Below are 568434 nucleotides of genomic sequence, written 5' to 3'. Positions count from 1 at the left end.
CATGATGTGATCCCTAATGATTGAATTTTTTACTACAACAGACTCCGTGATACAGAAAGTAGTATATATAAGTTATATTACTCATTAATCAACAACTCCCTGAACTGAAAGCAACATATTATAAATGTGTTGATTATGGTGCAGGCTAAGCTATAGTAACAGATACTTCTGATAGTTCAAACATAATCAAAGTGTACTTCTCTCGCATGGAAACAGTTTGGAGGGAGGTAATTGTCCAGGTTGGATGGGCAAAAGATCATGTAGGGACCTGGGCTCCTTCTGTGTTGCTGCCGCTATGATGTTGTTCTATTCAAGTGGTTGAAGCTGGTTCAGCTCCTTGTCCACAGTTCAGCCTGCAGAAAGGGATAATGAGAGAACCCAGAGGGCAAGCAATTTTCCTTGAGTGTCTAATGCAGAACTTGCACAATCACCTCTGCTCACTTTCCACTGGCACAAACTTAGTCCAATAGCCAACTGGCTGTGAGGCAGGCTGGGAAATTCAGTCTTGAGCTGTGTGGCTAGTTAAAGGAAAGATGGACTGAGACTCAATTAGCTATCTCCTTCAACACTATGTGACTCTATGTGCATGTGTAAAATAACCTTGCTTAGTAGTTTTCAAGCACCTGTGTTTACAGGTGATATCAACATTAGTAACTTTCTCTTCTTGAAAGTACGTTCAAATGAAAGTCTTACACTAAGTACACAGAAGACACTCCTGAAAATGAACCTGAGTGATTTTGCTGAGCTTTGAAGAGTAATCCATATGTAATCTTGATGCTGCCTGTTTAGTTAGGAAGGACTGTGTATTATCCAAATACAAGACGTGTATGTGTGTGAGGGGGTTCAGATGAATCATTTTTAGCATAGTGTTCCATTTGAAGAAATACATACTCCAGAGGAATTAAAAGGAATTAAATTAAAAGGAATTTTAATATTTTATGTGCATTTCTCAAGATGTGTTAAGGAGATCTATATTATAACCCACAACAATACTTTTTAAAATATCATCTCTTCCACACTTCTTTCAGACTCCATATTTGTTCCAGAGTCTCCCGGAATTCCCTCAATTATCCCAAAATGCACATTTTTTTTTTTTGTGAGGAAGATCAGCCCTGAGCTAACATCCATGCCAGTCCTCCTCTTTTTGCTGAGGAAGATCGGCCCTGAGCTATCATCTATTGCCAGTCCTCCTCCTTTTTCTCCCCAAAGCCCCAGTAGATAGGTGTATATTATAGTTGCACATCCTTCTAGTTGCTGTATGTGGGACGCGGCCTCAGCCTGGCCGGAGAAGCGGTGCGTCAGTGAGCGCCCCGGATCCGAACCCCGGGCGGCCAGTAGCAGATCACGTGCACTTAACCACTAAGCCACGGGGCCGGCCCCCCAAAATGCACATTTTGGTGGCCTTTCTATCTTCTTCCTCCTGCCCCACCTCAAGCTCTTTCTTATTTAGATCAATTTAGAATTGAGCTTCTTTTTATAGTTTCATTTCTGCTTTGCTCATTACTTGGATTCTCTACAAGAAAGAACCCAGGGCTGACCCAGAAAGCAAAAATCTTTTCCCTTTTCTTCACGCATCTCTGGCCTGGTTCCTCTCCCTGTCTCTTAATTTTGCATTACAAAAATACCAAGAACTAGACTGGCAAAAAACGAATGCCTAAGATGGTGGGGGAGGGGCGGAATCTGCACAGACAGGAATGGGGAGGCTAGGAACAGTTACACGTTAACACGTCTTGTTTCCATCACACATCTATCATTAAGAGCTCAAGTGAGGATAATGTGGGCTGCTATAACTCCCAAACAGATGGAAAATCTCTCAGGTTAAAAATATTCACAAAGCTGGATTTATACAGATGTTCCACCTGAAGGCAGAGCTGAACAAATTAATGCTCACAGTGGACTATGAAACTCTAATCTATAAAGTGAAAAGAGAAGGGAAGGAAACTAAAAGTTATCGAGCACTTACTCAAGTATTGTGTTAAGCTCTTTAAACAATGTCATGTCATTTAAAACCCTCAATAACCCTTCAGATCAATGTTCTCAGCTTGGGGATCTACAGACCTTATTCTCAGTAGTACAAGAGTGGTGAGATTTTAAAATACTTGTGTTTTAACATCAAAAATAATATTAAAATGTTTAATCCAAAATAGTGTAAGTGCCTGACAATAAGCTTTTTTGATTATAAGTGCCTGCCATTAAGCTTTTGATTGTAGAGGCATCCATTTAAAAGACATCCATCTCGAATAAACATATTGCCAGCTGTGTGACATAGTTATTACCTAAACAACTAGATAAGGAACCAGGCTGCCCCTACCCATGAAGTTCTCCTTTAAGAAAGCCCTGGGTAACCGGGATAACTGACTGCTTGTGTGACCCTACTTTTCCCTTCTCTCACCCTTATTCTCACTCTTATGTTTTAAATTCACCAATACAGAGTGAATCTGCGAAACCCAAGGCACCCCACCATCAGATCCCAATAAAGCCAGAGCCCCAGATCCACACTCTCTCCTCTCTCCCTACCTGAGACCTCACTGTGTGGCCCTCAGGTGTGCCACGTACCCTCTAGGACCTTTGTTTATCAATGGTCTAGGACCTTTGTTTAACAACCCTGATGGTTGTTGCTGAGGTGCATCTTGCAATCACAATAAGAACCACAAGGGGGGCCGGGTTCAGTCACAACACTGGCTCTGGTCAGGGAAATGTCTCTGGGGGCTCGCACAAGTAGGACAGGCTCAGGTGAGAGCCTCAGACGTTCCCAGCCAATAGCATCACTATCAATAGGCGGAAACTGGCACAAAACACACAAGCATATTCTGGATCATCAGGAGGATTATCTTACAATCAAGTACTTATAACCAAAGAGTCACATAGTATTCCATTGTGCTACTTTAATTGAGGTAGGCTAAGAAAGAAACAAAGGCAGACTTAATATGTAAATGATACACGTGTGCCAAATAGAGGCCAAAGACCACATATTGTATGAAATGAATGATGGCTTTGCAAGAGTTCAAGTTCAGAACAGGGCTAAGAGACTTAAGTCATTACCTGGCATTTGGTATTACAGTAAAGTCATACTCTAAAGCACATACATCATAACGGTATCATATTAATATTTGAGCTGTGATCTGATATAAGCACGACAACATCATGTTAATGCTATTTGAGTTTTGTTGTTTTTATGAGTATTTTAACAAATTTACAAATTTGTGTTGATTTATATTAGTGTGGTAAAGTGGATGATTATTCCCAAATTTTCACTCCCTCTCTGTTATAGCATTATACAGCCAAGCTTGTGTCCTGTGACTTTTCAGTACCTCTCTCTCGAGAAGGCAGAATGTTATAGGAGGCTGGAAAAAAGGCAACTTATATTACGTAGCCATGAAACAAACATTGGCCAAACTGTCACTTTCAATAACATCATTTAAAAAAAAAAAGCACAGACCCAAAATGGCATCACTTGAGCCAAACCTAGATTTAATACCTGATCTAATTGTAGTTTCAACCTCTCCCAGAAATGTAATCTTTATCTACCAGTCTGGAATTTTTTGGTCAAGCACCAGTAAGGTAATCCATCACAAGGGCCCTCTCCATCCCACAGAAGAAGAGGCAGTCTGCACGATAACAGCTCCTGTGTTCCCTTCCCTCAAGAGGAGACGGCCTGGCCTAAAAATAATCCTTTCTTTCCTTCTGCTAATAGCTCCCTTGCCCCACCCTTCTTCCTATAAAACCCTTCCATTTTGTACAACCCCTCAGAACGCCCTTCTAGTTGCTAGATGGGATGCTGCCCGATTCATGAATCACCTCATAAAGCCAATTAGATCTTCAAATTTAGTTGGCTGAATTTTTTTTAACAACATGAAGGCAAAAAAAAAAAGTACCTAATGAACTTGTGGCATGTACAAGGAGGTTCTGAACCAGAATATTGATCAGGTGAACAGGCTGTAACTTGCTACATTTGAAAAGGTACAAGAAAGTGATGGGCTCAGAAAAGAATTGGCCAGTTTGTAGGCAAATTGAGAGGGAATATAAAGAGCCTAGAATTCCAGAAGCTGTAGGGTCAATAAATAAAATTGTTTCTAATCAGTAAAAGATAAAATTGAAAAATACCTCTTATTTGAAAGACCTACTAAAATAGCCTCAAGGAAATGACAAAATGTAGGGACAACCTAACCTCATTAAGATAAACCTAAAGGCCGTGTCCGGCAGTAGATACTTTTACCTGGACAAAATGACTGAGAAAAGTGGCTAAGTGTCCCACTGGTGCCTGATGCACCCAAAGTACTTGTAATTAAGTCTAGAGAGAGACAAGCCTCACAGAAATCACAGTGTGGCGTTTGGCACATGGAATTGGTATAATTAACTGCATTAAAAACCAACAGGTTTTTGAGAGCTGTGTTTGCAAAAGCACCGCCATGCTAGATTAAAAGAGACTGACTTTGAGGTGGCTAAAAGAGCTCTGGGCTCCCAACTTTCTACAGGTAGGAAGCAGGTGAGAGAGCTGCTCATATTCTCCAATACTCTCTTCAGATGTGGCCAGGAAGAATGATGGAAAAGGACAGTCATACCTGAGGCAGAGCAGGGCCATGGAGAACAACGGAACTGGGGCTTTACTCCCAGGGAGCAGAGCCAGGACCCAATAAAGGAACATTCCCTACCCTAGGGTGAAACTGGTCAATACTTTCATAATAGGATTTCAGAGTTCCTATGGACCAGTGGCCACCATATGCCTCCCAGTCTTCCCCTTCTCAAATAAGAGTGTTTACTGCTATTCCTTGTCCCTGTTTCACGATTGTATGTTGGCGTGTAGGGTGACAGACTCCTTGTCTTTTTAGTTTATAAATATCTGGATCAAGAAGAGCCACCTCTGGCCCCAATGTGGAGCACAGATCCTGAACTTGGGCCTGATGCTGTGACTGGATGAGGTTTTTGGCCTATCTTGAGGGGCAGAGGAGAGTACATCACATAAGGGAGCAAAGTGAATAATTGCTGTGAGGGAGACTGTGATGACTATTGTTCTCAATTCTTCACTTCCTCCCTGCTGCAGATTCCTACCGCCATGCTCGTGGCCGTGAGACTTTGCAGTACCTCCACCAGAATAAGCAGAGTATGTTTCGCTGCCCCATGGAGGCTGGACTTAGCTGGAATGCTAATGAACCCTATACAAGATGAGGCTGTAAGTATGTGTGCATGATTTGGTTTGGCCTTTGCAGTCCCATGATACATCATTTAAAAAAAACAAAAAACCTGGGGCCCGGTCAGTGGCGTAGTGGTTAAGTTCTCACACTCCGCTTCGGCAGCCCGGGGTTCACAGGTTCGGGTCCTGGGCGTGGACCTACGCACCACTCATCAAGCCATGCTGTGGTGGTGTCCCACAGATAAAATAGAGGAAGATGGGCACAGATGTTAGCTCAGGGCCAATCTTCCTCAGCAAAAAGAGGAAGATTGGCAACGGATGTTAGCTCATGGCCAATCTCCCTCACCAAAAAAAAAAACAAAAACAAAACAAAAAAACAAAAAAAACTATTCCCCTTGTAGCTTCCCATCCCAGAATGAAGACATAGAGAGCAGAACTGAATCTACTATAACCTGGTGCTAATCCTCATCGAGCCCAGCTGAGATCAGCCAAACCCCACTGTGAATACGAAAAACAAGTATTTAATTTGTAGGTTGTTGAGATTTGGGGAGTTATCAGCTATGTAGCAATATTTTCGTAGCAGTTGACTAATAGAATTGGTATAAGAAATATAAGCCTAAAGAATTCATACCTAATTTTATGTTTATACATAGCTCAGTAGCATTAAGTTAGAAAAGAGTTTGAGTCAACACTAGGATTCTATTTTTTTCTTTTAAGATCTCCATATATTAATCAAGGCTTAGAGAGTTCAGATTAACCCCATTTCATGGATAAGGAATCTGAGGCAACTCAGAAGAGTTGTTGGCTTCTTCAAGTCATAGGGTCTGACTCGGGCATGCCTGACTTCAACATGAAAATTTTTCTACTACTATATGCCTCGCTGCCTCTTTTTATTAGTTTTAAGTAGTTTCCCTTTCGTTTAGGTGACTATTAAATTAAAATTTGATAGAAGAGCATACAGAGATCAAAGGAAAGAAAAAAAAGTTTTCTAAAAAGAAAGATAGAAAGGAAAAAGAGAAGCTGCCAAATTCAGATGATGAAACTTGGCAGAATAACTATAAGCAAAACTAGGAGTGTCCAAATCCTGTCAGATATTTTTACCATCAAAGGATTGATATGCAAAGCTCATGTCTCTACTATTAGCAAGTGAGAACTGCTTTCAAAACACTTCACAACGATGACCATCCACCAGTAAGACTGAGAGTAGCATCAAAGTCTGCAGCCTGAAGAAAAGCAGCACTAGAGGGTCCTGCAGAGTCAGACCTGGAATGAAAGGACTTGTGGAAATAAAAGTGCAGATTACAAAACAAGTAGATTCTTTTAATGTTCAGGAGAGTTTTTCTTGTTGAAGTTTTCCTCATCGGAGTACAATTTGAGTAGTTTCAGATGTTAATCACATCACGGAGGGGAGAAAACTGCTCCAGAGTATTATTTTTTCATGTGGCTCAGTGTTAACAGGCCCTTTTAAACGTGGAAGAAACTCGTAAGCTCCTTGGGAGAGTTTTCACGAACTGTCCACAAGACGCTGCATTCCAAACCCTGTCATCAGTCAGGCCTCGATGAGAGCCTTCGCTTCCTTAAATCATTGCCTCTTTGCGGTGAGGAGAGACCCTAACCAGCACAGACACTCAGCAGCCCCATCTCCTCCCTGTCTGTCTACAGGGAGTGAGGGTGACTACGTGCCTTGCTGTCACAGGGGCAAGTTGATAACCAGAACGTGTCTTTTATGAGCAATACTTTCTGCAAGAATGTTGTGGGAGAACCAAAGAGGTAAAATGAAGAAGAGAGAAAACTAATAAGAAAAAGAAGATGTTAAATCTTCTCCCCCAGCCACATATACCCAATTGCCTTGATTTAAAAACCTCCTTCTTTATTTCTGAGATATCTCAAAAGATGCCCACTTCTTAACTTACTGACCATCTCTTGGGGAAAAGCACGCACCTCTTTCATATGACACGCTGAGACACAATTGCTCTGGATACAGTTTTAAATCAGAGGAGGACAGTTATGCCATGGATGGGGGTCTCTTTCGGGAAAAAAGCAAAGTGGTTCAGGCTTGGGGGGTGAAACTCCTTATAAAGGTCGCACTTGTAGATTCACTGTAACCACGGGCCCATTTAGAGCCGGTTCAAGCAGACCCCATCTCTTATCAACAAAGTGATTAAGGGTTGTCTTTCAGAAAATTCGCAGAGGCACGTAGCCAGAGCATACGCAAAAGAAGAAATCTTGACCTGAAATAACCACGGAACCAAAGATCCTCCTTCCTATGGAACCCAAGGACCGGGACATGACTGGAACTTGAAAGTCAGACTCTTACCAGAAGCAAGGGGTCCCTCATTCAGGAAGATCCGGTGTTAAAATTCCTTCCCCACCTCATCAAAAATGTTTAGAACCCTATCATAAAAGTTTAGAACCTCATCATACATGTTTAGAACCCTGTCATAAATGTGTAAAACCTTACTAGCAGTGCTTGAAGCCCACCCGTCAAAACCTGTCCCACTAGCATTTCCACAGGCCAGCCTGTTCTCCCTAACCTCTAACATTTCTCCCCAAATCTTGAATTGGGGAAACAGATCTGAGGGCACAAACCCCCTGTCTCCCTGCAGATCAATCTCACAAAATAAAGCTGATTTCTCCCCCAAAAGCTGATGCCATAATTAATTGGTTTTTTAATTTATGCACATTAGGCAAGAGAATCCCAATTTTTTGCAGTAACAAGAAGGTCACTCTGTAGTGTGTGGGTTCCCTCAGCAAGTGCCTGTGTCCAGGCTTCTTTGCCATTGATGGCCTCAGGACAGAGAGAGCAGCTGTTTAGCCAGGGCAAGCTTTGTTCTGGAACATTTTGAGGAAAATAACCCTTCAGACAAATCAAATTCGCATTGATAAAAATCACAGATTTTTGGTCAAAATTGAGGCTCCCACGGTTATTTTTATTACTGATTGATTGATTGTTCTTTCCATGACCATGGATGAGACCACCTCAGTTTCTTCTTTTCCTCTTCTCCCTTCTCCCAACTCCTTTTCTTGGAATGCTAATCCAATTCTTTGTACTGTGGGGGTTGACATGGAAAAGGAGGAAAGCTCCACGTTTTGGAAGGAGTGGGAGATATCAATCTCATCATTCTCAGTGTAGTTTTTGTGGTAGACTTTCTTTAAAAACCATGCACATTGAGCTGCTAAGACATCTGAAACAAACAGATATGAGCAAAATGGATAAAAACCCTTATTTTGCCAGTTTTTTAAAATATTAGAGTTTATTAATTAAATGAAATATTAAAATAGTCTCAAAAACTTTAAATTATGTCTAGTATTTTTTTATTGAATTAGACTTTTTGTTTTCTCTCATTTAAAGTTAGATGTGAATTGATTATAATAACTGTTAGATACCTCACAAAATGTAGCCTATTACTGACACAGAAATCTGAAATTAACACAGAAATTAGCTATAGTTATGTCTTCTGTAGACCACTGTAAATATCCTTATCTTTAGTAATTCATTTTGGGTAGATATATTAGATTCTTTCTATTTTAAAATTCTTTTAAAGTCAGGAAAATTAGTCTTTGCCAAATATTTTCACAAATTTATTTTTATTAAAAAAATAAAACTTTCTCATTGAAAAATTTCAAATTACTCAGAGGTACATACAAAATATCCAAATTTCCCTGATAACAGTTTAACACTGTGGTGTATATTCGTCCAGATGTTACACATGCACACATACACAAATGGATTTTTAACAAGCTTTTTCCCGCCTACTTTTCGTTGATATTTTTCCATGTCAGTATATAAAACCTACTTCATTCTTCTAAACAATTATGTATAGTATTGTATGCACTAGAATTTATTTAACCATTCCTCTATCAGTTGGGCATATAGGTCATGTCCAATCACATTTACATTACATGCAATGTTAAAATAAACAACTGTGTATATATTCATTTTCACTCACTTCAAAAATTCTCCATAGGAAAGATTCCTGGAAGTGGTATACTTGATTAGACTTTGCACATTTAAAACTTTAGTAGTTGCTATCTAATTGTCTTCTAAAAAACTTTACCAGTTTACAATTACATCACAAATAGATAAAAATTTTTCCAAAATTCCTTTGGATTTTTGTACAGGTGAGTACAGCATTTACCAAAAAAAGGACATTTTAAACACTTCCTTTCTGGTTCTTATACAATTTTTGTCTTTTCTCATTCCATTTACTAGGACTTCTGAATGAATATTGAATGGAATACATGTATATTTTCTTTTTTTGCAGGGAAAGATTCACCCTGAGCTAACATCTGTTGCCAATCTTCCTCTTTTTTTTGTTTCTCCCCAAAGGCGCCCAGTGAATGGTTGTAAGTATCCTAGTTGTAAGTCCTTCTAGTTCCTCTATGTGAGCCACCGCTGCAGTCTGGCAACTGACAGATGGATGGTCTGGTTACCAGACTGGGAAACGAACCAGGGCTGCTGAAGCGGTGAGAGTGCCAAACCTTAACCACTAGGCCATCAGGGCTGGCTGTGGATATCCTTTATCAGACTAAAAGAGCTGGAGTTGTTATGGACTGAATGTTTGTGCTCTCCTCCCCGCATTCATATGTTGAAGCCCTAACCCCCAGGGTGATGGTGTTTGGCTTTTGGGAGGTAATTAGGTTTAGATGAGGTCATAAGGGTGGGGTTCCCATGATGGGATTAGTGTCCTTATAAGAAAAGGAAGAGAGAACACACACTCTCTCTCTCTCTCTCTCTCTGTCTATCTCTCTCTCTCCCTCTGCCTGGTGGGGACACTGTGTGAGAAGGCAGCCATCTGCAAGCTGGGAGGAGGATTCTCACCAGAACCCAAATGCAGACTTTTATCCACAAGAATTGTGAGATACAGATTTCTGTTGTTTAAGTCACCCAGTCTATAGTATTTAGTTATGGCCGCCTGAGCTGACTAATACAAGAGTTTTCTTTTGCATCAATTAGGGTGCTCTCAGCTGCAAGTAACAGAAAGCCTAATTAAAAGGGGCTCAAACATTAAAGGCATTTGCTACCCACCTGAAGAACTTCAGAGTTTCAGGGAATTCCAGGGCTGGGTAACGTTACAAATCCATCAAGAGCCTGGCTTCCTTCATCTTTTTGCTCTCCACTTCTCAGCACATTGTGTTCCCATGTGGGTACCTGCCTTTCCTCATGATCTTGAAATTGCTGCCACAGTTCCAGGGGTCTCATTCTGACAACAACTTTTTGAGACAGAAATGGGGAATATTTGTGACTTTTTCAAAGTGAGGAACCCTTTCCAACCCTCCAAAGCATACTTACCCTAATGTCTCACTCTCCAAAATTGAGTCATAAACAATGAGATCACCGTGATCCACTTGCTTCAGTGAATACTTACCCTTGGAGCCGGGGAGAAATGTGGCCTTCCTGGAAGATTGGTTGTTTTAGTATCTATTGCTACACAAAAAATTACCCGTCCTCCCCAAATTTAGCATCTTAAAACAACAAACATTTATTATCTCACACAGTCTGTGAGAGTCGGAATCTTGGAATGGCTTAGCAGGGTGGGTGTGGTTGAGGGTCTTTAATGAGGTTGTGGTAAATTGTCAGATGGGATGGCAGTAATCTGAAGGCTTGACTGGCGCTGGACGATCTGCTTCCAAAATGGCTCACCAACATGGCTGTTGACTGGGGGCCTCAGTTCCTTGCCGGCTTTGTTTGGGGCCTCAATTCTTTGCTGGACATCGGCTGGGGGGCTTTAGTTCCATGCCATGTGAGACTCTCCATAGGCCTGCTTATGACATGGCAGCTAACTTCCCCTAGGGCAAGCTCTACAAGAGAGAGCAAGGAAGAAGCTGCATTGCCTTTCATGACCTAGTCTCTCAAGTCACATACTGTCACTTCTACTTATTCTATTCATCAGAAGTGAGTCACTAATTAGGCTCTACCTCTTAAAGAGAGGAGTATCAAAGAATTTGTGGACATGTTTCAAAACCATCACAATTGCCATCAGAGAAGAGTGAATAAAGGTGTCGGTTGTTTAAGGCGGGAAGAAGGGGGTGGCTGATGAGGAGACAGCTAATTGTTTTTTTCTACTTTCCAGTTCTAGTTTGCTAGGATTTGTTTTTTTAAAATTACGTACACTTGAATTGTATCAAACATTTTTTCAATTATAGAAGTAAGTATATCTTTTTTTCTACTTTAATCTTTTAATGTGTTGGATTACATTATTAGATTTTCTAATGTTGAAACACCTTGTTATCAATAGGATAAATCTTTAATGTCATTCTATGTTGTTATTTTTTGTACATTGTTTATTTGATTTTACACCTATGTTCAAAGGTGTGATTGGTTTCTATTTTATTCTTCTATTGTCCTTGTCCAAGGATGTACTAGCCTCATAAAATAATTTGGATAACCTTTCCTCTTTTTCTGTTCTCTGAAAAAACTGGCTCCATGGACTGACTGACTCTAACTGAGGCTGCTGAGAGGGTTCTTGATGGGAAGATGATAACTTGCTTCTCTGCAGTTCTCTCCTCTATGTGCTTGGAGTCGTGGGCACTCAGCTCTGGTTTCTTCATAAATCCAATCTCATTTGCTTTGTGTCCTACAGAAATTCTTCACAATATCTGGTTTGCTGATAATACTTGTCCTTGGTTTCTAGCATTGTTATGGATTCATTTGTTTTGCTGTTTCTCTCTTTTGAAATTTCAATGGGATTTTGGGAGGAAGGGTAATAAACTTTCCCGAAGTTTTATTGAGTCTGCCACTTAGACTGAAGGTCTGTTGCAGCCACACACTGTCCACGTGGAGCTTGACGGGCATACAAGCATGCCCACAACTGTGGCGCTTAGAAGCCATTATCTTTTAAAGATATATGTTATAAAAGTAATATATGCAAATGATAGAAAGCTTGGAAAATGCGAAAACATAAAAAGAAGGAAAAAAGATCCATTGCCCAATCACTTCAAAATGATTACTTTTATCAGGCTTAAGAATTTTCTTATAACCTTATTAAATAAATATTTATAATTATTATTATATATATTTGTATATCTTTTTTATTTAGCATCATAACAGAAGTCTCTTTTAGTGTTGTTACTTGTTTTGTAGTGGTACTGTCATTTTTAAAATCACAATTTCCAACGTTCTAAAATCTTTTTAATCTGATTATGTCCTTTCTAGCATGTCGTTTTTCTATTTTATATGGGAATTGCTCACAAATATTGCTCACATTCCATCTTTCTATGATTCTTTCCATTATTTTCTTTGCAGTAGTGTACTTTATATAGTTAATTGTTATTTCCTCACCATAGGCAGCTCTACCAAGGTGTTCTCTCTTATCCCAATATTAGTGAGTCATCTTGAATCCGTCTCACTTCTCTGAGACCTCAGAATGTCGAGGGCTGAGAGTTGCTGTTCCGGCTGCTTTTTGGAAGCCTGAGGTTCTAGATGAGGAGGGAAAGGTCAGTGCGTAGCCAGTCAGTCATATGTAGTGAGTGAGTTCTGATTTTTCTTCTATAATTTAATTTAAAGCCCTGTAATGGATTAATCCCCTTCAGACAGTGGCATTTCTTAGATACTCTCTTAGACAGTCGCCTAAGGCTTCAGATCCTTCCCCCAAGTCACAATCTGGCACTTCAGCTAAGAGTCACTCTCATCACTTCCACCAGCTCTCCCCAGCGGCTGTTCACACCCTTCTCTGGCTTCTTTTCCTTTCTCCTTGCTTTCTGATCTGGTAAGTCCTTGTTTGTTGCTGAGCTGTTTATCTGTGCCTCACTATTGCCTGCTCTACAGTGCCGTCCATGTCTTCTACGAAAAACAAGAATGATGAGCCGTGATCTTCCCTGTCACTGGTGAGATACCGACCTCAATGAATGGGCTCTTCCTTCTATAAGAGTCTGTTGCTTTTCTTGTTCCGTATTGCCCCGCCTCTGTCCCAAATAAGCCTCTCCCCAAACTGAGTAGGATTCACAAGAATGTTTAGGATTTCATCTGCTTACCTTTCTCCCTCTCACTTCCCCACTGCTCAGGAATGGACAGTTAGGAGTTCATCCCAGTGACGTAATTTATTGGTCTCTCTCTTGCTCTGACTGCCACTTTTCAAGTATTATTATAAGAAGTTGGCCTTCTCTCTGAGTGCGGTTTTTTCCTTCTATTTTTACCTTTTTTTGCTCATTTCATTAGTTTTAAGGGGAAGGACATTTTGCAATTTGGCTTCACTTTTTCCGGGAAAGTCTTCAGGGGATTCTCCAAAAACTGTTACAAATTATTTATTTAATTGATATATGATAGTCTGTTGAGTGAACGTAACATGATTTATTTAAGAATTCCCCTATTTTTGGACATTAAATTTGTTTCCATTTCTGGCTATTATAAATAATGTTTGGAGGAGAAATTTTTGCAAAAATCTTTTTGTTTTGAGATAATTTTCTTAGGTTAAGCTGCCAGATGTGTAATTACCTGACCAAAGAATAAGATTGTTTTTAAGGTCCTTGAAACGTTTAGGCCAAATTTTGCCCCCAAAAGATTGTTGTAATTTGCTTTCCCTGCAGGGCTAAGGGTGCCTCTCTGAATCCTGGTTTTTACTTAAAAAAAACGAATCAACAAAACATGACTAACTTCTTGTTGCTAGAATTTATAGCACTATTGGTTAGAAAGAGCATAGAAATAATCGCAATTGCCTTAAAAGGCATAAAGGTGTGACAATGCTATTATTATTTTATTGTTTTTTATATCTGTGTACTTTTTGATTACTAGGGTTTATTCCAATTAAAAAAGTAGAAAGATGCTTTGTTGGATCAGTGTGATCTAGCAAGTTTGGGTATAATTAAGTAGATTTTTCAGAATCTTGACTTCAGCTGGGCCTGAAGTTTGTTTTCAACAGTTTTATCAAGGTTGACATATGTATTGAAACGTATAGTATACTGTATATTTTAAAGTGTACAATTTGATAAATTTTGACATATGTACACACCCATGAAGCCAACACCAAATTAAGATAAGGAACATTTCCATCACCCCCAAGTTTCCTCTTGGCCCCTTGTATTCTTTCCAGATCCTTCCTGCCCTCCCACTACCCCATCTGCTTTTTGTCACTAAAGATTAGTTTGAATTTTGTAGAGTTTAAAATAAATGAAATCATAAATTATGTACTCTTTCTCTGGCTTCTTTCAATCAGCATAAGTATTTTGAGAGTCATCTATATTGTGTTTCTAGTATGGGGCTATTACAGAAAAGTTGCTGTGAACATTTGTGTGCAGGCCTTTGTATGGACATAAGCTTCCTCTTCTCTTAGATAAACACCTAGGAGTGGAAAAGCTAGGTCATATGGTGGGTGTATGCTTAACTTCTAAAGAAACTGCCAAACTCTTATCCAAAATGGCTATCCCACATCACATCCTCCCAGCAGGGTATGAGAGTTCCATTTCCTCCGCATCATCACCAACACTTGGTATGGTCAGTCTTTCTGAATTTAGACATTCTAATTCTAATGGGTGTGTAGTGGCACCTCACTGTGGTTTTAACTTGCATTTCCAACTGGGCTACTTTGATTAGGAGGCAGAGTGATAGAGTAGAACTGTTGTGTCCCTTTATAGTTTTGTAACACTGGATAAATTATTTAATACCTCTGTGCCTTGGTTTACTCATCTAAAAAATAAAGATGATGAAAACTGTACTACATACTTTAAGAAAGTTGTTATTAAAATTAATGGACACAGTGAATGTGAAATGCTTTGTAAACTACATAAGTATTAGATATTATCATGATGATGGTTAAATTGCTGCATGATTTTGGGCAAATCACTTCAACTTATTTGAGGATTATTTTCCAGTTCTATAAATTGAGGGGCTAAATAAGGTGACCTCTAAGTTTCCTTCAAGTACAAAAATGTTCTTGTCTAAAATATATACTGATGTTCCAATACCTCGTATATATAACACATTTATGGAAAAGTACACCTTAATGTGGAAAAAATGATACCTAAACATTAAAAATAATGCATATTTTTGTAATTTCTTATCTATGCCAGATTTTAAAATTCTACCACAGATTTTTATTTTTCTGTGTCTATGTGGAGGTGGTTAGTAATAAGTCCTTTCTTTGTTTCTGTAGTTAATCTGATCCAAAGAGAAAGCAATTTTAGCATTTACACAGAAACGCATCTTCTGTATTCCAAACCTTCAAAATAGTGTGATAATTTCACTAAATATCATGTAGTCAATTCAAAGTATTCTTGTAAAGTTTGAAAAACTATACCTGGTTATTCAGATCAAGAGCCAGGACAAATTTTGGAATGAGAAAAGGTCTAAGAACCACTTTTTGGATTTGTATATAAATGAAATGATTTAAAGGAACACCTCGGTGAAATTGAGAAGACCAAGGGAACTGGGTACAGAGCTGTTAGGAAGACACCAGGCTTCTTGTTTTGATAATGTTCTGCCAAACACCTGTCTTATTGCTTAAAATCAGGTAAACAAATAATATGAACTTTGATGGAATAGCATCTCGAAGTTGATTTTCAAATTATTAAGAGACTTAAGAATATAGCTTGTTGTACCTAATTAATGTATTTCTTGGTGGTTGACTCAAATACATACTTATTCCCTGATAATTTCAGTTACTTCATTGATACATTATGACACAGTTTAACTGCTTGGTTTGAAATGTACTCACGGTGACATGTTTTTTCTCTGAGTTTCCTTGACTACATTATAATTTGCCCATATTCCACAGAGTTTAAAAGTCATATATTAGATAGAAGAGAGATGGTAGAAAGTAGGAGCCCATTCCTTTCTTCATATTCTCCAGTATTTAGCAGATTGAAAGCTAACAAAGTTACACCATTGATCTACCATTTCTGCTTAAAAATTCTGTCTTTCCTACATTTCATTTCACCATTTCATCATCTTTATTTAGTTCCTGTACTCCATTTCAGGGCTTAATATTATTGGATTTGTTTTTTCAACAGCTGTAGAATTACAATGGTGGCTCCAATTCTTTCTCCCTCCCTGTATCCACACGTTTCACTGTCTCATTGCAAGTGGGTAGAGTGACTGCCCATCCCTTCACACTGGGCTCAGCCAGGTGACTTGCTTTGGCTAATGGGATGTTAGCTGACCTGACACAAGCAAAGTCTTGAAAAGAGCATCTCTGGCTTCATCTGTGACACTTCTGCCATCACCTTGAGAATATCTTTGGGTTAAGCTCCGGGAGGATGTGAGAAATGTGGACAGAGCCACATCACCCCAGTCATGCCCAGTCACCTGGGTCAGACAATGGCCAGCTGACCCCCAGTTGTGTGAACCAGTCCAGCCAAGATCAGCAGAACTGCTAAGCCACTCCTCAAGTCACCCCAGATGCATGAGCAGTGAACACAACATCCTCTGCCATTGAGAGTTTGTGGCTGTTTATTATGCAGTGTTATTGTCACAATAAAGAAGGACACATTCACTAAGTCCCTTTTCTAAGTAACTTCCCTCCATGTACATATTTTTTCTTTAACTAAACAGAATATGAAAGTATAATAATCTAGAACAAAAAGGTATAGACATCATTTGGTCAAATGTTACACCTATATCAGGAATCTCCTACACCATTGATAGTGAATGAGAAAAAGTTTCATACCCACGTTGTTTGACAAGATGGATTTATTAATATCATCAAACCTTTTCTTAGGAAGGATAAAAGCCAGAAACAGAGTTTGATGCTTTTCTGCCTTAAAAGAAATCCAGGTAGGTTTCTTATACAAAAGTGGAGCTTCATTGTTAGTTTGAAGTGCAGTTAGATTATATAGCTCTTAGGCAGTGGTTCTCAACCCTGGCTGCATATTAGAAGCACTGGGGGAGAGTTCCAAAAATACGCATGCCCAGGCCCCATCCCAGGCCAACTGAATTACCATTTCTGGGAATGAGGCCCAGGCTTCTATATTGCTTAACAGCTCTCCCAGGTTTTCTAATGCACAGCCTAGGCTGGCAGATTCTTCCCTCAGAGGAATGATTACATTATACAGGAGACAGCACTAAACATTTCAGTCTGACCTCAAAAAGTAGGCTTCTTACAAAAAATTTAGCACTGAGTCACTTCTATGGTTACAAGGTGCAGGACAGAATAGTTATAAGACATGAAATTATAAACATCTGACGATGGCTTTTTCTTCTAACGTAGGTAGGAGTTAAATCTCTTGTGAACATTCTCGAGTTTGTATTGATTTAACAATGTCTACCTGGCTTACAGAATGTGGCACATAGTTTGACAATCTCTTAACCTTCCAGAGCTTTTTATTAACAACTGTTCTTTAAGCATCCCAGTCTCTGCTTCCCGCAAGATTGCACTAACCAGAGCTGTAACAAAGAAAAGTACAGTAACTCTAGAAATCAAAAGCTGAAGCAAAGACTACAGGTTTGGGAAATGGCGATTATGATTTCTGCCTCCACAGCAGGCTGAGCCACTGTTTGAATACTTTTAATGGCAGTGTTGCTTGCTAGGATAAGAATCTAGCTCCAAATTCAGACAGGCCTGGGTTCAAAATCTGGCTTTATCACTTAATAATTTCAGTTTCATCATTTTTAAATGGGGATAATAATGTCACTTGCTCATGAGGTTGTTGGCTGTATTCAATAACATAATGTGGAAAAATGTCCCCCACAGTTCTTGGCACATAGTAGTACTCAATAAATGATACTAGTTGTTTTACTTACTATTATATTACAAGGCATTGATTCTATTCTATTCTGTTAGGCATCTCTTCATTATATTTTGGCCATTGTATTTTTTCTTAGAACTTCCAATCTCACTAATTTTCTTTTATGGAGTAACATAGAATAAATTTAATATTTCTTCCAAATGAAGAGCCTTCAACTATTTGAATGGATATATATCCATTTTTCTATCTCGGACCCTTTTTCCCCTTCTTCTTTACCCCTTCTTTTGGAAGACTACCTCTGCTTTATTGCTTGCAGTCTTAAGACAAAGATAAGCCAAATGAACTAGTTTACTAGGGCTACCATAACAAAGCACCACGGACTGGGTGGCTTAAACAATAAAAATTTATTTTCTAACAGTTCTGGAGGCTAGAAGTCCGAGACCAAAGTGTCAACAGGGTTGGTTTCTTCTTGGCTTCTAGATGGTCATCCTCATACTCACACGGCCTTGTCTCTATAGGTGTCTGTGTCTAAATGTCCTCTTCTTATCAGTCATATTGGATTAGGGCCCACTCTAATGACCTCATTTTAACTTAATTACCTCTTTAAAGACCCTTTCTCCAAATACAGTCACATTCTGAGGTACTGGGAATCATGACTGAAACATATGAATTTGAGGAGGCAGAGTTCAGTCCCTAAGACCAAGCTTCAGGGTCTTCTCCCAGGAGTTTGAATCCAGAGCACAGTGACCTAGGACAGAACATGGCAAGGGCTGAGTCACTATGGCAGGGGTGTCCTGAAGGGTCTTTCCATCAGATCCCCAGGGCTGCCCTGCTTGATTTCTGTGCTTCCTAAGACCTAGTCCTTTTGCTTTCTCTTCCTTTCTATGAGCAACCTGCATAGATTGTGATAAATTCCTTCCTTTTTCCCTTTAAGCTAGCCAGAGTCAATTTCTGTTGTTATCTACCCCAAGTCCGTTCCCCACATGTGGACTCTAGACAACTAGTGCTGGAAGCCACCATTACTCCTTGGAAGTCCCTGTTACCAGAACCAGCACATTCCCAATTTGAGTTGGACCCAGAGAAAACTCTCTAATTTAGTATGCGTGCCTATAGATATTTTGCTTCACAATTGGATTAAATTATTTATATGCTTAATATTAATCCATTCAAAGAATATATACTATGAAAGTATTAGGAGAAAGTGCTCAATGTTTTTTTTTTTTATTCTGTTTATCACTGAAAACTCTTATTAGAAACAATTCTTTTTGGCTTAGTTAAAGATTGTGATCCATGATGAAGACCAGAAAAAAAGTTGAGTTAGAAACAATTCTGATGGAGCTCAACCTCTGTGTGCAAGAGAAGGGTTGCTTGGGAAGAAAAGGTTACAACAGAAAGTTAAACCCGTCCTGCTGGATTCACAGGGAATAGTTGGTGACTCTGGCAAGGACCGCTAATTGTGCTCAATGTCCATTTTCCCCTTTTTTTTTTATGGTGTTAGACTATTGTGGCTGGGCACATGGCCACCCAGAACAAAGGCGACATTTTCCAGCCTCTCTTGCAGTCAGGTGTGGCCACTTGACTGTGCTCTGTTGGATGGGACACATGCACAAGTGCCCTGTCACCTTCTAAGCTTTGTACTTCGCTCTTCCCGTTTCCTCCTTGCCCCGGGCTAGTTATGGATCTGGTGGGCAGTCTTGGATTATGCAGACAGGGGCAACTCTCCAGAACAGCACTATGCCGAGAGAGAAGGAGCATGGACGTCTGATGATTTTGTGGGACAGAGCCCTGGTACCAGCTTGGATACCTGTGTGACGGAGAAAAATAAGCTTCTCTCTTGTTTTAGACTCCGTGTTTTGGTTTGACCTGCAGCAGTATCTATCTCCTAACTGATCTAGTGGCCATTAATATGCTTCCTATTCTTGATTAAATATCGGGGTAATAGTGGAAAATGGGAATATAATCAAATCTAGCCATTGGTCGTAAGTTGTATTCAGTGTGCTCAGGGAACAAATGAACAACATGTATGATATTCAACTTTATGACACATTTAAAGTGAGAGGAAAGGCCTCAATTTCAATAAGAAATGTCATATTATATATTTCAATTTCTCTTTAAAAATGCCGGTGAAGACCATTTCCGTGATATCAAGTGGTTTGCTAAAGTAGCATGTATTACAGTCTAGTAGATTTTGTTAATAGCCTGATTCTATCACTTCAGAGCCAAAAATAACTTAATTTTTTAATGTTGAAGAGAGAATATCTTAAGAAAACCAAACTGTAGCACAAACAGCTCTATCACTGTATGTAAGACTCTTTTCAAACACCGAATACTCAATTTTCTTCCATCCTTAGAGGAAAAAAAATAATGACATCATATTGGGCACATTATAAAACCACATACATATGCTGTAACAGAAGTGGGAATGCTTTCCAGAGTCAAATGCAACCAAAGAATGGAAACCCTTTGCCCCTAACTCCCAACTCGAAGCATACAACAGTCCAGCTTTTGAGTGTGGTGGTTCCTGGATTCAGTGTTTGACAGAATGCTGAAAGTAGTCCTCAGCTGGAAATTTCTCCATAATTTCAATCCAAAAATCCAGAGCCATATGTCAGAGCCATAAAACATTTTCTGCCAGTTCTGATGACCCATAATTGTGCATTAGAATTTCCTTATCTAGCAGAATACAGAAGAAAAAATAAAGCCATTTGAACATGGAACCTGATCTAACACTTTAGCTATCCATTTTTGAGATCGATGTTAATTTTTGGTAAAAAGATTGCAAATGTTGAAATCCCTCTAACAGTTACATATATTTTTTTCCTTAAAAATCCTCATAAATCTTTTCTTAAAAATTTGCCCAAAATGGATGGTTCTATGTACATCCAATGTTCAATAAGAAAATCTTGTATTCCAAAATTTAAAGAAAAACTACGCTAAATCTTCTTTCCTCCAGAGTTTACATTCTCAGATTCCTTAAGGTCTGGATTCTTAACTAGGGTCTGTGAGTGACTTTACGGGTCCATGAAGCCACGGAAAGGACAGTCAAAATTTTGAGGATACAGATCCACAGCTTTCATCAGATGCACATAAGCATCTATGACTCCAAAATAGATTAAGTGCCTATAAAGTATTGAATAATATATACTAAATAAGAGCTTAATATAACCTGGCTCTATAGCATTAGAAGATTAAAGCAGCTTAATCCTATTGGAATGACAAAAACTGAACAAATGTTGCAACAGTCCATGGTTTTCAAAACCTTGTTATTTTTCCTCAAGTGTACAAAGTCTTGCATGCTTTCTGTGATACTGAAGCCAGAGCCTTGCAGAGGCTGCTTAATGGAGAATATAACTCAAGATTGGAATACGAGTTTGATGTTTATTGCATCAGTTTCCAAGTCCAGCTGTAAATATACTATAGTGGAGAGATGGAGCAATATAATCTTTTCAAGCTTGAAAGAACAGTGATGCATAGCCAAATATGTTGAACTGTTTGCTTGTTTAAGAAGAAACCTATTTCAAGATTTGATTACCACTAACTCAGACAACTTTTTCATCACTAAGTCCTTTCAATTCCATATCATGTGTTTCAAATTTTGTCTGCATAACTTATTTTTGTTCTACTTTTCTGTCAAAAACAATGTGGAAATCCCAGGTTATATAATTGAGGTCTTGAAGAGGCAATATACATCTAGCCAACCAAAATAAAATGAAAGCTATTATCATGAAACACGCTTAAGGAAGTCTATCCTTTGTTCTGCTAAGAGTGCCAACATCTGTGATCTTAGAATGAAGTCAAAGGAAACTAAAATGGGTTTTCCTTAATGCGACCATGTGCAAAATCACTCTCTACCATAACTGATGCTCTGTAAAAATATTCGTGCATTTTTAAATACCCATGAGAAGAAATCAATTTTAAATAAAATAATAATGTATTATTTTTATAATATACCTGGAAGCTGAAATCATTGTATTCCTCTTCCTTATTTGGGTTTATTATCATCCCCATTTGACAAGTCAAGTGAAAGTCTCTCTGTAGACCCTCTCTGTACAGGGCAGACACTGAAATGTTAATTTCTTTCTTTCTCCTTCCTTGCATCAGGTTGATCACACAATTCATTTGAGTGACTGCTAGAGGGGAAAAGTTGCATGGCTTTGAACTAATGTCTCTCCTTTCCATAGATTTTTAAATTCACATATGAGGATGTTCTAGCAAGATGAGGTTACCAATGTACAGTGTTGTGAAGCTAATGACAGAGTCTGCAAGGAGATGGTTAGGTTGGCAAGACCTGGGGCAATTTAGATTTCTTCATGGAGTGGTCCAAGAGGGAAGTAAGAGACTCTTCTGATAGGCACCTGATAGAATCAGGAAAACATTCCTCTGTGCAGTGGCAGTGCAAAACGCTGACCATTACTGGACTGGCTATTTCTATAAAATTGCCACAAAAATGCTTACTAAGGAGAAAATGAAAAGCATATGGACTCTAGCTGAGACTTCATGAAAACAACCAGGGAAAGAAAGAACAGAGGGCAGTCTTCCCAATGTGCATGGAAGAAGTAAAACTTTTCCTAAATTTTTCTATCAATGTCAACATTTTGGATGGAAATTTGCTGTTAGAAAAAGATTAGCTCCAGTTTGCTCAGAAAGAATTTTCCCTGCAAATAATCCTGTGTGAGTTTTTATGTGGGTTTTACATTGTCAATCAGTTCTATTTGGTAATTTTCAATATGATTTCTTTTTAACTCATGAATTATTTGGAAGTGGGTTTTAAAATTTCTGAATGTATTGGTTTCTTGGCTATCTTTAGCTATTGATTGTATTTGTAATTTTACTGCATTGTTTTTTGTTGCATTGTGCTTTGTGGTCAAATATATGATCAATTTTTGAAGTTGTTCAATGTGTGCTTGAAAATAATATATATTTACTATTTTTGTTTTTAGGATTGCATACATATATGGTGTATATACACACATATATATCAATTACATCAAGCTTAACAATTCAGTTGTTCATATTTTCTCAATTCTTACTAAACTTTGGTCTGCTCAATCTGTCTTTGAGAAAGGTATGTTAAAAATCTTCCCCTATGATCTATAATTGTAGATTGTTAATTTCCCCCTTGTATTTGTTTATTTTTTGCTGCATGTATTTTGAGGCTATGTTTTAGGTGGATATGGAATCAGAATAATTATATCCTACTGGTGTATTTATCATTAAGTAAAGCAACTCTTGAACCTCAATAATGCTTCTTTGCTCTTAACTTTATTTGCTATATATCAGCTTTACTTTGGCCAACATTTATCTAGTGTTGTGATCATCACTGGTTGCCCAGCCAGAATCCATTTATTTATTCCTCTTCCTTCCAATAGAACCTCAGTTTTGTTCAGGTAGCCATTTTTCTCATACAGCTAAGTATCTCAGGTTGGTCTAAGAGTGAGTCCATTCTGTTTTCAGTTAATTGGTTATTGGGCATGCGAGCCAAAGCTGGACAAATGTAAGTAAGTGTGCTGGTAGGGGAGTCTTTGGGAAAGTTTCTTTCTTCTGAGCAAGAGCCATGGTGTTTTCTTAGGAATATTGCTGTTTCTGGCATGACACCTGGAATTGCTACAACCCTCTTGCTACAAGCTTAAAAACCAACACAGAGGATATCAGAGCAGAGAGAAGGAAAGAACCCAGGTCCTTCATGCAACCATTTGCTAGTTTCTTTTTGTGTATGCTTTTTTTTTTGTGAGGAAGATCAGCCCTGAGCTAACATCCATGCCAATCCTCCTCTTTTTGCTGAGGAAGACTGGCCCTGAGCTAACATCTGTGCCCATCTTCCTCCACTTTATGTGGAACGCCGCCACAGCATGGCCTGACAAGCGGTGCGTTGGTGCACACCCGGGATCGGAACCCGAGCCGCCAGCAGCGGAGCACGCACACTTAACCGCTACGCCATGGGGCCGGCCCCTGTGTATGCTTTTAATTTTTATGTGTCACTTTTCTTTGAATGCCTTATATAAACTGAATAAAATTGAGTTGCTTTGGACCCAAACACAGGGTGGTTTTTTTAGCCTCTTAAAAGGTACATTCACCAATTTACATTCATTTAATAATATATTTGCTCTTCTGTCATCTTATTTTGCTGTTTTCAATTTCTTTGCAATTTCTTTTGCTTTTTAATCTTTTGTTATATGTACTTGGTTTTATTTGCTTTTTTCCTTATAATTTTTGAAAATTATAATCTTTCTTCATTCTGCAAGCAGTCGCCTCTAAAAATAAGAAAAATTCTTGATGTTCAATGCCAGTTTTGTAACAGCAAAAATTGATGCAATCTAAATGTTAGCAAGAATTAAATAAATCATTATACATACAAATAATGAAACGTTTATGTGCAATTGAAGTGGTAATGTTGATATTCACCTAGAAAAAATTTCAAGACATACTGCTAGATGATAAAAGCAGTTTGTAAAACTCTATTTACAGTTGACCTTCCATGACTTTCTTTAGTCTGTTCCCATTCCCATTATATTCAGCAGAAATTCTGTTATGTTTCTGACATGTAAATACTACCTTCTCCTAGTTTCTACAGCTAGTTCAGGCTTTCTCCCATTTTTATATTCCTTTAGTCCTATCACTGGCCTGAGTGGTGGTATAAGAGTTACGGTTTCTATCTTTCCTGTAAGTCTCTTTTTTCCCCCCTTTGAATCAATGTTATGCTTCATTCATTCATTCCTTCAATAAATACTAATGACTACTTACTAAGTGTCAGATAGTTAAGTCTAATTATAAGGCTAGATACTTAACCTTAACGGTAAGATTATATAATCTGTAAACTAAATAGATAGAAGGTGTCTAGAAAATAAAAACCCAATAGGGTAGCTTTGACTGTGAATGAATAGCAGAGACAGTCTCTCATTCATGCATTCGCTGTGTTCCAACGAAGTAGGGTAGTAATCAGAAGAAAGTTCAAGGAAAGTCAAAGAGATTAGTAAGTCTGAAGTTATTTTTTAGGTGAGTCTTACTCAGTAACTTACCAAGAAAACAGTTCTGCCACTTCAATATCTTAGAAAACCAATAGCATTATTTATTATCTGTGCCTCAATTTCCTTCTCTGTAAAATGAAATAATAAATAATACCCTCCTTGTCCCAGGTCTAGCCTGAAGACTGAGTGAATACAAGTAAAATGGGGTAATAGTGATATTACTATTATATATTATAATATTATATATTACATATGTAATTGATATTAATATATTACATGATATAACGATACTGTATTAGATATGCCAGGCACTGTTGTACTTATTTTTCATACGTTAGCTCCTTTAATAATCATGACACCCTAAGAAATAGGTGTAATTATTCTTATTTTGCAGATAAGGCTTAGAGGCTCATTCTAAACATTTTCTCTAAGAAATAAAAATGTTTTTCTAGAAATTTCAAAGACCTCAAGACTAGTAATTATAGGGAAAAAATTGAAATTATCCTTTGCAGAGCAAAAATCACTTTGTCAATTTAATTGCATAAAATATATCATGCACATTTGTTCTCACCAATTAAATTTCATTGAAATTAAAATAGAATTTGTTCAGACAATAATTACACATGTGACAACTGAATTTGCATTGAAATGTTTTCAGCTTTATTATGAAATAAGCTGTAAGCACAGAATGTTTGACTCTTTCGAAAATCCAGTATGAGAGATGGGATTCTCATCCCCACAAATTTAGTGATTACAATAATTTAGAAGATAGATGGCTGCATAGAGCTATTCACACTTTCTAATACAAAGAACAGTTGCTTTTCTTTAAGGCAGAAGTGGGAGAGATCCAGGCTAAGGTTCACCCCCTGAGAATGTTCTCTAACTTGCCATGCTTTGCTACACGATAGCCTTGTTTCTGATTACTTGCCTATTTATTCACCCAAACCAGAGCAGACTAGTATAGGAGAGTCTATTCCTGCTACCCTTCCATAGCCAAACTATCCAAGGTAGGCATTTTCCTGGCTCCCTCCACTGCACATTCTCCCCACTGAGTACCAGCCATGTGGGTTGGGTGAGATGCAGCCCCCATGTTCCAGTCTCTACATGACCCAAGGAAATTAGCATAAATCTATCCCCTTACTTGGTTCTTCAGGGATGGACACATCTAGGCCTAAGCCAATCTACGTTGTCATTACCTGAGTCAGTTCAATCAGTGTGAAGCCCACAAATTTTGCTCTGTGGCTGGAGGAAGAGAAACTCCTCTAAATGGTGTAGTGTAAAGATATAAGATTTGGAACTGCTGCAGCCATTTTGCAACCATGAGGGAACCCAGCTGACAATAAAACCAACATACAGAAGAGGGCACAACCAAGATAATTTCAGAAAAATATAATTCAAACCCTAATGAAAGTTTCCCTGAAGATCACTCTACCTTTGGACTGTTCAGTTACATGAACCAACAAATTCTCTTTATTTTAAAAGCCATTTTGAGTTAAGGTTTCTGCTATTTGCAACTGAATGCATCTTCATCAACGCTGATTGTGGTACTAGGCAACAGGCTTTCAGAAAAATTTATGAAATCCAGGATGGCTTAGTTAGCCAAATGGTGACATAGTCAATAATAACTTGGGTTTTTTTTTTTTTATTAATGCAGCTGATTAATCGCTTCCTGATGTTTTTTATGTCTCCCCTACACAGTATTATATTTCTCACTTTTGATGTGGCCCCTACACATTTGTGCCCTTTCTTTTTGTTCATCCTTGGTGATCTGGCTGGACATCTTTTCTTGGTTCTCTAATTTGCCTGTCAGAAGTTTGCACAGTTCTGCTTCGCCAATTTGGCAGGCTGTTCCTTGTCCTGCACTTCCCATATAGCTTGTTCACCTGCCAAAATTGTTTGTTTTAAGAGCATCCAGCTCTTCTGGACTCCTTTCTCCCCATCAGGTTTATTTTGCCAGTGCCCTAAACTGGTTGAAATTTGCTTTCCCAGAACTGATTATTTTTTCCTCATCAGCTTCTTTCCTTTTCCTTCGGAAAGGAATGTTATGCTTCTTTTTTTTTTTTATTACTTTCACAGAAGTTTCAATTCTCTTTTAGTTCTTTATTAACTCTGCCATTATTGAAAATTGGGTTAGAAAGGATCTTTGCCTTTTGATACATTTTGTAACAAGTCATTATCTCCAGTGTACTTTAAATCTATTTCACAGTGTGTGGTTGACCCATTTTCTACAGCAAATATCAGGGTAGTTAGAGACCTGTCTAATCACCACATTGGGATATGAGGATGCATGTCCTCACGTAATTCTGTGTGGGATAAAATAAAATAAAGCAGATGTATTATGTGTTTATATTGTTTGCTTATCTTAAAGACACTATAATAACACATTTTGATAATTAAAAATTAAATTATCACCGTAATCCCAGGGGCCAAAACAATGACTTTTATTTTTTACAACTCCCCTGCCACACACACTCATGTACTAACATTATTTCCATGTGTTCTTGGGAAGAAAAAACCCAAAAGTTTAAGAGGTGGCTGCAAAATTCTTCTGAGGGGAGAGAAATGTCTTTTTAGTAAAAACAATTTAAGGATTATTTTGGTTATGGAAAGATAGCTCTTAGGATTTGTCCTGGATGGGTTCAGAGTGAGGCAAAGAGAGTTAAATGGCTATATATAAGAGAAGTGAGAACTGTAGTCGATTATTTGCTAAAATGGTTGTAATTATTCCCCACCCCACCTGAATCCTGTCATATGTACACTTCTTTGCAATGTGACTTTGTAGCTCACTCCATCAAGCAGAGACCCTTGACTTGCTTTGACTGATATGCAGCCAAAGAGATGGTATACCAGTTGTCCCTAGGCTTCAAGAAGCCTTGTGTGCTTCTGTTTGTTTTCTTGAAACCCAGCCCAACCTCCATGTGAATAAGCCCAGGCTAGCCTACTGGAGGGTGAGAGACTGCATGGAGCAGATTCAGGTTGGCCCATTTGTCCTAGCCGAGGCCCCAGACATGAGAACACAGCCATGAGACACAGAGTCAACATGCTACTTGACAGCAGGTGCATGAGGGTGCCAAGCTGGGTCCAGACCAAATTGTTGACCAGCAGAATCACAAGCTAAACAAATGGTTGTTTGGAGTGGTTTGTTAAGCAACAAAAGCTAATTGATACCAAAATATTTAAGTCTCTGAGGATAGCATCATGGGGGGAGGGGGGCAGGGTACTGGGAATGTGGAGAGGCTGTGGGAAAGGAAAATAGGTGGTGAGGGAGAAGGAGCCCAACAAGGCAGGTGACACTGGTGAGAAATTCTTGATTGTGGGAATGGCTGGGAGACAGAACCAAAGTTGATACTACAAAGTAAAGCTTTCTTCAGTCCTACCCTAACCCCAGAATCTTCTACAAATATCTCCTGCTCATATTCGCCTTGGATGAGTGGTATTTTTCAGAAATCAAAGAAAAGGGGCCATGTTACATGTCTGAGATCACAAGGGGATGAAGGGAGGAAGGAAAGAGGAATAGTCACAAGTGTTGAGACTTGAGAGAACTGAAAATTTAGAGGAAGCATGCAATAACCAGAATCATGAGGTAACTTGGAAAAACATGTCCCACTCAGGAATTCCTGGAAATACTGGAAGAGTGTTGAGTTTTTCACTCTATGTAGGTTCAAGCCAATTTTATCTAAATTGTACTAGATAAGGTCACTCCCAACAAACCAGAGAACTTGCAGACACAGGGAGCTGACATTAGGTTATATAGAGTTTCTATCTACCAAACATAATGCTGTGTATTTTCATCTGTTTCAAAAGTGTAAGGTGGCTGCCGAAGAAAGTGTGTGGCACACCAGTTCAGCTCTGGCATCAGGAAGAAGTCATTTTCACTGACTCATTGCTCACTTTTCGTTTAATACATCTGGAATCAAAGGAGAAATCCACTCATTGACCAATGTAAAAAGCCCGGCAACAGCAAAGCAAGTGTGAAGTTAAAACTGAATTCCTGCGGCTGGCCCGGTGGCGCAAGCGGTTAAGTGCGCGCGCTCCGCTGCGGCGGCCCAGGGTTCGCTGGTTCGGATCCCGGGCGCGCACCGACGCACTGCTTGGCAGGCCATGCTGTGGTGGCATCCCATATAAAGTGGAGGAAGATGGGCACAGATGTTAGCCCAGGGCCATCTTCCTCAGCAAAAAAAGAGGAGGATTGGCGGATGTTAGCACAGGGCTGATCTCCTCACACACACACAAAAAAAAACTGAATTCCTGGATGCATTTGAGGTGAAGGGAGAAACACAGGCACGATGTGGAAGCAGGATAGTCCAGCATATTTGGGAAAGAGAAACAGTTTAGTTTGGCTGATTACAGTGGGCGATATTTTGAAATACCATATGATGTATTTTTCCTCCTTAGCATTTTCAGAGTCGGTTTTTTTATTTGTTTGTTTGGTTAGTTGGTTGTTTTTAAAACCCTGCAGTCTTCCCTCCATTGAGCCAAGAAGCTGCAGATAATTTTTTACAGGGAAAGGGAGGTGGAATGCTACTCGGAAGAAAGAAGTCCTTGCTCAGCTTCGAGCTTCAAACTAGATTTTAAAAATAAAGTCTGTAGATAAATAATAGTCTCAAAAAATTAGACTTTTAAGCAGGAGTAGTAAGTTTTCTCAAATATCTTAGAGCAGAGTTTTTATATAAAGAACCAAAGCTGGGAGGGTTGGCCTCAGAGAAAGATGAAGGAGAATAGGATTTGAAAGAGCTCCTGTCACACAAAGGAGAGGAAAACCCCTCTGTTTTGGGAGGAGAGCCTGGGAGTGTAAGGAAGAGAAGGCAAAGAGGTTGTTGGTGAAGGCTTGGCCTACTTGGGAGTTTGAGGGAAATAAAAAAAATATTGGAGATAACCTGGAGAAGGTTAAGCCTTTCAGAGAAGTTCCAGTCAGCACAGCGCCATGTGTGGCCTGGCTGAGGGAGACGTCTAAGCCGGTGAGCTCAGGACAGCCTCATAAGCCCTCACGCCCGGCTCTGTGGTGCTGGGAAAGCAGCCAGCAGGTCCCAAGCCCCCTGGGAGGGCCCGGCCCCGCTGAGAAGACCTATACAGAAGCCAGATGAGGCTGGAGGTTCTCAAGTGAAGCTGCAGAGGTGCGGGCCTCTTAACTAGGAGGCATGGAAGACTCCAGGCATCAGCACAGCTGCTGACACAACACCCCAGATACCAGCCACAAGTCGGCGGCCACACCATAGGATGCCCAGTGACCAGGAGAGGCCAAACTCCCTGCAGGGCAACAGGGGGGAGGCAGGCTGGTGATGAGAGAGCAAGGAGGGCAACGTAACTTAGCTGCAGGTTCATTCCCCCTGCCCACAGGCGCCAACGGGGGAAGAGGGCAGGAAGGGGAGAACCCTTCAGAAGGGGGAAAAAATCTGAAAGATGTGGAGTTAACCCAAAGGAGCTGTTTTAAATCAAAAGAGGCTAGACGTTTTTAATTGGCAAAGTCAAGATTTTCGACCACCAGTGCAAAGACGTAAAAATTAAAGGAAATTACATAAATTTGTGCACATCTGAGTCAACACACGTGATTTTCTTTTTTGACAGAGTACATGTAGAATGTATTTGAAGGAGAATGGTGGGAGAGAAGGTAAGTTGAAATTAGAACACTAAAGTCTTCTTTGAGGGAAGAGAAATCAAAGACATTCATGTCCATTCCCCTGATCTCTGACTAGAAGGGCTGGGACTACATCTGATAATCTAAGAATAAATGGAAGATCCTCTCCTGGAGGACATTGTGCTAAGTGAAATAAGCCAGTCACAGAAAGACAAATACTGCATGATTCTACTTCTATGAAGTATCTGAAATAGTCAAACTCACAGAAGCAGAGAATACAATAGCAGTTGCCAGGGGCTGGGGGTGGGAAAGTGGGGAGGTGTTCAGTGGGTATAAAGTTTCAGTTATGCTACATGAATAAGTTCTAGAGATCTCCTGCACAACATATTGCCTATAGCTAACAATACTGTGCACTTCAGATTTGTTAAGAGGGTAGATCTCATGTTAAGTACCACACACACACACACACACACACACACACACATGCACGCGCACACACACACAAAAGGGACACAAGGAAACTTTGGGAAGTGTTGGGTATGTTTATTAATCTTGATTGTGTGCTAGTATCTCGGATGTTTGCGTTATGTCCAAACTCATCAAACTGTACTCATTAAATATGTGCGGTTCTTTGGACATCAATCAAACCTCAAGAAAGCTGTTTAAAAAAAAGAACAAACTGAGGGTTTTTTAATGCTCACAGGAATTCCTCATTCTTTCTTTGAAATATCAGTCCTCTGCCTGAAGGGCATAAATAAGAAATATGCTTTCTGAGGAAATTATTAACACTATTACCCCCCAAATAAAAATCTCACACAGCGAGAGTGCAGGGAAAGTCCACTTGAGCTCCTTTGGGCCCATGGGCACAATCTGCAGAATTCCGAGAAGATGGACCACAAGACTTGGCGAGCGCACATCTGTCTTGCACATTCACGACACTCAGAGGCAGAGAAGAAAAGACTCTCCTTTCTTTTACACCTTCAAGTTTGTTGTTTTAGCTCATAATTAGTTCCGTTTAAGAGAATAATCCAAATAAATTGACCTCCGAGATTACAATGTGTTAGCTTGTCTTCTGTTTTCAATCAGCGTCAGCAGCTGTTTATTGCTTCAAACAGGACAAAATAATTAAGATGATCCCTTAATGTTTTACACCTTGCAAGGGAAGATTAGGGATGATCATCAAAGCTTTAAAAAGCAACACATTTCCTTCAAAGCAAAACCCAGGTCTAACGGTAAAATCCTCCCCACGTGTCCACAACATTCAAGCAAGACAAGATTTGGTTGGGGCCACCATTTCTCTGCAATGGAGAGGCATGACGTGGGAGGGGAAGACAGTGCAGAAGCAGATAGCAGCTTTCGCAAGCAGTCAGGGAACCGGTCACCATCTTTATGGGTCTATTTGTATGTAAGTTTGGATTATATCCACAATGCAAATTGAGCAAATTCTCATGGCAGCTCCCACCAAAGAAATATTTCTCACAGCTCCAGCATAAACTTGTCAGAGGCCTTCACCCTCTTTTTCCCTCTAAAAGTGCTGACGTGCACAAGAGTTGCAGAAAACTCACATTTGCTCTTTAGCACACCCTAAACATCACACAGTGGAACGTATGAGTGTTATGTTCAGTTTTTAGGCCATTTTGGTACTATTAGTGGCACAGTTGTAAGACCTTAGTATTTTTCCAAAAGTATGACTATACCTTCTTAAATGCCTAATTTGCACTCACTGAATCACACACTGGGAGAACTTGGCTCATTCAGAATTAAAAATATACTGAACCGACTGAAGTAACTTGAGGGGATTCTTTGTCTATGAGTCAGTGACTGTGAAACTGTTGGAATGCTTAACAAACTGAGTCCCTTCTAGAGAGACTCTGTGTGAGTATACCTCAAGTCCACTGATCCTGCCGGCAAGGATGCCCCAAACCACCTTTTCTTATTATAGATTTGAGTAGTTGTTTGAAAAATAACTGTACCCAATCCAGCAATTCTACTCCTGGGTATATACCCAAAAGAATTGAAAGCAGGGATTTGAACAGATATTTTACACCCATGTTCACAGCAGCATTATTTACAACAGCCAAAAGATGGGAAACCACCCAAGTGCCAATCAATGGATGGTCGGATAAACAAAATGTGGTGTATATATACAATGGAATATTATTCAGTCATAAAATGGAAGGAAATTCTGACACATGCTACAACATGGATGAACCTTGAAGACATTATGCTGAGTGAAATAAACCAGACACAAAAGGACAAATGGTGTATGATTCCACTTATATGAGGTTCCTAGAGTGGTCAAATTCATAGAGACAGAAAGTAGAATGATGGTTACCAGGAACTGCAGGCAGTGGGGAGTGGGGAGGTACTATTTAATGGCTACAGAGTTTCAGTTTGAGAAGATGAAAACATTCTGGAGATGGATAGTGGTTGATGGTTACACAACAGTATGAGTGTACGTAATGCCACTGAACTGTACATTTAAAAATGGTTGAAATAATAAATTTTATGTTATATATATTTTGCCCCAATTTAAAAATTCTAAAAAAAACTGTACCCAAAATATAACGTTAACCATGGTCTTCTAGATGAATTGCATTGCATTCATAAAAATTTTAATTTTAAAAGTCATCACGCCAATAGAAGAGCATGACTGTGAGAGATCTGTCAGGAGGGAAAAAAGCACTGAGACAAAATGGCTGATGATCTGGCATAAACCAAAGAAATAATGAAAACCCACATAAATTGAAGCAATAGTGCTGATAAAAGAAATCCCTTGACCTAACCAAGTGGAAAGACTAAAACTTGTCCAAGATGGAACCCACTGGCCACATGTGACTAGTGAGCATTTGAACTGTGGCTAGTCCAAATTGAACTGTGACATAGTGTAAAATACACAATAACTTCAAAGATTTAGTGAAAAAGAAAATGTAATATATCTCATTAATAATTTTTTGTATTGATTAAGTGTTTGATAATATTTTGGATGCATTGGGTTAAACATATTAAAATTAATTTCACCTGTTTTAATTTTTTTATACAGCTACTAGAAAATTTGAAATTACACAGTGGCTCATCTTATATTTCTCCTGGACAGCACTACTCAACAGGTATACCAGGGTACTTCATGGTATAACAGCACAGAGGTGGAGTTCATTTCATGATCATGGACTCATTCTCTAAGGTATAAGAGACCAACATTTTTTGTTACTTTTCAGACTTTGTAAGTTCTGCAAGTTTTTTCTTAACATTTTTTTCTCATCCTTGCTCCTTTCTATTTAAATTCCCTAGTCTTGGCCCTCTACAACTTTATACTCAGCCCTGTATAACAAAATGTTTATTGATCTCTTTTCCTCTCCTATAATCTATTCAGTGTACTCCCACCAGATTAACTTTTAGGAAATCTTTGTGTAGATTTTTTTTCCATGCTCAAAACCCAGTGACTATAGTCAGGGAGTTTGCAGATTCTGGGTTTTCCAGAGATTCTGAATCAGTAGGTTGGGGTGGGCCCCAGACTTTCCATCTTAACAGATACTCCAGACGGGTCTTATGCAGGAGGTCCGAGGAACACTGGCCTGTTGGATTAAGCTCAGATTCCTCAAAGTAATTTTCAAGTCTCTTTTTACCTTCATAAGCTGGTTAGTCCAATCTGTCTGAGGGACAATGGGAAGCAAATACCTAGAGAAACTTTGGAAGAAAATAGGCTTCTGTCCTGAGGAGCTTTGATACTTATCTAATTGAGGGCAACGAGTTGGCCCTAAAGATGTCTCCAGCTCTGCTATCCTATGACCCTAAAGTTACCATTATAATTAGCTACATCCTCAGACTAATTTTTCCAAGCTTCTGCCTGAATTTGAGGACGTCAATCTGTTCAATGCTGCATTTTCTAGTGCTGACATTCTAATATGAATCTATATGGACCAAGATAGTTTTGACATGTGTCCTTTTTCACAAATTATTTTCTTTGATTTTCTATTGATTAGCTAGAGGCATCTTTAGGGATGCTAATGTCAGGACTTAATCAAATAAACTCTCATTCTAATAGATAAAGATTATGACTTTGCAGATTGGTGAATTGAAGGCCATATCTGGCTCCCAGAATTGCTTTGATTTTTCTACCTGGTTACTGTTATGGGTTGTGTCCCCGTGACCCCAAATTCATATGTTGAAGCCCTAACCTACAATGTGACTGTATTTGGAGATAGGCCTTTTAAGGAGGTAATTAAAGTTAAATGAGGTCAAAAGGGTGGGGCCCTAGTCCCCTAGGAACAGTGTCCTTATAAGAAGAGAAAGACATGCCGGAGATTAGTCTCTCTGTGTGCACACGGAGGAAAGGCCACGTGAGGACACAGCGAGGAGGTGTTTGTCTGCAAGCCAGGAAGAGAGAGCTCACCAGAAACCAATCTGCTGGCACTTTGATCTTGGACTTCCAGTCTCTAGAACTGTGAGAAAATAAATGTCTGTTATTTAAGCCACCCGGTCTGTGGTATTGTTATGGCAGCCCTAGCAGACTAATACAATTACCAATATTTAAAATTTGGGAGATTGCCTATAAAAATCTGAATTTCTCTTGAAAAGTTACAAGATCTGGCAACAATTGGCTAGAGATCAGTAGTAATTTGTCTGCAGTCTCCAGTTTTCCACAGTCTCCACCACTCCCTTTTGTCTCCCAGACATGGAGGCTAAAGATCAATTGGCAATTGTATCAGTATTATTAAAAAAAAAATCTAGTTCTTTTCACTCATTTACATTACTTGCCTGACACTTGTGAACCTAGTTGGTAATTGTTAATGTAACTAATCTACTGCAAAAGGTCAGTGTTCTTTCCAATAGTGAAAAAGGATTTGCTTTTAACTTGCCACATTCTTTTGTCTGCACTGATACATAGCCTTCCTTTATGGGCAAGCCAACCAGCTACAGATTCTTGAAGCCTATATGAACCATACTGATATACACTAATATACCTTTCAATCATGAAAACAAATTAGGACATAAATCTAAACTGTAATGACAAATCTTAACTCTGAACATCATGGGCCAATCATGTAATTTGCAAAGGATGTCTTTTATCAACTAATAAATCAGGGTGGCATGAACTGGCAAAAGAAAAGCGACCTCTGGTCTTGACAGATGCAAATAAGGAATAAATTACTTTTACTTGGAAATTTGAAAATAATGGATTAGGAGTATAAGGATTCCATCTGTTACATGATTTCCAGTCAGCCATGACAGTTGTGCATCACAAATATATTGAAATATTAACTTTACACCTTGCATTTATAGAAATTAAGGCATAAAACATTTTAAGAGCCAGAAAATGTAATAACCATTTGTCAGAGAAAATGGGAGCAGAAGCTGGAGACATAAAAATTAGAGCGAAGGGAAAAAAAAAAGGAAAACAATTTCTAGAATGAAGGGAATTAATGTAACAATTAGAGCATAAAGGAATAGCATAAAAGCACAAAGGAGAAAAGAATGATGCTTTAAAGGAGAACAGAAGTCTATGAAACTGTACTATATTTACTTATTGGTTGGCACATTTTGGTTGGAAGTGTATTTCTATTAGATTAATTCAGGCAAAATATATAAAGAGACTTAGTAAATCACAATATGGTTCATCTTAGGCATCTATCACAGAAGAAACTAATGTATGGATCAAAATCACTCTTTTCTTTTCAAAACAATGTTGTATGAAGCAATTGATCAATGATCTTCTGAATTATTTCATTTGTCTGCTTTCTATGCTCTTGGAATAGAATTTAGCTGCTTAACGGTCAAAAACCAAATGAGGAAATGTTTAGAATTTACATATGGACCACTTCAGTATGTTTCAATTACACTGCACTATTATTATTTGTAGTTTAAAGCTATTATAAATGTGTATTTTGTGGATTAAAAATATTTTATAGTGTTTTAGGTATTGAAGCTATGATTCTTTGTCAAAATAAACTCATTTATTTTATGTGTGAGTTGTGTATCCCATTTGTAAACTGAGGATCTCTCTTTTAAAGTTAGTATTAGGAAGAATGTCTGCCTTAGAAGTTTCCAGATAATAAAAAAGTAAAATTCATTGGGAGTATTTTTATTTTTTATAAAAGTAATTCATGTTCATTGTGAAATAGATTAGAAAAGACAGATGAGCAAAAGAGACAACAAAAATCATTCTTATTCCACCATTGAGAAATAATCACTTGTTTAAATAATCACAGTTTGGTGTGTATAAGTCGGGTCTTCTTTCAATGTGACTAGCTACGTGTATATAATTTTTTTTAGTGAGCTCACACTGTACATACTGCTTCAGACCCTGCTTTCCAATTTAACGATATCTTATGAAAAGCTTTCAATGTCATTAACTATTATTCTACAACATGTTTTCATTGTGTGGTTGAACTGTAATTGAATAAACCAAATTTTTTTCCTAACAGTTTTACCATTACAAACAATGATGCGGGTAGGGGAGGAAGTCAAGATGGCGGCGTAGGCAGACTCTGAACTCACCTCCTCCCGCCGACACAGCCAATTTACAACTACTCCTGGAAAAATTACCCCTGAGACAGAACTGAAAACTGGATGAGAGGAACTCCTGCAACAACGGACAAGCCTAACTGAGGTGGAAGAGGCAGAGACTCCCTTCCGGAGAGGAAAAACGCCGCCTTCACAAGCCACAGCGCCTCCCAGCCACCGGGGAGCCGCCCACAGGTACGCAGCCTCCCTGGAGGCGCGGGGCCCTGAGCCAGGAGCGCCCCTGCTGGGGGCATTTTGTGGACCCAGCACAATCGACACCAGCGGCATAATATCTGACTTTGCTGCTACTAAAGCATTGGGGAGTGCCCCCAGAAAAGCTGGTTCACAAAGAAATGAAAATCGGCTCTTAAAGGGCCCACACGCAAACTCACCCATTTCAGAAAGCAACCTAAAATGACCAGAAAGAAAGGTGCACAGTGTTTTGGTGAAAAGAGACTCACCTAATAGGCCCTGAGTTCATCTCAGTGAGAGGTGAGACCTCTCCAGGGACTGGGACATTGGTGGTGGCCATTGTTGTGGCCTGGTGTGGGCGTGCTGACACAGACACCATTGGAGTTCTCCCTGAGGCCTGCTAGCCCGGGTCTGCCCCACCTACTGGAGGACCGATTTAATCCAGCTCAGCCAGGGCAGGCAGCCCACCCTAGAGACTGGCCCCACCCAACAACAAGCCCTCAGGCAACTTGTGGGCCTGCATAGATTGGTGACTGGATTCTCTGCAGCCTGGCAACTGAGCCGACTTCAGTGTGGCAGGGTGGGCACAAGAAGCGGGTGGAGAGTGTGGGGTGGTGGTGGAGTGTGGGGGGCTCCCACTGTGGAGAGACTGGGTCCACTTCGGGAGGTCGGGGCACGCACACGGGGTAGGACTGTGTTGACTGTGGGTGTGGACCTGTGGGTGGCAGGGCTTGTCAGCTGCAGAAGACTTGTGCTTCTCAAAGACCCACATAGGGGGTTTGCCCCACCTTCCAAAGCTTGAAACAATTGGGTGCTCCCATGCCTGAGGCCAGCCCCACCCAGCTGCAATCCTCAGAGAGCTGACAAGAGACCTAAGGCTGGAGGCTTATAGCAAGTGTAAGCCCCTGAGCCTAACAACCTGCCACACTGGGGGCCTACTCACTTAAAACAAATACTGCAACAAAAATGTGGTATTAGAACTTGCAGCCAACTGTGCTGGGGCTCCCCACACCTGATAAAGAGACTGAAGGGCCCACAACAACGACAAGCAGCTGAGCATTACAACAGCTGGCCAGGAGCATAACTGGGCCTCCCTGGGCACCTACAGGGAGAGCAAACAGGCCACAACATGTGGGCCAAATGTAGCCCACATAAGTGTCACCCCTGGAACATTGAGAACTGAGGGAAGCACACTGCAGGACTCCTAAGCCATCACTTACATAAGGTCACCTATCCAAGAGCAGGAGACGTAGCTGACCTACCTAATACGTAGACACAAGCACAGGGAAAGAGGCAAAATGAGGAGGCAAAGGAATACATTCCAAGTAAGGGAACAGGACAAAACCCCAGAAAAGGAACTAAGTGAAACAGAAATGAGCAACCTACCTGACAGAGAGTTCAAACTAAGAGTGTTAAGGATGCTCACTGATCTCCGGAGAAGAATAGATGAACTCAGTGAGAATGTCAACGAAGAAATGGAAGATATAAAAAAGAACCAATCAGAAATGAAGAATACAATACTGGAAATGAAAAATTCACTAGAGGGACTCAAAAGCAGAGTAGAGGATACAGAAGAACGGATCTGTGAGCTGGAAGAAAGACTAGAAGAAATTACCCAAGCTGAACAGGTAAAAGAGAAAAGAATTAAAAAGAGTGAGGACAGTCTAAGGGACCTCTGGGACAACATCAAGCACACTAACATCCGTGTTATAGGTGTCCCGGAAGGAGAAGAGCAAGACAAAGGGGCAGATAATCTATTTCAAGAAATAATAGATGAAAACTTCCCTAACCTAAGGAAGGAAACAGACATCCAGGTACAGGAAGCACAGAGAGCCCCAAACAAGATAAACCCAAAGAGGCCCACACCAAGATACATCATAATCAAAATGTCCAGAATTAAAGAGAGAATCCTAAAAGCCACGAGAGAGTCAAGTCACATACAAAAGAAACCCCATAAGGCTATCAGCTGACTTCTCAGCAGAAACCTTACAGGCTAGAAGACAGTGGCATGATATATTTAAAGTGCTAAAAGGAAAAAACTTACAGCCAGGAATACTCTACCCAGCAAGGTTATCATTCAAAATGGAAGGAGAGATCAAAAATTTCCCAGACAAGCAAAAATTAAAGGAGTTTGTCACCAAGAAACCAGTGCTACAAGAAATGTTAAAGGGACTGATTTAAGGGGAAAAGAGAAGACCACAAATAGGAAAAATTATCTATTTCCATGATAAGAGGGTAATGGATACAAATGCACAAAAAAGAGGTTAGATATGATATCAAAAACATAAAAGGAGGGAGGAGGGGAGTTAAAGAGTAGAGCTTTCAGACAGAAGTCAAACTAAAGAGACCAGCAATTCTGTATAGAAGAAGAAAGGAACAGAGAAGGACTACTAAATCACTGAAAAAAAAAAAAGTTAAAAAATGGCAGTAAGTACATACTTATCAATAGCTACTTTAAACGTCAATGGACTAAATGCTCCATAGGGTGGCTGACTGGATAAAAAAACAAGACCCATATATATGCTGCATACAAGAGACACACTTCAGACCTAAAGACACTCACAAACTGAAAGTGAAGGGATGGAAAAAGATACTCCACGCAAATGGCAATGAAAAGAAAGCTGGGGTAGCAATACTCATATCAGACAAAATAGACTTTACAACAAAAACTGTAAAAAGAGACAAAGAAGGGCATTACATAATGATCAAGGGAACAATCCAACAAGAGGATATAACACTTGTAAATATCTACGCACCCAATGTAGGTGCACCTAAATATATAAAGCAATTATTAACAGACATAAAAACAGAAATACACAGTAACACAATAATAGTAGGGGACTTTAACACTTCACTTACACCAACGGATAGATCATCCAAACAGAAGATCAATAAGGAAACATTGGCCTTAAATGACACACTAGAACAGATGGACCTAGTAGATATATACAGAGCATTCCATCCAAAAACCAAAGAATACACATTCTTTTCAAATGCACATGGAACATTCTCCAGGATTGATCACATATTAGGTCACAAAACAAGTCTCCATAAATTTAAGAAGATTGAAATAATACCAAGCATCTTTTCTGACCACAACGGTATGAAACTAGAAATCAACTATAGGAAGAAAATCAGAAAAGCCACAAATCCGTGGAGATTAAACAAACTGCTACTGAACAACGATTGGGTCAACAAAGAAATCAAAGTAGAAATCAAAAAATACCTGGAGACAAATGAAAATGAAAATACGACATGCCAGAATTTATGGGATACAGCAAAAGCGATTCTAAGAGGGAAGTTTATAGCAATACAGGCCTACCTCAACAAACAAGAAAAATCTCAAATAAACAATCTAACAATGTACCTAAAGGAACTGGAAAAAGAAGAACAAAGCCCAAAATCAGTAGAAGAAGGGAAATAATAAAAATCAGAGCAGAAATAAATGAAATAGAGACCAAAAAAACAATAGAAAAAATTAATAAAACCAAGAGCTGGTTCTTTGAAAAGATCAACAAAATTGACAAACCTTTAGCTAGACTCACCAAGAAAAAAAGAGAGAAGGCACAAATAAGTAAAATCAGAAATGAAAGAGGAGGAATTACAACAGATACCTCAGAAATACAAAAGATTATAAGAGAATACTATGAAAAGCTATATGCCAATCAATTCGACAATCTGGAAGCAATGGATAAATTCTTGGAATCATACAACCTTCCAAACCTGGATCAAGAAGAAGTAGAGAATTTGAATAGACAAATCACCAGTAAGGAGATGGAAACAGTAATCAAAAACCTCCCCAAAAATAAAAGTCCAGGACCAGATGGCTTCCCTGGTGAATTCTACCAAACATTCAAAGAAGACTTAATACCTATCCTTCTCAATCTCTTCCAAAAAATTGAGGACGGGGGGAAGCTCCCTAACTCATTCTTTGAAGCCGACATTACCCTGATACCAAAACCAGACAAGGACAACACTAAAAAAGAAAATTACAGGCCAATATCACTGATGAACATCGATGCAAAAATCCTCAACAAAATACTAGCAAATCACATACAACAATACGTTAAAATGATTATACACCATGATCAAGTGGGATTTATTCCAGGTATGCAGGGATGGTTCAACATTCACAAATCAATCAATGTAACACACCACATTAATAAAATGAAGAATAAAAATCACATGATCATCTCAATAGATGCAGAGAAAGCATTTGACAAGATACAGCATCCATTTATGATAAAAATTCTGAATAAAATGGGTATAGAAGGAAAGTACCTCAACATAATAAAGGCCATATATGACAAACCCACAGCTAATATCATCCTCAATGGTGAAAAACTGAAAGCTATCCCTCTAAGAACAGGAACCAGACAAGGATGCCCACTGTCACCACTCCTATTTAACATAGTACTGGAAGTCCTAGCCAGAGAAATCAGGGAAGAGAAAGAAATGAAAGGGATCCAAATTGGAAAGGAAGAAGTGAAACTGTCACTATTTGCAGATGACATGATCTTATACATAGAAAACCCTAAAGAATCCACCAGAAAACTTTTAGAAGTAATAAACGAATATGGTAAAGTTGCAGGATACAAAATCAACATACAAAAATCAGTTGCATTTCTGTACACTAACAACGAAGTAGCAGAAAGAGAAATTAAGAATACCATCCCATTTACAATTGCAACAAAAAGAATAAAATACCTAGGAATGAACTTAACCAACGAAGTGCAAGAGCTCTACACTGAAAACTATAAAACATTGCTGAAAGAAATTGAAGAAGACACAAAGAAATGGAAAGATATTCCGTGCTCTTGGATTGGAAGAATTAACATAGTTAAGATGTCCATACATCCTAAAGCCATCTATAGATTCAATGCAATCCCTATCAAAGTTCCAACAACATTTTTCACAGAAATAGAACAAAGAATCCTAAAATTTATACGGAACAACAAAAGACCCTGAGTAGGTAAAGGAATCTTGAGAAAAAAGAACAAAGCTGGAGGTATCACACTGCCTGATTTCAAAATATACTACAAAGCTACAGTAACCAAAACAGCATGGTACTGGCACAAAAACAGACACACAGATCAATGGAATAGAATCGAAAGCCCAGAAATAAACCCACACATCTGTGGACAGCTAATCTTTGACAAAGGAGCCAAGAACATAAAATGGAGACAAGAAAGTCTCTTCAACAAATGGTGTTGGGAAAACTGGATAGCCACATGCAAAAAAATGAAAGTAGACCCTTACCTTACACCATACACAAAAATTAACTCAAAATGGAGTAAAGACTTGAATGTAAGACCTCAAACTATGAAACTTCTAAAAGAAAACATAGGCAGTACGCTCTTCAACATCGGTCTTAGTAACATATTTTCAAGCACCATGTCTGACTGGGCAAGAGAAACAATAGAAAAAATAAACAAATGGGACTACATCAAACTAAAAAGCTTCTGCACAGCAAAGGAAACCATCAACAAAACGAAAAGACAACCTAACGATTGGGAGAAGATATTTGCAAACCATACATCTGATAAGGGCTTAATCTCCAAAATATATAAAGAACTCATGCATCTCAACAACAAAAAAACTACCAACCCAATTAAAAAATGGGCAAAAGACCTGAACAGACATTTCTCCAAAGAAGATATACAGATGGCCAACAGGCACATGAAAAGATGTTCAAAATCACTAACTATCAGGGAAATGCGAATCAAAACTACAATGAGATATCAGCTCACACCCGTCAGAATGGCTATAATTAACAAGACAGGAAACAACATGTGTTGGAGAGGATGTGGAGAGAAGGGAACTCTCATACACTGCTGGTGGGAGTGCAAACTGGTGCAGCCACTATGGAAAACAGTATGGAGATTCCTCAAAAAATCAAGGATAGAACTACCATATGATCCAGCTATTCCACTGCTGGGTATTTACCCAAAGAACTTGAAAACACCAATTTGTAAAGGTACATGCAGCCCTGTGTTCATTGCAGCGTTATTCACAATAGCCAAGACTTGGAAGCAACCTAAGTGCCCATCAGGGGAGGGATGGATAAAGAAGATGTGGTATATATACACAATGGAATACTACTCAGCCATAAGAAACGATGAAATCCAGCCATTTGTGACAACATGGATGGACATTGAGGGTATAATGCAAAGTGAAATAAGTCAGAGGGAGAAGGTCAAATACCGTATGATTTCCTTCGTTAAGTAGTAGATAATAACAACAATAAACAAACACATAGGGACAGAGATTGGATTGGTGGTTACCAGAGGGGAAGGGGGGAGGGAGGAGGGTGAAAGGGATAATTCGGTGCATGTGTGTGGTGATGGGTTGTAATTAGTATTTGGGTGGTGAACATGATGTAATCTATGCAGAAATAGAAGTATAATGATGTACACCTGAAATTTTTACAATGTATAAACCAATGTTACTGCAATAAACAAAAAATTAAAAAAAAATCATTATCAGGGAAATGCAAATCAAAACTACAATGAGATATCACCTCACGCCCGTCAGAATGGCTATAATTAACAAGACAGGAAATAACATGTGTTGGAGAGGATGTGGAGAGAAGGGAACTCTCATACACTGCTGGTGGGAGTGCAAACTGGTGCAGCCATTATGGAAAACAGTATGGAGATTCCTCAAAAAATCAAGGATAGAACTACCATATGATCCAGCTATTCCACTGCTGGGTATTTATCCAAACAACTGGAAAACACCAATGCGTAAAGATACATGCAGCCCTGTGTTCATTGCAGCGTTATTCACAATAGCCAAGACTTGGAAGCAACCTAAGTGCCCATCAAGGGACGAATGGATAAAGAAGATGTGGTATATATACACAATGGAATACTACTCAGCCATAAGAAACGATGAAATCCAGCCATTTGTGACAACATGGATGGACATTGAGGGTATAATGCAAAGTGAAATAAGTCAGAGGGAGAAGGTCAAATACCGTATGATTTCCTTCGTTAAGTAGTAGATAATAACAACAATAAACAAACACATAGAGACAGTGATTGGATTGGTGGTTACCAGAGGCGAAGGGGGGAGGGAGGAGGGCGAAAGGGATAATTTGGCACATGTGTGTGGTGATGGGTTGTAATTAGTATTTGGGTGGTGAACATGATGTAGTCCATGCAGAAATAGAAGTACAATGATGTACACCTGAAATTTATACAATGTTATAAACCAATGTTACTGCAATAAACAAAAAATTTAAAAAAATTAAAAAAAAACAATGATGTGGTTATCACCCTTGTAGATAAACCCTTGGGCATAATCCAAAAGGAACACAAAATTATAAAGTTTTTTGCATTGCCAAACCGTCCTTGCAGAATGATTTGTGCCCATTTAGATAAAACCTAGTATGATATGAGATTATCTATTTTACCAATTCTCCTGTATTTTAAATGAGATCATGAGTAGGAAGTACCTAATACAGTGTCTACATTTAGTAGCTGTATATAAAATGTGGTTCCTTTTTACTCCATTCTCACTGAGGAAGAGAATTCCACTTTCTACACTTAAGTACATGAGGAACATTGGGGTTTATTTATTTATTTATTTTTGGCATTTAATGCATTTGAGGCATTGAGGTTCTTACATAAGTGTGTTTCCTTATTGTTTTCACTGAATTATAGGAATGGATGTAGCCTATTCCATTCTAAATCTTCCATGGAATGAGATTAAACATCTTCAATTATTTGGACTGCAAAATTTTCTTTTATCTTTTTAACTCAATCCCATTAGGTAAAAGAAAAAGAAAGGATTTACTCAGGGCTCTTGGTTGTCTGTTTATCAACAATGGAGATTCTCATTTTCCTAAGTGGAAATAAATTTTCTGAATATTTTGGATCATCGTCTCTCAATTCCATGCAAATGCCTTAGAGATGAATAATGGTAACACCAAAACTATCAAAATAACAAGATGCACAAAGCCATCCCCTAAGAAATCTAACCTTCCATTCACTTTCAGAACCTAGAAAAGTTTTTAAAAAGAGACAAGTTATTTTTAGCACAAGTCATCCTGAAGGTAGCAAAAGAACATTGACAACCTACAAACGGCAGAATGATCATGGCAAGGACTTCTAAAGGGAAACCTTGCAAACTAGAGTGGAAGGCCAAGGAATATATATTTAAACTCCTTCCACCTTAAACTCCCGTCAAACTGAAACAGCTGGCTATCACTGAGAGCATAGTGGATTCCCAGGGTGTCCTGGGGAAGAATAAAAACTAAAAAAGAACTTAGTTGCTGAGAACTTATAAAGAATTAATGTCACCAGCTTTAAATATCAGAAAATAAATATAATACAAAAAATCTTATACAAAAACGAATGAAAAAAAAAAGTGCACGTTCCTGCAGCATGGGGTAACAAAGAAACGGTGAGATCTTCTACCTGTTTATTCTCTGATAGCTCTGGGTGCTTTCACTGCCTTTGACATTTTTCTAGTAAGATCAGAGTTTTCTGTTGTGTCATTTCACCACAAAAAGCCAAAACTGACCTTTAAATTCAGCTTCTCATTTGTTTACTCCAAAGGTACTACATTTCTGGTGTTTAAGAATTAAAAAGAAAAATCTTAGAAATACACAAGATGATTTTCATGTTAATTTCCTTTATGTGTTTCCAAGTGCTTAGTTTCTTTTAAAATGGCACTGTTGCTTTTATTTTAGGCATTTATGTTTATTTTTATTTATATTTTTTCTAAGGAAGATTCACCCTGAGCTAACATCTGTGCCAATCTTCCTCCATTTTGTATGTGGGTTGCCACCACAGCATGGCTGCCAACAAATGGTGTAGGTCCACGCCCAGGAACCAAACCCGGGCTGCCAAAGCAGAGCGTGCCAAACTTAACCACTATGCCATGGGGCTGGCCCCTTACGTGTTTATTAATCATACAAACGGAAGCCCCAAGCTTCCTCTGTCAAGCATATTGTAAAGGAACAATCTTCCTTCTCTATTGTTCAGCCAGTTCTTTTGTGCTGCTGTGTTTTGCCTATTGCTTCCCTTCACTCCCAGGGCCCAATAATTCCAAGAATATTTTAAAATCTTAAGACAATGGTGAAAACGTCCGTTAATAAAAATATATCAATAATATATTTATTCATTTTTTATAGCTGTCATAATCCATAATTTCTAGAAGTATTTTTAATATTAGTGAAACAGCTAAACAGTGACTTAAACATTAGAAACATCTACTGTTGAAAGGATTTACACTATTAGTTAAATTCAGCTTTTAGTTAGCATTCATATCATTTCCTTGTTCCTTTTATCCTCTTTTATAACCTCCTTTGAAAAGCTGAAGGTGAAGTGGTGTTTTACAAAACCTTACAATTCTCAGAAATGCCTAATCTTTTTATTGGAGAACCTATCACTGGTATAATTTTCATCCTGTACAGGCTTTTCATTTCATACAAATTATTTACATTTAATTCAATTAAGTTTATGATCTTCTCCCAATTATAACAAACACACACAGTATGTTTAATTAATGTTAATATTTTTCAATAAAACCTCCTTGCCTGCTCTTTAAAGCATTAACTGAGACTGCCCGTTTACAGAGCTGATGCATACAAAGCTATTTTCCTGGCTAGTGTCAGATGGTTGGGACCGTTAGTTCCCAAACATTTCAGCACACTGAGGTTACATATATGATTCTTTTAAGTGGCTTCTAATGTTTCTATAACGTGATAAAATGCTATTAATCCTTTGTAGCCACTTTTTAAAAAGTACTTTGTGTGCTGAAAACAAGTTCAGAAATTCAAAGCAATTTTATGTGAAGTAATATTATCCTTACATCAGCATAAATTAATTCTTTCCATAAAAGTGTTGGTGGATCCTGTGAGGGAAATAAAACATAGCATTGTTTATGCTTTGTAAGTGCAAAAGCAAAAATCTCACCCATTGCTTATGTTTTTGTGATTTGCATTATCTGGTACAGTGACAGTTATACATTATCTTCTCAGATGTTTGATAGTATTTAGGAGAAATCTGGAATGACCTCAGGATGATCTCTCAAGTCCAGCTGCTTAACTCTAAATTCTATTTAATAACAGTTTGTGAAATCAGCACATCTTCTCATAACTCTCCCATGGGTTGCAAGTGATCAAACAGACAAACCCATAATGACAGGACAGTTAGATGGGTTTAACAGAAAGGGAATTCTAAAGACATTCATGAACGACTATCAAACTGCACACTGGGAAGGCCATATCTTTTATTAAAATCATCACAAATACAAAAGCATCAGTGAAATATATATATATATACATCGTATACATATATTCTCAAATTCCTGGAAAATTATCCAGAATTTATTGGCTTTACATTTCATTACATGGCATATCCCTAAAACATTAAATAGAATAAAAATATCCACGCGACTTTTGGATGAACAGCATTCTTTGCATTTTTAATTCGTGTGTTTTCATTCAGACATTTGCTTGTTTGTCAAGGATTGGCTAATAAATGTTTCCCAATTTAGGCTTCCTGGCCATGGGAGTGACACGTTCTGTGTCCTGTAAAATTTGGTAGCTTGTAATGTCTTTTCAAACTTCAAGTGTATCTTGCCTTTTCTGTAGCAAGAGCCAGCCTGCGGATGTTGGATATACAACCAGCTGCAGCTTCCTGGAGCTCCTGATCCGGGGACCCAACCATATCCAGTAGCAGCTGTCACACATAAAGGAGGAGGAGGAGAAGGGAAATCAGAATAAAACCATTAATCTAAAGATGTAAAGTTAAGCTATGAAAATAATTTTAAATATTAAATATTTTTAAAAGTCATCAAAAAAAGTATAAGAAATTCCATTTGGGCAAATACAGATATAAACGGTGTTTAATCAGATGCAGGAATTGTTCATGAAATTCTTACCTTTCTATTTTCTGGAGCTGAGCTAGACCTGCTTCTCTCTCCTGTCTCTGGTTATCTAACTGTTATGGATCCTGTGTGAAATTTCTCTTGCATCCTTTCTAGCTTTTCCACCTCCCAGGACAAGCATATCAGGCCTAGACTATTAGTACATCCTCTTAGATTTAATCTCTCTGCATTCCAATGCACCTGATCATGTCACAACCTAATTATATCAGGCCCTTAATAGAGACTTTCATTGACTCCCAATGCCATCTAACTAGAGCCCAGTCTATTAACCTGTCCTTAAAGGATTTTTGTGTTCTGGCCTCAGATTACAAGTCATTCATTTTTCTCCTGCTCCATCTCGTACTCCAAGGTCACACTTCCCTACTTCCCTTGCCTTGCTTGATGTCATCCCTCTACCTAAAATGTCCTCCCTTCCCCTTCTCTGACTCTCGAAACTTTATCCATCTTGCACGACCCAGCTACAGCTAACTTTTCCACCAAGCATCCACTGATTTCCATCAAAATGCCATTTCTTCCTCATTACAACTCGCACAACTGTTTACTCAAATGTGTGTTGCTACACTTATATTCTTCCCTTTTAACAGATATTTGGATTAATGTTGTCTGTACTTTTGATGGTAAACTCTGAAACTTATAATACCATATAGTGCCTAATAGATAATAGATGCCAAATAAATGTCAAATAAATGCATTAGAACTTTTAAAATCTATCAATTGTGATTCTAACTAGTAGTTCTGATAAAAGATTTAAAAATTTAATTCAAATCGTATGTTTTCTATACAACAGCAGTTAAGTAAAAATGTGCATAATGTCAGAAAATGAGAATAACTTGATGAGCAAAGAAATGGTGTCAAGAGAAATATTGTAAAACATCTTAATATGGCAGGCTCAGGAGTTTGGCTTTTATTCTGTAGGTAATAAAAAGCAGTTATTTAAGCACTTTAATCAGGAGAGTGACAGGGTCATATTTGTATTTTAGAAAGATAACTTATATGGCAACTTATAGAATATGGACTGTAGAGAGAAGAGACTGAAGGCTACCACAACACTTCAGGCTAGAAGTGACAAGGATTGAATAAAGCAGGATCCAGGAATATCACAGAAGGAATCAATTCAAGGGATATTTAGGGACTAAACTATTCAACAAATGGCCCAAGGACAGTTGGTTATCCAAGTAGAAGAAAACAAAAATGGTAATCTCACATCATACATAAACATCAATTCCAGGTGGATTAATGATTTAAATAAGAAAAGAAAAATATAAAACATTTAGAAGGTTGTATATGAGAAAATCTTGATCAGATTGGGGTATTGAAGGATGGCTAGCCTCAGTTCCCTGACCACCTCATTCTAATGATCTTCAACTTTAGCCCCCCACTTCTAGGGTCACAGCCTGGTCTTTATATTTCATCACTCTCAACAGTCCAGCCTCCAAACTCTCTGAGAACAATTTCTTCTCCTCTGACTTGGCTGTTGAACTTACTTGTTTGTTCTCATCACAACCTCTAGTCCATTGACCTATATACTTTTTCTTTAACCATCTCTTGTCTTCACTTCCTCCACAATCAGTTTAGATTCCACAGTACATCTTTTCAACCACTCTCTTACCAGTTTTTTTTTTTCTTTTTTGAAAGATTCGCCCTGAGCTAACATCTATTGCCAATCTTTCTCTCTTTTTTTTTTCTCCCAAAGCCCCAGTGCATGGTTGTATATCCTAGCTGTAAGTCCTTCTAGTTCTTCTATGTGAGCCACCGCCATAGCTTGGCAACTGACAGATGGGTGGTGTGGTTCTGTGACCGGGAAACGAACCGGGGCCGCTGAAGCGGTGAGAGCGCCGAACTTTAACCACTAGGCCATCAGGCTGGCTCTCTTACCAGTTTCTTAAACCTCCTTATGACACCCATCCACTAAAACCATAACCAACTCTGTCTTCCGCAGGCCCCCACCTGTAATGAAGCCCTGCTGGAGCCAATATGTATACAACAAGGCAAATGAATCCACTGTAAATCCAACCTCAACTGGATTCTCATTACTGCCCAGCAATCTACACATATCTCTCTCTCATTAGGTCATTTTCTCACTCTTTCTTATGCCTATTTCAAATCTTCTTCATTGTTCTCCAATCTCCAACTCTTCCTTACAGCCCCCATTCTCAGCAGATAACCTAGAAGGGCTCCTTCATAAACTTGATAGAAGTCATTAGATAGGAACTACTTCAACCAAATCTGTAAACCTACCCGCATCTTAACACACCTTTTTCTCCTTCTCTTCCAGTTATAATGGATGTATCTCTCCTTCTATCTCTCTCTTCAAGGTCCACCACTCCACTTGTATTCTCCATCCAGTCTCCTTCTCCTTAGGACATTTTACCACCACGTGCTCCCTCTCTTCTTACTTTATCTTGAACCTCTTCCTTCTACTGAATCCTTTCCATTATCACTTAAATGCACATCTCCATATCTTAAAAAACAACCACCACCTCCTCCCAAAAAGCCCACCATTTGACTCATTTTTTTCCCTTTATAAACAAATTTCTTTAAAGAGTTGTCTGGACCCACTCTCTCCAATCTTAAATTCCATTCAACTCACTCTAAGTTGGCTTCTGCCTTTAGCTCTCCACCGAAACAGCCCTCTCGAAGGTCATCAATAACTTCCACATTGCAAAGGGCAATAGACACATTTGAGTCCTCACCCTATGTGACCCCTTAATGGCATTTGATATAATTGACCACTTTCTCCTTTTTGAAATTGTCTCTGCTTTTGGCTTCTTATATCACACCCTCCTGGTTTTCTTCATATCCATTTGTCCTGATCTTCTCACTCTTCATTGATGGCTCTTTCTCCTCCTTCCAACCATAAATTGTTAGAGTTCCTTAGAACAAATTCCTTTTCTGTTTTCATTCTGTTCTCTCCCCTAGATGATTTCTTTCACTACCTAACTTCAAATGTCATTCACATGGAACCATCTTCTAAATTTATATCTCCACCTCAGAACCTTCTTTTTAATGGCACACTTCAAATCCAATGCTTCTTAGAAATCTCCACTTGGAAGTCTCACAGCTATCTCAAACTCAATATATTCCAAATGAAATTTTAAATTTTTCTCTCTAAACCTGAATCCCCCAATATTCTCCCATATCAACAATAGATATCACCACTTAGTTGCTCAAGCCAGAAATCTTCCTGCCTCACACTCCCTCACACTCTCATCTCTCCTGCATCCTATCCAACTAATTATCATATTCTTGTGATTCAACAGCCTACACTTATTTAAAAGACATTCGCTTCTCTCTATTGCTACTGTCACTCACCACCCCTGTAAAACCTACAACAGCTTCCCACTGTCTTTGTACCCTTTCTTGGCCCCCTGTAATTAATCATTCATACTGCCTCCAGAGTAATTTCCTAAATTGTGAAGTTCACCAACAAGGGGCAAAATTCTAGAGAAACAAAAGGGAATGAGACATAATCAGTCTTCTGAGATTCAAGAGAAAGAAATACTCTCTTCTGAATGAGGGGAACAGGGCCATTTGCAGAAGCTCATGCTTTGTGAATTTTGCATTTTTAATGTAATTAAATAAGAAGGCCATTCGATGAGCTGGCTCAAATGCCTTGGTAGGCTACCTAAGCAAACCAAAAACTACACCAGGGTCAATGCACTCGAATCTAACAAATGAAACCCAAGGACAACCAATCACCAACAGCCACTTAGGCTTTCCCAATCAAGGCAACCACTTAAGCTATAGCCTATCAAATAATTGCCATGCTTTGTCTCTGGGTCATCTCTATAAAAACCTTGCCCTACCTCCTGTTGGTGGAGCCCTCCTAACCACTTTCAGTTTGGCACTACCCTATTTGAATCAATGTTTGCACAAATAAACTCTTGTAAATTTTAACAGTGCCTCAGTTTATCTTTTAACAGCATTGTTCAGTTTTTCTCCAGCATCATTCAATAACCTAGGTGTAGGACAGAGGAAATAGATTACAGGATTGTAATTCATTTGAACAGCGATTTGGTCCCATCTGGGCTGGAAGGGAAGTAAGAACAGAAGGCTACTGACAATCTGGGAGAATTAGGATGAGAGAACTCAATGAAGTAGGAAAACAGTTTTAGTGGGATCAAAGTGTAGGAATAAGTGAGAAGTTGAAAAAGAGGATATTCTAGTCTGAGAATGGAATATGTGGAGTTTAAGATTTCATAGATAAAGTTGTTTTGAGTATTGACAAGGTCCAGGGTCTGGTCATGGGAATGTAGGTCAGTATAAGATTGTTAAGAAATTTTGTACACATACACACACATGTTACACACACAAACACATATACTTAATTTATCCTATATTCTTATTCTCTTTAGAGACAGAGAATTTCTGAGAGACAGAACTCTCTCTCTCTCTCTGCAGGAAGAGGAAATAATGGGAAGGAAGAACAGAGTCACCAGCTCTCCTTGGTTACTGTAGCACACGGCCTAGATGTCTTTGTGTAGCAACTCACACTTAAATCCCTTTCCTAGCTTGCAACTTTCAACTCTTGATATATAGTTCAGCATATTTATCTATCAATTTATTTGTTTATACATCACCTTACTATTATATGAAAACTTCTAAAGTAGATGTAATTGTCGGAAGTTTAGACTATTTCTTCTAAATATATATTTCTAGGAGAAGTTCATCCACCCTTTTTTTTCATTCTTGCACACATTTTACTTGCCTACCTCCATCATTGTAACCCTACCTCACAGGGCCAGCCTGCCTTGCTTCTGATCTGGTCCCTGGTCTCTCCTCCAATAGTTTTGTTGCTGATGTTTTCTAAATCTGGGAAGCAGTGAAATAGAGTCCTAGCTATGAACCCTGACTATCTGAGTAGGGAACTAGACACTTGCCTTATGCTGTGCTGCTCCTTTCTAGAAAAGGCAGTGTCGAACAGTAGTCAAGGGGGTGGGCTTTAAGGTCACAGCTCTTCGGATTTGTATCCTGACTCTTCCATTTACTGGGCAAGTTACTGAACCTCTTACCTCTACCTTCTCATAGGTGAAATGGGATCACCTACCTCTGAGGGTTATTGTGAAGATGAATGAGATAACATACAACTTTAAAAAATGTTTGAACACCTGTATTCACAGCCTCTTGCTGTCTTTACATCCTTTATCTCCCCTACTTCCCCTCTTCCCGTTCTGATTGTTTCCTGAGCCTTGTTTGGATCCAAGTATGCAGCATGTGAGAAGGAAAACTGGAGAAGCACAGACTGGGGGAATTTACACTGGAAAGGGCAGAGGATTCCTTGTGAGAGAGAAGAAAACAACAGATGGGGAAGGAAAGGAGGAAGGAGGAGAGAGGGAGGAGCTTCTATCCTGTTTTGAAGAAAGAGTTTGGAGAGCTTGGAGTAATGGGGTTATTTTAGGAGCAGCTTTATGGTAAGAGAGATTTACTGAGTGTAAGAAAGATAAGAGGATTTTAAAGAAGTTTAACAGTGTATGAGTGTGCTCTCTATTTTCAAGAGAGTGAAACTAGGATTAAAACTACTTTCAGGATCTACTTGGTTGCCTGGCTTCTGTGTCTCTGACTGCATTTCCATGTCAGGACCGGACCATGAGGTAGCTTGGCTTCACACAGGTCATGCATTTAAATTGCATACACCCAGTGCCCAGTACAAAGTCAGTGCTCCATAAACGGTATTCATTATCATGGTGATGACTTTGCCAGTTCTGAAGTCTGGTTCTGGCATTTATTCCCTGGAGCCCAGCCCCGGTTAGTTTGGGAGGAATGAGGAAGCAGGAATTTTGGCCCTAAGGTCAGTCTAGCCCCTGTCAGCACTTGCTCCAGGCCTCACCTCATCTCTGGTTGACCTCCATGGGCACCAATGACCCTGCCTTCACTTGGCATCAGCTGTTGCCACTGCCACCTCGCATGGCTCCCTTGGAAAGCAGCCCCTTGGCCTGATGCCTGCCCAAACTGAACCTGCATTTTGCCCGTACTCCCTCTGACCTGGTTGTTGTTCTGTGGTCCCCTCTCCAGCTTTCCAAGAGTCAGTCGTATTTATTCGCAAACCCTTGATGCCACTTACATAATTTCTTATTACATAAACTGATGAAGTGTGAGCGTGAAATGTACTAGTCCTAACGTGTGGCACGCTGTTGGCATCTTGGTGTTTCACACAGAGCCTGCAGCCTGGTGGCTATTCCAGGAGTCAGCTAGATAAGTGTTGCTGACGGGAGCATCTACTGTGCATTCACATTCTTTACGTTAGAACACAATGTTTAATCAACACAGGACCCTTTTTATGACTCTACTCTGTAAATGACTTTTTCTATTACCTGACTAACTTCTAGTCCTGAATGCATTAAGAGGATTACCACTCTTTGGGGAATTAATTTTGCCTAAGTTTCTGGCATTAACCATGAGGTTTCATTTTATATCCCATATGGAGGTTAGTGAATGTTTAGCCTAAAAACTTGACCAGTAGAGCCCAGCAGTCCAGTATTTTGAAGTCCTAAAGTATAAGGAAGAGCAAAACTTTAAAAAACAGGTAAAAGGAGAAAAGTGTGGCTTAGAATGGCACACATGGTGGGCGGTGAGCGTGCTTCCTTAAACGTACCTTGAATGACACTGTCAACAGGCCCACGGGTTACCTAACGTTTGCACAACGTGAAATGATTTTACTAGCTACCAAGCTCACTATGTGCCAGGCGCCGTGATTTATTCTTTACTAGTTAATTTATCCTGCTCTGCCCATTTTCCTTAGCAGAAACTTCTTAATCAAGGGGGTAGAGTTGAAGGTGTAGAATTTTCTGTGTGCTCAGGGTATGAATGGCTTGATATTTGAGAAGCACTCTGACGACTCTCTTTTGGTGATGTTGCCATCTGAATTGATTGTTTTCCCTGAATTTTATTTTGTTGTCAAGGACTGTTACTCATTGCTCTGTTATACACCCAGAGGCTAGGTGCTACTGATGCTTTAACAAATTTAATAGGAATGTGCTGCTTTCCCCAACTACTATCTGAACAATAGATACTATGTATGTGTCTTGCTTTTGAATGAAGCTCAGGAATATAGGCTTTTATTTTTCTTAAGAGCTTCACATGCAAACTAGGGCACTTAGAGGAATGCTTTAAAACGAATATAAACATCCACATCACAGAAACTCAGTGCAAAATCCTGCATTTGGCGGGCAGCTAACAGAAAGAAAGAACCACATGTGCTTTCAAATCACTAACCCACCAGTAAAGTGAAGGGGGTTTGTCATACTTTGCAATAATTACTTAAAAGGAGGACTTTTCCTAGGAAAGTGAGACGCAAATTGGGTACAAGTGATTATGGAATCAGTGTACAGTTTTTCGGTATACATGTTTTGATCTGTAGACTTTTTCCATCTATAAAAACATTTTTAATATTATAAGGGGGAAAACATCTCAGGTTTACCGTTTTGAAGTGTTTGTTCCTTTCAAAAACTTTCCTCTTTTTAATCCTCCCCCTCCTCCAAACACACCCAAGGACTTTAAATTTATTGGGAGGTTCACATATACACTGAAGGAAAACTAGCCCCCTTGTTTTAAAACTTAATTGCATAGAGCACTTTATAACAGCATTCAAACACATAACTTTTTACAACTTTGGCGTGAACCAGGACGTGGGGAGGGGCACAAAGTGTGGTTTGTGGATCGTGCTAACGCGAATCCTTCCTCTAAAGGTTTTTGATCTGAAGGCGCATGCCCTCAGTACACGGCTGTGACCTGTGATTCACATCCCCTGGAAGGTGAGACAGCGGTAGCTTGGGAATCGGTGTCTGCATTCAATTTTTACTCTTATATCTAGCAGTTCATTATTTTATATAATATTTCAGTTGTATGAAAAATATGTACTAACTTGAGTGATAACAGATTTTCTTGTGGTTTGACTTGACATTGTTTGGGTGAACACAGACTGGAAATATGAGTTTTAATTAGAGCCGGATGAGCTCGGAAATACCTGCATGCACACCGAGCTTAGTGGGTTTTCCAGAAACATCTTGAGTTCCTGGAGCTGATTTGAACTGTGAACCCTTTTACTGTTTTCCCCTTTACAAGGCATTGAGGTGTGGTTGTGGCCCTAACGAACAACTCAGGAATATGAAATGCATTTGGACTGCCTCTGCCCTGCCCCATGGCTTCCTGGCTATCCAGGTTGGCTGGCTCCACAGTGGTTTCTTTCACATCCCGACTTTGGGCCTTAGTAATTCATTTCATATGACAGCACACCAGAGCTGTGGGCCTCAAAACATATTTTACATTTGCTGGTGGGGGCAAACCTTCCATTCTGTTTGGTCAGTGAAGTGAATCAAGGGGCTCCTCTTTTAGTGGTGTCTGTCAGCCTTGTAGTGACAGAAGTGCCTGCCATGTTTACGTGATGCGGGGTCCATGTCAGCAAAGCTCAAAAGGGGGTTCTACTTGTTCCAGCTAATGCCCTTTCTGTGCAGATGTTTGCTCACATTTGAGTTGATTTGTCCTCTGGTTTTTCTTCCATGTTGTTTTTTCAGAAGACTTCCACTGGAGAGCTTTTGTGCCCTGACAGACACACAGAAACACACACACAGATTAGTGTTAAGTCTCCAGTATTGGGTGGTAGAAATGGAATGCATAATAAAGAGAGCCCTAACAGTCTTCTAAAGAATGCCAGAAATGCTAGAAATGGAGAATGACTTGATTACTGGCTGGACCAGGAGACTGTGGCGCTCTGCTCCCTACATTAGAGGAAAAGGAAGCAGCGAGTCTCTGCATGCCTGGGGCAGAAGCTCATGGGATCATCTGGAATGGCTTCAAGTTGCTCTTCAGTTTTTATTCCTATCAAATATAAAGAATACCTGTGCATACGGAAGTTTCCTGGATAAGAATGCTAAAGAAATGCTAGGAGGAGGATGGATAAAGAGATATGTGTGGACAGGGTCGTTTAGAATTGCATTCTGCTACTGGATAGATCAAAGTGCAAACATCATTCTCTGGTAGTGGAAAAAAAAGTGTGTTCTCAGAGATTATGAGGTGTAGTGGCTGTGAGTTCAGGCTTTGGGTTTGAATCCCAGCTCCTCCTAACTGGGTATGACCTGAGGTACGGCTCCCTGGGCCTCAGTTTTCTTATCAGTAAAATTAGGATTTTTAATAGCAACCTTTCAAGAAGACAGAAGTGGTGATTAAATGAGATACTAAACCTAAGTGCTTGTACTACATGATCATACATGACGATTGTTATTATTTACTACTGTTGGTGTTATCTCCAGTGGGAGGTTGGTTGTTGTTGACTAGAAAGATTAAAATAAATTTGCTGTCAGCTCACTTTTTCTGTTAGAGTTCCAATTGGATTGATCCAAACAAGCAATTTTAGTCTAGTTATACTGAGAATCGATATGTTAACAGGAGGCTTGTGGGGCCTGTCAAGAGAACAAAAATGTAAGGCAAGGCAGCAGCACTAACAAAACTCTATGTTTGTTATAATAGATCGATCAGTTCTTATTCAAATTAGAGTTTCCTCCTGAGTCAGGCTCTAGCCCAGAAGAACATCAGACCCCCGCAGGTAAACAAAGGCATGAGGTAGATATCAATGAAGCGAGGATGAATGCATTACATCTGGAATATATTTGCACGGGGAAATAGGAGAAGTCGGATGACTAGGGAAGTGGTCCGAATTTTAAATATTCACAGAAGGGTAAGGCTAAACTATGTTATTTATTAACATATATTAGAGGAAATCAGAGCTCATCCACACCTCTTGTGTTATTAGAGTAGTTAAAAAGACCTACTCTACCTTCCTCTTGCAAAAGATTATCCTATAAACTCAAGTTTGCAAGGCAGATCAGAACTCAAATGCTTTTTTAGTCAAGTATTCTACTTTTTCCTATGGGGTTGGAAGATGTTGAAGTTAGAAAACTCAATCTAAGCAAAGGAATGTGGAGAAGACCATAGAGAAGTGAAATAAACTGACAATTAATATTTTTAATCGTGAACGTTAATCTCTTCCCCTGCTTGACCTTTCCAAGACTTATATGAAAAAGATCTGTACCAGGCCTGCAACTGCTCTGAAGGAGGCAACAATGAGGTAGCAAAAGGTGCCATCAATAAGGGCCAAGGGGAATGTGCAAGGGGAAGCCACCTGTGAAAGTCACATGTTTATCATTATCTATAATACCTCCATAGAGGAGGCAAAGTTATATTTGTCAAGTTCTCAGAACAAGGCCTAACTCACGTAACTGCTGTCTAGTTGTCAGCCATTGTTACTCCAATAGAAAACACACTTCAGGTACTGCACACCCAACCTGATGCTAGTAACAAGTGACAGATGACAAAATGTGCCCAGTATTGGCTGGCATGATTGACCTCTCATGAAGGAGTCAGGTTGCTGCTACCCAGTGGAGGCAGAGTCATGTGGGTGGGCCCTCCATATAAGGAAAGGCAAGAGGCCCTCAGGGGAAGGTCAGCAGGACAGGGTCTCTGAGTCCCTGTCAAGTTCTGTTTCTGTGATAGGTTCCAAGAGTCCCTCCTGGAGAAATAAGTGAGCCCCGAGAGACAGGGCTCACAGGAGTCAGGGCCTCTGGTAGGCTGTAATATGGACTGGGGACTGCAAGTCTTATAGGGATATAGTGGGGGGAACAGACTGCTCTGTATTTTCTGCTTTGGGTTTCACTATGGCTTTCCTCTGGTTCTTAGTGGTAGGTCAAAGGACATTTCTGTGGGGTAAAATGATCCAGGAAACAGAGCAGTCAGGAACTTCATCAATATGTGGTCAAGACAAGACCAAGTATGACTTAGAATACAAGTGGGGGGCCAGCCCGGTGGCACAGGAGTTAAGTTCATGCCCTCCGCTTCAGTGGCCTGGGGTTCGTGGGTTTGGATCCTGGGCGCAGACCTACATACTGCTCATCAAGCCATGCTGTGGAGGTGTCCCACATACAAAATAGAGAAAGATGGGCACAGTTGTTAGCTCAGGGCCAATCTTCCTCATCAGAAAAAAAAGAGAATGTAAGTTGGGCTAATCAACATTCTATTTGTAGTTTTAAAAGATATTGGCATAATCATATCCTCCAGTAGCTTCTTGAAAAATGTGCAAAGGAGGTAAATGTCTTAAGACTTACATATCTTCTCTCATACTTGATTAACAGTTTGCCTGGGTATAGAATTCTAGGTTGGAAGTAATTTTTAAGAGTTGGGAGAGTTTTGAAGGCATTGCTCCACTGTATTCTTGCTTCCCGTGTCACTGTTGAGAAGTCCAAAGTGATTTTTGATGTTTGGGTGTGATCTCTCTCTTTTTCTCTCTCTCTCTCATTCTTTCTTTCTCTCCTTCTTTCTCTTTTGAAGATTATAAGATCTTTTTAAAAATTTTACTTAGGGCCCAGGCTGGTGGTGTAGTGGTTAAGTTCGTGTGCTCTGCTTCAGTGGCCTGGGATTGGCAGGTTTGGATCCTGGGCACAGAACTGTGTACCGTTCATCAAGCCACACTGTGGCAGGTGTCCCACATAAAATAGAGAAAGATGGGCACAGATGTTAGCTCAGGGCTAATCTTCCTCACCAAAAAGAAAAGAAAGAAAGAAAAGAAAAAAAAAATTTTACTTAATGTTCTAAAATTTTCCAATGCTGTTTCCTGTCATAGGTCTGTTTTTATCCATCGTATGCAGGAGTCTTGATGGGCCCTTTCAATATGGCAATTCATGCACTTCAATTCTGGGAAATTTTCTTGAATTATTTCATTTCATTTCCTCCTCTCCATTTTCTCAGTTATCTCTTTTTGGTACTAATATTCTGAAGTTAGATCTTTTGTACTGGTTCTCTAATTTTTTTTTAATCTTTCCTTTCCTATTTCATCTCTTTATCTTTTTGCTCTATTTTCTGAGAGATTTCTTTAAATTTATTTTCCAACTCTTCTATTGAATTTGTGCTCCCTGAATCTTGTTTTTTATAAAGTCCTGCTCTGGTTTCATGGATGCAATACCTTTTATATCACTCTGAGGATATTAATTTTTTTTCTTCTCTCTGCTACACTCTGTTTCTTCCAAGGACTGGTGTGTGTGTTTGTTTCTGTTTGTTTTGGTCTCTATCTTTCAGGTTCAAGATGTCCTTCAGATGTCAGTTACTTGTTGGATGACTGGAAATTTTGAGCACATAGATGGGGCTTGTTAACTTTGTGCTTTATTGGAGGGTGATATGGGTGGTCTCAGACTTCAGGAAAAATGCCTTCTTTAGATCAGCTCTGGTTACAGTGCCTGCATTTAACTCGCATTGTCTCCCAGTGAGGAGAGACTGAAAGTCTATGTGGTTGTCTATGTCCTATTGTTAGATTGGTTTTGTGAGAGAATATTTTAAAATAAACTTTTTGGAGGGAAGTTGTATACATATACATATACATACACATACAGGTATACAAGTGGAATGAGGTAGACTTAATTGTGACTCCTCCGAATTTTAAGTTTCCAGCTCTGACCTGAACTTAGATCATTCAACTGCCTGCTTGACATCTCAACTTGGATATAAAAATGCACCTCAAATTTCACAAAGATGAACTCCTGATCCTCTCATCAAAAATCTGCTTTCCCACAGCCTCCCCATCTCTCTTGATGTCAACTCATCTCTCCAGTTGCTTGGGCCAAAAACCTTGAAGTATCCTTGACTTCTCTCTTTCTCTCATAGCCCTTATGCAAGCCATGAATGAAACCCATTGGCTCTACCTTCAGAATGTACCCAGAATCTGACGTCTTCTCATACCTCCATTGCTGCGATCTGAACCACTATCATCCTTTGCCTGAATTTAATGATTAGGCCAAGTTTTTGATATGCAAAAAGATCTGGAGCTGACTTTGAAGGCACAGCCTAAAGAAAACAATCACTAGGACTGGGAATTTGGGAGAATCTTTTCTTCTTCTTTTTAAGGTGAAAAATCAGAGAAGAGAAGAGACAGCTAAGTGATCTACTGGGAGAATGGAAGCCCAGTTCAGAAATGGCCATGGGACTTTAAAAGAACTGCCATATGTAATACTCGACTTGGAAGTTGTTGCCATAATATTCCCTTCCATCACTCCAAACCTCTGATTTTTTTTTTTTTGCTTTGCACAAAATGACCTTATAAGAATGTTCTTGTTTTGTTTGTTTTGATTTGGTTGTTGTTTTCATGGGGTAGAAGTTAGCAGGGCAGACAAGAAAAAAGAGTTTAGTTCTAAGTCTAGGCCAGCTCCATGTAAGATAGAAACAACATGCTTACAAGAGTGAGACAATCCATAACCCGAATAAATTATCAGAAGCTGGACAATATACAGAATTCCCTCCAAACATACTTTGCCTAGGGCATGGAAAACAGAGGGGAGGATTTAAGACACTATTTCCTACACGATGATGGGAATGGCAGTCCTTCCTAACATCTGAGCTACTGAATATATATTTTTTGTAATGTGATAAAATTGTTACTTCAAATGACATCTCATCTCAAAATAAAACAAAACAGTTTGATCCAAACAATAATAACCTCTCCTCTAGCCTCAGTGACCTCCTCAATGCAGTTGATCTTCACCTGTGTTCCACATTAACCAACCATTCTCATGGTTACACCTGGACTTTATTAATACCAGCAATTGCTCCATCTCTGCCTCTAATTGCCCTCTATCAGAAGTTCCAAGTTCTGAAAGAGACAGAATGGGATCAAGAACACAGGAGGTACTTACCTATCTTTACAATCTCCCTGCTCTGGCCTACCTTCTATAGTCCACCATGTCAACTGCTTTCTGTCACTAGGTTTAGCTCTCTTTTCTCTATTCTCCTATCAAACCAATATAACAAATTGAAATCCTGGATCTCAACCAGGCTTCTGGATCATGCACACAAATTGGTGCAATGGCACAGACATTCGTGATCTCTCATCTCACTTGGCTCTTGATTCTGCCTGGGTGTCTGTCTGATCAACTTTCATTCTCCACAGCAGCTATTTGAAACCTTCTCTATTCTCCTCAAATCATCTAACCCACACTTCAGTTCCCTCACCCTCAGAATGTGCCTTTGCCTCCTACTTGATAGGGAAAACAGAAGTCACAAAAAGGGAAATCGCCCAGCTCCCCGCCACCACAGTCACAGATTTCCGCTGCAGGTACGCCCATCCTCTCCTCCTTGCCCACTATCATGTTCAAGAGGTGTCTCTCCTCCAGGCTAGACTCGTCTCCTTGTCCTCCAGCTCTGAGGGCCTCTCCACCTCCTCCAGAAGCTCCCTTCCCCATTATCCTCACTCTTTCTGGTATCCGCACTGCCTCCCCTCTCTTCCCGCTCTTGCCAATTAGCACTGAAACATGCTCAGGTTGGCTGGGCTGTCTCAGAACAGAAACAAAATGAAGCAAGAAAAGGAAAAACCACTCAGACCTCCTTACTCCCTTTCCAGCTATCATCCTTGCTTCCTCTCCTTCTCAGCCAAACTTTTCCAAGAGTGGCCCCCACTTGCTGCCTCCATTTCCTCTTTTTCAAGATTATCAGAAATCGCTTTGCTATGAATCCAGTGGACACTTTTAGTTCTTGTCTTACTTGGCTTTTCCATAACATCTGTCCTGTTGGTCATGCCCTTGTGCTTAAAATAATCTCTTCTCTTTAAAATAATATAATAAAATAAAATAATCTCTAAATTGGATTTTTTTCTCTTTAATATTCTAATTGCTTCTTTTGTGGAATCCTCTTTTTTGCCCATCAGGGTATGACTCAGGACATCATGGTATGTCCTTCAACCCTCTCATTTTTTTCTTTTCTCTATACACCCTCCAAGAGAAATGTCATCCATTCTCATTATTTCATGAACCATGGCCCTCAAATAGTCTTTAAGTTTTCATATACCTATTAAGTATATATATCACATCTCTATTCTATGTCTTCCAAGATGTTCAAAGCCAATATGTCCCAAATCAACTCTCGTTTTCCTCTACAAACAGGCTCCTTTTATCATCCTTAAATCCAGTCACCCAACCCAGACATTTAGGTGTCCTCTTTCACCTTCTTCCTCATTCTTTACATCCAAAAAGTCACCAAGTCCTATTGTTTTCACTTCCCAAATATCTCATGAATCCACCATTCCTCTCCATCCCTAGTGCTATGACCTCAGTTGAAGCCATCATTATCTCTCTCTCCGAACTGCTGCCTAACTCATCTTCCATCCTGTTCCCATCCATTCTCAAACCAAAGTAACTTCTGAAAGGCAAAAAGAAAAACGGATTCCCCTTCTCAAAATATTTCCATGATTCCCTAATGCTCTAGGCATAAAATTCTAGTTCCCCAAAAGGGTTCACTGGGGTCGTCCTTAGCAGGCGCCAGGTGATATTTTTCCCTTCTGTTCATCTTTAGCTTCTAATTTTTTTTCAGTGAACATATATTACTTATGTTATTTAAAAAGTTATAACAAGTGGATTGGCCAGAAAGAAGTGAGGCCTACAAAGATGAGTCATCAAAGAAGTAGGAGGAGGACCAGAAGACTGGAATCACAGAACCAAGGAAGGGTGACATTTTTTTTTTTATTGTGAAATTTTTTTGGTACATTATTGTTTGTCAGTCACCATATAAGTGTATCCCTCCACCGAAGGGTGACATTTTAAGGAAACGGTGAGGTCAATACAATAATATGCCTTGGAGAGATTAAGTAACTTGAGGACTGAAAAGAGTAGCTTGGATTCAGACACTTGGAAATCCTGGAGATTACTGATAGCACAATCTCTGAATTTTTGAAGGTAAAAGCCAATGGCAGTGTGCTGAAGAGTCAGAGGCAGCTGGGGCAAAGAGGATCTTCAGAGAATGCTACTCCTTTGATATAGTGGATTCCACAGTGGATGTGATCAGTTGATAGGACATTAGGAAATGAGAAAGTAGGCAAAGAGAGATTAAGATAGAATACGCAGAAGACAGGGGGAACAGCCAATGTCAGAATTTCCAGCTTCTGGAGGAGACAAAATAGGATCATGAGTACTGTGGGTGAGAAGAGCCAGGAGAAGAAATACTCAAATTCCAGAGAGTAGATGTTTATACTGAATGTAGCCACAGATAAGTTTGTATGTGTGGGACAGGAAGTTGAGGTATTTTCTGCCTAAACCTCAATTTTCTTTTTAATACTGAAGGCAAGTTCATGTAAGTAATATCCCTATATAATACAGACATAGGTTTACAATTGATAACTTAACATAGAAATATTTTAAAGCAATAAAAGACATACACTATTTATTAGAAAACAATTACTTTAACTATATAAAAAAGTTTTCCATGGAAGGATTTTGTTTGGGTTTACAACTTTGCTCTAGGAAATGCTAAGAATTTATAAAATCTGATGTAAAATTGTAAAATTAAATCTTACCAAACTAAGAAAAATATTTAAATTCTTTCATATAAGAATAAGGCCCAGCCAAGAATTACCTAAATATGGATATATTAAAGTGGATAATAATTTCCACAATATCCCTCAATATTAGAATCAGTCTAAATTCTTAATGTTATATTGTTCACATTTATATCCCCAAATTGGCACATTATTAGAAGGAATTCAAAACCAAAGATATGTTAATATTAGAAATACCTTATTAGATATAGACTTCATCCCCCATGGGGATAAAAATGGAAAGATATCCAGAAGACACAAAGCCAAAGATTTGAAAAGGAAAAAAAAACCCTTTAGTTAAACCACTTTCCCAATTTTGTTTTGATTTCTTTTCAGCTTTCAAAAGCAGATTAATATGGAAAAAATAAAGCGCAAGCCTGGAGAGAGGAGCCACAATTCTTCTTCAATGTCAAAGAAATAGCTTTCCCTGCTCCTACTAAATTGGAACTAAGCTCAGAAGGATGAAAATAAATGACTAATTTCTTGAGAAATAACCTTAAGTGAAAGATTCTTTTGGCCCAATAATTGCTTTTCTTAAACTCCAGTTGACTTCACCTCATTCTCAAGGCCTCCCCTGCCCTTCCTTCCATCGCACCCTATTGGTATCAAGCGTGCCTTAAAAGTCTGCCTCGTCATTTGTTACCCATCTGGGTAATGTTTTCCTTCTCTGAATCAATTTGTGGGAAAGAATAAGTCAAATGTGATTGTGCTTTCTTAATTTCTCTTTTAAAAACTTATTTCTAATGTCTAAGATCTTTAAAAATGGAACTTAAAAAATATTACCATAAAATTTCACAACATAATGTTTCTACCAACTCTGAAAAAAAAACCTGATAACCCCCTAAAAGTTTTTAATATATAAGTCGATATTAATTTTGGTCTTCTCTTTTTGCTAAAATATATAAAATGATACTTCTTAGTGTCATCTATAAAGAACTTCAAATTTCAGTGAAAGAAACGGAATGAATTTTAGAACAGAATGATCCTTCTTCCTCTTCTGGCAAAGACCGTCTTCATTTCAGAACCCATCTTGCATGATTTTTGCCAAGTTAGCTGCTCAGAACTGCAGGGCTGGCCCTAAGCATGGCATCTAGGCCAGTGAGTAAAAAAAAATTTTTTTCAGTAGTAGAACTCTTTTCCCTTTCTCCCCCCAAACAAAACGTTAACTCTTCTATGAAATTCACATATACATAAACATACATACGTAAGATAAAATGGAGCATCTGAAGACAAAGTAGGGCCTATTCCTTCTTGTTCCCCATATAGGTACCCTCAAGGTACCTTCTCTAAATTCATGATACACAAAAAACCACTCATCTTCGTAATAGGAGGAGGGCTAATCTTTGGTCTCATCACTTCTTTATTCCTGGTATTTCTTTCTCACTACAGAACACCTCCCCTGGCTGCTCACTCCTCAACTGGTGATGTCAGCTCACGGCTCCTTCATTCCACACAGATCTGCTCAATCCACACTTACCCTTCCAACAATCGCCCCAAACCACTTCCCGCACCTCAGTCCTAAAATTCTCATTCCCTCAATTCTGATAGTCTCAGCTACACTTTTGGATGACCACATTTCAACACATTCCTACTGAGTTTTAAATGAGCAATAGCCTTGCTTACTCTTATCAGATTTTAAAACTTATGTTTACAAATTTTAAAGAAGACAATTTTTAAGCCAAATCTTTAGTTTATGAAATTTCAAATTATATGCCAAAGTGATAAATTTTAGGCAGCACAAATGAAATAGTTCTATTTAGGTAGGTCTTTTGGGTCTCCCTAAAATGATACATGGAGAACAGTGTTATGTCATACTCACCTGTCTCAGCATCCTCCTGAGAGAACTGGAATAGATCATATCCCTAAGCCTGTACCAGGACCAACCCAGAGTTCCTGATCAAACATTTTAACAGTCATCCCTTCAATATTGATCTTCCTTTAAAATCAATTTGGATCTGAGGTGCTTAAGTAGCTTATTTGTGTCAATACTTATTTTGTGTTAATCTAGCTTTCTTCAACGCATATCTTAGACTTCTGGCAAGATCTTCCTTTTAAATCAATTTTTTCTCTATTACATCTTTTTGGATATGATAAGGAGGTGGGCAGGTCTTTGTTTCCTGTGTTCAGTCAGGTAAAGGTGTTGCTGACTACCTGCAATGGGACGTAAAAGGCACTGTGAGGAAGACACAGTCCAGCCCTCAAATTGTGGATAGGGTGAGGAGTGGGGCATATGGTGGCTGGGGGCCCAGAGGAACAGCCCTCTCTCTGCCTCATGGCGGAGGACCCAGAAGACAGAGACGGATGGCTGCCCTGCTCTCTGGCTGGTATGTGCCCAAGTGTCCTCAGACTCAGGGAATAGGTGGTGGGGGAGCTCTCTCTCTTTACACAGCAAAGCCAAGGCAGGACATAAGCCAAAGCTCAGGCAGGCTCTTCTCAGTACATCACCACCCAACCTCTACCAGAAATGACATTCCACCCATGCCACCACAACAGGTCCAGGAAAGGTAGGGAGGGTGGGTGTCTCTCGAAAAGGAGATAATAATAACAACAGCTAACATTTCAGCAGTTAGTGCTTACCATGTATCAGGTACCATTCAAAGTGCGTTAGGTATACTAATTCATTTAATGCTCTCAACAAACCCCCAGTTAAATATTATTAATATTCTAGTGTTACAGATGAAACTGCAGCCTAGAGAGACTAAGTCAATTGCACAAAGTTACAGAGCTTGGGAAACCCAGGATTTGAACACAAGCTCCAGATCCCATGCTCTTACCCATCATGCACTCTGCCTCCCTTGGCATAAGCACCCATGGAGAGGGAACTGGTCTGGCCTGGTCCCTGGATGCCTGGTACGGTATTCCCTGAGACACGGCTGGTCCTCTCTGCCCCTTGGGTCATCACGCCCAAACGCAAGGCTGAAATCTGTAATCACCGTCAACTGCCTCCATTTGCAATGGTTCCACTCAACAGGGCCTCTTTGTTTCTGCAAACCCTCCCAGGGGGTCCCGTGGAAACATATGGCTCCCCAGCATGCCATGTGTAGTCTGCGGGACCAGGACCTCCTTATGGCTGACCCTTCCGGATGCTGCTTCCACCAATGGTGCACCATTCCTCCTGCACCATATTGGACTTGCAGCCAAGCACACTCAGAACCCCTTACTTTCATCTCTGTATCCTCAAGGGCTAACACAGGGCTAACTCAATCAACACTATTTTGAAGTTAAGATGCTCTGCATATTTCAATTCTAGCAACAAACAAGGCTGAGAAGATTTCAAAATTACTCCTCTGATCCTTTCATTCATTTCAACTCACACTCCTTTTTAAAATGTACTTGAATTATTTTTCTCTGGTACCTAGTAAAACTTACCAGTCACTCTTTTGCCTGGGCACAATGACTCTGGATCTCTCTGGTTTAATATTCTTCAAAGCTTACTTGTATTCACAGACTGGGCTTCACTGTGTATGTTGTTTTTCAAATTGTTCAATAAGGTTATTCCTAGTACTGACCCTTAAAGGATGTTGCCGAGAAATAGCCCCCTTCTCCATCTACTCAGTCTCTTGTCCCTCTCCCCTTGTCAGGTTCCCTAATTGTAACAAAGCTTGCTTCTTTCCCCCTCATGTTGTTATGACTCATAAACATGCACACAGACACACTCACATACACATATTTCTTTTTAGTTGCTTTGATACAGAACTTTGTCAGAAATGTCCTGGAAATCTACATCAGAGCTGGCTTGCTCCTTTTGGGGCTATTGCAGTAAAGGAGCCCATAAGCTATCTGTTAGCACAATTCATGAATTACCAGAATACACGTAACCAGCAATGTTATTTTTCCCCTCAGGCTTTATTGCTTAACGCGTAGAGCAAAAGGACTTAACGTTCACAATGTAAATCTTATTCTCCACGATCCTGTGGTATGTTAACGCCCTCATATATCAAAACAAAATATCTTTTTCAGCCTATCAATTTACTCTGACATAAGCAGTTGCTGAGAAAATCATCTTAGTAAGCATTAAAGAAATAAGTAATGGAACTCATTTTTAAAATTATTTCAGTCAAGTCGAAGGGTAGAAGAAGAAAGTATCAGCGCAAAATGGCTTTTCCAACTTGGCGGAGGCAGGTGGAAACTGTGATGAAATTTTCACCTTGATGCAACTGACTAACTTTCTTCTTTGCCCAGCCGTGTTTTGTGAAGTTTTTCATGTACCACAAAATACATAATAAAGGCTAGTTAAAGTCACGCTGAACCCCAGCTACATGACCATGACATATTTGGAGGTGACTTTGAGGTACGTTCCCGAATATGGTGCAATGCTTTCTAAATTTACAGTCTGATTTCCTGCTGCCAGTTATGACTGCCAAATGCTTCTGACAGTGCGGCCAGTTTGTGGTGTCCCTAAAAATCATCAGCAATTTGAAAACATTAGCGCCTGGCACTCGTCATACTTTGCCATGATCGCCTGTATTTATCACCTTACTTTTCCAGGGCATAAACCGAAAAAAAAAAAATCAAAGAGAAAAATTAAACTTCCAGCAGCAGGGAAAATATAGAGTTGAAAAATCAAATGCATGATAGGAACTTAGCCTCTTTCTGTATTGTTCACAAATAAAACAATTTAAGCTCTGTGGCTTATGTGGCTATGTAGAGGAAAAATATTGTAAATATGTTTCCTTCCTCAAATACTTTTTATTTTGTCTTCACATTTGCAGAGTATTTTGATATTAGGATATTATGGTTATGTGGCAGGGCTAAAAATGTGGAGAGCAGTTCATTGCTTCATTCAACAAATATTTACTACGTTCTGCTCTATGGCAGGAACTGTTCCTGGGAATGCAGAAGTGGAAAAGACAGGCACGGCTTCTGCCCTCAGGAATCTTACAGACTACTGAGACAAACAATTACATCATTACAACAGAGAGGAAGAGATGTACAAGTCTTAGGAAAGCACAGACAGGGGCAGAGGGTAAATGTAGACTTCCTGGAGGAACAAGAGTGAATCTGAAACCAGCAAGATGGACGTGAGCAACACAAAGTGTGGTGTGGAGATTTGGAGGGCACTCCAGGCAGAGGAGGAGCAGTGGGGCACCCTATAGGGATTGTGGAGAGCACAGAGGTGCCAGCAAAGGAGTTGAGTGGCTTCCAGCCCCCGCTCTACCCGACTCATACGTCCTGGCACATAGCTGCCCCTACCAAGAGCATGTTTTTCTTCACACAAAAGTAGGAAATGCCTGCCAAGCCGTGTCCCATAAGTATATTGAGTCCATGATAAACTGTTTTCACATAAAGACCCCAAAATTTAGTGGTTTAAAAAACCTAGAAGTTTTTTTCCTTTACGTAACACTGCACGAGCAAGGGGTCCAGGGCTTACAGCATGGCACTGCCATCTTAAATGTGTTGGCCAATCTGAGTCCAAAGCTGCCCCAGTGGGCTCTATCCCTTAGCCTTGGGAACAGGGATGGGAGTCAGGGATACACATGTGTTCCTGGATGTAGGACAAGAAACACAAGTAGCATGCATCACTTCTTCTCACTTCCCATTCGTGAGAACTTAGTCATACGATCACACCAAGACTCAAGGGAAGCTGAGAAATGTACTCTGTGGCTGGCAGTCGTGTGCTGTGCTAAATTGTTCATGAAAGGGGAGGCTGGATATTGGTGGACATCTAGCAGTCCCTGCCACAAGGGAGGATAGAGACAGAGGGGCAAGATGATGACAGAGAGGCAGGCAAGAGATAGATCATGTGAGGCCATGTTCAAAGCAATGGAAAACTATGTTAGTGTTTTAAAAAGTGCAGTGGCAATTTATGAGTATTTGCCCATAGGAAAGGCTTAGAATGGCAGACACAAGCCAAGGTGTCCCAGTGATTCTGCCTTTCAATTATCATATGTCCTTGTTTATCAACAACCCGAATTCTGCATGCAGAGGACACATATCTGGGTCACATGGTCTCTGAAGAAATTACCTGAGAGCTTACATTTTAACAGAAAGTTTTTTTGTAGATGTAGACAGAAACCTGAAATGTCCTATATTATTCAGCTCTATACTGTCAGTGAGCCTAGGATGTGCCCTGAGCTTACACACGGTCACACAGGTCCCCACAAAACACACAGCCTAAGGTGCAAAGGTGGGTGCATCAGCACATTCATATCTGTAGACAGAGCATGGCCTCTGCATCAGGGCCAAGCCACAGGAGAACCAAACCACTCTCCGGGGTGCCACAGATCCTGCCACGGATACAGGGCCCATCCACGTGGCTTTCAGGCCCTAAGGAGAAATGCTGCTGAAAGCCAGCACCTCAAATTCTGTCTGCACTGAAAACATCGAGGCCGAGGACTCGGTAGCTGTTGTCTGAGTTAGTTCAGGGTACAGGAACAGGACTTGCATCCAGGGAGGAACACTATAGAAAGCCGCCTATCTCACATCCATCGCCTCGACTTGGCAGAATTCCACTCCCGACAAAAACAACCACCATAACAGCATTCTGATGCACCCACCACGAGGCAGGCTCTTTATATCTATATTTTTTCTTGTCATTTCATCCTCTCTGTAACTCTTTGGGGAAAACATTGTCATCCTTATAGAACTGATGAGGACACAGAGCCCAGGGAAGCTGGGTGACTTGGCAGCTGCATCCACAGCCAGGATTCGAACTCTGTTCTATCTGGCACCAACCACACACACACACTCATTTCCCTGCACCCTGTCTTATTTGTTTAATTAGTTGGTTTCTGAATCACATTTATTCATTCTTTAAACTGGATCAATGAGCACGTTTTGGGACATCTATCTAAATTACATGTATTATATACCTATACCATCTAAAATGATTTTCTCAAATCCTACCTAAATTTGCATACAAATAATTGGCTATATCCTATAAAAAGTACATCAGAAAATTCCAATGTTCTTATTCTTGAAAAACGGCTTGTGGCAGCTTTCGTACCTATAAGCTGTCAGGATCCTCGTCTTAATGGTTCACTATCAAATCATTCTTTTTATGATAGGACATCATTTCTCTTAGGATTTCAATGAATGTGAAAAATACAGTTAAGCCATATTAGTGGTTTTGATTTAATTATTAACGATAAGTGTTATTAAGTTCTGGTTAATAGTCAATTAATCAATTATTAATTTAATTGAGCAACTATCAGAGCTAAAACTTGAAATGGTGCTGAAACATGGAGGACTGATTTAATAAAAGTCAAACCTAAAGAAGATAGTTGAGTGAATCACAACTAAGCCTCAAGAATATACATGGGCTTCTTTGACTTAGCATAGTGTTTTTGAGATTTGCCCGTGTTGTTTCATGTGTCAGTGGCTTGTTCCTTTTTGTGGCTGGGTAGTGTTCCATTGCATGGATGCACCTTTGGTTGTTTACCCATTCACCTGTTGGGGGACATTCTGATTGTTTCTATGCTTGGTGATTATGAATAATGCTGCCATATCTATTCACATACCGGTCTTTGTGCGTACATATGTTTTCATTTCTCTCAGGTAGACATCTGGGAGTGGAGGTGCTGAGTCATATGGGAAGTGTATGTTTAACTTTGTAAGAAACTGGCAACCTTTTGTCCAAGGTGGTTGTATCATTTCGCATTCTTGGCAGCAGTAGAGGAGGGTTCCAGTTCCTCCATATTCTTGTCAGCACTTGGTATTGCCAGTCTTTTGAATTTTAGCCATTCTGATAGGTGTGTGGTGGCATCTCATGAGGTTTGGGTCCGCATTTCCCTGGTGACTAGTGGTGTTGAGCATGTTTTCACGTGCTTATTTACCATCCATATATCTTTGCTGAAGTGTCTGTTCAGATATTTTGCCAATTTTCCATTGAGTTGTTTATCTTACTGAGTTGTAAAAATTCTTTATGTAATTTGAACAATACAAGACCTTTGTCAGATATATAAAAAGTATGTGCGTGTGTGTGTGTGTGTAGCCTTGCCCTGGTTTTGCAGAAAAGAGCTGGACCAAATGTTGCTTAAGGTAGGCTCTTGATTACCCCTCTTCCAGATCCCAAACTGCCCCACTGCAAGGATTTCCAGAACTTGTACTAGCAAAACTAAGTGCACATTTTGGTGCAGGAAAGCTATATTCATCCAGAAGGATACTTTGTTGTCAACACAATTACATTGTAAAATAAAGCAGCCTCTTTGCTGCCCCTCCTAATCATAGCGAGGACACGTTTCCATCCGTGCTGCCCTCTGACCACGTGGCATCACGCGGTGGCACTCCCTGACCGTCTCTGGGTGATCCTGCAACACATCTTAGACAAGTGTTTCTACCCTTCTTTGGCAAAGATGACAGTTTTCAAAGAGGTTGGCATTTCCACTTCTCTGCATGCAGCATGGAATGAAAAATATCGGGCTGACATTCTGACAAGTAGTTTCATTGGCAAGTGACCATCTAAGAAAAAAATACCTTAGAAATTTATTTTCACAGAAATTTGATCAGATTTCTCCCAATCAGAAAATCATGGTCTGGTGAAAATATCAACATGTGCAGTAGTTAGTATGCATATTTTAAGTTTTTTCTTACAATAAGCAGAGGTATAAATACGAAGCCCCACGTTGTAAAGAGAACCCATCGAACTGCACATTGGTTTTCGTTGCTGTAAACGGAGCATTTGGGCTGTTTTTCTACTTTTTTCCTCCTCAGGGATTCAAAATTTAAACTTGGGTTATAAAGACTGAAAGCTTAAACTTTAGGCATATTTTTCTTACTTTTACTCCCAGGTAAACAAAGAGCTAGAGAATGAAGTGCTTTTTCCCAAAAGCATATTGCAAACTAGGATACTATAAACAAATCCTGACTTGTTAACCATAAGGATACGCCATTAGGTCTGATAACTCCTGAACCACAGATACTGTTATTCTGATTTAAATTTGCATAGGCTATAATTAATTTGATGTTAAAAATGTAACTTTTGTTTAGCACCTGTACTTTTAAACTTGTGTCCAAAGACATTTCAAAGAGAGACATATTACACGATGGCAACGGGTCAAGAAATAGAGAAAACACAGCTCCTAAAAACCTAAGAGTTTTGTATTTTTTTTTAATAACAAAAACTGATTGATCCTGAAGGAAGTAAAAGGAGTCTTAGAAGGGAATGTTAATGCATGCATATTTTTGGTACATTAAAGACTCCAACGTGTTAATTCAAGCACTGTTTGCTTTTTGTATATAACAGGATTGCTGTTTTCAAGGGAAAAACAGAAGATATTTTCTGGGTGCCAAAAACTACTTATTCATGAAGTCTGAAATACCATTATTATTATTATTAATTCTTACGTCTAACATCTGTGAATAGCTTCTTATACGAGAAAACCATTTTGGGTCAGCTAAAGGCCAAAAATAATGAGCTGGCCTCCTGCCTTTGTGTATAGAGGCAAGTAGCTGCCAATTAATCAAATTGATTTTTTTTTTGTTCCGGGGATAAATTTCAGAAAAGGAAAACAAACAGTTGTTGGTGCTTTTCATAAATTTCCAATGGAAAGAATATATTTCTCACAAGTCTGAAGACTGACTGCACTATAAGTAACCAAACAATTACGAGAAGCTGCCCGGTGTATTTCTGTGGTTTAGCAAAAGGGCCAAGTCGGAAGGAGAAGACATTCCCGGCATTTTCTGAAGCTAGATAAATACAGAGAAGAAATATAGATGAAAGATGGAACTGCTCTCTATAGCCCCTGCCAGATTCCTCGACTTTTTGGCACACTGATTGAATTTGGCAAATGTAACCAGTAGCAATCTTTTCCATCAAAAAGAGCAGCATATACTTTATTTTACCATACTGTTTGTGCATTTTTGACCCTTCAGAGCTGTCTCTCTCTTTTTAGAAAGTGTTTCTGCAGAGTTGGCTGCAATTTCATTTATTTGAAATGGGTTATTTATCACCAAAAGAGCTGCAGGGCAGAGCTACCGTTGACCAGCCTCACCAGACCCCCAGCTCGGCAGGAAAAGCATCTTTCTCTGAGACCAAAAGATGCTTTAACACATGCCAACAGCATCTTATGCCAACCTAACGCCTTGATATCCAAAACTCGTTAAATTTGAAGAATGCTGAACTGTACAGTTTAGACAAGATAAGCTACCCAGGCCTGTCATTTTCGTCTATTTGTAATAAGAACAACTGTAACGTAGCCTGACGTTCCTAATTTCGGTAGCATGATTATGTTAAGAAAAAGACTAACTCTCCAGTCCAAAATCTAATTTTCTTGGACTCCAACACTTCTTAACCCTAAAGTTTTTCTTATCTGGCATTGATTCTATACTAAACTTATTAGGATATATAAGTAACACTCTAAAAGTATGATGCTCAGGAGCCAATATCAAGGCCATGGTTTCCGGCGTCACCCAACTGAGGAAAGGGTGGCCCACACCTGATAGGTCTTTTACACAGCTCAGATAGAAATGACTTTTTGTTTTTACCTTTCATTGGTTTCCTCTAAACTAAACAAAAATAAAAGATTACAGCGTTCACCTTTTGCTATGAAGTTTTTGAATGCAACATAATGGACAGATTTTTGGTTTTAAACAGCCAAAAATTCAGGCAGCCTTTGAATAGTTGACAGTGATTTGGATATATTATTGTTCTAATGTTATTTGCCATCTAGTGCTCTCTATCATTAAGTAGTAGCTAATTTAAAGCAAGGGAAAAGCATTAGCTTGGTGTGAGTGCCAGATAAACCCTGTGGTTTCAATTTAAACTTTGGAGCCAACAGTGACAGATATAAAAATGAGAATCTGTAATTTGCCAAGTTGAAAATCCCAAAACCAACATGTGAATGCTTCACAGGTTTACATGTGCATAAAATGAAGACTGTTTTGCATAGATTTAAAATGGTGAAGGCATGTCTTTTCTTAAACTTGGGTTGACAGTATAATAATACAACTCACTTAATCACAAAGTATTTGACAAAAAAAGAGCCAAATGTTACTGTTTAAATTTCAGAATGCTAAATCCATACCAGCAGTTGGCAATAGCTAGGTCTGGAATATTTTCAATAAAAATTATAAATAATTACCTTTCACATTTTATAATTTACATCCATTTAACTCACAAAGCTTGCTTTATGAAAGAGTTCTTTAATAAAAATAAAATAAATAAAGCAAGCCAAAGCCATTAGCAAGAATTTATAATTTCAACAAACAAGGCACAACATTTTAGAAATATTGGGTAAAATGCCCTTTGTACGTCTTTCAAAGACTTGCAATAATAACCTCACTACAAAAGTATATATAACTCTAAAACATCCTCAATAACAGCCCGATAATAAAAGATAGTGAATGTCAACTGACCTAACAGTTTCTCATATCAGTCGTCCAGAAGTCTAAATCCTGGCTTGTCACGTTAGCCCACAGCTTTTATAGTGTCATCACAGTGCACCAGGAATGCTCTTACCTGTCCTTGACCTCACCCCCAGTGGCAAGCCTTGGAAGCCATTCTGTAAAATACCATGCGGTTTTCTCGTCCACACTCGACTGGACGAGGGGTAAGTACTTTTCCCAAACTGGGCCAATCAGGTTCCCTTCCCTGAGATTTTTGAACTGAAAGTGAAAATAATATGGGACCTTACTGGTTGACTGGAGAGCAAAGCTAGGAGAAACAGTGGAGAAAACTGTGGAGAAACGGAGAAAGCCAACTGGCAGAGAAAGAATAAAATGAAATGGATACAGAATGGAGGAGAGATGATAGATGAAAAATAAAGATGCTAAAAAATCTTTGAGGCCCTTGTCTCAGCATCTTCTTAGGGTTCTGCTGCTTTCTCGCCCACGAGATCTGTCAAACATCCATGTGTCCTCTTTGGCGCTCAAGCTTACTTGAGTTATTTATGTTGCTTGCAATTTATCCTAATGGCTCCTGCATTCTATCTATGGGACTTGGACACATTGTATCTATGGGACATTGAACTAAAGCTTCCCAATCTTTAAAATAGGGACAGTAATGCCTGCATCACAGGGTTATTGTGAAGACTAAAAGATATAAGGAATAAAGCACCTACCCCGGCAGCCAACACTCAGTGATTGGCTGCTATTTTAAAAAGAGATTATCCTATAATATACATTTTATAAAATATATACAGTTATTTATATTAACTATGTTTTTGGTCAAAGAAAAGCACTGCAATCTCTTTTATTAAGCCTACTATTCTAATATTTGCTAATTATTCATTTAATGGTTGAGTCCAAATTATTTGGTGAAATTTAAAATAAAAATGGGCTTGCTAAAAGCTCTTATCACTATGGTTATTTTCCTGTAATAGAAACCTTGTGAAAAAAAAAATACAGGTTTGTGATAGCATCCTTAATTCTTCCTGTTCCCTTAATCTCTCATCTAATCTGTAACAAAGTTCCGTTTCGGCTGCCATGTTCTCTCGCACTGACAGCTCACAGCCTCCTAGAGGGCTCTTGGCTTCCGCTCTCTGATGGCTCCCTACACACCTCTAAGAGAGATCTTTTAAAAGCACAAATGGGATCATGTCACTGTTCTAACTAAAAGTTTTCAATGGCTTCTCAGTACACTAGAATAAAATCCCGATGCCTTACTATGACCTAGCATTGCCCAGGTAATCCACCCCCTCCAGCTCTCCAAACACATCTTGTGTCTCCCAGTCCCTCATTCCCTCAGCTGCCCTGATCTTCTTGCAAGTCCTTGGAAACTCTAAGCCCATTCCCACCCAACGGCCCCTGCACACACTTTCTGTCTGCAAACTCTTCTGTCTTCAACCTTCATATCCCAGTTTAGATGCACTTGCTCCAAGATGCTTTCTCTGACTTCCTGGTCTAAGTAGGTTATCCCTCTGTTACTCTTCATTCAACCCCATTTGTTTCCTCCACAGCATTTGGCATACTTGGTAATCATTTTGTCCATTTATTTATTTTTGACCAGGCCCTTCTTATAGTGCCTGAGAAGGTTACAAGACCCTTAGCCCTACTCTCTCCTCCTGCACTCTGGGGGTGGTGAACAGCAGGGCAACTCCTGCCTATGTGGAGAATCCGTACACCACATCTTTATCAACTCCTTTGAAAGAGGGTACCCTGGCGAAGGACGAGTCATCTCCTGGACCAGCACTAAGCATATGTGGGCATACTACATTTTTCAAGAGCTCTTGCCCCCAATTAGCAATGCACATTTTCCTCTGATTTCAATAAATTAAGAATCAATATATGGGAATGGGGTAGGGTGGAATCACCTCTTTTCACAGTTATCAATCTTCAAGGAGGATTAATTTGCTAAAACGGAAATTCAAAAGCATATAAAACTGGGGCTGGCCCCGTGGCTTAGTGGTTAAGTTTGCATGCTCCGCTTCATTGGCCTGGGGTGCACAGGTTCAGATCCTGGGCACAGACCTACGCACGGCTTATCAAGCCATGCTGTGGCAGACATCCCACATACAAAATAGAGGAAGATGGGCATAGATGTTAGCTTAGGGATAATCTTCCTCACCAAAAAAAAAAAAAAAAGATCCTATCAAGCTGTAGAGCATTTCCAGATAGATTAAGTTAAAGTAGAAACCAAAAGATGATTCCCCACAGTAAAATCTTTAAATAAATTTAAGCAATAAACTGAAAGGGAAAGTCAAGTCAGTTAAGTGATTAAAATTCTGAACAAAAAATATTTATCCAAGTTTTATAATTTAACTCTCATCTGGCATGAAATCAGCAGAGTAAAAATAATTATTTAATAAAAATTACTAAAACCGATTATACATATACCCATGGAGCCAGTAATTCTGCTCCTGGGCATAGACCCAACATCAGTCAGTGCTTATGTTTACCAAAAATTAGGTCAAGAATGCTCACAGCAGCACTATCTGTGATAGACCCAACTTGTTCTCACTCTAATATGTAGAGGATTCCAAAAAAAAAGTGTCATGTTCGAATCATCCATTCATAAAATTCTCAGAATGTTGGATAAATATTGTATAATTTGTAAACATGTCTGCAATTATATGTGAGGTAACATATGATATATTCTCCAGAACGAATTAGAAACTAATGTCTAAAATAAATTAGTAAATAGTATCTGGAATAAATTAGAAACTGGTGTCATAGTTTAAAAAAAAAGGTTGAAGCTGCTTATTGTGGAGTATTAAGTCTTAAGAATAAAGCAGAAACAGCCTATCTGCACAGAAATTTGTGCATGAATATCCTGAGAGTAAGGAAAACATCGAGGGGAATCAATAATAACTTATAGATCGTTCCAGTAATCTATATAAATCTATAAAGTTTGAATACAATTGGAGTGGTTGCTGCGGTGTGCCAGCCAGCATAACTGACTGGAAAAAGCAGCTGGCTGATGAAGAATGTCTCTATATAGTCATGATTACCCTAGAGGCAACTATAAAATTCAGCATCTACACTTAGTAAATTAATTAAGAAAACTAATACGCTAAATGTGGACTAGTTCATCAGATTCCAAGATACTAGAACAAAAGGATGTCTGCTTGCAATAAGAAGTCAGCAACGTTAGTGCAAATAAAAGGCTGCTTTATACTGAATGTAGAAGACTTAAGGATTTTCTTGACTGACTGGTGGTTTGGGATAATAAAATGAAATACTTAAGGATGGCTTTTAGAAGTTATAGTGACCACACGTTCTGATCCCAGATCAGGAATTTTAACAATTTATATCAAAAGCTTTATAAGGATATAAAAATTAAATTACATTTATACATTTAACATACATTTAATATACATCTAAATAAACTTTGTAGAAAATATTAAAACTGTATCGAATTTGAATAGCTAACAAAGGCAATCATGGGAGGAATATTGCAGTATCATTTGATTCCTTTTTTTAAATTTATGTTAAAGTGTCCTCCTTATCCAGCACTTCTCAAACTTTACTGTGGATGTGAATCATCTGGGAATCTTGTTAAAATGCAGATTCTGGTCCATTAGGTCTGGTGTAGGGCCTGAGATTCTGCATTTCTAACGAGTACCTATGTGCTGCTGTTGCTCTCTGTCTGGGATCACTCTTTGAACAGCAAGTCTTTAGCCCTTGGGGCTGCCAGGAGAGGCGAAGAGCAAGGAAAGGCCCCAGACCAGTTGCCTCGAGGCCACAAGCATCTTTGTCCATTTATTCCAGTGTGTCATACAAATATTACATGTTTTTCTGCTGACTGGAAAAAGGTTAGGAAGCACTGTATCTTGTAACATATACTTTGATATCCTTTCAAAGGCAACAACATTAATTGGGTTGGCCAGAGGTCTGGCCTACTGTGTCAGATCTTATATTCCTGTTTTCAAAGCTTACAGCTTTGAAGTAGTACTTTTTTATGGTATTAGCAGAAAGTCCTCCTTCTTGTCTTTTCTTTGATGAGGAGTAAATAAAGTGTCCTAGACAGACAGTCTTCACACTTTGCAGGGGTTCTGTAAAGCACAGTTCCACAACTACATGCCCATCTTCACTCCACACAGGCCAGAGCCACACTTGTCCTGTTCAGCATGACGTCACACACTGGCGCACTCTAAGCGCACAATCGTTATTTGTTGGGTGGATTAAGCTTTCCGTGCAATGGATTAATCCTCATCAGGGGTTCTCTAACCTTTTCGTTTGAGGGTTGACTTTTGTTTTCCTTGTGTTCAGCATCAGGGTGACTAACGTAAATGATGGTCTGGATCTCTTGCCATTAAAACTCCTGTAGACCAGTGGTTCTCAAAGTTTCATGTACTTCCCAGTCAGCCACCTTAGGAGCTTGGTTACAATACAGTTTCCTGGTCTTATTCCTCTGTGTCAGTCAATTTAGGGTATGGCCCAGCAACCTAGATTTTTTTAACAAGCCCCCTATTGCTTCTGGACAGGTGGACTGTAGACCACACTTTGGGAAACAGTGCTGTAATGGACCACAGTAACATAGCCAAGATTAACGGCTGAGATTGCTCCATAATACTCAGAGTACTGTGTAAGGAGATATGAGAGTTCCGACTCATGAGTAGTAATAAGACTAAGAATGGATATTATTATTCATGATATGCTAAGAGGCACGAGCTCTTTGTTCCAGGTTTCTAGTTTCAACTTAGATTTTCAATGTAATTTCTTTGATTAGGGATTTTGCTTTCCATTATATAATAATTAATGTATTTATAGTACCTAGAAGTGAGCCTCTTGGTGGTGGGAGATGTTTTTAAAAGTAAAAATAAGATATATGAAAGGTGACTAGTTACAAAGATCTTGGACTTTTGGAATATAGCTCGTGTAAGTGAGAGGTTTAGAAATCTGATATAGATTAGTGAAAACGGCTTAAATTAAGCCCAAAGCTCATGTAGTCAGGTTTTTTAGTTTCAATTTTCTTAATTATAAAAATGTCAAATATATATATATTACACACATAAATGTATACATATACACACACAAACATACACAGCATAAAATGCCATTAATATTAACTAAATTAACTAATATATCATTACCTTTGGAAAATATAGCTACTCATTAAAGTCTATGTAATAGATAAAAATATAAATAATTTTTTTAAAAAATCACCTGTTTTTAACTTACATACTATAACTCTTACTAGTAATAATGTTTAATTGGCATAAATTAAGAATATGCAGAAGCTCCAAGGGCAGCAAGAGAGGCTGGAAAATCATGAAAACTAAGGAGAGAAACAGAGCATTTGGGACGTATTTTCAAGAGAGAAAGTGACGGCTGTGACAGGAAGGACAGGCACCACCCCACCATAAAACAAGTATGCTCTCCACCAAGCCCCATACCCGTGTGCCTTCCCAGACAGCTGCTCTGCCTCATGAAGCAGTTCCTCAACAGGCTTAGTCCTTCAAGCATGGCCGTAACCACCAGCGCCCACACCCACGCATGTGCCTCTAGTATATCAGCTTTACCTTTACCTTGCAATAGGAGTTAAGAGAACAGGCCCTGGAACCAGATTTTTGGGGTCCTTTCCTTACGACCTGGGTGATTTGGGGCAAGTCACTTAACTTCTATGAAACTCAGTTTCTTTATCTGTAAAATGGAGATGATAACAATTCCCATCGCCTTGGATAATGGAGGGGACTGAATAAAAGAATATGTGTAAATGTGTAGAATAGTGTCTGGTACCTAGGAAGCTGAATAATGAAAATGATATTACTTTCATTATTATCTAGCTCTTTTACTACACCTACATGCAGCTCTCCTCACCTTTCTCACCTTTAGCTTTCAAGAAGGGGGGGGAAATTTATTTTACTGGGAGTGGGGTGGTGGTGACTTAGCAGAAGCAAGGTGAATAGCAGTGCTGGCATGGATGAAGGAGACAAGTATTCTATCAGCTCAGACCCTCCAGGCACATTCAATGTTTCCCAAGGGCTCCCTGGACTTTTAGAAGACTGCTGAATCATCTCAAGGGCAAAGGCATTGCCTAGAGCTCTCCAAGGAAAACTTAAAAGAAGAAAAAGTGGCTTTAAAGAGTCCTTCTTGTATCAGATTTTTATATGCACTAAACTTGCATATAAGAAAGCCAAGAATTAAGATTTGAATTCTTAATCCCTACTGAAGAGATTCTTATTTTGCAAACCTTTTTATCAAAGAGAAGCAAAGTGCTGAATAAATATGAAAAGGGTGGCTCCTACTGGGTTTCATAAACAGAACTATTAAAGGACAGCATGGCCTAGTATAGTAATTTTCAATTCTTTTTAAGGTAGCAAAAAAGCTGTTTTGAAACAAGATCACAATTCTAATACACAAAATGGAAAATAATAGATGCTGTAGTTGAAATAGGTGTCCCCTCCACCAAGCATTGGCTTCCCCTTGAGCTGAGAACCAGGCCCTGATCTCTCCCAGAGGAACCCTAAGGGTCCATGAGACACAATCTGAAATTCACTAATCTAGTGGAAACAGCACTAAACTAGACATCACAATCATTTATGATGTTATGCTGTCTATTGATTGTGGTTTTAGGTACTTACCTATCTGGACCTTAGTTTCCTCATCTGCAAAACACGTGTTTAAAATGAATAACTCACCTCTACCAGCACTCATTTTCCATGAATTTAGTATATAAAAGAAAATAAGAATTCTGCTTTCTGCCAAAATAGGGTAACTTGATTTACCTTTCTGTCTAAAACAATTTAAAAATGGAAAGATACATCCAGCAGTGGCTTTCAAGACACCGGACATCAGACAACAAAGGACAGTGATTGCTGAGAGATGGGAAACAAAAAAGGTAAGCCCTAAGAGTGTCCTGGCCTGCTGCCTGGAGAGAGTCTCCAGGCTGCAACACGGGGAGAGAGAACCCAAACCAAGCTTGACAGTCTCCGTGAGTTGGGAGGCAGAGCTGGGAGTCTGGGGAGCCACATGACTAGAGTCCTCACGGCAGATTACGGAGAGGAGGGAGCTGAACACAGAACTCTGAGATCTGCAGTAGGTGCCCCTGAATCTCCAGTGCAGGACTAGTCAACACGTGTGTGTGAGGAAATTACTCGAGGACAGGATAAGGACCACCTGAAAGATTAGATGGAACAATCTCTGAAGGTCACACAGGGTGAAGAACACTGCCTGATCCCACCACTCAGAGTGGAAGACGACATAGTTTATGGAGCATCAGGCAGAGTAACCAGAAGGGTCTTGCCTGAGTAGTGGGGAAGAATTAGCCCTAGGATTAGCACTACTCTAGTCTTGCTAACAAAGCATAAACGCAAGAACTGAAAGGATTAAATTGTTTCAAAATAATATAACTGCATCCTAGAACAAAACTCAAGAATATTTATAGAAATACCAAAAAAAAACCACACCTGACAATCAACACATTAACATTCACTGTGTCTGACATGACCCACGATAAAGATAAAAATAAATCAATTGAAAGCAACCTGGAAACGATATTAGAACTGTCATTAGAACTGGATTCCATATGTGCAAGAAGCTAGAGAAAAGACATGTTAGGTAGAAACAGGGGAGATATAAAAAAAGACCCAAATCAAATTTTGAGAGATGAAATTACAGTATCTGAGATGTAAAACACATTGGATGGGAATAAAGGCAAATTAAACATTGCAAAAAATTAGATTACTGAACTTGAAGATACAGAAATAGACACATCCTAGATTAAAACACAGCAAAAAAGACTGAAAAAATGAACAGAGCCTTAGGGAGCTGTGGGAAAACTTCAAGTAGCCAAATATAGGTGAACGTGGAATTTCCAAAGGACAATGGAAAGAGAAAGGGACAGGGAAAGTATCTGAAGAACCAATGGCTCAAAGTTTTCCAGACTTGATGAAAACTATAAGCCCACAGATTCAAGAAACTCAACAAAGACCAACCCCAAGAAACATGAAGAAAATGACACCAAGGAAAATCATAATCAAATTGCTCAAAATAGTGAAAATGATAAAACCCTAAGAGCAGCCAAAGAAAAGAGAAATATGACATACAGGTGAACAAACATAAGGATGATAGCAGATTTCTTCTCAGAAACAATGCAAATGAGAATAAAATGGAGCAACATGTTTAAAGGTCTGAAAGGAAAACAAGTCAGTATAAAATTCTACATCCAGCAAAAATATTTTTCAAAGACAAAATAAAGTCTTTTTTAGACATACAAAAGCTGAAAGAATCCATCATCAACAGAACTGTACTACAAGAAATGTCAAAAGTCCTTTAGCCAGAAAGAAAATGATACCAGGTGAAAATCTGCGTCTACAAAAATGAATAAATAGCACTTTTTCCTGTTTATTTAAATCTCTGTAAAAAATAATTGACTATTTACCTCCAAAAACAAGAACAATATATTGTGGAGTTTATAATATATATGTAGGAGTCAGATGCATGACAACAAAACACAAAAGCCAGGAGGACAGAAATGGAAGCATACTGTTGCATGATTCTTAAACTATATGGTTATGTGTATACTATAACTTGAAGAGGCACTGTGCTGAAATAAATATGTATAAACTCGAAAGCAACCACTAAAACAACAAAACAGAATCATAACTAAAAGCCAACAAAGGAGAGAAAATGAAATAATAAAAAAATATATTTGATTAATCCAAGAGAGGTCAGAAAAAGAAGAGAAAAGAAAGAACAGATGGGAACACAGAAAACAAATAAGGTGACACATTTAAAGCCAACCATGTCAATAGCACATTAAATGTAAATAGTGAAAATACCCCCTCCCCTTCTCCCTAAAAGGCAGAGGTTGAGATTGAATAAAAAAACAAGCCCCAACTGTATGCTGCCTACAAATAGCCAGTTTAAATAAAAATACATAAATAGGGTAAAAGGATAGAAAAAGTTATAGAATTTGTCATGCTAATACTAACCAAAAGAAAGCAGGAGTATCTTTATTAGTAGCAGAAAATGTAGATTTCAAAACAAAGAATATGATCAGGGATAAAGATGATCATTTCAAAGTGATAAAGGGGTCATCAAGAGGACGTACTATGCCTAAATATTTATGCACCTAATACGAGAGCTTCAAAATACACAAAGAAAAAATTGATAGAACTGCAAGGAGAAATTGGCACATCCACAATAATTGGTAGAACAAGTAGTCATAAAATCAATAAAGATGCAGAACACCTGAACAACAACGTCAACCAACTTAACCTTATTAAACCTTATAGGACTCTTTACCCAACCACATCAGAATACTCATTCTTTTTAAGTGCACGTGTAACATTAACAAGATAAGCCATATTGTGAATCACAGAACAAGTCTTAAATTTTTAAGAAATATTCAAGTAATACAATGTATGTTCTCTGACTACAATGGAATTAAATTATAAATCAACAGAAAGGCCAATGGAAAATCCTCAAATATTTGGAAACTAAACATCACACTTCTAAATAATCCATGGGTCAAAGAGAAATCAAAGGGGAAATTAGAAAGTATTTTTAACTAAATGAAAATAAAAACACAGCTTATTAAAATTTCTGGGATGCAGCTAAAGCAATATTAGAGGGAAATTTATACAACTAAGCACCTTTATTAGAAAAGAATAAAGGTGTCAAATCAATTATCTTAATTTCCACTTTAAGAAACTAGACAAAGAAGAGCAAATGAAACCCCAAAGTAATCAGAAGAAAGGAAATAATAAAGATTACATTGGAAATCAATGAAACAAAAAACAGAAAAATAATAGAGAAAATCAATGAAACAAAAGCTGGTTCTTTAAGAAGATCAATAAAATTGATAGACTTCTAGCCAGACTGATCAGGAGAAAAGAGAGGACAAAAATTACCAACATCATGAATGAAAGAGGTGCTGTAAATGCAGATTCTATAGATATTAAAAGGATAAGGGAATATTATGAATAATTTTATGCTAATACATTTGATAACTTAGATGAAATGAACTAATTCCTTGAAAGACACAAGCTACCAATGCTCACTCAAGAAGAAAGAAATAACCTTGAAGAGTCCTGTAGTGATTAAAGAAATTGGATTTGTTGTTTAAAATCTTCCAAAAATGAAAACTTTAGGTTCAGATGGCTTGACTTGTGAATTCTACCAAACATTTAAGGAAGAAATAATATCAGTTCTCGAAAACTCTTCCAGAAAATTGAAGAGGAAGGAACACTTCCCAACTCATTCATTGAAGCCAGCGTTACCCTGATAGCAAAATAGAGAAAGCCATTACAAGAAAAGAATACTACACACCAATATCCCTCATGAACACAGATGCAAAATTCTAAGCAGCATTTTAGCAAATTAAGTTCAACAATGTATAAAAAGGACAATACATCATGACCAAGGGGGTTTATCCTAAGAACGCTGGGTTGGTTTAATATTTGAAACCAATAAATGTAATATTCCACAATAAAAAACTAAAAAATAAAAACCATAAGATAACCTCAATAGATACATAGAAAGCATTTGACAAAATCCAACATCTATTCCTGATAAAAAAATTCTTATCAAAGTAGTAATAGAAGAGAACTTCCACAACCTGATAAAGGTCATAGATGAAAAACCTACAGATAAGGTTAAACTTAATGGTGAGAGACTGAAAGCATTCCCCCAAGATAAGAAATAAGATTATGATATCTGCTCTTACCACTTCTTTCCAATATTGTTCAGGAGTGTCTGGCCAATGCAATCAAGCAAGAAAAATAAATAAAAGGCAGCCAGGTCAGAAAAGAAGAAAGAGGGTTTATTTGCAGATGTTATGATTGTTTATACTAGAGGCTGGCAAACTACAGTCTGTTTTTGTATGGCTCACAGAATAAAGAATGGTTTTTACATTTTTGTACAGTTGTAAATAATTAATAATAATATCAACAACAACAATAAAACAAAGAAAAATCTGCAACAGAGACTGTATGCATCCCATAAAACCTAAAATATTTACTATCTGGCCCTTTAGAGAAAAAGTTTGCCAATCCCTGGTCTATGTAGAAAATCTTGTGGAATCTCCAAAAACCTACCAGAACAAATAAGTGAGTTTAGCAAGGTCGTAGGATATAATAGTAATATATAAAATCAATTACATTTCCATATAACAGCAATGAACAATAAGAAATTGAAATTTTAAAATTATCATTTACAGTAGCATCAAAATATTAATTATATAGGGATAAATCTGACAAAAGATGTGAAAGACCTACATGATGAAAGCTACAAAATATTGCTGAGAGATACTAAATAAGGCCTAAATTAATGGAGAGATATTCCTTTTTTTATGGATCAAAAGACTCAATATTGCTAAGATGTCAATTTTTCCCCGAAAGATGTATAGATTCAACGCCACTCCAATCAAAATCTCAGGAAGCACTTTCTATAGAAACTGACAAACTGATTTTAAAATTCATATGGAAAAGTAAAAGAACTAGAAAAGCCAAAACAACCTTAAAAAAAGAATAAGGTAAGAAGACTTGGGGCTGGCCCCGTGGCTTAGCGGTTAAGTGCACGAACTCCGCTGCTGGCGGCCTGGGTTCGGATGCCGGGCGTGCACTGACGCACCGCTTCTCTGGCCATGCCGAGGCCGCGTCCCACATACAGCAACTAGAAGGCTGTGCAACTATGACATACAACTATCTACTGGTGCTTTGGGGGAAATAAAAATAAAATAAATAAATAAAAATTAAAAAAAAAAAAAGAAGACTTAACACTACCTAGCTTTAAGGCTTATTATAAAGCTACAGTAATTAAGACAGTGTAGTATTCACGTAAATATAGACAAATAGAACAATGGAACAAAACAGATATACATTCAATTGATTTTTTTCAAAACTGCAAAAGAAATTCAGTGAGGAAAGAGCAATATTTTCAACAAATGATGCTCATACGCTCCAAAATGAACTTCAATTTGTATGTAGCACCATAAACAAAAATTTACTCAAAATGGATCAGAGACTTAAATGTAAACCCAAAAGTTATAAAACTTCCAGAAGAAAACATGGATAATCCTTGTGACCATGTGTTAGGCAAATATTTCTTAGATAAAACACAAAAGCATGATCCATTTTAAAGAAAAGATAAATTGACTTCATCAAAGTTAAGAACTTCTGCTCTTCAAAAGATACAGTGAGAATACAGAAAGTGAATAGACTAGCTACAAACTGGGAGAAAATATTTGCAAACTATACATCTGGTAAAGAACTTGTATCCAAAACACATACAGAACTCTCAAAACTCAATAATAAGGAAACAACCCAATTGAAAATGGTCAAAAAATTTGAACAGTTCACCAGAGGAATTATACAGCTGGCATATAAGCACATAAAAAGATGTTCTACATCATTAGTCATTAGGAAAGCTGACATTGGAATCATGAGACAACATTACACACCTATTAGAATGTCTAGAATAAAAAAGACAACATAGCAACTGTTGGAGAGGATGCTCTCATACACTGCTGGTGGGAATGTAAAATGGCACAACCACTTTGGAAAACAGTTTGGCAATTTCTTAAAAAGCTAAACGTACACACACCACGTGATCCAGCCATTCACGCCTAGGTATTCACCCAAGAGGAGTGAAAGTATACGTCCCCACAAAAACTTGTACATGAATATTCAGAGCAGCTTTATTTGTAATAACCGCAAATTGGAAATAACTCAGATGTCCATCAACAAGTGAAAGGATAAACAAATTGTGATACAGCCAATGGAACATCACTCAGCAATAAGAGTGAACTGTGGATACATGTAAGAGCATGCATAAATAAGAAAATAATTAAGATGAGTGAAAGAAGCCAAACAAAAAAACAAGAACATACTGTATGATCCCATTTATGTTAAATTCTAGGAAGTGCAAACTAATCTATATTGACAGAAAGCAGATCAGTGCTTGCTCAGGGACAGACAGGGGCAAGAAAGAGCATTTACAAAGGGGTACCAGGAAATTTGGGGGGTCATTATCTTGATTTGGTAATGGTTTCATGGGTGTGTTTATATATATATGTCAAAACTTATCAAATTGTATACTTTAAATATGTGCATGTGTATATCAATTATACCTCAATAATGCTATTACTCTTTTTAAGTTAAAAAGGTAAAAATGAAATAAGGAAAACATTTGATATATGTATTAATATTAAATAGGATAAACTAAAATCTAACCTATTTGAACCCTTAAGTAAACATAAATTTCATTCTTGCTTTAAAGTAAAAATGCAAATAAGAAAAAAGTCAATCAGAAACAAGTGTGTATAGGACTCTATACGTGGTATCATAATATAGTCACTGATACCTAATAGTCCTATTAAGTAATTTAAAAGCACATTTCCAAGTGGACTATCCCTAGCACCCAGGGAATATCTGAAATGTGAGGAAAGTACTCAAAACCACCGAGTTACATTAAGAGTTTTAATTAACAGAAAATATTACAATTCGATCAAACATTAAGTATGTAGACTGCATATAGACACTGAGATCTGGGGTGACCTCAGTCTCTAAAGTCCATTTACTTGACTCAAAAGCTTTAGTGATATTTTTCTTTTCCTATGCCAGGCTTCAAAAACTATGAGGTGTGTTTGCTTCTGGGTTCATCTTCCTGGTTTCCTGGAATGCCACTACAGGTGCTGAGGCTGGGAGGCACCCAGGACAATCCTTTCAGCTGCACCTAAACTGAAATGCTCTCCCCTCACTCTGCCACTGCTGGACCCACTTCTAGTTGTATTTTCTGCAATCTCTTCAATTTACTGCCCTCTGGAAAGTTATAGGCCATAACTGCCCGGTATAGAAATTTGCAAAAACAAATCCAATGTCACCATGGGGAAGGGAGCTTAATGCCTTTTACACGTGCTCATCATCTTTCTATTTGATCACTTTTTCTGTCTTAGGAAAGGGCTTGTCTTGCTCAGTTTTTCCTGCAACTTCTTCTCCTCCTTATATTACTTCCTATGTTATAGTTTTGTTATAATTATCAAATAACTTTGGTATATCTCCTAGAATTCTCATATTTTCAATATCGTTGCCAACAGCTCTGCATCCACATTCACAAGGTTTTGCACTGGAGGTCTGTGTCAAATCATAAAGAGGATAGGAATTGAATTATTCCTATCACATTATATTTACCAGAGCAGGGGATTTATTAGTTCATACAGAAGAGATTCTTACCCGGAAAGGCTCTACCACAAGGATTATTTTTCAACGTAATTGAGTCAGGAAATCCTTGTTGACCACTTAGCAGTGTTTAAACACAAACCCTTTGGAAACTTGCTCTTCCTTTGGCTTCTAGAACTCCTGTTTAACCTGTTAACTTCTCAAGTTTACTTTGACAGCTCCTCCTCCTAGTTTATTTGCTCTGTGAGTGAAAATGTAGACATTTCCCAGGCTTCTCTGAACTCTCTGCCAAAAACATCTTATCCATCCTCATTCGTGGTTTAATATTTCTCCACTGATACTTCCAGAATCTTCCCCTCTCTCCTGTCTCTAGACTTCGCTGTCCAATAAGAAAACCACTAGCCACTAGTGAGAACTTGATATGTGGCCTGTCCAAATTGAGATGTATTGTAAGGATAAACCACACATGGATTTTGAAGACTTTAATACAAAAAAAAAATAATAATGTAAAATATCTTACTAGTATTTTTATATTGATTATATGTTAAAATAATACTTTAGATATCTTGGGTTAAATAAATATATTACTAAAATAATTTTACCTGTGTCTTTTTATCCTGTCTGAAATTGTGGCTACTAGAAAATTTAATATTATATATATTAGCTCACGTTACATTTCTACTGGACAGCACTGCTCTAGACCTAAAATTCAAACTGACCATTTAAACTGAACATACTAGGAACTGAACTCAGTCTATTCCAGACCCACAAGCCTGCTCCTTCACTGTTATTACAGAACAAACATCAGTTGGCACGAGACAGATACATTGCATGACGTCAGGCAATTTCCCAGCTGCTGTTGGGGAAACTGTACGGCAAAGGTTAACTCTAGAATAAATTACTTACGAACAGGGTGACAGGATGACTCTGGTAATTGTCAAAGTGCCTGTCAACACTGCTCACGGGCAGCTGCAGCAGGAATGTTGTAGGACTGGGAAATAACACTATAAGCATTTGACTAGAAAGGTGCAGTAGCAATTAGGAATGAAAACAGCCAGGGATTTGCCAAAATAGTGGAGAAAGTTTATATGCATTTGAAGTCAGAAATGTTGGCAGTTACACACTGTGACACATTCACTGCAGTTACTATACCCCACTCTCCCCTGCCATGTGCTAAATATTTTCTTCATTCTCTTGGATAATGGAATCCTTCTCCTCATCTAGCTTGGAACTTGGAGTCACTTTTGACTTGACTTTTTTCTTTATTCCCCATAACCAAGCAAACCCCATTTATTCTACCTACATCCGGTACACCACACTCTCATTTTTTCGCTCCTTAAAGAAAACCAGAGAAGGGAGACATAGATCCTTATGCTTCCCCCACGGTCCCAAGAAGGAAGAGCCCACAGTAAGGCCTGCCTCTCTATCATGACAGAGTAACTTATAAAAAGCAAGGTCCTCTTCTTTACAGTTGTGCTCCAGTAGAAATAGCAGATAGTCAGGAATGCAAATAGATGAGACAGAGAGGCCCTCAGGATACCTAACGATGACCTGGGATGGGTCTAGAACAAACAAACCCTACTTTCTTTCTTATTCCTCTAACACATATAAGCTGTGTGGGTTCGTGAACACAGTTTTAACACTTGACATAGCAGAATACAACTCATAAATGATTTTGGATGATTATTGACTTGCATTAGAAGAAATAATTGAGAGTTGCATATACACATGGCACATATGTCAATTGAACTGTAACGTGTAAACCTTATTAAATTTACAACTTTCTGAGTAGTCCAGAAATTCTCTTCTTAATGTAACTGGCAATTGTCTAAGCATATGTTATATGTCCGACACTTTACTGGGCCACTTAATTTTGATAGCTTTGTTTTTATTTTTAAACTGTATACTTATGGCAAGTTAGGTTGTGCAAGTCCTTGTTCCATAATAGAATGTATAATTTTAAATTAGAAAATCTTTTTTGAAGTGTGAACATAATCATGTAGAAATGATGGCATTTTTATCATTCTTTAGCAATTTGAAATTAACATTCCCAATATATTTTTTATAATTTGCTTTGAAAAATTAGCACTTAGTTTAAAAGGTGCTTTTTATGCCAGCTTTTTGCTTGAAGAAACTAATTTGGCCTAACCTATGTGCTATAAAAACAGATTTATAATGGAAAAGTTGACATATTTAAATGTAAATTGGGTTTAATTTAAGAAAAATTAACATCACATTCTTCAACTATAATAGGTTTGAAGGATAAATTAAAATAATTGCGTCAAAAAATTACCAATTGGTATTTTAAGAGTATTATTCCTCCTAAGATATTTCATATTCAGCATATATAAAGTTGACTAGATATGATTAACTAGAGATTTTACTTTAACTCTTGTCTGAAAGATCAAGCCCACTTTGGGTATACATTTCAAAACGTAAATGCACCTCGTTATCATGGGCTCCAAATTGAAGTAATAAGCAGTAAAATTATATTGTACCAGAAAACAAGCTACAGAAAAGAACTAACATTTTAAATCAATTTTTCCTAATACATGTAAGCTGTTCATGTACTCTTAAGTATTTTTATGTTTACTGTGATCAAAATATCCCATTCAGAAGCTCTAGGTGGTTTCCAAGTACAAGTACATTAAAAATCTATGTGCAGAAACTCTCCTACCTATATATTGATTAAAGGCAAAGAAAATCTGATGTAAATTGTTTTTTGAAAAAATGTCTTTGAATTGGTCCTTTGCTATCGTGGTTAAAACTGTCAAGCTATAGTCTAGTTGTGATTTCAGCCAATTCCTTTGTTGTTTAGTTGGTGCCCGTATTTTATTATTTAAGTGCTAAGTAATTAATACATTATATAGAATTATGAATACCACTGATTATTGATGTGCTGTACATTTCCTTTAATCAAATTCAAATTATGGAATGATTACTTATTTTACTGATTCCATTTTATATTTTTTGATTTAGAAAAATTTTACCTCCCCACAACTTTTTTGCAGCATAAGCCTTGATCACACACAGCTCAGCTGCAGCCAGGACCCAATGAGTAGGCAGTTTCGTGTGTTCAAATACCTTCTTTAGTAAAACCTTAACATGACTTAAGTTTCTTTCCAGCCACATTTACCTAACTCAGACTAAACCACAAAGTCAATCAACTGTACCTTGACCGCGCCATTCTCATGCATGGTGATGCAGTTATCGGCGTCTTCTGAGAGTTGGTACAAGGCTTGAGCTGTTGCTCGATGCACGTTGGTGTCATTCGATTTCAGGTAACGCACTAATGGAGCCACTGCTTTGTGCTCGCCAAAGGCCACTCTGTTTCTGCCCCACATACAGCAACGTGAAACAGCTTCTGCTAGATGACGCCTCAGTTTATCATTATTCTGCACAAAGGAAACAAATTGTTGTATGTGCACCGTAATGATCCTGTGAGATCATGTTTATGTGCTAGATGTTTATTGCCCACTAAGATGCCAATGAGCCAAGAGAGAAGGGCTAGCTGGCTATTCAGGCAGTGTCTTGAAGGGAACCAGTATTTTGGTGGGTCATCAATGGACCAAGGTTCAATCTTGAGTTTTCTTTTTATGACCCGAACATAGTCGGTGCACTCAAAGGTGACCAGGTGTCTGGCATTAGTTATTTTCTCAAGGCTAGATTTCCTTTTGAGTAAGTCTACTTACAACACAGAATTACAGATCAAGAAGTGGTTTAGTAAAAAAATAATTCTTAAGGGAGCATTTCACTTAAGTGGGATAAGTGGATTAACTCTACTTCCTCACCCTAGGAATACTTCTGCATCAGGAATACATGTTGGTTCCCAAAAGAGAGAAGACAGTGCAGCAAACAATGACATGTTTTGAGTCCACCATTTTCCTTTCTGCATTCTTGATGAAGACTATGTCCTTCTTTTTGTATGTTAATTACCTTATATAGGTATAATATAATTGAATAGGATATCACTTTCTGTTTGTTAATTGTACTGTTCTCTTGATTCAGGCAACAACTTGGTGTCCTTAACTGAATCTGGCAGATAGGAACTCAGCATTAGACTGGCCCTAAAAGTCCTCTAGACCAAGCATCCTCCCAACGATTGAATTTCTGCTCTATGACTTTTCTGCCAAGTGGTAGTCCAAGCTGTGCTCAAATACCTCTGCTCATGGTGAAGTCATTATCTTTCAAGGCTGCTTATTCTATCTGGCACAGCTCTGGATAAACAATACAGTGATTGCCAAAGTCTTCTAGCTCAAGAATGCCATCAATCCAAGCTTGCTGAGGTGCATTTAAATTCTAAAGTTGGCATGAACAGTTATCTTAAGGATAATAATAATGATGGTGACGAAGATGATAGTTAACACTTACACAATAACATTTATATTTTCCAACACTTTGCTTGTCGGTGACAATTAAAAAACAGCCTCTATTTTATAAGGATCTTGCATATTAACATTGTCCAGTGTAAAACATACTTTCACGTTGATTTGTCTCAGAGAAATTACATGAATTAACCAAACTCTCATACATCATAAGTGAGGATATTAAGCTTGAATCCAGGTCTCTGAACTTGAAGCTCATTGTTTTTGCCACTACACCATGATATCTTATGACAATATGCATTTAAAATAAAAAGATGGGTTACTTACTGTATTTGCTAGTTTAGACAATAAAGGGACAACTCCATGATCTGTAATAACAGCTAAATTTTCTTGATCTTTGGCTATATTGGTAATAGTAGCACATACACCCGCCAAAACTTCTTTATTATCTGATTTCAGTAAATTGACAACAAGCTCCAAACCACCAACAAAGGAACGAACCATTTCTCCAGCATCCTAGGTAATAATAAAAAAAAAGATGATATCAAAAATAAACCTATATTTAGGCACTTTTCCAAAGCAGAAAGTAATGACAAGGCTGTGAAGTGCATCTTTGGCATGAAAAACAAATTCGGTTTTAATTTATTTCTATGTTTTACATAATTTCTGTGTATGTATATAAAGTATGTGTGTGTGTATACATACAATTCAGTTTCAACAAATATTTATTGAACAACTATTATGTGAGAGTCACTGTACTAACTACTGGGGATATAGAAGTTAATAGTTGAGTCTTATTTGCAGTTATGTTCTATAAAGTAATCACAAAAACTGAATTAGTGAATACTTGACCACTGTTCCTAGAAGAAATACAGGGTTAGGTTCCTGCAAGCTTCTGGTCACATTTTCATCAACTGATCAGTAAATAACCTTATTTTATGTTTGTTTCTGTTTAAAGACATCTTATTTCACATATTGTTAATTCATTAACACTGAACTCATGGACAATACAACAATTCATGCCTGAATGAAGCTAATCTAACATGTATTTTCTCTGTAAGGCTCATCGCAGCCTTCTTGCGCTTAGGAACACTAGACAGCATTTCAGTACAGTGCTTGGGGGCCATTTTATACAGTGAAATCACTAACAAAAACCAGAAAAATCCAGAAAATGTGGCACTAAGTAGACCTTTATTTACAGTATGAGAGCTAAAACAAGGAGGCAGAGCATCATCGTGTTTAGCCTTAGCTGAGAACGTGTGTGATGGGTGACTCAAATTCTTTACCTTTCTGTGTGTGTCCGAGAATGACCGAGGAAGTGCTCTGAGTATTGATTTTGGGGGTACAAAAAATTTTAGCAAGTAGGCAAATTCCCAAACAGAATCTGTGAATAATATGGATTGACCGTGTACACTCTTTTGCCATCACATTGCTTACAGTCTAGTGGGGAAGGTGGGCATTAAGAAATTACAGGTATAACGAACAGCATTAAGGAGGAAGAGGTAAAGATACTACAGATACACACAACAAGGGAGTCTCCGCTGGTGTAAAGATTCAAGGACTGCTTTCCAAGAGGCTGTCTGTAAGCTGAGGCCTAAGGGGTGAGGAGTCATCCAGTGCAAAGGGGATTCTAGATGGAGGAATCATCATGTAACACAGATCTGAGAGTGAGAGAGAGGTGACTTTTGTCTCCTTCAGAATGGTTAGAGCACAAAATAGGACAGAGAATGGGAGAAAACAAGACTTAGGAGGTGGGATCTTGAAGGGTCTTATAAGCCTTGGTAGAGAGTCTGGTGTTCACTTTAAGGGCATGTGAAAGCCAGTGCAGAGGTTTAAGTGTGCATCTGGCAAGTGAGGTGGGGAGGAGATTTTATCAATTTAGCATCATGGAAGATCTCTCAGAATTGCAGAGCTGGGATTGGGGCAGAGAACGGTGTTGGGAACTCAGAGGCTATTTCACTGAGTTCAGATAAGAGGTGGTGATAGTTTGGATACAGGTGATGGTCTAGGCCTGGAGAGAAGGGTGTGGGTTTGTGAGTATTGATTGGAGAAGATAAGGACGAGTGATCCAGTGATGATTCCCATGCTTCTGGCTTGACCTAGTGGTACTAATGTTGGAAAGGGAGGGTTTTGTTTTGCTTTCTTGGTTGGGGGAAGGGTGGTATTTGGTATTAGAACATCCAATTTGAATGATGTACCCACAAGACATTTAAGTGGAGACATCCAGGAGTCAGTTGGATATATGGGTTTGGAGCTCAGGAAAGAAAACTAGGCTGCAGGAGTAATTTGGAGGTCATCAGCATAAAGACTATAACTGAAGTAATGAGTGTGAAAGAGTGGAGAGTGAGATAAAAAGGGGCTCTCCATCCCAGGGTCGCAAGCATGGGAAGAGGGAAAGAATTTGTCAGAGGAACCTGAAAAAGACAGTTGAACAGAAATCCCCACCTCCCCTGATATATGGCAGTGGCTGTGTAATGCCCACCAATTATTTGGCTTCATGGCTTTCTCAAATAATAGAAATTAACATTTTTGAGCACCAATTATATATCAGGCACTTTGCATAAATTATCTCAGTTAAACCTCACAATAACCATGCAAAGTAGTTATTATTTTTTCCATTTTAGATTTTAAAAACTGAGCTCCAAAGATGTTGAACCTCATAAACTAGATTGTATCCCTCTCGAAGGCAGGGGCCATGTTTTAGTAAACTTAGTGATCTTTATAAATCATAAATCAGATCGTCTGATCCCTATAACCCCCAAATTCTCCCACAGCTCGCCCCTGCCCTTGGGATAAAATCCAAACTCCACATGTGGTTTACAAGCCCTTCATGGTGTGCCTCCAGCTTCCCTGCCTCACTTTCTCTGCTTTGATCTCCCTTTACCAGCCCCCCAGCAGGCACTAAGCCAGTGGCTCTCCACGGGAGCTAATAATCAGGATCCTGAGACTTATTCTCTGAGAATGTGATTCCTTAAGTCTGGGGTGGGGCCTACAAAAAAAAAAAATCTGTATTTTTAAAAACTCTCCTGGTGAGTCTGAACTTCAGCTCGTACTGGGAACACTGTTTATGCATCAGTCCTTCAGGTTGCATGTCCTCAAATGTGCTGCTTGCACATGTCTCCACATCCTTGCACATGCCTTTTTTGTCTACTTTCTTATTAGCTTGGGAATGCCTACCCATCCTCAGCTACCAACTGAGGAATCCATTTTCTTCAGGAAGCTCTTCCTGAACCTCAAGTCTGGGTTAAGCACCCGCTCCTGTAATACCTGTTCTTCTATATTATAGCACTTATCACTCTATGCAGTAGTGGCTTATTTATTTGCCTTTGACTTCAAACTGTAATTTCCAGAAGGGCAGGGATTCTTTCTGTCTTGTTCATTGTTGTACGCCCAGTGCCTATGCCAGTTTCTAGCAGTGAGAACATGCTCAATTAATATTCATTGCATTTGATTATTTATAATTATATTCATTGCATTTGATTATTTGCAAACTCGCAGTGATAAATGGAAGCCCTCACCGAGGGCATAACAAATCAAACGAAGCTTCTAGTAAATGGTGAAGGAAGAACTCAGGTCAGGTTCCTCCTAAGTGTAAGGGCAAAGCATCTTTTTCCATATCATGGTGCCTCTCTGAATTGCTGTGGGAAGTAATGTCAGCAATACTGGTGGTCTCGCTCTCCATGTCAAATTTAAATACAATTTCTGATAGTTAGGACACATTTCCAAATTCTGATGTATTAATAAAATTATCTGGAAAATATTTAATTGGCATTTTTTTCTAAAATTCTACAATAATGTTTTTTAAATAATACAAAAGAAATTATTATACTTTCAACTGTTTTCTACATTGTCACCTTATTACACTTCTATGCATTAGGATGCAATTAAATCAAAAGATTATAAATATGAATTTATTAACCTTCAATCAAATATCCAACATAATTTAATCCAAATTACCCTTTGAGGTACTTAGTAGTGGTAATTGTTGTAGTAGTATTTCCACGTTACAGATAAGGAAAACCTCACAGGAATGAATTAATATATGAAAAGAAAAGTGGTAAGTGGCAGAAGTGGGATTTGGATCCACATCTGCTTGATCCCAAAGCCACTCTACCATATCGTGATTATGCAAATCCTAACCACATACTTGGTGCAAATGAGGTAAATTCATAATCCTAACCACATACTTGGTCCAGATGCACATGTAAATTCAAAAGCAAAAACAACGGCTCTTAGAATTTCAGGGAACTGCAAAAGCATAGCCCAAAAGCTCAACTTTTCTAAGTGATATCATATGTGTCAATAATCTAATACATTTGTCAATTATGAAATTACAGAACAATTTTTTTTCCTCAAGAAAAACTGGAGGAATTCTGGAAAAATGATGGTGGCCTAGTTTTGGAATCTCCCTATAAAAATGCAGCAACAGGGCCGGCCCCGTGGCTTAGTGGTTAGGTGCGCGCGCTCCGCTGCTGGCGGCCCAGGTTCGGATCCCGGGCCCAGGTTCGGATCCCGGGCGCGCACCGACGCACCGCTTGTCTGGCCATGCTGAGGCCGCGTCCCACATACAGCAACTAGAAGGATGTGCAGCTGTGACATACAACTATCTACTGGGGCTTTAGGGGAAAAAAATAAAATAAATAAAAATAAAATAAAAGTTTAAAAAAAAAAAACAAGCATTCTAAAAAAAAAAATGCAGCAACTAGTCTAGCAAAGCAAAAAACATAAGGGACAACACGCACAACAATACTAGTGACAAAGTATCTACCTTGATGCCACAATACAAGCAGATGGAGACAAAGTACCAACCGCTACAAAGCCCACATGCTCTAAGGAACTCCGAAATCTGCGGAGGGAAGGCAGAGGGACTTGTAGGGCCCTGAGAACCAGGGAACCCAAATTGCCGTTAGGTCTCACTGGGAAGCTCAGGAACAGCAGTAGAATGTGGGAATGGACTTTTATGGCTCTGATTAATAAATAAGACTAAGATGCCATGAGATCTGATGTTGCTGGCGCATTCTGGAGGTCTGAGTCCGGTGAATTCTCAAAACTACAAACTGAAGCCCCCTCCTAGGACAAAGCCCTGCACTGAGGAGAAACTACTGGGAGTTGCATCCAAATTGAGCAAGGCAGGGACAATGGGATGAAGGGATGAGAAAATCCAGATAAAAAGAGAGGAGGGGAGCAAAGGAATCCGAACCTACTCTCCATCACTGGGAAAATAAGACATGGGGTCTTGAGAACCATGATATCAGAAACACTATCCTGGCCCACATCTCTCTCCTGAAAGACCATGAAAACTCATTTCACTTAAAAATGAGCAATATAAAAAGACTATAGTCTATTTCCATATAGAGCTATTATAAGAAAAAAATGAGCTGAAAGAAAATTATAGAAGCAATAAAAGGAAAATATCAATTAGAATTATTACAGCTCATAAATTAGGTGATTAGTAAAAAAACAAACTTTAAAGAGAGGCAAAAGACATCCGTAAAGAATCAGAAATGAAAGAAAAATTCATTTTGGAAATGAAGAGTAAACTAGAAGGAACACAAGAATGAATAAACATAATGGGTAATATCTTTAAATAATAGATGTGAGCACTCCAAAATGATGGAAAAAGAGCTAAAAAAATTCAAGAGAACAAGTAGAGAAGATCAAACATAAATATTGTAAGAGTTGTCAAGAAGAAAACAAAGCAATACGAAAGAGGAAATTTTTAAAACTATAATTCAAGAAAACTCTCTCTTGAAATAAATAAAACTTGAGAGTATATTGAAAAGTCGCCCTACATACCAGGGAAAATTGGCCCAGAATAGGCTAACATAAATACCTATTCTCATACAACTGCTAGACTTTAATAAAAAAGAAAAAAATTCTTTGGTCATCCAGGCAAAAAGACCAAGTCACTTCTATGGGAAAGTATAAGATATTACCCTAGACTTTTCAACAGCAATGTTTTATGCAGAGGGGAAGGGAATAATATATATAAGTTACTAAGAGAAAATGTGAATCAAGGTTCTAATATCCAGCCAAAATGACCTTCAAGTATAAAGCTGTTATAAACATGGAAGACTTCAGGAAAGGATGTTAACACAGAGAATGACTGTCAGACCTCCACAAAGACCAGGAAAACACTGACAAAAGGACTGTAGAGTTCTTAAAATCCTCTACTGGCTTCTTTTCCTTCAGGATAAGGTTTAGATCATTAGCATGACATTCAAGTATTTTCCCAATCTGGCCCAACCTCACCTGCTTGTCTTATTTCTTAGTATACTCTTGTGCATAAACTATACTCCAGCCTCTAGAATTATGGTTGCTCCCTAAAGTGCCAGGTTCTTTTACATCTTTGACTATGTTGTTTTTTCTTTACCTAGATGCCCTTCTAATTGCCTGCAAACTCCTACTCAGCCCTGAAAATTCTGACTTGCCTTTTTTTTTTTTTTGCTGAGGAAGATTGGCCCTGAGCTAACACCTGTTGCCAATTTTCCTCTTTTTGCTTGAGGAAGAGTGGCCCTGAGCTAACATCTGTGCCCTTTTTCCTCTATTTTGTATGTGGGACGCCTCCACAGCATGGCTTGATGAGTGGTGTAGGTCTGTGCCTGGGATCTGAACCCGTGAACCTGGGCCACCAAAGCAGAGTGTGCTGAACTTAATCACTGCACCACAGGGCCGGCCCCGACTCATCTTTTTTTTTTGTGAGGAAGATTGGCCCTGAGCTAACATCCGTGCCCATCTTCCTCTACTTTCTATGGGATGCCGCCACAGCATGGCTTGACAAGAGGTTCATCGGTGCGCGCCCGGGATCTGAACCTGTGAACCCCAGGCCGCCAAAGCAGAGTGCGCGCACACAACTGCTTGCACCACCAGGCCGGCCCCCCCGACTCATCTTTTAATAGCAGTTCAAATGACATCTCTCCCATAAAATTATCCCCCACTCCCCTTCTCAGGATTGGTCACTCCCTCCCCTCTATATTCTTTGTAGATGGTTTTCTCCAAAATCCATGTCCTCATTCTTCCATGTTTACCAAGCCTTGATTTCGTTTGGGTGTCTAACTTCACGCACAAGCATCAGGAGGGATTGCCTCTACACCCCAGAGGTAATTCTTGACTGGCGTAAGCCTATCATGAAAGTCTCATTCTCCTTGCCAATTATTTGTTTGGGGGTGGGCTAGATATGGCCCATTTATGGCCAATGAATTCTGAGGTGACATCTCCTAGGAATCTTCTGGAACAGTTTTCCTATTTATAATAAGAAATAGTCACAGGTCACACTGAGAATGGCAGAACAGAAACAGGAAAATAGCCTGGGTCCTTGATGTCATTGTTGAGCTGCTGAATCAACTAATCCTAAAATCTGATCTGGCCATTTAAAACCAATTTATATCCCAGACTATATCTGGGATATAGTCTGAGTGTCTGTCACTCAGTGGACTTCCAAGAAATGTTTGTTGAATTAAGAAAAAATAAAAAAAATAAGAGAACTATAACTGTAAGATTTTAACCACAGTCACAAACAATAAAAGGAAAAGAGCATTAGCTTTACAAAAAAGAATATAAATTGATAAGATGTTTTCAACCTCACAGTCTAGTGACTTCCTGATTCTCTCACTACTTTATCAGTAAAGACAGTAAGCCACAGCACTAGACCATACCAGGAAAAATAACAAAAGTGACCACATTTGCCTCTGATCCAAGAACTTCCTAAGGTGCATGGTATGAGATACAGGGAGCCAAAGTCTCAATGAGATCATGGGTATGGCTCACCAAGGTCTTGTAATGTTTATAATCTGTGGGACAGTGAAATGTTACACTTAAGCCTACAGGCCCCTCCAAAGTTTGTTTATTTGTTTTGAAGGTGAGACTCTTTTTTTTTTTTCTTTTTAGGTTTAAAATTTTAAACATATGACGTCTTGCCTCATATAGTTTCTATGGAAAGGGAGACAGTATATTTGAGGATGGAAAAAGTAATTACTCTGCCAAAACTGTCTTTCACTAATGCTAAACGACTGGGCAAATTCACCACATTTTCCACCTTCTCACATATCTTAAAGACTAGTCTTTGCCAATTTCACCACTGGTACAATATTGGTTATGCACAATTGAAATTTTCATCTGCAATGGAAAAATCCTTAATAATAATAATAGTAATAATAGTACTAACAACAGCCTAATTTTTTGCAGTTTACAAAGGACTTCCACATACATTATCTCATCTGATCCTCACAGCTCTGCCTCAAGGAGGCATGGCATCCTCTTTTTATAGATGGGAAGGCTCAAGCTTCATAAATAGTTAGTGACAAAACTAAAATCCAACTTTAGACTTCCTGATGTCTCATTTAGTGTCTATTCACCATACACTGTGTGCTTTCAGTTTAAACTTAGTTTATATACAGTCAGAAGAATCTTCACAACTTAGAGGGTTAATAATTCCAAAAGAGATGAATTTTGTTAATTTTATAATGACATTTTCTAAGACAAACAAAAAAAGTAATTGAAAAAGAGAATATGAAACACCTTCAGACTGCTATTAAAGTAAAGCTTGAATGGTTGAATAAGTAGGAAAAGGGGTCAAGTTCAAATTAAACAAAATTAAGTCAAATACACAAATAAGAAGAAAAATGTGAAGTTGCAAAATACATTTGGTCAAAACTCAATTAACAGGAAAATATTAAGACATTATTTACAGATTAATGAATAAAACAGAAAACTGGATGTTTTGGCATAGGGCAATTAAACTAATGGGTATGAAATTCCTTCTCTTGCCTCCAGCAAAAAGAACTGGCAGTTTTCTGATGAGGTGAGATACACATAATGCAACTTTAAAGCACATACAAGGCAAGCGTAACATGACTTAAGACCAAAATTTTTAGCCAGGAGGGCTATAAAAACACTGCTTTGTGCCATATAGAGACCATACGATGCATAACATAGTATTTGAAAGAGATTTAAAAATAGCAGATTGCATATAAAAAATTTCGAAAATGCTACATTCACATTAGAATAGCATGTCAGAGAAACCAAAACTGAACAGGAAAATCTTGTCCCGAAAGTATATTCAATAAGTTAAATGCTTTTACAATTCTAAATACACCTATATATACTCAAGGAGAACAGACAGTTTGTTTGTGTGGCTCTATCACAATAAGATCCTTGTTCTGTTCCTAGTAGTTAACAAGTCCTACAGCTTAAAATATATATATATGTGTGTGTGTGTGTGTATGTATGCATTTTGCTGATTTAGAATTACCTTACCCTTTCAAATGTAGTTCTTCAAAAATCAAAATTAAATCAGCAATTATTATCCTTTTCCTTCTGAACTAAAGGAAAAATAAATTAATTTCAGGTAAAATAAATGATACAGTCCTCATAGTCTAGATTTACATAGCAGAAAATGCATTATACTCTGAGAGTAGCTTTATCCAATTAATCACAAGAAAAATAAAGAAAATAAATTTAATGGTTCTGATTTTTTTCCTACTTCCCTAGCCTAATTTAAGATAATTTTCTTAAATATCACAGACAACTGTGATTTTTCCATTTTACTATGTCCTGTGTTGATTCTGCTTTAGATGCAATATTCTGTTAATAAGGAGGTTTAAATTGTGAGGTGCCATTGTGTATCCAGAGGCTTACAGAGTTAATTAAATGACATTCTTAACCAATGATGTATTTGATAGAAGTTTATAAAAAGTACAAGGTACTAAACAAATGTTAAGTCATATTATCATAAAATAGCTATTATAATAGTGTAAATCTATGTGTGTGTATATATGCATATATATACATATATTTAATTTTTTAATATTATATATATTTAGAATTTTCTCACACTTGTACTCAATAATCCACAGATTAAGATGAGTAAAGCAATTTCTGGTTAAGATCCAATTAGATGCTTCTGAACAGTGAGTTGTGTGGATTACGCTAAGAACAACACCTGAAACCATAATCTTGACAGAAAAAAAAAATTCACTATATGAAATACTATATTCCAAAAAAAACAGGGAGTCTCTAATTTATGAAGAGGTTTTTTCCCAAAAGTTTACTTGTGTCTGTTACATCACATTTTTCTATAAATATGTGGTTAGGTTCCCAGTTCAGCAGATAAGAGTCTATTTAACTCATAATGAACCTAAAATATAACATTATACTAACTGCAACTCATCCTCGTTTTCATGAATGTTCTTCCACCCTTTGAAGCCAGCTATCTGGTCTCCTTCATCTGTGATGTGTACCTTTAACTAATTTTCATAGTAAATGGTTTTCATAGGCTTCCTTTCTCATTATCAAGGTTTCGCTCATAGCACACCCAGAGTTTAACACAATTACAGACATGGTCTGCTAGAGCAAAGTGTGCAGAATTCTTATCTTCTAGGATCTGGACACGGCATTTCTGCTGCTGTGGCCAACTGCAGGCAGAATTCCAGCAGCTACACTACCCTATTTGTTCACAGTCAGCTTTGAAGTCAGCCAAAATCCCTATATCTTTTACAAGTGAAATTACCATACAGTCAGGACTCGCACATTCTGTACTTACGGGATTTTTAGCGATCTCTTATTGCGTAAATTGGGTTGAACGATTTCATTTAAAAAGGGTAAGCCTTTTAGATGTAAATTTCACTAGGTGAAATTTATCTATTTCTATGTAATACTTTGAGAAACCAAGCGAGCTATCTGGACATTTTGAGGTAAATAATTTATCCGAGCATTCTTATCTTTTAAAAAATTCCTTAGGGGGACTGGCTTGGTGGCGTAGTGGTTAAGTTCCTGTTCTCCACTTTGGCATCCCGGGGTCCACAGGTTTGGACCTCAGGCGCAGACCTTCACACTGCTCATCATGTCACGCTGTGGCAGCATTCCACATACAAAATAGAGGAAGATTGGCACAGATGTTAGCTCAGGGCCAATCTTCCTCAAGCAGAAAGAGGACTGGCAATGGATGTTAGCTCAGGGTCAATCATCCTCACCAAAAAAAAATTCCTTAGAGAGACAGAAAATATAGTCTTTAAGGCAGTAGTTCTCAAACTTTGTTTCATATTAGAATTACCTGAGGGAATTTTTAACATTCCTTAAGCCCAAGCTGTACCCCATACCTATTAAATCAGAATATATGGTGGTGGCAGCCAGCATCCATAAAGATCTCTAAGTGATTCAATGTGCCTCAAAGTTTGGGAACCACAGGTTTAAGAGTTTAAATCATATAGTGAGAATACCTGGGGACATATCCCAGTTTCATCACTATTAGCTACATGGCTTTGAGCAAGCTACTTAACTTCTCTAAGCATCAATTTCCTCATCTGTAAAATGGAGCTAATGTATTTATCTCTTGAGAGTTGTTAAGAGGATACATATAAAGATGACTGGCATATGATAATAGCTGTTATTAGTGTTATTATTTTCTAATTATTTTGATAATGAATTTATCAATAGTTTACACAACTAAAATATCAACTTAATGAATAACCACTTGAAATTTACTTGATTCCACATATCATTCACCCTTGTGAATATGTTCAATACACATAACTCAGGTAGCAACAAATATTTTCTACATATTCAATCCTGTTTTAAAATCCAAAGAAGAATGAGTTGGCAAAAATATATCTTTGACTATCATTAGGTAATAAATCTATGTTTGTTTATATCATTAAAACTTTCATTTATACATTTATTCATTTATTTACTTGGCAAATTAGGAGCTGCAAAAATGTAAGGTACTATTTTATGTTGTGGGATTCAAAAAAAATAAGATGAGATCAGTGGTTCTCAGCCTTGGTTTCACATTATAATCACCTGAGGTGATTTTTTTAGAAATATGAATGCGTAGGCCTCAATCTCAATATACAAAACAGGGGTAGGGCTCTTGCGTAGAAATATGTTTTTAAAGCTCTGAAGGTAATATGTGTCCAGACTGGAGAACAACTGATTAGAATAATTATTGAATTGCATTGTTATTACTTCCAAAATCATAGCATCAGTGTAAAATGATTAACTCAAATGCTCACATTTAGTTTAAGAATAAACAGAGGAAAAGCACTTCTGCAATGGTGGAATAAAGACCAAAAATCTGGTCCTCCATAACAATAATGAGAAAACTGGCAAAATCAACTTTTTCAGAACTCTCACATTTAATGAAAGGTTTATAACAAGGAGTGTTTAGTCAAGAAAAATGGCTGAATCTCAGTAAGAACAGTGAGCTTTGTGGCATTTTAACTTTCCCATCTTCCTCTTCCCAGCTCTGCAGTAGCCTTGAAAACCAGCAGCCATGCAACCATTCTACCCAGGAAAACCTTCAGCCTAGCACCCACAGAAGGAGAAGAATGGATTGAGAGTTCCCCAAAAGCCCCATTCCAACAGAATGGTCACTATTTGACCTGAATGGCAACTTCTAGGAAAAGCTTCAAAGGCTTGTCTTTACTCTACCTCAGGGTTCACTCAGTGAGGAAAGTCTCATCCTTAGGGTATGTCATAAAAGAAAAATCAGTGACAATTATTTAACATAAAATCTGTTTGAAATGGCAATATCAGTTGGCACAAATAAGAGGCTGGCTAAAAAACAATTAAAAGGAAAATCTCGGAAATGAGATTTCTATAGAGGGCTTTGAAAAACTCCAACATATTCCTGGGTATCTAAAATCTAATGATGCAAGGTGTTTAAGGAAATCTCTGTCGATTCATTAACAGACCAATGAGCTAACTGAGCAGAGACCTCAGTGGCCACACTGACAAAGAATACAGACATTATAGAATTAATCCAAGAAAGTCACTAATAAACAAACAATAGCAAAAACAACAAAAATAGCAACAACTCCACCCCTAAGAATGGGTAAATCTGATGTCCAGAGTTTCTAAATTATATTATTTAAAATACTAAGTTTCCAACAAAAAGTTATGAGATGTACAAAGAAAGAGGCAAGTATGCCATAAATATGCCCCAGGGAAAGAAAGTAGTCAATAGAATCTGACCCTAAGGAAGCCTGTACCATGTTGGACTTATTAGATAAAGACTTTAAATCAGCTATTATAAAATATATTCAAGGAACTAAAGGAAACCATGCCTAAACAATTAAAGTTTGCGAACAATGTTTCAGGAAATAGACAACATTAATGAAGAGAGTTAAATTATTTTTTAAAAGAATCATTTAGAAATTCTGGAGTTTAAAAGTAAAACAACTGAAATGGAAAATTCACTACATGGGCCCAACATCAGATTTGAGCAGGCAGAAGAGAGACTCAGTGAACTTAAAGATACCTCAATTCGGATTAAAATGAACACATCCTCAGAGACCTATAGGACACTAGCAAGCATACCAACCTACCTATGTGGGAGTTCTAGAAGAAGAGGAGAGAGAGAAAAGGGCAGAAAAAATATTTGAAGAAATAATGGCAAAAACTTCCCAAATTTGATGAAAAACTCTAACCTATGTATTCAAGTATCTTAATGAATTCCAAGTAGGATAAACTCAGAGATATACACCTAGACACTTCATAGTCAAACAACTGAACGACAAGGAGAGAATCTTGAAAGCTGCAAGTTGTATTTGAAATGTACATGACTCATCATGTACAAGGGAAACTCATTAATAGCTGACGTCTCATCAGAAAGCATGAAGACATTACCAAGATGGTGGACTCAGAAGCTCCAGATACTTGTTTCCTCCTGGAAACATTAAAGAAACAACTACAGACTGACTAAAGTAACTTCATAGGAGCTCTGGAAACCGGTTCAGAGATCTATAGCAAATAAGCAAAGATCGAACCAAGAAAAAGGCACATTCAAAACTTTAGGAAATTTCCTGGCATTTTTACTCGCCCTTGTCCCACCCTCTTCCTGGCAACGGCACAGTGTGGTCAGGAGAAAGAAGACCAATTCCCAGTTCCTTCCAGTGACCCAGAAGAAGCAGAGTGGAAATTTTTGTAACATTCTGGCCTGTGTGTGGGCTACCCAAGAGACTAGTTACTGTCTCACCTGACTCAGAGCTCAGACTGGAAATTGTGGAAGAATCTGGATCTCAGGACAGTGGCAGGCATTGTGATGCATGAAAACTGCAGGCGGGGCCGGGCCAGTGGTATAGTGGCTAAGTTCATGCACTACACTTTGGTGGCCTGGCGTTCGCATGTTCAGATCCGAGGCATGGACCTATGCACTGCTCGTCAAGCCATGCTGTGGTGGCGTCCCACATACAAAATAGAGGAAGATTGGCAACAGATGTTAGCTCAGGGCTAATCTTCCTTACCAAACAAACAAACAAACAAACTGCAGGAGTACTGCAGACTCACAGACCTGGGGGCAAGAGATTACGAGGAGAGGAATACAATAGAACATTTAAGGCCCTAAGAAGAAGCTGGGGTGAGACTCTTTGAGAAATGAAGACAGTTAAAAGCAGCCATGAATATGGGGGAAATTTTTTTTAAAAAAGCATATACACAGGCCCAGATAGGACACATGCCCAAAAAAGATCTGAGAAGACATTACACCTTTACCCTGGGCTGATTCCAACAGGAATGACAGGGCCTATTAACTAGTGAAGGTCTTCCAAGCCAATCTGCAAAAACTAGGAGAGTTGGCTATTTTTTCAAATGCCCAATTTACAACAAAAGATCACAAGACATACCAAGAAATAAGGAAACATGGCTCATTCAAATGAACAAAATAAATCTCCAGAAACCATCCCTGAAGAAACAAATGTATCAGACTTACTAGATAAAGACTTTAAAACAACGGTCTTAAGCATGCTCAAAGAGCTAAAGGAAAACACAAAGAATTAAAGGAAATAAGGAAAATGATATAGGAACAAAATGAGAATATCAACAAAGAGATAGAAATTTTTTGAAAAAAACAAATAGAAATTCAGGAGCTGAAAAATACAATAACTGAATTGAAAAATTCACTAGAGGGATAAAATAACAGACTCAAATAGGCAGAAGAAAGAATCAGTGAACTTGAGACAGGTCATTTGAAATTATTGACTCTAAGGAGCAAAAAAAAAAAAAAAACAAAGAGAAAGAGAGAAAGCCTAACAGACTTAAAGGATACCATCAACAGATCAATATATGCATTATGGGAGTCTCAGAAGAAAAAGAGACAAAAGGGCAGAGAGATTATTTAAAGAAATAATGGCTGAAGACATCCCAAATTTGAGTAAATACATGGATATACAAAGAGGCTCAATATACTCTAGGATAAACAAAAAGAGACCCACACTGAGACACTTTATAATCAAACTGTTGAAAGACAAAGACAAAGAGAGAATCTAGAAAGCAGCAAGAGAAAAGCAACTCACCACACACAAAGGATCCCCAATATGAACACCAGTGGATTTCTCTACAAAAGCTTGCAGACCAGAAAGCAGTTCATGATATAGTTGAGGTGCTGAAAAACACAACTTTCAACTGAGAAGTCTATATTTGACAAAAACTGTCCTCTAAGAATGAGGGAGAATTTAAGACATTCCCAGACAGACAAAAGCTGAGGGAGTTACCAGTAGACCTGCCATATAAGAAATGCTCAAAGGAGTCCTTAAAGTTGAAATATAAAGATAATAGACAGTAACCTGAAGCCATACAATCTATAAAATTCTCCGGTAAAGGTGACTAGATGGAAAAACATAAATAACAGTGTTATAATAATTTGGTTTATAACTCCACTTTTCATTTTCTTTTCAGGATTTATTTATTTTATTTTCAGGATTTAAAAGACAAATGCATAAAAAATAATTAGAAATCTATATTACTGGGTACACAATATATAAACACGTAATTTGCGATATTGATAACATCAAGGGAGAGTGGGCAAGTAGAACTGTAAAGGAGTAGAGGTTTTACATGCAACTGAAGTTGTCAGTATCAATTTAAGATAGGCTGTCACAGCTTTAGGATATTATATGTAACCCCCATAGCAACCACAAAGAAAATATCTGTAGAATATATAGCAGTCCTCTCTTATATGTGGTTTCACTTTCCACGGTTTCAGTTACCTGTGGTCAACCATGGACCAAAAATATTAAATGTAAAATTCCAGAAATAAATAATTCACAAGTTTTAAATTGCACACCATACTGAGTAGCATGATGAATTCTCATGTTGTCCCACTCTGTCCTGCCTGGGATGTGAATCATCCCTTTGTCCAGCATATCCATGCTATATATCCTACCTGTCCATTAGTCACTTAGTAGCTGTCTCAGTTATCAGATTGATTATCGCAGTATTGCAGTGCTTGTGTTCACGTAACCCTTATTTTACTTAATGATGGCCCCAAAGCCAACTTTATTATTAGTTATTATTGTTAAAGTCTTACAGTGCCTAATTTATAAATTAAATTTTATCATAGGTATGTATGTATAGGAAAAAACAGTATATATAGGGTTTGGTACTACCTGCGGTTTCAGGCATCCACTAGGGGTCTCGGAATGTATCTCCCATGGATAAGAGGAGACTACTATACAAAAAGGAAATGAGAAGGGAATCAAAATATGTCACTAAAAAAATCAACTAAACACAAAGGAAGGCAGTAATGAATGAAATAAGAGACAAAAAGCCAGAAAACAAAAATCAAAATAACAAAAGTAAGTGCTTCCCTATCAATATTTACTTTAAATGTAAATGGATTAAATTCCTCAATCAAAAGACACAGATTGACAGAAAGGACTTTTTTTAAAAAAGGATCCAACAATATGCTGTCTACAAGACATTCACTTTAGATCTAAGGATACACATAGCTTGAAAGTGAAAGGACGGGAAAAGATATTCCATGAAAATAGTAACCAAAAGAGAGCAGAGGTGGCTATCGTAAAAACAGACATAATAGACTTTATGTCAAAAACTGTTAAAAGAGACAAAAAAAGATATTATATAATGATAAAAGGGTCAATTCAACAAGATATAATAATTATAAATGTATATGTGCACCAAACATCAGAGCTTCAAAATATATGAAGTAAACAGAATTGAAGAAAGAAATAGCTCCCTAAAATAATAGGATACTTCAATACTCCACTTTCACTCATGGATAGAACAACCAGACAGAAGATCAATACGGAAATAGAAGAATTAAACAACACTACAGACCAATTGCACCTAACAGACATATACAAAACACTCCACCCAACAATAACAGAATATACATTTGTCTCAAGTGCACATGGAACATTCTCCAGGATAGACTATATTTTAGGCCACCCAACTAGTCAAAATTTTTTTTTAAAGATTGAAATCATACAAAGTATATTTTCTGAACACAAGGATTGAATGAAAATAGAAATCAATAACAGAAGGAAACCTGGAAAATTCACAAATGCATGGAAATTAAACAATACACTTGTAAATGACCAGTGAGTTAAAGAAGAAACCATTTCCATTTCCTAAAGAGGAAAATAGAAAAACAATAGAGAAAATGAATGAAACCAAGAGTTGGCTATTCAAAAAGATCAACAAAATTGACAAAACTTTAGCTAGATTAGCCAAGAAAAAAAAAAAGAGAGAAGACTCAAATAACTTAAATCAGAAATGAAAGAAGGGACATAACCAATTTTACAAAAATAAAAAGGTTTGCGAGAGTACTATGAACAATTGTACACCAACAAACTGGATAACCTAGATGAAATGGATAAATTTCTAGAATCACATAACCTACCAAGACTGAATCATGAAGAAACAGAAAATCTGAACAGACCTATAATTAGAAAGGAAACTGAATCAGTAATCATAAACCTTCCAACAAAGAAAAGCCCAGGACTAGATGGCTTCACTGGTGAATTCTACCATACATTTAAAGAAGAATTAACAACAATCCTCCTTAAACTCTTCCAAAGGCTTGAAGAGGAGGTAACACTCCCAAACTCAGTCTATAAGGCCAGCATTACTCAGTTACCAAAGCCAGATAAAGATATTGCAGAAAAATAAAACTATAAACCAATATTGCTGGTGAATATTGTTGCAACAATCCTCAACAAAACACTAGCAAACCAAATTCAACAGGATTATACTCCATGACAAAGTGAGATTTATTCCTAGAACGTATGGATGGTTCAACATAAGAAAATCAATCAGTGTAATACACCACACTAACAGAATGAAGGTAAAAATCCATGAGCATGTCAATTGACGCAGAAAAAGCATCTTACAAAATTCGATACCCTCACGTGATTTAAAAAAAAAAAAAAAGAGCTCAACAAACTAGGAACAGAAGGAAATTATCTCAGCACAATAAAGGCCATACAGAAACAACCCACAGCTGACATCATACTCAACGGTGAAAGACTGACAGTATTCCCCCCAAGGTCAGGAACAAGACAAGTACGCCTGCTTTCACCGCTTCTATTCAACACAGTTCTGAAAGTCTGAGCCAACTGGACTTAGGAAGTCCTAAGTCCAAGTAGGTAAGAAAAAGAAATGAAAAACATCCAAATTGGAAAGGAAGAAGTAAAATTATCTCTGTTCACAAATGACATAATCTTATATGTAGAAAACCCGAAAGATTCCACAATAAACTGGTAGAACTAATAACTGAATTCAGTAAAGTTGTAGGTTACAAAATCAACAGGCAAAAATCAGTTGTTTCTATACACTAATAATGAATAATCCGAAATGGAAATTAAGAAAACGGTTCCATTTACAATAGCACCAAAAAGAATAAAATACTTAGGAATGAACTTAGCCAAAGAGGCAAAAGACTTGTACACTGAAAACTATAAAACGTTGCTGAAAGAAATTAAAGCAGACACAAATAAATGGAAAGACATCCTGTGTTCATAGACTGGAAGATTTAATATTGTTAACATGGCAATACTATCCACAGTGATCTACAATTCAATGCAATCCCTATCAAAATCCCAACAATTTTTTTTTTGGAGAAATACATAAATCCATCCTAAAATTCATACGGAATCTCAAGGGACCCTGAATAGTTAAAACAATCTTGAAAAAGAAGAACAAAGTTGGAGGTCTCACACTTCCTGATTTCAAAACTTACTACAAAGCTATGGTAATCACAACAGTGTAGTATTAACATAAAAACAGACATGTAGACCAATGGAATAGAATGTAGACCAATGGAATAGAATGCAGACCCAGAAATAAACCCTTGGGTATTTTGTCAAATGACTTTTGATAAGGCTGCCAAGAACATTCAATGGAGAAAGGAGTCTTTTCAACAAAGGGTGTTGTGAAAAACGGATACGCATATGCAAAAGAATGAAGTTGGACCCTTCCTTACCTTACACCATATAAAAAAGTTAACTCAAAATGGATTAAAGATCTAAACATAAGACCTGAACTATAAGACTTCCAGAAGAAAAAAATCCAAAGCACAATGTAGCTGAAGTTATGAGCATGCTGAGTTTAGGTCCAAAAGCAGGATAACAAAAGCATTCCAGGCAGGGGACCTAAATCAAGTTCACTTCTTGAAAACAGAGGTAACAACACAAGACAGAAAAGCATGACGACTAACTGTTGCCTGGGGCTATTTCTTGTCTGAAGCTGAGTGCCTAGAGAGATGGAAGGACACAACCCTGTGATCAGAAAGTGGGGTCCCAGTCAGATGTCTGAGTCAGTGAATTCTCAGATGGTGCAGTTTCTGATGGTGATGAAGCACGAGTGTGTGATCCTGGGAGTTCCTGGCTGAGGTGGATATAATGATATGATTAATTTAACGGATGAGACTATTAATTTAATAAAGTAACTGGCAACTGATAACAAACTGTACTTTCAGCATAAAATGGTTAAATGGTTTCATAAGCAGCTAATGGTTGGCCTAATTTTGTACATACCTGTTTAGAACAGGCTATACCTTTAGTTGTAACTTTCCCTTTTGTATATTACACCTCTGTCAATTCTGCCCCTTCCTAGCCCAGCAGCCTCCATTGTAGCCCCTTGTGGAGTAGGGCTGAGAAGCATGGGAGGGGAGAGCATAGCAGGGCAGGAGGGGGAATCCAGGTGGAAGCAACAGATCTGACCTGCAGATAGTGGTCCTTCCAGCAGTGGTCTGAAGATAGTCTTTTTAACACCCTCACTTTTGTTTTGGCCCTTCATGTCCCCACTTGAAAATCTGACACACAGAAAAAATATCTGTAATATAGTTCACTTTAAACTTTTAGGATTTTAGGAACTGGAGGCCAGATGAGGAGAACTTTGAACTATGTGGTGACTTAAAAATGATAGGAGACCCCAAATAGACCAGCAGAACAAAAACACAGATTATATTTTAAAAACCGTGTAGCCTCTTTGGCAGAATGTGGGACAGCTATACATTCTGTGGCTCAAACACGACCAAACTGAAGCTCATAAACCATGCTTATAGCAGGATTCTTAGTATGAAACTACACCCCTCCACACGCCTTCTCCAGGTTCTCTCTGGCTTCCTGATTGCGCATGGCTCATTGGGCAGCTGAAGCTAAACAGAGAGTGATGTCAAATTCCTGTCGTGTTTGATCAGCTGTGTTCTGTCACACCTGTAGCCAGGAAGCCGGCCTCATCCACACTCAGTGCTCGACATTCCTGGAGAAAATTGCCCAAGCTTGTATTCCATCCTCACAGAAATTAACTTTTTCTCTTCTCTTTTGGGAAATCATTCTCAAATGTCTCTGTTTGGAGCAGATCCTCAGGCCACTGGTTTTGAAATTAGAGAGATTTTTTTCCTCCAAGATAAAAATTCAAAACCAGACATTATTTTCTAAACAAGTAGCAAAAGTAAATTTAAGAAAGTTACAAGGCCAAATGATCTCATGGATATATTACTGATTTGGAAGACAGATTATTTGAGTTTTCTTCCTAATTCTACAGAGTATTTATTCTAAAATGAGAATACCTGTTTCCTATCTAATTCATAGGGAAGTGGTGACTATGAATTATGCGAATCACTTTTTATGAAAAGGCAAATAAATATATTTAAACTTTTACTTTTTTCTTAATAAAAACTTTTAAAGACATTAATGAAAAGAAACAGAATTAAGGAAATTAAATACTATCTTTCAACATCCACAAAAAAAAATAATATAAAAAATGCACCAATACTTTAAGAAATAAATATGATTCTTATAAATGTTGGCAAAAGGCATGAAAATGACTGAAAGTGGTATAACACAATTATACATTCTTTATATGATTTTGGTATTTTTCAATATCATTTTCAAGGAGCACAAATTTGAGTTGATTTTCTGCAAAGAGAGTTTTGCTTCTTAAGAACAAAGAATTTAATACACGCATTTTTGCCAGATTCAGTTGTTGCATTCTTTATATCACAAGTTCATAATACTAAACACCTGTTCAACCACTGTTTTTCTCCAAAAATGCGTTTGATCATTCAGCTTGAAAGGAACAGCTTTTCACTTCCATTTACAAATCTCTCACACTTTTCACAAAGCAGTTATTCATCAGCAACCAGACTTGCAGATCATGAAATTTACAAAATAATATCACTACAGAGGTCAAATCTTAGGATCTCTGTCCATTTTAGCAATCTTAACTGGAAGGAAAACAACCACCAAGTTTCCTTAAGCCTAACATAGAAAACACCTTAAATGGTACACGTTTAAATAAAACTACTTAGAAAAATATGCGGTGAGTTTTTTGTAATTAGTTAACTTTAGTTTAGCTTTCTGTTCTTCAGTTCTTGACAGACCGAAGAACACTGAGTAGTTTTTTAACTGAGAATGCTTATTTCCTGTCTTGATTCTTTCAAGTTTTATATAAGACCATAAAACAGACTCACATTTCACACTCTGATTTTCCAATATTTATAAAGAATGGACAGATAATTATTAAGCTGCCAAAACAAACCTTTTCCACTTAGTACATTTTCTTTATCACTGATAAGCTATCAAAAACTATAAAATACTGACTTTCTCCAAAATGAAGGAAAATTTTAAGCTGTCTAATTGAGACACTGGTCTACCAGTGAAAATGTCAACACTTCTTACTACAAAGATCCCACAATTCCATTTGTTTTATGCATCTAATAACAAAACAATTACAATGTAAATACATTGCAGATTTACGTCGTGAGTCTTTGTCTCAATTATCCCACAATTCATTACTGACATCTTTGATTCTGGTACTTCGTTGCCTGGCTCATTCTACTGATAGGTAGCCTTAAATATTTCCCAGCAAGAAAAGGTGCAATACATTCACTAGAAGTAATTTCCACATCTCATTTTCTTAACAGATAGATATGAAAATGTGTTCTAACGTGTATGCTGTTAAACAATGTAAAAACTGGATACCATCTGTTTCCAACAGTTGACATCTCCCCACATCTATTCCACACGGACACTATGTGCACTTAGGTTTCCCGATGCCTGAAAGACGTGGCAGGGACCCTGAAGGAGCAATGACTTGTCTGAGGATATGGCTTGTGCTTTCTTCCCATTTGCATTGCTCTTAGCTATAACTGACAAGAGCTGGTTTCTGCAGCATTACTGTCAGTGCCCCTAATCCACACAAAGAAGTTATTTATGTCAAAATGATGCCAAATCCTATGATTCGGAAGTTAATAAGTCCAAAATTACTTGCAAAAGCATCTTATGTGAAAAAATGTGGAAATGCTTTCTTACAAAATAAAAGGTAATCTTTCCTAGAAAGCTGAGTCATTAACTTACCTGAATGAGGGAGGGATGGGGAAGGGATGGGGAAGAATAGACCAAAACATCGGGCAAGATCTCTTCTGTTCCATTATTTTACTGCAGCTAGATGCCCAGCATATTCAAGAAATGTTTCCTGCCTCTACTCTCCCTCAGAATTTACATTCTTATTAGAAAAGAATTTTTATTCACCTCACAGTAGGAGAATATACAAAATGCTACTTGAAAATGCTAAACCGAAAATAATTAAGTGGGATAAGTTTGGAATGGTGATATAAAGTAAGACACAAGAGACCCTAAAAGAGTTCCATGCACACATAATCACCATGCATAGGGACATTTGCAAGTATCTGAACCCATATTATTTTAGCTAATCCACAAGGGAGTTGATTGTAAAATGCACTATTATTTTATGTACTACCAAGGAAAAGAAAACATTGCCCTTTAAAACTATGATACCAAGTCGAGTATAAAACACATCCCTGGGGAACTAGTCTCAAACTTCTACAATAGGTGAGAGGTACCTTTATTTTCTCTCCCTATATGAAAGAACATTCTAGAAAAGCTCAAATGAAACTTTTGTTTCACTTAACCTCATTCTGTTTTTTAACACTAGAAACTTAAATGCATAAATGTTATACATTTATGTTAAGATGCAAAAACAAATGGGCATACAAAATGTAATGTGCACCTGCAGTTAATGCTAAATAAATGTTATTGAATTAATGACATTATTTGATACGCCTAGAGATTAAATTAAATCATTACTAACTTTTTATTTTATCATCTTCATGTACTGCTACAAAGTTCTTCAAGGCAAAATGAAAATTTAAATGTAAATGCTCATGAAGTATAAACCCAGTCCAATCACTAATTATTAACACTGTAACATGTTCCTCTCCAGCATCATTTTAATTCTGGAGCTTTCTTTCATGCTTACCTAAAGGCAACCAAGGGAATTAACAGAAGATGTTGTATTTCCTTGGGAATAATACCTGGGTGAAACTGAGATAAAAGTTATTCAACTCTCAGATTACTACGTCATAGGTTAAAAACTGAATCAAAAAGAAAACGAAACTTTTCCTGTTCTTCATTTGTGATTAATTTTTGATATAAGTATTGAAAAAACAAATAGATCAACAATTCATAGATTTTAACTATTAACTTGGCTTTAGTGTGAAAAGGACTAATCAATAAAATATAAAACATTGTTTAAATCTTACTAAAATAAATATAGTATGGCCCAAAAGTCTTAGTGCACTTTTATGCTGAAATTACTTCAGAAGTAGAAATGCTTCAAAATTTATGTATTTTTCACTGTCACTTATTTAATTCTGTGAATTTGGAAAAATACATTTTAATTTTTAGTCTCTTTCATTGAAGATGGCAACACTAACTGAAACAAAACATTAAAGTTAAAATTTTATTTCAGTGTTTCCAAAAATTAACAAGCGTAAAAGAGAGTTAAATACTGAAAATTTCAAATGATTTTTTAAGCTTTTTTTTAATAGACTATATATTTTTTAGAGCAGTTTTAGATTAATAGCAAAATTGAGCAGAAGGTGCAGAGATTTCCCATGTACTCCCTGACTCCACACATGCATAGCCTCCCCCATTGTCAACATAGTGGTACCCCACCATATGGCACACCAAATGATATTTTTACAATATTCCCCCACAGTGGCACCCTAAATGATATTTTTCAAAGTTTTTAGCATTTACATTCTTGAAGTTCTCAAAGCTTAAAACAGCACTAAGACTTTAAGGACATCCCGTATTTTCAAGAGCAATAGGGGTTTTTTTCCTTCACAAAGGAATCACCCAGAAAATCTTCTTGGATATGAAAAGAACACTGTAGAAACTTGCTTACTGATGTGTGTGGCAGTTGTACTGTGGTGAAAATAGCATAGGATATGGAGTTAGAACTGGGTTCATATTGTGGCTCAGTCACCATACTAGTTATCTCATCGTGAGCAAGTAATTAAATATTTCTGAAGACTTAGTTTCAGAAGCAAAAAAGTGTGGTTGTGTAGTGAAATGATATAATGTACGTGAAAGGCCATGGGTTACATAGATATATAAATTATTATTGTTATGGTGAAAACAGTAGAATGACTGTCTGGTGTGAAGCGAGTTGGTTAAGTATGATGTAATCTGCTCTACCGTAAACCTGGACTAAGAGTGAAGAGCCCCAAAGGGACCATCTCTAGGAACGATCATGTTAGCTAAAGAAGAAAGTCTCTGGCCAGATTAATCTATGGGGCCATACTTCTTAATTATTTAATGGTAACCATGGAATAAGCCCTGGGAAACTATGCTCAAATTTCTACCAGTGGGTCAGAGGTAACTTTATTTTCTCTATGTGAAATGGACATTTTAGAAAAGCTCAAATGAAATTTTTATTTCACTAACCTCTTTCTTCTTTAAACACTGGAAATTTAATTGCATAAAACTCAAACTCTCTCTTGACCTATTCCTCACAGCCAGCCTCCAATCACTCACCAATTTCTGACTCTACTTCCCAATTATTTCTTATATTGACTCTTCCTCTTCACCCACACTGCAACTATGTTAGGTCAAATTCTACTTATTTTCATCTGAACCATTATAATAGCCTAATTAATCACCCACTCATACATTTTCTAACTAGTCAACCTGCTCATGTCACTTCCTTGTTCAAAATTCTTCAAACGTTCATGTTACCTAAACGATAATGCATACAGAAGGAGAGTGTAGTTCTTGGTAAGAGAAATGAACAAGCAGAGATCTCTTTGTCATGAGTCTGTCTTTCCCTCAGGAGTGGTAAGAAGGGTGTTGTGGTTTCTTTGTCTTGAGAAGAATTCAAAGATACTAAGTTGGTGGGAGTGGAAAGCACGCAGAGGGCAGGGATGTTCAAGAGAAACGGAACAAGTAGGAGCTCTTTATGGAGGCTTGGATCTAGCCTAGGCCTTGGGGCTGAGGGCTAAAATACAAGCAGGCTGTGTTGTGGTTCAAGTTTGAGTGTGGTGCAGTTTTGGTTGCTAGCCTGGGAGACCAGTCAGATATTCAGGACAGACGTCCTGGGCAGGAATAATGAATATGAAAATACTAGAATCTCTCTTAAAGACAGTCACAGAGAAGTAGGCAGATTTGGAGTTGAAGTCCATGAGAATAAAGGACACAATTTACACACAATAACAGAACTAAGTAGAAATGTTATCTATACAAAATGGCATATCAACAATGATAATATTAAATTTCATATTTAAATTTATACTTTCAATGACAATTAAGAATTAACCAGTATCTATAACAGTCTTCTCCAGGAAAGGTAGACCATTAGTATATTTTTACCTATTACCTTCTACTATTTGACACGTTTGTTGAATCATCTGGTAGTTTAGGTTCAGACTGTGACTGTGAGAGTACTATCTGCTTTTATTTTATGCCATTACTTTTTTAAAAATTATTTTTTAATAATTTGATAAAATTTGAAAGCCATAGTATCAACACAAATTCATATTTAACTATAAATTATCATGATTTATTTGCTCCTTGTTTCTATAACTCATGTTCTCTTTCTTAGAATCTTTCGTTTCGCTGGAAAATATTCTAAAGTATTTTTTTCAGAAAAGGTTCATGGGAGAAAAGCTTCCTGAGTTCTGACATTTCTAAAAGAAAAATGTCTCTATTTTGTCCTTACTTTATACTCACACTTGAGTGCTAGTTTTGCAGGATATAGAATTCCAGGATAACAAGTATTTTCCTCTAAAAACAGTAAAAGATTTGTTCCATTTTCTTTTAGAATTTATTTTAAATGATGTTAAGTCTAATACTGGTATGATTCTTGTTCTTATGTAACTTTTTCCATTCTTTTAATTTCTGGAAACACCAAATTTGAATTTATGTCTAGGTGTAGGTAGCTTTGTTTGTTTGTTTTCTTGGCACTAAGCGGATCTCTTCAATCTGAAGACGAGAATCTTTCTTCAACTCTTCAGTTTACAGAAACTTCTGAACCCTTTAAAAAATATATCCATCCATCTATCTATCTATAGATATATAAATATATATATGACTATTTCTTCCCTTCAATTACTCTTTATTTTTGTGTGTTTTGATGTCCTATTTTCTTTTTACTTTTACTTTAGATTCTTAGTTATTTACTTGATTTATCTTTGTTTTACCAAATATATTTTTAATTTCCAAAAACCTTTTCTTAATCTATGAATATTGCTTTTTTTTTTGGTGAGGAAGATTGGCTCTGAGCTAACATCCATTGCCAATCTTCCTCTTTTTGCTGAGGAAGATTAGCCCTGAGCTAACATCTGTGCCCATCTTCCTCTATTTTGTATATGGGATGCCACCACAGCATGGCTTGATGAGCAGTGTGTAGGTCTGCGCCCGGGATCCGAACCTGCAAAGCCCAGGCTGCCGAAGCAGAGTGTGTGAACTTAACTACTACGCCACTGGGCCAGCCCCAATATTTCTTTTCTTATCATAGCCTTTTCGGTCTTAGTATTCTGCCTTGGGTCATTCTGAGGATGTCAATTTAAAAAATTTCATGTTATATTCTATTCCTTACATTATCTCTGTTTCCTCTGAAGTTAGTTCTGCTTATTAATCTTGGCTTGTCTCTAATACCATTAGTCTTCCTTAAATATTTAGTGGTCCTTAGTTGTTCACGTTTATGAATGAAGGACTGGGCTGATCCATTCAAGTAACCGATGAAGATATCCTTCGTGGATGTGTAACAATCTTTCCCCAGTAGGCTTCTTTCTTGCTCCCTAAATAATATCATTTAAATTTTGCATTTTAATAATTTCTTTGAACATTATATAATAGGAAATATATATATCTACTTCTGAAATTTTTTATTTTGCTCAATACGTTTATGAGACGTATCGATATTAATGAACACATTCATTGTTCACTGCTCCTTTGGATGATACAGTATGACTCTACTATCGTCCTGTTGTCCATTTTCCTGTAGGTTGACATTCGAGGTGTTTTTATTTTTTTGCTGTTATAAAAAATTGGTTCTATTAGCCAGTTTGTAATAGGTCTCTCCTACTATTAGTATACATCACAATTCACTTTTTACAAAATATTATTTCTAGTCACAAATATTTACGATGATATTCAGTCATGTTAAAATTATCAATGGAATAAAATCCTTTAGACAAAAATATTCAACAGTGAAATATCACTGGCAACAAGAATCTTAAAGGGAAATCTCTAAATCCATAGAAAAAGATTTTAAGTAAAGATAACAGAAATAGGCTGAAAAGAGATCTTGAAAGAAAATAATAAATTTTACAAATGAAGAGCTAAAGGACTTCAGAAACTTCCAATTCAGTCTTTTTTCTCATGTAAAAATTTTATTCATAGGTTTTATATTCAGTCTTTATTGACAGATAAGAAAAGCGGGATTTGTGAAATTATATAGCTTTTTCAATGTAACAAAGAACTTAGTGATCTTTCACTGTCGTATTTCAGGCTATAAATAAGATAGACGCAGCCTTGCACTTCTGAAAGCAGCAGGTAAATGGACACAATTTTCTTATCACCCAAGACACAAGAACAGTCAACCGTTCTTCACCTAGATTTACCTGGGGTACTTGTTTCCATTGCACCAGCCAGGTAGAACTCCGTCAGCACGGCCATCTTAGCCTACTTTCACTTGGGATTTAAAAACTGACCAGGAAAAGGCATTGCTCAAGAATTATTTTGGCACAAATGTTCAGCACTTTTTTCCACCAGATAACTCTGACCAAAAGTAAGTCAAAAGCAGTTAGTGACCTGTGGTGACATGATTCGATATAGTACTAGACGAGATTCTAGAGTGGACTGATTTGCAGTCTGTTCTCACCTTAGCATTTTGGATGCAGGGACAGAGGGCCCAAGCTGCACTGGCCTTCACGTCTGGGTGAGGATTTTTCAGTAGGGACCACAACAAACGAACACCATCTAAGCGATCGATTATCCTGTCATGAAACCAAAAATAGTGGTATAAGTTATTCTTAGTACATGACAATGAAAATTTAAATGGCCTACCTTTTCACACAATTTTAATTAGTTTTTCTCCTTTCAACATTTTGCTTGGATGTCTTTTACAAAACTTGATCAAGAGCAGGGATATAGCATGCTGTTGAATTGTCAGCTCTCTGATGTCAGTTCTAAATTCATGACACAGAAAGCAAGCTCCATGATAATTACAATTTACATAAACTTAAAATCAAGCCATGTCATTTTTTAATTAGCTGTACACTGACTGTTGCCTTAATGTAAAAATACTGGTTTCTTTCATATAGTAACATCTAAATACTTCCCAAAACAAATATTTATGCCTCAAAACTGTGCAGTTACCTTTTTTATTTGGTCTATGTTTAATTGACTTTCCTTACTGTATGACATATTTTAAACTCCTCCAGTCATAATCTAGCATTCGGAATTAAAATAATTACACCACAGTGCATCCTTTGTTGGGCACAAATAACACGTAACTTGTTTTCCATGTGCTCTCTCCCCAGCAAGACTAACATCGCAGACTGTGTTATAATTACTTAAACACACTGTAATCAAAACATCTTCATGACTAGCTGAAAAATGAATTATCATCAGAATCATCTCTACACCATCTGTCTTCTGTTTATATATCAATCAGTCCAGGGAACATAACCTTGCATTAAGGTCCACTGAGTACTTGCAGTTGAGAAGAAGGCCAAACAAAACCTAATATCCTTTACAAACATGGCTTTCTTCAGAAAGATATGTTAAACTCAAAGCAGATGAAAAAAGATAAAGAACATCAAAATTCCTTTGATTTTTAATCTCAAGTAGAGTTAAACACATGTAGTATTTAGCCACAGATAGAATAAATACTGGCTCAGAATGCCATTCAAATTCTTTCTTGAAAATCGACACAAAAACATCTACGTTTCTTGATTATCTGAGATGAGTTTGCCAGAAAAAAAAAAAAGTATTATTCCAGAGGTTCCAAGTATGATATCAGTTTTGCATAAGCTTATAAAACAATTGGTAAGGCAAATAGCTTATAATGATATAAACTGTCTCTTTAAAAAACGACTTTTCATAAGGAAAAGTACATTGAAAAAGTGTTTTTAACCTAAAGCAACTATATAGCTTTCTAAACCTAAAGCTTTCTATCAATATCATGTTGAGAGAAAACCAAGTTTTATTTCTCAATTTATGGAAACTGTAAAGAAAGATACCAAGTGCTTCCCAATGAAGGATTTACTTTACAAACTTAAAAAAGCTTACTGCCTTACATATGCCCCTAAAAACATAATTAATGCTGATCCCTGGGTCTCTATGTATTTTTTCACATGCAATTTCTCAATGAATGGGAGTGAATGATGATCTGTCCTGCCTTCTGGCAAATGTAGCAGTAAAATTTGCCTTAGTAATATTTAACTATACAATGCTGGATATAACTTGTCATTAGAGTGGAAGTCATTTGGATGGCACACATTTTCAGTTTTTTTAAAAAAAGGTAATTCAATTCTGAACCCCCCGAGGCAAAATTTTACAACTATAAAAAATCACTATTAATTACAAAACTAGATCTATTGTCCTCGACCTTCACCCCAAACCCTAGATAATTCATCGGCTGTTTAGTTATAGCAGATAAAGACTGTGACCCCATTATCAATGTCTTAAAAGAAAAGACTTAGCACAGTACAGTGTAATAACCTTAGACGAAGAAAACATTCTTGAAGAACATTTGCAAACACAGGAACTAACAAGTCAGGGATAGCAACCTTCAGAGTTTAACTTTGTCCCTTCCTTCTCTCTTCCCTCATCCTCTGTATTAAATCATTTATTGCTGACTCTTACTTCACAATAACTCAGGTATCCACCCCCTCCATCCCCATTCTCCCTGCCAGCACCCTAATCCTGGTCTTTATTACCTCATACCAGGATTGCTGCAGTAATTGGTTTTGTGTCTTCAATTTCTCTCAATTCCAATCCATCCTATAAATCCCTGTGAAATTAATCTTACTAAAGGAACTGTTAGAGCCTCTGCAGCAGCTCCTTAAGAGCAGGGTCCCGGGGATACTCTTTCTCTCCATCACACCACCCAGCACATTCAGTCAACGCTAGTTGAACAGCTCACAACTGGAAGATCGCTACCAGGAGAACAAGTCTCCCATGGACCATAAAAGATGGATTATTACCATGCCTGCATGGTATTAAAGCCCCAGCTCCTGAACTCAGTATTGAACATTTCCAATGAGCTGCTTTATTCCTCCCAATTCCCTATATTCAGACGTTTGCTCATAAAACTCTCTGGCCATGTACTAAACACTAAGTGCTAAGCATACAAAAATAACACACACGGTCAATTTGTGTTCCTCGGGTAGTTGTTCTATAAAGTCACTGCAGACAGTGAGTTAGTAAGTACTGAACCATTGCTCCTAGGGAGAATATAAAGTTTTGTTCCTGAGACCCTCTGGTCAGAACATTTTCATCAACTGATCAATATATAACCTTGTTTTATGTTTGTTTCTGTTTAAAATATCTTGTTTCATATATGTTGTTGATTCATTAACACTGAACCCATGGCCAACACAACTTATTCAGAGTTCGTGTCTGAATAAGGCTTATCTAACACATGTATTTTCTCTCTAGGGCACATCACAGCCTTCTTGCACTCAGGAATAATATACCAGACACTATTTTGGCACTATGCTTAGGGGCCAGTTTAAACAGCGAAATCACCAGCCCAAAGCACAAAACTGTGAAAAATGTGGCACTAAATAGACTGCAAAAAGGACACTTGTTGTCAGTATGGCAGCCGAAAAGAGAAGGCAGAGTGTAGCCTTGTTTGACCTCAGCTGGAAACAGGTGCATCGGACAACTCCTACTTTTTGCTGTTCTGCACACGTCCACGAGTGACCGCGAAAGTGCTGTAAGTATTGATTTGGAGTTCCGAATAAATTTTAGCAAGGATAGGAATTCACAAATACAGAATCTGCAAATAAAGCGGATTTTAATTGTTCTTCAGGAAACTACAGTCTAGTGAGGGAGATAAAGAGACCATTATAATCTATTACAATAAATGCTACAATCGATGAGTGCATGGGTACCATGTGAACGCAGAGGGGAAACACTAGTTTACTCACAGGCCACAGAAATTCTCCTAGCTGTAAGCCTTTGCCCATGCCATCTCTACCTTTTGCTATAATAATCCATCTTTTAAGGTCTATAATAAAACCTCAACCACAAATACTCTCGCTTCTCCCTCTTTTAGGCTTCTTTTGAGATTTGCTGTCCCCTTTCATAACACATTGCTTCACCTTGTAGTCATGCATGTATGCTTATCTCCCCAATTACTGTGTAATCTCCTTGACAGCAGAATTACATATTGCCCACTATGCTTAGGGCATGCTACTGCAGTCAGTGAATATTGGTTAAATGGACCTGAAACAAAATAGTCTTTGCTTACTCCTTTTTCAATGAATCAAAAATCTCTCCCAATGCAAATACATACAATTTTAACTTCATACTTGCAAAGTGCATGTTCAAATTCTAAATCTAACCAGTAGAGTAAGTTTTCATTTGAAGTTGTCTCTAAGTTGAAAGTGCATTGTCATAGAACATCTTTACAACTTGATAGCTTTTTGCATATACAATGATGGGCTTAGAGGTGGTATTAATTTATACTACTCTCCATTTTCAATGGGTCCATCTCCTTTAGTATAGTTCTTTAATTTGATTAGCATCTTGCTCTGAATTCATTTCCAGCAGTATGTTAGCTCTTCCCTGTATTACCAATACAATTTTACATTAATTCTTTGACATTACAAAAACAAAACTGTATTAGACATTTTCAAAATCTGCAACCTTGTCCTAGAAATCAAACTGTGTAGCTGGCAGAAAAATAGTTTTAGAAAGATAAATACATATTCATATTCTAGCTAGTAAACAAACAAACAAACAAACAAACCAAAAAAGACACAGCTGTTTGTTATGTTTCTCAGTTTCTTTTGTTATATCAACATTTACCAGGATTGTTGAGAAGTCTGGCTGGCTTGCCTGCCCACTGAGGCCACATATATGAACAAATGCGAAGAGCTTGTACCCACATAATGGGCATGACTATGGTTGTCGAGTTTCTTTCTGGTAATGCCAATGCATCTATTTTGAAACCATAATTTTGCATAATTTCTAAAAATTTCACAATATTTGCTGAAAATTACACTGATAAATACTACTGTACGACAGTGGCTCAAACTAAATGTGGTTAGCCTAAAAGAACATGATGTTCTTAAACCACAATAAAGGATGCAACTGAAATCTATAGGTTTTGAAACCAAGTTGGCAATTCAGTAAAAATGGAAACATAAATGAATGTCAGAATTAAACGATCATCTCTGTGAAAAACTATGATTAGGAAAGAATTTTACTTTTTTATAAAAATTCTCTAAGTTTTTATGTTTCTATCTCTCTGTATTACTTTAAAGGGACTATGGGAGACCAAATTTGGAGAAAAGATGTAAATGTGACAGCCTCTGGAAAGGGATGTCCTAGAATTCCCTGGCCTTAGTAAAGCAAGATGATAGTCTATCCTTTTATAGTTGTGTAACCAATATGATTAGAAAAGCTTGAGAAACTTTTTCTCAGAAAAATTATTCATTCTTATAGTAAATATTCAGAGAGCGTCAGGGCTGGCCCAGTGGTATAGTGGTTAAGTTCGGCACACTCAGCTTTGGTGGCCTGGGGTTCGCTGCTTTGGATCCTGGGTGCAGACCTACACACCACTCATCAAGGCATGCTGTGGCAGCGACCCACATACAAAATACAGGAAGATTGGCACAGATATTAGCTTAGTGACAATCTTCCTCGAGCAAAAAGAGGAGGATTGGTAACAGATGTTAGCTCAGGGTCAATCTTCCTCACCAAAAAAAATATATAAATATATTAAGGGAGTGCCTATCACGTGCCAGGCAATTTTTGAGACACTGGGGAATTTTCCATCATGAAAGTAAACAGAAATCCCTGCTTTCAGAGAGCAAATATTCTTTCAGGAAAAGACATAAAAGAGAAATCTATATATTATATGAAACATTGAAAAGTGACTGGAGAAAAATAAAACAGAGAAGGGGAATAGAGGGTGGTGGGATGGAGGTGGAGGGTGCAAGGAGACAGTGTCAATGAAACAGTGACCTCTGAGCAATAACACTGCAGGGGTAGGGGAGCCAGCCATGGGGCTACTGGGAAGGGTGTTCCAGAACCTAGTGCAGTCCCTGGCACGGAGAACTAGTCATTATCAATAAACATTAAATGAAAGTTACTCAGTCATTGTTACATTCATCAAATATTAGTGTTGGAGACAAGACAACATCTCCTCCAACACTTTCATTATACAATGAGAAAACAGGTAAAGTGGCCTAACCAACTCTGTATAGTGTGTTGGCTGTATAAACAAAACATGATTTACCCTTTCTCTCCTCTATTAAAAAATGCACATGATTTATATGAGTGCATGAAAGGCAGTTGAGGGCAGGTTGCCTAAAACAGAGAGAAAACACACCAACACAAATGTTAATATTTATGGTTACCACACTGACAAGATACCTGTTCCACTACCCCTTCTGGATGTAGAAGAAAAATTTTGTAAAAATGGTCTGATGTAACTATAAACATCCCCAACTATCCGTAGTACTAAAATAAACTCTTTCCTTAAATAATTAGATATTTAAAATTATGCATTATTGGATAAATTTACATTTTTACCTCTATTTGAGGGTTTTTTGACTGTGATTAAGTGGGTACTCTTGAAAATAACAAAATAGACATGGGAATCAATCTAAGAGTACTCAGGACCTAGTGTGCAGCCTGGTATTACTGAATGAGCATAGACTAGATGATTATATATCCATGTATTCAAACCCCAGGACTACTACTAATAACCATGATATTCAGCAAATATTTAATCTCCTGAAGCTTGAGCTTCTTCGTCTATTAAAATCAGGATGTTAATACCCATCATCTAATGAGATATCCAACATAATAAGAAGCAGATACTCAATATTAGTTTCATTCCAGAGGTTGATAAATAGGCAAATAACCTTAGATTGATTACTATCTATACATAGTAATTAGGCTAAGTAAAGATTGATTTAGAGTATACTTCTAAATTTACTAATATATTCTAGAAATACAATATAAATTATTGAACCAAAAAATTCCAATTTTATCCAGGCATACAGCCTCACTTGAGTGTATGGGCACCCTGTTACCAGTACAGATAGAAAAGACAATCTAGTTGATTTAAATTTGCATTCAATAAAGTAAACTTGCATTGACACTCCATGTGGTCTATGAAACAATTTGTTCTAATTTAGGTAACAAAGATTTATCATACTTGATTGATTTGAATATTGCAAGCAAGTCACATTTTAATCTTCAATTTAAATTCCTATCTCAACTTCACCAGGAATATCTAAATTATATAGATAGAGACTATGGGAAGTGAATAGAAGTTTCCAGGCCAGGAAGGTGAGTGGACAGACAAAAGAGGCCATGAAATGGCCAGCAGGTTTGGGGTCCTGCAAGGAGCGCGGTAGAGTTTGATTACTGGGGGTGGTTGCTTGGGGATGAGGGATGAGTCTGCTGAGTTATACAGTACAGGCCTGGAAAGCTCCAACAAATGAATGGAACATAAAGGATTCCTATTCTGGAAGCCCAAGGTTCATTTAAAACTCAGCAGTATATACAATTGCAGGAGTCAGCTTATAAGAAAACCACAGAAGCAGCACGCATTGCTAACTTTCCCCAAAATGAACAGAATACTAACAAACGGGGAACCGCTTCAGTGGTTCATATAGTAAATATGATTTGGTTTCCTCTTGGTTTTTTTCACTTAGATACTATCATACGTGTTACTCATATCATTAAACAGTTTTCAAAAGCACCAGTTTTCCCCCATACGAGACTTTTTTAGGTTATAAGCTAATAAATTATCAGGTAGAAAATTGAAGCAATACAAAAAGTTATAAAGAAGGGAAATTTTTTAAACAATCACCCAAATTTCCCAACCCCATAGTCTCTGTGATCATCTACTGAAAGAATTTTCCAGTCTCTAAGCAAACATATGCACATACTCACAACATTTAGGGATTGGTCTATATCTGGTGTTTTATAATCTGCCTTTTTAATTCAATATATGTAATGGCACTTCCTCTGTGTCAATGAATACAGTGAATGTGGATTTATAGTAATAATTTCTAATGGCTAGATAGTATTGTTGTATTGATGTACTATAACATATTTTACTGATCCTTTATTGATAAAAATTAGGTTCTTTCTAGTTTTGCATAATAATAGAATAAAAATAACATCGCAAAGGCCATCCTTGCATCCTTTTGTAATGTATTATCTTCCAGGGACAAATACTGAGAAATGGAATTGCTTGGTAAGAATTTTATATATTTTAAATTTTAAAACATATCAACAGGCTGTTCTCCCTAAAAGTTATGTCAATTTGATTCCCATAAACAGATCACGAGAATACCAGTCAACAGTATCAGCTACTATCTTAATTTTCCTATTCTCTTGAGTGCAAAAAACTTTTATTTTTTATCTTAATTTTTTTCTGCCTTCTCATTATGGAAAATTGCAAACTTAGGAGGTTTTTTTTTTAATAGTATAATAAACACCAATGACACAGCCTTCAAAATTTAACACATTTGTATCATCTATCAATACAAGTGTGTGTTCATTTTTTTCTAAACCATTTGCAAGTAAGATATATCACGACAATTCACAACTGAGTTTTTTAAATTTTCATCTTTTAAAAATAAGTGCAATCTTTTACATTATCATTGTACCATTATTACATTCGAGAAAGTTAAAAGTAATTCCCTAATATAATCAAATATCCAGTTCAGATATTTCAAATATTCTCAATTGTTCTCAAAACCTCCTTTAGCGCTTTATAACAAACAAGCAAAACCTGTATTCAAACAAGGATCATGCACTGTATTTTTGATATGTCTTTTTAGTCTCTTTTATTCCAGACAATTTTTATGTTATTGACTAACTTTAAAGAAATCAGGCCTGTTGTCTTGCAGAAAGTCCCACAATTTGAGTTTGTCTAATTGCTTCCTCAAAGTGTCATTTAACTTTTCCTTCTATTCTCTGTATTTTCTATGAACAGGAAATTACAACTAAAATCTGAATTTGATTCAAATAACATATCTTGGCAAAATACATCAAAGGTGATGCTACGTACCTCACATTGCAAAACACCAAGAGGCTCATAATGTCCTGTTGTCCTTAGTGATGCTGAGTTTGGTCATTTAATTACACTGACGACCACCAGCTCTCTCCATTGTAAAGATGTATTTTCCCATTTTCATTTAATAACAATCGGTGGGGTCACACTTTGCCACTCTGAGAAGGTCCTGTCCCAACAACCTTTTCCCTACCTCAAAGTTTTGGCATCCATTAATTATCCTTGCCTAAAAGAATTATTTTATTGGGAGTTGTAGTAATTTTTCTAATTCTGTCTACTCTATTTATTAGCTGGCATTCTTCTATAAAGAAGAACTTCCTCTCGTCAACTGGGGCTTAGTTATCCTCCAGAAGGCAGGATAAATGTTTAATCCTTTCCCTTTAATTACCAATTTGTTCAGTAAGGAGTTACTGTAATGGTCATTTCTAGCAAAGGATATTTTTCTCTCCTCTCTCTCTCTTTCCATTCTTCCTCTACATTTAAACTTTTATGTAATTAAATCTATCAATTATTTCCTTAGTGTTTTTGATCTTTAGCTTATGCTTAGAATAGCCATCTACACCTTAAAATAATAAAACTGCAATATTTCTTCTGGTCTCTTATAACTTACTTTGTTTATACTTAAATCTTTTAATTTCCTGAATTTTCTGTAAGAAGGAAGTAGGGATTCAGCTTTGTTTTCTTCATGGACACTCTGGGATAATATCCTATATTTTGATATGTAGTTATATAGATAGAGATATTTAGTCCATACCTGTACCATTATTTGGGTTTTTTTACTTATTTGTTTTTAATAGTACATGTATGAGCTCTAATGACTGAACAATAACCCACCATATGGATACCCTTTAATTGTATAAAATAATCTGTTGTTTCTTGATTAAGAGGCACTTATATAATTTGATTATGATTATGCACTTTTTGAAAATGTCTATAATTGGATTTAGAAGAAAGAAAATTCTGCAACCAGAGACATGAAAACTATATAAAAAAAGGACCAAATGGGATGTTATATTTGAGAACTACAGTATGAGAAATGAAGAATCTATTAGATGGGCTTAACAGCAAACTGGACATAGCAAAGAATCTGTGTTCAAAGGTATTCAAACTGGAAAACAAGGAGAAAATAATGAGAAAATAACAGAGCCCAATGTCTGTAGAATATTATTAAATGAAACAATATATGTATAATTGGAGTTCCAGGAAGAGGGGAGGGAGACACAGAATGAGCCCAAAGAATATTTGTGAAGACAATGACTGAAGTCTTTCTAAAATTGATGGAAGAAATTCATCCATAGGTCCAAGAAGCCCAGCGAACCCTAAACAGGATACAAAGAAAACCACACCTTAAGCATATCAAATCAACCTGCCAAAATCCAAAGATAAAGAGCAGATCATAAAAGCAGCTAAAGAAAAAGACACATTAGGTATAAGGAATTATGATAAAAATGAAAGCTGACTTCTCACAAGAAATAATAAAGGCAGAAAGACAACGGAATGGCATTTATAAAGTACTAGAAAAAACAGCTATTAATCTAGACTTTTATGCCAAGTGAAAATATGTTTCACAAATGATGGTAAAGCCACTTTCCTGTGCCTCCTGAATAATTCAGCCCTAAGGTCATTATGTGGGGCAAACAATGTAGGCATTCATGGTAGAAGGTAAGATTGCTTTAGTGGCCCAGCATGGGGTGTTAGAGCCCAAGGAGGCTAAAGAGGGAATCTCTAAGTATAGAGGAAATGTGTATGGAGTATCCAATCCTAAATATAAAGTGATTAAAGCATCTTATGGGAGTACAACTCAATATGGGAAGATAGAACCCTAGCAGAATAAGAGGGATATCCCCACTGAGAATCAGCCTGTTGTGTCATGACAGAGCCTGAACAGGGTGAGGAATGTAGACCTACAATGGGGAGGTGGCCCAGCATGGGGTACCAGAGCCTGAATAGGACAGAGAGAGCATCCAGGTGCCTGGTCAGTCCTGCATGGTGAATCAGAGCCAATGGAGAACAGCTGCAAAGGGGACAGTATAGGGATGAAGATAGAAGATTGGTTATATGCAGGGAGATTCGTCCAATAAATAAGGATGGAAATCAGTTTCTCACCATCAATAACAGGAATTACAAATACAGAGAGAAAACTAGAAATAAACAAATCTGCAACCATGATGCAAGATTTTAACACCCCTTTCTCAGGAGTTAATAGAATAGAAAAAAATACGTAAAGATATGTAAGATTGAACAACACACTTAATCAACTTGACCTAATCAATATTTTAAAAACATTACACACAACAACTCAAGAATATACATATTTTTCCCCAATGCAAATGGAATATTTACAGAGACAGACCACATGGCTGTGCCACAAACCTAAATATGAAAAGAACTGAAATCACAGAGAATCTCTGAACACATAGTTTTAAACTAGAAATCAGTAACAATATGGTATCTGGAAAATATCCAAATTTTTGGAAATTAAGCAACTTGTAAATAATCCATGAGCCAAAGAGAAATCACAAAGAAATGTAGGAAATATTTGGAATTGAGTACAAATGAAAACATAACTAATATTTGTGAGATGGAGCTAAAACATTGTTTAGAGGGAAATGAATAGCTTTAAATGCTAATATTAGAAAACAATTGACCTATGATATCACCAATCACAGCTTTTACTTTAAGAAGCTAGAAAAAGCAGCAAAAATTAAACCTAAAATAAGTACAATAAATAAAACAATAAAAATAAGATAAATTATACTGTTAAACCAACAGAGCAAGGGTTGGCAAACTTTTTATGTAAAGTTAACAGTAATATTTTAGGTTTTGTAAGCAACATATGATCTCTGTTGCATATTCTTCTTTTTTGTTGTTTTCAAAAACCACTTTTAGCTCACAGGTTATTAAAAAATGAGCTGCCTCAGAGAGACTGATCAAAAAAGAGACAGAGAGAGAAGCTGAGAAGAGAGAGAGAGAACACATATTACTATCATTACAGAACCTACAGGCGATAAAATGATAAAAATAGTAATAGAAGAATATTATAATTTTATGCCAATTAATTAAACTTAAATAAAACAAACATATTCAATAAGAAACACAAATTACCCAAAATGACCCAAGAAGACATAGAAAACTTAAATAGTATCATGACTATTAAAGACATAGAATTTGTAATTAAAACAAATAAACCACCACCAACAAAAATCCTTCCCACAAAGAAAACTCCAAGCCCAGAGGTCAGCATAATCCAGATACTAAGATTTGACAAAAATATTACAAGAAAAGAAAACTATAAATCAATATACCTCATGAACATAAATACAAAATACAAAATACCAGCAAATAAAATCCCATAATACATGGAAAGGGTAATACAACATGATCAGAGGGATTTTACCCAGGTAATGGAAGGTCAACTCAACCTTCAAAAATCAATTAATGTAATTCACCTTGTTAATAGAACAAAGAAAAATTATCTCATCATCTCAATAGATGCAGAAAAAGTATTTTACAAAATTCAAAACACATTTACGATTAAAACAAAAAAAACTCAAAGCAATGGGCCAGCCTGGTGGCACAGCAGTTAAGTTCACGCATTACACTTTAGCAGCCCGGGGTTCGACGGTTCGGATCCTGGGTGCGGACCTACTCAGCGCTCATTAAGCCATGCTGAGGTGGTGCCCCATACAGAAGAGCCACAACTCTACAACTATGATACACAACTATATAGTGGGGCTTTGGGGAGAAAAAAGAGGAAGATTGGCAACAGATGTTAGCGCAGGGCCAATCTTCCTCAAAAATAAAACAAACCAAACCAAAACCAAAACTGAGGTAGCATGATTTTAAAAAAAAAAAAAAAAAAGGGCCCGCCCCGTGGCTTAGCAGTTAAGTGCGCGAGCTCCATTACTGGCGGCCCGGGTTCGGATCCCGGGCGCGCACCAACGCACCGCTTGTCCGGCCATGCTGAGGCTGCGTCCCACATACAGCAACTAGAGGGATGTGCAACTATGACATACAACTATCTACTGGGGCTTTGGGGGAAAAAAAAGGAGGAAGATTGGCAACAGATGTTAGCTCAGAGCCGGTCTTCCTCAGCAAAAAGAGGAGCATTAGCATGGATGTTAGCTCAGGGCTGATCTTCCTCACAAAAAAAATAAATAAATAAAAACTCAAAGCAAACTAGGAGTAAATGGAAGCTTTCTAAATCTAATAAAGGGCATTTACCAAAAACCTACAACTAACATCATACTTAATGGTAAAAAATTGAATGCTTTCTCCCCAAGATCAGGAACAGCACACAGGTGTTTGCACTCACTTCATTGTAACAGAGGTCCTGGTCTGTGCAATAAAGCAAGAAAAAGAAAAAAAAGACAGAAAGATTGGGGGAAAAGAGTAAACTGTGTCATTATTTGCAGATAACATAATTCTATACGTAAAATATGCTACAGAATCTAAAAAAATTTGTTAGAAAGAAAAACTAAAGTTATCAAGGTTATAAGACTACCCCAAAGTGTGTGTCTGTGTGTGTGTGTGTGCACGTGCGCATATATATATATGCACCATACATATATATACTATGCTGCTGGGCCAGCTCCAAGAATCCCCCAAAGTATATTTGAATACATGAAAGCATATTCAAAAATCATTTATGGATGCCGGCCTGGTGGTATAGCGCTTAAGTTTGCATGCTCTGCTTTGGCAGCCGGCGTTCAACGGTTTGATCCTCCACACCGCTCATCAAGCCGCACTGAGGCCGCATCCCACATAGAGCAACTAGAAGAATGTACAACTTTGACATACAACTATCTACTGGGGCTTTGGGGAGAAAAAAAGAAAAAAGGAGGAAGATTGGCAACAGATGTTAGCTCAGGGCCAACCTTCCTCAAAAAAAAAAAAAAAAGCAATTATGTACCTAATGCTTGCAACAAATAACTGGAAAGCAAATTAAAAATAATTACCGGGGCCGGCCCCGTGGCTTGGCGGTTAAATGCGCGTGCCCCGCTACTGGCGGCCCAGGCTCGGATCCCAGGCAGGCACCGATGCACCAATTCTCCAGCCATGCTGAGGCCGTGTCCCACATACAGCAACTAGAAAGGATGTGCAACTATGACATACAACTATCTACTGGAGCCTTGGGGAGAAAAAGGGAAAAAAAGGAGGAGGACAGGCAATAGATGTTAGCTCAGGGCTGGTCTTCTTCAGCAAAATAGAGGAGGATTGGCATGGATGTTAGCTCCAGGGCTGATCTTCCTCACAAAAAATAAATAAATAAAAATAAATAAAAAATAATTACCAATCACAATAGCATAAATAAACATATAGGAAAAATAAAATGAAAGATGTGCAAGACTTCTACATTGACAGCTACAAAATACTGCTGAGAGAAATTAAAGACCTAAATAAATGGAGATATATAAAATTTTAGTGGGTTGGCATCTCAATATTGTTAAGATTTTCATTCTCCCTAAATTGATCTATAGATTCCTAACATTTATTAAAACCCCATAAATCTTTACAAAGATTTAGACAAGATAATCCTAAAATTTACGTAGAAATGCAAAACATCTAAAATAGTTCAAAGTATCTCAAAAAGTTGGAGATCTTACACTATTTATTACAAAACTATACTAATCAAGATAGTGTGGTATTGGCATGAGGACAGAAAAAGAGATAAACGGAAAAAGAAGTTCAGAAATAGACCCACTTATATACAGTCAACTGAATTTCAACCAAGGGACCAAGCTAATCAAATGAGAAATAGTGTTTTCAATAGATGACACTGAAATCATTGAATATCATATGAAAAAATTTTCTTTGACCCCCTTTTCACTCCATACTTAAAAACTAGTTTGATATATATCATAGACAGGACACAAAACCCACTAACCACAAAAGAAAAATTGATAAATTGAACTTCATCAAGTTAAAAGTTTCTGCTCAAAAGACAGTCTTAACGCTAAGTGGGAAAAAACTATTCCACAGCACGTAAATCTAACAATGGATTTGTATCCAGAATATGTAAGAACTTCTTTAAATCACAAAAAAAGATAAACAATCCAATTAAAAATGGACAAAAGACTTGAACTACAAAATAATATATACATGTGGTCAAAAAGCACATGGAAAGTTACTCAACATCATTAGTTATCAGGGAAATGCAAATGAAATCTACAATGACATACCATTTTATCCTATTAAAAGGACTAAATTTAAAAAAAAGAACAACACAGAGCTGGCCCAATGGCGTGGTGGTTGAGTTCGCATGCTCCACTTCAGGATCCCGCGGTTCTCGGGTTCGGAACCTGGGCGTGAACCTACACACCACTCATCAAGCCACGCTGTGGCAGCATCTCATACAAAATAGAGGAAGATTGGCACAGATGTTAGCTCAGGGACCATCTTCCTCAAGCAAAAAGAGGAAGATTGGCAACAGATGTTAGCTCAGGGCCAATCTTCCTCACCACGAAAAAAAAAAAAAGAATAACACTAAATGTTGGCACTGATGGGAATGCAAAATTGTACAACCACTTTTGTGTACTATTTGGAAGTTTCTAATAAAGTTAAACTTCTACCCTATGACTCAGAAATTCCACTCCCAGAATAGGCAAACCTAATCTATAGTGATGGAAATCAGAAAGTGGTTGCTTAGGGTGGGAGTGGGGATTGACTGGAAAATAGCATGAGTAAACTTTCTCGGGTGAAGGAAATGTTTTATATCTTTTCTTGGCTGGTGGTTATATGAGTGTATATAATTGTTAACATGCATCAAACTGAACAATTAAGTGTTAAAATAACCTATAATTTTGAACAAAAAAATGTCAGACAAAAACACACAGTATAGGCTTCCATTTGTTTCCAAATAGAAACAAGACTGAACTATATTTTATAAAGAGGCATTCTCAAGTATAAAATTATGAAAACAAAGCAAGATATGAATTACCATAAAAGGCAAGAGAAGGACCATCTCCAGAGTGAAGAGAGGTGACACTGGGTGGGCTGTGATAAGGAGGGGCAGCCCGGGAGTTTGAGGGTAATGACAATATTCTACCTCTCGGCTTGGGTGACAGTTACATGAGTCTTCCCTTTTCAATAATTTACTAACGTGTACATTTACATGATGCACATTCCTTTATGTATACTGTATTTCTCCAATTAAAAGTTTTAAAAATGCATTTTAATTTCATTGTAAACATACACTCTCTCTTTCACAAGAAACAGCACTTAATAGCTCATTTATTCAGCTGTTTAACTAAGTACACATCACAACTGACTGGATGAGATATATAATTTAGATAAATAAAATCCACATAATCCTCGAATTAAAAGCCCCTAGAGCTTGTTTTAAAATGAGAAAACTAAGATTCAGAAGATTAAATGATTCACATCAGTACTTTTCATTTGGCAGTCTGGTATCTCAGTTAAATCCATATGCTTTAAAAAGTATGCAGATGAAAAATAACAAAAAATAAAATGTGAAAGGAAGGGAAAATATTCTTATTGATACAAACGTGTAAAACATATATTCTATTTTATGTCTTGCATAAACCCTAAAAGGTCACAAAGATTGGTTCTGTGGTAAAAGAAATATCTAGGCAGCCACAAAGAGATTAAATCTTCTCTGTATACAAACAAGCACTTCACTTTTTTTCCCTTTTTAAAAAGAACAAATGAACCCAATGTAAAAATAAAAAAACTATGTAAATATAACATAATTATGTTTAAACCACAGAAGACAGGAAATTTAGAGTTACAGATTCCATGGTAAGTTTTAATTCTATCCTTGTGCATATGTTTCATAAAAGAGTCTTTCATTACATGATCATATAACACTAGACAATATAACAATCAGTTCAGCAAATGTTTATTTTACAATGTGTGGAAGGAAAATATTTTACAGGGTAAATTGTAGGAAATTAGTACATTATTTAGGTAAGTTATGTAAAATTTCTTAGAATCCTGAGAATTTATTGAATATTTATTCAATGAATTGAACAAATTTATCAAATATTAATAAAAATACTTTTTTCTTAGTTATCTTCTAAAGAACATGAAATTTAACTCTTTTATAGGTAGGCACTTGTATTTGAAAGCTGACCTTTAGATTTTAAGATTATTTTGAAATAATGAAAAACTTAGGACATTAGGATTTTAGCATGTCTTGAATTATGGATACCAGGCATTTTATATAAAAGAACAGTAGAGACTGAAGTAAATCATGACAATTCACAAGTTCATAATAAATCCAAAACACAGACCTTATTATCACTGTTGGAGTGTGCTAGGATTCCTGACAACTTTTTCACATATCTGAAAATTGATATTGAAAATTGAAATTGAAAAACAAATTTTCATATATCTAAAAATTGACTTTTTTCAAAAGGAAGAAAAAAAACATTTATCCTGCCTTTCCTGTATTAACTATATTTCAGATTAACCAAATAATTAGCAATCAACTCTGAGACAAACGTAGTACAAGTACTAGATTACAGTCACGTGCCACATAACATTTCAGTCGACAGACTGCATATAGGACAGTGGTCCCAGAAGATTAGCACCATATAGCCTAGGTGTGTAGTATGCTATACCATCTAGGTTTCTGTAAGTATACTCTATGATGTTCATACAAGGACAAAATCGCCTAAAGATGCACTTCTCAGAACATATCCCCATTGTTAAGCAACACGTGACTGTATAAAGATAAAGAAAAAATTCTCAAGGCCTCCAGGCAAAAGGATCAAATAACTTACAAAGACAAAAGAATCAGACTAGCATCAGACTTTTCAAAAAAAGATATGGAGCAAGGCAATAATGGAGCAGCATGTATTTTAATTCAATGAAAGAAAGTGGGAACAAGGATTTTATATCTAGCAAGGTTGTCTTTGGAGTATTTATAGAAAAATAATTTCATTGGATATCCATATGTGCTTCTGCACAGCAAAGAAAACAATCAACAAAATGAAAAGACAATCTATAGAATGGGAGAAAATATTTGCAAGCCATATATCTGATGAGCAGTTAACATTCAAAATGTATAAGGAATTCATACAACTCAATAGCAAAAAACCAAATAACTTGATTAAAAAATGGGCAAAGGAACTAAACAGACATTTCTCCAAAAAAGACATACAAATGGCCAACAGGTATATGAAAAAGAGCTCAACAGCATTAATCATCAGGGAAACGCAAATCAAAACCACAGTGAGACATGGCCTAACTCCTTATTAGAATGGTTATTATCAAAAAGACAAGAGATAAAAAAAATGTTGGTGAGGATGTGGAGAAAAGGGAACCCTTGCACAATGTTAGTGGAAATATAGGTTGGTACAGTCATTGTGGAAAACAGTATGGAGGTTCCTCAAAAAATTAGAACTATCATATGATCCAGCAATTCAACATATGGGTATATATCCAAAGAAATGAATAGTAACTCAAAGAGATATCTGTACTCCCATGTTTATGTAGAATCATTCACAACAGCCAAGATATGGAAACAACCTAAGTGTCCATTAACAGATGAAAAGATAAAGAAATTGTGGTGTGTGTGTTTATATATATATATATATATATATATATATATGGTATGTGTATATATATATGGTATGTGTATATATATATATATATATATACACATACACACACATATACACACATACATACATACACACAGTGGAATATTATTCAGCCTGAAAACAGAACGAAATCCTGCCATTTGTGACAACGTGGATGAACTTGGAAGATATTACAGTAAGTGAAATAAGCCAGACACAGAAAGACAAATATTGCACGATATCACTTATACGTGGAATCTAAAAAAGTTGAACTTAGAGAAACAGAGAGTAGAGTGATGATTGCCAGGGGCTGGGAAGGAGGAAATGGGGAGATGTTGGTCAAAGGGTACAAAGTTTCAGCTATAAGATGAATGAGTTCTAGAGACCTAGTGTACAGCATGGTAACTATATTAATAGTAATGTACTGTAAACTTGAAATTTGCTAAGAGAGTAAATCTTAAGTGTTCTCACTGCACTAAAAAAAATAGTAACTGTGTGAAGCAATAGACACGTTAATTAGTTTGATTGTAGTAATCATTACACAAGGTATGCTTATATCAAAACACCACATTGTACACCTTAAATATGCACAATTTTTAAATTTGTCAATCATAGGTATAAAGCAAAAAAATAAAAATATTTTAAACATACAATAACTTAGGGAATTCTGCACCCATGAGCCCTTTTTGAAGATTCGACTAGAGGATGAGCTCCAAAAAATTAATATATGACTTTAAAACTTCAGCAAAAAACTGATATATAAAATTGTTGATCTAAGATTAAAATAAGGGCAAAATAATAATGTTCAAATTTTATATTTTATGACAAAGTAGAAATAATGCGCTTAAAAATGAGAGGAAAAGGACGAGGGAAAGAGAAAAATAGAATATGCCCATTGATTACTGTATAGAGAATACGTGGAAGTTAAAAGATACCAGTAAAAGCTGAGAAACTAAATAGCAAATAATCACGTAACAGAAAGGACAAAGAGGGTATTAGAAAAATTTATAGGTAGAAAGATAATGACTAAAACAAAACAAAAATGCAAACCTTTCTAAATGCAACAAAGAAAATTAAAGAGCAAAGACTACAAATCTTATAGAGAAGAAACAGCAAATATAACAAAATACGAATAATTATAAAATATCATGACATTGTTGAGACCAAATATATCAGTCATATAAATAAGTGTGAAGGAGTTTAACTCACTTATTAGAAGAAAAAGTATTTTTAATTTGGCTTACAAAGTAAGACCCATCTACACACTGTATAAAAGGGCAAACCTAAAAGAAAGAGATTCAAGAAAGACTAAAAATAAAGGGTAGACTAAGATATTCCAGGAAAATAGAAAAAATAAGAAAGCAGGAGTAAAGGTTCTGATATTAGACAAAGTAGAAATCAAGCCAAAACTCATTAAACATGACAAAGAATAGCTCTTGGAATATTAAAAGCCACAATACACAATGATTAGAAACATTTATGCACCAAATAATATAGACCTCCTTTTAGGAAGCAAAAACTGGGCCGGCCCCGTGGCTTAGCGGTTAAGTGCGCGTGCTCCACTACTGGCAGCCCAGGTTCGGATCCCAGGCGCGCACTGACGCACCGCTTCTCCGGCCATGCTGAGGCCACGTCCCACATACAGCAACTAGAAGGATGTGCAACTATGACATACAACTATCTACTGGGGCTTTGGGGGAAAAAAAGGAGGAGGATTGGCAATAGATGTTAGCTCAGAGCCGGACTTCCTCAGCGAAAAGAGGAGGATTAGCATGGATGTTAGCTCAAGGCTGATCTTCCTCACAAAAAAAAAAAAAAAGAAGCAAAAACTACATGAGATTTAAGAAGACAGATAGAAGCACACTAATACTAAGAGATTTTAATACATCATTTTCAGTATAAGACAGATCAAGTGCACAAAAAATAAAAGTAGAGATAGAAGAACTAAGTAAAGTAATAAAGTAGATCTTAAGAATATACATCAAACTCTACATTCTGATTACAGGGAATACGTCTTCATTCCAAGCACCTATAGATGCTTTGCAAAAATTCATCTCGTATTAGGTCATAAAGAAAACATCAGTAAGTTCCATTAAAAGTAGAAATAAAACAATCAACACACTCTGACCAAAATAGAGTATGAAGAGAAATATCTAACAAAAAAAATAAAAATAAAAATATTCTTCCTTTGGAATTACAAAAAAAAAAAAAAAAATTCTATTAAACAACTCCTGGCCTTAAGGGAAAATACAAACTGAAATTAAAGAACTTCTAAAAAATAATGATAATGAAATCACTACATATCAGAATCTACAAGGGACATTTAAAGCAGTGTCAAAGGAAAACTCATAGCACAAACCACTCTTACTCTTTAAAAAAAAGAATAAACAAAATGAAATAACTTCCCAGCTCAAAAAATTAGACAAATAGTTACAAAATCAACCAAAAGAAAGCAGTAAGGAACTAATAAAGATAAAAAAAAATTATGAGGTAGAGAATAAAAGAACAGTACATCTAATTGAAAAAGTTTTCTTTCAGAAAAAAATCAAAAAAGAGAAACTATACTAGATAACTTGATCAGGAGAAAAAAGGAGAAAGCTCAATATACAAAAATAAGAAATGACAAGTGGAAAATAACCATTGAAAAAGACAAAATTTAAAAACCATAAGACATGACTTTGCATCAAAACAGCATGGTACTGGCACAAAAACAGACACACAGATCAATGGAATAGAATCGAGAGCCCAGAAATAAACCCACACTTCTATGGACAGCTAATTTTCAACAAGGGAGCCAAGAACATACAATGGAGAAAGGACAGTCTCTTCAGTAAACGGTGTTGCGGAAACTAGACAATCACATGCAAAAGAAGCAAAGTAGACCATACACCACACATAAAAATTAACTCAAAATGGATTAAAGATTTGAATGTAAGACCTGAAACCATGAAAATTCTAGAAGAAAACACAGGCAGTATGCTCTTCGATATCGGTCTTAGAAGCATATTTTCAAGTACCATGTCTGACCAGGCAAGGGAAACAATAGAAAAAATAAACAAATGGGACTACATCAAACTAAAAAGCTTCTGCACAGCAAAGGAAACCATCAACAAAACGAAAAGACAACCTAACAATTGGGAGAAGATATTTGCAAACCATACATCTGATAAAGGGTTAATATCCAAAATATATAAAGAACTCATACATCTCAACAACAAAAGAACTAACAACCCAATTAAAAAATGAGCAAAAGATGTGAACAGACATTTTTCCAAAGAAGATATACAGATGGCCAACAGGCACATGAAAAGATGTTCAACATCACTAATTATCAGGGAAATTCAAATCAAAACTATAATGAGATATCACCTCTCATCCGTCAGAAAGGCTATAGTTAACAAGAAATAAGAAGTGTTGGAGAGGATGTGCAGAAAAGGGAACTCTCATACACTGCTGGTGAGAGTGCAAACTGGTGCAGCCACTATGGAAAACAGTACGGAGATTCCTCAAAATATTAATAGAACTACCATATGATCCAACTATTCCACTGCTGGGTATTTATCCAAAGAACATGAAAACATGAATGTAAAGATACATGCACCCCTGTGTTCATTGCAGCATTATTCACAACAGCCAAGACTTAGAGGCAACCTAGGTGCCCATCAAGGGACAAATGGATAAAGAAGATGTGGTACGTATACACAATGGAATATTTACTCAGCCATAGAAAAAAGATGAAATCTTACCATTTGCGACAACACAGATGGACCTTGAGGGTATTATGCTAAGAGAAATAAGTCAGAGGGAGAAAGTCAAATACTGTATGATCTCACTCACAAATAGAAGATAAAAACGACAACGAACAAAGGCATAGAGACAGAGATTGGATTGGTGATTACCAGAGGGGGAGAGGGAGGAGGGCAAAAAGGGGTGACTAAGCACATGTGTATGGTGATGGATGGTAATTAGTCTTTGAGTGGTGAACATGATGTAATCTACACAGAAATAAAAATATGATGATATACACCTGAAATTTACATGTTATAAACTAATGTTACCTCAATAAAAAAATAATTAAAAAGAAAAAAACTAAATTAAAACATGCTAGAGAACTATAAAATGTCTCATCCATCTGAAATAAGAAATAATAAATATTTTACAAATTAAAAAAAAAATTTTTAAAAAGACATTGTTTTGCAGACCATTATTCAAATAAATTGATAACCTAAATGAAATTGATCATTTTACAAGGAAATGCATATTGCCAAAATTAGAGTCCCTATTAGAGTAGAAAGCATAAATAGATCCGTTTCCATAGAAGAACTAGAGAAAGCTAATAACTAATAAACGTACACAAACACAGTAGGCCCATATGATTGCACTGCAGACTTCTATTAAACCTTTAAAGCCTAGGTAGTCCCACTGCTTAATAAATTATTGCAGAGTATTGAAATAAAAGAAAACTTCGATACCTAGACTTGGTAAAGATAGTTAAAAAAAAAAAACCAAAAATAAACTACAGATTAATATCACTTATGAATATTATTACAAAAATACTAAATAAGATATTAACAAACAGAATCCTACACCACATAAGAAAATAGCACATCATGACCAAGTGAAACTTATTCCCAGCATGCAAGGTTGGTTCAATGTTTGGAAACCCATTAATATTCACCATATGAATAGATACAAGGGAAAAATCATAATGTAACACCTGGAGCATAATCTCCCTAAATGCTAAAAAAGCCTTTGACAAAATGCAATACCTGTATCTGATTAAAAAAACACTTTAAAAATAGAAACTGAGAGTTTTTTTTAATATGATATAATATATATACTTTAGTCCTCAAGACATAATTTTACTTAATAGAGAAACACTAGAGGCATTTCCACTAAAATCAGGAACAAGGCAAAGAGGCCCACTATCTCCACTACTATTCAACACTGTACTAGGGAATCAGCAAATGAAACTAGACAAATCAATTTAAAGAATAAGAATTCAAAAAAAAGAAGTAAAACCATTGGAATACCCTAGAGCAGAGTTCAGCAAATTTTTCTGTAAAGAGCTAGATAGTAAGTATTTACTCTTGGTTGGGCATTTGGTCTCTGTCGCAACTACTCAACTCTGCCATTGTAGCATAAAAGCAGCCAGAGACAAGATATGAATGAATGAGTGTGACTATGTTCCAGTAAAACTTTATTTACAAAAAGAGGTTTTGGCTCATGAGCCATAGTGTGTCAACCATTGTGCTAGAGAATTAATGATAAAATGAACTCAAGAGAATTCCGTAAGGCAGCAGCATATAGAATTAGCATACAAAATTCAATAGTGTTCATAGAAACAATCAATTGAAAGACATAATGGCAGAAAAAAAAAATTGTACCATTCAACAAGGAAGATTAAATATTTAAGAATGAACTGAACAAAAATGTACAAAATTCACATGAATAAAACTTTAAAACACTGAAAGTATAAAAACTAGACTTGAACAAATGAAAAGTTTCTATCGTTTCACTATGGTTATGTAGGATATCAGGATTAAGGGAAGCTGGGTGAAGAGTATATGGGAACTCTCTGTATTCTGCACTGTTTCTATTTTTGCAACTTTTCCATAAATCTAACATTATTTCAAAATAAAAGTTAAAAAGAAATTTTAAAAAAGAGAAATTAAAGATCCTGAGGTATGGAAAATAAATCATAGATATTTCTGAAGTTTTTAGCTTCAGTATTTTTTAGTTGTTTAAAATTTTATGGTATTTTATGAGAAAAGTACATTCCCCAAAACACAAGTGTTAACTGTTTTTTGCAATGTTGGTGTGATTTTATATACTTGAAGCCCAAATTACCTCCAGATGAATTCTGTACATATCACATAGACATTAAAAGTCAACAAGAAAAGAAAATTCAGCATGAATAAATCTACTTTTTCATGAACTTAATATGTCAGGATGCCTGTTGTTCCACTTTAGATAGTAGGGAAGGGCATAATTAATATGAAATAATTTATACTGAGTTTTTAAAAGCAATAGTCTGAAAAAAGTCAAGAGTTTTATGAAGTCAATGGTTTCTTAAAAATCACTTTTAATTTAGTAGCCAAACTGTTATTATTAAGATGTTTCTTATTTTTGCTGAAAAATAGATACAGGAAGAGAATCACTTATGCATTCTACTGCACAAAGTTAAGAAAACTGCGCTATGAGTATATATGTCTATCCTTATATGCAGCCACAGGAAAATCATTTAAACATAAAACTGCTAATCATTAAAACAAGTTCCTAACCTATGAATTATATACGACTTACACAGGGAAGGGGCATTTGTTTGTCATTTCCTTACCATTTAACTTAAAGCTGAAAGATGCAATAAATCCTCCAAATCTAGCAATAATAGCCATGTCTGAAATATGATGCCAAGGGTAATGCTGTTTGGATTCTTACCGAATTCAAAACACTGTTTTCTGAAACTGCCTTAGTGCGTTTATAAAAACATTTGTGGGAAAACCATATTTACAAGTACAAAAGGATTCATCAACCCCTTGTCGCACAATAAAGAACAGTTTAGTCTTTATCTTATAGGCCTTGTCATAGAATTTGACACTTTTGACCATTTTCTCTTCTTAAACTCCCTCTTCCCTTTGTTTTTTCAGTAACTCACTCTTCTAGCTTCCCTCACAACTCTCTGGCTGATCCTTCTCAGTTTCTTTATAGATACCTCTTCCTTGGTTCACTTATTCTCCCTCAAAGATTGGGTTCAATAGGATTCTGTTTTTGTCCTTCTCTTTTCATTTTCCTTTCTCTTCCTCACAAGCTCTCATACATATCCATGACTTATAGTTAACAAATATTCATAATACTATATACCCAACCCATGTTCTATCCTAAGCTTTAGACATGAATATCCAATTGACTAGTTGCCATCACCATATAGATGTCCCATAAGAACCTCAATGTCTACCGAAGCATAACTGAATTCATCATTCATTCATTAAACAATAAACGTTTGTTGAGTGCCTACCCTGAGCCTGGGACTGGGTCAGCCAGTGAATACATGATGATGAACAAAATGACTTTGTTTCTCCCCTCGTGAAGTTCATTCTTCCTTCACCAGTCCTCCAGCTATATTCCCTCTATCAGTAAGTGGTACCACTATCCATCTACTTACCCAAGTCAGAAACCTAAGCATCATCCACGACTCCTCCTTCTTTTTTACAGCTCATGTTCAATCATTCACCTGATTTTATCCACTATCCCTTTATATCTCTTTAATCTATCAATTTCTTTATTACATTATATTTCACAGGCTTAGTTTAAATCACCTTCACCTCTGGCCTGCAGTGATTCCCTAACAAGTTTCTCTGTCTGAAGTTATGCTTAAAACCCTTCAATAACCTTCAATCAACTTACAACAAAATCCAAATTTATTAACATGATGCACAAAGGCCTAGATTATAATTGCCTATTTACACATGTCTATGCCATACCCTCAAAGCTCCTTGATTGCAGGTGAGAGTTTAAAGTGAGTTATTCACCATTTAGGGTCCTCTTGTTCTCAATTTATAGCAAGTTAAATAACATGATTAATTTGATATAACAGAAACACAGAATTAAGGGACGCATCTATAGATGAGTACAGGTACTATACGGTCTGACTTTAATTTTCTATTTATGTATTATCGTTTTAAATTGCTATTAATTGAAGCTACGGCTCCATCAACAATACTAGCCAACATTTACCTAGCGCTTATTATGTGTCAAGCACTTTACATATATTAATTCACTCAATCCAATGAGATAGGTACCATTACTATCTCCATTCTATATATCTGGTAACCAAGGCACCAAGGAGTTTAATAATTTGCTGAAGGAAACATAGTTGGTAAGGGGTGAGACTGGCATTCCAGGCAATGGTTCCAGAATCTACACTCTTAACCATTATACCACTATTCAGAATAAAATGAGATTGTGCAAGGTATTAAACAAGGACTTTGATTTTGTAAAGATGACGCATATTCATCATACAGACTGTAGAGAAAAATACAAAGATGAAAGTAAAAAATGATCCCAAATCCTACCATCAGAAATAATAATCATTAACAGCTAATGTAAATTATTTTGGATATCTCTTTATGCCTATAACTAGATAAAAGGATGTATGGATAGGTAGAAATAGATAAATAGATGGATAGATGACAGACAATGTTCTGAATAGTATCTATCAATTTACTTATGCGCAAGATGACAAAAATCTGCACACCTTCTCATCAACCCTGAACTGACTTTGTTTTTATTTTTGTCAGTTGTATTATTACATTATCTATAAAATGTAGATGATTCCCCTAATGATAATTTCTCCACTGTTTTGTCTTAGTTTAATATTTAAATGAATTCAATGGTCTGCACTGGTACCTTTTAGCCGTAGTTTTCCTGTTTTGAAATACTTTGAGTAACTTCTTGATTGACTAGATTTTGGTAATCAGGCAGTTTTTTCAAGAAGAGCTAGTGAGTACGATATTCACTACTTTCTTGTATGATTGAGAATGTGCTACTGCCTTCATATTTGAAGGACAACTTGTCTGGATGTGAAATTCTTGGGCAATATTATCTCTCCCTGAGAACGCTAGTCTGAGGGATTTAATCCCTCAATCAATGTCTTTTGATATTAAAAGAAGCCTTGGAGCAGTTGGAAGACAATCTGTCCTGATGGTTTGCTTCTCTTACCTACTTATTTTTTCCTTTATTTTTGAAATGCAAGCAATTTTATCAGGATGTATCACTGCTGGCCATTCTGAATATTACTAGGGTCTTTCTGGGTCTTTTGACCTACATATACACAAAAAAGTTTTCTTCTGTTTTATCTTTAATTAAGATCATATTCCATTAGTTCCAACCTCTTCTTAAGGAACACCAATTACGTTTATGTTGGATCTCCTTGGGTTCAATATTTATCACTTTCTCTATTATAATTTTAATATATTTTTCTTTTTCATTTCATTTGGTATTTCCTATATACCACACTCCTGACTATGTTTTCAGTTGTGTTTATTATATTTCTCTTGCCTCCATCCAGCCTTTTAGTTCAATAATTTTTCTATTTCTCTTCTGAGCTCTGACCACTTGCTTTTTACAACTATTTAGGTTACCTTATAAAGTCTTTTTGTAAAACTTTATGGGATTTCTTTTGGCTACTTTATTAAGAGGCAGTATATTGCCTTTACAGCCTTGTGATTGTGCGGAAATTATTTGTCTGAACTTATCTGTTTCCTTTTGTAATGGAATTACCTCAAACACAATCCCACAAAAATCTGCAATTCTCTTTGCCCTGGGAACATATCTCCATTCGGTTTTGAGCATTCAAACAGTCAATCTGGCTCACTCCAAATCTCTAAAAATTTATAGTTTCATTGTGTTGCAATCTGGCAATCATTGTCTCTAGTATCCTTTTCAGTCCAAAGCGTCTCCAGCAGTCTCCTTGGCTAGAAGACTGTTGTAGACAATATAAGATGACCTGTGCATATGACTTTTCCTTAGGCTCCACTTCTGATGTTTTATAATGCAAAACTAGGTCTCTGATGGGAAATTCCTCACTTCTTCCAAGGCCCATTCACTCCCCTAGTCTCTGCTGTCTATGAAAAAAAAACGTTGGCTATGCATCTCATGACCATGACACTTATTTGGGGGGAAATCTTGAGATCTGAAAAGGCATGTGCTAGCTGTCAGCATATAACATACAGGTCAATAATGCATAGCATTTTGCAGGTGTGTTTCACATTTAAGATTTGGAGTTGTGGCCATTTCCTTGTTTGGGGGAATATGATTTTTTCCTACTCTTGCTCTGTTTTGTCATTAACCAGAAATCAAGCCTCTCATAAAATTATACAAACTAGTTCTGTGTATTTACTAATCAATGTTTATTTATTGCCAACTGATCATCTACTCTACTATTTTAAAATTACTTCTCTGTCTCCCCAGCTCAATCAAAAAGTCCTTGAGGCCTGATGATTTATCACTGAGTCTTTCTTTTTCTTTCACTACATTTTGTTGCTTCAAAACCTACGTTCTTTAAGATTCACAATAAGAAAAGTGTGTAGCTGTTTCTCTGGCCTTTTCTTGAATGGGTTTAACTGGAAGGTCAATAAATCTAAAAATTTATTTAATATAGTTATATTAAAAAGAGTTTGGGGGCTGGCCCGGTGGTGTAGTGGTTAAGCTCATGTGCTCTGCTTCGGTGGCCCACGGATTGTAGGTTCAGATCCAGGGCACAGACCCATTCACCGCTTATCAAGCCATACTGTGGCAGGTGTCCCACATATAAAGTAGAGAAGACTGGCACAGATGTTAGCCCAGGGCCAATCTTCCTCAGCAAAAAGAGGAGGATTGGCAACAGATGTTAGCTCAGGGCTAATCTTCCTCACAAAAAAAGTGGGGGGGGGCGGTTGAAGGCCCATTGTGGAAAGTAATGTAATGATGATATTTAGAAGGAATTTTTAGGTATCAACTAGATAACTTGGTAATGACATGTGGAAATCATTAAAGCTGAGATGTAGAATAGAGAGGGTTGGGCTTTGCAAGAGTAAGTTCTAATCTATATAAAAGAAATTCAATATATTTATTAAGAAATTAGTAGTCACCAAGAGATAAAAGGTGATTTGTGACACAGCCACACGGTGATATAGAAAAACATACACTACTAACAAGGCAGACAATGATAAAATCTACATGAAAAGTATTAAAAAAAAACTCAAGGTAGCTTCTCAAGTGAAGCTCAATCCCATCTCAGAGCTTTTGTGTTTGCTACTCCTTGTCTGAGGTGTTCTTCCCTCAGGCTGGCTCCTCAGCGTTCAGGTCTTGGTTCAAATATTGTCCTCCCAGAGACCACTTTCCTCTCTTGCACTTTCTCTTTCTTCTTTCCACTCAAGCTAAAGTAACCACCTCCCACCAGTTGCTGTCTTTCAATCATACTGTTTTCTTCACAGCATTTAACTCATAACATTTATTTAAGAGTTTATAGTCTGTGACCCCCACACATAATAGAAGGTAAGTTCCACAGAGAAGGAACTTTGTTTTGGTTACACTATATCTCCTCAGTGTCTGAAACATCTGAGACTAAGGCTCCAATAACTGAATTCAAAAGGAGTCATGGGGGCTGGCCCCGTGGGGAAGTGGTTAAGTTTGGCGCCCTCCACTTCTGTGGCCCGGGTTTGTGGGTTCGGATCCCAGGTGTGGACCCACACCACTCATCAAGCCATGCTGTAGTAGCAACCTATACACAAAATAGAGGAAGATGGGCATAGATGTTAGCTCCTCAAGCAAAACGAGGAAGACTGGCAACAGGTGTTAGCTCAGCGCCAATCTTCCTCACCAAAAAAAAAAAGGTATCATGGAGGCTTGAGTATTTGTGTAACAGACATGTGGTTAGACGAAGCTGTGAGAACTCAAAAAGAATCACATTAACAAAGTTCTAGGATGATCTTAGAGTTTTGGGCTTCCTGTGAAGGAAGAGGGCATAAATGATTGAATACAAATGATTCTTGTTTTCAGATGCCAGGAAGGTGGGCTAAAGGAAGAAGGTCCTACCAGAGACTACCAGCGTAGGGCATAAGCTTTCTGTAGTGATCCAGTGGTGAAACATACAGTAAAATGCACCTCCGCAGGGTTCTGTGTATGGCCACACGACGTATGGTGCTGTGCACACAGTAGTCTACGTGAACGGTGCTCCCTAGAGCTGTGCAAGGTGTATCCATACACAGCAGCCCTGAGTGTCTGCTCACATATATTAAATGACTTGAATGAATGAATGAGTGAATCAGAATGAAAGTATACAAGATAGATATATACAGTCATGTGTTTCTTAACGATAGGGATCCGTTCTGAGAAATGAAAATTAGGCAATTTCATCACTGTGCAAACATCAGAGTGTACTGAGGAGGAACAAATTTGCCACCCCAAAATGTGTCTCCTTAACATGAGGATTATTTTTAAGAAAAAAAAGACTCAGAAAGTTTTTCTTGTTACCTCCTCCTTAAGTGCCTAAAAGAATTCAGATAAAAAAATCTGTCTCAAGAAACAAGCTATCACCTTAGCATCACGTGAACTAGGTGGTAGTCAGGGAGGAACCTAGAAAAGCCTGTTTGTTGGGCTCCCCTCTGTGATCTTCTGTTTCTGTGTGGCCAAATGAACATTTGTTTTCCAAACGTCTGCTCCTTTTCACCTACCTGTGAATTGCCTTCCTTCCCTTTGAAGTCCCTGACTCTCCCCGCCCCCAACATCTTCTTTTGTCTTTAGCTGAAGATGGTATTTAAGGTGAGGGCTTTGGCCATTTTGGTGAGTTACTCAGTTTTCCTGGGTTTCTCCCATATACACATTATTAAACTTTTGTTTTTTCTCCTGTTAATCTATCTTATGTCAATTTAATTCTTAGACCAGCCAGAAGAACTTAGAAAGGTAGAGGAAAATTTATTCCTCCCCCACAGAAACCTATATGGTACTTACACAAACCTAGATGGTATAGCCTACTACACACCTAGGCTATATGATACTAATCTTATGGGACCACGATCGTATATGCGGTCCATTGTTGACTGAAACATTGTTATGTGGCACATGACTATATATTTAAAAGATAACAATAAGTAACTCAAAATAAAAATATGTAACCTATTAATAATACGTAAGCTCCATATTATCCTGTCCCTAAACTCCGAACTATTTACTAAATGCAAATTATAAGTTTAAATTACTTCCTTAATAGCCTGAAAAATTCTCCTAGTCAGCATTGTCTGAATCACTCAGTCCTTTATCTCTTTTCCTCGATGGAATCAGAAGAGTTACAGGACTCAAGATGGGGCAGGGCCAGAGTATCGAGACTGAAAGGGAACTTCTCTTCTGTGTTTTGTCTCCATCCAGTATTAGTACAGTAAGTATGGAAATTCATCTTTTCCTCCATAACCCCTACTAGGCTAAACGTCCACAGAGCTTCAGGAGGGAGCTGAGATTACTGAGATTTCAGGAAGGTAAAATTAGCCATCCAGGTCCTTCCTTTGCCTGGCCTCATCTTATTTGTTGACTCTACCTCCTACTTCCCTCTTCCTCAGATTGGTCTTTCCATTCTTGATGCTCTCTCGCTGCTCAGGTCTCTATTCATTTTTCCCTCAATATGCTTCCCTACCCTTCCACCCATTCAATTAGGTTCTATATTCATTAACCATACACTTAACCCACTTCCTATGAAGAACTCATTATGACAACTGTTATGAAATGAACTGTGTCCCCTCAAATGTTCATTTGTTAAAGTCCTAACATCCGGTACCTCAGAATGTAACTGTATTTGGAGATAGGACCTTTAAAGAAGTGACTGAGTTCAAATGGGGTCATTAGGGTGGGCCCTAATCCAATCTGACTGCTGTCCTTATAAGAGGAGATTAGGACACATAGGGAGACACTAGGAGCATACTACGTGATGGGGCAACAAGAGGGTGGCCATATGCGAGCCAAGGAAAGAGGCCTTAGGAGAAACCAGCCCTGCCAGCACCTTGATCTTGGACTTCCAGCCTCTAGAACTCCAAGAAAACAAATTCCTGTTGCTTAAGCCACCCAGTCTGTGGTATTCTGTTATGGCAGCCCTAGCAAACTAGTAATAGATTTTGGTACTGGGAATTGGGGTGCTACTGTAACAAATATCTAAAAATGTGGAAGTGGCTTTGGAACTGTGTAATGAGTAGAGGCTGGAAGAGTTGGAGGTGCATGTTAGAAAAAGCTTTGATTTTCTTGAAGAGACTACTGGTAGAAATACGGACATTAAAGGTACATCCGACGAAGTCGCAGATGGACATGAGAAACATGTTATTGGAACTGGAAGAAAGATGATCCTTGTCATAAAGTGGCAAAGAACTTGGCTGAATTGTGTTCTAGGGTTCTGTGGAAGATAAACTTGTGAGTGACAAACTTGGATATTTAGCAGAAGAGATTTTTAAACAAAGTGTTGAAGGTGTGGCCTAATCTCTCCTTACTGCAGAGTAAAATGCAAGAGGAAAGAGATAAATTGAAGAAGGAACTGCTAAGCAAAAAAGAACCAGAACTTGAAGATTTGGAAATTTTTCAGCTTATCCATATTGCAAAAAATGAGAAAGTGTGTTCTGGAAAGAATACCAAGGGTGTGGCTGGCAATCATATGATAAAGAGATTATGGGTGTGACTCATGGATCCAATCAACCATCTCAAGCAGAAACGCTGCCATCTTGGACTGAAGGGGACAGATATGCGACGAAACAAAGGAAGGTTGTTGGACTTCTGGGATTCCACAGAATGGGTCAATAGAGCAAACAATGTGATGCTATTTCTCCCATAGCCAGGATTCACGGGTCCAGGAATCAAGATGTGGAAATGGGAGTGGTACCTACCACTTACTATTAGCCCTAGTGACCCACTAGCAAAATTTCTGCTTCCTGTCCCTGTGACCTTATGCTCTGCTGGCCTAGAGGTCTTAGTTCAAAATGCTTCTACCAGGAGACACAACAATGATTCTACTGAACTGGAAGTTAAAACTGCCACTGGCCCCTTTGCCTCCCCATGCCTCTAAATCAACAAGAAAAGAAGAGAGTCACTGTGCTGGCTGGGGTGACTGATCCTGATTACCAAAGGGAAATTGGACTGCTACTCCACAACAGGGGTCAGGAAGAATATGTCTGGAATACAAGAGATCCCTTAGGGAGTCTCTTAAGTATGACCATGTCCTGTGATTAAAGTCAATGGAGAAGTACAACAACCCAATCCAGGCAGGATTACTAATGGCCCAGACCCTACAAGAATGGCGGTTTGGGTCACCCCACCAGGTAAAGAACTACAACTAGCTGAATGCTTGCTGAGGGCAAAGGGAACACAGAACGGGTAATGAAAGAAGGTAGTTATAAATACCAGCCATGAGCACGTATCAGTTACAGAAATGAGGATTGTAATCGTCATGAGTACTCTTCCTCATTTTGTTGAATTATGAACGTGTGTGTTATTTATACATATCTTTGTTTTCTTCCCTTTCTTATCTTCTTATCATGTAACATGATATATTGACTTTATATCATAGTATTTAATTATCGTTAACTTTACATCATAGTATTTAAGTTACAGGATATCAAGGAGAAGAGTAAACATCACCCAAGGACTTTGCTTTCTCTTCTGGGGAAAGGGTTATCATGTTTTCAGTTATATGTAGGATAGTTGTATAGTGTCAGAAAGAAGTATGACCTCATTATTATCTTTGTATAGAGATTAAGTATAGCTGAAGGAGATGTGTATATGGGTGCCAAGTTGACAAGAGGTGGACTTGTGATGGTTAATTTTATGTGTCAACCTCACAGGTCTAAGCGATGCCCAGATATTTGGTTAAATGTTATTCTGCATGTTTCTGTGAAGTTGTTTTTTGGATGAAATTAACATTTAAATTGGTGGACTCTGAGTAAAGCAGATCACCCTCCAAATGAGGGTAGGCCTCATCCAATCAGTTGAAAGCCTTAATGAAACAAAGACTGACCTCCCCAAGCAAGAAGGAATTCTGCTAGCAGACTACCTTTGAACTCAAACTGCAACTCTTTCCTGAGTCTCCAGCCTGCCTGCCTACTCCATCAGCATTTGGACTCACCAAGCTTCCACAATCACATGAACCAATTCCTTAAAATAAATCTATCTTTTTGCCTCTCTCTGTTTTTATACACATCCTGTTGGTTCTAATTCTCTGGAGAACCCTAATAGAACAACTTTGACCTGTATGGGTTCCTCCCTCTCTGGACTTTACATATACACACACACATATATATACACATACATACACATGTATAAGTGTGTGTGTGTATATGTGTGTGTGTGTGGGTATACAAAATCTCCACATAATCTTGCTATTGTTCTCAAATTGTACCACATTTAAGTCTTTTCTTTCTAATTAGACAAGGATTTGCTTAAGGACCAAGATCATAGCTCAAAATCCTTTGTCTCAACCCCTCATCAGTTCACAGTTCTTTTTACGTGCTCAAAATGTTTGCTGAATTGAATCGAGAAATAGGAAAGATACTATGAAAATGCTACCTAGAACTACCTAGGATCTCAGTTAGATAGAGAGCTAGATAGACACTTATTCCCTAGGAGGCAGACAAAAATTTTTTTGATTGTATTAAGGTTTCTGCACAGGAAATTGATTATTGGGTATTTTAAATCCTCCCAGTATGCCCAGCTTCAGCCCTCCAGCTCAACCAAGGGAACAATCTGGCTCTGTTAAGTCATGATTTGGTAACCTTGTAGTTATTTACATGTAGACACACTTTACCTTTTCATCATTCCTGCACACCAATTCTAAATGATGACACTATTCCATGACTACCCAAGTGGTTCCCCAAACATTCTCAGATAAAATCTTTCTGTCTCCCTGAACACTCTCAGATAAAATCCAGTCTCTAGGGCCACTTACATCATACTTTCAGGTTCTACTGCACAAGCACCAACTGCTTTTGTGACATTGACAAGAAGAGCTTGGTTTATTCCAACGAGGAGGTTCACAAGTGGCTGAATACCACCACATTTCCGGACAATGACGCGGTTTTCATATTCTTGGCAGCATTCTCCCAACGCACCAACCACATTCACAAGTACTTCTTCGGGTTGATCAGTTAGAAGTCCCACCAAGGTTTCAATGGCTTTGTATTCCCGAAACCTAAGTTCATCAGAAAAAGAGGGAGGAAGGGAGGGAAAGAAGAGAACAGTATTATTTTTGGTATAAAGATAGCTGATAACATAAATAGCTAAAAATTACTAAATGTCAACTTTATGCTCATTCAATCCTTACAACAACCCTATGATGTAGATACTACTATAATCTGCATTTTCAGAAGGCTAATCTGAAGTTGGGTAAATAGTGAAGCCAACATCTACACCCTGCCATCTGCTCCAGACCTGTGCCCTTAACCACTAGGCTGCACAGCCTCTAAGACAACTACTTCCTTCAGATCTGAGCATCAGTGATTCCACTATGCTGAGGGTTTTTTCCCCCATGTTACAGAGACTATTTTACATGAACAAAGCAAAATAAATCTATTTTGTGCTAAATAGGACATATGAATTTCTTGTTAAAGAAAATCATCAGCCTGAAACAAGGAAGAGTTGCCTCAGAACATCCATCATAGAGTGTGTGAACTCTAAAAATATATAAAGAGATAAATTTGAAGATTAAATCAAATGATCATAAAGTTTACAAATACTATAAAATTCAGTGAAGTCATATTTGAAAATGACCATTGCCGGGTGGTGGGATAGGAAGCAGGGGTCTTTCATTTCTAAGAATCCCTTAATCCTGCCAACTTAATCCAGAACGTACATCCATGAAAACTACAAGAGTAGCATTAGAATTGACTCTTTATTAAAACAGCATTAAATTTCAAGAATGTGTTTTGGTGGCCATATTTTTATTACAGAATATTGCAATGCCTTCTCTTACTTGGTCACATTCTCTTTGCTGATGGAACATTTCCATATTGCCCCTGTCACAGCAGCCAACCGTTCTTTATTGTCAGTGTTATTGAGCAGGCTAGCCAAGGGTTTAAGTCCTCCATGCAGCCTAACCAGGTCACGGGTTTCTTCATCTTCAGCACACTACACAGAAAGTCAAGTCAGAGGCTGTCAGTGATCAAGGCATATCAAGCTTTCAGTGATTACAAAGGAGGCTGCCATTCTGGAAGCTATGACACCTCTTTTCAGAGAGTACCATTTTCTGAAGGAGCCTCCAAGTAAGATATAATTCTTCTCTACAATGGCTATCCTGACAGTATCTCTCTTCCCATAAAGGGTTTTGGCAATGTCTAATAGTTTCTACATACTTGGCAATTCTCCCAAGCCAGTTCTGAGGTAGCCTGGGCTTCCACTGAAACAGAGACAGAGGTCGGTAAGTTATCTAGAATGTCACATGCGTGGACGGAGGATTTCTGCAGTGATGCAACCCAGAATCCTGGGAAAATGTAGCAGAGAAGTTGGAGGAGTGATAGGAATTCAGTCAGATCTTCAACGACCTCAAAAATCTAAGAGATGAGGAACTTCCCCAGCAGAGTTTCTATGCCCAGAGCAGTGGGTTGTATCAATAGCAAGTGACATTTTATTTAAACATGTTTATCCATGTTTGTGTCATCCTTTGAAATAAATATGTACTGTATAGATGTTTCCAACTGATCATCCTCCCCAGGTTATACAGCCAAAAGATGGTAATCAGTATAGGTTTGCTATCATCCTCAGCATACAGTTGGTCTCTGAGGCCATATGATACAGATGGACGTCATGTGTCATCCATGAGGGCCACTAGAAGAAATTGTCATTGTAATACACTGTGAGGCACCTGCCATTTTTATATTCTATGTGTGGATTTCGGTTCTGTTGCAAGTTTTTAAATTGCAAGTTTTAAAAATTAATCACTACTTGTAATTGACCTTTAATGGTCACTCATATGAGGCAGATATACAAATCAAGGCTGTATAGCCTTGTTACAAGCTGTGTCCCCTCAAAATTCATATGTTGAAGTTCTAACCCCTGTACCTCAGAATGTGACTGTATTTGAAGACAAGGCCTTTAAAGAGGTAATTAAGGTTAAACAAGATCATTGAGGTGGGTTCTGGTGTCCTTATAGGAAGAGGATATTAGGACACAGAGGAAGGACTATGTGAAGACAGAGGGAGAATGACACATGAATATGAAGACAGCCATCTACAAGCTAAGGAGAGAATGATCAGAAGGAACCAACCCTGTTGACACCTTGATCTTGGACTTCTAGCCTCTTCCAAACTGTGACAAAATAAATTTCTGTTGTTTAAGCTATCCAGTGAGTGGCAATTTGTTATGGTAGCCCTAGCAAACTAATATAACCCTCTACCGACATGAGCTCTTTCTCTGACTTTATCTTCTTGGTGCACTCTTTCACTTGGCACATTTTAAAATGCATTCCTCTAGGAAATCTACTCTGATTAGGTAGAAGCTAGCATGGCCAGTAACCAGCCATATACTAATTTGTCAAGGCCATCTTTTCTTCCCCTTTGCCATTCCAATCTGTTTTCTGGTATATCATGAAATTTACAACCCACAAAAAGTTAATGAAGATTAAAATAAGTAAATTAACAAAAAGATAAAACAGGAACACATGCACTCATGCATCCATCTTGTCTTGGTGGGAAATAAATTTCCCAAGACCACAGTGTTCGAATAGGATATATGAAAATCAATATATAAATATCAGGTGTCCATCATTATATATTTTTTTAATTTTTTGTTTATTGCAGTAACATTGGTTTATAACATTGTATAAATTTCAGGTGTACATCATTATACTTCTATTTCTGCATAGATTACATCATGTTCACCACCCAAATACTAATTACAACCCATCGCCAAACACATGTGCCAAATTATCCCTTTCGCCCTCCTCCCTCCCCTCATCCCCTCTGGTAACCACCAATCCAGTCTCTGTCTCTATGTGTTTCTTTATTGTTGTTATTATCTACTACTTAATGAAGGAAATCATATGGTATTTGACCTTCTCCCTCTGACTTATTTCACTTTGTATAATACCCTCAATGTCCATCCATGTTGTCACAAATGCCTGGATTTCATCCTTTCTTATGGCTGAGTAGTATTCCATTGTGTATATATACCACATCTTCTTTATCCATTCGTCCCTTGATGGGCACTTAGGTTGCTTCCAAGTCTTGGCTATTGTGAATAACGCTGCAATGAACACAGGGGTGCATGTATCTTTATGCATTGGTGTTTTCAAGTTCTTTGGATAAATACCCAGCAGTGGAATAGCTGGATCATATGGTAGTTCTATCGTTGATTTTTTGAGGAATCTCCATACTGTTTTCCATAGTGGCTGCACCAGTTTGCACCCCCACCAGCAGTGTATGAGAGTTCCCTTCTCTCCACATCCTCTCCAACACATGTTGTTTCCTGTCTTGTTAATTATAGCCATTCTGACGGGCGTGAGGTGATATCTCATTGTAGTTTTGATTTTCATTTCCCTGATAGTTAGTGATTTTGAACATCTTTTCATGTGCCTGTTGGCCATCTGTATATCTTCTTTGGAGAAACGTCTGTTCAGGTCTTTTGCCCATTTTTTAATTGGGTTGGTAGTTTTTTTGTTGTTGAGATGCATGAGTTCTTTACATATTTTGGAGATTAAGCCCTTATCAGATGTATGGTTTGCAAATATCCTCTCCCAATTGTTAGGTTGTCTTTTCGTTTTGTTGATGGTTTCCTTTGCTGTGCAGAAGCTTTTTAGTTTGATGTAGTCCCATTTGTTTATTTTTTCTATTGTTTCTCTTGCCCAGTCAGACATGGTGCTTGAAAATATGTTGCTAAGACCGATGTCGAAGAGCATACTGCCTAAGTTTTCTTCTAGAAGTTTCATAGTTTCAGGTATAAATTCAAGTCTTTAATCCATTTTGAGTTAATTTTTGTGTATGGTGTAAGGTAAGGGTCTACTTTCATTTTTTTGCATGTGGCTATCCAGTTTTCCCAACACCATTTGTTGAAGAGACTTTCTTGTCTCCATTGTATGTTCTTGGCTCCTTTGTCAAAGATTAGCTGTCCACAGATGTGTGGGTTTATTTCTGGGCTTTCGATTCTATTCCATTGATCTGTGTGTCTGTTTTTGTGCCAGTACCATGCTGTTTTGGTTACTGTAGCTTTGTAGTATATTTTGAAATCAGGGAGTGTGATACCTCCAGCTTTGTTCTTTTTTCTCAGGATTCCTTTAGCTATTCGGGGTCTTTTGTTGTTCCATATAAATTTTAGGATTCTTTGGTCTATTTCTGTGAAAAATGTTGTTGGAACTTTGATAGGGATTGCATTGAATCTATAGATGGCTTTAGGAAGTATGGACATCTTAACTATGTTAATTCTTCCAATCCAAGAGCACAGAATATCTTTCCATTTCTTTGTGTCTTCTTCAACTTCTTTCAGCAATGTTTTATAGTTTTCCGTGTACAGCTCTTTCACCTCTTTGGTTAAGTTCATTCCTAGGTATTTTATTCTTTTTGTTGGAATTGTAAATGGGATGGTATTCTTAATTTCTCTTTCTGCTACTACGTTGTTATTGTTTAGAAATGCAACTGATTTTTGTATGTTGATTTTGTATCCTGCAACTTTACCATATTCGTTTATTACTTCTAAAAGTTTTCTGGTGGATTCTTTAGGGTTTTCTATGTATAAAATCATGTCATCTGCAAATAGTGACAGTTTCACTTCTTTCTTTCCAATTTCCATCCCATTTTTTTCTTTCTCTTGCCTGATTGCTCTGGCTAGGACTTCTAATACTATGTTCAATAGGAGTGGTGACAGTGGGCATCCTTGTCTGGTTCCTGTTCTTAGAGGGATAGCTTTTAGTTTTTCACCATTGAGGATGATATTAGCTGTGGGTTTGTCATATATGGCCTTTATTATGTTGAGGTACTTTCCTTCTATCCCCATTTTATTCAGAGTTTTTATCATAAACGGATGCTGTATCTTGTCAAATGCTTTCTTTGCATCTATTGAGATGATCATGTGATTTTCATTCTTCAATTTATTAATGTGGTGTATTACAATGATTGATTTGTGAATGTTGAACCATCCCTGCATACCTGGAATAAATCCCACTTGATCACGGTGTATAATCTTTTTAACGTATTGTTGTATGCGATTTGCTAATATTTTGTTGAGGATTTTTGCATCAATGTTCATCAGTGATATTGGCATGTAATTTTCTTTTTTTGTGTTGTCCTTGTCTGGTTTTGGTATCACGGTAATGTCAGCTTCGTAGAATGAGTTATGGGGCTTTCCGCCTGCTCAATTTTTTGGAAGAGTTTGAGAAGAACAGATATTAAGTCTTCTTTGAATGTTTGGTAGAATTCACCAGGGAAGCCGTCTGGTCCTGGACTTTTATTTTTGGGGAGGTTTGTGATTACTGTTTTGGTCTCCTTACTGGTGACTGGTCTATTCAAATTCTCTACTTCTTCTTGATCCAGTTTTGGAAGGTTGTATGATTCTAAGAATTTATCCATTTCTTCCAGATTGTCGAACTGATTGGCATATAGCTTTTCATAGTATTCTCTTATAATCTTTTGTATTTCTGAGGTATCTGTTGTAATTCCTCCTCTTTCATTTCTGATTTTACTTATTTGTGCCTTCTCTCTTTTTTTCTTGGTGAGTCTAGCTAAAGGTTTGTCAATTTTGTTGATCTTTTCAAAGAACCAGCTCTTGGTTTTATTAATTTTATCTATTGTTTTTTTGGTCTCTATTTCATTTATTTCTGCTCTGATTTTTATGATTTCCCTTCTTCTACTGATTTTGGGCTTTGTTTGTTCTTCGTTTTCCAGTTCCTTTCCATTGTTAGATTATTTATTTGAGATTTTTATTGTTTGCTGAGATCGGCCTGTATTGCTATAAACTTCCCCCTTAGAACCACTTTTGCTGTATCCCATAAATGCTGGCATGTTGTATTTTCATTTTCATTTGTCTCCAGGTATTTTTTGATTTCTTCTTTGATTTCTTGGTTGATCATTAGCATTTTGTTTAATCTCCACGTATTTGTGGCTTTTCTGATTGTCTTCCTATAGTTGATTTCTAGTTTCATACTGTTGTGGTCAGAAAAGATGCTTGGTATTATTTCAATCTTCTTAAATTTATGGAGACTTGTTTTGTGGCCTAATATGTGATCAATCCTGGAGAATGTTCCATGTGCATTTGAAAAGAACGTGTATTCTTTGGTTTTTGGATGGAATGCTCTGTATATATCTACTAGGTCCATCTTTTCTAGTGTGTCATTTAAGGCCAATGTTTCCTTATTGATCTTCTGTTTGGATGATCTATCCGTTGGTGTAATTGGAGTGTTAAAGTCCCCCACTATTATTGTGTTACTGTCTATTTCTCTTTTTATGTCTCTTAATAATTGCTTATATATATAGGTGTACATACATTGGGTGCGTAGATATTTACAAGTGTTATATCCTCTTGTTGGATTGTTCCCTTGATCACTATGTAATGCCCTTCTTTGTCTCTTTTTACAGTTTTTGTTTTAAAGTCTATTTTGTCTGATATGAGTACTGCAACCCCAGCTTTCTTTTCATTGCCATTTGCGTGGAGTATCTTTTCCATCCCTTCACTTTCAGTTTGTGAGTGTCTTTAGGTCTGAAGTGTGTCTCTTGTATGCAGCATATATATGGGTCTTGTTTTTTTATCCAATCAGCCACCCTATGCCTTTTAATTGGAGCATTTAGTCCATTGACGTTTAAAGTAGCTATTGATAAGTATGTACTTACTGCCATTTTTTAACTTTTTTTTCCTCAGTGTTTTAGTAGTCCTTCTTTGTTCCTTTCTTCTTCCATACAGAATTGATGGTCTCTTTAGTCTGACCTCTGTCTGAAAGCTCTACTCTTTAACTCCCCTCCTCCCTCCTTTTATGTTTTTGATATCATATCTAACCTCTTTTTTGTGCATTTGTATCCATTACCCTCTTATCATGGAAATAGATAATTTTTCCTATTTGTGGTCTTCTCTTTTCCCCTTAAATCAGTCCCTTTAACATTTCTTGTAGCACTGGTTTCTTGGTGACAAACTCCTTTAATTTTTGCTTGTCTGGGAAATTTTTGATCTCTCCTTCCATTTTGAATGATAACCTTGCTGGGTAGAGTATTCTTGGCTGTAAGTTTTTTCCTTTAAGCACTTTAAATATATCATGCCACTCTCTTCTAGCCTGTAAGGTTTCTGCTGAGAAGTCAGCTGATAGCCTTATGGGGTTTCCTTTGTATGTAACTTGACATTCTCTTGCGGCTTTTAGGATTCTCTCTTTATCTTTAATTCTGGGCATTTTGATTATGATGTGTCTTGGTGTGGGCCTCTTTGGGTTTATCTTGTTTGGGGCTCTCTGTGCTTCCTGTACCTGGATGTCTGTTTCCTTCCTTAGGTTAGGGAAGTTTTCATCTATTATTTCTTGAAATAGATTCTCTGCCCCTTTGTCTCACTTTTCTCCTTCCGGGACACCTATAACACAGATGTTAGTGTGCTTGATGTTGTCCCAGAGGTCCCTTAGACTGTCCTCACTCTTTTTAATTCTTTTCTCTTTTACCTGTTCAGCTTGGGTAATTTCTTCTAGTCTTTCGCCCAGCTCGCCGATCCGTTCTTCTGTATCCTCTACTCTGCTTTTGAGTCCCTCTAGTGAATTTTTCATTTCCAGTATTGTAGTCTTCGTTTCTGATTGGTTCTTTTTTATATCTTCCATTTCTTTGTTGACATTCTCACTGAGTTCATCTGTTCTTCTCCCCAGATCAGTGAGCATCCTTAACACTCTTTGTTTGAACTCTCTGTCAGGTAGGTTGCTCATTTCTGTTTCACTTAGTTCCTTTTCTGGGGTTTTGTCCTGTTCCCTTACTTGGAATGTATTCCTTTGCCTCCTCATTTTGCCTCTTTCCCTGTGCTTGTGTCTACGTATTAGGTAGGTCAGCTACGTCTCCTGCTCTTGGATAGGTGACCTTATGTAAGTGACGCCTTAGCAGGCCTGTTGTGTGCTTCCCTCAGTTCTCAATGTCAGGGGTGACCCCTATGTGGGCTACGTGTGTCCTTCTGTTGTGGCCTGTTTGCTCTCCCTGTAGGTGCCCAGGGAGGCCGAGTTATGCTCCTGGCCAGCTGTTCTAATGCTCAGCTGCTTGTAGTTGTTGTGGGCCCTTCAGTCTCTTTATCAGGTGTGGGAAGCCCCAGCACAGTTGGCTGCAAGTTCTAATACCACATTTGTGTTGCAGTATTTCTTTTAAGTGAGTAGGCCCCCAGCGTGCCAGGTTGTTAGGCTCAGGGCCTTACAATTGCTATAAGCCTCCAGCTTTTAGGTCTCTTGTCAGGTCTCTTGTCAGCTCTCTGAGGATTGCAGCTGGGTGGGGCTGGCCTCAGGCACGGGAGCACCCAATTGTTTCAGGCTTTGGAAGGTGGGGCAAACCCCCATGTGGGTCTTTGAGAAGCACAAGTATTCTGCAGCTGACAAGCCCTGCCACCGACAGGTCCATACACACAGTCAACACAGTCCTGCCCTGTGTGCGTGCCCCGACCTCCTGAAGCGGACCCAGTCTCTCCATGGCGGGAGCCCCACAGGCTCCACCACCGCCCCACACTCTCCACCTGCTCCTTGTGCACGCCCTGCCACACTGAAGTCGGCTCAGTCACTAGGCTGCAGAGAATCCAGTCACCAATCTATGCAGGCCCACAAGTTGCCTGAAGGCTTGTTGTTGGGTGGGGCCCGTCTCTAGGATGGGCTACCTGCCCTGCCTGAGCTGGATTAAATCCGTGCTCTAGTGGATGGGGCAGACCCTGGGCTAGCACGCCCCAGGGAGTACTCCAATGGCATCTGTGTCAGCACGCCCACAGCAGGCCACAACAATGGCCACCGCCAATGTCCCAGTCCCTGGAGAGGTCTCACCTCTCACCGAGATACACTCAGGGCCTATTAGGTGAGTCTCTTTTCACCACAGCACTGTGCATCTTTCTTTCTGGTCATTTTAGGTTGCTTTCTGAAATGGGTGAGTTTGCGGGTGGGCCCCTTAAGAGCTGGTTTTGATTTCTTTGTGAACCAGCTTTTCTGGGGGTACTCCCCAATGTTTTAGTAGCAGGCAAAGTCAGATATTCTGCCACTCGTCTCGATTGTGCTGGGTCCACAAAATGCCCCCAGCGGGGGCGCTCCCTGGCTCAGGGGCCCGCTCCTCCAGGGAGGCTGCGTACCTGTGGGCTGCTCCCAGGTGGCCGTGAAGCTGGCGGCTTGTGAAGGCGGCGTTTCTCCTCTCCAGAAGGGAGTTTCTGCCTCTTCTACCTCAATTAGGATTGTCCGTTGTTGCAGGAGGTCCTCTTATCCAGTTTTCAGTTCTCTCTCAGGGGTAATTTTTCCACGAGTTGTTGTAAATTGGCTGTGTCCGCGGGAGGAGGTGAGTTCCGAGTCTGCCTACGCCGCCATCTTGACTTCATCCCCACATCATTATATTTTGATTTCTGTGTAGACTACATCATGTTCACCACCCAAAGTCTAATTATCATCTTGAAATTTATACAATGTTATAAAGTTACCTCAATCAAAAAAAAGCAATATGGAGGCACCATGTACATATTTAGCTATTTTACACTAGGTAAATCATTTTAGCAAAGATATAAGAGTCTTATAGAATTGTAAATAACCAGACATGCTGAAGCAGGTTTCTCCCTTGACATATACAGGCATCTGTCATTAGCACAGGACAGTGGTTCTCACACCTATGTGTGCATGAAAATCCCTGGGGGTTCTTGTTAAAAATGCAGATCCCTAAGTCCCATGCTCAGAGACCGAGACCTCATGTTTAGAAATACGGCCTTAAACTAGATGAAAAAGAACACTACAAATGTCCAGAGTCCATCGTACCTGGTAGATGGCCATGGCACAGTGTTCCTGCAGCTGCTCATTCTCACTATTGAGGTTCTTTACTAGATTTTCAATGATCCTTTCTGCTTTGATTGCAGCTCGGTAACTTTCCTAGGAAAATAAACTTAAATATTTATGGGTGTATAATGCATGAATGTAAGTATCTATTCACATTTATTAATAATTACCATGAACAAATTTTCTTAGTAAATAAACACCATAGTCCAAGCATAACATATCGATGTAAGAATATGAGAATTTAGTCAACATTTCCAAAAATATATCACACAGGTACCAGCGTAATTAACGTTCTATTAGTTTGATCTACTCGTCCTAAAAGAATGCTGACTTCATGAAAATAAACCCCTTGGCAGTCATGATCACCTTAAAAATTATTTTCAACTAAAGAAATTAAAGTAAATGAAAGCAAGGGAAGCAGAGCTGGCCTGGGTACCTCTGAGGCACATTCTTGCAAAGTCCCCACCACCGGAATTAGCATGTTTTCATGAGAAGTCTTCAGTAACCGAGCCAACAAAGGAATGCCCCCGGCTTTCCGAATGGCTTCTTTATTTGCATAACTCTTACTGCAGCTCCACAGCGCCAGCGCCCCGCAGCGAGCCACTTCCACATCTCTGGTCTCATACAGACTCGACTGAGCAGGTTCTGTTGAATTCTGCCCACAGTCAAGTAGAGCGACCTACAAGAACAGATAAATACAATGTACATGGGAATCTTCAACATAAAACTTAATGCATCCCTCAATAGCTACAGGGCTGCTACCAAGCTCAGCTCCATCAAAAATAAGAACACTTTTAAAAATTAACTTTCATAGTACACAGCAGTCAGTAAAGCAAAGAAACAAACAAAATTCTTCAAAATACCTTCACTCAGGTTTGGGAGCTTTTATATTTCCTTCCCACAAGAAATTTAATCCCACTAAGATAGTATTTTCTTAATACAGCTCTAAGATTTACATTAGTAAGATTTGTAAACCACATCCTCGGCCCTGGTATCTCAGAAAATTAGGCTCCCTAAAGCCATTAGAACTTTCTAATGAGAACTGACTCAATGGGCTTCACACTCTTAAAACCATGAGACCTCTTTGGAGGACACAGCCCTCCGCCCGTACTACCGAAATCAACCAAACCAAACAGCACAGCTGCCAGGATCCTCTCTTTTCTTTGCAATAAACAAAGTCACTGAAGATCTTAAGGGAAAGGCAATTTATCTGGATACAGCTGTCTGTCAGTGTAGCCCATGGAGGAAGTGAAGCCAGGCCTCCCAGAGGTGTCTATCCTACACGTGTCTACTCCACTCTCCTCTCTCTGCAGGCCGAATTTCATGGATACTGTCCACATAATCATGACCACCAATCCTGAGTTTAGAAGAGAGTAGCCCAGACTAAATAGAGTCTCTGATTCCTAATTCCAAATTCCTAGGAGACAGATCCTGTGAGAGCAGCGTTGAGTCAAGTGTACACTCATGGTCTAATTAGTTATGGCCCAAGAAAGGACAGGGGCTGAGGAGTATTTACACAGCCTTCAGGTGTCTACTGGGAATGGGATAGCAATGAAGGAAAGAAATTCTACGACAATGGGATTGAACACACGGCAGAAAGCCTAAAGGTATCTGTCTTCCACAGTTACTCCTTCATTCTCTCTATAAGGTTCAAACTCCATAGTTCATTGGATGAGGCCCTGTGTGATCACCATGGTCCTCCATCTTCGTCTCTCACTGCTCAGCCCATCTCATCCTAGGTCCGGCCACATTAAACTACATGCAGTTGCCAAACACTCAAGGTTGATTCCCAGCTCTGGGCCTTTACCAACATGGCTTCATGTTCGTGAAATGCCTTTCCCGGGTATGTCCTCATGACAAATACCTACTCATCTTTCAAGACTCAGCAAAGGCAACAACTCCTCTCTCCAGTCTTTCTTGACCCTCTTCCTCCAAGTAGAGTTGGTTGATCACCCCCCTCCTCTGTTCCTCCACTATTCCCAGTGCTGACTCCCATAAAATAGCCAAAACTCGCCATTACACTTATACTTTTACCTGTAGTCCCCCTCCCCCCACATCCCTCCCCACCACGAGACTGTGACATCACTGTGGTCAGGGACATACATTTATTTATATTTACTTATATTCATGTTCCCACCACCTAGTTATGTACCTGACACACATTTCAAGAAATGTTTGAAATGGTTTTCAGTGAAAGGCTCAAGTATGCTACCTACAGAGAAACACGGAAACTTGTCACAGGACTAACGGCACTGGATCTTGCAATATTTCCCTGCCTGGATGCCTTCTCCCTGCTTGCTCAGACTTCATGTCTTCTGCCCAGTCTTCTACTGGGTGTGCCTCTGCAGAGACTGACCTCCATCCAGGTGCCCAAATCCACTGTGGCCAGCGCCATCCTGCCTGCTCTGATACTGACCTTGGTTCCCTTGCTCTGGTGCCATAACCAGCCCACTGCTTCATCTCTGTATTGGGCGATCTCCCTCATTTCCAGCTTTAGTTGGGGGCTCTTAGCTGTATGTCACCTCCCCCCACCCTATACCTAGCAAACCAAAAATGGATCCCCAATCCTGCTCCTTCCCAGATGTGTTCTCAACCTAGCAATTACAAGTTTATTATTAGTTTATCCATTATTGGTCTTGCCTGTTCCTAATTTAGCTATTATTTAAAATTAAATTAAAATGTGCATCATTATCTTGACTAGGTTAGTGCGACTGTCCATATTCTAAGTCCCCAAAACATGATGCATAAGACTCCCATAAAAACATATTTTTGTTTTATACTACATTCCTCATTCTTATAATTTAATGGCAGCAGTTTCAGTGGACAGCCACATCAGCCTACCATATGATTTCATTATTTAAGCAGAAGAATGATACTCATAGTAATAATTACCTTTCCCCCAACATTTTATTATGAAAATTTTCAAACACACACAAAGGCTGAAAGAATATAGTAATTGCACAGCAACATCCATATATCCATCACCTAAATTCTGTAATTAACATTCTGCCATATTTGTTTTACCCCATAGCTAACCATCTAGTCACCCATCTCTCCAGCCATAAGTCATCTTATTTTTGAAGCAAATAATTACAATTTATAGGGCTCTACAGATACAAGTGAATACACAGAATCTCTCAGTAAATTTCTAAACACATTTCACTGTGTACATATTCCCATTAAATCCATATTAATTCAATAGGTATTTATTAACTCTTTTTATGTGTAAAGTTCTGGGCTAAGTGCTCTGGATGAGACTAAGATGAATAAGACATGTCTCTGATCTTAAGGAACTGAAAGTGCAGAAGTAGAGAAAATCCAGCCTGATAAAAGCTGTGGGAGAGACACAAGATCTGCTGATCCTTACTAAGCAGGATGAAAATGGATTTCCATATTGCATTTTATTAAGGTCTTTCCTGCCGTGGCAAAGGTGCTGAGCAGAATGCTAACTTTTTCCTTTCAGTGATAGTTATTGAAACCATTATTTTTCTGATTATAAAAGTAATACTTACACAACAAACTGGCAAATGTAGAAAAATAGGAAGAAAATCTGGTAATCATTTCAGAGAAAATCCCTGTGAACAATTTTGTGTATTTACTCCAAGTGTTTTTTCTACACTTGTTAGGTAGCTCTTTCAAAATTGAGATTGCCGGTATCATCAGTTTTAATCCTGTTATGATTTTTTATATAATATTAAATATACATTTATTCCTTGTTACTAAATAAACTTCCAAAACATAATATTAATAGCTGACAATAGACATTTCTTATGGATATAATGCAAATTATTTTACTAATCTCATATTATAAAACACACTAAAGTTTTCAGTTGTCACTCTTGTAGGTAACAATAGGATAAATAAGTACCTGCAGCTCTGACTCTCTTCTTGGGGGACAGTCCTCATAGTGAGGTCACCACATCAGAGGGCACAGGCTACCAGACTGCTTTCCACTGTGCAGGGTCTCACCATCCCCACACCAACACTGCACACACATGTGAATGTGTCCCCACCACTGTGAGACATGAAAACTACATCTATTTCTTAAAATTCATATTTCCTTGAAAAATGAGGTTGAACATGTTTTTTGGCCTCTTGCGAATGTAAATACACAAAAATAATTTTCAAGGACATGTTATACAAAAAGAAGATTCCCAGAACACGCCCTATGGTTACTTAACCTCTGGGCATGGCCAGGAAGGACAGGGAGTTGACGTCTGGGTTGCAGCTGGTGTGCTGATGACAAGGTCAGTGGTACTCACCAGTTTGGTGATGCCCCCGTGGCATCTCACCGCCCGCCAGGCTCTTCTAAACTTGGCAACATTAGCAATTGTCTCAGCTGCCAAACATTTCAGACTCTTATATGGAGAATCAAGTATATTAACCATAATTGGTAAGCCCCCAAGGTCAACAATATTACGTCTGATTTGAGGATTATGACTGATTTCCTTCAGGATTTTTAATGAACCAATCTAAATGAGAAAAAAAGTTATAGATGTAATGAGTGCTTAATATATAACCAGGGCTATATTTTTAAAAATTCCAAGTCTACCGAAAATCCTTCCCCAATTAAGTTTTATAAAGAAATAGTTTCTGTTTCCAGGTGTTAACACACATATCCTCTGTATATTCCTTCAGTTATGTAAACAAACATCCATCATCTAAGAAGCAGGCACTACAGTCATGTGCCGCATAATGACGTTTCGGTCAACGATGGACCACATATATGACGGCGATCCCATGAGATTGATACCGTTTAGCCTAGGTGTGCAGTGGGCTGTACCATCTGAGTCTGTGTAAGTACACCCTACGATGTTCGCACGATGACGAAATTGCCTAAAGACGCATTTCTCATAACATAGCCCCGCTGTTAAGCGACACATGACTGTAATGGAAAAGAACCAGAAGAGAAGGCAGAAAAGCAGACGAGAAGAGCAGCTAACAGCAGACGTGGCAGGTTATCAGGAATAACAGCAGAGGAAGACAAGAAACAGGCAGCAGGAGGCAGACACTCAGCACTAAGAAGAGAACCACAAGAAGCTATGAAGAAGGCTCCTCGCCCACTGTGACAAAGCCACGCACCTTACATTTGACTTCATCTGTATCGAGTAAATTTATTAAAACTTCAAGGCCTCCAACATCCCTGATTGCCAACTGGCACGTCTCTTGCGCTAAGTTGAAATCCTTCATCGAACACAACGCAATCACTGTAGCTGTCTGATTTCCTCCCTAAGAAGACACAATGCCATAGAAAGGTTAAATAGGATCACACTCCCGTAGAAATTTACAAAATGCTTACGAATCCACGAACTGGGAAATGTGTCTCCCTATACACACAGCACATAAAATTTTTTTAAGTTCTCTGAGTGGGTTATAATTTGCTAAATGAATCGTGTAGAGCTGATGCAGGAAAAAGCTGGACAGAGTGTCATAAAACATTATTACAATTAAGAGTCAACATTTAGAGGTGGTCTGTCAGCTTTAAACAGCTACAACATTAGGCAGTATTAGTATATTAAATAGAGTCAAGGGGCAAGCCTTGAGAGATCGACTGAGGAATGAGTTTTATTTGGAGGTAATAGGCAGTCCCTGTGGTTTTTGAACAGTGTACAGTGCAATGCAAACCATGTCAGAAAATTACTCTTACAGATGTACATAGAACAGTCTGGAACAGAGAAACCTGGAGAAAGGGAAACTATGTGGGAGGCAGTACAATAATCCATACTGGGACCAATGGTAAGCAGAGTAAGTGCTAGGGGGTCAGGAAAGAGGATGCAATTCCATCAAGAACTGGAGATGACCTGGTGGGTGGATGAAGGAGGAAAAAAGAAGCCATCATGGATGTGCGTGAAATACTGGCCCAATGTAAACAATCATGCAAATCAATGTCTCCTTAGCTAACCACCACAAGTGAAGAGTAGTGGGAAACGGCTCCTTGAAGATAAAACAATCTGAGAGATGAAAAAAAATTTAATGATTGATCAGTGAAACAGATCTGGCAGGAAATCAAAATCAAAATTCGTGGCAGGAATTCTTAGGCAATGTCCACTGATCGTTAATGCTTTGAATATCTTCAGAAGAACATACCATAGTACATATTACTTCTACGGCTATGAAGACTGGTGGGTAAATAAGAGTTCCAGTACAAGCAGTGACATTATTCATAAGACACAAAAGCAATATTTCTAATGGAGCTAAGAATACACTATTTTTGTAAAAGGTGCTCATAAAAGATAGTTGTGGATTTCTACCTCAAAACGTAGTAGAAATGGCCTCAAATAAATCTCTCTCTCGAGGCAAGATACCTACAAGCTACGTTTATTTTCATTTGCTAATCATTACTTTATATTGCCATATCTATTTTATATGTATATATATATACACACACACACACATATAATATATAGACATAGCACAAAAAATGGAAATTATATTCAAGTTGCCTAACCCCCTCCTTCTAATCACACACACACACACACACACACACACGCGCGCGCGCAAATCCTTTTGTGAATTCAAGACCATATGTTACTTTTAAAATAAGAAACTGAACTGGGATTACTAAGAGCAAGTATCAAAAAGTGAAGAGGGAAAGGTTGAGACTTCAGCCTTTCCAGAAAATTCCCTCCACATCTCTAAAAATGTTATGAACCACTATCCTGTGGTGACATCACTGACAATTTCTGTTTTTCATACTAATTTTCCTTCCGGGTAATCTAGGCTGTCCTCTACATTCAAGATTAAGTTTAGAACGACAAGAGCCTTGATTTTATTATTCACATTTAAAATAATAAGTTTTGTTCTTACAGCTCTTAGTGTCTTTTTCTCGATATCAGGAGAAATTTTAACACCACCAATTTTCCTACAGTTGGTTTTGAAACATAAAATAATAAATCCTCCACTTATTACTGTCAGTTTCATAAACTCCCTTGGTTGGGGGCACAGGACCCCCACACGCTAGCACTTCTGGTGCCTCTTTTAGAAAAACAAAAGGCAGATAGTTTGTAAACCCATAAAGAAGAATCTAAATGCTAACCGTAATTAATTAAAGAAAATAATACAGAAAAGAGAAAAGCAAAGAAAATAAGAAAAACAATTCATTAAACAAGGCTCTTCTTCTGAATTTAAATGGTCAGAAGGAGCCAGACAGTTCCCCTGCGGTATCTGAAGGGACAGAGCTGGGTTCCTACACAAAAGTTTGAAAATGCAAACCAAGAGCTTCCGGCAGGGAGAGTTCTTTAGGCAGTGGCTTCAGACTCAAGCATGACTAGGAAGCGAGAAGATGTCCAACAGCGTGTCATGTCTCAGTCAAGCCAAGAGAATCCTCTCACCCCAGGCCCAACTCCCTAAAGAAGAACCTACTGTCCCGACATTCTCAGTCGTGCCTGATCGAGGACCTTCTTGACTGCTATTCTTACATTATATTTTCTTTGGTAGCAATTTTCTACTTACACGCTCAGCACAATTATTGTTTCCTATTTCATTTCAAGGTCTCTTAATTTTTCTCTTCTAGACTATTTCCATCTTGTGTGCTTTATTTCATTGTTTACACTATAACCAATGAAATAAATTTTTTTAAAGTCATGTAATTGCAGCAGGTGCCCAAAAGGTAAGATTTTATATTTTCCTGAATTATCTCTAGGCCAATTTTGAAGCCAAAGGATGGAAAATTGACATTCATCATCGAGAAGTTAGATCCTTATAGAAAAAAAATTGCTGTAAATCATCAGCTTTTTCTGAAAATCTGGAAACATATTCATAGGCTTGAGGGATTTTTTTTAGAACAGTTTTATATTAGGGAAAGTTAGTTTTTCCACATTTCAGGATTTAGTTCTACTCTTGTCACTGACCACACTCCCCAAAGGATTATAAATCTTTCAGAATGAATACCAGAGCATGGGAGCCAAAATATTCAACATACAGAGCCACAAATGTTGGCCAATTGCTATTCTTTAAATACCAGCTATGTCAAAGGATTTTCAAATGTTCGTTCCACTTTGACCAGACGCCATAAAGATCTAACTGTGGAGAAGCAGCGCAAATATACTCCTTTTTCAATTAAATCTCTCCGGAGAATGTCATTAGTTGCCAATACTTATTTTCACATTTTATCATGCATTTGCATTTGTGAAGTTTTAAGAGCTGGAGAAAACATAGTAAAATATGGTTTTACTAGCTTCTGAAGGGTTTGAAGAATGCTTCCAGTAAGGTTTTCCACTTCTTCAATTAATGCAGTTCTTTTGCTAGTTGTCTTCCTGCCCCTGCTTCCTCTCAGACATCTCCAGGCTCTGTCGGCCTCTGGGATATCTTGCAGTTCACATTCCTTTCTATGACAAGGAGGTATTCATTTTCACAATCAGGTTTCAAACACGCACAGGTTCTCTCACTTTTCTCAAAATTTCTTTTTGAAAGACAAGCTGAAGAGAGGATATTTTTCTAAATGATGTTTTTCATTGTTTTAAATAAAATCCTTGAAATGAAAAAGTATTCCTCTATCTGATATACAGAATGATACCCACCCCCGCCTCCCTCCTGCTGATAAGGAAGAAATAAAAATTTACTAAAGTTGAGATGAAGAATGTATTCAAGAGTAAATCAAAGAGCAAGCTCCCTCAAATCGTTCTTGTATTCTTTCATTCAATAAATTTGCACACTTACTCTTCACCGAATCTGATGCTAGGCGCTAGAGACATCCCGTTAAATAAAAACAGACGTGGTCTTTGCCTTCACAAAGCTCACAGTTTAGTGGAGAAGAAAGATTTTAATTTTTTAAGCCCATCCAAATAAATGAAAACTTTAAGTCTGAGTAGTGCTAGAAGGGAGAGGGGCATGGAGCTATGGAAGCCCACAAGAGGCGACTTGAACCAGGCCTGGGGCATCAGGGAACGTTCCCCTGAGGAAAGTATGTCTGGATTGAGGTCTGGACAAAGGTAGGAGCTTTCCCTGGTGGAGAAGGAGAGAAGTTATGAAAGACAGACCCGTAAGAGAGAAGAGAATGTGCAAACGCCCTACAGTGGAGTGGAGCACGGCTTGTTTCAGAACTAAAGAAGGCCAGTGTGGCTGAGACCTAAAGAGTGGGCAGCAGAGTGGTCCAAGATGAGCTGAAAAACTAGGTGGGCAACAGAACCTACTGGGCTTATAGGCCGGGTTAAGAATTTTACTCTTTATGCAAGATTGATAGGAAATATTCAAGGACTGTTTTTTTGGGGGGAGGGAGAGAACTAGCATGAGCTGAGTACATTCTTAAAAGCTCGTTCTGGCTGAAGAAGCCCCTGGGTGGAGGGGGCAAGTGCGGATATGCAGAGACCACTGGGGTTACTGCAGCCATCCAGAGAAGAGGGTAACTTGGATTTGGAGGTCCAAGTGATTCACTGTGTGTTGTAAAGGTGTCGAGTAACTTCGTTCAGAAAAGGATGATATGAAGCTAGACGATGAAACTCTGATGGGCACACATACTCACAGGGCCATCACTCTGAGCTACCATCAGAGCCCCGCACGACAAGAGGGAGACAAGAAGGCAGGCAGAGGCCTGGTTGAGAATAGAGGCCTCACTTTTCCTGTTCCCACTGTCTGCAGTCAAGAGGCAGCTGGTGAGACCTCGTAAGGTGACACAACCATCACACAGCCATCCAACTGGCTTTCAGTGTTCTTAGTACTTTTTCCTCCAAACATGCCACTCAGAGCAAGAGAAGTGAACCCCTGCCAGTGACTGTTTATTAATGATGACAGAGGGCCTGGCGCCCGGCACAGAGGTTGGCTTACAGATACTCTTCCTCTCCCAGGATCAGAGATGGTGAAAAGTCAATGCCCGAAGTGAGTGGCATATAACCACGTAAGTGAAGGCAGTAAAATATACTGCTTTGCCTTCTGTTTATTTGCAAATGGATTTTATACTGATGATTCAGCACTCATAAACCCAAGACTCAAGAGATGAGACTCAAGAGAACTCCAGGAAGGAAAATGAGAAAATACTGTTCCAGAAGAAAAAAGAAATTAGACTCAGACTGTCGTAGTACAGGCTTGCTAAGAATTTTTTATCAGGAATGGATAAGGAACAACGCAAGGATTCCCTACACAGTCTTTTTAAATAGCCATGGAACAGTTAAAGAAATTGACAACTTACTGGAGTGTCCTAGTCATTGCAATGAGGAAAAATTTGTAGCAAATGTAACTGTCTTCCTAAAAAGATTCAGAAGAATGAACTGAATAATTATGATAATTAAAAACAGCTCAGTAAAGTGGCTGGATACAAGGTCAACATTCAAAAATGAGTAACTCTCCATACACTAAGAATAACAAATCAAAATGTGTAATTTGAAAAATGTTCCCATGCCAGTATCAGCAAAATAATAATAACAAAAATATCTATGAGTAAATCTGACAAGAAATGTGTTGGAAATATATGAAAAAAAAAATCCATTAAGTTTTACTAAAGTACATAAAAGATTAAATCAATGAATGGTTACAGTATCTTCCTGAATAGAACAACTCAATGCTATTAAAATTGCAATTTATCCAAAAGTTATATATAAATTCATGTAAACCAACAAAATTCCCAAAAGCATTTTTTGAGGCTTTTTTTTTCTTAACTTGACTCTCAATTCACTCTAAAGATGATCTGGAATGAAAAATATGCAAAAAGGAGTTTAAAATTTTAAGAAAACTCTCTGGCCAATCAAATCTTAACATATTCCAAAGCTACAGTAATTAAACCAGCATGGAATTGGCATGGGAACACCCAAATAAATCAACGTGACAGAGAAAGATACAGAAACAAACTCTCACAAGTGCGATTACAGTACTTTATAGAGGTAGCATCTCAGATCACTGGAGGAAAGAGTGGATGAGCCAATAATCTGATCTGGATTAAGGATTTGAACTTCTTTTTTTAAGATATAAAATTACCAGAAAGAAATAGAAAATGTTTTGTTCTCTTGGAATGGCTTTAGAAGAACCTTCCTAGCTCCTAAGAGGCAAAACCCGTAAGCTGTGAAGAAAACAATATTTATTAAGGTACCATTTTAGAGCTTTCGTAACAAAAGAGTAGATAAAAAGACATAGGACAAACTGAGAAATTCTTTGCAAATAAGATAACAAAGGATTAATTTGCATCAAGACTCTAAAGACAAACAACCACATAGAAAAACAGGCAAGGTATACAATACAACGGCTATTTGACATAAGAAAAAAATGTATCAACCTCACCAGTAAGCAGGAATATGCAAATTCACACAAGATATTTTCCCTATCAGAATTGGCCAAAATAAAAAATAAAAAATGACTGCAGATTACTGAGAATTTATAACAGTGAATCTTATTCTTAGATGAACAATTTTAATACCCTGGGGAGACTTTAAAAACTATCAATGCCCAGACCCCATTCCAGACCAATTCAGTTCAAACTTCCACGCAAAGTACGTGGGCATTAGGGTTTTTGTTTGTTTGTTTGTTTTTAAGAGTCTGGCTGATTTCACTCTGTAACCAAGGTTGAAAACCTTTGGTAATTTCTGATAGAGTGTCAATTGATAATTTGCTTTCTCTGAGGAGTATCAAAAAATTTTTTCACATAAACCAAGCTTGGTTGGTTTATTACTTTTCATTGTTTTCCTCTAAACTTAAAAAGTTTTATGTAGTACTTCTCAAACTTTACTGTGCATATATTCTTTCTTTTAAAAAAGTAGCTTTATCAAGGCGTAATTCATATACCAGAAAAACTGCACATATTTAATGTATACAATTTGATGAGTTTAGACATACACACATACCCATGATGTCATCACCACAATCAAGATAATAAAAATATCCATCACCTCCAAAAGTTTCCTTATGTCTCCCCCTTTTTTTGTGGTAATAACACAATACTAAGGGGCTGGCCCAGTAGCGCAGCGGTTAAGTGCGCGCGCTCCGCTGCAGCGGCCCAGGGTTCGCAGGTTCGGAATCCCGGCGCGCACCGACGCACCGCTTGTCAAGCCATGCTGTGGCGGCGTCCCATATAAAGTAGAGGAAGATGGGCACGGATGTTAGCCCAGGGCCAGTCTTCCTCAGCAAAAAGAGGAGGATTGGCATCGGATACTAGCTCAGGGCCAATCTTCCTCACAAAAAAAAGGAAAGAAATAACACAACACGAGATTTACCCTCTTAAATTTTCTAAGTGCACAATACAGTATTATTAACTATCGGCATTATGTTGTACAGCAGATCTCTAGAACTTACTCACCTTGTGTAACTGAAATTTTATACCCATTGAACAACTCCCCATGTGAACTATCAAAATTTTAAATGTGTATACTCTTTGACTCAAGCAATTCTATTTCCAAGAATCTATCCTACAGTAATAGTGTACATATCCAAAGGATATGTAAAAATATTTGCTGTAGCATTGTGGTAATAACAAAAATTGACCTGGGAGACAACCTAAAAAGTTATCAATAAGGGGACTGTTAAATAAATTATTGATATATACATATAATGAAATACTATGTAGCAACTAAAGGGATTGAGGCAGATATGAAAGATCACCAAGACATAACATTCAATATAAAAAGCACAATGTAGAACAACAAATAATATGACTTCATTTTATGTATAAAAATGACATGTGTATGTATATAAACAGATCCATCTGGAAGGGGGCTTTCACTTTTATTCTTTTGTGTAGCTTGAATTTTTACCATGAGCATATGTTAACGTATTATTTGTACAGTCGTTTAAGATTTTAAACACAGACGGGAGTAAGGGAAGGACTAGAAGAGGAACATATGCTTCTGCTATGCCCTGCGTGTGACAGAAATACCAGGAGCCACATCCACCCAGAGAGCAAGAGCTGGGAAAGGAGCCGCAGCCCTTGTCAGCAGGAATCGCGAAGGCTAGTGGACCAAAAAGGGACGTGTATTTTAAAGATTTTATTTATTCAGTTTTTCCCCCCAAAGCCCCAGTAGATAGTTGTATGTCATAGGTTCACATCCTTCTAGTTGCTGTACGTGGGACTCGGCCTCACGTTGGACGGAGAAGTGGTGCCTCGGGGCGCGCCCGGGATCCGAACCCGGGCCGCCAGCATCAGAGCGCGCGCACTTAACCGCTAAGCCACGGAGCCGGCCCGGGACGTGTATTTTAATATTTTCCTACAAATATGCAATTTCTAATAATGAGTACAACAGATTTATAGACATATGTAAAATGAAAGATCATTTATACCAATTCTGGGACCTTTTACTCCTTAACTCTTATACTTAGAAATTCTTCAGTATGCAAACTTCTGTAACAGGACAGGAGTATGTGTTCTTAAAACAAAAAGTAAAGCAGCCTAGTGCATTATATAAACCGAGAACTAGGCAATGCTACTTTCCCCGATTTATTTAGCCTCTCAAATAAATTTGGGGGGAAAGCATACTTTGAGGAACAGAAAGTAGTGTTGCTGCAAATACACCAGGCAACAAATTCCCCGAAAAGATCTATTACGTTTTCAGATCATTACATAAAACTGCCTTAGACAGCAAAATTCTTTCCAATCAAAAATCTTATTAATAGCTAGAAGGGTAGGGTGTATCACATAATTATGCTCTAGCTGGGCTGGCTCATAGTATGCAAGAATGAATGAATGAATGAATGAGTTAAAGCTTAAGAGACCTCCCTGGAGATTTTTAATGTTGTCATTTTTCTGTAGTAAAGCTGATGTGGTCACACACTGCTAGCTGGTGGTGGTATAAACTATTATGATTCAGGTAGTGTTATATCACCATACTCATTGAATTATCTTTGCTTTTCTCTACTCTTATTTATTTATGATAGCCAAAAGGCAAGGAGCGTTTAACGCTAAAAAACTAAAAAAAATTATTATTTTATTTGTGGAGTACAGATTCCTTTTTGGAGATGAGAGTCCTCTCCATCACTTCCACCATGTTGTTTGTAATAAAAATAAAAGGAGATGAATTCTTTTTTTGTGGGCAATATAAACATACAAGTAACATGCATCTCAAGTAATCCAAATACTTAAAATGTGTTCACTTCTTACACTACATTATTCGACTTTTTTTAAAAGTTAACTCACATCAATATAACAACATATGTATTAACTTGAAACATGTTTCTCAGGAAAGTGGTACTAATTTTCCTGACTCCTGAAGTTTATTTGGGTGCATAAACAGTGACCATTGTTTTCCATTTTTGAAAGATGCTTTTCAACCAGAATAACACTGCACTATCACGTTCTCTCCATCTCTTTAAGTAAAAACCTAGCAAAAAAGCACACTCTAATACTGCCTTCCAAAAACAAACATTGAATTCCTTTGTTAAAAAGTGCTCCCTGTTTAATTAGTCTCTTACTCAAATGAAGAAAACCAAACGAGAGAAAATAGGAATGTACAACAGCAAGGCCTGCCTGCCTCCTGGGCCCTGAATTTCTTGACCGAGAGACAGAATAACCAGGCCACAGGCTACCCAGAGAGAAGCCTGGACGCCGTCCCGTCCGCCAGCCACCTTCTGTGTGGCCCAGAGCGAAGTATTTCTCAGCTTTTCCACCAATGAAATAAGGATCACACTACCATACCCAAAACCCGAGTAATGGGAAAGGAATTTAATTAACTATAATTGATTGCAAAGTACATCCAATTCCGGCAATGAAAAATCATGTAACTCCCCATTACCACTTAGAAGAACTCTTTAACCAATTAAGGTGTGTGTGTGTGTGTGTGTGTGTGTGTGTGTGTCAGTGTGTTTAATCAGTTTGTGAAAGATCACTAAGGCACGGAGCACCACAAAAGCAGTCTTTAAAAAGGGTTTCAAGTCTGAAAATGTCTCTGCTGAGAATTCCTCGCCAGAGAGGAAATCTACAAGATGCCAGGGAGGGAGCCCTGAGCATCTCTTGAGAAGCCTTGTGGGATTTCTGATGTGACTGTCTTTTAGATGTCACTCTGAAATAGAGTCCTGGTCACTGCAAAGCTGGGGGAACCACCACGCACTTGCACTTTTCATGCCCTGAAAATTCTGAATTCGTGGATACATAACAGAACAAAACCAAGATCCCTGGCTCATGTGAAAGGTGAAATCAACATTAGCGTTTTAGGAATGTGATCATATAGAATAAATAAATTTGGCGTTATCCCTCACCAACACACCATGGGTGGGCGGAGAAGATAAATGTGCGACGATACGCAGCTGTGATCACAAGCTGCCACTCAGCAATTTACATCAGCCCTTCTCCGCTGAGTGACATGTGTTCAGACATCACATCCCCTCAGAACTCTGGAACAGTGATGCCCCAATATCACATTCAAGGCTGACACCACAGCTGTGAATTTACATCAAAAGCCCATCATGTGCCTGGTCTTCACATCTAGCTCGCCACAGTTTTAGTGTGTAGGAGCTCAACTGACTTTAAAAATAAACATTTTTCTCTTTTTGCTTCAAACTTTCCTAATTATTTTTCTTCCTTTAATTAGTCTTTTTTATCTACTAGCTAGTTGCATAAAATTACTAAATAAAATGTCACTTTAAGATTTAAAAAAAAAACAGCCAATGAAGCAATCTGCTTATAAGATGGCAAACTAATATTTAGGGAAGACTGTCAGTTTAGTATTGGAATTTTAGTCCAAAAAGATTGTCTTAGTTGTACTAACTCGAGTAAGAGGTAGCTACTTTTTGATTAGCTATTACGAGGTCACCTTCAATCATGAATAAAAAGACGAAATCAGGCCCACCTGCTCCTCCTTATTGTCTCTCTCAGAATCATTCATTCCCCTGGCTCCCAAAGCGGAGTAACTAGAGCTTCAGTCCTGTCTTTCCAACTCAACACATGGGCATTTCTATTCAGGTATTTCACTCTCTTCAAACTTAATCTGCTCCAAACCAAACCCTCCTCATAAACTGGCCTGCCTTCTTTCTCGGCCATGTCTTTACTGCTTCCAAGGACACTATGCTATTGCAAGCCCCCAGCACACCCTCACTATCAACACAACCCCCTTTCACTGGCCTCCCGTCTCTTTCTGCTCTGATTCACTTTGCACACCACCTGCTGCTGGACTCAGCTTTCTCAGTCAGTGCTTTCAACCTCCTGCTCCCCAGCTGGTTGGATCAAAACCCCAGGTGCAGAAATAGGCATCCCGCAGGGAAGAGGTACACCTGGGGAAATGGCCCTGGGGATTAACCCCAGAGTCTGCCATTATTGCAGCAAGTACTCAGGAATAGAGGGGCTGAATGAAGCACTTCAGGGTAGGGGCAGACGTCTCCAAACTTGCTTGCTAATATTACCCCAGCTGAGCGTGGAACGGATGCCAGGACTGTATAGACATCTCATCCTCGAGGGACAGTCCTGGGAAATGCCTAGAGGGGAGAGAGAGCATGATTCTAGACCCAGCCTCCGAGATCCCTCCAAACTACTTAAAAGCTGGCCAACCCTTTTCTTGGCATCACTCTATAGTCTCCTCAATGTTCTCTTGGATTCCTGATCCTACAGTCTTAAGTTCCATACTCAATCCACCTTCAATCCACCTAGAAACGGATTCCAATAGGGTTTCAACTATGGGTCCAGACATTCATCCTCCAACTCTCCTCCTATTTCACAAAGGGATTTTCACATACTTGATTTAGAAATGAGTGAAACTGGTATATTTTTAGAGAGACTCACAGAACTAGTGTGGGGCACACACTTTAACAACTATCTCCCCCACTTGCTGAGACTGATCCAAAGCAAAACATTTTTATTTTTTTGTGTGAGGAAGATTAGCCCTGAGCTAACATCTGCGCCAGTCTTCCTCTATTTTGTATGTGGGACGCTGCCACAGCATGGCTTGATGAGCAGTATGTAGGTCCACGCCCAGGATCCGAACCCACAAACCCCGGGCCGCCGAAGTGGAGTGTGCCAACTTAACCACTATGCCACCAGGCCAGCCCCCACAGCAAAACATTTTAATTACAATATTTTAAAGCAGCCCTGGGCAGGGGAGAAAACAATATCCACATACAGCTAGCAAATGCAGCAACAAAATAGTATATCTACAAGGAGAATGGGAGTAGGAAAAGGAGGAGAGAGGGGAGTAAGAGAAGATAGGGGAAGACATAACAGCAGACGGAATGACTCTGGCTCAGAGGGAGGAAAAACTGCTCTCAAGGAGCTGAGAGTGAAAGACACACAGTCTGGCCCCTCGGGAACCTCGTCCTCTCCCCATCACTCCTTCTGGGCAGAGGGGGGAGAGGCAAGCCTGTGCTCATTAGCAAGACAATCTGCAAGATATAGAAGTGAGCTTAATATGGTCTCTCCACTCAAGGAGTAGCTGATAAGACAAACAAGCTGAACCATAACGACAGCAGAAGGCAGAATCTAAGCGTTTCTCACTAAGGTAGCTGAAAGGGGGTTTACAGCTTCATTTAGAATTAGAGTAGAGAGCTGATGACTCTCTACTCTAGAGAGTAGAGTAGCTACGTGGGGAAAAAGAGAAGTTGGAAGGTTAGTGAGTAAAAATGCAATGTATCCATTAGTTTAAAAATTAAATTGTGTTCTAAAAATCCAGATTAAAAGAATATATACATATATAAAACTTGCAAGTTGAAATGAGCGTATGTCAAAGCCAAATAATTAAATGCAAACTCCCTTTACTTATGTGCCAAGATCTGAGCTCATAGCTCTGGATAAATAACAAGCCATAGTTCATCGACCTGTTTGGGTATTAATGAGCTCATCAAATTTTTTTCAACAATTACAGACATTGCTGTACTTGGAAAATGGTAAGTAGAAAGTCAAGAGAACACTAACGTTTCTCTGCTAGTGTAAGTCTACATTTAGGCATGATTTTGTAAATTAAAATGTCAGATGTATTTATTTTGAGATTATCTAGAGAGATTCAATTTCGCATTTCACATACTTTTAATATCCTTTCGTGTCTCCATATAAAACATTTATCTGCGTCAAAAACCTTGAAATCATTTGTAGATATACTTTTCCTTTTATTGGCTATGTTAAGAATATTTACCTGTGGGAACTATAAGAATTCCAAGCAATTTACTGTCTGGCCAAAAGTATCACATTTGCACATGATTTATTGATGAATAACTTGTGCAAGCTTAAGTAGCACTTCATCAATAAATGTTTTCCTTAGCTGTTCTGGGACAGAAATAGTGCATCCCTTTTTGGCCAATATTATATGGACTTCTAAATAGTTGAGAAACTCAAGATAGTTATTCAATAATTAGACTAAAATGAGAAACTCTCTTTGCCATGTTTACTGGGAAGATATTATTGAGGATGTCATTCACTACCTCACTCCCTGTCTGCCCCATTAAGTCCTCAGGGAGAAAATTCTTTCTGCTCTTAGCACCAGGATCAGTTACACTCACTGGCAACTGTATTAACTCACTGGATTTCCCTCCTTTTATTGGTTGCTAGAAAACTTAAAGCAAAAGTCGAGGGCCACCTGGGCAAATCAATAAGATTCCACGCCATACATTTTCTATAGTAATAATATATGCAATAGAAAGAATTATTATTGCCAACAGGTACTGAGTACTTTATGCGAAGCACTCCATGCGTGTTAGATTTCACTTAATATTCATATAATCCTAAAATATGAGAACTTTTACTTTGCCCTCTTGACCAATGAGGAAACTGTAGCTTAGAGAGGTCAGTCAACGCCCCCAAGGCCACTGAGCTGGTAAGGAGCAGAATCCCGCCTCAAATGAAGTCTTTCTGCCATCCAAGATCACGCTTCTAACTGTTAGTCATTCTGCCTTCTGGCCTATCTGATGCTTCTGACCCTTTGAATGTTTTATTTCCTTTTACTAATGAAAAAAAGTTAATAGACCAGAATTCACTGGATAAACACCAGGGCTCTTCCAATCTTCTTCCAAAAGGCCATGTCCGAGCCCCAACGCCTGTCTGGCTGCAGCTGCTCAAGTACTGCGTGGCAAAGTTCACTGCCCATTTTTTCCCCAGATGACATGCTCTTTACATGTAGAGGAGACGAGATCACGGGCAGCTCTGTGGTTCAGTAAAGGAGCAGAGGTACTGTCAGGAAAGTCTCCTGAGTCTGGACATTGCTGCTGTGTTGGGCTGGGCCACCAAGTTGATTGTATGGTTTGCACATAAAGATGCCCGCCAAGGGGGTGTGCAGGACCCTGGGGCCTCAACTCCAGCCTGTGCTCCACGCTACTGTTTCCAAATTCCTGACAGACTTATATCTTCAAGATTCTGGAACAAGAAATCGGAATTCCCAGAAATTCTCAGGAATTCCTGAAATCATAAGTTATTCCATGGTTTTCCCTAAATTTTATTTATATGTCTTTAAATAATAATGCTGACCATAATAGTGAATCATTTCCATAATAATAAACAGTGAATCATTTTCTGTGATAAAGATGCTAAAAATTCCAGAGGTTTTCTGTAAAAAAAATAAAAATCTATATATATTGCAATAACATGTAAAAATGATCTCCATCTGATATTTAATAAGAAAAAACACTAAAAGAGGGGAACATTAACACAAAATAAATGCCAAATAAAAGTCTTTTTAAAAGTTGAAAGATGATATAAAAACATTTACTATTTATAAGATATTCTTAACATGAAATTTTAAAACACACACAGCATTAATTGTCCTTTCCCATAGTCTTGATTTTTGTTTCATGACAAATATTCCAGATGTACAAAAAACAATTCTTTCATTTTGCATTTATATTGGTCAAATTGTTAAGAGGCTTCCAAAAGCATAGCCAAAGTGGGCGCTAGGGCTTGCTTTACACAAGCTCGTTTCCTTTTTTAATGATGAAAATATTGTATCTGCTTGCCCTGATGCTAGCTTGGCCATTGAAATCTATGTTGTTTTTGCTAATTCAGATTTTTCAGATCACTTTCTGGTTTCATGATGGACTGTTCCACAACACACTTTCACATCTTTTTCTCTTTGCATTTCTTCTGTTAAATTACTTACAAAGAACAAATTGTAATACATAATATATATAATATAGCGAACATTCGAACACTGAAAAAATGCCAGCAAACCTTATTGGGTACATCCAAATAACATAACATTCAGATCTCTTAGCAAGCTTGACAAAGCTACATAGAATCACAGGTCAAAATTTCAAATTTAAAGACGTATTTTGCTTCCAAAATTTGTTATTTCTTGGAACACCACTAACAGGATTTGTATCAAGTATACTATGCATATAAACTTAATAGTACTTGGTTTTGCAAGAATGACTCGCCGTTAGCCGCAGACACACATTTAAAGCAGAGCAACAGCTCTGAGCAAGGCTGACGGATCAGACCATGACCATCTCTCCCCTACTCGCTCCTGCCCTGATGCCTGGAAACGCTTACCTTCACCTTTGACTCCGCTGTTGGCCTATTTTTTCTTTTCTTTTTTTCTTTTTAACTTTATTGATGAATAATTGACAAATATAATTGTATATATTTAAAGTGTATAGTGTGATGATTTGACATACATATACATTGTGGAATGATCACCAAGATCACGACAATCAACTCCTCTTGCTCTCCATGATGTCAGGAGATTCCTTCAAACCAGTAACATCTTTATGATAAGTATTAAATTTTAATTCTCGAAAGAGAATTAGAATACTTTTTCTTGTTTTCCCAATTTCTTGACTAATTTTTCTTGGGATTCAGGAAAACATACAATTTTTCCTGAGAAATGCTGGGAATTGCAGCTGAGGCCAAGTCCATCAGAAGAAGAGGGAATAGTTTTCTTGCAGGAAAAACTCTTTTGGCTCACTTATGCCTGCAATGCTGAGTCTGCGCAGAGGGCCTTTGTCAAACTCACAAATATGTGCATATAGGCTATCTTACTTGTCAGTTTGGGATGACCTCAAAGGCACAGAAAAAGTACCCTTTAGCAATTTATGAGTCACATAAATATCTGTAAATATACAAAGCCACTGACAAATGCCCTTGACTGATTTGACCAAAAATCAGGAAAAGGAGTAGGCCAACATAAGGTAAGTCAAAATGTTGTTTTCACAAGTATTTCTGGACTACAGCTTTAGACATAGCCTAGACATTATCAATATCAGCTATTCAATATCAGAAATTAATATTAATCTGGGTTTTGGTAAATCATTTTCCTCCCCCCTCCCCTCCCCCCATTTGAGTACTTAAATACAACATTATATGGGCTGGTTATTATGTAAAATTGTTCTCACACACGTTATCTTATTTAAGAGAGTAACAGAAATAGACCAATACATATTTTAAGCACCTACAATGTATCAGACACTATGCCACACGTTTCAAATTTGTTTTCTCAATCCTTAAAATAATCCTATAGGATAGGTATTAATTTTATTCCATGGGTTGAGAAAAATAAGGCTCAAAGCCATAACTTTTCAACAGCCACACTACATAAGTGATACAACCTAAAATTTAGTTTAAGTCCAACTTCAAAAATCCATGCTCTTTCCACTACACCATAATGCAAATCACAAAATGGCAGCAAGTCACAATATGTGGTGGCTGCCATGGCCCACTGCCCACTCCCCCGCCAGGGGAGAGGGCTGGCACCTGGCAGCCTGGCTACTCCATGAGGACTAACCTCATTATCCTCAGGGTAATAAGATCTTCCCCTGTGCACACTTAAATAATAACGGGGATGCTTACTACCCTTATTTGAAAGAAACATATAATAAACTTGGAAGCAGAATATACATTTTGGGAAAGGATTTAAAATAAACATCACAAACATAAGCCAAAAGGTCTGTCTTACCTTTAAATATTTCACCAGCTTCTGAATTTGCCAATATTCTGACGGCAAATCTGCATTTGCTTCCTGACGATGATCAGGTGGTTCTTCATCTTCCTCACTCTCTGAGGAGCTCTCACTAACGATTTCCTCAATCTTATCAATACTCTTTCTAAGAACAGGAACAACAACATGTAATAAATATATCTGTGCTACCACATGGACATGGTTATAATGTTAACATATCAGCAACATATACATAAGCAATAGATAAGATACCAACACCTTCTGAGTTCTAGAAGATCTTTGTTAAGATCTGTGTGAGGAGATGAATAAACTCATGTCTCTATAGCAGGCACAGTTCAGTATTATTGCTCTGGGTGCAAACATAATAAAGAAATAGTAAGAGATGAACAAGAAAATTAAGTAAATGTCCTAAGGCTGTGCTGTACAATAAGGCAGCCACTAGTCATAGTGGTTAAATAACTTGTGGTTATTTACATTTGCATTTATTTATTTAATTAAAATTGAATACAATTAAAAATTCAGTTCTGCAGTCTCACTAGCCATATTTCAGATGCTTGATAATCACAGGTGGCTAGTGGCTACCATATTGGACAGCTCAGATATAAGCCATTTCTATTATCACAGAAAGTCCAGTTGGGCAGTGCTGTAAATGCCCTAAAGGGAAAGAGTCTCCCTTACCAAAGGGAGTACACTTTATTCCTCACTGCTCTGGAAGCTTCTAACTCAACGTCAAGGTCCTGGACACAGGCTAGCTCACTCAAAACTTCAAGATCATATCTAATTCATTCTCATTTTCTTTCTTTCTCTCCCTCCTCTCCTCTCTACAACCCCTCCAATGCTCTCTTCCGTAAAAGTCTTTTCTAATCTACTCCATTCGGAAGCACAGTCGGAGGATGGATAATTTTCAGGTTTTATTAATTTTTAAGATTCTATGATTCTCTCAATTTCTCGAAGGTTTTTTGACACAGGGAGCGTGCAGATTGTGCTCTCTGGGCCACAGTGGAGTGAAATCCTGAACGGAAGCGCCTGCTCCAATTCAACAAGCCACATGAGCTGAGTTTCAGTTTCACGTACTCTCTTGTCCAAAAGATGTCAGGAAACCTGGATCGGTCACAGAGGAAAATCCCATAGATCAGGTCTACTTAAGAAACGATGTGAATTTACTCAAAGGTCTTAGATTGAAGCATATACTAAATAAACCTAAATTCTCTGGGGAAACTCTAAATGTACCTTCCCTTCCCCTAACCAGCCCCCAGAGTTGAGGGCAGAGTGCATTATGTTTACCCAATCACTCTAAGATCACATACACAAAAAATCAGTACCCTGAAGGAAAGCTGTTCTTCTTTTCCACTGATGAATCCTTTTGACATCTAACTTTAAACTTCTTTCTCTATTTGATACCCTTCCTGTCCTGTCCCACAGCAACTATACATTCAGGAGGTAAAAAGAAGCAAATTTCAATGTTTAATTAATCTATGAACTCCACCTTAAGAAATACTTCTGTATCACATCATTATATCCACTTAAGCAAGAATAGACAGAGCGAAGTTATAATTTTTACCACTGAGTAATAGTTGTTGCTTAGATACATTACAACTTTACCATATCTAGTACCCTGAAGTTCTCTGACTCACTAAAATCTGATTTAAAATTGAAATACTTTAGGTCAAACATCTATTTCAGGAATGATGAAGTTGATTTCCTTTTCCCTATTCCTCCCACTAAGTACAGCTAAAAATCCTGGATATTATATATAAAACAAACATGAGATGGCTCTGACAGATAGAGAGAAGAAAGAAGACCATCTAGGAATCTGGGGACCTGGGGAGCAACATAATGGTGATTTCCGTGGATTTTCTCTCTGTCTTGTATATCCCAGCCTGGGCACCAGAGAAGCCAGTGATGCAGAAACTCCAGTGGGCGCAGAGGAAAAAGAAAAGCCTGCTCTTTCTGGTCAAAGAACCAGGAAAGGAAGAGCCTAACAAGACAGAAAACTTTTAGATAACAAATGGTCTGCTCCAGACGACATCACAGAAAACCCTGTGGCCTACCCCCACTTCCACTAGCAAAGGCCAAGTGGAGAGTCTGGTGTTCTACTTCTACTAACTGTAGCAAAGGGCCCAAACTGCCCTGCTGGGTGGTGTCAGAGGAGGCCTAATGGACAGTCACAACTTGCAACCCACCAACCCCCACTGACAAAGTAACAAAGGGTCCCCCTGCTCACATCCAGGCTGGTAGCCACAGAGGCCTAGGCAGAGCCTGAACTCCCACCACCACCCAGAAATAACGAGGAGCTCCTCACCCACCTCCCCAGGTGTCAACGAAGGCCTATTGGAACACCTGCAATTCCTCTCCAACCTAGGGAGGCACCATACACCTTATCCCACCAATGTGGTATCACAGGAGGCCTGCCAAACCTAAGATTTAAATAAGATCCGGAGAAATTAAGAGAATCATAGAATCTAAAAAATTAATAAAACTTGAAAATTACCCATCCTCCTACTATGCTCCAAAATGGAATAGACTAGAAAAGACTTTCATGGACGAGAATACACAGGAGGGTTGGAGAGAGGAGAGGAAGGAAGAAAAATGAAAAATAGAAGGAACAAACAGAAAACAATATATAAAATGACAGATGTAAGCCCTAACATATCAATAACTACATTAAAGGTAAATGGTCTAAATACACCAATTAAAAGACAGAATTTGACTTAGTGGACAAAAAAAAAAAAACGAAACGCTGTTTACAAGAAAGTCATTTCAAATATAAGAATACAGGCAGTTTGAAAGTAAAAAGAGGAAAAAAATATAACATGCGAAAGAAAGCAGACGTAGCTATAGTATATTAATCTACGAGTAGATTAAGTAGATATCAGAAAAAAGAAACTACCAGGGACACAGAGGAATATTACATAATGATAAAAGGGTAATCCACCATGGAGACACAGCAATCCTAAGTATGTATACAGCAAACAACATGAAGTAAAAGCAGAACTAAAAGGAGAAACAGAAAAATCCACAGTTATAGTTGGAGACTTCAACATCCCTCATCAATTGATAGAACTAGACAGAAAATAAGCAAGGATACAGAAGAAATCAACACCACCAAACAAAATGATTTAATCCACATTTACAGAACACTCGACCCAACATGAGCAGAATACACATTCTTTTCAAGCACCCAAAGAACTACCAAGATATCCTGGGCCATATAAAATGTCAACAAATATAAAAGAATTGCAATTATATAGAGTATGTTCACTGCCCACAACGGAATCAAACTAAAAAATCAATACAGAAACAGAAAATCTCCAAGTACCTGGAGCCTAAACAACACACTTCTAAATAATCCATGGGTCAAGAAAGTCTCAAGGGAAATTAAAGAACACATCAAACTGAATGAAAATGAAAATACAACAATTGGTGCAGCCACTATGGAAAACAGTAGGGAGGTTCCTCAAAAAATTAAAAATACTAATTAGCCATATAAAAAGAAGAAAATCCTGCCATATGCAACAATGTGGGTGGACTTTGAGGGCATTATGCTAAGTGAAATAAGTCAGAGAAAGACAAATACTGTATGATCTCACTCACACGTGGAATCTAAAAAAACAAAGCACCAAACTCATAGAAAAAGAGATCAGATTTGTTGCAGGGGGTGGAGAGTGGGAGAATTGGAGAAAGGGGGTCAAAAGGCCCAAACTTCCAGCTATAAGATAAATAAGTACTGCGGATGGAACGTACAACATAATGACTATAATTAACACTGCTGTACGGTATATTTGAAAGTTGCTAAGAGAGTAAATCTTGAGAGTTCTAATCACAAGGAAAAAAAATTCTATCTGTAATTATATGAGGAGACGGATGGTAACTAAACTTATTGTGGTAATCATTTTGTAATATATGTCAAGTCATTATGCGGTACATAAATAAACAGAGAGACATACCGTGTTCATAGATTGGAAGACTATACATAGTAAAGATATCAATTCTCCCAAAATTAATATAGAGGTTTAAAGCAATTTCCATAAAAATCCTCAGTAAGATTTTTTGGGGGGATATAGCAAGATTATTCTAAATTTATGTGGAAAGGAAAGGAACTAGAATAGCTAAAACAATTTCTGGAAAAACAAAAGAGAAAAAGAGTGAGAAGAATCACTTTACCAAATTTCAAGATTTACTATGTAGCTATAGCAATCAAGACTGTTTGGGGCCGGCCCCGTGGCTTAGCGGTTGAGTGCACACGCTCTGCTACTGGCGGCCCGGGGTTCGGATCCCGTGCGCACCGACGCACCACTTCTCCGGCCGTGCTGGGGCCGCATCCCACATACAGCAACTAGAAGGATGTGCATCTATGACATACAACTATCTACTGGGGCTTTGGGGGAAAAAAGGAGGAGGATTGGCAATAGATGTTAGCTCAGAGCCAGTCTTCCTCAGCAAAAAGAGGAGGATTAGCACGGATGTTAGCTCAGGGCTGATCTTCCTCACAAAAAAACAAACAAACAAAAAAAAGACTGTTTGGTATTGGTGAAGGGCTAGATACAAAAATCAATTGAACAGAAATGGCCCCACACAAGTACAACCAACTGATTTTTGACAAAGATGCCAAAGCAACTCAATGGTGGAAAGAGAGCCTTCTCATCAAATGGTGCTGGAGGAACTGGACACCCACAGGCAAAAATAGGAACCTTGACCTAAGTCTCACAGCTTATACAAAATTAACTCAAAAGGGGTCCAAGTCTTTAATGTAAAATGTAAAAAATTTTTAGGAAAAAACATAGGAGATTACATTTAGGACCAAGGGCTTCATGAAGAGTTCTTAGACATGACATCAAAGCACGATCCATAAAAGAAAAAAAATGTTAAATTGGACTTCACCAAAGTTAAAAACTTGTTTTATAAGAGATCCTATTAAGAGGATAAAAAGACAAATTACAGAGATGGAGAAATTATTCGCAAACTACAAATCCAACTAAGGATATTCAGAATACATAAAGAATTCTCAAAACTCAACATTAAAAAAAAAAAAAAACAGCGGCTGGCCCCGTGGCGCAAGTGGTTAAGTGCGCGCGCTCCGCTGCGGCGGCCCGGAGTTCGCCAGTTTGGATCCCGGGCGCGCACCGACGCACTGCTTGGCAGTCCATGCTGTGGCGCCGTCCCATATAAAGTGGTGGAAGATGGGCATGGATGTTAGCCCAGGGCCAGTCTTCCTCAGCAAAAAAGAGGAGGATTGGCAGATGTTAGCACAGGGCTGATCTCCTCACAAAAAAAAAAAAAAAACAAAACCCAATCAGAAAATGAGCAAAAGAGATAAAGAGACATTTCGTTGAAGAATTATATGGATGGCAATAAGCTCATGAAAAGATGTTCAGCATCAGCAGCCATTAGGGAAATGCCAAGATCACGATGAGATATCACTACACATCTTTTAGAACAGCTACAACAAAAAATATGACAATACCAAATGCTGGAGAGGATAAAGAGAAACTGACTCTCAAACTTCACTGTTGGGAATGTAAAATGGTGCAGCCACTCACAAGTTTGGCAGTTTCTTAAAAAGCTAAATACACAATTGCCCTATGTGTCAGAAATTGGGCATTTATCCTAGAGAAATGAAAACTTACATCCATACAAAGCTTGTATATGATTGTTCACAGCGGCTTTATTTTTAATAGCCAAAAACTGCAAACAACTAAAATGTCCCTCAATAGGTGAATAATTAAACAAACTGTGGTACATCCATACCACGGCATGCTACTCAGCAATAAAAAGGGACACATTAGTAATACAACTTGGATGGATCTCAAGGGTATTATGGTGATGAAAAAGAAGCCAATATCAAAAACGTATGATTCTATTTAAATGACATTCTCAAAATGACAAAATTATAGACACGGAAAACAGATGAATGGTTTCCAGGAATTAGGAATGATGGGGGAAGGGGAGCGGGTGTGACTATAAAGGGGCAGCAGGAGGGACTTGTGTGTGATGATGGAACAGTACTGCATCCTGATTGCCGTGGTCATCATACAAACCTACGTGGTAAAATGGCATGGAACTATGCATAAACGTTGTACCAATCTTAATCTCCTGGTTTTGATATTGTGCTATAGTTATGCAAGATGCAATCACTGGGGGAGGCTAGGTGAAGGGTGTATGAGACCTCTCTGCACTATCTCTGCAACTTCCTGTGAATCCATAATTAGTTCAAAATAAAAAGTAAAAGAAAAAATTGTCAAACAAATTGAATATATTAAATCCCTCAAAAACAGCATAAATGTGGTAGTGTCTTTTTTTTTGCCATGTGTGCAAACTTTATAATGTGAAATTTCCTCCATTTCTTCCCACCACCACTCTAAAACTCTCTAATAAAAGTGGCTAACCCTTCTCTTCCAAATATGTCACTTCGGTTGTCAAACTGAAAATCAGGTAAGAAGTGTACTAGTTAGCCTTCTATTAATGGCTGTTTTAATGAGAAATAACATACATCACTTTAGAATTGCCAGAGCCATTGGTGATCAGTAAAGTGAGGCCCAGAAAGGTGACTTCACTTTGCTCTGACACAATTGTTCAGAGGCAAGAGATCAGCTAAGAGCCCAGTTTTGCTATCACTTAGTTCACTACTCTTTGCATTAAATACATTCATTTTCATAGTTAACTAATACCGGTAGATCTCTGCATTTCAAGTCACTCTTCATTAAAAGGATATCTTGTAAATATATTTAAAGAAATCCACTATTACCATTTTTACCACATTCCTAGTAACTGTCAATATAGACACCTTGGGACTCTAATATAATACTAAGAACACCATTAATTAGCATTCTCTAGCCCATAGTGCAAGGGCTGGCTGTAAACAACTGGTCACATCAACAGCAACATACCGAACTAACTGTGCTTTTCCAGGTGAAACAGATGGTCTTGACTTTTCAAGTCTTCCTCCATGTTTTTCCTCTTGAGTGTCTCTTACTAAGTTTCTGCGCCTAAAAAAATATTAACTGTATTAATTACTTTATGCTGATTAATGGGAAATTAAAAATAGAAACGTATACAAATAGTCCATCATTTTCATGCACCCAAATGATGTGTTTTCTGACACAAAGAATGACTATGAGTTCCAGCCTTATCTGACAACTGAGACGTCCTTTTGTCCTTCAGGCACACCCATGCATTTCAGACAATGAAGAAATGTTTTGCACAGTATCTCTTTGTACTAGGAACAGGTCTTCCCAGGCTGCCATCGTAAGTCCTTCACTGCGTGTCTTCTATTCTCGGTGCTTACTGCCCCGGATTAAAGTTGCCTATTTTCTTACCTTCCCCACCCAACATAGCAGCAGGGCCTGTGTCTGGTTTTCCAGCATTCCCAGCCTTGGCATAGTCCTTGGCACATACTGGGTTTTCATTAAATACTTAAGTAAATTCTTAATTGAAAAAAATAAGCACATGGAAAAACCAGTAGTTTAAAATTCACCTCCCAGTTAACAGTGTAGCCCATACATTTGTCATTTTCAGACTCACTCTTTCAAATAGGGTCACCAAGGTCAAACACCCCAAAATCAATGAGCATTAGAGGAGCAAGCATGTCTCCCCGTTCTACAGGACTCTTTCCTTCCGTGAGCTCTCTGGGTTTGCTTCCAAAAAGCAATCACCCCCTGGTTTTCAGAATCCCTACAGGTGAGGTTCCTGTGTGAACAGCTGGGAGCCAGTTCTTAACCCAATCAAGTGACAACATAGAGCATTAAAAGTAGGCTGAAACTTGTAAGCCTATTTGCTAAATCTTTAAAAAGTGCTCTAGGCACCTCTGACTGCCTCGGCATTTACGTAACACTGGCCCTTAATATTTGCTTCGGTACCTACTTACAGAGGGTCCTAAATGGAACTAGTCTTATATATTTCAGACATTCATCAAACCAGTGTCCACTTCACTTAGGCTTGATAATATCTTTGAGGCTCTAACATTTTTAGTGTATTTACTAAAGTTCTGTTAATAGACAAGACGTGATTTCTATGAATGTTTCCCTAATTAATTCCACATAATTTTAATCACACAATTTTAATCCAAATTCTCCTAACACTTACTTAATCAGGTCCCTACCACTCTGTTTTCACTTCCCATGGGATTTCCCCATGTGTTTCATCATCTTCTTCACATGTTCTTTGCCCTGACTCACCAACTACATGAAAGTGAAGTGGGATTCTTCCCTTCCCATCACGGTGCTCTACACACAAACCCAGGTGATGTCAAATCTTCCTGCTTGGAATATGAAGAGGAGCAGGAAAGAATCAACTTATATCATGGAGAGAGGTGTAAATATCTACTCTCTGTTTTTCTACCATGAAATAAAGTTATGTGAAAAATTAGGCAAAATTTTTTTTTTTTTTTTTTTGGTGAGGAAGATCAGCCCTGAGCTAACATCCATGCCAATCCTCGTCTTTTTGCTGAGCAAGACTGGACCTGAGCTAACATCTATTGCCAATCCTCCTCCTTTTGTTTTCCCTTTTTCTCCCCAAAGCCCCAGGAGATAGTTGTATGTCATAGTTGCACATCCTTCTAGTTGCTGTATGTGGGACGCCGCCTCAGCATGGCCAGAGAAGCGGTGCGTCGGTGCGCGCCCGGAATCTGAACCTGGGCCGCCAGCAGCGGAGAGCGCGCACTTAACCACTAAGCCACAGGGCTGGCCCCCCAAAATTAGGCAAATTTGTGGTTACTGAAGATATTTCAGAAAACCCATCATGCAAATGTCTACATACTCTTTGAAATCAACAGTGGCTTTCCAGTTTAAACTTGGCTCTAATCTTTTGGTCATTTGATTCTTCCCAAAATTAATTTGGTTCTTCTCCAGTGTACTTCTGTCTGAACCAGTAACAGCTTTATGAAAGGCGACTGCTTCATCCTTCTTAGGTTCCTCGTTAGGCTGATCTTTTTGCTGTTGCTGTTCTTCCTTGAAGGTAATCGCCTTTAGAAAGAAGAATTAAGAATAATTTTTACAATGATAACACTTTTGAATTATCTAGAGCTATTTGAAAATTATCACTGGTGATAAAGTCAGAAAAGGAAGTCTCAGACGCATCCAACTTGAGTTGCTTAAGCGACACAAATTGAATAAGGGCAACTTCAGGACCAAGGCCTCTCTTGGAGTTAGACTAACAGTAATGTGACCTTCCTAAGCTCGCACCTCTACTGCTGCACACACAGATACAACAACAAGGTGGACCTACTCACTCCTCACCACCACTAGAAAAACTTAAACTCTAACCCTATAGTGACTGGGACACGTCATATTCAAATTCTGGAAACCAAGGATAAAGAAAACATCTTGCAGGTAGCCAGAGATGAAAGACACGTTATAGACAAAGAAACATAACAATTAAAAGAGACTTCTCTTCAGAAACAATGCAAGCCGGAAGGAAAGGGAGTTATATCTTTAGGGCATTGCAAGAAAAAAAAAAAAACCCAAATCTGTCAACTCAACATTCTATACCAGACAAAAAAATTTTTCAAAAATGAAGGTAAAATAAAGACTTTCACAGAAGAACAAAAATGAGAGACTTCATTGCCAGAAGGCCTGTGCTAGAGAAGTGTTAATGATGTTCTTCAATCAGAAGGAACATCATACTAGACAGAAACACGGATCTACAAAGAAAAAATGAAAATCTGTAGAAATGGTGAAAATATATGTAAAAGACTTTCTGTATTATTTTTACGTTTTAAAATATAATTGACTAAAGTAAAAATGTAACAATGTTTCAAGGGGTTAACAGCATGTAAAAGTAAAATGTATGACAATAATAGCACAAAGGACAGGGAGAGGCATTCAATGTATACTGTTGTAAGGTGCTTAAACTATTTGTGATATTGAATGCTATTATTTAAAGGCAGACATGATAAATTAGAGATATATATTATAAGCCCTAGGGCAGCAACTAAGAAACTCTTAAAAAGAAGTGTAATTGATGAACTAATAGCATAAATAAAATGGAATCATTTCTAAAAGCTCAATTAATTCAAAAGAGGCATAAAAAGAGAACAAAGAACAAATGGGACAAAGAGAAAACAACTAGCAAGACACTAAATTTAGGTTCAACTCTAATCATTCAAATGAAAATGATTTAAAAATCTCAATTAAAAGAGAAATCATCAGATTGGATAAAAAAGGAAAATCCAACTATTTGTGGTCTAAAAGAAACCACTTCACATATAAAGATACAAATACACTAAAAGTTGGGGCAGGCCTGGTGGCACAAGCGGTTAACGGTTAAGTGCACACGCTCCGCTGCGGCGGCCCAGGGTTCGCAGGTTCGGATCCCGGGTGCGCACCGATGCACTGCTCGTAGAGCCACGCTGTGGCGGCGTCCCATGTAAAGTAGAAGAAGATGGGCACAGATGCTAGCTCAGGGCCAATCTTCCTCAGCAAAAAGGGGAGGATTGGCATCAGATGTTAGCTCAGTGCTGATCTTCCTCACAAAAAAAAAAAAAAAGTGGTTATCATACAGATCCTCCAGACATTAAAGAATAATACTAGAGTGTGGTACTTGATACCAATAAATTAGACAGATTAGATAAAATGTACAAATTCATTGCAAGATACAAACTACCTAAGCTCAACAAGAAATATAAATCTAAATAGTTCTATATCTATTAAAGAAATCAAATTCTCAATATAAAAAAACCTTCAACAAAGAAAGCTCCAGGTACAGATGGCTTCACTGGCAAATTCTACCAAATATTTAAGAAAGACATAATACCCAGTCTACATGAAGAATTTCAGAAAGAAGAAAAGTAGTGAATACTTCTCAATTATTTTTTGAGGCCACATTACCCAGATACCAAAACTAGACAAAATCATTAAAAGATAAACATGAACCCACACCCTTCATGAATATAGATGCAAAAATCCTCAGTAAAATATTACCAAATTACATCCAGCAATGTCAAACAGGGTAAGACATCGTGACCAAGTGGGATTTATCCCAAGATTCAATGTTAGTTCAGTACTCAAAAATCAGTGTAACGACTACATGTGATCATCTCAAGAGATGCAGTAAAATCACCACCTCCAGGCAGTAATGGGCCCATCCCCCAAGATTTAAGTGGAGGCCCCTTAAACGGGAAGCACGTAATAAGGTACTCTCCCCCTCCTAGCCAGGGTAGTGGCAGCAGAGGCCTAGTGGGGAAACTGAACTTCCATCCCTGCCTAGCGGTAATGAAGCACCCTACACCACCAGGGATGCCAATGGAAACTAGGTGGCGAACTTGGACTTTCACCCTCACCTTGCAGTACCTCCAGACCTCCAGCAGTGAGAGGTCAGAGATGGCCTTCTAAAACAAAACATTTAAATAAAATCTGAAGTTTCACAACATAATGCCAAAAATGTCCAAGTCAGAATAAAAAATTAGTCGTCATGCCAAGAACCAGGAAGATCACAACTAGATTAAGAAAGGATGATGAATAGATGCTTAGACCAAGATGAAATGCATGTTGGAATAATCTGAGATGATTTTGAAGCAGCCATCACAAAAACACTTCAATGAGCAATTACAGAGACTTGAAACAAATGAAAAACTAGAAAGTCTCAGCAAACAAATAGAAGATATAAAGAAGAACCAAATAGAAATTTTGAAACTGAAATTTACAAACCAAAATAAAAACTCATTGGATAGGCTCAGTAACAGGATGGAGAGGACAGAGGAAAGAATCCATGAATCTGAAGACAGAGCAATAGAAATTACCCAATCTGAACAACAAAGAGAAAACAGATTGAAAAAAAAATGAACAGAGTCTCAGGATCTGTGGGACCATAACAAAAAGTCATGTCATCAGAGCACCAGAAGGAGAGGAGAAAGAAGGTCAGACTGAAAATATATTTTAAGAATGTCTGAAATTTTCCTAAACTTGGAAAAAGATATAAATCTAAGATTCAAGAAGTTGAGCAAACCCTAAACAGAATAAACCCAAAGAAATCCACGCCACGACACAGAATAATCAAACTCCATAAAACTAAAGACAAGGAAAATCCTTAACAGCAATGAGAGAGAAACGATATTTTACCTATAAGGGAAAAACAATTAAAATAAAAGCAGATTTCTCATGAGAAACCATGGAGGCCAGAAGGACCGGAACAACATTTTTCAAGTGCTGAAAGTAAAGAATTGTCAACCCAGATTACTACATCCAGTGGAAATATTCTTCAAGAATGAATGGGAAATCAAGATGTTCTCAGATGAAAAAAAACTAAGAGCATTTGTCACCAACAGACCTACCCTGAAGGAAAAAGAGTTTTTAAACAGAAAGGATATGATAAAAGAAGGAAACTTGCAACATCAGAAAGGAAGAAAAGAACAACAGAAAAAAACAAAAGTGTGGGTAAATACAAAAGACTTTCATTCTTGTGTTTTCTAAATGTTGTTTGAATGTTCAAGCAAAAATTATAATTATTGTCTCATATACTTACTAATATATGTAGAGGAAATAAAGACAATTATAAATGAGAGAGAGTAAAGTGACTTAAAGAGAGATGTGGTTTCTATATTCACTCAGAATGATAAAATGGCAAACCAGTAAGTTATGATAAATTGTATATGTATAATATATAGTACAATACGTACAGCATCCACAAAAAAATCTATACAAAGAGATACACTCAAAACACTATGGATAAATCAAATAGAATTCTAAAAGATGTTCAAGTAATCCACAGAAAAACAAGAAACAGGAAAATAAAAACAGAACAAACAGAAAACAAAACTAAACTGCAGACTTAAGTCTTAATATATCAATAATTAAATGTAAATGCTCTAAACACACCAATAGATATATCAACAAATAGACCTTCACGGAGTGGATTTAAAAAATGACTCAACTACTTACTGTCTACAAGAAACTAACTTCAAATATAATAAGTAACTTGAAAGTAAAAGGAGGAAAAAAGAAAATACCATGTGAACATTAGTTAAAAGAAAGCAGGAGTGGCTATATTAACATCAGATTAAGCAGATTTCAGAAAAAAGAAAATTACCAAGGACAGAGAGGGACATTACATAATGATAAAATGGTCAATCCATCAAGAAGACATAGCAATCCCAAATGCATAAGCAGAGCTACAAATACAAAAACAAAACTAAAAGGAGAAATAGACAAATCCACAATTGTAGTTGGAGGACTTTAGCACACCTCTCTCAACAACTGATAAACAATCAGCAAGAATATAGAAGAACTTACAACACCAAAACCACACGTTTTAATCCACATTTATAGAACACTCCACTCAGCACAGGAGAACACACATTCTTTTCAAGCATCTAAAGACATACACCAAGAGGGACTATATCCTGGGTCATCAACAAACCTCAGCAAATTCAAAAGAATTAAAATTATTCAGAGCATGTTCTCTGACCACAATGGAATCAAACTAACAATCAGTAACAGAAATATAATAGGAAAATCTCCAAATACTTGTACACTAAACAGCATACTTCTAAATAATCCATGAACCAAAGAGGAAATCTCAAGGAAAATTTGTTTTAAATGCACAAAACTGAATGAAAATGAAAATACAACATATCAAAATGTATGGTAGGCCACTGAAGAAGTTTTGTGAGGGAAATTTATAGCATTAAATGCTTATATTAGAAAAGAGGAAAAGTCTCAAATCAATAGTTTAAGCTGCCACCTTAAAAAACTAGAAAAAGAAGAGCAAGATAAACCCAAAATAAGCAGGAGGATGTAAAAATAGAAGCACCTCCAAAGTGTCAACCACTATGGTGGGAACAGGGTAGTGATACCGCCTTACATCTGACCGTTGTCCTGCCCCCAGAGAGATGCTCACGTGTTAGCACCAGGAGATAGCCCCGAATGTCCTTGTGCATTCATATACAGCTTCTCTACAACTGCAGATCTAAGAGAATTCTTTCAACTAATGTAAATATTTTTAGTGTAGGACTTCTAGTTTTATATGCTTCAAGTAAAATATTCATATCTGAAGTCATCAAAATGCCTATAAATGCAAATGTGACTAGATTAAATTAAATGTATAATAAAAATGAAAAAAAAAACTAGAAAAATAAGAGTAAATGAAACCCAAAGTAAAAAGAAGAAAAGAAATAATAAATACCAACATGAAGTAGAAAAAGGAAAAACAGAGAAAAATCAATGAAACCAAAAGCTAATTCTTCAAGAAAAATTGAGAAAATTGATAGACCTCTAACCAGATGGATCAAGAAAAAATAAAATACCAATAATCAATATCAGGAAAGAGAGAAGTAACAATAGCTACAGATTCTACAGATATTAGAAGGTTAATAAGAGAATACTATGAGCAAGTTTATGCCAATAAATTCAACAACTTGGATGAAATGGACAAATTCTTTTAAAGACGATCTCCAGAAGCCCCCTCAAGAAGAAATAGATAACCGCATGGCCCTATAACCAGTCAAAACACTGAACTTGCAGTTAAAAACTTTCCCACAAAGAACCATCCAGGCCCAGATGGCTTAGCTGGTGAATTCTAACACACATTTAAGACAGAAAGAATATCAATTCTACACGAACTCACAGAACTTCCCAACTCATTCTACAAGTCCAGTATTACTCTGATACCAAAACCAGACAAAGATTAAAGAAAATTACCCATCAATAATCTTATAAATACAGATGCAAAACATCTTAACAAATCAAATCCAAAAATATATTAAAAAGATAATATACCCTGAATGAATGAAGTTTCTCTCAGAAATGAAAGGTTTGTTGATCATTTGAAAATCAATGTAATTCACCATGTTAACAAACTAAAAAAGAAAAAGCGCATGATTATCTCAATAGGTACAGAAATACCATTTGATAAAATCCAACAGCCATTCGTAAGGAAAGATCTCAATAACTTGAAATAGAGGGGAACTTCCTCAACCTTATAAATTTCATCTGTGAAAAGCACACAGCTAACATCACACTTAACAGTGAGAAACAAAGTTTTCCCTTTACCACCAGGAACAAGAGACCACTTCTGTTCAGTTCTGTACTGGAGGTTCCTGCTAGTGCATTAAGGAAAGAAAAAGACATAAAAGCACTGAGATTGGAAAGGAAGGGGTAAAATCATCATTCACAGACAATATGATCATGTACATAGAAAATCCTCTGGAATCTACAAACCAGAAACTAGAACTAATAAGTGAGTTTAGCAATGTTTCAGGATATAAAATTAACATACAAAAATCAAGTGCATTTTTATATAGCAGCAACAAATAATCAGAAATTGAAAATTTAAAACTACTATTAACAATAGCCCCCAAATATACTTTGATAGGTTTCACAAGAGATGTGTAAGACCTGTGTACTACAAGTTACAAAACATTGCTGACAGAAATTAAATAAGACCTAAATAAATGGAGAAACATACTGTGTTGATGGATTGGAAACTTCAATATTGTTAAGATGTCATTTCTCCCTAAATTGATCTATAGATTCAACACAATCTCAATCATAATTCCTTCAAGCTTTTTATGAAGAAATTGGCGAGCTGACTCTAATATTCTAACAGACATGCAAAAGGCATAGAATAACCAAACAACTTTGAAAAAGAACATTGGAGGATTTACACTACCTGACTTCAAGATTTATTATAAACCTACAGTAATCAAGACAGTGTGCTACTGGTATAAAAATAGAAAATGGATTCATGAAACATAAATACACCCACACAAATGGACAATTGATTTTTGACAAAGGTATAAAGGCAATTCAGTGGAGAAAGGATAGTTTTATCAACAAATACAGGTGCTAGAACAACTAGACATCTACATACAAAAGAAAAAAGAAGAACTTTGATCCATATCTCATATCATGAACAAAAAATAAATTAAAATGGATCATAGACCTAAACGTAAAATCTAACATTTAAAATCTTCCATAAGAAAACATTGGAGAAAATCTTTGTGATGCTGGGTTTAGCAAACCTTTATTAGATACAACAATACAAAAAAAATTAATAAATTAGACTTCATAAAAATTGAGGACATATGCTCTTTGAAAGACCCTGTTTGGAGTATGAAATGACAAGCCACAAACTGGGAGAAAATATTTAAAAATCACATATCTGACAGAATATATAAGCCAAAAATATATATAAAGATCTCTCACAACTCAGTAATAAGAAACCAAACAACCCAATAAAAAACCAGGCAAAAGATCTGAATAGACACTTTACCACTTAAGATCTGTGAATGGCATATGAAAGGATGCATTCAAGAAATGCAAATTAAAATTCAATGAGATACCAGTACACCCCCTATTAGAATGTCTAAAATTAAAGGACGGACCAAACCAACTACTGACGAGTATGTGGAAGAACTGAAACTCTCACACACTGCCAGCATGAATGTAAAATATTACAACCACTCTGGAAAGCAGTTTACCAGTTGCTCAAAAAGTTAAACACACAACTACCATATACCAGTAGTTTAACTTCTTGCCACTTCACTCCTAAGTTTTACTCAAGAGAAATGAAAGCATATGATCTGTAAAAATAAATATCCCAAAACAAAATATTAAAAATATGAGAGCTTAAATTTTAAAGATATTTACAATGTTTGGAAGATAAAGTAAAGAAATATTTGCAGAAAGTGGGATGGCGGGGGTGGGGGGGTGAGAGAAAAGAAAATCAGAGGATCAATCTCAGAGGCCCAACATCCAACTAGTAAGTTTCAACAAGAGAACAGAGAAGAAAAATGATTCAAGATGTAATACAAAAAATATTTTCCAGTTGTGAAGGACTTATATCATCATTAATGAAAAACAAACAAAAACCAGCACCAACCATATCATCATGAAAATTACAGAACATTAGGAATAAGAGAAGACTCTAACGGCTCTGTTAGACGGGAAAAGCCAAAACAAACAGGTCACATAGGAAAATATGCCTTTAAAATTCTAAGTGAAAATTATTTTCAAACTATCATTACAGAAACAACAACTGACAGAGAATAAAGATATTTTCAAACATGCTAACCCTCAATTTTTTCCCTCCTATGTGCCTCTTTAACTTAGGAAGCTCCACCAAAATAATGGGGTGCACCAAGACAAGGAAAACTGAATAAAAAGAAGCTTCCTCAACATGATAAACACCGTATATGAAAAGGCCACGGCCAACATCATATTCAGTGATGAAAGCCTGAAAGCTTCTCCCCAAAGATCAGGAATAAGACAGTCTGCTTTCACTGTCTTATTTCAACACAGTCCTGAAAGTTCTTCCCACAGTAATTAGGCAAGAAAAATCAATAAATAAACATCCAAATTGGAAAGAAAGAAGTAAAACTATCTCTTTGCAGATGACATGACCTTATATGTAGAAAAACCAAAAGACTCAAAAAAAAATAAATGAGTTAATAAATGAATTCAGCAAAAGGGCAGGATTCAATTTTGAATTTAACACTCAAAAATCAGATCTGAGTTTAACACTCAAAAATCAGCTGTATTTCTATAGACCAGTAGCCAACAATCAAAAAGGATATTAAGTAAACAACTCCATTTACAATGGCATCAAAAAGAACAAAATATTAACAAATAAATTTAAACAAGGAAGCAGAGGGGCCGGCCCGGTGGCGCAAGTGGTTAAGTGCGCGCGCTCCGCTGCGGCGGCCCGGGGTTCGCTGGTTCGGATCCCGGGCGCGCACCGACGCACTGCTTGGCAAGCCATGCTGTGGCGGCGTCCCATATAAAGTGGAGGAAGATGGGCACAGATGTTAGCCCAGGGCCGTCTTCCTCAGCAAAAAAAGAGGAGGATTGGCGGATGTTAGCACAGGGCTGATCTCCTCACAAAAAAAAAAAAAAAAAAAAAAAAAACAAGGAAGCAGATTTGCACACTGAAAACTATAAAACACTGCTGAAGGAAATTAAAGAAGACAAAGACAAGTGGAAAGACACCCATGTTCATGGATTGGAAGACTTAATTTTGTTAAGATGACAATGCTATACAAAGCAATCTACAGATTCAATACAATCCACATCAAAATCCCAATTGTGTTTTTTGCAGAAATGGTAAAACCAAGCCTAAAATTCACATAGATAGTCAGGAAACCCTGAATAGCCAAAACAGTCCTGAAAAACAAAAACAAAGTTTGAAGACTCACATCTTCTGATTTCAAAACTACTACAAAGCTAAAGTAATCACAACAGTATGGGACTGGTGTAAGGATAGACATATACACTGATGGAATAGAATTGTAAGCCCCAAAATAAACCCTTACATGTACAGTCAATTGATTTTCAATAAGAGTGTCAAGGCCACTCAACAGGGAAAGAACAATTTCTTCAGTAAACGGTGCTGGGAAAACTGGATATCCACATGTAAAAGAATGAAATTTGACTCCTACCTTACACCATTTACAAAACTTAACTCAAAATCAATCAAAGACCTAAACTTAAGAACTAAAACTACAAAATTCTTAGAAGAAAACAAAGGAGCAAATCTTCATGACCATGGATTTGACAATGATTTCTTAAATATGATAAAAACACAGGCAACAACAAAAAATTATTAATTAAACTTCATCAAAATTTAAAACTTTTGTGCATTAAAGGACACTATCAAGATGAGTAAAAAGATAACCCATAGAATGGGAGAAAATATTTGCAAATATTCTATCTGATAAGGGATTAATATCTACAATATGTAAAGAACTCCTACAACTCAACAACAAAGACAACCCAATTTTTTAAATGGGTAAAGGACTTAAATAGACATTTCTTCAAAGAAGATATACAAATGGCCAATAAGCACATGAAAATATGTTCAACATCACTAATCATTAGGGAAACGCAAATCAAAACCACAATGAGATACCATACTTCACACTTACTAAGATGTCTATAATATAACACATACACACAGAAAATAACAAGTGTTGGAGAAGATGTGGAGAAACTAGAATCCTCATACATTATTGGTAAGAATGTAAAATGGTTCAGCTGTTGTGGAAACAATTTGGCAGTTCCTCCAAAAGTTAAACACAGAATTACCACATGACCCACAAATTCCACTCCTAGGTATATACCCAAAATAATTGAAAACAGGGACTCAAACATATACCTGTATGTCAATATTCATACCATTTTTCACAATAAACCAAAAGGTGGAAACAACTCACGTGTCCATCAATGGATGAATGGATAAACAAAATGTGGTATACATGTAAATGGAATATTATTCAGCCATAAAAATGAAGTGCTGACACATGCTACAACATGGATGAACCATGAAAACATTATACTAAGTGAAATAAGCCAAATAGAAAAGGACAAATATTGTATCACTCCACTTATCTGAAATATCTAGAATAGACAAATTCATAGAGACAGAAAGTAGATTAGAATTTACCAGGAGCAGAGGGGAGGGGTTATTGCTTAATGGGTACAGAGTTTTAGTTTGGGATGATGAAAGAGACCTGGAAATAGACAGTAGCAATGGTTGCACAACATTGTGAATGTAATTAATGCCACTGAATGATACACTTAAAATGGCTAATTTTATGTCTTATGACTATATTTTACTACAATAATAACAACAACAAAGGAAAACTGAAGTCCAGGAAACAGGTGATCCAACACCAAGAGACACAAAGAATTCACAGGATGATGACAAAGAGAAGTGCCAGGACAAGAGCAGCAGTGGTCTAGCAAAATCCGGAGCACTCCAGAAGCGGCAGGGGACCTGATAAATTATCTCACGTGGGATCCGTGGAACTGACGTCTGCTTGAGAAGCAGCCTGGAGGTTAAGTGTGTCACGTGAGTACTCCTTGCGTATCGTTTCTTACCCACATCAGCTTTAACCAAAATTCATTTCGTAAAATATTATATTGACTGATTTCTTTGTCCAGCACTATTTCAAAAGCCATGAAAGACACAAAAGAAGCACCGTTCTTGTGCACATGCAGCTCACACGCTTACTAAGACAATCCAATTCAGTAGTAATCATGGGATGCCCAGAAAGGATAAAAATAATCGAAACATCTAGGCTTCATTAACAGGGCTGAGTCCATTGTTCCTAGTGTTACTAACTCAAAAGGGAAGATGAAAAAGCCCTATTTAGAAAGCAATTTGAAATATTACACCTATCACGTAAGGAAGATCAGAAACATTCTTAAAGTACTACATTTACAACATAATGTTTACAATTGGGGAATTTTTAATTAATTTTAACATATTATATTACTCATATTATTACTATAATTAATTAATTTTATTTATATTATATTGTGAAAAATAGTCTATTAAAAGCAGTGTCCAAAATAGGCAGAATTATGTTGATTTTTTTATACTATACAAGTTGTAATCAAGTAATGTTATGCAAGTTTAAAAGAGACTATAAAACTTACTTGTTTAGACATATTTTCTGAAAATTTTGCTGATTTTTCTCTTAAAAATGTGACGAGGTCTTTATAAACTGCACCTTTTCTCTCATAGTTAATTTCCCCCTCATCATCTGTTTTGCCCTTGGGGAGAAAAAGTTTGGTGCTATTATGAATGTAATAGCAATATAAGATCCCAACCAACACATCACAACCCAAGCCCACGTATTGTTTTCTTCTCTAAAAGATCCATGTGGTAGTCTTTATACATGAAATGTATAGGCAAATCCTTTCCCCCTTAACTTAATGTTATTCATTCATTCATTCATTCATTCATTCAGCAAGCCCTTACTGGGTCCCTCCCATATGCACCTGGGGCGCTCTGCTATTCAGCAGAGAACTGAGAGCTTCCTTTCCTCTGCAGTCCTCCAATGTAGAAATGCATTATGACTTCAAGAACCTTTGATGAAGTCATAAAAGGCCTCAAGATTAGAATGTCGCCACAGAAAAGCCTGTTTCTCTTTGTCACACTCTGCTATTGTGTGTGTAGCACGGCTGCTCTAGGGTTATGATCTCTGTGTAACCATCTGTCCTCCACCCTCTGCCTCTCTCTTCCCTTTTGTCTCTTTCCCTTCCATTCTCCTGTTATTCTCCCCTAACCAATAAATAAACACACATAACTATAGTGTGTATATAATTGTACTATATATATATACACACACACACATAATTGTAGTGTGTTATACATTTTGTTGTAATTACTGAATAGTTTATTTTTTTTTATAATTTTATTTATTTATTTTTTCCCCCAAAGCCCCAGTAGATAGTTGTATGACATAGCTGCACATCCTTCTAGTTGCTGTATGTGGGACGCGGCCTCAGCATGGCCGGAGAAGCGGTGCGTCGGTGTGCGCCCGGGATCCAAACCCGGGCCGCCAGCAGCAGAGCGCACTCACTTAACTGCTAAGCCACGGGGCCGGCCCTACTGAATAGTTTCATGTTCCTTGTCTTTTATTTTTTTAAACTGAGAGGACTACTTAGATGTTCCCATACCAAATAAATTTGTATATTGATCGACAACCTTTGACAGAAACAAAGGCTCCTTGACCTACCCTAGGAGGTCAAAGAAAATCATTCCTTTTTGTAATCTCTTATGTGCTAGCTGGTGATTTCACTTTTCTAAAATATCAAAAAAAAAACAAAAGTAAAATCATACTTCGGTCGTCCCCCTCCTCTATGCAGAAATAAGCGGAGCGTCAGGCTGACAAGAAAGGCGTGTCAGAGGAGATACCTACGAGTAATCTCAAGAAAGCGGCACCCGTATTTCGATACCAACCCAAGCTAAGGTGTGACAACTGCCCAAGCAGTCCCCTGTGACAGCTGGGTCCCCATTAAGGATTCAGGTCCTCCCTGCAGAAGTTGGCTTCTGAGTCCCAAATTTACATTGAAGACACCAAGGACAGCGTGCTGCAGAGGAGCAAGCTGAGCTCCTTCTAGGAGGTTCAGTGAACAGGTATGAGACTAAAAATCAAGTGTTTTCATATGTTAGATTCAGAAGGCTATGTGCCGTTTCTCTCTCGGCTGGAAGCCCACCCATCCCCACTCTGCTTTGTGATACTTGGGCTAGGAATCTGGAAAACTGTGTTTCTCCTTTGCCAGGTTAGGTGAGCTTCAGTCAGCAGGGAGTGACAGGAAGACTGCAAGTCTGGAAGAGGGAGGAGGGACACGCTCCCTCCTGTTTGTGCTCTGTTCCTGCTACAGTCGCCCCAGTAACGGCCCCTCGGCCCTGGCAGTGGCAGTTGCTTCCAGTAGCAACAGTTGCTTCCAGTTCCCAGGTTTGCTTTTTTTTCCTATAGTCCCTGAACCAGGCTCATCATGCCCCCTCAGAAATACCAGCATCAGCCAACCAGGGCTCCATCTTCTAAGGTCTGGCTCTCAGCTCCGCCAGTTCTGCAAAGATCCTCCTCTGAGCTCCTGAGGTACCGATACTAACTGGCCAGCGCCCACTCCTCAGAGCTCTGGGTCCCAGTTTCATGGAGACCACCTGTGCTCCGAGGGGACCAGGAGAGCCTGGAAATGACCATTCCTCAGAGGTGTGGGTCCCAGTTCTGTGGGGGCCCCCTGCTCTGAGATCCTAAGGTACCAGAACAGCCAGGCAGTGGCCCCTCCCCGGACATCTGGGTCCCAGCTTCAGGGGGCACTTCCCCCAGGCCTCCACGTTGTGACAACCCTCCTCTTCTCTACGTTTCTTCAACTCTTAGGGCAGAAGCTGTAGTTATTGCTTCTGTGTTACCTCGGTGCTTCTTTTTCGCCTTTTCTTTCCCTTAATACTTGTGTAACGGATTATGTTAAAGAGGTTTTCATTTTATAAAGTGGAATGGGTCCCTTTGAAGGCCATTTCTTAGAAGACTGACTTAATGATCTGCAAGGAGGAACACTGGGGCTAATTCTGAGACAACCCGGGATTGGCCCGGCAAACACATAGCAAAGGGATCTGCTTCAATCCCACAGAACAGTATTTCATTTTCTATGGTCATTGAGATTCAATCCTGGAGACGAGCCTGCATTTACAGAGGCCAAGTTAAGGACCAAAGTCAATACTGTTTTTAAAAAAATTACTTACACCATTCAAAAATACTCCTTCTGAGCTACAAGTAACACACAAAGTTTCAACATCGTGTGGTTTCACCAGCACATAACAAATCTCCCCGTGAATTTGTCTCCAAGGTGGGGCTCGACATCCATTTGAAAATTCATAATCTGAAACCAATTATCAATCACTTTAGAGTTTTGTAAAATATGTTGGCTTAAAAAAAAATAAACATTATTGAAATTTTAAGTTTTCATTTTCTTAAATATTCAATTCTATTGTAGCTATTGAAGTATTTTGAAAATATAACTATGAAAATATAAACAACACAAAATGAATCTGAGAAGATACAAACCTGAGGTATAGTCGATAGATTCCAAAACTGTTTCTTCTCCTTTTCCTGAGAAACGTTTGAGCAGCTCTATATCATTCTTAAGAGTCGCTGGATTTAAACGTATTTCCCTGAAATACATGTTTAGAAATTCATTTTACGTACTTTAAAACAGAATCTATGGAAAACACGTGAAAACATTCCATTATATCAGGGGGAATATCTTTTTTGGTAATTAAAATTGCAGTTAAATTATAAACCAACAACAAAATTGTAGTTAATTTTAGCCAGGTTACAATCTTATAACTGTCAAAATGTCAAGAAATTAGTGACTCATGGTTAATGCAACATTAAATATACTCATTTAAGGATTCACTTCATTTCTTGATAATACTGTAATACTAGAAAAGACTACAAAAAGGAACAAGTTTTAAACCTTACAAACTCGACGTGATATTTAATAACTTATCTAATAGTCTCAAGAGACTTCGAAAATAACAAGGTTACTTAATGTCTTCAGAATCAGATGCAACTCCACTAGAATGTTTTAGCCATGTTAACTGCAAACTTTAATTTTTAGAAGCAGAAATATCCGTGCAATAAACCAAAATTTTATTCCAATAAAATTTAATGTTAAATCAATAGCAATAACCTCCATACTTTATTTTTCTTGGGTTTTTTCTATAAGTGAAAGCACTTTTTGTAACTAATTTTTAGAGGTGTTTTTTAAAAAGAACTCACAATGAAATATGTTTTAGAGAATGATTGAGTAGGTGCAGATCCAGTTGCTTAAGCAGCATGGCAACCTTCATCTTAATCTCGCTTTCAGGATCACCATCTTTGATAATTTTATCAAGAATATTTAATGTAGATGAGTCTTCTTTCATTGTATCATAATCCAAGCCCAGGATTTTTGCTATGGGATTTCTGTTAGCTGACCAAAAAAGTAAATAAAAAAAATGATCCTCTTGTCTTCCATTACAAGAAACATAAAGACTAACAAATCCTTCAAAGTCTATTTAAATGTGTTTCTTGGAGAGTGACGTCAGCATCATGGCGGAGTGAGCTTTCCCGTGAACTCTTCCCCCGACAAGATACAACAAAAGCAACAGTCACAGACCAACAACGGAATCCCAGACAGTGAAAACCTAGAGCGGAAGGATCCACACTGCCGCACATCTGAGAGCGGAACATGCTGGGCCCCCAGAGGAAGTGGGGAGAGGTAAGGAGAACTCCGCTCCCCCCTCATCAGATCAGCGATCCCAGTCCGCGTGGCTCCCAGGGAGGGGGGAGGGGCGGCCTTCGGCAGGGAAACCGTGGCTCTTCGGACTCTCTCAGCCAGTGGGAAACTCCCGCACAGAGGACTCAGAGGAGCCACAGGGCTACCATCAACATCTGAGCACCCCAGAGAGCCAATAAAGAGGGGCAATCGAGAAGCCTCCCACGTCAGGGACCCAGAGGGTAAAAGAGAGAGCTCCCCCCTCCCCGCAACCCGGACTCTGCAGCTCAACCGACCAGACCAGACCTAGCGATCCCAGGCAGACCTGATCAAAAGACTGGACCCGTGGATCGCAGCGGGAAAAAAAAAAACAAAACTGCGGATCGCAGCAGAAAAACCGGGGCAGAGCGCAGGGGGCTTAGACTACACAGCCCTTTACCACCAGACAGTGGCGGCAGGTGGAAATTGCAACCAAAGACTTCCAGGATGAGGAAAAACAAAACCAACACAGGAACCACAATGCAAAAATATATGAAATCACCAGACCAGAAACAAAATGACAAGCACCCAGAAATCAACCCCGAAGACACAGAAATCCATAAACTAAATGACAGAGATTTCAAAATAGCTATCATAAAAACACTCAACGAAATACGAGACAATACAGACAAACAATTCAATGAGATTAGGAGTTTCTTCACAAAAGAGATTGAAATCATAAAGAAAAACCTATCAGTGCTGATGGAGATGAAGAACACAATGGAGGAGATAAAGGAGAATCTGGAATCTTTAAAGAACAGAGCTGACAATATGGAGGCAAGAATTAGTACTTTAGAGGATAGGAATACAGATATACTCCAGATGGAAGAGGAGAGAGAACTAAGACTAAAAAGAAATGAAGAAAGACTCCGAGAAATATCTGACTCTATTAGAAAATGTAACATAAGAATTATAGGTATTCCTGAGGGAGAGGAGAGGGAAAGAGGAACAGAGAGCCTATTCAAGGAAACAATAGCTGAGAATTTTCCAAATCTGGGGAAGGAGCAGGAAATACCAGTAAGCGAAGCCAACAGGACACCTATATATATTAACAGACAAAGGCCTTCACCACGACACCTAGTGGTAAGGCTAGCCAGGGTCAACGACAAAGAAACAATATTAAGGGCAGCTAGACAAAAACAAAAAATAACGTACAAAGGAACTCCCATCAGGCTCTCAGCGGATTTCTCAACAGAAACTTTTCAGGCTAGAAGAGACTGGAATGATATATTCAAAATACTGAAAGACAAAAACTTTCAGCCAAGAATACTCTATCCAGCAAAAATATCCTTCAAATATGATGGAGAAATAGTAACTCTCCCAGATAAAGAAAAGCTAAGGGAGTTCATGGCCACGAGACCCCCACTACAAGAAATACTCAAGAAGGCCCTCAGGCCTGAAAAAAAGAAGAGAAAGGGAACACAAAGCTTGGAGGAAGGAGAAAAGTAGGTAGACAAAATCAGAGAAATAGTAGATCTTTACCGGAGTAGGTTAGCAACCACTTAAATACTAACCTCAAAGATCAAAGGAAGAAATTCACCAAAAATAAATTTAACCTCATCACTGTAAACACACAGCCACAACACAAGATAGAATAAGGTATAACAAGAACAACTTAGAAGGGGAAGAGGAAAGTGACTGAATTGACTTAGTATAAGGAAATAGGAGGCCATCAGATAATGGACTATCTCATACACAAGATTTTTTACACAAACCTCAAGGTAACCACTAAACAAATAATCAAAGCAAAACCACATATGATAAACAAAGAGAGAACTAGAAGAATCATAAGACAGAACAACCAAACTGAATTTGCAGTCCAAAACAAATGGGACAAGAAACAAAGGAAATGCGAAAGAACCAGAAAATAAGTGACAAAACAGCAACATTAAGCCCTCATATATCAATAATTACCCTAAATGTAAACGGATTGAACTCTCCAATCAAAAGATACAGAGTGGCAGGATGGATTAAAAAGCAAGACCCAACAATATGCTGCCTTCAGGAAACACATCTTAGCACTAAAGACAAGCACAGGCTCAGAGTGAAAGGATGGAAGACAATACTCCAAGCTAATGGCAAACAAAAGAAAGCAGGTGTTGCCATACTCATATCAGACAAAGTAGACTTCAAGATAAAACAGGTTAAGAAAGACAAAGAAGGGAAATATATAATGATAAAAGGGACACTACATCAAGAAGACATATCACTTATAAATATATATGCACCCAACATAGGAGCACCAATGTACATAAAGCAACTATTAACAAACCTAAAGGGAGAAATCAACAACAACACAATAATAGTAGGGGATCTTAACACCCCACTTACAGCAATGGATAGATCATCCAGACAAAAAGTTAATAAAGAAATATTAGACTTAAATGAAAAACTGGACGAGATGGACCTAGTAGACATATACAGAGCACTCCATCCAAAAACAGCTGACTACACATTCTTCTCAAGCGCGCATGGAACATTCTCTAGGATAGACCATATGTTGGGAAACAAAGCAAGCCTCAATAAATTTAAGAAGACTGAAATCATAACAAGCATCTTTTCAGACCATAAGGCTATGAAACTGGAAATGAACCATGAAAAAAAACCTGGGAAAGTGACAAAAACGTGGAGATTAAACAACATGCTACTGAACAACCAATGGATCATTGATGAAATTAAAGGAGAAATCAAAAACTATCTGGAAACAAACGAAAATGATAACATGCCATATCAAACCATATGGGATGCAGCAAAAGCGTTCCTGAGAGGGAAACTCATAGCGATACAAGCCCACCTGAACAAACAAGAAAAAGCCCTAATAGGCAACCTTAAATTACACCTAACAGAACTAGAAAAAGAAGAACAAACAAAGCCCAAAGCCAGCAGAAGGAGAGAAATAATAAAAATCAGAGCAGAAATAAATGAAATTGAGACCAAAAAAACAGTAGAAAGGATTAATGAAACAAAGAGTTGGTTCTTCGAGAAGATAAACAAAATCGACAAACCCTTAGCCAGGCTTACTAAGAAAAAAAGAGAAAAGGCTCAAGTAAATAAAATCAGAAATGAAAGAGGAGAAATTACAACGGATACCATGGAAATACAGAGGATTATAAGAGAATACTATGAGAAACTATATGCCAACAAATTGGACAATCTAGAAGAAATGGATAAATTCTTAGACTTATACAACCTCCCAAAATTGAACCAAGAAGAAATGGAGAATCTGAATAGACCAATAACAAGTAAAGAGATTGAAATAGTAATCAAAAACCTCCCAAAAAATAAAAGTCCAGGACCAGATGGCTTCTCCAGTGAATTTTACCAAACATTCAAAGAAGATTTAATACCCATCCTTCTCAAACTATTCCAAAAAATAGAAGAAGATGGAACACTTCCTAAATCATTCTATGAGGCCAACATCACCCTGATACCAAAACCAGACAAAGACAATACAAAGAAAGAAAATTACAGGCCAATATCGCTGATGAACATTGATGCAAAAATCCTCAACAAAATATTGGCAAACCGAATACAACAATACATTAAAAAGATCATACACCATGATCAAGTGGGATTTATACCAGGGACGCAGGGATGGTTCAACATCTGCAAATCAATCAACGTGATACATCACATCAACAAAACAAAGAATAAAAACCACATGATCATCTCAACAGACGCAGAGAAGGCATTTGACAAGATACAACATCCATTTATGATAAAAACTCTCAATAAAATGGGAATAGAAGGAAAGTACCTCAACATAATAAAGGCCATATATGACAAACCCACAGCCAACATCCTACTCAACAGGGAAAGACTGAAAGCCATTCCTCTGAGAACAGGAACGAGGCAGGGCTGCCCACTCTCACCACTCCTGTTCAACATAGTACTGGAGGTTTTGGCCAGAGCAATTAGGCAAGAAAAAGGAATAAAAGGAATCCAAATAGGTAATGAAGAAGTGAAACTCTCACTATTTGCAGATGACATGATTGTATATATAGAAAACCCTAAAAGAATCTGTTGGAAAACTATTAGAAACAATCAACAACTACAGCAAAGTTGCAGGGTACAAAATCAATCTACAAAAATCAGTTGCATTTCTATATGCTAACAATGAACTAACAGAAAGAGAGCTCAAAAAGATAATACCATTTACAATTGCATCCAAAAGAATAAAATACCTAGGAATAAATCTTACCAAGGAGGTGAAGGACCTATACAATGAGAACTACAAGACATTATTGAAAGAAATCCAAGATGACATAAAGAAATGGAAAGATATCCCATGCACGTGGATTGGAAGAATAAACATAGTTAAAATGTCTATATTACCTAAAGCAATCTACAGATTCAATGCAATCCCAATCAGAATCCCAATGACATTCTTCACAGAAATAGAAAAAAGAATACTAAAATTTATATGGGGCAACAAAAGACCCGAATAGCTAAAGAAATCCTAAAGAAAAAGAACAAAGCAGGAGGCATCACAATCCCTGACTTCAAAACATACTACAAAGCAATAGTAATCAAAACAGCATGGTACTGGTACAAAAACAGACACACAGATCAATGGAACAGAATTGAAAGCCCAGAAATAAAACCACACATATACGGACAGCTAATTTTCGACAAAGGTGCTAAGAACATGCAATGGAGAAAGGAAAGTCTCTTCAATAAATGGTGTTGGGAAAACTGGACAGCCACATGCAAAAGAATGAAAGTGGACCATCTGCTATCGCCATTCACAAAAATTAACTCAAAATGGATCAGAGACCTGAAGGTGAGACCTGAAACTATAAAGCTCATAGAAGAAAATATAGGCAACACACTATTTGACACTGGTTTTAAAGGAATCTTTTCAGATGACATGCCTACCCAGACTAGGGAAACTAAAGAAAAAATAAACAAGTGGGACTTTATCAGATTAAAGAGCTTTTACAAGACAAATGAAACCAGAATCAAGATGAACAGACAACCAACCAGCTGGGAGAGAATATTTGCAAAACATACATCTGACAAGGGGTTGATCTCCATAATATATAAAGAACTCACACAATTGAACAACAAAAAAACAAACAACCCGATCAAAAAATGGGCAGAGGAAATGAACAGACACTTCTCCAAGGAAGATATACAGATGGCCAATAGGCACATGAAAAGATGCTCAACATCACTAATCATCAGGGAAATGCAAATCAAAACAACACTAAGATACCACCTCACGCCTGTTAGAATGGCTATAATCACCAAGACAAAAAACAACGAATGTTGGAGAGGATGTGGAGAAACAGGAACCCTCATACACAGCTGGTGGGAATGCAAATTGGTGCAGCCTCTATGGGAAACGGTATGGAGATTCCTCAAAGAATTAAAAATAGAGATGCCCTATGATCCAGCCATCCCACTACTGGGAATCTATCCAACGCACCTGAAATCAACAATCCAAAGAGGCTTATGCACCCCTATGTTCATTGCAGCATTATTCACCATAGCCAAGAAGTGGAAGCAACCTAAGTGTCCCTCGACTGACGATTGGATTAAGAAAATGTGGTATACATATACAATGGAATACTACTCAGCCATAAAAAAAGACAAAATCGTCCCATTTGCAACAACATGGATGGGTCTGGAGTGTATTATGTTAAGTGAAATAAGCCAGAAAGAGAAAGACAAACACTGTATGATCTCACTCATATGTGGAATATAAACCAACACATGGACAGAGAAAACTGGACTGTGGTTACCAGGGGCAGTGGGGGTGGGGGGTGGGCACAAGGGGTGAAGGGAGTCATATATATGGTGATGGACAAACAAAAATGTACAACCCAAAATTTCACAATGTTAGAAACCATTAAAACATCAATTAAAAAAAAATGTGTTTCTTTCATTAAGCTTTCTCTGATCGACTCAATTAAAATTAATCTCTACTTGTGAGATTCTACTGTACTTAGGAACTTTCTCATACCTCTTGAGATGTTCTACCTTGTATTGTAATATCACCTATATATGTCATCACCCTAACAGGACAAAGACCAAGACATTCTTTTTCTTTTAGTTGACTGAGGGCCATTGTTCAGAATAGGCATTTGATTAATATATTCAGAATTGACTTGAAGATAGAGAAATACTGGTCTCCTTAGAAGAATCATCACTAGAACTGTGTGTGCGTGCGTGGGTGCGTGCGTGCCTGTGTACAGGTGCTCAGCATTCATAAATGCCTTCTTTCCAAAGCAGCAGGCTTCTTCAGTCTATAGATCTACTGCCTGTCTTTTCCACCTGTTCAAACTGCTTGTATTCTCAATGCCTTTTAATGTTAGCATTGGAAAAAACAAATCTAACCAGCATTTATACACATACCAAAATTATAGTGAAAAACTTAAATACCAACTCAAGAGCAAGTCTGACACAGATGTGAAAGTTGAACCTAGAGATGCTGCAAACAGAATTTGGCAAAGGTAAAAAAACCATATGGTTGAAAATGACCGAGAAAGGAGCTAAACCTTGTTTAGAAAGGAGGAATTCAAGTAAGACGAAAATATATATGCGTTTGGACAGGGAGGGGGAAATGCCTATGGGACTAATTCAGAAAGCTTGACCTGACTGATACAAAGAGGAGGCCAGTGATGGCATCAACTCTCCAACAGGCAACGGGCTACGCCACCAGAAAATAGCAGAAAAGGCGCAGGGCCGAGACAAGACCGCATGAGGGGAGAGGGGGGCACAGAGAGGAGGCCCAGGAATCAACAGCTCATTGAGCATCTCAACTTACCCTCAAGGCTGTCAACTAGAAAGATCTGTGACAAGGGATACTAAGTGAATTCTGGGGAAAGACATAAAACTGACTCCCAAATTGCTGGGTACCACGCAATTTGGACTTAAAACTAAGAGTTGTACCTAGAACTCATACAGAAAAGGCAAAATGCAGCAAAGGATACATATTTAGCCAAACTAGATAATAGCAGTCTATGTGTTGTTTATATATTATGTTGAATTTAATGAATAATCGTGCCTCTATTCACTATCTTCTAGAATTCAGCTTTACTCTCAAGATTTCATCCCTCTTCAGGAAATTAGCTTTGATGTACAGATAGCCCAATAAGGAAGAGTAGGAAAGAGGATGCTGTCTTAAAGTTCACACTAAGAAAAAAAAAAAAAGCACATTCCCACCTCATAGCAACAGGCAAAGAATGATGAGAGGTAGAACACAGGTACCTCACGCCTGGGACCCACTGGTCACGTGATTCCAAAGGCACAAAACACATATACAACATCATTACCTACTGGTAAGTGTTTCTACTCATAAGAAATATTTAGAGCACAATTACAGCAGGCAATCAATTACATTCTTTTTTGCATGTCAGATGATTGATGATAATGGGAGCATTATGTATCCCTAATGAAGAGGAAAAGTATGTCCCACTGAATGAATGTAACTATTCACAAACAGCTGTGAAGTCCACAATGGAACAGGGCTGGGACAAACGGAAAGTGAGATTATTGTGGACTATCTCTGCTAAAGGAAGAGCCTACATTCATTTTAAAGGAAACAGATCATCATGCATCACAGCAGTATGTGAGGGAGAAGGTGGATTTCGCTGCTGGCCCTGGTCATCTATCTTCTCTCCTGACGTGGACCTTCAAGGCTACAGGCCTCTGGTCTTTCCAGAAGCTAAGAAGGCTCTCTTTAAACCACATGCTAAAAATTAGAAATCTAGAAGCTTACTCACTGTCAAATATTAGGCCTTTTATTTTAAAGCAGAAATTTGATATGAGCATAACATTTCAGCCAAGGAAAATTAACGACATTTTTATGACGTTGAACATATGACTTTTTACCTTTAGGTAGTAAAACTTTTTCAAGAGACCATAACAAATGATTCCCCTCAAGATTACATTTCAAAAAGTTCAAATCACAGACTGGAATGTAAATATCACCTTCAATACACGCTTGTGCTTCCCTCAGCTTTGTATTTCCGGCAATAAATAACAAGCGTGACAGCTGCCCGAAGCTCCTGACTTCAATTTGCGGTACAGAGAGAAACAGCAAAGGCCGTCCATTTTTATCCACTTCTTCTGATTTGACTCTTGTTTCACTAAAAAATGAAAACAAAAATTGAAAGCTTAAGGTTACCTGGATGCCAGTAGAAGTCAAATTTAAGACATTTTGACAAATTATTCCCATGTCTCTTCATAAAACACTGAGAATATAAACACCTCTTGGTAGAAGCTCATCTATTTTCCCACTTTCATCCACGCTCAGACCCTTAAATCCCCAAACTTATTAGCAACCATAGTGAGCAATATGATACATCCAGGAAGAAAATTTTAAGAAATTTCTTGAACACCTACATGAACTCAATCATAGTTTTTGTTTTTCTAACATTGTGTTGGACATCTTTTAAAAAAATTACTGGTTCTACAGAACCATTTGTGTTTGTGGGTTTTCTAATGTTATTTTATTTATAAAATTTTTACATCATAGTAATTAGTGGTTAGAAATTTTCTTGGCTACTCTGTGTTTATGAACAAAAAAGATATGAAAAAAAGACAAACTAGATCCCTTCTGTGGATTATTTTCCCACTCCAAACCCCCTAATTTGGTTTACTTTAGGATAATAAGCAGTTTTTCTAAATGGGCTTTTCCTGATCAAAAATTATTGGGTCTCCTAGATTTGTGTTTCTGTCCATTTTAATGATTTTTTAGGTTGGCATTCTAGAAATATTAAGACGTTTTTACAGCAGTGATATTTCTATAGATTTCTACCACTCACAACACTAATTAAACTGCCTCGGTTTTTCATTACATACTGATGTCTCTGGCAAAACTGTCCACAACTTCAGACCTGATCTAACTAACATATTTTAAATTGTAATGCAGGGCCAGCCCCGTGGCTTAGCGGTTAAGTGTGCGCACTCCGCTACTGGCGGCCCGGGTTCGGATCCCGGGCGCGCACCGACACACCGCTTCTCCGGCCATGCTGAGGCTGCGTCCCACATACAGCAACTAGAAGGATGTGCAACTATGACATACAACTATCTACTGGGGCTCTGGGGGACAAAAAAGGAGGAGGATTGGCAATAGATGTTAGCTCAGAGCTGGTCTTCCTCAGTAAAAAGAGGAGGATTAGCATGGATGTTAGCTCAGGGCTGATCTTCCTCACACACACAAAAAAAATTGTAATGCAGATAAACAGATGTAAAATGTTGCCAACTCATCAGAAAAAGTAAATCTGACAGACTCATACTCTACTATTAACAGTATTTCAGTGGAATAGAAACAAGAAGATAGAAACTGTGGGAGGCAGAATAATGGCTTCCCCCAAAATGTCCATGTCCTAATCCCCGAAACCTGTGAATAAGTTATATTACACGGCAAAAGTGACTTTGCAGATGGATTAACTTAAGGATCTTCAGATGGGAAGACTATTCCGGAATATGTAAGTGGGTCCAATGTAATCAAAAGGGTCCTTAGAAGGGGCAGGCAGGAGAGTCAAGTCAGAGAAGGCGATGTGACGATGGAAACAGAGGTCAGAGAAATGCAGAGCCATAAGCCAAGGGATAGGTGGCCTCTAGAAGCCAGAAAAGGCAAGAATGAATTTTCCTTCAGCTCCTAGAAGGAACACAGCCCTGCCAACACTCCTTTCAGCCCTGTAGACTCATTTTAGATGTCTCACCCACAGAACTGTAAGATAATAAATCCATGTTGTTTTAAGCCATTAGTGTGCGGTAATTTGTTAAGGCAACAATAGTAAGCAAATACAGGGACGTTTATCAGGTCTTGCCCACTGCTCTATCCCTACTCCCTCGAATAGTAACTGCACACAGAAGGTCTTCAATATATATGAGAAATCAATTAATGAATAAAATATTTTTAGACTTGCCAGTGACATGCATCACGGACGAAATGTATATTTTCTCTAAAATAAAGCTTTTGGAATAATGTCCTTAGGACTGAGGAGAGTTCTTAAAGGCCTGTATCAGAGCTGGCCACCCGAGCTAAGTGGATGATGACAGGACTAAGTTATGGGCTGCCTGAATGCCAACAATATCAAGCTACTTAACTTGAAAAAGTGAAACGCTAGTGAGAAACAGGAGACCTGAGGGGCACAGGTGACACTCCTCATTGCTCCTACCAGCTGAAGCCCGTAACTGAACAGAGCACTAGGCACTAAAACACCAGCTACAGAGAGGAGTGCTGAAAAGTAGGTTTCAGTTTCTGGGCTCATAGTCTCTAACACATGAAGAAAGAGCTCTTTGAAAGAAAAATACTACATCCACCCCAGGAAGATCAAGAAGAACGTGCTGTAAATGAAATCCACCAACCTGATTAAGAGACTTTTAAACTGGAATTGGCAAAAGGAGCTAAAAATACTCAGCTTATACTATAAAGCAAGAGAGCAGGAAAATGTCTTCTTTATTTAATCCTCAATGTCTAGTTTAGTGTCCAGAACATAGTAATTACTCCATAAATGTATGTCTAAATAGTAACATAGGAAATAAGGCCATAGTTGAGAAACAATTTAGTAATTCTCAGGGATGAAAAACAAAGAGCTCAATAAACTTACGGCCACTGATCTTAATACCGTGACTTAGAAATTTTACCAAAATACGATAATTATTGTTTCATAAAACAATACAATTTTGAGGTTGGAGATCATGTAAATTCCGTCCTTCATGATATTGATCAGAAAACTAAGGACCAAAAAGGTATGAATTGTGTGTGAAGTGTGCATTACTGAGGGGAGAGGGCCATTGCTCGGGCGTCCTGACTTCTCATCCATACAGAACTCTCACCAGCATATAATTTTATCCCAACTCGTACATATCACCGAGACACAGCAGAGTGAGATTCGTAACTGAAATATGGCAATATTAAAGCAGACGCGATTCAAAAATCATAGTTTTACCGGGGAAGGAGAGAAAAGAACAGGTAATAACATTTTCACAGAGGGATTCTGAATGCTTATCCAATTTATAAATTTCCCAAACTACATTATAAAGAGTCAAAGCACATCAGCTCTGTGCACCACCAAAAGATGGTGTTACTATTGAGTGGTGTCATTTGTCCTTAGTTTACAGTGGATTTGGGCTTCATTCTGAGGTGTTTTAGGAAGATTATTAATCTCATCCTGTCTGATAAGAACAAAAGCAATCAAAAATGGTAATAAAAGAGACATATGATTTCCATTAAAATGAAAGTAGAAATATTTTCGCCCCAAAATTCAAGATGGAGAGATGATGACAAATGTTATTACAGGATAAACAGCTGTACATTGGGAATGATTCTAAAGGAAAAGAATGAATCATGCAACATGTGAAAAGCGCTGTGCCTATCTATTCAACTAACAGCGATCTGCACAAAAGGAAAGAAGACAGTTGACGAAACGTAAAACCTTTTCAGTTTGTGACTAAAGCATCAGTTTCAACGTCAGGTGCCAACTAGCCCAGTTCAGAAGAAGGCTGATCAAACGTTTACTGACTTCTACAGAGAGTGCATTTGGAGATGCACAACACCAAACGAGAAGTGAGGCCAAAAGCATAAACATATTCCCCAAAATATCTGCAGAGATCAACAAAAAGGGGTAGCTTGCGTACTTCACAACTTTCATTATAGATAAAACTGACTTGTTTGGGAACAAAAGGCCTGAGAGAATGTACGTCCCCAAGAAGAAGAATCTGTCTTTACTCTAAAACATCCAAGGATGCTCCTATTTGGTAGAAACACGTCGAGAGACCCCAAGCTTAAATCCTTCTTGATGACTGTGGCTATCCACATGGACTTACAGATCTGAATCCTGACTGGAGAAAGAGGAGCTTCCCCACTTTAAATAAAGGACTAAACGGTGTACTAAGGGCCAGCAGCCAAGCAAGAAGAGTGCATGTGATTCAAAGGGCAAAGAAGGAGGTATCGGGGCTGTTTAAACAACACGCTCTTCTGGCCATTGAGGGCATCTCTGGTTTACATCGCTGCTTGTGTTGCCGGATGTAGCAAACACCAAGTGGCTGTGGGTTGCTGACAGTTCTTTGGTTTGGGGGGTAGAGCAAGGGACATGGTCAAGACCTGGATGTGAAAGCATTTGGTATTTTCCATCATTACCAAAATCTCAGCTGTATCCTCTGCCTTCTTCGGGGCGATCAGTACCTATCTGGTTTTCATCAAGCCACACAGGCATGGTTTCTTTCAAGTGTAACAAGCGCTACTATCAGATCCCTCTCATCCCTTCCAACATCAAAGATATCGTCAATAAAGGTCAGCAACAAGAAGCCTGGATAGAAAAATTGGCCCAAGGAAAAGCTGCATAGTAAATCTGACAGAAGGAAGACAATCAAGGAGTAGTTGGTTCAAAACATGGACGGTGTCAAAATGTCAGCACATCCTGCCTAAGAGGAAACGCTGTACATAAAGCTGTGTGCAGAGATATAAGGGAAATAAAGCAAAAAGAAATGGGAGGAGGACAGAGAAAGAGAAATAGGGATACATTTGAGGTGTGTAACAGCCCCCCTAACTAGGTCGCAGATGAGGTCATGTTTTACTTGGAACACAAAATTAGTACAGAAGCAAGATATGACAACAGTCTTGATACTCTTCCGACATCTGCTTTAAATCCATCTTTGTACTAATTAGTGCATATGTTTTTAACTGATTTTGCAGATGAGTTCATCTTTCAAAGGTTAGAAAAAACAATGTGTGATACTATACTGAACTTAGATGGGAGCAACGAAGACTTGGGGAGAACATGACCACAGGCACGGTTAGAAATAAAAACAATTAAAAAAAAAAGAGATTTCAAAAAATTCAGAGAGAAGGTAGACCGTGATATCAAAACTAAAGGGCTTCTGAGGAGGCCAGCAACGTGGCGTAGTGGTTAAGCGCGCACGCTCTGCTGCTGGCGGCCTGGGTTCAGATCCCGGGCGTGCACCGACGCACCGCTTGTCAAGCCATGATGTGGCGGCGTCCCATATAAAGTAGATGAAGATGGGCACGGATGTTAGCCCAGGGCCGGTCTTCCTCAGCAAAAAGAAGAGGATTGGCATGGATGTTAGTTCAGAGTTGATCTTCCTCACACACACACACACAAAAACGAACAAACTAAAGGGCTTTTGAAGCACGCTTCAAGAATGGTTTTGCAGTTCTAAAAATGAACTTTTGAGTTTATTCTCACAAATAATCCCAAAGGGAAAAAATGGAAAAGGCATCGATAAGAAGCTTTGGCTAGTTAGGGAACTGTTTTTGACTTTAAAAGTTCATATGCAAAACCAAAGAGAAACATGGTTGCAGAAAAGAGGCACAGAACGCCTGAAGTGGAAAATAAACTGAGGCTGACCAAAACAAAAAAAAAGATTTATATATGAATTTGTATACATTTATCATATATAATCATAATAGATACTTGTATATTATACATAAATATAACATATAATTGTATTGATATAAATTTTTGTAATTTATATAAATATATATATTTTAGCTACATTCAAAAGAGATAAATTGATAGCCTGCTATTTGAGGTAGAGGTAGGATTTTTTTTAATCTCAGATTTGGAAGGTTCTCATTTGAGGACAATGCTGATTATTAAGAAGTCTCTCCCTTATATTGAGCAAAATTTACCACTCTCCCTCTGCCACCCCAGGAACTGACAGATTTAAATACCAGAAGGGATTCTGTCTACACCAGAGATCCAAAACCAATGCCTACTGGGCGTCTGGCGGGTCATATGGATGAGTGGAAAGGCCAGACATAAAACAACAGCAAATGCTGAAAGTGCAGTGACCTGGAGAATGCATCCCTTTTCAAAAGAAATTCAAATTTAAATTAAAAAATTATATAAATAGGGTATTGGCCCAATAAAATATCCTCAGATTTATCCCAAGTGCCTCCAGGTTGTAATCCCCCGTTTAGAGGATTTCTGAGATTTACAGAGGTTACATGACTAGCCCCAAACCTATCACCAATCAATAAAAATATGTGCAATAAAGATATTAAATTCTAGAAGCAATTAACCCGCTTACCTGACAGCATAACCAGATTCAAATGCTGAGGGGTTCAAACCTGTTTTCCATTCAAGTGGATCTACAAAAACATATTTTGCCTCTTGGGGATGTTTATAGATAAAACTCTCCACAAACACAATAATTTCTTTCAATATGGCTTCATTTAGAGGGGTAGTTTCGAGGGTTCCAGTTCCACGTCCAGCAGCAGTCCACTGCGCGGATCTCGTCAGCGCCACGCCCATGGGACCGGTTAATGGTCAGAGCTGAGCTGACCACACACGCTACGTCAGAGGAGAGAGAGTTAGAAAGAGACAACAGCATCTGCCTCTTCACTGGAGCATTCTTCATTTCCAAGACTTTAAGCTGGGACTACGCAATCCACAGTCTGCATATTAATCTTAGAGACTGATTTTTGAATCCTCTACCTGCTCTTCAATTCAATAAAATAGTTAATTTTCACTGAATCAGCTCTAAGTAAAACTGACTAGTAGTTAAGGATTTTCCAATATCTGTCTGCCCTGAAATGAATAACTGCTTTCTCATTTCCCCAGGCGTAAGAGAGAAAATTCAAGTAACGGGGCAGAAAACGGAAACAGAAAACTCCAAGAGTGGAAAAAAGAATTGGAAGAGGTTGGCGTCGAGGCCTTTGGTTCACAGCTCTGCTGGGCCAGAGGTTAAGTGCGCAACGCTCTTTCGAGCTGGGTCACACATTGTTTAGAATTATGCTAGTAAACTGAATTCTGTTACCCTGACTTTCTTATAGTCATCATATCTGCATCTGTGCAATGATGACTGATGAACATGATTCTGGGGGCTCTGTGAGTTCCCCAAGTACCTGCTGAATTAATAAGAAATAGAGTAAGAACATTACTGTGAAATACTATAATTTTTTCTGAAAATTGGTACAGCACACAATTGATCCTATTAATGAGAATATTTGAGCAATCCAAATAGTGCACCCTCTGCCTACACATCCTGCCCAGAATATTTTATTGTACTTCACAACTTTCTTAAAAGCAAATGTGAGAGATGTAAGAATAAATGAGAATCAGCCTGTTTTTTCTAAATTGGCTATCAAAAGCATCTAGCATTAAAATCTAAAACAGAAATTCAAATGAAATAAACTTTACTTTGGCTGAACAGAAACTAGTCTTTTAAAGAAGATCTTTAAAAAGATAACATATCTGTAACATCAAATAAGAGCCAACTTAGAAAACAAGTTCTGACATTAACTCATTCTGGACATTTAAGACTTTTTTCAAACAATCTATATTTGTTTGTTTTCTTATTTGTAATAACACTGACCATTAAAACCTTTCTTCCAGAACATTAGAACAATGGTTATAAAGTTAAATATAAAATGCAATTAGCTTTTCCTCCATCATTATTATAAAAGCTCAGAAGTACCAAGATTCTACAGAAATGACTTGAAGATTTTTCTGTACCGTATTAAATCTTGAAATCCAGTACCAGGGATATCTAGATCAGTGATTCTCAATGGGGCAGCATTGGCTGCTGAGAGGCAGTTCCGAAGTACTATACAGATGATTCATTATCAAAATGACAGGACGGAGACATCGTTGGCATTTAGTGATGGGACCAAGAATGCCAGATATCCTGCAACGTGCAGGACAGTCCCCCAGAAGGAAAAATTATGCTGCAATCTCCAGGCATCTAGTAGGTGAAAAACTTCAGATAAGTAATATCCGTGCCTAGAACCTACTTTACAAATAACCATAAAGTATTTTTTTCACAGTGTTACTATACACTGAATTTTCCAGGATTGCAATAATCATATAAATCAAAGGAAGGTTGTACATGCTTCATTTTATAAGGAACTTTACCAACAGCTCAGCATTTTGGAAAACACCACCATTGATGGCAATGCTATTCACACAATTTAAGTTTCAACGACACACCTGTATCAGCCAGCACTGGGAGCCACCGCAGTCACAGTAATTCTATGGAACGCTGGAGCATCGGACTACTTTACTGTATATTCTGGTGTAGTGGGACCTGAGCATTTACATGCTGGTATTTTATTACAATTATTTTCCTTTTAATTTTTCTTCATTTTACAGTTAGAGCTCTATCGATATTTCAAACTATACACATATATAGGATTATTACCTATGATTAAAATGGACATTACAAAATATTTGTTATAAAAACCAAGTATTCGATCAGATAGGGTTGAAAACAATTGAGACATATATATATATATATACACACACACATACATACACACAGACACATATATACACACACACATACATGTTTATATATAAAAGTGTTTATACATAAAAGTGCTAGTGAAATAAAATGCATACAATTAGGGTACAAATTTGTTCTGTGCATTTCTTTTAGTATTCCAGTGTTTTGCTTCTATTGCTAGATTCCAAATACCTAAGCATGGACTGATGTTTATGCGTCACACTCTTGACTTTCCCAATATTGTGAGAATAAATGCAAACTAAGAATAAGTGCAAATAGCTTTCTTACACAGAAAGGCTTAGGTGGACAGTTCTGTTTGTTTTTACTGTTAAGTGTAACACTTGTTTTGGTGATCTTATAAAGCTATAGTGTGCGCATCATTTCATTCTTGTACATTTTTAAAGAAAAATGTGAAATTACATAGATTACATAAGACTGCGGCAATCAACATACCATACAGCAACTTCCTAGAAGACACTTGAAAAAGAGCTAATAGGGGCTGGCCCCGTGGAGTAGCAGTTAAGTGTGCGCGCCCCGCTCCTGGTGGCCCGGGGTTCGGATCCCAGGCACGCACCTGTGCGCCTCACCGCTTGTCAGGCCATGCTGTGGCGGCATCCCATATAAAGTGGAGGAAGATAGGCAGAGATGTTAGCCCAGGGCCAGTCTTCCTCAGCAAAAAGAGGAGGATTAGGCATGGATGTTAGCTGAGGGCTGATCTTCCTCACAAAAAAAAAAAAAAAAGAGCTAATAAATGCAAAAAAAAATTCTTCTTTTCATTACGATAAATTTTTATAGAAATACAAACATAACATATTTGAATCTCTTCAAATTGTTTTTCTGAATCTAGTAAACCAGAAGCTGCAGCAATGGACAGGCTTGATTCTAGAAGGCTGGTTAGCAGAAGGCCTAAGAAAACCTCAGGGGGGGTTATCACCATCCAGAAGGCGAATAGAATATTATTAGGAAAAAAAGGTGGAACAAAATCCCAAAGAAGAGGAAACCACGTATAAAAGAGCTAAAAAAAAAAAAAGAGAGAGAGAGAGAAGTGATTTGCAGGCCTAACCGAATGAGTTTTAAAAAGAAAACAGGGTAATCTGGTGTTTTTTCATCTTAAGTGTGAGAAATTTCTGATGGCTTCTTAATTTACCAAAAGAATCAAAGCCACAGCATTTATTCCACTAATTCCAGTGGTGTTCAAAAGTGGTCAGTACAACTCAGGGAACAATACCAAAACTAACACTTATCTAGACAGGCTACTCCTCACTTTCTACCCATGGCCACTCCATGAGTGTTCTAGCCTAAGAACCGTAGTGAAAATGCACACATATGAATACATGATATGCATCTTTGAAGTAAAGTAAGATTTTAAAGAAGTTTAATGAGTAAAACGAAAAAAGTTTTTGTGCATGCGTTTGTTTACATAAATTGAGAATCACTATGCACTCATTTTTGCTAATAATCAAATAGATATAATAGAATTTGCTTTGCTAAGAGTCAGTTGCAAGCTTCCAGGATCATTACCAAAATGAAACCCATTCGTGAATAATTTCTATGACACTTGATCAGAAGCTAAACCGAATTTTTTATGAGGCTACTAGAATGTAAGCATCCACTCTGAGATCTAGAAACGTGGCTGGTAACATCGATTGGCAGACACTGCACACACGGCATTCTGCGAACGATGAAGCTATTCAGTGAGACCTACAGAACAGTTAAAATTTCAGAACTGACATGAACAGGGCTCTGAATCAAACTAAACCCAAACCCTGTGTAAAGACACGCGATGATGGCACCAACCTGACCGGTTACAAGACTAAGGAGTTGCAGGATAAGTCTGCAGGGATGAGGAGGCGGGCGACAGGCGGGAAGGGGCAGGCAGCGCAGACAGAATAGAGAGCAGAAGGCAAAGCTGCAAGGGCGGAGGAGAAAGGCGAAGAGGGAAAGAGAGACAGAGAGGCGGCCGGAGAAGTAGAAAGAATGGATAGGGAGGAGGTGTGGTCCGGGCAGGGTGGACAGGGGGGCGCGGGGGCGAAGGAGCAAGAGAGCCCCAGGCCCGGCTGTCCGCAGGGAGGCAGCGGCTAGATGGGAGTGGCAGAGAGAAGAGGAGGGGCAGATCTCGGGCCCGAGGAAAGGGAAAGGGGCGAGGGGGGCAGAAGAGGCCCCCCATTTCTCCAAGCACGCGGACGGCTGCAAGGACTTAAGCGCGGGCCGCGCGCGGGCACCAGGGCCCGCCCCCGGGAGCGGCACCCACCGGCCGCACTCACCTGCAGCGCCCAGCTCCGCGCCCGCACCCGGCTCCGCGCCGCTGCGTGCGCGCCCGCCGGTTGCTAGGAGGCGAGGTAAACACCGGCGCCCGCGCCCGCGCGCGGAGTCGCCGCCCGCGGAGGAGAGCTCTGAGCCCGCCCCCGGCGCCGCGGCGGCCCTGAACTTGCGCCCTGAGCCTGCCCAGACCGCCCCCGCCCGGTCCGGGTCCCCGCCGCCGCCAGGCCAGGGGCCCCTGCCCGCGCTGGGCTATGCTGGCGCTCGTCCCCTCCCTGGAAACAGTGTTATTCAGCCTCCTTCCTCGAGGGCTGGGCGCACCTCTCTCCACCGGGTGGGAAACGTTTACCTTAATTAAGGTCACTAGCAGCCAGGGGCTTTAGCAGCGACTTAACAATAAAACAGAAAGCAAATAGAAAGTATTCGTTAGAAACACCGGTATAATTTCTCCGCAGGTGAAATCCAGACAGGTGTTCTGTAGTGTTCCCTAAGGTGTTCTATGTACCTTAACTCGTCACTGAGTTCTCAAAAATAGCATAGAGCCTCTCACAGGATATTGGAGACTTAAATGTTTCTCTCCAAAAAGCAAATATAGTAGAATAAGACTCCCTGGAAAAGCGGAAACTGCTCTTCAACAGTCTAGTTCAGAGAATTGGAATGAAATGAGAACATTTCCCCACTTTTTAAAATGGCTTTTACCTTTGTCCATTAAGATCCACCATTAGACACCGTACCAACAAGAGTCCCAACTCTGAAAAACCAGCGAGGGCTGAGGGAGTGGAAAAAAGAAAATATTGGGGGGGAAAAAGAGACAGTGAGCCGTATTCTATCTTGGGGGTGGGGGCGGGTAGAGTGTTTAGTTCTGGAACTGGATTCTCTCCCTAAAGCCTAAAAGGCGGATGTGTAATGATGTGGGGCATTACATGTCAGGATATTGTACTGTCTCAACTCAAAAATGGAGTCTTTCTGCAGACACATAGAGAAATGAGATAGATTTGGCCTTTGTTTTGGGTTCTTTTCTTCTCTTTTTGACAGTATAAAAGTTGTTGGGAGTGGAATCACTTTGCCTAAAGGAGCTGAGAAGCCAAGAGTTGCAATTTATGGGACAGGAGGATTATGTGCTGTTAGGTATATAATCTGAAGGGAGCCCTTTCAAAAAAAGGATAGGTTACACTCGGAGAAGATCACAGCACCATACCTATAAAGTTGATGCAAGTAACAAACTGGTGAGGGTCGACAAGCTGGTGAGGGTCAGAGTCCACCCTTCAGAGGGGTTCTGGAGCAGTCCTAGAAGCAGGGAAACTTCTTTGGGTACTTTATTTCAATTGCACGTGTTAATCAGCCGTATAAAATGAGAGAGCATTGTTACTGAGCTCAATGTAGAAATACTGTTTTGCAAAACTGGAACAAGCCAGCACCCACCAAGATCTGAGCTTCTGTGTCCTCATTTACCAAATTCATGCCAAGGGTCAGAATCCACCATTGCTTCATCTGATGGCAAAATCTGAATTTATTAACCTGAGATTTTCCAAGAAAAAACGTGTAATAATGTTTAAATTTACAAAATTCCCAGCTGGCTTATTCCAATTTTTCCTTGTTATGTTGAAGCTCTAACTTGACTGAGCTTCAGATCTCAGCATAAATGACTACCTCTCAGAGAGTGCTGACCCCCCCACCTAAAAAAGCCCCCCGTCACTCTCTGTAGGGCTTATTGCCTGTCTCCTACCACTACAGTAAGCTGCATGACATAGGGACCTTTTCTGTCCCCTACAAGGCTGGATCCCTAAGATCTAGAAGAGTGACTGGCACATGGAAGGAGCAAAATTAATGAATGACCTCATCAAAGATGGCTTGCTACCAGACATTGTTTGTTGAACCAAGCACCGAAAGGTAAGGCCCACGTTTTCTTGGACATGGTAGATAGAACCAGTTTGATGATTCTAAGTGGCTGTGTTCCTGGAAGTTTTCAACACTAGAGCACACCCAGGCATTTGCTGTAGCGGAGGCCTTGCCCAGCACAGCCAGAGCTGGAGCATGGGCATGTGACCCAGTTCTGTCCAATGGAACTTTAGCGAAAGTCTGCCAAGAGCTTCTGGGAAAGACTTGAAAGTCGTTAGTCCACCCCCACAACTTTATGTTAGCTAAATATGTTCCCTGTGACGTCACCCACCATGGCTCGGGCCAGCACAGCTCCTCCGGTGCACAGTAGAGTTCAGGCACAGAGCCTGTGTATAGTCTGCTAGGGCTGCTGTAACAAGGTGCCACAGACTGGGTGGCTTGACAACAGGAATTTATTGTCTCACAGTTCTGTAGGCTAGAAGTCCAAAGTGAAGGTGTTAGCAGGATTGGTTCCTTCTGAGGGCTATAAGGGAAGAATTTACTCCAGATTTTTCTCCTTGGCTTGTAGATGGCCGTCTTCATGTTCGTGTGACATTCTTTCTGTACACCTGTTTCTATGTGAAAATTTCCCCTCTCTCTAAGGCACCAGTCATATGGAATTAGGGCCCACCCTAATTAACTCATTTTAACTTGATCATCTCTGTAAAGACCCTATCTCCTGTAAGGTCATATTCTCGGTACTGGGACTTCAACATATGAATTTTGAGGGAGGACACAATTCAACACATAATGTTCTGTAAACCGAGGAGTCAGCAGGTTTCAGGAACACATTCATCTGTGTTAGAGTGGGGCCCACTGATGTGAGGCAGCCAACAGAAGCATTTACAGGCCATAGCCAAGGAGAAGGTGACAGGCGAGCTTGTTTTGAGCATCCAGTACCTCAATCAGGACAGGACTGAGACAGATGGAGCCTCATAAGACTTTTGGGAAAGTACAGTCACGTATGCTGTACAATAATGGAGTTAAGTCTCATTATGGGGCAAGATCACCTCTCAATGGAATTTTTCAGTAGATTTCAACAGGAATTCTGGTGATAGAAAATCGCATGAAGTCTGATGAAGTCCTAAGACCAAATTCACCACGTCCTACCTTCCCTTACAGATAAAGACTAACAATCAAAAAGTACAGCTTCAATTGCCTCCCTGTGCCCCAAGATGATTCTCAGTGATGCACTGCAGCCCGAGGCCATGGTTTGGAAATGAAATGGCTCCTTCTCCTGAGATTCTAACCTCCTAGACATTCTTTTATTTGATAAATGGGTTTTATTGGATAACAGTATGTGCCAGGCATTCTGTTGGCAGAAGTGGGTTACCCAATTGGAGTACTGGCAAAAAGGAGTCCACTAAACTCTTCAAAATCTCTGAAATAGAAGGAAGGTGGCAAGAAGCACAGTAAGCAAAGGGAGAGAGGAGAAGAGGATGAATGGGGGGCAGCATCATATAAGGGAGGGCCTTTAAGCCATGCTAAAGAGTCAGATTTTATTCCAAGAACAAATGAAAGTCATTGGAAGATTTTAAGCAGGGGGTGACATGATCTGATCTGTGTTGTTAAGAAGCCATTCTGGCTGTGCTGTGGAGGTAGACTATAGAGGTACAAGAGTAGAAGCAAGGAGAGTATTAATAAGCCACCTTGGGTCAGGTTCCCCAGGAAATAGACTCCAAGATTGAGAAATGCATGTGAGACATTTGTTGGGGAATACCCTTGGGGAGTGAAGGCAAGTGGATTGGACAGAGGGAGAAGCTGAATTGCAGTCCAATCACATCTACCCCATGGAGAGCTCTGGAGATGAGAGACCCTACGAGCTTTCCCATGTTGAGGCAAGGGAGCTGGACCTTTATATCCCCATATCAGCTGGTCATCCAGCCAGTCACTGGATATAGGCTGTCCCCAGGAAGAGGACATGACTTTCAGCCCTTAAGTTGAGAGCTATCAGCTACAAACACTGCCCTGCAGCTGAGGACAGGGGTACTTCACTCCTGGAGGAGTGGGATGGGGTCAGGGTTTCTGGACAGTCCACAGCATCCACTACAGTCTACGCCTTGCACAGCTCAACTCCACCAGCATCACGTGGTACGTCTGGGAGCAGCTCCTCCAGGATTCTGGTGGGCCTCTTTTCCTGGGGAAACTTACGAGAGAAAGTTATGAGGCAAAACTGCAGCTCCTGACTCTGCAGCTGGTCTCATGGCCACATCTGATACTCATCACATGCCTTCTCTTCTGCCCATTTCAGACCCCCCTCACCCTTTACTAGTACATTTCCTAATCTAGATGGCTTACCTGGTGGGGTGATCCTGGCCATCAGTGCTGAGGGATCTGAGCCCCTGGCATCAGCCCTTCTCAAGTGGTGACTACTCTCTTTGTGCCTTTACCATCAAAATTGGGCAAGGAAGTACCAAGTAGTCCACAGGCAGACAACCCGCATTCCAAACACATCCCTCCTTTACCCCACTATGTCACAGCAGCCCTACCTCTTCCTGATGATCAGGGTCAATTTCTCCTACCAGGATCATGACTCCTTTACTTGCCTGTTGGTCTCTTTCACAAAGAGCCCAAAGTCACAGTTAACAACTATAACTTAAAGTTTAATGTTCCTTGGTGGAATATTCCCCTAGTTCCCTAGAGGAACTAGGACCTCTAAATGTGCAGAGCCTAGATGTGCAGTGACAGGAAGCATGAATTCCCCCAAATGATGAGTAAGCCTGGCCACTTCTATTTCCACCTCTTGGTTCCAGAATCCATGTAGTTGACCTTTAAGGTTCACAGCCCCGTATGATGGCTGTTGATTTAGGGTACACACTGCAGGCTGGAGGATAGCACCCCATCCTCGCAGGGTATCATCTCCAAGCTGACTCTATAATTGTGCCTTCAAAAGGCCACCCCATTGCTCTGGTAGGACAGTAGCCAAAAGTGGAAACAAGCTACTTTGGAGATGATAAGTGTTCCTTCATTGCAGGTGTTGAGACTGGATAACCATCTATAAGAAGAGATGTAGAAGAAGGTGGAAGAGATGGAGGCTATGTGTAGGTCCAACAATATGAGTTCTTTCTTTCCAAAGCTGATCTACCTAATGCCACTGCTGAGTGTCCACTCTGCCAACAGCAGGGACTGACACTAAACCTCTAATAGGGCACCATTCCTGGGGAGACTAACCAGGCCCTGGTGTCAGGTCAATTATATCGGCTCCCTTTCATCTTGGACATGGCAGAAAGATTCCTCTTTACTAGGACTGATACATATTCCAAAATAGGGTTTGCCTTCCCTGCCCACAGTGCCTCTGCCAGCACCACCATCAAAACGCCTAGTTGATCAACATGGTATCCCACACAATGTTGCCTCAGAACAAGAGACTCGTTTTAGAGCAATAGAGATGCAACAGTAGGTTTATAATTATGAGAGCCACTGCATCACCCAGAGGCAGCCATCCTGATAGGATAGTGGAATGACCTGTTGAAGCCCCAGCTAAGGTGCCAGTATGGCACAACACCTTGCAGGGTAGGTCTCCATCCTGCAAGATGTGGTCTATGCGCTGAATTAACAGTTGGCATGTAGTACCATTTTCCCTTAAAGCTGGAATTCATGGGTGTGCAAACCAAGGAGTGGCACATAATTCTCAGTGACCCACCTGTGGAATTTGGGCTTCCCATTCCCACAACCTTGGGCTGTCTCAGGTTTGAAGCTCTAATTTCCATGGGGGAATTGCTTCCCTCAGGGAATACAGTAAGAGTTCCATTGAACTTGAAGCTATGACTACCAAGCTGGCTACTTTGGGGTCCTCATGCCAGTAAAACAGTTGAACAACAACAACAACAAAAAACCATGGAGTTATTATGCTAGTGGAGTCATTGATTGACCATGATTACTATGAGAGCTAGGTTGCTACCACCAGGAAGGAGGATGTTTACAACTCAAGGGCCAAGGGGCCCAGGGGATTCACTTGGGCAGCCCTTAGTACTCCCATGGCGTGCAGTAACTATGAATTCGAAATCATGGCAACCACAATCTGACTAGGACAAGTCAACTAAGAGCCCCAACCCCTCAGAAATAGAGGTCTGGGTCATCCCACCAGGAAAGCATCCCAGACCAGCCAAAGCACCAGCCATGGGACAGTTAGAATGCATGGTCAACTTCTTATTTCTACCTCGTCTTCACTATTTCCCACCTGTAGTCTCACTCTAGCCCTTCAGGTGAGAAAGGACAGGGAGGAGAGAAAAGGGACAAGGACAAGGAAGCTTCTTAATTGTCTGCCCTGTTATAAGCTAGCTTTACATTCTCTGCATGAAGCCTAAACTGGCTCTTTCTCTTGTGCGTGTTATTCTTGGCTCTTCAAAAACCTTGCATTGGTGGTGCCCTGCCCCCTGTGTTTTGCTCCATCCCAGAACAACCTTCTCCATTCTGACTGTAGTCTTGGGAGTCTACCATTTATATATCTGCTGTCTACTGAGGTCTTATAGCTGCCATCCCACCTCCACCAACCTCCACTAGAGTATTTTTCCCCCACAACCTAAGTGTGGTCCGTGGGAAGCACTCACATGTTATTTGCCCAACAAACTCTGGAAGTACAGGTCAATCTCATCACAACAGAAACTTTCTTCCACTTTGCTGCCAAAGCCACTACACTCAGCCTGTCTCTCATCCCCCAGGCTCGTCCACTGTGTCCTCTTCCACTCCCAACTGCACGGGGTAAAAGACACATATTGAGCTCTCTAAGTGGTCTCCTTAAAGTCCATCTTCTTCTTTTCTCTCTGAATTGAGGTTGGAGGGTAGGAGAGTAGAGAAGAAATGGCTACCACAGTTCTTTCCCAAAAGCTCCTCTCTGGAAACCCACTGATTTACCTTTTATAACTTCAGTGTGAGTCAGGTAATTGACTCTCCTGTTATAGCCTTTACAATTTTATGTCTTGGCCTAGTACCTCACTCTAGAATAAATTGTCTATTGTATCTTGAATGACAATGTCTTGAATTAGTGAAACAATTTTAGCATCTTATTTCCTAGAGATATGTACAAATTATGAATGATTACACAGCAAATCAATAATATGCATTGCCTTAGAAAGTGAATGTATGGGCAAGAACTATTAATTTTTTTATTTATACATCTATTTATCGTTTTTAATTTTTATTGAAGTATAATTGACATACAATATCCTATTAGTTTCAGGTGTACATCATAGTGATTTGTTATTTGTTTACATTACAAAATAATCACCATGATAAGTCTAGTTACCCTCTGTCACCATACAAAGTTATTACAATATTATTGACTGTATGCCCTATGCTGTACATTACATCCCCATGACTTTATTTCATAACTGGAAGTTTGTACCTCTTAATTCCTTTAACCTATTTTGCCTGTCCCTCAGCCCCTCCCCCCTCTGGTAATCACAGGTAATCACCAGTGTCTATAAGTCTGTTTCTGTTTTGTCTTGTTTTTTAGATTCCACATTTGAGTGAAATCATACGGTATTTGTCTCTCTTGGTCTGACTTATTTCACTTAGCATAGTACCTTCTAGGTCTATTCATGTTGTTGCAAATGGCAAGATTTTTCTCTTTTTTATAGCTGAGTAATATTCCATTTTGTATATATACCACATCTTTTTTGTCCATTCATCTATTGATGGACACTTAAGCTGTTTTCTTGTCTTGGCTGTTGTAAATAATGCTGCAGTGAACATAGGGGTGCATTATCTCTTCAAATTAGTGTTTTTGTTTTCTTCAGATAAATACCCAGAAGTGGAATTGCTAAATCATATGGTAGTTCTATTTTTAATTTTTTGAGAAACTTCCATACTGTTTGCCATCGTGACTGCACCAATTTATATTCCCACCAACAGTGCACAAGGGTTCCCTTTTCTCCACTTCCTCACCAACACCTGTTATTTTTTGTCTTTTTGATAATATCCATTCTGACAGGTGTGAGGTGGTATCTCACTGTAGTTTTGACTTGCATTCCCCTAATTTTTAATGATGTTAAGCATCTTTTCACATGCCTATTGGCCATCTATATGTCTTCTTCGGAAAGATGTCTATTCAAGTCCTTTGCCAGGAGGTTTAATCAGGTTGTTTGTTTTTTTGATATTAAATTGTGTATTTTAGACATTAACCCTTATTGAAAGTATGATTTGCAAATATCTTCTCCCATTCAGTAGGTTCCCTTTTCATTTTGTTGATGGTTTACTTCACTGTTCAAAAGCTTTTTAGTTTGATGTAATCCCATTTGTTTATTTTTGCTTTTGTTGCCGTTGCCTGAGGAGGCAGGTCCAAAAAATACGGCTAAGACCTGTGTCAAAGAGCTCACTGCCTATGTTTTCTTCTAGGAGTTCTGTGGTTTCAGGTCTTACATTCCAGTCTTTAATCTATTTTGAATTTATTATTTATTTTTTGGGGTTAGGAAGATTTGCCCTGAGCTCACATCTGTGCCAGTCTTCATCTATTTTGTGTGTGGGACACTGCCACAGCATGGCTTGATGAATGGTGTAAGGTCCATGCCCACAAACCCTGGGCCACCAAAGTGGAGCACGTGAAGTTAACCACTATGCCACTGGGCTGGCCCCCATACTAGTTTTTTATTTTATTTTATTTTTTTTGCTTGAGGAAGATTACCGCTGAGCTAACATCTATGCCAATCTTCCTCTATTTTGTATGTGGGTCACCGCCACAGCATAGCTGAGGAATGGTGTAGGTCCACACCTGTATCCAAACCCATGAACCCTGGGCTGCCTAAGAGAGCGCACCAAACTCAACCACTACGGCACAGGGCCAGTCCCATACTAGCGTTTTAAATGGCTGATCCATTGCCTTTACTAAACAGTTGTCTTAACCAGTGAGATTTTTTCTTTCATATGCTTTCTTATTTCTAGTTATAGCCTTTTCTTTTCCACTTAAAGAAGACCCTTTAATATTTCTTGTAATTCCAGTTTAGTGCTGATGAACTCCTTTAGTTTTTGCTTGATTGGGAAACTCTTTATCTCTCTTTCAATTCTGAATGATAACTTTGTGGAGTAGAGTATTCTTGGTTGTAAGTTTTTTCCTTTCAGCACTGTAAATATATCATGCCACTCTCTGCTGGCCTGCAAAGTTTCTGCTGAAAAATCAGTTGTTAGTCTTATGGGAGTTCCCTTGTATGTGACTTATTGTTTTTCTCTTGCTGCTTTTAAGATTCTCTCTTTAGGGCTGGCCCCATGGCTTAGCAGTTAAGTGCGCACGCTCCGCTGCTGGCGGCCCGGGTTCGGATCCCGGGCGCGCACCGACATACCACTTCTCTGGCCATGCTGAGACCGCGTCCCACGTGCATCAACTAGAAGGATGTGCAGCTATGACATACAACTATCTACTGGGGCTTTGGGGGGGAAAATACATAAATAAAATCTTTAAAAAAAAAAAAAAGATTCTCTCTTTATCTTTAACTTTTGCCATTTTAATTATAATATGTCTTGGTGTGGATCTCTTTGGGTTCATCTTCTTTGGGACTCTCTGTGCTTCCTGGACCAGGATGTCTGTTTCCCACCCCAGGTTTAGGGAAGTTTTAGCCATTATTTTTTAAATAAATTTTCTGCCCCTTTCTCTCTCTCTTCTCCTTCTGGGACATCTATAATGCAAATATTAGTATACTTGATGTTGTCCCAGAGGTTCCTTAACCTATCCTCATTTTTAAAAATTTTTTTCTTTTTGCTGTTCTGATTGGGTGATTTCTACTATTTTGTTTTCCAGATCACTGATCTGTTTTTCTGTATCATCTAATCTGTTGTTGATTCCCTCCAGTGTATTTTTCATATCAATTACTGTATTACTCAGCTCTGATTGTTTTTTTCTTATATTTTCTAAGTCTTGTTGAAGTTTTTACTGTGTTCCTCCGTTCTTCTCCCAAGTTCAATGAACATCTTTGTAACCATTACTTTGAACTCTCTATCAGGTAAATTACTTATCTCTGTTTCATTAGGGTTTTTTCCTGGGGTTTTATCTTGTTCATTTGTTTGGAATATATTCTTCTCTCTCTTCATTTTGCTTGACTTTCTGTGTTTGTTCCTATGAATTAGGTGAAACAGCTACCTCTCCAGGTCTTGAAGGAGTGGCCTTATGTAGGAGCATCCCCTGTGTAGACTGCGTGTGTGAAGCAGTTTTTGTAGGTCATCTGGAGCTGGAGCAGGCATGGGCTGGGGAAGTCATGGGGTGCACTGTGTCCAGGCCACCCCAGTGGAATGGCTAGAGCTGAAGCTGGCACAGGCCAAGGGGTCCCAGGGTACACTGTGCCAGGGCCACCCCAGCAGGATGGCTGGAGCTGGAGTGGGCATGGGCGGGGAGGGCCCAGGACATGCCACACTGGGACTGCCCTGGGGGAATGGCTGGAACTGGTCTGGGTCTGTGGCACACTGGGGCAGCCTTAGCTGGCCAGCTAGAGCATCTGGACTGAGCTCCCACTCGTGCTATCAAGGTGGAGGGGGAACACAAAAAATGGCACTTGCTGTGCCTCTGACACCAGGGACAGTTCCAGCAGTTCCCTGCCCATTTGGCAGACACTCTAGGGCTAGTAAAGTGATTTCCTTCTCATATAGTCTAGGTCTCCTTTAAAGTGCTGTTTTTTCCTGTGCCCCAGAGTGGGCAAGCCTGCACACAGGCAACTCAATGATATCCCTCCTTGCTGGGGGTGGCCACGTTGGTGATGGGGTTCCTATCGGTACTGTGTCTCTGTCTCTCCTACCCATCTGTATGTAGTCCCTCTATCATTTGTTGTACAGAAGCTGTTCGATCAGCCCTCAGTTCTTCTTCAGGAGGAATTGCTCTATGTGTAGGTGTAGATTCAGTGTGTCCATGGGAGGAGGTGAGTCAGGGTCTTCTTACGCTGCCATCTTAGACCAGGCTCCTACCAACCTCTTTATCTTTTGATGTGTTACAATGAGCCTCTGTTCTTGTAGTAAAAAATTAGGACAGTATAAGAAAGAATGGATATAGGACATATGAGTAAATTTGAATTGTATATACATGTTCATTAAAATCAGGCTATATATCAAATATCAAAGTATAATAAGTTATTTCATATGTATTGAATGAAATGACTTTGATTGTACAATAAAATGGTAGGATTGCCTTAAACATTTTGACTTAAAGTAACTTCATGGAGAAAAAGTGTTTTCTTCAATCTTTATCACGTATTTACATATAATGCAGTTGATTGGCCTTTTGACTGGAAAATTTGAGTGAGAAAAGAATCAGAATGACTGGAGTCTCACATTGAATTTTTGGGGAATAGGGCCAGCATGTTATAAGCTTCAGCAATATCTAAAAGAAAAAGAAGAAAATAAACCTAAAGAGGTACATTCTCTTCTCAGTTTGATCAATACCTATAGAAATGATAAAAGTTGTCTATAAGAGTAATTAAACCTACATCCCATATCACTAAACTTCTACTCAAATATGGGCATTGTGTACATCCCCAAAACCCATTCAAGTGACAATAGAGAAAGAGAATGGGAGAAAAAATGAAATAGGCAAAACATGTCAAAAAATGTGGATAATAGAAAGCAGAAGAGTTGAAATGGCTTAGCAGACGGGGAAAGCTGAAACCTAATAGCTTGAAGGGATCAAAGTCAATAAAAATAAAACATTTGCAAATTACTGACCTTGGAAAGACCCAGAACTTGGAAGCATCTGTGAGTGCAGAGTAGACTGAAAACAGGAAGACTGCTTGAAAGCCTTGTTCAGGGGGTAGCTGGACCCCTGAGACTGACCAGCCAGAAGGCAAGATCTACAGGTGTTGACATTTAAGAATGCTTCCAGTCAAATATACGGGTGTTGGAATAGGGGAAGTGTATGGGTAGCATGGGGCAGGATTGATAGTAAAAGAATCACACTCTGTTCTTCCAGAGTAAGAAGTCAATAATAATCTCGAAAAAAGAAAAATAAAGAAATAGCAGTTTAAACATGCTATTTAGAAATATGGAAATGTTGAGCAATACCAAAGACAAGTAAGAGTTGTTATCCATCACTGTGATTTTTAGGAAAAAAAACAACCAGGAGCCAGTCAATTTCTCAAGAACCAGGGCCAACCAACTTCACAGAAGCTTGTTTTCCATCATCTAGGCCTTGCTAATCATCACACAGATTTTTTTTTTTCTTTTTTTTTTTTTGCAGGGAAAGATTTGCCCTGAGCTAACATCTGTTGCCAATCTTCCTCTTTTTTCCCCCCTCCCCAAAGCCCAGTGCATGGTTGTACATCCTAGTTGTAAGTCGTTACTAGTTCGTCTGTGTGAGCCGCCACCACAGCATGGCAACTGACAGTCGAGTGGTGTGGTTCCGTGACTGGGAAACAAACACGGGCAACCAAAGTGGTGAGCACCAAACTTTGACCACTAGGCCATCAGGGCTGGCTCATATCACACAGGCTTCAATAGATCTAGTCCTGTTGAACACAGACCATAAGAAGAGGTAAAGCTTCTGTGACAATTAACTATTGCTGCAATAATGCTGCATAACAAATCATCGCAAAACTCAATTTATTGATGCACTCACAGATCTGCAGGCCAATTGCAGTTTCAGTTGCAGTTTGGCTGATCTAGGCTAGGCCTGACTAAGTGGCTCTGCTTCAGGCTGTGTGTCTTCTGGGCTTGGTTCCAGGTTGTGAATCTGCTCCACATGTCTCATTGTGGAACCCAGCCTCGGGGGCAAGGGCCACCTGTGGTATGTTCTTGTCATTGTAAATCACTTCCATGGACATTCCAAGTTTCTGATTGCATCATGTCAGCTGACATCCCACTGACCAAAACAAGTCACATGGCTAAGCCAAAGTCAAAGGGTAGGAAGCTATTATTTGCCTACCGTGAAGCCATGACAAGAGTGTGGATATATGACACCACTATAGCAGAGTGAAGAAATCATTGGAACTAATAATTCGGTCTACCAAAGCACCCTTCTTCATTGTATCACTCATCATTCATCAAATGTGTTCTAATCGTGGTCTTCATTCCCAGTACATTAATATAGTGGCTCCATCCCCTTATGATATTCTCCATCCTATAGCAAAAATATCTAGGATGAATGGGCAGAATTAAGTGTTCCAATTTGGTTCTTTATTTTTATGCAGATATTCTAAATCTTTTTTTACTCTTTTCATAAATTATTTTATTCAAAGTCTCTCTTTTTTATTATAAGCTCTCTCTTTTGTCTAAATAAGAATACAGAATACTGTAAAAAATGTTTAACCCCATTTTATGTCAAGTAGCCCTTGGTCTCTGTTCTGAATTTTTAAAAAGTAGGAACTCAGAGCAAAATACACTGGAATGTAGGGAAGGTTATTTGATATAGAAAACGTGTAGTCTAGCCAAGAAGTGATTACTCCAGAAATCCTCATGGAGAATAAAGGATTTAATGTGAGACTTGATATTTTGGAAAAACAAACCGAGGCTTAATAATATCCGGGTGATGTCTCCCAGTAACACCAAAGGAAACAGTGAAGACGTCTTGAAAGAATGGCTTCCAGATGCCTAGTAAATCATGTGTCTCTACCAAATGAGAATATGGCTAAGGGAGGATATTACTTATTTTGAGAAGAGAAGCATTATTTGGGTGACTAGTAGTATTTTGCGCTTCAACTTTGTAATATTAATAAAGAGATAAAAGCCAAGAGCATTATCCTTTTCAAATAATGAAATGATGGATAAATTATTTGCAATGAAAATCAGTTTTACCATTCAGTGTAATTTAGTTGTAAGAAAATAAATAAATTATAGTTTTATGGTGAGATGATTTGTCTATCTCTTTGGCTGGAATATATCTTAAAGTCTTGTACAGTGGGAGAAGGTTGATTGTAAAAAGGGAGGTAGAATGAGAAAACTGGGATGGTGCTTTGCTCATAGGAATGTTTTCAGGTACGTAAATTTTAGGAAGAATCTGGAATCTGGAAACTGATTTCCTATAAACCATCTATACCCACATACCCTTTGGCGAGAGTTCGTAGTTTCCCCAGTTTGGAAACCACTTACTCGGTTCATTGATAGAGCTCCCCATACTCCTATGCCCTGTGAGGTCTTAGGTCACTCCCTCCAATACACGCAGTATGGATTTGCAACCAATCAAAATGTGCCAGAACCCATTAGCTTTCAGAGTTGGGGTCATGAAGAGCATTTATTGAGGTCACTGGCATTGGTTTTCTGTATTGAAATCTTCCTTTGACTTTCTCTGTGTTTAATTTTCTCATCTCTATAATATTACCTGGCAAGTGTTTGTGCTGGAACAATTCTTCTCTGGGTTTTGTCGCTGGATTGAAAAGCAACAACAACAACAACAGGACCAAAACTAGTCTCTAGGGATCACAAGCAGATTGTAATCGGATATTATAGAACAGAAATTAGAATGCGTGCATTCTCTCTGAGGGATATTGCATTTAATCAATTAAATTTTCTATAGAGGATATTAAGCACAAATGGACCATTTGGGAATTTCCATGGATATTAAGTGCTTAAAGTAGGAAAAGAAAAAAAAGGAAGTCTAAATGAACCAAATTAATCTCCTATTTCCTTCCTAACTGGCAAATCAGCTGAAAGTAAGAGGCAGAAGCATAGATTAATAAACCATATGTGATATATTGCCAGTTGTCATTTGAGGGAACTGTTTTTTCTTCTGTCATATTGATTACCTAAGTGTTATAATAACATCACAGGAGCAGTTTGGGATTAGGAAAGCCATGATGATTTTTTCCCCCTCCTTTGCAAAAGTGTCTGCTTCCTTAGCTTCTGTAAACTCACTCTGTATTAGTTAAGATTGGGTTCTGGTGTGAGAAACAGAGACTCCAGAAACGGTGGCTTACAGAAGACAGAAATTTATTGCAACAACAGTCTGGAGTGAGCTCAAGGTCTGCAAGAGGTTCTACTCTGTAAAGTCCTGAGAGACCCAGGTTCCTCCTCCCCTGCCAGGGCACACATTTGCAAGAACTGCTCCATCTCCAGCCATCATGACCACATTCTACCCAACAGGAAGGAGGGAAGCATGAAGAAAAAGGGCAAAGGTCACACACTGGCTTTCTTTCAAGGAAATTGCCACACCACAATTCTACTTATATCTCATTGACCGAAATTAATCATATGGAACATTTTTGCTTTTTACATTTTGAAGCTATCTTAATAGGTACATAGAAATTTAAATTTGTTATATTTTCTTGGGATTTGACCTTTTTATCATTATAAAATGACTCTGTTTTTCTCTAATAATGATTTTTGCCTGAAAGTATATTTTGTCTGAATTTATTAGAGGTACACCAGCTTTCTATTTGGTGTTTTCCTGGTATATCTTTTTCCATCCTTTTATTTTCTGGAAACTTACATTTTAGATATGTTCATTGTAACAGAATATAGCTGATTTTTTTTAAAATACAGTCTGACATTGTGTTTCATGAAGGCATTTAATTTATTTACATGATGTGTCATCTTATTTTGTGCTTTCCATTTGTGACATCTTTCCTATGATTCTTTTTTTCTTCTCTATTCCTTTCTCTTTGGATTGATTATTTTTTTCTAATTCTATTTTATTGACTGCTATTTGGAATTCATGCACTCTGATACTATTCTTTTCATGTTTACCCAAAAAATGCCACACATAATTAACTTATCAAAGTCTCAAGTTAATCAATACCTTTACCCACTTCCTGAACATTACCCTCGTCCCTGCCAAAATTATATTCCACTCAGGAATAATATGCTATTGTGGTCATGCATTTAAATTCTTTTTTTAATTCCTTAAAATATTAATATTGCTGTTCTTTACAGTCACCATTTTACATTGTTTAAATTTATCCATATATTTACCTATTTCTCTGCTCTCCATTTCTTTTTAAAATAGAATTATTGAGGTATGATTGAGGTATAATAAACTGCATATATTTAAAGTATCCAGTTTGAGCAGTTTTGATATATGTGAAACAATTGCTACAATCGAGAGAATGAACATCATCACCTCCAAAAGTCTCCTTGCACCCCTTTTTAATCCCTCACTCCTGCCACTTATGTTATTGGTGTTGGTGTTTCAGGCAGGAGCCTAAATCTGTATCCTATTGCTCTATCATGGCTGTTAGTGGAAGTCTCTCCATTTCTGTTTGAATCTGACTTTGAATATGGGGTCACTTTCTCTCTATCTCTAGTACAATCTTCAGATTTTCCTTTAGTGAAGGTCTGCTGATGGCAAACTCCTCTCAGTTTTTGACTGCCTGAGAATATCATCATTTTGACTTCATGCAGAAAAGATATTTTTTCTAAGAATAGAGCTCTAGGTTGAAAATGGTTTTCCCTTTGCACATTGACTATATCATTCTACAGTGCTGGTTTTCTTTGTTGCCATCAAGAAATCAGCCGTCAGCTTGTTACTCCTTTGAAGGTGATATGTCTCCTTTAAAGATCATCTCTTTGTTTTCCGTGCTATCTAGTTTCACTGTGATTTGTTTAGTTGTGGGTTTTCTTTGTATTTATCCTGTCTGATTTTCACTGTGCTCTTGAATCTGAAGGAAGATTCTTTACATCAGTTCTGGAAAATTCTCAGCCATTTTACTCTCACATGTTACCACTGCCCTCTTTCTCTCTCTTTACTTCTGGAACTCCAATTAGACACATTTCTACTCTATCCACCATTTTTCTTAACCTATTTTTTCCATATATTGCATGTCATTTCTGTGCAACATTTTGGGTAATTTCTTCATGCCTATCTATCTTTGAGATCACCAATTCTGTCTTCAACTGTATCTAATCTGTTAAGCCTATTCATTGAGTTTTTTGTTCATTTTGGTTATAATAGTTTTCATTTCCAGGTGCTCTATTTGGTTCTTGCTTAAATTTGATTGGCCATTCTATATAGTTTATTGTTCCCTGGACAGATTTTCAAACTTTTCTTTCATTTATTTAAACATGCTAAACATAATTATTTTATAATCTGTGTCTGATTATAAGAGTATCTGAAGTCTTTTTGGGTTTATTTCTGATAGCTCTATTCGTCCTGCTTCTCATTCATGGTACCTTGTTTCCCTGGATTTTGAATGATTTTTGGCTGTAAGCTACTCATTTCCCTTGGAAATTTATTTTTCAAGGGATTCTTTGAGACCTAGGGAAAAAAGCTTCCTCCAGAGAGGATTGACATTTGCTTCTGCCAGATACCTGGGGTACTACATATCTCAGACTACTTTAAACTACTGGTATTGTTTTATATATTTGGTCTGCAATTTTTCATTTAACTGTATATTATGAAATGTATTTCATTCCAGGTAAATTCAACAACTCATTATTTTTAATGATTGGATAACATTCTATAATAAGGGTATATTATAATTTATTTAACCTTTCAATTGTTTAAGTAGATATTACTGAAAATGTGCATCTTTGTATATGTAGATTTACATGCTTGCATAATCACCTCTAATTATATAGATATTCCTGAAAGCTGGGTGGCTATGGCAAAGATACTGTGCACCTAAAAATTTCTAATACATACTATACATGACTTCCCAAAAAGATTCTATCAATTTGTAGCTCACCAATATATATCCATGCCCTTGACAGCAGTAGAGGTTATCAATCTTTAAATTTTGTTGATCTCATAAGGATATGATTGTTTTAATCTGCTAATATCTTACTACTAATGAGGCTGAACATATTTGCTTACTTCTATTGACCATTTTTTTTCTGTTTTTTTTTTTGTGTGTGTGAGGAGGACTAGCCCTGAGCTAACATCTGATGCCAATCCTCCTCTTTTTTCTTGAGGAAGATTGGCCCTGGGCTAACATCCGTGCCCATCTTCCTTTACTTTATATGGGACGCCGCCATAGCATGGCTTAGCAAGCAGTGTGTTGATGCGCGCCCGGGATCTGAACCTGCAAACCCTGGGCCGCCGCAGCGGAGCGCGCGCATTTAACCACTGCACCACTGGGCCGGCCCCTCTTGACCATTTGTTTCTCTCTTCTGTGTGATTGCTGTTCATTTACTTTGCCCATTTTTATAATTTTTTCTGGGTCCTTTTCTTATTAATTTGTAGACACTCTTTGAACCTTATGGATTTTAATGTCTTTCTTTTAAACATTTGATCTAGGAATAACTTTTAAAATATAAATGTGAGCTAGTATGAAATAGAATTAAAATGTTTTTCATAATGGATATTGTTCTTGGGCAAAGATATGCATTGTATAATTGTTCTAAATGGTTTTCATTGTGATAGTTCCCTTCCTCAGTTCTTTGGTAGTCTTCTCAAGTTTTATGTCATGAATATTATAGTGCTCTTTGAGACTACTTTTAGAATCTACATTTTTTTCATTTCCTGTTTCTGCTCATTACGTAAATTGAAAGTTTTACTTGAAATGTGTGGGTATTTGAATTGAGGCAAAAGAGCTTACCAGTAAGTTGTAGTTGTATATTTTATTATTGAGAAAATTAAATCTAATTGCTTCCTCAATCTTTTTAAAAAAGTGTTCGAGATTCATATAGTGATAGTCATAATTAGGGATTTGCTATGCTTTGATTTCTAATGCTTTGCTAGAAAAATACTTATTTTCAGAGACTTTAATTTGTTTTTTTTAATTTCAAGTACCTAACATGTAACCAATTTTCACCAGATGGTTCCATCTTTATCATTTATCTAGAGCAGTTATATTTATATGTAACAACTATTGTTGGAGGGAGATTATAGCATTGTTGGAATTTGAAGTTTTACTAATTCATATTTTACTATTTTGGAAAATGTCTATTATTTCAAAGGACAATTCAGATCTGTTTCTTATAAAAATTATATTTGGCTTCCTCAGTCAATTCTTTTTGGATATGAATTTTTTGTAAAGTTATTTTGTAAATTTATTGGGAAAGCCATTTTGGGAGAATTATAAAACATTGACTGTAGCTATTGATGACTTTTTTACAGGTCTTTGCAATGTGAGAGGAATTGGTTGAATTTGCATATTGAAATAAACTGAAAAATTATAAAAAGTTTTTTATTCTCCCATAGGAATGCTTTCCTTAGTCAAGGTAGAATACATATCATACAAAATGACATAATATTGAAGATTTTTTTAAATTGCTTTGATTTCATAGCATTTAAAGTTTTTTTTTCAAACAGTTTTATTTATTTATTTATTTATTTATTTATTTTTTATTTATTTTTGTGTGTGTGAGGAAGATCAGCCCTGAGCTAACATCCATGCTAATCCTCCTCTTTTTGCTGAGGAAAACCGGCTCTGAGCTAACATCTATTGCCAATCCTCCTCCTTTCGCCCTCCCCCCCAAAGCCCCAGTAGATAGTTGTATGTCATAGTTGCACATCCTTCTAGTTGCTGTATGTGAAACACAGCCTCAGCATGGCCAGACAAGTGGTGCGTTGGTGCGTGCCCGGGATCCAAACCCGGGCCCCCAGTAGCGGAGCACGCGCACCTAACTGCTAAGCCACGGGGCAGGCCTGATTTCATAGCATTTATATATTGCATTTAAACTAGGAGCATTCAGGGCTTCCCAAACTCAAGTTGGATAAGCATTTAGTGGAGGAATGTGTAAATTGTCTTAAAAATCAAATCTATATTTTAAGAAATAAAACTGGTTAAGCTTCAAAAAGTTAAGAATCAGTAGGATTTAAAAATTATATTTCTCAGAATTTTCCCAAGCAACTGACTAATAAACATGCCAAACATATAAATTCATTTGATTCAGGGTTGATCCAAAAGTTAAAGAGATGACAACAAAGTCTTAGCAAATTTTGTATTTCACTGAATATCTGATTAAACCATTTTTAGCAAGTCAGTCAACATGATACACCACATTAACAAAATGAAGAACAAAAATCACATGATTATCTCAATACATGCAGAGAAAGCATTTGACAAGATACAGCATCCATTTATGATAAAAACTCTGAATAAAATGGGTGTAGAAGGAAAATACTTCAATATAATAAAGGACATATATGACAAACCCACAGCTAATATCATTCTTAACAGTGAAAAACTGAAAGCTATCCCTCTAAGAACAGGAACCAGACAAGGATGTCCACTTTCACACTCCTATTTAACATAGTATTGGAAGTCCTAGCCAGAGCAATTGGGTAAGAAAAAGAAATAAAATACATCCAAATTGGAAAGGAAGAAGTGAAACTGTCACTATTTGCAGACGACATGATTTTTTATATAGAAAACTCTAAAGAATCCACCAAAAAACTTTTAGAAATAATAAATGAATATGGTAAAGTTGCAGGATACAAAATCAACATACAAAAATCAGTTGCATTTCTATACACTAACAACGAAGTAGCAGAAAGAGAAATTAAGAATACAATCCCGTTTACAATTGCAACAAAAAGGATAAAATACCTAGGAATAAACTTAACCAAAGAAGTGAAAGATCTATACACGGAAAACTCTAAAACATTGTTGAAAGAAATTGAAGAAGACACAAAGAAATGGAAACATATTCTTTGCTCTTGGATTGGAAGACTTAACATAATTAAAATGTCCATACTTCTTAAAGCAATCTATAGATTCAATGCAATCCCTATCAAAGTTCCAACAACATTTTTCACGGAAATAGAACAAAGAATCCTAAAATTTATATGGAAAAACAAAAGACCCCAAGTAGCCAAAGGAATGCTGAGAACAAAGCTGGAGATATCACACTCCCTGATTTCAAAATATACTACAAAGCTATAGTAACCAACGTGGTACTAGCACAAAAACAGACACACAGATCAATGGAACAGAATCAAGAGCCCAGAAATAAACCCACACGTCTATGGACAGCTAATTTTCGACAAGGGGGCCAAGAACACACAATGGAGAAAGGAAAGTCTCTTCAACAAATGGTGTTGGAGAAACTAGACAATCACATGCAAAAGAATGAAAGTAGACCATTATCTTACACATACACAAAAATTAACTCAAAATGGATTAGAGACTTGAGTGTAAGACCTAAAACCATGAAACTTCTAGAAGAAAACACAGGCAGTATGCTCTTCGACATTGGTCTTAGCAACATATTTTCAAGTACCATGTCTAACTGGGCAAGGGAAACAATAGAAAAAATAAACAAATGGGACTACATCAAACTAAAAATCTTCTGCACAGCAAAGGAAACCATCAACAAAACGAAAAGACAACCTAACAATTGGGAGAAGATATTTGCAAACCATATATCCAATAAGGTGTTAATCTCCAAAATATAAAAAGAACTCCTACATCTCAACAACAAAAAAACTAAAATGCAATTAAAAATGCAATTAAATGCAATTAATGCAATTAAAAAATGGGCAAAAGATCTGAACAGACATCTCTCCAAAGAAGATTTACAGATGGCCAACAGACACATGAAAAGATGTTCAACATCATTAACTGTGAGGGAAATGCAAATCAAAACTACAATGAGATATCACCTCACTCCCATCGGAATGGCTGTAGTTAACAACGCAGGAAACAAGTGTTGGAGAGGATGTGGAGAGAAGGGAACTCTCATACACTGCTGGTGGGAGTGCAAACTGGTGCAGCCACTATGGAAAACAGTATGGCAATTCCTCAAAAAATTAAGAATAGAACTACCATACGATCCAGCTATTTCACTGCTAGGTATTTATCCAAAGAACGTGAAAACACAAATGGGTAAAGACATATGCATCCTTGTGTTCATTGCAGCATTATTCACAATAGCCAAGACTTGGAAGCAACCTAAGTGCCCATCAAGGGATGAATGGATAAAGAAGATGTGGTATATATACACAATGGAATACTACTCAGCCATAAGAAATGATGAAATCCAGCCATTTGTGACAAAATGGATGGACATTGAGGGTATTATGCTAAGTGAAATAAGTCAGAGAGAGAAGGTCAAATACCGTATGATCTCACTCATAAGTAGAAGATAGAAACAACAACGAACAAAAACGTAGAGACAGAGATTGGATTGGTGGTTACCAGAAGGGCAGAGGGGAGTGAGGGGGACGAAATGGATGATTAGGCACATGTGTGTGGTGATGGATTGTAATTAGTCTTTGGGTGGTGAACATGATGTAATCTATGCAGAAATAGAAGTATAATGATGTACACCTGAAATTTACACAATGTTGTAAACCAGTTACCGCAACAAAAACAAAACAAAACAAACACAAAAATAAAGTCAGTGATCCATTGTGAAATTAAAAAAAAAAATACTCCTTAAGTATTTTTCAGAGGGTGAAGTACAAGCTGTCTCCTAAAGCAAAGACCCTAAAGAGAAGAAATGTCTATGGAGAAGACAGCTGGTCCAAAGACACAACTCTAAACAGCGAAGTCCCTTGGTGTCTATCAGGGCAGAGACTGGAGAGAAAGGAGCATGGGTGAGCGGTCTTTCTAACCTTTCCAGCCCAGGTGATGCAGCCGTGTGATCTCCTTTCAGGGAATGGCGTTAGTGGTATAAGTGGCTGATGTGATCACCACAGCAAGTAGTCACAAAAGCGAGCAGATCCCACCTCTGCAGCCTACCCTCTGGTTGCCCTGTCAGGACCCACAGAGGGCTGTACCGAGGCCAGGACCAGGGCAGACTGGGGCCTGCCCCAGAGGGAGAGTCTGGTGAATTCTGCCACGCTGTGCCCTTTTCATTGCTTTGGCCTCGCGCTTTCTCGTTTCTTGTGGAGAAGCCAGACGGACCTGATTTCTCTGGTGAGTTACTGTCAAACACGTGACCTATGTTCTTTAGTTTCTTTCATTATATTCCTTTGGGATGCTGAACCATCAACCCTATACTTTAACAAATAGCACCTGGACTTTCTCCTCTTGTTTCTTTCTGAAGCGATCGCAAAACACTTTAGTAAAAAAGATTTATGACAACTCTTCCATTTTTTTCCATTTTATATGTCTGCTAAATTCCATTTTTTTAAATATTATAGAGAAAGCCACTGGTGGAATCACAATGTCTAGAAATGTTAACCTCTCCGTAAAAATAAGGCCACTCAAATCTCGTTAAACTGATATTGTATTCATTGTGCCTCTTAATGCCCACGTTCATTCCAAAGGACTTATAAAATGAAATCATCAAAAAATTCCCAGCTGCACAAGTCTTTTGAAACCTTTCTGTCGTAACAGAGTCTGTGTTACACATTACAAAAACACGCAAGGGGGCTTAAAGATAGTTTAACAAAAAGACTAGAAAGGGAGAGTATCCAGGTGGCTTTTTAAGTGTGGAACATAATAAAACGGTGTTCGGAAAGTATTATGCCAAGATGTAATAACTAGAAAACAAGAAAGTCCATTTATAAGCTCAAGTGTAACTTTAAGTCATAAATAGAAGAAATGTTGAGAATCTAAGGGGGAAAAAATAACACAAGCACTTTATGTGAAACAAATAGACTAAACACCTTCAGAGAGAGAAGAGCAGTATGACAGTATATTTTGGACCCATCCTTCTGAAGCTCTGTTCTAAGGCTTTGAGTTACATACTGTATCAGTTAGGGTCTTCTCAGGGAAGAGAAATCACTTTATTTAAAACAGAGGGCCTGATGTAGGAAACTGGGGAGGAAGAGCTGAAATGCCAGACAGCAGACAGGGAGACAACCCAGAGATTAACTCTAGCCGGAAGCCTCCGCCACCCCTGGGCCAAAGTGAGGAGGCAAAGGCCGAAGGTCATTGGAGGGGAGTTGGAAGTGATTCAACGATTGCATCAGATGTTGCCTAGGACAGATAGGAAGCAAGAGAAGTACCCTGGCTTCTTCCTACGTCTTCCCCCCATCTCCCACTGTCTGCCCTGGCCATTCCCAGCTTGTGAACTAGCCTGCAGGGTTCATCTCTCCTGCAATGCAGACCGAGCAGAAGGGTGAGGAATGGATCCGAGGGCAAATGGGCCCAGGACCAGCACAAATGTTGTCTGCATTAGCACATGCACAGCCTTCCTACCTTATGTTCAGGAGAGAACTCCCCGCTGGGAGGGACTACATTGCATCAGGATCACCACGGGACTCTCTCCGGCTGCACAATGCCTTTTCTCAAAGCAAGTAGATTTACCTCTGACCGCTCCTTGTGTCTTGTCGATGTTGCTCTGCTGCATTACTTAAAGTAATATTTCAGTTTGGCCATACACATTTTTTAAAGGGCCCGTTTGGCTTGTAGTCTGGGTGTCCTGCTGTAATTCATCCACTGGCCTTTGGACAGAGCACACTTGATAGCAATATCAGAGGCAGGTTAAGTGGAAGTCCAGCTGGGCAGTTGTCCATGGCACCAACCTATGAGGGGCACTAAGAGATCAGTGGGCATTAAAACATCTCTGGAAATGTCAATAGCTAGAAAAAAAAAAAAAAACTTGCATTTCTCAAAATTCCTCTAAAAAAGATATGTTCTTTATCCGGTCGAGCATTTTAATCCACTTTTAGATACTGCCTCTCCCCATGCCCCAAGCAAAAAGGCTGTTCTTTGTATCTGTTTGGAAACACAGAAAACCCAATCCAAACAGTAGAAGAAATCTGTTGGCTCACATAATTAAAGAAGAAGGTTCAGGGTGAATGTCAGGCAAGTCTTGATCTACAGCCCAATGATGTCCCTAAGCCCCTACTGTCCTCATTGTTGACTTTATGGTTGCAGAATGACTATTTGCAGCATGGTCGCAGAATGACTATTTGCAGCATGCCCACGAGGAGAGAGAGAAGGTCTCTTCTCTCAGCACTAGGACTTAAGGATGGCCAACATTTATTGGCCAGGCTTGCGCTTCTTTGGAAGTACAGTTTCCTTAAAAATTTAATGGTTTTCCCCCCATTCATCTGATTGCTAAAGTATAACCTAAGGTGTTTGAAATGGATGTAGGGAGTGGGGTGCTCAGGCCTAAGCTTATTCCCTATTGTGGGACATTCCCACCCTCCTGCTTTCTCTGGCACCAGCCTCAGATTGTGAAGGAGAGTTAAGCTTTCCCAACCTTGAAAGGCTTCCGATTGTTGGGTCCTCAGACACTATGGACAGCCAGTTCCGTAGAAAATATCTCTTAGCAAAGCGAGACAGTAGAAACCTCTTAACCAATGTGGTAGACTGCTTGTTGGTCAATTTAAATTCAAAAGGAATATAAAAGGATACATATACATTATAAGCATTTTATTTTAACTCATCTATTCACAATATTTTGGGGTGAGGCCAAGGCTTTTCTTCAAGTATGGGCCTTTCTCATATAAATCTTAGTCATAATGCATTGAAGCATCTCAGATTTACAGTTTCTTTTATTTTTCTTAATATGGAGTGACAATTTAAAGACTCTTGTGAAGTATATGACAGAAAAATCCTTTTAAATTTTTATAATTTCCCACAATTTTTATAGTTTAAGATCAATTTTTTTAGCAATTGACCTTTATCAAGTCTTTCCAAAGCATTTAATTTAGCTTTCATAGGAAAAAAGAAAAATCCCTTTAGCTTCATACTCATAGTTCATTGCTTTCTGTAATTCTGTAATATTTAATTAAATTACATAATTACAATAAGCATAACTGGCATAAATAAGCTTAGGAAGAGAGATGAATAAATTGGGTGGCCATAAAACTCAGTGGGAACAGGTGTGGTCAGTGGATTAAGGGCAACACCTATAGCCATGAACATTCTGAGGACCATGGCTTCAGTCAGGATGTTTTACAGAAGAACAGAGCATATTAAGTGGCCAAGCGGTCAGTTCCCAGAGGCTGGTTAAGACAGCAGCTATTGGATGGTGTTCCCTTTCTGCTCTCAGAAGGGCTACCTGCAGCCTAAACTCGCATAAGACTTAAGTCAAGGCCACAACACAGATCTTCCTCAACTTATGATGGGGTCACGTCCTGATAAACTCGCTGCCACTGCTCAGCATCCGTGGGGGAGGATCAGACCACCTATCACTAGCCTGGGAAAAGATCACAAGTCAAAATTTGAGGTATGGTTTCTACTGAATGCGTATTGCTTTTGCACCATCGTATAGTCGAAAAATTCTAAGTCGTACTATTGTAGGTTGGGGCTGTCTGTGTATTCAAAGACTCCAAAATCCTGATTTTTTTTTTTTTCTACCAGATGTCTTAAAGCTATAGCCTTGGTAAAAATGTGGGCAAAGTCCCAAAGCACATAGGAAATATTTTAAGCAGCTCTGTGCTGCAACATACAAAACTTGCCAACTTGCCAACTTGCCACCTGGGTATAGATAGAATCATCCTCGTCATCCTCCAGCCTATCTTCTCAGTCAGACAATTCCACATTTTAGAATGTATTGTTTGTAATACCCCAGATCCTGATAAGAAATTCTGTATGAGTTATGCTACTTTTGGTTACAAGTAATAGAAAAGACTTTGTCAAACTGGCTTAATCAATAAAGAAAAAATATTGGCTCATATAAAAACTCCAGAAGATGAGCAGGTTTCAGGCAAGGCTCAGAGACCCAGTGTATAGTTGTGTAGATTGTGCACTACTCAAAGGTGCCTGGGCAAGGGGCCCAGTGGGAGCTCCATCCAGCTCACCGTTCCATATGCCCAGGCATGGAAATGGATCTACCTGGAGGAAGGAGTGCCATTTTATTCACAGAAAGGAGTCTCTGTAGCAAAGCCATGCTCCTGCAGGCTGGGTTTGCCTATCTTATCCACCCAGAAATACCTTATGTGCTAACAGTGGGAGCCCTGAGAGCTGATTCTTATCAGTTTATTTTTTCCCTCTCTGTTCTGCATTTCCTGATGTAAGCAACATCCATAGGTTGGCTCCACTCATGCTCACCAGATGGAGGCCAGATCAACCAAATCTTCCTTTTTCTTTTCCAGTAGGAGAGTGAACTCCCCAATCACTGAATAGACTAACCTCAAGTTGGATCAACCTGGCTCGTGCATCCATCACTAAACCAGTCACTGTGGCAGGGGGACTGAAATACACTGTTTGGCTAAGATAGGATTTACATCTGCCATTCTGCTATTTGTTTTCTTTCATATGTCTTATGTCTTTTTTGTTTCTCTATTTCTCTAGTACTTCCTTCTTTTGTTTTAAATAAATATTTTCTAGTATATCATTTTAATTTCCTTATTCCTTTTTTTTCCACTTATTTTCTTCTTGGTTGCCCCAAGGATTACAATTAACATCTTAATTTAAAATAATCTAGCTCAGATTAATACCAACTAATATACTTCTGTTCCCTCCCTCTTCCTTCATGCCATTGTTGTCATACCAATTACATTTTTATATGTTATAAACCCATTAACACAGTTTTATTATTGCTAGACCCAGGTTTTTTTTTTAATTTTGAGGTAATTGTAGACTCACATGCAGTTGTAAGAAATAATACCGAGATATCCCAGGTATGCTTTACACAGTTTTCCCTGGTGATAACACCTTCAGAACTGTGGTACGACATCACGTCAGGATGTTGACCTTGTTCCAGTCAAGAACACTTCCATCACTGCAAGGACTCTGGGTTGCCCTTTTTCTAGCCACATCTACTTACTTCTGACCTATGCCCCTCCTTAAATTCTAGCAACCATTAATTTGTTCTCCACTTGTATAATTTTGTCATTTCAAGAATTTTATATAAATAGAATTTTATGTTAGGTAACTATTTTGCATTGGCTTGTTTCACTCAGCAGGATTCTCTGGAGATTCATTCAGGTTGTTGTGTGTTTTGATACCTTATGCCTTTTTATTGCTGAGTAGTAGTCTATGGTATGGATATACCACAGTTTAACCACTTACTCATTGAAGGGTATCTGTGTCATTTCTAGTTTTTGGCTGTTACAAATAAAACTACTATAAACAGTCATATACAGATATTTGTGTGAACCTAAGTCTTCATTTCTCTGAGATAAATGGCCGGGAATGCAATTGCTTGGTTGTATTGTACTTGCATGTTTACTTTGTAAACTGCCAAGCTGTTTTCCAGAGCGGTTGTACCATTTCACATTACCATCAGCAATATATGGGTAATCCAATTTCTCTGTATCCTCACCAGTGTTTGGTATTGTCACTAATTTTTATTTTAATCATTCTGATAGATGCATAGTGATATCTCATTGTGGTTTTCGTTTGCATTTCTGCAATGTCTAATGCCGTAGAACATCTTTTCATTTGCTTATTTGTCCTCTGTATATCCTCTTTGGTGAAATATCACTTCCTATCAATTGCCCATTTAGTGTATGAATTGTTTAGAGTTTTTAATTTTTTTTATTTTAATAGACTTTATTTTTTAGAGGAGTTTTACGTTTAAAGCAAAAGTAAGTGGAAAGTACAGAGAGTTCCCATATAGCCCCTGCCCCCACGCATGCACAGCCTCTCCCACTATCAGCATCTTCCAAAAGAGTGGTACATTTGTCACAATCTATGAACCTACATTGACGCATCATTATCACCCAAAGTCCATAGTTTACATTAGGGTTCACTCTTGGTGTTGTACATTCTATAGCTTTGGACAAAAGTATATATAATGACATGAATCTACCATTATAGTATCATACAGAGCAGTTTCACTGCCCTGAAAGTCTTCTGTGCTCTGCCTATCCAACCCTCCCTCCCTGCTAACCATGGATCTTTTTACTGTCTCCTTACTTTTGCCTTTTCCAGAATGTCATATAGTTGGGATCATAAAATATGCAGCCTTTTCAGATTTGCTTCTTTCTCTTAGTAATATGCTTTTAAGGTTCCTCCATGTCTTTTCATGGCTTAATAGCATATTTCTTTTTAGCACTGAATAACATTCCATTGTCCAGATGTACCACAGTATTTTTTATCCATCTACCCACTGAAGGATATCTTGGTTGCTTCCAAGTTTGGGCAATTATGAATAAAACTGCTATAAATATCTGTGTGCAGGTTTTTGTGTGAACATAAGTTTTCAACTCATTTGGGTAAATACCAAGGAGTATGATTGCTGGATTATATGGTAAGAGTTGGTTTAGTTTTGTAAGAAACTGCCAAACTGTCTTCCAAAATGGCTATATGCCATTTTGCATTCCCACTGGCAGTGAATGAGCATTCTTGTTGCTCCACATCCTTGTCAGCACCTGGTAGTGTCCGTGTTCTGGATTTTAGCCATTCTAACAGGTGTATAGTGGTATTTCATTGTTACTTTAATTTGACATTCCCTAATGACATATGATGTTGATCATCTTTTCATATGCTTATTTGCCATCTGTATATCCTCTTTAGTGAGGTGTCCATTCGGTTCTTTTGCCCATTTTTTAATCAGGTTGTTCATCTTCTTATTGTTAAGTTTTAAGACTGTTTATAAATGTAGTGTGGCCTAAGTGTACAGTGTTTATGAAGTCTACAGTAGTGTGCAGTGATGTCCTCGGCCTTCACATTCACTCACCACTCACTGACTACCCAGAGCAACTTCCAGTCCTGCATGCTTCCTTCATGGTAAGTGCCCTATACAGGTGTACCATTTTTTATCTTTTATACTGTATTTTTACTATACTTCTATGTTTAGATATGTTTAGGTACAAATACTTATAATTGTATTACATTTGCCTACAGTATTCGGTACAGTAACATGCTGTACAGATTTGTAGCCTAGGAGCAATAGGCTAGACTATTAGCCTAGGTGTGTAGTAGGCTATACCATCTAGGTCTGTGTAAGTACACTCTATGATGTTTGAAGAACAATGAAATCGCCTAACAATGCATTTCTCAGAACGGATCCCCGTCATTAAGTGACGCATGACCGTATTCCGAATGCTAGTTTTTTATCAGATACGTGGCTTGCAAGTATCTTCTCCCACTCTGTAAGGTGTTTTTTTAATACACTTAACAGGGTCTTATGTAGAGTAAACATTTTTAATTTTGACAATGTCCAGTTTGTCCATTTCTCCTTTTAGGGATTGTGGTTTTGGTGTCAAATCTAAGAACTCTTCAGAGATCCTGAAGATTATCTCCTATTTTTTTTCTAAAATTATTTGTAGTTTTATATTTTACATTAAAGACTGTGATCCATTTTGAACCAATTTTTGTATAAGGTATGAGAATTAGGTCAAAGTTTCCCTTTTTTGCCTATGGATGGCCAGTTTCTCCAGCACTGTTTGTTGAAAAGGCTATCTTTCCTCGATTGAATTGCTTTTACAACTTTCTCAAAAATCAGTTGAGCATCTTTCTGGGGGGTCTATTTCTGAGTTCTTTATTCTGTACCATTGACGTCTGTGTTTATCCTTCCATCAGTACCACACAGTTTTGATTGCTGTAGCTACAAAATAAGTTTTAAAATCAGGTAGAGTATTTCCTCATACTTTATTCTTCTTTTTTAAAAAAATTTAGTTATTTAAATTCCTTGACTTTCTACATAAATTTTGCGATAATTTTGTCTATAGCTATAAAGAATCTTTCTGGAATTTTGAAAGGAATTGCATTAAACCTGCATATCAATTTGAGGACAGCTGACATCTTTACTATGTTGAGTCTTGCAATCCATGAACATAGTATGTTTCTCCATTTATTTAGAATATCTTTGATTTCTTTCATCAGTGTTATGCAATTTTTGGCATACTAGTGCAGTACATGTTTGATAGATTTATGCCTAAGTATCCAATATTTTAAGAGTTATAAATGGCATTGGATTTTTAATTTTAGTGTTCCCATGTTGATTGCTAGTATGTAGAAATAATAATGATATTTCGTCTTTCCCTTGTAACCTGTGACATTGCTAAACTCCCTTAGTTATTCTAGTTCTTTTGTAGAATCCTTGAAATTTTCTATGCAGACAATTATGTCATCTGCAAATAGGGACAACTTTCTTTCTTTCTTTTTCATCTGTATGTCTTTTATTTCCTTTTCTCTCCTTATTGCATTAAATAGAACTGCCAGCACTATGTTAAATAAGAGTTTTCAGAACAGACATCCTTGCCTTGTTCCAGATCTTAGAGGGAAAGCATTCAGTCTTTTACCATTAAGTATGATGCTAACTGTAGTTTTTTGTATATATTCTTTATCAAATGGAGGACATTACCCTCTCTTCCTATTTTTCTGAGAGGTTTTTATTTATTATGAATAAGTATGGAATTTTATCGAATACTCTTTCTGCATTAGTTGATATGATCATGTGATTTTTCTACTTTAGCCTATTATGGTTGTACATTGATTGATTTTTGAAGATTGAACCAACTTTGCATCCCTGAAATAAACCCCACTTGGTCATGTGTATATTCTTTTTATATGTTGCTGAATTCTATGTGCTAATATTTTGTTAAAGATTTTTGTGTCTATATTCATGAGAGATATTTTTCTGTAGTGTTCCTTTTTTATTTTAATTATCTTTATCTGGTTTTGATGTCAAGGTAATAATAGCTTAAGAAAATGAATTGACAGGTGTTCCCTCCTGTTTTTTGGATGAGATTGTGTAGAATTGGTGTTAATGTTTTATAGAATTTTCAGTGAAATGATCTGGGTCTGGAGATTTCTTTCTTAGAAGTTTAAAAATTTTGAGTTCCATTTTCTTAATAGTTATAAGAGATACTCAGTTATCTATCTCATAACTGATGAGTTGCATTTTTGTTTTTCAAAGAATTGGTCCTTTTCATCTAAGTTGTCAAATTTATGTGTGTAGAGTTATTCATACTGTCCCTTTTTTATCCTTTTGATGTCTGCAGGGTCTGTAGTGATATTTCTCTGTTTCATTCCTGATATTGGTAACTTGTAACTTCACTCTTTTTATCTTTGTCAGTCTTGTTAGAGGTTTGCCAATTTTATTGAATCAGCTCTTTGTTTCATTGGTTTTCTTTACTTTTTTCTGTTTTCAATTTCCTGGATTTCTGCTTTAAACTTTATTATTTCCTTCCTTGTGCTTGCTTTGGAAGGAAATTTTGTTCTTTTTTAGTTCTTAAAGTGGAAGCTTAGATTATTGATTTGAGACTTTCTCTTTTTTGTTATTTGTGCATTAAGTGCTATAGATTTCCCTCTTGCTCTACTTCATTTTTGTTCCACACATTTTGTTATGTTGTATTTTCATTTTCATTCAGTTCAATGTATTTTCTTTATTTCTCTTAATACTTCCTGTTTGATCCATGGTTTATTTAGAAGGTGTTGTTTAGTTTCAAGTTTTTGGACATTTTTCTGTTATCTTTTTGTGATTGATTTCTAGTTTGACCCCATTGTGGTTAGAGAACATATTCTTACAATTTCAACTTCTTAAAATTTGTTGAGGTTTGTTTCATAGCTCAGGCTGTGATCTATCTTGGCATATGTTCCATGAGTGCTTAAAAAGAATGTGTATTCTGATGTTATTGGGCAGAGTGCTTTATAAATATGGATTATATCCTATTGGTTGGTGGTGTTTTTCAGTTCTGTGATTTCTAATCTTGTATCTAGTTGTCCTCTCAATTATTGACAGAGGGATCTTGAAGTTTCCAACTATAATTGTGGAGTTGTACGTCTCCTTTTAGCTATCTGGGTTTTTTTTTAACAATTTTTTTTTTTTTTTTTTTTTTTTGGTGAGGAAGATCAGCCCTGAGCTAACATTCATGCCAATCCTTCTCTTTTTGCTGAGGAAGACCAGCCCTGAGCTAACATCTATTGCCAATCCTCCTCCTTTTTTTTCCCCAAAGCCCCATTAGATAGCTGTATGTCATAGTTGCACATCCTTCTAGTTGCTGTATGTGGGACGCCGCCTCAGCATGGCCAGACAAGCGGTGCCTCGGTGCGCGCCCGGGATCTGAACCCGGGCTGCCAGCAGGGGAGCACTCGCACTTAACCGCTAAGCCATGGGGCCGGCCCCACAGCTATCTGTTTTAGTTTCACATAATTGGAGTCATATTTTTTTGGTTCAGGCACATTTTGTATTTCTAGATCTTCTTGACGGATTAATCCTTTTATCATCATGTAATGTCCTTCTCTGTCCCTGGTAATTTTCTTTGCCCTGATGTCTATTTTACCTGCTACTAATTAAGCCACTCTGCTGTAATTTAATTGATATTTGTATAATTATACCTTTTCCCATTCTTACATTTTCACTCTGCCTGTATTATATTGAAGTGAGCTTTGTTTGACAGCATATAGTTAGGTCATATTTTTCAGTGCCCTCTGCTAATCTCTGTCTTTTAATTGACGTGTTTAGATCATTTCCATTTAATGTAATTATTGATATGTTAGGGCTTATTGTCTGCAATTTTATTTGTGTTGTCTGTTTTTTTAATTCACTGTTTTCTTTTTCTAGCCTTTCTGTGAGTTATTTGAACACGTGTTAGAATTCCATTTTGATTTGTTTATAGGGTCTTTGAGTGTATCTGTTTGTATAGCTTTTTAGTGGTTGCTCTATGTAGTATATTGCATATACATAATTTATCACAGTCTACTGGTGCCATCAATTTACCAATTCAAGTGAAGTATAGAAATATTTGCCTCCCTTTACATCTCTTTACCTTTAAGATAATTTAATTTTCTAAAGTATTTTTCTATATACCTTCAGAACCATATCAGAGAGTATTATAATTTTGGTTTCAACTACCAAACATAATTTAGAGAACTCAAACAGATAAAGAAATGCTATTTATATACTCATATTTTTTGCTGACTGTGTTCTTTCTTTCTTCTTAATGTTCCAAAGAATATTCCTTCTTTAATTGTTTCCTTCTGTTTGGAGAACTTCCTTTAGCCATTCTTTTAGATTAAGTCTCCTGTTGACAAATTCTCTCAATTTTCCTTCATTTGAGAATGTCTTGATTTTCTCTTCATTCTTGAAGGATATTTTTGTTGGGTATAAGATTTGGGTTGACACTCCTTCTCTTTCAGCACTTGGAAAATATTTTGTTACTTCCTTTTGGCCTCATGATTTCTGACGAGAAATCTACTGTTGCTCTTATTGGTTTTCCCCCTGTAAGGAAGGTTTTGTTTTTCTCTGGCTGCTTTCAAGAATTTTTTCTTTGTCTTTAGTTTTCAGAAATTTAATTTTAATGTGTCTTGTCATGGATTTCTTTGGGTGTTTCCTGTTTGTGGTGTGTTTAGTTTTTGAATTATGTCTCTTAGCAAATTTGGGAAGTCTCAGCTATTATTTCTTTGAGTACTTTTTCAATTCACCTTCTTTTTCTTCTTCTTTGAGATTCTGATGACATACATGTTAGATCTTTTGTTGTAGTTCCACAGGGCCCTGAAGAGCCTTTCATTTTTTTTCATTCTACTTTCTTTTTCTTTTTCTTGTTTAGATTGCCTAATTGCTATTGTTTTATCTTCCTGTGTGCTGATTCTTTCCTCTTTCCCATCAACTGAGCTTTTTATTTTGGTTATTGTATTTTTCATTTTTCATATTTCCGCTTTGCTCTTCTTTATATCTTCTATCACTTTGCTGAGACTTCCTACTTCCTTACTGAGGCTTTGTATTTTTTCATTTGTTTCCAGAATGTTTGTGTTTGCTGTCAAAGCATTTTTATCATGGCTGCTTTAAAATCCCTGACAATAATTCTAACATACCTTTCATCTTGGTGTTGTCACCTACTGATTATCTTTTTCTATTAAGTTTGAGACCTTCCTGGTTCTGGGTATGATGAGTGAATTTTTTTATTGAAACTTGGACATTTCATATGATGTTATAAGACTCTGGATCTTCTCTAAGCCTTCTATTTTAATTGGCTTTCTCTGACACCACTCCAGCAGTGGATGGGCGTGCACTGCCTCATTACTGTCAGGTGTAGGCATAAGTCCAGATTCCCTACTCAGTCTCCATTGGTTCCCAAGGGGCTATTTCTGGATATTGCTATATGGTGGGAGTTCTGGCTCCCACATGGCCTCCACTGATACCACTGTGGGGGTGGCTATGTCACTTCTTGGAAAAGGTGAAAGTCCTGACTCTCCAATAGGCCTCCTCTGATACCACCCAAGCAAGGAGGGTAAGGAGTGCCTTATTACTTCCCAGTGGGGATGCAAGTCCAGGCTTCTTACATAATCCCCACTGAAACCACCTGGGCTTCATTATTGGCTGGTGGGCATGAAAATCCTGGATCCCTACTTGGCCTTCTCTGACACCATCCCAGCAAGAGTAGTGGGGCACTTCATTATAGCCTCATGAGAGTGGAAGTCGAGGCTCCCCACTTGGACTGTGTTAGCATGGGGGGGCAATTTTTTCTAGGGTGTGTGGCTGGAGTAAATAGCTTATTGTCTAAAATATTGCTGTCTTGGTAGGCTTCCCCTGTGCTGTTCTTTTGGCAAGTGAGAGCAAGCTTTTGTTGAGGCTTTTTCTGTCTGTGCCTATTGGTGTTTCTGGGTTGCTAGCTTCTTCAGCTCCAAGTCTGAGATATATGAGGTGAAAAGAAACACCAGGACTCTCACCACTGTGTCATTCCTCAGGTTCTGAGGTCCTTTGTCAGTCTCTCTTCTTCTGTCCAACTTTTAGAGTCTTTTAATGTTTGTTTTACATGTAATATCCAGGGTTTTTAGTGTTACTTAGAGGGAAGAATAGGAAAAAGTACTTCTATTTCATGTTCCAAGAAACAAAAATCTCCACCATTTTCTTTTAAATTAGGTAAGAAAAGAGAGTTACAACAAAAATATATTTATACTGTCTTTTATATTTACTTATGTAGTCGCCTATTTGTCAGTGCTCTTTATTTCTTCGTGTGGATTCAAGTTATTGTTTAGTGTCCTTTTATTTCAGCCTGAAAGATTCCCTTTAGTCTAGGGGGAAGGTCTGCTAGTAAAAAATTCTCTCCAGTCTTGCTTATCTGGGAATATCTTAATTTCTTCTTTGTTTTTGAATGATAGTTTTACTGAATGTAGGATTCCTGGTTGACATTCTCTTTCTTTCAGCACTTTGACTGCTTTATCTTGCTGCCTTCTGGCCTCCATGGTTTCTGATGAGAAATCAGCTGTTAATCTTATTGAGGATTTCTCCATACATAATGAGTCCTCTGACTCTTCCAGCTTTCAAGATTCTCTTTTTGTCTTTTGACAGTTTGGCTATGATGTGTCTAGATGTAGATCTCTGAGCTTAATCCTACTTTGAGTGTATTGAGATTCCTAGATGTGCAGGTAATGTTTTTCATCAGATTTGGAACTTCCAAATATTCTTTCTGTCCCTTTCTCTTTCTCCATTCCTCTGAGTCTCCCATCATACATGTGTTGGTATGCTTGATGGCATTCCACAGGTCTCTGAAGTTCTGTTTATTTTTTTTCACTTTTTTCTATCTTTTTCTCAGACTAGATAATTTCAGTTGACCTTCAAATGTGTTGATTCCTCCTTCTGACAGCTCAAATCTACTGTTGAGATCCTCTAGGGAACTTTTCACTTCAGTTATTTTACTTTTTGGTACTTTGTGAATTTCTGTTTGGTTCTTTTTTATCATTTCTATCTCTTTATTGGTCTCTCTATTTGGTGAGACCTTATTCTCATACTTTCCTTTAATTCTTTAGATGTAGTTTTCTTTAGTTCTCTGAACATATTTATAATAGTTTATTTAAAGTTTTTTGTCCAGTGTCTGTGCTTTCTCAGAGACAGTTTCTACTGATTGCTTTTTGTGTGGGGAGGTGTAGGGGCAGCATATTTTCCTGTTGTAATTTTTTTTGTTGAAAGCTGGACATTTAAAATAATATAATTTGAAAACTCTGGAAATCAGATGCCCCACCCCTTCCCCAAAGTTTGTTGTTATTGCTATTTATTGTTGTTGTTGCTGCCTATTCATTTAGTGACTTTCTTGGATTGATTCTGTAAAAATCTGTATTATTTTGTGTGTAGCAAATGAAGTCTCTGTTCAGTTAGCTTTGTGGACAGCTAATGATTAAATAGAGGTTTCCTTAAATGCTTTGAACCAATAAGTCTCCCATCTTCTGCCAAAGCGTCTGTTTGTGTGTTCCGGTATGCCTTCAATGCTCTGGCATTCAGGTTTTAACTATGCTTTAGCCTTCACTTCCTGCTTGTGCAGAGCCTCAAGGTCAGCCAGAGGTTGGAAGTTATGCCATTTATTCTCAGGCCTTTCCTGAGCATGTGCACAGCCTTGCACATAAACATGTCCTTCTAGATTTCCAGCAATGTCAGAGATTTTTAATGTCCTCTGTGAACATCTCATTTCTCAATTTTTCCTTTTGAGTTTTTTGGTCAGCCTCTTACTAGCCCCAAATGGTATTGTTGCCTTAGGCAGCTGCAGTGTTAAACCATTGTCACCCATTGTTTTCTACAAATGCCCTGGGAATAAGCTGTTCACATTGAATAAGCTCTGAATCACATTGAATAAAAACAAGATCCAAGAATAGAGCTTTTCAGGAAGCTACCAGGCAGGTCACATAGTGATAGTTATCTGGAAATGGGGCTTTGGGAGAGCTCTAATGCCATTCTGTGCCCTCTCCTGTGGCTGCTAGGTTGCTGGTTTTCACTGAGATTGTGGAGTTGTTGGTTTTCAAGGTTACTGTGCAGCTAGGGCAAGGGCAATGAGAATAGGGTAAATAACAAAGCTTGCTGCTTTTATCTAGATTCAGCTTTTTCCTTGAATAAACACTGCTTAGATTATTGCAAACCTTTAGTTAGTTTGCAAAGTTCTAATAAAGTTGATTTTGACTATTTTTGCCAGTGTCTCAGTCTAGATTTTCAGAGGCCTTTACTCTACCATTCTAGAAATGCTACTCTTCAGTGTTATTTTAACACTTATTCACTCCACTCCATCTGTTACACTTCCCAAGTTCCTCTCAGTAGTTGACCTCCTCTCCTAGCTCAGAAGAAATTGAATAGGAATTAACCACAACCTCCTTCCTCTAACTTATAAACTCTCCATCCTCTTCCTGTCATGATAGAAGAGATGTCCTTAATTCCAAGTAAAACTCATCACTTATCTGCTAATCCTTCCCATCTCACTCAGAGCAAAATCCAAATTCCTTATCATAGCTTAAGAGGCCTTCCAAAATCTGTCTCCTACTATCTCTCAGATCTCATCTCCTACCACTCTCCCCTTTCTCACACTGTTCCAGCTGTGCTAGTCTTCTTGATATTCCTGGTCAATGAAAAGTGCTCCTACCTCAGGGCCTTTGCACTTGCTATCTTCTCTGCTTGACACACTTTGCCCCCAATGTCCACATGGTTCATTCCCTCACTTCCTTCATGAATTTTGCTCAAACATCCCTTTTCAGAGAAGTCTTCTCCAAGAATGAATGAGTCCATCATCTCTCACCTTATCAGGATCTCTCTTTATTGAATATCTTCCCTTTCTCTCCTATAACTTCAACTAAAATTTTTAAGTGATTAAGTATCTCTTCTTAAAATAAACTCTTCCTTTGTCCTCACTTTCCCCTCTAGTTGCCCTTCTCTCTCTCTCCTCTATTTCAAAGCTTAACTTTTTGAGAAGTTCATGTTTACTTTTTAAGAGGTTTTATACATTCATCTTCCACTTTCTCATCTCCTACTCACTTTTTAACTCTCTGAACCTTACCGTCATACCCCACGTCTCATTCAAGCTACTCAAGGTCACCAAAAAGCTTCTTGCTGCCAGATGCAATGGACAGTTTCACGACCTTACCTGACTTGACATTTTGTCCATATTTGGCACTGTTGGGCACTCCCTCCTTTAAATATTCACTTCAGAGGCTTCAGTGACCTTGTACTCCTCTGGCTCTCTTATCACTGCTATATCCCTTTGTCTTCTTTGCAATTCCTTCTCTTCTGTCTGTCCCTTAAATGCAAGCAACTCTCAGAATTGCATTCCAGGCTTACCTTTCTTGTCGTTCTACACACTTGCTCCATCCTTAGGTTCCCATTTGTGGTGAAGACTCCCAGATCTATAACTCCAGCCTAGTTCTTTCTCCAAAGCTTCAGATTCATATATCCAACTGTCACCTGGTCCTTACACAGACACCTCAAACTTAACATATTTAAACTTGAACTCATCTCCCCCACCCACCTCAACCTGCTCCACTGGTCACCAGGCACCTTTGCTAGTAGCTGCCCTCTCCCTTACCACCTACACCCTAACAACACTGCAACCTGTTGATTTTAACTCCAAAATTCTCCAGGATCCGTCTACTTTGCTCCATTCCCATCGCCACTACCCTGGTATAGGCCACCATCATCTCTCATCAGCATTATTTGTCATGTTCTCATTGCTTTTAAGATCATATTAATATCATTAGTGGCATTTATGAGGCCCAGCATAATATGACTCTTTGTTATCTCTTCATTTTCATCTTGAGCCACAACCCTCAAAATCTATGATTTAGTCATGATATGTTTCTTCCATCTTCTCACTCCTGAATCTTCAGGCAACTATCCCTCTCCTCTGGCTAACTCTGCTGACTGATGAGGTCTTGGCTGAGATTACCTTCCTCCAAGAAACTTTCCCCGACTCCCCACATCTAGATTTTGTGCTGTATTATTATACAGGAGTCTCTGTTAGGCAGACCTTACTTGGAGTGAGGGACAGAAGGTAGAAGTGGTTGTTATGTAGAACTAAAAATCTGGTGAGGGTAGGTTATGAAGAGCCCAAAGGAAGGAATCCAGACCCTGCCCCTTAAAATAAGATGTTATCGGGGGCTGGCCCCATGGCGTAGTGGTTAAGTGCGCGCACTCCGCTGCTGGCGGCGTGGGTTCGGATCCCTGGCGCTCACCGACGCACCACTTGTCAGGCCATGCTGTGGCAGTGTCCCACATAAAGTGGAGGAAGATGGGCACGGATGTTAGCCCAGGGCCAGTCTTCCTCAGCAAAAAGAGGAGGATTGGCAATGGATGTTAACTCAGGGCTGACTTTCCTCACAAAAAAAAAAAAAAAAGATGTTATCGGCATCTATTCCGGTGGACTAAGGTCCACTGGCAGAGAATAGAAAAGGCCTCAGATTTATTGTCAATGTAAGAGTAAAAATTTAGCAGGATTAGTGAAGGGGCCAGGGCCCCAGGTCAAGGAGCAGAAGGAGCCAGTCAGAAAACTGACCAGGAACTACGAAGTTCCAGGCTTTTGACGTTTGATTTGAAAACCTAGGGCAAGTAAATCTCCCAGGTGTCCACAAAGAGCTGGATCTCCACAATCTCAATAACCAAAATCAAACCGCAGATTCTATGCCCGGATGTGTCCTCATTACTAGATATAACAGGCCAAGTCAGGTCCTGTGCATGGAATGGTATCCCTGAGTGCCCAGCTCTCTCCTCCCACCAAGGCCTTGCAGCTCTTGATGACTTCCTGACTAGAGAACCACACCTGGGTCAGAAATTGACCTCAACCCTACAGCAGGGACTCCAACTATCACTGGACCAGAGGGCTGGCTTTATAGTCCATTTATCACCCGCTGGGGATAACTGCACTTAGCGATGACTTCTGCGTCACTCATGTTTGAAGATTAGGGATTAAAAGTTATTATTAGGAAGGAAGAAAATCTATTCAAATAGGAGTAAGAAATCTGGAATTTAAATTTGTATTAGTTCGCCTGAGGGTGTGTGTGTGTGTGTGTGTGTGTGTGTGTGTGTGTGTCTAGGGGAGAGGAGTTGAAAATACACACAGATATGAAATCAACTTCTGGAAGTCATTTTATTTTATTTAGTATATTTTATTTTAGACTGTTAAATTAACTTGATGAAAATATAAGGTTGGGTAAAATATAAGAGGATAAGAATAGAGGATATCGTTTATAGGAGTGTCAAAATTCACTATCTAGACAGACTTTTTCACTTGACTTAAAGAGCAGAAACCCACACATCAGGAGTATAACAACAAAATCTTTCCTTCGTTGTGCTGCCAGCAAGCAGCCTGGAAGAATTCTTCAAAAACTGACTGTGAAGAACGGCACTGTCATGTCATTTGAGTCCCTGCCATTGTCCTTTATGCTCTGGCATTTCTCACCAGCCTATTTCTAACTGCCTAGGCATGTCTTCCATTCTACGCAGAAGAAATCATGTTTCCCCAGCCTCATTTTATAGGACAAGCCAAATATATAATCAGAGACAGGCTCTGCAGAGCAGAGAATGGATGTAGCAAGCATTTCCTCTTCTTGGGTAGCTGGACACCAATTGCCTGTATGGAGCTCAGGGGTTCTCAAAGTGTGGTCCCAGGACTGGCAGCATCAGCCTCACCTGGGCATGTGTTAGAAATGCAAGTTCTCAGGCCCCACCCTACACCTTCTGAATCAGACATTCTGGTGCAGGGCCCAGAAATCTGTGTTTTAACAGGCTCTCCAGATAATTTTGATGCTGCGACCATGGCGTAACATTCCCTTCCCTAATCTCAGGCACTCCAGATTGGGGGCGGAGCACAGGACCTGTGCTTGTTCAGTTCAAGTAACTGTCAGGACTTTATCAGAAGCTCCCAGAAGATCCCTGTTCTTCCAGCTGTCTTGGAGTCAGTTCCTTGTACAACCGGCTTGTAATCTCAAACAGAGAACCTGTCTGAGAATGAAGCCAGCACAGGGAAGAAAGCCCAGTGAACTGGGCCAAGCCTGTGCCTCAAGGCAGAGGGAACTAGGTAGGTCCTGATAATGTTGCTGGAGTCCAGACATCAAGCACCACTTCAAGCCAGCTCTGCCATGGGCTATCCAGATACAAAAGTGGATTACCTTTTTACTGAAGCCAGTTTGGCCCAGGTATCTTGACACTTAAGACTGAAGGAATCCTAAGGGGTACAACATGCAAATGCTGTTCTGTTCCAGTCAGTGAAGATAACTGTTTTTAAAAAGCCTCTAAACCAATGAGAACTCTCTCTTAACAGAGAACCTTGCCTCCAGGTTTATGAAGAAAATTAAGGTCACTTGAACACTCTTATCAACATGGCTCTTGCTCCAATCTCAGATGAGGAGGTGACTCCTGTGGAAGGCTACTTCACGCCCTGTGCCCTTGACCCTCTACCTTCCCACGTCTCCCAGGACCTTGCTTCTTAGGTCGCTCCTTCTCTCTGCTGTACCCTCACCTATCCCTCTCTGCTGCCTCCTGGCCTTCAGTCTATAAATATGCTCAAATCTCCCATCCTAAAAAATCCCTCCTTTGACATTGAGCTCCCTCATATATGGTCCAGCTTCTTAACCACGATTCGCATTCAAACCTTGCAAATAAGTAGCGTAGATTTACTGTTTTCATTGCTTCGCCTCTCAGTGCACTTCCGTTTGACTTCTCCCTTCACCACTTACCTGAAAAGGTTCTTGTTAAGATTACCAATGGCCCCCCATGCTGAATCCAATGGACGTTGTTCAGTCCTGACCTGTTTTGAATTCTCTGTTGTATTTGACATCATTAGTCATTCCTTTCTTCTTGATAGCTTCCATTTCCTTGGCCTCTATGATATCACTCTCTTCTAATTCTCTTCATACTTCTAGCTTTTTCTTTACTGCCTCCTTTACACCTTCTCCTCTGTGTACCTAGTAAAAGCTTGTTACCTGGGATTCTGTCCTTAGCACATTGTTCCTCTCCTCTTATATCCTCTCCATGGACGGTTTCATCCATTCTCATGCCTGAACTAGAGCCTCTGTTCTTTGGACTCCAGAACCTGGATACTCATCCCAGATCTTCCCCTAAGCTTCAGACTCATAGATCCAACTGCCTACTGGATATCACATTGATGGTCTGTAGGCATCTCACATTCAACACATCCAAAACTGACTCAGTAAAACCCCACCAACCTCATCAGATCTCCCTTCTCTATTTTCTAGTTCAGTTATCAACACCACCATCCATGCAATCACTCAGGTTAGAAACTTAGCTCTTCCCTCTCCTTGACCTCTAACTTCTTTTTTTTATTGCGGTAACATTGGTTTATAACATTATATAAATTTCAGGTGTACATCATTATATTTTGATTTCTGTATAGATTACATCATATTCACCACCCAAAGATTAATTACAATCCATCACCACACACATGTGCCTAATCATCCCTTTCGCCCTCCTCCCTCCCCCCTTCCCTTCTGGTAACCACCAATCTAATCTCTGTCTCTATGTGATTGTTTTTGTTGTTTCTATCTTCTTCTTATGAGTGAGATCATAGGGTATTCAACTTTCTTTCTCTGACTGACTTTACTTAGCATAATACCCTCAAGTTCCATCCATGTTGTCACAAATGGCTGGATTTCATCATTTCTTATTTACCTTCTTACACCTTCTCCTCTGTGTACCTAGTAAAAGCTTGTTACTAGTATTCCATTGTGTATATATGCCACATCTTCTTTATCCATTTGTCCCTTGATGGGTACCTAAGACCTCTAACTTCTAATTAATCACTCATCCTACAGATTTTGTCTACCAAAGAGTTTCAGGATGTTTTCTCTTCTCCATCTCCACCACCTCTCCATATCCAAACCAGTTTGGATCACTGTCATTTTTCCCATGGATTAGGTCTTCCTTTTTCTCTTCAAATTAAGCCTCTTACAAGCCTCCAGAAGGCCTAATATGGAAACATAGCCAAGCAAACCTCCACTGTTTCCCATCACATTCAGCTTCCTTAATTGCTTCCTCATTGCCGACAACAGTGTTTCTCAAATCGTCGACCAGAGAATATCTGTATCAGGCTCACCTAAAGTTCTTGTGACAATACTGATTCATGAACCTTACAACAGTCCTATCAAATCATAATCTCCAGCTGGTGCCTAGAAATCTGATTTTTCCCACATGAACCTCAGTGATACACGTTAAAGTTTTGGAACCTCTCTCCCAGTGATAAACCAGTACCCTCCTGATCCTGGCCCTTGCCTCACTCATCTCCTTTCTTTCTCACCATTCCCTGGCTTTAGCCACAAGTTTTGGTAATCCTAAATGCCTGTATTTTGCTACACTAAGTGAATCTCACTCCATGATTTTGCTCATGCCTCTGCTGAAATACCCAGCTCCTGCTCCCCACTCCCCACCCCCTTTCCCAGGTTATCTCCTATTTTTCCACTGAGATTCAGCTCACGTCTCCTCTCACAACAATCTTTGATGTCCTTTCCTCCAAGTCCTCTTCTCTCCCACATTTTGTTCCCTTCTGTTCAGCAGATCGGATCCCCCTTTGAGTTTCCACATGTATATCTCTATTATTGTTCCTGTGCCTGGTCTCATAGTTCCCAATTTGTGTACCCCTTTCTCCCTCTACAATGTGAGCACCTTGAAGTCAGGGACTGTGTGCTATTCAGCTCACTAATCTTCATCCTGAGTACACGCTGGGTATACAGCAGGCACTCAAATGTTTCTCCCATAAGTGAAGTGTGCATACTTGTTCTCCCTATTCTTGTTAGCTGTTTGTCTGCTACAAAAATGGGAAATTGTTAATAGTATAATCAGGCAAAAGCACAGAGGTAGGGCACAAATCGTAAGAGAGCAGGGAGGAAGTGGAAGGTGAGATTAATAGTGACAGTGTCGAGGATGAACAGGAAGGGAAGATGCTCATAGAAAAGGTACCATTAAGTCCATTATAATGGTGGAGAACGGAGATCAGTAGCTTCTGAACAAAAGAAACAGCTGAGAAGGTAGAGGTAACTTCCCTATCTTCCTAGTTTATTGAGAGTTTTTATCATCAAAGTGTGTTGAATTTTATCAAATTTTTTTTGCATCTATTGAGATGATCATGTGATTCTTATCTTTCATTCTGTTAATATGGTGTATCACATTAATTGATTTTCTTATATTGAACCATCCTTGCATCCCAGGGATAAATCTCACTTGGTCATGGTGTATGATCCTCTTATATGCTACTGAATTCAGTTTGCTAGTATTTTGTTAAGGATTTTTGCATCTATGTTTATCAGGGATATTGGCCTGTAATTTTCTTTTCTTGTGGTGTCCTTGTCTGGTTTTGGGATCAGGATAATGCTGGCCTCATAGAGTGAATTTGGAAGTGTTCCCGCCTCTTCAGATTTTTGGAAGAGTTTGAGAAGGGTTAGCATTAATTGTTTTTTAAATGTTTGGTAGAATTTGCCAGGGAAACCATCTGGTCCTGGGCTTTTCCTTGTTGGGACGTTTTTGATTACTGTTTCAATCTTCTTATGTAGTAATCATCTGTTCAGACTTTCTGTTTCTTCATGATTCAGTCTTGGTAGGTTGTATGTTTCTAGGAATTTATCCATTTCTTCTAGGTTATCCAATTTGTTGGTATATATAAATGTGTATATGAAAAGCCCACAACTAACATCATACCCAATGGTAAAAAACTGAAAACTTTTCCATTAAGTTCAGAAATAAGAAAAAGAATGCACACTCTTGCCATTTCTATTAAACATAGTACTAGAAGTCCTAAACAGAACAATAAGGCAATATATATGTGTGTGTGTATATATACACATATATAAAAATATGTGTGTGTGTGTATGTGTGTCTTAGTCTGTTCAGGCTGCTATAACAAAATAGCACAGACTAGGTGGCTTATAAACAGCAGAAATTCATTGCTCACAGTTCTAGGGGCTGGAAGTCTGAGATCAGGGTGACAGCATGGTCATATGAGGGCCCTCTTCCCTGGGTCACAGATCTCAGAGAAGTAGCACTAATACCATTCATGAGATTCCCATCCACCCTACATTTTCATGAGAATCTCATTCACCCTTATGACCTCATCACCTCCCAAAGGCCCTACCTACTAATACCATCACCTTTGGGGGTTAGGATTTCAACATATGAATTTTGGGGAGATGCAAACATTCAGACCATAACAAAAAGGCATCTAAATTGGTAAGGAAGAAGTAAAATTGACCCTGTTTGCAGATGACATGATCTTATGATCTTACATGTAGAAAACCTAAAGATTCCACACAAAAAAAACTGCTGGAACTAATAAATGGATTCAGTAAAGTTGCAGGTTACAATATCAACATACAAAAATCGCTTGCATTTCTATACACTAACAACAAAACTATCATCTAAAAAGGAAGTTAGGAAAATCCATTTACCATAGTATCAGAAAGAATAAAATACTCAGGAATAAACTTAACTAAGAAAGTAAAAGACTTGTACACTGTAAACTACAAAACATTGATGGAAGAAATTAAAGAAGACACAAACAAATGGAAAGACATCCTGTGTTCACATATTGGAAGACTTAGTATTGTTAAAATGTCCATACTACCCAAAGTGATCTACAGATTCAATGCAACCCCTATTAAAATCTGAATGGTAATTTTTTACAGAAAAAATTTTAAAATTCATATGGACGCACAAAAGACCCTGAATAGACAAAACAATCTTGAAAAAGAAGAATAAAGCTGGAGGCATCACACTTCCTGGTTTCAAAATATATTACAAAGCTCTAATAATTAACATAATGCTAGCATAAAAACAGACATATAGACCAATAAAACAGAATAGAGAGCCCAGAAATAAATCCACATATACATGGTCAACTAATCTTTGACAAGTGTGCCAAAAACACACCATAGGGAAAGGATAGTCTCTTCAACAAATGGTGTTGGCAAAACTGGGTATCCACATGCAAAAGAATGAAACTGAAAATTTATCTGATGCTCTACATAAAAATCAACTCCAAATGGAATAAAGATTTTAATGTAAGACCTGAAACTATAAAAATCCTAAAAGAAAGCATAGGGGAAAAGCTTCATGACATTGGTCTTGGCAATGATTTCTTGGATATGACACCAAAAGCACAGGCAACAAAATAGCAAAGGAAACCGTCAGTAGAGTGAAAAGACAACCTATGGAATGGCAGAAAATATTTGCAAACCATATATCTGATAAGAGGTTAATTTCCAAAATATATGAGAAACTTCTACAACTCAATAGAAACAACAACAACAAAAACCTGATTAAAAAATGGTCTCAGGACTTGAATAGCCATTTTCCCAAAGACATACAAATGACCAACGGATATATGAAAACATGCTCAATATCACTAATCATCAGGGAAATGACAACCAAAACCACAATGAGATATCACCTCATATCTGTTAGGATGGCTATTGTGAAAAAACAAAAGAGACAACAAGTGTTGCGGATGTGGAGAAATCAGAACCCTTGTGTACTGTGGCTGGGAATGCAAAATGATGCAGGCACTATGGAAAACAGTATGGAGGCTCCTCAAAAAATTAAAAATAGAACTACCATATGACCCAGAAATCCCACTCCTGGATATTTATCCAAAATAATTGAAATCACGATCTCAAAGAGATATCTGCACTCCCATGTTCACTGCAGCACTATTCACAATAGCTAAGCTGTAGAAACAACCTAAATGTCCATCAATGGAAGAATGGATTTTTTTAAATGTGGTATATACATAGAATGGAATATTATTCAGCCTTAAAAACAGAAGGAAACCCTGGAATATTCAACAACGTGGATGAACTTTGAGGAAGTTATGCTAAGTGAAATAAGCCAGTCCAGTCAAAGAAGGGCACATACTGCACAATTCCCCTTCTATGAGGTATCTAAAATAGTCAAACTCATAGAAGCAAAGAATGGAGTGGTGGTTTCCGGGGGCTTGGGGGAGGTGGAAATGGGGAGTTGCTGATCAACGGGTATAAAATTTCAGTTTTGCAAGATGAATAAGTTTAGACATCTGTTGTACAACATTGTGCCTGTAGATAACAATGATGTATTGTACACTTAAAAATTTGTTGATGGTTGATCTTATGTTACGTGTTCTTACCACAATAAAATAAAAGAGAGCAAGAAGGAAGAGATTTCTGATAGGATTCAGAGGCTAAATCTATGTAAGGGGTACTAGTTTTCTATTCCTGTGTAACACATGACCACACTTAGCACTTTAACACAACACTCGCGTTTAGCTCACAGTTCTGTAGGTCAGAGTCCAGGCATGGCGTGGCTGAGTTCTCTTTTCAGAACCAAAGTCAAGGTATTAGCAGGGCTTACTGCTCATCTCCTTTGGAGCTCAGGGTCCTCTTCCAAGCTCACATGGCTGTTGGCAACATTCAGTTCCTTGCAGTTGTAAGACTGAGGTCCTAGCTTTCTTCCTGTCAGCAGGGGGCTGCTCTCAGCTCCTAGAGGCCACTTGCATTCATCGCCATGTTGTCACCGCTGTCTTCAAAGCCAGCACCAGAAAATCTCCCTCATGTCAAATCCTTCTCGTACTTCCAATCTTTTTCTTCAGGAAAAGCCCAGTCCCTTTTAAGGGCACAGCTGATTAGACCAGAAGAATCTCCCTTTCTTAAAGTCAACCGATTTGGAACCTCAACTGCATCTCCCAAAACCCTTTACAGCAGCACCTTAATCTGTTTGATTAAACAGCTGGAGGTGTGTATACACCAGGGGATGGGGATTCTGGAGGTCATCTCAGAATTCTGCCTCCCACAGTGAAGAACAGGGAGAACTAAGGGTAGACTGAGAGAGTTCTGGCTAGACACATTGGAGGGATAGTGTAGCCATTAGCCACGCTGAGAATACAGAAGTTTTGGTGGGAATGTGAGTTCAAATTTAGATATACGAGGTAAAGAGGTTAAGAGAAAATAATCTCAACTAAGTAATTTTTTGTATATAAGAAATGTCTCCTGCCAGCCTGGCTTATAAGGGCTGAGCCCCAACAGTATTTTTTTTTTCAGGAATATAAAACTACTGGTGGAAAAAAATAAGTTGTTAAAAGGAACTGATCTGTAGGGAATATCAGGATAAAAGAATTATACTTTATAAAAATATTTTGCTCAGCTCAGCTGTCTGAAGGTTCTAGAAAATCCTCTAACTCGTAATGGATTATAAAATATGCCTGAAAATTAGGGACCAGATTTTTATTCTCTAATTCTTGAGAGAACCTGACCTTGCATTTTCATTAGAGTTGGTATTTATACCTCATGGCAGGAAATGGCAGTCTGCTGGATAACGGCCTTGCATATTTCCACCAGCTGAAGACCTCAATGTGAAAAGTTACAAGGTAATTTTCCTTCTTTCTCAAAAACCTACCCATAAGTCTAAAATATCAGCTACACAGGGCCGCACTTTCAGAGACTACCAAATGGTCTCCCATTGTCTAGTTAAATACATTTCCATTATTCCTCCCACCTTCCCACGAATTATTGAGATGCCAGGCATTGCAGCGGGGAGAGAGGAATCCAATATAACTAAAGGTTTTCTGCATTTATCCCGCAGAGACAGGGAGGCGGGGGGCAGACTAATTCAAGGGGGAATAACACAGTGTAGTCTGACCAGTGCTCATATGGATATGTATGAGGTGCTTGAGAGCTCCAAGGGTAGAAGTGAGGGTCAAAATCCAGCCAAGGAATGGATCAGAAGATCCATTTATACCAAGATTGGGTTATTTTGTCTTATTTTGTGTTGTAGATGCCTGGGATCCAGTTTTCTATGTGTGTGTGTGATTTTTTTTCTTTCAGAATTTGTATCTCTCACTTTTTTTTACAACTTTATTGAGGTAAAATTTAAGTACAAGAAACTGCATAATAAAAATATTTAAGGTGTATAGTTTGATCAGTTTTGACAAACGCATACACTTCTGAAGTCATCACCAAAATTAAAATAAGGAACACATCCATTATCCCCAAAAGTTTCCTGCCACCCTTTTGTAATCCCTCGCTCCCTTCCCTTTCCACCCTGGCAACCACTGATCTGCTTTCTGCCATCATAGATTACTTTGAATTTTCTAAAATTTTCTGTAAATGGAATCATACAATATGTTTTCTTGTCTAGCTTCTTTCATCTAGCATAATGATTTTGAGATTCATCCATATTGTTGCATGTTTCATTAGTTGATTCTTTTTCATTGTGGAGTTCTATTCCACTGTAGGGATATACTGTCACTTGTTTATCCTTTTGCCTGTTGATAGACATTTAGGTTGTTTCCAGCTTGGGGCTATTACAAATAATGCTGATATAGACATTTGTTTACATGTCTTTATGTGAATATATGCTTTTGTTTCTCTTTGGTGAATATCTGGGAGAGGAACGGCTGTATGATATGATATGAGGATGTTTAACTTAAGAAGCTGCACCATTTTTCCTTCCCTCCAGAAATTATGAGAGTTCCAGTTGCTCCATATCCTCCCCATAACTTGGCGTGGTCAGTCTTTTTAGTTTTAGCCAACCTAATGGGTGTACAGTGGTGTCACATTGTGGTTTCAGTTTGCATCTCCCTGTTGACTAACGATGTCGATCATCTTTGTATATGCTTATTGGCCATTTGTATATTTTCTTTTCTGAAGTGTCTGTTCAAATCTTTTGCCCATTTTTTATTACTGAGTTATAAGACACTGAAGGAATTTAAGCAAGAGAGTGTCATAATCGAATTTTTGTTTTAGAAAAATCACTCAGGCAGGAAATATTGAGGATGAATCACACCAGGGCCAGACTATAGAAGAGGGGCCAGTTTGGGGGTATTGGAGTAGGTCCAACAAGAGATGCTGAGATACTGGCAGTGGTTTAAGAAGAGACATCTCTGCGATAGAACTGGCAGGTGACCATTTTTGCATGAGTGTGAACCAAGGAAATCTGATTCAGTTGGAAATGAGGGTCTAGCTTTCAAGAAAACAAAAACACCCATAGAGCCCTCACTATGTGCCAAGCACGCTTCCGAGCATTACCACGAGTATTAACTCAGGACTGAGCCTCATAACAGTCCTACCAGATGGGCATTATTATTATCCACACTTTACAGATGAGAAAACCAAGGCACAGAGTGAATAGGTATCATGCCCGAACATATAAACAAATATTCACAGTCAGTGCGATTAAATGTACAGAGACAGTATGGTTTAAAGGCTGGTAAAACATGTTTTGGAACCAGACAACTTGGAGTTTAAATGCTGTATCTACTGTATATTGGAGGCATGACTTTGGCCAAGTTTCTTAGACTCCATTATCTCCCTTTTCTTATTTGTAGAACGAGGATATCACTTTCTTTCAGATTGTTGTGAGCAGTGAATGAGGGAACTTGTTAAAAGTTCCTAGAAACAAATATGTGCTCACCAGGTGTTGTCGTACTTTCCGGTAGATACAGCCATAGGAGTGAATGAGATCGTCCAGGGAAAGCCTATAGGAAAGAACAAAGATCGAAAAAGATGGAAACTTAAGAAATACCACCTTGGTGGACAGAGTACGAGGAATAAAGGGAACCGGGAGAATGGCTGTTTCAACATTGACCTTCAGAATAGAGCAAGACTCCAAAATGGGACACAGGTGAACCTCGCCTTTCTAATGAGGGCAAACAGGTGAAATCTGTCACACCTCATACATCGGATTCTACACCAGGGCACAGTTTCTACAAAACAAAGAACTTTTAGAACATGTTGTACCCGAAGTTGAGGTGATATTTGTGAGGCATTTATTCACATTTTAAAAATTGAACTACAGAAACAGAACATGCTAAATAAAAAACAGTTCAAATAATACAGAAAGATATATCCTAAAAAGTGAGACCTCTCCTCTTCAGTACCTCCACTCTCCCCTGGGTGCATCCCGCCCTCCCCAGGGGCACCCACACACTCTCCAGGGGCACCCCCATTCTCCCAGGGTACACCACCATTATCAGCTGGTTTGCACCTTTCCATACCATTTTATATACACCTTTACACACAAGAATGTAACATTCTTCCAGGTCAATATACACACGTTATTTACATATATATTATAATAAACTGGTACAAAAGAACCACCTCATATTTTAAAATAGTGGTGTAACAGTTAAAACGATATTATACCTTTGTTTATCATTCTCTTACTCATGGTAGTAAGGTTGATTATAATGTTTTCCATAATAAATTCTACTGCAGTTAACCTTCGTGAACAGATGTGAGCACGCAAATGAAACCGTTTGGTCTGAGGGCATGTGTATTTTAAATTTTGGTGGAACTGCAAAATTGCCCTCCCGAAATGTTTTAGCAATTTTTTGAAGCCCGCTGTCGATACAATAATAGCTGATATCTATCAAACATTTACCAGGTGTAAACACTGTGCTAAGGGCTTTATGTAGAGCATCTCAACGAAAACTATTGTGTCCATCCTATTACTATTACTTCTGCTTTATAGATAAGGAATCCAGGGAGGATGAGTAATTTGAATGAGGTAACATAGCTAAGTGGTGTAGCAGTGACTTCAACCCAAATCTTTTTTATTTAGTATTGTCTGTAAGTTTAGCTGATTATTTTACTTATCACTATTGGTTTTATTCTTGCATTCCTCTTTGAGTGCATCTTTGAGTCTTTTCTTCCAGGAAGAATATAGGGCTCGTAAAAATGTCTAAGTCCTTGTATGTCTAAAACGTTTGATGCCCAGCAGATTTTTCATTTCTTTGTAGGTAGCATCTCAATCAATTTCTCTCTCTCTCTCTCTGTCTCGCTCTCCCCCATTCTCTCAGGTTATGAGATTCTTTCTCTCTTGCTGAGGTTCACAAATTTAGAGAAGAAGTATCCGGATCTTTAATTCTGAAGACACATCTTCAATTTAGAGAAATTTATTGTTTATTTCATGTCTTTAGCTTAATTTTCTCCTAATGGGAAATCCTACTAGATGGATACTGGATATCTTGGATCTACTTTCCACATCTCAACACTTTTCTCAATTTTCATCCCTTATCCTTTTTAAATTATGTTCTGGGAGAGTCTATTACCTTGATCTTTTAATTTAATGTTTAGGTCTTCAGTAAAGTCCATTATTTTACTCAATCCTATTAGATACTTTTTGAAAATATTTTTAACTTTAAAGATATTTTCTTCTTCAGCAGCCTGTGCATAGCAGCAGTATCTCCAAGGATACCAATTATATATTACATATTACATATTAATTATGTACATATTAATCATATCAAAATATAATGTTAAAATGGGATGAGCAGTGACACTCAAAGGATGCAAAAGAGGTGGGATTTGAATGGCCTTGCATCTGAAGCAGCAATAATCAACCTGTCATACTCAGTGATCCCTTTCTGTAAGAGAAATTTTGTAATATTCCTTTTGCTATCCTGAAATGAAATCCATAGTTAATCTGCATAGTTAAAAAGAAAACCCATTGTAAAGTAAGGGAGAAATAAAAGCAATTGGAAATAAAATAACAGCCATTTTGATCTGTAAATGCTCAAGCAGCGCTTGCCTAAAGACGACGCACGTGGTCCCTGCACACCCACAGCAAGGTGTGTACTGACACGCCCTGCTGGAGACTCAGATGCCACGAGTGGTATTGCCATTAGTGATGTGATGTTCCAAAATGGTGAAAAACTCTTGGTAAAGTTCTGAAAAGAATGAAGCACAATCTTTCTTTGATTTACATGGGAGTGCATTCCTGGAAAATTCAGTGTATATTATAACCTAGCCAAAATACCACTCATGTTATTCTTTCTCGAGTTGCTTGGGCCAATGTTTATTTTTATTTTTTTCCTTAGAGAAGCTTTTAAGGCAACAAATTTTCCTGAGCTCAGTTTTAGTCATATTCCATAGATGCTGATAGTTTCATTGTTATTTTCTGAATTATCTGCAATTTCAATTTTATTTCTTCAATGGTCAGAATATTTAAAAATTTTTTCAAATCTTTCTAGGAGGTGTGTTTTTGGTTTTTATTTGTTATTTTAGTTCTCTTGGACTGTGGTCATAAAATGTAATTAGAATTATTTAAATATTTGAGAATTTAATGAGCTTTTTCTAGTGGTCTACCTTAGGATTGTGTTTTGTAAACACAATGAGACTCCTGAATAGATGGCATAGGGGCCGGCCCCGTGGCTTAGCGGTTAAGTGCGCACTCTCCGCTGCTGGCGGCCCGGGTTTGGATCCCGGGTGTGCACTGACGCACCATCAGGGCATGCTGTGGCGGTGTCCCACATAAAGTAGAGGAAGATGGGCATGGATGTTAGCTCAGGGCCAGTCTCCCTCACACAAAAAAATAAAATAATAGAAGGTATAACGTCAGTTTGTAGGACAGGGCACTCTTTCCATGGCTGTGAGATTAGCCTGAGGAATTATGGTATTTGGACCTTCTATAAGCATTTTTCTTCAAGATATAAGAAAAGTGTTTTAAAGATGACCAAATAATGTGATTTTGTTGATTATGTCTCGTTTTTGCTGTATGTCTTCAGTGCTCTTCCTTTTGTGGCTTATACCATTGATTACCAAAGAATGACTTTTGACCCAATTAATCAACGTTGAATTCAATTTTGATAATATTGTGCCCCCTGGTTTCTTTTCATCTGCCTAGCATATTATTGCCAATCCTCTCTCTCTTCTGGAAGTATGTGGTTGGTGTCAATTTCTGATGTAGTTGAAAAGTTGTCTCAATGCATGAGTTTACACCATTTAAATCTGTAATAAGAGAAGCATCTGGTCTTGTTGCTGTCATCTCATTTAACGGATTGTTTTTGATTCCTCTTTGTATTTACTTTTAGTCCCACAGGTGACTGCCTTCAAGTTCTTAAAAAATAATAATTTAACTTATATTTAAGTACATTTGCATTGCTTCCTTCCCTCTTCCATCTTCAGTTGTTTTGGTATCTTCTAGATTCCTATCAGCAGTATATTTCATAAGTTATTACTTTACGCTATATAGCTTTTCTTTTAACATTTACAGCAATTACATTGTTTTGTTACCATAGTTATTTAAATATACTTCTATTTAGATCTTTTTTATGTTCACATACTACTAATTAGCAGCGTACCTGGGACAGAGCAAAGGCTCAACAAATGGAACCTTTTGGTATTATTGTTGTCCAAGTTAAACAAATAAGTATTACTTTGTTCAAAATGGTAGACTCACAACCATGATAAATTTGTAAATATAGGAACAACTTTCTCCAAACTTGAATTTTAAGATTAAATTCTTATTCATACTGTGGAGGAAAAAAAAAAAGTGTAACTCAAGAAAAGTAAAGTTTAAGTGGAGTCTCTTGCTTTGGTCCCAGCCTATAGGTTCCAGAGTGTTTTAAAGTTCAATCAGTATGTCACTGCAGGGCATGTGACAGCTGAGCAAAAAGACAACCTTTGGTAAGTGGAAGTAAATAGGTGGGGTGGCCTGAATTGCTAGTGGATACCGCTTTCCATTAGGATTGCTTTCAGCAGCGAGTAAACAACAGTCTAGCAGTGACTTAAACCATCAGAACACTTTTTTCCAGCTTTATTGAGATATAATTGACAGATATTATTATGTAAGTTTAAGGAGTACAGTGTTTTTATTTGATATATGTATATATTGTGAAATGATTACCACAATAAGGTTAGTGAACACTTCCATCGCCTCACATAATTACTTTTTTCTGTGTGGTGATAACATTTAAGATCTACTCTCTTAGCAACTTTCAAGTATATAATACAGTATTGGTAACTACAGTCACTATGCTGTACATTGTATCCCCAAACTTATTCATCTTATAACTGGAAGTTTGTACTCTTTGAGCAACATCTCCCCATTTCCCCCACCCCCTGGCAACTGTCATTCTATCTTCTATTTCTATGAGTTCAGCTTTTTTAGATTCCACATATCAGTGAGAACTTATTTGTCTTTCTCGGACTTATTTCACTTAGCATAATGCTCTCAAGGTCTATCCATGTTGTCACAAAAGGGAGAATTTCCTCTTTTATGGCCGAATAATATTCCTGTATCTATCTATATGTATCTATATCTCCATTCTTTATCCATTCATCTGTTGGTGACACTTGTTTCCTTGTCTTGGCTGTTGTGAATAATGCTGCAGTGAACATGGGGTAAACATATCTCGAGAATGATTTCCTTTCCTTCAGATATATACCCAGAAGTAAGATCACTGGATCATATGGTAGTTCTATTTTTAATTTTTTGAACACTCTCCATATTGTTTCCCATAGTGGCTGCACCAATTTAAATTTCCACCAATAGTGCATAAGAACATTTATTGTTATTCAGCAATTAGAGGAAGGAGGTCCTAGGATTGGTTCAGCAGCTCAATGATATTATCGACTTAAATATTCCTTTTTCTACTCGGTCATTCTCCATAGATTGGCCTTTATCACCCTCTTGTTTAGGATTAGGATTATGGCTGTCATATTGGCAGGCATCACAACATAATTCAAGCATCTCACAGAGGAAGGATGGGGACAGGGGCATAAATGATTTTGACCTCATGCAGTTGTTGGTTTAAATCAGAGAAACAACTCTTACTCATAGCTCTTCCAACAGACGTCACCTGGAATTGAGCAGCATGACCAACTCAGATCAATCCCTGCATAGAGGAGACTGTCATGATTGACTTAGACCAGTCATGATTCCTCATGAAGGACTGGGAATCAGGCGGACTAAACAGAAAACTGCATATTATTATGCTGTATAATGTCGACGCAAAATAACCAATAACCATTCTATAGATAAGAGAAATAAGGTGAGTTTACTTGAGCCAGAGTGAGGATCATAACCCGGGAAGGCCTTAGAAAGCATTCCAGAGAAGCATGGTTTTCAGTAGTCTCATATCTTTTTAGAACAAAGAACACACATTAAACACACCCAGGATATATTTTCATCAAAATTTCAAAGAGGTATTTAATTGCAAATTAGCAGGTCAACACGACCCTGATGTCAGGGAAGGGACTAATCCGGGCGTTACCAGTAGGGCATTACCAATAGGGTGTAGGAGGGGAAGTATGCATTCTTATCTTAAGAGAGTGTATTCTTTACTGTAAAGGTTAAACAGATGTACAATGTATGTTTGATAGGCCATAAGTCAAGCTTTTTAGTTCAAGTCGAATCAGTTTTGAACCTGAATAGTTGCCCCATATACCTCAATATGTGAGAATCTCTTGTCAATAAGTTTTTTGTATGCTCTGATTGTTTGAAGATTAACCCACTCATACAGGCATAGAGACATCAAGTTATGTCTGACTAAAGCAACAGTGTTCTGAGAATACTCTTTGTAAACTGCATATGCATAAAAAGGATGAACAATCACTCCCCTAATTACCAAATCTCACGTGCTTCCAGCTTTGGCTCAAGTTATAGCAACACTAGGAAGCACAATGCAGTGAAAATAGCATGGAGTTGGAGGAAGCCAGACCATGATTCAAACCCTGACTCCACCACTCACTATTTTCGTCACCTTGGGCAAGGTACTTAAGCCCCGCCCCTCAGTTTTCTCAACTGTAAAATAGGAAGATACTACCTTTCATGTAAGGTAGTTGTGAGGATTCAATGAGAGAGTGTATGGAAATCACACCGATGTTTGATGATTAATAAGTAAAATTTGGTCTGGCAGTCCTTAGGTCTCTGTAGGGATATGTGTGTAGGATAGCTGTTATAAAAGTAGAATGTTTCCCGCCCTCCAGAAGCTTAGGTGTAACTGAGCAAGCGTTTGGAAAGGAAGTGGTAGCAGAAGAAAGGGCGTTAATACAATCAAGGGACATTTCTTTCAAACTGATACCAATTAATTACATTGCATACCAGTGGCTAAAAATAAAAAATTTTAAAATAATTTTAAAAATAAAAACTTTGCTATTGAGGATTACTTAATTAGCTCCTGATGTATCACTTGGAAGTAATGGAATTTCTTTTTAATAATAAAGCTTGTAGTAGAAATAATTTTATAATAAAATATTTTAAAATATTTAAAATATTATAAAAATATAATTAATCGAGGAACTATTTATTTAGGTTAAGAATCTTTATATAGCTGTTTTTAAATTGTGTGATGTGGGAATGATCATTACAAAACAGGAGCTCAATTACTGAATACTTGTATTCCAGGTTTTGTTCCAAGTACTCTACGTGGAAACATTCTTTCACTTCATGTCCACAACAATCCTACGAGGTAAGCACTATTACTATTATTATTATTGTTATTATTTTCACATCATTGATTCCTTTTTTTCTTCATGGCTGGAGAACTTTGAAGCAAGTCCTAAATATCACGCCATTTGGCACTACCGTCGTCTCCATTCTTCTGATGGGAAAATGAGGATGAGCGAGGTTACTGTCTCAAGGGTGCTGGTAACAGGCAAAACCAGAATCTGAACGCCAGACTTTTGGCGGCAGATCCCATGCTCCTAAGTGCTACTCGGTACAGTCTCAGTGGAAGCACAGCTGGGGAGCACGGCTCAACTACTAAAGCAAGGCCAATACTAAGTAGCTTGTTTGCATAAGCAGGTGGCAGTTTGTCCTCATACGTACAGCTGAAAAAGTTTAGCTTTGCTCAGCTGGAATTGGAAAAGAGGATGTGGATAATGCTCTGATTCCTGAGGGGGATGAGGGGGGAAGGGTGCTCCCATCATGGATGGGCCCAGATCATCCATCCCACTGCATTTCTCCACATCTTTAGACGGCTGCACTGTACGCATAAGAGCAAGAGAAGTGAATGCCATCTCTCCAACAACCTTGTTGACGCCAATAAATGTTTGACTGAAACAAATATGAAATTTAATTTTAGACATGGTAAGTTCAAATAAATCACTTGGTATCATAGTAGAAAGCAGAATTTGTTCTACCATGGGAAACAATATAATAAATACCCAAGTGCAAAAACAATTTTCAAGAAAGTACACACATAATTTGAAGATACTTTATTAAGATCAAAGGTTTTCCATTACATTTATTTATAAATCTTTACTAGTCAAAAAGAAAATAAATAATAAAAATCTATACCTTCAGGAAGCTTTTAAGAACATAGTTTTGTAAATGTGAGAAGTTTACATGTTTGTCAATTTTAAATTATTATAATTTAGATACATTCAATCATTACATGATACTGGGAATGCCAGCCTTAAAGATATCAAGAACATCTATATTGGTAAGTAAAATAATAGTAAAAAATTGTATTTCAATTTCACTTTTTTATTTTTAACCTACTCTAATTTGTTAATCATGGGAATATAGAATTTCCTTCTTGATCTTGGATTTTAAATATATGGACTTAAAAAATATAAACATTCCTCTTCTCTCAAATAGTGGCTGACACTCTGTCTTGGGAGTGGGCTGCTAAAAGAACCAGTCGAGTGAGGAGTGTGTGTGAGTCTCCTTGCTGGAGGAGGAGGTTGGGGATGCAGAAAGTACAGAATCACTGGTTTTTTGCTACAGTGACCAACAAGCCCTTGGAGTTGGCTCTGCCTTATTAAATTTTAACCAAATCTCTAAGCATCAAGATGGCCATGTAAACGTAACTTGCAAGACCACAATTACTACCTGATAAAAAGATTTCTCAAATTGCCAAAGTGCCCCTTTTCTTTTATTTTAAAAATATTGTTCAGTTCTAGTGTAAGAAGGGAGAAAGGTCTAGACAGTTACCTTTTTATAACACCCTCATCATCACCACCAACAGAAAGGACTGTTTCCCCCACCCTACACTATAACTCTACCCCACAGTAAAGAATTCAGGGAAATGTCTGCAAATGGAAAAAAAAAGATCAATGCAGCTATTTCAAAACAAAGAATTTGGGCTACCTAAATTACTCAGATGATTGCCTAAATTATTATACATTTCCCATTACTCTTTGTACAGGAAGTCTTGATTTATAGGAAATTTTAGTCAACATTCAAGAGAATATTCTACCCAAACCCTCGGTGTGAGACTTGTCTTTTCTTAGACCAGCCACACAATGTTAAAGTATGGCTTTATATCAGATTTGGCAACCCTCTTCTCCACTTTTTTTTTAATAAATTGCTTGCTATTTAGCTAAAAAACTTAGAACTCACTGTTTGGATTATGTTGTTAAATAACATGTAGTCCGATTATCTATTTTGGTGTGAGTGTGTATCAAGGTCAGTGCAGTAGTCTTTGTCTCTGTTTCTTATGTGAAATTTGACAGGTCTGAAGGAAATCCAGTGGATAATGCTATCAAATGTGCGGTGCACATGTAACACACATGTGGATCTATCTGTGTACGAATAAAGGTCAAATATTTACATGGAATGTTGACTCTGACTTATAAAACTATTACTTTAAATTAGGACATCTTTACATACAATCAGTTTACTTTATGAATAGCCCCATTTGATAATTAAAAAAATATGCCTTTCAAATATTTCATAAATATATAAAATTTCACTACATTCTATTTTTCTTTAAGCATGACATCTAAACTCTCTTTACAAATCAACAAAAAATATTTTTTCTGTTTGAAAGTCACAGATGCAATGATTTTTGATTGGCAGGGTTTTACTGCATGCAAGAATGGCAGGACATTTCTAGTATTTTGAGCTATATAATTTACTTGCTGAAGATCAGTAGTATCAAAGAAAAATGAGAGATCTCATCTAAATATTTACAATATAAGAGTCTTTCTTAAAATTCTTTAAAAATGGCAAGATTAGGATGGTTATCTAGCCAGTGTTAAAAATTATTTTGATGATGAAGAAATAAGTTAACATGGAAAGTTTTCTAAAATACACCTTAGTGCAATTTAAATATATGGTGATCAATTGCACATATTTGACAATGATCATATTTTATTTAACATATGTATCAGTAACATGTAAAACATTTACTTTTAGAATAGGAGTCACATTCTTATAATTTATTGGGGAAAGTCAAAGCCAGCTAAAAAAAAAACCCTTTTGGTGACTCCAGAAATGTTGTCTGAGGATTTACAAATAAAAATGTCCTTTGTAATCATTACTTGCCCCAAGGTATCACCATTCTTACTAAGACTAATGCTGTAAGGAAGGGTTTTTAGTTATATATATAATAAGGGAAGAGGGAAGACAGACTTTTAAAAATTTGTTGAGTCACTGATATGTACTCATAAGGAAGGCCTTCTCAAGCTATAACATGAAGGCTACTCACTAAGGAAAATTTTCAGTAATTCCTTTAAGATTTTTAAATGCACACACTGTCCATATATCGTGTATATGTAAGAGAAAAGTTGCAGTTTTAGAATAGTAAGAGGACTCCTCCTTACTCTCAGCCTTATTCTCCTTATTCTCAGGTGAATCTATGATGATCCACCCAAAAGACAGCAAAGCTGTCCCGTCTGTCTGGAGCTGCCAAGGCGGCTAAATTAATACTTTCACCTGCTAATATGAGAACGTGATGGCAGTGACCACGTCTGAGACCAGCCGAAGCACTGCACTCCAATGTATATCCTCTAGCGATGCCTCTCTAAAGTTCAGCCTCATCTTGCAGATAGAGCTGCATATTCAAGACAACCAGAAGGTTCAAAGCTTTGCTCAGAATACAGTACTCTGCAAATTTTGATTTCGGATCTTATACTCAAACACTGTTTGAAATAAGGCTGTAAAAAGATACAAACAAAATCAACATTCAGTTTTAACCAAGATTGCTCATCTATAACAGTGACATAGATTAAAAAACCCTACCACCAAAATGCTAACTGATTTAACATGCACACTACAAAAAAAAAAAAAAGAAAAAGTCATTATGGAAATTTCCCTTAGTTATGAATGTAACCAGCTCACTGGAACCCAATGGGTATCTGTCTCCAATTTATCAAAAGTTGTTTTTAGCTCATTGAATGCCACGGTGAGATCATCATTTACTATAATTTTGTCAAAAAGATGACCATATTGACTTTCCATTATCTGTGCAGATTTAATCATTTCTTGAAAGTCGTCTTCCTACAAAAGGAAGTATTAAAAAAAATTGTTAGCCAGGCCATTACATCACTTCACATTAATGCCAACATTCCACAACAGGTTTATCTAACACTGTTCTGTGCTCCTTTCACCTCAGCCAGAAATGAAAATCACCCTCTTTAACTACAAGTTCTTCAGAACTCATAATTTCTAATACTATCTCTCTGATTTGCTTGTAACTAACTGCTCTGACAAGAGTCAAGAGTCCCACCTAACCTCAATTTCAGGATAATCAGTCCTGAATTGATAACTCATCAATATAGGGATATTTCAGTATTAAAATAGCTATGGGAAAGGACAGAACTCTTTATTCTGATGCTTTTAGTGGCTGCATTGTTTATGCTTATTTATAGCAAGGAATCTATAACATAAATTACTTTTTCAGATTTGGATACATTTATAAAAGGACAGTTACCATGTCCCTCCTACGTCTCATTAGAAGTGGGTCCAGGGCCCCTCATAGTCACATTTTTGAAACGAGAAAGTATTTTAGTTGATTATATAACTCAACTCTATATAACTATATACATAAATGTAAGTGAGCCAAATCTTAAGACAATGTTATCATTTACTATCTTCATTGAGAAACTTTTAAATTTATAAGTAGTACAATAACTCTACACACTGCAACATACTGAAGTAACTTCAGAGTCCACATTTCAATGTCATGGAAGATTTCACAACAACAGAAACTGGAGTTAACCAAGAGCCCCAAGTAACTAACGTCATGTGACAGCGTGGATACGTATCGTATTTCAGACGAAAGACACTTATCAAATATTGGAATCAAAAACATAATCTGTATTTTGTAACCACAATTAATAGTTTACAAATTATACAGACTAAGGTTAAATATGAGTTAATTAAGGCGGGGGAAGCTCTTGACATTTAATTTCTTTGCATTTTATTTTTGATCCTAAAGTAGAATACATTATCTTAAGGTTAAAAACCAAAAACAATGAATGGCCTTGCCAGAAGTCATTCGAGTCACTAACGTACCACAGTTGCCATTTCCAATAACACTCACAGGAAATACAAATGCCATTACCAAATAATAACACGAGACTACTTGCCCTATACCTAAAATGGTGCTTTTTCTTTTACTATCTCAAATATGATTGTTGATGCAGAGACAAAAAAGGCAAATTGTTAAACTTTTCATTTAGACTACTAATGAACAGCAGTAACTGACCTTGGTATTTTTCCCTTTAAAAATAAGGCTAGTCTGAAAACTAAGTGGTCTAATTTTTATATAAGTGTTCGGCCTACAAAAGTTGTGTAAGTATGCATAATAGCATTCAAAATAGTTTTTGAGTCAATGTAATATAAGGCTCCATCCATAGAGGCACAAAAAGCAATTCCAGTGCAATCATTCAAAATGTATGTACTAAACACAACTCTCTCTCTCATAGATTGTTGGATCACGACGTCTATTACAGTCTTTCTAAGGTTGTTGCCACGCGTATATGATTTTCAGTTCTGCTTTATGTCTTGTCACTAAGCGTCCTCATACTTACTGTAAAGGGCTTTGCAGCACCTTGGTCATCTCTGCTTGAAATAATCTTTGCATTTTTTCTTGTCTCCCTCAAACGCTCTATTGATGGAGGTTTTATAAATATCACATATGGTTTAAATTCTAGTGTCCTTAAATGCTTCACTGTCTGCAAGAAAGAAAACAAGTTTTCTTATATTTCTTCATAATGTCTTGAGTGAGTTTTACAGTAAAACTGAATTTTCTTTTTAAGGAGAAAATTTCTTAAAATTATTTTCTAATTAAGGTCAGTAAGTCTTTCAATATATTATTATTCAATCAGTTGTTGACAGTTAAATGTAATAAATACCCCTGAAAAGATGCTGGAGAATGTAACTTGCTTTTAAAAATGTTTTAAAATATGCCATAATTAATACCTAACAGAAGCAGCTAAAAATACCATGAAACAGATTTTTAAATCAAATACTCAAAAGATACTATGAGTTAAATAATTTTCTGCACATGAAAGTCTTCCAACCATCCCATTTAAGCCTCTTCCTGACCTCAAGCATGAGTTCTTCTTCTCTTTCTCTTTCAGTCTACCCTTCAGAGTGTCCTAAAAGGGCAAGGCTCCTGCTCTCCATGAAGCTTGTCAACATTCCCCCAGGAAATATTTTATGTTATTGACACTGTGCTTCTGGGGATTCATCTATAATGAAGGTGATTGATAAAGGGTTAGAGTTGAGGGATATTCTTAATCTGTGTGTCAGGACCCCTCCAGAATATGAATATAAATCATAAACTGCACTGAAAAGTTCGGCAGACATGTGATGTGAGTGTGTGAGTGAGGTAGGGGTGGTGGCAGTGGGGCGGTGGTGGTGGTAGGCAACAGAGGGGCTGGTGAGGTCCTGCGAATGCAGAGTTTAAACCACGCCGAGGGAGCTGGGAACAACTAGACCCAGGACACTAGCAGACAGGTTCTGCACAAGCAGGAGTATCCCATTCACCCCTGGTGCCTAAGTTAGGAGTCAGTGCCCCTGATGATTCTTGGGACTCTTGTAGTCCTGATTCTTCTTCCTTAAGAGGAACAAAAGGCTTCTCCAGGTCATTGTGGCTCTTGGAGGCTGTCCACCCCAGGGTGTAACCATCAGTGGAGGGAGGATCTGTGGCCCCTGAGGAACAAAGAAAATGCCGTGGGCTGGGTTTCTGCTGGAAGACATGCGATTGTAAAGGAACTGAATGGCTTCACCACTGGCATTCTCAGTCCACAGTGGACATAAAGAGTTCCCAGGGTGCCAGGCAAAGATCCACCCAAGAGCTGCAATGAGGGTCTCATGCAGGGCGATTCCTGTGACGTGCCCCACAGCTCTAGCTGGGGGTTTACACTTCTAGGATCTATACAGAACCAGAATCAAAGAAAGAACAACAACCAAAATGTCCATTGTCAAAAATTATAAACACTTATAATAATACGTAACACATAAGAAGACATTACACATACAACATAATGTATTTTGTAAAATACAAAATATATTGAAGAAATATCTGAGTCATTATATTTGGCAAAAACTGAAGATAAGCAAGAGTTTCAAACACAGATCTCGAGGCCTCCCCTACTCCTCTTCTCTAATAATATGGGCTTTTTTTTCACCAAAGAGTTCTCAAATTACATTTAAATGCTTTTGCTATCTTAGAAAAGCCACATATATGCCCAAAGTGAGTAGACTTCAGATTTACCTCCTATTAAAATGCTCACATGAAGTGTAGTGGAATACACGGGCCAGAAGGGTGTAAAATGGTTCATTGTTTACTTACATGAGGCTGAACATCCAACAAACAAACTTTGTTTTTCGCCAGGACAGACCGAACTGAGTCTATGCTTGTGCCGTAGTAGTTGTTTTTATATTCACCATATTCAATAAACCTGTAGAAAATTAGACACGCATCAGAATCATTTGTGAATTAAAAAAATATGTAGGTGGCAAGACATAATTCATACGTAAAAGATATTTTTGCTGAATGTGTATTTTACTGTGTTTAATAAAATAAATAGGGCCAAGTACTCCAGAATGTCAATTTTAAAAAATCTTCTATTTTACATTTTCAAATCAGTAACACTTGCTTGTATTACACTTCAGCAGAAAAAAGGAATTCGGGCCAGCAGTAGTCTAATGTTTTCCATCACCTCTTTTTCAGAACTAATGCAATGCAATAAAACAGCGAATAAGCCAAACAATAGAAACTACTGAAATTTCACTGCACGCTACAGAATAACCACGCTCAGCTTCAGAACGAGGGGAGGAGCTGGTTGGTGGCTAATGGAACCAGGGCAGCCGAGTACGTGCTATAAAAACACAACTGCTGTGCCAAACGCGAAAAAAGCATTTTGATGTTTCAATAAAATCTCATAATCCTGCATTAAAATACACATTGCTCTCTGATACCCTAAAATATTCATGCTAACGCAAATGGAAAACCTGGGGGTAGGAGACTTAGGGCTAGCGAGAGGATATGGTACAAGCAGATGATTAACATTACTTCAATTTTTTGAAGAGCCAATGAGACAGAGATTTGTGTGTGAAGGAGACTGTGGAACTAGAGATCTATTAGCTGTTAGTTTTTAAAATAAAATTCTATCCAAATTATATGTGAAGATTCAATTAGTGGGGTGGAAAGAGGTCATAATATACTAGCAACCTCCCTTCATTCTTCAAAATAATTCCTACATGTTTAACTTACCAGAAATACAGCACTTCTAGGATATTTAAAAAATTACAGGCAAAGATTGATAACAACTATTAAATGAATTACCACCTTTTTATCAGTTTCAAATATTAGTATAAAACTTAAAATACATTTCAAATGGAAGGGAACCCTCAGTTGTCTAAAACTGGATATACAGGCACATGCTTAAAAACAATAGTCGCATAAATATTCTTAAAAACTTCCACGTACTTGTTATTTTGTACATCTGTCTCAAACAAATGCTTGGAAATGAAAATGTATTCAACACCATCACTCTCCTGGCTTCTTCTTGCTCTGGTAGTGTCTGTGATGTAATTAAAAAGAGTTTAGAAGAGTCTACATCAGCCACCCTAAGGAAAATACTAAAAAAGAAATCACTGTGTTATTTAATTAAAGTAACTTTTCTTAAACAAGATTTTAAAACTTATAAAAAAGCAAATTAGCTAATAAAATATAGTAAAATGTCCTTAATTCAGATTTTCCACTGATATTAAAAGTATATTGATTTGAAGATGGATTCAAAATTAAATTGCATTGTGTCTGTGCTAGTATTTATTATTTTGAAGGCTCTCTAATGTGTTAATTAAATAAAAATGGTATTTAAACCCTGGAGGAAAAAAACCCTTTCTTTTGCAAATAATACGCTTATTATCATTATTTACTGATCCTTCTTCATTGAAGCAAGTCTAGTGCCCACTATGTTGTAAGGTAAACTCTGAAATTATTTTATTGTCTTCCACACATGGCACATAGTGGATATGCCATCAATGTTTTGTTTTATTAACCGAATGAAGTCGAAGACCTCTATGTGCTACTCATTCCTCCTTGGCAAAGATATAAACATCTTTTTGGAATACTACTGAATTTCCAGACTTTCAGTAATTTTGCCTCATTATTTGTTACTGAATTGTAATGGAGCAGAAAATACAAGATTAGCTTAAAAACAAAAACAAAAATCCCTAAGGCCTGGCAGTGCTGTTATGGCAAGTGTGAAGTGACTACAGTCCTTCCTTCCTGCTGATTCCAGCTGAAAAGTTGAGACCCAAGGGACCTCTCTGAGCACTCTGAAAAGAAACACAGGAGGTAAATTGTGGAGGGGAGTCAACCTGCAGGGAGAAGAGTTTAACTTTTATTTTCTCTTAGCTTTGCCTTTAGGGTGGGAATCATTCACAGAGCAGCATGGTGAATAAACTAATAGAAGCCCTGAGGTTTTGGTGAAAACACCCAGGAAAAAAAAAGCCCCTGTGGGTTGGAGAGTGTGGAGAGAGTCCAGGAAGGGAGAGAACCAGAGAAGGAAATACTCTACCTCTGTGTATGAACCAACACTAGTCTAAGAATAACCCCTGAGCTATGCACGTGCAGTGCATACTCAAACCAGCACAGTAAGGGCTTAAAGAAGTGAACTGAGATTAGAATAGACAAGTCTCAGCCTAACCCCTGAATAAGAGAACACATCCAACCAACGCAGAAAAGGCTTAGAGAACTAAGCTGAGATCTGAACCATGCACATGAGTTTCAGACTAATCCCTGAACAACATGTGACCCTACAAGTGTTTGGGTCTGGACAGAGCAGACCCAAACCAACAGAGCAAATGTTTAGAGAACTGAAGTGAGATTTAAACTACAGCTCACAGAAAATGAGATAGAACTTAGGGTCTACAAATAAACTGGTTGATCACTTGCTAAAATAAAAACATCAACATTCTCCAGAATACTATAACAGGACCTAGAGTTGATACTACGTTGCATTCATGATATCCAGAATGCAATTTAAAATTATTCACCATAAAAGGACCAAGAAAATATGACCAATTCTCCATAGGTCTCAAGACCAAGTCTCTGACAGATGACAACCCTGAATGATCTAGAAGTTAGAACTATCAAAGACTTTAAAGCAACTATTATTGTAACTGTGCTTCATAGATAAAGGAAAACACACCTGAAATGAATGAAAATATGAATTCTTAGATAAATAGCAACTATAAAGAACAACAAAATGGAAATTTTAGAACTAAAATATACAATATCAAACAGAAATAAATCACTATTTGGGCTCAGTGGCAGAATGGAGATGGATTAATATAAATTACAAAATCTGAGCAACAAGGAGAAAAATGATTGAGAAAATATAAATGGAGCCCCAGGGACCTGTGTGAAAATACTGAAATGTGTAACGTGTATAATTGGGCTCCTAGAAGGAGAAGAAAAAGAGATTGAGGCAGAAAAAAATGTATTTGAAGAAATAATGGCCAAAAACTGCTAAAATTTGGCTCAAGACAAATTTTACAGATTTCAGAAGCTTAACAAATGCCAAACAGGATAAATTTAAAGAAAACCACACCTAGCACATCATAACCAAACTACTAAAAGTCAAAGACAAAGAGAAAATCTTGAAAGCATCTAGAAAAAAACCAACACTGTACACAAAAGGGAATAATGATTTCAATGACTACAGATTTCTTATCATAAATCATAAAAACAAGAAAGCAGTGAAATAATATCTTTAAAGTACTGAAAGAAAGACCTATCAACTAAAATATTCTTCAGGAATAAAGGCAAAATAAAGACCTTTTCAGATGGAGAGAAACTAATAGAATTCATCAGATCTGTTCTAAAAGAAATATTCAAGGAAGTTTTTTAGGCTGAAAGGAAATGATAAGAAAGAAACTTGTATCTTCAGAAATGAAGAAAGACCAAGAAAAGAAGAAATAGTTGAGTATATATAGAAGTCTACTTTTTTCCTCTTAAGTTGTTTAAAATATATATGACTGTTTCAAAGTAAAAGTTATAACACTATCTGGTGGAGTTTTCTTTTTTTTTTTTTTTTAAAGATTTTATTTATTTATTTTTCCCCCCAAGGCCCCAGTAGATTGTTGTATGTCATAGCTGCACATCCTTCTAGTTGCTGTATGTGGGACGCGGCCTCAGCATGGCCGGAGAAGCGGTGCGTCGGTGCGCACCTGGGATCCGAACCCAGGCCGCCAGCAGCGGAGCGCGCGCACTTAACCACTAAGCCACGGGGCCGGCCCTGGTGGAGTTTTCAATGTATGCAAATATAATAAATTTAACCACTACAACAAAAAGGAATGGAAAAGACATATGATTGCAAGTTTTCTATATTTTATGTGAAATGGCACAAAGTTAACTCTACGTGGACTGTGAATGGTTAGGTATATGGATATTGTAATCCCTAGAGCAACCAGCAACAAAATAATTTAAAGAGATATAAGCAGAGAGCCAACAGGTAAATTAAAATGGAATACTAAAAAACATTCAAATAATTTTTGTAAAAAAGGTAGAAAAGGAAGAAAAAGAAAACAAAAAACAAAGGATAAACAGAAAACAAATCCTAATATGGTAGCTTACATTCAGTCATTTTCATAATTCAGTAAATGTTAGTGGTCTATCTTCTAATTAAAAGGCAAAGATTGATAGAATGGGTAAAAAAGCAAGACCCTAGTACATGCTGTCTATAAGTCTAAAAGAAAGACACATTAAATATAAAGACACAGATAAATAAAGTAAGTAAAGATAAATAAAGAAAGATAAAGAAAGTAAACAGATGGAAGATGATATACCATGTAAATAGGAAGCATAAGAAGGCTGAAGTGGCTACTTTAATTCAGATAAAAGAGACTTCAAGGATGAAATAACACTAATCACATAAACATTTTCTGCAAATAGGAGGAGGATCACTGCTTAATTCATTTTATGATATTAGTACAACCCTAATCTCCAAAACTGACAAAGACTAGAGAAGAAGAAAATTGCAGACCAATATCCATCATAATTTTAGATACAAAAATCCTCAACAAAAATATTACCAAGTCAAATTCAACAATATATTTTTTTTAAAAGATACTATATCATGACCAAGTAGAATTTATCTCAGGAATGAAAGGTTGGCTTACATTTGAAAATCACTGGAATTCACCATATTAACAGGATAGAATATAACACACCCTCACTTCAATATATGCAGAAAAAGCATTAGAAAAAAATTCAACACATTTATGATAAAGTCCTAGCAAACTAAGAATCACAAGGAATGCCCTCAAACTAGTAAAGGGCATCAATGAACCAACATCATAGTTAATGGTAAAAGACTGAACTGTTTTCCCCTCAGGTCAGGAACATGAAAAGTTTGCTAAAAACAGAAAAAAATAACTTGAAATGGATCAAGACCCAAATGTAAAACCTAAAATTATAAAACTTCTAGAAAAAACAGGAAATGTCTTTGTAAGCCTGAGATAATAAAGGATTTTTAGATAGAACACAAAAAGCACAAAACATAAAAGAAAAAAATCAGACTGTGTCAAAACTAAAAACTTTTGCTTTTCGAAAGACACCATTAAGAAAATGAAAAGGTAAGCCATAGACTGGAAGAAAATATTTGTAATACATTTATCATCAGATAAAGGACACATATCCAGAATATACAAAACACTCCCAAAACCCAATAACGAGACAACTCAATTTTTAAAAGTGGCAAAAGATTTGAATAGACACTTCACCAAAAAGGATACACAAAAGGCTGAGTCCACAAAATGATACTCAACATCATTAGTCATTAGTTAAATGCAAACTGGAGTATGAGATACCACTACACACGTATTACATTGACAAAAATTTAAAAGACTGACTATATCCAGGATTGGCAAGGATGTGGAGCAACTGGATCTTACACACACTGCTAGTGGGTTGTAAAATGGTGTAGGAAAACAGTTTGGTCGTTTCTTAAAAAATTAAATATACATCCACCATATGACCCAGCCATTCTGCCATTCTACTCCGACTTACTTACCCAAGAGAAACAAAAACATATGTTTATCAAAATACTTGAATACAAACCTCACAGTAGCTTTATTTGTAATAGCCGAAAATGAATGAAAAACCCCCAAGTATCCATCAACAGGTGAATGGACGGATAAACAAGCAGTGGCATTTCTGTACAATGAAATACTACTCATCAATGAAGAGGGATGAATTATGGATCTATGAAACAACATGGGTGAATCTCAGACTCATCATGCTGAGTCAAAAAAGCCAGGCAAAAAATAATTGGGAACATACTGTATAATTCTATTTACATAAAATGCCACATGATTCAAACTAATCTATAGTGACAGAATGCAGATTAGTGGTTGCCTGGGGATGGAGACGGAAATATTAATTATGTTGTGGTGATTTCACATGTGTATACATATGTTAAAACTAACCTAATTGTACATTTTAAATATGTGTAGTTTATTTCAAGTATATCTCAATAATATTATAAAAATAAAAATGTTGGGGCCAGCCCCGTGGCTTAGCGGTTAAGTGCGCGTGCTCCGCTACTGGCGGCCCGGGTTTGGATCCCGGGCGCGCACCGACGCACCGCTTCTCCGGCCATGCTGAGGCCACGTCCCACATACAGCAACTAGAAGGATGTGCAGCTATGACATACAACTATCTACTGGGGCTTTGGGAGAAAAAAAATGTGGAAAGTGGGGAAAAAGTAATACAAAAAGTAATGGATTTATAAAACCCAATTAATTTAAATTATATCCAAAATTTTAATTCCCTTCTATTTAGTTAGCAATCATATTTTAATACAACACTCAGATCTCCTGAAACAGTTTTTCATACTTTCACTGGTGGAGCACCAATAGGTTGTGCTGTTCTTTACGGAATGTCACACCCTCTGCAGGAATAGCATGAAGTACTGATAAATTAAATTCTATCATAAAAGCTAAGAATGAATTTCACAGCAGAAAAACAGACTCCATTAAGTACATAAAACATAACATGCATCCAAGAATATGAAAGATATTGGAATTAGTATGATGCTCACCCTGCTTCGGAGTTTAGGGTTAATATTCATTTATGACTTAATCAATTTTGTTGTTTGTTGGTGTTCCTTTAACAAAAAGTAGGCTTAAGAAAAATGCATTGCTGAAAATCAAAACTGAGAATGTTTTGTGCATTAACCTGTTTCTCATGAACTGAGGAAAGGTTGCCTTTATTCAATTTTAATGGCAGAACACTCTGAAAATCTGGAATGCACAGTTTAAGGATCACTGCTCTGACACATGGAGTCCACTTAGGAGGGTTAAAAACAATTAGAACCACGTCAAGTGAACAAGACATTTATGATGCTGCCAAACACATTTAAAAGGTAACATGTCCACAATCGAATTGTTTGCTTATCATGATCAACCCAACTTATCCAAGTCTGATGTACTTTTACTGATTTTAGTGTCTAATTGCAATGAGGTGCCATAGGAATCTCACAAACCCATTAACAGTGAGGAATCCTGAACACGGGATCTGCAAATTCTTATGAGAAGAGAATTCAAGGGGAAAGATGGGCATACTAACCACAACGCAGGCTACTACCGCACCATAGTTCACTGAGTACCCACTGTGCTCACAGGGTAAAACAAACGTCAACTAAATATGAGACAAACTCTACCCGCTTCCCCTGCCCCAGCAAAATGCCAGAATAACTGCCCTGGTGAGATAAGAAAAAAAAATTTTTTTTAACTGGTACCCTAGTTTACAACATTTCAGTCAACCACAGACCACACATATGATGGTGGTCCCATAAGATTAGCACCATATAGCCTAGGTGTGGAGTAGGCTGTACCATCTAGGTTTGTGTAAGCACACTCGACAACGTTCGCACAGGCATGAAATCGCCTAACCACACATTTCTCAGAATGTATCCCCATTGTTAAGCAACGCATGACTGTATATACATTTTTAGAAATCTCTTCTGAGGTATCCCATGGACAAAGAAGTGTTCTAGAACATGAGTACTTTGAAACCTATGAAAACACATAACTGTGATCTATGCCTTCATGAGAAACCACAGAAAGTGATTAACAGCTGTGGTTCACTAAGAGTGCCCAAATTTCAAACTATAAAGACTTTGGAATCCATCAGGTATTTGATATCTACTGCAATACTTTTTGTTAACTACTATATTTTAATTTACTGAGAGCCCCTTTTAAGACTGATTCTAATAACAGTCATTTAGATTTACTGATGATAACCTATAGCCTGATGATAATGTTGATGCGGCTTATCAAGGATGAAACTTCCCACAGAGAAGCAAAGAGGTAGAAAACAGGGGATGCGGCTACCACTTTCTTTAAAAGCAACTTTGAATGTTTAATATGGCTATATGGATAATTTTAAAAGATCATATAATTTGTTCAGCCATTTTAGCCCACAAGCAATAGCATTTACCTGATTTAGCAACCGCTTAAATAGTTTTTAAAAACTGAAATAATTATAGATTTACAAGAAGTTGCAAGAATAGCACAGAGAGGTCCCAAGTAACCATCACGCAGCTTCCTCCAGTGGTAACCTCTTCCATAACTATAGTACATATCGAACCCAGGAAATCAACATCAGCAAACCACAATTAACTAAACTGCCAAGCAGGTCTTTTTAACATTTAAAAAACCTGAAGAGTAATATACAGACAGAAAAGTTCACATGTAAGTTTGATGAATTTTCACAGATTGAACACACCCACGTAACCCAGAACTCTAATAAGTAGCAGAAAATTGCCAGCGCTCCAGAGTCATGCTCTTCTGATCCATCTCTTCGAGATTTCTAACAGCACACATCAGCACTGCTTTTACTGTATTTATAAAAATGGAATATGCAGAATATTCATACTGCATAGTCTCTTTTGTGTCTCCCTCCTTTCAGTCAACAGGATGTTGTGGAGTTCATTCGCACTGCTGCACGGAGTAGCAGATGGTTTATTCTTGCTGCATTACGGCATTCCACTGTGTGAATATATCATTTACTTATCCAGTCTGCTACCGATGGGCATTTGGGTAGTTTCCAGTTTTGAGCTCTTATGAATAAAGTTTCCAAGAATGTCTAAGTACATGTTGTGTGCATTTCTGCTGGGTGTGTACTAGGAGTGGAAACGCTGGCTTATAAGGTATGTGTTTGCTCAGCTTTAGTAAATACCCTGCCACTTAGTTTTCCAAAGTGGTTGAATTAATTTATACTCCCACCAGCAGTGTGTGTGCATTCCACTCCTCCACATCTTGTTCAATTTATCCATTCTGCTGGACATTTAGTACATGTTTTAGAAAGGAGAATTACAGAGTTAAACATCAAGCAAAATACTGGTGGTACAATCAAAGCAGTAATTTTTCTCCCAACAATGAAAACTCTACCTAAAGTATTTTACAAAGCAAAACAATCTAAAATTCCAAAATTGCTCTTAAAATGTATTCTTCTTTAATTAATTACATCATCCTGAGTTGATGCTATGGCTATATTTTCCAAACATGTTTGATATTATGAATCACCTGGGATACTTGATTTTCGGGCATTCTGACAGATCTCCTGAAGGAGAATCTCTTTGGAAAGGCCTTGGGTACTTTTCACAAGAACCCCAAGAGATTCTTTTTATCAGGCAAGTCTTGAAAAAACACTGCCATATGGGGATCTTTTGATATTAACGCCTGTTTAAAAGTGAATCAGAGTGGAAAATTATTACTTTGGGAATTTCTTTGGAGAGTGCCAGGCCCAGAACCTTCCCGGATGTTGTCAATTTCTGTAACAACTTCAGAGGCAAATACTATTTTAATAATTAGATAAATTGAAGCCAAAGTATCTTGCCCTGGGTCCTTGAGTAATATCAAAAGTACCGTGGAGGGTTACATTTGATAGACAGTCTTACTGATATTTATCATCTTCAAAAGAAATCAGTTTTTACTACTAACTGGGCTACATAAAGAGAATCTATAGTTTGAAAGGACTGTGTGGTGTTACATAGGAGGAAGAAGATGAAAAGTGGTATCATCAAACCTGGTTTCAAAGGCAATGGCAGCTATCACCTATGGAACTCTAGTCAAGGTATCCTTTCTACCCTCGTTTCCTTCTCTGTGAAATGGAGACATTACTCATCTTACATGTGGGAGCACAAAATATAAAGATGAAAATAAAAGAGATGAATATACAGTAGGAAACTAATCAATGCATTATTTTCCTTTGTAATCTGTTTTTCTATCCTCTTTCGTAATTGCTCACCTATAAGCTGAACAATTGTTTTGTAAAATTTTCTAATTACCTGTATATTGCAATTCAGCTTTTATAAGAGAAGTGAATAATTAAAGTTAAAAAGAAAAAAAGAAAGAAACTGTTTAATTCCGCATTTTCCTTGTCTTTCATCTCTGTTGGTGGAAATCAGCAGTCCTATAACTTATGGCTGAAAATGATTACAAACAATAATTTGGAAAAACATAGTAACAAGGTAATAGAAGTAATAGAAAACTATAATTTTAAAATAAAGTTTAACTCTTCCAAAACTAGAGAACATTGCTAAGGGCAACATACACACGCTTTTTTTTTTTAACTAGTACTAAAACCACTTGAAAAAGCCAACATTTCAATTTAGTCTTTCAGATGGCTTTCTAATATCAACATATTAAGTAGTCAAATGGCATTTGTTCTGGAGATCAAAATGCTTCCAGCATCACATTTCATTTGTAAGAACGCCTGTGAAAACCATTTTTCTAAAAATAGATCTAATTCTGTGTACTGAAAAAAAGCTTACCATATTTGGATTATATATGGCCATGAAAGGCCCATTTAACACTATCTGCCAATTACTACATATAAAAAGTAATTAGGAAAGGTTTATATCGTAAGAAGCCTCCTTCAGCTCTCTGTGGTTTGGTCCTTCTAATCTTAAAGCTGGTGAAGAACTCTGGAAAACATTAGCACTTATTTTAGGAAACAGAATAGACTTTTATTTAGAAGCAAATTTGTAAATAATAATTTGACATCATATGTATATTAAAATTCACCATAAAAATCTGGGAGTAGGGAAGCTGAGATCAACAAGTATCCTGCCAATGATCTATGTGACCCAGGGCAAATCTCTAACTCTTGTGCCTTAGTTTTCTTCTCTGTAGAATGTGGGTAATGTCACAACATACTTCATCAGCTGTTGTGAGGTCTAGATGGCGAATGCTTACAACAGTGGCATCATACATGCTGTGTAGGTGTTGAGCAGTCATTATTAGTGCAATCCCAGCAGCGTCGAATAGCACAGAACTTACGGGGCACTGTCACACCGTAGTGCTGTGTGTCACTGATCAGCAGCTTTCGTTTCAGTTCATTCAAACCTACTCCTACCGGACCTAAAAAAACAGGATAATATAAACTCATTACTAAACCAAACACCACATAAACACTTCTATAACTGACATGAATCCATCAGACAGACTGAAAACATGTATCCAACTTTACATGCATCCCTAGTAAAGAGGTTATCTCTAGTTAAGTTGTACATAAGAAAAAGCTAGGAGTTCTTTTGTTGATTTTTCACTTTTTAAATTTAAATCTCCACCTTTCCATTAAAAGATTAGAAGTATTTATGTCTTAAATGAAACATACCCAAGAGTACCTGAGTATATTACCAAGTAAAGGTATCCAGAAGAGCTTAAAAAATATGTGAGCCTAAAAAATTAAATTGCACAGTCTGAAAAGTGATAATTTCAATTTTAAATGTTTTTAGATCTTAAAAGAAAATCTTGGAACCTTGATTTTATTTTAGCTGCAAATCTAATTATGCATTTTAAATTTGCAAAACCATCAGCACATTTACATTTATCAAGATCCTCTCCTACACTGTATATTTTCATTTGGTCCTTAAGCATTGGAAAACTTGCATAGACTTTACATATTTAAATCAATCGATGCATACATACTACACACCTACAAGGAACAAGGCATATGGTAAATATGGTGGAGAAGAAAAGATGATAAGTGAACTGTGCTTTCAAAGAAAGTAACTGGGTTGAGAGAGTCAGACTAAATGATTAAGAGACTGAGGACGAAAAACGAAGAAGAGCGGTTACAAATATGAGTCTGAAATAAAAAATCGGAAGGACACAAGCCGCAGATGGCCAGCGTCTCACAACTCTGACACCAGGGTCTATGTAATGGTGGTGTCGTGCATTGGGGAGAACACAAGCCCTCGGGCCAGACTGCCCTGAGTTCGATTCCCGTCTTCATTACTCCCTCATCTGCTAACACTGGATGCTACAGTCTGAATGTGTGTCCCCCCCCAAGTCACATGCTGGAATCCTCAAGCCCAATGTGATGGCGTTAGAAGGTGTGGGCTTGGGGAGGTGACTGGGTCACGAGGCTGGAGCCCTCATAATTGGGATTAGTGCTCTTATGAAAGATATCTCGCTGAGCTCCGCAGCCCCTTCAGCAAGGGGAAGTCTGTGACCCAGAAGAGGGCCCTCACCCCACCACCCGGATCTCTGACTTCCAGCCTCCAGAACTGAGAAATAATTTCTGTTGTTCATAAGCCACCCAGTCTGTGGTATTTTGTTATAGCAGCCCAAATGGACTAAGACACTGAACAAGTTAAAGTCTCTGAGCCTTATTAGACTTCATTCTAATTCTGAAAGTAATTTTGAAATAAATAAATAAAAATAATTACCCTCCCTGCTTGGGAGGAATAAATGAAAACTTACATATAGTGCCTAGCACAGAATCCAGGCATTTGACTGTCATTCCCTTGCCTACTTCCTCTTCTGAGCTCTGAAAAGAACAAGGTTTTATGCCGGACAATGAAGAACATATAGGTGGACAGAGCAGAGCAGGGCGGGCATTCTGAGTGGAGGGAAAGTGTGAGCCAAGATGAAGAGGGAGGAGTTGGGGCCTGAGCCTTCCTTGCTCTAACGCTACCTCCTGTATAAAGAGACCTGTCCCCCTACTGGTCATTCACTACACCCTCTACCTCTCCACGCACTTCATGTCTTTACTTTCATGGGTCATAATTCTCCCCCTACTTTGCTAATATCCTCAAATTTCTTATGCGTGGTCCTTTTATTACACTTGCCAAGGAAACTTCCAGTCGAAGATCAATCCAATGGCCCCTCTCCACTTCCACATCTGGACTACTGAGTGCAGAAAATCCATATAATCCTGGAGCAGTAATGCCATACATTCACGCCCTCCAGCAATTACTCTATGTTTTCATTATCAATTGTATTTCTTAGACCCCCATACTGGTAATTTTGATCCTCCATTCTCCTCTCTACTCACTCCTGGGAGCCTTCTTGTGACTTCTCTCTCATGTACCCCTGTAGTAAAACATATTTTACAGGCTGTCAATTTTACCTCCTAACTATCCTTCAGACCTATGGTTCTCCATTGACATTGCTGCCACACTAGTCTAAGATATCACCATTTTTGCCTCCTTTCCTGGAACAGCCTCCTAACGGCTGCCCCACATCTGCTCATCAGCCACTTTAATCCATCATAATCCAGCAGCCAGAGAGTTCTTTTTAAGGAGCTATTCTGATCTTGTTATTCCCTTGCTTAACATTCTTAGAAATGTAGTTTCCAATGGCTCTTCCGAAAAAGATTAAAATCTTTACACGGTTTAGGAGGCTCTGCGTGATGTGATTCCTGCCTTGTCCTCCTGCCTCGAAGCATTTACTCCAGCTCTCCCTCCCCTTTACCTGAAGCCCCAGGTAATTCTGATATGTCCTTCAGAGCTCAGCGCAAACAGCCCTTCCTCAAGAAAGTCTCTTCTGACCCCGTACAGCATGTTTCTCATTTTTACGGTATCAGAGCATCCTGTACATCTCCCTCATAATATTTAAAAGCTGTAATTAAACAATTGGATAATACATTATTTAACGGCCTCTCTCCCCTGCCAGGAAGAGGCACTGTGAGGGCAGGAATCATATTATGTCATTTACCATCTCCATAAAGTAAGCCCTCAATAAAAATCTGTTGAATGAGCAAAACTTCTAGTGTTACCATCACCACCTCAAGCTCAGCAGAAGACCTCAAGTACTTTAAAGAACAGAGAAGCCACCACACGCAATGTCTTCAAAATCCTTTCTATAAACATAAGCATCTAGACCCACCTAGACCATCTTTTGTCCTCCTCTTTGGTTGTACATAACCTTCTTTAGAGATATCTCTTCCTGACGTCTTCACCTCTCTTGCTTCTGGGTTCTTTCCATCAGCACTTAAAACTAATAAATTCTCTCCTACCTTAAAACAAGAACAACAAAAAAACTCAACAAAACTTCCCTTAACCCCACGCCCTCCTCTAGCTACCGTTCGCTCCTGTCTCCACCATCCTGGTTTAGGCTTCTGCCATTTCTCACCAGCACCTCTCATTCTTCCTCCACTGTGCACAAAATCACACGGAAATTCTCTGATAGGTTTACATAGATTGCATGTTGTGAGCGACATTTGAATCTCTAATCTGAATCCTTGCCCGTCCTTCCTTTGCAGTGCACACTCCAGCTGCCTGAGATTTCCCCTCCTTCCTGAACTATGGCAGGTTCTCCTTTGTGCTGTTGGGTCCTCGTCACACGGTCTTTTGCAAGAACACTCCTATCCTCTCTTTGTGTGCTAATTCTTGCTTGTTGTTTAGGATTCAGCTTAGATACACCTTAGGGAATCTTCCCTGACAATTTGGATTTGGCTTAGGCACCGAGTTCACGGGCTCCCTGTATCTGCACACTCTATTGTAACTGTTTATCAACTCGTCTTTACCCTCTAACAGACTGTGAACTCTGTGAAAACACAGATGCCATGTACTTATTCACCGATTGTTTCCCCAGCTGGCAAACTGTAGGCATTCATTAGTTTACTTATTTAAATTAAACTCAGTAATTATGCTGTTATGGAGGTAAAATTATTTGTTGAACAAAACAAGGGAGTGGGAGTTAAAGGGAAAAAGCGTTTGCAGCTAGCATGCCTGGATAGGATGGTTAGGCATGTTAGGTTACATCCTCAAGGTCACTGAGAGAGGCTGGTGGAGCGCACATTTGGGCTTGGCTCTCTGGGACCTTAAGATACAGAGAAGCAGGCGGGAAGGTGATGACCCTGGCTCTGGAACAGTGAGTTTAAGGGAGGGAAATCCACCGACCTAAACTCAGAGGAGGATACAATGTAAGAGCGCGGCCAGGGCTGGGGGCCCTTGTAAATGTAGTCACACCAAGGTAAAATTGGAGACTGCCAGAAGAGACCACGTCTCCGAGGGAGAGGAGGAAATCGAGAACATTTACTGTCTATGAAATGCCAGGCACCACGCAGGGGCTTATGTATTTTACCTACTCTGAAGGTACAAAAAATAGAATGAGTTCTAAAACTTTAAATAAACAGAAATCTTTAAATCTTTAAAACAAACAGAATCTTTAAAATAAACAGAAAACAAACAAGAAAAACAAGTGGTATGACAATGGGGCTGCCTTCTATGTACAGATGATGCAAACCCAATTACAGATGCTCAAAAAAGAAAAAGCAAACAAAACAGAACACTAAAACTTAAATAATGGGTCTTGGCCTGCCATGACCCCCCCTAAAGCACCTACGACTGAAAGGGGTGATGTGAATGGACTGGTTCCTCAGCAGCTCTCAGCTCTGGAGTGCTTCCCAGAGTGTGCAATCCTTTGCTAAGTGCGAGTCGGCATTTTTTTCTTTCTTCTACTACCCATGCCAAAAAAACCACAATGATTTATTTTAACTCTGGAGGAAAAAACTAGGTATGTTTGAATTAGTATGCTGTCTCTAATGTGACACCCGTAAATTTGACTACATTCAATTTTAGCCCTTGTATAATCAAACGCTTAACTAGTGAGCTCGCTTCACTGCACACTCATGGAGGAAGCCAGGAATGTTCAGTGGTAAATGATTTTATTTGAAAATTTTTCTCCTAGATTAGGTTATTTGAGGTCATCATCTTCAAAGGTGGGAGTGTCCTCACAAAAGGGTTAAAATAGGGACACCATTTCAATCACTCTCACTACACAACTGCCAGGCGGGCCTTACAAACAGCATTTTCCCTGACAGACCCTTGGATCATTCTGCCATACATACTGGTCAAGTTCTAGTTTCTCCTCTTTAGATTGTGACCTTAAGACCTCAACTTAAGAGCCACACTCCTGTCCTGTATCCTTCTTCTATGGTTAGGAATAAGTTCACAACATTTCCAGTTGGCTGGTTTGTATTTGGAATACAAAATCTACTTACACTGCAGTCAGTTTAGGGGTGCAAACAGACTTAGGATCATTTGTGTGCCTCTGCAATGGGATGGATTCATTTCTCCTTCAATATATACATTTTTACCACAATTGGGGAAATGCATTTATACGTATGTATATAAATAGGCTACTCTATAGTTTGTTTTCAGTTGTGCTTGTTAATGCTAAAGAGAAGCAGAGAAGATAATCTAAACAGCACACATTTAAATCACAGACAATAGGCTTTGGAAAAATAACAATGACGATGACACAGTGAGGTCTCTTTACATGGCAGGCATGTGTTATATGAGTTACATATACCATTACTAATCCTCAGAACATCCCCATAAGAAAGGTATTATTATCCTCATTTTACAGATGAGAAAACTGAGACAATGAAAGGTTAAGTAATTTCCCTAACGTCACACATCTGGGGTGCAGCTTAATTGGTATTCAAAAGGCTGTCTGTCTGACTCAAAGGTCTGCATTCTTTCCATTCTAACTATCATCTTGTCAAAAGAATGCAGATAAAACACGAACTCAGGTAGCCAGTCACTCCGCTGTCCGTTTATGGCTGTGATCTGTGACTTCACGGAATCTTTCACCCCATTCCAAGCTGCCCTACACTTTAGATCGTGATGACTATCTATGCCTGTGGCATACACAGAGGCTGGCTACAAAAAGTGGCAGAGGTCAAATCCGGTGATCTCAAAACTCACTGTGTGCAGTACCTCTGAGAAGCCTAAACTACACTTAATGAAGATGACGTGCATACCAGGCCAGGGTAACATGCAGTGAGCATGTCTCAGGATTGTGGATTCAGGACTAAGGAAATCAAATACAATGATGAAATGTAAGTAAAAGCCAAAAAACCACATTAAAATATCACTTTGGAGTTCATTAATTTGGAATTCAAGCAGTGAACTAAAGTTGTGTTTACTAGCTTTGAAAATAAAATAAAAAAAGTTTCTATTCAAATCAGAAATGTAAACAAGTATTTCTCTTTTTCATTTTTTTTTAAATTTCATAAGAATTTTCAAAATCACTTCGTGTGCAAATTTCTGCAAAGAAAGGATAAAACCATGTGTATCAATCCCCATTAGCTGAAGTTCTTATAAAAAATGTGAATTGGATAATTAAGATAATTAGAAAGGCATATTATTTTTAGTTACTTTTGTGCATTTAATTAGCAATTCCTTCTTGAAAGTAGGCAAATGTGTTGTGTGTGATTTTATATAAAGGTTCATTCATTTCAGCCAAAGAAATATAGCCCATTTAGGGTGTCAATAAAATGATGCTAGTAAAGTTTCTATTTAAATCTTTACATTTAGGAAAATATTCATGATAACCAAATGCAAAAATGCCTTTATTTTTATCTTAAAAAAGACAGATTAAAAAAAAATCTATAGGCAAATTCTCAGCCTTTATTTATACAGGAGAATTTAGACATATAAGACATCTTTGCCCCAAATGACCCCTGAGTCTATTGACATTATTGACTTATTATCCATGTAACTATGAGAGGTTGAATGTTTTCATTTTCTATTTTCATATTATTATTCCACGAATATGTGTAACGATTTATGATTTGTAACAAATGTTTATGCATGGAAAACAAGGAATATATCTTTATTAGACTATTAGCACAATGTACTTTCAAAATTAATTCATAGTTGATGCATAAAAGTTTTTCATTCTGTAAACACGGCCCCCCAAAACATCTACTTTCTGAATCTGAAACAGACACATACAATTAAAAATCAAAAAAGGCTAAATGAGTGGAGAAAGTAGTGAGGCAATAAAACCAGTACCTACAATAGCACTTTGAAAGGATGCTTTAAAATATCAACATGACATTCTTATACTAGAAAAAAGGTTTACGGCCATGCTCTATGGCAGTGTAAACTGAAGCTTCAACCATCTACTTTTTTGTGTGTTAATGCAGATCCTAAGTGAATGAATAACTATTTATTAGAATAAAGTATTACTACTGTGAAAATAATTTTATTGAAATCAATGAAATGTATATTTTTTTTAAATGGCACTCATGCAGTCGACAAAGAATGAGCATAAAGTAACTCTGATCTGTAAATGGCTGGCATAGATTTTATTTGTAGTTTTTCTTAAGGCTGATGAGCATCAAATTGAATTTAATAACGTAAATATAGATTGGTGGTACCTTAAACATGAAAGGACAATTATACCGAAGATTACAATGTTAATAATCTGTTAGGAAAGAAACGTCTCAGAAAGAGAGATACAGGTAGGTGGAGATTAGCCAAATTAGTTTTAACGTGCTATATATTCATGTAACAGTCAATGTATTAATGATAAAATCCATTCTTATTTCAATTTACGTCCAATATTAAATTATATATTGGAAAGAATCTCCTGCTCTGACCAACTACTGTTCACTTTTGCTATTGATCTTTGTACAGCTTGGCACAAACATAAAACTGGCATATCATGTGGAAAGCTGACACAGATGCAGTTTTTACTATGTATTTACCTCCAGTGTACCTGCACTGCTTAACATGGAAATTCTTCCACATTTTCCCCCAGACGTTTTTATGGTATTGGCCAGACTTGTTACTGTTACTATCCAGAGAAAAATATCAGAATTACTGGAGTCTGCCATAAATATCCGAACTGCTTTTGTTACCTGAAAAAACACACTTACTCATTTGATTTATTGCAAGACAAATCAAACGAAATCTCTAGGTATCCCTCAGATCAGACACGTTATAAAAAGTCTACTTATCATATTGTAGCACTTCTATTTTTGTTGCTCTAGACCTAAAAACAACCATGCTATTATATTTGACTCACAATCTTATAATGATCACGAGTAGATGGCTGGATTTTTGTATTGGACAGTGACAAATCTGTTTATAAAACTAAATTTAAAGTTCCCGTGGACTCAAACTATATAGAAAATATAGCAGCTTGGCAGTTCATAACAAGTCTCGACAGAGGTTCAGATTTTCTTGCCTCTATTGCTTTCGTAATGGAAGAAAAATGCTATTAATGAAGTATCCATTTGTATGCTAATTTCAAGATAAAAGAAAAGAACAAGAGAATGGGAAACTTGTTGAAGGAGCATCATTTTTTCCAAAGCCGCTATTTACATTGGACTTACATAGACTGACTTAAGTACCTGTCTCACCTCCATCTCAGGGCTATGACAAGAGCGCAACAAAATTAAAAGGACAAAATAAAACCATCTCTGTCTTCCATAGCTAAGTAGAAGTGGGCATGGATAACCCCCTCACTTCAGAGTTTGTTCAAAAATGCGATCTTTCCAATGAGGCTACCATGATCTCCAGATTCAAAATCATGAACTCCTGATTCCCCTGAATCTGCTCTGCTTCTACTTTCTTCTACAGCATTTATCCCCTCTAACAACTATCCGGTGGTATAATAATAAAAATATTTATTATTCATTATGAATTTATTATGAATACATTTTTTGTCTATCTTCTCCCATTAGAATGTAAACATCGTGAAGGCAAAAATGTTTGTGTTGTTCACTAACGAACCCATGTGCTTAGACCCATGCCTGGCACAGTCGGTACTCCCTACAAATCAGCTGAATGAAGAGAATTGAGATTTATGCCCAGAAATTAAGCCAGAGTAGAAACATTTAAGATAGACCAATGGCATAAAATGCCAACTGATTCTAATAAAGATCATATTTACCTCTTATGTACGAGGATTATAATTTTAAACCCATCGCACACGCATAAATTCAATTATGACTTTTGGGTTTACAGCTGTCTACATAAAATCCTCCGAGTAGACTGATTCCTATAAGCCTTCAATCAAAGTTCAACCAAAGCTATAAGAATTCTAATAAACATTTTCACATTTACATTTAGTGTTGAGTGCTTACTTCTCTCTCTGCTTTATATGGGAGACTTTCTGTTCTGCCTTAATTTTATGGAAAAATGATGGCAGTCTTATAAATGCCTATTCATTCAAATTACCTCTACAAAGCAGTCATATCAGATTCAACACAAAGGAGGGCAAAATAGTACTTAATGCTTAAGCTAGAAACGTGAAATATACAGAAAGATTTATTATCAGTTTCCTCTTATGCCTCATAACCAGACAGAACAAGTCACAAATTGTCTTTGAGTATCCCCAACATGAATTTTTGCTCTTCTATTGCCCGAAGCTCTGAAACATGTTTTAGTAGCTTTTTAACACCAAAGCGTTCTCCCCCTCCCTCCTCTGCAAACATACACACATCGTTTGCTTTATTACTTTACTTTTTAAAAAGTCAGGTTTCACTAAAGATAAAACAAATGTAGAAAAATGGGCTAAATGCCCAACACTTGGTTTTAATACACTGTTTGGAAGATACTTTTAAATGCAGAAGGGAATACACTAGAAACTGTCACTAAGATATTTTAGTGGCTAAAATGTGGCTTTGCAATAGCACCTTTACAAAATGAAGAGGAAAATACTTCTGATCAAGGCTCATAGTCCTCCATTGTCATATTTTTGCCATGTCAACAACTCGGTCTATTTTAATTTCTTGAACTTTAAGTTCAAGAATAAAAAATCATGCAATATTATGGTAATACTATAGAGAAAATGATAGCCTGTGTACCTCCTTAACAATATTGATCTAACAGTTTCCAGGAAAATACCATTATTCCCAACAGCTTTGAAAACAAACGGGGCCTGAGGAGGACGACGATGCTTATATTCTTTCCATCTTCCTACACATGTTGTAAGAGCCAAGGGACGACTTCCTAAGTACATGATTTTTACAATCGTGAAAAGTAAACAATTAATTCAGGAACAAGCCAGAATTTCCAAAATTTGAGTCCACTGCTTGATTACCTCTTTTAGATGATAAACTGCTAAATAAACTAAGTGTTTTAAACACTGAGGTTCAAAATCAGCAGAAGCCTACTCATAGCTGAACATTTCATGTTATCCTGTTAATATTTTTAGTTAATATATAAGAGCTGCTTTTTATTAAAACCTTACTAGGTGCCAGCAATTGGTCTAAGTCTTTGCAAATATCATTTCACTTAACCCTCAAACAGACCTAGAAAGCATGTGCTCTTATTATCTTCATTTTTCAGATGAAGAAACTGAAGCCCAGAGACACTGTGCAGTGTGCAGGTGTCACACAGCTACTGACGAGCAGAATAGGGTGGGAGCACAGCTTGCCTTTCCCAGAGGCCTGTTTCTTACCATCTACACTATCCTGGCTCATGGGATGTTAACAGATTGGGATTTCTCCAGACAATGAACTCTAAACTTCTGATACTTCAAATGGGCCATACAGACAAGCAGAAAGCTTTTCTGAGCAATGATCACACAGAAGAAAGCAAATAATAAGAAACACTTTGGACGAACAGTTACATACAATGACCCTGGCTGTCACTGGATTCCATGATGGAACATCATCTTCCACAGAAGGCCACAGCGAGGGTAACCGTGGGATTCAATAATTAAAAATTACAGGGCCGGCCCTGTGGCTTGGTGGTTAAGTGCGCGCGCTGCGATGCTGGTGGCCCGGGTTCGGATCCCGGGTGTGCATCGAGGCACCACTTCTCCGTTCATCCTGAGGCCGAGTCCCACATACAGCAACTAGAAGGATGTGCAGCTACGACATACAACTATCCACTGGGGCTTTGGGGGGAAAAATAAAATAAATAAAATCTTTAAAAAAAAAAAAAAAAAAAAAATTAAAAATTACCTTATACCAGCAATTGCTCCAAAATAGGGAAATAAACTGTTAGGGGCTAAAGAGTTTCAAACAGAATTTTTTTTCCTATAGGATTTTCAGAATAAAGGCTAAAAATAACAATAAATTGGTTGATCAAAACAGACAAACCAAACCTAAAATATCAACGAGCAAATCCAGAACAGCAGATTAACACAAAACCAAAAGTTTTAAAACCACCATTATAACACATGCATGACAAAGCACAAAACTGAAGTGTCATTAGTAAAGTAGAAAATCAAAATAAATTGCAGCCACTTCACAGCCACCAACAAAGGAAGGTAATGGCAGCTGAACCCCTTCAGACAGAGCAACCAGGCTTTCCCCTGGGTGCACAGCGCGGGTACCTCACTACATCTGCATTATAACCAGTAGGAATGGGTGAAAAGCAAAATGCACTCCCTAATTAAGCAGGCCAGCAGCACCAGCATCATCTGGGAACTTGTTAGAAATGCAGAATCTCTGGTCTCACCCCAGGCTACTGATCAGAAACTGCATATTAACAAGATCCCCAGGTGACTCAAATGTGTGTTAAAGTTTGAGAAGCCCTGGAGAAGGGGCTGGAGGCCACCGGGAAGGGGAAGGGCTCCTCCCTCTGAATACTCTGAGACTACTTCTGTCTACGCCACCAAAACACTACTGAGAGGCAGCCTGAGATCTGAAGACAGAGCAGAGAGTAAGATCAAGCCCAGAGCCTTTCGTTGGTGGCTGGGAGAATTACCCCAGGCGGGCTGCCGAACATGTAGAAAGACCAGGAAAATCAGCCTAGGACACTTGAGGAACAGTTGGCGAATTTTAAGGAGAGGTAAAGTGAAACAGTGATGCCAGTACAAGAGGGTCATGCCGGGACTACACACGGAAGGCAGAGCAGAGCCAACAAGCTTGCTGACCTGACCCAGGGAGGCCCACGGTGGAAAGAGCCGGGTCAGGGCCCTGAAGGTGGGCAGGATTTACGTGAACAATGCACGCTCTTGGTAGACTCAGATCTAAACTTGCACAAAACGTGGAGGTTTCTGTTAGGAAAATGAGTGGATGGGCCCTAAATCAAAGAGAAAAAAGAAGAGTAGGAAAGTGAGATCCAGCAGTGTCAGTACCACCTTGATTTTAGAAACGGGAAGCAGTATCCCACAGCGAGATAAGAAAGAAGGTTCTGGTCTTGAACTGTTTGGGTCTGACTCAGCTCCACAACTTAGGAGCTGTGGGATCTTGGGCAAGTAACTTACTTCTCCTCTCTGTGCTTCAGTTTCTTCTACTGTAAAATGAGGACAATAAAAGCGTTTACCTCTCAGTCATGGTGAGGACTGAATGAAATGATATATGCACAGCCTTAGCACAGTGCCTGGCATTCAATACGTAGTAGCTACTGTTATTACACAGAGTGGAGGAAGGACAGGACCCACTTGAGAAGCAAGTCAAACTTTAAAAATTCAGTTGGGACTAGCAGAGGGTAATGAAAGATTATAGTTAGATCTTAGCAGTAGAGAAATCTAAGTAGTAAAAAGGGATAGTCTGGTTCTCATTGAAGTCTTACAATTTATTTACTCAAGGCCTGGAAAACTCCCAAGAGTGAGGAAACAGTAGTGGGGCACAAGCACGTACTAAAGGAAATCTGAATCGTCACTGACTGTACCACTTTGAAGAATCAACATTTAGCATCTCCAGTTTAGGAATATCTTGAGGGTAACACTCCTTTTGGAGATAAAGGGGAAATCTCCAGAGAATCAGGCCTCAGAAACTTAAGGAATTCCAAGTAAGAGATAGAGAAAGAGTAGTCACTGCAGCATAAGTGACATTACTGGGCTGAAACAAAACAAAAAACTATCTACAATCCTGCTGGGAATGTAAAAATAAGGTGACGAGCACGCAATTTCTCTGTTAGAAAAGTAACGCAGCGTCCACGTTTACTTCAGAATTCAAGAGCCAGGACCCCAAAGATCAAGGGGCGAAAGGGATTTAGGGCAAGTTAAGTGCCTACAATTAAATTAACGTCTTCTGTGAAGATTTCAGCCAGATGAGTTTTAGTTCAATGATCGTGGACCTAGACAACTAGCACTCACGTAAAGCAGAAGCCAAAATACCTCAGATCACTCTGTGATTTTTGGCTGACAGTGGAATGCTGTGATACATATTTCTGGAAGCGTTATTTTACCTTTAAAGGAAGTTGGGATGATCCTTGTGGTATTCTTCTGTCCCGATGACCCTTTGAAACTTTGAGTGGGAGACATGAAAGTTAGGGTCATCTTACCCAATTTTGAGGAGGCTGATTAAGGTATGCCAGTGAAGAGGGGCAAGCCGTATCTGAGAGAGGAGTTTGAAGCTTTGGGGAGTTCTAGCTCCACTCTGGTGGGGTCAGCCCAACACAGCTCATCTCCCCACTGATCACAACTAACACCTCTGGACAGCACATGAAAAGCAACAACCTGAGGACTCTCATAAGCAAACAAAGGCAGGCAGAGGGTAGAAGAAGTCAAATCTGGAGAGGTGACCCCCAGGGGGATGAAGTTTCCCACTTTACTTTTCTTCTCTCTGCTTAGGCTTTGCCCAGAGGATAAGTGTCCATCTCAGAGCTGCACAGTGGAGCAGTGGACTGAAGAGCTAAGACCTCACAAAAGTTGTGGGCTCACCCCTAAGCTGTGCACAAGTGAGATGAACCTAAAGCAGAATAACAAAGGCTTTGAGAAATGAACTAAAATTTAAACCACTGAAAAGTCTGACTAACCCAAGTGTCACAGGCATGGAACAGACACAACGTGGCACAGCAAAGACTTGAAAACTGAACTGAGGCATGCAGACTGAGCCCAACCAGGCTGATAGCCTGCTAAAAAATTTAACATTTTCCAGAGGAATATAGTAAGACCCAAAGTCTATATAAAATAATGTTTAAAATGTCCAGGATACAGAGGCCAGCCCCGTGGCCTAGTGGTTAAGTTTAGTGTGCTCCGCTTGGGTGGCCTGGATTCGGTTCCTGGGCGTGGACCTACACCACTCACTGGCGGCCATGCTGTGGTGGCAACCCACATACAACATAGACAAAGACTGGCACAGACGTTAGCTCAGAGTGAATCTTCCTCAGGAAAAAAAAAAAGAAAAGCCCACTTAAGAAATAAACACATAGATGGGTTAAAGTAAAAGGAGAGAAAAAGATTACCATGCAAACAATAAGCAAAAGAAAGTTTGAGTGGCTACATTATATATCACACAAAGTAGATTTCAGAACAATGAATATTACCAGGGATGAAAAAGGACAGTATATAGCATGAGGGTCAATTCATTAAGAAAACATAATACTCTGGGGCCGGCCCCCTGGCGTAGCAGTTAAGTGCGTGCGCTCCGCTGCTGGCGGCCTGGGTTCGGATCCCGGGCGCACACCGACACACTGCTGGTCAAGCCATGCTGTGGCGGCATCCTATATAAAGTGGAGGCATGGATGTTAGCCCAGGGCCAGTCTTCCTCAGCAAAAAAGGGGAGGATTGGTATGGATGTTAGCTCAGGGCTGATCTTCCTCACAAAAAAAAAAAAAAGAAAAAAGAAAACATAATACTCTTAACTGTGTATCCACTTAACAACAGAGCTTCTAAATATATTAAGCAAAAGCTGACTGATGTGAAAAGAGAAATAAATAAGTCTACCATTATAGAGAATATAACACTCCTCTCCCAACATTTAACAGAACAAGTAGATAAAAAATTAGTAAGAATATAGAAGACCTGAATAACATTATCAACCAACCTGACAAATAACATGTATAAAACACTCCATCCAACAACAACAGAAGATACACTCTTTTTAAGTGCACATGGAACATTCAATGATGTAGACCATATTCTGGGCAAAAAAAAAATTTTTTTTGACAAATTTAAAAGAATCGAAATCATACAAAGCATATTCTCTGACCATAATGAAATTAAAGAAGAAATCAATAACAGAAAGATATCTGAATAATCCCCAAATATTTGGAAATTAAATAACATCTAAACAACTTAAGGATCAAAGAAGTCACAAAGAAAATTTGAAAATATTCTGATCTGAATGGTATGTTATAAAAACACAATAGATCAAAATTTGTAGGATGCAGTGTTTAGAGGGAAATTTAAATTTGTGACCATTAATACTTAAATTTGTAAAAAAGGGTTTCAAGTCAATGATCTAAGAGTCAACCCTAAGAAACTAGAAAAAGAGAAAATTAAATAACTCCAAAGTAGGCAGAGGACGGAAATAACAAAAATAAGAGCAGAAATCAATGAAATTGAGAAAAGAAAAACAATAGGAAAAAATCTTAAAAACATAAAGCTAGTGTTATGAAAGATCAATAAATTGGAAAAGGAGCTAAGGCAGGCAGACTCCAAGAAGGCCAGCAATGATCCTCACCTCCTGTTTTTCAGACCTGTGTGCAACTCCCACACCTTGAATGTGAGCAAAACCTGTGATTTGCTTCTAACCAACAGAATATGGGATGTTTTCTGTTACAGAAAGATGATGGGATGTACTTTTGTTGATTAGGTTACATAAGATCGTGACTTCCATCTTACTAGCAGAATCTCTCTATTGCCTTCTCAGTGTCCACACCTTGATGAAGCAAGCTACCATGTTGCAGAGGCCCATATGTCAAGGAATTGAGGGTGGCCTACGAATTCTGCCAACAACCATATGGTTTTGGAAGCAGATCTTTCATCAGTCTAGCATTCAAATGAGACCCCTACCCCTGGCCAAGACTTGACTGCAGCCTTGTGAGAGACACTGAAGCAGAGTACCCAGCTAAGCCACGTCCAAACTCTCCAAATTCTGAGCTGCAGAAACTTTCAGATGATAAATGTATGCTGTTTCAAAGTCACTCAGTTTGTAATAACTTGTTATGCAGCAATAGATAACTGATGTAAGAATGAAGACGCAAATTACCAATATCATGAATGAAAGTGGGGCTATTACCCAGACATTACAGTTAAAGGAAAATAAAGGAATACTATGAACAATTTTATGCTTATAGAATTGGCAATTTAGGGGAAACGGACACATTCCTTTAAAGACACAAACTGCCAGAGCTCACTCGAGAAGATAACCTGAATAGTTGTGTGTGTGCGTGTGTGTGTGTATAAAGGTACAGAGGTGCACTCTCTTGCACTCTTCCCTCTTCTCCTCCCTCCTTCCCTCCCTCTCTCTCTCTCTATATATATATATTAGTCTTCTAAAAGAAATTAAATTTGTGGTTAAAACCTCCCAAAAAAGATGGCTCCAAGCCCAGGTGTGGTTTCACTGGGGAATCTACCAAACAATTAAAAAGAAAATAATACCAATTCTACACAAACTCTCCCAGAAAAGTGAAGAGGAGGAAACACTTCCCAACATATTTTATGAATATAGCATTATCTTCATTCAAAAAGCAGACAAAAATATTATAAGAAAACTACAGACCAGCAAATTGAATCTAGTACTATACAAAAGGCTAATCCATGATGACTTAGTGGAGTCCAGGCTGGGAATGTAAGGCTCATTCAACACTCAAATATCAATCAATGCAATTCACCATTTCAACAGATCAAATAAGAAAAACCATATAATCTTCTCAACTGATGCAGCAAAAAACCATTTGACAAAATTAAACATCAATTTGTGATAAATATTCTCAGCAAACCAATAATAGAAGGTAATTTTCTTAACCTGGTAAAGGGCATCTATAAAAAAAACCTATAGCTAATATCATATTTCATGGTGAAAGACTGAATACTTTCTCTCTAAGATTGAGAACAAAGCAAAGATGTCTGTTCTCACCACTCCATTCACCACCGTACTGAAGAGCCTAAAGTAAGGAGAGAATACAATAAGGCAAGAATAAAAAAATAAAATTCCTACAAAGAGATAAAATTGTCTCTAGTCACAAATAACAGGATTATCTATGCAAAAAATTTCAAGGAATCTATAAAAAAGATACTAGGAATTTCCTTAAGGAATTGTAGGGAGGGGTGATGATACCTGCATTTCGTACTGTTTTAACAGAACTCCATGATTACCTCTAACATGCATGAGGCCACCATTCCCCCATGTTCTTTTCCTTTGGAAGAGTCTAGGGAGTGGCTATTTCTTTTCCATAACTATCAACCATCTTTAGTTGCTTTTGAGTATGATTTACTTTTATTCTTCCCTGGATTACTATTCAGACTCACAGTTTATCCTCATCTATCTTCCCTTCCTCACCCCTGAGGAAAGGGTTTCTATTGTTAGCACCTATAGGAAAGAAAAAAAGGCAAAGTTGATTCTACTTTCCTCTTTCAATTGGATCCCCTACGGAAAACCAAAAGTTACACAGCCATAATAATAACTCCCTGGCTGTAGAGAGAGTCATCTGGATTTAAGGCGAAAGGCGTCTTCCTCCTGGGGTGAGGAGCAGACCTTGGCTGAAGAGTGGAGCACCAGGGATGGAAGAGATACTGCTGAGATGGGTGCTGTTGAGGGACAAGGAGGTGGGAGAGGAGCACAAGGTTCCAGTAGGGACAAAAGAATTTAGAACCAGGGAATGCCTGTACTCTCATGAGCCCAACTCTACAAGGACTGGAAGCTGGGGCACTGTAAGCTTTAAAGTAAACATAAAAACCTATGGACAATATTCTTCCAGGTGGCGTCTGGCGGGGATTCAGTATACACAGGTTGGAAGAAGTGGACACTGTTAATAAAGGAAACTTTAAAGTATGTGGATATGTATTTCTAAATAATGCAAACAATGTGAATATCTGATGACGTTACTGATCATTTCCAGTGCCGTAAGACGTGGGAAATGGCATCACTCCCCACTAGTCACCCACCATCTGTTGAGAACATGTGTTGTAACCTTTCCAAGGACTCCATCTTAACTGAAGGGGTGATTCTTTAGCTTTTACATTTATTTTCATCGCCATAACTGTCATCTTCGGTTTATAAAGGAACAATTAACAAGAGACACCGGACTCCTTTATTCCAATTTTTCTCCCCCGAAATTATTGGTTTTGATGCTTGGAGCTTAAGTACTTGTCACCATTTTTAAAAAAACACAAACGAGGATGAGGTGGAGTAATAAGGAGGCTGTGATGCTTATTATGTTCATGAAGGTCTGACAAGATAGATGCTAGAATGTAATGGCGTCAAACCAGCCAATGTTTACAGAAATCTTCACATACTGTATATTTATTAACTACATACTCAGGCAGTTTTGTTAACTGACTCTCCAGCTTTACATATCCTAGAAACTCTGCTAAAATAGTTTACTTCACTGAAGGCCTAAATGCCATAGGAAGCTGATACCATGGCTACTGCCTCAAAATGAATTGAAAGAAACTTGCATTACATTCAAAATACTCGTTTCTATTATTTAGTTACCCTGATATGCTTAATATACTGCGATGTTTGCTATTCCCTCTCTTAGATCGGTTCCACTAAAATGTCAGTACCATTCTTCACAGATGTCTTAAAAGTCTCCTCAATGTCATGTAAGTACAAAAGACTAAAGATTTCACTTTAGAGACACAACAAAAGATGTTCAAGATGAGATTTTTTAGCTTGATAATGTCAAGCAGGATGCTCTCTGAAGTTAAATTCTTACTATCTCACTTACTTCATCAGAACTACACACACAAAAGCAAACACTTACCAACCAAGACAACGAGTCTGTATTTCTCATTAGTTTGTCGCCGATAGGGGGTCACCTCCTCATATGTGGGAACGTCAGCTGTATCATACTGATCGCTCTTCTTGCATTCATACATGGATTTATTTGTTTTCTTATCTTTTCTACTAAGACGGAAACTTCTTCTAAAACCAGCTGCAAGTACAAAAAAAATTATTTTTAGCAATAAGAACTACAAAGAGAAACCCCCCAAAAACAAAAATAAAAAAACTCTCAAAGTTGGGTCGGATTTTATTCACCATAATATCATTACCAGTGCAGTTAGTAAGAGGAAAAAGAATAGATATTATACAATTTCATTACAACAACAATTTATAAGAGAATCATCTAACATTTAATTATACAGTTATAATAATGTAAATTTCATTTGGTTCTAAATCACAAAGAATTCTTTTCAGAAATGAATGAGTAAAATAATGATGTTATAACATAAAATAAAGAAGTCAGAAATCATAAAGATATGGACTGACTGATGAACACATTTGATAAGAAAAAGTTAAAAGCACTGTAAAAATATTTTAAATATAGATGATAAATTCTTTCATTCATAAATACTAGAATATTTTATATTATATTCTCAGCATAGCCTCACAACATACCTGTGGCACAGACAGCATCTATTGTTAAATAAAAAGAAAACTAAATTAGGGAGAGCACAGCATCTAACATGCCAATACATGGATCAGGCTGATAGAACCAGCCTGTCCCTAAGAGCAAGTTACTGAACTGTTGAGATTCCAGGGGTGGAGCAAATGCCCGAGCCTCGGGTCTTTTCTCTCCTATGGAAATTCTATGGAAGCCTACTGAAATTTGGAAATAAGTTTCATCGTTTTAATTGTGTACTCTCATCAATAGGTCATATGACCTTTTACTAAAACAATTTTTTAAGTATTTAAATAAATCGTCTGCTGCAAGAGCCCTCTCCGGTCATCATTATCATTTAACATGTGAGCTTAAAAGGCTTAGGCAAAAGTTCCTTTTCTCAGTCAATTCCCATTTCATTCTGCTTGCTTTTCATGTTGTTGCATCATTCTGGTTCTATTTTCTTTCCAGAATAGTGATGTTTACCTTACACACCATTCGAAATTCAATAAGATGTGCACTCAATTTTCAACCTAACCAACCTCTACAGTCTCTCAAAATCCAGACTTTAAGGGAGAGAAAATAGTCTGCTTATTAAAACATTATATATTCTATATCAGCTCCATAGTACAAAACAAAATGCAAGCACATTTTTTAACGTACCTAGATATATGATCAAATTTGATAAGTAGAAAAAAATTTAAATAGAGGTGTTTTATAATAAAATGTGAGAATGTAATAACTGATCTGTGTAAGTTTTAGGGAACATAATGAAGAAGAATAATTATTATCACTGGACTTAAGAAATCAATAGAATTCAAATAAAGGCAATATTAAAAAGAATTATCAATGACTATGGAGTTATATCACTCACCTTATGGATTCACAGTTTAATAAAAATCAATTAAGATATTAAGAATGGAGTGATAAAAGTTCATCTGATAATATATTCATTTCTGTGGCCCAATCAAGAGTCATTCTGATTTTGAGGTGATACTCAGATTATTTGAGGGGAAAGATTTACAAAGGATTTGAAACACGGAAGATCATCGCTCTAAAGTTCTCTTATGAAAGGCAAAATGTAAAAAGGAAAAAGTAAACAGGACAAGTGATGACATACATTGGAATTCTACAAAAAGAGATGCAATTCCAGGGAAGCAAAAGGGGAAATGTGCCAGCCTGGTCCTGGGATGAAGAAAAGATGGGTGAATTCTAAAATCACACATGCAGACAGAATTCAGACTTCGATGTAAAGGGTCGGAGGACAAATTGTTTATTATTCTTTGTTTCTCTTGTTTTCTAGGAAGTTGGGAAAGACTCATGAGAACCCAGAAAAAGGATCCTGTGTATCTCAGAGTCCTCGCAACACCACGCCAGAAGGAGCCGAGAGGCTTACAAGTACTCCTGACGCCGCAGCTCGGTGGTTCTCAGACAACCGTCTCTTCCTAATTTGCAGAAATCAGTTATGCCATCCCAAGCCCACCCCAACTCCGTCACCTGGGCCTGCTGGCCCAGACTGGAATCCATACAAAATGGCTTCTGGTTTAGCACAAAAATTACACATTGGCTATCCTCACTTTTCTACGCTGGTATTTCACAGTCTTCTCATTTCAGGTTCCCACGGCTCTCGTCTCATGGAAGGCAATTAGAGGGAAGGCAAGTAGAACTAGAAATCCCTTCACAATTCTTCCTCGTATGGCAGGAGGGTTTTCCTGAAGTCACCACAAACGTTTGGCACAGGAATGGATCTCACCAGGACATAGATGAGTCACCCAGAGCAAATAAGGTCCAAAAGTGAAAACCCGAAAACTTTAGTCCTGAATTTCGGTGAAAGTGTTTACCTGTTTACCAGTCAGAGTCTTTACAATTAACCGAAGTTTTTACTTTCATGATAAACATAAAGAGATAGTGGAGAAAAGAGCGAAGGTAATCAGATTTGAAATGTGAGGGTCTATGGCCGTCAAAAATGAGGAGCATGGTCCAGAAGATGGTTTGGTGATGTTAGTCGTACAGAAGAGGTGCTTGATAACAGTTTTCTAAATTGAAGTCATTTAAAAAGGCAACAACAAAAACCCTACTATCGTTCTTGTTTCATTTCTTCACGTAAATTTCAACAAAGAAAGCATGCCACATTTGGTATTTTCAAAAGAGAAAATTCTAAGGGGCAGGCAAAAGGACAAAACGCTGCGTCCATGAAGGCGTAGAGCTGGAAGGAACTCTGGCAACCACCCAAGCCTGCTCCGTCCCTGCTCCTGGCCAGCACAGACGTCACCGCTGCACTCGCCCACGCACCGTGACACCGTCCCGACCTCACTCACATCGGTTTTCCAGGTGGCGACTACTAAGCAAGTGGAATTCCCACAGGTTATGAAGCTGAAGTGCCTTGACCCAATACACTCATTTACAACACCAAGGGGACAGGGCAATCAGGTGGCCACACCACTTCTATCAGGGCTGCAGCATCGGTGAGCGTTCAAAAGCAAAGACCAGAGGCAGACAGATCTGAGTGAGCATCTGAGTTCTGCCGCTGACTTATTTACCAGCTGTGAGACTTGCCAGCTTTCAAGACTTCTTTAAGGCTCACTGTCTTAACTCTAAAATGAGGATAATCATAGTATCTACCTGGCAGGGTTGTTAAGGATTAAACAATTCCTGTAACTCGTTTTAGCCCAGGACCTGGCACATGGTAAATACATATACACGTTAGCTGTCAGTCAGCTCTTGATTATGTCTCCAACTAACTGAAAGCACCTGGAAGGCAGAAACATGCTCTACATCCCCGTGTTCCCACGGCACCGAGTCTAGCAAGCAAGGGAAAAATAAATTAAGGGGCTTATTAATAAGTTTTTAATTGGCTAATGTTATAAAAGAGACAAAATATTAAAATTAAAGCCAGATCTAAATATGTTAAATATCAAAAATACCTTTTAAAGTAGTAAGGCATTTTAAAGAAACACAACAGAAAGGTTTAGTATGTATTACTTCTCCTTTCGTTTTCGTAGATACTCTCTCTAGGGATGTATGCTATTTGACTATATTTAAATTTAAAGAGCATCCTTCCTTTCTGTCTTCCACACTCATCATGACCCTGTACTCCCCTGATCCACACATACCTATATATGCTCTATATTTACACCACACGATATACACATACACATGCACACGTATACATTTGTATGCATACGCATAGATACAGAGTAAGAAAACAAGAAAAGTAAAACTCCCAACCCAGAACAACCAACGAAACAGCCAGAACAGAGGCCATGACAAAAGGTATGAAATCCAGAGTACTCATTTGTGATTATTTCTCAAACCAAAAAAGCAAAAACACAAACGCAAAACCAGACTATTTTCCTAGAGTCTATCTTCCACGGGTAGTCAGAGGTGATGGCACATTTGGCATGTCCTTCAAGGCAGCACAGAAATTGTCATTTCCAAACTTCAGTAACCGTCAGTAATGTGTCAGCACCCCTGGGCTTGCAGGAGAAGCTTACAGGAGAGCAAACTCTATGTCAGGAAAAGGGGTTAATAATTTCTTGCCTGCAGGTCTTATGTGGTTCTCTTCTTAAAAGGCAGATCGAAAAATGTGTACTTAAACTGAAAGTCAGCAGAGGGTTCTTTCAGGTAAATGTGAATAAATAACCTAGAACCTACTTAATTCCAGGTCATTTTCAGTGCACAAGTCTTAGCAAGAGCTGGCTTTAAAAAAGAAGAAAGGGAAAGGAACAGTAACAAGGAATTTGGAGTAAGGGAACAGTTTTACATAAAACATATTTTTTCTTATATTTCACATTTTTGTAATTTATAATTGGCTCAACATTTTTATGGACGGGCTTTTTCCAGAGCGCTTACCCACAGCTGCTAGAGATTTGTGTTTTTTAAGGGAACAGCACATTCACTTTATTACAATAGGAAAGTGACTTTACAAGTAAGACTACAGCTGCAGGTCAGCCCTTAATTACAAGGAGACACCACTTATCTAATATTTTCCAGGAAAAATAATTTACGATGGCTTGCGAACTTATCACTTAATTGTGTAGCTTTGATTAAAGCAAATTTAAGTTGCTTGTTATTTGCTCCTTATTTCAGTAAGACTGCAATAAACATCCCAATACATTCCCTTTATTCCATGTCCCTGATGATTTCATTAGGACAAACTGCTAGAAGCTAGACAGATCTTGTCCAGATGCTTCTCAGATCAGTTAATAACAATGTACATTTCCATTAGTAGTAAGTGCAACAGCCCATACTACCTTCTCATAAAAGGACCTCTAATCACTTTAAAATCTTTAGTGATTTGACAAGAGAAAAACTATATCATTTCAACTGCTAGTAGAACTGAACTTTTTTTTCATGTTTATTACTCATTTGCATTTCTTATTTCTTCTGTAAATTGGTCAATACATTTTGATCCCTTTTTGATTAGGGTCTTCATAAATACATACACACACATCTCTTTTAAGGTCACAGCCCTTGGCCCTATTTCTTGCAAAGACATTTAAGATTTTCAATTTTCCTTTTTTGAAGAAGTTTAAAATGTTTATGTGTTTGAATCTGTGAATTTCTTTCCTTTGTGATTTCCACTGTTTTTGACTTTCCTATCCTTAGGTCTGATAAATATGCACCTATATTTTCTTAAGTTTTAAAAAATGGGTTGCATGGCTTTACACTGAATTTTTTTATCCCATCTGGAATCACTCAGCTGTAATCATGAGATCAAGCTTGTGAGGTGAGGCTCTAACTTTGTATTTTTCTAAATAATTAACCAATGGTACCAGAAATACTTACTGAACAATCCTTTCACTATTTGATGTTGATATATATGTTGTACTGAAATACCAGATTTTTATTATTATGTCATGACAAGAAAAGGTGATTCTTGGTCTGAGTTTAGATAATTCTCTTATTAATAATATCAGTACCAAAACAGTAGCAGTAGTGGCGGTGGTAGTGATAATTATTGAGAACTTACTAGATGATAGATACCACTTGAAGTACTTTATGTGGATTAGTTCATTTAATTCTCATAGCAACCCAACGAGGTGGGTATAACAATCCAAGTGTTTAGCTTTTTTAGTGTCATAAAAAAATGATTCCCAAGGCTTTGGTTAAAATATTAAATGATGAAAAAAAGTCAAGAAGGAAGTTTGAAATGTTACTCTACATACCTAGATGTATAATAAAAAAAAAGATGAGCCTGTTACTTGATGAAATAATTTAATATGAAAAAGTTATTAAAGAGGAGCAGATTAATTTAGGGATTAAAAAATGTTTTTCTTTTCTGTTAAAAGACATTTTTTCAAATATTAATTAAGTACAGTTTTGATTCTCCTCTATATTCAGGACAATATGTAAAATACAAAAATATATAAAATAGTGTTACTGCCCCCAAAAACTCCCGATCTACTAGGGGACACAGAAAGTATTCTCAAACACTTGTAACTTAAGGGGTTTCACAACATACCCTCAGGACTAGAAACTAAGATTTTTAGCAAGTACTCTAATCAATAGATATGATTAGCCTTTGACAGTTTTCTCAAGTAAAAAAAATTAAACTCAGTTATGATTTGGTCATTTTCAAAGCTACTTCACTAATTGTATTTATATAACACCATTCATCAAAAAAACATTAGATTTAATGCTTACATGGGTAAATTAAGAATCATTTGTTATCAAAATAAGGTTAATATTATAAATCAATATTATACCTATATATCCTATAATTTCAAATGTTAGCGATATTTTTAACAGTAAAAAATCTTGGAAGCATCCGAAATATACAGAAGTATGGGAATGATTAAATTATGAAGCACCTCTTCAAAGAAATGGGGTTGAAGCCATTAAACGTGTAATGATAAAATTATACAGCACCACAGAAATGGATTTGACATAATAATAAATGGAAAGAGCTGGACAGAATAGTATGCTTACACTATGAGTTTTACCTTTTTACTAATATAAAAATTGGTATGGATACAGAAACATAGAAGAAAATGTATAAAATCAGACAATGGTTCTGTTAGGGAGAGAGGGCTGTGAGCAATTATTTTGTTCTGTTTTTCAAACTTTCCATAATGTTATGTAATTTTATAATTTGAAAAAAAATCCACAAAAACACAGAGTTCAAAATATATAAACAACCAAACAAAATGAAATCCAGTATTAGCAGATGTATTTGTGGTTCTATCAACATGTAAAACAAAATAAATTTTGACTATGTCTCAAAGGTAGGTTCTAGTCTTCTATATTTTGAAATGATTATGGTAATAGATCAAGTTTTTATATTCACAATAGTTAGAAACAGCCAATAAACTAAAATATAAAAAGGAAATGAAAGTAAAAACAACAGACTTTTTTTTTAAATGAGCACATAGTATAAGAACTAAAGGTCAAAGGTCAAGGAAGGTAGAGAACCAGCAGTCTCACCCAAGAAGTGAAGAAGATAAAAGAAAAGCAGTCAGGGTTTTGAAAACTTACAACCAAACTAACAAAATTGATGTGAAATCTTTATTTAAAATCACAATTCGTTATCATATTCTTTGGCTCCCATAAATAACTAACTTGAGTGTAAATTTATAATGTAAATATTTATCATTTTAATGATCTCACTTTTTCATAAAATTTTGACCTTTAAGATAGCACTTGATAAAAAGTACATGATCATTTTATGAACAAACATGTCCATTAATACAAAAGGCCCTCAAACAGAATCAAGGTAACTCACCACCAACACTAACAGCCACAGAAACCACACATGTGAACTAGAGTGAAGTGGGACTCGCCCTTCTGTTAACCCAAAGAAAATCAATACTATTACATTACCACTTGCAATTTTCAAATGCGGCAGTTTCAATCTTTGGTTACATTTCTTTTATATAACCAATCTGGTTTAATAACATCAGATATTATGCATTCCCAGTGTTTTTAATATAATAAGCTTTTACTATGTTTAAATTTTATAGATGTTTGTAGAATGAGAAGCGTCTCAATGAAATCTGCCTGAATTGTAACAGAGCAATACTGATCACAGGCATCTCAAAAATTAGAGATTCATAGCAAGACCCACTCTAAAGTTCCTAATTTTTTAAGGAATGCATTTATTTGATGCAAACAAAATCAAGAAAACTGTTTACTTTCTTAAAAGGCAATAAAAACAAACATTTTCATTCTTTTTTCTCACCTTAAATACATAAATATACTAAAATGTGGATTTCTTTTTTTTTAATTGCAGAGAACTGCCAAAATCATTGTATGAAAACTATTTTTTTGCATCTTAAAACACTGGATTAATTTGACCAAGGAAATATCTAACTAGTTCAATAGGCTCCTTAATTATAAGGAAGAGAAATTTTAACATAAATGAACTTAAGAAGATTAAAAAAAATCTGTGTAGATATTAATAAAAACTAAGCAGCTAGAAATTATTATATAATGTTAGGCTCCAGACAACAAAACATTGAAAATTTCCATTAAAGTAAACATTTTTAATATAATGCCAATGTTGTTATAATGATATAAAACGTAAAAGACATGTAAAAACTATGTAGTAACATGATCCTAAGACAAAATTATTGCTGAAATGATGCTCCCATAGTATGCCAATCATAAAATCACTCCAAAGACAATGAAGGATAATTAAGAACATCTTAAATTGACAAGTAAACATCTTGGGAGGAGGTTTAAATTGACAAGAAATGTCAATTCAAAACTATGAAAGTTACTGAGATCTGAAGAGGCTGGGTTAGTCAGCTTCTACATTCATCTTATAAAACAGTGTCAGGAAAAAAAAAAGTCACCAAAGAAACATAAACATTATCATGAATTATATTAACCAACCATACAGATGCTAATTTTGTATATAAAGGGGGAAAGGCTTTTGAACAAACTAAAAGAAAATTCATCTCTGGAATGTTACAAGTTCAAAGCTGCTCTCAGTAAAATGTAAAGAAATGTTCAAATACTATAAATACCCTTGAATCGTTCAGCTCATCTCAAGCTAAAAATAAAAATAGAAACTCCAAGTACCTAATGAAATCATGGAAGCTAATATAAGATATCAATTTGCAATTTTCAAGAAAAAAATTACTTAGGTCTTAAAAAGTTTTCCTGATACCACTGACAATTTATTTGTAAAGCACAGCACAGCATCACCATAAAAAAAAAGAGAAACCATATGAGAATTTAATTTTCTGCCAGCCAGCTAATAAAGAACTGAGTTCTTACTTACACTTTTAAAATTATGAGAAAATACAGTACGTACACATAAAATTGAATATAAAAATATAGTTCTGAAAAGAGGAGAAAATTGGATTTGAAATTTTAATATATTTTTTTAAGTTGAGTCTATGCAACCTAAAATTCTCCAAGCAGGAATGGTTTCTTTCTGTCAGAGAAAATATTTCCAAGTAGTATTCCAGACATGTTGAGATTACGCAGAGTTCTTTCTTGTTGAAGAGAGAACCTGTACCACTTTTGAAAGAATGCTTCTAAATGTTCTCTTTGTATAAATTTTATTTTTGGGGAAAATATTAAGGCAGTATATTTAGACACAGCTGTACTTATCTACATATCATTCTTTAATAAAATGACTGAATACTGGAGCAAATGGGAATTTTTACTAGATTTAAAAAACAGGCAGTGTAACTTGTTGAGGACCTATGGTACTTAAACGTAGGAGAAATAAGAAACAGGATTAGGAAAAAACACAAAGAAGTAGAGACGGGTAAATAATAACATTTAAAAGAAATAACAGCAAATGAACTGTTTTGTTTTTATTGAACTTCACGGTAAACACTTTAGTTAAATAGAAAGAACAGTCTTAACTTACATAAGTCCCCAAACTGATCTTGTTTTAAAAGAATGCATGAAGTACTCCAGCAAGGGCAGAAGTGGAGAAAAATTGATGATTTTTCAGGAAACGATTCAAAAGAAATTATGTTTGAAGACAGATATACGATAAGCACTGCTTTGTGAATTGATTACAATAAGATTTCTATAATTCATTAACCAGAGGAAAGACATTCTGTAATTCTTACCAATGTTAAAAAAAAAAAAATTACTCTTCATATGGACTGTTTTGTACTACAGTAGGAAAAAGGCGAGAGAATCTTTAAAGCTGACTATTCTACCACTGAGAAGCAATTACCCTTTGGAAGCTGACAGACACACACACCCCCCAAAAATACACTGACTTCCACACCATCCAGCAAAGCTAAATGAAATTTTCAAGAGCTTAGAGGAGGAAATGAATTACTCCTAATAATTCATATATATATATAAAATAAATGGTTTGACAATCGTTATATATAGGCAGCCCCTGACTTAACAGATACTCAACTTTAAAAGGTGCAATTCTCTGCAATTCATTACAGCATACTATCAATTTACCTTCACATTATTATTACAAAATTTTATGCAAACAACACACAACTTCAACTGCCCACTCAGTGAGCTTTTTCCTTCTTTCCAGTAACAGCCAAAGCTCTTTTATTGATAAATACACTGACCTCGAAGAAATGCGGTGTTACACATCAGTGAGAAGCATACCACACAGTGTACTTTCATATCAGTGAGCGCTTACTAAATATGGCTTTAAGATATAATTCTTATACAAATAGACATTCAATTCTTGGAGTATTATATGTTAGTTCTTTCAAAGAGTCAACTTAGATCATTTTGACACGGATTGCATTTTTTAAAAATGTAACTGGTTATCAGGTTAATGGCTATTTACATAGGCTCTTTTGTGCTTGATTTTACGCACTTCAAAGAAAGTGAAAATAATTAAATGTCTCCAACAACTGGGCTGTTGTCCTGATTCAGATGAATAGTGGTCATGGGTCTACAAGTGGACCCAGGGCTGTACTATTTTTGGTCCAAGGGTATTCTGTCCGCAGGTTAGATCACTTCTGTTTTTCCTCTCCCTCTGTGGACTCAGGAGATACAGGGTGTGGAGGTGGATGAAGGGCAAGGGCTAAGGTTCTAAAATAAGCCACAGTCTCAGAATTTCTTCTAAATAGTCCTTGGAAAAGCCCTCATGAGAAGGCTAAATTTCTAGGAACTCCTTTGACTATTTTCCAGAGCTTTCCTAGAACTGGATAAAGGTGCCATGTGCTGAGAATGGATATAAACCCATCCTGTGTATGTGGATGTTCTTTAAAACCAGTAGCACTACAACTTATCTGGGAAAGTAGTGGTATACATTGGGATCTGATGTACACAGAATACTAAGGTCCTTTATATGACATGTGGGAAGTGACTAAAATGTTACAAAGCCATTTCATTTTGTTGGCTTGTATAAATTAAATTACTTCTTTTAGTGAGAGAAACATTTGATGTGGAAGACACATCAAATCTCCAAAGGGTAAATTTTTCCTCAATACAACACTTATCATAGATATATTTAAAGTAGAGTAGGAGAATGGAGACTGCAATGGTTAATTGTATGTGTCCAGCTGGCTGGGCCACAGTGCTCAGATTTTGGTCAAAAATTATTCTAGATATTTCTGTGAAGGTGTTTTTTGGAGGAGATTAACAATTACATCAGGGGACTTTGAGTAAAGCAGATCACCCTCCTTAATGTGGGTGGGCCTCATCCAATCAGTTGAAGGCCTTAATAGAAAAAAGGCTAACTGCCCCCTCAGCAAGAGGAATTCTGCCAGCATACGGCCTTTGGACTTGAACTGCAACTCATTCCTAGGTCTCCAGCCTGCCACCTACCCTGCAGACTTTGACTTACCAAGCCTCCACAATCATGTGATCCCATTCCTTCGAATTTCTGTGTGTGCGCGCACGCGTGTGTGTGCACGTGGGTGTGTGTGTACTGACTAACTGCCTGACTAATACAGAAGATTAGGAGTGAAATGTTAAAATTTTAGAATAAACTAACATTTCCTAGTTAGTGTAGAAATCATTTGCAACATTTTAGCATCCCTTAGAATAGAGAAAAAGCAATAAAAACAAAATTTGGTTCTTTGAAAGGATCAACAAAATTGACAAACCTTCACCTACACAGGCTAATTAAAAAAAGAGAGAAGACCCAATTCCTAAAATTAGGAATGAAAGAGGAGACATTATTACTGACCTTGAAGAAATAAAAATTATAAAGGAATACTATGAACTGTATGCCAACAAATTATATAATCTAGATGAAATGGACAAATTACTAGACAGACACAAACTGCTGAAACTGAAATAAGAAATAGAAAGTCTATATAGACTTTTTTTAAAGTAATGAGACTGAATTAGCAATCAAAAAACTTCCCACAAAGAAAAGCCCAGAACCCGACAGCTTCACTGGTGAATTCTATTAAAGGTTTAGAGAAGAATCAGCACAATCCTTTACAAACACTTTAAAAAGATAAGAGTAGGGAACACTTCCCAACTCATTGTATGAGGCCAGTATTATCTCAATACCAAAATCAAACAAAGACATCACAAGAACAAAAAAATCTACAGACCAATATTCCTTATGAATATGAACGCAAAATTCCTCAAAATACTAGTAACCCAAACTCAGCAACATATTACAAAGGATCATACAGAGGCCAACCCAGGGGCGTAGCGGTTAAATTCACACACTCCACTTCGGCAGCTCCTGGTTCATGGGTTTGGATCCCGGGCGTTGACCTACGCACTGCTCATCAAGCCATGCTGTGGCGGCGTCCCACATATAACGTAGAGGGAGACTGGCACAGATGTTAGCTCGTGGACAATCACCCTCAAGTAAAAAAAAAAGAAGAGGAAGATTGGCAATAGATGTTAGCTCAGAGCCAATCTTCCTCACCAAAAAAAAAAAAAAAAGGATTATACACCATGAGCAAGCGGGATTAATCCTAGGAATGCAAAGTTAGATCAACACATAAAAATCAGTCAATGTTAACACCACATTAATAGAATGAAGGGGAAAAGCCACCTGACTATCTCAACTGATACAAAAAAAGGATTTTCTATATATTAGATGAAGTAATCTTCAGATAAAGATAGTTTTACTACTTCCTTTCCAATCTGGAGGCCTTTTCTTTCTTTTCCTTGCCTAATTGCCTCAGCTAGAACCTCCAGCACCATGTTAAATCAAGTGGCAAGAATGGACATCCTTGTCTAGTTTCTCATCTTAGGGGACAGCATCCATTCTTTCACCATTAAATATGCTGTTAGCTGTGGTTTTTTAGCAGATGCCTTTGATCAAGTTAAGGAAACTGCCTTCTATTCTTAGTTTAAGTTTTCATCATGAGACAGTGTTGGATATTGTTAAATGTTCTTCAACTCAACCAAGCTACCAAAACTGTTCACAAGGTTGCTGATTAACTCCCATATTGTTAAATCAATGGTCAGCTCTCTCCCGTCCTCTTTTTCGTTTGTGAGGAAGACTGGCCCTGAGCTAACATCCCTGTGCATCTTCCTCTACTTTATATGGGACGCCGCCACAGCATGGCTTGACAAGCAGTGAGTAGGTCCATGCCCAGGATACGAACTTGCAAACCCCCGGCCGCCGCTGAAGCAGGGCGTGCACACTTAACAACTACGCCACTGGGCCAGCCTCTCTTCCCTCCTCTTATCTGACCTCTCAGCAGCATTTGTCAGAGTTGATCACTCCTTCCTCTTTGAAACTTTACTTTTTTTGTGTGTGTGAGGAAGACTGGCCCTGAGCTAACATCTGTTGCCAATCTTCTTTTTTTTCTCTGCAAAGCCCCAGTGCAAAGTTGTATATCCTAGTTTTAAGTCCTTCTAGTTCATCTATGTGGGACTTCACCTCAGCACGGCTTGATGAGCGGTGGGTGAGTACGTCTGTGCCCAGGATCAGAACCCGAGAACCTGGAGCCACCGAAGCAGAACATGCGAACTTAACCGCTATACCACTGGGCCGGCCCCCTGACACTTTATTTTTATTTGGCTCCTAGAAAATCACACTCATGGTTTTCCTTCCACTTCACTTCGAGTTCTTTTCTTGCCCATATCATCACTCACTCCCTGGTGATCCCATCCAGCTTCATGGCTTAAATTTCTTCTAAGATTGACAGCTCCAAAATCAACAGGCCGAATTCAAGAGCTGGCTCTCCGACATCTGTATCTGGATGTCTTAAACTCAACATATCCCAAACCTTATACCTGCAATTCCCCCACGCCGACCCCCTCCTCCATAGTCTCTCCCATCTCAGTAAATGGTAACTCCATCCTTGCAGGTACTAAGTTCATCCTTGATTCTCCATCTTGTCTGAAAATCCTCTCAGTTCTATCTTCAAAATATCTCCAGAATCTCACATCTTCTCATTACCTGTACTGATAATATCTTAGTTCAAGCCACAATCATTTCTTGCCTGAATTACTACACAGCTCCCTGTTTCTGACCTTGCTCTCTTATAGTCTATTTTCAACAGATCAGCCAGAGTGATCCTTAAATATATGTCAGGTTATGTCACTGCTCTGCTCAGAACCCTTCAATGATTTCCCATCTCACACAGAATAAGAGCCAAAGAACAACCCCTCCCCCCCACCCCTAGTCCTCCTCACACAATCATTCTGTTACCCGGCAAACCTCAATTCCTATCACTCTCTCCCTTGGTCACTCTGCTCTAGCCACAGTGGTCTCCCTACTGATGCTCAGATGCATCAGGGCCCTGTCTCAGGGCCTTTGCACATGCTTGCCCTACTGCTTGGAATACTTATTCCCCACAAGGCTCCCTTCAGGTTTTTGCTCAAACATGACCTCAGGGAGGCACTCCTTGATCACCCTATTGAAATCTGAAACCCCATGTCCCCGCTCCTCCATTACTCCATTCCTGCTTTACTTTTCTCCATAGCGCTTACTACCATCCAATATATCATACAATTTATTTAGTTATCTGTCTCTACCCCTGCTCTCCATAGGGAAGCTCCATGAAAGGGTGTTTGTTCTGATGTCTGTTGAAATTCGAGTGCCCAGAACACTCTAGAACATAACAGGCAGTCAATAAACATTAGAAAAAAATCCAGAAATAGCATTGTAAGCAGGTTACATTCTGTAAATACCAGACAAAAGTGCTAATGAGAGCTGAAGCGGCTGTCTCCTGAGGGAGGACACGGGACTAGGGAGGAGGAGGGAGAAGGACTCCTGTTTTTGGTTGTGAGACTTGCAACAGTATTCGACTTTTCAACCAATTTATTAAACAGAACCATATGAAACTGCTGACATTCCATTGGTTTTTCACCTACAAAAAGAGCAATTTCATATGCTTCAACCTAATGCATATATTACTACAAGAAAAATATAAATTTTAAAATTGTTTTTAATAATTTTGGTGTGGGGAATACAAAGGAAACTCAGAAGACAGAAAGGAAACAATTCACAGATCTGCTTATGGAAAACTTAAAATATGTATATGTTGTGAAACTTGGCATAGAAAAAAGTAAAATGCAACTAAAAGACCAGAAGAAAATGCGCACAACAGGGAGAGGATTAATATTCATGATATAATATTCACAGAAAGAGCTCATCAAATTAACAGGAGACTGATAAAGAACCTGATATTAAAAAATAGGCATTATATGATTATCAAGGAAAAAAGAAGAAAAACTAACCAAAAGTCACACTATATCTTAAGGTGTTGACCAAATAATATTTTTACCAAAAAACAGTTTCGCCACTTATGTTAGCATATGAGACCTCTTTTAAAAACGCATAAGATCTCTAGGCAGTCTTAAGATTTGGCTTTTTGGGGAAAAACAGGATTCCACAAAACAGTCCATTTGCTCAATGTATTTGTAACAAAGTAACTCTTTAATAATAATATAAAAAATAACCAGAGACTCCAATCAAACTTGTTCATTCTGCAAAAGAAACAATTTCAAATCTGTGGTCATTAGCTGAAGTGTTTCCTTAAAAGAAACAACTTTTATCAGAAACACTATTAATTTATGCATCCTATTATGTCATATCTATTTTTTAAACACAAAGTCTTTTTATTTTTTTATTTTTTGCTGAGGAAGATTTGCCCTGAGCTAACATCTGTGCCAATCTTCCTCTGTTTTGTATGTGGGTCACTGCCACAGCATGGCTACCAAGGAGTCGTGTAGGTGTGTCCCTGGGAACTGAACCCAGGCTGCTGAAATGGTATGTGCTGAACTTAACCACTAGGCCACAGGGCCGGCCCCCACAAAGTCTTTTTATTCTATACTTCCTCAGATACCTTGCTAGATTCCCTCATCTCCGTTTTAGCTAAATGAACTTCTAGGCACATGAACCTGCGGTGGTCTCTTGCTGCTCATGTGTCAGAACAAGCATTTAGACCAGAAAGAAATGATGTCATAATGTGCATATAATAAAACACATTGGCCATGTTTTTCCCTTTGCCAGGTATGGAAAGGAAAACTATCACTTCTAAGATCAGGAGTTGAATGGAGTGGAGAACTATATTCTATAATCAGGGCTTGCAAATTCAAAAGCCTATAGAAGCTAGATAGGTAGAAAAATCTTAAATCTTAAAATCTTAAATCGCACTTAATACATTTTGCACAACATTCAGTCCCCAAAGAAATAGGCTGTCCTGTTTTTCTTTAAATACTCTTTGGTTACTTTGATTTCCCCACATTTGAGAAGATGAATACAAAGAAATACTTCTCTATTGTAACACAAGCACCAACATACCTGTAAGGAGAAAGTCTACTGATATCCCCTCTCAGCACTGGGGAGACCATGGGGGACGGTGCAGGGGAGGATGTGTTGAACTGGTGAGCTTGTGTTCCATTTAAGGAGTCACTTGTGACACAGCTCCAGCTAATTATTAACATTGGGAAATGAAGGCCTAGTTTGGTCAAATCTTTTGTTCGAGTCAGAAACTTTTACATGAATTTTCTCAAATTTTGGGTCTAAAAAACATCTTTTGTCTAAACACAGCCTGAAGATTGTCTGTGAGCCACCAGTCTGTTATGAATTATTATATGATTCATGATACTCCCATTCTACCTAGATGTGCTCTATTTTCCTCTTTAATTGGGTGATGTAGAACAGTCTCTTGGAAGCACCCTCTGACTTTTCCAAAGAAATAATTGTCCTGGGTGGTGGAGTATCTGCATGTTTAACTTCGCCTGCTAATGCCACTCTCTTTTCTCTAAAGCACCCCTGTAGGCTTCATTCCATCCATTCTAGTCTGCTTTAGGGCTTTGTTCCACCAATTACTTCCTATTTCAGATATTCAACCCTTTACTATCAATTCCATCGTCTCTGTCTACAAAAATGATCTTATTATCCTCTCCCACTAAAATACTCCTACCCTCAACTATAAAAACCACTTTGAACTCAATTGCTATCTTTCTTTCACCGTCAACTCTGTTAGTCCCTGATACCTTGCAATGTGTCTTCCAGGAAAGTTGTTTCTAAGATGTTATCAGTGACACCAAGTTGCCAGATCCAAAGGCACTTATCAGAACTCATTTTCTCTGAGCTCTCTAAGGAAACCCATCTTGCTGATCACCTTAGCTTCTGTACTTCAATTTATATCTACTGATTAAATATTAATTTTACAAAACTCCTATATGCTATAAGAGATACAGATTAAAAACTCATATTTTAGTCTTTGTATAAAATTTTATCCGGGGCCAGCCCCGTGGCTTAGCTGTTAAGTGCACGTGCTCTGCTACTGGCAGCCCGGGTTAGGATCCCGGGCTAGGATCCCAGGCGCGCACCAACGCACGGCTTCTCCGGCCATGCTGAGGCTGCGTCCCACATACAGCAACTAGAAAGACGTGCAACTATGACGTAAAACTATCTACCGGGGCTTTGGGGAAAAAAAGGAGGAGGATTGGCAATAGATGTTAGCTCAGAGCCGGTCTTCCTCAGCAAAAAGAGGAGGATTAGCATGGATGTTAGCTCAGGGCTGATCTTCCCCACAAAAAAAAAAAATTTTTTTATCCAAAGAACAATGTGAGTACAAAAATCGGGCAAAACTTTAATAAATATGCAAATTACTTAGCCTGACACTGAAGATCTCACGTTATCAAGTGTCACACTAAATTTCCAGTCCTATCATCTACATATCACCCAAACTTCAATATGCCTTGTGCTCTGCAACAGTCATCTCTCTCCATGCTATTGCTTCTACCTTCATCCTCTGCTACTAACTATAATCCCACCTAATCCTTGGTGCCCTGTTCTGATGTGTCTCATGTGGGACTGAGTCCGTCACTGCTTCAGGCTGAGATGATCATCCTCCCCTCCGAATTACAGCATCTTGTGTGACACTTATCAGATATTCCCACAGTTATTCACTGGATGATATACACTCACCATCTAATGGAACAAGTATAGCCCTTAAAGTCAGGGAGAATAGGTACCCCGCTGTTTTTGAGAGAGGCAGAACCTTATAGCAATAGCCACCCATCCCTTCACATCTTCTTGCATCCAAGCTCTCAGGTAGTCTCCTCCCACACTGACTCTGGCTTGGCCATGAAACTTCTTTTGGCCAATAGGACATTAGCAGATATGATGTGAGCAAAGACTTCAGGAGCACTTACACACTGGAGATTGCTTCCTCGTGCAGCTCTCTGGAACCCTGAGACCACTCTATGGGCTACCTTACCGGAGGGTGAAAAACTACGTGAAACAGAAACAAGTTTGCTCAGCTAAGCACCCCCACCCCCCAAACCAACCAGACCCCAGCCAAACTGCCAGACTGTGAAGACTGGCCAAGCTGACATAGCCCAGAACTGCCCAGCTGACCACAGAACTAGGAGAATAACAAATGCTTGCTGTTTTAAGCCATTAAAGTTTCTGAGGATGTAAGGAGAGGTGTTAATTTATATACAGAGTATCTGGCACACTGTATTGTTAGGAAATGTGTAAAGAACTACTGAAATGTTAACCTCTCTCTGGTCATCTAATTCTTAGTAAATTAGAGTTTCTCTAGCCTGAAAAATGGAATACTCTGTATTTCTGCATGGGGTTTTCTGTTTGTTTTGTAGAATAAAAACCTAGAGGGCAGCATATTATAAAGGTAGAGTACAGGTATTATATCCACATAGATGTGGATTTGAAACCAGGATGCACCATTTACTATCTTTAGATCCTCGGATAAATCCTGTAAACTTTCTGGGCCTCAGTTTCCTTTCTGTAAAGTGGATAAAATACCACCCGTCTCCCAGTATTAGAGATAATATATATTAGATACCAAATACAATATCTGGCACATTTCTTCAATAACAAAGAGGTATTATCATAAACATAAATACTAATCTGAAAATAAGGAGGTTGAAGCTGTTATCTCTAAAACGGTGTTTCTACACTATTACCTTTCACCACGGAAAGCAGAGAACTCGTCCATGTGCCAACACCTGGCAGAGGTGTGGAAGGTCTAACACGAAATGTGGATGAAGATAATTCTGATGCCTTTAGTGATTTCTGGATATCTTGGTTTCTGTTTATGATATCCCTTGGCATCTTCAAATTGGAAACTTTCCCTTCCAATACAGATTAGCAAGTTAATCATAAAGCTTAATTGTATTTGAGGCTGTTCAGTCAATGGGACTGTTCAGTCAATGGTTATTTAGGGGGGTGTTAAGGGAATAATATATCATTAGAAAACATAACCAAAATGTTATTTAGGAAGAAAGAAGTTATTTAGAAGCTTTGAATAATTCACAGCTAATTAGATAATTTAGAAAAGCCCAAATACTGTTACTGGACTAAAATTGTCAGCACAAATAGATGCTTTTTCATCCTCTATTAAAAATATATAATTGTTTACAGAAATGCAGCATCAGGAAAGCTTCTTGAATAATAACCAAAGTACACTATGAATTCCTTTGTGTCCAACCACTGAGCCCGTTTCACATGAAGGTTCATGCTACCCACCACTGAATATCAGAGCATGTAATGCAAACATGCTAACTCAGGTAAAACAACATAATGGTTTTGAAGAAAGCAACAGAAAGAAAGAAATCCTCTTCCACGACCAAGTGCTCACCTAGATAGGTTCCACTGTTGTTACCAGCATATTCAGCATCTTCTGGATGGAGTGTAAAAGCATACAGAACAAAAGCCAAGAAATAAAGCAGAACAGTTAGAAGCCCAGCCACTGATGCAAAAAATAAATTACTTAAAACAATTAGGTAAAGCACAGCATAGAACAGCCCTCATGATGCCACTCTTAAACATAAAACATTTTGTTTTATATTTAAGTGTAAAGTAATATTTTGAAACATCATGCAATTATTTTTACAAATTCCTTCGGAGGTTCCTTGATGCAGTTTCAAGAAAATTATAAAAGGCTTGCCTGAGATGTTCAAACTTTCACAGTTAAGAAAATTACAACACTCGATCCCAAAAGTAAATTTATTTTTGTAAATCAGGCTCTTTGATAATAGGTAAAATACAGCACTTATTTTGGCTCACTGGATTAGACAGAAAGGTTAACATTAAGATACATCCTTTCTTTTGATAGGAAGAGATTCTGTGTTGGGAAGGAATAAAGGCATACTATTTCTATTTTTATTTTGTTTTTTTAAAAATGAACAGATGAAAATATTTAAAAATAAGCAATGTGCTATTAATTATTTCTAGGAATTAAATGAATACTGGGCTCTGCATATCTTAAATACTTAAATTTATGTAGTGGAGTACTTCTTTTAGGCCTCTAATCTTCACATAAACACACCTCTGGAACTAACAGCACAGCTTGTGCAGAAATCAAATAGCTGAGAAGATTCTCCCCACATCCTTATATTAAAATAAGTCTGTCAGTATGTTTGAATAACATTGCTTTCTTCATTCACCTTTACTCGAGACTACTGACAGAGATAAAAACAATGTACTATTTCAGATTACTTTCTATATTTCTCCAAAATGAAGCAAAAAGTACATTTCTTTCTAAAATAAAGTCCAACCATTATTTTTGGCACTGTAATGTCAAAACGGAAGTTTGGATGTACAATAATCTTTTATAAACTGCTTGCTATATTCAATTTAATCCTATACATATGGGCACTAAATAAAATTACTAAACTATGCAGGGAAACTTTTATACATGTACCTTTAATTTCCTCTGAGAAGCACAAAGAAAACGAGAAAGGAAATGATTAAATGTGCAGAAAATACAAGTAAAGTAGGAAGATGTTGCATCCAAGGGAAAAAAAATCCACCTACCACACTCAACTGTTTCCTCATCTTAGAAAAGCCAAAGGAAAAAAACAAACGTATTTTAAATGTTTCAAAATTATTAGGCAACAAGTAAATAGAATTTATAAAAAACTACATTATAGACTGCTCAACAGTCTAGAAAGAATATATACACTTAAGCAGTCAAAACACAAAGTCTTCATACAGCTTATTACATACCCAAATGGGAAAAATAACCAGAAAAAAATTGAATTTTTTCAAAATAATAGTTCAATAACAGGATCATATTTATTTTCACAGATCAGTTCTGTTTGTAAATTAATGTCTCTGTTCAACATTGAGGATATTTCACGATAAAAATAGTGGAAAGAAGAAAACATTTTAAAAACAACCAATTTTGCCCTTAAAATGTCTAAATATCCTGTAAATTTAACAATATCCTGACAATTATCAACTTTTTATACATATGAAATGAGTCAGACAGAATCTTTATTTTCATTCTGTTTATATTATTTGATGAAAGGTATTTTAAAAAGTAATCCTAAACAATTCTTAAGTTACTAATTGGACAGCAATTTTAAGTGTGACTTAGGAGACTCATCTTCAGTTAAGGGTGGAGAAAGAACTGGCAATTTAACAGAAGCAAAATCTAACCAGGAGTCAACGTAGAATGTATTGCGTTACATGACCTTATAGAGCGAATAGGACTGATCCAAATGGTTCTTGTTCGCTTATCTCACCAAACTACAGAATGGTAGTCTACACTTAGGAGAAAGTGTGTAACGTTGTATTTTTACTTTTCAAATACCTATGGGTCCTCAAATTGTATTGGTTCTATTTGAACAGTATTAGCAAAAATGACAAGCAAATCATCATTATCCAGGCTCATATATGAGTCACGCAAGTTGTGAGTTTATTTATACTCATTTCTTAGTAGCTCTGAAAAGCTATGTGCATGTAAGAAAAATTATTAGAAAACAATCAATAAACTAAGTGAAATGGGTTAGCCAAGCCGAGCACCTAGGCATGGTGGAAATATTATGAACAACGTTTAAGGCTGATCAACCTGCAACCTCAGATGCTCTGCCATAAAGTAGATTGTTAAAGTAAATTCTCATAGGAACAAGAGGATAGATTGAGCATTGCACTCTTGATTAAAGAACCAATATCATGTAAATCAGATGATATAAAAACCATGCCACACACACAAAATAACTAAAACACGAAAGCCAACGTAAAATAAAAATAAACATCTGTAATCTAAATTATATATAGTATATGTGTATTTCATATTCTAATAAAAGGTCAAGAATACGCTGCATAAATTCTCAAAAGAATATTTCCTCCATGCAATTCTTAAGTAGGAAAAGAATGGTATTTTTAGCACGATACAACACACACATATAGGGCCAATAGCAACAATCGTGCTTAATAGAATCATGCTTCTCCAGTAGGAAAAGCAAAGGGACAGATTTCCTGAGACTTTGCAAGTTTCAACAAAGAGGAAAAATATATAAAAAGTTGATCTCAGAAGAGCTGAGATAATTGCATGATTCTTACTATGGTAAGGTACTGTTTATGCACATTAAATGCATAAACGTATTTAATTCTACAACAACTCTATGAAGCCAGAACTATGATCCCCATTTTACAGATGGGAGATCAGAGGCAAAGAGAAATGAAGCACTTGTAAGTGGCGAAACCGAGATTTGGACCCATGCAGTCTGGCTCCAAGAGTCCAAGTTTTTAACTACTATGCTATACTACCACACCAAAATCACTTTTTAATTACTTGAACTTCAAGCTAGAAAAAACAAACCAGGGGAGAGGTCAAGGGAAATAAGTTTCTTTCAAGTTTCCTTTCTACTCCCACCACCTCCCACCACATCAGCCTCTTGCCCCCTCCCCCAGAAGCTTCAACCTCTCAAGCGTTTCTCCTGACAGGAGAGCAGGGGGAGCCGTCTCCCCGCCCCAGCCTCATCAGGAGTCCACTCTCTACATCTGCAAGCACTGATGGGCCGGATGGGAAGATTATAAAACTCGCGGGGGAGAGGCCAACAAGGTCACAAAGAGTAACTTTGCTGTCTTCAGAGAATGGAGTGGAAAGGGTCTCCTGAAGGGCATTTGACGAGCTCTGCACAACAGGGCCGGAGGAAATTTACCACGCTGCCGGATGTCACTCTGACTGGGACATGTCTGATACCCTTGACAAATGGAGGAACTGTGTCTATGTAGGTATGACAAAGTTAAATCCCCACCCTATGAACCACTTTCTTATACCCCCTCAGCCCCCCACTGCCACCTCCCCTACAAGTCTGCAATAATTCCATGAACTGACCAGACCCCTAACCATCAGTCTACTCTTCCTAACCTGCATGGCAGTGGGTCCCCAGGACAAAAGGCTAGAGATAGTATGGCTTAGAACCCTTCCTATGGAAAAGCTACAAGCACATACCCTGATAGTGTTTTAGAAGCAATATCTTCAAACACGTAAGAACACAGTTCACTGAGACGAAAAGGGAGCTGTAACAATTAGAAAGGCCTTCACCTCAACCACGCCATGCTTTCAATAATCGGACGCGCAATTTACAGCTTAGTTCACCTGCACCTCTTCCCACACAAACTCTGAACTTCGGCATCTCCCAAAGAGTATCAGTTAAGTATTAGGGGGAAAAAAACACTTTCAGTATTTTTTAAAACCCCATACGATTCGGTTTACAAAAAATCCCACCAATATTAAGAAAATGTCTTACAAAGTTTTAGACATACAAATTTAATGTAGGAACATAAGCAATCTGTTAATTTCTGAATTAACTGTATGTGTGAACACACGAAATAAACATTACTTGAGACGCCAGGAAGAAGGAGCTTACTCAACTTGAAAACTTGCATTACAACAACCTGTAATGTTATACATCTTATTCTCAAATATTTGGCCTTCCAAAATATTGGTACCACGTAGAGTGAATTCATTCGTTTACTCAATGCTTAAATGCTGTTGTTGGCAGACTATGATCTTCAGTCCACAAAATGGTTGTCTTTGAATGAACTTGGTTACCCCCTGTTTGAATGGGCACCCTTTGGCTGAAGTTAAATTTTACCCTTTTTACCCACATGATAACAATCACAACTGGTTAAAACAAATTCTAAACAAAATATTTTGTGTTTTTACCTTTTAATCTTTACAAGGTCAATAAATTGTAAATTTTTGCTTTTTTATTACAAGAATTCTATAAGAGCTATTTTGTAAAAGAAAAATTTTAAATCGACATTATTCAATCAGCAGTATTAGAAATTTTCAGATATTTATACTTGGATAACTAAAAAAAGAAACTAAGCACTGTAAATAAATATCATACTTGAATATTCTGCTGTAAAATACACTCTGTGAATAAGAGCCTTTTCTGAATACCATATAGACTGATACAAATGACATCCTATAGAAGTTAATGTTTATGCTATTAGGAAGGCAAATTTTAACTTATATACTTAGATTTCAACAGAAAGGGAACAAACAATATTTCAAGTAATCAAAGAAATTCATATTTCTTTTTCAAGGTTAGGTGATATTATACCGCTTGACATTTGCAACTGAACTATAAAAATAAGCTTTTGGCAGAAAATCTTAGAGTACTTTAAATTATATCAAAACAGGAATTGCAAACTGCCAAGTGTCTGTCATGAAAACTATACCTATATGCTACTTGAGACATAAGATATGCTCTTATTCATTTCCAAAACACTTAATCTGTGTTTTTTGTGTAATAATCTAAAATTTGGTCATATCAAAGAAAACCTATGAGACTTCTAGGTCTGCTCTTCTGTCTGTATTACTAATATAAATGCATTATGTGAGAACCTATCATTATATGAAGGAGGGAGTGGGGGAGGGAACACTCAATTCTATTACGCGTAAATGTCTTTGTTGAATAAGCTATTCTTTCAAAAAACAGGAGGACGAAGAAGAGAAAGAGATGAGTCCTTACATCAAGCTTCTAAGATTTAGGAATGTTTTAGCTTTAAAGCTTCCTTTTTTTAGTTTGTAGGAATGTTTAATTTTAAGAGGCAAATTATTTTCTTTGAGAAGCCTCTTTTCTGGATATGTATTAGATACACCAAGATTCTTAAGGGGAGGAAATAACCAAGCAACAAAGATGAACACCACCCACACTTGAGCTCTGCGTGAGGATGCTAGGTTTTAAGCCTGAAGAAGTCGGTGCTCACATGGCTCCTGCTTTACCATGGAGCCAAAATCCACAGCTCTGGCACAAACATAAACGCAAAGATCATAGTACTGGGATTCTCCATTCCCTTCTGACTTCTACGTCGACATTAACTGAACCCCTATAGTTCCAGAGCCATCTTCCACGAACTTTTCCTTCATCAAACTTTAGTATGATGATACACTGTGAATCAAATAAAGAGTAAAAGCATAGTAATAGAAGAAATCATTTCGTGAAAAAGGTTAATTGGCTAATTTGATACATACTGTTACCTGACTCAAGTTCTTATTCTAAAATCAGTGCTTAACAATATCTTCCTAGGTTTTAAGTGTCCTAAAATTTAGTGCAGAAAAATTTTAACAAATGAGTATTTTTTCATAAATTTATAAACAGCAACATGATAGAAGTTTTTCTTCTTTTAGAAATTTTAGATTAAATCAGAAACTTTTCTTAAATCCTATTCTATAAATTATTATTCAAAGTCATAAAAATGAAAGCTTTAAATCAACTGTTTTTCTTCACAGCATTATTCAATAGTTTAGCAGAGTACATGATAACATGAATGTCCTATTCTAAAAGTCTAAGTACCAAATGTTGAAGTCCAGGAAGTGTTGAGCCAGATGGTCTTCACAAGACTTAGTTATATAAAGAATCACTATCAAATACACACAAAGTGCTTTTAAATGTCTTTTTTAAAAATGTTCAGAACCAGTACAATGATTTTTGCATAATTTTGGGGTTCAGGGGTTTATGAGACAACATTCAAAGAAATTTCAAATGGCATTTCAATTCTTTGAGAAAAAAGAAGCTAGCTATTTAATTTTCATAGCAATATATTATCTCTCTGAAGAAGGCCATAGTTACCCCACACTAGTGATTTAATTCGGATAATTTTGACCAGATTTATTTTTATTTAAAAATAATAAATATCTATAAATGAGAACAAACAATACATCTCTTAGTGAATCAAAATCTAGTAAAAAAAAATAAGAGAGAAAAGGAAAAAAGGAAGAAAAGGGTGAAAGAAGTAAAATCAGTAAACATTTCTAAATGGTATTCAGAAGGCAGAAAAATAAATACTAAAATATCCAAATGAGGACACTTCAGTAAAGAAAAATCCTGGAATAAATATTTCTCAGATTCAAATACTGAAGTATTAACATAGAAAAGAAATTATGCAAATTAACAGACAAAAAGCCTCCATTACAATTAATGCTTCTACACACCCCTCACTCCCCCTCCCCCTCATTTGCACACATTTATACTGAAACCAGTTTGGGGAGAGCTATTAAAAAGACAATCTATCCATTTTGAATAGTTCTTTAAAGAAACATATATATATATATCAAAACTTTTAAATAAATGAAAATTCATAATTACATCAAATTATACATTTCTTAGTTGCCTAAGACTCAAACGAATTTGCGTATGGGTTCAAATTCAAGTGGAGTCACATTTATTTCACTTTCAAGTTACACACATTTTATCCCACACGCACCAAATATATTAGAAATGTGCAGGCCCCACATTTAAAAATCCCTCAAAGAGCAAGTCAGGTGGACGCCTCAAAGTTCCTTTCAGTGGGATGAGCTGCCAGTGAGACCTGATCACACGCAAAAGCAGTGCAGCATTCCGGTTACACTTGAAGCTTTCTGATGCCACGACACAGGTGGCATCCTGCGACAAGTGTTTTTTCCTTCTGCCCAGACTGAGTGGAGCAAGAACAGGCAGGCTGTGGATCAGCGCTCCACGTGAGGCATCTGCTTGCTCGGGAGATTTATACCCGACTGTAGTCTGGCCCCCTTATAATGTAATTCCTGGGCTATAAGCTTCTACAAACTGACAGAAAAAACAGGAGATGTGAAAAATGCAGCAATACTAAAACCAGATGTTGGTGTAAAATTCCAGGACCATTTATTTGCTCATTTCGCCTTTCAACATACGATTTCTATGCTGAAAACAAAGGGCTTTTTTTTTCTCTTAAAAATACCTAGAACCATGAAACATTTAGAGGAGACGAAGTAGGAAATTTATGAGATGGGGACTTGAGAGAGGTAGGAGGTGGGAAGAAAAGAAAAGCTGAGAGAAGGGTAGGTCGCAAAAAAAAAAAAGGCACCTAAATCCACACTACCTTTTTCAGTAACCCTACATCATCCTATTTCTGACTCATTTTCTTTTAATCTAGTCTGGTAGTAACTCCAAACAGACAGGTTAAAGGTCAGAGTTACTATGATTTCTGGATAAGAAAGGAAGCAAGAAGAATAAGAACAATTGTTCTTAGGCACAATTACTTTTGTGCCTAAGAAAGTGGTGAATTTTTCCCCCCTAATCTTTACCAAGAAATACCTTACCCAAACCTCCTGGTTTTGGAGAAATAAAAGAGTTGCATTTTAGGTTACATTTATAAAATACCTAAATTCAGAAATCAGAGTGGTAATTAGTTATCTTCTTAAAGAAGGAGTCATGGGTTTATTACAAACAACCCCAACACTACTTTGTTCAAAAGATTCACAGTAATATTCCTACTATGAATTTCTTATTTGTTTGGTTCCTGTGAAATAATGATCCAAAAGCTATCACAAGGTAACATGGACTCTCATTCTACCACAAACACCTGCTTAAATAGGCAAAAATAAACGGCAAGATTTGGTTACTCTGCACTCCTATTAACAAACTTACATGATTTCCTGTTGGAAACTTTCAGGGGCCGAACCAATATTTCTGGTCGTCTCAGAGCCAATCTCCTGGGGGAAAAGAAGGTCAATATGACCGTCAATTTTCAGTATGGTCCAAGATTAACATAACACCAAAACATTAAACGTCTTAAGAAAAAAATGGAAAGTTAGGGGGGAAAATGAACACAACGCAATCTATTCAAATTAAGAAAGAAATCCTCTACTTTCAAATTTTTATAAATTATCCCCCCTTCAAAATCACTCTCCTTTTTTTTCCATCTTTCACATCAACACAGCTTCAGATATTAATGTGTTATTTTCCATTTGCTTCATAACAAAAACCAAATATGACCTGGGACTGTCATATTATTTTTGGTCATTATTCATACTTACTTAGACAAAACAGAAATCCAAACCTGGGGGATAAAGGATTCTAAGGCAAGGTTTTAGTTCTCATTTTATCACAGCTATGCTGGAATGATATTTTGCAGAGAACAAAAGGTCAGCTGAAGAAAGGCCATTATGATGTGCTAGTAGCTCACCTTTCCTGGAAGTGCTTTGAAGGAATCAAGCCTGCTCTGGGATTGGCATCACCTTCATGCTTCGCTTGCCACCATGTTGCATCATCTTGGCTCATAATCTGAAGAATATCTCCCTTTTTGAAAGAAAGCCCAGCTTCCTTACATGGAATGGCTTTATCCTCATTAGGGTCATAGTCAAAGAGGGCTTTGATAAACATCTGGAAGAAAGTTTCATTTAAAATGAATAAATATAAAAAAATAAATGGGAAATGGCCAACATTCTTCTAAGTCTGATTTAAGAATAATTTTTAAAAAAAGAATATTAAAATAAACTTGCTGTGACAAAGAGGATATGTATTAGACAGAAAAACATTAGCTCCCCCCACAAAAAAGGTTTTTAATTAAGGATTACCTTGCCTTCTTTAGCTGGTGTCTCCTCTTTGATGCTGGGTATAATCTTAAATGTAATTGCTCCCTGGGACTGAGCCTGATATCAGAGGAAACAAAGAGTTAGAAGAAAACTCCTAGAGCCAAGGAGAGAGAAGGAAAATAGGTAAAAAACTAAACGATTCTGAAAGTTTACAAGCTGGGGGTTTCTACTCTTCGATAGACTAAACCAAGGAAACTATTTTTGTAGAAATTCCTGTAATGTGAGAAAGCACTAAAGTTTGTCAAATAAGTTAAAAAACATTAACCAGTAAATCCACTTTTACCTCCTGTGCACTTCGAAAATGCTGATGAATGTATTACCATCCATGTTGAGTTACTTCAAAATAGAAACACAAAATATACACAGTGCCTTATATAGACAATATTAAATGGCTAGAACAGATAACATGCAAAGTTCAGACTATTACATTTAAGTATCAGCATCCATGTTTTTAGGGACAAAATACCTATACTACCAGTAACATAGTTATAAATATATGATTCAATTAGTTGCAATGCTTATCAGAAAAAACAATGAAGAACATTCATCTCTATTATATGCTTGTCAGTGAGTAAAATACCAAATGTAATAGATTAATTAAAAGATGAAAAGATTGAGTATCCATTCTAATTTAATTAAAACAAGCAACAACAATACCCACAATTCTTTGCTATCTCGGACAAGAGTAAGCCTCCCTTTAACAAACACTCATGTCATCTCTTTTTTTAGCATTTATCATAACCACATCTAAATAATTACTTATACAATTATTTCTTAATATGTTACCTCTGCCAAATTACAATATATAAGCTCCACGAAAGCACTAAATATCTGGCACATATTTAAGAGGAAGGTGAGAAGGAAGAAAGGAGGAAGATAGGGAGACAGGCAGATAGGGAGAGACAGAGGCAGGGAAGAAAGGAGAGAAAGAGAGGAGAATGGGGAGGTCTCTCTGAGGCTCACTATCAGGGGTGTGCCTGTAAACCAGGACTCTGGTTTGTAAAAAAGGCCCTGATTTGTATTGTTTGCCAATTTCCATGGTATAAATACTCCCATCACAGCCAATTTCAATTTGCCAGTATGAAGTCACTGAAAGCTAAGTTGGGAAGAACTGCATAGAATCAGCTCTCAAAAGCATAAGGAGGCAGCTCCAGTGTAGCAAAGAGACTCAGGTAACTCACAACTCTTACTAAGAGTTCACGTAATACTGAATTGCATAGGTAGAGAAAAGGCAAAAGTCTTCTCTATAATCCCTTCCCATTATTCTAGTTTGTGTATGCCGTGTGTGTGTGTTTTAATGTCTGTAAAGCCCTTAGAACAGCATCATTAAAGGTTCTGTAAGCAATTTTTAGTATAGTCACACCACATAAAGACATTTAGGTCGATGACAGACTGCATATATGACAGTGGTCCCATTAGATTAGTACTGTCTGGCCTAGGTGTGTAGCAGGCTATACCATCTGTTTGTGTAAGTACACTCTATGATGTTCAACTAATGACACATTTCTCAGAATGTATCCTGTTGTTAAGCGATACACGACTTTATTACTATTCTTATTAAGTCATATAGGTCTAACAGCCATTGTGATCGCCTCACAGCAATCCATCATGTGGATAAATGATTATTCAATCAATGCAACCTTCTTGATAGTTTTTAAATATTTTTAAAATAGCTTGCTTATAAACATTTGCCATTATTTTCCTTAGGGTTCATTTCCAACAATTGAATTTCTTGATTAAGAGGTATACAAATTTACAATTTTGATAGTTTCAGATAGCCATCTCAAAAAGTTCTATTAATTTATCCTACTACCCAAACCATATAAACATATCTATTTCCCTGCAATCTGGCTAAATCTAGGCATTATCAAGCTTTTAAATCCCTCAAAATCCAATATTTTCCAGACATCATGTTTTCTTTTGTGAGTTGCCTGTGCATAAGCTTTGCTAATTTTCCTGCAGAAGTTTTTTTCTTACTGATTTTTATGAACTCTCTACACATTAAAATATTAGCCTTCTAACACATATATTGAAAATATTTTTCCTACAATCTCATTTGTCTTATAAGTTTTATGTAGGGCATCTTTGTTTGTACAGAAAGTTTCAATTCTAGTAGTCACATCAGTTATTTTTCTATGTGAATTTTACATCAAAGTTAAAGTCTTTTTCTACTTTTTATTTTTTAAACTTAAATATTTAATTGGTTGGGATTTATTTTTGTGTGTAGTATAAAACAGGAACTGACTTTTTTCTAACTGAATCATCAATTACTCCAATACCATTTATGAAATGATTTGTTTTCCCACTGATTTAAAATGCCATTTTAATCGAATACAAATTTCCATATATCCTGAGATGTGTTTTGAGATACTAAACTCCCTTTTTATGTCTGTAGGTTTATAGTATGTTTTCATATGTAACAGGGACAGTCTCCCTTCAATTTATCCTTACAAACGAACTTAAGAATTAACATTGTCAAGGCCTAAAATAATTTCATTCCATTTTAGATTTCATAAGACATCTAAATTAGTGTGACTATTTTATACACCTAGAAAGCACAGCTTATAGTCTGGCTATGTCATTGGAAGAAGGGGAAAAATAAACACATCACCAACAACAGAGTAGATGCCATCTACTAGGTACCCAAATTAGGACAGGCCCCATCATAAACTCTTTACATACATCAGCTCACTTAATCCTCAAAACACTCCAGTGAGATATTTACCTCTTCTATTCTCACTCTGTAAATGAAAACACTGAGGCAATAAAAAGATTAAAGTATTTTCCAAGGACACACAGGGACAGCAATGGAGCTGGGATTTGAACTCTGGACCGCTAAATCCAAATCCTGTATTCATCAGCAAGTCTAAAATATAGTGAGTCAATATCACTTTCATTGCAACTTTAAAATAAATTTTCAGCTTACCAAAATCTGAATTACTTCCTCGGGCCTTTTATCCTCAACTGGTATCCCATTCACTTCCCTAAGTTCATCACCAACATGAATAAGACCTGAGAAATAGCAAATTTGGTAAATTAGCAGTGTTACCTACAAAAGAAACTAATTTGCAATTGTTTCCACACTGAAAGCATTGTTAGGTTCCCTTAACACATTTGAGGATTGTAAGCGAGACCTTCCCACTTCTCAGGTTTCAGATTCTGTGCCTCTCTAGCAACGAAGCAAAGACTACAACATAATGATGCTGGCAAAGAAATGACAACAGCGTCTTGGTCTTTGCCTAGAAATGCACATTATTTTCATCTTATATAAGAAGTTTAATTTTTTAAAAAAGTTGCATGCTTTTAGTAGTATTTTTCAAATCAGAAACACTGAAACAAGACTGAATATAACTTTGGAAGCCCATGTAAACTAAGACCACACAGTAGAGTGAGATTTCTGTCTCATTTAGTTAAATAGGTTCCCACATCTCAAAACAGGAACAAATATCTTATTACATGTTTTGCTGTATTATATCAAAAGACTGTTATCCTCTTATTACATATTGGAAATGTGACACGTAAAAGGCAACATGACTTTGTCTATATCCACTTAACATTTACTCTTACCACTTCTGTCCGCAGCTCCTCCTCTCATGATTCTAGCCACAACGATGGCCCCTGTCTGCTCATCTTTCTTAATGGTAGCTCCCTTTTAAGAAAAACAAAAGTATTTGTGGTAGACATCTGTATTGGGTGGTAGGAAAGGGGAGGCAGAAATAAGGACACTCATCTGGAAAAAGTGAAAACAAGAACTACAAAAAATTAAAGGCATGAGTCAGGAGGAACAGACATCATGTCATTTGCTTTACAAATACTCATTACTAGGTACAGAATTTTCTACCATATAGATCATCTAAGGTTTCAGCACAATTTAAAGGTTTTTGAAATTTTTAATCTCTTCAAAACTATGGAAAGTACAAATATCTTTTTTCCATTATAATAACTTGTATTTGAATATTATTTGTTTTCATCCTTTTACAGCATTTCCTCATTTCATTTTTTTTTGTGTGTGTCAGGAATATCAGCCCTGAGCTAACATCCGTGCTAATCCTCCTCTTTTTGCTGAGGAAGACCGGCTCTGAGCTAACAACTATTGCCAATCCTCCTACTTTTTCTCCCCAAAGCCCCCGTAGATAGTTGTATGTCATAGTTGCACATCCTTCTAGTTGCTGTATGTGGGACGTGGCCTCAGCATGGCCGGAGAAGCAGTGCGTCCGTGCGCGCCCGAGATCTGAACCGGGCCGCCAGTAGCGGAGCGCACGCACTTAACCGCTAAGCCACGGGGCCGGCCCTTCCTTTTCATTTTATCTTCATAATACCCCACAAGGAAGGCAGACTATATAGAGTAGGTTAAGTTAACAGAAAAAGATTATATAAATTAGAAAACTAAAACTCAGGTCATCTGACTTTAATTCAGTGATCCTTCTAGTACACTATTGCAGTAAAGGAACTCAGTGATAATCATAAAGAAAGAAAAAAATCAGAACTCCAAAATTAGTTATATATCTTATCCAAGGCTAAGATAAACTAATGGAAGAAAGATCTGTTATTCCAAGGTTTTTATGTAGTAGGATTGTACCTAGTACAAACAGAACTAACATTTTGGCATAAAATTAGGAAACAATTTCAAAAAGAATCCAGAAATTCTTCATTTATGGATGTTCAGAAGCAAAGTAGATGAATGCTGCTTTGTAAGAACATCAAGCACAAATGGTTACTTTGAAAGCCTTCTCATGACTTTGCTTCCAAGACTGGCATTGGTTGAGAAAAGCCATCCCCGCATTGCATCACATGGCTAAAAAGATGCACACATTAGATGATGGCAGAATTCACCCCAAAGAAGAAAGTGGAATTTTTCTCAAGTTTGTTAATAAATACGTTTATATCATTCAAAAATAGATATGTAAACAAAATTAGGAATCCATTTTTACTAAGTATATTTTATATATGACAGTTATCAGATACATATCTAATAATAGTAGAAAAATCAAATAATTGATAGGATGGTTTTGCAGCATTTTCATCACCTCTGCATGTATTCAAGGCCAAAGACTTGAATGAGCATCTCTCCATGGTCATAAAAGCCTTAGACCTACCAACTACTGGTATTTCTTGCTTTTATTTAAAGTTAACTTGTAGTCAAGATGAATGGAAATGAATGTTCTTAACAAACTAATTAGTGTGATTAGATCAACTTTCATTTTCCTTGAAAGTGTGTCTCACATTTTCCCATGAAAGTATACCTAAAGGCAGAAGCGTCTAGTAATCTAAGATTACTTATCTATTTTATAGATGAGAAACTGAATCCCAAACAGTTACAATTTGTCTAAGATCAGACAACTAGTGTGTAGTAAAGTGAGGACTTGTCTAAGGCAAACAGATCAGAAGCGCTGTTCTTAATCTTAATTATCATTCAATACTGCTCATCCTATATCTTTCTACAACCTTTTATCTGTCAGTTTATAAGTTCGTTACCCTTGCGGTAATTTGTCTCCACGAGGGAGATCATCAATTCCTTCCCTCTTCGTATGTGCGAGCCAGATTCCCACATCAAGTGGTGAAAATGGTTCTGAGGCATTTAAGGCTATGAGATGACTTGCAACTGCCACCTGGGCCTCTGGAAACACCTGCTCTATGGGAAGTCAGCCACCATCTAAGAAATCACGACTACTGCCATGCTGTGAGGAAGCCCAAGCTAGCCAAGTGGAGATGCCACTTGGAAAAAGAGATCAGCTTCCAACTTTCCAGCTATCCAAGCCCAGACATCAGTCATGGGAATGAAGGAGCCCTCAGATGACTCCAGCCTCAGCCACCATCTAACTGTACAGATGAGAGATTCTAAGTAAGAACCACCCAACTGAGCCTATCATGCTCCAAAACCATTAGAGATAATAATATATTATTGTTTTAGCCACAACATTTGGGGATGGTTTAAAACACAGAATTAGGTAACTGGAACAAATCTCTTTCTCCATTATGGATTGTAATGTTTTTCAGAACAGGACCATCCAGTTTGTTGTGCTTAATGCTAGTCCCTTTGACTTACTCTGTGATTCAATGAAGTTGAAAAATGTTCACTAGGGGCCTAGTTCTGTTCTAAGGGCTTGTAATACATTGGTGAGAAAAAAAACCAAACATTTCTGCCCCCTCACAGAGCTTACATTCTAACAGGGGAGACAGACAGTAAACAAAAGATGAAGTAATTAGACGTATTACATAGTATGTTAGAAAGTGGTAAACACTATGGGGATGGGAGGAGGTAGGGCAGGGTAAGAAAGATTAGGAGTGCCAGGGCAGGTAGAGGGAAGACAATGAAGACACAGGCCTTATCGAGAAGATGACATCTGCATAAAGAAAGACTGGGAGGAGGTGAAGGAGTTAGTTGAAGAGAAAGAATAGAAGAAACAGCCAGTGTAAAGGTGCTGAGGTGGGGCTGTGAATGGAGCGATCAAGAGACAGCAGAGAAGCCAGTGTGGCTGGAGGAAAGTAAACGGGGAGAAGCACGAGGAGGTGAGGTCAGATGGTAACAGAGCCAGAGCATACAGAGCTTTGTAGGTCACCATGGGGACTCTGGATTTTATTCTGAAAGAAACAGGGAGAACCTAAACAGCGGGAGTGACATAATCTAAAAGATTACTCCACTTACTGTGTTAAGAAAAGAGTGAAGGAAGGCAGGAGCTAAAGCAAGGAAACAAGTAGGAGGCTGTTACAGCAATCTAGGGGAAAGAGGGTGGGGGCTTGGATCTGATGGGCAGGAGGAGATAAAAAGCGGTCTGGATATGCTACTGTCAGAGCCAAAAGGATTTCCCAGTGGATTGGAAATGGGATGTGAAAGAGAGAGAGGTATCCAAGATTAACCCTATGGTTTTTGGCTGAGCAACTGGAAAGATAGGATTATCATCAACTGAGAGGGGGAACCCAGTGGGTGGAACAGACTTGGGGACAACGATTAGTTTTCTTTTGGACATATGAAGACTGAGATGTCTATTAGACATCTAAATGGACATATCAAGTAGATAGATGACATACAAATTTAAAGATCAGAAGGAAGATCCGGAAGAGAAGTAGACCTGAGAGTCACTGGCACATAGATGTTTTCTAAAGGTATGGGCTGGATGAAATGACTTTCAGAATGTGTAGATAAAGAATAGCACTCCAACACTTAAGGGTTATTCTGTTATAGACATAGTATAGATACCCTGAAATAGAATATGCTTGCTATCTCTGAGTCTACCTACCCTTGGAGGGTAAACTTTGGACCTGAGAATCAATCCTCTTTTTGATCTCTTTATTCTTGAAGATCTCTATTTCCCTATTGCTTTCCCAGCCCCTATTATCACAGTTCCCTGATGTATTCCTAATGCAATATACTTGCATGAAATCAAGATCAAAACTCAATAAAATAGAGCACATTACATGTGATACTGTACAAAAGTCGACAGTCCTATGACATAGTCTGCAAATGCAAAATGAATTAAAACTGAATCTAATGTTTTAATACTTCCGTATTTTCTTATATAACGATTTTGAATTTATTCTATGTGATTTTGACAAAAAAGGGTATAGAGAACTTCAGGTTAGACTGCAAAGTTAAAATTCTGGTTAGATTTTTCTTGTTACTTCTATAAAATGGTTTATAAAAAAGGACTGCTAAGGGCCGGCCCCGTGGCTTAGCGGTTAAGTGCGCGCGCTCCGCTACTGGCGGCCCGGGTTCGGATCCCGGGCGCGCACCGACGCACCGCTTCTCCGGCCATGCTGAGGCCGCATCCCACATACAGCAACTAGAAGGATGTGCAACTATGACGTACAACTATCTACTGGGGCTTTGGGGGGTAAAAAAAAAAAGGAGGAGGATTGGCAATAGATGTTAGCTCAGAGCCGGCCTTCCTCAGCAAAAAGAGGAGGCTTGGCATGGATGTTAGCTCAGGGCTGATCTTCCTCACAAAAAAAAAAAAAGGACTGCTCAGACTGAGCTGTCACATCTTGAATAAAACTTGTATCTCCTACAACACTACTGTAAGACCTTCTTAAGCAGGTAGCACAGTTGATTTCAGGTTTAGCCTTTGCAACAAGTGTTTTCAAAGTATGGTCTACCAAACATTTTCACTGAGAACATGAGACATTTTTTAAAAATGTAGATTCCCGGGTCCCACCCAAAACTTACTGATGTAGACTCTTTCGGGCTGAAACCCAGAAGTGTGCATTTTAAGTAAGCACCTCAGGTAATTCTCGGAATACCAAAGTTTGAGAGCCACAGATCTAAAAGAACTGAGAGGACAACTCATGCAAGAAACACTGAAGATTTAGGATCATAATCCACTCACTAACAGAATTTCATTTTCTTAACCTTGTCTAAAAATTAATCTCCTGGATAAAACAAATATAAATTGCTCCAAACTCAGAAGGGAGGAGGGACAGCTCTGCTCCGCGCATCCTGACCATGGCTTTTCTCTCCTCTCAATTCTTTTATCCATCCCGCCGCTTCTACTATCACCCTTTTCCTTTCCATTGCCAAACACCTCCATGATCTGTGTTCACTGCCTCTTCTCCCAGGAAACCACTCTCTCCTTAAACAGCTGTTATCTAGCTGCACCTTATCATTCTATGGAATATTTATATAATGCTTGCATAATGCATAAGGACTTATATAGCACTTCAGATACAGTCCATCTCAACTGATATTCAAAACACTCTGAAAGAGGCAGATCTCCTGACTTTCTGATAAGGAACCTGAGGCTGAGATGTTAAGTGACTCGCTGCTGTAAGGATATAGAGCAAATGAGTGACATCATCATAACTCCCACCAAGGTCATCTAATGCAAGGTTGGTATTCATTTCACCACTTTATACCTAGGTCTAACAAAATTACATTCTTAACACTCATAACCCCTTAGTTACTAAATCTTACGACGTTTTTTCTTGAATCATTTGCCAAACATCTCCTGACCATCGACTCCCTAGAATTTTATTTCTGCTTGGCTTCCCTCACCTTGTCTATTTCTGATTCTTACCACTTGGACTCATTCTCCTAAGGAGGCCTCTGACTCTTAATCTTCTCCTGGTTTTTCCTTCTTCTGCTTTTTTTTTTTTCCTTTGGCAGTTTTGTGGCTTCAATAACTTCCCCACACTGACAACTGACATTTGACAAGTGTAAAATGACAAGTTCGTTGAAAATAAATATTTTCTACTTTTTCTAGGCAGTATATTTTTTAAACGTTTAATTTATTCACCCAATAATCATTCTTTACCTCTACAATAGCCAGCCCTGGTGGTCTAGTGGTTAAGATCTGGTGCTCTCACTGCCTCGGCCCAGGCTCGTGTCCCAGTCAGGGAGCCAGACCACCTGTCTGTCAGTTGTCACACTGTGGCGGCTGCGTGTTGCTGGGATGCTGAAAGCTATGCCACCAGTATTTCAAATACCAGCAGGTCACCCACGGTAGACAGGTGTCAGCAGAGCTTCCAGACTAGACAGACTAGGAAGAAGCACCTGGCCACCCACTTCTGAAAAAATTGGCCATGAAAACCCTGTGAAGAGCAGCGGAACCTTGTCTGATAGAGCGCCAGAAGGGGAGAGGACAGTGCAGAGAGACCTCCCAGGGTTCCTTCTCCTGTACACAGGGCGCTAGGAGTCAGAATCCACTCGATGGCACTAACAACAAAACCTTACAATAACTGTCAAACTAAAGATAATGCACTAGGTTATACATTTGGATTACAAAAAGTTCAAGACAAGTACTTCTCCTCATTTAATTTCACATTCCAATGTTAAAACGACATTTAAAATCTTAACACTTTTTTTAGAAATCCCAACAAATAATTCTGGGAATTTCTTCATCCCAATTAGAAGTTCTGTTTTCTGTACGAAGTTTTTATTTAATTTTTTAAAATACAGCTTCCTAAACAGAAAACATACAATCAAATTGTGGTTCACTAGGAAGAAGACAAAGCATTACTGACTAAAATAATTTTTTACAAGAAAGTACTCAAAATTACTTTAAATTGCATTAAATATAGAAAACTAAACCTCAAGTTTAAAGAAGTTATCTGCATATGTTTGGGGAAAAAAAGCTTTTAATTTACTTTTAAATAATTAACTGAGAATCAGAGAGAAAAAATTTAAAAACTCATGTAAAAATGGACAAATAAACAGAATGGGAATTATGGATAAAATAAAACGGAATTAAAATTTTTCAACACTCCAAATTTAGAGGGAAGTCGAGAAGAAAATATTAAGTTGCCAAATTATACCGTGATACATTAATAAGAAACTGAACAATTCTGAGATATGCTTAAAATATCCCCTTAATAAACAAATATTACAAATCTGGAAAACATCCTCATGCTTAAGAGAAATATTCCCTTTTTAAACAACTTAGCAATCTGATCAATTTTTAAAGAAATTTACCTAGTTCCTTGTCCTGAATTTTTAAACCTCCTCCTAGCACCTGTATAGCCTTACAGGCTCAGTACAACCATAAGGAAATTAGTCATTTTTACCCCATGCATTTCCTTCTATTCTTGCTGAATGAATGTACATCTAGCCACCTAAGTAAGAACCTCCTGTGGTATTTTTGACTTCCTCTCTCCTCCTGCCCTTTATATCCAAAGATTTGCCTGGTCCTATCAAATCTAATATATGGGGCTCTTGCCATTATCCTAGTTCAGATTCTCATTTTAAATATACTGTATTATATAAACTATAACAAAAGAGAGCTAATAGATGAAGAATTACCACCTCAATGTTAGGTCTAATTATTTCAGTTGTTACATGCTTATTAGCTAAATAATATAGTAACAAATAGTAATAAACTATGATAACACCACTTTATTTTATATACTTCATTCAATTTCTTTTTAAATTTAAACTAATTTACAGTAGGTCCAGCTAAAACTTTTGAGAAATCTTGATGCAGTACATGCCTAATTTCTTTGATAAACATGTTGAAGATCTTATTTGATTAGGAGGGATGGGACCTAAATGTTGCTGATGACTGTTTAAATGTTAGCTCGCCAAACCAACACACCAAAAACTACTGCTCCTGGGAAAACCATGACTGATCAAAGAAATTATTAATGAATTACTGACCTCCTCAAGACAGTCTATCAATTACCTCCCTAAGAGGCCGAATTCATCAAAACAAAAACATATTTCTCATTGACAGATACAGAGAATCCACCAAGAATTAGTCACTTTATGGTGACAGGCCCCTGGGATAGCTCTTTCTACACCTACCATGACTATCGTCTATTCTTACCAAGTATATCACCTCCATAACAAAAATTAAGAGCTATTCAGGTTACCAGTATAGAGCTATAACCACAGATGAAAAGCATGAATTTTTAATCTAAATTAAACAACATTAATCAGGAATACAGGGAGCCCTAGGATGTCCGTGGCTGAGCTTCATGCTCAATAACCCTCCTTACGTAACATGCAAACTTATCTGTATGTTTTTATGCATGAGAATGTCCAATGCATTTATCAATATACCAAAGTTGCCCTTAAACAAAACAAGAAGATAAAAATCACCAAAAAGGGAAAAATATAAAGACACAATATGGTGTAGAAGAAAAAACTAGTATTTGAAGCCAAAGAGCCAAGTTTGGATCATTGTTCTAGACTCATTAGCTGTGATACTTTGGACAAGCTGCTTCACATCTTTCAATTTCAGTTTCCTAGTCTGTAAAAATAGAATAATGATACGAACTATGGGACTTAAATATGATGTATGTAAAGTATCTAACAACATACCCAGCAACTACTGTATTAGCAACTGCTATTTGCTTTAAGAACACAACAATGCCTTAATTAGAATAAGTGGGGCACAACACATTTAAAATCAACTGCCAGATTATGAAATTTATTTTTCTTTTGAATGTAGTTTCATAAAAATATGGATATACTTTATATTTATTTCCTATTGCTGCTATAACAAATGACCACAAATCTGGTGGCTTAAAACAACACAAACTTATTGTCCCACAGCTCTCGAGGTAGGAAGGTCAAAATGGGTATTACGCTGCTGAAATCAAGGTGTCAGCAGGGCTGTATTCCTTGTGGAGGATCTAGGAGAGAATCCAGTCCTTGCCTTTTCCATTTTCTAGAAGCTTCTGGCATTCCTTGGCTCATAGCCCCATCACTCCAACCTCTGCTTCCATCATCACATCTCCTTGTGTGCCTCTGACCCTCCTGTCTCCTTCTTTCACTTTAATAAGAACTCTTGTGATTATACTGGGCCCACTGGATAATCCAGAATAATCTCCCCATCTCAAGATCCTTAGCTAATCATGAAAAGTCCCTTTTGCCATGTAAGGTAATATATGCACAGGTTATGAAGAGTAGGACGTGACCTCATTGGGGGTGAGGAGCATTATTCTGCCTACCACAGACACCTTGACATAATTCAACATGGTGTAAACTCTGGTGCTAAAATAAATGCCTATATTTATATGTTGAAATACCAGATACTTGCATAATTTCTCATTACTTTAAAATAAATCAGCTTTCTAGAAAAGCCATAAGCAATTATTTTTAGTTGCACCATTTAATCTCAAATCAACTATGACTGGTGCATGTTATGTTTTCTTTTACAAATGTCAACAAATCACATTTTAAAAATTATTGCTATTTACAACCAAGAGAATGCCTGTCATTTTATTTGACTTCATTTTTCTAAATCATATTCTTTAAACATGAATGCATTTATTTTAAAGTTTGAGCACACAGAGGAAGTAAAAGAGGAATAAATAGTATGTCCTCATCAGATTTGGTTTTATCGTGATATCTACTCAGATCTGAGCACAAAATGTAAACCAAAACTCACCAGTGGTTCTCTATTTTTGACCAGACGGATGATTTTTACTGAGTCTTCCTCATCATCAATATCATCAGGCATAGGAGGCAATACAGGATCATAATTCTTCTGAGCCACAGTATCATGTACAGAGAGCAAAGCCTATCAAAGTCAAAGGTTGGTAAAAAATATTAATCAAAAATAAAAGCCTTAACACTACAAACTAAAAGAAAATCAAATTGGTGCTTTAATTTTGACATAAGAATGGTAGTAAGGCTCCTACGTGAAAAGGAGCCTCTTACAAACAGGGACTCTGTAGAACAGCAGGAGGCAGCTCCACTCAGCTGCCACCTCCACCCCCACGCCCTTAACGCACGACAAGAATCAGCATAAACTGTCCTCTAACCTGTATACTCGCTGGTTCATCCTCATAAAGGTGGTAGTTGGGTGGGGGGTTACTGTTGAAAGGAGGCAGAAAATGAGGCCTGGTCAACAAGCCAGGGGGAGTCTGAAAAACTATATATTTTTTCTTTCTTACTGTTAGCACAAAACACAAAAAGAACTGATCAATATGACTAACTAGCTTTCATTCTTCTGTTTTCTCACTTTTTCACTTTTTGTGTAATAGGTGATTCATATGTGTATACAAGAAAAAAATAAAATTATTTCTAGTCATGACTGTTATAGTGGTTAAACTCCACAAAACATTATCATACTGTCATTACAGACCAAAGATGAGAATAACAGTGGAACCTTGACATGTCACTACTCACTATTTTAGGTGAGTGGACTTTTAACTAACTTTTAACTAACTTCTTCCCTAATCAGCAACACCATGATCCATAAATTACTCCAGCCAGAAGCTAGAAATCATCCTTGAAATCTCTGCTCTCACCTACACTTCCAATCCACTCCATATCCTGTTAAATCTACTTCCAAAATGTATGCTAACATGTTACCTTCTCTCCAGTCCAGATCGGAGGTTGGCAAACCACGCCACCTGTTGGAACACAGCTATGCTCCCTCATTTGTGTATTGTCTATGGCTGCTGTCATGCTACAATGGTAAAACTGAGAAGCAATAGTTACTTTTTACATTAAAAGCTGGCAGACCCCTGTTCTGCATCATTGATGCCATCATTTTTTACCTGGAGCATTGCAATAGCCTCTAAATGCTCCAACTACATTCACCTCTGGCTCATTTTCATATCCATGATTCACAGTGTAGCCAGAGTGATTATTCTAAAAATTAGATTAAATCACATAACTGTCCTGTTAATAACACTTCTAATGCTACCCACTGATCTTGGGATGAAGATCAAACTCTTGAGCACGTCCTAGTCTTGCGTTCCTCTCCAACCTTATCTTATCCACTATCCTCCTCACTCACTTACAGAACTCTTTCTCACAGATGCCTGGCCAAAATATCCAATATAAAAGTAGATCCCTCGGTTACTTGATCTCACAGAACCTTCTTCTTTGCCTTCATACATGTTCACAATTTACAACCATTTTCATGTGCATATGTTTAATATTTGCTAATAACTGAAACAGAAGCTCTAAGATGGCAAAGAAATGGTGTCTATTTTTTAATTAAGCTTTTAAATTGAGTATAACATATATACAGAAAAGCACACAATTCAAAAGTATACAGCAGGATGAATTTTCAAAAATGAATATGCTGTGTTAACATTCCCAAACAAGAAATACATTAACTGAACCCCAAAAGCTCCCACTGCTCATTCCTAGTCCTCATGCCCTCTATTCCCCAGAAGGTGGTAGTTTTGCTTCTATTTAAATACTGTATAACAGAATTATAAGTGCATATTTATTTTTTCCCTGATATTAAGTTAGTGAGATTCACCCACGCTGTTACTGGTAGCAGCAGTCACTCATTTTTCATTGTGATGCAGCATTCCAACATATGACTGTTTCACAGCTTCTTTACTCATTATACATTTGAGGGACATTTAAGGTGTTTTCAATTCTTGGCTGAACTAAATAATGCTGCCATAAATATTTCATACATATATATATACACACACACATATATATACATATATATACAATTTAAGTATATTTAAGAGTGGAATGTCTGAGTCATGGGTTATAAGCATATCCAACATTAGTAGATAGAGATAAATAGTTTTTCAAAGTGGTTGTCCCAATTATACTCCCACTAACAGCTTATGTGAGTTCTAGTTGCATCACATGATCCCTAACATTTTACATTATTAGTTTAAATTTGGCCATTCTGAGTATGCAGTGTTATCTTTTTGTGGTTGAAATTTCATTTTTCTTACAGCTAATGATATTGAAAACCTTTGCTTATGTTTACTGGGCATTAGTATACCTTCTTTTGTGAGATGCCTGTTAAAGATTCTTGCACATTTTTTATTCCATCTTTTTCTTATTGATTTGTAAGAATTATCACATACTAGATCCAAGCCTTTGTTGGTTACACATGCTACAAATATATTTGCCCTTTGGTAACCTGCCCTTTCAGTTTCTTACTAATGTTTTTGATCAACAAAAGATCCTAATTTTAATGACCCCAATTAATGTTGTTTCCTTTACGGTTGGTGCTTTCTGTATCCAACAAGAGTTTCAAGGGAAAGAATGAACAGCATCAAGGTGATAAAATATCGGAAGAGATAATGGCTGCAAATTTTTGAGGATTGATGAGAGACAGAGTCTGAAGATTCAGGAAGCCCACAATATCATTTAGGGAGCAGGAAAAGTAAAAAGAAACCCATGCTTAAATACATCATAGTGAAACAGCAGAACGCCAAATGCAAAGAGCAGATCTTAAAAATATCAGAAAGAAAAAGAGAGCTCATGGGATAGGAAAGAAAAAATTGATTGACAGCTGACTGATCAGCAGCAGCAACAGAAACCAGCAGATAGTTAAAATACTTGAAAGTGCTTAGAAAAAAATAATAGCCAGTCAAGAACAGTGTATCCAGCAAAAGTAGCATTCAAGAATGAGGAAGAGGGCATTATCAGGGACCCACTAGAGCAAACTTTAAAAAAAAAAAAGTTAATGCAACAATGGTTTTCAAAGACACTGGACATCAGAAAACAAAGGACAGTGGTCACTGAGAGACAGGAAACAATCGTGAGCCCTATAATTGCCCAGCTTACTACCTAGAGAGTTTGCTGGATGTGTCAGGGGAAGAAGGAACCCAGGCAAAACCCAGGGGTCTCCCTGAGTTGAGAAAACAGAGCCAGGAACCTAGGGAGGTCAAGGGGCTTAAGTTCTCAGGGAAGAATATGAAAGAGGAGAGAACTGTACAGAGACTGAGCTCTGGAGATCCACAGGAGGTTCCCCTGGAGTCCTTAGCCAAGTACTCAGCCAAGGCATGTATATAAAGAAACTACCAGACAGGATCAGAACAGTGGTTTTTAACTGAGGGCCATTTTACTCCCTTTTGGTTCATCACAATTTGGGGGATGCTATTGCCACCTAATGCATAGAGGCCAGGGGTGCTCCTAAATATCTGATAGCACACAGGACAGTCTCCTCCCCCAATAAATAATTATCAAGCCCCCAAAATGTCAGGAGTTCCAACGTTGAGAAATAATCTCCAAAGCTTGCACAGGACAGCAATAACAGTTCCTGTTCCCAACAGTTAGAGGGGAAAACCTCAGAATTCACAGGGTATTGAGGAGAGCTAACAGAGGGGTACTGTGTCAATAGTAGGGAAGAATTTTCCCAAGATTAAACACTGCTAAGGTCTCACCTAACAAGGCTTAAAAGCAAGCCTTTGAAGGATCAAAATGTTTCCAAGTTACTTAATTGTATAACAGAGAAAAAGCTCAAGAATATAACTAAAAATACAAAAATACCCAACATCAAACAAAGTAAAATTCACAATGACTCACAGTCAATCAAAAATTACCAGGCACGCAAAGAAAGCTGAAAATACAACTCATAATGAAGAGAAATATAAAACAACAGAACTAAACCCTGAAATTACACAGATGATAGAAGTACATAGAACCAAAACCTAAAATTATACAGATACATCACAGACAGGGAAATTAAAACAGTTATTACTATAACTGTATTCCAAATGTTCCAGAAGCTAGAGAAAGACTGAACATGAGACTTGGAATATATAAAAAAAGATTCATATCAAATTTCTAGAGATAAAAAAGTACAACATATGAAATGAAAAAAAAAGGGCCGGCCCCGTGGCTTGGCGGTTAAGTGCGTGCTCTCCGCTGCCGGCGGCCCGGGTTCGGATCCCGGGTGCGCACCGAGGCACCACTCCTCCAGCCATGCTGAGGCCGCATCCCACATACAGCAACTAGAAGGATGTGCAGCTATGACAGACAACTATGTACTGGGGCTTTGGGGGAAAAATAAATAAATAAAATCTTTAAAAAAAAAAAAAAAAAGAAATGAAAAAAAAAAGTACACTGAATTTAGATTAACACAGATTAGACACTACAGAAGAAAAAGTGAACTTGTAAACAAAGCAATATAAACTATTCAAAATGAAAATATATAGTGAAAAATTATGAACAGAACATTACTGAGCTATGGGACAACTTCAGTGGTCTAATATATATACATTATTGGCATCTCCAAAAAAAGGAGGGATGCTAAAAAATACCTGAAGAAATATGGCAGAAAATATTCCAAATTTGATGGAAAAAAAATAAGCCCAAATGTTCAAGAAGCTCAATGTATCCAAGCACAAGAAACATAAAAGTAACACCAAATTGCTTAAAACCAGTGAGAAAGTGAAAATCTCAAAATTATCCAGAGAAAAAGAGCACATTATACATAAAAGAAAAAAGATAAAAATGACAACACGTTTTCAGGAACAATGTAAGCCATGAGACAACAGAGCAACATCTTTAAAATACTCAAAGAAAAATAGTGTCAACCTAAAATTCTATATCCAGCAAAATTATCTGTTAGAAATGAAGGGATATTGAAGACTTTTTAAAGACATACAAAAGCTGAAAGAATTCATCACCAGCAAACCTGCAATACAAAAATGTCTTTCCGACAGAAGAGTGACAGCAGATGGGAATACTGATCTATACAGAGGAATGAAGAATATCAGAAATGTCCACCATCTGGGTATCTATGGGAACTATCTTGCACATAGTAAGAATAACTGAGGTTGCCAATGAATGTTTTTTTAAAATAAAGTGATTGGTAAGAACTCCAGCTATGTATTTTACCTCCTTAGGTTTGTATTCATTTACATGTCTGGATTCTAAAATATACTTTTAAGATTTATAGATATCTAGTTCATCATTTTTAATAGCTTTGCTTTAAATATGTTTGGTTAGTAAGATTTTTATTTTAGACAACTAAAAGTAGCTTTGTATTCCATTTTCCTGTTTTAGCTGCGGTGACTTTATTCTTCAATATACAGATTTTCCTTTCAAAAGGCAATACCTAAATGAAAATTGTGTTTCCATATGCCGTAACTACCAATCACAACTGATGGGTTTACCTGTTGCTCTGAAGAATCTGCAGGAAATTGAACACTAGGCCTTGTAACTCATCAGGCTCACAGGCTCACAAGTGCTCCCTGCCTTGGACCCCCTGGAGTCAATTCTATGGTCTAAGTACCTGTCAGGTCCACAGAATTAAGTGTCTAACTCATAAGGATGAGTAACACTGATTTATTTCTCCAGAAGGAAGCTTAACTTTTCCTTTTAGCATACTTTAATGAAGTCTTATCCATTCTACATGCTCAGGCAGTGAGTAATTTCTGGTAAGTGAATGTTTTGGAAAGCTGAAAAACTACAACAAACCTTTTCATTTTATTGCCTTTTAAAAATCTACCAAATTTTCCCTGACTTCCTAAATTATAATACCGTGTTCAGGAGATGATGTCACTTCACTGTTTTATCAAAAATGAGCCACAGAATGATGACTCACAGAGGTTGATTTGCCTTGACTGTGGCAATTTGATGCCTAGGAGTGGTTCTTATTTATTAATATGACTCCCTCCGCTTCCCCTAGATACAAAGGCTCTATAGAGATCAACATCCCTCCGTCAGTGCCCCTAACGCCACAGCATTGGTGCTCTTGCCCATTCCATCACTGCACGAAGGTTTCACATTCTATTACATCTATTTAGGCTTTTTGCTACTCACTACCATTTCTCTTTTCTCATGACCTGTTGTTTCTTTTATACTTAGTTATTTTTCCCGGACTTTAAGATTTGGACAATAAAACTGGATTTCGTAGACATTATTGAGTAATAAGAATTGTTTATTTTTTTGCATATGCTGACCAATCAATTTGTAAAGATTGAGTGTAATTTTTAAATGTTTGACAGTTCTCAGGTGAGACCACTGTTACAGAATGACTAGTCATTTCCTAACTATTCCAGACTTGAAGGCAACAAGTTTATAGGAAAAGTGTTGGCATATATTCTACTAGTGACCAACTAGCAAAGCAAAAAAAGAATATTAATTGAAAAGGGCTTATGCAACTAATTGTCTATTCATTGCAAGAGCACAGGGAAAAAGGATCTTTCCATGCACTGTTGCAGCAGGCACTGTACATCAAGAGGACCTGTCTAGATTACTGCTAAGGACACGCTGGCAATAACTATCAAAATTTTAAATGTACAAATATTTTAACACAACAATTTATTGACCCAATAAAATCCTGTAATATACAAGAGATGGGCATTACAGTGTTGTTTAAATAGCAGAAAATCAGAAACAACAATGTCCACCCCTAAGAGACAAGTTAAGTAGATAATTATGTTGATCCAAAGAGAAGTCCACAAAATATCAACATGTTATAAGTCCACAAAACAGTAAGCAGTGCATTCTATTATGCTATTTATAATGGCAAAACGTATATGCAATATTTCTGTAAACAAAAAGGGATGAAAGGTAATGCAGCCAATTCAGAGTAGTCATCCCTGGAGGTGTATGAATACACAATTCACAGAAGAAGTCATTAAGCATACGAAACAATGCTCATCTTCACTAATAAAGCAATGAGGACACAGGCTTCTACTTCTCTATAGTTTGAATCAAAAATACACAATGCATTATCAAAAAAATTTTTCTATTTATTTTTAAAAGTCTTTATCAAGCCACTTTGTAAAAGGTAAAAATAAAGTCAAAGTAATAAACTCTTACACTTACTAAAGACAAATATAAATCATTTACACAAATAAATTATTCCTTCCAACTCATTTATGATTTTTTTTTTTTTTTACTTTTCTCGTGTGTCTGTCCATTTGTCTCTGAAGTTATAAATGCTTCTTATCCACGATAATGGTTCAATTTTTTACATGTAAATGTTTAATCTATTTGGAATTCATTCTAGCAGGGGTCTTTCTTATTTTTCCCCAAATGATTTATCAGTTGCCCCAAGGCCACGTATTAAAGTCATATCTAGTTCCATCCATCCCCTACTTCCTCTCGTCAATCCCTCACATCCTTCACTAGGGCCACAATCATGTTTCACCTGAATTATTTCTACAGACTCCCACTCGCCTTCTTCCATTCGGTATCCCATTCCTCCCACCCTACCACCACCCTTCCACCCCGAGGAACTATACTACATACTGAGTGATTGTATCACTTGCCTATTCAAATAATTTCAATGGCTTTCCACTGCTCTTAGGACGAAATTCAAACTTTTTAATATGCTCACAATTAGGGTGGCCATATAATTTATCATCTAAATAAGGAAACAACTAAAATTGAAAGGGAGGCTATTAATAATAACAGTAGAGGGCCGGCCCCGTGGCTTAGTGGTTAAGTGCGTGCGCTCCGCTACTGGCGGCCCGGGTTCAGATCCCGGGCGCACACCGACACACCACTTCTCCGGCCATGCTGAGGCCGCGTCTCACGTACACCAACTAGAAGGATGTGCAACTATGACATACAACTATCTACTGGGGCTTTGGGGAGAACAAAGGAGGAGGATTGGCAATAGATGTTAGCTCAGGGCTGATCTTCCTCACCAAAAAAAAAAAAAAAGAAAAAAAAGAGAGAGACAGGAGAGTGCTTTCCCTCTCTCTCTCAAATAATAACACTGGAACTCCTGGCATAAACCAGACTATCCTGGGCAAACCAAGATTATGCCCTGCCCCCTACTCAAAGGCTCTACTGTCTAGCTCTAAACTCTTACCTCTCGCTCTTTTACGAGCCACTGATCAGCCATATGGAACTTATTTTACATCTTCAAACTTGACAAGCTATTTTCTTTACGGGACTTCACACACTATTCACCTTACCTAAAACATTTATTTTTTTTTCACATCCCACCCCTGACTCATCCCTCCCCTCTCTGCCCGCTTCTGGTTACCTGAAACTCAGCCCTGAGGTCTCAACTTGTATGCCACTTCCTCTTCCCTTCCTCCCACCCAAGTTTAGATTTAGCACCACTCCTAATTGTTCCACATTATTTCTCTGTGTTCCCTTTTTCACCCAATATTTCTCCTGTCATCTTCATTAATCTCAAATATTTTCTACAAGTTGTATCTATGGAGCCTGGCACAGAGTAGGCATTGAATAAATATATAAGAATGCATGAATGATGAATGATCTGACTCTAGTGACATTTACAAATTACCAAAGAAAGTTTTAAAATGTTTCAAAAAGAATTGGCAGATCTATGAATACATGTATTACCTTCCCACGGTGGGTACATATTTGGTTGTATGTGTCTGTGTGTATATTACTTTGGAGGTACACCTCAGATTGCTTTTCAGCATTATGAATTAAATATTTAAAATGGTAAAGCAATCTTTAAAAAGTAAATAATTAATTCCTTTATCCATTAAAAATTAAAGACAATATTCAAATTAACACTCCAGAGTTACATTTTTCATATTTTAACTGTCATTTCAACTAATAATTTCATGTATACACATCATATTCTACTGTATCTTGCTTCTGCTTTAAAAAAAAAAAAGTAAATATTTTAGTTTATTCCCAGAACAAAAAGGAATGGCTGATCATATTTCATATTCTGAAATAGTCTAAAACTTATTTGGGGCTGCATTTCTTAAAGTAATTACCTATAAAAAGTGAGATTCAAAGTGATGGTGGTTAATATAAATAATTTCAAGGAAAGCAATGTTAAATGTTAGATCAAAAAGGAAAGAAAGATATTTTTTCCCCAAGACTGGCTAACTAGAAATTGCCACTGCCAACTGCAACATCACGTGTCTGGAATCTTACCCACTTCCTGCACATTATTTCCTGAACATACATCTTTCATGCTGATTTCTCACTTGTTTTTTAGTCACACTGCTATATAAATATGAAAAATAAACAAAATTATTCATCTAGACTATTTTCGCCATAATAAAGTTTAAGTATTCAATTATAAAGTTTTATCCAGTGGTGCTGCGTAATACCATCTAAAATCATACCTTCCTCTCAAGCCAAATACTAGTTTCCATCCAGTATAATCTCTTTATTATTAGCTATTCCATTTCAAACACCTTTGAATAGAATACCAAAATCATGTTGCTGTTGGGTTTTTTTTGTCAGAAACATTCCCTCTTTAATTTCTAATACTCAAACCGAGGCAAGACTCTCAAAAAGAAGTTTAATCAGCTTCTCATAGCTCATCTCACCATGCTCTGGTTAATATTAACTCCTCACGCGCAGTTTAAGACCAAATGAAGAAGTTTTCAGAGCATTCTCTGGCTATGAATCTCCTTCTCTGAGCTCTTAACCTTCCCACACACTTTGTGTTTAATAAAAAGACATTATATATTGCTCTATATATTAAAGCAACTACTCTGCTCTAATCTGATCCTTATTCTTTTAAAAGCAAAATTTAATCAATCTCCTCTGTACCACTACAAGCTAATCACTCTCATATTACTAATCATAGTCCATTGACCCTTACAGCAATATATTTTATGTACTTATATTTACTTACAGGGATTAGAAATTATAGTGCATGCTTGTTTTCACTTCATCTTTTATTTAATACTTTCTTTTTTGAACATCAGTTTAAGATCATATATAGCACAGTTCCAAAGGAGATTTTTCAAGGAAGGTAGAAACTAGTTTTTGCATCTAGGCAGAAATGTTAATTCAACAGTCTATATATGCTTAACAGAAATCATCATAAGATAATTTACCATTTTAATGACATAATTATATAATCTATATGTCATTTTGGCTCGTGGAACAATATTTTACATACAATTGCAGTAGTATCAAGTCCAAAATGTATAGGTTCTAGGATTTAGTGCATTAATGACTAGAATTCACAGGAAAATTTCAGAATGCCTTCTGTTGACTAATTATCCTTTGCAGGAAAAATAAGTGATAAACTTGGGAGGAAAAGGGCAGGGAGAATTGAAATCTGTCTACCAATATTTTATTGGTATTTTACACCAGAAAACTGTTCTACTCTGTAAAATGGTAGGATATATTAAAACATGAATCGGTAGTGGGACAGGAGCAGATGGAGAGGAGGAAAGGAAATGCTAAAATAATCCTATAGAAAAATAGATATAGTCGTCAAATATATTGGAATACCACTAACTAGCCAAGTAAAATGAAGCTAAACAAAATCACTAATAGGTTCCATATCCTGTACGCTTAACTTTATTTAAAAGTAAAATGACCTTGAAGCTACATTATATTTGCCAACTTAAATTCTAAGTTTCCCAATTAAAGCATTTTGTAGTTGTCACAACGTTATCATCAACTCTTTTTCCTGAACGGGATTTAGGCTATTACAATACTGTACACTATTTGAAAACACATTTACTTGAAAACAGATGCTCAAACCAAAATTCATCGATGAAGTCTCAGAAAATGCCCCTTGTTGAAGATATTTCTTACAGAAGTAACATATCCTCACCTTCACATTGGGTTTTGACAGTAGTTTCAACAGCTCTCTGATCTCACTGTTTAACGGCTTGTTCTGAAGCTCTTCAGCCAGCTGCAAGGGAGATCACATTGACACAGAGAACATTTAGTAAGAGCATTGTGTAGCTCTGTGTGTGACGACCGAAAATCGATCTTGCTGCTTTCTAGTGATTAAGGAGAAGTCAGCATGAAAGAAAACAGACTATCCATCATTGCTCTTCTTTTCAGGCACTTAGTAGCCCAGATCCCAGGCCAGGCTCTCGGCTGAGTACAACTCAAGGAATCCTATCAGCCAGATCACCTTCTGACTTATTGCAATGAGGGCAAATCCCAGCACTTCATCTATGGAACGGTCTTTCGCATGCAGACAAAGGACCACTTGTAAAAAGGACTGGATCAAGCTTTGACACTGCTCAAAAAAGAAAGAAAGAAAAGAGCTTCTGAATGAGGTGGTGAAATCCACAGGGTTTCCAAAAACCCACAGTAGCTTGCTGTTTAGAGCTGGGGTAAAAAGAAATAGAATGCCTCTAATAGAGCAAATGGTCTGAAACTTTTATTATGTTTACCTATATAGTCTAAGAAGTCTGTTAAATACAAACCAGGTTAATCAAAAAATGACTTGTAATAGGTTGATGACTACTCTGGTCCCAAAAATGCTGACTGCACTCTACTATAACGATCAAGAATTCCCAATTGTTGGTTCTAGCTAAAGAAAGGGTTGAAACTTTGAATCCGCCTCGTGTTCTTCATTAAGAGATCTTCCTGGCAAAATTTCTATTCGGTTTTAGGCTACGGGGAAGGATCATATAATTTTCATAAGAAGAAAAGCAAGACTCAGAAATAGAAAACAAAAGATTAGAATTATGAAATATGCAGTATAAAATTCAAAATATATACATATATTTTCATTTAAAAACCCTTCTTAAAACATTGCATAAAATTTCCATTTGTACCTATTGTTTCTACCAAGCTAAAAATAATCGTTCTTATCTCTGGAAAAGGACTTTTCTCTAAAAGAAGGACATAATATAAATTACACTTAGAAAAATAAAATCAGATGAAATTGATATATTCATTGATTACATTTCAAAAAATGCTTTTACTTTTTCAAGGTAATATTTTTACAAATTTTTAACTGACAAAAAGACAAGAGGTTCTTTGCACTCTTTAGTCACTTAATATGTAAAAATATTTTTTAACATTTAAATACATTGCTCTGATGACTCACACAATGCTACGTTTTTATCATACTGATATAACAGTCTAAATTTTTTAAAAAGCAATATTGTCATAACACGATTGGGCCTCAATTACAAATATTTCCCCAAACCCTCAACAGTAAATATTTTAAAACTGGTTTTTAAAACTTTCTCAAGTGGTGACTGCATCTTACTAGTAGAACTATATGTACATCTTTATTCATCTTCATTTCAAATGTTTTGGTTCTATAATAATGCAGAGGTAGGCTTCCTCATAAACCACGTATATTGAAACATCCTGTAACTTATAATCTCTGTAGATAAAAATGGAAGGAAAAATGTTTAAGGACTAAACAATTGGGACACAGCTTGGAGATATAAGCTTTTATTTTCTAAATTAGAATATAAAACATACATGAAATATATCAAAGAAAATCAACCTCTGAAGATGGTCAATTTTTTACTATTATAGATAATGTTATTTTTATAATAAATAAAAATTTTATAAATAAGTTTTATAAATAAAACATTATTTTTATTATACTTATGGTCCTGATATTTTACTAAACTGAATTACAGTTTGTTTTATTATAACAAAATAAAAAAATTAAAATGCATCAAATAAGCTACAGGACGTCACTAAAACCAGCCTTCACACTAAACATATTTCTCATCTAGCTTAGTGTCCTTTATAGTTTATCCAGGTGTGCTTTCAATTCATCCGAGTCCAAGAGTTAACAGTAAGAAACAGCAAGTTAGTTCCCTCCCCCAGATTTAAAATAAAATTATAGCTACAGGAAATTAACTACTCCATCAATGCCAACTGCTTCTAAAATTTATTTTTTGGTTATGAAGGTAATTTGGAAAGGTCTAATATCCATAAATCACTACTATGCTTTATAATCCATTTTAAAAACAATCCTGTCTTTTTATGTATTGCATATGCCTCATTCCTATACGAGTATCTGTCATTTTTTAGTACTGTCAGCAATAGAGCTATCTCATTAGTCTTTATTTCCCCAAAGCATTCTTTCTTGACTTTTTCAGAATACTAATAGCTGACAGCTTCTCTCTCTGCATAGAGTTGCAGCCTAAAATTTCTATTACGTAGTTACCAGGGCAGAACATAAGGGTATCTACATGCAACAATTTTAGAACAGGAAAGTGAATGGAAATCAGCATAACAGCAGCGTAAGCTCAGTGATGACAGGGCTTTTGGAAGCATTTGCAGCTTTTTCTGGTTTTCACTTATAGGATCCCAGGCATCTGTCTGCGTGAGGATGAGTTCTGCCGTGGCTAGGCCTGTGGGAGATGTGTCCCCGTGAGCTCAGAAAGGCACACTTACGTCATCGGCCAAGGCTGCCGCGCTGTGCAGGATGGGCATGGGATTCTGCTTCTCATAGTAGTGTAGTTTTTCATGAATCTGGAAGAAAAGCAAATGAATATAAGTTCACCTTCTAGTAAACAATCTGAGATATTTAAATATTTTTACCATTTTAACTAGAAACTGATCCATAGAACATTCTAAACAAACATTACGTGTATATAAACCTATAAATGACAAATATGTGTGCATAATGCATCTATTACTACTACTAATTACTACACAATTCATCTATTACTATTAGTATATTACTATCATCTATTACATCTATTACTACGGTCTAGTGTTTATAACATGAAGTCAAATGGAAAAAAAAACTTCATCAATAGAACCCACATAAAAACTAAACCTTTGTTTTCCCCCCAAACAAATGTTAGCTTTATCTTTAATTTCTAAAACATATGGCTTCAACACTTCAAGTATTGGTTGTAGTCTATATTCCTGCTAAAAACATAAATTGTGATTAAAGCAAAGCGATAAACTGGCAGTCACATCCTAACAGCTCGGTATGTAACTGCCCCCAGGAGTGAAGAAGCGGGCTCTGTGCAGGCCTGTGAGCAGCACGCCAGGAACACCTCACCAAGCACATTGTTCCTTCTACTTATTCTTTTTTTTCCCAAACCATCAACTGTTCCCTCCAATTCAAATTTCTAAGAAACAAAGGGATTTCTCATAACTAGAGACATTTCTCATAATTAGTTAGCTTAAATAAAATAATTTTCCACATTGTAAAACAAGTAAAATTATCTTAATAAATAAAAATTTGGAACTTCATTTCCCATCATCATTACCCAAGAAAGACAAAGGCAAGAATACATCTTGACGCATTATAAGACAAACTGAGTTCCTTAAGAAATCTAGTATCACAGTTAAGAAACATAAGATGCTTTGACAAATGCATAACTGTCGGCAATTAAGTTTAATCTATTTCAGCTCTTTTATATAGGTGCCCTTAAAATTTTATACTTGAAAACTTACTGTAGCCTCTTTTTACTTATAATTGAAGAAATTCTCCCCCAATATATATGAAATAGTTGCACCTCACAATTTCCTGTTTTTAATAGGTATCAAGTAATGCACTCTTTAATTATACTCAAAGCTAACCAAACTTTCTTGTAAAAGTCTGGAAGATAGATTTTATTTTGATTAGCCAGATGCTATTGCTAAGAGAGGATTCTATTACCTTTTTGGCAACCTGGTGCATAAGGCAAAGCATCAGGGAAAGAATTTTGACACTTATGATATTACCAGAATGATACGGGCAACATTTTGACTTAATACCTTGGAACCTTTAAACATCTATCACATCAGGGTAATAAACAAATTTTCAAGAATACAAGCTATAAAAGGATTAAGATTTGATTTGAGAAACTATTAAAGTGTAATGTAAAACAAAACCAACCATCCTAAGAGCTAAATTAATTTTGCTTAAATAATTATCAAGAATTAGGTCACCTCAATATATACTATCATAGAACACTGAACTCGCTCATAAAATTCATCTAACTTTATTGCAACTACTTGTTTAAATGTCTGCTTCTCTGCAATCATAAATACCAAGACTTATACTTATTAGGCACTTACCACGTGTCTGTATTACCTACATAATAGTTATCAGCACTATTAGTAATATAGTCTTCGATGCGTTTAATATTTTAATTCCTTAACCGCACAAGAACACTAAGAGGCAGACTGCACCACCATCCCATTCTACAGATACACCAGATACACAGGAGTGAAATAACTTGCCGTGGTCCCACAGGTAGTAAATGGCAGAGCTGGGATTTAAAACTCAGGCCATCTGGCTCAGTACCAAAGCCCTTCATCACTCCGCCTGCCTGCCTCTCAGGCCTCTCAACATCTCGTCTGCCTTCTTCACTGACCTCATTCACTGCTGAACCAGTATGACAGAAAGGAGGCTGGACAGACACAGCACAAACAGCAATGCCATGTGCAATGATGACAGGATTAGTGACGGTTCCTCTCCACTCCGCTCCCTTATTTTCTCTCTCCTATGGTTCCTAATTTTCCTAGATTGATTTATATTAACACTATAATTATAACCTAACATTACACGCCCCCAATACATACATATTTTTCCACCTAATTTGTTTCTTCTGAGTGTCTTGCAAAAACAATCAGCTCCTCTTTCTACATCATCTTCTCTAGATCCTCAGTCAAGTGATATAAGAGCCCACCCTGCCCGCCTCCCCAGGATTTTGTACTATATCAAGAATTCTTTAAATGCTCTCCTAGAATTTTAAGATGCTGCCAACTCTGCTGATATGTGTTTTCCCTCAGCACATGATTTAAAAAATTAAGTTGGTAGGAAAGTAAAAATTACTCTAAATAATTTTGAGCTGTTCACTGTGTCCAAAAATATTGACAGAAATTCTGCTTTTTACTAGTATTTATAATACCAGGGAAGAAAATTTAAAAACCAAAATTATTTTTAAATTCTAATATAATAAACAGGTAACACATATCAACTTCACCCCAAGGTTGCCCAAGAGGACTTTCCATGGTGTTGAAAACATTCTGTATCTGCTTGTCCAATACAGTTAGTCATCAGCCACATGTGGTAACTGAGCACTCGAACTGTGGCTGGTGTACTTGAAGAACTGAATTTCTAATTTTATTTAATTTTAATTAATTCAAATTTAAATACCCACATGTGGCTAGTGGCTTTCATGCTGGATAACATGGCATAGCTTTACATTATCCACTCCGTAATTTCCCTTTATACCCAGCGAATATACCAATTCACGCTGAAATAGTTTGGCAAATTTCCCTGAGTAGTAACATTTTGGAATCCAATAGACAAACATAGAACCAAAGATATGGCTTAATCATCAATAAGGCAAATTAGCATCTATTACTATCTACAGCCCAATCTGTAACATCTCATTTATTTTAACTAAACCTTTCCCTTTGTAGATTCAAACATGTAACAAAAGTGTACTTCATTTCTCCCCCCTGAACAATGAGAGTAAAAGCGGAAAGAGTTGTGGAAAGAAAGGAGTTAGGAGTAAACAAGTCTGAAGAGAAGGGGAAACTCTGGTTACATTAATTTCATATGATAAAAAAATATGCAATTATTCAAAAGTAAGATCCTAAAAAAGAATGGCATCTTAAAATATTTAAAATACACCATTAAGAAAAAAGAACATTTCAAGATGTATATACATTACACAATATTAGTATATATGGATGTGTCCTTAAGAGTTTCTTTTCTATAACTACATTTGTAATCAGAAAAAGTCAGTTAAATAAAAATCATTTCTATATGTAACCAATTCTTATAGGAAAGCTATAATTATCTTCATTTACACACATCTTGAAAATAAATGTTCATTTTTGTAAGGAAATCTGGTGCCAATAATCTAATTTTAGTACACATACAGTAGAAATTGTTTTAAATGAAGTATAAATAAAGCTTAACTAGTCCCAATGCAATCATTTGTTTTAAACCTCTCAATGATGTGTGGAGATATTTAAACTGAAAAGCCCAATCATGGTTACCCAAACTATATTAAATAAACCACAGCTGTAAAATCCTTTTCCTGCCTTCTATTATGAGCATAAAAAAGTACTGAAAATAACTGCTCAGTACTTTCGAATCTCTACTATGTTGATCAATAGTACCCAACCCAGAACTGGTGTGTACGTGCACACAGACATAACACACACACACCCTTACCTACTTCCTTTATCTAAAACATGGGGAGGAAGGAATTCTGAGAATTAAAAGAAGATCCATGGTACACAATGACAGCCAAGAAGAGCTGGAAATTACATACTATGTTGTACAGGAATAAAACAATAAAAGTATTCCAATGGCTGGGATCCTCTTTAAAAATAATAATAATAATTTAATCTTTCTCCAAAAGGAAAAAAACTTTGGCTCAACAAGGTACAATAAAGAGGAGAAATTTAAAACTGAAAACAACAAACCAAGAGAGCAGAAACAACACTGCTAAATGTGAGTCCTCCATTCCAATTTTATACCACCAATCTCTGTCTTCAGGCTAATTTTCTTGGCTAGTATCTCCAGAAAAGAAATGATACTAATAAAACTGATAAGAGGTGACATTCTTATTTTGTTCCTGCCTTTAATGTGATATAGTCTGGCTTTATATTGCCATAGATATATATATTATCATGTGAAATCAGTGTCCATGCATTCTAAATTTTCAAGAATTTTTTAGGAGAATGAATGTCCAATTTCAAAAAATGCTTTTAAGCATATACAAATATATTTTTTTTCCTATTTGACCAGTTAATATTTAGGTGAATTCTATTTATAGATTCCAAATACTGACTCATCCTTGCATTTCCCCAATGAACCTCACTTGGTTATAATGTATTATTATTTTAATGTGCTGTAGAATTCCAATGGCTAGTATTTTATTTAGAATTTCTCCATCAATATACATAACTGAGGCTGACATTTGTGGGGGTCTTTTTGGGGGAGTGGGGTCCTATCTTTATTGGGTCTTGATATCAACGTTATACTCATTTCAATTTTTATGTGTGTGTGTGTGTGTGAGGAAGATCAGCCCTGTGCTAACATCTGCCAATCCTCCTCTTTTTTTGCTGAGGAAGACTGGCCCTGGGCTAACATCCGTGCCCATCTTCCTCCACTTTACATGGGACGCCGCCGCAGCACGGCTTGCCAAGCAGTGCGTCAGTGTGCGCCCAGGATCCGAACCAGCGATTCCCGGGCCGCCGCCGTGGAGCGCGCACACTTAACCGCTTGCGCCACTGGGCCGGCCCCCTCATTTCATTATTTTTAAGACTATGGAAGCTTTCTATCTTTTTATATGCTCTGAAAACACCTAAATACCACTGGAGTGATCTCTTCTTTAAATATTTGAGGGCATTCCCCCTGAGAAACCAGCTGGGTCTGATGTATTTTGGAGGGCAGCTTTATCCCCTAACTTTATTTCTTCTGGTTTAAGGCAATTTCTCCATTTTGGTTTTTCTCTCTTCTGGTGTCAGTTGCAGAAAATACTCTTTCTTAGAAAATTATTCATTTTTTTCCGGCTTAAAAATAATTATCTGAATCTACTTAAGCAAAATCTACTTAAGCCAAAAAAACACACTCTCTTAGGAGTCTTTGAATTTCTTCTGTTATCTACTTTCCTCTTCATTACCTTTTCTTATTTGGTGTATTTATACTTTCTCTATTTTCACCCTTCGTCCCTTCATTAGTTAACGAACATTGACTTTACTGTATTTTCAAAGAACTACCTTCTGGCTTGATTAGTTTTACCATTTTTGCTTTCTAATGTTTTATTTTTCTGTTTTTATCCTAATTCATTCCTTCGTTCTTTACACAACCCAGCCCTGCATAACACGAAAGTCATGTGCATCATACGAATTATTGGAAAACAAAAGAAAAGGCAAATTACTCTAACTGGAGTTTTATTCATTCATAAAATATTGACTAAAATGAGCACCCATTCCAGGAGAAGGATACTCAGAGTCAATTTGGAAGCAAAATGTGGCAGCAGTGCAAATGATTCTAACCTTTCTACTTAGAAAGGTTACCTGGGAAAGAGATGAGAGGACACACATCATATAAAGGGAAAACTTCACTCGACCTTTTCAAGCAAGTTCAAGTATTTGTCTTGTTTCATTCAGTATTCATTCACCGAGCAGCTGACACGAAAGAGATTTCTGTCAATTGGGTTTTTGCCATTAGTGTAGTACTCACCTAGCAGCACCTCAGCACAGGACAAGAACATCCAGACCACCTGTGCTGCTAGTGACACTGGGATGAAGAAGGACCAGCTGTCTGGAGTCAAGTATAAAATCAGAAACGAAATAATGCACTCTCCTCCCCCTCTTTTCATCTTTGCCTTCCATTCATGTGCTGCTTCTCACAATAATGCCAAAAGTTGTTTTCATGTGTGTTTTTTTTTCAATTTACTCATGGTATATAGGGCACCATTTAACTTCTAACATTTTTGAAATGTTTACTAATGTTCCCGTTTTAAACACTTTAGACATGTAAAAAATAAAGAAAATATGATAAATAAACTGCATACCCAGCATGGAAATTAAAGAGACATTAACCTGGTATATTTGCCTCAGATATCTTATGAAATAAATCCTAAGAGATATGGCTAAAGACCCATCCTTCCGTTCCTTCCCCCTCCCTCTCCTCCAAGAAAAATTACGCTGAAATTGCTGGATATGTTCCCACACAGATTTTCATATTTTTAAACATATATACATCCATAAACAATACATGCTATTATTTTTTTAATGTACACAAATGGCACTGTTTCCTTTACAACTGGATTTTTCATTCAATACTATATTGAGATATCCAGGTTGGCACAGGTAGATCTGGTTCGTTCATTTTAACAGTTGAATAATATTCTATCATATGAACAGTAATTTATGTCTCCATTTTTTAAGTGAGGAATGCTGCGGTTGTCTCTGCTTTTTTGCTATTGAATATCCTTTCGTGTGACTCCTTCCTGCACTGAGGTAGTTGCCTAAGTGTTAAGTGTTCCCAGTGTCCCCATACCCTTGCTAATACCTGCTATTAGCAAACATTGTGCCATTGGGATATGAAATGGGATCTCCCTATAGCTTTAATTTATATCTTCTCCAATCTATGACTTGTCTTTTCATCACAGTTTCTGAGGCAGAGACAGCTGCTCCCCACCATCAGTTCTCCCTTCCACAGTAAGTGAACTGCAGCTAGAAAGCTGCTGCCTAGTCAGGGGCTACACTTTCTATCACGTCCACCCTTCTCCCCTCTCCCTGAAGCTAGGGTCACGCACGTAATTAGTTGTCAACCACGAAATGTAAGTTTAAGTTCTAAGTGCCGCTTCCAGGCTGAGGCACATACATAATTTTCCCTCCACTCTCTCCCCTTCCACCAGCTGGATGGAGATTATGATGAGCCCTTAAGAGACAGCAAAGCCACCAGATGGAGGGAACTTGAGTCCCCAAAATATCTTATGAAGGACAGCAACACATCAATCAGGCATCTCCCTCTAAACGATTACTGAGCAGGAAATAAACTATTAGATCCGAACCATTACTTTTTGGACTTTTTGTCAATGTTCATCCTACCTTAAATAATACAGTGGCCCCAGGCAAACAGAAGCTATTTTAATGTAGCCGAAAATATCTAGCGTTTTCTTTACGGTTGTGCATTTTGTTTCTTCATAAAATATTCCCTATCCTAATGTAATAAAGAGATTTTCCTGTGATTTTTTTAAAGTTTTACAATTTTTTATACTGAAGTCTTAACTCACACCCATGAGGAGCTCTCATCTTATCTTTTTAAAAACGATAAGACCATTTAACCTTTTCCCACTGATATGTAATACTACTTGTTATTTACCAGACTCGCACACACAAGTGTCTGTATCTGGGCACTCTATCCTCTTCCTTGATTTGCCTCTCTGAGTCAATACCATGACTATATTTCTATCTATAGTCCTGATGTCTAGTAAGGCAAAACTTCTTAACCCTTTATTCTTTCACAAGGATTTCAGGATCCCATATTCCATGAAAAACCAAATTGGTGTGTCTTAACCTTGTTATCTCTATGCAGTCTAGGAATTTTCCTGAAATCTATCTTCCAATTCACTTTGCTCTCTTAAGCTGTGTCTAATCTCTGAGGAACATATCCAGAGTTTTTTGGGGGTTTTTTTGAGGAAGATTAGTCCTGAGCTAACATCTGCTGATAATCCTCTTCTTTTTTTGCTGAGGAAGATTGGCCCTGGGCTAACATCCATGCCCATCTTCCTCTACTTTAGATGGAGCGCCACCACAGCATGGCTTGATAAGCAGTGCATAGGTAGGCGCCTGGGATCCAAACCTGCAAACCCTGGGCCGCTGAAATGGAGCACGCGAACTTAACTGCTACACCACCAGGCTGGCCCCTCTGTTTCTGTGTTTGTTTTTTTTTTTTTTTTTTTTAATGACTATAATTTTTGTTCTTGTGGTTCAAATATAGTTCTTTTCACAAATCTTTTTGTTCTCTTTTACTGGCACCTAGTATTTTTCTTTTAATGACTGAAGCCTTCTTTTATGTCTTATATCATTTTAAACATACTTATTTTATAGGCTACAAGACTGTTTTATTACATAGAGTGCTCAGGTTTTAATCTTGCTATTTGCAGTGCCTGCTGACTGGAGCTGAAGGTAGAATGTTTTCTCAAATGTTTTGTAATTTGGAGTTGTTAGTAAATCTTCAGCGGGGTGTCATATGAGAGAGTCCCAGGTTGATGGTATATCTTTTCAGACATACTTTTTAGTATTTTCTTCCAATGGTGACCTTGAAATATCACCGGCCACTTTGTTAATTTCATAGTTTAGCACTCCTGCAGTTTGTGGATAAAAACCTCAAACCTCAAGCCATGGACCAACCAGTTCATGGTTACAATTCTTTTTTTTTTTTTTTTTTTAAAGATTTTATTTATTTATTTTTCCCCCAAAGCCCCAGTAGATAGTTGTATGTCGTAGTTGCACATCCATTCTAGTTGCTGCATGTGGGACGCGGCCTCATCATGGCCGGAGAAGCGGTGCGTCGGTGCTCGCCCGGGATCCGAACCCGGGCCGCCAGCAGCGGAGCGCGCGCACTTAACCGCCAAGCCACGGGGCCGGCCCCATGGTTACAATTCTTAAACTAGACTTTCTTCTGTTCCTACCTAATCCCATGAAGAGACAGACCAGATTCTTTGCCATCTTCCTGGAAAAGTAGTTGGACTTTTCTCATCTTCCCACTCCCTAACAGAGTAACCCCAGAAAGAGAGCCACTTGATGTGTGTGTGTCAGTGTTAAATCCCCACTTTACCTCGCCTAAATGTCAGGAGAGTGACCCCCACCCCCACCTCCGGCCAGTCCCTCCAACAGCTGCAGCAAAAGCTTAGGCAGCTCCCAGCACAGCGCCCAGTTTCCTCTTCATTTCTGAAACAAGCGAACTTCCCTCACTTTCTCACAAGCTTAGTAATGCATTTAAAACAATGTTTGCAGTTACTTACCCAGAATTTCCAGGTATTTACTGTAGGAACTAGAAGGCTGGGTTGGTTCTTTAATGTAAATTAATTCTGGCTTCTAACAAGGCAGCATCCAGTTCCCTTGTGCAATATTATTATAAAAGGGAAAATAATCACTTTTCACTTCTAGGAAGAGATTCTAGGTACTTTATATTTGAGCTTTCATGAGTTGTTATGTTCATTTGGCTTGTGAGATCCATTTTGGTGAGTGTTTTTACCTGATCTCAACGTATTTTGCTGAGGAAGATTCGCCCTGAGCTGCCATCTACGCCAATCTTCCTCTATTTTATATGTGGGTTGCCGCCACAGCATGGCTGCTGATAAGTTGTGAAGGTCCGTGCCCAAGAAGCGAACATGGGCCGCCGAAGCGGAGCACACCAAACTTAACCACTAGGCCATGGGGCCAGGCCCCACAATGTATTTTTTTTTTCAAGTTGAAAATAATAGTTCATCTGATTTAGAATTACTTTAGAGATCCTTATAAAGCTTTAGACCTTCCTCTGTATGATGCAGAATTTATGAGTTTAGTGTGCTCACAAGCACAATTAATAAACAAAGCTTTGAGGCTGTAACTTTGCTCAAGCGACACAGCCACAGGAACAAAAAAAAAAAGCCTTCCTTAGGAAACCACTGGGAGCAACTGGTACTTTGCCTGCAATTCAGGCCAGGGTATTTCCAACATCTCTACGGAGGTGAATAATTCTTACAAGGGACATGACTATAAAGTGGTTATAAGCACCAAAAACAGTTTTTAGGCTTAAGTTAAATTGTAAGAGGAAATAAACCATCAACCTTTCGATTTGGTTGACTATGTAGTGATTCTATTTGAAAACACTTCCCAGAACCTTCCCTGTAGATCAGATTCCTTTAGTTCCTAGAACAATATTCTAGAGAAAGTAGCCAGGGCATTAAACATTTCTTTGGAATGTTTTAGTGATTCAGCAAAAACTGAACTTGAATTATCCAATCCAGAAGTATATAAACTGTCTCATTTTGAAACAACCCAATATTTGTACATACATCTTTCACTCCCCACATGGTATAATGATCAGATTTGCCATGAAAAAAAAATCTACGTTCAAAAATCACTGAAGAATTGGGAACCGTTAAATTTTTATCAGGGTGATGGTGGATGTTATCACAAATGGCAAATGGATTGGTTTGATATCACGGAACTCAGACAGGTTTCAATAAACAAGTAGCGATCCACTGTGCTATACACTTGTTTGTAGTTTACATTTTAACAAGCAAATTGTAATTATAGCTTTAAAAGGAGGTCTTTTAACAACAAAAGATGAATGACCTATCTTAAAAAGTGGCAAATTGCATTTCTAGGGTCTATGGCTAGGAGTCCATGGATGGCTCTCAGAAGATCCTGGCCTCCTGGAAACTGTATGCAAACTATTTGCATGTATTTTTCCAGGAAGATAATCCAAAACTTTCCCCCAAAACTCAAAGGGGTCTATGATCCCAAGAAAAGTTAAAAACTATTGTTTTGGGTTCCCAAATACAGATGGACAAAGTCATGCCAAGAGGCTTAGACTTTATCCAATTAAATAAAAATAAAATAAGAAGCCATTAAAGAGGAGACACAAGGCCCCATTTATGTTTCCCTCCATTTTCCTTATAGAGATAGGAGAGTGCGGGGGTGGAAACAGGAAGCCAGTTAAGAGGACACTGCTCTAGTGGTAAGAAATTCCAAGGGACTTGTCACTGCTCAATGCAGGTTATTTCTGAGGCTCCTCAGGTTTTCCTTCCTTTTGTGCACCAAGCCCAATGGATTCCTTCTCCTCTTAGTAGCCACCACTAACTGCCTCTATCTGAAAGCCTGCTGTGAAATGGATATACTCTTTCCAGCTATTGTTTTCCTTGCTGCCTCCAAAGATAAGCATACAGGTCTATTTTTTTTTTTTATAATTTTATTTATTTATTTTTTTCCCCCAAAGCCCCAGTAGATAGTTGTATGTCATAGCTGCACATCCCTCCAGTTGCTGTATGTGGGACGCGGCCTCAGCATGGCCGGAGAAGCGGTGCGTTGGTGCGCGCCCGGGATCAAACCCGGGCCGCCAGTAGCGGAGCACGAGCACTTAACCGCTAAGCCACGGGCCGGCCCTAGGTCTATTATGTTTTAGGGATTTTACTGCTATCCACCTGGGGAAAAGGACAAGGATAAAGAAAAGCAAATACGAAGAATTTATAACGCTTTCACAGTTTTTAAAAATGAAAGTATCAATATAATTTATAAGAGCCTTGAATTCAAATATATCTGAGTTTTTTAAATTCTAGTTCTGCCCCCTACTGCCATTAGACAACTTACTTAACTTTTACAATGGACTGAATGTTTATGTTCCTCCTAAAATTCATATGTTGAAACCTATTCCCCCAATGTGATGGTATCAGGAGGTGGGTCGTTGGGAGGTGATTAGGTCGTGAGATTAGTGCCCTTGTACAAGAGACACCAGAGGCACCCTCCTCTCTTCCACCATGTGAGGACACAGCAAAAAGACCTATGAACAAGGAAGCAGGCCGTCACCAGACACGGAATCTGCTGGTGCCTTGATCTTGGACTTCCCAGCCTCCAGAACAGTGAGAAATACATTTCTGTTGTTTACAAGCCACCCAGTCTATGGTATTCTGTTAAAGTAGCCTAAATGGACTAAGATAATCTTCTAAACCTTAGCTTCTTCCTATTTAGAATAGGATAACAGTAGTACCTACTATATAGAGCTATTGTGAAAATTAAAGTGACCATTAAAAGAGCTCCACGCTGTCTCTAGAAAATAGAAAATACGCCCCCAAATGGTAGGTTATATCCTGATTCTCCCTTATACACCCCACTGTTATTCCTAGGGCGAGGATATATTAGTTTCCCCTTGACTACATCACATTGCACATATATAAAATACAACTGATGCCTAAAGATAAAATCAAAGTAGAATTGGTACCATCTATGCTCAAGTAGAGAATATGCATTTCTGAAGGACACTAAACTAAATGTCATCCCTCTTGACATTTCTTCAAAAACAGTCAAAGTAAAAGAAGAAAAGGACCTAAATGAAGGCAGTGGCTGCAGGGCTGAGAAAGCCTGGGTGCACACGGCAAAGGCAGAAATTAATTCTGACCACGGCAAGTGGGAAATGATGGAGAGAGTACAAGATCAAGCTAAGAACATCAGAATGAGATTTCCAGGCAGAATGTGGTTTGCTGTGAAAAATCTAGATCTATGTGATTATTAATATGTGCAGAAAGGACCTGTCTTAAAGCAACCATCGCTCTAGCTGCCCTATTGCTAAAGAAGAAAGTTCTATCTTTGGGGAGAAGAATGAAATCCTCACACAGGAAAAAGTGCAGCAGCTGGATAGAAGGGTTCTTAGAAAAAAGAGTAACCATCAGAATGATTTCAAAGACCATAAAAAGCTAGCTATCATTGCTGTCAGCTATCATCTCCCGATAGGAATTTAAAGACCCTTTGCCCACAATCCCAAATTCCGTTGAAGTTGATGAGAAAATACATAATTTTGAGATGAGCTAGGATCTGGTCAGGGAATGTGGAGTGCATTCCAACGTGACTACATGGAAAATAAGTGTTAGACAGGAACCAGACTTTACTCCCAGTGAAAATATCCAGCTATCATAAATTGTTTGTCACTTCCTAATTCAAATCTTTCGATGGCTTGCCACTGCACTCAAGATTAAGGGTATGCTTGCCAATGCACTTAGCAATTCACTTAGTACTGCATGACCTAGCCCCACAGGGTTCTATCTCAAGCCACTCTCCCAGCCAAGTTCCAACCACAAGGACCTTAGGTTAGTTCCTCAAGCCAACAGGGTCCCTCCTACACCAAGGCATTCTCTCTGCCTCCAAGGTTCCTCAGTCTTGAGGGGGCCCACACTCATCTTTGGGTCTCAGCTCAAATGTCATTTATACAAAGGGACATTCCCTAACAGTCCAGTCAAAATTAGTACTCCCCCATTATTAGTTCTGATAGCTCCATATTCTTTTTGTTCATCATCCTTATCAGACTTCATATTTGTAGATTTACTGTATTTATCTGCTTAGGCCTTTCCCCACTAGGTAATGAAATTCACAGACTAGGGAAAACGTCCCTGGAGTTCCCACTACACCCCTAGCATACAGCCTGATACCTCTCATAAAAGAGAAGCTCGAAAACTGTAATTATTAATAATTAATGATGAATGGATCTATGAATCTTGCAATCCTAGCCAGCTAGTAATATTGTGAAATCATAGTTTAAGAGGATGGTGAGTGTAATTTTTTTCTTCTTGCCCCCAAACTGATGACTAATGCCCAAAGCTAAAAAAAAAAAAAAAAAAAAGTTCCACGACCCAAGGAAACTTTCTGAAAACTGGAAACATACACCTGTCTAGAGCTTACGAGATGGCTGAAATGTAATAATCAACCATCCCCATCGTCCCATCCACCACTTTCCAGTGTGTGTATGTATACAGTATATGATTATGTATTATATATATAATATCTATATATAAGATATATATAGATATAAGAGGACAAAAGAAAGAAAAATTGTCTTATCAAGATAGGAAAAGACAAAAACAGGAGTAAGGAGTCTATAGCCTAGTGAAGAGCAGAGTAACAACAGCAAGTCTTGCAGAGAATCCCTCATAGAAAATGGATGCGCAGACAAGAAGACTGAAAAGATATTCTCCTACTCAGGCAGCAGACTAGCTGATTTACCCTTTGTGTCTATCTAGTCAGGGGGAGAAGGGAAATAAGGAGAGACTGCAGAATAAAGAAGGTCGGGGAGGCAGACTACTGCTTGGCCTACAAACGATGTGTGCGTTTCCAAGGGGTCAGGTGGATCCCACTGAAGTAGCCAGGCTTGAGCCACCTCGCTGATAATCCAGCAACCGCACTGCAAAATCTCTGGGTTGCACCAACTGTGCACCCGGGAGAGACACAACATTTGTGCACTTAGCGCAAAGAGGTAAGGATGCCACTAAGTGTTAGCCTGAGAAGCAGCAACAATGAGAAGAAGCAACAATGAGGATAATTAAGTAAAAAATATCGTCCCTTTCCCTTTTTTTCCTCCCAGCCCCAACACACTAGGAGAGCTGGACTACCTCCCAGAAATAAACCAGCCCATCTCCCAACGGTGGGGTGGGGGCGGGGAGTGGGGTGTGAGAGTAGAAAGGGATACAAGAATACATTATGCCCCTTCCCCATGTCAACTCTGCTACTCCTGGCTGGCACTAGCAAAGGAGAGAGGTGAGAATTAAATCAGATATGACAAAGGAGTCTTAAACTTGTCTTTTAATAACTGAAAATATCTTGGAAATTATAGACTGTGAAAAATTTTGTTTAAGACAGAGAAAAGCTCGCTCCAATGTAACACATTTTGGTGCAGCGACTGGAGATAAATTAAAACTGCCCATTATTGGCATTGAGCTGTTCAATAACTGACTAGAGTAGTACAGACCAACAGTTCTCAAGCACTTTTGGTCTCAGAGCCCTTCATCCTCTTAAAATTCACTGAGGACCTCAAAGAGTTCTTACATCTATTGGTATTTGTAGCACTGAAATTAAAAACTAAGAACTTTTCAAAAATTTATTAGTTTACTTCAAACAACAACATGTTAAAATAACATGTTTTATGAGAAATATATTTTCCAGAATAAAAATTTTAGAGAGAAGAGCTGTATTGTTTTACAAATTTGCAAATATCTTTCAATTCCGGTTGACAAGAAAACAATTGAATTCTCCTATGTGCTTCTGCATTCAATCTGTTGGGATATGTTGCTTTGGTTGAAGTAAATAAAGAAAATCACGCCTCACAAAGACTTGTAATTGGAAGAGGGAATAATATTTTAGTAGCCTTTTTAGCTAATTGTGAATATTTGTTGATGCTACACCCAAACCCTACAGGTAGTAGTTTTTTATAGGCAAGTCGCAATGTGGACTCTGAAGCCATATCAATGAGGCTTCCGTATTCCATTACATTACAATCACTGGTCTCTCCTACACTCTACATGGCCCTTTTACCCGGGTATGACTTTGTAATATCATGCATTGGTCATTTGGAAAACAGTGCTTTACTGAGTTATACATATTTTCCAAATGTTTACACATTTCATGGTACAATAACAACAAATTCACATTTGTTAATATCACCACTGATTTCACCCAAAAAAGTCTTCAAGTATTGGGAAGTTGGCAACATCACAAAGCAGATACAAGTTTTCCAAAAATCTAATACTTGCTTGAAAACTTGAATTTTATCACTGGCAACAATATGGTTGGTTGTTGTCTTTGAAGTGACAGGCTTGCTTTCATCATTTCAGAAAATGACTCCCAAACATCACCCAAGCTGAACAAACACAGTTTCTATGTCAGGCATTCTTTTAAGTAAAAAAAAGTATCCTATGGAAAAAGCAGCTAGTTTAGTTCTCAAATCATACAACTCTACGATTGTTTTTCCTCGGGACAATCAGAACTTTGATATGCGGAAAGTGCTTTCTGAGTACTTCTCATTTCTTACACATTAAAGACTTGAGAGTAAAAAGACATGTACTCGTAATGGTTAAGATTTAACGCAATTAATAATGTCTACTTACAACCCATCACCACACACATGTACCGAATTATCCTAGTATTTTGGTGGTAAACATGATGTAATCTATGCAGAAATAGAAGTATAATGATGTACACCTGAAATTTTTACAATGTTATAAACCAATGTTACTGCAATAAACAAAAAATTAAAATAAATAAATAAAAACATCAGTATTGCAAAAAAAAAATGTCTACTGCTTCATCAAGCACATTCTCAATTAAAACTGGCATTTGTTTGTTTACTATGAGTGCATGGTGGGGAAGAACATAATGACTGCTAACAAGTACCACCTGGTGCCACTGTCTTGATTTGTGTGAACGCACCTGCAGTTTTATCGACTGTTGCTTTCTCCATCAATGCAAATGCCAATCCAGTGAAAAAAAGCAAACAACATCATAATATTATTATGAAAATAGTTTTGACCTGCAAACCCTCTAAAATAGTCTCAGGGATGCTCAGGGGCACACAGACCCCACCTTGAGAACGATCGCTATATACAAATTCTGAGTACATGTGATAAATACAAGGAAATCTAACATTTCTTTGTGGCTGCACCACTCACAGTGAATTATGACTCTAACATAGGAATATTAATACTTTTTACCTGATGCACATTTTCTTTAGAGTCTAGCATTTTACCTGAAACCACAGCAGATTTGTGATAACTGTTACTCTCAAAACCAGGTGGTACTTTTCTATAAAATCATGATTTCAAAGTCTGAAAAGCGATGACAAGAAGCTTTAAGGAAAACACTAGTATACTTTTAAAGAGTTAACTTAAACAGAGACAAACAACAGGTTTTAGCAGTTCAGGAAACTTAAGTTTGCTCAATCCCTAACGTTGGTTCATTATTCACAGTTTTTCAAAGTTCTGCCTTCGATGCCTATTACTCTGGCCTATTGCTGCAACTGTTAGTACATTTAAACCCAAGCAATTTATAACAGTGTCCCAGACCAAGTGCCTCTGGCATCAGCCCAGGACTGCTATTATCATCTTCTTTATTTATTGCACCATTTCAAAACTGGGGTTTCTTTCTCACATTTATATAAGGTTTTCAACTTTGCATTTTTTACTTTCTTATATTTTTATGTTCTAAAATGCTATTTTATTTTTCTGCTTTGTATAATAACATAAAGTTATTTGCTTGCACTACTACTATCACAGCTGGGATATTTTAATGACCTTAAAAAATTTTATTTGTCATTGTCACAAATCTAATCGTAATTGTAGCATATCGAAAAAATGGCATTCTTTTTTTCTCCCTCTAAATTTTATATAAAACACAGCTAACCATTCCCCTAATTCCTGGCAGAATTACCTAAAATGTTTATCTTTCTATGAAAAACAGTTTTCACTGTGAATTGTTAATAGAAAAACAAAGCTGCTATTATATATGAGGCTTTGCAGCCACAAATAATCAAATATACTTCTTGGTCAATAAGAAATAAAAACTTGTAAGGAGTTTGCTTATAGGAAGATGATTTCTAGGTGGACGAAGGAAATTCAGATCAAAATTAACCATTTCAATCTTGTTCCAAAACACCTCAAAGGTAAATATCCTGGGCTTCTAAAGTATAAGTTAAAATATCTGCAATTTATTTCTAATAAAAAACAAAACCACAATTTTCTAAGATTATTTTCCCAACTTTTCACTCTATTAAATCCTTACAATCATATGGGTATATATTCAAGCATCTTTACAGAAATGGATTTATAAAATTTTTATGTCTTTCTACTAGTTTAGAACTTACTGATATAACTCAGGCATCCAAGATTTCAGGTCACAAGGCACAAAGCAATGGACTCAACCTTCAAGGCTGAATCTGTCCAATTCTACTGTTCTGAAATCAAGCTGAAACTTCCCCCAATTAAAACAAAGTACTGTTTAACACTAAAACCTGAAGGAGAGCAGCTTGGATCTCAGAGACGCAAAGACAACTCTTTGAAGGAGCAAAAGGACAGGTTTTCCATCAACTTAACATTTTACGTGTGGACGTATCAACAGTTTCACTTCAGGAGAGAAGAACTACCTTGAAGACACAGAACAAGGCTTCCAGTTTCAAGATGGTAAATTGCATCCACAAATTCATCTATCACCTTTCCTGCCCACATCCCATTGAAATGACCAAATAATATACAATGTTTTACATTCAGGGTAAATGCCATCCAAAGGTCAGGAAACATTAAAATGCTTCTAGAAAGTATGAAGATAAAATAGCAGGAAAAGCCTGTCTGTATCATCGTATTTTATGCTCACAGGTAAAGACGGCCCTGCTTAGAAAAGTGGACAGTGGTTGCTGTCAGAGGTCCAAAGAACCCCAAGCTCAGAGAAGCAGAGGTTCAGAAAAAGAGTGGGAGTAGAATATTAATATTCACTATTCAACAAGAATTTATTCAGTGCTGAAGGCTGCTTCTAAAATGGCTCCCAATGATCATCCCCTCCCTGTACTCACTCCCTCATGTAATCTTTTCCTCTGGGTGTGGGCTGGACCTAGCGACTTAGTGCCAATGAACAGAAATAGGAAAAAGTAATGGGGCATCACTTCTGAGATTAGGTTATAAAAGACCGTGACTTCTCTCCTGCTGGCACCTGTACACACGCGCACACACACACACACACACACACACACACACACACACGCCCACCCCTTACCCTGCCTTCAATCCTCACATCCCTTTCCTGACACTCCTGCTTCCTGTTACAAGGATTTGGGGATTACACTGGGCCCACCTGGATAATCCAGGATTTTCTTCCTCTCTCAAGATCCTTAGCAAGGTGACATATTAGGATGTGGATTCCGTGGGCAGGGGAGGCATTCTTCTGTCCCCCACACTCCACCTCCAATGCTCCATATGATCTGGCCCCTATTTCTTGTCTGAACACATGCCCTCCAACTCCTGCTCACTCACCACACTCTGGCCAGGTGGGGCTTTTCCTGTATCTCAGATGTACCGAACTCTTTCCCAGCTTAGGGACTTTGTGCCCGAGTTGCTTCTGTCTAGAACATTCGGCCTCCAGATCTTTAAGGCCGACTTCTTGTCATTGAGGTCTCAATTAAAATGTTAACCTCTTAAGCTCTGGGGATCTGATGTCCAGCACAGTGACTATAGTTAGCAATACTGTATTATATACCTGAACATTGCTAAGAGAGTATACCTTAAATGTTCTCACTACAAAAAATTGTAATTATGTGAGGTGATGGATGTATTAACTAACCTGATTGTGGTACTCATTTTTAATATATACACACATCAAATCAAATCAGAATAAAATGTTATCTCTTTAGAGAGGTCTTCCATGATTTTATGGATCCTGTTTCTCACATCACCCTGTTTTATTGCTTTCACAGTATTTATCACTAGCAGAAATTATCTTGCTTATTTATTTGTTACTTCTTTAATACAAATTCTGTGAGAGGAGAAGGCCCTAGTTTATCATGTACACTCCTATATGCCCAGGGCCTAGAACAGTGAAAGAGACTTAGTACATCCTCAAATATTTGTCAAATAAATAAATCAGAATAAAAAGTACTTGGTGTTTGACTGCTTATAGTGGGAGAAGGAAGCATCTAGGATGAGTCCTACATTTCCATAAGAAAGAACTGGGGGAACCACGTTGTCATTTCCTGAGATATAGAATTCTGAAAGAGAAGGATCAAATTTAGAGGGAAGATCATGACTTCAGTTTCAGACACATTCGGTGTGAAGTCCTGTGAGACATCACAGTGGAGATGTAGAACAGGAGGTTGACTATACAGGCCTGGCTTTTTAAAGAAAGACCAAAACTGAAGATAAAGATTTGAAGAGTCAGGGAATGCAAATGGTAACTGCAATGAATTGAAGGGAATGAAATCACCCCAGGAGAAAGTACTGTACACAGTTTGAGAAGAGAAGTGAGCTGAGGATAAGGCCAGTGTGCCTCCAACATTAAAGGCTGGGTAGTGAGGAACCTAGAAGAGAGAAGCTAGAGGGGTCAGGGAGACCCAGAAGATTTGGTGTCTCAGAGTCCTAGGGAAGAGAGTTCTAAGAATATTTATAAGAGACAAAATGAAGGAACTCCAGGACTGAACTAGTACCTCCTCACATGGTCTAGCTCACTATTACCCTTAGACTTCACTTGGTGGGAAGTGCTTGGTAATGAAGTGGTGTTGCAACAGGGGGCTCCAAACACAGGAAGACGGAGAAGGCAGGCAGTCACCAGGCAATTACAGGCTTCCATTGCAAAGCTGGCAGAGTTAGGGTGGGTGGAGTGAGGAACAGCCCAACACAATAATGGCATTTTCACAACCCTTGGCCTACCAGGTGATTCTTCCACAGTCATGAGTCACGTAAGGATGGGGATATATTCTGAGAAATGTGCCCTTAGGTGTTTAGACAATGTGCAAACAGCATAGAGTGTACTTACGCAAACCTAGATGGTACAGCCTACGACACGCCTGGGCTATATGGTACTAATCTTATGGGACCACCGTCTTATACGCGGTCTGTCGTTGACTGAAACATCGTTGTGTGCTGCACGACTGTACTTTCCTAATATCTATGGCTCCAAATGAACATAGATCACAGTTCCCAGCTGCAGAGGCTAGAGGAGAAGATATGCCAGGGAACACTAAGGGGGCACGTGATAGCTAAGTAATGCTCCCCACAAAGCTATTTATGTCTGAATCCCCAGAACCTGTGAATATGTTCACTTACATGATAAAGGGACTTTGCAGATGGGTTTACCTTAAAGATCTTGAGATGGGAACATTATCCTGGATTATTCAGGTGGGCCCAATGTAATCACAAGGGTCCATATAAGGGATACAGGAAGATTAGACAAAGGAAGGCTATATGATGATGGAAAAAACAAGGTAATGCAGGGCCACAAGGTGAGGAACAACAGCTTCTAGAAGCTGGAAAAGGCAATGGATTCTCCCCAGAGGGTCCAGAAGGAACCAGCCCTGTGGACACCTTAAGCTTAGCTCAGTGAGGCTTCCAACCTCTAGACTGTAAAAGAATAAATTTGTGCTCTTTTAAGCCAACAAGATGGTTGTAATTTGTTAAGCGGCACTAGGAAAGTATTATCAGGCACAGATTAAAGAAGCTTAGGAACTATATCAACATAGCAGACTCCAGCATTGCCCCAAATGTGTATTTAGCACAGATAACAAAGCATCCTAGGTCTTCAAAAATCCTCCTGTCCCCACCACTCACCTTGACTATGGGGATCTAGAAGTTCGATGACCCTTTGGCCCATTCACCCTAGGAAGCCACCGCCTACCACACTCAGAGTAGAGGCTTGACAAAACCGACCATCTATACTTGTCAAACTAGAGCCCCATGTTTATAAACAATCTCCAAATAAATGAGGAAAATCAAAGAGTGAACGTGAAAGAAACGTAACTGGAAGAAATGGTCCCCAGTGGATTACACTAAAAACGAGCCCCATTCTACACTCTAAGGACCAGATGACTTTGGCCTCCAAAATTTTAAAGACGGCCACTGTCAGTTCATCACATCAAACCTGAAAGAACATGAGCATGACATCTTCCAAAAATCATTTTGATAAGCACTGACTCCTGTGAGACCAATCTGAACAAAAGCAAAACCTGGAAACTAGTTTCCCACATGGTGCTCACCTTGCAGGCAAACCAACAAAATTACATTTAAATCCTAATGTTCATGACATCCTTAATGATACTATAGCATCTAATCAGAGTTGATTTTGTTCTGTTTCTTCATTCGTTATCAGCTTATCAATATATAATTTGATACATAAAAATATGACATTTATATAATCATATAAATATTTTATATAACATTAATAAAACATAATTTATTAAGAACAGCCAGGAACCTACCATGGAACCACACACTAGAACAGTACAAATATCTTACATCCACCTGTGTGGCCCTCCTCTAAGAGGTAACCATTACCCAGGTTACTTTTATATCTTTTCATTTAAAAAAAAAAAAGGCTTTAGGGGCCGGCCCTGTGGCATAGCAGTTAGGTTCATGCGCTCCGCTTTGGCAGCCTGGGGTTCACAGGTTCAGATCCTAGGCGTGGACCTACGTGCCGCTCATCAAGCCATGCTGAGGCGGTGTCCCACATGGAGCAACTAGAAGGATGTACAATTATGCCATACAACTATCTACTGGGGCTTTGGAGAGAAAAAAAAAAGAAAAAAGGAGGAAGACTGGCAATAGATGTTAGCTCAGGGCCAATATTCCTCAAAAAAAAAAAAAAGGTTTCATAACTCATATGTGAATGTTTTAATAAGAAGTGCTCATGTTCAGTTTTGCTTATTTTTTGAGCTTCACAAAAATGGTAAGTAGTTTTCTGGGATTTGCTTTTCTTCCTCCCTCAACATTATATTTTGTAGATTACCCATTTTGTTGCATGTCTTACAGATCATTTTTTTCACTACTGCATAATACTTCATCGTGCAAAAAAGCCACAAATTATTTATCCATTCTGCTGTCACTGGGCATCTGAGTTATTCCCAGTTTTATGCTATTAAGAACTCTGCTGCTATAAACATTCTTGTAAAAGTTCCCTCGTACACATATGTAAGAGGCTGCCTAAGGTATATTCTTATGAGAAGAATTGCTGGGTCATGGGGTGTTAATTATTTTTAACTTGATTAGTTAATGTCAAATTCTGTTCTAAAGCGGTGGTATCTATTTATACCCCCACTAGCAAAATGTAAAGCCATGTGAGCGTGGTGGTTTCTTTATCTAATTTTGACTTCCTATTTCGTCTAGACAAATCAGTAAGTCATCTTTTTCTACAAATTCTTACCCCACTTCCAAGCTCTCAAATTAATTGACCTAAAGTTGTTCACAGTATTCTCTAATTACCTTTTTAAGCTCTGCTGGATTTGTAGTTATATCCCTCTTTTCATTCCTAACCTTGTTTATTTCAATCTAGCCAGCAGACTATTTCATTAGTCTTTTTAAGAAACTAACTTTTGGCCTCATTGGTCCTCTTCATTTTCTAGTTCACTGATATCTGCTCTTATCTCTACTATTTCCTTCCTTCTACTTTGGGGGGGGGGAGTGATTATTCTGCTGTTCTTTTAAACTTCTTAAGCTGACTGCTTAGCTCATTATTTTTATCCTTTCTTCTTTCCTAATACAAGCATTTAAGGCATTTTATGTCTTATTACAACTTTAAAAAGTTCACCTTTTATTCCATCCCACAGGTTTTGATACATAAACATCAGCATTCAGTTCTAAGTATTTTTTGCCTCTCCTTGTTTGGCCCATGAGTTATAGAACTGTTTATGCATTTTTAAACTTCAAATATATGGAGACTTATTTTTCCTGTTTAGCACTGACTTCAACCTTAAACACACTAGGGTCTGTGTCAATTATTCACCTATTTTCTCTCAGCTCTTTGGTGGGGGTACTGGGAGATAGTAGACTACATTTCCAAGACTCCTTTTCCTGGAGTCTTCCTGTTAGAGTTGGCCAATGGGAGCCAATTTCTATAGTATTAAATCTGAGTTCACCTCTTTAATTCTTTCAGCATTCAAACACATACGTAACCAAATCCCTCTATTAAATCACTTCCGTCTGAATTACTTATCATGGTTTTTGTTTTCCTAAAAAGACCCTGACTGATAAAGGGTGAGAGAATAGAGTCTGGATGATACCCAGTATTTGACATTTGTTGAGACCTGTTTTATGGACTTATATATGATCAATTTTTATATGTGTTCTATGTGCTGAAACCCTACTGTGATGATGAATCCACTGAATTATCTCTATTTTATAAATTTTTGTTTATTTATTTTGAGGCTATTTTGTCACACATACAAGTTTAGAATTGAATGGCTTATTTTATAATGACCTTCTCTATCTCTAATAATGCTGTTTATCTCAAAGTCTACTTTGTGTGACATCATTATAGCCCTCTTCACTTCCTTTGGTTTAGTATTTGCCCTAGTAATCATTTTCTATCTTTAATCCTTTTCATGACCTTATGTTTCAGGTACATTTCTTATAAACAGTACATAACAGAATTTAGTTTTATTTTTCACAGTCTCATTATCTGTGCAGTTTTTTTTAACTCACAAGTTTAGTCACGGGTGGCGTAGCAGTTAAGTTCACACACTTCACTTCGGCGGCCCGGGGTTCGCAGGTTTGGATGCTGGGGGGGGACCAACACACCGCTTGTCAAGCCATGCTGTGGCAGCGTCCCAGATAAAGCAGAGGAAGATGGGCACGGATGTTAGCCCAGGGCCAATCTTCCTCAGCAAAAAGAAGAGGATTGGCATTGGATGTTAGCTCAGGGCTAATCTTCCTCTCACACACACACAAAAAATTTAGTCACTTTTATATCTATTGCAACTATTGATACATTTGGATTTTATTTTTACATCTAACTTTTTTTGTTTCTATTTGTACTATTTTTTCTTTTCTTTTTTGCCTTTACTTTTGTATTGACTGCCCCATTTTTAGTGGTGGTGGTCTTTTTTTTTTTCCTTCCTCTTTTCCCCCTTTCCCAATGGTTTGAAACTTATGAACTCTGTCTTGGGTCACCTTGAATTTTTCCATGCATGTTTAACTTAAGCAAGTTAAATCTCAGTCCCCCCTCACAAACACTACACGGACTTTAAATCATATCACTTCCCTCCTAACTCAAATGCTATTGTGTGCAAATGTAGTGTTCACAATATCCTACTTTGGTCTTTATTTTAGATAACCATATTTGACTTTTCCAAAATTATTTTGTATAAACCATGTTAGTTTAGATTTACATACATGATATTTTATTTTATCATCATTCCTTCTTGGGTCTCCAGTCATCCATTTGGGACTTTTTCCCCCTAAATTCAGCCTTTAGAAGTTCCTTTAAGGCACGCCTCCTGTTGGTAAACTCTTCTAGTTTAGGTCATACAAGGACACCTCATTTTACTGTGCTTCGCTTACTGCGCTTCGCACATACTGCATTTCTCACAAGATCCGCCACCAGCAAAAAGACATGACTCGCTGAAGTCTCAGACGATAGCTAGCATTTTTAGCAATAAAGTTTTTTTTTCTTTTTTTTACTGAGGACGATTCACCTTGAGCTAACATCTGCCGCCAATCTTCCTCCTTTTTTGCTTGAGCAAGATTAGCCCTGAGCTAACATCCATGGCAATATTCCTCTATTTTATAGGTGGGTCGCCGCCACAACATGGCTAACGAGTGGTGTAGGGCCGCGCCTGGGATCTGAACCTATGAACTTGGGCCACCAAACTTAACTACTATACCACAGGGCCCACCCCAATAAAGCATTTTTTAATTAAGGTATGTACATTGTTTTTTTAGACATAATGTTATTGCACATTTAACAGACCACAGTGTAGCATAAACATAACTTTTTTATGGACTGAGAAACCAAAAAATTCATGTGACTTGCTTTACTGAGACACTCACTTTATTGTGGGAGCCTGGAACCGAACCTGCACTATCTCCGAGGTATGCCTGGTTGTGATTTTTATTTCACCTTGGTTCTTGAAAATAGTTTTGCCTAGATATGTCTAGATTGACAGTTCTTTTCTTTCAGCACTTCTTCGAAGATTTATTTACTATCTTCTAGCTTATATTTTTGTTTTTGAGAAGTCTGCAAACATTCAAATTGTTATTCTTTGTCCTTTCTCTCTGGATGCTTTTAAGATCTTCTCTTTTCCTGTAGTGCTCCGTGGTTTCACAACAATGAATCTAGACATGTAGATATATTTTTTTATTTTTTTTAATTTATTTTATATGTGTTTTTGGATATGCTGTGCTTCCTGAATCTGTGAAGTCACGATTCTTCTTCAGTTCTGGAAAACTTGTCATTCTCCCTCAAACATCACCTCTCCTCTATTTTCTCTATCATTGCCTGCTGGTTCTCCAATTGAGCATGTATTAGGATCTTCTCATTCTAACCTTCATACCTCTTAGTATCTTTTTCATATTCTCTATCACTCATTATTATATTACAATATATAATAAAATATATAATTATAGATATATACTGCTTTCTTGCTACTTTCTTCAGATAGATGGTAAAGGTCACTAATTGTCTTCAGCTGTATCTAATTTGCAATTTAAGCCATTAAATCCCACTGAGGTTTTTATTTCAACAATTACATTTTTAGAAGTTCCATTTTCCACCTAAATCTGCCTGTTCATTCCCAATAATCTCTAACTGCAGCTCATCTTTGTGACAGCATCCTTGTTATCTTTATTCATTTCCTCCCTTTTGATTTCTAACTCAGGTAACACGCTTAGAAAGGTGTTCTCTGATGTCATTATATAACAGTTATAATAACCTAATCACTCTGAGTTGATTTAAACAACTTCACCACTCTGCAATGGCTCCAAAAGATAAATTACAAAAATTCTGAGAATGTCACATTATATACAAAAATACAAATTAATAAGTGTCTACTGGGTGTCAAGTAATGTGCCCTATCAGCATCAAGGATACAGAAGGAATATAAGACAGATACAATACTTTCTTCAAGTTTGCAGTATATTGGTGGAGAGACTGACATTAAGCCAACTAACTCCAATTAATTGCAGTTGTTTTAACTTGCTTTTTAACTAATTTTCTCAAAAAAAGAAAATAACCAGATATGAACAAAAGAAAATGGAAACTAATGAAGTTAATGCAAACCAGAAGCAGGTGAGTAAGGAAAATTTTTGTATATGTTACTTCTAACTTTTCTTCCTTTTTTATTTTTAACCTCAGGCTCCTATGCTCTGGGAAAAAGTCTATTTTTCTTATGGTTTTATATTTTAATAGCTGAAGAAAAAAATTTCTGATTGGGCTTGGTGGCAATATGTGAAGGAGGCCAAATTGTGGAGTCCATGACATTTCAAGTGAGGACAGAGATTTTAAAAAGTTAAGGTATGCTATCCCACTGGAAAGAGAAACTATAATTTAGCTGGGTCTTCCTTTACACATATACTGACCCCCCTCCTTTTTTTCTGGTGAGTAAGATCAGCCCTGGGCTAACATCTGTTGCCAAGCTTCCTCTGTTTTGTATGTGGGTTGCCACCACAGCGTGGCTTGATGAGCTGTGTACAGGTCCATGCCCAGGATCCGAACCCTCGAACCCCAGGCTAGCAAAGCAGAACGTGTGAACTTAACCACTACCCCACCAGGCCAGCCCCTATATTGACCCTTTTTAACAGGTATGTTGTTAAAAGATTATGCTCGGGACCTAACTTTTTAAGCATACAGTATTTTAAACTTAGCAGGTGACGTAAGATTTTATGGAATCCTCAGATAAACGAATCACTGGTAAGACATGCACATATTCTGTGTAAACCTGGATTATGATATCACATGCTTGCGCTGCACTTCTATAGTTTTGTTTATTCTTTCTGTAGTCTTTCTACATAGCAGACTTTCTATAGTTTTGTAATGTCTTTCCTTTCTGACTTGTCTTACTTTTTGCTCATCTCATAGTCCAAAAAGAAGCTTGTGGGAAAGAGACTAAGGGGAGGGTGGCTGGCCTCTCTGTTTCATGCAGTTATTCATGTACCAAACCTCTTTCCATCTAAGTGGCTCCACTATCCACTTGATCCTCAGAGTCCTAGCCTGGACGCACTCAATGATTTTGCAGAAGCAGTAGTCATCACTATCCCAGCAGCACAAGAGAGCATGTGCCAACGTCTTTGCAAATTTCACACACTGTCAGAACTAAGATGATGCAATGTACTTTCACTGGCCTACAGAGAGGATGATGTCATGGGCTTTGGCAGCACAGTTTCACCAACTTGTGAGATACCAAATCAAACTGTCCTGTGAATTTCAAGAGTATATTTTACCAAAATGTAAGTGACGACCTCAACATATCATGGATGATTTTTTTTAATATAGTAGAAATAAATACATCACCAGGAAAAATTTGTGATTTAGAAATAGATACTGTTGGAACTATCTGAAAAACCTCAAAAAAAGCTAGTTCAATCCTCTCCAACTTCTGACTTATAGAGTATGGTTAAAAAGCTCTATGCAGCACATGCACAAATCTTATTTCATTCTAGACTCTTGCTCTGCCCTAGACAAACACATATTGTATTTCTACTTTTGCCAAAGCAGCTACTGTTGAGGCATCAAGATTCTGTTATATCAACTCAGATGATGTGGATCTAACAAATATTTGCCAATGAGAGGTAGCAGAAAGTTGCTTTTCCAGCTAAGATGAAATAATGCTTTTCATCAAGTTCCAAAGAAGAAAAATAAATGTAATAAAACATTAAGGAATGCAATATTCTAAAAAGACTTTCTGAGTTATAGAAATTATATATACTGATTGCTCCTCATATATCTAATTACACGTTTGCCAAAAAATGAGTCAGACTAGCAATAAATTAGTCTAATTCTCTAAATTTTTCTTTTAATCACTACCAACTTGAACACTTTATTCAAATAGTTATTCATTTTGTTGAACGAATGAATATGGCGTTTTCTAATTACTATTAATAATTACAACACCAACAAGCACTGAGTGCTTACTACAGCCAGACACAGTTCTAGGTGCTTCACATAGATTAGCCCCTTTAATGTTTTCAATAATCCTATAAGCACTATGACTTCTCACATGATGGACGGCCTGTATATCATTAGGTTTGGTTAAAAGGAAATAAAATTTTTGAATAATTTTTTAAAAATATATATAAGCCAAGGGAAGGCAAGATGGTGGCAGAAGTTTCTTTCCAAAAAGCGGGAACCACCAGACCAGGGAGAAACTGCTGGAAGCAGAACCAAAGTGAGCAGGGCGGGAACACCAGAGGTGCAGGAGAGAGGATGTTCAGATCAAATGCATGAGGAAACCAGAAAGGGCGGATCTTATAAAATAACAAAACAGTACCTATGCTGAGAGAGCCGTTTATTTTTTGATTTTATTTTTTTTTAATGTTTCACACTAACAGATAAGGAAGCAATAGGAGGCATAAATCCAGAAAAGCTAACCTCGGGCGTCACCAACCTCACACAGCTACTTCCTCCTATCCTCCGAAAGGTGCAGGGAGGCTCACCTCACTCAAGCGTGAGAGATGCTAGAAAAGCAAAAAGAATTAATAACATACGGAAACACAACGAAGACACGCCAGAAAAATATGACCAGAAAGCAGAAGAAAACTGTAACCTAATATTTTAAATTGAGTTAATGGAAATAAAGAAAATATTGAAAGCTATTAAAAAACAGCATGATCAGAATTAGAAAAGGCTCAGAAATGAGATGATTAGAAAACAGGATGATATAAAGAGAGCTGGAATGTGTTAGAAAAATTTTCTTAGTAATAAAGACTAAACTAGAAGCAACATAAGAGCAAAGAGACACGGAAAGTTCCAGTAGGGGAAATAAATGATAGAAGGAAGAAATAAAACTTAAGTAGTAATGAAAAAACAGAATTCATGGGGAAAGAGACAAAGAAACCCATTATTATAATGCTCATTCAACAATGGCCCTAGTCTGAACAATAAGGCATAAATAAATATACAGATAGATAGATGATAGATGAATAGATAGTATAAGGATTATAATGGAAGAAATAAAACTGCCATTATTAATAAATTTTTTAAAAATCTACAGACAAACTAATCAAATTTCTAAGTGAATTTAGCTAACTGCAGGGTATAAGGAAACTATACTGCATCAATATATTTCTATGTACCAGTAGCAAACAATTAAAAATATTTTTAATACCTACGAAAAACTCTAATGAAAGACATGCAGGACATAAAAGAAAATCATAAAATATTACTGAGAGAAATTAAAAACCTAAATAAATGGAAAGATATATACCATACTTGTGAATTATAAGAGTTAATATTGTAAAGATAACCACTCTACCCAAAATGAACTATGAATCCAATGCAATAACAATCAAAACTCCAACAGATTTTCTGTAATTAAGACAGCGTGGCACTGAAGGCCAGAACAACAGAAGAGAAGAGAGTCCAGAAACAGACTATGCATATCTAGACACAAGATGAATGAGGAAGTTAGCACTGCAGAGCTGTGGGGAAAGGATGGCCTTTCCTTAAATGGATTCCTACCTCACACCACATACAAAAATCAACTCAAGGTAGACTGTAGATCTACATGTGAAAGGTAAAATCATAAAGCTTCTAGAAATTAATACAGGAAAATATCTTCATGATCTTGAAATACACACAGTTTTCCAAGACAGGACACCAAAGCACTAAGCATAATGAAAAAGATTACCAAACTGTACTATGTTACAACTGGGAACTTCTGTTCAACACCCCACTTAAAAGGCAAGCCATACAGTGGCAGAATCTATTTGTAATACACAGAACCAACGCAGTGCTTCATCCACAGCCAAGCACTACAAAGCTTCTATAAGGAATTCCTATAAATCTAAGAAAGAGAACCCAGCAGAAAACTGGGCAGAAGACTTGAACAAGCACTTCATTAAAAGAGATATCCAAATGGCCAATAAACACATGAAAATGTGCTCAACCTTATTAGCCATCTGGGAATCCAAATTTAAAACACGACGAAATACTAACCCACCAAGGTGGGTTTAAAAACAAAACAAACAAAAACCCCAACCATACCAAAGGCTAGTAAGGATGTGGGCGGAACAGCAGCAACTGTCATACGCTGCTGGCGGGATACAAACTGGGACAAACACTTTGAACAAAGCTCCCTCACCCAGCAACTCCATTCCTAAGGATACATACCTTCCAGAAACACATACACAAACAGTTCAATGAAAACCCTATGTCCCAGCAATTCCATTCCTTAGTATATATCCAACAGAAATGCATCCACATACAAACCAGAGGCCTGTACAGCAATGTTTATAGCAGCAGCATTATTTACAACAGTCAAAAATAAGAAACAGTCAAAATGTCCATCAACAGTTGAATGAACTGTGATATACTTGTAGAATGAAATACCCTTCAGCAACAAAAATGAATGAACTAATCTAATCACAACGTAAGTGAATCATATGAACACAATTTGAGTAAAAGACACCAGACATAAACAAATAGATACTGCGTAGTTCCATTTAAATAAACTTCCAAAAAGAGGCAAAACCATCCACAAAGTTTAAAGTCAGAACAGTTGTTTACCCTTAGGGAGGAGAGGTGGGAGTGAGGAAGCAACTGAGATGGGGCACAAGGGGATATTTTGGGGTGCTGGGGGAATTTGAAAAAATGACCATGAGATAAAAATACGTCAACATACGTGATTAAAGTGTATACTGAATACCTGGGAAAACCGACACACAATAGTCAACACTGACGAATATTCGTTAAGGATCTGGAAATAAAAAGAAAAATATCTTTTGAACATAAAGGCAGGAACACTTTATGCCAGGAGTTGAAGGAGTAACATACTTAAGATATTCAAAAGAGCCAGCCCTGATGGCCTAGGGGTAAAGTTCAGTGCGCTTCGCTTCGGTGGCCCAGGTTCAGGTCCCGGGCACAGAACCGCACCATTTGTCTGTCAGCAGCCACCCTGTGGCGGCAGCTCACACAGAAGAACCAGAAGAACTTATAACTATACACAACTATATTCTGGGGCTTTGGGGGAGGTAAGTGGGGAAGGAGGAAGATTGGCAAGAGATGGTAGCTCAGGGTGAATCTTCCCCTGAGGAAAAAAAAAAAAAAGATATTCAAAAGAGAAAATACGGACCCAGGATTTTAATTTCAGACAAACTGAACCTCCAACTAATACAAAGACCACAAGAAAAACTTGTAAGAACTCAGGGAAAATTGTTCCCATGAGTCCAACCCACAAGAAAGCTACTAGAGAATGAATTTCTGAAATAATTACAGAAGCTTCTGGATAAGGACTGATGTTTACCAAGCAATATATTTAAAGCTAAATGGTGGAGCTAAGGATAAAAAATAGAATGTACCTCTTCTATGTCTGGAAGTGTAGGTCAAATACAAGTATCAAAAATTAGGAAGAGAACATATGGAAAATAAAATAATCTCACTGATTACCTTACTGGTGTTAACTGGAGGTAAAAAGATAGTACCTTAAATCAGAAGTCAGGAAGAGAAGGGTAAAGGAGTTCTATTGGTCACCGTTAGAAACCAACAGATAGTCTCTCAAAAAAAAAGAGTCTCACTTCTAGGAATCTATCCTAAAGCATACAGGGGCAGGAAATGTGTAAAATAAGCCGGAGACACCTTGTCAGGCCGACAAGCCAGGAAATGATCAAAATCTAACGGAGTTTTGTCAAAAACCACAGACGCCAACTTGAAGGGGTTCCCACAGGCCAAAGATGGGGTAATTCGAGCATCACAATGAATAATGACTGCAATGGATTGACACACATCAAATATATAAAAATCCTTGAGTTCATAATGATACTTAAAAACATATATAGTGATTAACTTTGGAGGATGCTAGGGTACCAACACAATATTCTGAAAATTAGTAAAGGAAAGACGCACTTATCCTATTGTCCCTATATAAACTATATTTCAAAGTAACCTAAGAATTGATGAGGAAAAATTCTAACTATAAGAGAATGATTAAATTATGGTATGAGCAGGTGATGGATTACAATAATGCCACTAAAAATTATGGTTACAGAGTTTAGTGATTAATAACAGAAATGGACCTCTTCTCCATCCTAAGATGCACTAAAATGATACTTTTTAATTAAAAATAATGGAAATGGGGCTGTCATAAAACTAGAGAGTTCAAGGAATTTCTAGAAAAAGGAGGCCACAGCAGAGAATTAGAACAACTGGGAGACTGTGAAGAAGAGAGTCAATTTGGCCCAGAACACTGTGATGCTCAGGGCGTGGCGACGCCAGGCATGGGGAGGTGCTGAACACCTAAATACTGGCAGGGTTCTTTCCCCTTTGCCTACCCACAATGCCAAACAGCGAGCCACTAAGTCCCAGGTAGCAGATTCCAGGTTTCTATGACGAAAAAACTGAAAAGCCACAGGAAAAAAAAGCCTCTACATTCCGGCATTTGCACCTCCTCCTACAACCAATAGTAGTCATTTTTCATCCTTCACTCCAGAGCTGGGTTTCTCAGTGGTGGCACTATTGACAGTTTAGGCTGGATATTTCTTTGTTGTGGGGGACTGCCCTGTGCACTGTAGCATGCTTAGCAGTATCCCTGGCCTCTATCCACTTGATGCCAGTAGCACCCCTCCCCTCAAGTCCTGACAATCAAAAACGTCTCCAAATATTGCAAAATCATCCCGTCCCCCTAAGCCCCCCCACTCCTGCTGAAAACCACCGCTCTAAAGGGAAGCTCCCCAGTCACCAAGCCCTGCCCAGGCACAAAGAGCTTCCAATCAGCTTTGTACCACCCCAAAACATAAGCAGACAGCCAAGAATTAATAGACATTTGACAAAAGCCTTCAACAGAATAAACACTAAGCAGACAAACAGAAAAAAAGTCTCACGGTAAGTAAAGATTGTGAACAAAAAAGAAGAGAATTTAAAATAAAACCAAAACCATTCTACTGAATATCCATGAACCAGCAGAGTAATATCCATGAACCAGCAGAGTAAGTTAATGTTAAAAGCATAGAACCAACCTGAGCCAGACCACCTGGGTTCAAGGCCAGCTCCACCACTTGATTGGTTGTGTAACTTTAGTCAAAGCAGTGTCTCGTTCTTCTAATCTTTACAGTGGGGAAAAAGATGAGTACACACCTCTTAGGGTTGCTGGAAAAACTAAACAAGGTATTTAGAACTTTGAAAAAACATGGCACACAGTAAGGAATCAATAAATAGGAGGGGTTTTTTGTTTGGTTTGTTTTAACTATTCTTAGATTCCATAGCGTACCCATGGACTAAGACTAGGATGCTCTGAAAAAGGAACAGAAACATCCCCCCCCCAAAATTATTCAAATTAAAATTTTGGCAGTAAATTATTTAAAAATTAAATAGAAAGATGGAAAGTAAAGGCTGAGGGTATCTCTCAGAAAGCAAAAGCAGAAGCTAAAAAAATAAACTACTAATCTAGAAAGACCATTATGCACCTAAAAGAACTTCCAGAAAGATGTAAAAGAAAAGAGCTGAGGGAAGGAAACCATCAAAGAAATAAGAGCTGAAGAACAGAAGTCTCCAAACTGAAAAGGCCCATCAGATCCAAGCAGTGACTGGGGTGCAGATGGAGAACCCCCGGCACTATTGCTTACTGTGAAATATCTGCCCCAACCCACTCTTACCCAGTTAATTCTTAAGCAACCTTCAGATCTTGTTTAACTAGCTCAGTAGTCACTTCTTAAACAAAACATTCGCAGAATGTGAGCAAACACCCTCCTCCATCATATACTCTACCAAAAACCTATTATAATTTTACACTTATTTAAGTGATTATTTGAGTATTGATTTCAAGAGTCAGGTGGCTAAAGACCACCGTGCCTGTTTTTTGCCATCGTATCCCCAACACCTAACACAAGGTACAATAAGCATTTGAGTACTTTTTATACAAATGAGTCAAATAATAAAATCATTGATTCCTTGGAAATATAATACATTATTAATCATAAATACGTCTACCACAAAGTTCTATGGCTCTTTACATGACATATAAAAGTTTCACAAGTTTTTCAATACTGCTTTGGCCTGAATTTGCTGTTTATTTTTAATCCATCAGAGACATACCTGACAAGTTCCTTGAACTAAGTCTCAGATTTCCTAAAGGAATGAGCACCATCTAGTGGAAGAACATAAGATTAAAAAGTAGCTTGAGGCAATTATCTAAATTTACCAGGCACACAGCTGTGACCTATCAAATATTTTTCAAATTAAAAACCAAAGATGCATATCAACTTTGTCAAGTAATGAAAATCAAATTTTTATCACCTGTATAATTTATAACATACCAATTTAAATACATGAAATTTATAAATAAAATGTATCTTTCAAGTTGTCACTTAACACCATTTAATTTAGCTTTTAACTGAACTAAACACAGAAATGAAAACAATGGGAAAAAAGGCAATTATAGTTGTTATACTCCCAAAGCGCAAAAGAAAATGAAGTTACAATCAAAACACTAATTGCATATGAAATACAGTTGGATATATTAAAGTCCACTATTTTTTTAATTAGGAAAGCTTTCTGTCAGAAGACAGGAGTATATGTGTGTGTGTGTTTTACACTTTGAAATTGAAAGCCCTTGTCTGTTAAGCCAAAATAACCTTATGAAATTTAATAAGAAAACAAGGGACTATGAGAATAATGTAGATATAGTTGTCTTCCATTTTCTTAGTGATGAGAGAGAACTTGAAATTACAGAAGGTACGATCTAGGATGGCACACTCTACTGCTATTACATTACACTGGAAAAATCACATAAAATAGTGAGACCTTACGATACACGTCAACCCTTCTCAAGCCTTGCCACAGTGGTTAGGAGGGAGGTACATGTCTATCAAGCAAGAAAATATAGAAGACACAAAGTTTTGACAAGAAAATAAATATTAACTTTACACTGCAACTGTCAGATCAACAGCAACCACTTAAAAATAATAACTCCATGGAATGTTAATAAGTGCATTTATTTTAACTTCTATATCATTAAGCTATATCTGAAAAGCAGAATTGAAATATAACATAGCGAGGGTACTTGTTAGGATTAAGTAGGTTAAACTGTGGTAATAAACAACCTGCAAATCTTAGTTGTTTATAAAAACAAAGGCTTACTTGCTCACTCTATGGCCCCTGCACGTCCCCTAGGGTCTCTGCTCCACATCCGCACGCCCGGACCCAGGTAGAGAGAGCTCCCATTAGCTAAACATCACCAGTCACCAATGAGGGGTGGAGGGGTGAGGAGATGAGGCAAACGATGCACTGGCTCTTAAAGGCTTCTGCCTTGCAGTGTCACACATCACTTCCGCTCCCATTTTACTGACTAAACAAGTCATGTGGCCATAACCAACATCAAGGGACATAACTAGTACAATCTTATACGTGCCTGTGAACAGCATTACAGGATAACAGGATGGCAGGATGGATCAATGAATAGGTAGATACAACAATATATAAAATAGTTTTTTGATTTAGAGTGAATCATTTGAAATTAATTTTATTTTATATGCACAAAAGCCTATGATTTCACTTCTAGGTTTTTTTAAACAAATTAAATTTTTATTAATGTCTTGGTTCACAGAATTACAATAAAATATTTTAATAATGTTTTGAAGCTTTTAAAAGTACTTAATTTGAAAGTGTTAAAGATTTTCTAAATATTTTACACAAAATAGAAAGAAATACAAAATCAATCTAATTCAATTCTTTCCTTTGATAGTACATTATTTCCAAACCATGACCACCAAAGAACCCCCCTAATTCCTACTACCTTTACTAACATATAGAAATATTAATAATAACTTTCATTTTAAATCAGGTGGATAAAAAAAATCTTTCTTTATTGTCATCTATCTGTAATAAAGATATCGCAAATTACACAGCAAATTGAGTTAATTGAAAGCGATTACAAAACAAACTACATGGGGCCGGGCCCGGTGGTGCAAGCAGTTAAGTGCGTGTGCTCCGCTGCGGCGGCCAGGGGTTGGCCGGTTTGGATCCCGGCTGTGCATTGACGCACTGCTTGTCAGGCCATGCTGTGGCGGCGTCCCATATAAAAAGTAGAGGAAGATGGGCACAGATGTTAGCCCAGGGCCAGTCTTCCTCAGCAAAAAAAGAGGAGGATTGGCAGACGTTAGCACAGGGCTGATCTCCTCACAGAAAAAAAAAAAACTACACCATCAATTATTATGAATAAACTTAATATTTCAATAAACCAATCCAATGGGATGTGAGTGCCTATTGTTATGCCCACAGCGGGCACTCAAGTATTTGTGAAATGAATAGAAAACAAACTGGGCAAGACAGAGCCTGGAAGGGAAGGTGTTCCAGTCTCCTTTAACAACAATCCCCCTTGAACACCTACTACACTTCCAGGCAATGTGGAATATACAGGGATAAATTATACACAGATCCTGCCCAAAAAGAACTGTACTCCATGAACAACTAAACTCATGATTACAGTAGGTGCCAAAAACTTGTTATATAGATGCTTACAACAAAATGGGAATATTAGATCAGTGCAAACAGTCCCAGAGGACCCCTCTAGAGCCAGCATATAAAAATAAACCAGACTTGGCCAGGAGGCTACATATACCTCAGACCCTAATACATGCTCTCCATAAGATCCACTGAGCTAAGGATATTGTATTGGATAGTGGGTCTGTCAAGATGCTTCTATCTCCTGCATCTAACACAAAGAGAATCTGTGTATACGTATGCTTTAACACAATAAATTATCAGAAAGAGCAGACTGAGCAAAGACCAGAGATATTTATAATCTATGAACAAAGATCCAGTATCAGAATATATAAAGTAATTCTTACAAGTCAACTAGAAAAAGACAAATAACCAAAGAGAAAAAACAGGCAAGGATACAAAAAGGCGACACTGGAATGGCCCATAAACATATGTTCAACCTCTGATATTCAAATAAACTAAAACAGGGAGAGAGCATTTCAAATTGATCCTGTTGGCAAAAATTAAAGTCCAACAATTCCAAACGTTGACATGGACGTGAAGCAACCACAACTCTCATTCTGTTGGTGGGAGTTAATAGGGTGCAATCTTAGGAGAGCAATTTGGCAATACCTAAGAAAGTGTGAGATGCACATTTCTGTGGCCAGCAATTCTGTTCTAGAGTGTAATATACCTAGAAGCGGTCACATATGTACAAGGGGAATCTACACAAAAGCTATTTACTGCTTTGTTTCTAATACTGACGTAGAGATAAAGGTGGTTTCCAGATGAAGGAATCTTGCACCCACAGGACACCTTTCAGTGTAAATATCCATCAAGATGAGAATAAATAATTTGTGATCTAGTCATATAATACCATATAGTAATGAAAATGAATGAATCAGGGCCGGCCCCATGGCTTAGCGGTTAAGTGCTCATGCTCCGCTGCTGGTGGCCCGGGGTCGGATCCCGATGCACCGCTTCTCCGGCCATGCTGAGGCCGAGTCCCACAAACAGCAACCAGAAGGATGTGCAACTATGACATACAACTATCTACTGGGGCTTTGGGGAGAAAAAAAGGAGGAGGATTGGCAATAGATGTTAGCTCAGAGCCGGTCTTCCTCAGCAAAAAGAGGAGGACTAGCACAGATGTTAGCTCAGGGCTGATCTTCCTCACAAAAAAAAAAAAAAAAAGAAAAGAAAAGAAAATGAATGAATCAGAGCTGTTTGTATCACTATAAATATAGCTCAAAATATATAACAAAATGTTAAGCCAAAAAATAAGTGGCAGGAAGATGAATGTGTTAAGTATGGTTCTAATTATAAAAAGTTTTAAAACATACAAAATAATCTCTCATATTTTAGGGATACAAACTCAAGATGGAAGTGACCTCTGGCAGGTGAGGGAAAGGAACGTGAACAAGATGGGACTCTCAGAATTCAACTGAATCTCTAACGTTTTCTGTCTAAAGCTGTGTGGCGAACATATGGGTGGTTCAATATACAGTCCCGCCTTTTTAATGCCCAAAATATTCTATAACATCTTTAAAGTGAAGGAAAAGTTAGAAAACACATTTGGCCAACTCAGAACTTTTTCAAGAATTTCAAATCACAGACTGTATTAATTTTCATTGCAATTTTACAGATTGAGAGCAAGGAAATAAAAACGCAAGAACAAAAGTTTATTAAGGCAAGAAAATATCATCCTGAAGAAACAGAAATGTAGCCAGAGGGATACTGAAAAGAATGGCGCAAACTCTGGGACAGAGCATTGAACACAGCTAACAAAAAGAAAGAAAGCAATTGAGGAGGATGATGATGATGATGATGATAATGACGACTTACTATGTACCGGACTGTTTAAAGCATGTTTCATATATTAATTCATTTACTCCTCATAATAAGCATACAAGGTAGGTATTACTATTATCTCCATTTTATAAAAAAAGATATTATTATCTTACTGTTGGCACAATATTCTTGGCAGAGCCAGAATCTGAGTCCCAGCAATGCAGCTGCACAGTCCCAGCTCTGAACCACTACTACAGACCTGTGTTCGCAGGGAGGTAGAGCATGGGTACCTGGACACAGAATACTCCCCACTATACCCACCTGTCCATAACTAAGGCAATACAAGAGAGGCGACTAGACAACCAATGAGAATGAAATGATCGCAAGAGTGAGAGAAAAAGGAAAGGAGAGAAAAAAGAAGAGGCAGCAAAAGGTCCCAACTTGATCTGAACGAAGAATGCAAGTTGTCCTGAAGGCTGTAAGATTCCTCCCTCTAGAAATTACCTTTATCTCCTTCCACCACATACTGGACTCACTCTTTCATTTAATGATTATTAGCCGAGTGCCTAAAGTACTAAACTAAACTTCAGGGAATATTATCCAGTCCCTCCCCCTCAAATCAAACCGAGTTTACGCCAAAAGTTTACTTGTAATTCTAATTTTTGTAGATTTTGGGACACATACTCTAGAAATACTGTTTAAAATGGTGGCCAGGTCTCCAAGCCAGCCCACAAAAGCATGTTTAAATCTATTATGTGAAATTCTACCTCAACCCTGAGTTTTCTTTAAACAGAATGTGTGTTCCTGTACACCTTTTTACACAACCCAGAGCAGTGTGGACCTGGCCTCTACATGACCCTGCCACATCATATACCATCATGTCCCTGAGGAACAGGCCACTCCCTTTTTCCATATGGGTCCACAATCATCTGTGGTAAATGTACTCTGACAACCAATTCAGAATGTCAGGTCCACGCTCGTGGCCCAACACCTTCCTGGCAACAGGACATGAATTACCACCTGCTCTGGTATTCAAGTGAGGGCTCCAAGAACTGCACAGTCCAGAGATTGGGGTGATAAAGGGAGATGATCCAGGCACTACAACTGCAAATACACAATGCACTAAGCCAGTCACTCTCCAACTGGATAGGTACAGTCACTTGCAGAACAATTTGGCAAAACCTAATAAAGTGGGAGATGCACATCTCCGTGGCCCAGCAACTCCACTGTTAGGTATAATATCTAGGGAAGCTGGATATTTCTCTACCGGAATTTCTATTCTCTGGAACTGGAGAGTAACAGCAATCACCTTGATACAGGAAGTGAGAGGGTTACTGACTTTCTGACTCCACCCATTCTAGTGAATAACAGTTCTCAAGTCAGGTGTTTCTAGGCAGGAAACTCCCCACACTCCTCTTTGTAGAATAAACAGACTCCCTGTTATTAAATTATGAATAAATGCAAATTTAAGATGATTGTTTTGAAGCTAAGCATATTTGAATAACTATCTAAATCTCACAATAACTTTCCAAAGACACTGTTTCATTATATTAAACACATACCATGGTGGTAAGACACAGCCCCATCAAGTATTCACAAACCTGGCTCCTATTCACTCATCCACAGGCCCAAGCAAACCTCTAAAAAGGGCTACATATGGCCTCTGTTTTGAGAGTATGAATTACAAAGGCAACAATTTACTCAGGGTCACAGGAATTCATATCTTCAGCAGACTTTACATGTTTCTGTGCCTGAAAAAAATGTAAACTATAACGTAAGAAATAACTTCGTCTGGTTCCTCCAACAGAGCTGGCTGAACAATTACCTTTGATTGGCCAAGGAGCGTTACCAGCTGCTGATACCCAAGTCTCCACTCTGTCAGACCAGGTGGCCATGGATCATTCGCAATGTCTGGCTGTCTTTTCCTTTTCCTCCCACCCAAGGCAAATGGTATTGCAGAGGCAAGTAACATAAGCTCCCCAACGGGTTTACTCTCTGAACCTAACACCCTCTCTCCCCTCCCAAAACAGCACAATTTGTTTTTAAAGAACCCTGTACTAGCAAGTATCTTATAAAATAGTCTTTCAGCCTCGAATCTGATTTACTACTATATAAATATCACCTTTTCCCCCTAGTATGATGCTTTCATTACTTCTAGATTAAAAGAAGAGAGGAGCCTAAAGTGCCTGCACGGAAACTAAGTTTATAAAACCACTGCTCAATAAAATTCTCTCTCTCTTTTTTAAAGCTTGACTGTATCAATTATCCTGGAAAGAACTACTTTCCAAGCAAATCTCATGGTGCTAATTATTAAGAAAATTGGAATTACTGAAAGATTAAGATCAGCATTACCTTCAAACTGGTTTTTCATTTTCTGAAGTTTCCAAGTTGGAGATATAAAATTTTTAAAGCATACTCTTGTTCACAAGTCTCTTTCCAAACATCTGCTCAAGATTTATTTTTTAGACTCAAGACTACAAAGTTTTCACTTTTAAAATTCTACCTAAATTCACGAGCATTAAAAACTTTACAAATTTATATTAATATGGAGATTTAAAATAAACTCGCACTAAGCTATCCCTCATACCTTGCTCCCACTAGTCAACTAATCTGCCCACAACTTCATGTGTTTCATTAAAAACAAAATTTCAGGACATCCTTAAGAAGAGAAACTGAATATTTCCAATTTTAAATATAATTTGGTAAGGAGCTGGTATCCAAAATATATAAAGAACTCTTACAAATCAGTAATAAAATGACAACCAAACTGAAAAATAGGTAAAGGGAGACTTCTGGTCTCAGCTCAGACATGTAAAGACAATGGAAGTCACAGGGCAAACTGCCACTCTGTAAGAAGGAGACAGGGAAATACAGAGAAACACAGCCGAGATCAGCTTGGCAGGAGCAGAAGCTGGTGGAGCCAGAAACTTGTAGGAACACTTAAATGGTAACTTTGACGAACGATGGTGGCCAAATGTAGACTAGTTTGAGAGTTAAAAACTCCCCCAGTGTTAAAGGAAGCACCTGTACTTCCCCTCCAGGAGCCCCACCAAGTTCTCATGGTGAAGACAAGAGAAAAATCCCCTAGTGCTTTAAGCAGGGGAAGGATAAAAATAACCATTTTGAAATACATAGGCCAAGAGCTTTCTCCATAACAAAGGCCTGCCCTCTAAGGGAGACTGCTTTACTGGAGCTCAATTTGACCTGGGGAAAGGGCAAGGAGATAACTCCAGCCCCTGCTAGCCTTCCTGTCTCAACTAAGGGGAGAAAGAAACAAAAAAAACAAGAAAGAGGCTAAAAAATGCTTCTGAAGGTTATCAAAGATCAGGGACTCAGGTTAATTAAGTAACTGACACTTAATCATAAAATTATAGAACACTTCCTCCCCCCAACAACTCACTACCATCAACAAGGCTCCAGTAAAATAACAGTGAGATTACAACTTAGAGAGCTGCACAATACAGACTCTAAGAGAGTTCTTAAGGAAATCCAAAGACAAAGTGGGCAGGGAAAGGGAGAAACATTAAGGAAATTGTAGCCTCTGGCACTGACAGCTACAGCAAACATTACACAGCCCAGCTCCTAGCAAGATTATCATAAAAATTCACACTAAAAGCCTAATTACCTCAGTTCCTATTATCCAATACATCATGTCCAGCTTTCAACAAAAAATTACAAGGCATGATAAAAGGCAAGAAAAACAGTCTGAAAAGATAAAGCACACATCAGAACCAGACTCAGATATGACACAGATTTTGGAACTATGAAATAGGGAATTTAAAATAAGTATGATTAATATGCTAATGACTCTAATGCAAAAAGCAGACAACATGCAAGAACAGATGGGTAACGTAGAGAGATGGAAACTGAAAGAATTAAAGTGAAATGCTAGAAATCAAGAACACTGTAACAGAAATAAAGAATAACTTTGATGTGTTCATTAGTAGAATGGATACAGCCAAGGAAAGAATCAGTATGATTGAAAATATGTTAAGGAAATTCCCCAAACTGAAATGCAAAGAGAAAAAGAATAGAATAAAAAAAAGGAACGGAATATCCAAGAACTGGGGACAAATATAAAAGGTGTAACATACACGTAATGAGAACACCAGAAGGAGAACAAAAAGAGAAAGGAGAAGAAATATTAGAAGTAATAACGGCTGATAATTCTTCAAAACTAATGCAAAAACACCAAACTACAGATCCAGGAAGCTCAGAGAACACCAAACAGAATAAATGCCAAAAAAATTATACCTTGGTATATCATACTCAAACTGAAAAACAAAAGATAAAGAGAAAATCTTGAAAGAAGCCTGAGGGAAAAAAACACCTTACTTATAGAGGACAAGGATAAGAATTACATCAGACACCTCATCAGAAACAATGCAAGCAAAAAGAGAACGGAGTGAAATACTTAAAGTGTCGGAAAAAAAAACACACCACCCTAGAATTCCACATCCAGTGAAACTGTACTTCAAAAGTGAAGGAGAGGGGCCCGCCTAGTGCCATAGTGGGTAAGTTCACACACTCCGCTTCGGTGGCCCAGGGTTCGCAGGTTCGGATCCCAGGCATGGACCAATGCACTGCGTGTTAAGTCATGCTGTGGCAGCATCCCATATAAGTAGAGGAAGATGGGCATGGATGTTAGCTCAGGGCCAATCTTCCTAAGCAAAAAGGGGAGGATTGGCAATAGATGTCAGCTCAGGGCTAATCTTCCTCGCACACACACACACAAAAGTGAAGGAGAAATAAAAACAAAATAAACACTCAAATAAACATAAAAGGAATTTGATGCCAGTAGACCTGCTTTGCAACAAGTATTAAAAGAAGTTCTTCAGAGAGAAGGAAAATGATGTAGGTTAGGCACTCACAAATGCATAAAGAAGAGAAGAGTATCAGAGAAGGGATAAAGGTAAAACAAAATCTTTTTTCTTATTCTTAATTGATCTGACAACTATTTGTTCAAAGTAATAACAGCAGCAATGTGTTGGGTGATTACAGTATATGGCTAAGTGAAATAAATGAGAGCAATCTTATAAGGGATGGGAAAAAAAGGAATTGAGAATATTCTGTTATAAAGTACCAGCACTACGTGTGAAATGGTATAGTGTCATTTGAAAGTGGACCTAGATTAGTTGTAAATGTATGTAGCAAACTCTAGGGCAAGCACTAAAAAAATCTTTTTGAAAAGTATAATTGATATGCAAAGAAAGAATAAATGGAATCATATAAAATGGTCAACTAAAAGCAGAGAAGGAAGAGAAAGAGGGTGATAGAAATATAAAGAGAACAAGTGCAATGACCAGACATTAGTTGCAAACATGGTAAATATTAACCCAACTATATCAACAATCACTTTAAATGTGAATGGTCTAAATACACCAATCAAAAGACAGAGACTTTACAGTAGATCAAAAGGAAAACCCAACTATATATTGTCTACAAGAAACGCACTTTAAATATAAAGAGACAGATAAATTAAAAGTAAAGGACTGGAAAAAGATAAATGATGCTAACACTAACCAAAAAAAAGCTGGAGTACCTATATCAATTTAAGGCAAAGCAGAGGAAGAACAAGAGAAATTATCGGAGATAAAGGAGGGCATTACATAATGAAAAAGGAGTCAATTCTCTGAGAAGATGTAACAATCCTTAATGCATATGTGCCTAACAAGACAGCATCAAAAAAAACGAGGCAAAACTCATAAAACTGCAAGAAGAAATGGACAAATCCACTATTATACTTGGAAACTTCAACACTCCTCTATCAGTAACTGACAGATCCAGCAGACAGAAAATCAGTAAGGATACAGCTGAAGCAAACAGCACCATCAACCAACTGGATCTAACACTTCATCTAACAATAGCAGTATACACATTCTTCTCAAGCTCATATAGAACAAGACAGACCACATTCTGGGCCATAAAACACACCTTAACAAATCTAAAAGAATAGAAGTTATAGAGCAAATGTTCTTGGACCACATAGAGTTAAACTAGAAATCAATAATAGAAAGATAGCAGAAAAATCTCCATATATTTGGAAATTAAACAACAATTCTAAATAACACATGGGTCAAAGAAGAAGTTTGAAGAGAAATTTTTAAAATATTTTGAACTAAATGAAAATACAACCTAAGAAAATTTGTGGGATGCTGCAAAAGTAGTGGTTAGAGGAAAATTATAGCATTGAAGGCATATGTAAGAAAAAGATAACTAAAATCAAAGCTTCTACCTTAGGAAACTAGAGAAAGAAGAGCAAGAAGAAGAAAAGAAAGAATAAAATATGAGCAGAAATCAATAGAATTCAAACAGGAAAACAACAAAGAAAATCAACACAACCAAAAGCTAGATCTTTGAAAAGATTAATAAAATTGATAAACCTATAGTCAGGCTAGCCAAGAAAATATGAGAGAAGACACAAATTACTAATATCAGAAATTAAAGATGACTCTGCTACAGATCCCATGAACATTAAAAAAAATATATGATTATGAACAATTCTATGCCCTCAAATTTGATAACTTACATGAGAACAAATTCCTCGAAAGATACCAGTGACAAAAACTCTTACATAAAGAGAAATAGCTGATCTAAATAGGCCTATGTCTATTAAAGAAATTGAATCAACAATTAGTAACCTTCCAAAACAACAAGCACTAGGCCCAGATGGTTTCACTGGTGAATTTAAGGAAAAAATTATATGAATTATCTACAAATTCTTACAGGAAAAAATGAACACAGAGGGTGCACTTCCTAACTCATTCTATGAGGCCAGCATTACCCTACTACCCAAACCAGATAAAGACACTACAAGAAAACTACAGACTAGTATCTCCTATGAACAGAGATGCAAAAATCCTCAACGAAACATTAGCAAATCAAATCTAATAATGTAAAACATGAATTATATGCTAAAAATCAAGTGAGATTTTCTCCAGGAATGCAAAGGCTGGTTCAATATTCAGAAGTATTCAAGTAGTCCATCACACCAACAGTATAAAGAAGAAAAATCATATGATCATATCAATAGATTAAAAAAATCATTTGGAAAAAAATCCAACACGCATTCATGATAAAAACTCTCAGCAAACTAGGAATAGAGGGGATTTCCTCAACTTGATAAAGAACATGTATAAAATACTTACAGCCTACATCATACTTAATGGTGAAAAACTAGATTCTTTGCCCCTAAGATCAGTAACAATGCAAGGATGTCCCCTCTCTCCACTCATATTCAGTATTTTACTGGAATTCCTAGCTAAGACTGTAAGACAAGAAAAGGAAATAAAAAGTATACAGATCGGGAAGGAAGAAATAAAACTGCCTTTGTTCACAGACGACATGATTATCTATGCAGAAAATCCCAAAGAATCAACAAAAAATTCTGGGAACAAATAAGTGATTATAGCAAGGATGCAGGATACAAATTTAATATACAAAACTCAATTACCTTTCTATATACCAGCAACGAACAAGTGAAATTTGAAATTAAATACAAAATACCATTTACATTAGCACCAAAAAAAAAAAATTAGGTATAAATCTAACAAAATATGCACAGAATCTAAACAAACACAAAACTCGGATAAAAGAAATCAAAAATGATCTCAATAAATGGAGAGGTATTCCATGTTCATGGACAAGAATACATAATATTGTTAAGATGTCAATTCTTCCCAACTTTATGTATTCAACACAACCCTACTCAAAATCCCAGCAAGTTATTTTGTAGATATGACAAACTGATTCTAAAGTTTATATGAATAGGCAAAAGACCCAGAATAGCAGACACAATACTGAGAAGAATAAAGTCAAAGGACTGACACTACCAACTTCAAGACTTACTATAAAGCTACAGTAATCAAGATGAGTAGTACTGGTGAAAGAAAAGATAAATAGATCAATGGAACCTAATAGAGAGCCCAGAAATAGACCCACACCATTAAAATCAACTGATCTTTGACACATGAGCAAAGTTAATTCAATGGAGAAAGGACAGTCTTTTCAACAATTGATGCTGTGACAACTGGATATTCATATGCAAAAATTTGAATCTAGACACAGAACTTACACTTTTCACAAAAATTAACTCAAAGTGGGGGCCGGCCCGGTGGTGCAAGCAGTTAAGTGCGCGCGCTCCGCTGCGGCAGCCCGGGGTTCGCGGGTTTGGATCCTGGGCGCGCACCTATGCACTGCTTGGCAAGCCATGCTGTGGCAGCGTCCCATATAAAGTGAAGGAAGATGGGCACGGATGTTAGCCCAGGGCCAGTCTTCCTCAGCAAAAAAGAAAAAGAGAGGAGGATTGGTGGATGTTAGCACAGGGCTGATCTCACCAAAAAAAAAAAAATTAACTCAAAGTGGATCACAGAACTAAATGTAAATACAAAACTATAAAACTTGTAGAAGGTAACAGAGGAGAAAATCTAGGTAACCTTGAGTACGGCAACAAGTTTTTAGATACAACTCCAAAAGCACGTTCTATAAAGAAAAATTGGTTAAGTTGGACTTAATTAAAATTAAAAACTTCTGCTCTGTGAAAGACACCATTAAGAGAATGAAAAGACAAGCCACAGACTGGGAGAAAATATTTGCAAAACACATATCTGATAAAAGACTTCTATCCAAAAATGACAAAGAACTGTTAAAACTTAACAATAAGGGGAAAAAACAACTCAATTAGAAAATGAGCAAAAGATCTCAATAGACACTTCAACAACAAAGATATACTGATGACAAATAAGCATGTGAAAAGATGCTTAATATCACAAGTCATAAGAGAATTGCAAATTAAAACAGTAATGAGATATCATTACACACCTACTAGAATGGCTAAAATCCAAAACACTGACCATATTAAATGCAGACAAGGATGCAGAGCAACAGGAACTCTCATTCATTGTGGGCGAGAATCCCAAATGGTACAGACACTTTGAAAAACAGTTTGGCAGTTTCTTAGAAAGTGAAACATACTCTTACCATATGACCAAGGAATCATGCTGCAACTCGTTTGCCCAAATGAGTTGAAAATTTATGTCCACACAAAAACCTGCACACGGATGTTTATAGAAGCTTTATTTGTAACTGCCCAAGACTAGAAGCAACCAAGATTTCCTTCAATAGGTGAATGGAGAAGCAAACTGTGGTACATATACACAATGGAATACTATGCAGTGATACAAAGAAATGAGATAACAAGCCATAAGAAGACTTGATGGAACCTTAAATGCATATTACTAAGTGAAAGAAGCCATTGTGAAAAGATTACATACTGTATGATTCCAATTACATAACATTCTGGAAAAGGCAAACGTATAGAGACACTAAAAGGATCAGTGGTTGCCAAGGTTGGGGGAGAGGAGAAGCACAGGGGATCTGAAGGGTGGTGAAACTATCTTTATGATACTGTAATGGAGGATACATGACATTATGCATTTGTCAAAACCCAGAGAATTTAACAACACAAAGGATGAACCCTAATGTAAACTATGGGCTTTGGTTATTATGCATCAATATTGGTTCATTAATAGGAATAAATGTACCACACTAATGCAAGAGGTTAAAAGTAAGGGAAACTATAGGGGGAGGTGGATACCTAGGAGCTATCTGTACCATCTGCTCAATTTTTCTGTAAATCTAAAACTGTTCTAAAAAATAGTCTGTTAATTAAAAAGAATCAAATGGAGGAAAAAACGGGCAAAGAATTCAAATAGACTCTCCTCCAAAAGAAATTTACAAATTGCCAATAAACACATAAAAGATGTTTAACATCACTAGTCACCAGGGAAATGTAAATCACAACCACCATGAGGTATCACATCACATCCACTAGGAAGGTTAGAATCAAAGTCAAATAAAAACAAGCGTTGGCAAAGATGCACAGAAATCAGCATCCTCATACACCGCTGGCAGGAATATAACATGGTGTAGCCACTTTGGAAAACAGTCTGGCAGTTCTTCAAAATGTTAAACATAGAGTTACCATTTGACCCAGCAATTCCACTCCTAGGTATATAACCATGAGAACTGAAAACATGTCCTCACAAAACCTTGTATACAAATGTTCTTAGCAGCATTATTCATAATAGCTAACAGGTGGAAACAACCCAAACGTCCATCAGTGGATGAAAGGATAAACAAAATGCGGCCCATCCATACAACGGAATACTATTTCAGCCATAAAAAGGAATGAAGTACTGATAGATGTTATGACATGGATGAACCTTGAAAACATTAAGCTAAGTAACACAAGCCAGTCACCAAAAAAAACCCATCTATTATACGATTCCATTTATATGAAATGTCCAGAATGGGCAAATATATAGAGACAGAAAGCAGATTAGTGGTTGCTTAGGGCTGGGGTGGGGAGGGCTGTGAGGATGCAAGGATTGGGGAATGACAGCTATGTGGTATGAGGTTTCTTTTTGAGGTGATGAAAATACTCTAAAATTGATTATGGTGATGGTTGCACAACTGTGAATATACTAAAAACTACCGCACGTATACTTCAAATTGGTAAATTGCATGGTATGTGAATTATATCTCAATCTAAATATTAATGACTACCAAAGTTGCTAGATTTCACAAATAAAAATACAAGTATTGCATGGTTAATACTTATATGAAGAAATTATTCACTGTTTATCTTCAGTTCAAATTACATTGAATGTCCTGTATTTTATCTGGCAACCTACTCCCAAATCTGTTATCTCCAACCTAGAAGTTAATTATCCTCAGTTCAAGATCCATGCATCCAGCTACGTAATAGGTGGCTCTATTTGGTTACCCCCCCAAATCTCAAATGAACATAAACAAAACTAAAATCACCTTTCTTCTGAGGAGATATTCAAAATGTCTAAGAATTGGTACCTCAGGGCTTGTTCAGGTCCCCTGGAGTTCCCTCCCAACCCCTAATGGCCTGGCACAAACAATTTAGTGGTAGAATGAGGGAGTAAGTAGGAGGACGGTGTCTAGAAGCTGAGGTCAGCAATTATTTAACAATGGGGAGGAATTCCAACATGCTAACAAACAGGACTCACGGTGGGGAGGACAGCCCGAACATCAGCCTCCCTTTCTCCAGACGAAATCAGCCTCCCTCTCCCAATACTTTGCCACCACCATCACCTTTGACCTGGAAATTTCACATCCTATCCAATCTCCACAGTACACTAACTTCTGAGAGAAAAATCTGATATCTTCACTCTCCTGCTTTAAACTTTTCAATGCAATGGCTCCCACTGTCTTAGAATAAAGTCAAAGCCATTCAGGAACAGGTCTCTGCTTATCTTTCTCGCCACACTTTGCACTGCTCCCCACACCCTTCCTTACTTTTAAGTACCAGCCAAAAGACTCTGTCAGCCTCCATCCTAAAGGTACAATGCTCACTCGTGCCTCCAGGTGTCCCGTCCCCCCTACCCCCCCCCATAAATTCTTACCTGAGCAACTCCTATTCAACACCCAGGTTTTAGCTTAAAATACCAAATCCTCCATGAGCCCCTCTCTGAGGCCAGCGTTGAGTCAGGCACCTTGCGCAGCTCATCAAAAGCTCTAAACACACCCTATCACAGAATACTGTAACTGCCCACCCCCTTACCTATAACTCGTCTGGGAGACTCGAGACTCTGCAAAGCAAGGGATATCCTAAGAACTCAACAAAGACAGTATGAACAAAGCAATCAATCATCAAGTTAAAACTATGTTGAGGCCAGCCCGGTGGTGTAGTGGTTAAGTTCACATGCTTGGCCTCGGCGGCCCGGGGTTCCCAGGTTCAGATGCCAGGCGTGGACCGACACACCGCTTGTCAAGCCATGCTGTGGCAGCATCCCATATAAAGTAGAGGAAGATGGGCAAAGATGTTAGCTCAGGGCCAATCTTCCTCAGCAAAAAGAGGAGGATTGGCAATGGATGTTAGCTCAGGGCTAATCTTCCTCACACACACACAAAAAAGTTAAAACTACGTAACTAAATGTAATAAGAGTCTAGTTGAGTACTATCATTACTCCTTTAAGACTGAAATCACAGAAATACACAATCATATCAGGAAAATTTTCTTGAAAATAATCATTTTATGTTTTGTTGAAAAACTTCAGAATCCCAAGAAGGATAAAAATTCAGATTACTACCTTTTTTCCCCCTGCCCCCATACACACAGGCAATTATTTAAAAGGGTAGAGAAAACATATGCAACTCTTTAAAAGGCACTAAAAATTTGATATTCTTATCCTAGAAATCCAACATAATTGTAAAATAGGAACAAAAATTTCTTGAGGAAACAGAACTACCAACTTTAAAATAAATATAATATTTAAGCAAGTCTTTATGCTGTATCTTGTTCCAAAATGAACTTAAACCAGATTACAAAAATACACACAACACAACAAAATAAAATAAAATTTAAAGTAAGTAAAGAAACCTCAATAGAAAAAACACAAGGGTAAAAGACAAATTTAGAAATGAGGTTAGGACACAAACTATATGCTTCATGGTTCTGTATATTTGCAAAAGATGCATCAAAAGTGTGGCTCTATGCTTACTGGTGGTCCATCACATTCACTGGACTGTGTGAATACTGATACCGTCATCTTGCCACACCTTATATATATTTCCCAGGTCTTCTATCAATACCATCTTTCTTCTTCTTAATTCTAAAATCTCACACTCACAGTTTTTATCATTCAACTTTTCTATTTAGAAATTTTTCTTTTAAAAAAATATCCACAGGGGCCGGCCCTGTGGCATAGCGGTTAAGTGCGTGCGCTCCGCTGCTGGCGGCCCAGGTTCGGATCCCGGGCGCGCACCAATGCATGGTTTGTCATGCCATGCTGTGGCTGTGTCCCACATCAAGTAGAGGAAGATGGGCACGGATGTTAGCCCAGGGCTGGTCTTCCTCAGCAAAAAGAGGAGGATTGGCATGGATGTTAGCTCAGGGCTGATCTTCCTTCCCCCCAAAAAAGAAAACAAAAATAAAAAAAATATCCACAGATAACAGTCTATAGGATCACTGTATTTCCTTTCCAGTGACAAGCTCCTAATCTCTGGGATTCTTGCCAGAGCATAGCTCAGGACCCTAAGGAGGCAGGCCATACCTCTCACTGTAATGCCAAAACTGCCTCTTCTTAAGTATAGTTTACATTAGGCCAGAAAGTTACACGTATTTAAACTGTGTGGTGATTTAACAACCACTTTCTCTTTTACATAAAATAAGATGACAACGATGACAATTTTGTGCTAGAATAAAATCAAGTTTTGTGTTCACCCAGTTCTAAATCACATACCAACAGCTTCAACTGCAGGCGAAAGATCATAACATCAAAGCACATTTTGATTCACTCTGAAACAAATCTTTTCAAACAAATTCCTTTTGCTCTACCAAGATTTATGTACGAAAGCTGAAGTCTTCTATCCTCCACCCTTCAATAGAGGCACTTGGAATATAGTTAAGCGGATTGTTCCAGCTGTTTAAACTACAATCCCATGAGCCCGCCTCCTGGAGGCACTTGAGGCTTTCCGTACTTGAAAACTAATAGAATGGGTCAGTCAAAGGACGCACTTGAGGTCTGCATGTGATAAAAGTTGGGAGTGGGGGAACTATTAAGAAACCGAGAAGGTACTAGAGGTACATAATAAAACTAATTTTAAAAATACATTTTATAGCAATTACTGAAAAACATTTGGAATAGTACACCTTACTGTGCTATTTAAATACTGGCAACATCAATTTATTTGCTTCACTATTTTCATAAAACTGGATATCAAACTCTCCAGTATACTTCCTAACCACTTCTTATTGACATATACTTTGAAAAACCACCTATGCTTATAACTCAACTGCTAGTGTAACTAAGAACTTTTTGTTACACATTAGTTTTATTCTTTTAATAGAAATAACAACCATCTCTGTCAATACTTTTTGGTCCTTCACATGCTATGATGAATAAACTTTTTCTTAATAATGCCTATTTATATTTGCCTAACCAATATAACTATCAAGGGGGCTGGCCCGGCGGCACAGTGGTTCAGTTCACATGCTCTGCTTTGGTGGCCCAGGAATTGCGGGTTTGGATCCCAAGCGCAGATCTACGTACTGTTCATCAAGCCATGCTGTGGCAGCATCCCACATACAAAATAGAGGAAGAAGTGCACAGACGTTAGCTCAGGGACAATCTTCCTCATGCAAAAATAGGAAGACTGGCAACAGATGTTAGCACAGGGCCAACCTTCCTCACCAAAAACAAACAAACAACAACAAAATATATACACATATATATACACATACACATATATATACACATATATATATACACACATATATATACACATACATATATACACACATATATATATACACATATATATATATACACACACACACATATATATACATATATATAAAACTATCAAAGAACTAAGATCTTCACTACTTTATTTGAAACTCACAAACAACCTTGTCAACAGATGTTATAATTTCCACTTTATAGGTAAGGAAACTGAGATAGTAGCCACATTATATATCAATACAAACACACATGAATCCATTGTTTTGGGGCAGGTTTATCTAATGATTAAGGGGTGATGATGCCATCTGAAATATATTTTATTCCTTCTATCAAAAGATCAAATCAATCTAAACAAACCCATAGCTATCTAATTTCCATACATTTAACACAGGAATATTGCCCTGATTGCCTTACTACATCATAAACTTCATCAATTATAATCCCAAGACCATTGCTAACACACACCAAGAGAGTAACTAAACTACCCAAAATTACTCAGAACACAAACACACCTTGGCAATTACATGAAAACTAAATAAATAAACAACTAAAGCACTCTAGTCTTTAAATGCATTGCTAGGAAAACGCCACATATCAACACGTTCACTTCTTGAGAACTGCCACTGCTTGAGGCACGCAAATTTGGCAAGAAAAAAATGTGTAATGAGAATTCTCCTGTCCTGTGAAGCAACTGCACCTCAGAAGTTGCTCATGTTCAAATACTACACATCAATTAAAAGCCTCTTATCATGACAGACAACCATAACAAATTTAGCTGAATGGAGTATAGGTCCAGATATTGTTGAGGCATCATAGGTTTCTATCTCCTACAGACTTAAGCAAGACTAAATTTCTTTCACCTTGAGTTAAATGAGAGAAAATGCAATTCATATTTCCAGAAGCAAGAGTGGCATATTTTCCAGTAAGTTTCTTGTTCTCATTTTACTATTTTAAGAGTTCTGATCATCCCAGTGTTGCTGTGTGGCAAGATCTGACTTCTGGTGGCTGATCATTTTCATGGCATGATGCTTTACTAAAACCGTCTCCAAAAACTGTTTTTATTCATATTTAGCTTCAGTGTATTTATATACAAAATACCATTTCAATGGCGTTGTGCCAAGAAAAGAAATAGCTTGCTAGAATTTCAGTTGACTTTGTTAAAGGAAATTATTTTAAATTAATGTGGCTACTGAACTGCTGCCATCCTTAACCTCAGAAAATATGTTCCTTCTAATTTTTGCTGTGAACATTTATTTATTTAAGTTAGATTCCACCTCATGAATGTTGACGATCAGGAGTCTAAACCTTCCTGCTACTATTTCATACTCTTTTTCTAAACAAGGGCAAGCACATGTTTGCTGCATTAGTATGCACAGCCAGATCACCCCCATTAAGTGAAATCATCTATGTATTTTTGGTAGAATCCTTAACTTCCACGCCCATCAGTGAAATGGAACAAGGCTGTTTTGTTTGCAGAGAGCAACAATTTGATCTCTGGTTTACTAGATGGTGCTTGAAATATTTTTCCATATGTTTTTCCACAAAGAGAATCTGACATCAGCATGGTTTACCTTAACCAGTGAATGCAGGCTTTTTTCACCAAACATATCCCAGAGGAAGGTCAGGTCTTCCTGGCTATCCACATGTGGCTGCAGCTGGGCTGGCAGAGCAGCCAACAGTTCATACAGACCTATAAAATGAAAATAAAACACAAAGTGTAATCTCAGAGTGATCTCATCAATATCGCTTAAGGTGTGTATAAATGACGGCTGGAACATGTCATTTTTACTGGATTTGTATTCTGGGCCATCAAGCTAAACACTTCTCCAAAGAAGCAAAGGAAGCTTTTTGATTTTTAAATTCCAAAGAAGTATGTATTAACAGGCTAGTTTTTACCTTTCACCGTTGTTAACATTCTACAGTCATCCAAGTTTACATAACCTGAGACAGAAAATGTGTACAAGCTTACAAAAAAAGAAGAAAACGCATACATTCCTTTCCTTAATCGTTATTACATTTCCCTCAATGTTAGCCAGAGTGAAATGAGTCATGAATAGGAAAAACTTCCTTAGAAGAGCAGAAAATTGATAGAGTGGTCCATTAAAAAGGTCTTGTGGTTTCCAAATAGTTACTAATAATATATAGCTTCAAAAACATGTGCACTACCTAACGTCCAAACAAGTTCTAAGAAGACAGAATAAACCATAATTGGCGCTGCGTTATTGTAGTCACTCATTTTTAAAACAGCAACAACAATAAACTACATAGAACTTAATTTAAATTTGACTCTACTCTGGGGGTATGTGACACCCTCTGAAAGAGCTAAGGCAACAGATGCAGGTTGCTCATGGCTCTCCCCACTAGAAGCTTCCTAGGAGTAGACAGTAGTGCAGTGTTCCACAGAAGCTACTGCATAAACCATCCATCTTGTTCAGGGGCCGTCAGACTCCTGTCCAAGAAATGCTGCAACAGCGCTTGCCCAAGACTCTTCAGGGAGGTGACCTGGCAGAAGTCAGTATCAACTCAGAGCACATGTTTCATTTTCCAGTGGGATTACATGAGGTAAAAAGGACAAAATTCCTTTTATTTCTGTCTGCCGTCTACAAAAACACCAAGACCTCCTGGGATCTACAACACACGGGACTGTTGTTATTTCTGCTCTGAATAAGTGCTGTTGTTCATCACAGGGACAGGTTTACAAGGTATTTAACTAGCAAAGAATCATAGGGTAAATTATGGGCTGCTGATTAGTATATCTATTATCTTCCTAAAGCATTATAATCTTCTGATAATCAGTGATAATTTACAACCAAATGCATTAGGTTCCACTTGGAAAGTTAGATATGTCACTTGAGAGATTCGATTAAATTCAAACACTCCTGGGGCTGTATTTGGCCAAAAAGATCTAAAACACTCTAGGAAAACAAAAAACTTCTCCCAATTATATACTTAAGTATTCTTGGTGGTTTACATTTATATCCTTAAAAACCTGGCATCCTGCCTAAGATAGCTCTTATTTACAATTTAGGAAAAATATTTTTAAGGTATCTCAACCTAACTCAAAGTATAATAAACAGGTCACATTTTATACATATATACACACACACATTTAAAGTAATCACAATCGCCAAGATCAGTGGTTGAGGTCAAAAGTTCAAAATATTTTTTGAGGAATCTCCATACTGTTTTCCATAGTGGCTGCACCAGTTTGCACTCCCACCAGCAGTGTATGAGAGTTCCCTTCTCTCCACAACCTCTCCAACACATGTTGTTTCCTGTCTTGTTAATTATAGCCATTCTGACAGGCGTGAGGTGATATCTCATTGTAGTTTTGATTTGCATTTCCCTGATAGTTAGTGATTTTGAACATCTTTTCATGTGTCTGTTGGCCATCTGTATATCTTCTTTGGAGAAATGTCTGTTCAGGTCTTTTGCCCAAAATCAACGATAGAACTACCATATGATCCAGCTATTCCACTGTTGGGTATTTATCCAAAGAACTTGAAAACACCAATTTGCAAAGGTACATGCACCCCTGTGTTCATTGCAGCCTTATTCACGATAGCCAAGACTTGGAAGCAACCTAAGTGCCCATCAAGGGACGAATGGATAAAGAAGCTGTGGTATATATACACAATGGAATACTACTCAGCCATAAGAAATGACGAAATCCAGCCATTTGTGACAACATGGATGGACATTGAGGGTATAATGCAAAGTGAAATAAGTCAGAGGGAGAAGGTCAAATACCGTATGATTTCCTTCATTAAGTAGTAGATAATAACAACAATAAACAAACACATAGGGACAGAGATTGGATTGGTGGTTACCAGAGGGGAAGGGGAGGAGGAGGGTGAAAGGGATAATTCGGTACATGTGTGTGGTGATGGGTTGTAATTAGTATTTTGGTGGTGAACATGATGTAGTCCATGCAGAAATAGAAGTACAATGATGTACACCTGAAATTTTTACAATGTTATAAACCAATGTTACTGCAATAAACAAAAATTAAAATTAAAAATTAAAAAAAAAAAAAAAAAGTTCAAAATATGAAACTATGTAAAAAGAAGGCAGAATTTTATTATTATTGATTTCAGGAGTAGTAAAAATAATTACCTATTCCTTCGTAATATGATTAGAGTTTAATTAATGATACTAATTCAACTGTGATATAATTTATGTGGCATAGTTGTTGCAGGGATTAAATGAGTTAATACCCTAGAACAGTCCCTGGCACATGGTAAGTACTCGATATGTTTCATATGTAACTCAGTGAGTTTCAACCATTGTATTATTGATTATTATTGCTATTAATCTTTATTATAACTGAAAAAGCAAAAGTTTGGATCAAACAAACCTAGAATCAAACTCTGGGTCTAAACTTGAAGCATTCCACATAACTGATTTGAGCCTTGTGTGCTGAGAAACAGTAACCTAGACACATGGTAAAACTGTACAGAACTAAATATACAAACATATATACACATATATACACAAACGAGCAAATGAGCACATGTAAAACTGGTGAAATCTGGAAAAGGTCAATGGCTTGCGTCAATGACGATTTCCTAGTTGTGATATTCTACTACAGTTACACAAGATGCTACCATTGGAGGAAACTGGGTGAAGGGCACACAGGATCTCTCCGTATTATTTCTTACAACATGAGAATCTATAATTATCTCAAAATAAAGTTAAAACAAGAAGAAACTGTGGTAAATATGGTTGTTGTAAGAATTCAGTGGAACAATGTACACGGCAGCATTTAGCCCTGTGGCTGGCAGCGTAGGCGTCCGATAAAAAGTAATGTTCCTGGGCTGTCCCAGTGGCATGGTGGTTAAGTTTGCACAGTCCGCTTTGGTGGCCCGGGGTTTGCAGGTTCAGATCCCAGGCATATTTTCTTCCAAGTAAAATAAATAAACATTTAGGCTGCTGATGAAATATTCAAACACCTAATTAATTTTCAGGGATGTTGAGAAGATGCTCATGACTACTTATAACATGTAAATTATAATTTAGTTAGGAACACATACTTTGAATTACCTATTGAGTAAAATATATTAATTTAGATATTTGGTTTTTGCCCCACTTGCACATTTCACGCAACCATTTTATTCAAATTCTTCACAATGAAATTCTTCCTCATCACTAGTGCCACTTATAGAGTTAGAACGGATCATTCTCACTTCTAGATAAGTTATTTGAGACACAGCATTTTTCTGATATGTGGGAGATGCCTTCACTGAGAATCTGGGTAAAGTTGATCTGTTTTGCATTTGTTCTACAGGATGTTTTTGATCTCCACAACAAAACCACTTACCTACCCCTCTCCAAGGAATAATAACTAACTCTGGTTTAAACTTGTCTCCTTTTTTTTAAAACAAATCTGTCAAGTGATCTCAATAATCCCGCAAAATATGAATTTGGGTTGTATGAGAATTAACTGTGTCTTCTCCATTCAATACATTTTTGTGTAAATGAATAACACAGCAAGTTCTCTATAGGAGATTTTGTAAGGACTTGAATATAAGGAATATCTCTCTTCTGAGAGATCATTTTAAGGTAGAAAAAAACCTCACCTTACTTTTGGGTACATATGATACAAGACACCGTCAAAGATACATGTGAAGAGTTTGAATAAAATTCTTTCATAAATATGTTCCAGTGGAGAAAAAGCAATATTTTTAAATTAGTGTATTCTATATACTGAGAGAAAAGAAAGCAACAGCAAAACTAAAATGTCAAGGGTCACCTGATTAATATGTACAATAATTACAGCAATTTAAAGAAGAGAGCAATCAATAAAGGTTAGAGACAGCTACAATGGAGCTGGCAGGATATGAACTGGGCTGTAAAGGAAGGAAAATAGGGCCTGGAAGGGTGCATTCTAGGTTGGAAAACACCCAAGGTGAAAAGTCAGCAATAATCATGTAAATTTGCAGATTTTTTAAATGCACTAAATTTCTGTAACACTGAAGAAAATACTAGTGAGTACTCAAATTCAAATTTCTGCTTTGTGTGTTTGCATCAGTCATGGTCCAATCTGGAGACAAGAGCTATGCTGTAATGTGAACAAGGAAAGTTTAATATAAATAATAATTAGCAATAATAGGATTATCTATAAAGTGATAAAGAAAAATTTCAAGATACCTAGGGCTGAAGGAGAGAACCTAGAAAAGAAAAAACCTTGGAAGAGGGGCTCCCTCCCCAAGACTAGGATTCAAAGCTCATGGGAGAAGATGTCATTACAACCCACTAGATGGCTGGGTTTCCCTGGGCCAGAGCTTGTCCACCAGCACTGGGCCAGCACGAAACATCCCTCCAGGATGCAGGTGGGCAGGAAACCACGGCTGGGACTATCAAGTGGGAAATGTTTCTTCTCCAGGGTGTGCCTGGAGGTCAAGGCTGGGAAGCTGACTTCTAGGGTGCCTGAGAGGCTCACTCCGAATCTACCTAGAGTTGTGTAGCGGAAACTCAAAAGGAAGCTGTCCACTAGGGTGCCACTATAACTCGATGCTTCCCATACGTGCTGCTAGCAATCCCATGAGAAGCAGGAAGAAGCATATGAAAAACACCAGAACAAGGAAGAGACACCCCTTCCTCCTGCAGTGTCCCTCTAGTACCCCCTCCTGTCAAAGCTTAACGATGTCCCAGAAGCAACAAAGAAATATTTAAAGGGCCCACCTTCCGCAGTGGTTAAGTGCGCACACTCCGCTTCGGCGGCCCGGGGTTCGCAGGTTTGGATCACCGACTTGCCGCTTGTCAAGCCATGCTGTGGCGGCGTCCCATATAAAGTAGAGGAAGATGGGCATGGATGTTAGCCCAGGGCCAATCTTCCTCAGCAAAAGAGAGGAGGATTGGCATTGGATGTTAGCTCAGGGCTGATCTTCCTCACAAAAAAACAGAAAAATAAAGGGCCCACCTTCATTTTCACAAGGGAGGCAAAGAAGTATGGATTTGGAGCTGAGAGGCAATACAATGATACCTGGCTCAATCCTCTATACACAGATTAAAGTGTGTGTGGGGAGGGAGAGTAGACGTTTCTCTGCTTTTTACGGGGAGGGAGGTTATCTCTCTGCTTTTGTTTTGGTGTAGCTTTCTGTTGTCTGGCAGTGTGGGGACACAATGAAAAATATTTAACTAGTGATTAGTGAAGGTAAAGCATTTACTAACGTGGATACGAAAGGAAGATACTATTAAATCAAAGGCGGTATTTACAACGTTTGCCTGTTTTAACAGTATCTAACCTAGATCCAAAATCTCAGCTGGAGGACATTAAGTCAAAGTTCTAAGTTCAACAGATGACAAACGGAGAACATTCTTACCTATCAAAAGGACTCTCTTAACTTCATCCTCCTCACAAGTGTATGGTATTTACAAAAAGAGGACAGAGATAGATTGCTGTGTTCTAGCATTAAAAAATAGTAATAATCCCTAAAAGTGCAAAAACAATACAAAGTACATAGTGGGCAAAATTTGTAGGGGCTAAGCAAGGTGTTTATAGTACGAGGAACTAACTGCAGAGAGATGCAAAGGAGCTGTAACATTTTTAAATTGGTTATTGAAGAGAGGCAGAGTCAAGATGGCGGCGTAGGCAGACTCTGAACTCACCTGCTCCCGTGGACACAGCCAATTTACAACTACTCGTGGTAAAATTACCCCTGAGACAGAACTGAAAACTGGATAAGAGGAACTCCTGCAACAACGAACAATCCTAACTGGGGTAGAAGAGGCAGAGACTCCCTTCTGGAGAGGAAAAACACCGCCTTCACAAGCCGCCAGCTTCACGGCCGCCGGGAGCAGCGCACAGGTACGCAGCCTCCCTGGAGGCGCGGGGCCCTGAGCCGGGGAGCGCTCCCGCTGGGGGCATATTGTGGACCCAGCACAATCGACACCAGCGGCATAATATCTGACTGTGCCTGCTACTAAAGCATTGGGTAGCACCCCCAGAAAACCCGGTTCACAAAGAAACTAAAACTGGCTCTTAAAGGGCCCGCGCACAAACTCACCCATTCCAGAAAGCATCCTAAAATCACCAGAAAGAAAGGTGCACAGTGCTGGGGTGAAAAGAGACTCACCTAATAGGCCCTGAGTGCATCTTGGTGAGGGGTGAGACCTCTCCAGGGACTGGGACATTGGCGGCGGCCATTGTTGTGGCCTGGTGTGAGCGGGCTGACATAGACGCCATTGGAGTTCTCCCTGAGGCCTGCTAGCCCAGGGTCTGCTCCACCCACTAGAGCACCGATTTAATCCAGCTCAGCCAGGGCAGGCAGCCCACCCTAGAGACTGGCCCCACCCAACAACAAGCCCTCAGGCAACGTGTGGGCCTGCATAGATTGGGGACTGGATTCTCTGCAGCCTGGCAACTGAGCCGACTTGAGTGGGGCAGGGTGTGCATAAGGAGCGGGTGGAGAGTGTGGGGTGGTGGCGGAGTGTGTGGGGCTCCCGCCGTGGAGAGACTGGGTCCGCTTGGGGGTCGGGGCACTCATACCGGGCAGGACTGTGTTGACTGTGTGTGTGGACCTGTGGGCAACAGGGCTTGTCAGCTGCAGAAGACTTGTGCTTCTCAAAGACCCACATAGGAGGTTTGCCCCACCTTCCAAAGCCTGAAACAATTGGGTGCTCCTGTGCCTGAGGCCAGCCCCACCCAGCTGCAATCCTCAGAGAGCTGACAAGAGACCTAATAGGCTAGAGGCTTGCAGCAATTGTAAGGCCCTGAGCCTAACAACCTGCCACGCTGGGGGCCTACTCACTTAAAAGAAATACTGCAACACAAATGTGGTATTAGAACTTACAACCAACTGTGCTGGGGCTCCCCACACCTGATAAAGAGACTGAAGGGCCCACAACAACTACAAACAGCTGAGCATTACAACAGCTGGCCAGGAGCATAACTCAGCCTCCCTGGGCGCCTATAGGGACAGCTAACAGGCCACAATAGAAGGACACACGTAGCCCACACAGGGGTCACCCCTGGAACACTGAGAACTGAGGGAAGCACACAGGAAACCTCCTAAGGCATCACTTACATAAGGTCACCTATCCAAGAGCAGGAGACGTAGCTGACCTACCTAATACGTAGACACAAGCACAGGGAAAGAGGCAAAATGAGGAGGCAAAGGAATACATTCCAAGTAAGGGAACAGGACAAAACCCCAGAAAAGGAACTAAGTGAAACAGAAATGAGCAACCTACCTGACAGAGAGTTCAAACTAAGAGTGTTAAGGATGCTCACTGATCTGGGGAGAAGAATAGATGAACTCAGTGAGAATGTCAACAAAGAAATGGAAGATATAAAAAAGAACCAATCAGAAATGAAGAATACAATACTGGAAATGAAAAATTCATTAGAGGGACTCAAAAGCAGAGTAGAGGATACAGAAGAACGGATCTGTGAGCTGGAAGAAAGACTAGAAGAAATTACCCAAGGTGAACAGGTAAAAGAGAAAAGAGTTAAAAAGACTGAGGACAGTCTAAGGGACCTCTGGGACAACATCAAGCACACTAACATCTGTGTTATAGGTGTCCCGGAAGGAGAAGAGCGAGACAAGGGGGCAGAGAATCTATTTCAAGAAATAATAGATGAAAACTTCCCTAACCTAAGGAAGGAAACAGACATCCAGGTACAGGAAGCACAGAGAGCCCCAAACAAGATAAACCCAAAGAGGCCCACACCAAGACACATCATAATCAAAACGTCCAGAATTAAAGATAAAGAGAGAATCCTAAAAGCCGCAAGAGAATGTCAAGTTACATACAAAGGAAACCCCATAAGGCTATCAGCTGACTTCTCAGCAGAAACCTTACAGGCTAGAAGAGAATGGCATGATATATTTAAAGTGCTAAAAGAAAAAAACTTACAGCCAAGAATACTCTACCCAGCAAGGTTATCATTCAAAATGGAAGGAGAGATCAAAATTTTCCCAGACAAGCAAAAATTAAAGGAGTTTGTCACCAAGAAACCAGTGCTACAAGAAATGTTAAAGGGACTGATTTAAGGGGAAAAGAGAAGACCACAAATAGGAAAAATTATCTATTTCCATGATTAGAACGTAATGGATACAAATGCACAAAAAAGAGGTTAGATATGATATCAAAAACATAAAAGGAGTGAGGAGGGGAGTTAAAGAGTACAGCTTTCAGACAGAGGTCAGACTAAAGTGACCATCAATTCTGTATAGAAGAAGTAAGGAACAGAGAAGGACTACTACAACACTGAGGAAAAAAAAACAAAAAAGTTAAAAAATGGCAGTAAGTACATACCTATCAATAGCTACTTTAAACGTCAATGGACTAAATGCTCCAATTAAAAGGCATAGGGTGGCTGACTGGATAAAAAAACAAGACCCATATATATGCTGCATACAAGAGACACACTTCAGACCTAAAGACACTCACAAACTGAAAGTGAAGGGATGGAAAAAGATACTCCACGCAAATGGCAATGAAAAGAAAGCTGGGGTAGCAGTACTCATATCAGACAAAATAGACTTTAAAACAAAAACTGTAAAAAGAGACAAAGAAGGGCATTACATAATGATCAAGGGAACAATCCAACAAGAGGATATAACACTTGTAAATATCTACGCACTCAATGTAGGTGCACCTAAATATATAAAGCAATTATTAACAGACATAAAAACAGAAATAGACAGTAACACAATAATAGTAGGGGACTTTAACACTCCACTTACACCAACGGATAGATCATCCAAACAGAAGATCAATAAGGAAACATTGGCTTTAAACGACACACTACAACAGATGGACCTAGTAGATATATACAGAGCATTCCATCCAAAAACCGAAGAATACACGTTCTTTTCAAATGCACATGGAACATTCTCCAGGATTGATCACATATTAGGCCACAAAACAAGTCTCCATAAATTTAAGAAGATTGAAATAATACCAAGCATCTTTTCTGACCACAACAGTATGAAACTAGAAATCAACTATAGGAAGAAAATCAGAAAAGCCACAAATACATGGAGATTAAACAAAATGCTACTGAACAACGACTGGGTTAACGAAGAAATCAAAGAAGAAATCAAAAAATACCTGGAGACAAATGAAAATGAAAATACGACATGCCAGAATTTATGGGATACAGCAAAAGCGGTTCTAAGAGGGAAGTTTATAGCGATACAGGCCTATCTCAACAAAAAAGAAAAATCTCAAATAAACAATCTAACAATGTACCTAAAGGAACTGGAAAAAGAAGAACAAACCAAGCCCAAAATCAGTAGAAGAAGGGAAATCATAAAAATCAGAGCAGAAATAAAGGAAATAGAGACCAAAAAAAAATAGAAAAAAATAACAAAAACAAGAGCTGGTTCTTTGAAAAGATCAACAAAATTGACAAACCTTTAGCTAGACTCACCAAGAAAAAAAGAGAGAAGGCACAAATAAGTAAAATCAGAAATGAAAGAGGAGAGGTTACAACAGACACCTCAGAAATACAAAAGATTATAAGACAATACTATGAAAAGCTATATGCCAACCAATTCGACAACCTGGAAGAAATGGATAAATTCTTAGAATCATACAACCTTTCAAAACTGGATCAAGAAGAAGTAGAGAATTTGAATAGACCAATCACCAGTAAGGAGATCGAAACAGTAATCAAAAACCTCCCCAAAAATAAAAGTCCAGGACCAGACGGCTTCCCTGGTGAATTCTACCAAACATTCAAAGAAGACTTAATACCTATCCTTCTCAAACTCTTCCAAAAAATTGAGGAGGGGGGGAAGCTCCCTAACTCATTCTACGAAGCTGACATTACCCTGATACCAAAACCAGACAAGGACAACACAAAAAAAGAAAATTACAGGCCAATATCACTGATGAACATCGATGCAAAAATCCTCAAAAAAATACTAGCAAATCGCATACAACAATACGTTAAAAAGATTATACACCATGATCAAGTGGGATTTATTCCAGGGATGCAGGGATGGTTTAACATTCGCAAATCAATCAATGTAATACACCACATTAATAAAATGAAGAACAAAAATCACATGATCATCTCAATAGATGCAGAGAAAGCATTTGACAAGGTACAGCATCCATTTATGATAAAAACTCTGAATAAAATGGGGATAGAAGGAAAGTACCTCAACATAATAAAGACCATATATGAGAAACCCACAGCTAATATCATCCTCAATGGTGAAAAACTGAAAGCTATCCCTCTAAGAACAGGAACCAGACAAGGATGCCCACTGTCACCACTCCTATTTAACATAGTATTGGAAGTCCTAGCCAGAGCAATCAGGCAAGAGAAAGAAAGAAAAGGGATCCAAATTGGAAAGGAAGAAGTGAAACTGTCACTATTTGCAGATGACATGATTTTATATATAGAAAACCCTAAAGAATCCACCAGAAAACGTTTAGAAGTAATAAACGAATATGGTAAAGTTGCAGGATACAAAATCAACATACAAAAATCAGTTGCATTGCTGTACACTAACAACGAAGTAGAAGAAAGAGAAATTAAGAATACCATCCCATTTACAATTGCAACAAAAAGAATAAAATACCTAGGAATAAACTTAACCAAAGAGGTGAAAGAGCTGTACACCGAAAACTATAAAACATTGCTGAAAGAAACTGAAGAAGACACAAAGAAATGGAATGATATTCCGTGCTCTTGGATTGGAAGAATTAACATAGTTAAGATGTCCATACTTCCTAAAGCCATCTATAGATTCAATGCAATCCCTATCAAAGTTCCAACAACATTTTTCACAGAAATAGAACAAAGAATCCTAAAATTTATATGGAACAACAAAAGACCCCGAATAGCTAAAGGAATCCTGAGAAAAAAGAACAAAGCTGGAGGTATCACACTCCCTGATTTCAAAATATACTACAAAGCTATAGTAACCAAAACAGCAAGGTACTGGCACAAAAACAGACACACAGATCAATGGAATAGAATCGAAAGCCCAGAAATAAACCCACACATCTATGGACAGCTAATCTTTGACAAAAGAGCCAAGAACATACAATGGGGAAAAGAAAGTCTCTTCAACAAATGGTGTTGGGAAAACTGGATAGCCACATGCAAAAAAATGAAAGTAGACCCTTACCTTACACCATACACAAAAATTAACTCCAAATGGATTAAAGACTTGAATTTATACCTGAAACTATGAAACTTCTAGAAGAAAACATAGGCAGTACGCTCTTTGACATCGGTCTTAGCAACATCTTTTCAAACACCACATCTGACCGGGCAAGAGAAACAACAGAAAAAATAAACAAATGGGACTACATCAAACTAAAAAGCTTCTGCACAGCAAAGGAAACCATCAACAAAACGAAAAGACAACCTAACAATTGGAAGAAGATATTTGCAAACCATACATCTGATAAGGGCTTAATCTCCAAAATATATAAAGAACTCATGCATCTCAACAACAACAAAACTAACAACCCAATTAAAAAATGGGCAAAAGACCTGAAAAGACATTTCTTCAAAGAAGATATACAGATGGTCAACAGACACATGAAAAGATGTTCAAAATCACTATCAGGGAAATGCAAATCAAAACTACAATGAGGGGCCGGCCCAGTGGCGCAGGCGGTTAAGTGCGCGCGCTCCACTGCAGCGGCCCGGGGTTCGCTGGCTCGGATCCTGGGCGCGCACCGACGTACTGCTTGGCAAGCCATGCTGTGGTGGCGTCCCATATAAAGTGGAGGAAGATGGGCACGGATGTTAGCCCAGGGCCCATCTTCCTCAGCAAAAAAAAAAAAAAAAGGAGGAGAATTGGCGGATGTTAGCACAGGGCTGATCTCCTCACCAAAAAAAAAAAAAAAAAAAAAACAAAACTGCAATGAGATATCACCGCACGCCCGTCAGAATGGCTATAATTAACAAGACAGGAAACAACATGTGTTGGAGAGGATGTGGAGAGAAGGGAACTCTCATACACTGCTGGTGGGAGTGTAAACTGGTGCGGCCACTATGGAAAACAGTATGGAGATTCCTCAAAAAAGCAAGGATAGAACTACCATATGATCCAGCTATTCCACTGTTGGGTATTTATCCAAAGAACTTGAAAACACCAATTTGCAAAGGTACATGCAGCCCTGTGTTCATTGCAGCCTTATTCACAATAGCCAAGACTTGGAAGCAACCTAAGTGCCCATCAAGGGATGGATGGATAAAGAAGATGTGGTATATATACACAATGGAATACTACTCAGCCATAAGAAACGATGAAATCCAGCCATTTGTGACAACGTGGATGGACACTGAGGGTATAATGCAAAGTGAAATAAGTCAGAGGGAGAAGGTCAAATACCGTATGATTTCCTTCAGTAAGTAGTAGATAATAACAACAATAAACAAACACATAGGGACAGAGATTGGATTGGTGGTTACCAGAGGGGAAGGGGGGAGGCAGGAGGGTAAAAGGGATAATTCGGTACATATGTGTGGTGATGGGTTGTAATTAGTATTTTGGTGGTGAACATGATGTAATCTATGCAGAAATAGAAGTACAATGAGGTACACCTGAAATTTTTACAATGTTATAAACCAATGTTACTGCAATAAACAAAAAATTAAAAAAAATAAATAAATAAATAAATAAATTGGTTATCGAAGCCTGCTGTTTCAGAACTAAATATTGTAATCTATATTCCCCTTTCCAGAGGAATGTTAGGAGGCAAAAGTTGGCTATGGGAAATCATGAAAAATAATACACTAATGAGAATGATTTCAGTACAGTATAAATTGCTCACTCACAAGCCAGTTCATTAAGCCATCTTGTATGTAGACTGTGATCTGCATTTCACTGGCTTATTCATTTCATCAGCATTAAATGAGCTCCAGCTAGCTTCTCTGTAGCCTTGCTACACTGAAGGATAAACACATCTGTGATTTTCCTTAAAGATAAAAAATTAAATGCTTTTTTATTCACTATAGCCAAGAAGTGGAAGCAACCCAAGTGTCCATCAACAGATGATTGGAAAAAGAAGATGTGGTATATATATATACAATGGAATACTACTCAGCCATAAAAAAAGACAAACTCATCCCATCTGCAACAACATGGATGGACCTGGAGGGTATTCATGTTACGTGAAATAAGCCAGACAGAGAAAGACAAACACTGTATGACTTCACTCATATGTGGAATATAAATGAACACACGGACAGAGAGAACAGCTTGGTGGTTACCAGGGGGAAGGGAGTTGGGGGGTGGCCACAAGGGGTGAAGGGGCGCATTTATGTGGTGACTGACAAATAATAATGTACAACTGGAATCTCATCAATAAAAAAAATTATTAAAAAAAACAAAAAACTAAATGCTTTTTACCCCCCAACAACCTATTGTCAGAGTCCATCCTGAGGCTTTCTGAGCCTTGGGCCACACAAGTGACCAAGGGTCACTAGCAGTATTTTACATACAGATTTAAATACTTTGATGCTTCAGCAACTTTAAGTTGTTTTGCAATTTTTTTTTTCAATATTTAGATAAGAGTAGCACTGTAAAGCTAAAGTCATATTTTTCCATCATAATCTTATAATCTTTACCTAAGGTATATGTAAGTAACAGGCAGGTGATTTGATCAAGGATTGCAGACGGTAAACAACACTGGCCTAATCCATAAGGAAATGTAACCATGTTGAATAAACAATTCACCCAAAGTTATAATACATTAATCAGAAGATAATTACATGTCATCATCTTGGATTAAGATTTCGTTACTTTATAAGATTACTCAAATCACTGGAATATATGATAGTAATTTTAACTGTGGGTAAAGGTTCCCATCATCATAGTCTGACCCTCAATAATTTTCACCTTGCCTAATAAAACTACCTACTAAAAAATATCTGTCTGTCCTCTCCCCCTCCTTATTCTTTCCTCCCTACCACTAACCGATAAGCTTCTTAAAATAATACTTAGTAATAATTACCAGTATTATTTCCTAGTAGTATTAATATACCTAATACTTGCAGAGCTATGGTAAGTGCTTCACAATTATCTCATTTAATGCTCTCCACAGGTAGGTGATATCGCTGGCTCCATTTTACAGAAGGAAATAGATTTAGCCTAATAAGTGGCATATTCAGGACTTCAATTCTAGCCTATGCTTACCATAATAATCCCATAATTTAAATCTTCTACTCAAAAACCTTCCAGGGCTATCTTTAAGAGAAAAGTTAAATGTCTAACCTGACACCCAAATTACAGATGGATCCAATATTTCAAATATATACTAGAGGAAGATTTCATAGAATATTTTTATCATAGAGTTAAAAGCTCTTCTTAGCATGACAAAGAACTTAGAAACCATAAAAGGCAATGACTGATAGACTTAAAACAAAATTTCCACGCATCAAAAAAATCAAAAAAGTTTGCAGAGAAACTGCTAAAACTTACCAAATAAAAATAAAAGATGAACAAACCAACAGAAAAATGGGCAATGGCACGTGAATAGGCAAATAATGGCAGAAGAAATAGATGGCCCCAAAATATCAATACACAAAGCAATGTTCAATCTAACCAATAATTCTAAATTCTGGACAAGCATTCCAGGCAGAGGGATAGGACAATACAAAAAAACTTAAATCTCTAAGACAGGGTGTGCCTGCAGTGTCTGAGGAAGGGCAAGGAGTCCAGTATGACAAGACTAGAGGGAGGAAGAGGGGGAGTTATAAGAGATGATATAAGAGAGGAAATGGGAAATCAGAACATGCAGGGCCTTGTAGGACAAACATTGCAAAGAATTTAACTTTTATTTTAGAGGGAAGAGCCATTGTACGGTTTTAAGGAGTACAGCAATCCCCCCATTATCCGTGGTTTTAGTTATCCTCAGTCCAAAAATACTAAATGGAAAATTCGAGAAATAAACAATCCATAAGTTTTAAATTGTGCACCATTCTGAGCAGCATGATGAAATCTCACACAGTCCTACTCTATCCCACCCGGGACGTGAATCACCTCTCTGTTCAGTGTCTCCACAATGTGCACACTACCCACTCGTTAGTCACTTAATAGCCATCTTGGTTATCAGATCAACTGTCACGGTATTGCAGTGCTTGTGTTCAAGTAATCCTTATTTTACTTAATAATGGCCTCAAAGCACAAGAGTAGCGATGCTGGCAATTCAGATATGCCAAAGAGAAGGCGTAAAGTGCTTCCTTTATGTGAAAAGGTGAAAGTTCTCGATTTAATAAGAAAAAGAATTGTATGCTGAAGTTGCTAAGCTCTATGGAAACTTTTATTACAGTATATTGTTATAATTGTTCTATTTTATTGTTATTGCTGTTAATCTACTGTGCCTAATTTATAAATTAAACTTTACAAGAAGTATGTATGTAGACGAAAAAACATAGTATATATAGGATTTGGTACCATTTGTGGTTTCAGGCATCCACCAGGGGTCTTGGAATACATCCCCTTTGGATAAGGGGGGACTACTGTAATATGATCTGACTTACACTTTAAGAGCATCACTCTGGCTGCTGAATTTAGAAGAGACAGCAGGGGAGCAAGGGCAGAGGCAGAGAACCACGTTAGAGGGTCAATGCAGTGATCCAGGCAAAAGATGATGGCGGCGTGCACCCAGGTGGTAGCTGGTGGAAATTACGAAAAGTAGTCAAATTCTGTATAGATTTTGAAGGAAGAGTTAATTATGAATTTCTGAGAGACTGAATGAGGGGTATGATAAAAAGAAAAGAATCACACATGACTTCAAGATTGTTTGAAGTTGCCATCAGTGTGACGGGGAAGTCCAGTTTTAGACATATTAAGTTCAAGATATCTATTAGATATCCAGGTGGAGATGTGGTGGGCAGCTGGATACAAGAGTCAGGAGCTCAGCAGAGCAACTCGGGCTGAAGATACACATTTAGGAGTCATTGGCATATGGATGGTGTTTAAAGCCATGAGCCTGGATGAGATCCCCAGGGGCGTGAGTATAGACATAGAAGAGAAGAGGAGACAAAGACTGAGCCCTGGGGTCTCCCTGGTTAAGAGATATGGAGGAGAAGAGGGACCAAGAACCACTCAGAGAGGAGGAGCACCAGGAGTGTGATGTCCTGGAAACCAAGTAGGGCAAGAAATAATGAATGATGCACTGTGTCAAAAGCCATTGACAGGGCAGGTAGAAGAAGGACTGAGAATCGCCCACTGGATTTAGCAACGCAGAGCTTACCAATTGTGGCACCGTGATGAGTGAAGAGGACTGGATAAACAGCACTAAAAACATAAAGAGACATGTTGGAAATGGCACATGTAGATAACTCTCACAAAGACAGACAACCGCTACAATCTCTTACAAAAGACAATTGATGTTTGTAAGGGAAGGGTTATAGGATAAAGAAGTTTTTTTTTATTTATTTATTTTTCCCCCCAAAGCCCCAGTAGATAGTTGTACGTCACAGCTGCACGTCCTTCTAGTTGCTGTATGTGGGACGTGGCCTCAGCATGGCCGGAGAAGCGGTGCGTCGGTGCGCGCCCGGGATCCAAACCCGGGCCGCCAGTAGTGGAGCGCGCGCACTTAACCACTAAGCCACTGGCCGGCCCAGAAGTTTTTTTAAGATGAATAAAAATAGCGTATTTGTGTGCTAATGGCATTGATTTACTAGGGAGAGAAATTCTGATGACGTAAGAGAGGGAGGGATTTGCTGGAGTTCTGTCCTTCAGGAGATGAGAAGGAATGGGGTCTGGTGCACGAGGGGTGGGATGGCATTAGATAAATGTGTGGATGGTTCACCTATGGTTCCAAGGAAGAAGGCAGAGAATGGGGGGAAATGTGGCAATTCCCTTATGATCGCTGCAGTATTTTCAATAAACTCTGAAATATGGTCATCTGCTCAGAGTGAGGAGAGGGAAGAAACTGTCTACATTTGAAAGAAAAGGCCGTATAGAGTCATCTGGGAAAATGAATAAAGCAGGGAAATCATAAATTGGTATTTTTTTGGCATTATGAAAATTCAAAGCTTGCATTCCCTTTGATCCAGTAATTCGCTCATTCAGTCACTCATTCATTACACTTCTAAGTAGCCTGGAGGGCCACCTGCAGGATCTATATCCAATTGCTGTTTAATCTAGAAAGAGAAACCGGAAGGGACAGAAAACAATTGCTTTCATTTTTGCTATATATATTTCCTCATTGCTTCAGTTTTCACAAAATAAACATTACTTTTATAATTTTAAAAATTTTACTTCTGGGTAATAATCGGATGTAAACCTTTTCCCAATAGTATAGCTCACAACGTCCCCTCAATTCTGTTCCAGCCACAGAGCACTACTGCTTGCTAGACCCTGATAGTACAACTGCATCCACGCAATCTGACACCAGTTCACCAGGTAATTAACTTCCTGGTGATTGCTGCTGCTGTCATATTCCCCTCCTCCAGGACCCCCGAGATTGTCTGAAAGACAAAACAAGCATAGTAACATTCTTACCTCAAAGTTTCATGAATAGGTTTAACATAACACACTTGACAACATTTTAAGGGGTGTGTGTAGGAAGCTGGCAAACTCCTAACTTAATCTCTCATTTCAAAATTCCTCCTGATCCTTTTCCGACCTCACTCCACAGAAACTGAGTGCTTATCTCATCTGGGGCACTGTGAAGAACTGGGATACAATGCTGAGGAGGAGGGGAAAAAGCCACGTCATGCCCCAGTGTAGTGTAGGAGACAGGCATTAGAAACTGTGAAAAGAAATGTGAAATTTTAACTGTGAAAAGTGGCTGTGGCACCATGAAAGTGTTAACACTGGGCTGTGAACAATTTCAGGGAAAACCGCCCAGGGGAAGTGACAATCGTGCTGAGATGTGAGGGAGGTAGAGAAGCTAACAGGGGGTGACAAAGTGGGGAGTAGAAAAGAACCGCACTTACAAAGGCCCTGAGCCAAATGATGTAAATACAAATCCCAGTTCTGCAACTGTGAATTAGTTAACGTCTCTGTGCATACAATTTTTAATCTGTAAAACAGGTATAGTACTAACCTTACAGGACTGTAATAAATGACTTATTTGTAAAGCTTAGAATGATGCCCCACTAAGGTGTACAACCTATATAAGCACTTTTTAAATAAAAATAAATTCCAAATTAAATAGTAAAATATATGAGCATGCCCAAGCATCAAGGAGACAGATTACAAAATGCAAGTTGATGCTGCTGGAATACATCAAGGGGGAAAAAAGCCTTTCCACAATAGGCAACAAAGACAGGCAATGATGGACCCCATGTATTGGGTAAAGAGTGAACTAGAGAGATGAGAAATGAAGAGAGTGATCACACACCCCTGACCCGGGTCAGTCTAGACATTTACATAGTAAGGAATAGTGCGGAAGAAAAGAAAAATAACAAAATGGTCCCTATTCTCAAACAGCTTAACAATTTTCAAGATAAACATAATGCAACAAATACTTGCAAGAAGCATCAATAACTTCGATTTTGGTGATATGAACATTATGTATTCATTGACAAACTTCTGACAATATTGGCTTATGTCAACTATATGCTAACACACGGTCCTGTTTCAAAATTGAACCTGAGGCTACAGAGAACCAATCATTTGTCATTAACACTAAACATGCTGAAATGGTTGTGGACACATCTTACAAAGTGCTTCAAGTGACACAGAAAAATAATATTAATCCCTCTACTGAGATAACTATATATGCTTCTCACTTCCCTCCAGACTACCAATGTTACACATAATAAAAAACACTGGAGACGATCAGCTATCCCATGCTGGAGCTGCCTTACTAAAACAAAATGACTGAGGACAGATCTGACAACAAATGCTCATTCAAATTACTCAGTCATTCTGGATCTTGGGGCCCCTAACTCTTGACACGACAGTGGAAAATGGCTCATATCTCACAGGATAGGATCAATTTTGTCATCATAAGTACTGTTACCCTCATTCTTTTGGCAAAACTAAATCTCGGGGAACCCGACTAGATCCAGAGTTGGCGGCAAAATCAGCAAGCTACATAATTCATCTCAAGAAGTGGTATTTTTTTTTTTAAAAACAGATCTTGCTTTTGAACCTTTTAACATCAGATCTCCCTGCAATTTTTCTAAGAGTTTTTGATATAATTAACATATTCATAAGAAAAACGTTGAGAATTCTTGTTTACAAATTCCTGTTTACAGTTTAGTGCATAAAATTTTTTGATAGACTTTTCTGTTCCACTTCAAAGTTATACAGTTCTATTGGAATACAAATGATTCTGGGATTTGAAACTTAATAACGACATCCTTTACACAAGGACACAACATTCTCAGAAGTCAGAAAAACTCTATCAGTCAAGAACTAATACCAAAACGTCACAAAAAGGCTTTACCATTTGGTATGGACCATTTCACAAAATTCATCTTTATCATAAAAATTATCTTCTGAATCATTTAGGTGGAATGGGGGAAGGGAACAAGAAGTAATGAAGAAAAAAGAAGTCAGGAAACATTATTTCCTACCTAGATGAGATAAGGTCATAACGCTTTGTAAAAGACGAAAATAAGCAGAGTTGTCACATTTGTCAAACAATAGAAAACTGTCTTTTCATCAAGAATACTATCAAGCATAGACACACCATCTGCACTACAACAAAAGCAACCCAAGGGCAAAGCAAAAAGTAAAAGCCTCTAACTTACGCAAATGCTGTGGCTCAGAAAGCCTCAAGAGAATTAGGCAGACACAGGATGTGAACTGTGATTTTACTAACTCATACTGGACTGAAGACGATTCATACTTGCTTAGGTAGACTGAAGCCTGAATGAAAATAACAATGCATAACGCAATTTAAAGTTACTGGAGGGCCAAATCGAAGTGATGAGTAGATAATTCAAAGTAGCAACGATCAGTAGAGAGGAGACTCCAACAGTCTGATGGAGAAGTGGCTATGGTCACCTGAGCAGCGTGATAAAAAGGAAGGGAAGCTGGGAAGGTGGGATGTTGGGGGAGGGGTGGAATATTTAGTAGTAGAGGAATGAATCTTCAGATTAAAGGATCAATATGACACTAAGACTATTCACACACTTGGAAAACCATGTACCCATGCACCTGAATAACAAAATCATGTGTGGAAGGAGGACGTGCAGCTTCATGGGTTCCACGTTTAGTCTGAGCTGATGATGGAACACTAGGTGAGGCAGATATGTACAAGATTACTAGCTAATACTACTAAACTGGGGGGAAGGAAGATATCTCATTTTAAGTAAACTATTGAATTATAAACATATATTAGGTATTCACAGAACATTAAGACAGTACTAAGACCTAATATGAAGCGTTCTACAAAGAATCTAGCCCATATCTTAGGCAATGACACTGCCATATGGTCAAACTCAGCATCAGCAATACTACATATAGTATTGAGGAAAACGTAAGGAACAAAAAAAATCAGGACCCAGAAGAGTCTATTTCAGAGCAAAAATTTACTAAACAGAGGAAAATTTTTTGCTGTCTTAAAGAAAAAAAAAGGCTAGAATTAAAAAAAAATAATAACAGGAAACTTATATGCACTTATACTTATTTTATCTTTTCTTCCTTTTTTTGTTTTTTCTGGTGAGGAAGTTTGGCCATAAGCTAACATCTGTTGCCAATCCTCCTCTTTTTTTGTTTTTTTTTTAAATTTTTTTTTGCGAAGAAGATCAGCCCTGAGCTAACATCCATGCTAATCCTCCTCTTTTTGCTAAGGAAGACCGGCTCTGAGCTAACATCTATTGCCAATCCTCCTCCTTTTTTTTTCCCTCCCCAAAGCCCCAGTAAATAGTTGTATGTCATAGTCCTTCTAGTTGCTGTGCCAATCCTCCTCTTTTTGATGAGGAAGATTGTTGCTGAGCTAATATCTGTGCCTATCTTCCTCTATTTTGTGTACAGGACACTGCCACAGCATGGCTTGATGAGCAGTGCATAGGTCCGTGCCTGGGATCCAAATCTGCGAACCCTGGGCTGCCAAAGTGGAATGAGCAAACTTAACCACTACGCCACCGGGCAAGCCCCCATCTTATACTTATTTTAAATACCCAGCAGGAACCAGGGCTAACTAGAATCTCAACTCCTGACTTGAGAAATGTTTTAACTAAAACTAATACAGAATTTCACACATTCCTCCCCTCCACCTCCACAGCACTTTTGTAGAAATACATCTATGCCATAATCAAGGTAAAAGGTTTCAACATACATATTGTAGATATTCCGAAAATTCAAGGAAAAAAGACAACAAAGTATAGATCATAGATCCATCTATATAAATTGTAAAGAAATCTTTGTTTAGGACAATTTATTTTCTATTGTTTTTTCACTGTATTCAGACAAATATAAATTACTGTTATTAAACCAAAGGAAATTAATGCTAAAATATGACATTCTCAAAATAATGTCTCTAAAATGTGAAACGTTTCAAAAATACAGAAGCATAAAGAAGTGAAGACATTTTTCCAGTTCCAGAAAACCGCTTCTGTAAAAATATAATATTCTGTAGAAGACAGTAGTAGTTCCTAAGAGAATAAATGGCTCAGGATTTGAGGAAAGTGTTCCTGCAGCAAACAATTCACTCTTCTTGCAGATTCCAGATGCTCAACATTCCTGACATCAGAATGGAAAAATTTACTATTAGTCTAGAGAAATTTAATATCACCATTCTTGTCATATCCCTCATAGCTTCATTATTAGAACAAGTCTGGTGAAGCTATAAACCTATGCTAAATGATAAAAAAGATGTTCTCTGTGTTCAATCATATTAGATAGTATAAGTAACCAAAATATTTAGAAATCATATAGAAAAAGAATTGAGAAAAAGAAAAACAAATGTATACTTATTTGTTTGTTTTTCTTAGTTTTGATATTTGCATTCTATACACTATAGCCAGGCACAGGACCAAAACGTTTTACTATAACCAAGGGCTAATAAACACTAAAGAACATATATCGACGCCCAGAACAACACTATAAAATTTTATTATATTAATAAAATAGGATACACCAAGCTTTAAATTTTCCACTTTGTCAAAGGTAAAATAATCAGCACTATTCAGTGCCATTCATAACAGGCCTCGATTTTTCTCATTTAAAGTCTATTTTATTTGTAAAAGAACCTAAACTCCTAAAATACTTCAGTACAACCCTGTCAGAAGCATTCTCTTTCTTACACTCTCCTTCAACTGCAAATAACTTATTAAAGCATTTGGCGAGCTAAGTTTTTAAATACACAAACAATTTAAATAATCATATTATTGCAGTTTAATAACATTTTGTTTTTTGCTTTTTGGTTGTCTTTGGTGAGGAAGACTAGCCCTGAGCTAACACCTGCTGCCAATCCTCCTCTTTTTGCTGAGGAAGATTGGCCCTGGGCTAACATCTGTGCCCATCTTCCTCGACTTTACATGTGGGACGCCTGCCACAGCACGGCTTGATATGCGGTGTGTAGGTCTGCGCCCGGGATCTGAACCTGTGAACCCTGGGCCGCCGAGGCAAAACGCGCAAACTTAACCACTACACCACCAGGCTGGCCCCCCTTAATAACATTTTGTACAATTACCTTAAAGTCCACAAAATCAGGGCGAGTTCAGAGAGGGCAAGTGCATACACCTGTACGCAGTGTTCACTTTTAGAAGCTATCTCAAAGCTTGAAACAGGTTGCAATTCGTAGTCCCCTTTGCATTAGCAGCCTGTGGCCTCACGCAGGGCATCCTCTCTACCAAAGTACAAATGAAGCACTTTGATTCTCAGCAGAACTCAGCCAAAAGACAAAGCCATCAGAAAATGAAAATTACTTCTAAAACTCGTATAAAATGTGGCCTATACCTGTTTTTTAGAAAAATGGATTACATTTACACTACATTTAACCAGTTCCAGGGCCTCCTAGCCGGGAATAATTACTATAAAAGCTCAATCACTGTATCCGTATTACTGAAGTTAATAGTATGATAGGATTTATTTCCTTATTTATTATATATTTAAAATTTAGCACAACATGTAGTTAGACCACGGCAAATAGTGTATCAGGACTTCAGCTTACACTGCAGAGCAGCAACCTAAATCTGAACTCTCATCACACTACTGTAGCTGCCACTCAGTGTATTAAACAGTAAGCATGGACAGACCAATAAGTACTAACCTTCATCAGGGAGAGAAGTAATAGCAACAGAACCCGAGTAAGCAGAAGGTGGCCTACTGCTTGAGCAGAAGGACACTGTGGAAAGAGAGGTAGGCGTTTCCCACAGGACTACTACAAGGATCAACAGAGAGAAAGAACGAGAGCTTAGCACCTAACTTATGCTCCCCTGTTCTGCAATGAGATGAATGCACAAAAACAGCCCTATAGGTGACCCTCAGTATATAGTAGCTGCCATCATCTTTATCTTATCCTCTGTGAGGCCTGTTAGTTGAATTAATAAGCAATTAAGTAAAAGAAAAGCTCTTAGCAGAGTTCAGGAGATAGACAGAATCATCTTCAACGGATTTCTTTTCAAGTAACCCCCTGAAATACCCTTCATGATATCCCACGAATAATCTGTTACCCAATAACACAACAGCTGCACTCCTAAGAAACGTCATGTTATCAAAAAGGTATAAACACTTGTTTCACTGGGGAAAAAATGTGGTCAGTGAGCGAGTTCCCAACCACTGCTAACTATGGTACTTCCATGTATAAATTTTATTAATAAATGGAGTAATCTAAGCTCTATTATTTTACTTTGAACTAAAAATAATAAATTGGTGGTTCACAACTGATAACTATCAACCTAAATGCTTCCTGGCCTTTCAGCCCACACAAGTCTTCTTTAAATAGCCTGAAATTTCGTTTGTAACTGAAATCATAACTGTCAGGGGGTTAAACCCTGCCACCAAAAGACCAAAGGAGTGGCCAGCTAAGTCTGCTGAAACATAAGAGAATATCCAGGAAGAGACCTGCTGTACATAAAGAACTGAGGATAAGATAAAGGTAGCATTTCAAATCAGTTAACTAGTGAGAAATTATTCTACCAAGAGCACCGAACCTCTGGATTAACATTTCAGGAAAAATCAAATAAACTAGATCCCTACATAATGGAGTCAATCCCTAATAATCTCTTTACATTCAAATTGTGTTATAAAAATTCAGTCTAAGAGACTTCTGCTATCGTAAAAATCCTTTCATGATGTTTATACTGGTGATTTTTCTACAATCCTCACTTGTCAAGAAGTAAAGCAAAATATACAGACTTTAGGTAGTCAGTCCCACATCTTAAAACATGTTCACTTGAGCTTCCTGAAAAGTATTTTAAAAATTTAAAAGTTTAAAGTGCAGTACATCAGAAAGAGAAGCTTAATATTTAATGTGAGTTTTGGCACATAAAATATTTTTAAATTTTTATCAAGATTTCAATAGCTATATAATAGCTATTTAATTACATACTGAATGAAACCATCTTCTTGATTTGATCTCCATTTTTACTGTAACTGCTTACCATGCACCCCTCAAGTTGTCTTCTAAAAGGAAAAAAGTCATGTCTTCTGAAGGACAAATTCCAAAAGCAATATAAACCCACTAAATAAAGTTACTATTACCAAAGAGAAAAGAATATTTTAATATTGAACAATTCAACAGCAACAGGGATCTGAAATCTACCAAGGCAATCCTTAATCTATACAGGTGATTCAAACTGTCAATAAACCCTTTTTAGGAAGAACCCCAAGACTGTGCTAAGATTTTTGTTAAGCAAAATTTCTTTTGTGACAATGAAGAATATTACAATACAAAACCTAGTGATCTGGTTAATTTTAGCCAGCATTACATACATGCAAACATATATGGGAAGCTGGGCTATAAAAATAGACTCACAGTATAACTATTCTTATTTCTTAGGAAGAACACCAAAAAATAATTTAAATGTCACTTAGCATGGCATGTCCTCCTGATCAAGAGACGGCTGTGGGGGTGAGCAGGGGCCTTATCCAAACTGCTAAGTGGGCTCCAAGCCTCTGAGGAAACAGTGCAAGAGAGCAGATTAATTCTTTTTTATTATTATTGAGACATAACTGACATACAATACATATAGCATTGTATTAGTTTCAGGTGTACAATACAACAAGCAAGCAGATTAATTCTGGTTTCTTAAGGGGCAGCCTGCTGACCATTACAGGGACCAGTGGTCTCACGTAGCCTACAAGCAGTTTCCATCGGGAATTCAGAAAAACTGGCAAGATTTTGTTCACTGATGTTCAACTTTGCACCAAGATTATGATTTTGGCAGAAATCCAGCCCCATCCTTGTTATGTGGGCTGTACAACTGCTGTAGAGGATACGCTTGTCAGAGCTCTTCTCCTCACCTGCCATGCATTTGCTTATTGCCATTTAGGTTTGGAAAAGTAACACTTGACATGACAATTATATCAAGTCATATGTTCAACTGACTAAATAGATCAAAACTTAAAATTAGTTCCCAGAAGCATAAAGTAGTGATTGAGAATAGTAATATAAATAGAAGAGTTTCCCATCTTGTGATCTGAGTCCCAAATGTTACCAGGTTACAAAGGAGAGTAAACATAATGATAGTTTCACTAATTAACTGACAATGTATATTAGCCCTCATTCAAACATCCCTTCCCACCTAATGTATACCCATTACTCCAATGTCATTGGTGCCATAAACATCATTGCAAGCATACAGGATTTCACAGGGCTGACAAAAGTAATGTTGAAGAACTGCTTCGACCATAAGCAATGACCGCGATGAATGAGCCTCTGAAAAAGGTCTGCCAGTTAACCAAGGAAGTCTTTTCTTTTAGTCTTTTCTTTTCTTTAGTCTTTTCTTCAACACATTATACTTCAAAGGGGAACACCTTGAATACCAAACTCAAAAAAAAGAGAAAAGCTGGAGAAACTGAAGCGTTCATATATTTTTATTAAAGTGTCCTCTTTATTATCCTGCTGGAAACATCAAAGCGCTATTATAAAATGTTGTTCAGCAATATTATGCCATTAAAGAAAAACTCAGCAGGATTTATTCTTCATTCATGCTAAGAATTAGCACAGAGTTGCAATTATAACGTGAAATGTTCTTAATTAAATGAAAAACATGGTCACAATTTCTGTTTCCTTTTTCTCGATAAACTTCTGATCACTTCCCCATCATTCTTGCTCTTTTCATCCCCCATTTAATGTGGATTAATTTTAAATGGGCTTTTCCTGCTATCCATTATTATTAGATAATATGGACCTCAGAATAACAGCATCAATGAAGAAAGTTAACAGGATTCCAATCTTAATACACAGCGAATCTACTTGTGGTAAGAGAAGTGGAACTAAAAATGCATCTATTTCACAAAGGCAACCAAAAAATATACCACCAAAGCAACGTTAGAATACAAAGCACAACAAGAAATAGATTTTATTTAACCTGAGAGCCAACTTCCCCTATCGCCAGCGCCTTATCAGTTAAGAAATTCTATTAAACAGTGGCATTAAGCTACCAAAGTTTTCTAGTAAATTTTAAACAAAGGACACTGACCATTTTTGCAAATAAATTGTTTCCAGATAAAGCACAAACTAATGCTTTCTAGGATAAATATTGATAGTCACTAAAAACAGAGATGAAATCTTACATAGACAGTGCTAGGACAACTGGATTTCTACATGTAAAAGAATTAAGTTAGAGGCCGGCCTGGTGGCATAGTGGTTAAGTTCCTGAGCTTCGGCCGCCCAGGGTTCGAAGGTTTGGATCCTGGGGGCGGACCTACGCACCACTTATCAAGCCATGCCGTGACAGGAGTCTCACATATAAAGTAGAGGAAGATGGGCACAGATGTTAACCCAGGGCCAATCTTCCTCAGCAAAAAGAGGAGGATTGGCCCCAGATGTTAGCTCAGGGCTAGTCTTCCTCACCAAAAAAAAAAAAAAAAAAAGAATTAAGTTAGACACCCATTCTCATACCATATACAAAATTTAACTCAAAATGGATCAACAATCTAAATATGAGAGCTAAAACTATAAACTCTTAGAAGAAAACACAGGGTGAAATCCTAATGACCTTGGATTTGGTAATGGATTCTTAGGTACGTCACCAAAAGTATAAACAATGTAAGAAAAAATTGATAAACTGACCTCCATCAAAACTAAAAACTTTTGTTTTTAAAGGATATTATTTAAAGGATATTATAAAGAAAGTGAAAAGACAACCTACAGAATGGGAAAAAATATTCGCAATATCCAGTCATGATAAGCATTTAATAAGGGTTAATTAGATGTAATAAGGATTAATAAGATAAGGATTTAATATCCAGAATATATAAAGAACTCCTAAAACTGAACAACCAAAAGACTATCTAATAAAAAAAAAGTGGGCAAAGGACTTCAATAGATATTTTTCCAAAGAAGATGACAAATGGCCAACAAGCACGTGAAAAGATGCTCAACATTGTTAGTCATTAGGGAAATGCAAATCAGAACCACTATGAGATACTACTTCACACCACTAGGATGGCCGTAATCAAAAAATGTGGAAAGTAACAAGTATTGATAAGGATGTGGAGAAACCGGAACCCTTATACATTGCTGGTAGATATGTAAAATGGTGCAGACTGTGGAAAACAGTCTGGTGTTTCCTCAAAAAGCTAAAAACAGACTTACCATATGACCAGAAAATTCTGATCCTAGGTACGTACCCAGAAGAACTGCAATCAGGGACTTAAACAGATATTTGTACAGCAACGTACATTGCAGCATTCTTCACAATAGCCAAAAAGTGGAAACATCCCAAGTGTCCATCAACAGATAAATGGATAAACAAAACGCAAGATATACATACAATGGACTATCATTCAACCATAAAAGGGAATGAAGTACTGACACATGGTACAACATGGATGAACCTTGAAAACATGTCAGTCACAAAAGGACAAATATTGTACGATTCCACTTACACGAACTATCTAAAATAGGCCAAATCTAAAGACAGCAGAACGGTGGTTTTCAGGAGCTGGGGAGTGGAGGACAAGTGCAGTTATTGCTTAACAGATACCGTTTCTGTTTAGGGTGAGAAGTATGTTTTGGAAATAGATAGTGGTGATGTTTGCACAACACTGTAAATATAATTAATGCCACTAAACTGTACACTTAAAAATGGTTAAAATTGTAAATTTTACATTATATGTTTTCCACCTCCATTAAAAAAATTTTTAAATAAAAAATAAACTATATAGGAATTATTAAATATTGCACTCCTTAAAACTAAAACAGAAGTCACACTATTGCCATAAAGATTATAAAGTGAGCCTCAAAATAAAAGACAAATATGCAATGAATGAAAATTACTGGCAAAATTTCCACATGACTCTGCTGGACTTTTTGTAAGAGCAAAGGCTTGCCATGTGGAGCAGTAACTGCCGTCATGTTGGCATGACACCTCCAATGGTAAGGCAGATATCGACCTTACCACTGGAGGAAACTACCGACATGACACAAGTCGAGACAGTCCGCACCTGTGACAGAAGTCGAGACAGTCCGCACCTGTGAGAGCCACTTACTGATTTTTCTGTTTATCACTGAAAAACTCACACTACATGGAGAGGACTTTTCACTTAGTTCATAAATATTTATAAGCTGTGACAAGGACAAGAACAAGTGCACTGATTTCGGTTTTAAGGGGCACAAGTTCTATGTACAAAGAAGTACACTACTACAAAAAACAAGTTGCACCCAAATGCCAATTCACACACTGCTTTTTGTCCACATAGAACAGCGGGCAGTCAACCACATGCCTCATGATCTGGATCTGCTGTGGAAGGGAACTGTGAGAATAGAAATATGGTCAACTCATAGCTGTAGGTATACTTGTTTGGGGGAACTATTTGAAGAAAAGAGTAGCAAGTTCAAGACCTTGCTTTTCCACAATGAAAGATATAAATTATCAATGAAAGATATAAATTATCAAGGAGGAAAATGATCACATTAGCTTTTAAATGAAAGATGAGAACAAAACATTTTCATGAAACTGAAAATACTAATAAAGTCCATTTTTATTATTTTAAATGACTCCTTTAGTGGCATATCTCAGGGATATATTCAATATCTTCAATAACTTGACTATCACGTTAAAAATAAAAACATCATGCTATTGATGTTCGAAATAAGGTTAACTGGATTTCTTAACAAGACTGATCTATGGTGCAAACAACTTGAACATTGGCTGAATATTTTTAAAAGAACTAAAAAGAACTTCTTATAAAAAATACATATGTTGCCAAAATTAAAAACTTAATGCAGAGATGTAAAGGAGTTTAGATATAGCTCCAAAAAGAATTACTAAAATGGAAAATGAGTGAGAGTTAGAGAACAGAATGAAAAGGCCAAAAGATGTAAATACAGAAAAGTGATATGAAAGATAAGGGATACAGAAGAAGTCTCACAAATATTTAAGTGACATGCCAGAAAGAGAAAAGAGAGGTAGAGAATGAAGTACAGGTAATATTTGAAAAGATATCAATAGAAAATTTTCCAGAATTCATGAAACACATGAATATACATATTCAAGAAGCCAAAAGAATTCCCACAAAGACACAGATAAAGAAATCCCACCTAGACACATAACAGTAGAACTGCAGACACCCAAAGCAAAAAGGAAAAGAAAATCTTAGAAACAGCCAAAGAATACAGACTACTTCTAAAGAGAGCCTGACCGCTGACTCCTAAATAGCAATTTTAGAGATATCATTTCATACTCTTCTAGTTTTCAGTACACTTAAAAAAAATAACAGCCACCCTAGCATTCTATGCTTAGTAAAAACATCTTTCAACAATGAAGGCAAATAAAAATATGTTCGGATACAATAACAGAAATACTTTGAGAGCAAGAGAACTTCAATATAGGAAATTTTAAAGATTTTTCCTTTAAGCAGATGAGAAATCATACTAGGTGAAAACGCTGAGTTGTAAGACAAAGGATGGAACAGAGCAAATTGTGATATTCGAGGAACTCTGAATACTGACAGTATAAAGCTACAACAATGATGTCTCCAAGGTTTTGTTTTGTTTTGTTTTTGTTTAACAGAGAATTAAAATAGATGACACAATAGCATGTACGTTGGGAGGAAGTATATAGGGTAAAAGTGTTCTAAGATCCTTGGATTTTCCAGGTCAACAATAAAGGTACTGATTGAGATGGGATTTTATAATAAAGGATTCATGTTGTGTAACTTCTAAAGCAGCCACTGAAAGAACAAAAAGAGAACGTATAACTTCAAAACTATTAGAGGGGAAAACCAAAAGGATAAAAAGAAAAATCCTAATCAATCCAAAAGAAGACACAAGAGAAAAAGAAACTTAAATGAGTCAGGATGAAGAGAAAGCACAAATTTGATGGTAGATTTTAGATTTAAAACATCAGTCATTATACTAACTGTACTGAAAATATTCTAATCAAAAGCGAAGACTGTCAAGACTTGTTACCTCAAAAACTCCAATTTAAGTAATTCACAAGAGCTACATCTAATATGTTAGAAATAGAGAAAAGCTGAAAGTAAAAGGATAGAAAAAGATATATCATGCAAACATTAACAGAAAAAATAGATATACTTTAATGTAAAATTTGTTAAAAAGGCTTACTTCACCAGTAAAATAACAAATTTATATTTAATAAAAAATTTAAACATATACAACAAAAACTGACAGAACTACAAGATAAAACCACAGTTATAAAGGGAAATTTTTTTAAATACTTCTCTTGGTAACTGAAAGAATAAATAATAACAAAAAAATCAATAAAAATACAGAATATTTGAATAACAATTAACAAACAACATAATTGGCATACATAAAAAGCTATATTCAATGACTGTAGAATATACCCTCTTTTTAAACACATACAGAATACTTACTGAAATTGACCATATAGCTGGCCATAAAGTAAGTCTAAACAAATTTCAAAGGACTGAAATAATGCAAGTTAAGTTTTCTGCCCACAAAACAATTAAGGTAGAAATTAATAACAAAAAGATAAATGAAAAAGATACTTATTTGGATATTAAAAGAAATTCTAAACACCCAACAATAAAATAATTCTAAGATAAAACCTTAATACAATTAGAAAATATTTTTAATTTACGGCGTGAAATACAATCAGTACTGAGGGAGAAACAGTCTTAAAAGTGAAGAACATCAGGAAAAGAGGAAGACTGAAAATTTATGAATAAATTTTCATAATTACAAAAAGAACAGTAAAAATCAATGAAAAAGAAAAAACCATACAAATATACACTAGAGAAAATAAATAAGGCCAAAAGTTTTATATCTAAAAAGACTACAGGGGCTGGTCCCATGGCCTAGTGGTTGAGTTCGGCATGCTCTGCTTTGGCGGCCCAAGTCTGGTTCCTATACCACTTGTTGGTGGCCATGCTGTGGCGGCAACCCACATACAAAATAGAGGAAGACTGGCACAGTTGTTAGCTCAGGACCAATCTTCCTGAGCAAAAAATAAATAAATAAATAAATAATTTAAAATAAATAAATAATTAATTGAAAGACTAGAATCATCTGCTACATAATGACATTTTGGTCAATGACGAACCGCATATACGACAGCGGTCCCATAAGATTAGTACCATATGGCCTAGGTGTGTAGTAGGCTATACCGTGTAGGTTTATGTAAGTACACTATATGATGTTCACAGGACAAAAGAGCCTAACAATGTATTTCTTAGAACGTAACCCCGTCGATAAGTGACACATGACTGCAATAAAATTGACAAAACTCTGGCAATATTAAGCAGAGAGTGAAAAAGAGGACAAATAAGATCAATATTAGGACCAAAGAAAACCACGTTAATACAGAAACTGTGACATGAAATAACAATATTATGAGCAACTTGTTCACAAATTCGAAAATTTAGATGAAACAGACCAAGTCTTAGAAAAATACAAATCACCAAAACTGACTCAAGAAACAGAAAGCCTGACTAGTCTTATAACCCTTAAAACAAATGAATTAGTCACCAAAATTCTTATCAAAAGGAAAATTTCCAGGCCCAAGTAACCTAACAGGTAAGTTCCACTCAAGTAAAAACTAATTTCAATTTTTCACAAACTTTTCCACAGAAGAAGAGTAAAGACTCCTCCCAACACACTACATGAGGCCAGCATGACTGCGAAAATCTGATAAGACAGAACAAATGCAAAATTGTGATTTACAAGAAAAATATATTTGGTCCTTCAGATGACCAAAATATACCTCTCACATATATTTGGTTTTGGTCCACAGTTCCTCGCTCACAGCTCCCAAAACCCTTGGAACTTCCCAAGTTTTGAGAGTGATAAAAGTGTCATATTTATGTTATTGAAGGTGACTTTTGGACCCCAATCAAGGGTGGGGACTGGCTGCCAGGAGAACCAGCCATGTGATCAGAGGATTGGAACTTTCAGTCCTGCCCTGATTTCCAGGGAGGGGAGGAGCGCTTGAGTTTAAATCAACTGCCAAGGGACAATGACTTACTCAATCAGGACTATAATGAAGCCTCCATGAAAACGAGAAGGACTGCTTTGTTGTCTTTTTTCAGAGAGCTTCCACGCTGACTGCTTCCATGTGCCACCATGCAGGGCCCCAAGCTCCATGAGCACAGAAGCTCCCTTGTCTGGGACCTTGCCCTATGCATCTCTTCATCTGGCTGTGGATTCATATCCTTTAATATCCTTTGTAATAAATCGGTAATCTAGTGAGTAAACAGGTTTTCTTGAGTTCTGTGAACCATTCTAGCAAATTACTTGAACCTGAGAAGAGGGTCGTGAGAACCTCTGATTTATAGAGAAAGGGAAATTACAGGCTAAACTCAATCATAAACACAGATATAAAAAACTGTAAATAAAATATGACCAAACCCAGCAGATTATATAAAAAAGATAATAAATTATGACCAAATTGGGTTTACCCCTAAAATGCAAGTTGGTTTAACATTCAAAAAAAAAAATCTAGGGCTGGCCGGGTGGCATAGTGGTTGAGTTTGCACACTCTGCTTCAGCGGCCCGGGCTTCGCAGGTTCAGATCCTGCGCACAGACCAACGCACCGCTTAGCAAGGCATGCTGTGGCAGGCATCCCACGTATAAAGTAGAGGAGGATGGGCAGGGATGTTAGCCCAGGGCCAGTCTTCCTCAGCAAAAAGAGGAGGACTGGCAACAGATGTTATCTCAGGGCTAATCTTCCTCACCAAAAAAAAAAAAAAAAAAAAAAAATCAATGAAATTTGCTATATTGAGATTAACAGGAAACAAATCATATGATCATTACAATGAAGAAATAGAAAGCACTTGACAAAATTCAATGGCTAGTCATTAAACAAAATTTTTTGCAAGCTAAGAATAAAAGGAAATTTCCTTAATTTAATAAAGAAAGGGCCTATATAGAAAAAACCTAGAGCAAATATGACAAAGAAGAAATGTTGAAATAATTCCTTTTGAGATCTAGAACTACAAACTAAGATGCTTCCTCTCACCACTGAGGGTCAACATCGTAATGAAGGTTCCAGACGGCAGGCAGCACTGCAAGCAGAGGGGAAGGACAGTCCTGACAAGTCATGGTGGGACAACTGCATATCCACGTGGGAAAAATTAATTTGGTGCCCTACTTCACACCTTACACAAAAATCTATTCTAGCAGTAAAATCAAAATGTAAAAGGAAGGAGCCAGCCTGGTGGCGAAGTGGTTAAGTTCACATGCTCCACTTTGGTGGCCTGAGGTTCACGGGTTCCGATCCTGGCCGTGGACCTACACACCACTCGTCAAGCCATGCTGTGGCAGCGTCCCACATCAAAAATAGAGACAGACTGGCAGAGGTGTTAGCTCAGCAACAGTCTTCCTCAAGCAAAAAGAGGAAGATTGGCAACAGATGTTAGCTCAGGGCCAATCTCCCTCACTGAAAAAAAAAATGTAAAAGGAAAAAGAAATAACTTCATGACTGTAAGTTAAATATTTCATGAATTAAATACAGAAATCACTAACCATAAAGGAAAATGCTGCTCAACTACATTGAAATTTATCACTTCTGCACACAGAATAGGAGAGGACGGCACAAAGAATGAGAAGACAGGCCACAGAATAAGAGAAGACGGTTATAACATGTATAACAAAATGGATGAAAGACTAGAATCTAGAAAATATAAAAATTTAAGACATATAAGACAATGCAATAGAAAAATAAACAACAGACTTAAATTGGCAGTTCACAAAAGAGAAAATCTAAACGGTCAAAATAAAAAGGCGCTCAACCTCATTAATAATCAAGAAATGAAAATTAAAACTACAATGAGAGATCACCACACATCCACCAGAGTGCGTGGCAAAATTTTAAAAGCCTAATAATAATAAGCAATGGTGAAGATATGGAGCAACAGGACCTCTTCCACACTATAAAAGGCACTGTAAATGACAGCAGTACAAATACTTTGGAAAAGAAATTGACATTATGCTAAAGTTGAAGACAATCATATTCTATGATCCAGCAATTTGACTTCTAGGTATATCATCTATAGAACTGCATGGTTATGTGCACCAAGATACAGGAAAAAGAATGTTCTTAATAAAACGCTTCATAACTACCAAAAATTGGAAATATCCAAATGTCCATCAACAGCAGAATGGAGAAAAAGTGGTTTATACCTCTTTCTTTACAGTTTTACAACTGAATATTATACAACAATGATAACTAAACAAACCACAGCTAGACACAGCATGGGCCATTATACAATCTTGAGTTTTAAAAAAAAAAAGGCACAGAGGCCGGCCCCGTGGCTTAGCGGTGCGCACGCTCCGCTACTGGCGGCCCAGGTTCAGATCCCGGGTGCGCACCGACGCACCGCTTCTCCGGCTACGCTGAGGCCGTGTCCCACATACAACAACTAGAAGGATGTGCAACTATGACATACAACTATCCACTGGGGCTTTGGGGAAAAAAAGGAGGAGGATTGGCAATAGATGTTAGCTCAGAGCTGGTCTTCCTCAGCAAAAAGAGGAGGATTGGCATGGATGTTAGCTCAGGGCTGATCTTCCTCCCAAAAAAAAAAAAAAAGGCACAAAAAAATACATAAAGGCTGGTGGCATTTGGGGGATCTAATTAAGGATGAGTTGCATTGAAGATAAATTTAACTTGAGTTTAGTGGGAATATAGTTACCCAGTGGAATACAGTTACCTACTCATTATTGTTGTACATATTTAAATTATTGTGAGCCATCCCAAGGAGAAAGATTTTGAGGATTACTCCAACAACCTACTGTGCTGACTCATGACACACCAAGATGCGGGCTCAGAGAATGTATCACTACATGACCACATTCTGTAGCACCCAGCACTCAAAGTCTGAAAGTAGTCTGAGGTGTACCAAGGCAGAAGCTAGTTTGTAAACCGTCTCCCAATCACCAGAGTTGTAAAATTGTAAGCAGACGAATCTATTCTCATTTATACCTAGTCAAAATGGAAATTCTCTTCTGTCAGGAATATATTCAATAATGCACCATACATCATTTTTCTTTTTATTGGGAATCATACAAAGTAAAATTTATCAGAATTTCTCCATGAAGCTCAATGTTGTTTGCATAGAAACTATCAATAATAATTTTTCAAATGATCAGTAATGTAAGAAGGATTGTGTGAAATAACAGAAAATATACATATCAGTCCCTTTCTCCAGCTGCTCACGCAGAGCTCCTAAACCCTGGTAATTTCCTAAGTGATAAGAGCACTAGGGGCATCTTTCGTTCTACTATTTGGTCTTTGACCCTGGTTCCTAACACAGAGCTCCTAAATCCCTTGGAACTTCTTCAGTAACAGCAGTGTCTTTTGTTCTAACGAGGTGACCCTTGGTGGGCCCCTGGATAGCTGCAGAATAGGGGCTGGTCACTAGAAAGACCAAGGCATGGTTAGAAGCTTGGAACTTTCAGCACCCCCCCCCCACCCTCTGGGCAGGGGAGAGGTGCTGGAGATTGAGTTAATAATCAAACATGGGGAAAAGTCCATGAAAATCCCAACAGTATAGGGTTCAGTGAGCTTCCGGGTTGGTCAACACATCTACCTGCCAGGAGGATGGCACACCCCAACTCCACAGGGACAGAACCTCCTGAGTTTGGCACCCTTCCAGACCTTCTCCTACGTTTCTCTTCAGCTGGTTGTTCATCTGTATCCTTTATCATATCCTTTATTATATAATAAACAGGTAAACATGAGTGTTTCCCTGGCTCTGTGAGCTGTTCTAGTAAATGATCAAATCCAAGGAGAAGGTCATGGGAACCTCCAATTTGTAGCCAAATCAGAAAGAAATTTTGGGTAACCTGGAGACCTATTACTTGCAATTGGCGTCTGAAGTGGTGGGGAGTCTTGTGAGACTGAGCCCTTAAACTGTGGGATCCGCACTAGTTAGCATCAGAACTGAACTGAAAGACAACTAGCTGGGGCTGCTGAGAACTGCCTGCTGTGGGGGAAAAACCCACACTTCTAGTATCAGAAGCATTGCATGTGAGAGTGAAGGAAAAACATAAGAGTTTGGATTGGATTGTCTTCCTCTTCTCTTAAAGAAAATAGTACAAAAGCATATGAAGAGGCAATCAAAAAGTAGACAGCCAAAAAATACAGACGAAAAAGCATTATAGAGGTGTGTTAGGCAGTTCATTAATAAAAATATTATGTTCTTCCCCTGGATTTAGTAATATTTATGTTTCCACTTTTTTATTTACAATTTATGATTTTTTCTCATTCTAAATAGTCACCATCAGCCTTAAAAAGTTCATATAATGTAATTCTATTTATAAAGTTCAACAGGCAAAATTAATCCATATTGCCTAGGGATGCCTACATAAGTCATAAACTATGTTTTATGTATAGTGTGAGATAGGAATCTTTTTTTTTTATGTCCCTCTCTAAGGAGGTAGTAAATGAGAAGAAATACACAGGTTGCTTTCAGGGTGTTCAATTTCTTGATCCAGGTGGTAGTCACATGGATCTTGGCATTATAAGCACCTTTAAAACTGTACTATAAAAGTTTTATGTGCATTTCTGTATATATATTATATTTCACATATGATGTTTGTAAAAATCATATTTAATGAATTTATAAAAACTAAATAACATAGGTATGAAGCAGGAAAGGAATGATCCCATAAGATTAAAAACAGAATGGTACTATCCAGCACTAAAAATAAGATCAACCCTCTAGTAGATAAAAGTTGTTTCCCATGGAGGAATAGGTTAACAATCCTGACATTGCTATACATGTACACTGGGACAGAATAGTTAAGAAAATGGACGGTGGATGGTGGCAGCCAGGTTCCTCACGGTTGGAGTGGGACTTTACAGATAAGCAGGGAAGGAGAACGATCCATTTGCTAATGGATTCGAGTTGGAGACATCAAGAAGAATTCCTATTTAGCTTATAGTTACAGATGATAGCACACAGAAATGTTCATATACGTGTGTATAAACAAGGGTTAGTGTACATACGTGTATTTCTTTGCCGTCAGATGAGACGGTCTAAAAGAAACAATATTCCAGTAGCAACGTGCAAACCTATCACCCAGATCTTTGTTTCTAATCCCATTCTCCAAAAAAAGGAACTAGGGCTCCTTAGAGAAATGGCTGATTCTAGGACTGGGGCATAGTAAGATAAGCCTGGAGCATCCTGTAGCGCCAAAAGTAAGGAACTGTTAAAAAACAAACAAGCCCACATTGATGGAGACATATCAAAGAAGCCAAGTGAAAGCTCCCAACAGCCAAAGCTGGAGTAATTTGAGCAACAAAATAAAGTAGTATTGGATTCTAACCCACAGTATAAATAAACATCCATGAATCCACACTGACACGAATAAATGATTGAATAAATTAATAAATGGGAAAGAAGAGACAAAGAATTCCAAATAATTTATATAGATACTTCACCCTAAAGGAGGGGGAGCATGGCACACTACTCCTTCAGTGTGGGCTGCACATACAGACTTCCTTCCAAAGAGTGCAGTAAGGAAAAGGTGGGAAAAGAGAGTAACTTTCCAGTGGAGAAACCTGACAAACACTACTTCCGCCAGTTGATCAGCATCAACAGCCTTAAATCAAGTTGATAGTATGTACCGCGATGTGACTATGGGACTTTACACCAGACAAATTCCAGTAGGGGGAATTCTACAACACACCTGACCAGTACTCCTGAAAACTGTCAAGTCATCAAAAACAAGGAAAGTCGGAGAAACCGTTACAGCCAAGAGGAGCCTAATGAGACAACAACAACTAAATGTAATATGAGATCCCGGAACAAAAATAAAGGATATTAGGGGGAAACTAAGAAAACCTGAATAAAGTATAGATTTTAGTTAACAATAATGTATCAGTATTGACTCACTAATTGAAATGAATGTACCAAACTAGGGTAAGATGTTAATAATCAGGGAAACAAGGTGTAAGGTATGCTGTAACTCTCTGTATTTCTTCATGATCTTTCTGTAAATCTAAAATTGCTCTAAAAAACAAAGTCCATTAAAAATTTTTAAAAAAAATAAGATCAACACATCACAATATCCACGAAAGAAAACACAGAACATATGTAATGCTGGTATACAACAGAGAGAATATTACAAATTTACATCAAAAGGATGGACTATTGAATAAGTGATTCTGGGACTACTGGCTGTTCGAGTGGGAAATAAAATCAGATAACTGCCTCACTCCATATACAAATTACAGTTGGACTAAAATTCCAAATGTGTAAAACCAAATTTTTTAAGTTATTAAAAGAAAATCTTAGAGAATATCTTCATAATCTTGCAGTAGGAAGGAAAGGCCTTCTTAAGCAGAAGAAAAAAAGCATTAACCATACAGAAAAGACTGATTGGTCTACACGAAAGTTTTCAACGTCTACAAAAGAAATGATACTATCTAATAAGGAAGAGAAAAGGACAAATGACTGACCAGAAGAAATGGCGTTCAACCTAAAATGACCCAAAGGATTAATATATACAAAATACAAATAAAGAAATTCTGCAGGACCGGCCCCGTGGCTTAGCGGGTAGGTGCGCGCGCTCTGCTGCTGGCGGCCCGGGTTCGGATCCCGGGCGCGCACCGACGCACTGCTTCTCCGGCCATGCTGTGGCCGCATCCCACGTACAGCAACTGGAAGGATGTGTATCTAGTGTATCTATGACATACAACTATTTACTGGGGCTTTGGGGGATAAAATAAATTAAAAAAAAAAAAAAGAAACATTTAAGAAATTCTGCAAATAAATAAGAAAATGACAAACCAATAGAAAAATGGGGAAAGGATGTGAATAGGAAAATCGCAGAGGAATAAATGGCCATTAAACAAATGGAAACATGCTTAATGTCAGTAGTGTTACACACTTAACATTTGAGATACCACATTTTCCCCCACCAGATTGGTAAAAATTATAAAGACTGATAACATTGAAAATTGGCAAGAATGTGGGGGAAAGGATCTTGAATGCACTGTCTGTAGATTAAGTGGTTTAACCACTCTGGAGGACAATTTGATAACATCCATTAAATATATAGGTCTTTTCTCCCAAAATATTACAAAAGAAGCAAAACTAGGGTTTTCATTAACAGTAGTCTGGTTCACTAAATTGTGACACTATGGAAAATTATGCATTAGTTTAAAAGAATGAGGTAGATATATAGATGTATGTAGAGACAGATATATAGATATGTTTATAGATATAAAAATATACATAAACACATTTATATACACACACACACACCATGGAAATACTTCTCCAAAACACATTACTTGGTGTAGAAAGTTATACAACAATCCATAGAGTATGACAGAATCTGTGATTAACAAATAAAAAAAGACATAAAACATATTTATGTAGATACATATGTAAGTGTTTAATGTACAGAAAATTCTTGAAGGATACTCATCAAACTGAGAAAGAAAATGAGACTGAAGGAAGGAGAAGGGTGGGTAGTAAGGATTCCTTTCCTTTTTGATCTATGCATCTTTGACAATAAGAATGTTTTTATGTATCACTTGTATAATCAAAATTTTTTTTTCTTAGCAAAATAAATAAAAAGGAAAGAGGGAGAAGTGGTGGCAGTTTTACATTGAAAGTATTTTCCCACGAGTACTGAGGCCACTGTTAGCCGGGGGCCGTGCCCTGCTGCAGAAGCATCTGCCCTTCAGTTATGCTCCCTAACTCTGTTCCCCCTGGAGACCCGACAATGGAACAACAGCAACGACACTGCTAGGCAACACTGCTCACGGTAGAAATGACCCCTGACTGGTAAACTGCATCTGGTCTGAGAGGAACTACAAGGGAACCATAAGCATCTGATGAGTACGCTGTACGCTGGGGTTTCCCTAACTGGAGTGACTATTCTAACAGGCACGTCTTCTCTGCCTGAGTCAAACCTTGTTGGGACATAGAGGTCAAAAAATATCATAATGCCAGGTGTGAGTCACATAGGCATTTTAGATTTGCACCAAGTGAACCAGCTATGGGTGGAAAAGTCCTTTTTAAATTCTAAATAGCTCATGCTATTTTTCATGACTGACACCTAAACTGCCCTGTAAACTATAAAGACTCCATTTTAATCATTCCCCAGGTGAGATGGAAGCAATGATATTTTGCATTCAATTAAACTAAGGCATTTTTGGTGAATAGCAAGGCAAAAACTTATTACACACGGTAGTAAATTTATGGTGCAAATAAATTTTATCTATAATTTTCCAAACCACTATGGAAAGTTAAATCATTCATTTTATATAGTAGAACATAATGTGGTACTATATAAAAACTAAAAAGAACAAAAAAATTTTTCCGAAGGAGCTGGCCTCCAAGTTAATGTCTTGAGAAAAAAATAATTTATGCTATTTAAAAATCAAAATCACTTCCTAAGAAAAACTAATCCTCAGTGTAAATCACAGTGGAAAAACAATCATTCTTGATGGATAAAGATGAGCAAAACTTGCCAAAATATAAGTACGGATATGCTTAAAATAGCAAAGGATAATATTTACAAATAGTGCAAATGAAAATGCCAATGTAATGTAATATAACACAAAATCAAATTTGTGATTCAGCCTTTTTAAAATTATGGTGACAGTAACTGTCCAGTCTGAGACAGCTACCTCAGCTGGTTATAGAATGGTATTAACGGAACCAAAATCAGTATGCTCAGCACAACACAGAACATTCTTTTTAGTCACATCTATGCCACCACTTCTTTTGAGGGGTCTTATAAACGCAACGCATAGCTCCCCAACCTCACTTACATTCTGTTTTAATAGTTCTGGGAAAGGTCCAGGAATCTACATTTTTTAAAAGTGCTGATTCTGGGGAACCCCAGAATAGGACTTCAAAGGGGCACTGACCTCCCTCACCCACCTCCTGCAACAGGCCAGAAGGAGGGGATTTTACACATACATACATGCAGGGGTGTTTTTCCCTTTCTGGAAATCTTTATTCTAAATATCACTAAGTCTTACAACTGATAATAAGGGGAAATACGTTTGCTTTAATCGAATCACTTAATGACATGTATCAACTTCGGAATAGTTTTTACCTCTGGTGACAGGAAGAAAGAAAATGGAAGAATGCAGTAGGGATAAAGTTTTATTTCTTAAAGCAAAAAAGTGAGAGGTCGAAGTAAGTATGGCAAAGAGTTTCTATCCGTCACTCAATCCGAGTAGAGGGTAACATGAGTATCACGGTATACTGAACTGTATGTTTAAAATACTTAATAGTTGTTTTAGAAATTTAAATGCATGGCATTATTCCAAAAGGCAAGACAGTACAAGGGCATCAGTGCAAGCCATCACTACCTGGAGACAGCAGTCCCTCAATGGCCTGCGGTATTTTTTATCTTGGAACGATGCGTCCAAGTTGATATTACACCCTCATGTTGTTGACAGAAAAGCAAGCATGATCTGTTTGCACTTGCTTAGAGCGATGCTGTTTTTCACTGCGAACAAGAAAATTTCAGCAAGGATGAAGGAAAACTGCCCCTCTTGGGTTCACATACCTGTGTCACTACCAGAACCTGTGGACAAAGCTGGCATGACGCACGCTGCAGGCTGGGACGCCACACTCCAAACACGCTCAGCTCAGCAAGCCGCAGGGAATTCCAGCTCGACGGCCTGCAGCCACGCTGTCTACTGGGATTTATGTGCCAGGCAGGCCGTTTCTACGAAGAAAAGGAACACTTTAAAAATAGTAATAATAAGGAAGGTTACGGACTGCAACATTCTGCAACTAATTCTAAATTCTTAATCCAACTCACCACCAGAAAGATCACAATTCTTCAGAATTTCTTCTACAGACCACATACAAATATTAAGTGTAAGAGTTTTTTATTTTGACGTGAGATTTCTAACTAAAAACATGAAAATTCTGCATGCATGTATCAAAGCTTCCTGAAAGAGTTTTACAGTTGGTTTGAGAACTGTGAATTACATAGATGGAGAACTTAAAGAAGCTTTTGTAAGTCAATGCCATTCTAAAATTCCTTCCTTCTGTTATAGTTCTAAGCTGTAATTCCAAATGTAGAACGGAGACTCTATCAATTGGCAACAACTTATAACCAATTGTAATTTTTAAAATAGTTCATCCTAATATGACAACTGCAAAGTTCTCTACTGAAAACTGCAAACAACCTTGAAAGAATACTAGAGCTGAAACAAGATGTTATTATAGACTTTGAGAAGTGTCAATAATCTAAACCTAACAATCCAAGCTAATCTACAAAAGTAAATTCTTTTAGTGAAAACTAAACGTTGACATATCTTGGAAAATATCAATCTTTTTCAATAACTATTTTAACTAATGTTTATCCCAAAATAAGCAGTAAAGGCACTATTGCATAGCAGCTAAGAGCAAGGGATCCAGAGTTTAGCCTAATGTCTAATCCTGCTAGCTCTGTGATCCTAGACAAGTTATTTAAACTTATTAAACCTTAACTTCCTTATATGCAAATGGAGATAGCAATTTTAAATTGTTTGATAATTACGCTAAGGCATAGAACACAGCGTCAGGCACATGGCAAGAAAATAATTAATGCTGGCTATTATGATTGGGGTTGCTTAATTCAGGTAACGAGATTATAAAATGAAAACATAAAAGAAAGTAGCAAGATTAAAATTTACGTTGGCCTGACACCTAGAAGGAGCCCATGTGGTTTAAATTTGGACCACTGCTGCCTAATAACGGAAAATACACTGCATTTACATTTTTTAGAAATCAGAAGAATTACACAATGTGTTTCAGTTCATTTTGAACGCATTTTCCCCAGTTCTCTATAAAGTTAAATTCAGTCATTTAAAAGCATATTTTAACATCTATTAACATGAAAAACAGATACTGTAAACACTCGAAAAACTGGCTCACTTCAATTCTTAAAGCCTTTAAATTGCTGATTCATATTACAGAATAAAGAAAATGAGCTTGCCAAACTTCATGTGGAAAAGTCCAAACTGTAAAATTCTACTCAAACCTTCTAAATGAGCTTTCTAATTATCAAAGTGACTGTTAACATGAAAAAATTCACCAAATTAACTACCTAGGACCAGACTATCTGGTGCAATGTCTTGAATTTTGTTTTATATTATTACAAAGTTGATCAAGTTAAAATATACATACAAATCCATACAGAGAGGAGCGTTAAAAATATGAGGGCAGTTATTTTAAATAACAAATGAAAATATAAATCACTAAGCTAAAAATGAGAGAAAAAGATAAAGCAAGGTTTCATTAATGCTCATCTCTGAAGCTGTTTTCCCCAATAATTTTAAAAGGCAATTCTGCTTGCTATAAGTTATTCTAACAATCAGGATTAAGATTCAACTATATAAAAAGTTCCTTAATTCAAATGCAAAGCAAGTCAAAAACAGACCAAAGACAATTTAAAAAATGCGTTCAATTTGTAGACTTCTTTTGCTGCTGAGAAAAAAGAGGGAAACGGTTAAAATTTATAAAGTGTATGCACACATTTCTACCATTAGGGCAATATGTAGGTGTGTATGTGGGTAGGTAGTTATTCTATGTGTGTGTATGTATGTAATTTAAGCTCTTTATGCCATGAGAAAAGTCATAATTTGCATGGTACAGATTGCCTGACTACAGAAATACACATAATATATAATCTATATCCTGCAAACCACCACTTTCCTCACGCCTTAAAGAATTTACAGTGTTTCACTTTTATAAACCACATACACCATATAATAAGCCAATTTATGCTTATATCAAAAATTCTACTAATACTAAGACAACCAGATTCCACATCAAAACATCCCTCTGGGTTGATACTGCTGCTATACATATATGCCATATATGAAAAGCCTTAGCATTTCTCATTTTTTATTTCATAATGAATCCTCAAGGTTAAATTTTTTCAGTCATATTAAGAAATATATGCTACAAACTAATTATCTTCTCAGAACATATATACTAATAACAAATAAATGGTTTGATAAAACCCCAACCAGTAAAATGCTTACTACTTTGTGGAATGAAGCAGACTTGCTGGATTTAACTTTCAAACTGAGCTAAATTTTTGTAGTAATCATGTTATTTTCTTTGGCTAAATTTATTGAAAATTCTTTGGAATTTGTCAGAACCCAGCCATAATTATTAGTGACTGTTGTATGGAATCAATTTACTACAACACAAAAATACCAGCTGTTACAGTATGTCCTGAGAGGGATTACTGAATATTCTTAAATTGAAGTTCAATCCATCTTTCCATAAAAGAGAGACCCAAGCGCCAGGAACAGAACAGCGGTATCAAGCGCACCTGAAGCATTTACAATACCCAATAGAACTATTACGACCTGCCTTTAAAAAGGCTTATTTTTTGAAATTTCATTATTCCAGTTGTACCTTGCTTCTATATATCACACTGTATCAGGTTCTTCTGGCATCGATCATGTGGAAACAGTGAAATATGTGAAGGGCTACGCGCTTATAGCGTTCACTTTCTACCCACCCCAGGGTAACCCTGACAGCTCTGTGGCACTCCTGACACCTAGTGGTCAACCATGGAAGTCCAAGTATTTGTAGCAGAAAGTTTTTTGAGTTTTCAGTAAAGCAAAAACAGCCTTAATTTGCTCAGGAAGTAGTCAACTGCAAAAATTTTCACTAATGTGCACACACACACACACAATTAAAGAAAAACACGCTCCTCCTGTGTGTCTCCCCTACTCGCAGTACTCACTAAAACACTTCCCTTCTTACACCAGATGTCACTTCCCACACATCAAGCAATTCTCCAACACCAGCTGCGTGTCCTACAATTTAAACCAATTCTGATATTATCTACCTGGAGATAGCATCAGATTTCACAGCTTAGGGGCTCCGTCCTACAAGACCACCCGCTACCCACTTCAGATGTCAATCTGAGGTCCAAGTTGTCACCTGTGCTTCTGATAGACTGACTATACATCACAGGTTTCCATGACCCCCTCCTCTGGTTCAATTAATTTGCTAGAGTAGCTCACAAAACTCAGGACAACAGTGTAATTACTTGTTTACTAGTGTATTACAAAAGGATATAACTCAGGAACAGTCAGATGAAAGAGATGCATACAGGAAGGTATGTGGGAAAGGGCACGGAGCTTCCATGACCCTCTCTGGGCCCACCACTCTCCCGGCACCTCCTCGTGTTCACCAACCTGGAATCTCTCCAAAAACCATCCTTTGGGGTTGGATGGAGGCTTCATTACATAGGCAAGATTGATTAAATCATTGGCCATTGGTGATTGATTCAACCTGCAGTCTCTTGGGGGGTGGGGGGATGAGATGACACTGACTGAAAGTTCCAACCCTCTAATCAAGGTTGGTCCCCCAGCAACCAGCCCCCATCCTTAGTGGCTTTCCAAAAGTCACCTCATTAACAAACTCAGGTGTCGTTGAAAGGGGATTCTTACAAATAACAAAAGACACCTTTATGGCTCTTATCGCTTAGGAAATGCCAAGGGTTTTAGGAGCTCTGTGCCAGAGACCTCATGAAGACCAAATACATATTTCCTTTTATAAATCACAATATTACCCACACTCACAAAGTTAATGCAGATGAACAAGAAATCAACCTAACTTCCAAACACATTTCCTCTCTATTTGGGGGAGTATTCAAGAATATGAAAACTTGTAGTTAACTGTCATCATAAATAAATTATTTAATAATCATATTAACATCCTGTTGTTTCAGGAGACAGTAACTGTAATAATGTAATAACTGTAAAAACAGTAATCCAACTGTAGATTACTTCACCAGTTCCAAATACTCTACAGTTACACTTCCAAAACCTAATAGAGCAATAACACAAACAAGAGTAAACTTATATTTTTTACAAATCTAACATCATAGATTTTTAAAAATGCTGAATTTGAAAGATTCATTAGTTACATTAGCCAATGCAAGCAGCCAACTGCTATCTATTAACATTATTCAAACCTTCAGAAATTATAATTGTAAGAAAATAAAGAAGGCAACATATAGCTAACTAGCATAAATCTGTTCCTATAACAAAGGCATTTATACCTTTTATACCAGCAGTTCTCCAAGTGTGGTCTGCAGACCCCCAGTGGTCTCCAGGACCCCTTCAGCGAGGCTCATAAGGTCAACCTATTTTCATAAAAATACTGAGACATTATTTGCCTTTTGCACTGTGTCAACATTTGCACTAATGGTGACAAAACCACTGGTGCCTAAGCACAAATCAAGACAATAGCAAATTAAAACTATTCATCCTCGTATTCTTCACTGCCAAGTACTCTCATTAAATAAAACAAGGGCCAGCCCCAGTGGCCTAGTGGTTAAGTTCGGCCTGCTCCACTTGGGCGGCCCGGGGTTCAGTTCCTGGGTGCAGACCTACACCACTCGTCAGTCAGTGGCCATGCTGTGGTGGCTGCTCACATGCAAAAAGAGGAAGATTGGATGTTAGCTCAGGGTGAATCTTCCTCGGGGGGGGGTGGGGGGGGTGGGGAAGAGGACTACATCAAACCAAAAAGCTTCTACACAGCAAAGGAAACTAACAACAAAACGAAAATGCAACCTACAGAATGGGAGAAAATATTTACAAATCATATATCCAATAAGGGATTAATAACCAAAATATATAAAAAACTCATACAACTCAGTAGCAAAAAAAAAAAATCTGATTTAAGAATGGGCAGGGGACCTGAACGGACACTCTTCCAAAGAAGACATACAGATAGCCAACAGGTACATGAAAAGACGCTCAATATCATTAGTCATCAGGGAAATGCAAATCAAAACCACAATGAGATACCACCTCACACCTGGCAGAATGGCTATTATCAAAAAGACAAGAAATAACAAGTGTTGGCAAGGACGTGGAGAAAAGGGAACCCTTGTGCACTGTTGGTGAGGATATAAATTGGTGCAGCCACCATCGAAAACAGTATGGAGGTTCCCAAAAAAATTAAAAATAGAACTACCACATGATCCAGCAATTCCACTTCTGGGTATTTATCCAAAGGAAACAAAACATTAACTCAAGAAGATATATGCATCCCCATGTTCATTGCAGCATTATTTACAGTAGCCAAAATATGAAAACAACCTAAGTGTCCATCAATAGATGAATGGATAAAGAAAATGTGGTGTATATATACACAAGGCAATATCATTTAGCCGTAAAAAAGAAGGAAATCTTGCCCTTTGCGACAACATGGATGGACCTTGAGGGCATTATGCTAAGTGAAATAAGTCAGACAGAAAGAGAAATACCATATGATCTCACTTATATGTGAAATCTAAAACAAAGAAAAACAAAACAAAAAGCAAAAACGGAGCTCATGGATATGGAGAACAGATTGGTGGCTGCCAGAGGTGGGGGGTTTGGAGGTGGGTGAAATGGTTGAAGGGGGTCAAAAGGTACAAATTTCCAGTTATAAAATGAATAAGTCATGGGGATGTAATGTACAGCATGGTAACTATAGTTAATAATACTGTATTGCATATGTGAAAGTAGCAAGGAGAATGGATCTTGCAAGTTCTCATCATGAGAAAAAAAATTTTTTTCATAACTATGTATGGTGATGGATGTTAACTGGACTTATTGTGGTGGTCATTTTGCAATATAGAAATATTGAATCATTACTTTGTACACAAAAAGTTGTCAATTATACCTCAAAAAAATGTGTAAAAAAAAAAGAAAAAAGGAGGAGAAAAAAAGGTTCACTTTAGAATGCCCTTCATGAAGTAGTAAAATTTAATAATTAATTGACTTAGGAGGTCCATCTTTTTAATATTCTGTGTGATGCAATGGGAAGTACACAGACAGCGCTGCTGCCATAAAGGAAGGAATGGCTGTCTCAAAGAAACGCACTTGTGCAACGGTTTTTGTAAACTGAACTAGTCGTTTTTTTCATGAACAGCATTTCTACTTGAAAGAACAACTGAAAGCCATTAATCAGGCTTGAGTATTTGGCAGCCATTTTCTTGAAAATGAATGAAATGAGCCTGGGACTTAAAACTACTGACAATATATGCTGCTAATGATAAAACATAAGCTTTCAAGCAAAAAACACAATTTTGCAAAACTGGCATGCACTAGAGGTTGTCCTTGCTTTGCAAAGTACGCCGTTAACTGAAATGCAAACATACAGGAACCCAGTGCCCACTTCGCACAGTTCCATCTGCTTCCCAATACACAAAGGCTCTTCTGAGGTCACTGGTGATATTAACAAATGTGATTTTTTTTTTACATTGTGTCAACATTTGGACAGTGAACCAATATTTTCGAAATGATTAATGCATAATATTAGAAAATTATACATGGATAAAAGATTCTTTCAAAGTGCAAGATAGACCAACGGACTTTATAGTCCCAATACGATAAGTTTATTGATATATTTTCAGATTACACACTATAACTCCCTTTAAGAAACCACCACATGTCCCATTTTGGTGTGCTAGCAAAGAATATCCACAATTAATTGAACAGACTATTAAAACACTCCTCCCTTTTTCAAATGCAGATCTGTGTGAAGCTGGATTTTCTTCATATCTTTCAAGCAAAACATATAGCAACAAATTGAAAGTATACACAGATATGCGAATATAACTGTCTTCTATTAAGCTAGGCATTAGAGAAATTCCCAACCCATCGATGTTTTTGTTTTGGGATAAAAGTTATTTTTCATAAAAATGTTACTTATGTTAACATGTAACAAGTTGAATATTTTTATTTTTTAATGAATTGAAATAATTTTTTAATTTATCAATTTTAATTTCTACTATGATAAATATCAATATAATCTACATAAACCAAACTCTTTGGAGTCTTCAATAATTTTTAAAAGTGTAAAAAGGTCCAGAGACCCCAAAAATTGAGAACTGCTATTCTATGCCAGGGGTGGACAAAGATTTTCTGCAAAAGGCCGATAGTAAACATTTTATGCTTTGTCGTCCATAAGGTCTCTGTCTCAACACAGACAAAACGTAACCAAGTGGGTATGACTGTGTTCTGCAACATTTCATTTCCAGAAACAAGCAGAGGGCCAGGTTTGTTGACCCCTGTTCTATACCATCACACCCTATCTGCTAGTGACCTAAGGATCTAAAAGCAGCATGCTTTCCAGTAACATTTTTATTCGTTACTATTTAAATATTCAAAGAAAGGTTTTTTTTAATTTCAATTTTTATTATGCAAATTGATATGGAATTTTAATCTGTGCAGTTCCTAATCCTAAACAAAATCACATTTCAATTTTGTCTATTCCAAGAATCTTAGTCTGTCACTACACATAGAAAATAAGAAATATGCTTACAACTGTCAACACGTTAGGGGCGCTGTATGTAAGAAAATATGCTTCATACAGCCAAGCGCAAAAAATCCTCGATTTCAAAAAAAGGGGAAAAAGTATGAAAGTAAAACATCCCACATTTTACAAACTCAACAGGGTTCAGTTATATAATACAATACTCACATATCTCCTTACCACAAATGGAAAGGAAAATACCAAAGCAACAGAAAAGAAGAATCTCATTGAAAGAACCCTCTAACCCTTCAAAGACTTACAAGAGGAAGCGAGGGAAACGCCGCTTTATAATCCCCAGGCTTGAAGGCTGCTAGGAACGTCTGCAAGGAGCCCTGGCCCACTTGCCAGAAAGGGGCATTAACTGTGAGCACGTCAGGGCCTCCCCCGGTCAGGGCTCTCAATGGGAAGGTACACATTACCACACTCACTCACTCAATTGCTCCTTGTCTGGAAGCACAGGTGTAAAGAATGAACTGGCACTCACAAGCAATGAGCTCATTCCAGACTACCCAACCACCTACAACCACTAGTGCACCACGCACGACCCCAGTGTTTTTCTCTGACCGTCCTGAAGCAAACCAGGAGCACTTCTAGTGCTGGGCACCTCCCCCACCTCCTCACAGTGGGACACCTCCTCTGATGATGACCTTTTTCCATTATATTTATTTTCCACCACCCACTACTAAAAAGCCTTGGACAGTATTCAAGATTACACCATTAACCACATAGGAACCACTTTTTTGTTCTATTTTAGCTCTTTCCTCTAATTGTTGGGGGCAGGAGAAAATGATACAACTTCATTACATTTTCCTAGACTAATTCTCAATTGCAGACCCATCTCAGCATTCCACCGACATTCCCTTAAATCCTTTCTATTGCAGAAACCGATCTTATAATCATTTTTGATAATTAGGATACATCAATGTAATTTTATTTTTATTAGGCTTATGTCCCCCACTAGATTTCCTTGAGGATGGAACTCATATCATCAAAAGTCCTTAAAAACTGCATAATGGCCCCTATTCAGAAGTACCTCTACATGTAACCAACTCCAACCTTGCAAGAGCTCTCCTTCCCTTCAACATCAGAGTAACCTCACTATTTTACTTATGGGGAGACGGCACTGCCTAATGGAGAGAGCACAGAACTTGAAACGAGACACACCTAGGATCAGATCCCAGCTCTGCCTTACTGACTCCATGATCTAGGCCAGGCTATTTAATGAAATGAGATTAAATGCAATGACATAAGTAAAACACCTCACCTATAGTAGCCAATCAACAGATGACAGCTTTCATTAACACTTTTCAACCTCATTTTCCTCACTTTGTATTTCTCACTTCCTCTAATGTAGCAAGCTTCTAGAGGTCTTGTAATGAAAAGAAGACAGGCTTTGGTGAGAGACAGACCAGTCTCCTGGTTCTACCACTTACTACATGCACAACTTGCAGGGTATGAGATTTTGGGAAACCAAATAAAATAACAATTAATATATATATATCTGATTAATACATGTAAAATATATACATATATAAATGTTAGCGACAGAAAACATCCAGTGCACACAATTTCCCAGACACTAGGTTAAAACCTCAACATGCATTGTTTCATTTAAGTCTTACAATAATCCTATAACATAAGCACTATTATCATCATTTTACAGATAAGGAAACTGAATTTTAAGCAACTTGCCCTAAGCCCACAGCTTAAAGGGATTCTAATGTCAGCATGTATGAATTCAATGCCTACACTTAACTACACTACAGAATGCTGCCTCTTAACTCTGTTATTCAACCTCTCACATTGTTTTCTATGCTGTCACATGGAAATAATATCTGCGATCCATTTACTTCTTGTGATGGCTAAATGAAACAACATATCTAAAGCCTGGGAACATACCAGATGCTCAAATATTAGCTCCCCCTTTCCCTCAACCTTTCCCTTGATATCCTTGTTTTATTTTATCCTGTTTATTTACAAATAAGAACACTGCCCATTTCATAGCCACATCCTCTAGCTTGCTCTTCAGTCACATGATATTGTGCCTTCTCCAAAAGACCCAAAACCTCAGGCAGGTTCAGAAAACAAGATTCTCAGCCTTCAATCCACTGATTTTGAACAATTACGACTAAACCTCATCTACAAATACATGCCCTATAAAATCCACAGATACTTCCAAAACCTACAGCCACATCTCGCAAGGTGGCCAAGGATATTGTTACTCTACCTTCTATACAGGTTATTAATAATGGAGTATACCAGAAGCTCAAGAACATAATTCTGACTCTACTGAATCTTTCTTATTAAAAAAATCATCATAGCATTAACCATAACTTATAGTAATTTCAAAGTTTCATGAGAAGCCTAAAAATAAATCAGCCAACAAAGCAAGTCATATTAAAACTATGTATGACTTCTTATTCAAATTGTTAACATGCATAAAAATAAAGTAAATCTATGTTTATTAAAGAGGTACATTTAGCAGTAAATTATAACAAAGTTACTAAAAATATAGCCCCTTAGCAATAAAGCCTCTAATAATAACACACTTGTGATTATCTGTACAGGCGTGGTAAAACATCAGGTAAAAAATCTTAGAAATAACTGGAGTTAAAAACCAAATGTGAAAAAAAAAAAAATGAATGTGTACAAGGAATGACATCAGCACGATGGTGAAACAGAAAGCCCCAGGCCCTTGTTTCCCAGGGAGAAACCGAAGCTAACTTAAAAATAATATAAAGACCAAATTCTGTGGTAACTCCAGAAACCAGTTAAGTGATTACAGTACCCAGGTGAGCAAAAGCCAAGAAGAGCAACATTGAAGCAAATAGGAAAGTTCATTGCATTTTCCCTGCCTTTACCCTCTCCGTCCCCACCCAACGAGGCATAATCAGGAGGAAAACAATCAAGTCACAGCTTCTCCCTGGGAAGGAAAGATAAGAGAGAAACTATGTTCAATTATTTGGCATGCCAGGGGGCTTCCCAAGGGACTGATTTCTGTCTTGCCTGACTCTGAGTGCTAAGGGGATGGCAGCATGATGTGGGTACTAGATTGGAGGCTGCTAAGAAGAAAGGCGAGCACTGGGGCACATTATAGCATCAGGGAGACTGCAGTGCCGCAAACATTTGTCAGGGGGAGGAAGAGTTTATTATGGGCTCCTGAGAAGAAAATAAGAGTAAGCCTCAGTTAATTGGGAAATTACACACACAAGTCCAGAGAAGATGCATCTTCAGCCAAAGTTTGAGAGAGGGGCGGGCCCAGCGGTGCAAGGGGTTAAGTGCACGTGCTCTGCTGCGGTGGCCCGGGGTTTGCCGGTTCGGATCCCAGGCGCGCACCGATGCACAGCTTGTCGAGCCATGCTGTGGCAGCGTCCCATATAAAGTAGAGGAAGATGGGCATAGATCTTAGCCCGGGGCCAGTCTTCCTCAGCAAAAAGAGGAGGATTGGCAGATATTAGCTCAGGGCTGATCTTCCTCACAAAAAAAAAAAAAAAAAAAGTTTGAGAGGTCACCAGAATCCCTAGTCTGGCTAACTGGTGAAGGTCTTCTCCAGCAGGACGCCAGTCAGTAAAGACTGGAAGAGGCGGCTGCCTTTGCAAATGCCCAAATCTCAACACAAGATCAAAAGGTACACAAAGAAACAGAGAAAGACGGCCCAATCAAAGGAGCAAAAGAAAGCTCCAGAACCAACCGTAAAGATCCTTAGATCGAAGACACACACAGGCTTAAAGTAAAAGGATGGAAAAAGATATTCCATGCAAATGGAAACCAAAAGAGAGCAGGGGAGGCCACACTAATAGACGAAATGGACTTTAAGTCAAAAACTGTAACAAAAGATGAAGAAGGACATTATATAATGATAAAAGGGTCAATTCACTAGGAGGATATGACAATTATAAGTATGGATACACCTGACGTCAGAACTCCTAAATACATGAAGCAAACACTGACATAACTGAAGGGAGAAAGAGACAGCAACACAATAATAGTGGGAGACTTGAACACCCGACTTGCAATAAGAGAACAACCAGACAAAAGAACAATGAGGAAACAGAAGACTTGAATAATACTGTAGACCAAATGCACTTAACAGTTATAAACAGGACACTCTACTCAACAACAACAAAATACACATTTTCTCAAGCGCACATGGAACATTTTCCAGGATAGACCACATGTCAGGCCACAAAACAAGTCTTAACAAATTTAAGAATATTGAACTCATACCAAGTATCTTTCCTGACCTCGGCGGAATGAAACTAGAAATCAATAGCAGATGGGAAAATAAAAAATCCACAAACATGTGGAAATTAAGCAACACACTCTTAAACACCAGTGAGCCAAAGAAGAAATCACAAGGGAAATTAGAAAATATCTTGAAACAAATGAAAATGAAAACACAACATATCAAATATTACAGGATGCCGTAAAAGCAGTACTAAGAAGGAAGTTTATAGCTGTAAATACTTACATTAAAAACAGAAAACTCTCAAATCAATAACCTAACTTTGTACCTGAAGGAAGCAGAAAAAGAACCAAGTTAGCAGAAGAAGAAAATAATAGAGATTAGAGCAAAGACAAATGAAATAGAGAATAGGAAAAAAAAAAAAAAAAAAACAATGAAACTAAGAGTTGGTTTTCTCAAAAGATCCACAAAATTGACAAACCCTTAGCTAGACTAAGAAAAAAAGAGAGAAGACTCAACTTAAACCAGAAATAAAAGAGAGGACATTACAACTGATGCCGCAGAAATAAAAAGAATTATAACAGACTATTAAAAACTGTATACCAACAAGTTGGATAACCTTGAAGAAATAAATTCCTAGAAACATACAACCTACCAAGACTGAAGCATGACAACATTTAAAAATCTGAGCAGACCTATGATTGGTAAGGAGACTGAAACAGTAATCAAATACCTCCCAATAAAGAAAAGCTGATGACCAGATGACTTCACCGGACAATGCTACTAAACATTTAAAGAATTAACACCAATCCTCCTCAAACTCTTCCAAACAATTGAAGAGGAAGGAACACTTCCAAGCTCATTCTATGAGGCCAGCATTACACTGATACCAAAGCCAGACAAAAATACTACAAGAAAACTATAGACCAATATCCCTGATGAATATTAATTCAAAAATCCTCAAAAAATACGAGCAAACCAAATTGAACAGCACATTAAAAGGATTATACACCATTACCAAGTGGGATTTATTCCTGAAACGCAAGGATGATTAAATATGTGAAAATCAATCAATGTGATACACCACTTTAACCAAACAAAGGACAAAAACCACATGATCTCAGTTCACGCAGAAAAAGCATCTGACTACGAAACTCAACGACTTTCATGTTTAAAACACTCAACAAAATAGGAATAGAAAGAAACTATCAAAACACAATAAAGATCATATATGAAAAGCCCACAGCTAACACCACCCTCAATGGTAAAAGACTGAAAGCTTTGCCTCTAAGATCAGGAAGAAGGCAATCATGTCCACTCTCACCATTTCTATTCAACATAGTACTGGAAGTCCTAGCCAAAACAATTAGGCAAGAAAAAGAAATAAAAGGCATCCAAATAGGGAAGGAAGAAATAAAATTATCTCTGTTGGAAGATGAAATGATCTTATATGTAGAAAACCCTAAAGATTCCATTAAAAAATTATTAGAACTATTAAACAAATTTAGCAAAGTTTCAGGATACAAAATCAACACACAAAAATCAACAGAGTTTCTATATACAAACAACAAATAATCCAAAAAGGAAATTAAGAAAACAATCACATTCACAATAGCATCAAAAAGAATGAGATATTTAGGAATAAATTCAACCAAGGGGGGAAGGGGGGTGAAAGACCTATACACTGAAAATCTACAAAACATTGCTTAAAGAAATTAAAGAAGACACAAATAAATGGAAAGACATCTTGTGTTTACAGATTGGAAGACTTAAAATTGTTAAAATGTCCGTACTACCCAAAGCAATCTACAGATTCAATGCAATCTTTATCAAAATCCCAATGACTCAATGGGGAAAGGACAGTCTCTTCAACAAATTGTGTTGGGAAAACTGGATATCCACACACAAAAGAAGTATGTTGGACCCTTACCTTACACCATATACAAAATTAACACAAAATAGATTAAAGACCTAAACATAAGATCTAAAACTGTAAAACTGCAAAAAGAAAACATAGGGGGAAAGCTTCAAATTTGGCAATGATTTCTTCGATATGACACACCAAAAGCACAGGCAACAAAAGTACAATAGATAAATGGGAGTACATCAAACTTAAGAACTTCTGTGAGTCGAAGGAAACAATCAACAGAGTGAAAAGACAACCTACAGAATGGGAGAAAATATTTGCAAATCATGTATCTGATAAGGGGTTAATATCCATAATATATAAAGAGCTCCTACAACTCAACAACCAAAAAATGAATTAAAAAATGAACAAAGGACTTGAATAGACATTTCTCCAACAAGCACATGCCAACAAGCTTATGAAAGGATGCTCAACATCATTAATCATTAGAGAAAATGGAAATCAAAATCAGAATGAGATATTACCTCACAAGCATTATGATGGTTACTATCAAAAAAAAAAAAAACACAGAACATAACAAGTGTTGGTGAGGATGTGGAGAGTATGGAACCCTGTGCACTGCCAGTGGGAATATACAATGGTGCAGCCACTATAGAAAACAGTATGGAGGATCCTCAAAAAATTAAAAATAGAATTACCATGTGACCCAGCAATGCCACTTCTGGGTATTTATCCAAAAGAATTGAAAGCAGGATCTTGAAGAGATATTTGCAAATCCATGTTCACTGCAGCATTATTCACAACAGCCAAGAGGTGGAAGCAAATCAAATGTCCGTTGACAGGTGAATAGATAAACAAAACGTGGTATATACATACAATGGAATATTATTCACCTTAAAAAAATAAGGAAATCCTGTTACATGCTACAACATGGATAAACCTTGAGGAAAGTAATGCTAAGTGAAATAAGACAGTCATAAGAAGAAAACTACTATGTGATTCCACTTATATGAGGTATCTAAAGTAGCCAAACTCATAGAAACTAAAAGTAAAATGGTGGTTGCCAAGTGCTCGGGGGAGGGAGAAATGAGGAGTTGTTTAATGGGTGTAGAATTTAGTTTTGCATAAGTTATCTACACTGTTATTTACTGGATACTAATTACTGTTTTGTGGTTCAACACAATAGTTTCTAAAAATAGAGCCTACTAAAAACATCTACAATGAATCTGTATATTTATAAACATGATTTCATGTGTTCACTGATTTGACAACAGAAATTGTGCATATTGTTTAGTTTTGCCAGTTTCTCAGGCCCTACAACATAGCTATCAAAAAATAAGCTTGCCAGGGCCGGCCCCGTGGCTTAGTGGTTAAGTGTGCATGCTCCGCTGCTGGCGGCCCGGGTTCGGATCCCAGGCGCGCACTGACGCACAGCTTCTCCAGCCATGCTGAGGCTGCGTCCCACATACAGCAACTAGAAGGGTGTGCAGCTATGACATACAACTATCTACTGGGGCTTTGGGGGGAAAAAATTAATAAATAAAATCTTTAAAAAAATAAAATAAAATAAAAATAAGCTTTCCAAAAATCGATTCTCGTTTGTAAAATTTTAATTATGTCATAATACCAAAGTTAACTCTATTTTCTAACTAAAGACAGCACTAAAGAGTTAAACTAATGTAATATACAATAGTTGTTAATGCGTATTTACATATGTATTTTTTAAAGCTGTCATCAATAGTGCTAAAAGAAAATATGTAATCCAAAAACAATGTTCAGTTATAATACAAACAACTTTATACTAAATTAGGTTTTCCTCCACGGTGGTCTCTCTTTATACTCTTAAAGGAAATCCTGACTTTCTTGCATATGAGATTGTGTTCACATTGCCTACCTTTTAACATACTCATCTATTTTAATGATTTCCAAAGCTGAAAACAAAAGAGAATAACCCCCTTAAGAAAAACTCAAAACCCTAATGCTATATTATACAGAAAAACAGTGAATCCTATATTAACTAAAAGAGAATCTGTTCTGTATTAACCCTGCAAGTATTAAATAGTAGAGAATCTCATATTTTGAGGTCAGTTATACCCAAGGTAACTTTAAAAGTATTGCATTCTTCATATATCTTTTTTTTCTTTTTTTTTTGGTGAGGAAGATTCGCCCTGAGCTAACATCTGTTGCCAACCTTCCTCTTTTTGCTTGAGGAAGATTCGCCCTGAGCTAACATCTGTGCCAGTCTTCCTCTATTTTGTATGTGGGTCACCACCTTAGCATGGCTGATGAGTGGTGTAGGTCCGCACCTGGGATCCGAACCCACAAACCCAGGCTGCCAAAGCGGAGCACACCGAACTTAACCACTATCCCACGGGGCCAGCCCCTGTTGATATATCTTGTAATGTTATTTTCAACTACTTCAATATTTAAACTTCATTAATATTAGCTGCTAGAATCTACTGACTATACTTCATAAATTTTTAATTTGCATATCATAGCTCTAAAAAGGATTATTTTCATTTCCAGGGTGAAACAAATGAATGGAAAAAGGAAAAAGTTAACATTTCCAAAGTTTCCTGTGAAGATGGAACAAAAATTAAGTGGCTGAGGAAAGTAACATGCCAATCACTGTTCAAAAACCATGGGAAATGTTTATACAAAAGAACATTTCACAGAGCTATGCAAAGCCTTTTAGTGGACTTACCCACTGCCTTATACTAACACACTCTGGAAAAATACAACGTGATGAGGAGAAACTCTCTGTGATTAATTTATGTCAAGAAATCTTACGGTTAGAGGAGGAATCTGACTGTGCATGCAGGGACAGAAAAAAAAATTAAAGACCATATGGAAGCCAGCTGTAAGTCACTTCCTATTCCTACATTCTTGAGAGGAGAGAGGCCCACACAAGAAATGGCAACTGACGCAAACTGTGCACATGGACGAAGGCTCAAGTGGTTCAGGTTTCACAAGTCTTTCCCCAAATGGCATCTCAGTGGAGTCCCTTGGCCTCCCCTTCCAACACCTCCACGCACACCCCAAACCTCACTTGATGTTTCTTCTTAGTGCTTTATCACAATCTAAGATGCTATGTATATTTCATTTATCTTGTCTAGTGTCTGTCTTTCCTACTGGAATATAAGCCACAAGAGGGCAGGAACGAGCCAGCCCTGATGGCCTACTGGTTAAAGTTCGGCCCTCTCACTGCTTTGGCAGCCAGGTTTGTTTCCTGGTGACGGAACCACACCACCTGTATGTCAGTTGCCATGCTGTGGCAGAGGCTCACATAGAAGGGCTAGGATATACAACCATGCACTGGGGCTTCGAAGTGGGGGGGGAAGCACAAGGACATTTGTCTGTGCTGTTCATTGCTGAATTCCTAATGTCTTACAATAGTGTCTGCCATAATACTATGTGGCTCGGTAAGTATTTATTTTTTTGGCTTTTTGTGGTGAGGAAGATTGGCCCTGAGCTAACATCTGTTGCCAATCCTCCTCTTTTTGCTTGAGGAAGACTGTCGCTGAGCTAACATCTGCCAATCTTCCTCTACTTTATATATAAGACACCACCACAGCATAGCTTGATGAGTGGTGTGTAGGTTCGCACCCAGGATCCAAACCCACGAACCCCAGGCTGCCGAAGCGGAGCTCACGAAATGAACCACTACACCACTGGGCTGGCCCCCATAAGTATTTGTTGAATGAATGAAAGAATGAATGAGTCAACAATGGAACCTCTACCAATTTTTGCTATGATGATATTATGGAAGATGTTTTGTGCCTCTGCCCACCCCTTCCCTAGTTCTCCTGCCCAAAGGAGGGAGTGTTACTAATCTCATTGATCATAATGTAAAACACTTACTAGACCAAAAGTATAGTATGCAAATTCTCTACTAATTAATTAAAAGGTCAGCATCTATTTCCAGTGCCCTTTGGCATTTCTGGCTTCCTGCCTCCCACTCCCACCCCACCCCACACACACACTGCTGTAGTAAGCAGGCCAGGCCAGTGCCAGTCCGCTCGCCTGCTGCTCACTCTCTCCCTTACACACGGGTTGGATCATACTTGTGCTCACGGCACACTTGCTTTCTCACACAAACTTCCGCCATCTGGGCCTGTGGCATGATTCAAGGGCCTGGCCTTTCTTCCTCCCTGCCTAGCTCCTCTGCAATCAGCCTTCTCTCCTCCCACAGAGAAGCCTGGCCTGGGCCACTGCCTTAGCCAAGAACACTGTCCTCTGCAACTATTGTGTGTATTTGAAATTTTTTCTCCTTAAAAAAGTTTTCTAAGTTTTTTTTAAGTTTCTAAAAAACTTAATCTAAAATTAATCTTAATCTAAAAACTAGTTTTTAAAATAGCATTTACCATATATCCATCTCCCGAAAGTCTCACGGGGAGGAGGAAACATATTACCACAAATTACTAACAGTACACCAAAGCCTTTGTAGCATCTCTTATTGCATGTTACTAACAGAACCCATTATCTTTACCTTCAAATCCTAATTTTCCTGATTTTATCTCCCTGAAACATTTCTCCCCTGACGTCCTCTTTTTGGAGAGATTCTTGCTGAAGGGACATAGAGTAATGATATCTGCAACTTCCTCTCAAATACTTCAGTGCATAGACAGACAGCATGCACACACAGCAAAGTGTTACCAATTACCGGATCTAAGGTGGGCACATGGGCATTCACTGTACTGCTCTTTCTACTTTTCCATATGTTTGAAACCTTTGAGATAAAAAGTTGTTTGTTTTTTGAGGAAAATTGGCCCTGCGGTAACATCTGTTGCCAATCTTCCTCTTTTTTCTTTTTTCTCCCCAAAGCCCCAGTACATAGTTGTGTATCACAGTCGTAGAGTTGTAGCTCTTCTAAATGGGACGCCACCTCAGCGTGGCTTGATGAGTGGTGAGTAGGTCCGCGCCCAGGATCCAAACCAGCAAACCCCAGGCCGCCAAGCAGAAAGCACGAACTTAACCACTACACCACCAGGCCAGCCCCAAGATAAAAAGTTTTTTGAAGGGGGCCTGCCAGGTGGCGCAAGTGGTTAAGTGTGCGTACTCCGCTGCGGCGGCCCGGGGTTTGCCGGTTTGGGTCCCGGGCACGTACCACACCGACACACCGCTTGTTAAGCCATGCTGTGACGACGTCCCATATAAAGTAGAGGAAGATGGGCATGGATGTTAGCCCAGGGCCAGTCTTCCTCAGCAAAAAAGAGGAGGATTGACACTGGATGTTAGCTCAGGGCTGGTCCTCCTCACAAAAAAAAAAAAGTTTTTTGAAAAAAAATTATGTTCATGTCTCCCAGTCTCTCCTACCTCAGAGCTGTGTCTTTCTCAGATCCTAATCAGCCCTCTTAGCAAATGCACTCATCCTCAAATTGCTCTGTCCCTACCTCCAACCCCTCCTGCTCGCTGCTGCCAGCATCGTCTTTCTAAGACACTGAAATGATCACGTAACTGCTCTAAATAAAACTATCGGATGACTCAACAGCACTGTCATTATAAAGTTTAAATTCCTTAAAATCATACATGCCCTCTGTCCTTTCTTTCACTGCAAAATCACACGGACACCCTCCCTCAAATTTTCTGTAACACTTCCCTCAACATACCTTGTTATTTCATGCCTTTGTGTATTTACTCACTCTAGTTCCTCTGCCTGCTTCAAAATATGGATTGAACTGCATGTCTGGCATCACACTGCCTAACGATGAGCAGTGTGAGCAAAAAGAACCATCACATGAGTGACAAGAAAGTCTAAATTAGTGGCCGGCCCAGTGGTGCAGTGGTTAAGTTTGCGCACTCCGCTTTGGAGGCCTGGGGTTCTAACGTTTGGATCCCAAGTGCGGACCTACACATTGCTCATCAAGCCATGCTGTGGTGGCATCCCACATACAAAATAGAGAAAGATGGGCACAGATGTTAGCTCAGGGACAATCTTCCTCACCAACAACAACAACAAAAAAATTCCCCTAAAATGGCCTGAAACATGATAGAGGGTCAATAAATCTTAAATATTAAAAAAAATAAAGTCTAAATTACACATTTATACATTCTCTTATTCAAACTTCTCAAATTCAAAGTATAATACTATTCAGCAATTCCTTCCAAAATCAGCAGAGGGTGCTATAAATTCATTTTTAAAAAGGAAAAAGTCATGACTTCAGATGGAGCATTAAAAGCTCGGAAAAAATACATTTCTAATAAATAATTTGATATTGAAAATAAACATCCAGTATCAATTTAATTTGAACAAATCTTTTTTTTAATTAAAAAAAAAACCACATGCTACTACACCAAAATTCTAAATGTGATTATACTGTCTTAACCAACAACTTAACTTGTAGGAACCTACCCTATAAAATAATCAAACAAGTATGCAACAGCAGGTCAATTTAAATAAAATACAACAGGAAAATGGTCAAGTTTTTAATGACAGCATCTTCATCGCAGACTTACTCCTTCACTCACAAAGTAGGCATGGAACTGACTCTAATGTGCAGGTATTTTCACTTCAAAATATCCATACTAACACGTGGGGCCTCTATGCCCCACCGCCTCTTTATTCAAACTTTTGCAATTTGTTTCACTTTTGGCCTTCTAGCCTATACTTTCCTAAGCTAGTTCCTAGTCCATTTTTAGTTTTGGTTTTGCAATTCCAGAAAGGTGCTGACAACTAACAGTGATCACCTAGATCAGGACAATAGATCTCAAATTTTCTGGTACTTTGAAAATTAATCTCTGCATTGTGACAACTTATATATTGTTTATAGTTATAAACAATTAGTTATTAAATAATTATCAAACTCCTCTGATTTGCATATAATATACCACGCTGTAACAGGGAATACCAAACTATACTCATACTTCGATTTGATTATCTTAAATTCAATTCCACTTCTAAAATTCTGAATCATGAGTCCAAATTTTATTCTGCAGTTTAAACGCATTAACTTCAGGGACTCAAATAAACCGAGGTATGTCATACTCAGAGTATTCTGAAGCAGGCATTCCCCTATATAAATTGTAATCAGTACATCTCATCCTTATCTGAAAGGAAAGAGAGATGGGTTTGAAAAAGAATGGAACCAGTAGAGTGCCCAGGAATTTATTAAGTTTTCCAAGAGGTATTAAAAATCAGCCTGGGTCATATACCAGGAAGCTGGCATCAATCCTCATGCACACGATCTCCCCAGCAAAGGCCTCCATTTTCTAGCCAATCTGCTACTAGTCACTGTTTTCTTCAGTATGTAAAAGGCAAGAAATATATTTATATCCAATCTCAAACAAAAGCATTAAAAGGCAACCAGGTAAGATTTTGCTCCATGCTGGCAAAATCATCTCTTAATAGTGGTAACTCAAAAGACTCTTAGGACTATTTGAAATTTGAACCTATTTAGGTAACATTAAAAAGTGAATAACTCCTGGGGCCAGCCCCACAGCATAGTGGTTAAGTTCAGCTCTCCTTTGGCAGCCTGGGTTCATGGTTTCAGACCCTGGGCGTGGACCTACACCACTCGTCAGCTATGCTGTGGCGGCAACCCACATACAAAATAGAGGAAGACTGGCACAGATGCTAGCTCAGGGCTAATCTTCCTGAAGCAAAAAAAGAGGAAGACTGGCAAAAGGTGTTAGCTCAGGGTGACTCTTCCTCACCAAAAAAAAAAAAAAAAAAAAGTGAATAACTCAATTAAAGAAAGCTTCCATTTCTGACATATATGTCCAACAGAAACTCCCATTCACCTAACAGCTGCAAGTTTATTCAATATTTCCTAAAAAGAATCTCTTGTCATTTGCATTTCTTTAGAGTAGAATGCTGCTTGATTTTTGGTTAAGAAAAAGCTGACAAGGGGTTAATGTACTGAAATGTCACGTGGGGCTGCTAGGCAAAAATGGACTGGGGAGTTATGAGTAGGATTTTACAGTTTTAAAGGTTGCTGGAGAGCTCAAGTGGTTAGGCAGATAAACATAAGGGGAAAAGGGGCCTATCAAAGACAAAGACACTGACATCTCTGCAGCCTAAGACACTGGGCGAGACTCAAGGGTTGGATTAATCAGAAAGAGGAAAAACAATAAATCCATGCTACATTATCTCAACATCAAGGGAACCTGCGAATCTGGTCATGTAGAAACAAAGTTTACTAATACTTTTCCTTATCACTTGGTAGGCCTGTATTAAGATTTACAAGGAAAAATTCTTCCTCAATTTTTGCAAGTTACACAAACTGACCCCAGCAATTGTCTATGACTGCTCGAGACATTTCCAATTATGAAAAAGAGGTACTTTTGCTATGTCCATTTGTATGTGAATCATCTTCCACTGCATTATAATCTCCTTAGATTAAGAAAAGGTGACAATGTTTCAAAAAGATTCTTTTTACTCTCCCCTAAACCACTTGAGAACATTTCTAGAACGATTAACTTCACAAACTAGCCAAGATTTCTAAGAGAAAATGCATAGCTGTACAAGTTCTCAAAATCTTGTTAAACATGTCTTGTGGTTCAACAGCTGTGATTCTTTGCCCTAATCCCTGAAGAGTAAACTGCAAGAAAAGGGCCCAATAAACTAAAAGGTTGTCATTTGGAAAGCAATGACATTATTGTGACAAATGTTCAGGTGAGGCAGGGATTACCTAAAACCATTGGGCTTCTGCTCTTAAGCACTAATTTTACAAGGCCAAGGCAGATACAACTAATAAATCAGTACTGAATCATCCTGAGTTAATCATTTGATCATATCTTTTTTAATATTAAGGATTCCTAGATTTACTATACCTTAAATAGCAAATAAAAAGAGAGAATAGAGATAATTACTTAAAACCTACCGAAGAGAATTATCCTGAGTGGAAATAATAAGTATTACACAGACAACTATCAAACAGATTTACCTCAAAATGAAAACCTGGGCAGATTATATTTAACTGAGTGATTCTGCTACCTACACTCTAAACAGGTCTCACAATCACAAGGATAGGAATGGCTGAGAGGAAAACAAGGTGAAACTTGCGATCTTACTCATCTACAGTGAGGTGCTGGCTGCAAATCAAGGCAGCCTGCCCAAACACACAAACAACTTAATGACGACCTAAGGGAGAGGCGCTGAATTTATGCAACAAGGAAACATGCATAAAACTAAGAAAAAAACTACTGAGACCTCACACGTAATTGCTATGTGTTATGGATTTAAAAACAATTAAATAATGGTTGATGGAAGATTCTGAAGACGCTACTATCTGGAGAGACACGCATGGTCCATTTCCTTTGCTCTGCCAATCAGAACCCAGCCTAACCAAGGTCAACAGGACACTAGGACTGCGAAAAGGGAGATTTTAGAATATGAAACAACTTAAGGGAGAGGATGTCTAGACAGGGTGGACAGGAGGGCAGCGGTAGGTCAAGGGAGGGAGCTGGAGAGGAACCAAGGACAAAAGCAGCTACCCTGAAAGTCCTTCTACATACACACCTTCGCAGATGCTTACTTATCTTTAAAAGAAAAGCCTATTAATTCTAAGGATTCCAATAACAAATACACCACAGAAAAATATTCTTTAGCCAGGATTTTACTCCTAGGAATTTTCACTATAGACATAATTCACACGTGTGTGCAAATACATACATATAAGAAAACTTACTAAACATCACTGATGACAAAAAAAAAAGAAAGTAACGACCTAAAATATCCATCCATCAGGCAATGGTATAAAAAATGAATGAAGGGGCCGGCCCGGTGGTGTAGCGTTAAGTTCGTACTGCTCTGCTTCGGCGGCCCGGGGTTCTCCAGTTCAGATCCTGGGCGCAGACCTACTCACCACTCATCAGGCCATGCTGATGTGGTGATCAGGCCACGCCGCATAGGCGGCGCCCCACATAGCAGAGCTACAGCTCTACAGCTATGATACACAACTATGTACTGGGGCTTTGGGGAGAAAAAAGAAAAAGAGAAGATTGGCAACAGATGTTAGCACAGGGCCAATCTTTCTTTAAAAAAAAAAGAGAGAGAGAGAATGAAAAGTGGAACAGGGAGAGGAGTTAGAATATAATATGTGATTAAATTTTTAGACTATCTTTTTGTATTTTTTTCATTTCACAATTGAGTACTTATTCAATTCTTATTTATATAATTAAAAACAGAGGAAAATCACACATACTACGGCAATCTTTTAGAACTCACACGGCAACCAGAGCCCACAATTCCATCATGGGTTCCAAGGCTATTTAATCTATCACTGGACTTATACATTTATATAAGTATCTCTGTGTCTTTCTCCTCCATTAGACTATAAATTCCTCAAGAACAAAGATAAATAATAAAATATCTTCCACAATACGCCCCCCAGAGATGCTCATTAAATGTACGCTGAGTAACTAAATGAACAAATACACATGTGACCTAAGGCTACAAGGGTAACCACACTCGGCTAAACTCATGATGGAAGTTCTCTGAGCGAAGTCAGCCTGGTCAACAGAAAGGATAAAGATGGTTCTCAGAAATCGTATACATTTCAAAAAGTTCCACAACCCCCTGGAAGGTTCTAGGTTTCCTTGATCAAATGTGTCCCTTACCAAGACCACCCACAGTAGACTCAAAACCACATGACAGCACTGGAGACTCAATTTCATGGTGTTAAAAAGCAGCACATAGAGTTCAGAGGGTTTCATGTCAGGGCACAGGTTGAAAATAATAATATTTATCTGGTGCCTAGACGGGAAGTCTGCACTTGGTAAAACAAATCAATTATATTTCCCTTGCATACTATAACTACGATCAGGCAACTGAAATACAGAGTATTAGGAAAGATACTAAATACAGAATTTATATAAAACTTCCAAAGAAAACTGTCTCAGATTTTTTTCATGAGACATATAAGCCTATTTCCATGAATATGACTTTTTTTTTTTTTTGCTGAGGAAGAGTCACCCTTCAGATTCACCCAACAGATTCATCGTTGCCAATCTTCCTCTTTTTGAGGAAGATTTACCCTGAGCTAACATCTGTGCCAATCTTCCTGTATTTTGTATTTGGGTCACCGCCACACCATGGCCGCCAATGAGTGGTGTAGGTCCGCACCTGGGAACCAAACCTGGACTGCCGAAGCAGCACACACGGAACTTAACCGTTAGGCCATGGGGCTGGCCCAGAACATGACTTTTTTCACATCAGGTCTGTGCTTGTAAAGACTACACACCGATCAAGACAAGATGATCTCTGCAAATTTCTCATGGACCTCCATCAACAATAAACTTTGCTCACAAAAACGTAATAAATTTTAAATCACTTTTACAATCATTCAAAAATCTTAACAGGATTTCATATTTCCTATGCTTTCATTGAGAAACACAATTTGTGATTATGCAAATAGACTTTAAATCCAATCAAGCATTTTCATATCAGTTCGTTTAAAATAATATTTTCCACAGTTTGCTGGTTACCAGGGGGAAGGGAGTTGAGGGGGGGGCACAAGGGGTGAAGGGGCACATTTATACGGTGACTAACAAATAATTATGTACAACTGGAAAAAAAAATAAATATAAAATTAAATAAAGAAATAAATAATGTTTTCCAAAAGCAAAACTATGGAGACAGTAAAAAGATCACTGGTTGTCAGGAATTGAGGAGTAGGGAAGGGATGATTAGGCAGAGCACAGAGGATTTTAAGGGCAGTGAAACTATTCTCTATGATACTAAAATAGTGGATCCACGTCATTATACATCTGTCCAAACCCATGGAACACACAACACCAAGAGTGAACCCTAATATAAACTATAGACTTGGGTAATAATGATGTGTCAACGTAGGTTCATCAATGGCAACAAATGTAGCACTCTGCTGGGGGATGCTGATAATGGAGGATGCTGTGCACGTGTGGGGCAGGGGGTATACTGGAAATCTCTGTACCTTCCCCTCAATTTTGCTGTAAACCTGAAACTGTTCTGAAAAATAAAGTCCATTTAAAAAAATTTTTTTATTTTTTTCTTCAAATAGATATAGGCTTTATCATCCTTAATAATTCTTTTGTATTTAACATTCACTGATCATTAGTGATCATTTTTAATCTTATTTTTCCTAAGTTGAATTTTTACTTTGAATTAATTGTCCATAAAAAGTAATTCATCTCTACATAGATCTTGCAATTTTCTATTAAGTTCATTAAGATATTCAATCATGTTTTTACTTAAGTCACCTTTTAACTTAGTAACAACCATCTTCCCACACACAAATCTATGAAGTGAGAATCATTCACAAAAAAATAAACACTTCTTTTTCTCAAACTCTCAACAAATTCTTCTTTTGGTCTACTAACACTTGAAGTATGAAACAGTCGAGATTGGTAAACTGATCCCATTTCTTTGCCTAATGTCAAAAAAAAGAAGAAGATAGGGGATAAGAACTAAGCTTTAAGGGCTAGAATGTTGTTTAGATTCACTATTTTTGTAAACTCACTTAATAAAGAATTCAGATTTATAGCAAATTTTTATGTGAAAGTTTCTCTGTGAATAAAGCAATATACGACTTAAAGATTTTTTTTTCAAAATAAGCTTTACACTTTTGATTAGTGCTGCTACACCACCAGTAAATAAAGCTGTGCAATCTATCTACAGCATCTTATTTGCTTTGAAGTATTCATTTATCATGACAAATATTTCAGAACTCAGTAGTGTGCTAGTGTGCAAATGTTCCTCCAAGTGGTCATCTTCAAGGATTCTATAGAGTGCTCTTAAGTATACCTTGGTTAATAACTTCTGTTGATTCATCTTGAAGTGAATTTTGTTATTTAATAATCTCCTGGATAAACGTCTCTATGTAATCTTACTTGTCATCAACAGGTCTACTAAAAATATTATTCAGAAGTAAAACGTTTTAAATTTTCTTTTCTTCACTAGTTTCTACAGTGTTTGAAGTTTCCTGGCAGATTAAGCAATTCTGAATTCTATAATGTATTTGGGTTTTAGTAACTAATTGTGTGGCCTTGTAACTAGCTTCACGAGTCGATCTAAGGGTTATAACGGAACTTACAAAAGAATTTTGCTTATTTTGCCCTTCTAGAACTTTAAAACACTACAAATCTATGCAGCATAAGGAGGACATTTTGTTTCAAGGTACCAGAATAGTCTGCTGGGTACCACTGCTTCATGTAACAACATTCCATGCAAATGAGGTATTTAGGTTGAGAAAGAGAATTATTATCAACGTACACAAGTTCAAATGTGAGCTCATCTTTTATTATGTTACCTAATAAATGCCAAACTATTTTAGGCTATTACGTTTATCCTGTTAATTTATTACTTTCAAGTTTTAATTCAAAAGCTTTTCATTATGATGTGAAAATAAATATCTTAAATTTAAATCACTTAAAATATAAAGTAGTTAAAGGGACTTCTGGTATTTACAATTTCAGAATATCAATTTTTCAAAATATTTTTAGGTTACCTTCATTCTAAAAATGTTTAAAATAGTCACTCAGTAAGCAAAATAGGAAGAGATAAAATGTTAATTTAACAATTAAAATTCTGGAGGAGTAGTAAATTATAAAATTACATTCACATATAATCAAGACTGCTTGGGATAATTACTTTTATAAAGCTTTAAAACTAATGGTCCCTTTAATGAAATTTAATTAGGTTTGATTATCTGTTTTTAGAAATAAACATTTTTTTATTTCTTAAAAATCAAGTCATAAAATTTCATCAAAATCAGACCTTGACTAATTGTTAGCTTCAAAAGTCAAAAACAAATAAATGTCACAAATAAGGAAATTAACAAAATCAATTTACGCTCTACTTAACACCTAACACCACATGATGATGACTACGCCGATGACGATGATGGAGGATAAGAAAAAGAACTAGAAGGGGCCAGCCCCGTGGCTTAGCGGTTAGGTGCGCACGCTCCGCTACTGGCGGCCCGGGTTCGGATCCCGGGCGCACACTGACGCACCGCTTCTCCAGCCATGCTGAAGCCGCGTCCCACATACAGCAACTAGCAGGATGTGCAGCTATGACATACAACTATCTACTGGGGCTTTGGGAGGAAAAAGGGAAAAAAAAGGAGGAGGACTGGCAATAGATGTTACCTCAGGGCCAGTCTTCCTCAGCAAAAGAGGAGGATTAGCATGGATGTTAGCTCAGGGCTGGTCTTCCTCACAAAAAAAAAAAAAAGAAGAAGAAGAAAAAGAACTAGACAAGCTGGATAAACTTTTTCAAAAAATCTGTTAGAAAACTCAAACAAAAGCTCCCAAAGTAAGACATGAATGGCCAAGATCCTGGAGAAAGTGAATCACTTTGAGACATATCCAACATTCTACACTGCTTTCTCACAACACATTTCCCAATTCATAAGCAGTCACGGGACGAGGTCAAGAAGATAAGGGAAACTGTTAGAAGGCCGAGAAGTTGACAGAGCCTTTGTCAGTTTGACAGGGCTGGGAAGACAAACACCAAAGTTCAGGACTAGTCAAGCAGCTAGGACTTGAGGGGCCAAGATTTCAGAGAGAAGAAAAGCACAAAGAGGTGAGTCCAGCAGTCTGAGCTGCTTTTCTTCTCAAAGTATTTACTGACTCATAAGCAAAGCAAACCATGAGGTAGAGAAGGCTGAATAGAATGCAGCTGTGAAGAGACTGAGACGCTGAGCGGAGACAGTCTGTCTCACCATGCTGGAAAGATAAAAATTGGACTTCAGGGCCCAACAAAATAGAGGGACACTGGTAAATTCCACCAGCTTTTAGTCGGGACCCCTAAAGGGCTACATCCAGTTGAGATCTCTAAAGAACTCCACCTTTGGGGTAAGGGAAAACTGGAAATATACTAGGCCTTACAAAGACTGAAACAGCCTCAATCAACTCAATCCCTAATTGGATTAAAGTGATTGTCCCTATTCTAACTGCCTATCAGAAGCTAAAGAAAATCCTATGGCGGAAATTATCATCAGAGCTGCCACAATTTCCCATATATAATGTCCAATATTCAATCAAAAATGACTAGATATATCAAGAGACAGAACCAACAGAAAAACAAAACTGACAATAGAAACAAATCCATAGGTAATCCAGATACTAGAATCATCAGATATGGACATTATTAATCACAGTTAGTTTATATTGAAGAAAACTTAAGCCATGAAGGAGAATTTCATGGATACCCATAAAGTTCCCCAGTGAACCAAATGCACAGTCAGGGTGGACAACCACTGGGTTTTAGAGCCACTCAAACCTAGATTCAAAGTCAAGCTCTACCACTTACCTGCTTTCTGTGCCCCCCCAAACAGAGATAATAATGTCTTCCTCATGTTACTGCGATAATTTCACAGTATATGACATATAATAATGGTCAGTAAACATTAACTCATGTATGATGGTCATAAATGTTATATCAGAATTACCTCATCCCAGGACCAACTAAGTTCCTTGCACACTTTCCTTTCAATGTAGCAGAATCCTACACTACTGACGATTCCCAACAAAAGTATCTTTCAAGTGAAAAGAATTACGTTTATTTTTCTGTTTTTTATTAATCACCGATAAGGTAGTCTGGAACTATCAATGCTTTTCAGAGAAAGTATTTTATAAACAGTAAAAAAAGTATTTATAAATTCATACTCGGACTCCTCCCAAAAAAGATCTGAGGTAGCTTACACAGACACAAACAAAGAAAAAGCTGGGGCTTTTGTTGGTCCATGTGGGCTTTTTTACTTTTGTTTTTCAATGAGAAAAGGACAGACAGGTTGTGGGGGGTGGATACAAAAGTTTCTAGGTAAGGTATTACAGTCACGTGCTAACACTTACAGTGAATAAATAACAAAAACCTACATGTCTTGTATATCTTGGCAATATTGAGTACTTCTGTAGCCATTATTTCATTTGGCTCACAACCCTCTGCAGCAGGTCATACTTCCATTTCACCCTTCCCGTCTCAGACTCACATAAGAAGGAGACAGACCCAGGTCTAGAACTTAATGTTCCTTCCACTCTATCATGCTTGTGCTGCCTTTCCAAACAGAGCCTAAGTGATACCACCACCAAGAGAGAAAAGGAAAACAAACCAAAAAAATGCATTTTTATACTAAAGTCTGCAGCTTGCCCTACACACACAACTATCTGGCAAGTTTTTTTATTTTTAGGACCAATTAAATATATGGTTTAACTTCTATTAGTTTTACTAAATAATAAGTACATGTAGCCAAAGAACATTTCCTGAGCAACTACCAGCACTGCACTGGAATCACAGATAGGGTGACGTAATCCCCACCCGGAGGAGCACGCTGTGCACCGGGAGACAGAGCTCCACGTGAAGCGGTCAAGTGGAGCGAGAGGCTGCGGGAAGACAGTCATTGATACACTCAACAGCTATTAACGGGAAATAAGAAAGGGCCTATGTATATACCTCCTAACAAAACCCCTACTGAGAGAACGAAAAGGCTCAGGACTCAACCTGACAGGTGAAACTGCTCCTCAAACGTAACCTCACACTCTACTCCCAGTTTTATTTTCACTCGTGTTTTTATTTTTTTTGGTGAGGAAGATCAGCCCTGAGCTAACATCCTATGCCAATCCTCCTCTCTTTTTTTTTTGCTGAGGAAAGCTGGCCCTGGGCTAACATCCATGCCCACCTTCCTCCACTTTATATGGGACGCTGCCACAGCATGGCTCGACAAGCGGTGCATTGGTGCGCGCCTGGGGTCCAAACCTACAAATCCAGGGCTGCCGCAGTGGAGCACGCACACTTAATTGCTTGCGCTACTGGGCCAGCCTCTATTTTCACTCTTTACAACAGTCAACTCAACAAAATTAAACAGAAACAGCTACGTAAGAATAATTTAAATCAGTAGTTCCCAAATTTCATTCATTTGTATACCACCCTCACAATTTTCACATTACATAAAAAACTACTTGTTTACTTAGTTTTCTTAAATCAAGGTTTTTTTTACTTAAGTGCCTATTTTGGACCCTTATAAAATAAATAACAGTGAAACCATGAGTTTTATGAGCTAGTTATATTTTCTAATATACATGAAAATAAAGGCATAGTGCATGAAACAAAAACTATTCACCAGAACCCTGCTAAAATAACCCTGCATGTCCACACTTAGGAAACACTGATAGTTTTAAAAACTATATTAGAAACAACTTATAAATTATTTGTGAATACAGTAAGTGTTCATGGCATTATTATGTGACTACATCCGTATCAATTCTTCCTTCAACTTGTTGATTAATATATGCTTAATTACCTAAAGAGTACTCAATTATTTCCAGTGGAAACCCATTCTATTCCGGTCTCCCTAGCTCTCCATAAATGAACATATTCTCTATAGCTAGTTAGCAGTTAATGATCTGAAACAGTTATTCAAATCTTCCTCATATCTATAGACAATTATAGATGGTTCCTTCCTTCATCACCTGTCAAGACAGAGAAAATAAAAACATACGAAAAATACCAGATTCCATATTTAACTGTGTTCTAACCAAACAGTATCTTTCTTCTGACGCACTTAAAATGAAAACAGTTTTCTACATGATACATTTTGACTCAGTGCTGAGATTTATTTTATGCCCAATTCCTGTCAGAGAAAGAATTTAAATGATTTTTGCAATTATGGTTGCCTTAAAAATTACACCACAAAATTATTCTTTAATTAGCCTGGATCCTTACCAAAGCAAATTAGTTTTAAGTCAGTTCAGCAAACCACAAAGTCAGATGGATCCCCACCCAATTCAATTATCTGTAGTCTTTCAACTAAGAAAAGTTGCTCTTGGGGCTGGCCTGGTGGTGCAAGCAGTTACGTGCGCGCGCTCCGCTGTGGCAGCCCGGGGTTCACCGGTTCAGATCCCGGGTGCGCACCGACGCACCGCTTGGCAAGCCATGCTGTGGCGGCGTCCCACATAAAGTAGAGGAGGATGGGCACGGATGTTAGCCCAGGGCCAGTCTTCCTCAGCAAAAAGAGGAGGATTGGCAGATGTTAGCTCAGGGCCGATCTTCCTCACAAAAAAAAGAAAGAAAGAAAGAAAGAAAAGTTGCTCCCATTTACTTTGTCTCACTAGCTCCTTGTCCAGAATTGACCGTTTTAGCAGTCGGAAGGATATATGCTCACTGGCAAAAGCAGGTGTTAACACACAGGTGAGAAAACAAAGAAGTAGCTGTGAACCTTCCCTCACCAGCACTGGGAGCAGTTACACTGAACCATGATTTACACAAGACTCGACGAGTCATTCACTGGGATTAGACTCTCAGGTGTTTATCATAAACACACCTCGCCGTCAGCACAGTGGCTTTGCACTCCATGGAGCAGTGCTTTGTACACCGGAACAAGTCAAAGGCCAGATCCGGAGTGGTCACCGTACTTCCACAAGGATTGAAGTCAGGCAGATCCTTGTCCCTGCCATTATATCCTGAAAATGCTCATACTAGTGTTAAAGTAACCAGATGGGGCCCAAGATGGAGTCGCTCACGCTAAGCCCCACATCAGCAAACCAAAACGTAACCAAGTTTCTATGCAGGGCTCTCCCAGAAAAGGAAGGCCTAGGTCAACCAGTCAGTGCTTGCCTTCTCTGCACAAGTTACCTTACCTCCAAGACTCCCCTCTGCTCCACATAAGCAAAGTACCCCTGCTTTAACCAACTAGCAAATGTCCAGTATAACTTTCTTGCTCCTGCTCACTTTGGTCTATAAAATCTCTCACCTTGCACAGCTCTACAGGGCTCCTTCCTATCTGCTGGATCCGATGCTGCCCAATTCATGAATCACTGAAGAAAGCTAACAAGATCTTTAAAATTTACTCAGTTGAACTTTGTTTTTAACACTAGGAACACAGGTGAAAAGCCACAGTACTTGTTTAATGCCAACAGCACCTCCATTCTTCTTCTTACCTCCAAATATATATCCTAAGCAGCACAGCTTTCTCCAGCAGATGACTCCTGAATGCAGAGAGGGTGATCATCAGAGACACTACAATGACAATGAGCAACCCTCCAACCGGTTAAGTGATAATGTCTGGTCATACGATATACTAATAAATAAGATACTGTGCCCTGAGAGAGAGACTAGTTTGTCTTACTTTCTCTCTCTCCATTTATAATTTTTGACTGAACTAGTAAATTAGGGTGAACTAACAGTATAGCTCAAAAACAGGCACAAAGCATTAACAAGGTAGCCACTATCACAGGTCCTAAATCAGGCACTTTTAAAAACTGTCATTCATGTTTTAGGTTCTATTTCAGTTTACTTTAGGTTCTACTTCACTTTCAATACTTTAAAGTATTATTTACTAAAGTAAAATAATACTTTACAATAATGGCCTTTGGCCTTTCAGGAGCCACGGCCATTTCTGAATCAGATGAAAACTATAGACCCTCTCTGTCCTCAAAAACACTCACGTAATACACAAAAAGCTGCTCCTATTCTAGGCAGGCCATGGAGCCAAAAGACTTAAAGTCTACTTGGTACCCAGATCAAGAACTTTTGCTCTGGTGGCTTGAGAAGGCTAACACAAGGCCACAGTCTCACATTTGAAAAGAAATGCCAGAGCCTGCTGGTACTGCGTGTCTAAGTATCTGATCGTATATACTTCAGATGCAATTATAAAATATTTTAAAGAAAAACTAAAATTTCTCGCTGGTAGTGTATTCAAATCACTTTGTACTTAAATGCACTGAATGAAAAGGCTACCACCGGCTGGCACAGCAGCTAGTGGACTTAACACATTAAGGATGTGATCTGATGGGGCAGGGGAGGGGAGTCACAAGGTACTGAAGCTGTGCTTGCATAGTTCTCCAAATAAATATTCAGAAAACAGCCATTGTTCATATCAAAAAATGGGGGGGAGGGATTATAGAAGGGAAAAGGCCCAAAAGCGCAGCCCTCCTATCGTGGTTCATCACCATCAGGTGGATCTTAAAAACACTACAAAGCTACATTTTCCCGTCAATGTTTATTATGATGAAAAGTGAGACTGGCTCATGAGACATAGACAGAAGACCTTTAAAATCAACACTGAAGTACTTCCCTCCTCAGGACTTGGCTGTGAAGCATGACCTAAGCAGCCAGGAGAGAAGGGGAGGGATCTTGGAGCTGGCCCATAATCTGCAGACAGGAAAGGAGGGGAGGGATGGGTGGAGATGAGAAGTCTGCCCCAGCTCAGAAGCCAACCTAGGAGCTGCAGCTGAAGGAGTAACAAAGGTTTCCTCATTGACCGAACTCTACCCGGGGTCCCCTGAACCCTTTTTCAACTAGGCCTGACTTGTGGACTTCTGGGTTCCTCTGTATTGTCCAGTTTTTGCAAGAATCCTTACAAGTCGATTTAACCAGAACTGCTCCCCCACTCCCATCAATATCTGATCAACCTCAATATCTAACTGGGTTCCTCATCCTCCACCATCCCGAGGGTGATGTCTCATCACCCTGGCTGCCTTCAGCAAGAATCCTGTTAGGCTGGTTTAGCCAGAATGCCCTGACCTGATGTTTCCTTTTAGTAATTTTCCACACAGGGACCTCCACCCTGCTCCTTGGCTATCAATTCCTACTCCCATGCTGTAGTACGTGGAGTTGAGTCCAGTCTCTCCCACCGCAAGACCCCACTGCACTGGTCCCTACAATCATTGCAATGGCCTCCCTTGAATCAAGTCTGCCTTGCTGTACTGTCATGCCATGTCACATCATGTCATTAAGTGTCATGAATAACTTCTTCTTTAACAGTTTGAATAATATTTTTTCTTTAACAGGAGCAAAGCAAAACATCTGACAAATGTGGGAAACTCAGCCAGGATTCAGAGATGGTAGGTACTGGAATCTTCGAGAGAGAGTATGTGATATTGTGATTTACAGTAAGAAATATAAATCTGGTCTTCCTCCTTTTTCTGGTGCAGCATTACTAAAACCCTTGGAATCTCCTAAGTGATAAGAGCAATGAAGGTGTCTTGTTATTCATAACAAACTCCTTTCAACCACACCTGAGTTTATGTTAATGAGGTGACTTTTGGAAAGCCTCTACAGATGTGGGCTGGTTGCCAGAGGACCAACTTTGATGAGAGGGTTGGAACTTTCAGTCTCACCCCAGACCTCCAGGGAGTGGAAATGGGCTAGAGATTCAGTTCAATCATCACTGAAATTTATCAATCACGCCTATGTGCTGAAGTCTTCATAAAAACCCAAAAGGACGGGCTTCAGAGAGCTTCGAGGCTAGTGAACACATGCTGGTGCAGGGCGAGTGGCGCACCGAGGGAGTGCATGGAAGCTCCACGCCCTTTCCCTATACCCTGCCCTATGCATCTCTTCCGTCTGGCTGTTCCTAAGTTATATCCTTTTACAAAAAACGGGTAATCTAGTAAGTAAAATGGTTCTCTGAGTTCTGTGAGCTGCTCTAGCAAATTAATTGAACCCGAGGACAGGGTCATAGGAATCTCCAATTTATTGCTGGTGGGTCAGAAGCACAGATGACAACCTGGACTTGTGATTGGCATCTTAAGGGGGTGGGGGGGGGGCAGTCTTGTGGAACTGATCTGATGCTGTCTATCTCCAAATAGAGAAGGTCAGAATTGACTTAAATTGTAAGACAGCCCGCTGGTGTCGCAGAACTGCTCAGAAGTGAAGCAGTGTTGTAGTGAGGTAATGAGTCAAGGACACGCACAGCAGAGGAGTGTGTTTTTTCCTGTACAGGGTAATAGTCTCCAAATCACGGAGATGGAATAAAGCAGGGGAAGTGGGAGCACTTGGGAATCAGGCAGGATGTCCATCATCTAGGAAGGTAGTTGCGTGGAGCCCTGAGCCCCAGACTCAATTCCAGAGGCAGGGCCTCAGTCCCCAGAACAGGAGGGTTGAGAGGAGAAGGGCCGCAGGATCCGGAGAAGCCCACCCTAGTAAGGATCGGGGCTAAGAGCAGAAGCTGGGACAGAGGGGCGCTGGGCCCCAGTCTGGCCGGCAACAAAACAAGCACAACGCAGGAACGCTGGTGCCCGGCCCTGAGGCCACCAGGGCTTAAGGACAGACCAGACACAGGCATGTGATGGGCTGAGCTTTCCCTTCCGCCCTCCTGGTGTCTGCTTTGATAGCTGAATTAGCGTGGAGATTAGCAAGACAGACACCAATCCAAACTCCAGGGGGGTTTTTAAAAATAAAACATAATTTCAAACTAGCAAAAGTACAGAGCATCTGAAGAGCCCAAGCTTTAATCTACATGGTCTCCCAACAGCCTGAGCAAACATATGGAAGTGGGAAGCACAAGACATGTTACAGAAACTGTTTATTACAGTTGGGATAAAATAAAAGGTAAATGTCCGAATGAAAGTGGGAGATAAGATTAGAAAAGAATGATCTGGAACGCCAGCCTAAGGAGTTTATACAGGGGAGGGAGGCGTAAGGAAAAGACACGTTCAGAATTGTGTCTTAAAGATGAACTCACTGGCACCATCGTAGAAGCCTAGGGAGAGGGAATTTCAAGAAGAAGGTATAATCTTCATCTCCAAATGCTGTCAATATTAAGCAATATAAAAATACTGCTGAGAGGACATCCTCTCTACCACTTTTATTAGGGTGGAGGTTGTGGGTGGGAAGGCAAGTCAAGGGCAGAACCCAGTAGAGACCTATCTGCAAGTAGTAAGTGGTCCGAGAGGCTGAAGACTTACCAGTATCGTGCACCGTGAATAAGTGCTGAGGAAACATACACACATCCCATCAGAAGTTATGCACAAAAAGAAGACAAGAGATAGTTCCCTGAGTTCCCAGTAGAGGTATTGGGTTTTTATTGTCATTGTTGCTATTTTTAAAAAAAGGTAGACCTGAGCCAATAGATTACATAAAATTGGGTAAATGATAAACAAGGAGTGTTTACAGGGACAGAATTAGGAGCTCAGCTCACATCAAAATGCCTTTAAAAAATTAAATTCCAGGGCCCTGCCTGGTGGCGTAGTGGTTAAGTTCGAGTAGTCCACTTCAGCGGCCCAGGGTTCACAGATTTGGATCCTGGGCACAGACCTATACACCGCTTGTCAACCCACGCTATGGCAGCATCCCACATACAAAATAGAAGATTGGCACAGATGTTAGCTCAGGGACAATCTTCCTCACCAAAAAAAAATTAAATTCCATTTTGAATCTTTTCCTCATGGATAGTTTCTCAGTGTAAAATCTCTACAAATTTCTCAGTGTGTTAATGTGTCTGTTCCATTGTTCAATAACCAAGAAATATGTCACAGCTTTTTTAACTTAAATCAATTAATAAATTTTAACACAAATTGTTTTTTTTTAATGAAATGTGATCAGCAGAGTAGGTGTAGCAGGAGGGAAAGAACGGGCTTTAGAATTATCCAGACCTATGTTTCAATGGTATTTGAACACATCAGCACAACCACATCATCGCTTGAAAACATACAAGCATAAGTACCTACCTGCTAAGTGATTTACAAGACTCTCTCTTCCGAGCTTCACAATAACCCTCTGAATTTTAAAATTCGACAACATGTCGGAGTCCACAAAGAGGCAGGGCGGGATCTGAATTTGAGTCTGACTCCAAAGGTAATCCTCTCACCATACCCCAATTGTAATGTCAATCTCAGTGTCCTCCCCAACTTTAGGTCCTCATTATACCTTCTTTATAGGTCTGCTGAGAGGAAGCAAAAAGGGTAATTTGCAGATAGCTCTTAGCACATAGCAGGTCCTCAACCAACACTGGTTTCCTTCTCTATTTCATTTTGCAGTCACTTTCTTAAAACCTTGGTCTTTCTACTATATGATACTGCCTCTTCTATGTCCCTGAGAGCCCATATGTAAACCTCTAAGAGCACTGATGACTCTGTACTCTAACTGCTGGCTTACTTGTCTGCTTCTCTTAGTCAGTGAGCCAGGCCTCTGTCCACCATTAGTTTTGTGTCCTAGTTTCCAGTGTTTCTGACATGTAGTAAGTACTCAATAAAGGCTTCCCGTTTCAATTAACTCTGGTCAACATGCGGCTCAAGTGTCCTATCTGCTTAGGTTGCCTTCTGTTAGTCAGGTTTCAGACAAAAGGCAACCTAAGCAGACATGCAATCACAATATGCTATCTGTTCTGCTACATGCATTAGTTCAGAAGCCAGCAAACTACAGCAAGTCAGCCACCACCTGTTTCTATAAAGTTTTATTGGTGCACAGCCACATTCATTTACACATTGTCTATGGCCACTTCTGTGTCAAAATGGCACAGCTGAGTAGTTACAACAGAAAACACACAGCCCGCAAAGCTTACTATACTTACTATCTGGCCATTCAAACAAAAACTCTGCTGACCTCTGCACTGGTTAGAAACATTCAGTGGGTCAACAAATATTAGAATATTTACTATGAGGCAGTCACTGCCTTCGGGTGCTGGGTATATTGTGCACAAAACAGACACGGCCCTTGCCTTAACAGGGCTTGCTAAACTGTTTGTCAGTTTAGCAAGCAAACAAGACAAAACACACAAGTGGTCAAATAAATAAATAACCAAGAAATAAACTACTAAATGTGATAAACACTGTGAAGGACAAGTAAATAATACTATGAGAGGGGCCTGCCCGGTGGTGTCCCGGTTAAGTTTGCGCATTCCACTTCGGTGGCCCAGGGTTCACCGGTTCGGATCGTGGGCGCAGACCTACTCACTGCTCATCGAGCCATGCTGAGGTGGCATCCCACATAGAAGAGCTACACCTCTACAACTATGATACACAACTATGTACTGGGGCTTTGGGGAGAAAAAAGAAAAAAAAAGAGGAAGATTGGCAACAAATGTTAGCGTAAGGCCAATCTTCCTCATAAAAAAAAAATACTATGAAAGAAGGAGGAGTTTGGGAGAGAGACATACTTTACGCTGAGTAAAAAGTGAAGTTTCTCTAAGAAGGTGAAATTAAACAGACTTAAATCATGGGCAGGAGTGAGAGACGAGCACATTCCAGCATAGGGCCCAGCATGAGCTTAGGTCCTGAGGAAGAAAAGAGCCCAAGACGTTCAAAGGAAGGTGTGACTAGAACATAACAAGCCAGAGAGAAATTCTAATAAAATGAGGAGGGAAATGAGGAGTCAGATCATACTGCCCCTTGTAAGCCAATTTCAAGTCTGCATGTTAATTTTTAAATTTTAAATTTCTAAAAAACATTTACATTATAAAAACATATGGGAAAAGGTTAGGGGCTAATATTTCTGACTCACAAAAGTGTTCTTTTTTATTAATAATAACAATAACAAGCAAATCTACCTCTAATTACATCTAGCTTTTGCTCAAGAGTCAGGATCTTCTTTTCCTGTAACTATTAGGACTGCCTTAAACATTTGATCACCTTTAATTTTTGCCCCATAGTTATGATTTATAAAGCATTCAGCCTCTCAAACAAATCAACTGCTGCAAAAGTAATAATTTTTGCTAGTTCCAGACTGATATGTCTTTACTATAACAGCAGTGCAAAAAGTGTTCCCAAATAATAAATCATATTGTAACTGATCTGCATAATAAAACACAAAAGTAATGCTTCCATTAGGGTAATATTTGAATATGGAAGGATAATATGACATAGTGAACTGATGTATTAAGATGAGATTGAGTTTTATTACAAATAAACTATCAAAGCCTGTGATTTACTCTTTTATAAATCAGAATCGAGGCAAGATTTTCTCAATAATAAAAAAAAAAATTAATAATATTATTAACAACTCTTCTAAGCACCTCACTGATAAAAACTCATTCAAACTCCATAACAACCCTAAAAAACAGGTAATGTATTTTTATCTCTATTTTACAGATAAGACTATTTAGGCACAGAGAGGTTAAACAGCTTGCCCAAGGTAACTCAGGCCAGGGTTGTAACCACTGGGCACTGAACTTCCAATAATGATGTCACTCATTCATTTGCATTCCAGGGGGCTTTCCCGAGAGGTGTAATTTCAGTTCCTTTCCTGGGTACATTCTTGGAAGCATGTTATTATCCCTGCGAACCCAATGTGTCTGCCACAAGACAACAAAAAAGGTCAAGAATTGTGGTGCTACAGGAAAAAAAATCAAATGACTATCTAAGAAAACCTAAGCACACTCTGATCTTTATTTCAGCTATACCTAATAATTATTAAGACAGCAACAATAACAGCAGCAACCATTTATTGAACATCCCTTATAGGCTAAGCCAGTCGCTCCACCTTAGTAACCTCGTCTGATAGTCACAACAAGCTATTATTAGTCCCAATTCACATACACAGAAAATGAGATTCTGAGAAGTTCAGCATCTTTATTCCAAAGCTCCTGTTCTGCTTACACCACACACTGTCTATAAGTCAAGACAGTTTCCTCTGTTCTGCCGAGTACATGGAATCAGTGATTCTATAAATACTTCATTTGTATAAAACCTTGTTCATCTCTCTGATTTCGGAGCTCTGACAGAGGGAAGAGAACTTTTCCTGCTGTTGTAATTCCATTGCTCTAGCAATAAGAATGGAAAAGACTCCTCGTTCACCAAGTAAACTCCATGAGAGAAGATAACAATACACAGGGCTTGTTCAATGCCATGTCCTCAATGCCCAGAACAAGGCCTGACAAAAGTAAATGCTCAACATTGCATTTCCTAAGAATCTAGCTTATGTGAGCCCACCTTGGGTAGCCATACGTCCCTGCCCTCTTTAGATATTACCACAGAACCATGATTATTCAGCAAAGAAGTCAATCCATCATCATTCTTAACTAAATCACCACCAACAGAAAATCATTAATAACCCAGAGAAATTGGTCTTCATAGTCTGAATATTTTAAACATAAGATTAATAAGTAGTGCTTCAAATTACATAAACTCAGATAATTTTACTTCAAATTTTGATTGATTTAGAGTGCATAATATTGGGGTATTCAAAAAAGGTGGAACACTAGAATGGAAAGAGACCTGAGTTGGAGTCAGGGAGTGTGGGCTCTAGTTCTGGTTCCATTCGTTCTCTTGGCAACAGAGATATGACTGCAGCCAGCCCCACATTCCTCTTGGCCTCAGGTTTTCCCGTCTGCAAAGCTAAACAGAAGACTCCAATGATCTCCAAGATCTGTGACTGCTTCTCCATTCAATGACTCTTGGGAGATGCCACTACACTCTGAGAGGGCCAGTTAAGAGAGTGACAATCTTCAAGTAGAAAGAGGTATTTAAGCTAGTTCTTGAGGGATGTGAAGACTTTACTGCATGTAAGGATGAAGTATGGGAAACCTCAGCTATGGGAATTACTGAGTGTACTTTCATTTAGCAAAAAGTCAGTGGTTCTCTAATGTCAAATTCATCTGTGTGGCTGTAATCACAACACACAGGTACCCAGCAGTTCAGAGGTTAAATGATGTCTAAAACCATTCTTTTAACTAAAAAAGGAAAGAAAGAAAGAAACAATAAAGGCAGCAACGTACATCTTCCTTCTAGGGTTGGAGGAGGGGCATGTGCCCACTTCACGACTCTGATAATAGGGCCCTGCTTAATGTGAATATCCTCTATCCTCTTTCTTAAATGTTCAGTAGGAAATGAAAGTATTTATTGCAAAAGACGTATAAAAATATCAAACGACCACAAGTTAAAAATATCTTTGAGGAACCTGTTGGATTGGAATTTGTCAGATGCCACCAGCTGTCCTGCTTAGGCTGCTGCTTTTGAGGAGAGGGCTGTTATGAAGACCATAGTCTTCTGAAATAAGTGCATGTTATTCTTCCTCGAGGGACATTAAATGATGCCAAGGCCCTCTTTGTGGGACTGCCCTCAACCATCTGTTTTTTGGGTGTTTTAGTACAACAGTAAGCTAAACAGCTGGTGGGATCAGACTCATAGTAATTAAAGGCAAACTGTTTTACCCTGTCAGGAACTGCAAATGGTGGCTTTTCATGTTTTAAAGATTTATAGTAATCAAAATATTTCACAAAATGGATCACAGACCTAAATGTAAAATGCAAAACTATAAAACTCCTAGAAGATAACCTAGGAGAAAATCTAGATGATCCTGGGTATGGCAATGACTTTTGAGATCCAATAACAAAGACACGATCCATGAAAGAAAGAACTGATAAGCTGGACTTCATTAAAATTGGAAACTTCCGCTCTGCAAAAGACAACATCAACAAAACGAGAAGACAAGTCACAGACCGGGAGAAAACATTTGCAAAAGACACATCTGACAAAGGACTGTTAAACAAAATATACAAAATACTGTCAAAACTCGACAGTAAGAAAACAACCCAATTAAAAAATGGGTCAAAGATGTTAAGAGACACTTCAGCAAAGAAGAGATACAGATGGCAAATAAGCATATGAAAAGATGCTCCATTTCATATGTCATCAGGAAAACGCAAATTAAATAACAAGATAAACTACACACTCATTAGAATGGCCAAAATCCAGAACACTAACAATACCAAACGCTGGTGAGGATGTGAAGAAATAGAAACTCTCATTCATTGCTGGTGGGAATACAAAATGGTAGAGCCACTTTGGAAGATAGTTTGGTGGTTTCTTACAAAACTAAACATACTCTTATCATACAATCCAGCAATCACGCTCCCTGGTATTTACCCAAAGGAACTGAAAACTTACATCCACACAAAAACCTTCACATGGATGTTTATAGCAGCCTTATTCATAATTGCTAAAATCTGGAAGCAACCAAGATGTCCTTCAGTAGGTGAATGGAGGGGCCGGCCCCGTGGCTTAGCAGTTAAGTGCGCGCGCTCTGCTACTGGCGGCCCAGGTTCGGATCCCAGCCGCGCACCAATGCACTGCTTCTCCGGCCATGCTGAGGCCACGTCCCACATACAGCAACTAGAAGGATCTGCAGCTATGACATACAACTATCTGCTGGGGCTTTGGGGGAAAAAATAAATAAAATAAAATTAAAAAAAAAAAAAAAAGAAGTAGGTAAATGGATTAATGAACTGTGGTACATCCAGACAACGGAATATGATTCAGCTCTAAAAGGAAATGAGCTATCAAGCCACGAAAAGACATGGAGGAAACTTAAATTACTAAGCCAAAGAAGCCAATCCAAAAAGGCCATATACTATATGATTCCAACTGTATGACATTCTGGAAAAGCCAAAACTATGGAGACAGTAAAAAGATCAGTGGTTGCCAGGGGATGGGAGGTAGGGATGAACAGGAGAAGCAAAGAGGACTTTTAGGGCAGTGAAAATATCTCTGTATGATACCATAATGATGGATACATGTCATTATACATTTGCCCCAACACACAGAATGTACAACACAACAGTGAACCGTAATGTAAACTTTGGGTGATTATGATGTGTCAATGTTGGTTCATCAATTATAACAAACGTACCACTCTGGTGAGTGATGTTGATAACGGGGGAGGCTATGCATACGTGGGGGCAGGGGCTATATGGGAAATCTCTGTACCTTCCCCTCAATTTTTTTTGTGTGTGTGTGAGGAAGATCAGCCCTGAGCTAACATCCGATGCCAATTCTCTTTTTTTTGCTTTTTCCTGAGGAAGATTGGCCCAGAGCTAACATCCGTGGCCATCTTCCTCTACTTTATATGGGACACCGCTACAGCACGGCTTGACAAGCATTGCGTTGGTGCGCGCCTGTGATCCGAACCTGCGAACCCCGGGCTGCCGCAACGGAACGCGAGCACTCAACTGCTTGCACCACTGGGCCGGCCCCACCTTCCCCTTCAATTTTGTTGTGAACCTAAAACTGTTCTAAAAAAAATTAAGTCTTAAAAAATTTTTTTAAAAATTCATGTGCATAATTCAGAAAGATACACAAGAGCTCACAAGTATGGTTTCTAAGCAAAAAGGATTTAAGAAAGATTTGTAATGTGCCTTTCCCTCTTTACAGATGTGCGTTGTATCTTTCTGAAAGCAGCAGAGAAACCTGCAGAATCTCACTTAAGGACAGACAACAATCACAGACTCTGAAACCCATTTGCTTTATTTGAGAAGTTGAAATATTAGGTGATGGGGCCAGAGAACCTGTAACACCTCTAGGGGGTTTCCTGAGTGTTGGCCGTGACAACACCCACTAACATCACACCAGTTAACAATTCAGAAAAATCTACCGGTATGTCAACAAAATGTGATGTAAGAACACTGTTCTCTTGCTAATCTGGCTTCAGTATATGTAAAATATCAAAATTTCTTCTCTGTAAATTAGGCAAACTAACGGATGATCAAGACCCCAACATTCTAGCCCACACAGCTTGACCTTGAGCATCTAAGTCGGAAAAATACCTGAGGTAGAATAACCAGCCATCTTCAGCCAAACTAAAATGCACCTCAAGATTCATGACTTAGATCAATGCTTCCTCCTGTTACACAAACCAATAAAAATTATTTGTAAAATATACACCCAAATGTGCTATTTACATAGGTGTGCCCAATTTGCGAAAACTCATCAAGCCATACACTTATATGGGCACTCTTCTATATGTATTTTACTTTTAAAAGTTTTATTTATATTTATACATCTATTAACTACGTGTGTGTATATATATTTACATTATTAATGTGTGTATATTATTTATATAATAATATATTATATTATTATAATAATAATATATTATATTATAATAATAATATAATAAATATATTTATTTTATGCTGATGAAAAATCATCTGATATAGCTAAATGACTCATCTAGATTTCACCTTTTCATTAACTGAATTTTCATAAAGATTTGCTTGTATTTTAATTTTATATACACTCCTACTTTTAAGAACATATAAAGAGATCTTTTTTAAAAAGAAAGAGAGGGGGGCGGAGTCAAGATGGCGGCGTAGGCACACTCTGAACTCACCTCCTCCCGTGGACACAGCCAATTTACAACTACTCGTGGAAAAATTACCCCTGAGACAGTACTGAAAACTGGATAAGAGGAACTCCTGCAACAACGGACAATCCTAACTGGGGTAGAAGAGGCAGAGACTCCCTTCTGGAGAGGAAAAACGCCACCTTCACAAGCCGCCAGCTTCACGGCCGCCGGGAGCAGCTCACAGGTACGCAGCCTCCCTGGAGGCGCGGGGCCCTGAGCCGGGGAGCGCCCCCGCTGTGGGCATTTTGTGGACCCAGCACAATTGAGACCAGCAGCATAATATCTGACTTTGCCTGCTACTAAAGCATTGAGTAGCACCCCCAGAAAACCCGGTTCACAAAGAAACTAAAACTGGCTCTTAAAGGGCCCATGCACAAACTCACCCGTTCCAGAAAGCATCCTAAAATCACCAGAAAGAAAGGTGCACAGTGCTTCGGTGACAAGAGACTCACCTAATAGGCCCTGAGTGCATCTCGGTGAGGGGTGAGACCTCTCCAGGGACTGGGACATTGGCGGTGGCCATTGTTGTGGCCTGGTGTGAGCGTGCTGACACAGACGCCATTGGAGTTCTCCCTGAGACCTGCTAGCCCAGGGTCTGCTCCACCAGCTAGAGCACCGATTTAATCCAGCTCAGCCAGGGCAGGCAGCCCACCCTAGAGACTAGCCCCACCCAACAACAAGCCCTCAGGCAACGTGTGGGCCTGCATAGATTGGTGACTGGATTCTCTGCAGCCTGGCAACTGAGCTGACTTGAGCGGGGCAGGGTGTGCACAAGGAGCGAGTGGAGAGTGTGGGGCGGTGGCAGAGTGTGTGGGGCTCCCGCCTTGGAGAGACTGGGTCCACTTGGGGAGGTCGGGGCGCTCACACGGGGCAGGACTGTGTTGACTGTGTGTGTGGACCTGTGGGCGGCAGGGCTTCTCAGCCACAGAAGACTTGTACTTCTCAAAGACCCACATAGGAGGTTTGCTCCACCTTCCAAAACCTGAAACAATTGGGTGCTCCTGTGCCTGAGGGCAGCCCCACCCAGCTGCAATCCTCAGAGAGCTGACAAGAGACCTAATAGGCTAGAGGCTTACAGCAATTGTAAGGCCCTGAGCCTAACAACCTGCCACGGTGGGGGCCTACTCACTTAAAAGAAATACTGCAACACAAATGTGGTATTAGAACTTGCAGTCAACTGTGCTGGGGCTCCCCACAGCTGATAAAGAGACTGAAGGGCCCACAACAACTACAAGCAGCTGAGCATTACAACAGCTGGCCAGGAGCATAACTCAGCCTCCTGGGCGCCTACAGGGAGAGCAAACAGGCCACAGCAGAAGGATACACGTAGCCCACATAGGGGTCACCCTGGAACATTGAGAACTGAGGGAAGCACACTGGAAGCCTCCTAAGCCATCACTTACATAAGGTCACCTATCCAAGAGCAGGAGACGTGGCTGACCTACCTAATACGTGAGACACAAGCACAGGGAAAGAGGCAAAATGAAGAGGCAAAAGAATACATTCCAAGTAAGGGAACAGGACAAAACCCCAGAAAAGGAACTTAGTGAAACAGAAATGAGCAACCTAGCCGACAGAGAGTTCAAACTAAGAGTGTTAAGGATGCTCACTGATCTGGGGAGAAGAATAGATGGACTCAGTGAGAATGTCAACAAAGAAATGGAAGATATAAAAAAGAACCAATCAGAAATGAAGAATACAATACTGGAAATGAAAAACTCATTAGAGGGACTCAAAAGCAGAGTAGAGGATACAGAAGAACGGATCTGTGAGCTGGAAGAAAGACTAGAAGAAATTACCCAAGGTGAACAGGTAAAAGAGAAAAGAATTAAAAAGAGTGAGGACAGTCTAAGGGACCTCTGGGACAACATCAAGCGCACTAACATCCGTGTTATAGGTGTCCCAGAAGGAGAAGAGCGAGACAAGGGGGCAGAGAATCTATTTCAAGAAATAATAGATGAAAACTTCCCTAACCTAAGGAAGGAAACAGACATCCAGGTACAGGAGGCACAGAGAGCCCCAAACAAGATAAACCCAAGGAGGCCCACACCAAGACACATCATAATCAAAATGTCCAGAATTAAAGATAAAGAGAGAATCCTAAAAGCCGCAAGAGAATGTCAAGTTACATACAAAGGAAACCCCATAAGGCTATCAGCTGACTTCTCAGCAGAAACCTTACAGGCTAGAAGAGAATGGCATGATATATTTAAAGTGCTAAAAGGAAAAAACTTACAGCCAAGAATACTCTACCCAACAAGGTTATCGTTCAAAATGGAAGGAGAGATCAAAATTTTCCCAGATAAGCAAAAATTAAAGGAGTTTGTCACCAAGAAACCAGTGTTACAAGAAATGTTAAAGGGACTGATTTAAGGGAAAGAGAAGACCACAAATAGGAAAAATTATCTATTTCCACGATTAGAACGTAATGGATACAAATGCACAAAAAGAGGTTGGATATGATATCAAAAACATAAAAGGAGGGAGGAGGGTAGTTAAAGAGTACAGCTTTCAGACAGAGGTCAGACTAAAGTGACCATCAATTCTGTATAGAAGGAGTAAGGAACAGAGAAGGACTACTAAAACACTGAGGAAAAAAAAAGTTAGAAAATGGCAGTAAGTACATACTTATCAATAGCTACTTTAAACGTCAATGGACTAAATGCTCCAATTAAAAGGCATAGGGTGGCTGACTGGATAAAAAAACAAGACCCATATATATGCTGCATACAAGAGACACACTTCAGACCTAAAGACACTCACAAACTGAAAGTGAAGGGATGGAAAAAGATACTCCACGCAAATGGCAATGAAAAGAAAGCTGGGGTAGCAGTACTCATATCAGACAAAATAGACTTTAAAACAAAAACTGTAAAACGAGACAAAGAAGGGCATTACATAATGATCAAGGGAACAATCCAACAAGAGGATATAACACTTGTAAATATCTACGCACCCAATGTAGGTGCACCTAAATATATAAAGCAATTATTAACAGACATAAAAACAGAAATAGACAGTAACACAATAATAGTAGGGACTTTAACCCTCCACTTACACCAACGGATAGATCATCCAAACAGAAGATCAATAAGGAAACATTGGCCTTAAATGACACACTAGAACAGATGGACCTAGTAGATATATACAGAGCATTCCATCCAAAAACCGAAGAATACACGTTCTTTTCAATGCACATGGAACGTTCTCCAGGATTGATCACATATTAGGCCACAAAACAAGTCTCCATAAATTTAAGAAGATTGAAATAATACCAAGCATCTTTTCTGACCACAAAGGTATGAAACTAGAAATCAACTATAGGAAGAAAATCAGAAAAGCCACAAATACATGGAGATTAAACAAAATGCTACTGAACAACGACTGGGTTAATGAAGAAATCAAAGAAGAAATCAAAAAATACCTGGAGACAAATGAAAATGAAAATACGACATGCCAGAATTTATGGGATACAGCAAAAGCGGTTCTAAGAGGGAAGTTTATAGCAATACAGGCCTATCTCAACAAACAAGAAAAATCTCAAATAAACAATCTAACAATGCACCTAAAGGAACTGGAAAAAGAAGAACAAACAAAGCCCAAAATCAGTAGAAGAAGGGAAATAATAAAAATCAGAGCAGAAATAAATGAAATAGAGACCAAAAACAATAGAAAAAATTAATAAAACCAAGAGCTGGTTCTTTGAAAAGATCAACAAAATAGACAAACCTTTAGCTAGACTCACCAAGAAAAAAGAGAGAAGGCACAAATAAGTAAAATCAGAAATGAAAGAGGAGTGGTTACAACAGACACCTCAGAAATACAAAAGATTATAAGAGAATACTATGAAAAACTATATGCCAACCAATTCGACAATCTGGAAGAAATGGATAAATTCTTAGAATCATACAACCTTCCAAAACTGGATCAAGAAGAAGTAGAGAATTTGAATAGACCAATCACCAGTAAGGAGATCGAAACAGTAATCAAAAACCTCCCCAAAAATAAAAGTCCAGGACCAGACGGCTTCCCTGGTGAATTCTACCAAACATTCAAAGAAGACTTAATACCTATCCTTCTCAAACTCTTCCAAAAATTGAGGAGGGGGAAGCTCCTAACTCATTTTACGAAGCTGACATTACCCTGATCCCAAAACCAGACAAGGACAACACAAAAAACAAAATTACAGGCCAATATCACTGATGAACATCGATGCGAAAATCCTCAACAAAATACTAGCAAATCGCATACAACAATACGTTAAAAAGATTATACACCATGATCAAGTGGGATTTATTCCAGGTATGCAGGGATGGTTTAACATTCGCAAATCAATCAACGTAATACACCACATTAATAAAATGAAGAACAAAAATCACATGATCATCTCAATAGATGCAGAGAAAGCACTTGACAAGATCCAGCATCCATTTATGATAAAAACTCTGAATAAAATGGGGATAGAAGGAAAGTACCTCAACATAATAAAGACCATATATGAGAAACCCACAGCTAATATCATCCTCAATGGTGAAAAACTGAAAGCTATCCCTCTAAGAACAGGAACCAGACAAGGATGCCCACTGTCACCACTCCTATTTAACATAGTATTGGAAGTCCTAGCCAGAGCAATCAGGCAAGAGAAAGAAATAAAAGGGATCCAAATTGGAAAGGAAGAAGTGAAACTGTCACTATTTGCAGATGACATGATTTTATATATAGAAAACCCTAAAGAATCCACCAGAAAACTTTTAGAAGTAATAAACGAATATGGGAAAGTTGCAGGATACAAAATCAACATACAAAAATCAGTTGCATTTCTGTACACTAACAACGAAGTAGCAGAAAGGGAAATTAAGAATACCATCCCATTTACAATTGCAACAAAAAGAATAAAATACCTAGGAATAAACTTAACCAAAGAGGTGAAAGATCTGTACACCGAAAACTATAAAACATTTCTGAAAGAAATTGAAGAAGACACAAAGAAATGGAAAGATATTCCGTGCTCTTGGATTGGAAGAATTAACATAGTTAAGATGTCCATACTTCCTAAAGCCATCTATAGATTCAATGCAATCCCTATCAAAGTTCCAACAACATTTTTCACAGAAATAGAACAAAGAATCCTAAAATTTATATGGAACAACAAAAGACCCGAATAGCTAAAGGAATCCTGAGAAAAAGAACAAAGCTGGAGGTATCACACTCCCTGATTTCAAAATATACTACAAAGCTATAGTAACCAAAACAGCATGGTACTGGCACAAAAACAGACACACAGATCAATGGAATAGAATCGAAAGCCCAGAAATAAACCCACACATCTATGGACAGCTAATCTTTGACAAAGGAGCCAAGAACATACAATGGGGAAAAGAAAGTCTCTTCAACAAATGGTGTTGGGAAAACTGGATAGCCATATGCAAAAAAATGAAAGTAGACTCTTACCTTACACCATACACAAAAATTAACTCCAAATGGATTAAAGACTTGAATGTAAGACCTGAAACTGTGAAAGTTCTAGAAGAAAACATAGGCAGTACGCTCTTCGACATCAGTCTTAGCAACATCTTTTCAAACACCACATCTGACCGGGCAAGAGAAACAATAGAAAAAATAAACAAATGGGACTACATCAAACTAAAAGCTTCTGCACAGCAAAGGAAACCATCAACAAAACGAAAAGACAACCTAACAATTGGGAGAAGATATTTGCAAACCATACATCTGATAAGGGCTTAATCTCCAAAATATATAAAGAACTCATGCATCTCAACAACAAAAAAACTACCAACCCAATTAAAAATAGGCAAAAGACCTGAACAGACATTTCTCCAAAGAAGATATACAGATGGCCAACAGACACATGAAAAGATGTTCAAAATCACTAACTATCAGGGAAATGCAAATCAAAACTACAATGAGATATCACCTCACGCCCGTCAGAATGGCTATAATTAACAAGACAGGAAACAACATGTGTTGGAGAGGTTGTGGAGAGAAGGGAACTCTCATACACTGCTGGTGGGAGTGCAAACTGGTGCAGCCACTATGGAAAACAGTATGGAGATTCCTCAAAAATCAACGATAGAACTACCATATGATCCAGCTATTCCACTGTTGGGTATTTATCCAAAGAACTTGAAAACACCAATTTGCAAAGGTACATGCACCCCTGGGTTCATTGCAGGCTTATTCACGATAGCCAAGACTTGATAGCAACCTAAGTGCCCACCAAGGGACGAATGGATAAAAAGCTGTGGTATATATATACAATGGAATACTACTCAGCCATAAGAAACGATGAAATCCAGCCATTTGTGACAACATGGATGGACATTGAGGGCATGATGCAAAGTGAAATAAGTCAGAGGGAGAAGGTCAAATACCATATGATTTCCTTCATTAAGTAGTAGATAATAACAACAATAAACAAACACATAGGGACAGAGATTGGATTGGTGGTTACCAGAGGGGAAGGGGGGAGAGGGGAGGGTGAAAGGGATAATTGGGTACATGTGTGTGGTGATGGGTTGTAATTAGTATTTTGGTGGTGAACATGATGTAATCTATGCAGAAATAGAAGTACAATGATGTACACCTGAAATTTTTACAATGTTATAAACCAATGTTACTGCAATAAACAAAAAATTTAAAAAAAAAAAAAAAAAAAAGAAAGAGAATGGGAAGGGAAAGGATATATGAACGCTGAAGCCTGGAAATGGTGGGGTGGTTTCATGTTTTTAATTTAATATACTACTTATTAAATCTTACTCATCTATTATTATTTCCTGTGAAAAATAATGATTTTATTATAGACCAAGTGAAATAACCCAAAAGTTTATTTTATACTACAAACAAAATTACTTGGTATTAACAGTTCAAAAGAAATGTGGAGTAGTCTAAGAGACTGGTAAGTTGATGTGCTCTAAATTAACCAGGAAGTCTTTTCCGTATCATCTGTTACAATTACAAACGAATTCTGTCTAGGAAAAGATCACAGCCTAAGGAAGATTAAAGCATTCAGATCAATGTATTTTGTCAAGACTTCTTAGGTGACTTCTTCATTGGTACAGTTCCAAGGTAAGTGGAAATACACGTAAGCAATTACTCAGCATAGCCTCTCATATGAAAGAGTAAGCTCAATGAAATATGAAAATTCTACCCACTCTCACATTCCAGTTCACTCAACCACATCTACCTTAATGCTTAAGGGCTAAGCATTTAGAGACCATGAAAGCAAACATTTTAAAGTCTTCTATTTTAAGACAAATGGCTCCAAGAGGGCTATCACAAAATGCAAACATAATGAAAGAAGTTCATCTCCATCAGAACATGATTATTCTTTGCATTAACAATTTAAAGCTCTGCATTTGTTAGACCTCAGATTTTTATTCCCATCACTGTACAAATAGTCAAAGATACATATATCAAAATGTTGATTAGAAAGTACTACATTTATAGTCACTAAGGCTCCCTAAACTCTGCACCATGTTCTTCAACAATCAAAAGTATTTCACAAAACATTAACACTATGGGAAAAAATAAGAATAATACAGTTTCTTGGGGACTTGAAAGCCACTCTTGCATCAATGGACAGATCATCCAGACAGAAAATCAATAAGGAAACATTGGCCTTAAATGACACGAGACCAGAAGGACTTGACAGACATATATAGAACACTCCATCTAAAAATAGCAGAATACACATTCTTTTTAAATGCACATGGAACATCCTCCAGGGTGGATAGCATGTTAGGCCACAAAACAAGTCTCAATAAATTTAAAAAGACAAATCATATCAAGCATCTTTTCTAACCATCACAGTATGAAACTAGAAATGAATTACAAAAAGAATACTGGAAAAAACACAAACACACAGAAGCTAAACAACATGCTACTAAACAACCAATGGGTCAATGAAGAAATCAAAGAGGAAATCAAAGGGGCTAGCCCAGTGGCATAGTGGTTAAGTTCGCAGGCTCTGCTTCAGCAGCCCAGGGTTTGCAGGTTCAGATCCCAGATGTGTACCTACGCACTGCTTATCAAGCCATGCTGTGGCAGGCGTCCCACATATAAAGTAGAGGAAGATGGGCACAGATGTTAGCCCAGGACCAATATTCCTCAGCAAAAAGAGGAGGATTGGCAACAGATGTTAGCTCAGGGCTAATCTTCATCATCAAAAAAAAAAAAAAAAAGAGGAAATCAAAAAATACCTTGAGACAAATGAAAAGTGAAACACAATGGTCCAAAATCCACAGGACACAGCAAAAGCAGTTCTAAGAGGGAACTTCACAGCAATACAGGCCTACCTCAACAAACAAAAAACCCCAAATAAACAATTTAACTGCATACCTAAAGAAACTAGAAAAGAAGAACAAAGCCTAAAGTTGGTAGAAGGAAGGAAATGATAAAGATAGGGAAAATAAATGAAACAGAGACAAAAAAACAGTAGAAAATATCAATGAAAGTAAGAGATGGGTCTTTGATGAACAAAATTGATAAATCATTAGCCACTTATCAAGAACAAAAAGAGAGAGGGTTCCAATAAAATCAGAAATGAAAAAGAAGTCACAGGGGCCGGCCCTGTGGCTTAGTGGTTAAGTGCGCGTGCTCCGCTGCTGGCGGCCCGGGTTCGGATCCCAGGAATGCACCAACGCACCACTTGCCCGGCCATGCTGAGGCGGCGTCCCACATACAGCAACTAGAAGGATGTGCAACTATGACATACAACTATCTACTGGGGCTTTGGGGAGAAAAAGGGAAAAGAAAAAAAGAGGAGGAGGATTGGCAATAGATATTAGCTCAGGGCTGGTCTTCCTCAGCAAAAAGAGGAGGATTAGCATGGATGTTAGCTCAGGGCTGATCTTCCTCACACAAAAAAAAAAAGTTACAACAAACACGACAGAAAAACAAAGGCTAAGAGATGATTATGAATAATCATACACCAACAAACTGGACAACCTAGAAGAAATGAATAAATTCCTAGAATCATACAATTTTCCAAGACTGAATCAGGAAGAAAAAGAAAATCTGAATAGCCAATTACTAGTAATGAAATTAAGTCAGTAATCAAAAAACTCCCAATAAACAGAAGTCTAAAACCAGATGGTGTCACAGGTGAATTCTACCAAACATTTAAAGAAGAGTTAATACCTATCCTTCTCAAACTATTCCAAAAATTTGAAGAGGAAGGATGGCTCCCAAATTCATTCTACAAGGCAAGCATTACCCTGATACCAAAACCAGACAAAGACATCACAAAAAAAGAAAATTATAGGCCAATTTCCCTGATGAAATAAATGCAAAAATCCTCAACAAAATATTAGCAAACCAAATTTAACAACACATCAAAAGGATCATACATCAAGTAGGATTTATTCCAGGGATGCAAGGATGGTTCAATACCAGTAAAGCAATCAACATGATACACCATATTAACAAAACAAAGGATAAAAATCATATGATCATCTCAATAGATGCAGAAAAAGCATTTGACAAAATTCAACATCCATTTATGATAAAAACCCTCAATAAAATGGGTATAGAGGGAACATACCTCAACATAATTAAGGCCATATAAGACAAACCCACAGCTAATATCATATTCAACGGTGAAAAGCTGAAAGCTATCCCTCTAAGATCAGGAACCAGACAAGGATGCCCACTCTCACCACTCATTCAACATAGTGTTGGAAGTTCTAGCTACAGCAATCAGACAAAAAAAAAAGAAATAAAAGGCATCCAAATAGGAAAGGAAGAAGTAAAACTGTCATTATTTGCAGATGACATGATACTATATATTGAAAACCCTAAAGACACCATCAAAAAACTATGAAAACTAATAAATGAATTCAGTAAAGTTGCAGGATATAAAATTAATATACAGAAATCAGTTGCATTTCTGTACACTAACAACAAGCTATCAGAAAGAGAAATTAAGAAAACAGTCCCATTTACAATTATATCAAAAAGAATAAAATACCTAGAAATATATTTAATAAAGGAGGTGAAAGACTTATACACTGACAACTATTTAAAGACACTGATGGAAGAAACTGAAGATGACACAAATGGAAAGATAAACTGCTCATGGATTGGAAGAATTAATATTGTTAAAACGTCCATACTACCCAAAGCAATCTACAGATTCAATGCAATTCCTATTAAGGTACCAATGGCATTTTTCACAGAACTAGAACAAATAATCCTAAAATTTATATGGAACCACAAAAGACCCCAAATAGCAGAGTGATCTTGAGAAAGAACAACAAAGCTGGAGGTATCACACTCCCTGAACTAAAACTATACTACAAAGCTATAGTAATTAAAATGCATGGTACTGGCAGAAAAACAGGCAAATAGATTAATGGAACAGAAGAGAGAGCCCAGAAATAAACCCATGCCTCTATGGTCAATTAATCTACAACAACGGAGGCAAGAATATACAATGGGGAAAAGACAACCTCTTCAATAAATGGTGTTGGGAAAACCGGACAGATACATGCAAAAGAATGACACGGGACCACTTTCTTACACCATATACAAAAATAAACTCAAAATAGATTAAAGACTTAAATATAAGATCTTAAACCATAAAACTCCTAGAAGAAAACATAGATAGTAAACTCTTTGATGTCAGTCTCAGCAGTATTTTTTTGGATATGTCTCCTAAGGAAAGGGCAACAAAGGCAAAAATAAACAAATGGGGCTACATCAAACAAAAAACTTCTGCACAGTGAAGGAAACCATCAACAAAACAAAAAGTGAACCCAGAGAATGGGAGAATATATTTGCGAATGAATTATCCAATAAGGGGTTAATATCCAAAAAATATAAGAACTCATACAACTCAATACAACTCAACAGCAAAAAAACAAATAATCCAATTAAAAAATGGGCAGAGGACCTGAATAGACATTTTTCCAAAGAAGACATACAAATGGTCAACAGGCACGTGAAAAAGTGTTTAACATCACTAATCATCAGGGAAACGCAAATCAAAAACCACAAGATAGGGGCCAGCCCAGTGGCGTAGTGGTTAAGTTTACATGTTCCACTTCAGCAGCCCGGGGTTTGCAGGTTCGGATCCCAGGTGCAGACCTGTGCACCGCTTATCAGGCCATGCTGTGGCAGGCGTCCCACATATAAGATGCAGGAAGATAGGCACAGATGTTAGCCGAGGGCCAATCTTCCTCAGCAAAAAGAGAAGGATTGGCAACAGATGTTAGCTCAGGGCTAATCTTCCTCACCAGAAAAAAAAAAAAAAAAAAAACACCTCACAAGATATCACCCCACACCTGTTAGAATGGCTATCATCAAAAAGACAACAAATAACAAGTGTTGCTGAGGATGTGGAGTAAAGGGAATCTTTGTGCACTGTTGGTGGGAATGTAAACTAGTGCAACCACCATGGAAAACAGTACGGAGGTTCCTCAAAAATTAAAAATAGAACTACCATGTGATCACTTCTGGATATTTACTCAAAGAAAACGAAAACTAATTCGAAAAGATATATGCACCCCTATGTTTATCACAGCATTATTTACAATAGCCAAGATATGAAAGCAACCTAAGTGTCCATCAGTAGATGAATGGATAAAGAAGATGTGGTGTGTGTGTATGCATATATACATAATGGAATATTACTCCGCCATAAAAAAGAGTGAAATCCTCCCATTCATGACAACATGGATGGACCTAGAGGGTACGATGCTAAGTGAAATAAGCCAGACAGAGAAAGAAGAATACCGTATGATTTCACTTATACGTGCAACCTAAAAAAACAAATGAACAAACAAAACAAAATAGAAACAGACTGGTACAGAGAACAAACTGGTGGTTGCCAGAGGGGAGAAAGGTGGGGGGGAAGGGTGAAACAGGTGAAGGGGATAAGAGGTACCAACTTCCAGTCATAAAATAAATAAGTCATGGGATGTAATGTACTGATAGGGAATACAGTCAACAATATTGTAATAACTTCTTATGAGGACAGACAGTAACTAGTCTTAGAGTGATCGTTTTGTGATGTAAATAAATGTCAAATCACTACATTGTACACCTGAAACTAATACAATATTGTATGTCAACTACACTTCAATAAATAAATAAAGATAAGACAGTTTCATAAAATTTGCCAATTTTCTAATAGCTTTCTAATAAACTAGAAGACTCTTTGGCACCCAAAACCAACACCAACAACAAAACAGATTTACAGAACAATCACAGGCGTCCATCCAATGTTTACTTACTGCCTATACCACATAGACTGAAGCTAACACTGCTTGCATCACAGACCATGTAGGAGACTGCCTGGACAACCTCCTCTCTACTTCCTACCTCAAGGTCAAGAAACCTAACTGCCTGTGAAAATAAGTTATCTTCATCACCATCCCCTCCTAGTTTTCCATATTCCTTCAAATTCTACATCATAAATAATCAGCAACCACAAGCTGACCTCATTATTTGCCTCTTTAAATCATATTTCATTCTGTTTTAGTTCAATTTTTATTTAGTTTATCCTTAGACATTAAGAGCCCAAGAAAGAAACTAGACAATATTCCTCTTTACATTGCCCAGAGCCTAACACAGTGCCTTTCAAATAACAAGTCTTCAACAAATCTTTGCAAAATCAGTCAGCTAACATTTTTATGTTCCAGACTTAAAAAGTATTGTTGAACCTGAAAATGTTGCCACTAAAGAATAACAAATACAACTGCAATTATCACCTGTAAGCTGACATCTCCAGTTCTCTATCACAGCCCCAGATCCATCAGATAACCCAGAGCCGTCTTCACTTAACGTGCAGGTACCTCAAATTCAGTATATTTAAAAATGAATATATCCTTCTGCTACCTCCCCAAAACCTGCTCTTCCGCCAGCACCTCCTCTCAGTGAATGGCATGACCATCCACCCAGATGCCCAAGTCAGAAATCTTAGGGTCACTGTTGAGTCTTCTCTCTCTCTTACCTCTCACATCCAACCAATCACCATGGCATGTCGTCTTCCTAATATTTCTTGATTCAGTCCACTTCCCAATATCTGCATTACCACCAACATGCTAGTTCATGCCACGGTTCTCTCACATCTGAACAACTTCCCAACCAATCTTACCACAGATTTGCTTCTGTCTGCCTCCAACTCATTAGTTACACAGCAATTTTAAAGAGCAATGCACACACACATGTATTTTTTTTAAAACTTATAAGGTAACTTCCTAGCTGAAAACTTGCTCTTAGAATCTAAACTAAAAACTTTAATGTGGTTAAAAAGACCTTTGGCAATATAACCCCTCCTCCCTACCTCACCAGGCTCCTCTGAGACCACATTCCCCTTCACTCTCAGAACTCCAGTCTTACTACTTTGAATTCTTATCATTCTCAACTCCAGTTCTCCACATACACTGTTCCCTCTGCCCAAAATACCCTACCACTCTCCACCCCATCAGCCTATGTTCAGGTTCTGTTTAAACTCCACTTCCTCAGGATAATCCTTTGACTAGGCAGCTCTCTCTACCCCATATACGACGCTGCACCTCCCATCCTACTTAGCACACTTCACTCCAAGCACTTGTTTAAGGGCAGTCTTCCCTTCAAACAAGAGCAGAAACCTTGTCTGTCCTACACACCACTATAGTCTTGGAGTACCTAGCACACAGTGAGTCCACAATAAATATCAATACTCATCCATTTGTTAAGTACTCCTGACCAAAAAGACTGCCACGTAATTTTTACCCCAACTATGAACATCAACAAGTAGCAAGCTTTATTAAGACATTAATAAATACTTAGCATTAGTTAGGCTACAAAAGTAGTTCAGAATAGGGGCCCAGACCAGAAGGGACTTATAACTGAGATAAGGAAACAGCTTCCATGTTCAAAGTATTAAACTAACAAGATGGCATTATATAAACAAAATAATATATTGCTGTAAATTAGTGTTGCCAAAAACAAAAACAGAAAAGAGCTGGATTGTTTTGAGTTTGATTATTTTTGAGTTGGATTATTTTGACTTGACTATTTGAGTTGGATTATTACAGGTTGGATAGAACTTAAATAAAAAAGAAGACACTACAGATGAAAACAATGGAAGTAGAGTCTTGTGGATGCGCATGTTTACAGGAACACATGTCTACACGCATGCATGTGTTTAATTTGAAGGGAAGGGATAAAAGACCAAAGAGACTGATCTGATTACACAACAGCTTTATATTTTTAAAAGGTTAAAGCTGAATACTTAGAGAGTAGCACAATATGAAGAACAATGAAATCTGGGTAAAGGGATTAAGGTTTGATATGATTAGGAATAAATAGCCCTAACCTTTGACTGTGCCAGCTACAGTACTTTAAGTATATTCTCTGACTTAAAGGCTACTACAGCCCTATAACCTAAATACTATTATTACTGCCTCAGTTTACACATGAGGAAACTGAGTCTTGGAAACATTTACAACTTAATCAAGGTCACATGTAACCGGGAGAACTGGGGTTTGAATATAGCAACTTCAGAGCCCTTAAAAGTTCACGGGGAAGAAGTCCTCTTTGAAAACACTGTAATGCAAGTAATCTTTTTAAATCTGATAACAGGGAACAGGGTAAACTGAAGGCTGCATATTGCAGAGCAGCAGCTGTAGTAAACTAGGTCAGAGGTAAGCATATTTAGACTAGAATGACAGCAATGAGATTAGAATACAAGAGACTACCACAGCTGAGAACATTAAGGAAAAAAAGCAGGTCTAAAAGTGAAAAATTAAACAGATGTTGAAATTCAAAGATGACTCCACAATTCCTAATTTTGGATATGAAAAGGATAGTGGTGCCATAAACAGGAATTGGGTAAATTAAAAAGTGGACTGGTTTTTCCACTTTAGATCTCCGCATGAGGTCAAGATGAGACATCCAAGTGAAAACATCTGACAGACAGTGAGAGCAATGAGACCAAAGTTTGGTTAGAAGAACAGGGTTGGATGAATATCATAAATACTAATTTTATATTTATGTATGTTTCTTAAACCAAAGGGGACATTGTTTTAATAGAGAAAACTAACAACTGTTACCAAAAAAAGAAAACTTTTAATAACATAATACTTTACCACACAATAAGTTCCCACAGTGGCCCTAGTGACAGCTCTTCTGCATATTTAAGTTCCAGCCCAAAACTCCCTGCCACCTACTCACGTCCCTTGCAAAGTATTCCACACCCATTGCAGTATCTTTGCAGCATCTTTCTGGAACACAAAATATTGCAACTGTCTGCTAAAATGCATATGGAAATTTCAGCCAAAAATTAGGCTTTCAACTTATTAATTTTTAAAATTCTAGTCAATTTAAGGAATATAAATATGGATTTTTATTAAATGTCAGAGAACCAATGATGGATTTACATTAGCAACCAGGTACATAAATAAGACATGTGCAGACGATACAAAAAATCAGAATTGAAAATGTCATCTAGGGCCCGCCCCGTGGCTTAGCGGTTAAATGCATGCACTCTGCTACTGGCGGCCCGGGGTTCAGATCCCGGGCGCGGATCCCAGGCGCACACCAACACACTGCTTCTCCGGCCATGCTGAGGCCGCATCCCACATACAGCAACTATGACATACAACTATCTACTGGGGCTTTCAGGGAAAAAAAGGAGGAGGATTGGCAATAGATGTTAGCTCAGAGCCAGTCTTCCTCAGCAAAAAGAGGAGGATCAGCACGGATGTTAGCTCATGGCTGATCTTTCTCACAAAAAAAAAAAAAAAAAAGAAAGAAAATGTCATCTAGTCTCTATATCTATATATTATCAAAACAAATGATTTTTTTTTAAAGTAGAACAAAATGTGCAGTATATCATTTATGTTAATGACCATTTAACACAATACATATCCTTAAAAATATAGAAACATCCATATATAAAGCACATTTAGAAAAAGAAGAAAGGATACACACAAATTCATATTAGTAATAGCTTGTGGGGAAGAAAGGGAAGTAGAACTGGGAAGGAGAACAAAATATACTTCAATGTTATCTACAATGTTTCATTTCTTTTATTTAAAAAATTTGAAACAAATGCGCCAAAATGTTAACATCTGTTAATTTGGAGTGAAGGTTATACAGTGTTTATTATGTTCTACCATTCGATATTTCTGCAATTTTACCCAAATTATTAAAAAAAAAAAACAAAACCAGGAATCCAAATCTCTCACCTAATGAAAATACCACTCAGAACATACCTGACATATCCTGGCTGAATAACTCCAGGGTGAACGGGTGAAGCTCAGCTCTTCATCAGGCAGCCAACTTCTATTCTGGACGCCTCACATATTTCTTGAAATAGAATGGCCTAATTAGCAGATCTAAACTCTGACCTGATCTCTCAAAATTAATCTATAGAGTAGGCCTGAACTCTGGGCAAGGTCTCAGTGGCTGCAACTAAGAAGGGGCACTAGCCTCAGGGTCTCCTACTGAAGCTAGGAGGGAGATTCAAGAAGGAAGAAGCTACTCAAGACAATTCTGAATAAACCCCATGTCTCCCCTCCCACCCCCAATCATTATCCCCATTCCTCTTCCAATTTCTTCCTCAAAAGCCAGCCACCTGCAGTGACATTCTACAGCATTCTACAGCTTTTTCCTCCAAGAGGTGAACCTCTGAATCAGTCTGGGGTTAGTGGTTTGCTCATTATAGAAACGCACAGCATGCTCTTTAAGAAATCCACTCATTCACTCAATAATCATTTATACCAGATGGGCACCAGGGATGTAAGAGCAAAATCCCAACCCTCAAAGACATCTCTATCAATTCTTCCTCCTCTCTATTTCTTAATCTTGAAATGTCCCCACCATCAAACTCAAGAAAATTCAAGTCTAAACTGTGGCCTAATGGTCCCTTAGAATTATTATTATTGTCGTGAGCCATGGTAAGGAGAACACGTGAAGTGAGACCAGCCGGAAAGCTTAGGGAGGCCTGTGTTTCCCCACTGCGCCCAAACCACAAGAGCAGGCCTGACACGGGCTAATCCCAGGAGAATGGGGATTAAAGAGATCAAGGTGGACATACGCTCAAGCACCCTGTATTCCACTTTTTTTTTAATTTACCAACAAGAGATTTAGTTTAGCAACTGCCAGGGCCCCTTAAGCTAAGAAGACAAAAATATATTAAAAAAAAAAAAAAGACATTACTGTGTACCTACTCTACACTTGTTAGTTTTAGGAACACTGAGATACAAACAAGTAACACAGTGACGCTGTAGTTTCCATCTCGGGGAACGAAATCCCTTTTAACAGGGCATAAAGGAGACTGGTGCGATTTCTAGTACTCTTGACTCTAAATTAATAATAGCAACAGAGCAATGAAATTTCTTAGACTCTAGACCTCTAAAGGCAGGCTAGGGGCCAGCCAAGGGGAGGGTGCGACCACCAAGGCTCTAATCCTGTCCAACCAGGGAAAGCACAGATCAGATGGAGATCACACGCAACCTCTACATAACAGGGTCAAAACTGTCCCATGAGAGACAAATAGGCACGTGTCTGTGAAGCAATCCAGGATGTCAATTCAGACAACAAGAGGAAAAAAAGTGTCTTGGAACACATTCCTACGTCTGACTACAGTAGAGTGTATTTAAAAAAGAGGAAGGGAAAATAACCACATGGGCACTAAATATGATGGGCTTTGAAAGTCAGAGTAATTTAGACTCAGTGTGGTAGGGCCAAAGAATCAATGGGCACTTCTAAAAAGGAAGATCACTTCTGCACTAATAGACAGAATAATGTGTAATCATGAATGCCTGCGAAGAGCTGATGACTGCAATCGAGACAAGAGGCAATGAAATCTGATCTAAGTGGTAGCAGCAGTAACACAGAAAGAGGCATGACTCCAGGAGACTCTGTGAAAAGGAAGAAATGAGAGCATCTGGTCATTGCCCAGATATCAGAGAGGGCAAAAAAATCGGCTTTTTAGGGTATTTAACAATATTATTAATTAATAACGAATAGCAGCTCCCATTTATTGACCCTTGATTTGTGCTAGACACTAAACTAAGTACTTTACAGTGTTATCTGATTTAATTCTCTTTGCCATCATTTGAAGCAGGTCCTATTATTAGCCTGTTTCACGTAAGAAAACTGAGGCTTACAGAGATTAAATAATTTGCCTTAGTTCCTAAGACCAGCAATGAACACAGCTGGATTTTGAATCCAAAAATGTTTAGGATATTACTCAGCCTTAACAAAAGAAAGAAAACCGGCCATTAGTGAAAACAGATGAACTTGGAGGACAACGTGCAAAGTGAAATAAAGCCAAAGAAGGATAAATACTACGTGATACTACCATTTATATGATACTACCATTTATGTGATGAATCGAAAATAGTCAAACTCATAGAAGCAGAGAGTAAAATGGTGGTGGCCAGGGGCTGAGTGGAGGGGGGTCTGGGGAGGTATCTGACAAAGGGTACCAAGTTTTGGTTATACCAGAGGAATAAGTCTTAGAGAGCTAATGCACAGCACACTGCCTGTAGCTAACAATGCTGTATTGCAAACTTAAAAATTTCTAAGAGGGTAGATCTTATGTTAAGTATTCTTATCACTAAATAAATAAATAATAATAATAAAGAGAGGGCAGGAGGAAACTTTTGGAGGTGATGAAGAGGTCTATGGCATAGATTGTGGTGACAGTTTCACAGGTGTCTACTTATCTCCAAACTCATTAAGTTGTATCCATTAAATACGTTCAGCTTTTTGTATGTTGATCATACCTCAAAAAAGTGGTTTTAAAGAAAAAACTGTTTAGTTTTACAATTCACATTCTTACCCATTAAGATAAAGGTTTTCAGTGACCAGGGCAGTAAACATAGATTAAACAAGGAAGACAGCTGGGGAAACAGACCTTCCAGGACACTGGAAGTCTGAAGGCAGACTCATTGCAAAGAAGAACATCAACCCTTCCTTCTCACAGTGAGGCTTCTGGCCTTAAGGAAGTTACGTTTAGTTGAAACATTAGGAGAACCTGCTGTTTATGAATATTCCTTTAAAAGGAAGTACACAGGTAGTGCTTCTTAGCTCTCTTGGAACTGTGATGTTATCCCTGACATTATCACAGGAAGCTGCATGCCTCACTGGGAACCAAGTGGCCAGAGAAAGGAAAGCCACATTACTCGGCGTCTGTTCCAGCTAGTGTGCCGCCCACCTTCCAGTGAGTTCTGTACCCTTGGCTAATTAAACAGGCATCTGAATCTAATCTACAGTGGATGTGTGGAAATGTTCTCTTCCTACCAATTTATATAACACCTAAAAATGCCATAGCTGGTTAGAGTGAAGAGTGGTTGAAGTCAAACATGCCAACTCGGAGACTTTCAAATATCCAGGAAATACCACTGAGCAACTGCAAACTTGCCTCAGCAAATTAGGGCTCAGATGCATTCACTGAACCGGAGCCCACTCAAGGCCCCGGCAGCGTGGAAGTCACTCAGACAGAAAGGAGAGCCAAAACTACGGGGTGGAAGTGTGAAGAAGTAGGTCAAGGACTGAAGACACTCCCATAGTTAAGGGAAAGAAGCAAGAAGAAAGGCCAGTGGCAGAAACCAAGAAGAAACTAAACTGTATGAGAAGTAGAAGAACTAAGCTCCTCAATATTCAGTCATGAAATCTATTTTATCCTAATGCTCAAGTCTATTACCTCCATCCCTGTCCCACCACCCCCTACTCCTCAATTCAACCCCTCACCATTGCCCATCTGCACTATGTCAGCGACCTCCTTCCCATCTGACCCCCACTATACCAACACGGTGAATTCTCTAAACTCCACATTTGATCATGGCTTCACTGCCAAGTCCTATAGACTTGTTTCTCAAACTGAGGTATATTGTGGAGGTTCAAGGGTGGGCATAAAAATGACACATCTTTCTGGAGAGTCAATGTTACAACGGAAAGCGATTTTGAGTCAATTAGATCAAACATAAAACTTAGGACAATTTTATGCTTGAAATGGGCTACTCTTTGAAGTGCCCTCAGACTTCTGGGCAAACTTCTGTCATTAAGGGGTAGGCTTTGGTGGAAAAATTTTAGAGCACTGGCCAAAGTAGGTGAGACTTGTGCTTCTCCAGATTAAGATAAGGAACCAAAGAAAGACTGAAGCTTTATAAAAAAGAGAAAAATTCCAATATGAATTCAAATCCTATGGTCTCTGATGTTTAGAATGGGCAACATGGGTTTGAATCCTGGCTTTCCCACTTCCTAGTCACATAACTCAGGGCAAATTATTTAACTTCTCCTTGACTTTGTAAAATGAAAACGACAATACTCAAAGGGCTGCTGTAAGAATGAAGCACGAATATCTAAAGAGATCTGGCTTAGCACAGTGCCTGGCTTATAGTAAAGGATCAATTCATGGCAGCTATTATCTATAAACACCAAGCCTGCCCCAATCTGTTAGTGTCTCAAAGCTTTTATTAAGTTCAAAACTATTCTCACAAAGGAAAATATCTATTTTGATAAACAGTCTTGCCATACCAGTCACAGTCTGTCCCTAGGGATATTTTAGGGTCCATATGCAAAAATAAAAGTTAATTACCCAGTTCTAGACCCATCTGGAGATTAGACACACCTAGAATAACAGAAGCCAAGTCAAAATCACTTTCGTTACCATTTATAAAGAGTAAGACACTGAACTGAAAATAACTTAGATGTTGGTGGTTAGTTTAAGAGTCAGTGTGCGCATCAATAATGAAAGAAAGTTCTTTACTGAGGATATCATTCTGAAACACACATGAGAGGAAGAGTACAAAAAACTAGTGCTATGAAGAATCCTAGTGTTGATCAACAGCTATTAACCAGTTCCCAGGAGGAGTTTCACAAATGGACACATATATAATCACAGATTTATATAATCTTTTGTTGTCTAAGTACTAAGTATTGTGTATTCAGCAATCACTCAAATTATGAGAAGGAATTCAGAGAGGGAGGAGCAGCTTAAAACAGGTCTTGCCTGAAGTAGAAGGACCTGTTTCAAGTCACAGTCAGCCTTAGCAGGAAATCAGGGTGCAAGTCTGCAGTTTAAGACTGAGAGCACTGCCTTCCCTTTTCCCCACCTTAATCCATTTGACTTTCCCTTCTGATAATCAGTTTCACCTACTGCTTCCCTTTTTTCCACAGAAAACTTTATTTTCTATCATCTATTTCTTGACATGATAAATTTAAAGAGGGGGAAATATTGTAATAAATATAACTTTTGTTTGTTTACCATTCAACCCATGGAATGCCCGTAACAAATTTATATAATAAAGTTCAACTTTTTACCTATTTTATTACACTATAAGCACTTTGAAGGCAAGGATGCCTTTTACATTTTCAAATCTGCTCTCAGAATACAATGTAAGATACATAAAAGGATAATGGCATGCAATAAATACATCATTCTAGAGGCAAGAAAAATCTTGTTTCAATTCAAAAAAATTCCAATTCCTTTAATAGCACCAAGATGTGTCTACCATTTTTAAATTTCAAATGAATTATGCTACTTTCAAAATATAACAAAAGAACTTTTCAATTAATAGTTTCCTTTGGATTTACTTACTTCTGAAAAACAGTGCAATTTAGCTTGGTGTTTCAAAGAAAAACGATGGACAGATCAATTTAATCTAGTCATCCTGAACAGACTTGTGCTATAATCTCACAATGCTAAAAGCTGATTTAAAAAAGAAAAATCAAACATTTAACCTGCTTTTTCTATACTAACTACATCTCAAATAATTTCTCTTTATAAAAATATCCTAACAAAAAAGGAAGATAGAATTAAAATATCACCATTTTGCAAACCCCTAATAAAATAATGGATCTAGGCAATGATATACAATGGCCATGAACACCACAAAAAGAAAGACAATCAACACTGCCTGACTCCAGCTAGAAGTACACTCCATCACCTATGAAGCAATTCTGCCAAAAAACAAAAACTGAATCAAATCAAGATCTGGTTACTATTTACAGGAAATAGATCAGAAGAACTTGTTAAACCATACATTAAATTAAAAGCATTACAACATGTTACCACCTGTTATAATTCTTCTTAATTATGATGACATTACCAAACAAATATTTCTTCATAAATATACAGGACATGTCTTCAAGTTCTCTTTGTGATAATCTTCATCTTAAAAGATGAGGAAAGTCAACCAAGTATTAGCATGTTTATGGATGTATTTACTGTGCTAAGACAGCAAAATTCACAGCTTCACACAGGTCTGAAGTTGCTGATCTCAGACATATTTTCTTTCCCAGTGTTACTAAACTTTCTTCCACTTGGAAAAATACAGCACAGCTGAGCCAAGAAGTAGCAGGCCCCTACTTCTAAGAAGATAGCTTCAGGAATAAGTGAACGAGAAGTTAGAGCCTGTTCAGCAACCTCAGGAAGACAGGTGAGTGTGATGAGCTGGCCCTCAACTGTACTGGCAAGAGATGCTATCAGCCAGCTGTTCTCAAAGTGAGCCGTGGAACCCTGGGGTCCTCAAGAACCTTTCAGGACATCCATGACATCAAAACTATTTTTATAATAATGCCTAGAGGTTATTTGCAACTTTCATTGTACGGACGTTTGCACTGATGACGTTAAAGCATGAGAGTGTAAAATTGCTGGCACCTTAGCATGAAGCAAGGCAGGGGCACCAACGGTACAGGTAATCACCGCAGAACTCACCACTCGGAGCTCAGCGAAAACAATGCCCATTTCACATAAGAATGTCCTTGATGAAACAGTGAAAATAACAATTGTGTGAAATCTCAACCCTTGAATACATGTCTTTTTAATATTCTGCGGGACAAAATAGGAAGTACACATAAGAACTTGTGCTATACACTGAAGTATGACATTGTCTCAAGGAAAAGAAACTGTGCCAGTTGTTTGATTTGCGAGATGAACTAGCAGCTTTTTTATTCCCCATAGAATATCATTCTTATATAAATAACAACTGAACGACAAACTAAGTATTCAAAGTTGGGTATTTGGTAGACATTTTCTCAAAAATGAACAAAATGAGCCGGTTGCTTCAAGGGAAACACCTAAAATATTTGTTGCCGATGATAAAATCCGAGTTTTCGAGCAAAAAATTGGGTTTTTGGAAAAATTATATCACCACCAGGAACATGAGAGCTTTCTCAATACTTAAAGATTTTTCTGACGGGATCAACGGTGGTTTTAACAAATGTGATTTTTTTTTTCCAAATGGTACCGTAAAACATGCCAATATTTGGAAGATTTACATAATTCCGTGAACCAATATTTTCCAAATCATGCATGGGTAAAAAGATTCAAAGTACAAGATAGACCAACAGATTTAAATGTATCAGAGCGAGAAATGTTTACCGATATAGGTTCAGATTCCACACTGCAACTGAATTTTAAGAAAGTATCACTTACAGAGTTTTGGTACAGTATCAAAGAGAATATCCATGATTGTCTAAAAAGATCACTAAAATACTCCTCTTTTCCAACTGCAGGGCTGTATGAGGCTGGATTTTCTTCATATATTTCAACCAAACAACAAATCACAATAGACTGACTACAGAAACAGATATGAAAATCCAGCTGTCTTCTACTAAGCCAGACATTAAAAAGAGTTGCAAAATGTAAATTAAAGCCACCTTTCTCACTTAATTACTTTAATAAAGTTATTTTTCATAATGAAGTGTTATGTTAACATATAATGGAGTTATTATTTTTTAATGAATTAATAAATACTCTAAAATTTCCTGGTTGAATTTCTAACACAGTAAATATTCATAGATATAACCCACATAAACGAAAGGTCCTTGGTAATTTTAAGAGTATGAAGTAGAACTGAAACCAAAAGTCTGAAAACTGAGCTCTACGGATGGGAGCCTAGGTCAAGGCTGTGCTTGTTCAAATGAACTTTCAGACATGACTTTGATTTCCCCTTTGATCAAAACACCAAAAGTTGGCAGCCCAGCAGGAGCTAAGTGACAGACCAGGACCAATAACTACCACCAGTATTATTCCATATTGTTACAAGTCAGGATCAAGGAAATGAGCAGGAGGGTGGCTTTGGGGTCCTGCTAATGTTCTGTTTCTTCACCTGAGGGCTGGTTACACAAGGGTGTGATGAATAAATGACAAGCAATAGGATATTTTGGAGTATATGAGGAAGCCATTTGGTTTAAAACTAATTCAGCCTAAACTTAATTTGCCAAACAGGCTTGACAGGGCTTGTTGAACATGCACCATACATCTGCTTTAAACATTTACAATGTAACAAAGCCAAGAGTGATGCCCTCAAACATAGAGATGTTGCCTCCCCAATATGGGCATTTCCTTAAGAATAAGCATTTCTTCCCAGAAACTAAGGATTAATTACCAACCTGCTGTGTTCACCTTGTGACCACTGACTTGCTGTGACAGCAAAGCATCTCATGACTAGTAAAAGAGATATCCCTGTCATATGTGACATATGTTCTTTGTTCCTAGATGGTATATAACCACTCTGTCACCCCACTTCTTCAGAGCACTTCCCTGGGAACGTTCACTCCCAGGCTATCGTCCTCAAAGATGGCTCATAATAAACTCACCCCAATTTTGATTTATAGATTGATTACGGATTATTTGCATTGACAGGTGTTTGGTTTGTGAAAATTCAATGAGCCGCACACTTAGGATATATGCATTTTTCTATGTACATGTTATACTTAAATAAATTTTTAAAAATTCACACAGCTTAAGACGCATAACAATTTCCACTTTGTTTTTCCAAACACAAGATGGCTTTCAACGAACCAGAGTCATTACACATAACTTACTTTGGGAAAGCCTGATAAAAGAAAGTAATTCAAATATTTAATTCAAAAATCTCAGTACACACAACTGTAACTTTTCAGGGTTAAGAGCTATATACTATCTGTGACAGTTACCTTACCAAAATCAGCAAGATCATTCTGTGCTTATTTTTCAAGGTTTTAAGACCAATGAAGTCACAACAATAAAATAAAATAAAAAACGAAGTCAAATACAATTTAAAAAATGAAATCTTCCAATTAAAGGCAAAACTAAAGATGAATTCCCTTTAAAGCATTAAAGTGATTAAGAGGCCACTGTCTCTGCTACTCTTCAACACATCACTACAAGTCTAGACAAATGCAATAAGGCAAGCAAATACAAAGGGCAAAGTAATAAGAACTGGAAGGAAAAACACAAATGACCACCATTTAAAGATGAAATAATCATCTTCATAGAACATCCAAAAGAAAAACTAGTCATTAAAATACATTAAGAGTTCAGCACGATTGCCCAAGTAAATGTATTAAATAGAGACAGATTAGCTGATTTATATCAATATATAGAGACATATATATCAATAGGATTCTCTCCACAAGAAAAAAAAACAGAATAGAGAATACAATAGAAAAGAAAATGTCATTCACAGCGGAAACAAAAACTGAAATACCTAGGAATTAATCTAACAAGAAAGACATAAAACCATAATGGAGAAAAATTTTAAACTCCATTGAAAAAACATAAATATCTTTGATACATGGTTTCAACCATGGCTATGTATCAGTATCAACCAGAGGAGGTTTTAGAAAGTGCTAGAGTACACTCCCTAGAGATTACAATTCAGTTGATCTGGGGTACATGGGGCATGTTTTTAAAAATCTATCCAGTTAATTCTAATGCAAAGCCTGGGTCGAAAACCACTGGCTTAAATAATTTTGAAAAAGAACACAGGTGGGACTCACCCTTCTAGAAACCAAGATATAAAAACAAGTCATAGTAATAAAAATAAAATAAAAACAAAAATCACTGTGGAATTGCAACAAATTGTAGAAACATACCTTTGTTAACTAAGAATGGAGAAATATTTCCTAAATAAGATGCAGAAAGTGAAAAAATGGATGGATCTAACTATAACAAAATTAAAGATTCCGTTCAATAAAGGATTTCAAAGAAAAAACTTGACAAACCAATAAAAAGCTAAGAGAAGATATTTGCTCCATTTAAAATCCAACAAGAGATTAACATCTAGAATACAGACACACACACAAAAAAACCTCCTGTAAATTAGGGCAAAAAAGCAGGGAAGAAGATACGAAAATCTAAAAGAAAAAGAGGCAAAGAATATATACCAATTCACAAAAGAGGAAACCCCGTGGCATAGCGGTTAAGTTCACGCGCTCCACTTCAGCAGCCCCGGGTTCACGGGTTCAGATCCTGGGCACGGACGTACACACCGCTCCTCAAGCCACGCTGTGGTGGCATCCCACATACAAAAAATAGAGGAAGACTGGCACAGATGTTAGCTCAGCGACAATCTTCCCTACCAAAAAAAAAGGGGAGGCGGGACCCACACAGCTAATAAGCACATGACAGGATATTCAACTGCATTAGTAATCAGAGAATTGCAAATAAGACAATAACATATCACTTTGTGCCCAGATCGCTCCATCTGTTGCATCAGACTAGAAAAAATTATAAGGTCAGAAAATATCAAATGCCAGCAAAAATGGAGAACAGCAGCTGGTGAGAATGTAAACTAGTCCAGCCATTCCAGATAATAATCTGACAGTACTTAATGACATTACACATATGCCCGAGAGAGGGTCCGATGGGGAGGAGAGAACACGAATGGGATAGGAGACGAAGGGGAAAGAGACAATCAAATGAGAGGTTTGCGTCAGACAATATTGACAGTGGGCCATGGGTCTGAGTGTTAAGTCTGCACACCTGATTTGGGGAGGGGGGAGGGAGCGAAGGAGCGAGTCTCCACCTCATACATTTCTTCACTGAACCAGGATGCATTAAGTCCCCGTATACAGGGTACTGTGCCCCATGTTGGGGACAGCAGTGAAGATCAGGTCCTTGCCCTCACAGAGTTCATGTTCTAGTGAAGGCAACAAAACGTAAATACAATGATAAGAGTGTGCCATAAGGGTCATCAAATACAAAGTCACATACTACAGGTGAGACTGTTCTTAAGATGACTTTCAGGAACTTCCTGTAGTTTACCTTCCAGGAACGAACTTTAAAACGCCTATAATATAAAGTGTGGACTACAATGACTATGGCAAGAATCCAACATACTTTGACCAAAGAGGTCAACCTTTCTGGGGGGGAAAAAAAGGCACCACCAATGTGAATATTCTATGTCCCTAAAAAATGTTTCTGGAAAATTACTAGGATCCACAAACTTTTCCTTCATTTGTTAAACAGAAATTGAGTACTCATATGTCTTTTCCACAGCACAGTGCAGGAAAATGAGGATAAAAATAAAAGTTTCTGTCCTTGAGCATACCTCAACTTTCTAAGATCCAGGATTCTATTTATTTCATATACTAATTGATTTTTATGATTAAAATCATGTTTGCAAACTGCCAGGCACCGTTCTAGAAGCTTTTACACACATTTGAGCTCATTTAATACTCACAACCACATAATAATATATTATTCCCACTTAAGAAATGAAAAAACAGAGATAAGAAATTTGCCTGAAGTCAAAGAACTTGTAAGTGGCAGAGCAGGGATTCAAATCAGATCTTCAAACCCCAAACCTGTGTTTTTAACCGTGCCATTTATATTCCCCCTAGAATCTTCTCAGTGGTTTTCAAAGTGTGGTCCCTGGACCAGCAGCCTCACCACTACCTGGGAACATATTAGAAATGGAAACACCGCGCCACTGGGCCAGCCCCTTCTCAGGGCCCATCCCCAGACCTACCGAATCAAAAACTGTGGGAATGGAGGGCAGCAACCTAAGTTTTAACAAGCCCTCCAGTTGATCGGGAGGCAAGCTAAAGTTTACGAACCACTGGTCTTAAGTTTCCATACTCGAGTTAATGTGTGTATGTTAAAGGTAAAACGACTACCATTTTGAAAATTCGAAAATGTAAAATTTTGATCCTATTTAAAATGGCTCTAAACAAATCAAAATAATATTAATTCATTTCCTCATTGCCCACAGCACAGCAGCTCATCCCCTAAACCTCACAAAATGCCTCATCTGTGCCCTGATTAGACCATCTAAAAAACAAGTCTACTCTGATGGGCCTTACTGGAAACTGAGCGAAATTCCAAACAAGAAGAGAGCACAGAGGTCCAAACAGAATCTTCAGAAGTTAAATCAGAAGCCATATTAGGAAGAGGAAAAAAATATTTTGAATAACAGCAGCAGAAGCTTGATAAATCTTGGTCCATAGCTCCATAATCCTTTTTATCCCTGGCTCAACTCCAAATTTTCAGAACATTTCTTCAACAAACTTCTAATCGCCAAAAAAAAAGAAGCTACGACCCTCAGAAATATTTGATTCTCAAGATTCAAACTGCTGTAAGTACACATATAGAGGTCCTGTCTTTCAAATAGTAAGTTTTTATCACGAGTAAAGGTAATCAGATGCTTTTATCGGACATATCACAGAAAAAGTGCTCAAGTTATCCCTGCCCCTTAGCTAGACTGCTCCTCACAGCCTCCTACCTGATCCTTCCCTTTGCGAAGCAATATTTAGACCAGGAGCCTTCTCTCCTCACCCAACCAAGTGCTCAATCTGAGCAACACAGCTCCCTGTGTATTCACGTTTGCCTATTTTCTAATAGAGTCTTTTTCTAAAAGGACTGGACGACAGAATATCCGAAGGACTATATTCAAGCACCTACCATAATTTGAGAACCTACCATATGCCAAATAACTCTTTTAAGCTATTCAGTTGCAAACTCAAGTCACTAATTTCATAAACTTCAGGATTCTACTTATTTTAAAAATTAAAAACATCAAGTTGAAGACTGAAGAGTTACCTAGCCCAAGTCTGCACCACAGGATAGCTATAAACCTAACTTAAGATGCTTTTTGACTTGATTAAAGTCGTCAAAGGTGCAGAGAGCTATGGGAAGCCCACACTCAGGCAGCCTTTTAATCTGCCTGGCTACTTACAACCACCCACCCTTCTACGTCCATGCCCATGCTCAGCACTGCCAGGAGCTACCTTCCTAGAAGGAACGGCACCTATTCATCCCCCCACCCCAAATCACCATCAAATCCCCTGACAACCAGAGCTGGTTCCAAGAAACAAATCATCAAAGCTCTCCTCCCAGCACAGAGTTGGGTGGAACTGAAATAAAGACACACACCAACCACCGAAAGTTAAGTTCTTATCCTGCTTTTTAAAGTCCAGTGTTTTCTGAAAAACATCTCACAAAATGCAGGTGTCCTAACTAGTCACTGGTCTCCTTTAACATTGCCATTTCTACACCTAAAACAGGTACAGCTTTTCATCAAAGAAACAGCTAGGTTTTCTCATCTCCCTTCTGTACCAATCAGGGACAAGCAATCCAATCAGTAACAAGCCTAATAGCTCCCACCACCAGAGGAAGAATGCTCCCCTCTCTTTCATAAGTGAAGCAAGCTGATAATCATGCTCTCCTAATAGAAAGATTTATTAAGCAAGTGTTCAAGGAAAAAAAAAAAGTTTGACATGCCTAAAAAAATTTTTTTTGTAAGTATTTGCTCATAGTAGGTATTGAATAACCTTGCTATACGTACCCACTTTATTCTACTACTTCTTTTAAAGAATCATAGGGGCCAGCCCGGTAGTGTAGTGGTTAAGTTCGCACACTCCACTCTGGCGGCCCAGAGTTCACAGGTTCGAATCCCGGGCACAGACCTACACACCACTCATCAAGCCATGCTGTGGCAGCAACCCACATACAAAATAGATGAAGACTGGCACAGATGTTAGCTCAGGGACAATCTTCCTCAAGCAAAAAGACGAAGACTGGCAACAGATGTTAGCTCAGCACCAACGTTCTTCACCAAAAAAAGAATCAGTAATCTAAGAAAGCAAAGCACAAAACTGTGCTCAAATAGCTCATAGTTCTCATAAGATTTAAACAAAATACAAACTAGTAAAAAAAAAAAAAAAAAAAAAGAACCAGTTCAAGTGTACATAAATAAGGACCAAAATCCACACTCTGGTCTGAGTTCCTGACAACAAGGAGAACCAGAGAGCTTTTCAGTAGAAGTTATTTCTAAAATTACTAACAATTTCCTTCACTTCAAATTAAGCTGACGTTTCCTTCCAAATAATCTCATTTAATAACACTGACTTAAATCACTCACTGCAATTCTGTCTGAACTGCACTTATGACAGAAACAGTTGCAGTACATTTGTATCTTTGTCAGTGAAATGCTTATAATAAGAAAAAAATATGATTGAAATCTCCAAAAAGCAGCACCCAGTGCACCATCTAGTGGAAGCTGTGTAATAGCATAATTAATTTTTTAAAAAAGGGAAGACACCCTGAAAACCACCCGGGGCTAAAAGCCCTAGGTAAGAATACAAGTAAATACTTCACAAACAGCCTCAATCTCTTTCCAGTTTCCCACATTGCAACAGGGCTGTGTTCATCAGAAGAGAGGACTCATTTTCTGTACAAATTAGCAGGTGATGAAGGTTTCTTTATGGAAATTTTTGTTTAGGTGCTAGAAATTTTAATTTGACAGGCGAGTAAAAATTAAGTAAAGGCATTAATGCAAGAACAAATAAATAAAAAGAAGCAGAGCTAGACAGACAACTTGTGTAAGAGACGCCTTACACCCAATACAAATAAGTTATGTCAAAATGTACAGGTGACACGCAACAGATCCATCTGCCATGGAAATAAGGGATTACTTCATGATTATAGAACAGTTCCATTCAGTCATTCATAAGACATCTCCATGTTCCTGAGGACTAATAAATTTAACATAACAAACAATTCTCTGGAGCTCCCCAAGCCTTGACATCACTCAAAGGTTCCTCCCAACTATCTAAGTCTGCTCTCCATTAACCCCCAAACTCCCTTGCTTGAGTTAACCTAATTAAGGAAGAAATTGATTTTTACATTTTCAACTCTTCTACTAAATTTATGGTAAAAATTTCCCAAAACAAAGTCATCATTCATAACCGAAATGTATTACACCTCATTTTTATTTCCCTTATGCATATTAATTGGTTCAGTTCAATTCAGAAAACAGTACTGAAGTCCACTGCTAAGCTAGAGATGCAAACATAAATAAGGTTTTCTAATTTGGAAAACCTCCCAAAACCTAAAATAGAGATTTTCACATAGCACCAGTAGATTTTGTTTTGCCTGTGCGAAAAGCTACCTTTCTAGTGAAATTCAAACTATCTTAGCAACCTAGGAGAAAAAAAAAAAAAAACGAACCTAAGAGAATATTTCTTTGCTTGGAAATAAACAACCACCTCAATCTCTGACTCGTATAAAATAATGTAGGACTCAGGTGACCTGGGGCAGAATTCCTTTCACCTCGAGAGCTTTCCGTTTACGTATGTAAAATGGGTATGCTATGCACTGCTTGCCTCCGGAGACTAGGTGGATACTAAAACTGAGGCGGTGCTATGAGCTTCTCAATTAAAAGACCTAAAAGGAGCACACCTACAAAGGGAGAACACTGCTCCAAGAGTCCTCACTGTGCCATTACTGCTAAGCCTCGGTGACCTTCATTTCACTCGTGAACAAATGGTGAATGAAGAAAGGTTATCAAGCACGTCAAAGAAAAGGTAACAGCAATTCACGGTGCTTCTTTATAAGTAAATCAAATCATGTAGCTAATTGCCTAGGACTTGTCTGCAAAGTATGACTGCCTGAGTAGCAGGTGCATCCTAAAATCTAACACCCCAAGATGGGTTTTAGAAAGGCTTTTTTTACTTGAATGCTAATGTTTAGAAAATTAGAAAAAAGAATCACAATTCTACTCCCACCCATGAGAGTGACAGAAACAAGGTCCCACCCCCACAATCCTTTCAAATCTGCACAGGCACTCCTCATCAACATTCCTCCCCCTCATTCCTGACGCACCGTACCCACTTCAGCCCAGACAAAGGTGAGTCACTGCTGGGTCTACTTGTCACTTAAGAGCCCCCAAAGAAGTTCTCGTTAAAGGCTGCTTGGAATTTAAAAAATAATAAATAAGCAAATGTTAATGCGTAAACGCACTGCAAAGCGCCTCTCCCCAGAACATGTGTAATTAACATTACCCAAGTAGAGACACCTTTCTCGCTTAAAAAAAAAAAAAAAACCCACTCAGCTTATCGCTACTTAGCAGTAGGTCCTCTTCCTCGGGAGGCTGACTCTGACTCAACTCCGCGGTTTTCCCTCCACCTGCACATCCTCCCGCCTTCCTTGGGCCCAGCCACCTCCCCCCGAGTCCTGCCGGGTCCCCAAGGGGTCCCGCCCGCAGGTGCCCCCGCCTCTCCCCCTCCGAACCACGCGCCTGGCCCCGCCCCCACCTCCCGCAAGGTGCCGCCGCCGCCGCCGCGGGCTCCCGGGCGGAGGCGCCTCGAGGCGGGCGGGAGGCTCCGGGTGACGCGGCCCCGCTCGGCCCGGCCCCCGGCGGCGGGAGCAGACCCCACCGCCCGCCCCGCGCCCGGTTCTCAAACAGGCGCTGCAGCCCCGGAGCCCCATTACCTGCTCTGGGCAGCCGCCCGCGGGAGGTGCGCTCACCCTGGCGCCTGCAGCCCCGGGCCCGGAGGCAAGCAGCCAGCGACCGCGGCCGCCGCAAAGGACAATCAGGAGCCAGCGGGCTCGGCACCGCCGCGGCGGGCGCAGAACGCACGAGCCCAGCGGGAGCCCGGCCCCCACCGCCGGCCCAGCGAGTAACCGACTCGACCCCCGCCCTCGGCGGGGCGGGGCCACGGCCGGCGGGGCGGGGCGGGGGCGGGGCCGCAACGCCTGCGGGGCGTGAGCGCGGCGGGCGCTTCGTAAGAGGCGCCTTCTGATAGGCTGCGGTAGGAGTAGGCGGCTCAGACTTGAAGACAGCCTCGCCCTCAGAGCTCCCTCATTGGTCGATAAGAGAAAACAAAGCAAAGTCCTGATTGGTGACAGCTCTGCAGCTCTCTCCCCCTACCTTCAATCATCGGAAGCTCCGCCCCCACCCGCTCTGTTCCCAGGTGGCCGCAGAAAAGGCTGTGTGTGTTTTACCCACAAGCAGCCTCTCTGCAGAGAACCTCGAATACCCAGGTTGCTTTGCCAGCAGCGAGCTTCCTTACCCTACTGTGATTCTTTGATTTCCGTATGAACTTGGTGAATAACATCCAATCTTTACCATCGCTTGGATTTAGAGAGACCTCGTGGGTATTTTTTAAATGCTGTATAAAATTCCGAGGGTGATTGTCATATGCAAAGAAAAGGCATGAAATGTTTTCTCCCCTAGCTAGATTATGCGTGACTTTTTTGTTGTCGTTTTTATTACCTTTCTGTGTTCCATGTTGAACATGCATTATTTTTATAATTGGGGGGAAAAACATTTAAAAAAAAAAGAAAATGAGTTAAGTGCAGAAATGGTAAAGGCAAACTTTGAGGATATCCAGGGGACTAATTCTTCCACAACAGTAGGAAACACTGTAATACACGCAACATCCGAGGGCCATCAAAAAAATATGTGCTGGTATCAGCCCTTTTCAGCCCTCTTAAAGAACTTTACATATATGACTGAAGTGCCCCATACTCTTTTCCTGAGTAACCACTGTTTATCCAACGCATAGTGTAGAATGCATTGCACTGTAACGGATTTATGGGAAAACTCCCTGACAGGAAGAATTTAGAATCCAAAGTACGGAATAAATAAAGCTTTAACAAAAAAAAAAGTAGACTACAGAAAGAAATTTAGAAGCTATAAATTGGAAAACTCGGCTATTGCAGGGAACTATAAGAAAAGAATGTGATAGCACTTCAAGATGTGACTTAGACTTTGAAAATGAAAGCTGAGGGGGGAGGGGGGAGTTGAGATAGAGAGCAATGACTCCATAGTCAAAGTAATCTGAGCTCTCAGGCCTCCTGTCATCCTAGCCAGTTTATGAGGGGGTGAAGCATATCTGACCTGGGGACCACATCCTCTTAACCTCTCTGGCTGCCTTACTTTTCTGTTCTTCTCGTCATTCCCATGAGGTTCTGACATAGTCTGTTTGAAACGAAGCACTTCCCTCAACAACTCCATAAATTATAGAGTAGTGAAAAAACTGGAGACTGACAAAAATCAAACCTAAGGAAGGAAAGGAATGTTAAGGTAAATGTGAACCTGAAAAGAATTAAGGACAAGAAGGCTGATACAAACAATAGGACAAATCCTCTTTTCTCTCTTTTTTCCTCAGAATAAGGTAAAGCTCTTTGGAGGACAGTAACCCCCTAACAAATTTTTTACAGAACACTTGTAATAAATGGAATCCTAAATGATAGTTTGAAAATATATGTCCCAGAGTACTCTGAGCAAGTAACTCAGTGTTGAGATCTAATTATGTTTAAATGTGTAAGAAAAAGAAAAAAAAAAAGAGGGACTTAGCATTGCCTAGTATGAACAAATTGGGAAGAAAACACTCCAAAAGTTTTTTTCCACAAGAATGCCTGAAATTCCACCACTAACATTCTTTCTATGGGATTAAATAATTTATATCAAAGATTATTCTTTTATTCATTTACTCATCAAACGTGTAATCAATATTAATCATCAAATACTAGTTACTTCAATGAACTAGGCACTGCACTAAGTATAGTCTTGAAGACACACTGGAAGCTATTTATTAGTAGGAGAAGACCGATAATGGACCAGTAAACAGATAAACTTACAGGAAGGGATAGGGGCAAAGAAGAAAAGAAAACAGTGACCTGACGGATGGGGGAGCTACTTTAATTTGGGAAAGGAGAGAAAAATACTCTAAGGAGAAATGCTCTAGGAGAAACTCTCTAAGATTTGAGTTGCCACGTAAAGGAGAAAATGCCAGCTATGTAAAATTCCAGGGCTATAGCATTCCTGGCAGAGGAAACAGCCAGGGCAAAGGCCCAGAAGGAGGAAGAAAAGTGATGTGTTGGAGGAAGAGAAGGAAGACTGATGTGGCTAGACTGGCACAGAAAGGGAGTGGTCCCAGACAGGGCAGAGGGGGAGGCAGGGCCTTGTAGGCGGTGGTAAGAAGTTTGTATTTTATTGCACAGGTTCCTGACAGGGATAACATTAAGTTGCTAATGTTGGAATAGAATCTTTTTTTTTTTTCTGCCTTTTTCAGAGTCACCGGAGAAATGGGCATTCATTCACTAAGCCAGTCTATCAGGCTTAGATCTGTGAAGAACCTATTTGCCAGGGACAGGCTTGATGTAGGGGTATAACAGTGAGTAAGACGCAGCCCGTGGTGGATCTATAGACAAACTATTACTACACATGTGATGAGGAAATTAAGGGTGCTATGAGAAGACAGTCCTAGAGGGGCCAGGGAAATCATCCTGAAGGAAATGAGGAATTAGCTGAATCAGTAGGAGTTATCCCAGTGAGAGGGGACAAGGTTATGGATCCAGGGAACAACAGAAGAACATTGGCACCTGGCAAGAAGGAGGGAATCTACTATAAAGCCTTAGGGGCCATTGCATAAAAAATCAACTTTCCGCACATCACAAGCTTGCCTAGCATGGAAGGCCCAAAATGTGGAAACAAAAATTCAATTAGTATCAGCATTCGGAAGTCATGGGAGCTGGCAAAGTATGAGAAGAAATAGGCTGATGGTTGTTTTACATCATCATCTCCTTCAACTTCAACAAAAGTCATTAAATATAGTGGATACCCACTTTTAACTATGACATTCCTTTTAGGATAGTAATGGGCTGACAGTGCTAATCCCATTTGACCAGAATTAGGACAGAGCTGAAGCCCCTGAGATCTGTTCCACTAGTTTCAGCCTTTCCCTCTGCTTCTTGGCATGGCTTTCTCTTTATCAGTTGACCTTGCACCATTAGCAGATATCTGTAAGGGAAGAGAGCCAGCCCCCACTCTGGAGGGCCAATCACAGGAAATGCCAGGAAATGCTGAAGTATCTCAGTACATCCAGCTGATAGTGGCAGGTGAATCAAAAGATGCAGGAACTAAATAAATTAAACGGTAAATAAAAAATGTAGTCTTTGAAATGTATGGCATAATGCTTCAAAGCCACTGAGAAGTAATCTCTGCACCCTAATAATAGAGTTCAAAAATTAATTATAAAGATAGAGAGACGTCTTATAGAATCCAAGGGCAAAAATAAATCAGTCCTCAGGAAAGCCAGGAGCCAGGACCTGAAAAGACCAGAGGAACTCAGTTGAAATTTTCTCGATCTTCAAACCTGCCTCTCTCTACACTTCTGCTCTATTCTCTGGAAAACAGCTTTGCTGGCTCCTAAGTTTATGAATCAGTCTACAGCTACCCCAGACATATACACACACATATACACACAGACTGAAGCAATTCCCACCGCCCCTCCGCCATCACTTATGATCAGGGAGGTGATGGTGGAGGGGAGTTACCAACATGGCTGCGAGGGCCCATCCCTGCTGATGAGTAGAGAGAACTCTGAGAACAGGCACTGGGCAGATTACCAAAGAGGCATTCATCATACTCCTCACATCGTCAATAGTTAGTCAATGGGGCTCCATTTTCTATTCAGTGAAAGTCTTCCCCTGTCCTTTCACACTAAAATGGCGGCCCAGAGGCCAAGGCCAAAGTCTTTGATACTGATTGTCAGCTTTTCTGAAATCTCTTGAAATCGCTCTACTTCAGCTGGCTTCCAGACACCAAATACTCTTGTCTCTTCCAGTTTCAAGCCGCCATTCGCGTTTAGGTCTTCCACTAATTCCCAATGTTCCTCTCTGAAGTAAGTACCTCTTGACATCAGTTTATGTAAAACACAAAAGCACTTGCCACGTAGGTGAACATGAGTGAACGTTGCTCTCAGCTGAGATGAGACTAGTATGTAGGACAAGCAGGACGGATGGGATGAGTGGAAGCGGAAGGCAAACCTTTGCCCAGCACTTTCCCTTCAATATGCATTCAGTGGGAGATCTGCCCTTGCCCCTGGATGAAAACTTGGGCGGTCCCATCACTAAGATGGCTCTTAGGTGATAAAAATCCTTTGATCAGTTTAATCAGTTAATTAAAATACAGTTTTAATTCAGAAATTTTCATGTGAATTTTGATGGACACTTCAAGCTTCATTCAAAGAGAGAACTTCTCTCTACTTCCCCAGCTAGGGGAATGTAAGGCTGGCAGGCCATGTTCTCCCAGAAAGGGGGAAAGGAGCCATCTTTTCATCCCCACAGATCCTCCTCCAAATTCACAGCAAAAGGCGAAGGGGAAGTCTGAGGATAGCAAGTTCATGTTAACTGGTTCTGGTCCCAGGGCGTTCGCTCTCTGGGCCTGGCCACCAACTAAAGCTCGCACTTCCTCCTTGGGTACTTTCTGATACTCTTAGAGACCTGAACTCGAAACATCCAACTGTGCCTTTCATGACCTGGACAATGCAATGTTCTCTGGCTGCCACTTCCCCCTTCCTGGTTCCCTCAGGCCACTTTATACAGATTCTCCTGGAGGAGAACACCTCTGCAGGTGCTCCTCTTGGGCAGGACTTAGCCATCCCAGCACAGATCCCTCTCTGAATCGCTCTCCTCTGGTCCTCAGGAAACACTGCACATACTTTACTCCATCGGCAGTGGAAGTACAGCTGGCTCCCAGAGCACACAGGTCTTGAGTCTTCTCTCTCTTTCTCTCTTGCCCTCTCTCTCTGACCTGCTGCCTCAAGCCAATACCTTTAGATATCTCCAAATACCTATCTAAGCCAATACCTTAGATATCTCCAAATAAATACCAGAGAACACAAATCAAATTGCCCCCATGGTCCTATTGAGACCTCCTCTCCAGTGAGATTAAGGAGGAAGATCTTGGACGTGTGGTTAGGTAGGACTCCGCATTGCTTTCTTCAAAGAAAACTTCTTCATAGATCCTTTCCTAAACTCCACTTCCTCTGCCCTTTTATGATCTTGTCTGGAGTAAGGGATTTTTAAGAATCGCCAAGGGGGTAAGATATTTCCTTTGAGATTTGCTTTTTGCTCTGGCAACTTACTTTAGAATTTCATATCTAGTGTCTCTTGGTGCCTCAGTCAAAATGTTACTTTTACATCTTGTCATACTAATGTGAATCTGTAAAAACTGCTTTTGTTAATTAATACCAAGGATATAGGGCTAAGAAATCTTGTTCTCTAAAATCATAGACTGTCGGAAACTTAGCTACTTATGAATCATTGAGAATGGAACACTCACTCTTGCCTGCACGATGGGAGCCTGTGGAACACTTCAACACAGGGAAGCAGCCTTGATTTCCAGCCCGAGTGCAGACTTTGAGATCAGGGATTTGGGGACGCAGCATTCCACATTTATCCAAGGAAATAGGACTCTAAGTATGCCTTTCAGCCCAGAGCTGATGTTAGCAAAAATATCACTAAATAAATATTACTGACAGCCTTTCTCTGCTCTGAGTCTATCACAACACCATTTCATTTAAATCTTACCTAAACTCCACCCTTCCCACACACCCTCCAATAACCCTGTCTCTTCCTTTGTGTAGTGAGGCCCTCTGAGGGTCCCTTGGAGCACTCTCCCTCATTACAAGTTCATAAACCTAACTAAATTAGACTTCAGGTTTTTCTCTGACTGTGTTTGATGCTTGGGCTTCATCGTTAATGATCAGTTCCTCTGAGATCAGGTTACTAGCTCGTCTCCCTGGTTCTGTCTTCATATCTGCATCTCCATTTACTGCAGCAAGTCACACAAACTCATCGCCACCATTGCACCATCACCAGAGTCACCCAGAATCCTGCAACTACAACTATATAACACTCAACATACCAACATTCCTGCATGTGCAGGAACAATAACACCTATAGACTCTAGCAAAAGGAGAAATTAGTGAAGGATATTAAAATTACCCAAGGGATTTTTCAAATTACACAAGGCCTGAGATACTGACACAATCCTTCCTACTGTTCCCCCCCCCAAGTACACATACGTGGCTAACTCATTACAGCAGTGATCCTGTTAGTGATGGTATAGTACCCGCCAGTATGTTTGGGAGAACGTTAAGAAGCTCGGCTTTATCCCACACTAATCTGAAAGGCCGTTTATCAAAAGTTTAAGTCAGTAAGTTCTGGGAATATTTTTCTCTTAGCTAAAAATACCAGCTTGATGTTGCTTATAAACGAAAGGAAAGAAGCTGTCCCCATGATAAGAGGGGCTTTGTCTGACTTATTCACCATGGTATCCCCAGTGGCATCACCAAGTCTGGCACACAGTAAGTGCCCAGTGAATATTTGCTGAATTAATTAATTTGGAACTCATTTTAAAATGGGAGAGTTTCGATCCACCAGTTGTACCTCTGCAAGAAACTGTCATCTAACCTATTAACAGTGACTGTGGTCTATTTTATTCATTTTTGTCTATTTGGCAACTCTTCAAGATTGGTTTCTGTTACAACTACCAATTGGCTGCCTCCTCGAGGACTTCTGTTTGTAAACTGAGAGCTGGCTAACAACTCTGGGGAGTAGGATGGAGGATGACAGCATGTTGGGGGGGTGTCTGAACCTTGATTACCAATGACCCCTTGAACACCTTTGTACAAACCTGTGTGTGGGCCTCAGCACAGTATATTACCATGTGTTATAGTAAAACAGTCAAGAGCCTCTGGGATGATGAAACACAAATAACTGCTTAAATGCTGGTATGCTAACCTGAGGAGCCTCAGCCTGTTTGTGATCTAGTCTTTGGTCGTTCACACCAGATATGCCCTGTAATACATATGTCCATCTGGTTGTAATCTATATTTAGATCTAGATAGATAGATAGAAAACTCTTAAATTTTCTCATACTAAACCAAATAAACCTCCATCCTCCCACTTGCCCACGTCTGGAAAGCTGTAAATTTGAAGGAGTTTGGCGTAGTTTTAAAACTCTCTTCATATCTGTGGCATTTGAAGTTAGGATAAGAACATAATTTTTTTAAATGCATTCAGCATTTTTAAAAAAGAATAAAAATATTTCTAGCATGATTACAAAGTGAGAACTATTATAACAGTACCCAAAAATGAATCCTATCACTACTTAGCTACTCTTGTGCAAGAATGACCCAAAAAACAAACATCTTTACTTTGTAATACTTATGATTGGAACAAGCACTTTACATTCAAAAAGAAGGGCATTGATAGAAAAGTTGAGAAAAAATACACACAGAGTGAAATGAGTTGTTAGGAATTTATATTTAATTAACCTCAGTCATCCTTGTACTTACCGTGTTGAGCTCACAAGGGAGCATCGCAAGCAAAATCACTCTTGTACTACTTACGTTCCCCAGAAACCACCGTACACCATCATTCATTAATTAGAGCTGACCTGGAAAGCAGAAGCTGCATCATCTCACCACTTGAAAACTGAGTAACTCCTTGTGCATAGAAGATTAAGAAACGGGTAAGGAGATGCTGAGCAAAACAGAAAGCCATAAAATCTGCAGCAGAAGAACCGATCTGAGGATGTGCACACACAGAGGGTGTCCCCGGGGTTCAGGTGCACTTCCAGGAGAGACATTAGTTTAGGAGACTGGACTCTTTTGCTTCATTGCCTCTATTTTCTTAACTTTCTTATGACTATACCCTTATCAAAAAGTTCCCTCTCCCTGATATATTAGCAGGAAACAAATGAACTTTCAGATAAGTCTCTGATACATATGGGTTTAAATTCTAAGATTAAAAAAAAATGAAACCATGTAACCAGAAGGATATAATTTAAGAATGCAAGATGTACAAGACACAGCTGAAGAACTGACTAAAGAGGTTAATGTCTCCGCAGAGAATAATTTATGATATTCGTAATTTAAGGTTCTAATTATGCTCTGTAAACAACTGAATAATACCTTCTTCAAACTAAGACCTTCTGTGCTGTTTAGAATGGCTAATTGCTGTGAGAAAATGCCAAATATTTTAATTTCCACATTATTAGATTTGTCCTAGGTACCGTCGATATTATTATGTGTTGATACTTCATCTTACTTAAGTCGTTAATGATTGTCATTTAGTCAACAAACATTTATTGAGCACCTATGTGCCAGGCATTGTGGAGGGGTACTGGATTAGGGGAAAAGAAGGCAAACATGTTTAAGACAAAATTCATAGCCTCTAGGAGATCACAGAACTCTGATTTGTGAATTTTTAATTGTTATTGTCAATATGGCATTTGCCCAAGTCCCGTTCATCGCCAACGTAACATATGGATTATAGAAGAAAATGAACCACGGAATCTAGCAAGTATCAAAGGAAAATAAGGCAAATGGTGTATGAATAGGAGTAATGGCACCACTTAATTGAAATAGGCTTGAGGAAAGAGGTGATATTGCAGGAGTTCCAGCTTCCACGTATTTCATTAAAGGCAGAGACACTACAACAAAGTCCAGATGATTCTGAGACAGTTAACAAACTGTAGAAGAATGTCCAAAGGAGAAGTGTATACAATAATATTAGAGCCTTGAATGTCAATCCCAGTTTATACACTAAAGCTACCTTGGACATCTCATTTACCTTTATGAGTCTGCTTCTCTATTAATAAGATGCAGTTATTAATCTACCCAGGAAGTTACAAATGGCAGTTATGTTGGGTGAGCACAAAATTTGTAGAAATTTGGATTAGTTGCCAACATTTCAAAGTCAGGAGATTTCATATAAAAGTCCAATTACCAGTTTCTATTTTTTAGGAAGATATGGCAAGGCTGACGCACATTGCAATGTGGCAATAATTGCCAGGAGCGGGGAGTTGTGCCCCCTTTAGAGCTGGCATGTGCTTTGTAATCGGCCATGTACCATGTCCGACTCACTTCACTTGTCCTCCCTGCTACCCCCCTGGCCTCGGTAGGTATGAATTTGCATCTCCTGAACTGGATGATTTTTAAGGGGTTTTTGTTGTTGTTGTTGAAAGCTATGGGAACTGTTTCCAGTTAATATAAATTAAATATATATATTACAGAGAGGAGACAAATCTCCCGTATAGAAGAATATAGACTCTCCACCCTTAAGGAGGTGGAGTGTACCTCCCCATTCCTTAAGAATGGGCTGTGCCTAGTGACTTCCTTCTAAAGAGTACAGTAAGGAAAGGGGAGGGAGGAAGAGTAACTTTATAGTAGAGAAACCTGACTAACACTCTCTCAGTTGGGTGGTCAAGGCTGACATTAACAGTGGTGGTAAGTCATGTTGACTGTATGTGTGGTCTTCCTCCCAAAACCCCATAACTCCAGTCTAATCAAGAGAAAAACATCAGACAAATCCCAATAGAAGGACATTCTACAAAATATTTAACCAGTCCTCCTCAAAACTGTCAAGGTCATCAAACACAAGACAAGTCTGAGACTATCACAGCCAAGAGGAAACTAAGGAGACACAACAAGTAAATGTAATATGGTGGCCCAGATGGGATCCTGGAACAGAAAAAGAACATCATGTAAAAACTAAAGAAGTTTGAATAAAGTGTGGACTTTAGTTAATAACAATGTATCAATATTGGTTCATTAATTGTAACAAATATACCATACTAATCCAAGATGTTTGCAATAGGGGGAACTAGGTGCAGGGTATATAGGAACTCTCTGTACTATCTTCATAATTTTTCTGTAAATCTAAAACTGTTCTAAAAGATAAAGTATTTTTAAAAGATTATATGTGTGTGTGTGTGCGCATATATATACGAAAATATGAAGGATCCTGAAGTATCTCAAGGGATCGGTGGAAGCCTTGGACACCCAAGGCTGAGAAGAAAAAGTCAGGCCAGCAGCAGCATCTTTCCTCCACAGCACGGCCTTCAGTGTGACTCTTCTGTCATCTCTCAGGCACTGTCTCTCAGCTCCACGTTTCAAACTCCTTGAATAGCAAAGCTCATTGCTTCAGCCTTCGGGCGAGGAGTCAGAGCCTGGATCTAGTCATTCTGCCCAGGGTTCAGTGGTAGAATCATGGCCGCTGTGACCATTTTCATAAAATTTCATAAAAAAGGGGAAGAGTTGTGAGCCAGACAGGTCCCTCTCAGCTCTTGAAATGCTGAGTAAGATGGTGTAAGAGAAGAGGCTTCACTGATAATGTCAATATCCTAAAACTTAAGGCCAGATATTTCAAAACAAAGGAGCAGTATCCTTGCCATTTGCATTTGCCATTTATGCATGCTCAAAAGCTCCTGTCCTGTTACAAAACTTTATGAAATCAAGATTTATAGAAGTTGCTTTCTGTAAAAATTGGTTTAGCCCCCAAGTACTCACACCAACTTTCCTAACTTCTAACCATAATTCCTTTTACTTTTCTAAAACTGTTTTCAGGAAAGTCTACAAGCACTCATGGTCCTGGAAACCATGGAAGTTTTGCCACATTGATACAGTGGCAAGGAGACCAGCCCAACGCAGACCAGCTAGGAGAGGCATGGGATAGTTAACGATTCATGGCTGCCACCACCCATAGCCTGCCCCAGCCCATGCAGTAGTTGGTGCCTTGGCACAAATTAGAAAAAGACACTCTTCCTCAAGACGCTTCACTTCCATTTGTTGCAAATTTGTCATTATATGCTACTTTTGTGAACAATACACTTCCCTGACACCTGCCAGGAATTTGTCATAACAAAAACACAAGTGCGTGATACCTGCAATGTGACCACAGTTGCCTGTGTACTGCACAACCCTATGCTGTCGCTCTGGGGGCCAGTGCCTGCTCTGAGTGAGCGTCATCGTTTCAGAGCCTTAACAAGCCTGAGCTTACTTTCATGCCTCACTATGTACGATTCTCCCAACAGAGTGGGCAGTCCAACTGTCGTAGGTGAACTTTATTTAGTTTATCTTGGATTGAAATAAAGAATCTACCTCTTGGACTGATCCTCTAATTGCAATTCCCTTAATCATAACAATGGGGATGACAACCTTTGTCGTGTAGAGGTGTTACAATCATGAAGTGAGACGACACATCAAAGCCCTGAGCACAGTGCCTGACAGATCATCGGGCCTCCATCGTCGCTGAGTTCCTCCTTCCCTACTTAAAGGTATTACATGGCTCACCAGACCAAGTCAGGATTCTCCGTTGAAAGCCGTAGGATTACTCTTGTGAAAGTGCTCTCAGATATATAGCCCTACGTTTCTGCATGCAGGAAGACGGAACAGTTTTTTACCTGCCTTGCTTAAGTGAAGCCAGATCCAAGTCTCATACACCATCGGTAGACAAAGTGTGTGTTTTCTCTGCACAAATTATTTTACAAGAAGCACCTTATGACTTCTGTTTATTGACTAAAGAACTAATTTCTAAATGTAATATGTTGAAGCTTTCGAAATCCATTTTGAAGACATTTTTTTCCTTGAAAAATATTTGCTTGCTTTATTTATCTACTCAGATTGAGACTGTGTATCTTAAATTAACTGTATTATGAGTTACATTTGGCTATGGTGAAGTAAATTAAGGACATAAATTCCGAGGGGGTATTTAAATATTGAAAATTGAAAATGCCATTCATAAATATACACATTTTATCCACCCACATTATTCTTCTGGTGCCCTTTGTTGCCTCAGGAAGGGAAATTGCTCTGTTTAAGGTACTGTGGGAGGCCCTTCACTTATATCCTCCAGTCACATTTAGGCTGTCTCTAGGTAAAGGAGTCAGTCGGTGTCCCCGGAGAAGAAAAGTGTGAGAGATCAACAGGAGTTGAAGGAAAAGAAACAAGTTGAGGGAGAGAAACATATAGGCTGAGAAAGTATCTTGGAGGAGGGTCTTCCTTTTGGGGTTCAGAATGAATAAAAACTTTGAGGCAGCAATGAGCTATATACATTTGGAGGAAAATGAGGATACCAGCCGGAACAAAAGATTTCTGTAGGGAAGGGTTGGACAACAGTGGAATGACCTAGATTGCCAGGCTGAGAAATTTGGACCAGATCCTAAAACCAATAGGAGTTGCTAAAGATTTTTAGCTTGTGAGGAAAAAGGTATTTTAGGAAAATTAATCTGGTAGGGGAAAAAAGACTCAAAGTAAAATAACTGAAATTATTTTTTATTTTATTTTTTACAATACTAGTGAGAAAGAGGACGCTTACAATAAGCATACTTTAAAAAAAAATTATTGAAGTTACCAATTACTTATCAATAGTGGGAGGTGGTCATATTGAAATCCTTGCACACCCTGTCATACCTATTTTGCCTTACCTGCTCTTAATTATTCAGGGTGGGTCCCAAATCTTTGATTCACAATTGTTGACGTATAGTTGTATTTTTTCACTAATTTAAAATAATTATTGAATTTATATTTCAAATCATATATTTCTCCATTTTTAATTGTTAAAAAAATGTGTTTTGTTTGTCTTTTTGTTTTACAGTGGTTTGTTGCAAAGGAAGACCCTAGGAATGGCCCCTGATGAGACTCATCCCCTTCACTGTAACTGAGATACAATCCAGGGAAGACAGAGCTCCCTGAGCTAAGCTTGCCCAGAGGAGGCCTGCCCCGAGATCCGCTCAGAGCTCAGCTCCCATCCTGAGACATTGTGCTCTGAGAAGCTTCCTCCCCACTGGGGACACGGGAAACTCACCACTCCCGGAGCTCTAGCCCAGCCCAAAATTTGGATCTGGGAGCTTTGAAACCTTAACGGTGTGGGTAGAAACCAGAAAGAAAAGCTGACATTTCAAATGTGGAACCCATGTTCTATCCTGCAAAAGATAGAGACCAGGATATATCTTGGGGACAGATTCTTCTGGAAAACCAGAAAAAGGTTAATTATAGGTATGAAAATAGACACCAAATGAGAAAAGATCTTTTCATGTTGTTGCTCCAAATGTCTAAATTGCTGCATGTTAAATAACAGTGGTAGTGAACACCTATTCAGTATCTTACCTGGATTATGTCATTCAGCCCTCACAATAAATACCTCAGGAGATATGTCATTATCTCTGTTTTACAGATGACAAAACTGAGGCTAGAGAGATTATGTTAATTGCCCAAATGCAGATGATTAATAATAACTGGCAGAACTGGGAATCAAACTTGTCTACCTCACGTCAAAGTCAAAACCCTTAATTGTCACTCTAAACCCTTCAGATTAGGTTTTCTTTATAGAATTTTAAAAAAAAATTTATTTAGACTGCACTATGCCTCCAAGCCATTACTTGTTTTTGTAGACGCATATGTGTTAGCTATGCAGATACTCACAGAAGATAAAAACTTGCTTTTCTGAGAAATTTGGAGAGACACTGGATGCATTTTGTGCCACTTCTGGGCCACATGACAAAATGAATCACAGAGCCAGGAGAGAGCCAATCTTCCGTCTTGTACAAGGAGCCCTGCACACCAGACTTGGGTGCAACTTAGCTGGCAGTTGACCCTGGCAAGGAGAAGTGGGGGGTAGGAGAGAAAGTACCAGTGGAGACCTTGTGTTGACTGAGCAGATGGGATATTATAACCCATAAAAGCTGGAATGTCTTGTAGTCCCTGTCCTGAAGAAGTAATATTAAAATAATCATTAGTTCAGAGGCTTAGAAGTTAAAATTTTTACTATTTCTCTAAAAGAAATGCTCACAACTGGGGGAGGGGCAGGGAGGCAGGAAGTTTTGCACAACAAAACTTTGAAAAATCCTCTCTCCCCGTCTCTAACACCCATTCTCCATAAACACGGCAGAGCCGGTCCCCAAACCTCTCTCTCTCTCTGTCACTCTCAGGTCTCCCCCACACCCAGTCCTTCTAGATCTTATCTCTCCTTGCCGCTGTCTCTCTCCTTCAGTTTCTGCTCATTGTCCTCTCCCATGGGGAAAGCTCAATCCTTTCTGAGGCACACCCCTGTTGTCACCTCTCCATTTTCTCTAAATCCAAATCCTGCACCATACAAGCCCAGGAATGAGGCTGAGAAAGACAAAATTCCCTTTAGCAAATGTAAGAAGGGAATAACTATGGACATTCACATGTTAACATGACTTTATTTGTGTCATATTATTGATAAGACCTGGTGAAAAACAGACAAACAAATGAAATATGCAATTCTGGGCCGGCCCCGCGGCTTAGCGGTTAAGTGCGCGCGCTCCGCTACTAGCAGCCCGGGTTCGGATCCCCGGCGCGCACCAACGCACGGCTTCTCCGGCCGCGTCCCACATACAGCAACTAGAAGGATGTGCAGCTATGACATACAACTATCTACTGGGGCTTTGGGGGAAAAATAAATAAATAAATTTAGAAATATGCAATTCTGCATATCATGTGAAAGTCTCCTTCTGCTTTCATTTCTCCATTAAGAAGTCCCAGTCCAAATTGGGCATTGTTTCCCCAAATACAACTCCTAAGCTTGGGAAGAATTGCTGCTTTAAGGATTATAAAATGACCAGGAGACAACAGATGGAGAAGTTCAGTCCCCAGCCCTGGAGCCACATCAATGGGGGCTTGATGA

General features: G+C 38.1%; 2 protein-coding genes across 9 annotated transcripts; both read right to left on the bottom strand.

The window, feature by feature from the left end:
- Positions 1-47207: 47207 nt before the first annotated feature.
- ODAD2 (outer dynein arm docking complex subunit 2) lies at positions 47208-228737 on the bottom strand. 2 transcript variants are annotated; one of them, XM_004425263.3, is made up of 20 exons: positions 228475-228737; positions 227048-227310; positions 220973-221130; positions 212518-212710; positions 211801-211907; positions 211479-211615; positions 208883-208999; positions 197268-197473; positions 195401-195499; positions 188511-188658; positions 171883-172029; positions 171063-171272; positions 167237-167479; positions 166783-166893; positions 157834-157988; positions 156811-157053; positions 122416-122530; positions 94318-94506; positions 92839-93060; positions 47208-47679 (listed from the first exon to the last, which is right to left on the bottom strand). In XM_004425263.3, the coding sequence occupies exons 2-20, from the start codon at positions 227269-227271 to the stop codon at positions 47566-47568; spliced, it is 3138 nt and encodes a 1045-aa protein (XP_004425320.1). In that variant the 5' UTR covers positions 227272-227310; positions 228475-228737; the 3' UTR covers positions 47208-47565. The 2 variants fall into 2 exon arrangements, with proteins under 2 accessions (XP_004425320.1, XP_087276840.1); XM_087420714.1 differs by lacking the exon at positions 208883-208999.
- Positions 228738-289555: 60818 nt separating this feature from the next.
- MPP7 (MAGUK p55 scaffold protein 7) lies at positions 289556-553785 on the bottom strand. 7 transcript variants are annotated; one of them, XM_087420721.1, is made up of 19 exons: positions 553639-553764; positions 537419-537512; positions 476620-476781; positions 434213-434331; positions 379930-380007; positions 377378-377458; positions 366572-366703; positions 357315-357396; positions 356674-356759; positions 353730-353804; positions 353339-353535; positions 352801-352865; positions 344748-344786; positions 325195-325365; positions 306890-306970; positions 297021-297114; positions 295881-295989; positions 294112-294255; positions 289556-292576 (listed from the first exon to the last, which is right to left on the bottom strand). In XM_087420721.1, the coding sequence occupies exons 3-19, from the start codon at positions 476654-476656 to the stop codon at positions 292397-292399; spliced, it is 1770 nt and encodes a 589-aa protein (XP_087276847.1). In that variant the 5' UTR covers positions 476657-476781; positions 537419-537512; positions 553639-553764; the 3' UTR covers positions 289556-292396. The 7 variants fall into 7 exon arrangements, with proteins under 7 accessions (XP_087276847.1, XP_087276846.1, XP_087276848.1 ...); XM_087420720.1 differs by lacking the exon at positions 537419-537512 and having other exon boundaries at positions 553639-553785; XM_087420722.1 differs by lacking the exons at positions 537419-537512; positions 553639-553764 and adding an exon at positions 521648-521781.
- Between the last annotated feature and the right edge of the window lie 14649 nt (positions 553786-568434).

This window comes from Ceratotherium simum, chromosome 32, assembly GCF_057802395.1.
Source record: "Ceratotherium simum simum isolate JZ-2026a chromosome 32, ASM5780239v1, whole genome shotgun sequence".
In the NCBI taxonomy this organism is placed as follows: Eukaryota; Metazoa; Chordata; class Mammalia; order Perissodactyla; family Rhinocerotidae; genus Ceratotherium; species Ceratotherium simum.
The sequence above is the reverse complement of the archived record's forward strand: the minus strand, read 5'-3'. Positions and strand labels throughout refer to the sequence as shown.

What these genes read in the sequence shown, in the direction of transcription:
- ODAD2 (XM_004425263.3), bottom strand. Translation starts at nt 227,271, where the DNA reads ATGGGCGTGGCGCTGACGAGATCCGCGCAGTGGACTGCTGCTGGACGT. An exon ending in ATCTATCGACTATACCTCAG is followed by an intron (nt 211,616 to 211,800) that starts GTTTGTATCTTC and finishes AATTGGTTTCAG; the next exon opens with ATTATGAATTTTCAAATGGA. An exon ending in ATGAGAATGGCGCGGTCAAG is followed by an intron (nt 47,680 to 92,838) that starts GTACAGTTGATT and finishes TATGTGTGACAG; the next exon opens with CTGCTACTGGATATGGTTGG.
- MPP7 (XM_087420719.1), bottom strand. Translation starts at nt 440,777, where the DNA reads ATGTCCCAGTCCCTGGAGAGGTCTCACCCCTCACCAAGATGCACTCAG. An exon ending in TCAAAAATAGAGAACCACTG is followed by an intron (nt 357,397 to 366,571) that starts GTGAGTTTTGGT and finishes TTTTCTTAAAAG; the next exon opens with GGAGCTACCATTAAGAAAGA. An exon ending in CAGACTCGTTGTCTTGGTTG is followed by an intron (nt 306,971 to 325,194) that starts GTAAGTGTTTGC and finishes CTGTTTTTTTAG; the next exon opens with GTCCGGTAGGAGTAGGTTTG.